At 42.1% G+C, this 576,716-nt stretch overlaps 1 protein-coding gene across 1 annotated transcript; it reads left to right on the top strand.

The window, feature by feature from the left end:
• Positions 1 to 277,744: 277,744 nt before the first annotated feature.
• On the top strand, positions 277,745 to 532,614 carry ca10a (carbonic anhydrase Xa; the record flags this gene model as incomplete). The annotated part of the gene is made up of 9 exons (XM_084567004.1): positions 277,745 to 277,840; positions 303,766 to 303,840; positions 384,183 to 384,325; positions 503,827 to 504,012; positions 517,493 to 517,588; positions 522,956 to 523,028; positions 528,526 to 528,680; positions 528,836 to 529,010; positions 532,592 to 532,614. The coding sequence occupies exons 1-9, from the start codon at positions 277,780 to 277,782 to the stop codon at positions 532,612 to 532,614; spliced, it is 987 nt and encodes a 328-aa protein (XP_084423130.1). The 5' UTR covers positions 277,745 to 277,779.
• Positions 532,615 to 576,716: the final 44,102 nt, after the last annotated feature.

The raw sequence follows: 576,716 nt of genomic DNA, 5'->3' as shown, positions 1-576,716 counted from the left end.
CAAGACCCTCCTCAGCCTCGTCCAGCAGCAGCCTCCACACGTTTGTCTTTTTTATGTGATTATGAAAAAGGAATGAATAATGGCATTTCTGGTGATGAGGATCTTGAATATTTTTTCAGGAGTTGACCTGTGGAGACTTCTTGACCAAGATGCCAGCAGAGCCAGACAGGTCCAAAGTGCCACAGCAAACGCAATCACTGAAGTCAACAGCTTTTTGGCTGATCCTCCCCTGGAGAGAACACAGGACCCCCTCTCATATTGGGCTGCCCACAAGACCGCATATCCGAAGAGAGATTTGGTTTAACGGTGTTGCATTCAGTACAAATATTCTCTAACACTACTAAACCATGATACCAACAGCAAATGAAAATAGTTGATAAGCGCTGTAACATAAACATTGATGTAAATTAGCGAAGGTTCATAGAGTGTAGTAGTGACGTAAATCAAACGGTCCAACGACAGTAGAGTGATACGTATGGGATTAGTGGTACATTGAAAACGGTCTTTTGTTAGTGAAGCAAGGATTCGACTCCCATTGATTGCTTCGTATGTATTTTATTGTTATATGTATATAATTTATTTATTATCAGCTTTAAACGTCGAACAGGAATGTGCATGGCAAATCAAGTCCCATACAAGCGTGGACCAGGACACTCGATCATAGCATTCATAGCATTCGTCTCATTTTATTGTCCACTAGATGTCCTAATAGAGCACTGTGTCATTGAAGCTTCGAGTAATGAACTTTTTTTTTGAATCACGTGTCAAGGCTTCAACAAACCCTCGATTGCCCATCACTAGCTAAGGTGGTTTACTAGGACAAAGATAGAGCAGGTGAATTGGAGACAGGCAGTCGGGCAGAAGAATGCTGGAAAGTCTCACATGGCAAACAAACAACAATCTGTCAAAGGAGTGAGTGTGGAACTGGTGAATATATACTGGCCTGATTACAGAGGATGAGGAGCAGCTGTGTGCACAGGTGAGCTGAGTTGACTGATGAGGTGGGCGTGGGAAGGGATGGAAGGATACTGAGAGGGAGATGGGGTAGCTTGGTAATGTTGAATAAAAATGTCATATTTAATTAGAAATCAAAAATCCACAATTTGCATTGTGCTTTATTTTAAGGGGGTTAGTTTCTTTGCATATAGGTCCACCTGTTTGTAAGATTTCTCTGAATACATAACAACTTTATTGACTTTGTAAGAAAACTGGAATTTTAGTAATAAAATATGGGCAGTTATTACGCACTGATGCAAAACAAACTCTTAAAAATACTCCGTATCCAAAGTTGCCCATAGAACTCACAGCTTCAATATTTGCAAACTCCGCAATGAACAAACACCCTGTCAATGTTCGACTTAACAGTTATACTTTTCCTTCTCGACCAAACAGCAACAGTCCATCAATTTCCTCCATTTTTACCAGATACTATCTCCTCCACCACTTAGAACCTCTTCCTCTCATCTCAGCTGTCTCTAATGTACATCGCTCCATCAAACAAGAGGCACAAAATCAATTGCTTGCTTTCTGTTTGTGTGCTGCAGAGACACCCTGCTTCAGATCGATACATCCAGGCTTGATGATAAATGTAACAGGTGTGTGTTTTTGTGTGTGTTTTAGGCTGTTACACACTAAAGAAGCCTTTAGTTTTTAAAAGGAGAGAGAGGGAGAGAGAAAAAAAAGTGGTCCTGTGTGTATTCATGAGCAGCTCAGAAGTGCCTGGGCTTGTTGTTCACCTTCTCCCTCAAGAACCCAAATAATATATTTACTTTCATACAGTTACAGACCAAAGTCGATTGGAAGTGGAAGCAATACATTGCAAAAGATATAGAAAACTGACATGAAGATTTTGGTAGAGAATAAAAGATTTTAACATTCTTTGAGTAAAGAGTAAAGATCCGATCTGCTCCATTGATTCATAGAGGCTCAACTAATTATGTTTCAGAAGACTCTTGATGAATATCCACCATATTCTGCAAACTGTGTATGTGTGTGTCTTTTAATGTCATAGATATTTATTTTTTGACATGTGATTAACACAAGCACATTCTGTTATTATGACATCGGCCGGCACCGTAGTTTGAGAAATCAGGAAATTAGTTCAAAGCCGCAATAATACTGTGGAAAGCAAGCAGAATCTGAAGTGTTGTTGTAGGAAATATTGTACCCTGTATAGACCCCTCTTGTGTTTGTAAACATGATGATGTTTTTTAGTGGGTGGGGCTTAGCTGGAGGCAAAACAATCTACAGGAATATGTTCATAAACTCTGAATAACAGATTGGCCAACCCATACGCCATAACACAATTGTATGGACAATCCGACAGGATTACTTACTGTGCAACGGTTGGTACATTTACATGTATTTACACGAATCCAAGCATGTACATTAAAGAGAAAATGAGGACATACAGTATAAATCCTTAGATGCTGATAATTATGTCCGAAGTGGTCATTAACAAGACTTAACTTACAAAGATTTAACAAATGAGTTTTGTGTTGTGCAAGCTCTGCCTAGTTCTGCCAAGCAAGCGGCAAGGCTGGAAAACAACTGCATCAGGCTTGGGTTAGTGTGAATAAAACCAACATCTTGACAGCGAACTGCGCTAGCATGGCTGGACAAGTAACCTACGTCTCGTATTTGTCAACCACGTACTTAACTACACACCGTGGTTATATAGTTGGCAAATATAAAGCAATATGTTGTTAGCTGTGTTACGTTCAGTAAAATATGAAGTAAATGAAGCTTGCTGTCAAAGTGGCAGCATAGCTCATTATTCTAATGTTAGCTAACTTTCCGGTGGGAGCTAGCAAATGCTCTTTTGTGAAGGCAAACACAAGCATTTTTGATGATTGCCTCGGTCCAGGCCTCTTATTGCGTTTAACCACAGCTTTCTGACCCTGTGGCAGCTGGTATGCGATAAAATTTCACTCCACTTCTGATTCTGGCACCCTACAACACAGCTAGATGGCATGTTGATAACGGTAGCCTCCCATTCTGCTCTGTGGTTTTTGCCTCCAGCTAACCACCCTGCCATAGTCATTACGTAAGGCATAAAAGGGCAGTAATATGCCTTGTAGTGTCAAAGCAAGTCTCTTAAATGGCAAGTTCAGCTTAGAACTCCTGCCACATGATTTTATCAACATGAACCAAGTTATCTGCATTCACTGTTGATGTGAATGCAGTTACCACTGGATCAAGCGCACAGCTGAGAGCAGAGATTTATGCTTAGTTGGAAGCTTTCTGGGCAAGCTTTCTGGATGTTGATAGGAATAATAGAAGCTTGAGAAACAGCCCTTCCAGGTACATTTAAAACAGATTTTGAAAATTGTGTGAGTAATTTAGATTAATTACACATTAATCATCAAACTATACTCTTAATTGCAATTCAGTGCATCTGTTTAATGGGTCAATTTATTTGTTGACTAAGTTTTAACGTTAACTATTCTCACACTACTGCATTATTTATTTACACATGTTGTGGAATGTGTTTCTAAAAACAATTTCAGGTGGTCACAATCATAGAGATGTTATTTACTCTTGGATTTACAGTTTTGGCTGGTTGGAATAAGAAAATTTTAAATTTTTTATGCTTTTCAGTTCTCATTCTGGCCTGGTGATAAGGACACGGAGTCTTTGGCTGTTTTCTGGTTTCTATTAACGTGAGAGTATCATCTGTTCTGACTAGGGCCTTTTTATGAAGCACCTTATATGCTATCCATGAATATTGCTAAACTGAGATTGTAACAGAAGATGTGTCATGTTTGCTAGATGTCCCTATAAAAAAAAGTTTTCCTTTTCTGCCTGCGTTGTGCTTAATCCTGTTAAATTTTAAGTATTTTTTTAAGGGAACAAAAGACACAGTTTATTTGTTACCAGTGTGTACACACTGAACTTTATTTCAATCTTGCACACACTGTGGTGCTGCCAAGTGGGAGTTTCAGTGAATGCAACTGCACTTGCTAGGAGTAGCAGGAGCCAGGCGGATATGTGTACAAAGGAGAAACCCTTCACATGGGACACAAACTCTGTAGTCTCATAACCGTCTGGAAATGTTTGTTTTTGACCCATTGATCAACCACAACCTCCTCATTTTGTTGTTTTTGGCACCGTTAACACTACCTCAACCGACTTTCCTCGAGGAAGCCTTTCTGGCAAAAATCCCTGATGATAACTTCTCCTTCCTACCACTCCACACTCCCAGATGAGAGTCTGCCTCATGAATAGCAGCAGCAATGCTTTGTTTTTGGTCTGCAGCAAAATTGAAACAGCCTGTAAAAATTAAAAAAATGTAAAAGGAAAAAAATCTCTCCCTCTCTCTCTCTCTATATATATATATATATATATGCACAAATGTATATCAAGAAAACCCAGAAGTAGTCCACAACAGTTGCATTTTTTCATCTTCACCATACTTGATAAAAAAGGCTATAGTGAGAAGCTGAATCACATTTAGATTTGTGAACTGTTTGTTTCTAGGATGAATGAATGGGTGCAGAGCTGAGAGCCACAGGCAGGAAATCCTTTTCCATATTCTGTACTAAATATGTATGTTTTTCTCATAACTAGAGTTACACAATGTGAAGGATTTTAGTTGTAATCATAAAATGTTTATTATTTATTTATTTTTAGTTTAGGACCTAAAAGCATGACACAAACGAAAAAAGGTTAGGGCCAAAGTTTTTACTTGAATATGCAGAAGGCAGATACAGCAGGAGGGTCAGGCAATAAGGTTCCAGGCAGTTAAACGAAACAGGCTTTGTGACGGTGGAAGGCACAAAGATTTTCTTGCAAAAGGTAGATGTCTGTAGTAATTATGTTGCAAAATAAACCAAATAAATCCAAAATAAACTCAATCCCCTTAACCCTAACCCTGTTGAGCCCTCACATCAACAGTCAATGCAGACAACTTGGTGGGGATTTGAAGCTGAATTGCTGTTCAAAGACCTGTGTTTATGCTTAATTCTCCTCCTGTTGGGTTTTGACACTTGAGGGCACATTACTGCCCGGCGCAGGGTAAAATTGTTTACTACGACGCACTTCAAATTCTGCTTGCTTTACAAAGAATGTCCAGAATGCATTAAAATAAATCTTAAGGAATGTTCATGTTAACTTTGACAGTCCTTATTCAAACATCTTTTAAAATGCTGGAATGTAATACTGAAAATAATAATAATTCAACTCATTTGCTCGTTTGAGCTAAGCGACGGTTGTGTGTATTCAGAATACATGTGTGGGGCACCTTCTAGTTAGTTATTCATTCACTGAACAATGGCCTTTACTTATATCCATAAAAATATATATAAAAAAATTCCCTTCTCCTACCGTGTGGGTGGTCTTTTCCTTCTTCATGCTTGGGCCTAGAGGCCTGTGAGCTTAGCCCGCTTCTCAACAGGTTGCTGTGGTTCCGTAACATTTGACGTGGACCTTGTTAACCATACTGGTGTTTTTTGTTGTTGTTGTTGTAATGGGGGACGGACATCTTTTGCATTTCAAAACTCTCCATACTGTCTCTTCACTCTCTAGAGCCTGATGGTTGTTCATTTTGGGGGTACTGTTGGAGCAGTAGTCTGTTGTACCCAAACTCTCAGAATTGTCATGTTTTGTTTTCCTGTGTTTCTGTTTTTTGTATTTAAGTTCTTGCTTTTTTACCGTCATGGTTTGGTGTTAAGTTTTTCTGTTTTCAGTTTCCTGTTTTATTTTGTTAAGTTCTTGATTTCCAGTTTTGTGTTACTCTCTGTGTTTTCTCCTTTTTGATTAGGTCATTGGTTTCTCCTTGTGTTCTGTCTTGATTTGCTTCACCTGTGTCTCGTCACCCCTGTGTGTATATATAGCCCTGCCTTCCCCTTTGTTCTCTGTTAGGTTGTACTTGTTTCAAGCCCTCTTTTCATGCTGTGATTCTTGTCTCTTGTCATTCATGTCTTGTTTTTGTCTGTTGTGTGTTGCTCACTTTTTTCATAGATTATATTTCAATGAAGTTTTTGTTTCCTCACGTTTGGAATTTCCTGCCAGGTCTGCAGCACTATAAGTTTTGTCTTTTTGTTGTTGATTAAATACCTTTTTGCCAACTCCTGCCTCAGCCTTCTCAGTCCTGCATCTGTGTCCTAACCCCCTTACCTTGCTACCCTTCGTGACAAGAATAAGAGTTACCATTTGGATTTCATTATAAGCTGTGTTTCTGAAGAAGCTGAGGAAAAAAAGTGCCTGCACACAATTAGATGGTCCTACAACCAGTCAGATTTCAACTGTTTTGTTGTAAACAAACTGAACTCCACGGCGCTCAGATGGCGTGTATGACCACACCGCTGTTACGCTTCTGTCCATCACCACAAACAAGCACACCCGGATGATTTGATTGGCCTGACAAATCTTTGTTCGACAGACTCCAGGCCAACTTTCCACCACAAAAATTGCTGGGCATGAAAGTTGATCTGGCTGAGCTGGAGGGAAATACAAAGCTTGGGCCCCACTGAGCTTTCAGGTACATCTTCCTTTGTTTGGCTAACTCACTCCTGTTCTGTTTCCCATGTTCCCTGCCTGCCTTTCATCTCTCTTTCTTCATATATGCTGTATGAGCTGTCTACCTGTGCCCATGGGGAGCCTAGCATAGAATGCCCAGAGCCTGAACATCAGCAGGTGGTCCTTGAATTACGTCTGCATGACTCTTTGGGCTTCGGAGACTGGATTGACGCAAGAATACTAAAGTAACAATGTCTGATATTTCATATTTCTGCTTTATTATTTAGCTTCTTTATCAAAAGTGACTGCCACAGGCTTTTAAGCTTGATTATCACCATACCGTGCATCATGGAGCATTTTTAGTATTTGGAGAATATTTTATCTTAGCCAAGGGAAGCTGTTGTACATGTATAACAAACTCTTCATGCGCGCTGTAATTCAATAAAGTCCAAACACCCTGGGGCACTTTTATCAATGTGTCCTGATGAAGGCATGTTCCTAGCTGCTGGGCGCCATGGAAACAGAGATGATGAGAGACTTTCATGTTTTATTCTCTTAAATGTCTCTTAAGTAAATGAAGACTGAGGCCAGATCCAGGGCAAGGGGAGATGGGGTATTCATTTGACTTCAGTTGTTCAACTTAATCTACATGACAACCCACAGTCTTAGTATTTCTCTAATGTAGTGGGACCCAAACTGGGCCTTATGACCCCGCAGGGGGTTCAAAGACAGATCGTGGGGGTGAAGAAATACATGTTTTCCACTGACAAGCATATTTAACAAATTTAACATTTGCTGTAAGTTAATTTTGCTCCCTAATAGAGTTCCACATTCACAGTCTGCTTTTGACATATAGATTTTTGCTGCAAACGTAATTCTTATCTGATTCCAAATCGGATTCTGTCACGTGTGATAGTATTTATGATGCTATTTCAATTATTGATTGGTGTGAATTAGCTCTCACAGCTCTCTCAGCTGGCTAGGTCTGGGTGACTGTTATGAGGGCTCCTTTTGTTCTGGATTTTTTTTTTTTTTATTAAAGTCATTTCATTTCCTGGTTCTGCCTCCCTCTGTGTCCTGCATTTGAGTCCTACATCACCAGAAATTAACATGCATGTGCCACTAATCCAGATCCTCCAGATCTTCATGAGGAGAAAATTATACAAAGGCATGGAGATGAGACATCACCAGTGCCAGTGGGCCATTTGGCAGCATTCATTTTGCGTGTTGTATTTACTCCTTCTGCAGGAAGGAGAATGGGTTTTGGTACTCATCCATGTTTAATATACACCAACCAGGCATAACATTATGACCACCTTCCTAATATTGTGTAGATCTCCCTTGTGTCTCCAAAACAGTGGTGACTCATCAGAGAATGGACATGGGCCTTCTAAGGGTGTCTTGTGGTGTCTGGAAACAGAAAGTTGTTACTGGGGGCCTTTGGGTTCTATGGGTTGAGGGGAGGGGCCTCTGTGGATCATCTCACAGACACTTGATCAGTTTGGGATCTAGTGAATTTGGAGGCCAGGTCAACACCTTGTGCTGTTCATGTTTTTTGAGTTGTTCCTAAAGCGTTTTTGTGTGTGTGAATGTGTCAGGCTGCATCCTGCTGGGGATGGCTGCTGCCATCAAGGAGTGTCATTGCTATGGGGTGGGGGCGCCTGGTCTGGTCTAGGTGGGTGCTACATGTCTCAGTAACATTCACATGAATGCCAGGTCCAAAAGTTTCCCAGCAGAACATTGAATTGTCACAAGATGGTCAATGTTATTTACTTCTCCTATCAGTGGTTTTAATGTTGTGGCTGATCGGTGTAAAGTGGGGCGACAAGCGAGACATGGTGAGCTTATGTAGCTGAAGATGGTGTCTTTTTAGTGGCCACTTAGAACAATTAAGCCCTTGGACATTTGCACTACCACTGCAAAGCCAGTGGGCATACAGGGAGTCATAACAGGGATATAAAGCCTCTGTGTATCCCCTGTGTGCCCCCTTTTTCTGCCCAAGCTAGTTTTTCCTATCTGCCATTGTTTTTTTTGCTTCAGAGTTTTTTTTTTTTCTTTAATATTAGTAACATAATCAGTGTAGTTTTTCAGGGATGCATTCGATTGGAGTTGTAAGATTTCAAATGTACGTCTAGAGGCCCCGACACACCTATCTTACGTTGAACAACCATGACAAAGGCCGACTGTGGCATTGTATGTGTCTGTGTTAGGGCAGTAGGCAGCATGTTTAGATCATGTGAAGATGAAAAATGAGGAGTCTTTTCTTTGTGTCCACTTTACGTTGTCATTCACTTTCTTCTTCTGCTGGTTTGCAAAGCAATCAGAATAGCCCGTCCCACCAGCAGGCTCCACCGCACACTGAACGCGCTTAATCGGCCAAAAAGCCACAGACAGAGGCCCAACTAATGGCAATGATGCGTTAATAAATCTGCACAGCCACATGTGCTCGCTAGTGTCCCAGCATTGGTGTGCATGGTCCAAGCTCTAGTTCTTGTGAAAAAGAGAACATTCCAAAGTGTCAGACATTTTCAAGAGCCAAGAACAAAAAACTATATGTTAAGCTGTTGCATTTTACATCTGGTGTAAGTTCATTTTCTGAATGAAAATGTATAAACCACTGAAGAGGCAATACATCTGCTGCTTTGAGTCTGATGGATATGATAGCTATTCCCCTTTCAAAATATGTATACAGTGAATAGATGCACCTTTTTTGAAACTGCTGTTTTTCACTCTCACGGAGAAGTTCAGCTATCACAATTCAAATTGAGCTGCTTCACTTCACACAGATCCGGGTTCTTCAGGACCAAATTGATCACAGAGTCAAAACCCTCTCCGGGGCCTTTCTTTCTGTTTAACTTTTTTAAGTGCCCCATCCATTATGTATCACCAGCAGACTCCTCCAGCGGCCACCCTGCCCATCCTCCTGATCTTATCCGTCTGAGGGGATACGAACTTTTCCATCAATTTCACAATAAATAGGTTGTTCGCGGTGGTGCAGACAATCATGCATAATATTTGAGAACTGCTGAGTGTGTTACCCTCTCAGCCTGTCCACTCCTGCTATAAACGCTATTGATCGGCCCCGCTAAAGCCTGCCAACTGAATTAACACTATTCATCACATCGGAGTCATTTTTAAAAGTCTCATTTCAAATTCCATTAATAAGTAAATAAGTAATGACTTCCACAGAGACGTTCTGTTGGAGCATTTTTCTCCAGCTACAAAGAAGACATGTTTGTTCTCATCTTGTATTGTTTTTAAGATAAAGCACCACTTTAAAAATAGAATAGAAATAGTTCAAATTTACATTTATTTAGAGCAGAGGGCAGTATTAATCAAATAAAAACACTAGTGAGTCTGGTGGAAGTGTGGGTATATGTCATCGATAAAGCATCTAGACTCTGGCTTCAAAGTCGCAAGATGGCTCCACCCATATCCCCTGGAAAATAGCATCAGTTTGGCCAATGCAAGAAAGTGGGGACATGTTGTCCTCCATATTTATATACAGTCTATGGATCATACCTGTATTTTAAGCTGCCCACTTTTGATCAGATTCCCCAGTGCGGATGTTAACGCAAGTTCTGAACAGGGCCTTAATAAGCCACACCTGAGGTGCAGATGGAGGGCAGTTCCTGGAATGGACTGCAGCACTCACCAAGCTTTTGGTGTTGAAGTTCTCTAATTCTAGAGTTCTGTATTTTATTTAATGTATACAAAAAAAAAACTTAATATTTGTATTTGTCTTACATCAGGTTTATGTTGCAACCATGAACCACACTATTGCAGTATCAAGCAGAATGTTGGTATTTGTTCTATATAGCCGAGATACACTATGCATTTAGACTTTTTTGTGGCCTTCTTTACCAACCCGTTGCCCACTGCACATGTTCAAATGTGGCTGTAATTTGTGTAATGTGCAAAATATTTCATAGGGGCACAGGCCTGCGTCTGTAATTGTCACTCATCAGACAAATCATTCAATCTGTTGAAAGTTAGACAACATTTAAGATGTCTCTCTGTGCTAAAATTGATTCCAGTTCTTTAAATTAAGCCTCCAAAGTAAATAACCCAATATTTCACATCAGGTTAGGCAGAAAAAAACTATTTGATGTCAAATATTTGGAAATTTGCTGTTGAAACAAGCTGATCTGTTCTCAAATCTGTGACAAAGGACGCAGACTGGACATGTCAACACCCACAGATGTGCCTGTTTAAGCCCAAACTCCCCACTAGTCTCTTAGAACTGAAGAAGCTACTTGTATGTGTGGCTGAACATCGTCAAGGAACTCCACAAGCCCAGTCGCCCTTCTTTCAGCGTTTTTGAATATACCGTGACATGGATGACTGAGAACCTTCACTGACATGCCAACTCATTCAAGGGTTTTTCTTTAACTGCTGAGGACACTAAAATAAACATAGTTTAATGTGTTTGGACTTTTTCTCACTAGGTGCTATTTATTCATTTCAGACTTCTCAAAGTAGCTAGTGTTTACCTTGATGACAGCTTGGCACACTCTTGGCAGTATCTTAATTGAAAAGATTTCCAGATGACAAACTCCTGACTCTGGTTAACAGGTTGGCCATGTCATAGTTAACTGCTGGAATATCAGACTGTCAGCTGCCTCGTGCCAAGGTAGTGGTATAGAAAATAGCCCTATTCGACTACTCTAGCCATCCATAATATATATAATGGCAAGGAGTGTTCAACTAAGTGAAGAAAAACAAGCGTGCAAAGGTGTTATCAAAGCGAAAGGAGGACACTTTAAAGAACATTTAACATAGCAGCTGTGCTTGGGTTGTAAAAAGATGTTCACTTTATTAACTAAGCACCAGGCACACACTTAAATTACTGTGAGCTTGCTCCCACCCCATACAATAGCTCCTCTTCTATATCGTTTCTGGTAATGTGCTGCGGACAGCTTACGCTTCTCCCTGCTGGCGAATGCAATGAATGTGCAAATGAAGCAGAAATCAATAAGGAAGTGTTTCAAAGTAAGAGGATGGGCCAAGAATTAGCATTAAAAAACTACTTTCTTTTTTTTATAGGTGCCACGTGCACTATATAACGTTTGTCTGTGGAAGACGAATTTAAACGTTTTGTTATACACTTCAATAAAACGAAAGGAAAAAAAACTTATAGTGAGTAATTGTGGGGAACTTATACGTATCTTCATATCTTCCTAACTAAGCATTTGAACTAAGCAGACGTACTATATGATGTCTCACAAGGACCATCTAAGCTGATGGTGAACAGGTATGTCTATACTTTGACTAATATGAACCCCTTCCACCACTGCTGCTCAACTTGTTCCAAATGATTCATACGTCTCTCTTATCGTAATGAGACCCCTGTCCAAATTCCTGTCTGAGCAATTTCAGCTGCCAGAAAAGCCGCCAACATGTTGACATGCTCTTTTCCAGCTTGACAAATTGACAAAGATTTGTAAACAACACAAGCCGACATATCTCAGAAGCAATTTGACTCTTGGTTTGAATAAAACATCGGACCACACACACAGTCTCTCAAGGCTTTTTCTTTTTTTTTCTTCTTTTTTTTGCATACTTCTCTGTGCCCAAAGTAATTTCTCAGTTCATAGTCCAATTTTGTAGTCAGTGGAGTGTGGCAGAAGCATGGACTAACATCAGCACGAGACTGTGGAGTGCATAACCGGCTTTGTTACAGAGCTCAGAGCTGCTTATGCCAATCTGCATCTTGTAGGCGAGGACAAACCTAGAGGCTACCGAGGAATAAATGTTATGAACTTGCTTTTTCCCCCTTCCAAGTTTGTTTAACCATTCAGACAGTCATACAGCAAAATATGACTGTCTAAAAGGTTAACTATAAATATGGACAAAACGTCCCCACTTCCTTGCACTGGCCAAAGTGATGCTAGTTTCACTGGGGAATATACACTGTGCTTATTCATTTATTTATTTTACCTAAAATAACTAAAACCATCCTTGAAAAAAAAAAATGACTTAACATGTATCTTGGTGTTGTAGTTTGGCCCAAGTCCGTCCCATCCACTAACATGGAGGAGGTGGAGCTTAAGACCTATACTGCACCCAGCCACAAGGGGGAGCTCTAATTGCCTCGGCGTCACTTTTGAGGAGTTGTTCTGTCATCCATCTTTAAACTGACTCATATTGCCTTCCTGTTAGCTTTTTGAGGTGCAGAAAAGTCTCCATTATAAAATCCATCATCTAATTCCATTCATGTTCTGTCTTTTAAGAATGCTTTAACCATACATTGCAGTAACGACTCATTGCTTATAGTGATCAATGCACAGATGATCATGAGCCTACTCTGCGGTTGCCCCCGTTTTAACCTCTTTTTGCTCACTGTTTTAGTATTTTAGCTTAAGAACTGCTATAATCAGTCTCATTTCCAGCAGCAGCAGGATACTGTTTTCAGCATGAAAGTAATTATAAACCCACTCAACGCTACTTGCACAGCACTGCTCACAACAAATGGGTAATGAATAGCTTGAAAATGAAGCTTTTTATAATAGCAACGTAACAACATCAATTGCAATATATGTAGAGTATGTACATTATGTACGTACAGTCGTGGACGAAAGTATTGGCACCCCTCGAACTTTTCCAGAAAATGCACCATTTCTCCCAGAAAAGTGTTGAAATTACAAATGTTTTGGTATACACGTTTATTTCCTTTAAGTGCATTGGGACAACACAAAAAAGCAGAAGAAAAAAGCCAAATTTGACATAATTTTACACAAAACTCAAAAATTGACTGTCTCAAGGTTACAAGTCAATCTCCAGAGATCTTAAAGTTCCTTTGTCAACTGTGCGCAATATAATCAAGAAGTTTTTAACCCATGGAACTGTGGCAAATCTCCCTGGACGTGGACGAAAGAGAAAAATTGATGCAAGAATGCAACGCAGGATTGTTCGAATGGTGGATAAACAACCTCAGTCAACTTCCACACAAATTCAGGCTGTCTTGCAGACTCAGGGTGCAACGGTGTCAGCTCGAACAATACGTCGTCGTCTGAATGAGATGAAACACTATGGCAGGAGACCGAGGAGAACCCCACTTCTGACACAGAGGCATAAAAAAGCAAGTCTGCAGTTTGCAAGAACATACCTGAGTAAGCCTCAATCCTTCTGGGACAATGTTTTGTGGACAGATGAGACTAAGGTAGAGCTTTTTAGCAAAGCACGTCATTCTACTGTTTACAGAAAACCGAATGAGGCCTACAAAGAAAAGAACACGGTACCTACAGTCAAATACGGTGGGGGTTCAAAGATGTTTTGGGGTTGTTTTGCTGCCTCTGGGACTGGGTGCATTGATTGTGTGCAAGGAATCATGAAATCTGGAGACTATCAAAACATTCTGGCCCGTAATGTAGGGCCTAGTGTCAGAAAGCTGGGTCTGCATCAGAGGTCATGGGTGTTCCAGCAGGACAATGATCCAAAACACACCTCACAAAGCACCCAGAAATGGTTGGAGACAAAGCGCTGGAGAATTCTGAAGTGGCCAGCAATGAGTCCGGATCTAAATCCCATAGAACACCTATGGAAAGATCTAAAAATTGCTGTTGCGAGAAGGCACCCTTCAAATCTGAGAGACCTGGAACAGTTTGCAAAAGAAGAGTGGTCCAAAATTCCAGTTGAGAGGTGTAAGAAACTTGTTGATGGTTATAGGAAGCGATTGGTTTCAGTTATTTTGTCCAAAGGGTGTGCAACCAAATATTAAGTTGAGGGTGGCAATGATTTTGTCCAGTCAATTTTTGAGTTTTATGTAAAATTATGTCAAATTTGGCTTTTTTCTTCTGCTTTTTTGTTGTCCCAATGCACTTAAAGGAAATAAACGTGTATACCAAAACATTTGTAATTTCAACACTTTTCTGGGAGAAATGGTGCATTTTCTGGAAAAGTTCCAGGGGTGCCAATACTTTCGTCCATGACTGTATGTATGTATGTAGTATTGTTTTTCAACTAACAGTAGTGATGCACACCACAGCTGCATATATCCACTGACACCACAGTGAATCTATGACAGGTCATATGATTATGAGATAATAAGAATAGTTATTATTAATAAGGGAGAGGTTGCAGGAGGGTGAAATAACAGTTTACATCAACAAGGAAAATGTTAGCTCATTACATTCAAACATGTCATCTTGTCTCCATGGTAATATGTTACCATGTTACCATGTTCGCATACTCTATATCCCAATGAGAATGGGTTTGCTTCAGAATTGATCTCTGCATCACTAGCCCTCAGCTTTGCTGTTTTAGTCCAGTCTTACAGCTCTGTTAGCCTGCCATAGCTCCTCCAATTAAATTTCATCATGGCATCTGTTGCAACCCATATAGAGAAAAAAAAAAAAAACCTTTGCATGTAATCGGATGTTTAGATTCTGCTATTGCGTCAGTTGTAAAATATATTGGCAGCGATGTCCTGATTCACAGTAATTACAGTAATTCACAGCAATTAAGACGTGTGTCATGAAGCACGTCACATGATTAGTTGGCTATAGGTTTATAAAGGTTCAAGGTTTTCATTTGTCACATACATAATGTAAAAAACATTACATAAAATCCTTAACCCTCAATAGTGTACTTTGAGAAATGCCTTAACCCCTTGACGCCTGAATTGATTTTTCAATTATATAAAGAAATTAATTATTTGTGCTTTTGCTTACCACTCCTAGGTTCCTAGGTATTTTTTGAATGTGCACAAACCGACATTGGAGGATTACATGCGTTATTTCGGCTGCCGTCTGAGCGGAAACAGCACGTCGCGAATTTGCGACACTCTGCGACAAGGGGTTAATTGATTTGATAGAAATGTCAGATCCTTATCTGGGATAATAAATTTCAGAATGAGCAACTCTAAACCTAAATTCCCCCACAAAAAAATGTTGCAGGTGGGGGAACCTCACCTCTCTGGTGGAAATTGCCTTTGTTTTGGTATTGTTTCTGCCTGCCAATCTCCATGTAAGCTTTGTTGGCCTTGACAGTTTCCAGCAAAGACGGACTAAAAGACCACCATACACTACTTGTTCAAGCAGAAGACAGACACAGATATAGAAAAGCTACATATTTATTTTCAGGAGATGGTGGAGACCAAAAACAGAGCCAAAATGAGAGTGAATGATTAGCAGTTTACATAACTTGTTCATCTTTATAACTTTATAAGCCATAATGCTTTATTTTGAATGCCAACAATGGCACCTTTGATCTGACAATATGAACAGTTCATATTACTCAAGACTCAAAGGTTTTTACAGCCACTGTTTCTTATCTTCTGTGATTTTTGTTTTCATCAAGTACAGTCGGACTTTCTATTCAGTATACATCAGAGCATCAACACTCTTTATCAATGAGAATACTGAAGTTGTTTACTTCAAGATAAAGCTGAATGTAGGAGCTAACCAAGGTTTGAGAGAGCCTGTCACAAATTCTTCTGTGTTATGGAGTTAACAAAAAAAAATAAAGAAAAAAGGCAAAGCACAGAAATTCAGCAAATATATTTTCCAAACCACTAGAAATTCTATAAACTTGATATTAATTTTCATTTTGCCATGCTCAAACCCCTCGCAGTAATCAGGGCAGCTACAGAACAGTGGCCCAGGTCGATGGTTTGTGACTCCAGGCGTCAATCCAAAGGAGCACGAAATTGTCGCAATATCCATCAGCAGAGGAGTTTGGAAGTTGTTCGGAACTGCTATAAAAGTGATGCTTTGCTTTAATTTTCATGAAACAATTCAAGTAGCAGGCGGCTTCAGGCTCCTGCTTTCATTTTAGTGATGTTTCCCGGGCTGACGGCGCTGTGTACAGTACGTTCTAGATCAAAATGTTTGAGAGTTTTTCTCTCCTGTCAAAACAGCAGTGTTTTATAATAAGTGATGTTTTGTGTACTTATCTTAGATGTGAGCAGTACAAAATCGACATCAGTGTTTCCCCTAGGTTTGGGGTTTGGTGGTGGGGATGAAGTGGGGGTGTGCGTCTGTGTGTCCGCGCATCTGGCTATTTAGTTTGTTTAGTAAAAGAACAAGGTCTAGAGGGCGCCCCCTCTAACATAGTGGTAGGAGAAACAATGGAAGTTCCATGAAACACAGCTTTCAGCAGCATTAGGGCTGCAGAGTTTTGCTACATGCTGGAGAATTGTACTGTGCCCTTTTTTACACCCTAGAGTTTATTTCTCCAGAGGTGGTGGTGTGATTGTATTACTACCTACTTCGGTCAGTGAATTTAATCCAGTCTGGAGTATGTGTAAGTAATTAATCAACCCCTCCCCAGTAATAATTACATCTGAAATTACCTACTGTTTTTGGAGAGATCCCGCTGCTACTTCTGTCATTTAAATCCCATCTGGAACCGGCTCTTTTTATTTAAAAGCCGATGTCTGAGCTTTTGCCACAGGAAAATTTCCTCTCTTGCTATCACAAATGTAATCAGCCCGGTGTGAAATTCAGGTTAAGAGCGAATATGGAGGAAGTTAGGAATGTGAACACCAGAATGAAGGCCTCATTGGGAAGCAGTGGGAAGAAATCAAAGCCAGGGTGAATGCAACTGTAGGTACATTCTTGAGTTAATTTAGCTATAGAACTTCCTCCTTGTAATCTTCACACGGATGCACAGTCAACTGTCATTGGATTAATTTTATACTGAGATTTTTTTTAAACTGCTTTTCCTTCCCCAGTGATTTTAAAGTCAACAGTTCCATATCAAATGCAATGAAATATACATGAGGTCATTCATATTGGAGTTCAGAGGAATAAATACTCTTCCTTTAATCAACTGCAGTCCTTCTAGTCAGTCTGCTAAAACAAAGCCATAACTGAGTCACTATGTAACTGCAACCCTTCAGAGGCTGTTTGTCCCTTCTGGGCAATACAAACCGGGCGGCACTGATTCATAATTGGACCCCCGTGCGATGTGTGGGTTATGTGGCACCACTTGCTGCATAGCCTTCTGCTGACTCGGCTTCACCTTTAAGTGCCTGGTGACATGACCAATTTGCAAAGTCAGTAGACCGGGGAATTATTTTGGCCTTAATCTTTCATAGCGCCGTTTGGAGCTCGTGTGAGAGGAATAGTTGGAAAAAAAACAACATAATAATAGAAGAGGGATGTGAGGGAAAGAGCACGGTGTTTGACAGGGAGGTAATTATACGGGGTGAAAATGACACCAGTAATCAGCTTGTTAATGCAGAGGGATTTAAAATGGTCCGCGTTTGAGTTCGCTAACAGCCCTTTGACATTTTAAAACCATGATTTGCCGGTGTGACTGAACGAGAAAGGAGGTGTCAGCAGTTCTGCTACACACAGTAATCTGTTCTCCTACCGTAGAGCCCCTCGCACACATGTATAGATTGCTATATAGCTTTAGCATTATGACATTCTTGTTTTTGTTTCCCCCGGAAAGAAAAAAAGCAACAGTTCGGCAACGGCCTTCAAACGGCAAATGAATAATTCAAACGCATCAGAAAGTCTGTTGCTCTGTGTACATGCCGAGAAACTTAATTCATGCAGTTTCACGGTTTTCCAAACTCCCCTCCCTGACCAGTGAACAACAGGCCCGGCACTCTGCATCGGCGCCTTTTCCCAGATGAACATTCAAAGATTAATAGAAAATGGAGCGTGAGATTGTCACGGCCCTTGACGAGTAAATTCGGAGACTGTGAAGATCGAAACGTAAAAACAGATCCCTGTTATAAGCGCATGCAAATTAATATTCGAATGGTAATATCTCCGTGCTGCAGAGCCACGCATGGAACCGAGAGGACTGGCTGCTTCTTTTGTTCTTTCTGATGCATGAATCTATTAAATTGCCGTCGTCGTTGTAAATTGATGCACGTTCATAGGCTCTCAATGAGTCCCGCTATAATGGCATGAAAGCTTTTCCTCACCTACTGACATGCCTGTGCTGCTGATAATACCGCTGCATCTAAAATAACATGTCCTTCAATGAGAGGTCCATTACAGACACACTGTACGGAAAGAATGAAATAATTCTCGCCACGCAAATGTTTTGTGAGCTACACACGTAGAAATACGTTATTGAAAAATGTTCTCTACATCCTATAACAGAGTTTTTCCAGCACCCCACAGTGTACATACTGCAGTGTGTGTGTGTGTGTGTGTGTGTGTGTGTTGCGTATTCCTTCAGCCATTCAGTCAAGGAAAGACTACAAAGTCATTGTGCGGTGCCTGTAAATTTGAATCATAGGTGTGCCCCCCCCCCCCCCCCCCCCGTCTAAATGATTGTTGTAAAATACTAAATTAAAAGCAATTTAAATGTTTACAATGATATGGCACAAAAATTTATATCAATTCTAAATTTTCTCTGCTGCATAGTTTTGTTTTAAAGAAAGATTCTGGAGAGGCACCATGCAATTAAAAGTTTTTTTACTTGAATAAAATCACTTTGAGATAAGTACTACAAATAGACAAGGCCTTCGTTAAGAAAATTGGCAGCATTTGGGCAACAAAGCTGATTTTAGATGTGTAAAAGAATCTGTTAAATTTTTTTCTTCTGTGCAATGAGGAAACATTTATTTCGTCTGTGTGGCTTCTCTCCTAAGTGACTGAGTAGAAGGAAACTGCTTCCTCCAACCCTGACCGACTGGTAGGGAGATTTATTTTAGGGTCATCTGTGGGTGGTTAACCCGCTGAAACCCTCTGACTACTAGAGGCATGTTAACAACCCAAAGCTCACACGAGTCATGGTGTGAATGGAGGTGAAACTGCCTGGGGAGGGAAAACAGGACTGGATTATATGTGGTTTATAGGTAGACCCATAAGCCACCCTGATGGTTTCCAGCCAGAACGCTGTTCAAAAACTACCAAAACCACCCAAGATTTTGTCAGCAGTTCAACCACACAGCTCACGCTAGTGTAGCCTACTATAAGAAACAATGGTTAATCCCATAGACTGTATAAAGATAGACAGCAGAACAGCTCCTCAAAAGTGAAGCCAAAGCAAGTAGAGCTCCCCCTGGTGTCTGGCTGCAGTATAGGTCATAAGCCCCACCTCCTTCATGTGAGTGGATGGGACTTGGACCAAACTAAAACACTAAAATACACGTCAAATACATTTTCTTCAAGAATGGTTTCAGTCATTTTAGGTAGTTAACATAATACTGATGCATGTTCATGTGTCAATATTTTAGATAAGCTTCATTTTAGTTTATTTGATGCTATAGAAACAGGATGTGACATAATAGCGACCACCATACCAACCCCTCCGTAAAGTGGTTCTGTGGGACTGTGAGAGTTGTAGAATGCTGTAGTATCCAGTTATAGGTTTTTACTGGGGCTGTCACCAACGGAGCAATCAGGACTAGAACACCACAGCTTTTTCAAAAACTTTCAACATAACATAAACTTTCAACAAAACATTAGAGGAAATGCAATTGTGTAAATAGCTGCATGCTTGTTTTTTTTTTGTTTTTTTTTTGCTTTTTGCTATTTTTAGATTGTTTTACACACATGCAGTATGTTTGAAGTTATTCTGCAGAATATTCTGGACAGTATTTGTCATTGTTTTGGACTGGTAAAAATAATAATGCATTAGCATAAAGGAAGCATATTTTTCAATTTTCCTGTTGAATCTCTTGAAGGTACGTTTATTCAAATAAGATTAATTTACAATTAATTTGCGATTAATCTCTAAACTTTGGAAAACATGCGATTAATCAGACATTTCTCAAATATATGTTTAAAAGTCTAAAGCCCTAGTTTGAACGTTCTTTCTGTTTGAAAGTAACTCTGTAATAGTACATTTAGTGGTACACAGAGGAACACATTTTCCCAAACAAAATTACGTTAAAAATTTGACTTATGTGTTAGCCCACAGTGCAAACTGAGAAAAACTTTCAGATGTTCACACCAGTGAAAAATTGTTTGTGAAAATGCTTAATGTTACATTTTCCAAAATACTATCCTCTGAAAAAGTGGGGATTGATAACTTGTGTTTTCATAATTACAAGATCAGTTTTCCTTTTTTATTTCCTATTATTGGCTAATAGTCATTATTAGTTCTAGATATGTTATTTACCTGTTCTATGTGAGTAGTGTAGATCACATGGGCATTTTTGCAGACTGTATATTGTAGAGTTCACATGGACTACTTATGTAAAAGGTCAAATCTCATCGTAAACATTAAAAAAAAAGGAAATGGGCTGGACAAGAAAAAAAGAAAACCAAACGGCTGAGTCCATTAATATCCGGCTCTTGCTGTGGAATTTGTTTTCTCTTGTCAGGCGGTTGTGGCTGTCACAGTGATGAGTGGGGCAGAGGCACAGAGTGCCTGTATCACTCTGATGGAAAACACACAGATAGAGCAAGGGAGGAAGAGCAATGAAGGGCGAAGGGGAGAGAGGACGCGGGTGAAGGAGAAGGGACGAGGGCGGCGAGACAAACAAGAAAAAGGAAAAAAGAAAGAAACTGACGTAGGTGGAGAGGAGAAAGAGTGACAGCAGCAGTGACTGAAGGCAGAGACAGATGCAGTCTGAGTAGCAGGCTGGCACTCAGCGTGAGTGTGAATGTGTAAACACACACAGTCTTCATCAGACTGACATAGAAACTGCTCTACAGCACAACAAGCATTTCCTTCCAGCACACCATCTCTATCGGGCAGCCTGTCAGCTTTTGGCACTTGTCAGATTGGCCGCATTTAGCTGTGAACGTTTTAAGCTAAAAGACTTGAAGCAGCATCAGCAGACAGACCTCTCAGCTCCTCAAGTGGTTGTTTAGACGGTTTGTTTCTGGGATGTTACATGTAGCTGTATGGATATTTGTGATAGAGGTTTTGTTGTTGCCGCCTGCAGAAGAAAACCTCAGGCAAATCATGGGAGACAGTTTTCCTGTTTGCTCCTAGATCTCACTGTTTGCAGACGGAGCAGAGCTGCAGCCTCTCTGTGCCCGTGCTGAAGATTAGAGCTGGAATATCTCTAACATTATCTTGTCACTGAAAACTCTTCCTCAAGGTTAGCACTTTTCAACAGTCATTTTCTGCAGTGTTTCCAGTTGTTGGGAATGCAGAGTTTTTTTTTTTTGTTTGTTTTTTTGTGGAAGTCTATCGTGAGATTACGCTTGTGATAGACGCTTTAACAGTATGGTTTATAAAGTCAGAGGTGTCAAATAAAAGCTGCGAACATATAAAGTTGCTTACTGCTCCCATTCCTGTAGCAAAACTACATAGTTTCCTAGCTATACAAGCCAATACAAGATTCATAGTGTCATCAAGCTGTCAACAGATGAAGCTAGTAGTAATAGTTTGCATAATTTCACCCTTTACTGTCTGCATCTTCTGAGTCTGAAACAGTGTGTATAGTCATGTAGAACCACCTCCACCCGCTCTTAAATGTCTCAGCTACAACAAAACACACCAAATGTCCCGTGTGACTGTGTGCCTGTAGTGTGTGCACGAGCGAGCGGAACTGAAGACGTCTTGGATTGCGTTTATTTTTTTCCGCCATTGTACCCACCACGAAAGGAAATATCCTTTATGTTTACCGTGGAAGCATCGGGAAGCTAATGCGGCTAATCTTACCCTTGCTTTTGATTTTAATGATTTGTACTCCCGCAGAAATTGTATTGCCGAGGGACAATCTTAAATTGTGGAAACTTTAGAGCTAGTCTATGGCAAAAATGTGGATGTGTCTTGTGCCTGGGAAATCTAGTGTATGCAGCATTATAGATATACAGAAGTTGTCTTTTCAAGTGGGAAACTAACTCAAAGTAACTTGGTAACTGTTGCTAAATGGAATTTAAATATGGAGGTAGGAAAAAAAAAAAAAGATGCATGCTGCCAACATGTATTTTTACATAGATTCAAGACCATAACTTTGCCTTTGTATCTATCTATTTACAACCCAGCTACTGTGATGCAAAAGTATAAAAAGGTATAAATAAAAAACAGTATCCCAATATTTAAGGGGTTCTATACCGTTATTACACAGAGAGGATATTGCACAGGAAGGAAGTGATTCGTGAGTGTCGAGAGGTGGCACGGTATTTAATCAGGATTCAGTGAAGCAGCCTTTGGATCAAACTGGAGGAAAAATGTCAGCGTTTAGAGCGTGACCTGAAGTCATACTGATTTTCAGTTAAAACTGATTTCAGTGGAATTCATTCATTTATTGAGAAGGACAGGATTCGTCATGCATAAAGTACGGCTCAAAAAATGACTCTGTGGGCTGCAAGCTGAGTAAACTGCTGCCCCTTAAATGAAAGTAGTGAATTTGGCTTTTATACTGTAGATCATGTAAATTGACTTGTTTAAAGGTCTGAAGCTATCAGAATAAATTAATTTATGAGGATTTAGATTTGCTGGTAGCACCGGCCTCAGTTTGAAGCAGCTGACTCGGGATGCTTGATTTCCTGTATTGTGATCTTCCTTGGTATTTCTTGTCTTGCTTTACTTCCGGCGTGTGCCCCCCTCTGATTATATGAATGGTTTCTCCTTGTGTGCTCCGTCCTCATCAGTTTCACAGGAGAAATAAGTAACATTGACCACAAGACACAAGCACACACACAAAAACACTTTAGGAACAACTCAAAAAAACATAAAGAACAGCACAAGGTGTTGACCTGGCCTCCAAATTCACTACATCGCAAACTGATCAAGTATCTGTGGGATGATCCACAGAGGTCCCTCCCCTCAACCCATAGGACCCAAAGGCCCCCACTAACATCATTCTGTTGCCAGACACCACAGGACACCCTCAGAAGGCCCATGTATAACTGATATAACTGATCAGTGTATGTTCCCTTGGGTTCTACCTCACAACTCAGAGCACAACATATTTGTCTTGTTGGATAGAGTAATTTGACAGGTTGTGGGGGGAGGACCATCAAGCAGGTGCAATTTAAATGTCAGGTCATGTGACATAATATATCAAAATCCAAACTGACTTTATGAATAAAAACGCTATGGAATACATTATTTTTTCATGTGGGGAAAAAAACTACAGACAGAATAGCTTCGTGTACATTAATTACGTAGGAGAAAATACAATTCTGAGGAGAAGAGATCCAAAGACCTGCATATCTCAAACGCTGTAATGAAAAACTTTGCCCTGCTACCTCATCTCCACGCTGCCGCTTTTATAGAAGAGACCTGCATGCACCACTTTAGGAGATATTTATCTGTCCTGTGTTGTACTGTGGAACATGACATTCTTTAATATTGTGCTTCTATTCCTCATTCAGTCTCCTTGACCTGAAAAGGACCCTCCAGAGCGGCTCCCATTTTCTCAGAATTATTTGCCATCCAATCATCCGTCTGGGTCCAACACTTGAGTGATTGTGGAAAAGTGGATAACATCTTACCATTGCCTAATACATCAAGCTTTTGATAGAATACAAACTGCCCTTTTATGTACAGCAGAAGAGTAACGGTGAGCAAATGTACCATCGCAAATGTGACAGCGTATCATCACCGCTACCGTTTCTAGTAGGCTGCAGAATCCTTTAAGCCAAGGCTAAATAGTCTACTCAGAGCCTCACCCTCAGGTCACTCTACATCATCTGGGAGTTTTAAATCTCATCCTGTTCCTGTTCATCAAACCATGCAGACAAATTCAATACAGATATTCCCTCCATATGCCAGAGACCTTCACCATTCAAGTCTGCTTACCTTGGAGACTGTAAACATTGCAAACCCAACAATCTTTTGCAATAAAGGAGCACTGGCGCAATATAAATCCTAAAGGAGGGAAGGATGTATTTAATGCAATGTATTTAATAAAGATCTAGAACGATCTAAAATCTTGTCTGACTATTGACTCTAGTCTTAAATACATCTCTGAGTGTGAGGAGTCATTCGTCTTGTGTTGGTGGCTTGTAGCATCTCTTAGCAATTGCTTTTTTTACAAGCTGCTAACAAATATCCATTGTCTCTGGACACAATATTTCCAGTCATATTACTTAAATACAGCACTTTACATGACTTTACCACAAACAATGTCTTCACTGGTTATTATCATAGATCTGTCAATTTAGGAAGATCTAACTAACGTTTCCATTTACTTCTCATTCTGTTAAAGGCCCCTGTATTTAGTCATAGTAACATTTACAGATTTGCTCCCAGAAGTAAGAGATTATATTTCTTTCTATTTTAAGCAGTTAAAGCCATAAATTGCCTCCATTATCAAATTTTAATATATTTGTTTCATTCCTAAGAGTGACCTCTCCACTTTCTCTGACATAATACAATTATAGCAATGCTTAATGTAAATTGTGGTACAGCCCTAAGATCTTTAATATCAAAGCTGATTTTCAGGTCATTTTCATTTTCAGCCTGCTTTGCAATATGATTTTTTTTATAAGAATCCTATTGAATGATAAAGCCTCTCAGTGCTGCTTTGAGATTATCTAAGACAATCTCGATAGAGGGTGCCGTGGGTTTGTTTAAAAGGTTAATTTGACTTCTTAGAGTATGTTACTCAAAACTGTCTGCTGGGAATTAAAGGAATGCATTTTCTTTTTTCGTTGTCTCAGATCTTCTAATATAGTATAATCATTTTCTCTGGCATGCCATGCTATGAAGGCCAATATACGGAAAACAAATGCTCACTAAATGCATTTTTATGTGTTAACCAAGTCTCCCAGTTGCCATTGGCTGTGCTGTGCTTTCCACCATCATGGCTCCTTTCACATTTGGCTGCACTGGAATGCATGCAGAAGGAGACAGGAGGCACTTCAGTAAGAGCCATGTTTTATTTACTGGGCTGTAGCCACTTGGCAGCAAACATGTGTTCCTTCGAAAGCCTGGCTTTGTTAAAAGGACAGGCCTGGCAGTTTGCTGTTGGGAAGATGTAAGCTGTGAAATTGCCAGTGTGAGAGGGACACATACATACATTAAGGGTTTTAAGGCCATTTCTATTCAGGCTGGTCCACACATACTGTGTGCATGGATGTGTGTGTGTGTGTTTGTGTGTGCATGGTTGCACAGAGGATAGCTCAGTTTAAAAATGAAGTAATGAAGTAAATATATGGCCTAGAGCACAGCGAGAGAAATTAATGTACGATAGAAAACTAATTCAAGTGTATGGGAGTAGTATAAAGTTGTAGTATGAGCTGAAAAACACTTCCTGGTTGTTTTTATTGGATGTAATAGGCTGCTGCTATCGGCCCCCCATAAAGATTTTTCTCTCACCCTGTTAGCTTGGTGATACTTGTTGATTCCTCAGTTGCGAGCTGCCATCTATTATTTAGCTCGTAAATTACGTGTTCAATTGGATAAGGGCAAGTTGCAAGCCGCAACATTCGTACGCGGTTGTATCCTTTCAAATTCGTCCTTTCAGAAGGGCTGAGGAGTGCCAGTTTACTGCGCTGGCCCTCACAGCAAGGCACCTCTTCAATCATTAAAAAGGCGTTTGGTCTGTGTTGCTCATACTAGCAGCTCTCAGCCACCTCTTTCACAGTCAGTCACGCAAGCGTGCTGCACTCAGAGACACGAGTGAAAACATAAATGTTAAATATGCATGTTACTCACAGTTCCGGTGAAGTGGAAAGTCTCTTCCCAGAAGGGACCACAGGGGTCGTCCTGGAATCCTACTGGACAATGTGATACAATCACAAGGTGACGGGTAATCACGCTGTTGGAACAATGGATGGAATACTGAATAGGCCTCTCGGATATAAGACAAGAACCTCTTCATGATAGTAAATGGACTGTATATAAAAATGCATAGAAAGAAACATAGTAAGGGTCAACATAAGCATTGGCATGCACTGGAGCTCAGCTGAAGCCAACAGAATGACGCTGTGGTCAATGCTATGAGGTAGAGTAGAGGCAGTGCCACTTGAAACTTCATGTCTATCACAAACAGCGTAATTGGTACTTTGGTTAGTTGGCAAGGTGTTTCGTGCACATTCTGCTGAACATTAAAACTGCATATGAAGAACATTAAAATTTGAAAGCCTCATGAAAACTTCAAACAAAATGAATTCCTTGAGGATCTTTTAGTATGACTAACCAAATTAAAGTACATAGTTAAGGTGAATAAAAACCTATTACTCTAATCAACTAATTGACACAGAGCTAGCAACACTGATAAATGATGATAAGCTCTAAGCAACTGAATGAAGTGCATGACCCCTCTGGGCCTGCGTCATGCAAACAGACTTTCAAACTCTTCAGACCGAGCATGTCACGCAAGTCGATCCCAAATGCCATTATGGAATTATTTTAAAAATAAGCTTGGCACACTTATATAGACAGATGAAGAAGAGAACTTAGCTGATATCAGAATGGGAAATAATTGGAAAGGAAAAAATTGAGTTAAGTTGTATTTCATGAGAGATGTTCATGCTTTTTTAATGGAACTCTTCTCCTCCTGTCACGACATACACCAGGTATTTTCTACAGTGGTTTGCATTCAAAACCCACTCAGTGTGGTTTCCCCCATTTCAAACAGCCAGCTGTCTGTGAGATCTGGGCCCTGCACTAAAGATCTCTGGTGGCTCTTGACAGTCCGATGTACGATGTCCTGTAAATCCCATTCTCCCTCGTCGTTCCTTGGCGACTTTCTGTCAGCTCATCAGAGTCAGATTCTTAAGCTTTGCCTCAAGCAGGTTCAACTTCAACTCAAATGATCTCTGTACTTGTGTGTACAACGTGGTCTACTTTCACAAGAGATTCAGGGGGCTTTAATTATCATCAGTCTACTTTAGTCTACTCTACTTCAAGTGCCGGAGACCGGGTGGGAACTGTACCTCCAAGGTAATCCCAGGGAAGGGGTTTCGGGGGTTAGGCACTTTTGATTGAAGGTTGTGTTTAGTTTAGTTCTTTCATAGGAGTCAGTTTCTTTTAAATAAACTTGATAAGTGTGGAATAGTAAAGGTACTTATTGGAAAACATATTACAGCATCAGTGGCACCACTGCGAGTGTTTACACTATATGTTGCCCTAAACCCCAGTGCTGTCTGGATATCTGAACAAATAGCTTCCACCATTAGAGCCTGTGTGATTTAGTGGGTTTTCCCAGATGGTGTTATGTTTTCCTCTCATTTGTTAGTACTGTATTAGCAACTTGTGCCATGTTATGAGGCACTATTATGCACTTTGACCAATGTATTACTTAGCAGTAGCTTCCACACAAAAGCACTAGCAGCCATGTGTAATCCCCATGCATGCGACACAAAGATGAGTTCACATTTGATATGGAGTTCCCGAATGTGCTGTCATTTTCAGCCTATGTGGTCTTGATGAGAAATGACCAAGTTCCATTTCAAGACAAGGACAAAAAGACCACAACCAGTATTGACCGAAATAATGGTCACACTTCCAATGTGACAGTGCTCCTGCCTGTGAAAATGTAAATGAACAGGAGATTTTTGCAGTGTGATTGTTCAATGTTTGCTCCCTAGTGACGGTACAGTGGAGCGAGGGATGGACAGACGGTTTGGTGGTTGCATTAATGTGTTCTCTATATCAGACCATCATTGTGAAGAGGGAGCTGAGCTGTGAGGCCAAGCTTTCGATTTAATGGTTGATCTGCGTTCCAACCCCTCACCTATGGTCATGAAATTTTGGTAGTAACAGAAGGAATAGCATCACAGTGGCTGAAATGAGGTTCTTTCATAGGGTGGCTAGATTCATAGAGGTGGAGAGAGGAGCTTGGACATCCAGATGGACTCCGGAGTAGCGGCGCTGCTCCTTTGCATCGATAGTGGCCAGTTGAGGTAGTTCGTGTATCTGGTGAGGATGCCTCCCTTTAGAGTAGTACTTCAAATAGTGGGGGGTGGGGGGGGGACTCTGGCATTAATCTATTTTGATAATCAGGTGATTGTGTGAAGAATGCTGGTGGCAGCAACCCATACAGTGGCTTGTACAGGTAAATACAAACCACTGTATGAGTTGGGGGGAGTGCGTGAAAAAAAAATCTGTCTCCTGGGGGGCGGCATAACAGAAAATAATTGAGAACCACTGCTTTAGAGGCTTATTGGATACTGCCAGGAGGAAACCATGGGGTGGACCCAGAATTTGCAATGGAAATTTCAAAACATAATAAACGAATGCAAAAGAAACAGAGCTCCCTACCTCTTCATAATTCTATACAATCATTCTTGTTTTCCACATTACCCACAATGCAACCTGCTCACTAAGACAGCGCGTCAAGGGCTTGAATAGATGGAGCCTTCAGCTCCATCTATTGCTGCCTTCAGCAGAGTTGAGCGGCATGTTACGGAGGTCTGTTATTTCTCTTCATTCTTACTCCACGCAAGAGATTCAAACTTAGTCTCTATACCCCAGTGACATGAATTGAGGACAGACTTTACAGAGCTGTCTCTGCAGACACTAAAAGCTTAATACACACTGTGCAAAGGTTTATGCACTAAATATATTTACCTGTTAATTTTAGACAACATTGCACATTCATTTATTTTTCTGCTTGTCAAGGCTAACACAGAGAGACAGACAACCATTCACACTCACATGCACACCTTAGAATCACCAATGAACCTAACAAGCATGTCTTTGGACAGTGGGAGGAAGCTGGACCACTGTGCCACCCCCTCGGACTGCACAGTTGGCTGAAAATACATTGTGTAAATGTCCACACAATATGATCTTGTCCCGTTAAATGTGTTATATTTCTCTAGCAGTTAAGAAATGCATGTACTGGCTGTGTAAACTTGAAGATCCAGGGCCTCTGCTAACCATGAGGAGTCATATCTTTTATTGTTGGCTTATGAGTCCGGTCTATATATCTGACTGCTAGGCTGTGGCCTGTATTCCTTGGAGTGGTTGGGTGTGACTCATTACTCTGTTACTCATTCTATTCCCAGTTCGTCCAGTGCAAATCATTAGTGTAATATTCTGAGGACACGCAGTTCACACAATTGCATAAACACCTCAGGACAAATAAAGTCAGTTTTGTGCAGATTGCCCCAACATGTGTCTGTATGATTCAGAAACTAAGCTCGTCCAAACTGTACTCAGATCTGTTGATCTTTGGCATCTATTGTAAATCTGGCTATCCACTGCTGGATGACCAGCTGGATGATGTCTGAAATACCTTTTTGCCTGTTTCAGATGGTCAGTCAGTCTCTGTTCCAGAGTCTATATCATTATACCATACTATCATACCATTAGTCTGGTTTTCTATCTGTGTGTTCCATTGCTAAGACAATATGTCAGGAAGACCCTGAGGGTAGCCTGGCATCAGTAGACTCAGTTCTTATAAGAATGTGAATCTGGTAACAATATGTTGGGGTTTTTTTTAACCAATACAAAGAAAAATATATCTCTGCATGTAATTGGATAGTCCTACAACCAATCAGAATGGTTGTAGGACTATCCAACTTTTCACTCTGAATTGTTTGTCCTTCAAAGTTATTTTGCTGTCAATAGCTGCAATAGCGGATTCTAAACAGCTCGCTTCTCCAAAGGCAATCGTTTTGTTGTAAGCCGATTCAACCCAGTTATGCCCCGCCCAAAAAAAAATGCCACCCAAATGCTACATTTCTCTTACTCGACTTTGGTGAAATTTCAGGGAAATATTGGCAAAAGTTTCAGTCACCATTGTTGAAAGTGAAGCAGGAAGTGGAAACAAAATGAATCCGACTTGCAAAAAAGACACAGCGACTAGCATTTGAGTTGCGTTTTGACAGCGTGAGCCAGACTGATGAGCGCACAAGTATAAATGGCTCGCAAGCTTGCAGTAATGGGCACTTGGTGAGCAGAACTACCCCCACCCACAGTGCCCATTCCCATGAGACCAAGCATACTGGTGGCAAACAATAAAAAAGAAAAACAAAAGGAGCCAGGAGACCAACTCTGTATATCTGACAACCTGCACCAATTTCTGCCTGAGAAATAGAATGTGGAGACATCTAGGTCAATTGAATTCTCACGGTCCCCAAAAGAGCTTTCAGCAGAATATGTATTCTGGAGGTAAAGATGGCAAGTAAAGGACAAATTGAAAAAGAAAATGAGAAAGACATTCTTTGTTTTTCTCATCTGTCGTGCCATTAATGTCAGTGTCACTGTGCAGCTACACATTATCTTTTGAATTCAGGGGATGATGGAACTCTGGCATGTCATATCTGCTCAGTGTCAGGCCTCCCACTGAGCTCTGGAGACGCAAAGTAAGTAGTGGGAATGACAGGATAATGTTATGTCCTTTCAAAGTGCAGGCTCACATTTTGACTGATTTCTGCTTTTTAATTAAAATGCTATTTCAGATCATCCTCAGTGACCACCTTTGATTTAATGCTTACCATGCATTTACAAGTAATGTTGAAGCCAATTATGATCAGATCTCACACAGTTATACATACACGATCGGGCATAACATTATGACCACCTTCCTAATATTGTGTAGGTCTCCCTTGTGCCTCCAAAACAGTTGCGACTCATCAGAGAATGCACATGGGCCTTCTGAGGGTGTCCTGTGGTGTCTGGCTACAGAATGTTGTTAGTGGGGGCCTTTGGGTCCTATGGGTTGAGGGGAGGGGTCTCTGTGGATCATCCCACAGATACTTGATCAGTTTGAGATGTACTGAATTTGGAGGCCAGCTCAACACCTTGTGCTGTTTTTTTGAATTGTTCCTAAAGCGTTTTTGTGTTTCGATCTTGTTTTTGTAGTCGTCTTTATCTGTTGCTTGTGATGCTGCTATAATGCAGTAAATTGGATCAGCACTGTGTATCTATATCTATAGTTGTGCTATATGAAAGGCCACCTATCTACAAGGTTCATTAACATTCATTAATACTGGCGGTCCAGTTCTGTGCTCCATGTCGATGTGGACCATTGTTTATAACAGATTTTTTTGTCTCAGATAGCTCAAAATCCCCCCGTAAAGCACACTGTTTACATGCTCTGACAAAATCCTGCTTTGACAAGACCGTGGTGTGGGCTTAGTTAGGGAGAAATCTGGAAGAAATGTCAAACAGGCCTCAGGGAGATTAATTTGTCCACTAAGCACACAATGCGGGAAAAAACATAGAAAAACAATAAAGGCAGACGCTGAAGTGGGGATAAGCCACCAGAAGAGCATTCTGAACTTGACAATATCCAAATACAAATAATAAATACAAGATATCAAGTTGCCAAGAATTAGTAAGACATAAACAGCAAATCCTGCTTAAAATTGATTTAGATGGGTGACTCTGGGTCATTCATTCTGGCTAAGTAAAATAAAATGGGTTCAAGTATTATACATAAAAGCAGCTCAGTTTCAAGTACCCCTGGATTAAAACATCTGGTACCCATGAAGGAAAGACAAAGAGGCCTCTTGTTTTTCAAGCTCTTCTCCAGGAAGCTTTCCTTTTTCATAATTTCCTGGACAATTTGACACTGATTATAGTGGAAATGAAAAAAAAAAGGGTCATCTGGTAGAGTTATAAATTGGATTTTTAAGAAAAAGCTAGCCTGGAGTGCAGTTGATCCTTTGCTGGCAGCAAAAGCAGCTCTCACCCACCAAGGCATAGACTCTACAGGACCACTGATGACGTCCTGTATCTGTGTCGAGGACATTAGCGGAGGATGATGTAAAGTCCTGTAAGCTGGGAGGTGGAGCTGCCACAGGCTTGTTCCAGTGCATCCCCTAAAAAAAACTATGTCGCTCGTTCACAGCCTGTCCATCCTAACATTAACTGAATATTTTTTTTAAATGTCAGATTACTCTGTAATACTATACTAATTACTGTAATATCAAGACATTCACATGCCACACTGTGAATAACCTGGTTGCAGTGTCTGTGATTTGTCTCTTTCTTTACGTAACATCAGATGTTACATTGCAGAAACATTGCACAGTGCCATACAGCAGCCGTTTGGACGTACAGAGAATAAAAGTGATCACGCTCTTTCAAATCACTCTGATTTCTGACTACATACAGGTCACTTGTTTTTGAAAATGCTCCTAGATATCCTAGATTCTTATGGTTTAACGGGAACATCAGATGGAAATCTCACTTTTGGAGCTTTTTCTACATTTAGTATGGTGTTTGGCATGTCTGCCAGCTCAGAAAAGCTAATAAAAATTCATACAGTCAGTTTGTTATGAGTGGCCTGAGATTGAAAATGGGTCATTCAGCGAGCCGTTTCAAATTTGAGCCACATGTGACGTAACAAGATCGCTCTGCCTTGTCAGTCAACGGTCTCTACGTGACCTCAGACAGCCTCCTCCGTCCGTGTACACTGGTAGCGACGACGCAACGAAGCAAAGCCACATTTAGTTAAGCAAGCAACAGATTCATATCGACAATACAGCGGCCCTGGCGTGTAAGCTTCTCCATGCTGTAAATGCAAAAACTTGTGGGTGTGTTCCAAACACTTTTCCCCGGACTGTTTGACCAGCCGGGGCCAATACGACGCTGGACTCGCATCCAAGTTGCTTTTAAAGGATGGGGCTGAGGTGGTAGCTTATACATATGTGTATATATATATATATACATATACATATACATATACACATGCCAATGTGATTTTTTTTTTTATATAAGATATTGTGAGAGTAACAGTCCACAGTATGACCCCCTAATGTTCTTGTTTTGAATTACCAACAGTTAAAATTGAGGCCTCTAATAGACATTAATATTTGTTTATGAACTGTCACCGCTCTTTCTAATTGCTCAGCTCATCCAAAGTTAACAAAAGAAAAGAATGTCAAAAGCTCAGGAAACAACACAGGTACACAAGAAGGTAGGAGGGCGATCAGACAAACTGACACCAGGACCAGGAGAGCACGGGTGAAAAACGCAAAGAAGGCAGGGATAACAAGAGACAGGTGAGAACAACAGGATAATCACAAGGTTGAGGGAGGAAAAGACGCGAAGAAATAAAACTGACACACAGGTTAAAGGGTCATTTCATATAAAAAACAGACTGAAATCCTGAATAGAAAGACTGCAGTAAGCAACTGAAAACCCAGTATCATCGGACCTGCATTGCTGTGATTTACAGCTATACACTAGACATTTAATTCCCATTAAATTAACTGGAAAATATGAGACTCGCACACATCTGCAACTTTTTTTCTCTCCTTTATCAAATATTAATAAAAACCCTTTCTTAAAGTTGTTTATTTCCTAATGCTCAACTTCAATTACTTTCACTGGCACGATCAAAGCAGTTAGAGCTGCTTCAGTAACATCCAGTATTAACTCACAATAATGCTGAGCTGGAGAATCTCCAAGATGGGACAACAATTTGCTTGCAAAATATAGATTAGGGCTACTTGCGCAGAATAAATATATGAATATAACAGGGGAGCAGACCATTAGACATCTTAAACACAGTTTAGTGCTGCAAACAAGCTGGGAGGGCTGCTGTGTATGGCTGCTTCATTGGCTGCATTTACTCCCTAAAGGTAAATGAGCAGGGGAATGGAACTTAAGTACTGTTTAAACGTATAGTTACAGGGAGACAAAACAGAGGGCTGTGCTGGGTGGTAATCTCAAACATTTAACACTTAAGACTCAAAGAACAGAAATTGCGTTTTTCCTTCGTGGCTTTGTAAAGATTCCCATCTTTTCAAAGCTGCGAAGAAAAGCTAAATGCGATAAACACAGGGTGATTTGTCAGCGTCAAATTGGACTGTTATTTTCCCTTGCGCCTCTTCGTTTAGTCTGCCGCCAGCACAAAGCCAGTCGATCAGTAGCGGGTGAATGTGTTTTTGACAATTAAAAAAACGAAGGCGTGCAGCTCTGGTTGGCTGATTTCGTCAAGCAATATTTCGACGGCGGTGACTGGCGGTGCAGTGGTGAGCATCAAACTCCAATAATAAATACACTAATGCTGCTTTTGATGAGGTTATTGACTGTGAATAATTCAATATTTCTCAATGCTACAGCCTGGCTTTGAAATGAAAATTCAAATGGGGGGTAGAGATTATACTGCTCATAGAGTGTTAGTGAGAATATTGGCTTTAGGCTGTCAATACAACAAGCTCTCCGTTATTGCCTTAAGACACCAGCAGGTTTTATTTGAAACTATTTTTGCTCCTCTCATACTGAGTATAATTCATTAACTGGGAGCTGTCCTGTTATTTATCTGTCAATGAGTTTTAAATACTTCAATATGACTATTGACCTAAATCTCATTTTCCACGTTTCGCATCTGTGCAAAGCCTGTAAATTCATATCTCTCTCTGCATTAAAATTCCATACCTGTCTCTGCAGTGCTCTCTGCACCTAAAATACCAGAGAAGAGTATCCAGTCTCCGGGGGGTGATAGTTGTTCCAGTGAACCAGCGCGGCGTCACCTCGCTGACAACAAACACAGAACACGGAGCACAACAGAGAAGCTCAGGTAGGGGAGCGCAGCTGTACTGTCCAATCTAGTAGAGTTTCCAGCAACACTGAGAGCTGGAAGCGTCTGGCGGGGGGCTGTGGTTAGACAGTGGGAGAAATGTAGGCAGTTTTACTTTATCAAAAAATACATAAACCCTTCAACATTTTCACATGCTTTTAACAGTTTTTATTCAATTTCAGTGGACACCGGAGTAAATGAATGAGTAATGTGTGGATGTGGCTCTTGCGTCCCATATGTTGAAAATAAACGCGATATAAAAATAGATGTATTGTCACAGTCGATGAGAAAGAAATTTTTACAGTGAAACACAGAAATGTTTGCTAGCCAGGAAGCCAGTCCGAACTTCTCCCGCCCACACAATCTTTGTGAACTTGGTTAAGCTCTGACTAAGATCTGCTGGGCCAATCAAATAGTTTGGGATGGACAGAAGAGTAACAGCGACATGGTCATACACTCAATAGACTTGAATTTGTTTATACATTATTATTATTATTGGGTGTAGAACTATCCAAAGGCAGACTTTTATTTATTTATTTATTTTTTTTGTTCTGTCTGTATTGGTGGAAACATGCCTCATGACATATTTGCTACTAATTTACTATGCTTGAAGCCAGATCAGGTTTATTTACTCAATTCAGATCATTGAGCAGCAAAACTGTGGAATGTCAATGAATAAATCGGTCATTAATTGGTCTTTTTGAATCCTTCAGTGAGGAACTGTGATCTGATTTCATGCTTCACATGGAATAAGTCTGTGAAAAGAGTTGTTATCTCGCTGTGAAGTTTGAAGTATATAGCCTGTCACCTATGGCTGCTCATCTAACTCCTTCTTTTCCCTCAGTGCCATCTCTCCATCACTGCCCAGAAAAACAGAGTACTCAGCACAGTAATAAATACAGATTGCTGAGTAATATTTACAGAAGCAGCAAATAAAGTCGCTACTGTGAATGTTATCATGGGAATGGTGCCTTTCCCTCTGCAGTTAAACACAAGTGATGCTAAACTGAGGTATTGCAGTCTCTCCACCACTCCTCATTTCCCTATAGGAGAGGAAAAAGGAACATCTTATCTTGTGTAGTGTCACGAGTGTAAGATGACTATAAAGCATTAATACACCACGAAAAAAAGAAAAGAAAATGACCCAGAACACGACCTTGTGGAACTACATTGTACTAATGTTATTTGTCTATTAAAAAACAGAAGGATTGAGATACATTTTTGATTTGAAATGTAATGAACATTACGAAAGATGAAGATTGCATCAGAGTGAGGCCCAGAAGCTTTGTCTGCCTGGTTGCTCTTTTTTTTAAAGCTGACTTCACTTCCTTCAACTCTAACAATGTGTCTTTGTGATCCTGCCTATGTACTTCAAGTTTCTTCTTGACTCTGCTGATCCGTTCCTCTCTTTGTCAGACATCTCCTTGGTCAGCAGCGTTTCCTTGATGTTTTTTTTTCACCTCCTCCAGCTGCTGTATGTTCTTCTGCTCTGAGAGTTTGGAAAACTCTATATTGGTGTTGAGTAGATCATCAGAGAGCTGCTTTTTAGAGTGCTCATCAGTCATCTGGAGCTCTTCCTTAAAGTTCACCTCTTTCTCTTCCAGCTCCTTTGCTGTTGTTTGGAGATTTTTCTCTCAAAGTTCTCCTTCCGGGGTCCTCTTCTTTTGCGCTGTTCCACGGTTTGAACCCTTGTCTCTTCTTGATCTCCCTGCTGATCTGCTTCTCTTTCTTTTGAATGAGCTCTTCCAGATGGTTGACTTTGTCCTGCCATCGTTTATTGATGTTGTTGACTGTGGTGGACGTCTCCTTGATCTGCAGCATATCCTTTATGTCTTTTTTTTTTTTTTCTGCCAAGTTTGAGACAGTTTGGAAAACTCCTTACTGGCTTTTTAGAGCTACTTTTTAGAGTGCTCATCTGACTGTTGGAGCTCTTCCTGAAAGCTCTCCTTTCTCTACACCAGCTTTTTTCAGCTTTGTGGAGCTTTTCCTCAAGAGCTTTGCAGTCCAGCTTGCTCTGTTTTAGAGCTGCCTCCACTTTGTTCACCTGGGCCAAGGTGTCGGTGTGAGCAGATGTACGTGCTTTTCTCTTCTTGGTCTCCTTGCTGATCTGGTTGTCTTTTTTACTGAGAACATCCTCCAGCTGATTTACCTTGTTCTCCAGCCTGGTGGTGGCAGTAGCTCTGACTCTCTGTCTCCTTTTTCTGGGTGTCGAGGCTCTGCTGAAGGCAGGTGACCTGCTCAACTCTCTTTTCCTTGAGAGATGGTAGTTTAGAGAGATGATCTTCTTCTCTCTTATATCAACCTCACTTTTTCCTCTATAGAAGTCGACTTTTAGCTTTTTGTTTTGCTGTTCAGTGACCGCTTGTTTTTCAGACTTTTGATTTCGTCAAAATGTTGCTGTTTCTACTCTTCCAAGCCTCCCTCTGCTTCTGGACGATGAGTTTTGCTGCAGTCTGCACTTTTTCTCCCATCTCCTGAAACTTCTCCTGCATCTCCGTCTTGATGTCTTGCAGCCTGTTGATGCTGACTCTGCTCTCTCTCTGACACATGATGATGGCTGGTGAAAAGATCCAGCATGTGCTTCATGTAACTGACAACAGTTCACATTACTTCTCAGACCAACCAGTGAATCCAAAGAAGTGACTCTGTTATTCTGTAAAACTTAAATATAGAAGTTAAACATTCTACTCTAGATCACATGACCATTAGTCACCTGACCTGACCATCAGTCACTTGACTCTTATACACCATCAGTCTTGATAAACACAATAACTGTACTTAGAGAAGACCAGTATTCATGGTAATAATACTGCAGTTTATACTCATCGCAGAATTTGGCAGCAAAACAGTTAGATTTCAAGATTCAAGATGTTTATTGTCTTATTCAAAGTGAAAACAGCACTTTTGACCATACAATGCAATTCTTACTTTGCAAGAGTCCTTCACTGAGGTTACTAAAAAAATAAAAGAAATATACAAAGAACAAAATAAAAAAACAAGGTGCAAGAGAAATATATTAGATAAAAAGCATAAAAGATTAAAACCTGAGTTTATAAATTGCCCTGTGCCTTATACTACAGATAGAGTCTGTGTTAAGGAGTCTGATGGCTTGAGGGTAGAAACTGTTTGTGAGTCTTTTCCTTGATTTCACACTCCTGTAGCGTCTCCTTGACAGCAGGAGTCTAAAGAGGTTGGGTTGTGGGTGAGTATTGTCCTTTATGATGTTGTGGGCTCTCCTGATAACCCTGGTCCTGTAAATGTTCTGTGGTGATGGGAAGGCTCTTCCAGAAATGAATTGTGTAGTTTTTATCACACATTGGAGAACCTTCCTGTCCTGAGCAGTGCAGTTCCTAAACCACAATGTGAGCGAGCTGGTGACGACACTGAACTGTACTTCTGATTTTGGTTGACATGCCAAATTCCCTTATCCTTCTTCAGAAGTACAGTCTCTGTTGGGACTCTTCAGGAGCTGCTGAGTGTTCTGAGACCAGGAGAGATCCTCCCTGATGTACGCTCTTTGAAATTGAAAGGTTTTCACCCTCTCCACCTCTGTCTCGAAAGGTGTATAATGGGAGGTGTTGTTCCTTTCTTCTGTTCCTTGGATCAGTAATCATCTCTTTGGTCTTTTCTGTATTTAAAGAGAGATTATAGAGACCACCAGACCTACCACTTCTCATCTGTATGCTGCCTCTATTATCCGATCAGTCCAGTGTCTGTGGTTTCATTTGCAAACTTCACGATGCTGGTATTGGTCTGGGAGGTCATGCAGTCATGACTAAGCAACCCTGGGAGGGCCCTGTGCTCACAGTCCTGATGTCTGGTGTCTGGCTTCCCACTCTGACTGACTGAGGTTAAGGGGCAGGAGGTTTTCATTGAGTTTGTACCTGGTATGACTGTGCATAATACAGATCTGTAATCAATGAATAACATTCTGACATATGTGTTCTTTCCCTGTGAGAGCAGTATGGATGGCAGCGTTGACAGCATCATCAGACCCGTTCTCTTGATAAGCAAACTGTGATGGGTCCAAGGTGGCAATGATGGTCTTTTTATATCCATCATGACTATCCTCTCAACGCACTTCATAACAATTTGGGTGAGTGCAAAGAGAAGGTAGTCATTCAGGCAGGTTACATGATTTTTCTTTGGGACCCTCACTTATCACTGTTGTTGACCATGGTGGACTTCTTCTTGGTCTGCAGCATCTCCTCAAGTCTCTTCTTCCTTCCTCTGCCTCGCCAACTATGGAGGACTGAGGATTTAATCCTTAACTGACGTCTTTCTCTAATGTAAGAAGGAATTTTGATATAAATCCACAGCTATCCCGAAAACAGACGTCCCTGGGTGGGCTCGAACCACCATCCTTTCGGTTAACAGCCGAACGCGCTGACCGATTGCGCCACAGAGACCTTGTTCCAGGTTGTAACCTCTGAGGGAGTAGAATCTGAAAACACTCACCAAGCAGCAGGGAACCAAAATGGCAATCTTTCAAACAACAATGGCATTGTCTAGTTTTGTAGAAGTCTTTTTGATGAATGATAGTGGTAAGTGATGAAAAACCATTTCTCTGACGCCTTCCTAATCAAAGTCACCTTGTGTCTTGTCAGTTAACACTAGAAGTCCCAGCATTTATGCCTTCAATATGCTGCAACAGATGGAAAGGTTCAGTTTGCATTAGCAACAAACTATTGGCTATCCTCTGTTGAAGATTTAATATTCAACATTCATATCCACATATCTGTTTACAGTGATTACATTAGCAGTAACTTACAACATTTTTTTCTGTTTCGGCCACTAAACATCTAGTTTCAATAATGAACATATATAAATATTGTTATACTTCTATCAGTTGGCCATCGGCTCAGTCACTTCTCTTTTTCCTCATAGGTGACTGCCACTTTAAGCTCAAAGTAATCTGACATTTGAATTTTCCTTCCCCTATGCATCCTCTCGCATCTTAATTTTGATTATGTAATGACTGGTGAATGTGACTGGCTGACAGACAGACTTTTCGATGTTGTTGACCATGGTGGACTTCTCCCTGGTCAGAAGCATCTCCTCAATGTCTACACTATATTGCCATAAGTATTCAGTCAGCCATCCCAATAACTGAATTCAGGTGTTCCAATCATAGACATATATAGATAGACGAGTCATTGAATGTGGAGGGACGTGCCTAAAGCGCCGCCATCTTGGTACAGGGCTAGCAGAGGCAGCGGTGCATGTATATACGAAGGAAAGAGGTACTCCTCAATCTCAAAGTAGAATTATAAGCTGAATTTTGGACCGATTTCCAAACGTATTGATCTGTTAAAAACGTCACACATGTAGCTATGATAAAAATATGGTTTTACTACCCAAATACAGATTTTACTTAATGTTATCAGCAGACTAGCTTCTGACAGAAGATTGTAAAGAAAAGATGCCGGACTTCAACTGAGCGATTTATGATCACTTTTATTGTGTAGAAACCCCATTCCTCCATAGATGTAATGCACTGTAGGAGCGAGTGGCCCTGTTCCAAGATGGCCGCCCTGTAGGCACGCCGCTCGAGTAGACGGCAGCGCTCAATGATGCGTCTATCTATATATGTCTATGGTTCCAATCACTTCCATGTCCACAGGTGTATACAATCAAGCACCTAGGCATGCAGACTGCTTCTACAAACATTTGTGAAAGAATGGGTCGCTCTCAGGAGCTCAGTGAATTCCAGCGTGCTACTGTTATAGGATGCCACCCCTGCAACAAGTCCAGTGAAATTTCCTCCCTACTAAATATTCCACAGTCAACAGGCAGTGGTATTATAACAAAGTGGAAGCGATTGGGAAGTTGCAGGCCACGTAAAATGACATCAGAATCAGAATCGGAATCAGAATAGACTTTATTGCCAAGCATGATCGTACATACAAGGAATTTGCTTTGGTGTTGTTACGCCTAAAATAAAATAAAATAAAATAAAATATAGAAGCTATATTATAGAATAAATATAGAAACTTGTTCTCAGATATATAAACATAAAAATACAACAAAATACAAAAATATATACACAGTATATATATGTATATTCCACCAGAACATTTACTGTGGGATGGTAGTGGGTTTTGATGTGTTCATGGGGGGGGCTTGGCATTTTTCAGCAGACGCACTGCGGATGGAAAAAAACTGTTCGCCATGCGAGTGGTCCTGCACTCGATGGATCGCAGCCGTCTGCCAGAGGGGAGTCTGTTGAATAGTCCGTGTCCAGGGTGAGAGGGATCAGCCACAATCTTAGCTGCACGCTTCAGAGTCCTGGAAGCGTACAGCTCGTCGAGAGACTTCAGACTGCAGCCAATCACCTTCTCTGCAGAGCGAATGACACGCTGCAGTCTGCTCTTGTCCTTAGCAGAGGCTGCAGCATACCAGGTGGTGATGGAGTTGGTGAGGATGGACTCAATGATGGCAGTGTAGAAGTGAACCATCATTGTCTTTGGCAGGTTGAATTTCTTCAGCTGCCGCAGGAAGTACATCCTCTGCTGTGCTTTTTTAATTAGGGCACTGATGTTCAGCTCCCATTTGAGGTCCTGGGAGATGATGGTGCCCAGGAAACGGAAGGAGTCCACAGCGTTGACTGTAGAGTCACACAGGATGATGGGGAGGAGTGGGGCTGTGTTCTTCCTGTAGTCCACAATCATCTCCACTGTCTTGGAGGCGTTCAGCTCCAGGTTGTGGCGGCTGCACCAAGTCACCAAGCGGTCAATCTCCAATCTGTAGGCGCTCTCATCTCCACCTGAGATGAGCCCGATGAGGGTGGTGTCATCCGCAAACTTCAGGAGCTTGACAGACTCGTGACTGGAGGTGCAGCTGTTGGTATACAGGGAGAAGAGCAGAGGAGAAAGGACACAGCCTTGAGGGGAACCCGTGCTGATGGTACGGGAGTCTGAGATGTGTTTTCCCAGCCTCACATGCTGCCTCCTGTCAGACAGGAAGTCTGTAATCCACCTGCAGATTGAGTCAGGCACAGTCAGCTGGGAGAGTTTGTCCTGTAGTAGAGACGGAACGACCGTGTTGAAGGCCGAGCTGAAATCCACAAACAGGACCCTGGCATATGATCTGGGGGAGTCCAGGTGCTGGAGGATGAGGTGGAGGGACAGGTTGACAGCGTCATCCACAGATCTGTTTGATCTGTAGGCGAACTGCAGGGGGTCCAGGAATGGGTCTGTTAAATCCTTGAGGTGAGAAAGCACAAGGCGTTCAAAAGACTTCATCACAACCGATGTCAGGGCAACAGGGCGGTAGTCATGGAGTCCAGTAGTCCTTGGCTTTTTGGGGACTGGGATGATGGTGGAGGCCTTGAAGCAAGCTGGCACGTGACATGACTTCAGTGAGATGTTGAATATATCCGTGAACACTGAAGACAGCTGATCAGCACAGTGCTTCAAGGTGGATGGAGACACAGCGTCTGGTCCAGCAGCCTTGCGGGGGTTCTGCCTCGTAAACAGCCTCTTCACGTCCTTCTCCAGGATGGTGAGAGGTGAGATGGAGGGGGGAGGCTCTGAGACCACCGGCTGTGAAGGAGCCTTGGCCACTGTTGTTGTCGGGGAGGAGGGGGGCACTAGTGTGAGGGCCTGCGAGGTTTCACAGATACCAGTGCTGGTGGGAGAGGTGTCATCGTGGGGGGTGGTGGACGTGGTACTGTTCCATTGTCTTTCAAAGCGGCAGAAGTATTCATTCAGGTTGTTGGCCAGGCGTGAGTCGTTCACAGAGTGGGGGGGTTTGGGCTTGTAGTTGGTGATGTTCTTGAAGCCCCTCCAGACAGAGCTCGAGTCGTTGGCTGCAAACTGGCTCTGCAGCTTTTCTGAGTACTGTCGTTTAGCTTCCCTCACTGCTTTGCTAAACTTGTACTTTGAAGCGGGGTCAGCGGATGCTGAGGCACATGGGGGGCTGAGTGCACAGGGGTCACCAACTTTCTGCAGAGTCAATCACTTCAGAACTCCAAAATTCATGTGGCCTTCAGATTAGCTTAAGAACAGTGTGTAGGGACCTTCATGGAATGGGTTTCTATGGCCGAGCAGCTGCAACCAAGCCATACATCACCAATTGCAATGAAAAGCGTTGGATGCAGTGGTGTAAAGCATGCCACCACTGGACTCTAGAGCACTGGAGACGTGTTCTCTGGAGTGACGAATCACGCTTCTCCATCTGGCATTCTGATGGACGAATCTGGGTTTGGTAGTTGCCAGGAGAACAGTACTTGTCTGACTGCATTGAGCCAAGTATGAAGTATGGAGGGGGGATTACGGGATTATATAGTGTATTTTTCTTTCCTCCATCTACTGTACCTTCCTCTGCCTCACAAACTATGTATTTAATTCTTAACTGACAACTTTCACCAATATAAACTACTACTGCTGTAGAAGGAATTATATTTTTAATATGAATCCGCAGTTATTCCGAAAAGAGCCGTCCCTGGGTGGGCTCGAACCACCATCCTTTCGGTTAACAGTCGAACGCGCTGACCGATTGCGCCAATCCTGTCCAGTCCTGGCCCCTCCTGCACTGTCACCACACTGATGACAATCTGGCCAACCTCGTTCCCAATGGAGGTGACCCAGAGACCAGTCCCCTTGCCATGGCCTGCCAGCTTCTTTGTGATCTGGAATTTAACAATAGTGATGTTACAAAATCTGTCATTTGAACTATTTACAGCAGCAAGTATATATAGATTAATTACATTGTACACATTTAAAATATCTACCCATGTAATATTATGATTGACAATAGCATTCATGCGTATAATGGCATATATTAAGAACATGGATATCTATTACACAGATTATTTACTGTATTACCTGTTTGGTTGAGTCCATCTTTAAGATGGAGCCAAATGTGGAGGTGATGCTGGCCTTAATATGTTCCAGGCGGGAGAGGATGTCCCTGCCATACACGGACAGCAGCCAGCGACTGGTGGGCACATCAATGGGCTCTGGGGGCTCCTGGCACACTACTGGGAAGAGGCTCGGTCGATCAACAAAGGCAGCACACTCCCCAAGATAGTGTGCCAACCTGCTCAGCCATTCCTCCCCATGATTTTCTTTCAGCTGCTTCACCAGACGTGCTGGACTGTTGCCCAGAGTCCGGTCACGCAGCAGGCGTATGACACGGATGTCTCAGGCGTACCTGAAATGCACATGTAGTTGTGATTAGTTACATATTAATAGAAGGGTCATTACAGTCGTGTAAACTCTATCACACACGGCCGGCAATGCGACAGCTGAATGTGACGGTGGAATTCTGTTGATCGTTTTATTACACACACTACTGGCGACGCATTTTTTCAAAACTGTTTTACTCACTTGCGGGTCAGGATCAGCCGAAACATTTTTTGGTGCGGCAGGTCTAGCTGGTCCCGGACAGTCTGTGAGGTGGACAGGTAGTTCAGAGAACACTGAGTGCACCTGAGTGTCTCTGTCAGCATCAGGTAGTACCTATCGATGTCCAGGACCTTCCGAGCCCTCTTGTGGACACCATAGCCTGTCAGCTGCTCCCACACTTCGGGCAGGTTATCCTCATCTTCCACAGGTGGTAGGGCATCCACACCATCAGCCGATGCGTGAAAAAGCGATCTGGTGTTGGTGTCTGGTGGTAGATGAGGGCTGGGACAGGGGGTTCATAGCACAGCTTCAAATCTTGCCGCAGTTTGCCAGAGTGGAAAATGGTGTTGGAAATCCACCTCTCGTCTTGGATGGGAATGTTTTTCCGCATCTCTGCTGGCAACCAGAATGAAGCTGTAGCCCCAGCAGTGGCCAGCTGACCTCCTCCAGGTTCACCCTGTTTAGAAGACAACAACAAACTATTAATATATGGCATAAATAAAGGCCACACTAAGCATAACCTACACAACAGCCAGGCCAATGAACAGACACTGCTGTACTTACACAGGCGTCTGCCATGCTGGTGTTTACAGAAGGGCTTGGGGTCCTCACAGAGGATGGAGAGGGGCTGGGGGTCCTCACAGAAGACGGAGCATGGCTCGGGGTCCTCACAGAGGATGGAGAGGGGCTGGGGGTCCTCACAGAGGATGGAGAAGGGCTGGGAGTCCTCACAGGGGATGGAGAGGGGATGGGAGTCCTCACAGGGGATGGAGAGGGGCTGGATGTCTTCACGGGGGAGGAAGAGGGGCTGGGGCTTCTCCTAGCCACTAAATTAGGTTTTAGTGTGGCAGAGTGTGACCCACCAAAGCGTGATTTAGTGAACTGAAAAGACAAACAATATTAATTTGATGACGTAACAAATACAAAACCATTATGAATGAAATATGAGTTATTTAATATAATATTCACCATAGACAAACTCGGAGGGGGGCGCAGGAAAGACTTTGGCACTGCACCAGGGGCCGAGAACGGAGCAGCAGGCTGCGAGGATGCGGCAGGCTGCGAGGCTGCGGCAGGCTGCGGCAGGCTGCGAGGCTGCGGCAGGAGGTTGAGTGGTGGGCTGCTGAAGCAACAGCATTGTGATGCGTGATATAACAGCTACAACATTGTGATGCGTGATATAACAGCTACAGCATTGCTGCAGACATGACATGAGATGCAAGATTAATCATAATGACACATAATTTTAAAATAGATCACCTTAGCAGTGTGAAATCCACAATTACAGGCCACTGACCCTCCAAACAGAGTGGTCTGTCCACGGGCCTGCATGGGGCATTTCTCAATCTGAAACAATCAGAACCCTGCTTAGCCTGGGGATTACAGTCATTTGTTTTATTCATAGTATCTTCACTATTGTATGGTACATTTTTCAAGTGATCATTATGTATTGCTATATTTTACCTTCTGGTAGAGGTCATGCCACTTCCGCTGCCTAGGGGCTGGTCTATTGCCTCCAGAAGGCCAAACCCCTGAGCTGGCATATGCCCTCAGCCTGGCCATCCACTCTCCTTCCCCCATGGCCTTGTGGCTCTTAGGCTTATTGCTCATCTGAATATGGACAACAATAAACAATGAGCATCCCTTTGGACTACACTGTGACACTACAGCACAAACACACACCTAATATGACAGCATGACAGCTGCATTATCAAATTAATCAAGTTGCAGTAATGTTGGGTGTATGATCACCTCTGATCAGACGTTTTACATGGGTAGCAATCTACCTAGATGATAAGCAAAGAGTAGGCTGTCATAGTCAGTTAGATGCATATGATTTTCTATTCATAGTAATATTATGTAGATCGTAACGTTAGTTTGTTTACATGACACAAACTAGCCATAAAAGTTAACCTACAGCTTGCAATCTATCTAGGTAGTTAGCTAAGAATAGTAATGTCATAGTAGTTACATGTCTTTTTCTATTCATATTAATATTGAGCCTATTAACGTTACATTTATCGATCGTAACGTTAACGTCGGTTTGTTTACATTTTACATACCACGAACATGGCCCATATTAGCTAGCCTACAGCGTGGCTTACCCCGTTATCTGATACCAGTTCAAGGTAGCCAACACAATGACGTTGTCCTATTTATAAATCACACATGATTTTTTCCATAGGCAAGTTAGCATTGCCGATTGTTAGCTATGGTGACTAGCGGCCATATAACGTCATGTAACATCTATCAAAATGATCAGATAACTTCGTGTGAAGGATGGAAATAAACTGCATATGCCTATTTAAGAAGGAAACACATATTTTAATGGTTACTTACCATTGAATGTGAACGGTGTCGCTTATTGACAGCTGCAGTACGGTGAAAGCAAATCGTTGCTAGGCACTGATACGCAGTACGTTGCGTACGTGAGTACGGCATCCAAAGCAGCACTCTGATTGGCTGCGTCCACATTGGAAATGAACGAATGTGATTAGCTGTCAACATTGGAATAGGAACAGACTATCCTGCGTGAAGTGGCGCCACAGAGACGTTGTTCCAGGTTGTAACCTCTGAGGGAGTAGAATCTGAAAACACTCACCAAGCAGCAGGGAACCAAAATGGCAATATTTCAAACAACAATGGCATTGTCTAGTTTTGTAGAAGACTTTTTGATGAATGATAGTGGTAAGTGATGAAAAACCATTTCTCTGACGCCTTCCAAATCAAAGTCACCTTGTGTCTTGTCAGTTAACACTAGAAGTCCCAGCATTTATGCCTTCAATATGCTGCAACATTAGGAAAGGTTCAGTTTGCATTAGCAACAAACTATTGGCTATCCTCTGTTGAAGATTTAATATTCAACATTCATATCCACATATCTGTTTACAGTGATTACATTAGCAGTAACTTACAACATTTTTTTCTGTTTCAGCCACTAAACATCTAGTTTCAATAATGAACATATATAAATATTGTCGTACTTCTATCAGTTGGCCATCGGCTCAGTCACTTCTCTTTTTCCTCATAGGTGACAGACTCTTATTAATACAAACTCTGAGACTGCCACTTTAAGCTCAAAGTAATCTGTCATTTGAATTTTCCTTCCCCTATGCATCCTCTCTCATCTTAATTTTGATTATGTAATGACTGGTGAATGTGACTGGCTGACAGACAGACTTTTCGATGTTGTTGACCATGATGGACTTCTCCCTGGTCAGAAGCATCTCCTCAATGTCTACACTATATTGCCATAAGTATTCAGTCTGCCATCCCAATAACTGAATTCAGGTGTTCCAATCACTTCCATGTCCACAGGTGTATACAATCAAGCACCTAGGCATGCAGACTGCTTCTACAAACATTTGTGAAAGAATGGGTCGCTCTCAGGAGCTCAGTGAATTCCAGCACCATTTTTTTTGTACATAGCAGTGTATAGTTCACTTGTTCACTTGTGTGTTGTGGGAAATAAAAGGGTCACTTTTGCTACATAATCGAGAATAAATAAAGATTGAATGAATGAATTTTGTTTATGTTGCTTCCTCGAACCCCGAGACCGGGACGTAACACCTGTGCACTACGTGCCTCAGCATCCGCTGACCCCGCTCTGTCATTTTACTTGGCCTCCATTCCACCATTGCGCCACAGAGACCTTGTTTGGATTTGTGACCTCTGAGGAAGTAGAATCTGACAACATTCACCAAGCAGTAGGGAACACAATGGCAAATATGGGCTGTTAAATTTCAAGTGTGGCAATATTTCAAACAACAATGGCATATCTTGTTTTGATCCACAGCCATCTTGACATGTTCTTAATGGCTTTCTTGCTGTGCAGTCCTCTTATGCCCAACAGCTTGAGAGCCCTGCAGAGTGACTGGCCAGTGAATTGTCTGCATCCAACCGCGATAGGGCTGTATCAGGTTTTCAACCCGTTGCTTCGGCAATCGCCTGCCAGCTCCTCATACCTGGCCCATTTACGCTCAAAAGCCTTCTCCATTCAGTCTTCCCAGGGCACAGTCAGCTCCATCAGGACCACCTGCCTCCATGGTTCTGAGACAAGAACCAAGTCAGGCCTGAGTGTGGTCACTGCGATGGTCTCTGGAAATTTAAGATGCCTCCCTGTGTCCACCTTCAGCTGCCAGTCCCTTGCTGATGCCAGGCGTCCTCCTGCTTGACGTTGGCGTTGTTGTGGCTTCTCCAGCCTTGACAAAAGCAATGGAGTGCCTCACTGGTTGTTGTTGCTTGCTGAGAGAGATCCCTGAGCACATGTTGTCTGCTATTGCCTTCAGCACCTGGTCGTGGTGCCAGCGGTAGCGCCCCTCTCCCAGGGCTTTCGGGCAACGGCTTAGTATGTGCTCCAGTGATCCTCTTCTCTGGCACAGCGGGCATGCGGGGGATTCTACCAGACCCCAACAGAAAAGGTTAGATTATATGTTAATTTCGATTATGTAATGACTGGTGAATGCGACTGACTGACTGACTGACTGACAAACAGACTTTTCAATGTTGTTTACCATGGTGGACTTCTCCCCGGTCAGCAGCATCTCCTCAATGTCTATTTTTCTTTCTTCCACCTACTGTACCCTCCTCTGCCTCACAAACTGTGTAGTACCAAAGATTTAATGCTTAACTGACAGGTTTCACTAATATAAACTACTAATGGTGTAGAAGGAGCAGCTTTTCCGAAAAGGGCCGTCCCTGGGTGGGCTCGAACCACCATCCTTTCGGTTAACAGCCGAACGCGCTGACCGATTGCGCCACAGAGACCTTGTCCTAGACTGCAACCATTCTCCTTGAAAGAACTGGGAGTGACTTGTGTGGCGATGAGGAGGTCCTGGAGTAGCTGAAGGAGTGAAATCTGACAACATTCACCAAGCAGCAGGGAACCACAATGGCAAATATAGGCTGTTGAGTGTGCCAGTATTTCAAACACCATTCCCAAAGATGCCCATTGTCTTGTTCTGTAGAAGCCTTTTGATGAATGATCACTGTGTTTGATGGTTTTTTGGAACTGTACTCAAAGAAACATTCAGAGTTGTTGACATTTTCTGGACTTAATGATCTTCATGTCTTAAAATAGAGCTTGATTGGTGTGTGCCTTTTACATATTTCATTAAGGAGAGATCAAGTGGGTGAAGAACAAATGTTTATTGAGGAAACCTGGACAAAACATACAACATAACCATTTGGAGGTTAGACTCCAAGAGCGACAATGTCAGAGAGCTGAATCTCAGACAGTGAAGGCAGACAGGGACAGGATCCCCCAGAATTTAGATACTGGCGGTGGCGTCTGGCTCAGGGGGACCTCCGATGAAGACTTCTAGGATGTCCATGGAGAGGTGGAGGTGGGAAGGGTTGTGCAACAGACAGCCTCTGTGTGACACAATGACAGTAGGCGCGTTCGACTTGATGCAGATCTGTCTGAGTCTGACTTGAAGTGATGCATGCTGGGATGAACGCAATGCATGCTGGGATGGACGCAATGCATGCTGGTTAGAAATCCTGTCCGACTTGAGTCAGACGGGGAGGGACTTACCACTACGTCACCATGTCACATGACCTTAAAATATCGCGGGAGTCTTCGCCTGCAGACAGATCTTGCAGTTGCTCTCCAACGAACTGCACGACCGGAAACCCGCCCTCATGACGTCAGGTCAAAGACGTGATTGGGCAGTTTGGGAGGAATCTCCTCATGACGATTTTGACGTTTCTCGCTTCGTTATGTTGGAATATGCGAAAATGAACAGAAATGGAAGGGATACCTTCTTATATGTGATTTCTGCAACAATGGTAGGCTGGCCTACTGAAAACGTTGTACATCTGACTGCAGTTCAATGCAGTGTTCATTTCTTCGATTAAACAGTAAAAAGGCAGTTTTAACATGTTGGTAACAGTAGAATAAGCGTGATAATGGACTTCACTCCATTAGACTATCGGAAAATAAACGCATCACGAGGTTGAATAGCCTGGGCTATTGGCTCAACTGTCAGCACGCTCGCCTCCCAATCAGAGGTGCTGCTGGTTCGAGTCCGGGCGTGTGCAAAGTTCAACACAACACAGATTACATTCTAAGGCTTCGCGTTGGGCTGTTTTACCATCTAGAACGCGTGAATTCAATTTGTAGAAGTGTCGTCCATTATCCTTTACTTATATCGTAGTACTGCTTCTTCAGTATCATCCTAAATTGGTTTAGTGGGTAACACGTCAGTCTGGCGATCGGCCGTCCGTAGTTCAAATCTTGTTAACGGTTAGTGGATTTTTGGGGTTCTTCTTCACACCTGTCTGTCCAAAAATGAAAACAAATGGCATTTAATCTCCATCTCAATATCTTTCTGTGAATTCGTTTCATGGTTGAGTTACAGGTGCTAAACGACTTTGGGTGTAAAAGTAAATATTCAAATAAGTAGCCTAATCAGCAGTTCATTTTCGCCAAGATTGGAGACCAAAGCACTATGCTACTTAATCCTTATTCAGTAGATTTGCTGCTATTCACAATCCTTTGCATACAGCATGCTTGTTGTAACACGGGTATAAATTCCGGTAACTCCAAAGGTTCTATTTCGTCGGCAACAACGAATTGAAAACACCGCGAGATCCGCCATTGTTTACACGAAGTTGACCGTGTCCGACTTGTCTGCAGCCGTTTTATGCTCCACCCCTACAGTCGGCGTAAGATCACGCTGACGTAAGCAAGTCAGACTCAGACAGGCGCAGACAAGTCGAACGCGCCTAGTGTCTTTAAAGCACAGGGACGAGGGGATGACTGACTAGGAGAAGACGATTTGATGAAACAGTATGTGGCCAATGTTTAACCCTTACATACTCTCCCTGGTCAGCAGCATCTCCTCAATGTCTACACTATATTGCCATAAGTATTCAGTCAGCCATCCCAATAACTGAATTCAGGTGTTCCAATCACTTCCATGTCCACAGGTGTAAGCCCCTAGGTATGCAGACTGCTTCTACAAACATTTGAAAGAATGGGTCGCCCTCCGGAGCTCAGTGAATTCCAGCGTGGTACTGTGACAACAGTCAGTTGCTACCTGGTTCTCAAAATCTAACTAAATTTAAAAAAAAAAAACGAACAAAGGGGGGCCATTTTCTAAACCTAGCTACCTAACTAACAAAAACAGGAGAAAATGGGTTTGAAAAGAAATGGCAGTTCACCCCTACTGCTTCTTAATATAATTCACACAAAAAAACATACTAACAGGAAAACCACCTTCTGTGAGGAACGCACTCAACACTCACTGACTTTACAAGGGAAATGCAAAAGTTTCACAAGGTACAGTTCATGCACCTCATCACAGTCACGAATCACGATCTTTTTCTATTTGAAGGGGTCGAGCCTCCTGAAGCACTCAATCCTGGGCGCCAGCCAATCCGCATCGGACACTGCTCCTGTCAGAGATCCTCCAAAACAGAGGTCCCACTTTTGAGCAGAAAGGACTATTAATATGAGCAGCACACAGCTGTTCGTAGCACCCCCCTTATCAGAGAAAACATTTTCCCTCAGAAAATAGTTTACACCTCAACACAAATTTTCACTAATTTTCTTGTGTCGGATGTCTAAATTGAAATCCTTGATTAGCAGAGACTACCGCATCAGTCTCTGGTTTGCGTTCTGCATTCTGCTTAGGAATACCAGAGGGCTGTGATCGGTGTACACTGCTACAGGGAGTGGGCTGCAACCGATGTACACTTCAAAAAATTGCAGAGACAGCAACAGTGAGAGAGCTTCTTTCTTGATGGTACTGTAGTTCCTCTGGGGGGCGTTGAACTTCTTGGAGAAGTAACAGAAGGGATGGTCAATACCACGCCGATCCTCCTGAAGGAGCACAGCACCAGCCTCATTGGCGCTGACATCCACCTCGAGCATGAACGGGCAGGAGAAATCCGGAGCTGCTCGGACAGGTGTGCTGCAGAGAAGAGCTTTACAGGATTTAAAGGCATGTTGACAATCAGGTGACCAAACGAAAGTTTTTTTGTCACTAGTTAGACTAGTAAGAGGAGCAACAACATCCGCGAAATATCGACAGAAACCGCAGTAATATCCAGCCATCCCCAGTCCCAATTACATACAGACCAGAAGGGCCAGCACCTTTTCATCAACCTGAAAATCTCTCTTAAGAGTTTTCCGATCATATTTCCTTGTCATCTCCCCCTGAGATGCCGCCAGCGTGCTGCGCGTCACATTACAAACTTGGTGCAATCTTTCCCTGAAATTGCTCACATAATCTAATACATTAGCCGGGGAGCTAGTGGTGTCAGACAGGAACTTCTCTCTCAACAGGCCGAGGGGACCACGCACCGTGTGTCCGAACACAAGCTCTGCAGGGCTGACTTCTTCAGCATAGACTTCAGTGTCTGATGGAAGCGTTCAACTGCACCCTGAGACTGCAGGTGATAGGCGCTCGATTTCCTATGCCTGATGGACAAAGTGGAAATGACCTGAGCAAAAAGTTTGGACATGAAATTTGTTCCCTAGTCGGTTTGGATGTTTTTTGGTAACCCAAAAGTGGAGAACAAGCTAACGAGGGCTTTGACACCGGCTTTTGCTTTCAATGTGCGCAGAGGAATGGCTTCTGGGTAGCGAGTGGCAGCGCACATTATAGTCAGCATATGCTGATGGCCAGACTTCGTTTTAGGAAGCGGACCCACGCAATCTAGAATAATGTGCTCAAATGGTTCCCCGAGCACTGGAATAGGCTGCAGAGGAGCGGGAGGAATTTTCTGGTTGGGTTTACCACTGAGTTGACACACATGACAGGGGCGACCGAAATTAACCACATCGGATTTCAAACCAGGCCAGAAAAAATAACGCAGGATTGGACTGTATGTTTTTTTTCACCAACTTTCTGCAGAATCAATCACTTTAGACCTCCAAACTTCATGTGGCCTTCAGATTAGCTCAAGAACAGCGCGTAGAGAGCTTCATGGAATGGGTTTCCATGGCCGAGCAGCTGCATCCACGGCATACATCACCAAGTGCAATGCAAAGCATCAGATGCAGTGGTGTAAAGCACGCCGCCACTGGACTCTAGAGCAGTGGAGACGTGTTCTCTGGAGTGACGAATTACGCTTCTCCATCTGGCAGTCTGATGGACGAATCTGGGTTTGGTGGTTGCCAGGAGAACAGTGTGAAGTTTGGTGGAGGGGGGATTATGGTACTGGGTTGTTTTTCAGGAGCGGGGTTTGGCCCCATAGTTCCAGTGAAAGGAACTCTGAATGCTTCAGCATACTGAGAGATTCTGGACAATTTCATGCTCCCAACTTTGTGGGAACAGTTTGGGGATGGCCCCTTCCTGTTCCAACATGACTGCGCATCAGTGCACAAAGCAAAGTCCATAAAGACATGGATGAGAGAGTGGTGAATGCGACTGACTGACAGACAGACTTTTCGATGTTGCTGACTATGGTAGACTTCTCCCTGGTCAGCAGCATCTCCTCAATGTCTATTTTTCTTTCCTCCACCTACTGTACTTTCCTCTGCCTCACAAACTTTGTAGGGCCAAAGATTTAATTCTTAACTGACAGATTTCACTAATATAAACTACTACTGGTGTAGAAGGAATTTTACATGAATTTAATATGAATCCGCAGTTATTCCAAAAAGAGCCTTCCCTGGGTGGGCTCGAATCACCATCCTTTCATTTAACAGCCGAACGCGCTCACCGATTGCGCAACGGAGACATTGTTCCAGGGTGCAATGATTCTCCTTGAAAGAACTGAAAGCGACTTGTGTGGATAAATCTCTTGAGTGTGTCAATATTTCAAACAGCATTCCCAAATATGGTCTTTTGATGAATGATCACTATGTTTGTTGTTTTTTTGCGACTCTACTTAAAGAAACATTCAAAGTTGTTGACATTTTCTGGACTTACTGACCTCCATGTCTTTAAATAGAGCTTGATTGGTGTGTGCCTTTTACATATTTCATTAAGGAGAGATCAAGTGGGTGAAGAACGAATGTTTATTGAGTAAACCTGAACAAAACATACAACATAACCGTTTGGAGGTCAGACTCCAAGAGCAACAATGTCATAGAGGTGAATCTTAGACAGTGAAGGCAGATATTGACAGGACCCTCCAGAGTGCAGATGCTGGTGGTGGCGTTTGGCTAAGGGGGACCTCTGATGAAGACTTCCAGGATGACCATGGAGAGGTGGAGATAGATATTTTAATATAAATCCACAGCTATCCCAAAAATGGACACCCCTGGGTGGGCTTGAACCACTATCCTTTCGGTTAACAGCCGAACGCGCTGACCAATTGCGCCACAGAGACCTTGATCTAGAAAGCAATCATTCTCCTTGAAAGAACTGAGAGCGATTTGTGTGGTTAAATCTCTTCAGTGTGCCTGTATTTCAAACAGCATTCCCAAAGATGAAACAGTATGTGGCCAATGTTTAACCCTTACATACCGTTAATGTTTAAGGCCTTCACAGTATGGTCCAGGTCAACATGGACCCAGACCAAGAATTCGCCCCTAGTGTGTCTGAGTGCCTAAGTGTCTATACAACATTCATTCATTCATTCATTCATTCATCTTCTGTTCCTGTGAGGGGTTGCGGGGTCTGCTGGAGCCTATCCCAGCTGTCATCGGGCGAGAGGCGGGGTACACCCTGGACAGGGTCAGCACCTGAACAAAAGTATACCATTTCAAAATGTTTAAATGTTTGTGTCTTTTGGTTCACTTATCGATGTTGTTGACCATGGTGGACTTCTTCTGGGTCTGCAGCATCTCCTCAAGTCTAATCTTCCTTCCTCTGCCTCACCAACTATGGAGGACTGAGGATTTAATTCTAAACTGCGACTTTCACTAATGTAAACTAATAATGGTGAAGAAGGAATTTTAATATAAATCCACAGCTATCCCAAAAACAGACGTCTCTGGGTGGGCTCGAACCACCATCCTTTCAGTTAACAGCCGAACGCGCTGACCGATTGCGCCACAGAGACCTTGTTCTAGTTTGTGACCTCTGAGGAAGTAGAATCTGACAACATTCATAAAGCAGTCGGGAAACACAATGGCAAATATAGGCTAAATCCACAGCTATCCCAAAAGGAGACGTCCCTGGGTGGGCTCGAACCACCATCCTTTCGGTTAACAGCCGAACGCGCTGACCAATTGCGCCACAGAGACCTTGATCTTGAACGCAATCATTCTCCTTGAAAGAACTGAGAGCAATTTGTGTGGTTACATCTCTTGAGTGTGCCAGTATTTCAAACAGCATTCCCAAAGATGAAACAGTATGTGGCCAATGTTTAACCCGTACGTACTGTTAATGTGTAAGGCCTTCACAGTATGGTCCAGGTCAACATGGACCCAGACCAAGAATTCCCCCCTAGTGTGTCTGAGTGCCTAAGTGTCCATACAACATTTATTCATTCATTCATTCATTCATCTTCTGTTCCTGTGAGGGGTTGCGGGGTCTGCTGGAGCCTATCCCAGCTGTCATCGGGCGAGAGGTGGAGTACACCCTGGACAGGTCAGCACGTGAACAAAAGTATACAATTTTAAAATGTTTAAATGTTTGTGTCTTTTGGTTCACTTATCAATGTTGTTGACCATGGTGGACTTCTTCTGGGTCTGCAGCATCTCCTGAAGTCTCTTCTTCCTTCCTCTGCCTCACCAACTATGGAGGACTGAGGATTTAATTCTAAACTGACGTCTTTCACTAATGTAAACTAATAATGGTGAAGAAGGAATATTAATATAAATCCACAGCTATCCCAAAAACAGACGTCCCTGGGTGGGCTCGAACCACCATCCTTTCAGTTAACAGCCGAACGCGCTGACCGATTGCGCCACAGAGACCTTGTTCTAGTTTGTGACCTCTGAGGAAGTAGAATCTGACAACATTCACAAAGCAGTCGGGAAACACAATGGCAAATATAGGCTAAATCCACAGCTATCCCAAAAGGAGACGTCCCTGGGTGGGCTCGAACCACCATCCTTTCGGTTAACAGCCGAACGCGCTGACCAATTGCGCCACAGAGACCTTGTTCTAGTTTGTGACCTCTGAGGAAGTAGAATCTGACAACATTCACATAGCAGTAGGGAACACAATGGCAAATATAGGCTGTTAAATCTCTTGAGTGTGGCAATATTTCAAACAAGAATGGCATATCTTGTTTTGATCCACAGCCATCTTGCAGTGATGTTCTTAATGGCTTTCTTGCTGTGCAGTCCTCTTATGCCCAACAGCTTGAGAGCCCTGCAGAGTGACTTGCCAACGAACCCTCTACATCCAACCTCGATAGGGCTGTATCAGGTTTTCCACCCGTTGCTTCAGCACTTGCCTGCCAGCTCCTCATACTTGGCCCATTTACGCTCAAAAGCCTCCTCCATCCGGTCTTCCCAGGGCACAATCAGCTCCATCAGGACCACCTGCCTCGATTATTCTGAGACCAGAACCAAGTCAGGCCTGAGTGTGGTCACTGCGATGGTCTCTGGAAATTTATGCTGCCTCCCTATGCCTCGCTGGTTGTTGTTGCTTGCAGAGAGAGATCCCTGAGCACATGTTGTCTGCTATTGCCTTCAGCACCTGGTCTTGGCTCCAGTGATGCTTTTCTCTGGCACAGCGGGCATGCGGGGGATTCTACCAGACCCCAACAGAAAAGGTTAAATTTTCTGTTAAGTTTGATTATGTAATGACTGGTGAATGCGACCGACTGACTGACAGACAGTTTTTGACCATGGTGGACTTCACCCTGATCAGCAGCATCTCCTTAATGTCTATTTTTCTTTCCTCCACCTACTGTACCTTCCTCTGCCTCACAAACTTTGTTGGACCAAAGAGTTAATTCTTAAATGACAGGTTTTACTAATATAAGCTACTAATGGTTTAGAAGGAGCAGTTATTCCGAAAAGGGCCGTCCCTGGGTGGGCTCGAACCACCATCCTTTCGGTTAACAGCCGAACGCGCTGACCAATTGCGCCACAGAGACCTTGTTTCAGGGAGCAACCATTCTCCTTGAAAGAACTGAGAGCGGCTTGTGTGGATAGGCAGACAGGGACAGGACTCCCTCGAGTTTCGATGCTGGTGGCGGCATTTGGCTGAAGGGGACCCCAGATGAAGACTTCTTGGATGTCCATGGAGAGGTGCAGATGGGAAGGGTTGTACGACAGACAGCCTGTGTGACGCAATGACAGTGTCTTTAAAGTACAGGGACGAGGGGATGATTGGCTAGGAGAAGCCGATTTGATGAAACAGTACGTGGCCAATGTTTAACCCTTACATACTGTTAATATTTAAGGCCTTCACAGTATGGTCCAGGTCAACATGGACCCAGACCAAGAATTCCCTCCTAGTGTGTCTGAGTGCCTAAGTGTCTATACAACATTTTAAAGTTTATTTTAAGTCCTGTTTAACATAAGATGTAAAAACATAAAAGCCCTAATGATTAACTGGCTTTAATTATGACTGATTAATGATAAATATATTTGATTGAATCTGAAAATGGCATGAGCATTGTGGAGGTGTTGGAATACATTATATAACCATGTTTAATCATTGCAACCATTAAACACTGTCCTCACTGCTATCTCATAAGAAATCATGATTAGCAATATTAATTCAACATTTACCACTTATAATACAAACATTACATAATGAAGACATCTTCATCAGTTTTCGTCCTTGTTTTCTCCTCTGTTCTCAAACTTTGCCACCACTGTCCTATAAAAATACACACTAACATGACCTGTACAGTTTCACTGTTTCTAGATTCCCTAAAATCACCATTTTCTTTGATTTGACCCACACTGGTAGAAAAATACATCAATACATGTGGGTAAAACAGCCTCAATGTACAAATATTTGTAGCACCTCTACAAAAGTATACAATTTTAAAATGTTTAACATTTTGTGTATTTTGGTTCACTTATCGATGTTGTTGACTGGTGGACTTCTTCTTGGTCAGCAGCATCTCCTCAAATCTCTTCTTCTTTCTTCTGCGTCACCAACTATGGAGGACTGAGGATTTCATTCTTAACTGATGTCTTTCACTAATGTAAATTAATAATGGCATAGAAGGAATTTTAATATAAAACCACAGCTATCCCGAGAACAGACGTCCCTGGGTGGGCTCGAACCACCATCCTTTCGGTTAACAGCCAAACGCGCTGACCAATTGCGCCAAAGCTGGGGAACAATAGTCTGTTAAGGGGGGGGAAGAAAGGAAGAGGAGGGGGAAGAAGGGGGAAGAAGAAAAAAGGAGAAAAAGGAGAAAAAAGAGAGGGAAAGGAAAGAAAAAGAGAAGAAGGAGATTTTTATTGCATGAATGTGTTTTTTAACATTGAAATTCATCATAAATTATTTCATAAACTTTATAATTATTTAATATAAAATAATAATATAATATAATATTTTGTATATATAAAATTTCACTAGAATTGCAGGTTTAAAAAATTCTAGCACTGTAATTAGCAGAAACTTATATTCATGACACACAAAAAACAGTGAAACATATATTTTTTATCAAACCAAACTTTTATTATGGGGAAACAATAGAATTATTATAAAGATATGAACAGATATATTACAAAATGATTATAAATGTTATTTTTTTTAATGTCCTCCAGCCACTGTTCTTTGGAGACAGTCTCAACAGAGGGGCAGTACACAGTCCCTTTATATTGACTGTGTCCTGTCTCAGCTGTCCTGAACTTCCCACACTCAGGGCAGGTTACCCTCACCTTCCACAGGTGGTAGGGCATCCACACCATCAGCCGATGCGTGAAAAAGCGATCTGGTGTTGGTGTCTGGTGGTAGATGAGGGCTGGGACAGGGGGTTCATACCACAGCTTCAAATCTTGCCGCAGTTTGCCAGAGTGGAAAATGGTGTTGGAAATCCACCTCTGGTCTTGGATGGGAATGTTTTTCCGCATCTCTGCTGGCAACCAGAATGAAGTTGCAGCCCCAGCAGTGGCCAGCTGACCTCCTCCAGGTTCACCCTGTTTAGAAGACAACAACAAACTATTAATATATGGCATAAATAAAGGCCACACTAAGCATAACCTACACAACAGCCAGGCCAATGAACAGACACTGCTGTACTTACACAGGCTTCTGCCATGCTGGTGTTTACAGAAGGGCTCGAGGTCCTCACAGAGGATGGACAGGGGCTGGGGGTCCTCACAGAAGACGGAGCAAGGCTCGGGGTCCTCACAGAGGATGGAGAAGGGCTGGGAGTCCTCACAGGGGATGGAGAGGGCTGGGTGTCTTCACGGGGGAGGAAGAGGGGCTGGGGCTTCTCCTAGCCACTAAATTAGGCTTTAGTGTGGCAGAGTGTGACCCACCAAAGCGTGATTTAGTGAACTGAAAAGACAAACAATATTAATTTGATGACGTAACAAATACAAAACCATTATGAATGAAATATGAGTTATTTAATATAATATTCACCATAGACAAACTCGGAGGGGGGCGCAGGAAAGACTTTGGCACTGCACCAGGGGCCGAGACCGGAGCAGCAGGTTGTGAGGCTGCGGCAGGAGGTTGAGTGGTGGGCTGCTGAAGCAACAGCATTGTGATGCGTGATATAACAGCTACAGCATTGCTGCAGACATGACATGAGATGCAAGATTAATCATAATGACACATAATTTTAAAATAGATCACCTTAGCACTGTGAAATCCACAATTACAGGCCACTGACCCTCCAAACAGAGTGGTCTGTCCACGGGCCTGCATGGGGCATTTCTCAATCTGAAACAATCAGAACCCTGTTTAGCCTGGGGATTACAGTCATTTGTTTTATTCATAGTATCTGCACTATTGTATGGTACATTTTTCAAGTAATCATTATGTATTGTTATATTTTACCTTCTGGTAGAGGTCATGCCACTTCCGCTGCCTAGGGGCTGGTCTATTGCCTCCAGAAGGCCAAACCCCTGAGCTGGCATATGCCCTCAGCCTGGCCATCCACTCTCCTTCCCCCATGGCCTTGTGGCTCTTAGGCTTATTGCTCATCTGAATATGGACAACAATAAACAATGAGCATCCCTTTGGATTACACTGTGACACTACAGCACAAACACACACCTAATATGACAGCATGACAGCTGCATTATCAAATTAATCAAGTTGCAGTAATGTTGGGTGTATGATCACCTCTGATCAGACGTTTTACATAGGTAGCAATCTACCTAGATGATAAGCAAAGAGTAGGCTGTCATAGTCAGTTAGATGCATATGATTTTCTATTCATAGTAATATTATGTAGATCGTAACGTTAGTTTGTTTACATGACACAAACTAGCCATAAAAGTTAACCTACAGCTTGCAGTCTATCTAGGTAGTTAGCTAAGAATAGTAATGTCATAGTAGTTACATGTCTTTTTCTATTCATATTAATATTGAGCCTATTAACGTTACATTTATCGATCGTATCGTTAACGATCGGTTTGTTTACATTTTACATACCACGAACATGACCCATATTAGCTAGCCTACAGCGTGGCTTACCCCGTTATCTGATACCAGTTCAAGGTAGCCAACACAATGACGTTGTCCTATTTATAAATCACACATGATTTTTTCCATAGGCAAGTTAGCATTGCCGATTGTTAGCTATGGTGACTAGCGGCCATATAACGTCATGTAACATCTATCAAAATGATCAGATAACTTCGTGTGAAGGATGGAAATAAACTGTATATGCCTATTTAAGAAGGAAACACATATTTTAATGGTTACTTACCATTGAATGTGAACGGTATCGCTTATTGACAGCTGCAGTACGGTGAAAGCAAATCGTTGCTAGGCACTGATACACAGTACGTTGCGTACGTGAGTACGGCATCCAAAGCAGCACTCTGATTGGCTGCGTCCACATTGGAAATGAACGAATGTGATTAGCTGTTAACATTGGAATAGGAACAGACTATCCTGCGTGAAGTGGCGCCACAGAGACCTTGTTCCAGGTTGTGACCTCTGAGGGAGTAGAATCTGAAAACACTCACCAAGCAGCAGGGAACCAAAATGGCAATATTTCAAACAACAATGGCATTGTCTAGTTTTGTAGAAGACTTTTTGATGAATGATAGTGGTAAGTGATGAAAAACCATTTCTCTGACGCCTTCCTAATCAAAGTCACCTTGTGTCTTGTCAGTTAACACTAGAAGTCCAAGCATTTATGCCTTCAATATGCTGCAACATTAGGAAAGGTTCAGTTTGCATTAGCAACAAACTATTGACTATCCTCTGTTGAAGATTTAATATTCAACATTCATATCCACATATCTGTTTACAGTGATTACATTAGCAGTAACTTACAACATTTTTTTCTGTTTTAGCCACTAAACATCTAGTTTCAATAATGAACATATATAAATATTGTTGTACTTCTATCAGTTGGCCATCGGCTCAGTCACTTCTCTTTTTCCTCATAGGTGACAGACTCTTATTAATACAAACTCTGAGACTGCCACTTTAAGCTCAAAGTAATCTGTCATTTGAATTTTCCTTCCCCTATGCATCCTCTCTCATCTTAATTTTGATTATGTAATGACTGGTGAATGTGACTGGCTGACAGACAGACTTTTCGATGTTGTTGACCATGATGGACTTCTCCCTGGTCAGAAGCATCTCCTCAATGTCTACACTATATTGCCATAAGTATTCAGTCTGCCATCCCAATAACTGAATTCAGGTGTTCCAATCACTTCCATGTCCACAGGTGTATATAATCAAGCACCTAGGCATGCAGACTGCTTCTACAAACATTTGTGAAAGAATGGGTCGCTCTCAGGAGCTCAGTGAATTCCAGCGTCAGTGAATTCCAGCACCATTTTTTTTGTACATAGCACTGTATAGTTCACTTGTTCACTTGTGTGTTGTGGGAAATAAAAGGGTCACTTTTGCTACATAATCGAGAATAAATAAAGATTGAATGAATGAATTTTGTTTATGTTGCTTCCTCGAACCCCGAGACCGGGACGTAACACTTGTGCACTACGTGCCTCAGCATCCGCTGACCCCGCTCTGTCATTTTACTTGGCCTCCATTCCACCATTGCGCCACAGAGACCTTGTTTGGATTTGTGACCTCTGAGGAAGTAGAATCTGACAACATTCACCAAGCAGTAGGGAACACAATGGCAAATATGGGCTGTTAAATTTCGAGTGTGGCAATATTTCAAACAACAATGGCATATCTTGTTTTGATCCACAGCCATCTTGACATGTTCTTAATGGCTTTCTTGCTGTGCAGTCCTCTTATGCCCAACAGCTTGAGAGCCCTGCAGAGTGACTGGCCAGTGAATTGTCTGCATCCAACCGCGATAGGGCTGTATCAGGTTTTCAACCCGTTGCTTCGGCAATCGCCTGCCAGCTCCTCATACCTGGCCCATTTACGCTCAAAAGCCTTCTCCATTCAGTCTTCCCAGGGCACAGTCAGCTCCATCAGGACCACCTGCCTCCATGGTTCTGAGAGAAGAACCAAGTCAGGCCTGAGTGTGGTCACTGCGATGGTCTCTGGAAATTTAAGATGCCTCCCTGTGTCCACCTTCAGCTGCCAGTCCCTTGCTGATGCCAGGCGTCCTCCTGCTTGACGTTGGCGTTGTTGTGGCTTCTCCAGCCTTGACAAAAGCAATGGAGTGCCTCACTGTTTGTTGTTGCTTGCTGAGAGAGATCCCTGAGCACATGTTGTCTGCTATTGCCTTCAGCACCTGGTCGTGGTGCCAGCGGTAGCGCCCCTCTCCCAGGGCTTTCGGGCAACGGCTTAGTATGTGCTCCAGTGATCCTCTTCTCTGGCACAGCGGGCATGCGGGGGATTCTACCAGACCCCACAGAAAAGGTTAGATTATATGTTAATTTCGATTATGTAATGACTGGTGAATGCGACTGACTGACTGACTGACTGACAGACAGACTTTTCAATGTTGTTTACCATGGTGGACTTCTCCCCGGTCAGCAGCATCTCTTCAATGTCTATTTTTCTTTCTTCCACCTACTGTACCCTCCTCTGCCTCACAAACTGTGTAGGACCGAAGATTTAATGCTTAACTGACAGGTTTCACTAATATAAACTACTAATGGTGTAGAAGGAGCAGCTATTCCAAAAAGGGCCGTCCCTGGGTGGGCTCGAACCACCATCCTTTCGGTTAACAGCCGAACGCGCTGACCGATTGCGCCACAGAGACCTTGTCCTAGACTGCAACCATTCTCCTTGAAAGAACTGGGAGTGACTTGTGTGGTGATGAGGAGGTCCTGGAGTAGCTGAAGGAGTGAAATCTGACAACATTCACCAGGCAGCAGGGAACCACAATGGCAAATATAGGCTGTTGAGTGTGCCAGTATTTCAAACACCATTCCCAAAGATGCCCATTGTCTTGTTCTGTAGAAGCCTTTTGATGAATGATCACTGTGTTTGATGGTTTTTTGGAACTGTACTCAAAGAAACATTCAGAGTTGTTGACATTTTCTGGACTTAATGATCTTCATGTCTTAAAATAGAGCTTGATTGGTGTGTGCCTTTTACATATTTCATTAAGGAGAGATCAAGTGGGTGAAGAACGAATGTTTATTGAGTAAACCTGAACAAAACATACAACATAACCGTTTGGAGGTCAGACTCCAAGAGCAACAATGTCATAGAGGTGAATCTCAGACAGTGAAGGCAGATATTGACAGGACCCTCCAGAGTGTAGATGCTGGTGGTGGCGTTTGGCTAAGGGGGACCTCTGATGAAGACTTCCAGGATGACCATGGAGAGGTGGAGATAGATATTTTAATATAAATCCACAGCTATCCCAAAAACGGACGCCCCTGGGTGGGCTTGAACCACCATCCTTTCAGTTAACAGCCGAACGCGCTGACCAATTGCGCCACAGAGACCTTGTTCTAGTTTGTGACCTCTGAGGAAGTAGAATCTGACAACATTCATAAAGCAGTCGGGAAACACAATGGCAAATATAGGCTAAATCCACAGCTATCCCAAAGGGAGACGTCCCTGGGTGGGCTCGAACCACCATCCTTTCGGTTAACAGCCGAACGCGCTGACCAATTGCGCCACAGAGACCTTGATCTTGAATGCAATCATTCTCCTTGAAAGAACTGAGAGCGATTTGTGTGGTTAAATCTCTTGAGTGTGCCAGATTAAACAGTATGTGGCCAATGTTTAACCCGTACATACTGTTAATGTGTAAGGCCTTCACAGTATGGTCCAGGTCAACATGGACCCAGACCAAGAATTCCGTCCTAGTGTGTCTGAGTGCCTAAGTGTCTATACAACATTTATTCATTCATTCATTCATTCATCTTCTGTTCCTGTGAGGGGTTGCGGGGTCTGCTGGAGCCTATCCCAGCTGTCATCGGGCGAGAGGCGGAGTACACCCTGGACAGGTCAGCACCTGAACAAAAGTATACCATTTTAAAATTGTTTAAATGTTTGTGTCTTTTGGTTCACTTATCGATGTTGTTGACCATGGTGGACTTCTTCTGGGTCTGCAGCATATCCTCAAGTCTCTTCTTCCTTCCTCTGCCTCACCAACTATGGAAGACTGAGGATTTAATTCTAAACTGACGTCTTTCACTAATGTAAACTAATAATGGTGAAGAAGGAATATTAATATAAATCCACAGCTATCCCAAAAACAGACGTCCCCGGGTGGGCTCGAACCACCATCCTTTCAGTTAACAGCCGAACGCGCTGACCGATTACGCCACAGAGACCTTGTTCTAGTTTGTGACCTCTGAGGAAGTAGAATCTGACAACATTCACATAGCAGTAGGGAACACAATGGCAAATATAGGCTGTTAAATCTCTTGAGTGTGGCAATATTTCAAACAAGAATGGCATATCTTGTTTTGATCCACAGCCATCTTGCAGTGATGTTCTTAATGGCTTTCTTGCTGTGCAGTCCTCTTATGCCCAACAGCTTGAGAGCCCTGCAGAGTGACTTGCCAATGAACCCTCTACATCCAACCTCGATAGGGCTGTATCAGGTTTTCAACCCATTGCTTCAGCACTCGCCTGCCAGCTCCTCATACTTGGCCCATTTACGCTCAAAAGCCTCCTCCATCCGGTCTTCCCAGGGCACAATCAGCTCCATCAGGACCACCTGCCTCGATTATTCTGAGACCAGAACCAAGTCAGGCCTGAGTGTGGTCACTGCGATGGTCTCTGGAAATTTATGCTGCCTCCCTATGCCTCGCTGGTTGTTGTTGCTTGCAGAGAGAGATCCCTGAGCACATGTTGTCTGCTATTGCCTTCAGCACCTGGTCTTGGCTCCAGTGATGCTTTTCTCTGGCACAGCAGGCATGCGGGGGATTCTACCAGACCCCAACAGAAAAGGTTAGATTTTCTGTTAAGTTTGATTATGTAATGACTGGTGAATGCGACCGACTGACTGACAGACGGTTTTTGACCATGGTGGACTTCACCCTGATCAGCAGCATCTCTTTAATGTCTATTTTTCTTTGCTCCACCTACTGTACCTTCCTCTGCCTCACAAACTTTGTTGGACCAAAGAGTTAATTCTTAACTGACAGGTTTTACTAATATAAACTACGAATGGTGTAGAAGGAGCAGTTATTCCGAAAAGGGCCGTCCCTGGGTGGGCTCGAACCACCATCCTTTCGGTTAACAGCCGAACGCGCTGACCAATTGCGCCACAGAGACCTTGTTCCAGGGAGCAACCATTCTCCTTGAAAGAACTGAGAGCGGCTTGTGTGGATAGGCAGACAGGGACAGGACTCCCTCGAGTTCCGATGCTGGTGGCGGCGTTTGGCTGAAGGGGACCTCAGTCGAAGACTTCTTGGATGTCCATGGAGAGGTGGAGATGGGAAGGGTTGTGCGACAGACAGCCTGTGTGACGCAATGACAGTGTCTTTAAAGCACAGGGACGAGGGGATGATTGGCTAGGAGAAGACGATTTGATGAAACAGTACGTGGCCAATGTTTAACCCTTACATACTGTTAATATTTAAGGCCTTCACAGTATGGTCCAGGTCAACATGGACCCAGACCAAGAATTCCCTCCTAGCGTGTCTGAGTGCCTAAGTGTCTATACAACATTTTAAAGTTTATTTTAAGTCCTGTTTAACATAAGATGTAAAAACATAAACGCCATAATGATTAACTGGCTTTAATTATGACTGATTAATGATAAATATATTTGATTGAATCTGAAAATGGCGTGAGCATTGTGGAGGTGTTGGAATACATTATATAACCATGTTTAATCATTGCAACCATTAAACACTGTCCTCACTGCTATATCATAAGAAATCATGATTAGCAATATTAATTCAACATTTACCACTTATAATACAAACATTACATAATGAAGACATCTTCATCAGTTTCCGTCCTTGTTTTCTCCTCTGTTCTCAAACTTTGCCACCACTGTCCTATAAAAATACACACTAACATGACCTGTACAGTTTCACTGTTTCTAGATTCCCTAAAATCACCATTTTCTTTGATTTGACCCACACTGGTAGAAAAATACATCAATACATGTGGGTAAAACAGCCTCAATGTACAAATATTTGTAGCACCTCTACAAAAGTATACAATTTTAAAATGTTTAACATTTTGTGTATTTTGGTTCACTTATCGATGTTGTTGACTGGTGGACTTCTTCTTGGTCAGCAGCATCTCCTCAAATCTCTTCTTCTTTCTTCTGAGTCACCAACTATGGAGGACTGAGGATTTCATTCTTAACTGATGTCTTTCACTAATGTAAATTAATAATGGCATAGAAGGAATTTTAATATAAAACCACAGCTATCCCGAGAACAGACGTCCCTGGGTGGGCTCGAACCACCATCCTTTCGGTTAACAGCCGAACGCGCTGACCAATTGCGCCACAGAGACCTTGTTCTGATCGGTGACCTCTGAGGAAGTAGAATCTGACAACATTCACCAAGCAGCAGGGTATCACAATGGCAAATGTGGGCTGTTAAATCTCTTGAGTGTGGCAATATTTCAAACAACAATGGCATTGTCTAGTTTTGTAGAAGACTTTTTGATGAATGATAGTGGTAAGTGATGAAAAACCATTTCTCTGACACCTTCCTAATTAAAGTCATCTCGTGTTTTGTCAGTTAAACGCCTTCAGTATGCTGCAACAGAAGGAAAGGTTCAGTTTGCATTAGCAGCAAACTATTGGCTGTCCTCTGATGAAGACATAATATTCAACATTCATAACCACATATCTGTTTACAGTGATTACATTAGCAGTAACTTAGAAATTTTTTTTCTGTGGCAGCCACTAAACATCTAGTTTCAATAATGAACATATATAAATATTGTCGTACTTCTATCAGTTGGCCATCGGCTCAGTCACATACAAACTCTGAGACTGCCACTTTAAGCTCTACATCCTCTCTGGTTCAATACACACCTTGTGATGTCAACTGAGACACATCATCAGTGATGTAACCTGGGGTCATCGGGTGTTTCGGGTCTTTCAACATTATACACCCTCGCCCCGGCAACCCAGCCAGGGGTGATCAGTCCCCTGGCTGGTGTGTCTAGGTAGCTTGTGTGGTCCACGGATCACCCCTCTTGATCCCCAGCCATCTTGATGCCTTCTCAGCAGCGTCAGTGATGTTCTTAATGGCTTTCTTGCTGTGCAGTCATCTTATGCCCAACAGCTTGAGAGCCCTGCAGAGTGACGAGCCAGTGAATCCTCTGCATCCAACCTCGATAGGGCTGTATCAGGTTTTCCACCCATTGCTTCAGCACTTGCCTGCCAGCTCCTCATACTGGGCCCATTTACGCTCAAAAGCCTTCTCCATCCGGTCTTCCCAGGGCACAGTCGGCTCCAGCGGGACCACCTGACCCAATGATTCTGAGACCAGAACCAAGTCAGGCCTGAGTGTGGTCACTGCAATGGTCACTGCCTCCCTGTGTCCACCTTCAGCTGCTAGTCCCTTGCTGATGCCCGGTGTCCCCCTGCTTGACTTTGGCGTTGTTGTGGCTTCTCTCCAGCCTTGACAAAAGTAAAGGAGTGCCTCACTGGTTGTTGTTGCTTGTTGAGAGAGATCCCTGAGCACATGTCGTGTGCTATTGCCTTCAGCACCTGGTCATGGCTTCAGTGATCCTCTTCTCCGTCACAGCGGGCATGCGGGGGATTCTGCCAGACCCCAACAGAAAAGGTTAGATTTTCTGTTAAGTTTGATTATGTAATGACTGGTGAATGCGACTGACTGACAGACAGGCAAACAGACAGACTTTTCGGTGTTGTTGACCATGGTGGAATTCTCCCTGGTCAGCAGCATCTCCTCAATGTCTAATTTTCTTTCCTTCACCTACTGTACCTTCCTCTGCCTCACAAACTATGTAGGACCGAAGATTTAATTCTTAACTGACAGATTTCACTAATATAAAGTACTACTGGTGTAGAAGGAATTTTACATGAATTTAATATGAATCCGCAGTTATTCCAAAAAGAGCCTTCCCTGGGTGGGCTCGAATCACCATCCTTTCATTTAACAGCCGAACGCGCTCACCGATTGCGCCACGGAGACATTGTTCCAGGGTGCAATGATTCTCCTTGAAAGAACTGAGAGTGACTTGTGTGGATAAATCTCTTGAGTGTGTCAATATTTCAAACAGCATTCCCAAATATGGTCTTTTGATGAATGATCACTATGTTTGTTGTTTTTTTGCGACTCTACTTAAAGAAACATTCAAAGTTGTTGACATTTTCTGGACTTACTGACCTCCATGTCTTTAAATAGAGCTTGATTGGTGTGTGCCTTTTACATATTTCATTAAGGAGAGATCAAGTGGGTGAAGAACGAATGTTTATTGAGTAAACCTGAACAAAACATACAACATAACCGTTTGGAGGTCAGACTCCAAGAGCAACAATGTCATAGAGGTGAATCTTAGACAGTGAAGGCAGATATTGACAGGACCCTCCAGAGTGTAGATGCTGGTGGTGGCGTTTGGCTAAGGGGGACCTCTGATGAAGACTTCCAGGATGACCATGAAGAGGTGGAGATAGATATTTTAATATAAATCCACAGCTATCCCAAAAACGGACGCCCCTGGGTGGGCTTGAACCACCATCCTTTTGGTTAACAGCCGAACGCGCTGACCAATTGCGCCACAGAGACCTTGATCTGGAAAGCAATCATTCTCCTTGAAAGAACTGAGAGTGATTTGTGTGGTTAAATCTCTTGAGTGTGCCTGTATTTCAAACAGCATTCCCAAAGATGAAACAGTATGTGGCCAATGTTTAACCCTTACATACCGTTATTGTTTAAGGCCTTCACAGTATGGTCCAGGTCAACATGGACCCAGACCAAGAATTCACCCCTAGTGTGTCTGAGTGCCTAAGTGTCTATACAACATTCATTCATTCATTCATTCATTCATCTTCTGTTCCTGTGAGGGGTTGCGGGGTCTGCTGGAGCCTATCCCAGCTGTCATCGGGCGAGAGGCGGGGTACACCCTGGACAGGTCAGCACCTGAACAAAAGTATACCATTTCAAAATGTTTAAATGTTTGTCTTTTGGTTCACTTATCGATGTTGTTGACCATGGTGGACTTCTTCTGGGTCTGCAGCATCTCCTCAAGTCTCTTCTTCCTTCCTCTGCCTCACCAACTATGGAGGACTGAGGATTTAATTCTAAACTGACGTCTTTCACTAATGTAAACTAATAATGGTTGTGGAGTTTACCCGCACTTGGTGTAATGTATAGCGACATCTAGTGGTTGCAGTTCCACCTCTTGGTGTGTTTGGGCGGATGCTTTTACCTGCCGGATCTACTTTTTTATGGATGTCGTTGTTTTAACTGGTGAAGCTGAGCTGGTGAGTTGTGTATTCAAAATGTTTGGTACGTATGTTTTCAGCATAAATATGTTATGATTGTGCATTATACGGTTGTTAATATGCCTGTGTCGTTAATACTGTGTTTTGTTTTATTTGTGTCATTTCAGTTGATTACCTGGCAAACGACACGTTTACTAAAGAAAAGTGCTAATTAGCATGTCTGTATGATGTAGCCATACTCGTGCAATTAAACACGTGAAAAAGTAATCGGACGTCGGCCTGAGTGTTGCACTGTTTCCCAGTTAAAACCCCCCATACGGAGGGAAGTATTAGGCTAGAGTAGTTAGTCGAGTATATCCGTACAGTAATCAACACTGCCAGCCAGCCCCGTGACGGAGAAGCGGAGGCCGCACAGTGAACGCAACCAGTGTTGCCAGATCAGATTGACAGTTTCCAGCCCAATCACATCTTAGAACCCGCCCAGTCCAATAAAAACCAGCCCAAACAACGAAGTTGCCAGACACCCGTGTAAACCCGTAAAATCATAACACATGCAACAGAAAACACTCGTAAGTATCCAGAGCTTCATATCAGCATCAAGAGAAAGACGCACAACGACATGGCCGTACAGCAGCTAATTGAGGTTCCGAACACACAACCACGAAAAACTAGTTTTAAAATAAACAAGCAAATGCCATAGAATAAGTGGGCTACAAATCAGTCATAGTGCAAATAAGATAAGGTGACATAAAAAAAATCATCTTACCTTTACACAGAGTCGTCTTTCCATTAACTTGAACAATGTTAAGAACGAAGGACTTCTTATATTTCCCCCACTTCGGCATGATGCTAACTTAGCTAGGCCACCCGCTTCAAATTCAGCGCAGCGTTTGCTGAACTGACGTCACGGTTAAGTTGCCAAATGAAATGATGCCGATTGAACAAAAAAAAAACAAGATGCCGATTAAATAATCTATAACTCACGTCAATTATTTATTTATTAAAGTTATTTATTTATTTAAAAGAGAGGGTGAGAGAGAGTGCTGTTTTCACAATTTTAAAAACTCGCCAAATGTGGACAAAAGCAGCCCAAATTTTATTCACCCGCCCAATGTATTTTTTCCCCGCCTGACGTAAACAAAAGTAGCCCAATTGGGCGGAAAACCGCCCAATCTGGCAACACTGAACGCAACAGGAAGTTAGCGTGGACGAGATCCGGTGGAGAGTCCGACGGGCTGACTACGCTTCGGACTCGGATCAAGGCCTCAACGGAAGTCATCGCCCGGCCTGTGACTGTGTTTGAGTGACTTTTATTGAGACTGTTTAGCGCGGCGGCATAGGATAAGCCGTTCGGCGCAAATGCACTGTGTTAGTGCGGTAGCTAGCCGCTAAGCTAACGGAAGTGGGTCGTCGCCATCTTGGTAAGGGCTCGGTGGCCGGAAGTACGTCATCAAAACAAAGTGGAAAATAAAAGCACAGATCAGTATGGCTGACTGTGGGGAGTTAAAGAAAAAGCGATCCTATGCACAAGGGGTGTTTACTAGGAAAGCAAACACCATTGATTTTAACTTGGACCTTTTAAATGAACATGACCTCTTACTTGAACTGAGTGCGCTCAAAAGCAGTTATGAAGACGTCTGTAATGTCAGTTTTGATTACATTGCTGTGATGGAGGAAGATGCAAGTGATTTTGACCTGGACATAACTGATGTGAGGAAAAGGCTGCAGGAGTGCCGCACAAAGTATCAGGACATAGAGGTGAAAATAAAAACAGCATTGTGGTCCCGCTGTGCATCAGGTCCATTTAACAATCAAAAGGCTGACCTCAAAGATGTGTTTGATCAGGCTGCAGCACTCCAGTCGAGCCATATGACTCTTGACCAGTACGATTTGGTGCGCACGGCAATAGAAACCAGAATGGAAGCACTGGAGGAGTTTGTGCGGGTCTGGGACCGTCACGTCCCGGCGAAGGAAGTGGAGACCATGCGGGCCTGCCTCAAAGAATACAAAGAAAAGAGTAAAGTGAAAATGGTTGCTCTGACTAACCACATGCGTCAAAGCGAAAGGTCAGCGCATGTTGACCTCTTGCAAGCGGTGATGAGGCCGAGAGGGACGCTGACGTTGGAGACGACGGGAGAGGCAGTGCGGTCAGAGGCGGATCGGCCACCACTGTTCAACCAAGTGGGACCAGTGGCATGGCACATGATGATGTTGTGCAGAGGGCAGGTGCAGACCCAACCACCAACCCAACCACTGTAGTGACTGGCGGTGTGAGCCGTCCTGAGGGGGCAGAAAGTACGGGAGCCCTGTCGGGGACTCCCCAAGCACCACCACGGAGACATCCACCACAGTGGGCCATGAGCACAACGTTTGTACCCGGCTTCTCTAGTACACCACAGCAGCCACATGGAGCACCCGCTCTGTTACCAGATAGTGTTGGAGCGGGACAGAGCACTACAGCTACCTCTCAGGGGTCTTTCATCGGGCCCAGAATTGCACTCGCACCCTTAAGCCTACCAAAGTTCTCTGGTGACAGGAGAAGCTATTGGCGATGGAAGAGTAACTGGGTGACCCTTCAAGCATTAGCTGAACCCACGGGCTCCCCAGAATGTAAGCTTTTTCACCTGCTGGACAGCATCAGTGATGCAGTGAAACGCGAACTCAGACTGTCTCATTGTCGTACTGCAGACGAGGTCTTCCGGGTTTTGGAGGATTGTTATGGGTACATGTCGCAGATAGCGGACGACATTGTACTGGAGCTACAGGACTTACCAGCCGTGCACAACAACCAACCAAGAGAAGCATTGCAGTTGATCCAAGCAGTGGAAAGGGCGCTGTTGGACCTTATAGACCTGGGTTGTGAGGACGCCATAAAGAACCAGTTGGTGATCCGTTCACTAGAAAGTAAGCTGCCGGACAGTATGAAAGAAAGGTGGCTTTTGTACTGGTGTGATGTGGCCAGCAACGTTAACCCACGGAACCGGTTTGACAAACTTTGGCTGTTCCTGAGAGATCAGAAGACGGTTCTAGTTCAACTGGAGCAGTTACAGGTCACCAGACGATCAAACTCTGCCAGAACGGGTGAACCAGGCCCCCGCGAAAAGCCAAAAGAAAGAACGGGGGACCGACGGCAGGAGAGGCGTTCATTTACCAAGACTACGGCAAGTGAGACAAGAGGAGAATCATCGCAAGATCCTTGCAGTATGTGTGGTGAAGAGGGACACACTGGTCGTCTGTACCACTGTAAGACATTTAGGAAGGCCAACCCTTCAGAGCGGAGGGCGCAGGTAAAGAAGATAAGAGCCTGCCCCAAATGTCTCGATCTCCATGGTAGAGAAAGCCCTTGCATAAAAAACTTTTTGTGTCGCAATGACGAATGTAAAAGAGGTGGTGACCCTCCAGACCACCACTTCTTCCTGTGCCTCAAGTCTCCAGCAAAGAAAGACATCGCCAGGGGGGAGAAAAGGAGAGAGCCCCGTGGTCCGACCGAGGAACAAGAGGTCGTGTTTGCTAGTCTAGGTCTGACTCCAGAACAGCTGGAAGCTGTCCGTAAGGCCTGCACGAATAAAGCGTCTTCAACAGTATGTGCTGGTAAAGACCTGGTCGACGAAAGTGGACTGATTGAGCACCCAGTCCTCATGATGGTGATGGAGGTAACAACCAAGAGGGGAGACTGGGTTGGAGCACTGATCGATCTAGCCTCCGACACAAACTATATCACTCATCAAGCAGCTGAGAGGCTTGGATTGACTGGTGAGCCCATTTCACTGGTCGTGTATGGTGTGGGTGGTATGGAGGCGAGGGTTGAGACGAAGAGATATCGTGTGAACATAAAAGTCGCAACAAAGAAGGGAACTTGGCGCCTTCATGAGATGCTCTGCTATGGACTGGAGGAGATTGCCAGAGTGGATCATGCAGTGGACTCGGAGCACCTGGAGAAGTTCATCCCAGGTGTTGTAAAACCAGGGGAGCTGGCCCGCCCAAAGACAATTGAGTTACTTATCAGTACCCGGGAAGGCCGCCTTGCCCCCCAGCGCATGATGAGGTGTGGCGATCTGGTGTTGTGGGATGGTCCGCTCGGAAAGACTGTCAGTGGCATGCACCCGGATCTTTCCGAGGACATTGAGGTGACTGCGCGCTGCTCATCGACCCACTTTGCTTGCTCCATGAAGGCAGAGTCCAGGAGGGTCGAGGTCCTCCATAACTGCAGCTCCCAATTAAGGAGCAGCGTGGGAGTCGGAACTACAGCTGTGTGCAATGCTGAGATTGTCAAGTGGCTGCAGTGGGACAGCATTGGCGCTGCTTGTGACCCTAAGTGCGGTGGCTGTCGTTGTGGGAAGTGCGCCCCTGGGGGGAAGGAAATGACACTCGCTGACGAGAGAGAGTTGGAGATCATCAGGGGAGGTCTGACCTTCAGATTAAGCGACGACCACAGCGACAAGCCCCACTGGGACGCCAAATACCCCTGGAAAGAGGATCCTGCTACCCTGCCGAACAACCGCGAAGCTGTCAAGGCAACATTCCTGAAATCAGAGAAGCAGCTTGAGAGAGACCCAAGGTGGAAGGAGGCTTATGCAAAGCAGGTGCATGACATGGTAGCCAGGGGGGCTGCAATCAAGCTTTCCAAGGCTGTGATGGACAGTTGGAACGGAGCTGTGTGGTGGGTGAACCACCTAACAGCACCCAACCCACACTCTGTTTCCACCCCGGTGAGACTAGTTTGGGACAGCAGCCGGGAGCTCAAGGGGGTTAGCCTAAATGGCATCCTGCTGAAGGGCCCAGATGTCTTGAATCCCATCCGGGCGGTGCTGCTCCGTTTCCGGGAGGGGGAGCATGCGGCGATCGGAGATGTGTCCAAGATGTATAACTCCGTGTGGTTCGAGGATCAGGAGGTGCACGTCCACCGCTTCCTGTGGAGGGATTCTCCGGAGAATGACATCGAGGATTACGCTGTGGTACGAGTGAACATGGGTGACAAGCCGGCTGGTTGTATCGCCCAGGTGGCCATGAGGGAGACCTCTCATCTGCCACAGTTCATCGACAAAGTGGAGGAAAGGCATGTCATCGTAGACAACGTCTACGTGGACGACATTCTGGTGTCCCACAATGACCCCCAAAGACTGAGTGAGATCCTCCAAGGAGTCGAGGCCATTCTTACAACCGGGGGATTTTACCTTAAGCCGTGGGTGCGGTCTGGCCAGAGTGGGAGGCAAGGTGGCGTTCCCACTAAAGCTGAAACTATCGTGTTGCCCAACCAATTACGGGACGAAGACAACAAGGCCCTGGGAGTGGGTTACCACGTGGGGAAGGACAAGCTCTTCCTCATGGTGGCCATTAATTTCTCCACAAGGAAGAAAAAGATGCGCACCGAGCTTGACCTCGCCGCGGAAGACATAGAGGAGAAGACACCGAATCCCCTTACCCGTCGTATGCTCCTGAGCCAGGTTGCTGGGGTGTACGACCCCCTTGGCCTGGCGATGCCCCTGAAACAGAAAGGTGTCATTCTTGTCAGAAGGGCCTTCCAAGAGGCTGGAACCTTGACTAAGGACACGTGGGACAAGCCACTGTCTAGTGAACTGCGCGGGAGGGCGATCGAACTTTTCAAAGAGTATACCTGGCTGAGTACCATCACTTTCCCCAGGAGTATTACACCCTCCGGCTGGCTAGGTAAACCCTGGGGGGTCACATTTTCTGATGGCAGCTGTGACTCTTATGGTGCGGTTCTTTACCTACGCTGGGAGACTTCACGGGGGGTCGTGACCCGGCTTGTGGAGTCAAAGGCTAAATTAACCCCCATTGACCAGAAGGGCGAAGCAGTTAAAGCGGAGATCTGTGGAGCCGTCTTTGCCGCCCGGCTGAAGGGGCACATGCTCAAGCATGGACGATTGGAAGTAGCAAGGTGGTACCACTTTGTGGACAGCCAAACTGTGTTGGGAGCCATCCAGCGGGAAAGTTATGGGTTCCAAACTTTCTTCGCTAACCGGGTTGGTGAAATCCAGAAAGCCGGGCCCGTCACAGATTGGTGGTGGATCCCCGGTCAGCACAATGTGGCCGATCTGGTCACGAGAGGGTGTTCCTCTGGACAACTTGATGGTGATTCCCTGTGGCAGAGGGGCCCCGAGTTTTTGTCCAGACCGGTGGAAGAGTGGCCCATGAAGTCTGCTGCAGAGGTGGCCTCTGGTACCAGGGAGGCCGTGAGTAAGCTCCAAAGGAAAGCCTTCTCCGCCATCATTACAAGATCCCAAGTGAGAGAGATGTCTGCTCCAGGCAGTCCTGGCAGTGTCAGTGCAATGCCCAGGGATGGCGCAGTCCTAGGGCCTCCTCCGGTCAAAAAGAGGGGATCCCCACCGGGTGCTGCAACAGGTTCTTCGGCCGTACCTAGCACCTGCAGTACGAAGAGGTTATGGGGGTCAGCTCTTGTGGGTCAGGTGAATCTTTCAAGGTTTGCTACCCTAACCAAACTCTGCGGGGCGGTGGGGTACGTCCGCAGAGCCGTGAACTCCTGGTTACTCGGCAGAAATCGGGCCAGCGATCAAGTGCAGTGGGAGGCAATGCTCACTGTCCAGGAGCAAGACGAGGCATTCCAGGACTTATGTCTCGCTGCCCAGTCAGGTGTGATGTTCCCCACAACAACACTCAACCGCCTGGTCGTGAACAAGGACAGTATGACCGGCCTCTTGTTGTGCTATGGCCGGGTCCAGTCCGTGGATGAAGAGAGACGTGGGGTCCCGCTGATACCCTACGGGGAGAGGATCAGCACCCTCCTTGCAGAGGAAGCCCACCGTGTCAATCATGAAGGCGTTTCCGGCACCCTCCTGCGGATGAGGAGAAGAGCCTGGGTGGTGCAAGGTCCTAGAGTTGCCCGCAGGGTCATTGACTCGTGTATGCATTGCCGCAAGCGCAAGGCCAAGTTGTGCTCTCAAGTAATGGGCGATCTCCCATCTGTACGCACCGGACCAGCAGCGCCGTTTGAGTACACAACCCTGGATCTGTTCGGGCCTTACGTAGTCAGGGACGTTGTGAAGCGGCGCACAAAGAAGAAGGTCTGGGGCGTGGTTTTTAGCTGCAAGGCCTCAAGAGCGATCCGTGCAGATCTGGTTGAGGACCTATCGACTGAGGGCTTTCTCAGAACCTATCAGCGTTTCACAGCCCTGAGAGGTCATCCCAGAAAGCTCTGGTCCGACCAGGGGACCAACTTCGTGGGGGCCAAACCTGCGCTGGAGGATCTGTACAGTTTCCTGGCAGAGATCGACAAAGAGGACGTCCAAAGGAGAGCAGTTGTGGCTGGGACTGACTGGGTGTGGGAGTTTAGTCCTGCAGACTCACCACATCGAAATGGGGCGGCAGAGGCGGCTGTCCGTGTGTTGAAGAGGTCCTTGAGCAGTATTGGCGAAGGGGGTGACTTGACAACCCTGGAGTTCCAGACCCTCTTGTACCTGGCCACCAATCTTTCCAATGAGAGGCCGATCGGAGCCAGGGCTCAGGTTCAGGAGGATACAGTGGACGTCGTGACCCCAAACTCTCTGCTGTTGGGTCGGGCAGGGCCCAGAGGTGACACCCAGGGGTTTGAATTCCCTACCTACCCATTCAGTCGTCTGCGAGCGGTCCAGGTGTAGGTGGATAAGTTTTGGAGGCGTTGGAGCCAATTGGCAGGACCTCACCTGTACGTTCGACAAAAGTGGCATGCTCCAGCCAGGAATGTCTCTGTTGGAAACCTGGTATGGGTGGCGGACCAAGACGCCCACCGGGGTCGATTCAGGCTGGGTCGTGTGGAGGAGTCGTGTCCAGATGATAAAGGTGTTGTCCGAGACGTCAAAGTGAGGGTTTGCCATAGTCTTCCCATCGGCCAGTCTCCAGCAAGGAAGGACAAGGAACCGTGTCCTACCACCATCCTACACAGGGACGTCAGGAGGCTGGTGGTGTTGCTGCCGGTGGAGGAACAGGAGGGGGGTTTATTTGCTCCCCTGAATGCCTAAGAGGTGCTGAACCTGTGGACACTTGAATGCAGGACTTAGTCCAAGACTCTTTGTTGAACAGTTATGCTGTGTCTCTGTTTGTGACCCTGAAGGTTTTGCATGTTCTGTGCACTATATTGTTGTAATAATAATAGTTATTGTGGCCTACTTAGTCAGTGACACGTAGCCCAAGTGGGAGGTGTGGAGTTTACCCGCACTTGGTGTAATGTATAGCGACATCTAGTGGTTGCAGTTCCACCTGTTGGTGTGTTTGGGCGGATGCTTTTACCTGCCGGATCTACTTTTTTATGGATGTCGTTGTTTTAACTGGTGAAGCTGAGCTGGTGAGTTATGTATTCAAAATGTTTGCAACATATGTTTTCAGCATAAATATGTTATGATTGTGCATTATACGGTTGTTAATATGCCTGTGTCGTTAATACTGTGTTTTGTTTTATTTGTGTCATTTCAGTTGATTACCTGGCAAACGACACGTTTACTAAAGAAAAGTGCTAATTAGCATGTCTGTATGATGTAGCCATACTCGTGCAATTAAACACGTGAAAAAGTAATCGGACGTCGGCCTGAGTGTTGCACTGTTTCCCAGTTAAAACCCCCCATACGGAGGGAAGTATTAGGCTAGAGTAGTTAGTCGAGTATATCCGGAAAATGGTGAAGAAGGAATATTAATATAAATCCACAGCTATCCCAAAAACAGACGTCCCCGGGTGGGCTCGAACCACCATCCTTTCAGTTAACAGCCGAACGCGCTGACCAATTGCGCCACAGAGACCTTGTTCTAGTTTGTGACCTCTGAGGAAGTAGAATCTGACAACATTCACATAGCAGTCGGGAAACACAATGGCAAATATAGGCTAAATCCACAGCTATCCCAAACAAGACGTCCCTGGGTGGGCTCGAACCACCATCCTTTCGGTTAACAGCCGAACGCGCTGACCAATTGCGTCACAGAGACCTTGTTCTAGTTTGTGACCTCTGAGGAAGTAGAATCTGACAACATTCACCAAGCAGTAGGGAACACAATGGCAAATATAGGCTGTTAAATCTCTTGAGTGTGGCAATATTTCAAACAAGAATGGCATATCTTGTTTTGATCCACAGCCATCTTGCAGTGATGTTCTTAATGGCTTTCTTGCTGTGCAGTCCTCTTATGCCCAACAGCTTGAGAGCCCTGCAGAGTGACTTGCCAAGGAACCCTCTACATCCAACCTCGATAGGGCTGTATCAGGTTTTCAACCCATTGCTTCAGCACTCGCCTACCAGCTCCTCATACTTGGCCCATTTACGCTCAAAAGCCTCCTCCATCCGGTCTTCCCAGGGCACAATCAGCTCCATCAGGACCACCTGCCTCGATTATTCTGAGACCAGAACCAAGTCAGGCCTGAGTGTGGTCACTGCGATGGTCTCTGGAAATTTATGCTGCCTCCCTATGCCTCGCTGGTTGTTGTTGCTTGCAGAGAGAGATCCCTGAGCACATGTTGTCTGCTATTGCCTTCAGCACCTGGTCTTGGCTCCAGTGATGCTTTTCTCTGGCACAGCGGGCATGCGGGGGGTTCTACCAGACCCCAACAGAAAAGGTGAGATTTTCTGTTAAATTTGATTATGTAATGACTTATGAATGCGACCGACTGACTGACAGACAGTTTTTGACCATGGTGGACTTCACCCTGATCAGCAGCATCTCCTCAATGTCTATTTTTCTTTCCTCCACCTACTGTACCTTCCTCTGCCTCACAAACTTTGTAGGACCAAAGAGTTAATTCTTAACTGACAGGTTTTAGTAATATAAACTACGAATGGTGTAGAAGGAGCAGTTATTCCGAAAAGGGCCGTCCCTGGGTGGGCTCGAACCACCATCCTTTCGGTTAACAGCCGAACGCGCTGACCGATTGCGCCACAGAGACCTTGTTCCAGGGAGCAACCATTCTCCTTGAAAGAACTGAGAGCGGCTTGTGTGGATAGGCAGACAGGGACAGGACTCCCTCGAGTTCCGATGCTGGTGGCGGCGTTTGGCTGAAGGTGACCTCAGTCGAAGACTTCTTGGATGTCCATGGAGAGGTGCAGATGGGAAGGGTTGTGCGACAGACAGCCTGTGTGACGCAATGACAGTGTCTTTAAAGTACAGGGACGAGGGGATGATTGGCTAGGAGAAGACGATTTGATGAAACAGTACGTGGCCAATGTTTAACCCTTACATACTGTTAATATTTAAGGCCTTCACAGTATGGTCCAGGTCAACATGGACCCAGACCAAGAATTCCCTCCTAGTGTGTCTGAGTGCCTAAGTGTCTATACAACATTTTAAAGTTTATTTTAAGTCCTGTTTAACATAAGATGTAAAAACATAAAAGCCATAATGATTAACTGGCTTTAATTATGACTGATTAATGATAAATATATTTGATTGAATCTGAAAATGGCGTGAGCATTGTGGAGGTGTTGGAATACATTATATAACCATGTTTAATCATTGCAACCATTAAACACTGTCCTCACTGCTATATCATAAGAAATCATGATTAGCAATATTAATTCAACATTTACCACTTATAATACAAACATTACATAATGAAGACATCTTCATCAGTTTTCGTCCTTGTTTTCTCCTCTGTTCTCAAACTTTGCCACCAATGTCCTATAAAAATACACACTAACATGACCTGTACAGTTTCACTGTTTCTAGATTCCCTAAAATCACCATTTTCTTTGATTTGACCCACACTGGTAGAAAAATACATCAATACATGTGGGTAAAACAGCCTCAATGTACAAATATTTGTAGCACCTCTACAAAAGTATACAATTCTAAAATGTTTGACATTTTGTGTATTTTGGTTCACTTATCGATGTTGTTGACTGGTGGACTTCTTCTTGGTCAGCAGCATCTCCTCAAATCTCTTCTTCTTTCTTCTGAGTCACCAACTATGGAGGACTGAGGATTTCATTCTTAACTGATGTCTTTCACTAATGTAAATTAATAATGGCATAGAAGGAATTTTAATATAAAACCACAGCTATCCCGAGAACAGACGTCCCTGGGTGGGCTCGAACCACCATCCTTTCGGTTAACAGCCGAACGCGCTGACCAATTGCGCCACAGAGACCTTGTTCTGATCGGTGACCTCTCAGGAAGTAGAATCTGACAACATTCACCAAGCAGCAGGGAATCACAATGGCAAATGTGGGCTGTTAAATCTCTTGAGTGTGGCAATATTTCAAACAACAATGGCATTGTCTAGTTTTGTAGAAGACTTTTTGATGAATGATAGTGGTAAGTGATGAAAAACCATTTCTCTGACACCTTCCTAATTAAAGTCATCTCATGTTTTGTCAGTTAAACGCCTTCAGTATGCTGCAACAGAAGGAAAGGTTCAGTTTGCATTAGCAGCAAACTATTGGCTGTCCTCTGATGAAGACATAATATTCAACATTCATAACCACATATCTGTTTACAGTGATTACATTAGCAGTAACTTAGAAATTTTTTTTCTGTGGCAGCCACTAAACATCTAGTTTCAATAATGAACATATATAAATATTGTCGTACTTCTATCAGTTGGCCATCGGCTCAGTCACATACAAACTCTGAGACTGCCACTTTAAGCTCTACATCCTCTCTGGTTCAATACACACCTTGTGATGTCAACTGAGACACATCATCAGTGATGTAACCTGGGGTCATCGGGTGTTTCGGGTCTTTCAACATTATACACCCTCGCCCCGGCAACCCAGCCAGGGGTGATCAGTCCCCTGGCTGGTGTGTCTAGGTAGCTTGTGTGGTCCACGGATCACCCCTCTTGATCCCCAGGCATCTTGATGCCTTCTCAGCAGCGTCAGTGATGTTCTTAATGGCTTTCTTGCTGTGCAGTCATCTTATGCCCAACAGCTTGAGAGCCCTGCAGAGTGACGAGCCAGTGAATCCTCTGCATCCAACCTCGATAGGGCTGTATCAGGTTTTCCACCCATTGCTTCAGCACTTGCCTGCCAGCTCCTCATACTTGGCCCATTTACGCTCAAAAGCCTTCTCCATCCGGTCTTCCCAGGGCACAGTCGGCTCCAGCGGGACCACCTGACCCAATGATTCTGAGACCAGAACCAAGTCAGGTCTGAGTGTGGTCACTGCAATGGTCACTGCCTCCCTGTGTCCACCTTCAGCTGCTAGTCCCTTGCTGATGCCCGGTGTCCCCCTGCTTGACTTTGGCGTTGTTGTGGCTTCTCTCCAGCCTTGACAAAAGTAAAGGAGTGCCTCACTGGTTGTTGTTGCTTGTTGAGAGAGATCCCTGAGCACATGTCGTGTGCTATTGCCTTCAGCACCTGGTCATGGCTTCAGTGATCCTCTTCTCTGTCACAGCGGGCATGCGGGGGATTCTGCCAGACCCCAACAGAAAAGGTTAGATTTTCTGTTAAGTTTGATTATGTAATGACTGGTGAATGCGACTGACTGACAGACAAGCAAACAGACAGACTTTTTGGTGTTGTTGACCATGGTGGAATTCTCCCTGGTCAGCAGCATCTCCTCAATGTCTAATTTTCTTTCCTTCACCTACTGTACCTTCCTCTGCCTCACAAACTATGTAGGACCGAAGATTTAATTCTTAACTGACAGGTTTCACTAATATAAACTACTATTGGTGTAAAAGGAATTATATTTTTACCATGGATCCGCAGTCATTCTAAAAAGATCCGTCCCTGGGTGGGCTCAAACCACCATCCTTTCGGTTAACAGCCGAACGCGCTGACCAATTGCGCCACAGAGACCAGTTTGCCGTCTCTGAGGGAGTAGAATCTGACAACATTCACCAAGCAGCAGGGAACCACAATGGCAACTATAGGCCTACTCAGTGGCGTCAGTGATGTTCTTGATGGCTTTCTTGCTGTGTAGTCCTTTTATGCCCAACAGCTTGAGGGACCTGCAGAGTGACTGGCCAGCGAACCCTCTGCATCCATTCCAGCAAATCTCCATCTGTGGAGTGTGGGGCAACTCTCCAGCTTGTCCTCTGTGCTCCGGGTGAGGCTCACTCGAGCACATCCTCAGCAGCTGCCTGAAAGCACTGGGGGAGGGCCGCTATCGCTGACGGCACGACCAGGTGCTGAAGACAGCTGCTCAAGCAATCTCCAAGACCGTAGCCGACCACAACACCACCAAGCAACATCAAGGAAAGAGGAAAATCGCCTTCGTCAGGGTTGGAGAGCAGCCTCAGCCACAGCCAAAGACTGCAGCCGGCCTTCTCACTTCAGCGTCAGACTGGGATCTGAGAGTAGAATTGGGCAAGCAACTCAAGTTCCCAGATCATGTCATAACAACATCCCTGAGGCCAGACATCGTGCTCTCCTCGGTCTTTTCAAGGCAAGTTCTATTGATAGAACTGACAGTTCCATGGGAGGACCGCATTGACGAGGCAAACGAGCGGAAGTGGTCTAAGTACCAGGAGCTGGTGGAGCAATGCCAAGTAAGAGGCTGGAGGGCACTCTGTGAGCCCATTGAAGTGGGGTGCAAAGGCTTTGCTGGCCGCTCACTGTGCAGAGTTTATTCACTGCTTGGCATCATGGGGGCTGCAAAAAGGAAAGCCATCAAGAACACCATGGAGGCTGCAGAGAGAGCCTCCAGATGGCCTTGGATCGGGAGGAGCGATCGGTGGGCCAGTGCTGCTGGGACACAAGCTAGGGTCTGATCAGCCCTGGCTGGGTCACCTGAGGGAGGATGTCTGATGTTGAAAGACCCGAAACGTTCGCTGATCTCAGGCACATCACTGAGGATGTGTGCTAGAGCATCCGAAGATGTATCTTTCATTCATACCTTTCTCTGCCTCACAAACTATGTAGGACCGAAGATTTAATTCTTAACTGACAGGTTTTACTAATATAAACTAATACTGGTGTAGAAGGAATTATATTTTTAATATGAATCCACAGTTACTCTGAAAAGAGCCGTCCCTGGGTGGGCTCGAACCACCAACCTTTCGGTTAACAGCCGAACGCGCTGACCGATTGCGCCAAAGCTGGGGAACAATAGTCTGTTAAGGGGGGGGAAGAAAGGAAGAGGAGGGGGAAGAAGGGGGAAGAAGAAAAAAGGAGAAAAAGGAGAAAAAAGAGAGGGAAAGGAAAGAAAAAGAGAAGAAGGAGATTTTTATTGCATAAATGTGTTTTTTAACATTGAAATTCATCATAAATTATTTCATAAACTTTATAATTATTTAATATAAAATAATAATATAATATAATATTTTGTATATATAAAATTTCACTAGAATTGCAGGTTTAAAAAATTCTAGCACTGTAATTAGCAGAAACTTATATTCATGACACACAAAAAACAGTGAAACATATATTTTTTATCAAACCAAACTTTTATTATGGGGAAACAATAGAATTATTATAAAGATATGAACAGATATATTACAAAATGATTATAAATGTTATTTTTTTTAATGTCCTCCAGCCACTGTTCTTTGGAGACAGTCTCAACAGAGGGGCAGTACACAGTCCCTTTATATTGACTGTGTCCTGTCTCAGCTGTCCTGAACTTCCCACACTCAGGGCAGGTTACCCTCACCTTCCACAGGTGGTAGGGCATCCACACCATCAGCCGATGCGTGAAAAAGCGATCTGGTGTTGGTGTCTGGTGGTAGATGAGGGCTGGGACAGGGGGTTCATACCACAGCTTCAAATCTTGCCGCAGTTTGCCAGAGTGGAAAATGGTGTTGGAAATCCACCTCTGGTCTTGGATGGGAATGTTTTTCCGCATCTCTGCTGGCAACCAGAATGAAGTTGCAGCCCCAGCAGTGGCCAGCTGACCTCCTCCAGGTTCACCCTGTTTAGAAGACAACAACAAACTATTAATATATGGCATAAATAAAGGCCACACTAAGCATAACCTACACAACAGCCAGGCCAATGAACAGACACTGCTGTACTTACACAGGCTTCTGCCATGCTGGTGTTTACAGAAGGGCTGGGGGTCCTCACAGAGGATGGACAGGGGCTGGGGGTCCTCACAGAAGACGGAGCATGGCTCGGGGTCCTCACAGAGGATGGAGAGGGGCTGGGGGTCCTCACAGAGGATGGAGAAGGGCTGGGAGTCCTCACAGGGGATGGAGAGGGGATGGGAGTCCTCACAGGGGATGGAGAGGGGCTGGGTGTCTTCACGGAGGAGGAAGAGGGGCTGGGGCTTCTCCTAGCCACTAAATTAGGCTTTAGTGTGGCAGAGTGTGACCCACCAAAGCGTGATTTAGTGAACTGAAAAGACAAACAATATTAATTTGATGACGTAACAAATACAAAACCATTATGAATGAAATATGAGTTATTTAATATAATATTCACCATAGACAAACTCGGAGGGGGGCGCAGGAAAGACTTTGGCACTGCACCAGGGGCCGAGACCGGAGCAGCAGGTTGTGAGGCTGCGGCAGGAGGTTGAGTGGTGGGCTGCTGAAGCAACAGCATTGTGATGCGTGATATAACAGCTACAGCATTGCTGCAGACATGACATGAGATGCAAGATTAATCATAATGACACATAATTTTAAAATAGATCACCTTAGCAGTGTGAAATCCACAATTACAGGCCACTGACCCTCCAAACAGAGTGGTCTGTCCACGGGCCTCCATGGGGCATTTCTCAATCTGAAACAATCAGAACCCTGTTTAGCCTGGGGATTACAGTCATTTGTTTTATTCATAGTATCTGCACTATTGTATGGTACATTTTTCAAGTAATCATTATGTATTGCTATATTTTACCTTCTGGTAGAGGTCATGCCACTTGGGGCTGGACTATTGCCTCCAGAAGGCCAAACCCCTGAGCTGGCATATGCCCTCAGCCTGGCCATCCACTCTCCTTCCCCCATGGCCTTGTGGCTCTTAGGCTTATTGCTCATCTGAATATGGACAACAATAAACAATGAGCATCCCTTTGGACTACACTGTGACACTACAGCACGAACACACACCTAATATGACAGCATGACAGCTGCATTATCAAATTAATCAAGTTGCAGTAATGTTGGGTGTATGATCACCTCTGATCAGACGTTTTACATGGGTAGCAATCTACCTAGATGATAAGCAAAGAGTAGGCTGTCATAGTCAGTTAGATGCATATGATTTTCTATTCATAGTAATATTATGTAGATCGTAACGTTAGTTTGTTTACATGACACAAACGAGCCATAAAAGTTAACCTACAGCTTGCAATCTATCTAGGTAGTTAGCTAAGAATAGTAATGTCATAGTAGTTACATGTCTTTTTCTATTCATATTAATATTGAGCCTATTAACGTTACATTTATCGATCGTAACGTTAACGTCGGTTTGTTTACATTTTACATACCACGAACATGACCCATATTAGCTAGCCTATTTATAAATCACACATGATTTTTTCCATAGGCAAGTTAGCATTGGCGATTGTTAGCTATGGTGACTAGCGGCCATATAACGTCATGTAACATCCATCAAAATGATCAGATAACTTCGTGTGAAGGATGGAAATAAACTGTATATGCCTATTTAAGAAGGAAACACGTATTTTAATGGTTACTTACCATTGAATGTGAACGGTATCGCTTACTGACAGCTGCAGTACGGTGAAAGCAAATCGTTGCTAGGCAACACAGTACGTTGCGTTGCGTACGTGAGTCACATTGGAAATGAACGAACGTGATTGGCTGTCAACATTGGAAATGAACGAACGTGATTGGCTGTCCACATTGGAAATGAACGAACGTGATTCGCTGTCAACATTGGAATAGGAACAGACGATCCTGCGCGAAGTAGCGCCACAGAGACCTTGGTCCATGGAGCAACCATTCTCCTTGAAACAACTGGGAGTGACTTGTGTGGATAAATCTCTTGAGTGTACCAATATTTCAAACAGCATTCCCAAAGATGGCCTTTTGATGAATGATCACTGTGTTTGTTGTTTTTTTGCGACTGAAACATTCAAAGTTGTTGACATTTTCTGGACTTACTGACCTCCAAGCCTTTAAATAGAGCTGGATTGTTGTGTGCCTTTTCCATATTTCATTAAGGAGAGATCAAGTGGGTGAAGAACGCAGGTTAGACTCTAAGAACGACAACGTCATAGAACTGAATCTCAGACAGTGAAGGCAGATAGGGACAGGACCCCCCAGAGTTAAGATGCTGGTGGTGACGTTTGGCTGAGGGGGACCGCTGATGAAGATTTCTAGGATGACCGTGGAGAGGTGGAGATGGGAAGGGTTGTGCAATAGACAGCCTGTGACGCAATGACAGTGACTTCAAAGCACAGGGACGAGGGGATGATTGGCTAGGAGAAGACGATTTGATGAAAGTAGTGATGTTCCAATTGAGGATGGACTCATTTTGACGGCGTGGGATCATGGAAGAGATGAGGAAATATCACATTCACTGGAGAGGAAGAGATTGCGAGGTGACAGATCTTCCTGATTGAACTTTGGCCTAAGCTTCACTTGTAGTGTTATTAAATTACGACTGAAATGCCCCATGGGATGTTTTGTGAGTGATGAGATTAGTGTATGGACATTCACTAAATACAGCAGCTTCTCAAAAAAAAAGAAAGAAAAGAAGGCTCCAAGCCTGTCTTCCATGAGTGAGCTAAAGTGTGAGCTTTGGAAACTCAGGCAGACCTTGTACTGTCAATCTTTATCACCAGTAAAAATACAAAAAAAACACCAAGTCTCCCCCCGGCTGTCCCAAAAGCATTTAGACCACATTCATAAATAAATAAATAAATAAACAATACTTTCACCCTTTTCGGATACCACTCCCTTCCCTCGATAGTTTCTGTACAGTCCGTGTTAGCAGGATAATGGATAATGTAGCAGGATCCAGTACTTTATGCGTAGTGCCGAATCACTGCTGCTGTAAAACTGGAACACTCTCAGTTTCTTCCCTTGACACCCAAGTCACGCAATGAAAGTGTGTGATCATTCCCCCCACTGCACTCTGTCTCTGTGTTTCTCTTTCCTCCATTCTGAATCGTCTCCTTTTTGCTCTCTGATCTCAATCAATAAGTGTAACTTTGCCCACAGAGAGACCCTAAGGCTCCTTGCTGTCCGTCGCAGAGCGTAAAGTCCTCATGGTCTGTGTGTGCACAGACATCCGCAGGGTTTTCCCTCACCTCTTTCCACCTCGCCTTTTGTTTCTCCCTCTTTGTGCTCTTCTTTAAAATCACATCTCCCTATCATGTGATGGCTGACCTCTGGCAGGTGCTTTGTTCGTTTCATTTTTAAGCTGTAGCGCATTCGCCTTCCACTGAAACATCTCTCACAGTGTTCGTGGTCAGATGTTCACTGCTCTCCGCTGAGACTGTTGAGAGATCCGGCTGCATGCAATGTGGACACGGCCCAGAATTTGGTACATAAAGATTTTGATAAGTGCCATTAAACAAAATGAAAAAAGACACAGGAGAAGAAAACACTCATCATCTCAGAAACACCTTTTCCATCTGACATTGTCGCACCCTGCCACCTACACTCAACCACAACATCCTAGCCAACTAAGAGCAGCACCAAAGTGACCTTTTGCTAATGGTCAAACTATGCATCTCTCTGGCAGCCACACACTCTATATCAAAAGACGAGCTGTCAGTTTTTTTTACAGACGTCACCGTCCTTTTGACCTCGCCATTATACTTGAGCAAAAAATGTTATGGCTTTCATCTATTCCTGTGTTTGACTAAGATTGCAAAAAAAAAAGATAGCTAACTTCCTGACAGACAGGAAGTAGCACACCTCCTGCAGTGCTCCTCTGACAAGAACACAGGAGCAATGACTGTACCTCCACAAGCTCCTGTGTAAAACAGATGACACACCTGTCATTGATCTGATCCAAGGCAAAGACGAGTCTGCATGCAGCTAAGTTTGCTTAACCCTCTGAGGTCTAGAGTATAATTTGTCATTTTTGACTACTTTTGGTTTTACCTTTATAGTTCATCTTAAAAACAGATTACCTTGCCTCATTTTCTGTCATTCTTTTCAGCACAACCTCACATGTGTGACTTTACAGTTATTTTTTTCATTTTGACATACTGTATTAACACATTGGACCTAAAACCACACTAAAAACATTAAATCTGAGTAGGAAAAACCACAAACATGTTTAACGAACCATTTTTGTAACTAAGAATGCAAATCTAAACTGTAGATTTCAAAAGCTTATGTAAGAATTTAGCAATCAACTAAGTTATTTACAACTATTTACATTAAAATGTAGGAAATGCATCAGGCATTTTTTGTAACCATTTCAAAACTGTCACAATGAGTAATGTCTAAACATCACAAATCTCAAAACTCACTCCATAGACTGTATATAGTGTCTCTCTCACGACTTTTCCCTCTTCCTTAGCAACCATTGCCATATCATTTTCTGATTGGTTGATGTGATGCATTTTTCCACCAATAGGAAAGAGGGTGTCGTGTTTTGTTTTGTTTTTTTGTTGTTGTTGTTTTGCTTTCCATGGGTCGACTGGGCCTTTCTGTGTGGAGTTTGCATGTTCTCCCTGTGTCTGCGTGGGTTCTCTCCGGGTACTCCAGCTTCCTCCCACCGTTTAAAGACATGCTCATTAGGTTAATTGGTGATTATAAATTGGCCGTAGGTGTGCATGTGAGCGTGAATAGTTGTCTGTCTCTCTGTGTTGGCCCTGCGATAGACTGGAGGCCCAATGACAGCTGGGATAGGCTCCAGCAGACCCCGCGACCCTTTACAGGAATAAGCGGGTACAGAAGATGAATGAATGAATGAATGAATGAATGTTTTGCTTTCAAGCACATAAAGTCGGCTAGCGCTCTCCGCTTGCGAGCGTTCTCCTCTTCACCATTTCTTCCTGCACTAAACGCGCACCAAACATAATGGCAATATTGAGGAAAAAGCGTGACGTAAATGATATTAATAAGTTTAGTTTTTCTTTGCCTATCAATATAATTTAAAAACTGGTATATAGTTTGAAGTTAGCACTTGAAGTTAGCAATGGAGACTCAGTGATACTGCGTCCTGCTGCTACATTGTCTTAAACTAGTCATGGAGATTTGGACGCACTGGCGGGTCCGTCAACACCAGAAGGTTAAGACAGTAAATAACCTTTTTTGTCTTTTAACTTATTATTTTACTTTTGAACATGAGCAATCCGACAGCATCACTCTTCGTAACTATACATTATTGACAATACCATGAGAATTTAAAAAGAAAGACACCACATGGCAACCACCGTGGCACCTAGCTTACATGCGCTAACATACATTCCATCCAGTTCTTCCAATCCGGATGTGCTTTTTCAGAATCTGATCACTGGAGCAGCAGATGCAGATCAGATCAGTCCACAGCTGTGTGGTCCTAACCGCCATGTCCCCTTTTGCTTTCAACTGGGGCCCTAGAACAAACAACAGACCCTGCACAAGAATCCCAAATTATGCTGCAGTACATATGGTGCTGAATGGCCATCAATACAGTAGAGGGCATGGCCATGAAGAGCTTTAAAAGTAATCTGTAATATCTTGAAAATTGATTCTAAAGCATACTGGTAGCCAATGGAGACCTGCTAAAACCGGAGTGATGTGATCCCCTGTCCTGGTTCTGGTTAAAAGCCTGCCAGCTGAATCTTGTACTGTATGAAACTGAGAGATTGACTTATTGTTCAGACAGGCTGTTATAAAAGGCTATTATAATAAGCCAGACGCGATTTTGAAAAGGATTATGAGCCTCTGGCCTATAATGGGTCGTTAGAGTACCATTCATTGCAGAAAGAAGACAGTTTCCTCCAACTACAGGTAAGTATCCAGTCATTAAGAGACCCTAGTCATACAGGTTTTTGATGAGCAACACCCACAGATGTTCCTATTTAAACTCCAACTTCCTACCAGTCTATTAGAAGTGAAGAAGCAACTTGGATGAGTTGTGAAACGTCATCCATGTATCAACTTTTTTGGAATATTTCTGAAATAATTTATACATGACTGGACCAGCTTTGTTATATGGGTCTCTTAGGTTATTTGACCCAGGTTAACCCAGTAGTCGATGGACTTCTGGAGTCTAATCCCTTCCTCGCCTCACCATCAAGAACATCACAGTACCGTTTGTGGAGTCATTAAAGTTCTTTGGGTCCACCATCTCCAGGGATCTTAAATGGGACAGCAACAATAGTCCCATAACCAAGAAGGCCTTCCAGAGGATGTTCTCTCTGAGGTTGCCAAAGAAGCACTTTCCACAACATTGTAATTGAGTCCGTCCTCACATCATCCGTCACTGTCTGCTACAGTGCAGCAAACAAACAGGACATTCACTCACTCAGCCGAAAAGACCTCCAGCTGCAAACTGCCCTCCACTAATCAGCTGCCCTCCACCGGGGCCAAGCAGCGCGCAGGCCAGATCAGCTCTGACCCATTCCTCCCTGGTCAAGGACTCTGAACGTCACCCCTCAGGGCGAAAGACCGAGATCCATAAAAAGGTCCATAAGAAGACACAGGAACAGATTCTCTCCAGAATAACTTAACTCTACCCTTCTGTCATACGCCTTAATTATTGGTCATTGGTTTGGTTTCATCATTTTTGCATCTCATTTTTGCACTTGTAACTTTAATATATACAATGTGACGTGCATCTCACAGTCCACATTTCAACCTCATGTCTCATTTCAAAACTATCTATTTTTGATTACATTTTCTTTTTCATTTAGATCCTGTTTTGTTTTATTATTTATTCTGACCTTGCCTTGGCTGTTTTCATTCTTATTCTTCTTGACTGTTGCAGTTGTGGAGGCAACACCAAGACACAGTCTTCATATAGTCTTCATGTTGGCATGCTTAGCTAATGAAAGAGATTCAGTGAGCAGTTTTGGTGAGCCTGTGCCTGCCTACTCTTGGTTTATTCTCCTTGTGCCGTCTCTGGGCGTGGTCTCCCTCCTGCTCCTGCTGGCATACCTAGTTATACCTCATCAACCACAACAGCATATCAATGCTGATTTCTTCCTCTCCAACCTGCTAATGATACCTCATATACTCACCTGTAATAGAACTACTATTGTCACTGGCAGTTTTATGCCCCTATACACTTATTTATCCATATAACAACAACTTTATGAGCTCAGTATACCCACTAAACCTTTCTACAATGAATATTTTGAATGCTAGCTCTATTCATTTTTTAAATTAATTATCAATATCTCATGTAACATTCATCGCCTCTCTCTTGTTATCTTGTTCGTAGCATGTTGTATGTAGATGCTGCATATACCCTTTAATCAGACGTATGTTTGTCTTGTTCCTCCTGCTGCTCTCCTCTCCTCCTGGCCCTGTTCAGAGCTAGCGTTAAGATCTGATCTAGGCAGTCTGATTGAAGTGAACTTCTTTAGGTACGTGTGTTCAGACCTGGCATTAACATGCATTTAGCACTCTGTATGCAAATAAACATAAATCATCGGGGCTGCAGTAGAATATTGTAACAGCGATTTTCTCTAATGGACCACTATTTTTTTATATAGCTTTTGTATTTTATGTTCAATGTTTGTAACTGCTATTTTATGTTCAATGTTTGTAACTGCTACTGGATGCTTGAATTTCCCTTGGGATTAATAAAGTATCTATCTATCTATCTATCTATCTACTACCACTACTTCAGAGCAGCACTGTTTTATGTGTGTGCATCATGACTGTGGCACACATGTTACGTTGTTACATGTTAAGTTATTATTTATTGACGTCAGTTAGACCTGCACAGAATGAAAAGATTATAACTCCAACCCTGGAAATGTCCATGCACACCATAATCTCTGGTAATGAAGGTAAATAAAGACACAGGTGATTGAGGAAATACGTAACTTAAGCACATGCAGCTACTCATACATCAGCATGACCACATTAATTTATAAATTCTTAGATTTATTTATTTTTAATTAGTTAACAGCTACAAGGACAGAATATTTTAAAAGGCTCTCATGACTAATAAACAAACATCACTTACAGTGCTTTTTCCTTTCCTTTTCATTCGTAATAGACGTCGTAGGTAAAACTCATCTGAAGTAGGAGCACCCCTGTTGATTATAGGAAGTCTTTAATGTGACTCAGGATGCATTGCATTCACACTACCAAGGGAAAGCAGACACATGCAATCCAGACCGCAAATGTGGTCAGAGATCGGATCTCTCAAACCTCTAGCCCCGCCTCTCACCCGATGACAGCTGTGATAGGCTCCAGCCCCCATGCGACCCTTCACAGGACAAGCGGTTACAGAAGATGAATGAATGAATGAATGAATTCCCCACTTTACATCAAATCCTTACATCTCTCACAGTGCTAGCAGTACTACCCACTACTATTTAATATAAAATTAAATGTAATAGTAGTTATACCTATGTGGTCTACTGGGAGCAGGCCTGGTTGTATAGCCTTGCAGTATGTGTTTCCTGACGCTGGATCCACACTGTCAATTTTAAGCAAAGGCATTTGCCATGCTGCTTTCAGGTTTCCCGTTCTTCAAGAAATCATTTTTACATGAAGCTGGAATCACCAATGGAATTCACAACCTGGACTATATGTTCCTCCATGTGGAAGCTACCTGTAAAATATACAGTACTGTGCAAAGCTTTTAGTAACTGTAGATAGTCGTCTTATACATCCCACAAGCCATTCAGCAGGGTATCTGATCATTCCTAAATTCAAACAATCCTAAACATACAGCCAAAGTCATCAGGAACTATGTTCAGTAGCAAGAACGACAAGGGTTTTTGCAACACGTGGTCTGAATGCAAAGTCAGTCTGGGATTACAGGAAACACCAAGACAGACTGAACTCCACAGAAGAAATGTTGCAATGTTCCAAGATGTGACCTACCTGCCAAGCAGCTTTAAAAAGAACTCTGCAAAAGTGCTCTTTCAAAGGCAAAGGGTGCTCACAGACATATTGATTTGATTTGTGGTTTTTTATTCTGTTTAGTGTATTATGGGTGTATGAGCTTGCAGTATGTTTACTTGTATGGTTTCATTTATTGTCATCCTTTATGCATTACTCATGGGGAATTTCATTCTTTGCTTTCAACCCGTCCTCTGGTACACACCATAGTGGGGGCACTCGGAGCAGTGGGCAGTGACACATGGGTGGTTAGGTGCTTACTCAAGGCACCTCAGCTGTGGATGTAGAAGGGATTCAAACCTGTGACCTTACAGTCCAAAATCTGCTTTTCTAACCACTAGCCAGTTGTCTTTAGCATTTTGCCCTGTGTCATGACAATGACCAGAATAACTGGACAAGTCAAACTTCCACTAGACAATTTAAAGGCTTTTCAAACACAATTTACTGATTTGTGAAACCTCTATACTATAGATCACAAGGTGTTTGACCAATATACCTGCAGGTAGGGTGTCATGGTCCTGCGTTTTGATTTTCTGTGTTCTGAGCTTGGTTCATGTTTCATGTTTTTAAGTTTTTCCTTGTTTCCTGTCTCGCCTTCTTCCTGTCCCGTGATTTCCCACCTGTGTAATTGTCTGCCCCGCCCTGATTGTTTTCACCTGTGTCTCCTCTGCCCTTGTGTATATATAGTCCTGTCTTTCCCCTTGTCCTCTGTCGTGTCATCCTGTTTTCCACTGTTTCCCTGTGTTTTCTAGCTCTGGTCTTGTCATGTTACGTTCTTGTCTTGTTGAAGGTTTAAATTTTTGTTTTTGGATCTCCTGCCTCATGCAGCGCATTGAGTTACTTTTGGTTTAATTGCCTGCCTCATTGCCTGGTGTCCAGCATTTGGATCCTACCTCACCCTGAAAACCCTGACATAGGGAGCATTAAACAAGTATGAAAGGGGAAAAAGTTGACGTGCTAAAACCTTTATCTGATGATAAAAAACTTTGTTAAAAAGACGAGACTAGAATATTATTTGATATGATGACATATTATTTGAACATCGGGCATTCAAAATACATGATTTCTTCATTTGGGCTGATCTCAGGCCGTTGTTGGCAGCCTAACAAAACTTAACGTTAGGATTTAAATTTCTGCTACATAAGCTTAATTAAATTGATCTAAAGTGAGAAAACATCGGGAGGACTTTTAAAAAAATTGACAAAATCAGTGTTGTTAGTTGCAGTTTGACTAAACGTTTTAATAAAAAGTTGTCAAAAATGCAATGACTTTCCATTGCCTAAAGCTATCAAAGAAAAAAAAGGACTAAAATGCTTATAAAGACAAATAAGCATTTTCGTCTGAAGACAAAGACTAATTTATGATTTCTTGTCAAAACCACCACCACCAGAACACCTTCTACTAAAGATCTTCTTGCTTCCAGTCTACACCGATTTCCTACTCGTCCTTTGGAATCCAATTCATGGAAATTTGTCATAGTGACGGAGAGCTTTAACACCTGTAGACCTCCTTTATGTGCTAAGCCATCAACTCCCTGCTACAGACCTTCACCCACACACTCCACTCACCTGGTCACACTCTGCTGCTATTTTCCTATTCTATCTATGCCAAACTCATTGTCTTCATAGCCTCTCTCTTTCTCAATTGGCCCTCTTCATTCATCTTCTACAAATAATTCAAGTTGTTTTATTCAACTTTTTTTCTCAGAGAATGTCTTAAACCTATTCTTGAACCAGTGTGCTGCCCCTTGGGTATAATATCTGCCATAACAACAGCAGGTATTGGACCCAATCGGTTTAGATTTTAAGCCAGGCTAGCAAGCCAAGATAAGCTCATTACTAACTAGTAGCCACTACTCCAGCTAATCAACACAGAGACATACATTAACTATTGGTATTGTCATCTAACTATCAGAACAATGTGGAAACATGGGAAACACAGTGATTTTGAAGGAAACTGAACCCACTGAAAGAGAGTAAACAGGTTTGTAAAATGAATGAAATCCATTCTGCTTTTGGCCTTCTGTGGCCCTACTACTGCTTTATAAAAAATAAAATAAAAACTCTTGTGTAAACTCTCTTTTAAAATCATTGATTCTCTGGCTTGCTCAAAAGCAACAGTCAAAGTCAACTAAATAGACTTTAATATAAAAGGTAATCAATATTTAGGGAGAACATTGAACTCATTATCACTTAAGAGTCCAATTATTGTGCTTGAGTGCACTTAAAATAGTTCATTTATTCAGCAAATCACAACAAGAAGGGTGTTTAAAATATCTGTAATTGCATGATTTATCACTTTCATTTGCTCTGCCTTTGCTACAGTAAATCCATTTGCTGGCTGCTCTTTTGTTGTTCTGTAGATATAATTCAGATGCAAATTGTCTCCAGTCATAATAGGCTTTTGATGTGTTTTTAGGAATTCCGGTTTCCTTTTTATATTCACGCTATGAGAAGTGGAAACTTTTAACCAAAAAAAAAAAGGATAGGGTAATTTTAGGGTAATTAGCCTGTATCCGCAATTCTCTCTGTCAGATCTAAATATGTTAAAGACAGTCATGATGACAAAACATAATTAGCAGTTTTAATTGCTAATCATGTGATACAGAAGGAGGTGCAATTAGATTAGATCGAGACATGTTTCAAGTGAAGCAGCAGGAGCCTTGTCTGCCGTCTTTAAAATGGAATTATTTTCCGCCACATGTCATTTGAAGGGGAGCATGGAGACTCGGGCGTTTTCTACTTTTTTTAGAAAATGGTTTCTCACACATCAAGGTGCTGCATCAAGGATCAAATCCAATCATATCCGAGCAAGTTCTAATTTGGTGTAAAAAACAACCTGTTCCTTTATTGTTCAGACGCAATCTGATGTGATCCTGCTTTCCCTTCCAAGTCTATTTTCTCTCTGCAGAAAAGCACTGATGCAGAGCCGCTTGACTGATGCTTTCTCTGTCACATAGCTGTTTTGCAAGGTGCCTTACTGAGCTATATATATATATATATAGTCTTAAACTAAACTGCTCCGTGCTGTCATCCAAGTACAAGTGGTGTCTAACAAGAACATCAACATAAAATAAATGGCCAGAGTTCTTAGGACATTTATTTGAACAGTCCTTTTGGGCTTTCAGTTCTAATTTTCTTTAGTGTGGTGGAAGTACACATCATATGGAATGTATTAGAGTAATAGATCTACAAAGTTTTGCATTAACGCATTCCATCAGTCTAGTCACGTCAGGTGAGTGGGTGTGTGCATGTAGTTACCCACTACATATGGTGTCCCTACCTACTGATGCCATTATTTTAACAAGAGCCTTCATTCACCCTTCCAGACTGCATTACAACCCCTCTGATTTTGATGATGTCCCTGGTTGTTATTCTTTTTGTTAGTAATAAAATTTTTAAAAGTCGTCATGTGCAGTGGGGTGACCCTAGAAACGGTGCAAAAAAGAATTTATAGGCATCATGGCACTCCTCCTATACTGAGCAATATGAATGCACATCTTTAAATAATAACCATCTTGTATTCTGCAAATTAACAGTATAAGAGTGTGCAAAAGGGCACTGTGATGCTATTCCAGTTATTAAAAACTATTTCTACAGTATATGACACGTAAAAAAGGGCAAGCGTTTTGTATCAGTCCGTCTTTAATTTACCTTAATAATGCGCATATTGGATTTAGCGGTGGGGAGGTGGTTAGCACTGATGCCTCACAGCGAGAAGGTCCTGGGTTTGAATCCATGGGCTGACTGGGGCCTTTCTGTGTGGAGTTTGCATGTTCTCCCTGTGTTTGCATGGGTTCTCTCCGTGTACTCTGGCTACCTCCCACCATCCAAAGACATGCTCATTAGGTTAATTGGTGATTCTAGATTGGCCGTAGGTGTGAGTGTGAATGTGAATGGTTGTCTGTCTCTGTGTTAGCCCTGCGATGGACTGGAGACCTGTCCAGAGTGTACCCCGCCTCTCGCCCGATGACAGCTGGGATAGGCTCCAGCAGACCCCATGACCCTTAACAGGAATAAGAGGTTACAGAAGATGAATGAATGGATTTAGCAGTTCAAACAGGAATACTAGACAAAATGCTGAGAAGTGACTTTCTAATCGTGCTAGCTAGCGCCATACAGTCAATGGCTAGCGCTTATAAAATTAAGCTAGTTCACGTTATGTCTGGAGTCATTTTGACCAACTCTCTTTAAATTATACGCCTGTCTGAGGGTCGCTTTGCCATCAATCGGGATGCCTCGGCCTCCCGCGGCTAGGGGCTTTTCGCAGGCGGCCTCGGCCGCCTTCGTCCCCCAAAGTGCAGACCTTTTCGTCCCCCAAAGTGCAGACCTCTGTTAAGATTGAAGACTTCCATGGTCTAAAAATCAAGAGTACAAACACTGAGTTATAAAAAGTGGCGGTAATGTACATTTTTATTAGTGAACAACACAAATAGCTACACAAATAGCTACACATGCTACGTGAGTCATGCCGTCATGCCGTTTTCTCCGTCAGGTTAAATTCAGTACAGAGCAGGTAAGCGGCCGGTGTAAGTGGAGGGTCTTAGGGGGAAAGAGGGAGAGATGCTTTCGGGAGCAATAGGAGAAATAACACAAGCACAACGTTGTGTGAAACGTGCATTTATTACTGTTATGGTGTGAACAACTCGAAGGAAAGAACCCAGGCGCGAGACTCAAGAGTTCAGGCTCAAGGACAGGACTTTAATGAAGACAAAACTTGAGTTCCAAATAGACACAAAAAAGATCAGGAGGAGCTGGCTGGCGAAAAAGTTTGGAGCGTGGGCTGCACCAGGAGCAAACAAAGAAAAGCAGATTAATCGGATTGTGCAAGAAGGACATAGACTGAACGACAATAGCTGCTTCTTGTGTTACTAAACTGAAGAAATTGAAGAACTGGCAATGAGTGGGAGAGTTGAAAGTAGGGTTCAGCTTGACTGGATGATGAGAAGCAGGTGAGATGGCAGCCCAGCCCCAGCACAATGACCAGCGGCAGCTCAACTCCACACACCTGAGGCAAAAAAAGAAACCAAACACACACAAAAGCAAACCAATAGCCTCTCAAAATGGCAGAGTGCGGAACCCACGACCACTCCTCCGGACCATACCCTCCCAAACCACAAGGTACTGAATACCTCTACCTCAAGGACAGCGCAGGAGCATTACCAATGAGCTGGAGGGGTGGAGTGGGCTTGGCAGGAGGGTTGAGCGGTCTGCTGGCAACTGGCTTCAGTTGTGACACATGAAACACAGGGTGGACCCTCATGGAAGGAATGAGAGACAGCTTGACAGTAAGATTAATGATCTTAAATGGGCCAATGAATCGAGGGGAGAGCTTGCGGGAGTCAGTCTTGAGGCTCCGCATGGCTCCACTCTGAGACCATACCGCGCAGACTCTGGCTTCAAACTTGCAAGATTGGTGCCGTCCGTATCCCCGGGAAAATAGTGTCAGTTTGGCCAATGCAAGGGAGTGGGAATGCATTGTCCATATTTATATACAGTCTATGGTTCACAGTTGTTCCAACCCATACCTCTCAACACAATGTTGCCTGTTTGTCCCTCGTTGGACTATTGTCAGTACTCAACACTGCTGACCCGGAGCCCTCAAACCATGCTGCCACTTACCTTCTCCATTCCAGCCCTTGACATGTGCCATTGTGGGGAGATAATCAGTTGATTATCAGAGATGATTTACTTCATCTTTCCCCATATGGTGTGTGTAAAATATGTTGAGAACATATTACAAAATAAGATTTTCTGTCATAGGCAACAAAGCCACTTCTACGGTGAAACGCAAAAAAACATTTGCCAGTCGGAAAGCCAGCACAAACTTCCACCACCCACAAAGTATTTGCGGCAGAAAGTTAAATGGGCTTCGTGGTGTTGGACATAAGAAGAACAGAGTAGTTTTACATGCTATCTGAGCATCACTGACTTAAATGATTTTACAACCAAATGGCTCTGATTGTAGGATTATCCAGTTGGATTATCCAGTTGCATGAGGTACTTTTTTAAGTCTGGCTACAGCAGGCTAGTGAGTGGTTTGAATTTTGGGGATTTTTCGAATAACTGCCTTGGACATGTGAAGAGGAAGCTCAATTTCACACATTGTTGTAGCGGTGCTGTCAGTGTGAGCGAGGCTATAATATGTAGAAAAAAGTAGTCTCACTCATTTGTCTGCTTTGTGCCACAGCAAGAGGGCTTGTTAAATGTTCATCCCTTTTCAGGTTTCTTCGTTATCGCTGCATATGTTAGCACAGTTGAGAATACTCATATTTCTCAAAGGGCTAATTATTAGAAAGCCCTGCTTGAGGAAACACTGCTCATCTTACAGGACTGGGAATGCTTTTGTCACATTCACAGCTGGAAGTCCGCCTTAATTCACCATATATTCCACTGCCTCAATCCTCTCTCCTCCAGGCTGCCTCTTTCGCTACGCAGCTTTGCTGTGTCACACAGACTGGAACAGGAGGAAATCTGTTAATTGAAAGCATTTAGGTTACAACAAACTCACTAAACTGGATTTAGGACTGACAGACTGAACAAAACATACCCCTGCGTTTCCCCGTACTGCTGCACCTGTGCTGATCCGGTGTAAACTTAATAGATTTGACATGCTTTCACAGCTCTAAAAAGTGTATGCAGAGGTCATTATGAACCATATTCCAACTGTTTCTCTTCTAACTGATAATCATCTGTTTACCTATACGTATATGGCCTTGGGCTGCGTCTCTGAGAGCACTTTGCTGTCAGCAGCTGGTAGGGATCTATGTCTCAGATGTCGGCGCTGACTGATGGACAGCTCTTAGCCGAGCCCCACAGGGCCTCTCAGTGTTGCTTGCGGCCTAAGAGACACAGACAAGACTGATGGAGAGCTGAAGGTGTGGCTATCGACCGGTCTGCCATCTACACCCTGCAGAAACTCTCACTGCCCCACTTCCTACTACAGAGCCAAGCAAGTGTGTATTTTCACTTGTGTGTCACTTATGTGCACAGTGTATGTGTGTGTTTATGAATGAGACTTGGTTGCTTGATCAGTCGGGCCATCACTTTGGTTCAGACAGTCTCTTAACAGTCAATACGCTGCAATAGAATATGACACTGGTGCTTTTCACAGGATAAATCTTAATAAGTCTGAGCAATACCTTGGTTTTTCCTCTAGTGTCACCACTACAGCTGTCCTTTTTGAAAAAGTCAAATTTTAACGATTTCGATTTCTAGCACATAACTCATTCAGATCAAATCAAACGCAAGCCACACGGCGTAATTCGTGTCCCCCACCTTTCCATATGATGTCAGTCCATGCTGTCTTTTTAAATGTCTTGTGTGGAGTAACATCATGTGTCCTTTGTGGTGCAACTAAGTGCAACGCAAAACAATGCTCATGTGCCCTGTTGATGGCCGTTTTACATCCAGACGATGAGTGTAGCGAGAAGTTGTCACTCAGATGAGGCACTGCAGTTAATATATGTGTTTTTTTCTGTCCTTGCCCGACTTTCATAGGGCAGGAGGCTAACCTGTGACCTTACAAACCCTGGACAGGTCCCCAGTCTAACACCAGGCTAACACAGAAAAACAAATAACCATTTACACTCAAATGCACACCAAGGGCTAATTTAAAATCACCAATTAACCTAACAAACTTTTATTTGGACCGGAGGAGGAAGTTATGCATCTGGAGAAAGAAAGTACATGTCAGTGCTAACCACTGCAAATCTAAAATTTGTACCGCTCATTTGCTGAAATGTTAGGTACGAGGTATAATCCAAAAGGGACACATACAGCCTTAATAATTTGTTGCATATTCTTTACTGTAACGTAATAAAACCTTGTTTCATTCCTCTACCTAGTATTCAGAATGGCAAAACCTCCCTCCATACAATACTTCTATTAACACAAATACACCGACAATGTCATTTTCAACATGCCAGTTATTTAATTATGCCTCCTTAGGATTTTAATGTACCTTGCTAGCGCTTCCTTGATTTCTCTGCCTGAAGCCTCCATCTGGGCTTGTTTACAACCTGTCTAATTAGGTAACTGACTAAGTTTGTTGCCATTTTCCTTTATCTATCTTTATCAATCCATTCATTTGTTCAAACAGCAGTGTGTGTGCTCAGAGCATGCGACACCAGTGGAGCTGGTTTGGGAGTGCTTACTCAAGGCTCCACATCCATATACATAGGAGGATTCCAACCTGTGACCTTAAAGTCCCAAAGCTGTTTCTCTAACCACGTCAAACCGTGGTTCCATGACCGGGAATCAAACCCGGGCCGCATTGAGAGTTCCGAACCTTAACCACTATACGGCTTCCATGCATAGGCGCCGAAACCGTGGATGCTCCGGTGCTTGAGCACCCATGAAAAATACTGAGCACCCACGTGTGCCAGACAGGTGGCATTGATTCTTAATTTCCCACGAAGCTGATCGCGTTTAGTTCAACCTTTCATCTCCAATCCTATCTGTATTTTTGAAGAGTGGGCTGTCCTGAAAAATAGCCTACTTTACGGCTTTAGTATCGAGTCTATATGCGTGTGTGTTCGTGTCGGCCACTGTCCATTTGCTAAGGTTCTGAAATGTGAAACGGCTGTTTTTTTTTTGGTTTTTTTTAAAGGGCGTGCGCTCAATGAGCACCCACGGAGGAAAACATAAATCGGCGCCTATGCTTCCATGGCTATATAAAGCATGGTTTTCATTAGACAGAGGAACTGTACAGTGAGTTTAACTTGTAGCAATTTCGTGAATACATCTATAACTGTTAGGCACTATGGCCAAACCATAGACTGTAAATAAAGATGGATGGCGGAAAAGCTCCTCAAAAGTGAAGCCAAAGCAAGTAGAGCTCCCCCTGGTGACTGGCTGCAGTATAGGTCATAAGCTCCACCTCTTCCATGTTAGTGATTGGGAGTTGGGCCAAAATAAAACACTAAAATACACGTCAAATAAAAATTCAAGAATAGTTACTGTCATTTTAGGTTAGGTTAATATAATACTGATGCATGTTCAAGTGTCAGTTTTTCGGATAAGTTTCATTTTAGTTAGTTATTTCACACTATAGAAACAGGATGTGACATCATGTTGACTACCAGTTGCCATTCCAACCACTCCGTGTAGTGGTCCCTTAGGACCATGAGAGTTGGCAAAAAACCTGTGACTTGTTTACTCAACCCATTTGTGTATATATAGTCCTTTGTGTATTTAGCAAAGCTTCACAACGAGGAAACAGATGTAATAACTTCTAAAAGCTCATGGATGCTTCCATCATTGTATTTTAAATAAGATGTCTATTTGTTCTCCTAAAACACACCTCCTGACATTCTCTGCTGCTACCCACAGGCCATCAGCGTCCAGCGTCTGTCGGCGGAAAGATAACACCGCAACGTTGTCTTGATTTAGGAGAAGGTGCTGATACATTGATTTATATCTCATGCTCGTCTATGAGTCATACATTAATGGATGAGACGGCCATTATCTCCTTGCTTGTCTGCTCTCACCCTCTTCAGCGGGAAAAATAATAATGCAGATATACTCTGTCTCTGTCTCACAGGCCTGTCACACGCATGCCTCTCACCTTTTTCCCTCTCAAAGTATTTATTTTTTTTCCTTTTTCTCAGTGTGCTGCGTCACTCCTTCTCGTGTGCTGATAAATTTCAACTCTTCCTGTTTCCGAGTACATCTCTATCTTTCTCATTCACTAATCCCACTTTCACTCAGAAATCATCTCCAAAAACCTGTTAGTCTTCCTGAAGCCCTGCTGTGCCTTTCCTCACGCTAGATGCACAACACTCTGTTAAGATTGAAGACTTAAACTCTGCACACAGAGACAGAAATATGAACACCCAGTCTCTGCCTCAGCAGTCAGTGAAAGGAAGAACAGAGAGCAGCAATGCCTCTTGAAGTGTTGGCAAAGTACTGTCACATTTTTATTTATTTATTTTGTGTTTAATTATTTTTGGTGTTTATGCTTCACTTTCCTTTTTGTCCCAGTAGCAGTGCACATGACCTTTATACCTACCATTGCAAGTGATAAACTAACAAGTCAGAAGGATGGCAATCCTGTAGCATGTTGAATGAGGATCAATTTACTAGGTGATCCACAGTATGTCCGAACCGTCACTGTGGTTGTTAGCTGTATGCTGTGACTGAAAGAATAAGTTCTTGCCAAGATGGCAACTAACTGTCTAGGCTTACAGGCATGTTAGTATTAAGAACAGAATACTGGATCAGAATAAAGAGCCACATTCCCACAGGTTCATGCGCCAACCTTCCTCCTAACTGGATATTTTGCATGCTTCAGCAATTTTGGGCCCACAGAGGATATGAATGTGGATTCTCTTTCATGCCAGTAGAGAGCATCTGTGATTTAGACCCTTGCAGGCCAAACTGGCTGACTTCCTGTTGGCTCACCACACACGTGAGTGGAACTGGAATTGGACCAGTCGGATCAAATATAACATACAGTAATGTGTGACTTCTTCAGTGTTTATCAGCCACTGCTTTCCCCAAGGAATGTGTGTGGGGGGGTGGGAAAGAAGGTTTTTCGGAACCATTGTGGATTATGTGACGGATGCAGAAACTGTGTGTAATGCTCTTACCGGATCCCCTCGGGATCCCCCAGGAAGAGCTAGCAGAGATCCTTGGATTGCAGCCATAACACCTCAAACAACAATTAATTTTTAAATTGGAAGATTAAATGCACTTTGCGGGGGGTCCATGGATTCGATTTATGAAATGCGACAACCCCTTATTTTGCCAAATCGTAAGTCTATGTTCCAGACTCTAACTCAGTGAGGCCGATTGTCTGCTTTTTTGTCAGTTCACCAACAATATTGCATTCATTCATTCATTCATCTTCTATAACCGCATATTCCTGTTAAGGGTCACGGGGTCTGCTGGAGCCTATCCCAGCTGTCATCGGGCGAGAGGCGGGGTACACCCTGAACAGGTCTCCAGTCTATCGCAGGGCTAACACAGAGAGACAGACAACCATTCACATTCACATTCACACCTACGGCCAATTTAGAATCACCAATTAACCTAATGAGCATGTCTTTGGACGGTGGGAGGAAGCTGGAGTACCCGGAGAGAACCCACGCAGACAGAGGGAGAACATGCAAACTCCACACAGAAAGGACCCAGTTGGCCCATGGATTGGGACCCAGGATTGGGACCCCTTCTCGCTGTGAGGCATCAGTGCTAACCACCTCGCCGCCCTATTTTATTTATTTTTTATTATTATTTTTTATGTAATTCCTGAAAAATAATAAAAAGTGAGTAAAAACTCACTGTCAGCCATGTAAGAGAAACATTATCAACTTAAAACGTGTTACAAACTCACATGTGGCCTCCAAATTTACTAGATCCCAAACTGATCAAGTATCTGTGGGATGATCCACAGAGGCCCCTCCCCTCAACCCATAGGACCCAAAGGCCCCCACTAACAACATTCTTATGCCAGACTCCACAGGACACCCTCAGAAGGTCCATGTCCATTCTCTGATGAGTCACAACTGTTTTGGAGGCACAAGGAAGATGGGTTAGAGGCGCACAGTTTTAAAGGATGGGTTAGAGATGCACGGCCAATAGAAAGATGACACTGACACTGTGTACTTGTGCATCCAGACCTGACTGTGTTGAGGCAACACAATGCATTAGTGTGTACGTATTATCTGAATATTTGGCTCTTGGTGGATTTTCAAAGAAGCTTCTAACGTTCAGCCTCCTCCTCTGAACATCCCCCTCTCTCTGAGTCAATCTATAGCCAGAGGAAAAAAACATGTCTGACACCAAGATGTTTAACACCATCCCATTAATGAGCTGTAGAGCTGTGGCAACACTTAGTGCTATAGTAGGGATTAAATGTAATAAATTGTCCAAAAATGCAATCTAACTGAGACCAGAATGTAGCAGAATATGCAAATGTGGCTGACAGAGCAGTAACATCTGCTACTCTCATCATTAAACAGGAGTAACACCTAATATTGCATTAAGTAGAAGATAAGAAAATTGAACGGAATTTCTCATTAGGTCACAGTCGTAAAATAAAATGGTTCAGCGAGAGGAAAGGAAATAATCAGGCATACTCATGGAAAATCGTACAAGCTAATACATCACTAAAGCGGAACTGAACTCTGGACGTATCCTGCAGTTCCTTTCTTTCCTCATCCACAATGAGTGTGTTTAGAAGCTGTTATTTCAGAAGATGGGATTTTTGCAACTCTTTGAGAGTGAGTCACCATGTTCTCTTGAATGGTCACATTCAGCATTTAAGCCTAATTTTGCTTTAATAATTCTTTGGAGCTACCAACAATGGTAAGAATTCAACTGATATCGCTCACTCCTCCAAAGTCCCTGAATGAATCTGTGAGTGTGTTAGAGAACACATATCTGTCCTGTCTGATTCAAATGAAAGAAAACCCCTAACATTAATGTAATAAGCATAATCAACAAAATGTGGCCTTTTCGACTCATTAACAAACTGTTATTCTGTTGGATTTTCTGTTGTGTTGCTGTGCCATGCACAGTAAGAGCTTCGCTGGCTCTGAGTAGGAACACACTCCAAAGCCAAGCACATGGTCTGGTGAAAGAGGACAGGCCCGGGATGGGGATGCAGCGGAGAAGGTTGTCGGACAGGGAGAGCACCCAGCAGGATGAGAGGAAGGACAAGGACACTGGATTGCAACAGGCCAAGAAACAGATCTATTGGTTTACAAGCCAGAATTCAGGGATTTCAGCCCGGACCAATTGCATCAGTCGCTGGAGCTCTGCCTGACGTGTCACCAAAGCCTGATGTTTGATGTTCTTCACTTGACATCAGCAGATGCTCCTCCACCGGCCCCTCCTGTTACAGGCCAGCCCACTTGCCGTGTCTGCCAGGATTCCCGAGCAATGCCCACAGATGCGGGAAGAAAGTGTTGCTGCTGACATTATAATTCCTATGTTTCCATAATGTCACATATGGAAGCCTATACTTTGCAGGAGTGGTTCCAGTACCTGGCCAGATGGATCTGAAATGAGATCCAGGCAGCAGTTGATCTGCCAGACACCAGGAAGAGTAACAGACAGTTCTGCTTCACAGCATACAAACAATTTGTTTTTTGGCAATATGTAGCACTGGGACAAGGTCACAGAGATGTGATGTACAGTGTCTGGTATATATGCAACCAGATACACACGCACAATACAAGAGTTTAATCTATATTGGGGTGTAATTTACACTCAATATCAATGATCACACTACGTGGGAGAACATGTGTACATTGCAAAGTTATTGTTTTTCATTTTGGTTTGCTTTTCTCAAAGAGGGCATGTGCAACAACACAAAGTAGCTTTAATTCATTACTCGGAATGCATGAACTCACTAGGATTAAAAGCAAAAACTATCCAGCCAGTATCTTTATTATATTAGGCAGGTGGTTTTAATGTTGTGGATGATCAGGTGTGTGTGTGTATGTGTTCATGACATAGACTGTATATAAATATGGACAATGCGTCCCCCCTCGTGTTGGGTATACATGTTATGTTATCGATGACTCAGCCACTTCCTTCAGACTCACTCACGTTTTAGTTAATACTACGTTCTGCTCTACCTCCACCAGTTACAAAGAAATGTTGGATTATACACTGTACTATACTTATTTAGTTTATCCAACTCTCACAGTCCAACCATTTCATGGAGCGGTTGGCATGGCAACTTGTAGTTATGATTACGTCACATCGTATTTCTATAGCATCAAATAACTAAAACTTATTAGAAAAATGGACATTTGAACATGCATCAGTATTGCATTAACTACCTAAAATGACTGAAAAAAATATCTGACATGTATTTTAGTGTTTTAGTTTGACCCAAGTCCCATCCACTAACATGGAGGGGGTGGAGCTTATGACCTATACTGCAGCCAGACACCAGGGGGAGCTCTACTCACATGTGTTCTCAATTTCAGTGGAAATTTAATAATCTTATAGTATTTCCCAGTTTAATCTTATATTTCACGTATTACCTAAGTAGTATTTGCAGAGCATTCCGTCTCTCATCCTATGTTAGGGCGTGCAGGGTCAACTCACAGGTTAAATTGACCTTCAGGAGACAGAGTCCATTAGATCAAGATATCCTCCCTTACTCTGTCTGTGAAGCTCTTATCTATTCGCCCACACGTAATTAGAGGACTGTGTCTCGGGAGGATGGAGGAAAGATAAGACACCCAGGTGTAGCTTCGTTGTCAGTGCTTGTAGTATTTAAGTGGACAAAGCTCTCTTATAATGGTTTGACAAATCTCTAGGAAAGACCCTTTTTAGCTTTCTTTGTAACCTTTGCTGGGGAGCACATAGGACACAGATGTCCTGTAAATGTTAGCGTATAGCGCATTTATACAGTGGGCGGCTGTGGCTCAGTAGGTAGAGCGGGTTGTACATGAACCAGAGGGTTAGCGGTTTGATCCCCGGAATGTGCCACATGCTGAAGTATCCTTGAGCAAGACACTGAACCCCCAGTTGCCCCCAGTGCGTGTGTGAATGTGTGTGTGCTTGTGTGAGTGAATGGGTAGATGTGTCTGTGACTGTAAAGCGTTTTGAGTACCAATAGGTAGAAAAGCGCTGTATAAAAACAAGGCCGTTTACCATTATGGAGTCTTGGCTTCTGGGTCGCTGCTCATGCGGTCAACTGGTGGTCAGCTGAGCAGTTTTTTCTCTTGTTTTTATTGTTCTTACTTGTTTTTTTCATCCTATACGGGTCTTTCACCCTCCCTGTCTTGGACAAGTGTATGTCTGTCTGCCTTAACTTTTCCAGCGCTAAGGAGGAGCAACTTTTATCCTGTTAGACATTCTACAGACTTTTTATTACAGTTTTATTGAGAGCATCATCACCTTCTCCATAACCTGCTGGTTCCACTCCCATCAGTCTCCACATCAGAAACCGATTGCAGAGCACTGTTTCGGTCTGCTCTAAGATCATTGGCCTGCCTGTAAGAACTCTTGCTCACATTCGTGACCAACAGACACTCAACTTGGCAGTAAAAATCACCAAAGACCCCTCACACGTCCTCCACTCAGCATTCCAGTGGCTCCCCTCTGGACGACGGCTCCGCTGCCCCGCCTGCAGAACTCAGAGGAGAAAGGCCACCTTCGTCCCCCAAGCCATCCTCCTCCTCAACTTCTCACCACACACTCTCTTCTCCAGCTCACACACAGCCATAGTACAGTCAACCTCCCCTAGCCCCCCACCCCGATACTCACATACCAGAGACTCTTGGTTGTTTTTATTTATTACCCATTCTACCTTATCTTGTAAATATATAGTCCCTGTAACTACTCTTTACTGTTTACTTTTGCACTTTAGTCACTTTACTTATACAGTCTTTTTACATTCTACATGGATATTTTGGATAGTCATAACATTTATGGCAAGGTAACTTGTATATACTTTGTATTTTGTATCTTGTTCAGTTTCTGTTATTTTTTATTTTTTTTTTGCACCTTAAAATGTCTCTACTTTCACGTTAAGCTGCTCACTTGTGCCTTACATTGCCCCCCGGGGACAAATGGTTTTCTGAATCTGAATCTGAGTCTCAATCTGAATTACTTACAAGAGTCTTTTTAAATTCATCTGCACCGATGACATTAACATGCCAGTGATATGTAATGGAATTAAATAAGATGGAGGAAATTTTCCCTCACAACATGATGCTAACTAAAGGGGGAACTACTTTTCAAAATTGTGCTTGGGAAACATTTTAACATACTATGTCACAACACTTATATTAGTGGAACAGTGGGTAGCGCTGGTGCCTCACAGCAAGAAGGTCCTCGGTTCAACTCCCTGGGGCGGAGAGGGTTTGATTCTCAGGGCCTTTCTGTGTGGTGTTCTCCCCGTGTTTGCGTGGGTTTTCTCCGGGCACTCTGCTTTCCTCGCATCATTAAAAACATGGGTGCTAGGCTAGGCCCACAGTTGCGGCGCATGTGGTTGCAGCGGCTCAGGACTAACCCTCCATCCGACCATGCAATTTCGTTGTATGATGTATAGTGTGTACGTTCTATAATGACAAATAAAGCACTTTACCTTACCTTACTTATCATGCATCCAATTTCTGAGTAGCTGTTTCCTGAGAGCTGCTGTTGTCCAAGTCATTACCTGTTCAGTATGACATCCAAATCCATTTACATGTTCTTCATCCTCTCAATGATACAACACGTGACTGTTTCAAGAATTTCAAGTCCTGGATTAGAAAGTTCAAGGTCTTTTGCACCGCTGACCAGTTTAACAATGATAATATTCTTATTAACTTAATAAACATGTACAATTACATCATATCATTTTAGTATACACACAAAAAACACATTCTGCTCACGTAAGTATAAAACCTTTGCAATGATATCACTGAATTAGGCGAGTCCTGGGCTAGCCAGTAGTGTTCTTTGTCTGATGCAATGGGTAAACTGGCAGTCAGGAGCAACCTGTCATGGGTGTGACAGGAGTAAGTAGAAAAAAAACTGTAATTCTGGTGCACCTTCACCTATTACCAAGGTGTGTGGAGGAGGAAAGTAAATATAAAAAGGTCAAGACTACCACAGAACAACTTTATTGGACCGGCACTTTTCAGCTTGTGATCTTCATCATGGTCATCAGGATACACATGGCAAACAACATTTAAGAAAATGCGTTAAGTAAAAAATGTCTAATTTTAACCCTTTAACCCTTGTATTGTCTTCACATTGACCATGCAACTTTTGTCAAAACTGACTTTATGCCAATTTCTTTTCAACTAATTACTATATATTGGACACTTCTTTGCAGAATGGGCAGCAGACCTCATTTATATCAAGCATTTGAGACCAGTCATAGTTGACCTGGATGACAATGGGAAGGTTAAAACAACCAATCATGCACATGCACATATACAATGCATATGAGCCAATGGTGCGCTTGGTCCTGTGGCCAACCAATCACATGTATCCACACTCTAAAATGTGACAAGTTCAGCTTAAAAGTGGTGCATCTAGTACACCCACCTATTGCAAAAGAGCATTTTTCAAGCTCTGAAGTTTTGGTCTCAGGTTTCCTACACCCAGGTTGAGCATCACCCTCTGAATGAAGTCGAAGGTGTTCTTTAGTCTTTTTGGATAGTCCATATGTAGAGCATAAAGTAGTCCAAATGTAACACAAAAAGCTTGTGCGTGGCTTTCAAGGTCATCCATGACGATATTCCCTTCCAGTATGATGGCAATACTGGAGGGTTCAAGGTGTAGGGCATGTGGACCTGGCTGCTGTCTGTCTTCAGGTATAACGGTTAATACCCCAATAGGAACCTGTGTGAAATCTGCGATGGTATCACAGTCCTGCAAATATAAAGGAAGGTTAAAAACTAATTTGAAAAAATTGGCTTCATAGTGCAAAACCTTCAACATACCAAATTATGCAAATTATGCAATACTTACAAAACAGACTTTGAAAAAATCACTTCCATCATCTCCAAGGAAAGCTGGGAGACATCGCAGGACAGCAGACCTTATGGCTCTGACATCATCTTTCTACAATTGGGAAAAACAGTGAAATAAGGAAAAGAATTTTATGAAGAAACTGCATCATATTTTGACAACTTAAGTGATTTAAAGGAATAGTTTGACATATTAGGAAACCTCTTTGCTTGTCTTGCGGAGCTAGATTATAAGGTCAATATCACTTTCATGTCTGTATGGCAAATATGAGCCACGGTCAGCAGCTGGTTAGCAGGGTGTGTGTGTGTGGAAACTAGAACATTATCAGAAAGGAAGATCAATTTCTTGCACTTAGATGAGAAGGAATGCTTACCCTTGTTTCAACCTGGGAAAGGATCACCCCAAGTGTCCTTCCAATTATTCCAGTTTAGGATTTGAATATCTCAAGAAAACGTGGGGTATGGCGGTCCAAGGACTCAAAGAAGTCCCACTCAAGATCTTTACTTGCCACTCTTGTGAATTCTGCAAACACCTTCAAGGACAAAACAGAACACAAACAAAACATTTTGTACCAAGTTACCAAGACCACAATATTATTGGATACAAACTATGAATCGGACACAGTTTCGCATCATGCAGAACCTTTGTGTTTTTATGTTTAGGCAATGTGCATAGTTAAATTACTTACCAAAAAATGTTTTTTTATTCCCCCCAGCATGCAACATCCTGTATTTATTTAGCATACTTGTTTGCTTACCTGTTGTTTTCTGAAAAGAGCCGGCCATCGTTCCAACATCTGTTTCACAGAAGGCTGCTCTTCCACAATTTCTTTGCGTCTTAATGAGAAGGCCTGGTTCATCAGCTGATTCACATGAACTGCATTTGGGAACCTTTTCTTCATTTCATTTTCAAGCAGCTGTCTACAGCATTCAAGTGTTGATGCATCCTGACCCTGTGGAAAATCTGGGAGGAAGTTTGTCTCACTTCTTCTGGGTCTCTTCAGGTTTTTTTCCAGGTGGCTCCCCCTTTGGATTCTGCTGTGTTCTCTTATTACTGTTGACTGCCAAATCTGCAATTCCACATCTGCGAAGTTTGGAACGGAGATTACCCATTTTGAATTTTAAACTATTCTTCCATCCATAGCAACCCGTGGTTGACCCTGGCTCAGTAAGGCAAGGGTGCTTAGCAATCAGTGCTGCAGCAACAGTGGTGAAGTGTTCATCTTGAGGATAAGCCGAGAACTTGTACATCTCCTCAGCTAGCTTCTGCAGAATGTCATGCTTCATGTCTCGTGAAACTGACATGCGCGTGCCATCTCTCATGTAAATTAGGTTTCCCTGTCTCAAATTCAACATTTACAGAGAAATGTGGCACCTCAAATGTAGAAGGCCATGGGTCACGTGAGGTCAGTGGTGATGTCTCTTCAGTGCGAGGCAATATTTTTGTGTCAGACGACCCAGGTGAAGACAGAGTCAGTGCTGAAGACAATGTGCTGGTTGAAGTTGATGGACTGGCTGCAGGCAAGGTTTCAACTACATTTTCCAGAGAGACAATCTTAAGTGTCGGTCTGTCGCGCAGCTCAGTTATATCAGTGAGGTTGCAAAAAGCATAGTTAAACTCTGGGTCTTCATAGTGAAGCATGAAGTCATACTGCCGATCAAGTCGTTTTTTCAACTCGCTTATTAGCTCTTCCAAAGTATTTGGCCTTTCATGGAAAGTTACTTTTCGAATGTCTGTTTCAGTAACCACTACCCTCGCTGACCAGGACTGCGCCATGGCTCTGAAAGAATAAGATATAACATCAGCACAAAATGTAACGCTTCAGGGTCACAAACAACTGGCCTTTCACTCTGTAGGCAGAGAGGGGAAAGACATCATTGAAGTCTTTCAACTGGGTTACAAGCAAGCTTGAGCTACTTTTGCAGACTTCGTAAGCTCTAAGGTGTTCGTGATACCATGCAAACAATTGTCTACAAATGAACAGAACATTGGTATCCACAACCAGAATCTGCTGAATCTGCCTAAATTCAGGAAGGCCTGCACATGACCCAACAGACACTACCATGTCAGCTGCATACTTAATACCATCTATGTTAACAGATGTTGCTGTATGGACTGTGTTTTGAGGTGCATGTCTTGCCAACAAATGCTGCTGCACATTGTCTGGGAAGGAAGAAATCATGCAGTGGCGGTTCTACATTGAATTGCGCCCTGGGCGTGACCACCTGCGAGCGCCCCCCCCCGCGCATGCGAAAAGAAAAGAATATCCATGATTTACAAATTTAAATAAACATGCCCTTACAGGCTAAGTGTCTGTCATTAGACACTATACTAATCTATCTTTCAGGGAGGAACAATTAGCTCCTTGGTTACTGCCTCGAATTCTATGCTTGGAACACTTTTAGTTCTGACTGGTTAAACTATGTTTGACACAAAATACAGTTGTAGCAAATGGCAAATGTTCATCTTTGAAACTACCTACAGATATGAAAATTCCGTTGGCTAATTACAGGACCCAACGTGATGGAAATAAATAATAAGTGAACTTGTAACAGTTTTGTTGCAAAGCACAATCTTACGGTGAAATTAGATCTGATGTTTGTTAAGATGAATTACTGTTGTATAAGCATTGCAAGCATCATAGCAAAAAGTCTAACAAACGTATACCACCAGTTAACATTAGCCCTTCATTCATGGCATGATACTGTAATCATACAGAGAGAACATAGCATACCTTTATCTTTTCTTTTTCTGTCCATCTCTGCGTTTATTTAACACTCGACAATCAACAGATTTCCATCCTCCAGCGTGTCACTCACGACCAGAAGTCAAGACTAAACCAATTCACCTTGGTGACCACATAATCGTTTTGTATTACCTATTTTTATTTGGCCATTTCACACAATTCATAAATACAAAACGTGCAGGAATTATAGGCCTGTATTTATAATATTATGAATGAAATGTGTGTTATATGGAAGAAAGTCAAGGTGTGACTGACTTTAGCCCTTTTATACAGTGGAACCCCCCCACCGTCCGTTCAATTTGGGAGAGACCCAGGTGAACTGTCCCCCCCTTCTCACACACAGCTTCGGTGCACGGCACCTTCTCAGCAAGCAGGGGCGCCTGCTGCTGCAGGGTGCGACAATATCCCCACACAGATAAGACAGATGATAGAAAACCATGTGGCAGTGCAGATTTATTTATTTATTTATTTTCCAAGTGCTCGTGCCGCCCCCCTTGTGTCATGAAAAAATGACACAAATTACACAAATGATTATGTTCGCCCGTGCCTAAAACCGCTACTGGCGATAGGCTAGAAAACTGGCAAGTTTTTTTTTGTTTGTTTGTTTGTTTTTTTTGAAGGCGCTCGTGCGCCCTCACATAGATTGCGCCCTGGGCGGTCGCCCACATTGCCCATAGCAAAAACCGGCCCTGAAATCATGACACTCTTTACTTTGTCCAATTCCAATGCTGGTTTAAAAAATGACGCAGAATCTAAATGGTAAGCCATCATCTTCTGATGTCTATCTGCCAAAGTCAGAGGAACATTTCTGAAGCTGTGGGCTCCACGAATTACTTGTTTAAAGAATTTGTGCTTTCCCTCAAATCTCATTGTCCACACATCTACAAGTGGTCCAAATACTTGAATTAGATGGGGATAATGCTCCAAGTAATGGTGTTTTGGACGGAGTCTGTAGTGGGGGAATGCCTTTTGAAGTAATGTTCTATGCTCCGACAGCTTGAAATCCAGATAGTGGAGTGACTCCTCAGTAAACCTTGTACACATGACCAACTCAACTATGTCTTTCAAGCACAGTAAAACCTCCCATGCTTCATCTCCTTCAGGGATATAATGGCCAATCAACAGGGGAAGGAGTCTGATCAGGCTCCAGTTTTCATGACCATTACCTCCAATGGTCCCTTTGGCATGGAATGTTTTAGAAATTGTCTGAGGTTGGTTCGTTTTGTCTGAATGTGTGTAGGGAAATTCCTTTATGGCGCGATTCATCATCTCAATTGTGAAGAACTTCTTTTTTATGAAGTCCTGAATGCAAAGACTCAACTCAGAAGGAATAATGCCTTCAAGCAAATCATGGAGGATATCAGGGTGGAAGCCATCAACAACATGAAAGTGCTCCAAGTGAACACTTAAAGGACAGCTCCCTTTCACACCATATTGCTTTGCCATCTGGGCATCCTGCTGGACTTCCCACACGTGGTCTTGTTTTGTTCTCAAGCAGAAATGACCAGACCTAACTTCATTTTTCCTGCCGTGAAGCCATGCAAAAGCGGCAGATCTTATCAGAGACAAAACTTTCATGGAATCCTGCCAAAGAATGAGCTGCCAAATTATCTGCTGCAATATACAACAGTTCCTCTGACACTTGAGCCTAATTTTTCCACATATACACCATGCTTCTCAAGAAGCACTAGATCCTGAAGGAGTGGATGAAGGACTTCAGAGTACCCACATGTTTTGACAGTGTCAGTCTTACAAAGAAGAGCTAACTGTATTGAGCTGAGAGAGGAACGGAATTTGGGTGCAAGATTTACTAGAACCCAATATACTGCACAGATTTTGTGTTTGTTTTTAGAGGTCCCCAGAGGGTTTGCAACCTCAAAGTCATCAATGTAAAGTGCCAAGGAAATCTGAAAATTTTCCTCCACAAGTAAAGTATTTTCTCTATTTTCTCTGAAATGTGAACCATCCCTGAAGGTAGTGCTGGGCGGTATACCGGTTCATACCGAATACCGGTGTTTTTTTTTTTTATGATATGAATTTTTCATATACCCCAATACCGGTGAGTAGCGCACAAAACATTGGGAACGCAGAGCGGCGGAACGTCGCGCCGCCGGACATTGTTTGAGGGGGGGGCTGTTTTGCAGTTACACCAAACAAGCAGCATATGAGAGCACAGCCTGTGTCGAGAGGTGAACAAAATGGATCAACACGGTTCTGAAACTGAAGTTACAGAACGAGTAAATGAAACAGAAGAACTTGTACCGAAAAGAGGAGCCGTGTCTGTTGTTTGGAAGTTCTTCGGCTTTAAAAAATCCGACGTAGATCAAAAAACAATATTCTGCAAACGTTGTCGGGCTAAAGTTGTAGCCGCAGGCGGCAACACGAGCAATTTACTTCACCACCTCAGCCGCAAGCATGTCCTGGAATATCAGGAATGTACGAAACTACGATCTGCGTCATCCACATCTGCAGGTAAAGGTAGCACTGCGGGAGAAAGCACGAGTCAGATGTCATTCAAAGACGCGTTTGCTAGGGGGACCACTGCAATTTGATTCCTTCACTTCATTAATACTAGTGTGGACATTAATGTTTTTCTATAATATTCACTCCTCATGACAGTAAAATATGTCATTCCAAGCCAATTTACTGCAGTAATTATTCTCTAAATTATTAGAAAATAAGGTTAACACCCAGTCGTGCTTGAAAAAAAAAATACCGTCAAATACCTTGAAACCGATATAATTTTGAAAAATACCGTGATATAAATTTTTGGTCATACCGCCCAGCATTACCTGAAGGTACTGTATCCTTGCATAGCATATCACCACTGCTAACCGTGAGAGCCTTGTCCAAGATTTCATCTTTGTTTAACAAGGTCTGGAGCATTTTAAGGACACGTATGTAGACAACTGACTGCTTGTGTTCACCTGTAACAAACTCAACAGGTTCCACAATTTTAAACTCTTTTACCATGTAAAAGGCTCTTTTGCAGGGGGTGGATAGGGAACCTCCTTTCTGAGTGTGTTTCAGAATGATATCGCTCTCTGAGATTGCACTTACTATTTCTCTTGCAATAGACATGTCTGCATCAGGATAGTAGTTCAGGAGTACTCTCTGAATAGCAGAAAAATGCAAAGGTTTTGATAGGTCCATTATCTGCCTTATTTGCTGTATTACATCTTGCACAGCAGTTTCAGATATCTGAAGTATGGTCCGCATTCTAAGGAAAAGGGCTGCCAAATTATGCTCAAGCTGCCTTTCCAAGTCATCAGTATTATCTGCCGTCTAATCCTCTTCTTGAAAATCAGTTGCATCTTCAATCTCACTTTCATTTTCAATTTGGACAACTTCACCCAAAGTTTCTGTACGTGTTAAAATTTCCGGTTTGAACTGCAACTGGCTATGCATCCGTCTGCCATCATGGTTCCTGCTTTTGTGGGCATTAAATGTAATGTAGACGCTGGTTTCAAAATTACAATCCTGATAAGGGCACTGTACTCTTTGGTGCATCCAGATATGTGTCCGCAAGTGTGAAAAAAAATCTTTTTCCACACATGGCTCATTGAAGTCACAAAGTTGACATCGGAACACATTTTTTGTGGCATCACAATGATCATCAATCTGGGAGTGTACTCTTGATAGGTGCACATTAAGAGCATTAAAGGACTTGAATGTGCAGAGGCACTCTTTATGAACACATGGTAATGGTGATGTTCTTGTGTAACCACCATGTTTCAGTCTATAATGTTTAAGTAGTTGCCCTCTCTTTTCACAGGTGAAAACTGAATGAATGAAACTCAATGATATGTCTGGGACCGTATCGCGGTCCGCCAAATAGTGACCTATTCTAGCAAGAAGAAAAAGTATGTGGTGTGCATATGGCACACACGCGCATGAGCGCTACACTGAAGCACTTTTAGTCATTCTTTGGTCACCTCTTGCCATAACATTTTAAATTTGTAATTCTGCCTCAAATTAGCATTTGCAGCTTTCATGGTAAATGCTTTTGCACACCGCGTGCATGTGCGCGACACCTGCGCACATTTGAGCATAACCTCTTTTATCTAGTCATTTTTCTTCAAATTAGCATTTGCGTCATGATCACATCTTGTATGTAGTATACGGCGTAAATTATCATGTGAATGACATGATAATGGCGGTTTTAGTTAGCTGCCTTGGCTACTGTTAGCAAACAATAGCATTAGCCTAGTTATCTCCATAGATGTTTGTATGTTGTATGTTAAGAAAAAAAAAGTCCTGCCAAAAATTCAGTTATAAGTAATGAAATTATAGCTGACAATTGAAAGACTTCGTGAAACTTAATAACTTACCAAGAGACTCAGAAAATTCCAACGTTCCAACGATGGGCGATACTGGCCCTGTGTTTACTTGGTATCGGATGGATACCAAATCTAGCGGTATTGCACACCTGTTCTCTTGTGCTGCTCTACTGCGCATGTGCAGCGCTGAGCCTCCGTGTTCACTCCAGGAACATAAAGTTACAAGTCCAGTTTACTCAGATGACCTTAGTTTTACAGCTATTTAAGGAAAAATGTGTGCATACTTACATTCCATGAGTTAAATCAACAGGATAGGGGCAACTAAGTAAAGTACACTATCACGATTTAAGTAAGCATAGCTATTACCTTTTAGAGTGCACACACATATGTGCCAGTGAGGAGTAGTCATATTGTCACATGGTTTCAGACCAGTTATTGCACCAGACTGGACGTTGGAGACCAGGATTTTCTTTACTCAGTGAATTAACGTCATAAAATGAACTCATTAAAAACGTTCTTGCTAGTCACTTGGATCTCTTAATAAATTTCTTCTTCAAAGCTTTAACGAAGTAGAAGTGGATGGATTTGTGCATGTCCTAATGAAAAAACAAAAGTTCTTTATCTTTTAAAAACAATGGGTTGGTCCAGTTGTTCTCTTCAAACTTATTTTTAGTAAGGGTGGATAACAAGTTAACAAGTTAAGGCCACTACATTTATTTGATTATATACCATGTTAAAATTTACAGTGCATGCTTACACCTGCAACACCTTCAGCTTAACAAAAGCTTTTGTACATCTTGCATTCTTTTAGTCACTTCTGACAAGGCTTTTGTGTTAAGCGACACCTTCATAAAGCTGCTTTAGTTATTACCAACAATGTGGAAAGCTGCAATCAAGACTTTGTGGTATTATTTTATAATTTTGATGTCTTCAGGTTTGTTCTACACTGCAAAAAAATTGTAAAAATAAGGAAAAAAGGCTTGAATAAATAGCTTTGTTTTAATTTCTTTCATCTTCAACACTTCTGTCCAGCATTTAGTGCATCTGAAGTATCGCAGCCCAACATTTCACAGATGAAATACTTGTAGTATATGGCAATGCCTTTTTTAGCCCTTATTCTTGAAAAGTGTGATTTTGACTGGGTTACTGTGCTTTTTAATGGAGGTTTTTCAAAGCACACCTTCCTCTTGACCGCTCTGGCCAGTTTGCTCTGTGACCAAAAGCAAGCTTCCAGTCTCTGTAGCCTCTGCAGTGGCCTTTCTCCCATTACTGATGAAGACCGCCTTTACCCAACCACAATATGGAGATCGGCAGTGTCTCCTGATGTTTACGCACATCTTCCTTTTGTTCAGCATGGGACCTCAGTGACAGTGTTTATCTAAAATACAATCTTTCTGAACTGTAAAGCGCTGAATTTGTTGCCCCTGACTCAATGAGCAGGACACTGAGGGTCAAAATCTATTACAACTTACAAGTTGCAGGGTGGAGAGTTGGGTGTTAGCTCTGGAGGCACCAAGTCACATGAAGAGAGACACTCTTACCTTGTCGTTGCTGGAGACTTACCATCTAGCTGCACCATATTCCACAGACTTGCCTTGCGTTCTGACTTTTACGTTTTTGTCTAACATCAAAAATCTCCCCCAGAAACCTTGGTTTAAGACAAACTTATAAAGTTCATTTTCAGGTTAGTTGTTGACCAAATGATCTACAATTATGGACTCATTTGGATGCCAATTGGTTATTAAGCTCTTTTAACAAACCCTGCAAACCAACCTCTTAGAGACATGGGTGCAACAGATAGCTATTGGATATCAAAAAGGCTGTGCCTGTTACTGTTCAAGCCAGATGATGGAAAGGTGCAAACACATCCATCTCTCTAAGTGATTCATGGAGACAGCCACTAACAGTGTGTCCCATGTGATCATTTCAGCCATCATTCTACCCACTTCAGGAGACAGGTAGAGAGGCTCCAGTGAATACATTTGATCTTAAGGCGTTTTTATTTCTCAATGGCTATGAAGCAGTACGAATCAGAGTCAGTAGCAGGTGTAGTTCCAAAATGTGATCCATCCCTGTGTCTGTGGAAATGTTGATGCTTTTATTTTGTAATTACATGCTGCAGTGGTTTTCATTGAATCAAATATTTTGTTGCTCATTTCATCCCTCTACTGGGATTGATTGACAGGATGCCTTTCAGTGCAGATTTTCATTCTGAAGCTTCATAATAGTTGGAAGACACTTGGAAGACTTAAGCTGCCCAGTTACTGAAGATGAGCTCATCACATAACAGTGAGACGGTCTCCTTATAGAAGCCACAAGATCGTAAAACTCTTCTATTTGCATGGCTGGCATTTGGATGGAGAACATACTGTGCATATTTTGTTAGAACAAAATAATCTGGAAAATAAAATTATGTTATGATCTAGTTGGACGGTTCACAACATGAGATAAACACAATATGAGATATACAGGAAAGCAGAAGCTAGGAGCATGTTTGTAAGGTCAGGTTTTTATTGAGGACAAGATTCAGCGAGAAAGATCTGATGATTCCAGTGTATAGAGAGCCACTCATCCTGGATAACAGGAACCCGGCTTTATCTGGATGAACTATTTGACTTGTGGTAGGATCGGGCCAGTGACCTGGATTGGTCCCCACCTGGACATGCTGCATACACTCTGACTCATAAGACTGTGATTGTTCAGACTTCCATCAGATCTAACACCCAACTAAAGAGACTTTAACCTTCTTCTCACCATAGACCTCAATCAGACACTAACTATCCAGACTGATCTTCAACAAAAGGACATCTTAGGTGCCCACATTTTTGTAATTTTGTAACTCCAAAATACCAGGTAAAGTCAGAAATGTTGTCTTATCGACCATCCACATAGTTCATGTTTGGCTTTGAATGCAGACACTTCATCAGAAGTCAGACATTTTGTCCTCAAGTGAAAAAAGGCATTTATCAAATTGTGTTCTGTGGACTTCTTGACACCATCAGTCACAGCCCAAGTTCTGTTCCAGTTCAAAGAATGAATCTGAGTACAGTGAGTGGGTTACATGGATAATAGCAAGCTACCTGCTAAAGTGCACCAATCAGCTTTAAGTGCTTCACCACTTCCTTCCTGACTGGAGTATGACACAGATTTGAATGTAGCCCAGGCAAACTAAGAGGAACAAATTTCAGCTGATGCACTTGAAACAAGAAATTTACATGGCCCTTTTGTCGCTCCTGATGTAAAACATCGTGTCAACATTGCGGAGTGTGTGTCATGTGTGTTCTTTTTTTTTTTTTTTTTTTTTTACAGTTTGTGCAAATTAGACTACAAAGACTTGTACTGACAGCATTTTTGGTTCTTACTGTAATGAAATGGATGGCAATGTTGTCTGTTATACTACCAGCAACATTGTATTACTTGCTTTGTCTGATGCACTCTGAGCTTCTTGTATCTAACCAGAAAGCATAGCATGTTAGCTGAGTAGCTAGCTAGTTACCTTGAGTTACCTTCAATAAAAGGGGAGACATACAGGGCCGGATTAACCATTAGGGCAACTGGGCACTTGCCCAGGGGCACAGGACCAGTAAGGGGCCCTGGGCACAGTCAAAATATTATGTTCGATCACGTTACAAATGCAGTCCTCACTTCCCTAATCATGTGCAGATTTGTGCAACCCGTTCGATCAAAATATTATGTTAAATCACGTCAAAAACAGTCATAGCTGCGGGAACATATTCTCAGCAGGGGGTGCTGAGAAAAAAAAAAGCTCTGCGCTGCAACTCGCTACATTAATAAGAAAAAATAATATACCAGCGCGGCTTGACTCCTCCCTTGAGTCTTGTTGCCCAGGGCACTGGAAATTGTTAATCCGGCCCTGGAGACATAGCAATCCATTTTGGTCATTGGTTGTATTTATGGGAATAAAACAAAAGTAAAATATGACTGATCATCTGATGAACAACAACAACAACAGAAATAACTTAGAATAAAATCCCAGAGAAAGTACAGTCAAACCCACCCACTGGCTAATGGACTCCCTGTCCTGTCCCGCATGTTATAGTTTCAGCTGATTTGTCAAGAATACCCATGGGTGTGCTGCCTTTTAATCAGGACCCATCAATCCATACATTTAACACTGATTAAGTCATCAATTTACCTTTGTCATAGCTCTGCCATCATCTGTTAATGGGTGTCCTCAGAGAATAAATGAGGAGATAAGTGGGCCTGAGGTCAGTTCAGGTATGAGACGACGCGCCGCTCCTGTGTGATGGAGACTGACTCAATTATCAGACTGGCGTTATCGTATCCAACTCAGTGATGATTTGTTTGCTCAGCAGCAGTCCTTTTGGCAGCATAAGACACTACTGTACGTGGGTGAGTTTTATCCCAAATTTGCTATGATTTCCCAGGGCTTAAAGCAAGTCTGCTGCTTAAACACTGAACACGGCTGGCATGCAGCCATCCCTGATGTCAACAAGTCCAAATACAATGTGTAAGAATTAGAATATTTAATATGATTTTCTACCAACAACATTCATGCAAGTTATTTAATGATTTTAAACAATCACTTTAGAAATGATAAATGTACTGAGGAGACTATTTGTAATTATGGATGTGTACACTCATGGATGACTAGGTAATAATCTGTATATAATGAAAAAAATGAAACACAAATGTAAAAAAGCAAATTAATTTAATGGGGGAATAGTCGGTTCACTTCTGACATATCAGAAAAAGAGGTTTGCCCATATATTAAGAGTATAAGTGAAGCTTTAAACATTCCCCTCTGTGCGGAGGACATGGCTGACACGACACTGGTGGAGGATAAGACTTGTGGGCTTTGGGACATCCTCTAAATGGAAGAGTCATGTTAATGATTGCCTGTGATTAACCTTCTGTTAGATTTAACCCGCATCAGATTGTGAGGGCTGATAGTGCAGGTCATGAGGTCCCCACTTAACATAGAAAATCGGCCCAATAAAGGAAATCAATGAAGCCAAAGACAAGAGTGAAGAAGGCCTTTTCCTGCCTAATAATGTGGTGGAAAGTTATTTGTAAAAAGCAAAAATTAATCTCTGATAAGCCACCTGTTACACACACTGACAGGCCGTTGAGGAGCTCTTGCTAGATGAGTGATAAGGAGGCATAATAGATTTTTTTGTGCCATGACTGATATTTGTGTGATAATAATAGGATAATATGATGATATAATAACAATGATAATCCATGCTATTTAAGATCGGTGTTTAACTGAGCAATAAACAGTAATTTACGATTTGAGTCTTAATGAATGTGCACAGTACACCAGTAGAGCTAATCTTCTTATTTTTCCAGGCAGCTACACAACGCTGAGGAGGCATTTTGACATATTTCCTCCAGGTGAGATGGTGTATATTAGAGAAATATCAAATGTATTTAATTTATTTCATAATTAGAAAATGCAATTTCGCCTATCATTGTTAAAGATTATAGTAAAAGAGATTATAAATGTATCCTCCTACAGCGATACCGATTGCAGCCATTTAGCCCGTGCCAAGCGGTGAGCAGATCTCCATGATGGAAGAGATTTCTTTATGTAACCATAGTGTTCTCAAAAATATATTTGGAAAGTATGAGGGTTTTCTGAATCTCAACAGGAATGATGGGCCATCGCTATATTGCAGCCAAAATAGTGATTTAAATTACGATCTCATTACACCAGAGGAAGCACAGTAGTCGGTGAGTGAACAAAAATTCTTGTGCCATATTTGATTTTAGGGTCTGTGAATAATGGAAGTAATAAGAGAGCTAAGTTTGGCACTACCTCTCAGCCTCGCTCAATTTCTTTTCCCAGGGTGGCTCAAAAAAGATATTTCCTGTAGACAAATGTTAGGAAATGGACGTGCAAATCTGTTTACAGGACAACGCCAAAAGCAGATGAGATTTCTATTCTATTCTGAATTATTATTATCCATGCTGTGTGGAAAAGATTTATTTTGAGAAATCGTCACAATTTAAAGTCAGTCAAGAGCAGGTGGGATCAACTGGAGAATTAAGGCGAGTAGGGATACAAGTCTCTAGTCAGAGAAAAATACTGGTCACTAAAAGAAGAGAGATTCAAGGTGGTGTCAAAGGCTCATGGCCTCCACACTATACTCTGAAATAACATGGGTTAAGAATTTGGAGCTGCAATGTCAATCACCCACCTCAGCGCTAATAATGGTACCAACCACGGTTCAGGATCTCAGGGGAACATAATGTTGAAGGCGAGGGCCAGTCATCAGTGCTGTTTCTCAGCTGCACCTGGACAGCTGGAGTTCAGGTTCAGCACCATACCTTTCCCTTCTCTTTTACCCTTTGATAGGGTTCAAATAATCTTTAAGGCTTGACATCGGAGGTTTCTGGTCATGCAGTGGCTGTGGTCTCCTTGGATCTTCTCGGGGCTTGACCACTATGCGTGGATGAAAGCTTCAGTCACAGATACACCAAATGATGCAGCTATTTATTTGAGGATAGCGCTCTGTCTCATGAATAGCCAACACACTTGTTTTACACCTCTGATTCACCATGGTGCGTGGCAGGATTGACACAAGTTATTGAAAAGTTGAGTTCCTAGCCCTCATTTGGGCTAGGGAAGGTATTTTTCCCTTTCTTCTTCATCTTATCCATGGCCAACCTTGGCACCTTGCTGGTCACAAACCACAGAAACCAGCCACACTACATCTGTGCGTATGGTCACTTCACAGCAATGCTGCCATGCTGACCATACAGCTCCTTTCCGGCAAGCTACATCGAGTAAATGAAAGTAGTTCCCTGACAACTGCCACGGCCAGAGCAAGCAGCTAGAGTGGTTCTTTGTCATTATGGGTCTTAAAACACATGATTCAAATAAAATCCAGGTGTCTCTGTTTTCTACCAGTACTTACACACAATGTGTATTTGTGGATATGCGTGGCGACTATGTCACAAAGTGCCTCAAACTCCACACATACATGTAAACTGATCTGTGCATCTCAGGCAATCTAAGAACACGCATGACACAATAATTTCACAAATATTTCTGACATTTTGTGTAGACGAAGCTTTTCGAAAGCAAGAATTGTCAGATCCTTTGACATTATAGATAACTTTAAATTGGTAAAGTTCAATTCAATTCAATTTTATTTATATAGTGTCAGTAACAATACAAATTGTCTCAAGATGCTTTGCAACATCTGGTCTGAAACCTGGCCTGAAACCCCCAGAGCAGGTGGTAAGGAAAAACTCCCTTTTAACAGGAAGAAACCTTGAGCAGAACCCAGCTTATATGGAGGGACCCATCTGCCTAAGGCCAGCCGGGTAGAGACAGAAGAAAGAGAGAAGAGAACAGCAGGAGGAACGAGATATACATACATCTGTCATAGATACATCTGACTAAAGCGTACATGTAGAATTTCTTGGTACATGCATTTCTAAGAACCAAAATTGACGTTAATGCAAATATTTTAAAATGTTATTTTTTTTTCATTTGTATATCATGTAATGCACATTTGGGACCATTCACAAAATTCAGAGACTGTTTGATGATCAGAGAAGTACATCAGTTTAGGCGTAATGAGGCCTTGAAACCCAATCCCTTTTCCTGTCACTTGCGCTGGGCTTTGACATTGTGTTCAATTTCACTGACCTTATACGCAATTGCTGTAATGTTTTCCCACTTTAAAACCAATCTACTCAACACTTACCACTTGGGTGAATTGCAGAATGCCCTCAATCCTCGCTGTGATCCTTCACACTTTTCTGGGTGCTCAAGCACTCGTGAATGACATGTAGTCCTGTAGTGTGAGGCCATCTGATTGTGGGTAATAGATAATCAATTGCACATGTCTTTGACTGTTTCGTGGCAAGGGTTAGTTAAGTAAAGCTGGCTTACTGATGACAGACATAAGCTTTTGCTGGCTATTAAAGACAAGCACATGGTATGTTGGATTAGTCACTTGTCTGGTTCGTGACACTAACAATTTAGCAGTTGTTCATGAAAACTGTTTTAAATCCAAGTGTACCTCGACAGGTGTAGTATAAATAAACTGTGAGGACTGCCTTTATACTGGGTGTCATCAAACAGATTTGCAAAGTTTGATGGGCTCTTCTGGTCCCATGACTGGCACTGGTGTATGAAAAATGTTAATCCAGCCAGTCATGGGAATATAATAAAATTTTTACAAAAAAGAAATAAAAAAAAAACAAACATTTTTTTTGATAAAAGGTCTAAGAAAAAATGTTGTGTACATAATAATTTACAGTGAAGACATTATCTATGATTCCTGTCAGTCCTGTTACAGGGAATAAGAGCTACATATTATGTCAGTTGTGGTGCCACATTTTCAATTTTCGTAAAGTGCAGTCAGGTCATTGGATAACAAGACTCCGCACGGCTCTACACTCGGACCGTACTGCACAGACTCTGGCTCCTAACTTGTGAGGTGGCGCTGCCCTTATCCCCAGGAAAATAGTGTCAGTTTGGCCAATGCAAGGGAATCGGGATGCATTGGCCATATTGATATACAGTCTATGGTTTTGATTGTGATAAGCTCCTTCACCATAGTGAAGGTGCCAGACCATTTTGACAATTTTAGCATTTTGCGCTGCAATTTAAAAAAGCTCTTTTAAAGTAATTTTTTTTTTTTTCAAATTGTGGCTATAGCTGTGATATTTTTGTATACGGTTACCATGGGTATTAGTGTTGTCCTCTTACATGAAGCTTGTAATAGAAAAGAATAAGTGTCCAAGTCCTCTGGTACAGTCCAATGTTCTATGATCATTAACATTTAAGACCATTGATAGAGCACCATTTTATCCTGATGTTAGTATCAGCTACATTTCTTGTAATGCCACTTACAGCAAGATGGCCAACTTTATACTGAGCTACTTTATTTCAAAATGTTTGAACATCTGCTTCTTAAATAAATTTGTTTTACTGCAATGCTCCCAAAAATGGGCTCTGACCAACCTAATAATGGTGATACCTAATGATTATCCAACTGATGTCCATGACTATATGTTTCCTGAAAATCAGAACAAATAACAACACCTATACCAGAGATCATGATCCATAATATAGGCCTATCATTTTGTCTGCTGCCAGGTTCCCCTCCTATTGACCTTGTCAGGGCATAATGTGGTCCTGTAGCTGTCAGGATCTCCTGTATGTTCCTTATTGGGTGTGTCTGTCTCTGTGTTTTTCTCACTGGAGGTTGGTCTGGAGCTGGGCGGAGCTGGAGCCACTTACCTTCATACCTGCAAGCAATGGAGCCTCATCAGCCACCTTCTCTCCTTGTCCATAAAATCCTGGTTCAGTCCTCCACTCATCGCCAGTTCGTCTGCTGCTTACCTTAGTGGTACAGTGCCGTGGCTCAAGTCTAGTTCAGAATTTGTTTGTTGCATTTACTTACTGTTATCTACCCTGTCTTCAGCTCCTTGGATCTGTTAACTCGTCTGCTCCGTCGTGTACTCTCTCTGGAAGCCTCCCCCAGCTCTGCCAGTCTGCCAGCCTCCCTCTCAGCTTACCTACCCCAGCTTACCCCGGATCCCCACCAACCTGGTTCAATCCATCTCCATCGACTCGCAACTCTGCTCCCACCAGCAATCTCAGTCTTGGCAGTAAACTGGTATAATCACCACAACCTCTGAATTCCTCTGAGTGACTGAGTCTTTACATCCTATTCAAACCAACCACTTGTACCACAAAGACAGTTTTACAGGTGTTTGTATGCTCAATGTGCTCAAGGTATGGTCAAGGTAATAATGTCACAACAATGCAAAACTTTACCAGTGTGTATTTGAGGTTAAATCAAGGGTCCATTCTAAGATGGTGCGGTTTAACCCTTGACTCCAAAGTAAAGTTTGCCTGATGTATAAGGCCAAGGGGCCATAATGACAAAATGTGATCCTGGAGACACCAACTGAGATAGGACTGACCACAGTGGCCAGTACTAAGTACTTTAATGTCAGTGCTGCCAGATATGACTCATGGGTTCCAGCCAAAAGTTGTTCAAAACCTGCCAAAACACAAAACCTCAAATATTAGATCAATATTTTGTTTAGTATTTTTACCAGCGTAGCCTGTCATTAATAAAAATGTGATGAAAGCATAGAAATAATCCAGTTACGAACTGCAGCAGCCGACCACCGCAACTACTCACATCTGGCTCTTATGAAGCCATCTGATAACATCACTGACAGACAGATGGAGCTTCTCTAAAGCAACATATTCAGTACACACACACACACACACACACACACACACACAGTCGTGGGAAGAGTAAATGAAACTCACTTTGGTTTTGTTTCAAATCAGCATTATAAAGCAATTAGAAAAGAAACACCTAAAAGACAAAACATCTCACCCGTAAAATAAAATTCTGAACGGCCCAGTTGGTCGTGAAGCCACCCAGTCTGGCAGCAGTGTCCAGTGTCTGTCCGTGGAAATATTTTGCTCAACGGCGTAGCAACTGTGCGGAATGCAGTCACATTACAGGCGTGTAGTTGGGATCAAAGCGAAGGCTAAGTTTCAGTTGCATAACCACCTCAACATGGTCTCATGTTCAATTAAATTCAGTTCAATTTAATTCATATATAGCGTCAATAACAATACAAGATATTAATGAATATAAATAAAGCTGTTAGTGATATCACTGGTTCTATCACAGGTGAGGTGAGTTAGCTGCTATAATGACTGAATACAAGCGGTACATTAGGCAGATTGGAGAATGACGCATCCATGTAGGAGTGGATAACTGCAGGCTGTGAAAGGCCTAGTGTTCACACTAGTTCAGGCATCTAACACCAGAAACATGTAAATGAGGCCAACTGTGGGATGAAAATATGTTCCATTACAATGATATATAGAGTGTAAATATGGTGTGTAATGTAAATTACTGCTTCTGGGGGATGCTAGCAAGTTTTCTGTGTTTTGCTAAAACCTTCAGAATCAGAATACTTTATTAATCCTTCAAGGAAATTGTTTTGTTGCTGTTGCTCCCATAAAGTGACAGTTGCAAGGTGACAGAGTCAAATACGTAATACATAAAAATATATAAAAATTAAGATGCATAAAAAAAAAAAATAAATTAGTTGTGTGACTGTGCACAAGACAGTATAGTGTAGGAACATCCAAATGTATTATTGTATGTCTTGGGACAACATGAGGGCCGCTTTTATCTGCCACTGCCATCATAGTGATGAAGTGGCAGCAGCAGATGGGGCTGGTTAATGGCTGCGACTCCTTTCCTTTGCTCCCCTTTCCATTTATCTGCACCGTTCGGTAAACAGTGATTGGTGACTGGCCGCCCTGAGTGAGGCAAATCAGCTCTCATCTCGTGTGATGAAAAGTGACATAAATAGATTTGGTCTGAAACAGTTCCTTTCCTGTGATTAAGAGGCTCACAGGATGCAGTGAGAATTCTGATTCTAATAAATTTGCTTTCCATATGCAAAGCAGCCGCAAAACAAACTCATCAATTTCACATCAGCTTTCATTTAGCTTAATGGCCAGCCATTAACAAAACCAATAGGCTCCCCTCTGGTTCTCCATCACGACGTTTCTTTGAGCGCATGGAGTCATATTCACATGCATGCACACTCACCAACGTGCACTTGCCAACTTTGAGACATGTGTGATAAAGTCCTTGTGTTTCTCACCCCAGAGTAAGTGCTGGTAACAATCTCTACCATCTGGTGACAACAAATGCAGAGTCGGCTACAATACATCTCAATGCCTCTTAGTAGTGTCACACCTCGGAGATGATGCGCTGAACAGCTATGCAAAGGAGGCCGTCATGCATAAATGCATTTTCGAAGGCAATCTTAAAGATAACAGTGCTGCTCCTGCTGGAGTCGTAGCCCGTGAGCAGTCCAATTGCTCGGCTCCGAAATGGCTCCTGGCTTCCGTCCCTCTAGTTTTAAGACAGTGATTGTGCGGATTGTATTATATGACCCTATTGTGTTTTTTTTTTTTTTTTTTTCCTCCGGGTTATTTAATTTTTGCCATTATTGGACAAATATACAAGTGACAAGAAAGATGGAGACACAGACTCTCATGGAGGGCTGGTATATACTGTACATATACATGATGTATGTTCTAAAAATTTTCATGCAATAACATATGTATGCAAAATGAAAAAAAAAACAGGCAAACAGCTGTTTCCTTTAATCAAAACAAAAAAAAGATGGTGATATATTTTACTTCCTTTAGAGAATAAAAAATGAGGTAGAGAACCATGCCAAACACTGATTAGCTTCAATCATTGCTGTCAACTGTTATGTATTTCTGGATGTACCTTGTACCTACTGTATAAAGCAATATATCTGCAAAGAAAGATAAAGCAAAATATGCATATACATTATTATTTTTTAAACCTGATCAAGCTCAAATCAAGTCAAAGCCAACAAGTCAAGCTGAAAATGTCAAAGCTGTTGGTTAACTCTGAGATGCACAGGTCCTATTTCTGACACTGCAATTACAGTAATGGCACTTACGTAAGGCAGATTAAGCCACAGAGTCATTTTGCTAGTAACCGTTCAGAGCAAGGTGTCAAGAAATACATTTTTGACATTTATGATTTCTTTTCACATTTTGAAATGTCTGAATCGTTTGTGTGTGCATGTGTGTTTTCTAATATGCATTTGTCAGTAACCAATCCAAGTGAGCACACTTGGACCAGTGGTCAGCCATTCAAGGCACCCATTTAGCAGCTTGAGTGTTCACTCAAGGCTCCTCAACGTTGGAAGGGATCAAACCAGTGACCTAAAGCTCCTTCTCTAACCACCAGACCTCCCATAAAAATATCAAGGGCAAACGCTACCTGAAATTATGCATTTGAAGATTCCCACATTTAGGGAGTTTGCAGGCGCCTGCACAACCTAGAGGTTCACCCTGGGCGGACCACCATCTCAGACATGGCATCTACCCCTGCCAGGTAGGTCACATAACACCTACCAAACCCAAATTTGACACTGATGCCAGTGTGTATGTGACTCTTTTCCCATTGCCAGAAGAAAGGTTCATTTCTGAACTAAACACTATTGTGTCATGTCGTCATTTCATTTTACCTCCCACCCACAGCTCCTTGACAAAGCCATTAAAGGATTTCAAGAGCGTAGTTACCTCCATTGCACGGGTGCCATGATGGGACACACATTCTAATTAGCACTCCTGCAATACAGTGGACTGCTGCAGAGTCAGTTGACCCAGGAATTACTATCAATTGCACCCTTTCCCCATTGAAGGCAAAAGCCAGATGTTAGTGGGTCTTGGTTCATTTTTTTTCTCTCTCTAGTATGAAAGAGGCTTTAATTTGTCACTAATCATTCAGGTGTTGAAGTTATTGCATAATGGTAATTGCACAAAGTGCCCAATGAGCCATTGTTTGTTGCATGGACAAAAAAAGCACCTCCTTTCATCTCTCCAGCCATGGACAGAGCAGCTGGAAGCTGTACAGTTTCCCAGTGTGTTCTTTGGGCCATGTGGTCAAAGCAGCCGAGAAAACTGCATGAGCTTTCTTCATCAGTCCCAACTTTTCTTGGGATGTATTTTAACTGTCATTCAAAAATGTTTTGCATGCTCCGGGTATGCTTTTGAATGATCCAATCTTAAATGACGCAAAAACTTACTCCTAATCATCAGTAGCCCTACGTGTATCAGGCAATGAATCGTTTGATTTAAATAAAAAAACACCACCACATAAATCAACAATGAAACTGTCACACAAGTATACGTTCATCCAGCCAGACTAAACAAATCTGAGCTGCATTAATATTAAATCAAAGCCAGATCATTCTTCTTTCTTTTTTGAAATGCGACACATGTCTTATGATAAGTTGAATTGTCTATGGATGTTATACAAAAGGCTATAATATCGGCGTGTGTTCAAGTAGATTGAAAAAAAAAAATGAAGCATCCTTCTCATATGATTAAACCGGATGAAGAAATTGGAACATCCTTCCGTCTGCATTCAGGCATCTTCACATATATTTCAAGCACTTAGGTATTTAATGAGACCTGTCTGAGACTATTCTCAGACTGTTTCTGATGATGGAATTGCTGCTACTTTATCTCATTGTTATTTTACATCATGCCATGAATGTATTTGCTCACAAGTATGTCTTAACAACACGCCTGAGGTCGTGAGGTGCGAACAGCCAACGTGATCGACTCTCTGTGAGTGAAGCGTTTTACTGCATCAGGACCAGTTGAGTTGCATGATGTGCCTGTGCTTCTAGGATGCTCAAAGTACCAATCTGTGCAGGGCTGACACATTGTGATTCTGTGCACACGAGTCTGGGAGACAGATAATACTGAGTCTGTGGACCAGATTCCATTATGTTGCACTATATTGTAAGATATTCATATTACTTTGTGTGTCTGTGTACAAAATATTCTTACAATATGACAGGGCAAAATAACAGCAGCACACGCTACAAGCTGCAAAACCACCACAGCACTGAATAAAAATATCTTGCACTCCACAGTATAGGCTTCAAAAAGCTAATCTGAGCACTACATGATCTCCTGACTACTGATGCAGGAGGAGGCTGGGGTGGCATTCTCCAGATTACAAATTACAACTACTATTTGTGGTACACAGTACCTTAAAATCTGCCATCCTCAGGAATGCTTTTTGATGTATATTACATGAAATATATGCAAACATATTCATATTTATAAAGTAAGCCATGATCATGGCATGGTCCACCACCTGGTCCACATCTGGTATAGCAGTGTTGTGGAAACTTAAGTCTTCAGCTTCCTTCAGAACAGAGATAGAGTCTGGTGAGAAACACAGAGACTAGATGCATTCAGTTTTTTTTACGGTTTTATTTCAGGAAGAGAGGAGGTAAAAGATGGGGAGAGAACCAGAGCCTGCTGTGTCTCTGGCTTTTACACATAATTAGTAATACTTATAGGTTCATCGGAGCAGAGGAAGAGCAAGGTTCAACTGTGCCATTATATACGGAGTTGTTTTTCACTTGAGATGGTTACTAGGTGTTAATCAAGTCCTCTTATCTTGTCTATCCTGACAGTTATGGCACGTGCATGGAAGCCATCACACGTTCAAAGCACACCCTCCTCCTCTGTGTATTCCCACAGAACTATACTTATCTAAAAAGAGATTACAAAGGATATACAAGATTATATAGATTATTAAGTAAAATTCCATTACTGCTTCAACTGCACTGTGTGACTGAGCATTACCACAGGTCCTTCTATCCTACTGCTTTGAGGCTGTACAACCAAGCCTGCTCCCATTTTCTATTGTGTTTGATTTTCTATTATTTTACCTCTTGTGTGCACTGTCCTTTGGACTGTGTGCTGCTGCATCTAAAAAGTATATTTTTAAATAAATTTGAACATTGTCCATCGCAAGATGAATGGCAATTTCGTTTATAATCAGTTTCTGTCAAGAAGCAACCCGTCAAATCACATTGCGGACACACACATCATGTTACTGAATGTAAAGTGATTCTTATCAACAGAAGCACAACAAGTCCTGAACAAGTAAAGATTTTTACTAATCAGGAGCTGCAGATGCTGCAGGTCCCTGATAAAGACTTTGCACTAAAACAGTAATCAATCCGTTTGCCCACTTGGCTGTTTTGAACACATTTGTTTAGTGGTCATTTGTTGGTCCAAAGTAGAAAACGTGACTTCATGGTTCTTGTTTTTGAATGCTGCTTTAAATGAAGCTCAGTATTTGCTGTAAAACATAGGTCATCAGCAAATCTTTTTTAGTGCGCAGTCAGGTCAGAGAGCTTCTTGTTTGTTAAAAAAAATAAGAGAATAATAACATGGAGCAAATTCAATTCAATACAATTCAGTGCCTATTAAGAACCAGGTTGTTAAAAAAATAATAATTATAATACAAATAATAATAATGAACAGAAAACCAACTTATTTTTTTGCTTATTTCCACTCACCAGTAGCAAACGTCAACTTCGTAGGATCCTCCTCGGAACAATTCGTTTTTTGTTTGCACTTCTTGCAGGTTGTTTTATTATTTGCAGCTGTTGTGAATTTTTGCAGCGCGTTGCTGTTTTCAGTTGTGTTGTATTTGCACCGCACCTGTTGTCAAATGGAGGAAAACGCTTTCTTGCAGTGTGAAAAAGTGTAATATATGTGTGAAGGTCTTTGGCAGATTCTGCAAATAATATGCAAATGTGCATATGCACACAATTCATCAATGATTTATGTCAAATTGTTCAGATTTTTTTTTTTACATGTGATGAAAAATGTTATATGCGCTGTTTAATTTGTGGAATCATTTTGTTTTGTGAGATGATTTGCACTTCAACTGGAAGTAACTGACACACATTTAATCTGAGATTGCAGAAATAAATGAGCTCTGTACCGAGAAAGACGCTAACTTTAGTCCCCTCTCCATCACTCCACAGAGTTTATGGATTGGTTGCCAGATCGGGTGGTTTCACACCCAGCTGGGCAGTTTTAAGTATCATTTTGTGCATATAAATAGAGGCTGGCAGGTGAACAAAATGTGGGCTGGTTTGGGATCATTCTGGCAGTTTTTCTAACAACTTTTTAAGACTGATCTGAAACAAAAACTAAAGTGCTTTTACTCTTTCCAAGACACTGTGTGTGTGTGTGCGTGTGTGTGTGTGGTTGACTGTGGCAGTTTGTTGCTGGATGATTTTGTATTGCATTGTATTACATGATAGGCTAAACTAGCGCAAGCAATTGGTGGTTAAAGTACTAAACAAAACATCAGTCTGATCCTTTGAGTGGTTTTGTGTGCATTTTTATCAGCTATCAGGCTGGAAACTATCAGCTGTGTCTGGCAACACTGGCTACACAGTGCTTCCAAATCTGTGTGCCTACTGCCGCCGGCCCAGATTTCCCCTAGGTCTGGGGCTGGTAACAGATTCTTTAAGTCCCGGTTTCTTTAGTTTGGGGAAAAAACAAAACAAAACTCAATTTCTAATCAAATAACTAAGCTAACACAGTTCTTCTGTTGAGATTTTGTAGAAGGAATACTGTAGAAAGGCTAATAGCAGGGGCTTCATGCATGCATGATAGCGTTTGATATATGATTTGGCCTCTGAGCTCAGTGACCTGACACAGAGAGGGAGGAGCGCTCCTGACACTGCTGTGTAATGCATATCATGAGTGCATTTTTTTCAGTTACACAACACGTAGCATATACCGCTGTGTGGTATCGTCCTCATTCACATTGTGCAACAGGGACAGTCAGCTCTTTTAAATGTATTTCTGGATCTTTATAACAGAAGGGTCTTTTCATCGTACCAGGCTAAGGAAGTACAGTGTGTTCTCTTAAAGTGTGGGGTGTTTTTAAAATTCAAATAAATGTACTTTCTCCTCCTAAAATGACTTTTTATTGACCCTTCAGTAAATTCAGTGCTGTTTTCTGCAGCAAGCCCCTCAGTGCCGGTTGCCGTTCGCAGCCGCCCACCCCCACATCCAACACCTTGTGATGTTGCGTTGAGCTGCACCGTGTGTTTAGTCATGTTGCCACAGTAACCCTTTACACCGAGCTGCTCATCCTCTGGACAGACTGTATCTCGCACCCCAACCACATGATGCTGATTCTGGGGAGGCTCAGAAAGGCGGCTATTTCACGTGGAGTGTGAGTCTGCCACCGCACCCGTACGATCTAGACCAAAACAGGGCTTTTCAAGCTCCGCTTTTGGAGCAAAAACATAAATTTATGTTATTTTACTTTTTCGACAGCCGTGCTTGAGCAGCCAAAGATATCCAGACGTGTGATTTTCTCTGTCATGTCACTCCTTTTCACTTTTGAAAAGGTCAGCAGGAGCTGAGGCAGTTGAGGCAGCAATTTTCCCATCAGTAGCTGTCAGGTGCACCACCCACATCTCACCGGGATACCTGGGCAGGGACTCCTTCCTCCGCAGAGCCCACCACCACCACCACCACCACCACCACAGAGACCTGTCAGTCAGCCGCATGTGCTGCTACCCACACAAACACACACACTGCCTGAAAACTCACTTATGTTTCTAGCTCATGTGAGGCAATACAGCAATATAACCACATACAACTTCTGCAAGATCAGCTTCAGTGTTAACTTCTGGTCAAATTATGCAACAAAGCTGCTTGATTACATTAGGGGAAGGTCACTTTTAGGGTCAAATTAAATTGAATCAATGCAAACTAAGACTTCCTGGGTCAAAGGTTTTATTCTGTACTCGTGCCCGGTAGCCTACACCCACAAATGTGATTTCAGTAAGGAGAGGTCAAGCAGGGGCAGAATAAACATTTATTTAGGAACACAAATGTGCAAGGTAATAGCTTGGCTTTTAGACTCCGAAGAGCGACGGCGTCACTGAGCCGAAACTCAAATGACGCAGGCAGACAGGGACAGGACCCCGGCGGAGCCTAGACGCTGCTGGTGGAGTAGATGAAGTTGGCAGGTGGCAGAAGAAGATGTCAGATGAAGACTTCGGGGACAACCGCTGAGAGGTGGAGGTGGGGAGGAGGAGGGTTAGACAGCCTGCTTGAATTTAAAGCACATGGATGAGGGATTGGCGGGGAGAAGGCGGGCAGATGGTTCATTGGGGGTTAAGGTGGTGACGTGGAAATCGAGGATGCACCGATTCTGACAGTCTGTAAAAATGGAAGAGGTAAGGAAATAGAGCGACAGCCCACATTCACCAGAGGGGAACAGATCATGAGGGGTCAGATTAGGTTAGTGAACTTTCACCTACACTATATTACATGTCACAGCCGCATGAGCAACTGTGATTGGTCCAAAATGCATTTCTTTTTCCACTTCCATCCTCCTTCTGGTTGCCTCTTATGTCTCCTGTGTTGCAGTGATTTCAGTCAAAGTAACTCCTGTAGTCACCTCCAGCTCCAACATGCGCATCTCCATTCCAGTTGCCGTAGTTTATAGTACACAAGGAAATTTAATGTCATACTTAAACAATGTTGCCAAGACGCCGGTGCACGTGGATAGACACTTACAAGCGTGTAGGCCTGTTGCAGAACTGCTAACACTTTGAGTTAAATGTGACAAAGCCAAGCGTCATAAAAGGCATAAAAGCCATGGTTTCAATCAAACTGGTTGAAGGGTTTTGTGTCATTTCTGTCATTTCACCGTGCTGCTCAGTTTATTCAATTTTCTGTCTTGAAGGGAAAAAGATAAAGTGCCTGTTGTTGGGATTATTCAAAACCGTCTTGATTTCTGTTGTAACCCTCTTCCTATCTCATGAGTCAAGTGAAGAGACACTGATTAAAGTATGTTTAACATGACTGCAAGGGGAGGCTCATGATAATATCTAAGCCCACGACACAGAGCTTCATAGACTGGAGGTGGAGGCAGAAAAAGAAAAAGCTGGAATTTCAGTTGCAGTCTGATAAGGCAATATAACTGCCAGCTAGGGTTGCAGGTGCACGGTTGCAATATTTCTACACAGCCTCAGACTATTTCTAGTATACCTGGTTCAGCCATCTCTAATTCAGCTCCCTCATCAGATTCCAGGACTCTGAGTTTTCCTGCTGGAACCATATCCACTTCATCAGTGAGCCAACTTCATTGTTCTTGTGCCTCCATTTCATGAGTCAGAACTTGATACTTACTTTATGTTGGTTCTTTTCTTCACTGACCACAGGGGGTCTCGCCTCTATTACTTCAGCATTAACTTGTGGGCAGACTCTAAAAAGTTCTTAGCTTTGCCTTTAGAGGATAAAGTAGGGTGTTGTTAAGTCTGACTTTCTCCATAAGAAGGCTGCTCATGAGCTCATTCCTCAAGTGTACAAATATTTATTTCATAATCACAAAAAAAAGGGCACTCCACACTTTTCTAGATCCACGCCAATTCACCTCAGCTGCTTGTTGTTCAGGACAACATATCATTAGTCTTCACAATGGGCACATACATCTAGTTTAAGTGGATGAATAAAATAGCATAGCAGACTGTAGGAAAAATGGACAACACGTCTCCACTTCCTCCCATTGGCCACGCTGATGCTAGTGTTCCAGGGACACGGGAGCTACTATCTAGCAAGTATGGAGCAGAGTCTGCGCAGTACTGCCCAAGAGTGGAGCTGCATTAATGATGACCTGCCCATACTTCCTCTAGACTGACTGGCCTTTGTGTTTGGTTAATACGGTGCTCTGCTCTAACTCCACCAGTTATAAAGAAATGTTGGAATATACACAGCACTAATTAATGCACTTTTCTCCCTACTTGTATGGGCCTACGGGCGAGTGGCAATTATCAATTCTTATGATGTCACATCCTGTTTTTTTTAGCGTCAAATAACTAACTAAAACAAAACTTCTCAGAAAAATGGGAAAAATGAACATATATCCAAAAGGACAGAAACCATCTATAAAAAATATGTTTTTGATTTGTACTTTTAGTTTGGCCCACATCCCATCCACTAACATGGAGGAGGTGGAGCTTATGACCTATACTGCAGCCAGACACCAGGGGGAGCTCTACATGCTTTGGCTTCACTTTAGTCTATGGATATTTAGTTTAGCAATCTCATCATTTTATTCTTATCATGACTTCGCTTTATGACCAACTATCAGGGAAATTAATGCACAGTAAAAAAAGAACAAACATACAATACAAAAAATCAAAAATGAACTCACAGTTCCAAGGCAAGCTTACATACAATTTTGAGTTAGGTTATTGAACTGTGGTGGAGTTTTTTTTACTTCTGTTAACCTCTTCCATGTGAGAATAATACAGTTAATAATACATCACAGGTGTAATGAGCAACTCTACTGCTAGATGGCACTAAATCCAACAGGATTGGTCCTTTAAATAATTGGACATTCACTAAATATGGGAACCTTTTTTGGAATGTCCTGGCTTCAAACAAGAGAGATAAGTAGATTAAACTGGATTCCAGTTTCGCTCAATGCAAAGCAGTGGGTGCTGTGACATCTCACTACATCCATGACCTCAGTGCGGAGTATCGCTTTATTAAATGTGCCAAGCTCATCACATTCTATTTTGGGCGCTGAGGGGGCGTAACTTGTACCTTTGCTGCTAATTAACATTCACATGACTCACTGAGATGAATAAATGCCAAATACACATGCAATCAAAGTACTTTTCATGTTGTGTTTGTAATATTTTATTCAACCTCTCTACATTCTTCCTCATTTCCTCCAACTCCGCTCTTCGCTTTGCATCTGGGTGTTATGTGTGTGTACTCAAGCCTGTCATCATCGCACTGGAGCGAAACTGACATGATCGCATTTATGATCCTCACCTAACTTCATCATGTCTCGCCCACCAGAGAAACACTGCTAATGGAGTCTTGTAGCAGGCAGAGAGGACAGGAAGGGTAAGCTGCAGCTACTCCAGGAAGTAGAAAGGACGGATGCATAAATACAACATTTATTAATATATAAATAAAAACAGCAGTTGAAGTCAATCTGCCCACATGCGCCTGCACAGCACTGTGACTGCAGTGATGCTGAATTGATTTCTAAAAAGGAAAGGTGAGAGGGGAATAACAATAGTAAACACTGCTTTTGGAACAATAGCTAATTGAATCCCCACAAGCTTCCCTCAGTAGTATAATAATGCTTTGAATATGAATGAATGAAACCGTGTGGAAAGCAAATATATAAAGTGTTCATTGAACAAAGTAAGGTTTATAACAGAATCTGGCATTTATATTTAGAAGGCTGCACAGGTGAGTCTGCTACACAAAGGTAGTGATCCCAGTGATACTGAAAACTACCATCCAAATTCTGAATTTAGCTAAGGTAGCATGATGTTCTGTGAATCCAAAGCTGTGGTCAATCTGGTGATAAAGAAAAAAGAAAAGCATTACAACCCCTGAAGTGAATCCAGAACAAGATCCTTTGAAACACTGGTGTCCCACGAGGGTCTATACTGGGTACCTTGTTTTTATTTACTTTTCTTCTGTTCCCTATTTACATAGATTCTGTTTAGTTAATTTACATTAAGCAAGTAACAGCCAATCAAATCGTTTGGATGAGCTTTATGGAGTCATGTGCAGCAGAGGAACAGAGTGCTGTGTTGTTCACAACAAAATGGCTATGATTGCATGAAAAGGTATCTTTTTTTTCTCCGTATTGGTTGAAACACGCCCCATAATGAAATTCAAATGGCGTGTTACCAGACTCATATTCTGATAAGAATTATGTCTGACTACACCAGGATAGAATCCCCATATAAATAGTTTATATATTATTTCTCACACAGTAATGCATTTCTAAGTAAGGATATGAATTCCCTTCTTTCTTTAGGTTTAAATTTACCACACAAAGCTGCATGTTCTCCCTGTGTTTGCATGGGTTCTCCACCGTCTTCCTCCCACTGTCCAAAGACATGCTGGTTGGATAATTGGTGATTTTAAGTTGGCCGTAGGTGTGCATGTGAGTGTGAATGGTTGTCTGTCTCTCTGTGTCAGCCCTGCGATAGACTGGAGACCTGTCCAGGGTGTACCCCGCCTCTCGCCCGATGACAGCTGGGATAGACTCCAGCAGACCCCGCAACCTTTCACAGGAATAAGCAGTTACAGAAGATGAATGAATGAACTTTAGATAACCAACAGGGTTGGAGGCTATTACACATGTACCTACTGTATAGTTGCATTTTGGTTTCTACCTATTGGTACTCAAGGTGTCTTACAGTCACAGGCACATTTGCTCACACAAGCACACACACATTCACATAACTAGGAACTTGCTCAGTGATACTTCTGCATCTGGCGCATTCGGGGATCAAACCGCTAACCCTCTGGGTTTTATCACTGGCGCTCAACATTGGTGTTTTTATGCAGACGATACCATCCATGCCTCAAACTGATCTCTCAATCTGGGAATGCAAAATTATGTTTTCTTTATGCTTCAATGAACATTTTCCAGTGCCAATTCCAGATCACTGGTTGCTTGCGAAATACAGAATCTATTTTTTGACCATTCTGATTCATTTTATGCAATGGTCTGACAACAGCATACATCTGCAATTTCTTTTGGCCTTGTTTCTACCTTTGTTTCTATTGTACTATTTGTGCCTATCTTCTGATAGATGGAAGGCCATCACAGTCACAGATAGATATGTCTGCTCCTGAGTCTGTTGACGTCTCTATGAATACTGGTTTCTGGTTTTACAAACAGAAGAGGCCGTAGTTGCATTATCCATTCATGAAGTTACTGACAAATACACAACAATATTAATGAGATCCGTGCCTAAATAAAGTATTTATTATCAGTACCTTGCACAGCACACGCACCCAAACAATGAACTTTTTACATTCAGTTCATGCAAAAATGTGTGAACAAATATTACAGACATTTGACTTTCATATTTAAAGACTACATGTCCGCCACCCAGACTGCAGAGGAGCATTCTGAATGATGCAGATGTTGTCTGACGTGGGATCAGACAGGGGCACACGCACACAAACAGCCACAAAAGCGCGCACACACTTAGACAGACGTACCTTACAGTCCTCGTTTCCTGGATGTACTCGCAGGGGTTTATGTCCTCACCACAACAGTGTTTTATCTTGTCAGGATGCATCTCCTCTCGCTGCTGAATATAGTCTCTCTGTTGTAGCTGCTGACAGAGGCTGCAGAGGAAAGCCGCACCTGTGGTTTGTTTATGCCGCCAAATGTGTGTCTGTGTGCACACATGCCGAGTTGAATGAAATTCATCGCAGCCTCCTCTCTGCTGCTCCAACCAACCTCTGAGTATCCTCCTAAAATGACCATCTGCAGCATTATAAAGTTGTGTGACCACAGGGAATCCTGAGTGTGTGTGTTTATGTGTGAGTTGTTGTTGTAACAAGTTTCCCAAAGAGACATGTCTTTCAGACCTGATTTCCCAACCTGACACGTCCTTTCCGGAGGGTCATCCTTAAATTTTTAAGGATGTCCCGAAAGTACAGAGGTTGTCCTTGCGTAGTCCTCGGCTCGCAATCCTCCTCTTCGCACGCACTCATATGTAGGACAGCTGAAAGACAGCATATCAGCGGAAGTTATTTCTTCTTTTTCCAGATGGGGAATCTCCTTGTATTTGTTAAACATAATTGGCTGACTTCATCTGCCCTCAGATCGGAGGTCGTGTCAGTTTTGAGGGTAATTACATGCATGAGGGGATGCACATTAAAAGTGACAAACCAAACAAATATTTATATTTGCATCCATCCATTATCTATAATTGCTGTCATCTGACCTGTGAGGTTTTAATAGTGATGGGAAGACTGGCTCTTTTCAAAGAGTTGGCTCTTTTGGCTTTGGTTTTCATAAAAGCCTTATTTTTCTGCATTCCTTTTTATTACAAAAAAAAATAAAAAATCTGTTGAATTAAAGCTTTAAATGAGCAACTGAACCACAGCAAACTAATCAAATAAATACAGGCCAATGTCTTAACATTTTGCCACTTTAGATGAGAGTCTTTAGTGCGGGTTGGCATTCACAAATACCAGATGCCTCAGCTTGAATGTCCGCTCTGTGTGTACCTGTACCACTACACTTGCTGGCTTTGAAGTGTCTCCCCGACGGGAATCTTCTTATTCGGTACAAAGAATTGGTCTGTTAGTGTCTTAATGAACACTAACAAAACCAGCACACATTTCTTTAAGTCTTATCTCGTAGTCTAGCAAGGAAACTGTGCTGAGAGCGTTGTTGGATCTTTAAAGCACCATGGTTGTTCTTAAACTCAATTTCAGCGTTTAACCTCTAAAGGACAATTTAGTTTTATTGCGAGCTAGTGGATTTACCATTAATGTGGCTATTGTTGCTCCATGGTTGTTACATCCCTTTGTTGGCACTAGGGGAATTTAGGTACGAAAATACAACAACCAAGTAGACTGATGGTGTCAAAGTAGAGGGAGAAATTAAAAAGATTGCCTTCAGTTGTCAAAACTAATGAACAAGGCTTTACACAAATATTGTGGGGAAGGATGGGGCCATGTGGTTTGGCAAGTAAATAAGAGAAATTAAAAAGCTCAAACAAAAAGCCCAACTATATAAGAAAAAGCGCTACCAAAAACACACAAGTGGCATCCTAGAACAACCTAGAACACATAAAGAGAAGTCCCCCAGGTGTGGATGGTGTTGGGTACCCCAAACTCACCTTCCACCACGTACATACCCATCAATCGTGGCAAAGTCCACACAGTTTGCACAGCTCGGGCAGGACTTAATCATTACTGAATCAAAGGAGAAGAAGCCAAATTTTCAAGGTTGGCCCCTTTTCATGATGCCCCGTGGCAATGATTGGCCAGTCTGAGGTTGAATCAACCAATGAGCTGCACTGCCAGATGACAGAGGCGGAGACCAATCAGGCTGTCAACTCCTACTAAACAAAACGGTGAAGGGAGAGAGAGAGACAAACAAACAATTACTAGTACATTGCCCCTGTCTGGCAGGTAACAGTAGCTCATTCTAGTTTGCAGTCTCCACCACCACTGTAGGATTGAAATACATGACCCAACTTGCACTGGGTGAAGTAATAAGGGTTGGATCTGATCACAGGGGTTTGTCTAAATGGTTTAGTTTGTGACATGGGTCGGACACCGCCCAAGCTCGGTTACTTGGTATTGCGTGTTTACTTGGTGATAATGTGTTTTATCAGGAAATAAAATACAATCCAAGATGTAAATGTAGTTTACCTGACTGGTCAAAAGCAGAAATAATGGCAGGGGAGGAAGGGATCATTAGAGTCTCCAAGCATCTTTTCAAATAATGTGATGTTTACATTAATTATGTAAAGTTTTTTGAGTTTGACTGAAAGCAAACACAGACATTAGTGACTTGGAATGGCCATGAGAGATTTCTACCAGGGACAACTCTATTGAGTGTGATTAGGGCAGCCAGCATATTGAGGGTTTTATTCTCCATTAGCATTTGTTTGGTGCTGGAGGGGCAAAGACATATCCAGACATAAAATGACTTAATACTTGGAACAGCTGTTTTTTAACTTACCGTATGTAGAACTCTATATTGCGATGGCCTATTCTTCTAGTTGAATTTGGGGAGGTGAAAACACCATCTCAAAGACAGCATGTCTATAAAAGATATTAGTTGTATTAGCTGACCAATAAGGCCACAATTAACAGTCAACAGACATCCATGATCCATGTCTTTAGTGCCTAGTTGAATATATTGTGAGTGTAAGTGGGAAACAGGTGACCACTTTAACTCTGATATAGTGTGAAGACATAACGTAGACATTTCAGCCGTGGGGCTTTCTGCTGGATGACTTTAGAGTAGTCAAAGTGAAATAGAAGTGAGCACCAGTCAAACAAAGACGGGGCATTTGTTTAGCCCACTGCAGTCTCCATCTTTAAAATTACACCCCACACCCACTGAATAAAACCACTTTTCAACCTGGCTCCACACTCAAGGGTATCCTCGTCTTGTACCTGCCATTAAAAAGCAACAGTAATGATAAGACAATTAGTTGGCTAATTTCAATGAGTGCCTTAATAAGCCATTAAATGCTGTCTGGTTCTAATGATCACTGGAGGCAAGCAAACTAAGCGACGCAAATGCCACTGTGGAGTACCATCATTTAAACCCAGGTAATGCTCGCTCTCCTTTAAAATTAATGAAAGCTGCAGAGATCATAACATGATGCTAAATCGGAGTGCTAAAGTGACCCAGAATTGATTTGTTAGTAGGGCATAGCCCCTGAATGTGGTGTTTTTCTTCCTGCGTGGGAGTCCATTTCTTTAACATTCAGGCAATGGTAATCTGGTAATCATCTCTCTCTCTCCGCTGCAACTCCTTCGCCTCCTCTGTGGAATCCACAAATTCAACATTAACTTTAATTGAATATCGATTTGTTTGCCTCACTTTTTTTCCACCTTTCTCTCTCTATCTCTCTCTCTCTCTCTCTTTCTCTCTCGCTCTCTTACTCTCTCCTGCTCTTCCCTTTCAAAAATGTAATTAAATATTTGACCCCACATTGAACATACGTGTCTAAGTGGGCTCAAAGGCTTATCTGATGTCAATGTCAGGGCTCCATAAACACGTGGCACGCACATAAATCACATATTAGTCCGAGATCGCAAATGAACAGGCATTTAATGGGAGAAGAACGGGGTCTGCCGGCACCGCTGCCATTTCTCTTCATATGTCAGCGAGTAATTGATGGAGAGGGCAGTGGAAGCAGCGAGGAAATACGTTGATTCGTTGCAAACAGTTCAATTTTCGCATGATGATTAACTGCAAAAATAATAAGGTAGCTGTGAAGTTCATTACAGAAACACTTAACGGAGATTGGATTTACTCGTTTTCATTTCAGTGTCCCTTGATATTTTGGATTGCGGGGGCTGCAGCACTATCAAGGACCACAAACTAAATTCAGCCATTGGTGGGTGTAAAGCTACCGTGTTAAGTGAAATGTACATGGCATTTCTGTACGAGTAACTCATTACTACAATGGCTGAAAAACTGGACGAATTGGGGGAACTCATTAATTGAACTTTAACTGAAATGTTGCTTGGCAGTTTTGTTCAGTTCTAATATGGAGGATATAATTTTTAGTCTTGCTGGTAGTATGGGTCATAAGATGGTAAAAATGGTCAGCCCACCTCTATGGCCAAGAGTGAAATAGTTAACAAGGAGCAGGGTCCAGTATCCTGCTGTGAGAGGTTGCCACTATCAGTTGCTATTATCATGGATGGGATGCCAGTAATGTCAGGACCCAAGTCATGAAAAATAGGCATCCCAAGTGCCCTAAAATCTCTGATCTTCTGACATATATATGACCCCCTTCCTAATACTGTCTAGGTCTCCCTTGTGCCTTCTGGACATGGGCCTTCTGAGGGTGTCCTGTGGTGTCTGGTAACAGAATGTTGTTAGTGGGGGCCTTTGGGTCCTATGGGTTGAGGGGAGAGGCCTCTGTGGATCATCCCACAGATACTTGATCAGTTTGGGATCTAGTGAATTTGGAGGCCAGGTCAACACCTTGTGCTGTTCTGTCTTCTGCACAGAAATATAACAATGGTGAATGTACACCAAGCCTAGATACTGGTGGATTAAGTCCTTAGAGGCCTCTACGGTCTTGTATAATAAGTATCTCAGGTATATCAAGTATGCCAATCTGAGTGGACCTTCTGCCAACTAGTCTACTTTTCTTTTAACCGGGTGGAGAAAGCTGATTTAGACTTGCTGTCTAGACTACTTTCTGTACAACTGGGAAATGTTTGGCAATCTTCCAGAGGTTTTCTAACCGTGCATGCTAAAACCACAGGAAGTTAGTGACTCCTCTCGCCGTGAACGGAATGCCAAATCCGTGAAAATTGGAGGCTATGTCAATCCAACGTTGTACTCTCTGTCATGTTCCACACGCAATTCCTGAGGATTTTTTAGTTTTTATTGTTTTGCTGTCTAGCAAAGCCCTCTGCTGAAAGAGTCTGCTGCTATTGCCGGGTAAACAGCACACACATCCAGCCGTCCTCATGATAATTCATCGAACCGGGCCACGTTTTTTTTTGGAAGACGTTTGTTCAGTAATTACCACTGCATACTGGGGACATCCCACATGAGCTGCTGTCCTGGATATTCTCTGACACAGTCATCCAATCACTTCAGTGTGACCAGTCTCACTCACATTCTTGCCCCTTCCAACACAATGACCTCAAGAACTGACTGTTCACTTGCTGCCTAACATATCCTGCCACAGGTGGTTTTAATGTTATGGCAGATCAGTGTAAGGTTACTGGTTAGTATCGTAAGGTTATTTAGATTGACTTACTTCTACTTTTTTTGTCGTGTCTCACAAAAAGTAAAAATTGGAATACGTGTATTCTGTTTTATTATAAAGAAACGGTTCCATACTCTTATTAGACATTTATTTGTCAGTCAAATCCTTCAAGGAATTTGGAACACTCTCAATCAGTGAATTACTAAATACTTGCCCTTTGCTTGTGTTTCAGTTGCTGTGCAAATGGCTCAACCTGACACGAATAATGCTTTCAGCTGACGCTAATGGTCCTGGTCTTTTGATAGCATCCCTGTCCATGCTGGGCCTTTTTATTTTGCCACAATGCTACATGATACAAATGGAATCAAGCTGATAGCATCCAAAAGCAGAACTTTACATGATGATAGCACTAATGGCTCATTGCGACTTTTAAATGGCTTCATGTGTAATGGAGCCAATTAGAGTGGCGGCTGGACCACAACTGTGCAAACAGTGCCAGAGCGACGAAGACTATAGAACATCATTATTTGCATCAGGCCTTCATCCCAGCACTTTAGATCCACTCACATTAGTCTTTTATTGCTCACTGTGCCAGTAAAGGCTCATATGTGCTCTTTGCAGACTGCAAATGTGGTCTCTTACGTTCACTGAGCTTTATCACATGACGTCTCATCATGTCTGTTCTTCTTACCTCTGCAGCAAAAAGCAAAATGATGTGATTTGTTTCTAGAGCCTGCTATTTCTTAAAGTGGGACTCTACTGTTTTATTTATTGTGTCTTTTCAGGTGAGTAATACTGCACGCGTGAAAACTTTTATAATGCTATTAGGGTTTCCAGTGGGAGCTGTGTGAAGTCTTCCTTTCTGTCATTCTCCATAATAATTCAAAATATGATTTACCATTCTCACTCAACTGACTTCATCATCCTGCAACCCCTGTGTTCCCGCTACCACTCCACTTTCCTCACACACTGATAAATTTATTGCCACCCATTATTCCTGTCTGTATAAATACCAGCTTGCCTTGCCTGTCCGGATTATCGGTGTTGTTCTGGAGCTTCACTTCACTACGCTGGCCTGGTCAGACTCAGTTTTTTTTTCCTTCAGAACATGACTCTGCTAACACGCTGTTTAGATTCATTCTGGGCCGTGTTTCAATCTGCCCAACACTAAAAAATCACATAAAATCTAAGCATACATTTGATTGGTCGGGAGACAAAAACTCCTGGCCAATCAACTCCCAGCAGAGCGATTCCTGGAAATTTTCATGGAAGGACTGTTCTTAACTTTACTATATATTATATAGCACTGTGTGTTTCCAACCACCAGAGGAGTTGGTCTGCAGTAAGCCGTGCTAATACATGTTCTGAGGGAACTGGGGGACGTTTGCTTTTTTTGATTAGATTAAGTGTGTGTAACAAACAGTAACACACAAAAAAAAGTAACTTAATGCTAATGTGCTAATCCTTAAATGTGAACGAAATATTATTTAACGCGGTTTACCTGGGATTTAAGCAGATGTACGTTCATTTACATGTAAAAGTCCTGGACTAGAGCTTTAAAGCAACAGTGCTTTTACTTGAGCCAAGTCTCTGTGGGTTGATCCGTTGCTAATATACAGATTAGTGCTGCTTTAAGCTTAATGTGGCCTTAGGAGTGTATTTCAGCTTTTTAGCTGCAGTTTTCCACATGACGAACTGAGTCTGAACCTTTGCAGTTATACATGACACGAGACATTTCTGTGGCAAAAAAAAAAAAAAAAACTCCGTTCACTGTTTGGCAATGTATATGCAAAGAAGAAAATGTGTCTCACACCACCTTGAAAGAGTTATTTTAATTTGCCTCAGAGTCTGCCGCTCCCTCGGGTGACGGCTATGGCTCTGTCACAAAACGCATCTGAGTTCTTTACTTTGGCAGAAGCGCGCATGCAGTAGACGTTGCTTTGCATGCAAATGAGTAAATACATTTGGAAATTGGATTGGAAATGGCCGGGGAATGTTACACTTGGCATTTTGTGTCTACAGTGATGTTTGTAGATGTTTTTTGTGTGATGTAGAGTACTCAGCTTTTGCATAATTTCATAACAATTTTATGTAATTAAGCGCTATATCATTTTATGTTTTACAAAACCAACCATCCCCACTTGTGCAGCAAATAATGTTAATACACAAGATGTTACAAAAGATCAGAAGATCTCTTTATTTTTATGTTTTTTCTACAGCAAGTCAGACAAATGTAACATCCACAGCAGAGAATGCTAAGCCATCACTGTGACAGTCTCACTGCTGGAGCACCGTAATTAACTGATTATGCCAATTGCAGGACACAATTAGAGAGAAAACACTAACAATGCAGAATAACAAATATATTCAGTTCTTAAAACCTCTCCCAGCAAATAATTGTGACTCTTGTCTATAAATGACTTGTCTCCTTTGTAATTCCCTGCAAGGGCAAACGGGTGAGAAATTGTTTTGACAAGGCAAATGGGGAAAAAAAGCAATTACAACAGATAGGTTGCTGAAAGGGTAGAGACGGCAGGTGGGCCACACAAAAAGCATCCACGCGGCAAGACCGTCTTCAGAAGGCGTCTGAGGGATCAGCCAGCCTGATTTATCGTTGGGGTGAATTTAGATGTTTTTCTGATGCAGCGTTTTTTTTTGTGTTTTTTTTTTAGCGGAACAATGCGAGCTGATGTGACAGGCGCAGAATCTTTTCTTCCTCAATCTCAGGGCTGACACTGCAGATATCTGCATGAATGAAGTTGTTACACAAGCCTTGAAAGCTTCAGCCATACAAGCTAAGCGCTGTGTCTTTTTCAGAATGTAAGTGTATAATTTCCACCATATTCGAAGTAAATAGAATCACAGAGACAGGAGTTTGGTTGAATATAACCATGGAAATCATGCTTCAAAGATGTATGAACTGTGTTTTTAGCTACTGTGTCTTGTTAAAAAATAAAATAAAATTGTACTTCATTCAGTGTGCTGACTGCCAAATAAATCCTTATTTTGTGCCACAATTTAAAAAAACAAAAAGATCTTTACAGATTACTTCCAGAAAGTAAGTGGCACAAAATATCTCTCTTTCAGTGTGGTATCTTTTTTTCTTTTTTTTGGTTATGTTTTTAAAAGTTATTATAGTTTGCTGATGGAGTTTTGCTTCGCAGAACTCACTGAGCAGAATAAGTCTTCCCACTGGAAGTCGAGTCTTATTTTGTCCCCTTCAGTTTTTAAAAGTTTTAAATACTGTGCTCTCTCTAGTTCTAACTGTGGTTAAGTGCCAAGTGTTGTGTTTTTGTGCTTCTTCTCTCTCGCGTGCTTTCAGGTGTTGCTTTTCCCTCCCACGCTGCAGCACATGATTGAGTACACCTGATGTCGCTCATCAAGGAAGAGAGCGTGAAAGCAGAGGAAAGATGCAGCCATGCGTGAAGTGTCCTACTGACCAGGCTATTTGTGTTCCTGTGTGTTGTTCTCAGCACAGCATTCTACTCTCTCCTCGTGGAGAGAGACTGTTGTTTTGTGTTTGTGCTCTTTATTCTTCACTTTGAAGTTCGAGTTAAAATAGTTTTTTGGGGGCTCTGTACTCAGGTTTGAGATGGTTTTGTTGCTTTTTGTTGATCACTGTAAATAAAAGTCACAGGTGGACTTACATTGGGTTTCTGTTGCTTTTTTTCATTCCTGGTTTCTTTTTATTGTTACCCGCCATCCCCTACCCCTGATCATCCAACAAGCCTAATGATTAGCAGTGCTTTCTTTTTTCGTTTGCCCTTACAAAAGAACACCAGAGCAACTGTGAGGCACGGTTACGGAAAGTGTTGGGCTTGCTTTGCTGCCTCATTTGCTGTCTCACATTACTTCAAGTTCATTCAAGTGAACTTCCGAGTACTTGACGATAATATTCACTTCAATTCAATTTTATATATGTTGTGTCTATAACAATACAACTTGTCTCAAGACACTTTTCAAAAACCTGTCTGAAACCCGCCTGAAACCCCCACAGCAAGCACGAAGGGGACAGTGGCAAGAAAATACATTTAACATGCTATACAGTAGTAGCACACAATTGCATAAGTAGTAATAGAGAAGAAATTAGATAAGAAATTGGATACAAGTTTGTTGCCAGAGAAAAGAAATTAGAGGATAGGAGCTCAGTGTGACAGAGAAGAGAGAAGAGGACAGGTGCTTAGTTCATCAACCCCCCAGCAGCCTAGGCCTATAGCAGCAAAGCAAAGAGATAGTTCAGCCCTAACTTTATCAAAAAGGAAAGTCTTAACTTTCCTTCCTGACCTTAAAAGTAGAGAGGGTGTCTGCCTCCCGAACCCAAGCTGAGAGCTGGTTCCACAAAAGAGGGGCCTGGTAGCTGAAAGCTCTACCTTCCATTCTACTCTTTGAAACTATATAATATGGGACCATTTATTTGAAAGTTGAACTGGAAGTGTGCCTTTTTATCAGGATAATGATCCGAATTACCCGGGGAGTGACTGAGCAAGACAAGGAGGTCAAAACCTAGATATGAATCCCACTGAAATGTTGTGCAGGGGTCTGAAATAGGTGGTATTTCAATCGTATTTCAATATTTCAATCGTATCGTATTTCAGTATAGTATTCATGACATTATGTTTGAGAGCATTGACACTTTCAGTTCATGCAAATTTTGTCAAGTGCTGAAAATGTTCCATCAGTCATGTCTTTTTTGTTCAAAAGTACATGTAAGAGAAGTGATGTGATGAGAAGTCAGGCTCTTTTCAGAGAGTCGACTCTTTCGGCACGGCTCCCTTAGAAGGCTCTTGTGGCGCCCAAATGGCTCTTCATTTAGTTTAACTCTAAGTCTTCTATTTTATCCTAATTTAGTGATTATAAATGGTTTTGTTAGTAAGCAAGTTTTCATTCATTGTTTTCATGTTTTTGTTTTCCACTTTATGTATTTACTTTTTGCTACAAAAAAATAGTTTAATTAAAGCTTTAAATGAGCAACTAAACAACGGCAAACAAATCAAATAAATGAAGGCATAGTCTTAACATTGTGACACTTTAAATAAAAATAGGTTGGCATTCAAATACCACATGTCTCACCTTGATTGCCCAATTTTCATTCCTTTCTTCACTTCTTCTCAATGCCTTGCATTTAAATATGGCCGTCTGAATCGTCTCTTCTCGTTTGATACAAAGAATAGGCTCTTAGTGCTTGTTTTCACTTTGAGACGGTTCAGCTTGTTCGTAGTGTTGGAGATGCACCTAACCTTAACCTTATTTCACCATATTTTCGTCTTTGCTCCCCTAAATGAAATAGGAAATGCAAAAACTGTATTCATTTTACCAGACAAGGCCATTAAATGGTTAATATTACTATTAAGACTTTACATACAAACTTACAGAGGGACCTAGTGGGCAGCTGGTGGCACAGCCATGCTACTGTAAACAAGGTTCCTCCTATTGTAGCATTGCACATGTTATTTTCCTGCATTGCTTTATATTTGTGGCTTTCTGATCTTCCTGTCTGATCTTACTGAATGATGCAAAGGGCTCTATCTTCCCTCCCCCTTCTCTAACTCCAATCTGTTCTCTGACACGAGGCTGGTACATACAGTACAGTTCTCGACATTGCTTTATGAATTCATAACAAACATCCACCCTGCCAGCCGCTGACTTGTGAAGTATTCATCTGAACATGGAGCATCTCAGTATGTTGAAATGTGTGAAAGAAATGTAACGTAACATAAATATGCTACTACATCCGTCCCTGGCCCTGTTGGCAGGCGCAACGGCAGACCAGGCTCCGGTTTCGGGCCAATTAACACCAGCAGACAGAGTCCAGAGCAGTGAAGAGTTTCGTGTTGTGATCTAGGGCCATGAATTGTTAAACAGCCCCAGCGCTTTCGCAATCGGAGAGAGCTGACAAATGCAACTACTGCATCTGCCAGACGTGCACTAATTTGACCGGCTGCAATCAAGGGAGATCATATTATCGCCGTATCGATCTGCGTGGCGAGAGAAATGAGCGCACATGCTCGGCTCAGTTAGGCTCCGTTAGCCGGCCTAATGGGGAAGAGCATGGCAGATGAGAAAACTGAGCAGGGCACAGACGACGCTCGTGTGCATGTGTTTGCAAATAACACCAGTAACTATAAGGGACTGTGAACTTTATTGTGGGAAAGGCTGGTCTGACTAGCAAAATGTCTTTCCTATGATGTATGTCACGCAGTCAGGCATGGAAGGTATCTAACCGCAACAATAATCGAAGGTTAACAGCAATTAACAGCAACGGGTTACAAATAAAAGTTTTTGGGCACTCCTGAGCATGGATGCTGTGGACACAATAACATGAAAAGTTTGTAGCGTGCTAATTGAAATTAGAATCCTTTAGATCCAAAGAAGCTGATGCAAGGGTAACAATTCACTAGATCCCAAACTGATCAGGTATCTGTGGGATGATCCACAGAGGCCCCTCCCCTCAACCCATAGGACCCAAAGGCCCCCACTAACAACATTCTGTTGCCAGACTCAACAGGACACCCTCGGAAGGCCCATGTGCATTCTCTGATGAGTCACAACTGTTTTGGAGGCACAAGGGAGACCTACACAATATTAGGATATTAGGTCATAATGTTATGCCTGATTGGTGTTGTTGGTTTCCTTTGCTTCTTTTTCAAACCACATGTCTTTTAGCAAAAGTGTCTCCTTTAACCTGGTGTAGCCACATTCAGTTCTTTCCAGAATATGAGACAAAGTTTCCGCTGCAAAAAATTGGTGGGTGAACAAAAACTCTGGTCGAGGCTACCTTTTTAACGCTGTATTCAAACGGCGTACCAGAGCTCATGGTATTGGCAAGGATTTTGCATGCGTCCATTTCATGTAATGTGGCAGCCATTGTTTTCTGTTTGATTGTGTCCAGCATCATGTTTCTTCTTTATGAAAATTTGCCTTGATTAATCATCTTGATTTGCCTTAGTCAAATGGATGATTTTAGTGTCTTTCAACTCATTGTTTTGTTTTTAAGGCCGGCAGCTTTCCTTTTTTGATTCAGTTCCATGGCTCTCATCAACCTCATATGGCAGGTGCAGACGGCTGACCAAATGGTCGATAGTTACATTTGGAAACAAACATCATTTAGAAGTTGGTGGAGACCAAAACAGAGCTACAGTTGGCCAGAAACACAACTCCCAATGAAACATAAATATGATCTATGTCCAGTGGAAGTGTGAATATGGTGACAGATTAACAAATTTTCCAGGTCTATGTCCAGCGTGAGTCCATTATTCCTGTTTATCTGATACACAGGTATTTAGTTTTAATAAATTATTCAGCAGTTTGGAGGTTTTTCTTTACAGCGCACGCGTCTTGATATTGTAAGTATAAAACTGCTTGTCGGGTATTAAATGATGAATTTGTCTTTTGGGAAGCCGTGGTTATTTTGGCGCTGACACTGATAAGGGACAAGGACAGAACATTTTAAAATATTTGATGTCAGACCAACAAAGTGCTCAGATTCCCCTTTTAAAATCCAACACAAACCACAATGGGCTAAGCGTTCTGCAACTCTTGTTACACGTTAACAGGCTCGCCTTAAAAATAAGTGGTCGATGGCTCGTGCTATCTGTATTTCTGGACAGTGTGATTTGCTGTTAACAGCAACACAAATTTTTTTTTTATAGGCTGTGTGTTTTGTGACCCAAAACTGTGATCATACAATGGTTTCAAACATTTCAAATGCTGCAGTTCCCCTTAGTAAATAATCGTATCTTGTCTTCACTGCATCTGACTGTCTAACTGTCTTTGTGATCCAACATGTAAAATAGGCTCAGGAAGATGTGCAACTTGTTTGCCTTAAATTATTCTGTCTTGTGTTTAGAGCTTCAGTCAATTACATGTGTAGAGATGTTTCTGTATTTGTCTTTCCGTTGTCACTGCTAAGTAGCACTTCACCACATTTTGTTGCATGGTGGCTGAGCCTGATTCTTTCATGATCATTCAGTACCTGAAAAGTTTGGCAGTGATTAAATGCCCGAGCTGAAACAAATTTCAAGGCAAATGTTCAAAGTCAACATTAAAGGGTGATCAGAGGGAAGGTTAGCACACTAAAGGTAAACAGGGAGGGCTGAAACAGTACATTTGCAACAGTTTGAATAGCATGAAGGAAGACTACTCCATTTCCTTTCACATTTCACATTTACATGGCATGCATAACACCTCTCATGGTGTAGAACTATTAGGGCCTGTTTAGACGTTGCATTGAGATCCAGTCTGGGCGTTCCGATCTTGTAAAAGACAGGGGTGAATACCTCCAGGACACACTGAGATTGCACTTTAGAGATCCGATCTGATCAGATTTGAAGGTGTGCTGGGTCACGTGTGTGAACACAGTATGTTGTGAGTCACATTAAAGACCTCCTATGCTTAACAGAGGTGTCAGCAGAGTTTTGCCTCAATCATTCAGAAAAAAAAAACACAACCACTATTAAAAATGATTGTCTGAAAAGGAAAAAGCACCATAAGTGATGTTTGTTCATTATTAAAAAATAATTAAATCTAAGCAAGAATTTACAAATGAAAGTATTTTATATGAGTACAGTGTGTGATTCTGCGTTAATTATTGATGCGGTCATGTTGATGTATGAGGAGCCATGTGTGGTTAAGTTACATATTTCCTCATTTACCAATGTCTTTAATTACCTTAGGTGAATTAATAGATCTACATCACATTGCCACCACAGAGGCCCCAAAAGTAGTAAAGGCAATACTACTAAAGGACAACACCTCACCCCATACTAGGTTTGTGTGTTGCTCGACCTATGCCTGACCTGTTTCCAATTTAACAGTGTCACCAATGTCACCTACAATGGGTAATCAATATTTCGAGGTGGTAGAGATCAAAGCCCTGAACTCTTTCACAGGAACCACACCCACCCACTGGTTCAGATATGCGGATGACACATGGGTTACAATCAAAACACATGGCACATCAATGCCGTGGACAGCAACCAAAGTTCACTCTGGAGGATGTCAGTGGAGATAGTTTGGCCTTCTGCATTGTGCACGATGAGGAAGACAGAAGCATCAACATTGAAGTGTACAGACAACCCACCCACAGGCACCAGCATCTATTATCTGATTCCCACCACCCCCTGGAACACAAACTGGGAGGCATCAGAACACTTCAGCACAGACTGTACCCACAAGGACGGAAGGGAAGGAGAAGGAGCAGAAACACACTGAACCTCATCAAAGCTCAAAACGATATCCCAGGATGGACAGAACGACCATCCTTCTACATGACTTGCATACTAGGGAAACAAAATAACCCATTCACAAATGCATGGCTCAACACAGGAGAGTCAGCTCTTTAGGCCAGAATTCCGCGGTCCACCTACACATGAAGAATAAAGGACACTCCTTGGAGGACAACAGCGTCGACATTTTAGCCAGAGAACAGAGATGGTCGGAAAGAGGAGTAAAGGAATCCATCTGTGTCAAACTGGAAAAAAAAAGTCTCTGAAAACAGGAGGTGTACTGAGATATAATCTGGCATCAATTTACAACACAGTCTGAGCATCTGTCCCCAAGAAGTTTCACACCCCCCTTCACACCTTGGGACTGGAGCCTCTGACTGATAATGGGTCATTATAGAACCATTCTTCGGAGAAAGAGGACAGGATCAAACAGTCGGCTCCGACTACAGGTATCTGGTCGTTAGCTGACTCTAGTTGTGCAAGTATCTGATGGGTAACACCCACAGATGCTCCTATTTAAACCCCAATTCCCCACCAGTCTGTTAGAGCTATAGAAGCTGCTTGAATGAAACATGAATCTACAAGTCCTCCTTCTTCCTTCTATCAAAAGACTAGATCACAGCTGATGGCCTTCACTTCTGAAGGAGATTGGATATTCCTTTTGGTGTTTTAAACAATCACTTCAAAAAGCATTTAGATGTCTTTCTCTTGTCAGTATAGGAAGTCACACTCCTCATATTAACAAAGTGAATGTTTTTCAATAAATAAATTCACAATGAAACCTCAAACCGACAAAAGTATTCCGACCCTTCATTACTTTGTAGAAAGCATTGGCAGCAGTTTAGTCATCTGGTCTCCACAAACTTGGGAACACCTAAAATTTGGCAGTTTATTCTGCTTTTATTCCTCTTGCAGATCCTCTCAAGCTCTGTTAAACTGGATGAGAAGCATGAGTGAACTGCCATCTTTAGGTCTTTCCACGGATGTACTGTGTGGTTAAGGCCAATTCACACTGGCACAGTCTATTGCTGAAAAGAAATGAATTAGATTAGATTAGATTCAACTTTATTGTCATTACACATGTACATGTACAGAGCAACGAAATCAGAATCAGAATCAGAATCAACTTTATTGCCAAGCATGTTTGTACATAGTAAGTAAGTAAGTAAATTTAATTTATAAAGCACATTTAAACACAGCATAGACTGACCAAAGTGCTGTACAGTGGATAACACATACAAGGAATTTGCTTTGGTCCTACAGAAAAGACCACGGCCAGCGTTATTGGAGCCATTTTTAGGAAAATTGGGGGCAGGAAAGGGGAGAAAAACAAGAGGGGAGAGGAGGAGAAAAAAGCAGCTCCCAGACTACACTCCTCTGGGGGAGTACAGTGTGGGACCAGGAAAAAACCTCAGCAACATAAGCACATATGAGCACACTTTACAACATAATAAGTCAAAATAACTTGCACCGGGGGAGGGGAAAGGGGGGTGGAGGTGTTCCAGCATAGACAGGCATCCCCCGGCCACAGCCAACTACGGCGCAGCCTTCGGACCCCGCCTGTTGCACTGGGTGGGTAAAGCTGCGAAGGCGTGGGATTGGGGCTAGGGAGGTGTATTGCATATGTGCATGTGTGTGAGTGTTCTTGTGGTGTGTGTACATTAGCCTGGAGAGTCGCTTTGTCTAGCCTCCCAGTCAGTGCCTCAGTTCGCAGGATGTCATCGCGATAACACAGCAGGTTGCCATGGAGACGTCCCTGATTGTCAAGTCAAGTCAAGTCAAGTCACGTTTATTTATATAGCACACTTAAACGCAATGTAATTGACCCAAGGTGCTCACAGAAATAAAATATATACAGTAATAAAAACAGAAATATAAATTACAAAAAATAAAATAAATAAAACATAAAATAAATGAAAATACAAAATAATAATAATAATAATAATAATAATAATAAACAGATTATGTTTAGATTTTCTAAAACCTGACTGAAATTTATCTAGGATATTGAAAGCATTCAAATAAGAGGTGACCTGAGAGAGAACAACTTTTTCCAGGAGGTAATTTGGAAATAGGCCTATAGTTTTTCAGGTCACTGTAATCAAGACTGGGCTTCTTTAGTAGAGGTTGGACAATTGCATGCTTAAAACTAGAGGGGACCACTGCAGTAGATAGGGAGCTATTGATAATAGCCAAAACAACAGGGCAAATGATGTTAAAGACTTCCTTAAACAGGTGTGAAGGTAAAACATCTGAGTGGCAAGAGGAGGATTTCATATGAGAGACCACTTCAAATAGCTGGGAGGGTGACACAGGTTGCCACTGCTGAAGGCAGCTGGGTGAGAGTTTTATAACTGAGGGATCAGAATTTAGGGAAGGAATTTGAGATTTAATGTTATTAATCTTATCAATGAAGAAATTGAGAAACTTCTCACAGTTTTCAGTGGTGGGAGAGATAATGGAAACAGCAGCAGGAGGATTTAAAATAGAGTTGATGGTACAACCATCGCAGGTGTCCGTGAAGAAAGGGAGCAGGGATGGGATGTTGTTCCAGCAGGCTGGCTGGCTCCGGAATGCAAATTAGAATATGATTGTTTGGGTTAGGGTGAGTAGTCGCATTACAATAGACACGGCTTACTCTGTTTGTCCATTCTGGTCTCCAAGTCCGTTCATTCGCCTTTGCAAAGCCGAAAGCTTCTCCATGATGTTTTCCATGTTGCGGTTACTGACCACATTCAGAGCACGAACAGCCCTGTCCAGGGTGTTATCCATGTTGCGGTCAGGGCAGACAGGTTCCCCCGAACCTGAGCTTCTCGTCGAGAAGATTCTGTCAATTGCATTGAGAGACCAGTTGACCAGTTCCATGATTTAGAATTTAGAGAGCAGTGCGGAAAAAGGCTCTTAAAGTTTGAGACAAGACAGGACTAGACGTGAGAAGCAAAGCAGGAAAGATAACAGATAACTCCCCCCGGCCGTGTTTTACAGGCCACAAGAGACGTTAACAATTATTTTACCACTTTTAAACCAATATTGTTGTCTCTTTTAGCAGAAACCATAGCCCATATGAAATCAACCACAGTCTTGATTTTATTCCCACAAAATTTCTCAAAGAGGTTTTTATCACAGTTGGACCCAGTATTTTATCGATTATTAACAGATCTTTAGAAGATGGTATTTATCCTTCTGCTTTTAAACATGCTGTGGTCCAGCCCCTTTTAGAGAAACCCATCCTTGATCCTTCTGTTCTTAGCAATTTTAGGCCAATTTCCAAACTTCCGTTTCTATCGAAGATTTTAGAGAAAGTGGTTTCCTCACAACTTTTAACTTTCATGGGTCATAATAACATCTTTGAGAAATTTCAATCAGGTTTTAAAGCTCTTCATAGCACAGAAACTGCCCTCCTCAAAGAAGCAAATGATCTCCTTTTAGCTGCTGACAGGGGTGAGAGTGCAATTTTAATTCTTTTAGACCTCAGTGCAGCTTTTGACGCTATAGATCACTCCATTTTAATCAACCGTCTTAAAACCTGGGTGGGCATCAAGGACTCAGCACTTGGTTGGTTTTACTCTTATCTTTTAGAAAGAACCTTCTCGGTCACCACAGGTAATTATTCTTCTTCGTCAGCTCACATTACCTGTGGTGTACCGCAAGGTTCAATTTTAGGTCCAGTTTTATTTTCTATTCATATGCTCCCTCTTGGCCATATCATTGAACGCCACAATGTTTATTTTCATTGTTATGCAGATGACACACAGATATATCTCCCCCTGAGACCTGCTGACCCTGGAAGCCTAGCTGCTGTTTTAGACTGTCTTAGTGATGTGAACTGCTGGATGGCACAAAATCTCCTGAAACTCAACAACTCAAAATCCGAAATCATATTACTTAATCCCCCTATCCACACCAGCTCCTTCTAACCTCTCTTGGTCCCTATGCCAACTGTGTAACGCCCACTGTCCGTAATCTAGGAGTAATTTTTGATTCAAACCTCAACTTCGAAAAACATGTCAATAAAGTAGTTCAGTTTTGTTTCTTTCAATTCAAAACCATCTCCAGAATCAAAAAAATAATTTCCCGCCCCGATTTAGAAAAAGTTATACATGCACTAATATTCTCCAAATTAGACTACTGTAACTCACTTCTCTCCGGCATTAATCAAAAATCACTCTCTCGCCTCCAACTTGTGCAAAATGCAGCAGCTAGGCTTCTTACTGGTTTTAACAGACGACAGCACATTACACCAATTTTAGCTTCTCTTCACTGGCTCCCTGTTTGTTTTAGAATTGATTTTAAGATTTTCCTGATCACTTTTAAGGCACGTCAGGGGCTGGCTCCAAGTTACATATCAGAGTTACTGACACCTTACGAGCCAGCCCGCAGCCTTAGGTCCTCAGGTGGTTCCCTTCTGGCTGTTCCAAGGTCGAGGCTCAAAACTAAAGGTGACCGAGCGTTTACCATTACGGCCCCTCAACTTTGGAACGCCCTGCCTGAGGACATAAGGCTTGCACAATCAGTGAACTCTTTTAAATCACTTCTTAAAACTCATTTTTATAGACTTGCTTTTATGTGAGGTTTGTCTTTTTAACTTTCTTTTTAACTTTTAACTTGAATTAAGTCATTCTATTTTACTGTGTTTTATTTTATTTTATTTATATTTATTATTTTTGTTATGTGGTTGTTTATGTAATTTAACTTTTAATTGCTTTTATTGTCTTCTCAAATATTGTTGGTTGTTCTCATTTTGCCTGAGTATTTTATTCATGCTTGAATGTTAAAGCACTTTGTAAACGCTGTTTTTAAAAGGTGCTATATAAATAAAGGTATTATTATTATAAGGGAGAGGAGAGAGGGAGAGATGCGACCGCCTCTGTTGAGAGCTAAAGAGAAAAAAAAATGCAGTTAACACTCAGACATATCATGACATAATATAATATCATGACATAATATTTAGTAACTATGTGTTACTACTTATTAATAGTTTTTATTTGTTGAAGATATTCAATCAACAGAACATTAACTTTGTGTGTAAACAAATGTTATTTTCATACTGAAATATTGTTTTTAATACTGTATTAGAGAGAGGGCTTCTACTTACCAGTTACTGTGTCAATTTTATAAGCAGTACTGTTGTAGCCAAAGAACGTTGTGATCACGCTGAACATATACATTGTTCCAGGATTGAGATCTTGGACTGTTTGTGACACAATATTTGAGGATCCGGGTTTAATTGGTCTCTCATCACTGTCATTAATCCGAAGGAAGTATTCCCAGTCTTTATTCGCATTCTCCCACTCTAGAGTTATTTTGGTCTCAGTGCGTTCAGTCACATTGACCAAAGGTACCATGGGAGGAACTGATAAAAAGAAAAAACTGTTTCACTCACCACAAAACTTAGAGATTGAAGTTGTTTGGCACTTTCCCTCTGAGTGGAATTACTACAAGCTATGATATATTATAATGTTAGTCTGGTACTGGAAACGTTTATAAATTATATTTTTATAAAATTCTGATAAGACACATTGGATTTAACCCTGCAGTTTAAGACCATGAGAAATGTTTTTGAATTATTTTTTTGCAAAATGATTTATTAAAGGCTCCCTTTCGAGGGGTCACGTGACTATGGCTGGCTGAGGACGTGTTTTCGCTGAGATCCCGCTCCCACGTAATATTAACTATATTATCTGCAGTTTAATGCACCCCTCTCAGTTTGTTATAGCAACTAAGCTACTGGCGAGACAAAAGTGATCTTTACTGGTGATTAACAATGTCGAAACAGACGAAAATTCTGTCGTGGAAACTGACAACTGACAACTTAACGCTAGCTTAGCTACTGACTCTCCATCGTAAAGTGACAAGCCTCCACCAACTATGGACACCACGGCTTTGATCTGTGAGGTGACTCAACGTTTTAGCGACGCCATGGATGAAAAGCTCTCTAAAATTTCCGAGACCAATTGTTATTGTTAATATTTTAGCTACAGAAACTTATTGAAAAACTTGAAGCCTACAGCAGTTTGTACGATACATTATATCTCACCAGATATTTACAAATGAACAATCATTTTAGTTTGTTTGATGAATTGGGTGTTGTAAGTAAAACATTAATTTACCAGTTAATATTCAGAAATCACCTACCAGTCACTGCACTAAAATGGTGTCCAGTGCTGAGGACTCCGTTAACCACAGTGATGAGAGTGAAACTGTATGATGTCCCAGCAGTCAGATCAGAGACCACATAGACTACTTGTGTCTCTAGTAATGTAATGTTCTTGTCCATGCCATTATAGCGTAGGATGTAAGTCAAGCTGTCATTAACCTTTGTCCATTTCAGAGTTATACTAGTCTCGTTTTGTGCAATCTGCTCCACATTCTCAACATTTGTTGGAGCTGAAAGAAGACAGAGGACAAACTGTTATTCCAGTAGAAAAACTTAAAGTACAACGCAATCTTACTTCATTTTTCAAAACAACAATAATTTAATATTTTTGTGTTGTTTTTTTGCAAGTTTCATTCTATTTTTATATTTTCTCTAAAACGGTTATACAAATAAAAAGTTTTCTTCAGTTCAAACTATTTTGTTATTGTCAAAAATCTTAAATAACACCCTTCTATTAGTGAAAAACTTGAAGCCTACAGCAGTTTGTACGATACATTATATCTCACCAGATATTTACAAATGAACAATCATTGTAGTTTGTCTGATGAATTGGGTGTTGTAAGTAAAACATTAATTTACCAGTTAATATTCAGAAATCACCTACCTGTTGCTGCACTAAAATGGTGTCCAGTGCTGAGGACTCCGTTAACCACAGTGATGAGAGTGAAACTGTATGATGTCCCAGCAGTCAGATCAGAGACCACATAGACTACTTCTTCTTGTGCCTCTTCTAATGTAATGTCCTTGTCTATGCCAGTATAACGTAGGATGTAAGTCAAGCTGTCATTAACATTTGTCCATTTCAGAGTTATACTAGTCTCATTTTGTGCAATCTGCTCCACATTCTCAACATTTGTTGGAGCTGAAAGAAGACAGAGGACAAACTGTTATTTCAGTAGAAAAACTAAAAGTACAACGGAATCTTACTTAATTTTTCAAAACAACAATAATTTAATATTTTTGCGTTGTTTTTTGCAAGTTTCAAGTAAAACGTTTGTTCAGTTCAAATGATTTTGTCACTGTCAGAAATGCCTGAAAAGACAAATAGTTGACAGTTTCTTTTGACTTTTACCACACAAACTATCATTCTTGATTGGCACCCATAGTGTCACATGTCTCCAAAGACAAAACACCGTAGTTCATTCTTACACGCTATTCCGTTCGCTGGTGTCACTGTCTTTGGGGTGATTATTGTTGTCTGTGTTACTGTAGTCGCTGTGCTTGATGGTGCTGTGGTGGAGTCAGTTACTCCCTAAACACAGAAAAAGAATCGTCTCAGGGAAGAAAAAACGATAATCCCAAATGTTTACTTCCGTATTGCACTAAACTGCCACGACAAGGGGTTAGAAAATGTTGCTCATTTGTATGCAGTAAATGATTGTTGTGCAGGAAACTTGAGGAAACATCTGAGAATGTCAAATGCAAATTATAGTCCAGAAACTGTCTCAATATCTTGCAAATGCTGTGTTATACTTCACTCATTATGCTTTATAATAAAACTGTATTTTATATTTTCTGTCCTAATTCCCATTCAAAATTCTGATAAATACAGTACAGAATATAACAAAAATTGTGCCCAGCTACATCATCTTGTCTATAATATTCAGTAAGTGTCTAAGATACCACTACCCTTACATGTTATTTCCTCATTCATGCTTTTGTTTTTTCCGAGGAAGTGAGAGAGAGAATAGATAGCTGCTGCAGAGCATTACTGAATTCATATTTCACCATCTAAAAAAGTCCATGCTTTTGATGTTGTGCAATTCTTGCAGTTTTCTGTACAAACTCAGAGAATGTTATCCTATTGTCTACACTTCATTTTCATTAAGTTAAAATACATTCAGTTCTCTTTGTGGTTTTGACAGTTTGACTTTTTCCTTTTGTTGAGGGTTATCTGATTACGATCAAAGGGAAGGGTTAAGAAAAGACTTACCCAAAGTTGGCTCAAGAAGACACACAGCAGCAAGCGTTTTGAGTTGGTTTTGAAAGATAAAAGTTTCATCATTGCTAAGTATCACTAACCTACACACATTCTAACATTCTATGAACTTGTCAAATTCCTTTGTTGCCCCAAGATGAAGTCCAACTTGCTATTTTCAGTACTGCCACTAGTTGAACAAAAACAAAAACACAGGTTCTCTCCAAGGCCCAATAGTAACTTTCCAGTGGTGTTGACTTTTAATTCTTAACCATGTACTCCTTTTCTAACCTCTGGTCCCTTCTCATATTGGCAAGTGACTAAGTAAATAGCTGCTTCTCCTTTTTGGCCGTGTACAACCACAGAAACCTGTTACTTATTAACGGCCATAGTGTGCCGCTTGTCAAAGCTCCGTCAATCAATAAACTAGCCTGCTTTACATGCTTTCCAGTGGTAATTTCATGCTATCACTGCCAGTATCATGCTAGTGACTGCCACTTTATTATGGGTAAATCAAATATTCATTTTTTTTATTTCTGAACACTGTCAAATTCGAATACTAGTCGAGAAAAGTAATAGATTCTTTATTGTTCTTTATTTTTATATTTATTCAGCTGGGTTTGTTTCACAGAACAAAAGATTTGCTTTTGGTTTATTTGCACTGCTATGGTAGGTGGTGATATATATATATATATATATATATATATATATATATATATATATATATATATATATATATATATATATATATATATATATATAGCTTCCTTGTGGTTGAGCTCTACAAGGAACTGTGATCAGAAAATATCACCAATATACTTTTACCAGAACAGAAAGTCTGGCTTATGGCCCATGTAAGATATGATGGTCAATAAATGCGCTGACATGTCAAAGAAAATGTTGTCTACTGTTGTGCACTGTCATCTATTAACAGGACATGACTGCACTCTTACAGGAGAACTAGAATGAGCTTCTGTGTTTGATAGTGAGTGTGTTTGATAGCCTTTTTGAAAAGGGATCTAGTCAACATTCACACACAATTACAGTATTTTATGATTTTAGGGGGGAACCGTCTGTTTAATGTTTAGCTTTGGATGGCAAGACCTGAAATGTAATGTTATTTAGAAGTGAAATACATGTTTAAAAGCGTGCTCCTGTCTGTTTAGTTTCCACAGTAAATTTCCAAAAACATCTATTAGCAAGGGCAGAAGTTCCAGATTTCAGAATGTCAAGCTCCATCCTGTTAACTCCACAAATAAGCATGCTGCAGTCTACTTTTCATATATTTAGACTGTACAATTGCACATAATCAAAGTGCTTTCTCTAGTTACCTTTGTATACAGAAGTAATATAACTAATTAATTATTAAACTGTGTAAAAGAAGAAATGGTTTCATACACATATGCTGATATGCCTTTCTGTAAATGATACACTTAGTCTGTGGCCCTTTAAAATAGTCCCTTTCTTTTTGACACATTCTAAAAAGCCTTTCCATGAATTTTATCACAAACGTTTCCACCAATGCCACATCCTGAATGCACTACAGTACACTTGCAGTACCGTCTTTCTCCTGTCTCCTTATCATACACTGTCTTCTCATCCACTGCATGACTGTTTACCTTGGCCCCTACTCAGGTATATGTATGTTAATGTTCTCATTATCAACCAGGGTCTGCTTACCACCTGCACTTTCATATCTTTAGCTTTGTCTTGACTTGATCACAGAGTGGCTCTTTGTAAATGTTATTTTAGCTTTTGTGTGATGTTAAGTAAAAGGTGTCAGTTACACTTTTGTTTGTCAGAGATATGTGGCCACTCTTATTTAAGATAATATTACAAAGCAGATATTAGATCCAATTTGTCGTTTGGTTTAGGTGCGGATAACCATACTGTTGTTGGCTATGTATGGGTTAAGTATTCTCATTGTCTGAAGTGTGTCATGTGTCACCCAAGCCGAGTGGTGACAGTAAAGATGTACAAAGCATGAAAACACATGCGAACAAACTAAGGTTTGCTGTCGCAGTTTCGTGGCGTGTAAACAAGATAAATCAGCCATTCCCATTCTGTGTGTTTTGTTTGTTATTGTCAGGTTTGTTACACTTTTCTTAAAATGCTACTGGTACTTAAACTCGCTTGTAATATTAAGAAAAGTCAATAAAGAAGTTAAATCAGAAAAAAAGATAAAAATCAGCCAGACAGTTGCAGTACTGCCAAGCTGTGGTAGCAGCAGACAAAGTTGGTGAAACAAATAAAAACGTTACACTGACCCGTAATTGACTGGCAGATAAGTGAACTTGATAATATTTTAGTTTGTGCTAACTTAGTTAGCTAATATTCAATTTGTGCTAACGCTAATCAATCAGCTTCATAATTATCAAAACAATCATGACTTCTAGCACCCATATGCTAAAGGAAGCAGTTGTTAAGGAAGCATTGGTGTTTAATTCTTGTTTAAAATGCTTTCAACCAGCGCACTCCCTGGAGCGACAGTTCACCAAAACAGCTCTCAAATTGTTCCAATGTTAGCCTGACCTTCTAGACACCTGACAGGAGATGTTACAGCCCACCTGAACTCGCTCCACGTGACTACTGACTCGTTAAATACCAGTTGCGTAAAAGCTAGCCCACAAACAGGACCTGCAGATTTAAGCTTACTTCAGAGGGCGACTGGTCCTATGCATTTGTTAGTCAGCTTAGCCTGAGTAAGTTAAGGTAAAAAGTGTTTCTTTTTCTCCTGGGCGGTTTGCTGCTACAGAACAGGTAGATTTGTCTGTTATATGTTTAAATGTACATTTACTGGCATTGGTTTATTATTTTACCATTCATACTGATTACTGTATTTTTCTGTCTTTTAGACATGCAGTCTGTGGTAAAACAGAACCTTCATTTTGAAACTGAAGGAGACATCAACAAGCTCATCAACCTGAAGCTAAATGCATCCTACACTTACCTTGCACTGGTACGTATGTCCACAGCACAACACTGGATGCAATGTCCTTTCCCTGGAACACCAAAAATCCCTTAACACCTGTGTGCTTGACGTTCACCGCAGAGCTGGCACCCATACCGACCCTCATGTAAGTCTGGCATTATTATAAAGATATGCATGCCACTTGTAGACCTATATGGTGCGAATTGAATAAACATTTGTGAGTTTAATGTTAAGCTAAATCACAACATGGATGATTTGAGGTGTGTTGAATATAAGGTTTTTCTAATTTAGTGCATGTTTGACCAGATTCATAGATTTATTTAACATCCTATTCATCCTATTTAACATTAGGGTACTGAACATCTTGTGGTTTCAGTTGTCCACACTGCTGCTTAGTAAATTATATGTTTCAGCACAGATAAGAGTCACTTGCAGAGAAATGTCAACATAGTGCATCATAGCCAGGCATGCTGTATTTATGTCCTATTTTGCTCTTCATGTTTCAGGTGCGTTCAGGTGCTTGCTTAGTTTATGAGAATTTTTTTCTCTGTGATATATTTAATTCAAAGTGGTCTCTAATATAGCATGTATCTTAGAGGAGAGCTGTTCTAGGCTCATGTTAATTAGCTAATATTTCTTTTTGTTGCTGTCTTAATGTTTTTCTCTAGAGTTGGATTGCCTTCTGAGATCTCCAGATGTGGCCATGCAAACGCATGTTGACATGCCAAAGGATTGCTGTTCACAAATACGGGTATGCATTTTGTGCAGTAAAATGTAAGCCAATGGATGGCTGACAATGGCATATCCACTCTAAAAGTCATTGGTAGATTGACGATTGACTGCACAGACAGCTACGCTGAGGGGTGTTAGAGAATAATTTCTCTTCCCTATGGATAGTTTGTGTGGTTAATGTGTGATTACTTCTGGCGTCAGTTATCTCCCCTATTTTCTCTCTGAGGAACATACCAAGACCAAGGTCCCTCTGTTGGCGTCTTCAATCTCACTCTCTGGGGGATACTTTGCATTACAGGCATAGCTGTAGAGTTAGATGAGAATGCCCTCCGTCATTGTCTGACAATTTGTATTACCTAGCTGGTGTGAATGCTTATCTTCATGTTTATGTACAATGGCCAATGGGATGCTAACACATCTCCCGTTTGCTGCCTCGGCCTTGCTTGCTAGTATAAGAATCTGAGTTCACTGTTTGTCCCGTAGAATTGAGGTGGACTCATGCACTTATGTTGTGATGACGAAGCTTCTGTTCTCCTCGTACGGGCCTAAATAAACTCCTTCAGGCATAAGACATACAGGACTCTGGTACTTCTTCTTCTTCATCGGCATCACCGCAAATTCCTCCCTAACAAGGGGATTAGTTAAAGACTGGACGCACCACAATCTCTTGAGTCTAATGGATAAACATAACCACCACAGTCATCGATGTAACGTACAGTAATTTTTCCCCCTACACAAGGAAAAGCCTTAAATAATTCAATGTGATACAGTTTTTCTTTGCTTTGGTTCACTGTCTCTGTGAAAGGTGAACCTTTTCCCCAGACTCAAGTTTCTATACTCCGGAGCGAGTTTTTCTCAAAGGCCTCTTTGTATTTTAGTGCAGTCGTGCTTCACTAAATTTATGGCCGGCCTCTGTGTCCCTGCTGCTGAGAAGCCCTGACACCCCTACTCAATTTTTGTCTCAGTGCAGACCAGTCCTTTAAATGTAGTTCCATCTAGCTGCCATACCATAAAGGCTTGGCTCAGCCTGAGTGTGTTCTGCCATCTAAAGTTCCTATTAGTCTAGTTTGAACATGTCAACTTTTTTTCTATGTCAATTCTGCCTGTCAAGTACAGGGAAATTTCCTTGCAAGTAAATGATCTCATTACACAGGACCGATGGGGAATTAAAAGCTAAGCCGCATTGACTAAACTGCCAGAGTTTGTACACACACCAAACCCAGGAGTAGGTGTTGTTTATTTCTAATGGGGATTTTTGTATATTAGCTGCCCTCATCAGTGAGATCTTGACCTTTACATCCTCCTTTCATTTCAGTCAAAATCAATGTACTACTACTTCTTTATTTTATTAAAGATAATTTCAGGAAATTAAAAACCTCATTTGGAGCCATGTAATACACTATAATAAATGAAAAATTGACAAAACTCTAGAAGAAGAATGTACACTGATCAGGCATAATATTATGACCACCTTCCTAATACTGTGTAAGTCTCCCTTGTTGCCTCCAAAACAGTTGTGACTCATCAGAGAATGGACATGGGCCTTCTGAGGGTGTCCTGTGGTGTCTGGCTACAGAATGATGTTAGTGGGGGCCTTCGTCTCCTATGGGTTGAGTGGAGGGGCCTCTGTGGATCATCCCACAGATACTTGATCAGTTTGGGATCTAGTGAATTTGGAGGCCAGGTCAACACCTTGTGCTGTTCTTCATGTTTTTTGAGTTATTCCTAAAGCGTTTTTGTGTGTGTGCCTGTGTCAGGCTGCATCCTGCTGGGGATGGCTGCTGCCATCAAGGAGTGTCATTGCTGGGGGTGGGGGTGCCTGGTCTGGTCTAGGTGGGTGGTACATGTCTAAGTAACATCCACATGAATGACAGGTCCAGAAGTTTCCCAGCAGAATGTTGGATTGTCACAAGGTGGTCAGTGTTATTCACTTCTCCTGGCTAACTTGAACCTGGATCCTTCTAGTTCAGCCTGCATCCCTTCTAAAAACAGGTAATTTGTAGACTCTGTAAGTTAAGATTAAGAGGTGGAAAAAGCACAAACCTCAACTGTGACTTCAGAAGAGCAGGAGCGAATTAACAGTAACAGCCCATAAAGTACAGCAGTAACTCACCTACTCTAAATGCAGCGACAATCATACTGTACTACACCTGGCTGCTTGCCTGGTAATGAGAATTCAATACAACCAGTCGATACTGTGATAATGGTGCTCTCTGTGCCTCTGAGTCTGTGAGCAGTCTAGGGAATCCAGTGGAGGCAGTTACAAAGCAACGATAAAGGGTGTGGGGGTATGTGCAGATGTGTGTGTGTGTAAGTGTTGGGGGGCTTGTGCACATGGTTTTATGTCAAATCCCTTCAGAAGCTTATGATTTTAAGAGCTGTATAGCCTACTCAGTGCTAATATTTTGTCCAGACAGAGCTGCTCGGTTCCCTTACCTCGGCTGCTAGTACCTTTGTTAGACAAAAAAAATCCTCTTAAACAGAATACATGACTGCTCTAATGATTTTACATCACAGAACGGCTAAGGAGAATCAATCTCCGAACGAGTCTGGCGATCCTTAAATTTGCTCAAGCCCTCACCTCCCATCCCTCCTTCGCTCCTCAGCACACAGGAATTAAACACTGTGCTCGTGCCATGCGGATTCATTATCACGTCAAAGCTCCCCGTCTCCGCGTTACTTCGTTTTTGAGCTGCAGAGCTGTCAGCTTGAGCCCTCATTGTGTGGGGCTCCAAAAAGAAGCCTTGCATAGTAAAAGCGGAGGCCACGAGAGATCTGTGTTGCTTAGCATCGTGCCAAAACACTGCCAAAACATTTCAACATCTTTTGTGTCAATCCCAAAAAAGTAGAGAAGAAACCTTAAAGCTGCAGTTTTTTGTTTTTTTTTTACGTATTATTTCGCAGCATAGGAGTCGGAAGGATAACTGGGGCTTATTGTCACAGTAATCCTGTTTTTCCTTTGATTGCAGTCTGTTTTGAAAAGCAGTGGGTAGGCCTTTGTTATATGCCTGTAAGTCGAGACAAGGAGAGGAGACACGTTTGAGTATGGACAGAACATATTGTTTGTCAGCCTGTGCTGTGGTCAGCCAAGACACATTTAATTATAACATTTCTGTACCATCCATGAGGATATAGGATACAGGAACAACATCATGTGATGACTGTCTAAGGTGGAAACGGCCAGGCTACTGTCAACTCCAGCTCCTTCCAGCTTCCCCCTTAGCAGTGATTGTTGAATGGTACTGAATGCACTGGAGAAGTCAAAGAACTAGGTGAGAAAGACATATGACAGGTGTAGATGACAGCGTCTTCCACACTTAGTTTCGATAGGCAAACTGCAGTAGGTCTCTCTTGTTGTGCACCAAATGATGGAGGTGGCCCAAGATGCTCCTCTCCATGGTCTTCATCAGGTGGTGGCCCAGGATGCTCCTCTCCATGGTCTTCATCAGGTGAGAGATTAAGACTACTGGCCTGAAGAATAAATCCATCCATTCCATTAGACTTTGGATCCAGGTGCATCAGTACCAGGCTTCTAAATTCCTGTTCTGATATGTTGGCTAGGATCTTTTAAGCATATTGTTTATCTTAAGCCTGTGGAAAATATCCTGTCTGGTACCTGTGCCAAAGACTCCACACCCCAAAGATCTGAAGAGCGACAGGGCAGTGACACTGACTTCTCACCTCATAAAGAAACAGCTGACCAAGGCTGATCCTTGTCTATGTACGCCCCCTGATGAGCTCATCAGAGTGGATGGCATTGTCATCTACGTCCTGCATAGAGCTCTCCCTCACCTGCGAGACCTATTTTTATTCTTCCAGTGCTTTCAACACAGTGCCCTTATAGTTAGGCCGAGAAACAAGCTGGTGCACACAGGATTGACCACCATCTGACATCAGGGATATTGGATATACCTGACCAGTAGACTACAATATGTGAGGACACTGGTCTGTGTGTCTGACATGTTTGTCTGCAGCACTGGAGCCCCTCATGGAACTGTCCTGGCTCCCTTTCTTTTCTCCCTACACATCACATATTTCAGGCACCTTTCAGCCATCTCATCTCAGATTACCCCGCAAACTGAATGAGGAGGTGCAATTATAGCTTTGTCAGATCCCAGTAGGTGATTCAAAATGGACCACAAAGATCAGACGGGTGCTGAAGGTTATCTAGGAAGTCTTTAATCCCTAGGTTGCTGTAATTACCGAGATTAAAAAAATCCATGAACAGTAGGCCGATTGTAGCGAAACTCAGTGAAAGGTTGTGAACGCAACCCAGGTAGTTAAAGTACCCTTTAACTAAACAAACTTTTAGTTTTTTGAGATATTGCTTAATCATCAATTGGGTTGTGGCCTTTTGTTTTGGGTTTTAATTTTTTTTTGCTCTTTGTGTTTCAGGGAGTTTTTGTTCCTTTTGATTTTCATTGGGGCTTGGGTGTCGTCAGGTGGGAGGATAGGCACCGTGGTGAGGACCTCACTCCCGTTGCATGCAAGTAGGCACTGGGGCACTTTTAATTCATGTTTTGTAGTGATTGTTTTAATGTTGTACCCCAGGCCAGTGGGAAGGGGCACATAACCAGTAGTCTGCCTCCCACTGAGGCCCCAACCCACTGATTTTAGCTATAGGTTATAGTTATAGTTTTAGCCTTGTTGTAGCTGGTCTTTTAAGCACAAGTATTGTTAATAAAATCATTTTTGCCATACTTTGTGTTATCTTTTCTCCACAGTTCCAGTTTTCTTAGGTTTATCCCTGCCTTATTTAATTCAATAAACAAATATTTGCTTTATCTACTGTCTCTGCCTCATCAGTCACGACCGTGTGTCCTTCTTTGCATCACATTAGTTTAGTCACATATTTAGAATATCATCACTGGTTTTCCATTACCATTAGACAAGATTAAAAAAATAAATAAATAAATACATATGGCTATCTTTAAAGCCACCATACTGTTGATGAAAAAAATGGTAATTTTACTACACAGGACTTCCTGGTCTCATTGCTCAGTTCCATCAAATGTCCCATTCAGTCAGTGAATATGCGAATACCAAGACTGTGGAAGTGGCTCATTTACAATGAAATATGAAATAGATTACATCCATTACCTTTTATCTGTCTACTGTATCAGCATCAGCATTTGGGCATGGCAGCAAGTCACATGGCTTCTTCAAGTTCTACAAGTGCCTTTGACAGATCTAATCAGCTTTGCCATATCATAGAGACTAGCACTGCATCATAGCTGTCGGCAATATTCACTTCGACACTAACACAGAGATTGTAGAGGCAGTCCCCTGAAAATACCTGTCAGGAATTCACTGCAACCCGGTGCTTATGAGGAGTGCTTTACTGAGATGTAATAGATATTTCCTCAGTCCATCTTGTTTTACTGTGTTTACTGAAATATTGCGCCCTTGTTACATTCACAGTTCAGTGTGTTTTTCTGTCAATTTGCCCATGAGCTATTTGTATTTAGTATCCTACCAGGGCTAATCTGTTTACAACCCAAGATGCACCCAAAGGTGTCAATTAGTTAGGTTAATTAGATCTTTTCTAAGGGCAGTGGTGGGCCGTGCTTCATTGAAGTCTGCCCCATTAGGGCTGGAGAGGCCTTCATAATGATCCTTTTAATAATAAAACCTTGAAACACCAGAAGTCTTTGGAGGTCAAAAGGGCCCACTGGAAATTTTTGGTAAAAATGCACAATACTTTTGTTTGGTGTAGCACATTTTTATCTTAGAATAGATTAAATAACATAATGTTTGAAATGGCAAACCATTTTCCCTGTAGTCATTTTGGAAAAGCAGAGGTATAACAATTTATATAAAATATAAATAAATTTTTTGGTACTAATCTAATTGCATATCTATTCTGTCATTAAAGAATGTATAACCTACTGAACAAACAGTCTAGCATCAGGGAAGGTCTCACACTTCAGTACATTTAAATAAACAGGAGCCGCTTGGCTATTACAGGGTAAAACTACCATTACAGAGCAACAAACAAACAAAATGAATTCCACTCCACTTTAACGTGCTTTCATTTTAGAATGAATATTGCAAACTGCCCAGATCATTCTCGTATACTCCTTTATTTAGGCAAGTCCCAGTGCAGTCTGAATGGTTTCCAGATGGGCTTCACTGTTTGTTTTTTTCAGTAGCTGGGGCAGCCAGTTATATAGCGTTCAACATGTTTAGTTTTAGTTAAGTTTAATGCAATGTTGACTTACGTGACTTTACTTATTGTATGATACACAGATCAGGCATAACATTAAAACCACTGACAGGAGAAGTAAATAACATCAACCATCTCATGACAATACTTACTACACAGTGTTCGGCTAGGAAACCTTTGGACCTGGCATTCATGTGAATGTTACTTAGACAGGTTGCACCCACCTAGACCAGACCAGGGACCAAACTGATCAAGTTTTTGTGGGATGATCCACAGAGGCCCCTCCCCTCAACCAATAGGACCCAAAGGCCCCCACTAACAACATTCTTTTGCCAGACACCACAGGACACCCTCAGAAGGCCCATGTCCATTCTCTGATGAGTCACATCTGTTTTGGAGGCACAAGGGATACCTAAGGTGGAAGGTGGTCATAATGTTATGCCTGAAGGGTGTAAGTGCAATAGTTGAACTGTAAAGGTTTGAATGCACAAGATCAACCCAAGTACCACTGCTCTTTATTCTGGATTAACTGCATCTATATTGAACTGTGCATGGTGCACTGAGTCAGATGATGGTAAGGGCTCCATTTAATTTCCAGTAAGTATTGGCTTTACATCCAGTTGATAAATAGCAGGCATTAACCGGGTGCTGGTGCAATTGCCAGCTGATAGACCATATCTAGTTAGCCCACTGTTCCCACCATGATGGGAATGGTGACCCTCCATGGCCATCACTGCACCAACTTCCCCACCTGAGTCATTTGGCAGTTGCTGCCAGTGTATCTAGTGTCACCATGAGGTACATAGACTTAGCATTTAGCTCAACACAGTGCACAGGCCTATTGTGGCTGTAACCTCCTTGTCTTGTGAGGATTTTATGTTCTCCCAAGAGCCAAGTGATCATTTGGATAAAGCATAAAGATAAAGGTTTGTGAGTGACATTCTATAGATTCTTGATTATTGGTCCTACTGGTGTTCAGCTACCTAGAAGCATTCTGCAGCTTTTTAGATTATAAATATTTAAATACTTTAAAAATACTTCTGTATATACAGAGGCAGGCAGGCAGGACAGCGGCCAGAATAAACCAAAAGTCTAAAAAGCTTGCGGATACTGAATGGCCTGATGGACTCTGAAGTGAAAGGTGCAGTAAACATGGGCTCTGTTACGTTTTGAAACATTTTTGGTATGAAGTGCCGACAGATTCAGATCTCTCTCCACCTTCCCCCTCTATTTAGGATGGCAGATATTGCTGTACAAGCCTTTCCAGTGTAACAGGGTGAATAATTGTGTTCCAGACAGCTGAGGATTTCTAAAGCTACATGACAGGTCAGGTATTCAGACGGCAAGTTTAGCATTTCTTTTCATCTGCGCGCTTTCTCGCAGGAGTGCTAGAGAACAGCATTTTGCCAGTAAGTTATGCTATCATGACCATTAGGAGAGCACAAAGGAAGTGCCAACAATTGCCACAATACTTTTGGGAGAGCAGAATAAACAGACATGAATGAATGCAGCTGGGGGAAAACTGCTTTATTCAGCTTGATATTATCAAGGAAATGAGTGTAGCTTCAAATGACAATGGTGGGAAAAAAATATGACATCTGGATAAATAACACAATTTACATCATTGTTCCGGCTTGAATGCTGAGGGATTTATAAAAGGTAAACTGCAAATCCTTTGCTTTCTCACATTAATCCGCTAGGAGCAATTTGGGACCATTTCCTTCTCTCAGCTCGAGCTCTGAATGTTAAGGTACTCTTTCTTTCTCCCGCAACCTCTCTGTCTCTGTAATTTCCAAAACATAATGATCATGTATCCCTCCACGGTTCTAATGAGCGATGATCAAAGGGCTGTAATTATCGGCCACAGAGCCAGGGCGAGCAGGACAACCAGCAGGATTAATACGTGCCAACAGTCCATCCCTGTGTTAATTGATAATGTTACTAAACAGGATGAGGGTCATGTAATGAGATTAGCATAGCGGGCCCAGGGCTGTGTTTTCATGTTCACTGTATGCCTCCACGGTGTTTGTAGTGTGCTGGAAACAGTGGGATCTAAAGGATAAAAATGAAGCACTACATTTGTCTGTGATTCTTGCACTATTAAAAACCAGTTCATTAATGAGAGGGGGACCCATTGCGGTCATGAACGGATTAAGCGGAGCTGGATAATAAGATGAGTCCTCATTCTTTTAGATGAAAGCTATTCAGTGGTGCATAAGCAGAGATACGCCAATCAGGCATAACATTATAACCACCTTCCCAATATTGTGTAGGTCCCCCTTGTGCCTCCAAAACAGTTGTGACTCATCAGAGAATGGACATGGGCCTTCTGAGGGTGTCTTGTGGTGTCTGGTGACCTTGTTGTTGTCGTCCAGTATGCAAGCAATGTTGATGCCAAACATGTTTCCCTAAGTTGTTACTCCAGCCGGAGAAGGCTGTTCCATCAACTCAGTAACGAACACACTCCAGTTCTGACACAGTTACAACAAAACAAAAATGCAACACACAGAATGTGGTTTTAGTCTACAGCCCCCCCTACAAGCTGTCTGGCCACCACCTGCACTTTTATCGCATTGTCGATACCTGCTTGACAGGACCTGTGCAGATGGACATGGCTAATGTGCTACTGGTTTATCATATGAGTCGCTGCTGCTGTGCTACTGGTAGATATTACAGGACTACGACAAGACTCAACTGTGAGGCCCAGTAGTCAAGCCTTAGGCCTGTCTGCTTGTTAAATAACAGTAATCTGGATAGCAACTCAGTCAGGACAAAAACATCTCATGCAGCCACCTCAACTGGAACAGAATGGACCAATCAGAAGGGATTTTCAGTAGGACTCTGTTGAAGAGGATGCATTAGGACCTTGATCCCATCATTTTTCTCTGGGTGGAACCTAGTATATACAGTCAATGGGTGGAACGAACACATTCTTTCTTACCTTTCCGTAACAGATAACTCCATGTTATTCATGTTAATGGACACTATTGCACCTTACTATCATCCCTATGTATATAATATATATTCTTCTGTCTCTGCTTCTTGAACATCTATTTTGATTTGATTTTACTTTTATTTTATCTTTCTTTTTACTTGCATCATTATAGTCTATCTAAGTCTAAGTCTAAGTCTTTCTCCACCTGTTTGCCCTATGTGGGAGTGGAGTTACAGAGTTTCTGTGAGGGGCAGAACCACGGCAAGAGCAAAATAGCAGTTGTTCGGACAAGTGTGTGAAACGCTGAATGAAGATAGACTCAATGCGGGCAGCTATCTATCTATCTCTTCCTCTATTGAATTCATTCTGTATTGACAATGAAGTCAGGGAAAAAAATTTATTTTCCTCCTTCTTCTCCTTCTGTTAGGTGTGCAAGCAGGACGGCTTTGCGTCTGTTATTAGTCTGAACTTTAACTAGGACAGTTGCCGCTTTGTTTCCATCACTGAGTAGTGGACTTTTATATTTTACCACTGACTTTGTCAATGGAATATTTGCCTCAGCTGTGTGGAGGAAACCGAGCCTCCAAATATGCCTAGTTAACATGCCTCTTTTAGCTATTTTGGTAGCTAAAGTAGTCGTAAAGGTACCAATTTAGTATTCTTTTAAGTAGCCAGGGCCAAGACACAATAAAGTAAGTTGAAAGGTTTCATGAAAAAAGTAACAAGATCTCGTATCTTGAGGTTACAACACTGGATAAGACTTGCAATTACATCCATGATCCCTCTTAGGACAATCTGTAATGGTGACTTTATCATCACATTTTTCCGAGAATATGTACTGTCTCCCAGAAGAGGAGTAAGGACTCTTGCTCGTGTTAAAAAGACAAACAAGGCTCGCCTAGTCATTTCCTCCCTATTACTCGTAATCCACATGTTTCTTCACAGTTAAGCTCTAGATTTGACATCATTACCGTAGTTGGAGCCAGGCTGTCAAGTTTCTCATATTCTCCTCCTGTCGGGATTTCGTGGTACACGCAGAAAAAAAAACGTGCAGTGGGGTTTTCATTAATCATGGCAGAGCACCATTCCAAATGAAGAGCAGCTGCTTTCTAACTGGATTCAATCTATGTGCAACGGCCAGATTGTCTCATGGAAAGTAATGTGATGAAAGGTTTTGCTGTATATTCTAAAGCGCCTTGTATGTTCACAACATGACAACTGCCTCACATGACATCATATAGTCAAACACAGTTGCTCTGACAGTTTACTAAGGCCTCTCCATTTCTGTAGCGTATCTAATGCTCTAATTTCCTCCGCATGCCAGGACCGACACAACAAAAGCATCATCAGCTCCTCTAACCAGCGGATGACCTTTACTCACATGCAACATTCTCTGATTTAGTACTAAGTGGCCCAATCAGCTCTTGACTGCCGGTTAATTGGAAGCATTTCCAAACAGATCTCCAGTTAAAAAAACTGTTTAGTGTTCTTTTAGGGCAAATTATCTGCTCAAAGCAGCAGTGAAACCCAGCAGAACTGCAATAAACAGTTTCACTAGCAAAGGAGCACAAGTCGTTGTAGCCTCAGTGATGGGTGAATGTGTACTGGATTACACTGTCTTGACATATGACCGCTAGAGTAGATCTTCCACATAAAATGGACAAAAGACTCTATAGGATGTAGAAAACAACGACAAAAAGTAGCAAAGTCAGCCTTGGTGGGGTGAGCAGGATTGCTCTTGGGATGGCATTTTCAATCAGTCAGTCATCCTGCTGCTTCGGCAACCACTGATTTAATTTACTTATTGACCAGGACTGAGTGGTGGAAGAGATATAGTATCTCAGAGGGGCTTAGCCTTTCTGGCTAAATAAAGTAAGTAAACAAACATTATCTCAGAAAATGTGGAGATAAATGCTACTGATATAGCCATTACTCCAGTACTTATGTTGCCATACATTTCTTAGACAATGAATTCTAAAGACTTCTCATTTATCAGCTTGTGAGGTTTGGTTGAACTATTTCAAGAACTACTGGATAAAGTGCAGGGAAAAAATGTATGAAGACTGCTGAAGCTAAACTTGAATTCTTTAATAATATTTTCCGATATGTACAGTATATAACCATTGACACTGCAAGATCCATTATGCATATTTTCTAATATTTGTTTATATAGTCATTATACATATTAATTGTTTTCCATGTGGCGGCTCAGTGGCATGGTGGTTAGCACTGATGCCACACAGCAAGAAGGTTCTGGGTTCCAATCCAGAAACCAACAAGTCTTTAGAGCCAGTGCATGTTCTGTGGGTTCTCTCTGGGTTCTCTGGCTTCCTCCCATCTAAAGACATGCTCATTAGGTTAATTGGTGATTCTAAATTGGCCATAGTCTAGTGTGAGTGTGACTGGTTGTCTGGCTCTGTGTTAGCCCTGTGATAGACTGGAGACCTGTCCAGGGTGTACCCCGCCTCTCGCCCGATGACGGCTGGGATAGGCTCCAGCCCCCAGACCCTTCACAGGACAAGCGGTCAGTTGTCTTCAAACAATGATCCCGGTCTTATTTCATCCAGTCCTTGCATATAGGCTCAAAAAGCATTTGCTTTAGGGAAAGATCAGGGTTAAAACTGAGGATCATTGTTACAGTTGCAATAATGAAAAATAAAAGTATAACAAATACTGACTTTCTGTTTGAAACAAACAGTGGACAGTTTTATTGACCCTTCCATCTGACCCTGACCTCCTTCCTCAAGAAGCTTTGTGTCTGAATTATCTGAATTATACTTACTCCTTTGTTCCTGATACATGGCTACTTAAGGTTACTATCGCCTCTATAGGGCATTGTCATTATGAAGCCAGACTATGTGTTGTAATAAGTCGAGCATTTTTCATGGAAAGGCTGCCTACACAGTTGTACTTGAGCCTTTAAACATATGTGTGATCCCATGTCACAACCCTACGTAGGATGATGTGCTCAGTCATGATACTGAGGCGCATCCCACATCATGACAGAGCTCAAACCCCGTAGCTAGGCACATAAAATGTATGTAATGCTGATTTCAAGGATGGATTTTGCTTCGATGCAAGTACTGTGGGATCCCCATTGTGTGCTTTTTTTTTAATGTAACAGAATGAAAATACAGAAGTTATCCAGTTACTATCATGGGCGTTTTGCCAGCTAAATAGTCTACTCTGTATTTTAAATTTAAGCATGGCAGATCGAGCAACAATGGGAATTAATGTTTAAATATAAATACACTTGTAGTGAAATGCTTTTACACTCTTTCACAATATGTCTGTGAAGGTTCTCAGTCATCCAGGTCATGGTATATCCAAAAAAGGTTTGAAAAAAGCAACTGGACTTGTAGAGTTCTTTTGAGAAGACGTTTCTCCACTCATCCAAGTAGCTTCTTCAGTTCTGGTCTGAACACGCTGTACATACACTCTTTCACAACAACATAATTGTGATTTTCTCATGTACTTACTTACTTACAAGCCATCCAACGAGCTATTCTCAAAATGTCCATAATGGCCATAAATACCTTACAGACAATTATTTTGCTATTTGTTAAGTGGTTTTAGCCATTATGCTGTTGAAGACTCTGTTGTAGAGAAACCACAATGCAGTGTGTGGCTGCTGTGGTGTGAAGTTGTGCAAAATGTCTCGTCTTCCTCAGATAAGAGACTCTGACACACTTTATTAGGTAAAGAGGACTCCTCCTGTTAATCTGGCGCAGCTCTTTATCTCATAGCATTCCGAGAAGAGGTTCTCATGTCATTACTCACCTCTCTCCTTTTCTCTGCCCTGTCTTCCTGTAACAAGCCGAGGATATCTCTTGTCTGTGAATCACTTTAATTTACCATCTCTGAATAAAAGAGAAGTTAAAGGCTTTGGCACCAGTCGTATCAGACTGAGCTACAGAATGGGGCTAGATCGTGCCTTTTTCCAACTCAGCAGCTGATTGATTCGTTACTGTCATGCTGTATTTCACCCCAATCATGTAAATTACTGCTGTATATAAATGACACAAAAAAATGATGTCTGAACTGCAACGCCATATTGATCCTCTTGCCATGAGAAATAGTGCATTCAGATGTATCATTTAAAAGTCAAACAGTCTTTAGTGCTGCCTCTGTTAGGAAATCAGCATAAGGAGAAGACCCTGCTAAGTGAACCCATAAATGCAGGGATACACAAGTTTCTACTAGGTATGTGGAAACTCTGTCTCCTCCAACAGGGACACCTTGTACAGATTTGGATATTAAGTGTCCTTAACAATCTTAAGAAAATGCTCAAGTGAAAGAGACAGTGAATGGTTTAACACATTTTTTCGCTGAATGAATTGTCAGCAGCTGTGCCTTTTTCTTTGTTTTCCTTTTCCATTGGAAAAGGGAAATTGTATTTAATGTGAACTATCACAAGATGTCATGTTACTTGACATGAGTGTGTAAATAAATAGAAATAAATGTTGTATATCTTAAAAGAGTGTAATAACAAATTGGTAACTGAAATGGATGTCCGTACACATTCATTCATTCATCTTCTGTACCCGCTTATTCCTGTTAAGGGTCGCGGGGGTCTGCTGGAGCCTATCCCACCTGTCATCGGGCGAGAGGCGGGGTACACCCTGGACAGGTCGCCAGTCCATTGCAGGGCTAACATAGAGAGACAGACAACCATTCACACTCACACGCACACCTACGGTCAATTTAGAATCACCAATTAACCTAATGAGCATGTCTTTGGACGGTGGGAGGAAGCCGGAGTACGAGAACCCACGCAGACACAGGGAGAACATGCAAACTCCACACAGAAAGACCCAGTTGGCCCATGAATTCGAACCCAGGACCTTCTCGCTGTGAGGCATCAGTGCTAACCACCTCGCCACTGTGCCGCCCTGTCCGTACACAATTAGGTAAAAATTAGAATTACTTTTGAGCCAAATTTAAAGAAATTCCCTCAAGGTGTTCCTGGGATTAAAGTGTAATTTATAGTACCACAGCACTTTGATGGCATATCTGTGGCGTAGGCGTTTACACCGTCAAAAGCATGTATACCTGTGCACATCTACTAGTCTGAGTAGATGGTGTATACGAGCCTGAACAAAGGAAAACTTTCTGTGCTTGTCCGGCCACTGAGTCACAAGGAAATGCAATTTGGACCAATCACAGCTGTTATGGTCCATGTTACTGCAACGTGTAGTTACAATTCTCAGGAAGTGCATGTCAGGTTACGCTATAGGGTCTGAGATGGGGTCCGAAGCTATGCATGCAAATGTATTAACCTATGTATGGTCAAAACCATAGACTGTATACAAATATGGACAATGCGTCCCCACTTCTTTGCATTGGCCAAACTGACGCTAGTTTTTCCCTAACTCTCTGATCCTATGGCACCACTTCACGGAGAAATTGCGATGGCAGCTTGTAGTGATCGTGATATCACTATATGTCCCTATATGTCACTATATGTATATTTCTATAGCATCAAATAAGTAACTAAAACGAAACTTCTCAGAAAAACTAACACTCGAATATGCATCAATATTATATTAACTACCTTAAATGACCAACCATCCAAGAAAAAAAATTATTGGACGTGTTTTTTACTGATTTAGTTTGGTCAAAGTCCCATCCACTAACATGGAGGGGGTGGAGCTTATGACATATACTGCAGCCAGCCACCAGGGGGAGCTCTACTAGCTTTGGCTTCACTTTTTAGGAGATGTTCCATCTTTATACAGTCTATGGTCAAAATCAGGATGACCCTTATTACTAGGTTGTCCTAGGGTGACCAGATTTCCCGCTTTGTGCGGGACAGTCCCGCATTTTCATTACTTTTCACACGTCCCGCAAATTGAGACGTTGTCCCGCATTGTTATTGACAGTCAGACTCTAGTTTTTTTAAATGCGTGTTTTATAATCTGGCATTTATCAAATAGCTGTTTGGAGAAAGCAGTGAGGGCTGTCATCAGGGGTCGGGGCGGGCTGTTTGATCATGTCAATCAAACTGGGATGCGGACGCAGGTTAAGGGCACGCCCACCAACAACAAACAATGCAAATCAGATCAGAACGGCATGCAGCGCGAGACATGGAGGGAAGCACAACCCGTACGGCTAACAAGAGAAAATGCAGCTACAACAAAGACTGGGAAACGATCTATCCCTGGGTGAAACCAGTGCAAGGAGAGGCTGGTAAAGTTTCCTGTGAAGTTTGCTCCAGTCATTTTTCCATTTCACACGGAGGTGAATATGACGTAAAACGACACAGACAATGCGAGACTCACAGAAAACGCGTTGCTCAAAAGGAGGCTTCCCAGTCTATGCATGCATTCCCTATCACTCCCTATCATACAGGTCAGAAGACTGTGGTAATAAGCTAACATCGACCATGTTTCCAGACTCTGAGATTGCAAAGAAAATGTCATGTGGTCGTACAAAGGCAGCATCCATAGTTACAGATGTGCTTGCACCTGCCTCTGTGGAGAGTTGTTTGAGAGAATTAAAAGCGCCAGTGGTTCAAGAGCTCCCAAGTGATAAAAAAGTCCACACGCCATTTTTTTCAGTGGCTTCAGATGCATCTAATCATGGCACTACAAAACTCTTTCCCCTGTCTTTGAGATATTGGACACCAGAGCTGGGTTTGAAAAGCAAGATCCTTGACTTTTATGAGGATAGCCATGAGTCAGCTGCTACCATACACCGCCAGATTACAAGCAAGTTAGAGGATAATGGCCTACAACTGGACATGATTTCAGCTTATACTGCTGATAATGCTAGTGTAAACTACGGGAAAAACAATTCTGTTTTCCAGAAGCTAAAGGCAGACAACAGTGGCATCATCAAGGCAAACTGTATGGCCCACATAGTACACAACTGTGCAAAGCATGCTGGAGACATGCTGAACATTGACATTGACTCTGTAGTGAACAAAATATTCAGTCACTTTTCAGTGTCTGCACAGCGCACAGAGGAATTGAAAGCAGTGTTTGCCTTTGTGGAGGAAGATTATCATGTTGTACGGAGACATGTACCCACAAGATGGTTGAGTCTGTGGCTTGCCGTCCAGAGGCTGCATGACAGCTGGGCAGCTATCAAGAGCTACTTCTTGTCACTGGGAGAAAGTAAGTGCCCAAAAGCACTGTGGCAGCTGTTGAAAACAGATCAGGATGGTGAGGGGCAACCCCTTGAGCTACAGGCCTACCTGGCTTTCCTCAATAACATACTGAAGATCTTCCATGATGTTGTGCTTCTGTTGGAGGGACAGGATGGGACCATCTGCGAGCTATATGACATAATGCTCACTCTCAAGACAAAGCTCCAACAGCGACAAATTGATTCCTTCTTTGGAATGGAGACCAGTGCTATTGTCCAGCAGTTTCCTGACCAAAAGGCAGCAACAATCAAACATGATTTTTCCAACTTCTACAAGACTGCACTCAACTACCTGGAAAAATGGTATGACTTCACAGACAACAACTACCAGAAGAATGTTGCATGCTTGGCGCTGAAGAGCAGCTTCACATTCTCCCAGCTCAGTGATGCCGTGGAGGCCCTACAGATAGGGGGGAAACTGGACATGGATGAACTGTATGAGGAGTACTGTGTGACTCTGCCACGCCAGCAGGAAATTGTGGAGAGAAGAGCTCCTGTTGTGGAGAAGTGGTCGATCTTGCTTAAAAGCACAAAGACACCAAATCTGACTGCTGTTGCATCCTTTCTCTTCAGCATCCCCATAACCAATGCTTCTGTAGAGAGAGTGTTTTCCCTCATGACTGCAGCCTGGACTGATCAGAGGAACCGTTGCTCTGTGGAGCTTATCAAGAGTGAAATTCAAGTCAAGACCAACTTTGAATACAGTTGCAAGGAATTCTACAGCTATGCACTTAAGCAGAAGGCCTTATTAGAAGCTACACGCTCAAGCAAAAAGTACAAAGCCAAGAACATCTAAGGTAAGATCATTGTCTAAGATATAGATTAGCATATTGTGAGCACGGAGCCAGTGTGGTGTTAGATTTTAAGACAGTGCTCTATTCTTGTGTTTCACCGGCAGGTGCTTTCTGTGGTGCTGAAAGTGCATTGTCCGTGTGGGCCCGGCCTGCCTGAAATTGTTGCTGTGATGGAGAGAACTGAATCAGCCAGGTGCTGTCCTTGGTGCTGGAAGAGCATTGATTGTGTTACTATGATGGACAAAACTGAAAAAATATTATTTTATTTAATATAAGTTTTTGTTTCTCCTGACCAGTTTTGATTTGTATTTGTGGTTTTATTTATTTTATTTATTATTTTGTAGTGACTTTAGTTGACATTGCCCGGTAAGTGCATATCATTTCCAAATGCATTTCTTTTGTCTATGTGATTCTAAGCTGAGTGAGTTTTGTTTTGTTTTGTTTTGATAAACAGGCTATGTCCTGCATGTAGCCTAATCCAGTGCATGTTCTACTTGAATATGTGGTTCAGTATATTGTTCTACTCGAGCAAACACTTTAATGTGGTGTTTGGAGTTGTGCTGGGGTTATGTTGTTGCTCTCTGTTGTTGGAGAAAAGGCACATTAAACTACAATACTTGAAAGAACAATTGTAGCCTTGACTGTCTGTTCGGTTTGATTGTACACAGTCAGATGTGTTAACTTGAGAGGCACTGTGAAATAGTATGACAGCTCCATGCTTACTATGTTTTCTCACATGAGAGAACTTGGGGAAGTTGCATTTAAATATATATATATATATATATATATTTGTTAAGTTTTTATTTGCAGGCCATCCCACATTGTCCCACATTGTCCCACACAAACGTAGTCTTTGTCCCACATCTGGTGAATTGGGATCTGGTCACCCTAGGTTGTCCATGTAACCACACTAACAGAGAGGCAGAGACCTGAATAGACTGATTATTGGCAAACATTTTATGATATTTGTTATGTGAAAGGAATGATTTCTGCTGATAAAGAAAAAAATATATCTCTGCGTGTACCTGGATAGTGCTTCAAGTAATAGGAACCATTCTGTCATAAACAAATGTATGTATGACTTTCTGACTGGGGCCTGAACACCCCTATAGGTCTCATCTTAGAATCCTCCCTGTCTTCTTCTTCTGTATAACTGAAAACACAATCCAGGATCTGAGAGGCTCTGCAGCTTTGTTTATGACAAATAATTATTACACATGGGCTCTGTGTGCTCAAGTGGTAGCATATCCCTAACTAAAATCATCATTAAATAAATTACCACAAACTCATACCCAGGGGCCCCAAATGGCCACGGTCCAGCATGGCCATTTGGGGCCCCTGGCAACCTGGCGCCCTCAGGCACTTGCCAGCTTTTCCCAGTTGAGCAGTCAGCCTTGCAAAGAGGGAGTCAAACATTACATCTTTTGCCTCATTTGGCAGACGGCATCACAGGCCACACTCCTTAAATGAAGCCATTAGGTGTTTAGCTCTGACTGCTGCTTGGAGTCAGCTGTGTATAAAGTTGCCAGGTGCAGAATCTGATTGTTGTTGCAGAGCCTCAACTCGCCAAAGTGCTTCCCACACAGACAGAAGACCACAGGTTGGTCGGGATAACGTGGGAGTTTCTGCGATTTAGCTTCCACAGCAAAGATTCCATTTAGCTTCTTCTTTACTGTTTAATGAGATTAAGGGGAGTTTAATCACCTGTTTTTTTTGTTTTTTTTTCCCAGCACGCCGGGTGGCACCAGCAACCATCTCAATGTGATTCCACTCCATGCCAGGTGTAAACAAAAATCCCTACCTAAAAGGGTTTTCACGAGACGCCATGGGAAATTACCTGCACTGTGTTTATCCACTGAACTCGCATTCATCACAGAGCCTTTTAGCACACGTGTAATGAGTCTTTGCTGTGCCGTTGGCTAGAAAGCGATGTGTGATTATTCAGATCTTGCGTGGTTTGTATGGCATATTAAATGACTGCGGCAACAATCGTGAGCGAGAGAGAGGGATCAAAGACATTGCACAGTCATCCGTCTAATAGACCTGTGTTCGTTATGTCTGAATAACACCAGACATAAATAAAACCATGTGGGCGGCTCTGCCTGAAGGGTTCCATCCTTTGGGCAAGGCATTCGTGCCCCATGGCTAGGATTGAGTAACACAACCCAATTTAGCCTGAAGTGGCTCTTGATGCAGAGTAAGCGTGTCAAAATAAAGGGCCGTGTCTAACATACTCTGACACGTTTGAATAAATTTAGGTTCTCTGAAATGAAAGTAATTAAAACACTGGTGATTTATGTGATGATGATGCGTTTTTCTCAGTCTGAACAGTTTTTGCAAAAGGGAAACGTAACAGGGTTGTTGGCGTAGGAAGGTGTGAGAGTCATGAAGCCCCCATTTACACCAATGCGATGACTAGCCTATACAGGCTATACGCCTTCATTCGCTCCAAAAAACAAAAGGAAAAAATAATCCTGTCAACACAAGCACTCAGTCTAAATATCCATTTACATGAAATAGGAAAGCCAACACACGTTTGAGCAACAGATTACGTATCCATGTAGCAAGTCGTTTTTTGAAACTGAAACTCAAAACTCTCGATGATAAGATCAGGATGATCAGTTTCCATTAGTCATGATGTCACACAACACCATATGGTGATAGTGATACCTAGTTTTGACAACAGGTACCACATGTTAATATAGTCAACTGGCATGAATATAAGTCTAAATTTAAAATCACTGAATGGACCAATACACTGAGATTCAGCCTGGACCTGTGTCTGTCAATGATAGCTGTAGCAAATGTATATTTAAACCTGGCTGTATGACAGAGAAGGTTCTGGGTGGACTGGGACAGATTGTGCACTGTGCTTTATCCAAGGTGGGGGATAGCTTACCACACACAGTGGGTGTTTTTTTTTCTTCCCCAGAATGGCCACAAGGGGCAACGGTGAGCTCTGCCAAAAGCCAATGCTTGAAAACACAAGCACACATTAATTCCAGAGACTGTATAAATATGGTTGCACTGCATACACTGTAAACAATTTGCCTGTAAAATAACAGTAAAGAGCTGGCAGCACAGACGCCAGCAGTATACCGTTATTTTAACGGTATTTAAACGTAAAATACTTTACGGTATTAGTCTGTAAACCATAAAAACAGTATATTCCTGTATTTCTATAATTTACAGTAAAGAGCTGGCAGCAAAGACGCCAGCAATATACTGTAATTTTACAGTAGTAGTGTGTAAACCAGACATACAGTATATTTCTGTATTCATACTGTTATTATACAGTCTATTACAGTAAAAAATAAATGCCGCATATTTCTGTGATTATTTGGAAATTAAAATAATATTTTGTTTAGGTTGTTACTTTGTAGACAGTGCCTGTCCACAGTAAACAAACAATTTCAACCTGACCCTAAGCCTGGATTCAAGTGTCTCTCCACTGAAAAAATTAAAAACTTGGATCAACTTAAAAAAATTAACTCAAAGCAAATAATTTTATTTCGTTTAACCTGAAAAGTTTAACTCCATGCAACCACTAATTAAAGGTTGGAGCAATCTAATTGTTTTTAGGTTGGAGAAAACTAATTATTTTAGGTTGGAGCAAACTAATTATTTTAGGTTGGAGCTTTAGGTTGGAGCAAACTAATTATTTTAGGTTGGAGCATAACTATTTTAGGTTGTCTCAAATAAAAAAGTAACAGTTGTCATTATTTGAAATGTATAGTAAATCAAATTTTAAAAAATTGCTTTTAATACATTTTGATCAGTGACTACTCAGAACACTTTCCTTAAGAACACATTCATATTTATTGTTCCATAAATTGACAACACTGAACATGTGTTTAAAATCTATTTAGATAAACAGTCTTCTTCAGCTGAACGCCAGAAACGAGACTACTGAAGACAAATCACGAAGCTGCAATAGTAGCTCAACTCCTAAGACATCATGCCAGGACATACATTTTCTTATTCAGATGTAAGCCTTATTATCAACTAAACACAAAAGCTGTTGCAACTGAGGGCAACTCGTTCAGGACCTCTGTTCCTTCGATGACAGTCTTAATGTCTTTGTGTGGATGGAGAGGATCCTCTTTCTCAGTGACAAAGATCGCCATGGTTTGCTGCAGCTCTTCAACCTCATTTTCCTGCATTAAAAAGAAAGAAGAAGAAAAAAAGACATGTTATTGTTTCAGAAATCTCCAGATTTCATGTTAGATCATAATATCCTTATGACATTGTAAATATAACTTACCACAAGCAATGATCACTGGCAGGAGCTTCCAAATGCACATGGTTGCACAGCAGAAACACGACTGATTGGTGGCTGCTTCCCTTAAGTTGAAAGAGAATACATTATTTAGTTAGCCATCAAGTGTGTTAGCTACTAACATGATGCACAAATTACCCAACTTTTAACATAAACAGATATACTTTATGATTTTAGGGAAGGTACTTTTCTACCACATGTAAATTCAGTGTAGCATATTAACATTACCAGCAAGAACTAGCTGGGCCTTGTAATATTATGGCTGATAAATACTGAACACAAGATAAGTAGGAGGGTGAATAAAAGATCACAGATGTCCTTATGCTATTGACAGCAGAAATAACCATCAGTCAAGTTTGCAGCTTGAACCTGGGGATTAACTAACGTTACCACATGTCAAGTGTCAAAAACACAACAACAACAAAAACCTTTGGAGGGTTAACCCCCTTCCTGACAAGCATGTCATGGTTGGTACTATCTTCAATAGCTTTAACACAGAGCACTTTAAGACAGTAATGTCGGCTCTTCGCGCCACTGTTAACAATTAAAAACACTAAGCAGAGCAAACGCATTTTAAGGTACGAACATAACATTAGCTGTAACGTTAACTAACTTAAACGTGGTAGCTACCATCAATGCCGCCACATAATAACATTACGTTTACAAAATATTGCTTGAATTTCTTAGTTAGCTAGCGAACTGTGATAACATAACCCACCCACGACCAGAGGACGGCTAATGTAGGTTAACTTTATAGTTTGAATGAAGAATGATAACGTTAGCGCTAGCTTAACGTTAGCATTCATAAGATATCAAGCGGAAGTGCTGAGATTACGGCCAGAGTCAAGGCCAGTCAGGTTTACTTGGAAACAACGTTAATGGTAGACAAAGTTTAATGTTTTTACCTTACCAGTATCATTGTTGCTCGTTGTGGTCTTCTGTGTCGCAGCCTGGATCGAGGGTCTGTTGGAGTGAACCGACCGCCGCCCACTGATTGTTCAGTGACGGACGTTTTTTTTTTTAATTCCTTTATTTGGACGTAAACAGGTCAGAGAGCGGGATCTCAAACTCAACAATGCGCATGTGCATATCATGCTTAATCAAAAAATACTGTAGTGTCCTGTAATTTAAAACATCAGCATACTGTTTGGGGCCTCTGTCCTGTTGCTCCAAGTTAAGCAGCCCACAATGCATTGCTAACTACAGTACTAAGCTGTTTAACACGAAAACAGTATTTTAATGTTGAAAATTGGCTGTAAATTTACAGCAATTGCTTACAGTGTAGTTACATTTCTTGGGAGGTACATGTCGTTACATCAAGCTGCTGCATAAAGTCCAACAGGGGTCGCTGTAGCTATGGCGTAAACGTGCTCCGGTACTTTAAATTACTCATTAGCCTTCACAAGAAAGTGATGACTGGCCAAACAACCATAAAACATAATGCCTGAGGAATAAATATTAAACAGGGTTATTCATGGAGTTATGCATAAGAAGGTTTCTCTGTGGTTCATGTAAACGTGATATCTCAAATATGGTCAAAACCATAGACTGTATCGAAATATGGAGCCAGAGTCTGTGCACCACAGTCCAAGAGTGGAGCGACGCGGGGCCGCGATTATTTGACATGTATTTTAGTGTTTTAGTTTGGCCCAAGTCCCAGTGGGTGGAGCTTATGACCTATACTGCAGCCAGTCACCAGGGGGAGCTCTACTTGCTTTGGCTTCACTTTGGAGGACCTGTTCCGCTGTCCATCTTTAAACAGGCTACGGTTCATTCACACACCAGTGCCAAGGACTGGGAGCAACTTGGGATTCAGTGACTTGCTCAAGGACACTTCAACAAGTGGCATGTTCTCGGGATCGAGCTAGGATCTTAAAAGGATCTATATTGGTTAAAAGAGAAGAGACTCGAAGGGTAAAGACAGAAAGTACATTTTGGCACAGACTCTGGATGTAAAGGATGTCACCAGGGCAAGAAGGTAAGTTGTCATGCCACCTGAATTCTGTATTTAGTCTACGGTTGTGTTCCCATCACATCTTCAGTTTACTTTAAATTCCTTTGTTCTTGCCATCTTTCGCCAGATGGATCATGGCAGTTTAAGCATGGCTTTAACATGTGTCACTTGCAAAGTGCAATAATGCTTAAAAGTACCATAGCCTAGCCTCCCTCCATTCTACTTAGAAAGTGAGTTATGTGTGAATCTGGCACCAATAAATAACTACAAATCTCAAACTGCAAGTTGCACATGACATTCCTCAACACCCCATCACTGTTCTTGGTTTTTCTCCTCTCAAAAAACATACTGCTACTGTTGTTACCATGTAAATTGATGATCACTTCATCACTGTTTTGTCTTCACCCTGACAGAAACCTTTGGTGTAGCATCAGCAGGCCCACATGCACACTGAATGTTACAGGCTGGTGTGGCACCACTGCCTAATAAAAACTATGAAACAGTTTAGTCTACAGTACACACATCTGACCCCTGACCTGCTATTTTACTACTCCTCTACTGTCTGGGTGCTACTGCAGAATATGCAGCCCTAATTTAAGCTCACCCACTAACTGTGTTCATGTGAGCATTCTACTTTGCTTACAGGAACCCAAGAAAACAAATGATCCAACAGATTGTAAGGTGGACACCGGTGAGTCATTTGACCTCAACCATTCCGATGCAGCGCTGCAGCAAATTGGTGAGGATAGCTGAAGTACTGCCACTTGGGGAGAGAAGTAAAATGTGAGGAGAGCCTGCGCTGAATGTGAAACCACCTGGCCAGCGCAACAGAGCAGCCATACAGAGGAGTGTTTTATCTACAGTTTAATCGAAGCCCTAAATGATTTATTTTGTTACTGTTGCAACAACGGGGTCAGTGTTCATTCCTGTTGTAAACCTTTATTAAGTGAGCAACGTGCATTGGTAGGATTGGCTCATGGTTGTAAATTTTGTGTACGGGAACAATATCCAGACAAATTACCTAAAAAATAAATCGTGTGGCAATGATTTATGATCGTCGTTGAGTGCAGAGGAAGTGTGAACGCATACATAGCTTTGTAGTCCTTATACTACTGAATATAAATGAACTTTAGAGAAAGTAAAATGAAATGAAATGATTTATGTCAACAGAAAAGATGATGGTGACTTCCTGACAGGAAGAAGAGGTGCTTTGTTGGATGTGTTTGACTGCGTTTGAAGTAACATGTAACATGGATGTGGAATACAGTGTTAACATCACAAGGTACAATGGCACATGAAACACATGCACGTAGACTGTGTGGTCTTACATCTTGGGTTCTTATATTACAGCCAGGTGGAGGCATTTTATCTATGAAACTTGGATTTCGCATTGCAAATATGACTTAGATTACATGTGACAAGTGTTTGTGCTCAGAATTGCAGGGACAAGAAAGTTTATTCTATCAATATGAAGTAGAAGTTGAAGAATACGAAGCTGAAAAATCCTAAACTTTAAAAACATGTACGCTTCCTGTCCATAAAGTGCACACAAACTCTTAACAAGAACAAGTAACATGTACCATGGCGATGGAATACAGTACAAAAATCCCTCTCTTGAATTGGCCTTAATTTGTGTATTACTGCTAAGTGGAGGCAATGTCATCTTGTGCAATTAATTTTCTGCAGTTAATTAAACCAGTTTGCCTTAATGAATAATTGCAGTGGAGACTGAAACTGTGGGAAAGAGAATCAGGGGAGTGACACACAGCCAACATCCAGAATAGCAGCCACTTGCTGAGGGCATATTGGCCCATATGGTGTGTGCCCTAACCACTCGGCCATTGGTTCACCCCAAGCGTAAAAAGCTTAGAAACAAATTAATTAATGTGCTTACACGGGGCAGCTCAGCAAAAAAAAAAATGCTAAAATGTTCCTACGTAATCTGAACTATTCATCCTTAAGATGTGCAAGCACTATTGTTGGTTGGTGACTTAAGTAGATCTTAACTATCATGTAAGTGTGGCCACACACTTTTCAGATGATATGGGGCAATAGCTCAAGAAATTAACATCACATGTGCTATTACGTGATCTTGTACTTTCTTATTTTAATGAATATACTGTACCTGGTCCAACAGAAGTCAGCTCAAATGCAAAGGGACATAGAAACTCTTGTTCAGTGGAAACACAGCCTTACATCATCTACTCAATACTTTTTTTTCTCTCACATTGGACAGGGGCTAAACTAACTTCATGTCCCTAATGAGGCGTTACAGCTCCAAGTTAAACCACCTGAAATAAGGTATCCCTCTGTCTTGACAGCCGGAGGACCTTGACGCTCTTCTTTCATCATCAGAGTCAGTGATTTGGCCCTGCAGGTCTGCAGGTAACAAGGCCGCTGTGTGTCAGTGATTGAGAGGTCACTGTTTATAGTGCCAGGCCTGCCGGGAAGCTCCACTGACAGACACAAGGCTCGCTGTTTTGGTCTCAAGAATTCAGATGGATTTGCTCCATAATACACTTGCCGTCCACATACACACACATCAGTCACTCTGAAGGTTCCACTAAGTTCCCCTGTACTTGTCACTTTTGCGCAAGACGCAGAATAATTACGGCAGTTCTATGAAATTGTGGCTTTGCATTGCAAATATGAGTAAGATCACATGTGACAAGTGTTTGTGCACAGAGGTGCAGGGAGCAGGCAATCTATTTTCATCAGTATGAAGTGGGGGGGCCAATTCACCCTGCTGGAAAATCATAAACCAGCTCCAAAACAATCCTGATTAACATTGTTTTTTCTTTCTTTTGGTCGAGTGAGCCTGGAAAGCACAAATGCAGGTGTTGTGATGCTGTGGGTTTGGGTGTCCTCAAACTCCGTCAACAACACTGCCTCAAAGCAAAGCAGGAGCTTCTGTGTGTATCTGTATGGAATGAAGCAAAAAATAAATAGAAAATAGAAAAGAAAAAGAAAAAAAATGCCTCGCAACTGCGATGGTTCCCATCGTTTTCTTTAAAGAGTCGGTCAGTAGATTCGGTTCGTTCATGAACATCACATCTCTAATGACTTCATTCATTCATATATTCATTCATCTTATGTAACCGCTTGTCCTGTGAGGAGTTGGGGCGGGGTTAGGGTTAGGGTTGGGTCATCGGGCGCGAGGCGGGGTACACCCTGGACAGGTCTGCAGTCTATCACAGGGCTAACACAGAGAGACAGACAACCATTCACACTCACATGCACACCTACGGACAATTTAGAATCACCAGTGAACCTAGCAAGCATGTCTTTGGATGGTGAGAGGAAGCTGGAGTCTAATGACTTCAATAAAGTTAAAAAAAAAAGGAAAATAAAACAGCATACAATGAAGCAAAACTGAACCAGGTCAGCAGTATCACATACTTCTGCCTGGAAAAGGCCACGGCCTTGCTTTCCTTGTGTTCAACACACACAAAACCGCTCACCTTCTAGCTGATCGATGCGGAGCCAGCGCAGCCCTGAACAGCGGTGGCACAAAATCCTAAGCACACTGTGACAAAGTAGCCGCTTTAAGCAGCGCAGGGGATGACTGACAGATTTTTCCACAAGCTAAATGTCGCCTGCAAGTGAAAACTGCAAGCTAACTGACATCCTGTACTGTTGTCACAGTAACACACAACCAGTTTTCTATTGATCATTACTGTGTACTCATGCTGTCGATGGTCTAATCATTCTATGCCTGCTGTGGCACCACTTACCTAAAAGCTATGCTGCCACTTTCTGTTGCTGCTGCCGGTGCTGCTGTTTATATAGCACTTGGAAACCACACGTTTATCCAGCCATCCACCTGTGGGCTTTTAGTCAATTAATGCATTTCCACCCACGCTTTATGTGCCTTTTTAATATCTGCATAAGAAAAACCTTTCAATCAGACATGTCGCGTCTAAAATGTTTATTTACAGCTGGCAGTAAATAGGCTCTCACCTCATCCGTCCCTGAAGAAGTTCTCTGCACAGATACACTGGGGAGTGATGAGTAAATATTACACCCCACAGTCAGAGCCTGCAGGCAGATGTTGGAGTGGTGGTGGGGCTGAATTGGCAACAATACTGTGGCGCAGAGCAGCAGTCGCATTGGCAGAGCAGCGGAGGAGATGGGAGGTTTTTGCAGATTAAACAGACTGCCGAATTGGCAGGGCAGGTGCAGAGTGTAAGGTGTCAGCTGTCAGGCGTAGCAGTGCATCTCAAGTTGACCATCTGATATAGTGTTTGGTGTATTTCAAATGCTTACCTTTTTTTTTTTTTTCCTCCCCCACCGTGTGTCTGGTTGTGTTGGAAGTTTTTTCTCACTGATGCCAAGTGTGCCCCAAGGGTTCAGAATGGTTGAGTTTCTCTCTATAATACTGTAATGTATTTACTATCTAAAGTACTTTGAGATTACATGTGATGATTTGCAGCTTCATAAATTGAACTGAACTGAAATGAAGTGAAATATAATTAAAGAAGTTTAGAAAAAAACAAACATTTTAAAAGGACTTTTTATGTTCGGTTCAGGTGGAAGAGTTGCTATATCGATGAAAGCATCATGCAGTTAAGTATAGTGTTAAATGATGTGCATGAAGCATGTTACTTCCAAGTTTTAGTTAAATATTTTTTTATTGTACACTGAAGCTTCTGCTCCCTGAGAAAAACATCAGACCTGTGTGGAGCAATGTGATAACTGTTATATTCGTTTTAGCTTTAACTGGCATTGTTTCAAATATGACACTCCTTCTTCTTGAGCAATGGATTACATGGCTTCTAGTTGGAGAATTAGCACTGATGCCTCACAGCAAGAAGGTCCTGGGTTCGAATCCATGGGCCGACTGGGCCTTTCTGTGTGGAGTTTGCATGTTCTCCCTGTGTCTGCGTGGGTTCTCTCCAGGTACTCCAGCTTCCTCCCACCGTCCAAAGACATGCTCATTAGGTTAATTGGTGATTCTAAATTGGCCGTAGGAAAGAGGAGGAATGAAACTTGGGCGAAGCAAGACTGAATACATGTGTGAACAAGAGGTTACAGGGAGCAAACGTACAGAACTTTAAGTACTTAGGGTCAACGGTTCCGAGCAACGGGGAGTGCGGCAAAGAGGTGAAGAGGCATGTGCAGGCAGGATTTGACAGGACAGTGGCGACACGGGCGATGTTGTATGGTTTGGAGACGGTGGCTTTGAGGAAAAGACAGGAGGAAGCTGGAGGTAGAAGCTGTTGAGGTTTTCTCTGGGTGTGACCAGGATGAGGGACGGCTCATGTGAGAGGCCAGGTTGAGATGGTTTAGACCTGTTCAGAGGAGGCATAGTGAATATATTGGTCAAAGGATGCTGAGGTTAGAGCTGCCAGCCAAGAGGTCTACAGGAAGACCAAAGAGGAGGTTCATGGACATGAAGGTAGTTGGTGTGAGAGAAAAGGATATAAAGGATAGGGGGAGATGAAAGCAGATGCTGTGGCGACCCCTGAAAGGAACAGCTGAAAGGAAAAGAAGAAGAAGAAACTAATCATTTGCAGTAGCAGTAGTTCAGTTAACTATCACTTGCTATCGGATGTCTTCCTTTCATTCTGGTGCCAGCAGCTACAACCTAAAGTGTGTATTAGCTTATGAAGAACTTATAGTGGTTGTGAAGCAATTTTCCATATTTGTAGATGCCCATGTGAAGTCTCCTCAGCTTTCGGGCATTAAAATCTCAAACAAGTTGAGTCCAATATGAGTCACAAGCCCAGAGTCTACACTTTGACTGTTATCCAGTTGAATTACAGTACCTCTCAGGATGATGATTCTCTTTCAATTTTGGGTTTGCTTTCAAAAGGTTTGCACACAGTGCTGTAGAGTAAATTTCAGTGTTTCCTTCCAGAGGGCCAATATAAAAAGGTTCCTGTGAAAGTCTCAGCAGGTCAGACTTTGTTGTGCTCAATATGCATAATGTATTTACAACAGAGACACTGTATGCCCTGAGGTGAAGGTGTAATGAGACGCACATCTGATCTGTTGACAGTGTGAAAACCTCTGGGATGCAGCTCTGCAATGCACCACTGACTCCTCTGGCATATTTTTAATGTGTTTGTACTTGTACTGCGTAACGTACCGTGAGAACATGAGGATTATAGTGGGTGGATGCACATTTAGAGATATACGCTATAATATGCTCATATAATGAAGATCAGGTGTTTGACAAATCATCTTAGGTCAGCACTGCAGATCAGGTTTTTTTGTGTGTGGGGATACTGGTCCCAAGTGAACCAGTAATAAGCTGACCAGGTAAAGATATGCTGGACATTACCAAAGCCAGCTGCAAATAGGTAGCTCAGACTCTGTATTAAGATCAGCTAAAGGTACAGGAGATGCACAATTTGTGCCTGCTGCATCGACCAAGCATTAGCTGGAACACTCGCAGGGTCTGCAGCCCTCTGGGAATTAATTACAGGGAACAGGGTGAGATTTTCACTATTTTCACCAGCATTATTCTACAATCAAATGTTTTCCAAGACAGGAGTCCCAACAACATGATCCCTGTCTGTCAATCGCGCAAGGAAAATCATTGTAGGTACATTTACAGAAGGGGCGGAAGATAGTAGCACCCCAAATTCCCATTTTACCCTTTCTTGGTTCCTCAATCAACCAGCAGTCCAGATTATAAGTGCAGCAAATAACAACTGGGAATAATACCCACCCTCCAGCTTTAAAAACGACCTCAGCTGGACAGATGCCAGAGGCGGAAATTTTACACAGAGAAAACAGCAGAACAAAGGCACAGTCAGCACCGGTGGAGATTGAAGAAGCTCGTACGTTTTTATGATGATCCACCAACAAAAGGGTGGCTTTTGCTGCCACTGACAAAAATGTTAACCGATCACATTAGTCTGCAGTGGCTTTAAGATGAGGGTCAGTAGGTTTCGTGTGACATAGTCATTAGTATCTTATAGTTTTGCCGTGTGGTACAGGCGGAGACCATGTTCTTGACGGTCAGAACCCATTAAACGACTAGAACTGTGATATCAGAACCGATGATTTCAACTATAGCAAAGTGTCTCTATTATACCTCTAATCCTCTACTGTAATGTTACTTTTGTCCGTGTTGTGGACGTTTGGAAAATGAAATCAAAGCCTTATGCACAATTTTTTGTCATCAAACAACTCAACACCCAAAGGGCATTGCATGGTCCTAATCAAAGAGTAAAACTATTTATAATACGCGATTATTCAGGCATGCAATTAGACTTTTTAAGAAGTATCCAGTATGTAATGCACTCCTACAGCCTATAAGCCATTCTCTCTTAGTTATTTGGATTTATTTGTTGCTCCCAACACTGGCTCTATCTTTGTGATTTTGACTGAGAATGTGCATTACACTGACAAAGAGACTTCCAGCTATTAATTCATCAACTGCTCTTGATGCAGAAAATCCCATTAGTTTCCCTGATGCAAATGTCAACTCAATTTCTTAGACCATAAATTCTCGTAATAAAATTCCATGTTTTTTTTTTTTTTTTTTTTTGTTGTTGTTGTAATTCATAAACACTTTCACATTTTCACTGGTAAATCATTGCCTGGCTGCTTTATTTAAAACAAACCAAAAAAAATAAAATACACATTAAATAAATGTCACAACATATCACTTTTCATTTGAGTGCATTTAATGACATTGCTGTTTTCCACATATGCTCGCTTTTATCTGTGATTTTTGCGAGTTGATTTGAATTTCAACTCAGCTTTCCCATCTGCTCCCTGAAAAAGAGAGCTTTCAGCACATTTTGACTCGCAGGTCAAGGGCTTTTTAATTCCATACTTATAAATAAATAATAAGCAGCGCTGTAATATCAGATTTGTCACCTTGCCACAGTGGGGCAAACACATTACATGCTGGCCTTGAGTGATGGCACACACAAAGCTCTGGGCAAAAGGCAAGCAATTTTTTATTTTTTTTTATCAGGAAAAAGTATGAGTGGGAATAAACAAAATCCAACTTAAAGAGTCCAAGTTGTTTTGTAGACAACACACAAAAAAAGTACATTAAGTACAAAAAGTTCATTCCACATCAAATGGACAGGGCTGCAACAACTCAGCAACGTCACTGTTAATACATATTCCACATACATAGGCAGATTTATGTGGAACACACTGATGCTGCGCAATGTTTACGTCTAGTTGTGGCAGCTTCTGGTGCCAGAGATGTTGAAAACAACCAAAGTTCCCTATTATGGACTGTTATGTGCAGTTTATACTAGCGCATCAATTTTGACGCCATAGCTACAGCGCCACCCCAGACCCTACGCAGGATCCAACGTCATCTGGTAGAAGTACTGCTATAGTGCAAGTGAATTAGATTATTAAGTAGTACTATTAGACTATTTTAGCAGTTAACTTTATCCCTGTCCCAATATTAAAAGTCTGTTTTCTGGTCAGTATAGCGTTTTAAGCACTGTGAGTGTTCTGTGTGTTTTCTTGCTTACTGCAGTGCACTGTAGATGCCAAAGGGCCATGCCATATAATAGTTTGTTATGTAACTAAGCGCGTCCATGTCTCAGCAGCAAAGGTAGCCACCTGTAAGATAGTTTGCACCTATGTTTACAGCCACTAGAGGGCAGTGTTTTTAATTTAAAGCATAGACTGTATATAAATATGAACAATGCGCCCCCACTTCCTTGCACTGGCCAAACTGACTTTATTTTCCTGAAGATATGGATGCCGCCATCTTGTGAGTTTGGAGCCAGGGTCTGCGCAGTACGGGAGTGGAGCCACGCGGAACCGTGACATCGATGACCCGACCGCACTGCTGCCAGACTCACTCGCGTTTCCATTTAAATAATACCGTGCTCTGCTCTACCTCCAGCAGTTACAAAGAAATGTTGTGTACTTTTTGAATAATGAGAGCTGGCTGCTAATTAACGAGGACACTATTTTCTTGTCTTTGCACGCTTTTGCCTTATATTGCACAGTATGTTTGAGTTTAATGGTCTCCTTTGTATTTGCTTTTATGAAAGCATGTGTACCACTTGCATAATAACTGCATGTTACAATCATACGAAACCACTGGTTCACCTGACAACTGTACGGCAAGGTGTAACTGTGGTGGTTGAAAATAAAAGTTTTGAAGTAAAGAAAGAACATTATAATATCTTAACATTATGTTTGAATGTTGGGACTTGTTAATTATTTAAGATTTAAAAACAAAACAACAAGTAATAGATTAATCAGCTATTTGAATGAATAATAGTTAAGATTAATCAGTTGAAAATGTAATAATTTGCAGTGCAGGCCAACTGTTATGTCACCTCACATTGCCTGTCTCTGTGACCAAAGTTGTTAATAAGCAAGTGTTACACTTTGCAATGACTGCAGTTAACTAGCACATACTGCACATTCTGCTCCTGCATGAGCAGAAATAACTCTCTATACCAGCTGGTGGCGGTAGTCACTATTCGTCAGATGAAGGTGACTACCGACATCAAAAGATGAGACTAGAACAGCTAGGACTAGCTAGGATGCTAGAAGAAGCTACAAACCTTGCAGACATTGTTTTGCATGGCCATGTCATGTTGTATCAAATACTGTATACTGGAATGTTCAGATGAGACGAAGATGAAATATCTATCATGTTAGTTTAGCGCTGGCATACTATGCCATGCTAATCAGCTCAAAGCACAAAGTAAAACAGTGGGTTGTGGTTATAGTTTGTCACAGATCAAAGAATTAGACCAATTTTGTGCTAAGCTATGAGAGTGAGTAAAATTCCCGAAGCTGTTTCAACATTTGCCCCAATAAGACACTTATGTTCATCAATCATTCTTTTTACGTAACATTTCACTTCCGCTCTCAGAGGCACACAGCACACGTCCATGTCATCCATAAGCTACTGTAGTGTCTTTGAAGTGTGTACGAGTGGAACCTTTAGCGGAAGAAGTGATGTAAAATGTGTGATCAGTCAGCACTGGTTCTCTGAGGTGGGCTTGATGTGTCAGGATTCTTAGGGGCACTCCACATGACTGACAGGACAGTCTGTCAGAGGACAGGCTGTTCTGTATCGGTGGGTAGTGGAATAGGCAGAGTTACTACGTCCCACATGTCAATGTCAATTTTTTTTATAAAGCACGTAGTCAAGTAGTCAAGGCATGTAAAAATATATAATACATATAAACACACAGTCATTCTTAAAACAATGAGTTTTAAGAAGGGATTTAAAAGCAGGCAGTGTCTGGGCCAGCCCAGTATGACGAGGCAGACTGTTCCAGAGTTTCTGGTTGCTGCCGCTGAGAAAGCACAATCTCCCCTGTGCTTCAGCCTTGTTCTCGGGGCAACCAGAAGACAATGGTCTGCAGACACTGCATAAATCCTCATGTGCACATGTTCTGCTCTGCATTAACCTCCTACTTTTCAACTTCCTGCTACTTTCTTAAGGGCTCACACAGAATGTGCGCAGCATAACTACAGCTGTTTCTCATTTTTGTTGTCGTTTTAGTTTGTTTGTGAACATGACCACTGTGCCTAATCATCTGTTTGTTCCCTGCATGCTGTGAAAACAGCTCCAAGGGTTTGAGCCATGTAATCTGCAAGTCCTTTGAAGGTACCCTGTGATATCAATACGTTAGCAGTATATATCATCTAAGTCGTGATTTGGAATGCCTGTGGATCAGACATTATTTACCACATTCTACAACACTTATGAGTCTTGGCTATAGTAGATCCATATCCCTGCAGACCAAAAATATCCATTTCTGTGATAATTTGACAAATATGAAAGTCAGCTGCACATTTCTCAAACGAGCAACACATTGATGATATCTATTTAGTATATCGCAGCACAACAAGGCAATATAACTCTTTCAAAATCTTGGCGATGGCTTTGGGAATGAGGTGTGGGATGTGACTTATCAAGTTGTTGTGTCTACAACCTATTGTTCTCAAGTGCTGTCCTTAGCAATATTAACCACCCATGGTCAGGACACATGGGGGTCGCCACTAAAACTGATGATAGGGTTATCAAACATTTCTTTTTTTACTGAACGTGTGTCAGGTTGCTAGCAAACCAAACCAGGTGATTCCCGTTGCTCCTCTGCATCCTATTTCATGGGTGATGAGTGAGACTGGGCATCAGTTCCTGTTGATAACTATGTGCGCTTCCACTAGGTTTCTAGAAGCCTTTCCGCTATGAAACAATCACATCACCAAGGCTCTGGCAATAGCAAGGCAATGCAATTGTTCTGTGGAAACATACACAATAAGCATGTATGCACTTTTATTTTATAATTTTTGGGTAGCAAACTCGTTAACGATTTTCAGACAATTAGCCATGATGTGGTGAAAATGTTTATTCAGGCTCTGGTGTTAAACATCTTACCATGCATTCATTTGTGGGTGTGTAACCCCAACAATATTAAATCTAGAAATGTGATTTCAACTGGAAATAAACCATGAGATTTTCAACTATATAAGTCTAAATCATCTTTCTGATGATCTGCTTTGTTTTCGTCCCACACTTCCCATGCATGTGAAGGTGAAGTTTAGGAGAGCGTACCAGGATGCTTTATGGACTGAAGCCAGAATGAAGGAAACAGCTGTCATCCGGTCTAAATGAAGTGTTCTCTATCTTGATTTAATTTCTCCATTCACCTGCATTATCACAATGGCAGCGGGGAAGTTATACTGTATGTCAGGTTCACAACATCCCACTGTGAGTATCTACAGTACCTAACCACAGGGCTCAGTGGAGTGATGTTGTTGCAACTGTGGGATGCTGCACGCTTCATGCCTCCGAGGGACTCTTTCTGGAGATCTGCCAGCCTCTAATTAACACAAAAAGCTTTTTTCCCTCCGATTTTCATAAAGCAGCATGTGCAGTTCTTGTGCCCTCATGCAGAACCAATCAGGCAAACACAGCTTAATCAGTGGGGGAAAATACTTTACCTGTAGTGTAATGTGCAGAGCTATGCAGTCGCCCCTTCTGATTACAGCATGCCCCAGACACTAATTTTGGATGGTTGGTTAAAGCAGGATCAAAACAGCCCCAAGCAGAGCAACAGCACCACAGTAGCAGTGATCAAAGTTATCACCCGGAATGATCAAAACACGTAATCCAACTATAATAAATATATACCAATATATTGTACAAAAATCCTTGTTTGGCTCGGCTCCTTCACACCTGCTAACTGCACTCCACAAGAACAGGAATAAACTGACCGTGAAATGTGCTGTCAGGTATAAATAAAAAATAAAACATGATTCAGAGTCCTTGTTTTCTTTATATCCGGCGTTTACTAAGCAGTTTTCTTCCTGAGCACCATGGCAACAAGATTATGTCTTAAGCTTGAGGAGAAACATTCAAGGACGTGGCAGCGTTCTGTCTGGCAATGCCGAGATGTACCTTGGATGTAGTGAAAGCATCTCCAAACCATTGCTGATGCCAAATGCCAGGAATCAGCAGATGTCTAGAACCTTTATTGTCACGTTTTCATATGAATCTGTGAGTCTTTTACTTTGCTGTATGGGCCAATGCAAATGTAAGTGGGCAAACTGTGATTTCTCATCGCAAAGCAAGCAATCATATATTTACTTTTATGCAAACGTTTCTGTTTACTTCAAGGTGAAGAGCTGAGAAAAAGGCAGGACACTTTACGGACTCTGATTGATTTCTAATTAGACAGGGGGGCTCTTTATCTTCACAGACGGAAAGCCATTGTTTACCCAAGTTTTAGTCCACCAATGCATCAAGTGTTCATGCCTACTGTGAATAATTGGGTACTCAGTTTAGGGCGGCTTATACTCTGTGGGATTCTTCATTTCAAAGGAGTGAAGGCACGGTAGACAGAAGAAGATCCCGACTTTCAGCTCGCACAGTGCTGCTCAGGATGGATAATGCTATCCTTGTTGATTTCCTGAGTCTGGGTTCACTTCTGAATATAGCACCAGGTTGAGATATCTTTGGGGATTTGCGAAGCTTTAAGGTTAACAAATCTGTAGCACAGATGGAGATGCACGCATTAATGGGAAACACATCAGGTTGAAATAAATTTTAAATAAACTTTAACTTTTATGGGGGAACGCTGGTCTGGAGTCTCTCGGTTCAGTGCAGGGTCAATCAAATTGTTTGACCGGGCTTTATGCAGTGATGGACAGAAGAGTCACCGTAACGCTTTCTATATGTGTCATCTGAGCGCCATGTAGTTGAATATGGCTCTGATTGGTTGTAGAGTTATCCAATTGTGAGGAGAATTTATTTTTTCTCTGTATTAGTTGAAATAGCCCTTTAATGAACTCTTTAATGGTTTGTTACCAAATTCTGATAAGAGTCAAGCTGAGAAACTGAGACAGCTTCACTAAGTGATCAAAAACTCTCTACAATATACTTAAGGAGCTTTGAACCGAGTATGTAACCAGTGATAAACAATAAAAATAACATATACTGTAGTTAATGTCATTGTAAAAGTGTCATGATATGGTGTCCTGGTTCCTTTTGTTATCAGCTTCTATTTTGTAATCAGTTTTCTCTTTACATTTAAACTAATTTACTTTCTGTCTAGTTTCACTTATTCAGTACTTAAATCATGCATGAATAATGAGAGTTAAACCTAGATGAACTTTAATTGGGACTTTAAATGGCTGAGATTCAGAGGGCATTTCCTGAATACAGATTCATTATGATAATGTCACGATCCGCTCCTGGTTTTCATCCCTCCTGCCAGTACTTTTCCACTCACCTACCGACCACTCCCACCTGATTACTGCAACCATCTTCACCTGTGTTCCTTCACCTGATCACCTGCCTGCCACTCCCACCTAATCAGTGCAACCACCTTCACCTGTGTTCCCTCTCCTGATTTATACCCACTCCTTCCACTCAGTCTTTGCCAGATTGTCTTCAGCAGCATGCTAAGCTCTCGCGCATTTACCTTCGGATTGCTTTCCCGGTTTCGACCCTGCCTGTAGTGATGGGCAATCGAGGCTTTGTTGAAGCCTCGACACGTGATTCAAAAAAAGGTTCATTACTCGAAGCTTCAGTGACACAGTGCTCTATTAGGACATCTAGTGGACAATAAAATGTAGTGCAATGGAGACGTGTCATACTGGTTCATGCTTGTATGGGACTTGATTTGCCATGCACATTCCTATTCGACTACATTACATGGATATGTGGTTTAAAGTTTATTATAAGAAACTTATATACATATAACAATAAAATAAATAAAAAAGAACAAATGGGAATCGAACCCTTAGTTTCCCTAACGAAAGACCGGGGACTTCACAGTGTACCACGAACCTCATGAGTGATGCACCGTTGTCGGTGGACCATTTTGATTACGTCACTACTACACTCCATGAACCTTTGCTAATTTACACTAATGTGTTTCAGCGCTTACATCAGCTACTTTCATTTGCTCTTGGTATCATGGTTTAGTAGTGTTAGAGAATATTTGTACTGAATGCAACAGTGTCAAACCAAATCTCTCTTGACTCAGTCATTATTTGCTTCGAAGACTCATCTCATCTCTCCCGAAGAGCCGAGACAACCAAACCAGTGACAGGGTTTCTGAATGAAGCAGTGAAATGGTTCATACGTCACAAAACACGTGATTTGTCCTAACCAAAACTATACACTCACTTCTGATTATATGTCTATATCTTATCTGTATCTCTCTCTCTCTAACTTATCTATATATAGCGCTATTTAGAACTATGTAACTATGTCTATCTATCAGTATAGTGTTATCTAACTATGTAACTAATTTATCTATTTCTCTCTGAATCTTACGATCTATCTCCACAAAATACGCAACTAACTCCAACTACAGCAACAAACCAACCTACTATGCAAAGAAACATTCAAATGAGTACCACTAAATAGGGATAGGATATCCGAGATATCCCTGAACACACTCGATTCCACCAGGTGATTCACATGACAAACCGAACCCCTCAGGTGATTCGTTTGCCGCTGAAGCATTCGAAGCACTTGAACTGCTTCGAACGTCACTGAAGTGCTTCAAACGTCACTAGTCACGTGACCGAACCACGCCTCGGCACAGTGGTTCGATACAATTGCTTCATGAGCTACGGCGCATGTGTCGGAGCCTCGGGTGTCAGAGAGCCATCACTACCTTCCTGTCCCTGACCCGTCCTCGTCGTTCCTGCCCAGGTAACCTGACCAGCCTTCCGTCCCTGACTCCTCTGCCTGCTCGCCCCCTGTCTGTTTCCTGTTTGCTTGGATTCCCTCCCCAGAGGTTTCTGCTGGAGAGTTGGACAGTTTTGGCTGGCTCTGTTGTGGACTATTTCCGGTGTACCTGTCGTGGATTGTTGCGACCCTGCTCGGTCTGTTGAACTGTTCTAACTCTGGTCTCAGTCTGTGCTGTTCTTGGGTCCAACCTCACACCCATTACAGTACAATCTGGCCAGAAATGGACCCAGCTCAGATTGACGACCGGATATCCTGGATGGAGGACTTGTTAAACCAGCTGGTGGCATCTTCTGCGACCGCCTCGGCAGAGAATCAGCAGGGCCTGGCACAAATGCGGCATGAAATGGCGAGCCTCCACGCCCGCACCCAGTCTCTGGAGCTATCACCTGGTTTGCTGGAGGCCAGATCTTCATCACCGGCTTTGGCAAACGCTGCTGCTCTGCCGCCTCCCTCAGCAGGAGTCGCTGCTCCTCTCCCTTCGCCCCGTGAGTCTAATGTGGGAGCGTCATGTGTGACTGGAACCCGGCTGCTCTCCGTGATGTCTTTATGCGGGGGCTGGCTGGGTACATTAAAGATGAACTGGTAGCTTACGAACTGCCGTCTACACTGGAGGGTCTAATTGAGCTCGCCACCCGTCTCGACCTGCGCATCCAGGCTCGCAGGAGGGAGAGACGCTCAGTGTTCCAGTCACGTTCCGCCCGGCCACACAGTTTCCCTCACTCCAAGACTCCAGTAGCTCCTGCCTCCTCCTAGTTAGCCTCAACTGCTCCTGTAAGTCTGGAAGATCCAGAGCCTATGCAGCTGGGTCGCACCCACCTCTCACCTGAAGAGAGGGAGAGAAGACAGAGATTGAACCTTTGCATTTACTGTGGCCAGCCAGGACACTTTGTCAGCCAGTGTCCGGTAAAAGCCAGAGCTCACCAGTGAACGGAGGCATACCGGTGAGCTCCATCGTTGATCCTGCCTCCCCTAAAAGACCCAGTCTCACCGGTGAGTTTCTGCTGCCTTCTGGCTCCCACTCCATCAATGTCCTCATCGATTCAGGGGCTGACGGGAGCATTATGGATGAAACTCTCGCTCTCCAGCTTGGACTCCGTCCAGAGAAGCTGCCATCGCCCATCTCAGCCATCGCCCATCTCAGCCAGCGCCCATCTCAGCCAGCGCCCATCTCAGCCAGCGCCCTGGATGGACATGTGCTGGGGAGGGTGACGTCCAAAACCAACCCTGTGCGCATGCTCCTGCCGGGGGGCCACAGTGAAACCATCCAGTTTCTGCTCCTGTCTACACCAAGCCAACCTGTCATCCTGGGGTACCCCTGGCTTTGCCTGCACAATCCCAACATTGATTGGACGACCTGCTCCGTCCGGGAGTGGGGAGAGAACTGCCAGCTGACCTGCCTCAGGACGCCGTCGCAGTCACCAGCTTCCCCTGCTCCAGCCCCAGATCTCACCGGAGTTCCAGCAGTTTACCATGACCTGAAAGAGGTCTTCAACAAGGCTAAGGCCACCTCCCTACCACCTCATCGTCCCTATGACTGTGCCATAGACCTACTCCCTGGCACTTCTCCCCCCAAGGGACGCTTGTACTCTCTATCTGCTCCTGAGAGAAAGGCCATGGAGGAGTACATACAAGACTCCTTAGTAGCTGGGATCATACGTCCTTCCTCTTCACCTGCTGGTGCAGGGTTTTTCTTTGTGGAAAAGAAGGATAAGTCTCTCCGGCCCTGTATAGACTATCGTGGACTTAATGATATTACCGTTAAGAACCGTTACCCCCTCCCACTTCTCTCCACAGCCTTTGAACTGCTCCAGGGGGCAAAGGTGTTCTCCAAGCTCGACCTGAGAAATGCATATCATCTGGTTCGCATACGGGAGGGGGATGAGTGGAAAACAGCCTTCAACACACCAACAGGGCATTATGAATATCTGGTGATGCCCTTTGGTTTGACCAATGCCCCAGCTGTTTTCCAAGCTCTGGTCAATGACGTGCTCCGGGACATGCTGAATAAGTATGTCTTTGTCTACCTGGATGATATTCTGATCTTTTCTCATAGCCAAGAGGAGCATGTCACCCATGTCAGATCTGTCCTCTGCCGCCTCCTGGACAATGCCCTCTATGTCAAGGCGGAGAAATGTGAATTTCATGTACCGTCTGTCTCCTTCTTGGGGTACATCATTGCCACGGACTGCTTGCAGATGGACCCAGCTAAGGTCTCAGCTGTGACCTCCTGGCCAGTCCCAGAGACCCGCAAACAACTACAGCGTTTCCTGGGGTTTGCCAATTTCTACCGTCGTTTCATCAAAGGTTTCAGTTCCATTGCCTCTCCCCTCTCAGCCCTCACCTCATCCAAGACCTCCTTCTGCTGGACTGACAAAGCACAAAGCGCCTTCGGCACCCTCAAGACTCGCTTTTCCACTGCTCCCATCCTCCAGATCCCTGACCCTGAGTGCCAGTTCATTGTGGAGGTGGATGCATCCAGCGTGGGGGTGGGGGCGATTCTTTCTCAGCGATCCACCGTCGACCAGAAGGTCCACCCCTGCGCTTTTTTCTCTCACCGTCTAACTCCTGCTGAGAGGAATTATGATATTGGTAACAGGGAGCTTCTGGCGGTGAAACTGGCATTGGAGGAGTGGCGCCACTGGCTAGAGGGAGCCAAGGTGCCATTCATCGTATGGACTGATCATCGAAACCTGGAATATATTCGATCTGCCAAGAGACTGAACTCCAGACAGGCCCGCTGGTCATTGTTCTTTGACAGGTTTAATTTTACACTGTCCTATCGGCCCGGTTCTCGTAACATCAAGCCAGATGCACTTTCCCGGCAGTTCCCTGAGTGTCCTGACAAAACGGTTGAGCCTTCCACCATCGTTCCAGCTTCCTGTCTCGTTGCCTCTGTCACTTGGGAGATAGAAGAGAGAGTGCGGGCTGCCACTGAGGACCAGCCTGGTCCTAGTTCCTGTCCCCCTGACCGTTTGTTTGTTCCGGCTCACCTCCGCTCTGATGTACTCCATTGGGGGCATGCTTCCCGGCTGGTGGATGACCTCTCGTCATCCACCAGCCGGCTTCCTGCATCCTTTGCCCATTCCTCATCGCCCATGGTCACACATCTCCCTGGACTTTGTAACTGGTCTACCTACATCCAAGGGCCACACTGTCATCCTTACAGTTGTTGACCGTTTTAGCAAGATGGTCCACTTCATTCCCCTTCCCAAGCTTCCCTCTGCCAAAGAGACTGCTGAACTGGTTCTCCTGCATATTTTTCGTCTCCATGGACTACCCACTGACATTGTCTCTGACCGGGGCCCCCAGTTCACATCCATGTTCTGGAAGGCATTTTGCAGTCTGATTTGGGCCTCTGTCAGTCTGTCCTCCGGCTTCCATCCCCAGTCCAATGGGCAGACTGAGAGAATGAACCAGGACCTGGAAACCAGTCTTCGCTGCTTGATCAACCACAATCCTGCTTCCTGGACTGAACAGCTTGTCTGGGTGGAATATGCCCACAACTCCCTCACCTGCTCCTCTACTGGACTTTCCCCCTTTCAGTGCGCCTATGGGTATCAGCCTCCACTGTTTTCCAACCAAGAGAGAGGCTGCCTGCCCCTCAGCTGAAGCTTTTGTTCACCATTGCCAACGCACCTGGGACCGGGCACGCTCTGCTCTCCTCAAATCTGCACTGATGTGGCCGCCTCTTCCTGCTCGTCTTCCTCTTCTGCTGAGGAGGACGTGGACTCTGCTGTCTCTGAGGAATTTTAGCCCTCCTCCGGGCCCCCTCCTCCCTCCCGGCTCCGGCTGGGACGTCATGGGCCGTCCCTTGCTGGGGGGGGGGTACTGTCATGATCCGCTCCTGGTTTTCATCCCTCCTGCCAGTACTTTTCCACTCACCTACCGACCACTCCCACCTGATTACTGCAACCATCTTCACCTGTGTTCCTTCACCTGATCACCTGCCTGCCACTCCCACCTAATCAGTGCAACCACCTTCACCTGTGTTCCCTCTCCTGATTTATACCCACTCCTTCCACTCAGTCTTTGCCAGATTGTCTTCAGCAGCATGCTAAGCTCTCGCGCATTTACCTTCGGATTGCTTTCCCGGTTTCGACCCTGCCTGTCCCTGACCCGTCCTCGTCGTTCCTGCCCAGGTAACCTGACCAGCCTTCCGTCCCTGACTCCTCTGCCTGCTCGCCCCCTGTCTGTTTCCTGTTTGCTTGGATTCCCTCCCCAGAGGTTTCTGCTGGAGAGTTGGACAGTTTTGGCTGGCTCTGTTGTGGACTATTTCCGGTGTACCTGTCGTGGATTGTTGCGACCCTGCTCGGTCAATAAACTGTTGAACTGTTCTAACTCTGGTCTCAGTCTGTGCTGTTCTTGGGTCCAACCTCACACCCATTACAGATAATGCCACTGAACCCCAACTCCACCCCAGCCACCATCTCCGTTCAAAGGTGTGATTTCGACTTTTCAAAACTCTGTTTGTTCAGATCCCTCTGAACATTTTCTTCTCACTGTCCACTCACTTCAGTCAAGGTGGGAGGCAATTTGATAAAAATGCTGGTTCACTCATCTTAGTCAGTTCTTCTATTCAATTAGGACATTTTTGTCCTGGAGTTTAGCTCTTGGGCTACAGAGTTTTAAAAAGACCTGAAGACAATTATCAATATAGTATACACTCCTATCCTTAATGGTCTTGCATTTTTTTTTTTTTAGCTCTTTTCAGCTCTTTTCTACCTATTGGCACTCAAGGACTTTAGTCTCATTACACATCTACCCATTCATTCACACAAGCACACTCACATTCACACACCAGTGCCAAGCACCAGGAGCAGCTCAGGGTTCATTGTCTTGCTCACGAACGCCTCGACATGTGGTCCACACAACGGGTGGTTTTATATCGTAAAGAACCAAAGCATGGCAGTGAAGGACAGCGTTTTATATTTTAAAGATCCAAAACAAGAAAGTGATGGACAGCATTTTATACTTTAAAGATCCAAAACACGGCAGCAAAGGAAGGCATTCTACTTTGAAAAGATCCAAAACAAGGAAGTAGAGGTTAGGATTATATGCCCTAAAGATCCAAAACAAGGCAGTAGAGGTTAGGATTATAAGTCGTAAAGATCCAAAACAAGGCAGTAAATGTTGTTCTACTTCATAAACATCCAAAACAAGGCACTAAAAGACGCCAGTCTATGTCATAAAGATCCAGAACGAGGCAGTAAAGATTGCTCTATGTCATAAAGGTCCAAAACGAGGACGTAAAGATTGCTCTATGTCACAAAGATCCAAAACAAGGTAGTAAAGATTGTCCTATGTCATAAAGATCCACAACAAGAAAGAGAAGGACAGCGTTCTAAGTTATAAAGAACCAGAACAAGCCAGTAAAGGTTGTTCTACTTCATAAGGATCCAAAACAAGGCACTAAAAGACACCGGCCTATGTCATAAAGATCCAAAATGAGGCAGTAAAGACTGTTCTATGTCATAAAGGTCCAAAACGAGGAAGTAAAAATTGTTCTATGTCATACAAATCCAAAATAAGGCACTATTGTACGCCAGTCTATGTCAGAAAGATCCAAAACAAGGCAGTAAAGATTGTTCTACTTCATAAGGATCCAAAATAAGGCACTAAAAGAAGCCGGTCTATGTCATAAAGATCCAAAATGAGGCAGTAAAGACTGCCCTATGTCATAAAGGTCCAAAATGAGGCAGTAAAGACTGTCCTATGTCATAAAGGTCCAAAATGAGGCAGTAAAGACTGTCCTATGTCATAAAGGTCCAAAATGAGGCAGTAAAGACTGTCCTATGTCATAAAGGTCCAAAATGAGGCAGTAAAGACTGTTCTATGTCATAAAGGTCCAAAACAAGGAAGTAAAGATTGTTCTGTGTCATAAAGATCCAGAACAAGGCAGTGAAAGGCGACAGTCTGTGTCATAAAGATACAAAACAAGAAAGAGAAGGACAGCATTCTAGGTTGTAAAGAACCAAAACAAGGCAGTAAAGATTGTTTTATGTCATAAAGATCCACAACAAGAAAGAGGAGGACAGCATTCTAAGGTGTAAAGAACCAAAACAAGGCAGTAAATGTTGTTCTACTTCATAAACATCCAAAACAAGGCACTAAAAGGCGCTGGCCTATGTCTTAAAGATCCAAAATGAGGCAGTAAAGACTGTTCTATGCCAGAAAGATCCAAAACAAGGCAGTAAAGATTGTTCTATGTCAGAAAGATCCAAAATGAGGCAGTAAAGGAAGACGGTCCTTGTAGTGAAGTTCCAAATACAGCATCAAGCTATAATAAAATGTCCTGTCCTGTCAAGGTTTTAATTAAGGTGAGACTTTAATTAATGCTGGTGCGTCGATAGCAACAAGGGGACAGCCTTTTTATAACACAGTCAGATCCTGTTAATACAGCCTGTCCATCACTCGCTAACACTGCGCTCCCACTAGTCGCAGTACATGATCTCCACATCCACCTGCACAGATGCCCCACATTTGTTGACTCATTTGTCCGTACTTGCACGCTGATTTAACTCTTTCAGCCTATAGCTGCTAGCATATAGCCGCCTCCTGTCACTCTGTAGTCCAAGGACCTCTGGCTGCTATACTAGTGTCTGGATTCCAGGGTAGTTTCTGTCGTTGCGATGTACTTCTTTTCCAGCATAGCTATAATATAATTAGTCACCCAGCTGCTAAATGTGTTAAATGGCCTAAAGCATGTCATGGAGCTCCAAATGGTTTAATGTTACAAACTATTAACAGTCCAATAAAAGTCTCTTATGAATCAGTGACACATTAGATAAATTACAAGCTATATTTTACATCACTCACGCTTTACTTTTCACCGATATTAAATTGATTATGTAGTATAAATGATAAGTGACATGATGACTTAGGCAGTTTTATTACCTCATAGATGGAAAAAGAAGCTGTTTCTGTTAATTACCTGCACATAAATACCAGACTTCTCTTATTTTAACCAAGATCCAGCATAATTTTCTTGTTTAATGAGGTTTAAATGAAGAGCAGCACAAAATCATATTGCTGTCTCATTCCTTTTAACTGCCTATGCCAGCCGCGCTGTCTCCCCTGCGCGCACATTATCTCTTGAGGAGGAAGCTCTTCCACAGACGATATAACAGGCAGTGGGGAGGGTCTGGCAGCGGAGCTTTGAGTCGGATGACGTGGGAGGGCGGCATGCGTCAGAAAACGGACAAGGGAGTGAGTAATTGAGGGAGAGGGGGAGAGATAGTCGTATTTCCTGCAATCTTCCAGCAGCTCTGGTTCGACAGTGTTCCCCTCCAAGTTTCCTCTGATCAGACGGGGGAAGGGTGACAGGCTCAGTGTGATGCAGAGCTGCGGCGTGCTGAGGGAGCTCTGAACTTACCCGCAACGCTACACAAATAACTACGGATGTACTCTCCTCAAGCTGCCGTTTCCCGCACATAGACTAGTGCACACGTGATGCTACAGAAACCTGTCTAGACTTTACCAGAGAATACAGGATGCAGGCATTGGATTAGATATTGAGCTTAGCATGCTCAGCACACAGAATCATTTTTGACTGGTGCAGTAGACAAAAAAACTTAAAGAAAGAGAACAGGAGAATGACTCGTAGGAGAGTTAAAGGGGAACTACCGTTTTCTACATCCTGGACTTTATTTCTGGCATAAAATACGATCGTTTATTCACCCGTATAACTTTGGTGTCATTTGTAGTCGTTCGGGAGATATTTAGATCCACGTATATCCATATAGTGGGAGTGACTGGGGCACCAAGTTACCTGTTATCTATTTGCGGACGTGCAGCAGTTTGTTGTTCTTTGGCCAGCTGTTCCTCTCTCTGCCTCCGCATCCTCCTTTCAACGAGTTCCTCATCCGTATACTCTGGCTCAAAACGGTAAGGACATCCATCATAAACAAAGTTGTCGTCCACAACCTCAGAATCGGAAAAAATATTCAGCCTTGTTGCAAAAAACTAGCAGAAGCAAATTACAGGAAAAACAAGCCGACCGTCGCAGGTGCCCGCGACGCTCAGAGATGACATCATCCAGGTCAGAGGTTAGTAGGTCAATCTACAAACCCCGGATGATGATAACAGGTAACTCCAGACTCAACGGGGAATAGCACTAGCGTATCATAACACAATATTGGTGAAATGAACGAGTTTCACGGCAGATAATGCGTTACTTGCGTACGCTGCGTTTCGGTGCCCCAGCCACTCCCACTATATGGATATACGCTGATCTAAATATCTCCCGAATGACACCAAAGTTATAGGGGTGAGTAACGATCGTATTTTATGCCAGAAATAAGGTAATAATGTTGTAAAAAATGGTACTTCCCCTTTAAGTTTGCGGTTGCTGAGAGCTTTTCCGTCGGGTTCCTTTAACATGTGAGACCAAAGGATGGACTCTTGAATGTTTTCTGTGATCCTGTTTGGTTTTTCCTGCATTTCCTATTTTTATTTTCCTTCCTGTACATGTTTTCCCTCCTAATTGATTTCTTCTTAAATGTTCCTCCCTCATTAGTTTCACTTGTCTCTCATTTACCCTTCAGCCCGTATGTGTGTGTGTGTGTGTGTGTATATATATATATATATATATATATAGCTCTGTCTTTCTCTTTGTCTCCTGTCAAGTCGTCTGTGGATTTAGCCCAAGAGATGTTTCCTAGTGATTCGGTTTAGTTCCTTGAGTTTTTTTGTCCCACCTTCCCTGCAGCGCTTTTTGTTACCTCGAGTAAGTCTGCATTAAAATGAACTTTATTTTTCCGTCCAGTCTTGCTTCCTCCAACTGGCAGCAATTAAGATTCTGTGCTTCGGGGACCAGAGACATCCCACAACAAAGCCAGGAGTTTGGTTCCACATTCTCTCACAGCTACGTCCCATCGTCGCAAGACCAAAAATCGCAGGCCTGCGGGACTTTCTGTAATTCCCAGTCATCGCGCAGTCTGACGGCCTCAGACTGTTTTTGTCGGGTCTGAAACTGATTGTTTGACGAGTGTAATCAAAGTGTTCTCAGAATGTGCTTACAGCATGGTTCAGAAGGTCTAAAGCTGCTTTCAGTACCCGAGGAAGCTCAAACACACAGTCATCAGCACTTCTAAAAATTACAGGCTGCAGTCACTTCTGACCCCTATCATGCCGCCTGTGAGCTGATACTGTTGCTCCCCGAATGCCATTGCTCCCTGATCGGCAAAAACGCCTGATTCAACAACCGTTTCTTTGCGACAACAGTGAAGAATGCGAGCACTGACACAGCTGCTAAAGGTCACAAGCATGCATGTCATGCATTTGACATTTAATGCATGAATGTATGATATGACATTTTGTGAGTGATGGTAGCTCACATTGTAGCTCACATTCACACTGTGTCTCCATGAAGCCAATGAAACCAAAACCCTTGTTGATTCTTAAATAGATTTCAAGTTTTGAGTTAGAGTTATGTCTTCGCTGCAGCACCCGAGAGGCTCCTCTGAGGAATACAAATCGGAGTTTTGTGTGGATAATAAAGTCAAACTGCTTTTAAGAATAAATGTGTTCTCATTTTTTTTTTCTTATTCTTCCTCTTTTGGGTTTAATTCAACAAAATAATAAAAAAGGCTGTGCTACTGCTGCTATCTGTTCTGAGGACATGACAGCCTTTCTGCAAAGCTCTGTTTTCCCCGTACACAATTTTTGCCTGAGCTGAAGCACAGAACTGAGTGCAATTTTAGAGTAGATCTTAGACAGAAAATGTTTGGTCTTTTTAATATGCATTGCTTTCAGTGTTTGAAATACACACAGTCTTACATGGCTTTGGATTTTTATCGCCATTCATACAGTTTGGTTGTTTTTGTGTAGTTGCTTCTTAAACTGCCTCTGTGTCCTCTGCTTCAGTTTTCTGTGCCAACTGTTTTCCATTAGTTAATCAGACCTCTGTGAATACTATGTACTATCCCCTTCCAGGTGTCTGTTTTTTTAAGTTCTTCCCCAGAGTTCTTTGTGTCCTTATTTTTCCAGCATTCGGGTCACAAGCTCAGTGCTCATTCCAGACGCGTCTGTTCAGATGGAGCCGATTCCAGCTTGTGGCTTACTTGAGGAGTGTTCATCCAGAAAATAAGCAAAAGATTTAGGGGAGCTGCGGCGTAGTGGGTGGAAAAGCAGCTTTGGGACCCAAGGGTCACAGCTTTGCATCCCCCGCGTCCATGGCTGAGCAAGCGGCTAACCCCGAAATTAATCTAAAATTTCACTCACCTAACCCCCAAATTGCTCCCAATGCTCCAAGTATGCACACAACAGCATGAATCAATGGAAGGGTCAAATGCAGAGAAAGAGTTTCCTGATGTGTGATCAATAAAGTATAAAGTTAACTAAATGATTTAATAAATTGCAGTCATCCTGCACCGCATGTCCTCACACAAAGCAGATTACCTGTCAAAACCATATTTGTTTGGAATGGGCTGAATTTAGCTTTATTTGAGGAAACATATTAATAACTGTTAGCCTGGCTGATCCAGCCTCAATTCGCAGCATGATATCGGCATATGAGTCTGGTAACATGACATTTGGATTTGATTATGAGGAGTGTTTCAATTATAGACTGTACGAAAAGTGGACGCCATGACAGCTCCTCAAAAGTGAAGCAAAAACCAGTAGAGCTCCCCCTGGTGTCTGGCTGCAGTACAGGTCATAAGCTCCTCCTCCTCCATGTTAGTGGATGGGCCAAACTAAAACATTAAAGTACACATCATTTTTTTTCCAAAAGATGGTTTCTGTTATTTTTGGCAGCTGATATATGCTGATGCATGTTCAAGTGTCCCTTTTTCTGAGAAGTTTTATTTTAGTTAGTTATTTGACACTTTAAAAACAGGACGATGACAGTTGATTGACAGCTGCTCCATGAAGCATTCACATTTACATGCCGAAGGCCTAATGAGGATGAAGACAGACTGTTGTGAAATGCAATAAAAAAAACAACAACTTTTGACCGCCACGGCTGCTTGACCAATCAAAACTGCATTTACTTGAATCGGGAAATGTCTTCTTTTGTTTTTGTGCCTTTTAGCTTGTTGGATTTTGGCCAAGCTTGTGTATTTGTTGGCCTGCCTGGAAGTTTGTAATCTTGAATCAGCTTGGAAGTAAAGCTTGGTGTTCATTTTGGCATCCTGCCTCCTGCTTTTGATGCTTCTTTTTTTATTTTTTTAATGCGACCCAACCCCACATTCCTTACACCTCTACCTTGTAGCTTTAGGAGGAATATATTCTTTGATTTGAAAAAAAACAAAGTTACTGACAAAAAAAGTGAAGTGAAATGGAATACGATCTGAACATCACGATTCTGTTTAGTTAAGTCTAAGTATTTGGTGCAGCCGTTGTCAAGTGATAGTGGAAGATGGTGGAAAAAGTAATACTTGAAGCATAAGCAAGTAGTGGGACACTTCATAAACTTTCAATATTTAACATAAACCAAGACCATTCTCTTGGTGGACCCCCTTTTCAGTAACTTGACCTCATAACATTATGTCTTATGTCTGCGCATTAACCAGAAAGCAAAAATGGCTATTTTGAAATGTATTCAAAAGTATATGTGCAGAATTGGAGCTAGGGCCAGATCAAGTTTCCTCTATTAATATAAGTCATTTTAGCAGGAGCCCAAGTGCTTTTATAGTCTCATGCTAACCTACACAAAACATGCCCATATTTAACTTGGTTTCTTTGTGATGCTTTATACTGACGGATGGAAAGGGGGCAATGGTGGAAGAGGTGTAATGTTCTTGTTAAACATATTCATTTTAACCTTTTAAACGTTTTGCATTGCCTGCGTTTGACCATTCAACAGCCTCATGTCTTATTATGGAGTCCACATTTCTACTTGTTCTGAGATTCAGTGAAAAGTGAAGTGATATACTAGATAGAAAACATAGTGGATTAATGACAGGCTTGATGTTAAGCTCAAGATATTGGAGGTGGGTTGTGTTGCAGAGTTATCTACAGTGTTGCCTGATACAGCTGATGGTTTCCAGACCAAAAGTAGTTTGAAAACTGCCAAAACACAAATAAAACCGCCCAAAATACTAGTTTGATACTTTGATTAGTACTTTAACCACCCAGATTAAAAAAAAACAAACAAAAAAAAAAAACACAGAGGACATACACCGATCTGGCATAACATTATGGTCTCCCTTGTTGCCTCCAAAACAGCTGTGACTCATCAGAGAATGGACATGGGCCTTCTGAGGGTGTCCTGTGTGAATGAATGTTGTTAGTGGGAGCCTTTGGGTCCTATGGGTTGAGGGGAGGGGCCTCTGTGGATCATCCCACAGATACTTGATCAGTTTGGGATCTAGTGAATTTAGAGGCCAGGTTAACACCTTGTGCTGTTCTTCATTTTGTTTTTAGTTGTTCCTAAAGTGTTTTTGTGTGTGTGTGTGTCTGTGTCAGGCTGCATCCTGCTGGGGATGGCTGCTGCCATCAAGGAGTGTCATTGCTATGGGGTAGGGGGTGCCTGGTCTGGTCTAGGTGGGTGCTACATGTCTAAGTAACATCCACATGAATGCCAGGTCCAGCAGTTTCTGCGCAGAACAATGAATTGTCACAAGATGATCAATGTTATTTACTTCTCCTGTCAGTGGTCATAATGTTATGCCTGACTGGTGTATTTTAACCTCTTGGCAGTCATGTTAAAGGTACAGTTCTTGCAGTTTGCATGTTATGCTCTGTATGTAAGATGTCTGTTGATATTCAGTTCAGAAAAAAACTAGCACCTGGCATTTACAAAACCAATGCATTTGTATTGACTTGCTTTCAGGACTGATCTTAACAACACAAACACTGCTGGAAATGATTCAAAATGAGATCTGAAGTCATGGTGTATTCTGCATCTTGTCTGAATTTTCAGTAAGAGTCACTCTTTAGTCACTCTGTGCTCTTGAATCCTATTTAAAATCCCTCACATCAACCGTATATTACACAATCATACTCTCTGCTCTTACTGTGTGATCTGTATTTTCTTCACGTTCCCGGTCCTCAATGCTCCCCGTCGCACATTTCTTCAGATCGCACTGTACTTTCACTCCGCCAAAAATCCCTATGCAGCCTCCGTGAAAATTGCCACTCTCTGGGGCAATACACCAGAGTCTGGTGACTGTAATTTAATTTCAGTCACTGAGGGCCATTGCCTCAGCCCTAATCCCAGTATACAGAAAGATCATTAGTTTTTGGAAGAAAGGCAGGGATGGCATGACTGAAAGCCAGAGACATAATTGTGAAGAGAAGGTGGGGGGGGGAGACAGAGGGGGGGAATGGGGACAGACTGCTAATGAGACAGGCTGAAAAAAGGAGCACGGCTGATGTAACGTATGGCATCCATGCTTTGGGGGTTTAGGGTTTTAGGTAACTAGCTACAAAGGAAATGAGGTTGTACAGAGAGTGTATCCTAAAGCTCACACTCTTCCTTCAGGAAACTTTTAACAGTGGAGGAAGCAGCGTTTTGTTTCAGCTTGTGTTAAACTTCTGATCCCAGTAGTAAAGCAGCAGGATGTAGGGTACGAAGCTAACAGCTGATTAGGAACAGTTCTGGTAGTGACAAAAATTTACAAATTCACTATTACAAATACTATTAAGATTGCTATATGTTAAATAGAAAACATTCCTCACTTTGAGGACTTTGCACGTATGATTTTATGTAAATTATGAACACATTTCAACATTCTAGGCTGCGCAGGGCGAAGCTATGCCACGTTTGACCCATTTTCACTTCTTGTTGTTCGGGAGCTCATCTCGGTCAAACGTGCACTTTACAGCTTTTATAGATTCCTCTGTCACCGTCACACTGTGTGCCACACTTGTTTAATTCCTTAGCAAACCTACCTGCTGCATAGCTTTGTTGTTCCCGGTGGAATTTACATCTAATTTAAATGTCCGTACCGTTGTGCGGTCTGGCCCTCGTTGAAATAAAATGCGAATGGACTCTGGTGATTTACAGCTCTGTTTGATCTTTTCAGTAACATCAAATGCTTTGCACGGTAAATTGAATGTATTCATATTTATATATATAGCTGTAGAGGAAAGAAATAAATGTGATTCCCTCTGCCTTCAAGGAATAGACTCCTTAGGTCTGAGATGGCTGGAGTACTGTAAAAGAAACAACAGCACACCTTCCATGAGGATCAGTGTCTTTGACTGACTCCACACTTTGAATGACAGACTATATGTGACTATAATACTGTATGGTCAACTGAAGAATAAAAGGACTTGATGTGAGAACTTGTTGTGACTTTTGTGAGAATGGTTTTATTGGTCTCTTGCACTGAGTTGGTGGTCTGGACCATATAAAGATGGTCGGCGGAACAGCCCCTCTTAAGTGAAGCCAAAGCAAGTAGAGCTCCCCCTGGTGGCTGGCTGCAGTATATTCCATAAGCTCCACCTCCTCCATGTTAGTGGATGGGGACTTGGGCCAAATTAAAATACATAATGTTGATGCATACTCAGGTGTCAATCTCTTCGTTTGGTTTTTTAGTTAGTTATTTGACGGCATAGAAACAGGATGTGATGACTACAAGTTGCCATGCCACCCTTGGTGATAGTTGGAAAAAAATAAGTACAGTTTATAATCCAACATTTCCTTGTAACGGGTGGAGGTAGAGCAGAGAGCAGTATTAACTAAACGAAAACGCGAGTGAGTCAGGTGGAAGTGTCATCGATATCGTGGCTCCACTCTCAGACCGTACTGCACAGACTCTGACTCCAAACTGACAAGAGTCTGTTTTACGTGTACAATCTTCCTGTCTTAGAGGACCTGGTATTTTGTTTCGGAATAGTGTTTTATTCTTTGTTTTTCTCTTATAGGTCAGTTTCATAAACTTTGCAAACTTTGCAACTTGCAACATGAGCCCATATTCTCTCCGGTTAATATAGGTACCCTTTGCTCATCAAAGGAAACAGCATACTCGTATCTCATACTCATGGGAGCGAGCTGTAGAATTTATCTGCAAGTTCTGAAATGGTATGCTGGCCTCGTTTGCAATCTGCACATTGGTAGGGCTCATTAATCATTTTAGTGAAACAGGCCCGAGTCTTGAACTCCAAGCCCTGGCCTTAGGTACGGAGCATTCTGAGTTGTGTGCTGTGGCGCTCTCCAAGGTACTGATCATGCAGCTCCACCATGCTAGCCTTGTGAGCTATCCTTGGTGCTCCCTCCGTGCAGTAGCACTCCAATGTGATGTAATTACAGTAAAATACCAATAACTTCAGATACCCTGCAACTGTTTCCTTTCCCCCTACTGACAGATCATCTTTATAATGAGTATTTGCAATGAAACAAAATCATTAACAACAACAAAATAGGTGGTGATGAGTTGGAGATTAATTATTCACACATTACGCATAAAGACACACCAGTCTGGATGGCTGTAAAACATTTTCGAGCACATGGAGATAATGGTGCAGATACCTAAGCACGTGTCTGTGTTGTGAAAGCAAAGTGGCAAATTTGTAAGTGATGTAGCACCAGTCTCTCCTTCTGAAAGTAGGAACAACATGTACCAATTTATTGTTGTTTTTAGTTTGTTTTTGTTTCCCCAGTTATGTTCAGGCGTGACACAATGAGATTAAGCTAGGAGGCAATGTTTAAAGAGTGAAATGCCACATTTATGCAAGTACAGTTAGCAGGAGCGGTCGGGCTTGAACGGCGAATCTCACAACTGTTCTACAAGATCTGACATTCTAAAATATGTTAATTAACAACATTTCATTCTTTTTCATTAGCAGAAAACACAGCCTGGTTCCAAATGGTTCCAAATTTGCAGATTAATTAACGGAGTAGGATCAAAGTTTTGAGGACTGGCAGGGAGCTAGAGCTAGTAGGTGATTAGCTAGCTTAGCATAACGTCTAAAATAACGTGGAATCAGCTAATCTGGCTCTGTTAAAGGTTCAGAAGTACATCTACTTGTTAGTTCACTGATCACCATGGATGGTACTTGGATGGTACCATGGACCACATTTCTCCCAATAAAACCACCATATAAATAAATAAAACCATCATCATTTCTTTACATTTAAGATTATGTATGGATTTTAGCAGCTATAAAAGGCCTTGCCAGGCCACGGTGTATGAAACAAAACTTGCTCAGGTGCTTTTGTGACCCTAGGCAATAACCACTTATTCTGCAGGTGACACATCTAAATGTATATATACAATCTATGTTGGCAGGGCTTCAAACTAAATACTAAGTCTGAAGACCCCTCCGCTGTTTCTCCACTCTCCGCTGTCAGGCCTGGCCTTCTCATCTCTCCCGCTGCCCGCTCCCGGCGGCGCTCCTCGGCAAAAATACACTTTACCCCTTGCCCCAAAATCAGGCCGCCGACTAAGCCCCTGTCCTCTGAGCATGTAAAACCATCTTCACAAAATTACCCCGACTCCTCACCGTCATCGTCGGCCATCAAACACTCCATCTCCCACGCCACTTCTCCTCCTCCAGCGGCTGCCCCAACTCCTCTTTTCCCTCCGACGGCGCTGATTCTCGGCGACTCGCTGGTGAGAAACATCCGTTTCTTCAATGCCATTACCCACTGCATTCCCGGGGCCACAACTGTTGATATCCTGAACAAACTTCCCAGTCTCTTAACGTCACTTCCATCGTCCATCACAAAGATAATTGTCCATGTTGGCACATGTGACACCAGTCGCCAGCACTCGGAGATTACGAAAGCCAATTTCATTCGTCTGTTGGATCTCCTCAGCAGCAGCGGTAAATCCATTTTCATCTCCGGCCCTATCCCCACGTCGGGCCGCGGCCCTGAGCCTTTCAGCCGCCTTCTTTATCTTCACACCTGGCTGCAGTCAATGTGCGGCTCATTCAAGATTAACTTTATCCATAACTTCGACTCCTTTTGGTCCCGCCCCTCTCTGTTTTCACCCGACGGCCTCCACCTAAAAAAGTCCGGTAGCCGCTTGCTAGCAGCTAACATACAGCATGCCGTCTCATACCAGCTACCCCTCCGTGCGTGACCATTAACATCATTATCATCACCTGGCCTCTCAGCGCTCCCAGCCCAGCCCACTCAATACAATCTAGCACTTTCAATCAGCGCTGATGCCCTCTCGCGGAAAGTTGTTAGAACTACTCATCCTCCACACTCTTCCTCACCCTCCTCTTTGTGTGAGTCAGCAGTTGCCACTGATCTCACCAGCTCCCCCCGTAGGCCATCCTGTCGCAGTACACTCCCTATCTGTACCATCATATCCTCCAGCAGGCCTGTTCTGCCTTTATTTAGACGACCTTTTAACCATGGTCTACTCCGCTGTCCTCCACACAGAGGCTCTGGTCGCATGTTCAACTACAACTTTTCAACTCCTGACTCTATCCCATCCATCTGGTCCTGCTCACGAACTGCAACTTCCTCATTACGTCATCACAACAAACGACAAGTGCACCTATCAAATCTCCGCCCCCTTCCTCAGTCCTCACAACCTATCATGAAGCAACGTCACCTGAAACTGGCTCTGCTCAACACCCGCTCACTTAACAATAAAGGTCTCATTCTGAACGAATTCATAACTGACAATAACCTGGATTTCCTCTGCATCACTGAAACTTGGCACAAACCTCTGGACTACTTTTCTCTCAACCAGACCACACCGACCGGATACACCTACATGGACAAACCCCGATCTGAGGGGCGGGGAGGTGGTGTAGCAGCATTCTACAGGAAGGACATTAAAACATCCACCATCTCCATCCCTGCTGCTCGCTCCTTTGAACACCTCACATTCAAACTCTCTGGTCCCACTCCTCTGGTCACTGCCATCATCTACCGCCCTCCCAAACCAAACCCCTCCTTCCTCTCTGACTTTTCTGACTTCCTCACCCAGTTATCGGCCATCTCACCTTCCGTTCTTCTTCTGGGGGACTTCAACATCCACATTGACACTGACTGCAAATCTGCCACTGAATTCCTGGAACTGCTACACTGCTTCGACTTCACTCAACACGTCAACTTTGCCACCCACAGCCGTGGTCACATCCTGGACCTGGTCTGCTCCACTGGTCTCACCTTACATCACCTCTCCAGCGTCAACCTCAACATCTCTGACCACTTGGCAATTATCATGGACATCAACATCCCCATTCCCACCGCTAAGGACAAACGGACAATATCTTTCAGAAACCTCAAATCCATCTCCCCTTCAGCCCTTTCTGCCTCTCTTGCTAGTAAAATATCTGCTTCCCCCCCTCCGTTAACTGACAATCCCTCTGACCTCACCAAATTCTACAACGTAACACTCTCCTCCTGTCTCAACCAGCTAGCCCCCATCAAAACTAAAACTGTCTCCTTCACCCACTCTGCCCCCTGGTACACTCCTGAACTACACAAAATGAAATCACAAAAACGACAGCTTGAAAGACTTCACAAGAAAACCGGTTTAACTGTCCATCTACAAGCCTATACAGATTACCTTCAGCAGTACAAGGATGCTCTCAGTACTGCCCGATCCACCTACTACTCTCACCTCATTCACTCTGGCTCCACCAACCCCAAGGCTCTGTTTTCTACAGTAAATAAACTCCTCAAGCCCAGCGACAATACCTCCAACTCATTCACCACTGACAAATGCAACTCCTTTCTCTCATTCTTCCAAACAAAAATCGACACCATTTACAACAACTTGTCCTCCTCTCCTGCCCCCACGGCCTGCACTCCCACTCCCTCACCTGCTCCTCCCCTCCTCACCTCTCAGCCTCTGTCTCAGTTCTCCCCCGTGTCACCAGGGGAGCTGCCCAAAATTATGATAGGCATGAAAACCTCTACATGTGTTCTGGATCCCATCCCATCTCACCTCATTAAGGACTCTTTACCAGCCATCTCCACACTCATCACAGAAATCATCAACTCCTCCCTCAGGTCTGGCTCAGTCCCCCGTTCACTCAAACTGGCTGCTATCACCCCCATCCTCAAAAAACCTGGACTCAACCCTGACATCTTGTCGAACTTCCGGCCCATCTCCAATCTCCCCTTTCTGTCCAAAATACTGGAGCGTATTGTCGCCACACAACTCCTCCTCTCCGCAGACTCCGGCCAGCTCACCATCCTCATCCTCCTGGACCTCACTGCAGCTTTCGACACCATAAATCACACCATTCTCCTCTCCCGCCTTGAGTCCTCCCTCGGCATCACTGGCACTGCACTCTCCTGGCTCAAATCATACCTCTCAGACCGACAACAATTCATCCACATCAACAACTGCACCTCCTCCACTGTTCCTCTGTCCCAAGGTGTCCCCCAGGGATCGGTGCTTGGTCCTCTCCTCTTCATACTTTACCTGCTCCCCCTTGGCAACATCATTCGCCACCACGGTCTCCATTTCCACTGTTATGCTGATGACGTCCAGCTTTATATCTCCACCAACTCCATCACTCCCGCCACTCTTTCCACTCTCTCCAATTGCCTCGCTGACATCAAATCCTGGATGCAGATCAACTTCCTCAAACTAAATTGTGACAAATCAGACCTAATCATTATCGGCCCCAAATCCCTCAACAACACCACAGACAGTTTCCGCCTCACCATCGACAACTCCACCTTGTCTCCATCCCCCAACAGCCGCAATCTCGGAGTCATCTTTGACAGTAACCTCTCCTTTGATCATCACATCAATCAAATCACCAGAACTGCCTTCTTCCACCTCAAGAACATTGCCCGACTCCGTCCATCACTCTCCTTCTCTGCTGCTGAAACCCTCATTCACGCCTTCATCACTTCCAGAATTGACTACTGCAACAGCATCCTCTATGGCACACCATCCAAAACTTTAAATAAACTTCAGTACATCCAAAATTCTGCTGCACGTCTGCTCACCCACACCCGCTCCCGTGATCACATCACTCCTGTCCTCCAGAAACTCCACTGGCTCCCAGTTCCACAGCGTATTCAGTTCAAAATCCTCCTCCTCACACACAAAGCCCTCCATAACCAGGCCCCTTCCTATCTCACTGACCTGCTCCATCGCCACAATCCATCCCGCAGCCTCCGTTCATGTGACGCAAACCTCCTTACTCCACCACTCAAGACCAAGCATCGAACCTGGGGCGACAGAGCCTTCTCTGCAGCTGCCCCCTCCCTCTGGAACTCTCTCCCCAAACACATCCGCGACTGTACCGACCTTCCTACCTTCAAATCTCTGACAAAAACACACCTTTTTAAAATTGCTTTTAATGTTTAGCTCAGTTTATTGTGTTTTTGATGTTATATTTCACATTGTTTTGCTAATTTGATGTCCTTTTTATGTAAAGTGTCTTTGAGTATCTTGAAAAGCGCTTTTAAATAAAATGTATTATTATTATTATTATTATTAATATTTGATAAAATAAGCTTAACTAAAAGTTAAGTTTCTTGTTAAGGGTTAATTTCACTGATTTACCAGTTTATGGGTAGAACATATTATATACAGTATGTGTGCTTTAACTAATATATGTCCACTGTAAACCATCCAACCATGAAGAAAAGTATGGGGGAAGTCTATTTGTTTTTGCTGATGCTGTGTTAGCTGGAAAGTTTGTCCGGAGTCGCTCCTTTGGGAACTGATGATGCTCTGGCAAAGATCTACTGGAGATAGTTCATTTCCCCCTGTATCAGTTGAAATATATGCTATGATGAAATCCAAATTGCATGTTCCCAGACTCTATGACTCTCTCCTAAGCTATGCCAGGCTATATTTCCCTCTTCTAATACTGTATTGTGTTAACTAGGAGGCAGATAATGATTGAAGCTCACTGACTGTAGTTTAATGGTGAGTAGTGTAATGGTGAGGCAGCAAATGAAGTGTATCCAATTGTACCAACTGTACCCTGCTTCTTCTCTTCTGTATTATTCCACCCACATTTCTTGGGTAAGTCTCCACAAGCTTTGGGCGGTCTATCTCATTCTTCCTGGCAGATCTTCTCAAGCTCTGTCAGATTCAGGGTAAGTGAGAGAGCTTTTGTTTTCATGCTCTCGGAGTCCTTTAAATACTATTTTGCTAGCTCCAAGTGAGGTTCCATGGACCCTATACACAGAGCCCATTTACTTTAAGGAGTCTTAAAGGGTCTGCTCTTGCCTAAAGACCTGATGGAGTGTTGCTGAGATAGTGATCATTATGATTGGCTGTCCCATCAGACACCTTGTTAAGTTCCACAGGGTTACTGGTCACCTCCATAGACTGTATATAAATATGGACAACGTGTCCCCACTTCCTTCCATTTGCCAAAATGGCTATTTTCCCGGGGATACGGTGGTGCCATCTTGTGAGTTTGGAGCCAGAGTCTGCACAGTACAGTCCGAGAGTGGAGCCACGCTGAGCCGTGTTATCGATGACCCACCCACACTTCTACCAAACTCACTTGTGTTTTCGTTTGAGTAATACTGCGTTCTGCTTTACCTCCACCAGTTACAAGGAAATGTTGGATTATATGCTGTACTTTTGTTTTTTACTTTCTATTTTACTGTACTTATTTTTTCCAGCTCTGACGGTCTTACGGGACAGCTTTACGGAGCAGTTGGCATGGCAACTTGAAGTCATCATGAGGTCACATCCTGTTTCTATAGTGTCATGTAACTAACTAAAACTAAACTTATCAGACAAAAACTGACACTTGAACGTGCATCAGCATTATATTAACTACTTAAAATGACAGAAACCATCCAAAAAATGTTTTGTACTTTGGGCGGTCTATCTCATGTTTTAATTTGATCCAAGTCCCATCCACTAACATGGAGGGGGTGGAGCTTATGACCTATACTGCAGCCTGACACCGGGGGGAGCTCTACTTGCTTTGGCTTCACCTTTGAGGAACTGTTCGGCCATGCATCTTTATACGGCCTATGGTCACCTCACTAAAAAGGTCCTACCTGTTGCCAGCCAGAATTCTAGCAAAGAATAAAATACTGTATGTTTTGCGATGTCTAAAGCCACTTTACTCTTAGGAATTCCCTTTAACTTCATATTGTTCCAACATGTAGTGTGAATTGTGGGACCATATGTAAAAGGTGCATGCTTTTTAAAACTGTTGACCTAACAAATGAGCCATTTAACTTTCTAAAGGTGGGCTCCAGTCAAGCTGTAGACATATCTTGTGGATAATTAAAACAATTTTATTTCATACTACTCTATTTCCAACTTAAAAACATTAAAATTTACAAAAAATGTCACTTATGAGAAAGTTGGAATTTCCTCCATTTAGGTTTTATTTCATCACTGAGTGGGAATTCATCAGTGAACAGTAACAGTTGTGGTGCATCTGTTCCGAAGTAGGAGTGAAGTTAAAAAGTTTTTGGTTGTCAGGAATGTACAACATCCAACCTGCAGGAATATTCTGGTCATTAAAAATAATTTAAATGTCAGCTATTGTGTCAGATTGACATATCCTTCTCTACACGTGTCTTGCAGTATAATTGTAGTAATTTCCCAAGATGCAGAGCGCAAAATACACATGATGTATGCTGACATGTGCACTAAATGAAGCTGTCAGGGTGAGACAGGTGCTCAGAGTATCACTGCTAATGAACAATTAAACTGGGACTTTTACAAGATGCCACAGCCTTCAGTAAAGTCATCTTAAATGGGGCGGAACAGATGCCTTGCGGGTAAATGGGCAGCTCGCAGAGTTGGCCTTTAATGCAATATTAATAAGCTCTGATTTAGATAGAAGGGAGACTACATTACACCTGGAAATATGTTCGTTAAAATACCTAATGCAAGACATTGGAGTATGTAAGGAAACGTGGAGGGAAAGGTTTTGCCTTTTACATTACGCCTTGGAACATGAAGTAGATTTAAAGTCTCAGCTCTCCATGTGTAAGCAGGTTAGAGGTTGGAAGAATGTCCTCTCATCTCACTATGTACCGCACCTGCTTTATATAGTTGAAATAACAATAAAAACCTCCTTGACCTTTGACTTGGAGTCTCTGAGGGAGCTGCACTCACTCCCTCACCGGTCAGCTCTTTCTTTCTTTATTTGAATATTTACTTTTCTTTAGAATATTTCTTTGTGTTAACTAAATATGGATCCTGTTTAGTTTAATACATTCTCTTAAGTTAATATATTTTCCTCCATGTGTTTGTTTCATTGGTGTTTGTTTTGAGTTTCTCTTTTGGAGGTTTTCCTGTCAGAGCTGATTCTCAAGAAGCACTCCCTTGAACGCCACATATCCACCAGGTGCTTCCAATCTAGACTGTACCATCTAGTATTTAGAGGGGGAGAGAAGGGGATTGCTATATTTTGTATTTTCTTTTTGTTAAGCCTAATAACATTAATTTAGGATTAAAATATTTGCTTGAAGTGTTACCTTTAAATTGGTTTGATTTAAAAACTCTATTTACATTTGTAGTTTCTTCATTTGGGTTTCATTTCTACCTTTTGTATCTTTAAAGATGGTTCAGTCCAAAAGTATTTAAGCTCATGTGTCGAGGCATTCTGTCCCTTCCTTTTTGTGTGTGGGCTTGTGAACCTGAGGTCATTGACATCTGCGGCCAGGTTGTAATTTCTTTTTGTATTAAAAACTATCAGAGCTCTGAGTTCTGCTGTTTCGTGATCATCATTTTGGGAAACTTAATGCTCCTTCAGAAGGCTGCTCTCATTCTGTGGGGGGTAAAAACATCAATCCCTAACGGAGCCGTACTCAGTGCAGGCCCCGTTGACTTCCTGTATATTTCATACTATTCATGAAGTATTATAACTTAAGTTGAGGAACAAGACCCCGCTCTATGTCAACCTCCACCCTCCTCTTCCAACTTTCAACAGGGCGGAAAAGTAGCCAAAGCTTCCTGAGGCATGCCCCCACCCTGAGTCTCACTCCTGAAGTTTGTCTGTGTCTGAAGACCATCATCCATCTTTACGTATCCACCCCTCTAATTAACTTCCCTTCGACTCCTCTCATCCCTTTCCCTCCATCCATTTCTCTCACATCCTGTTTTCCAATAACCTTCTTCGCATCATATAAAGGCGTGGTCTTTGTCAGTGAAAGAACTGCTGGATTGTAATGTAACAAATGTGGTCCCGTTTGATACTCTCCTGTACATATATATATAAAAAATAATAAAATAGGAAGAATCATAACCCAAATGGAAGTCAATTGTTCCTTGTGATGAAAAGTGCTCATTGATGTGCACACTGAATTGAAAAATGGTTATGCTTGTTGTAGCTGAGTTGTGAAGTTAGGCCATCAGTCGTGGACGACAGCGCTGCGAGCCCCCACCCAATCCCCTACATATAATTGGAAATTTATTTAGTACCATCACCTGATGAGTGCCTCCAAAGAGGGTGGAGGACAGTACAAGCAAAAGCCAAACACCAGACAATAGCTACAAGGGGTCGGTTAGCTTCAGTAATGGAAAAGGCCTATTATTATTTCCTTTTCACTCTTGTATCTGATTTATAAAGCATTTGCATCTGTCTTTGCATTAACTGATGCCATCTCTTGTCCTTCCACTGATTGTGTATTACGCGCCTTTGAGATTTGCTTCTAACTGAGCTAGTACCTTATTTACAAAACCAACCGACACAGAGCAACTTTGCCATTCTTCTGCAGTCAAAGTGTGTTCACCTGACAAATGAAATGGATTCACTCTCATTAAGCTCCTAAGCTGTTTTGATCTCCAACAACTTCTAGGCAAAGCATCTGGGTCTTTGGTACTACGTGCTCCATTGCTTTCACTAGCTAGTCCCTCTACTGCTTGGTGTTCAGTGTTGCGAGATACAGCTGATGGTTTGCAGTCTGAATGCTCCATAGCCTCCAAAAGACACAGAAAACTTCCCAAAACATTGGACTGATATTTAGTTCAATGCTTTACCTGCCCAGACAGCTTACTGTAGTGTAGTACAGCAACTGTCCCCGAAGCTGCTTGTCATGTGAAGACTAATGGCAATACAACAGGCATCTTCCTCTTAATACAAGCAAGCAAACACACACACACACACACACACACACACAGAAAAAAAAACACACAGATTTTTTACTCAATCCACCCAACTCTAATTTCCCCTGCTGTTAAACCCCTCTGCATTCCCATTGGCCCTCAAGTGTCTTTGGCTGCTGTGGTGCATGGATTCAATTAGTCTCACCATCCACACCGGAGAAGGTGTAACACAGCAAAACAAAATTCAAATACAATTCAAAGAGATAACTCACCACACATTATCTTTGTTGAGATTGGTGAAATGTTAATAACCCTAACCCAGCAGATATCTACCTCAGCTACAATATCCTCAGGCCCAGTGCTGGGACTGACATATCAGACGGTCCCTGAGCCATCTGATAACTGGAAAGGATAGTGGGATATTGACGGTACCTTTTATCTGTCTTTTTTTTTTTTTTTTTCTACGATGCTTCAGTTTTAAACCCTCAGTTTATACTTTGAGTCTCCATGGCAAGCCCTGATCAGAGGTTTGAAATGCAGCTACAGGAGCTCCCCTCTGCTCCTGGTTTAGAAACAGAAATACAGCACAGATTGTGTTACTCCTGTACTCAAACAGACACGCAGTTTACTGCCTTTGTCTTCTTAATTGACTTGATTGATATGAGTGCAACTGTGAATAATTACAGAGTTTTTTGTGGCCGTTTAAATCAGCTAATGCCATTCAGAAGCACAACAATTGTTCTATTATGTGATCTATAGCCTTAGGTGGTTGATAGAGGATAGCGTAGACTGCTATGAGGTGTAATTGGGCTGCTGTTTGGATTGAGGTTTTCTGTGTAGACAGTTAAAGCTCCCTCCATACCATATACAAGTTGCCCAGTCTCTACGCGGCTTATGTTCATATTGGGGTTACAGTGCATTATACGTCAATTTGTACACCACGACATAAAGTAAAAAAAAAAATGCATGTACAGTTTCAGTAAAAATCATTCAACCCCTTTAACCACCAATAAAATGTAATGAAATCATATCAGCCTATTAAAACGGTGTCTAAAAGTTTAATAATACATCTGAGCGAGTTTGAGAAAAGCCCCACAGCAAAAAGGATTCAGCCAAAATCAATAGGGCCTGCAATGTGTAGAGCACCTTGCAAAACCAGAGCTACAAAGTGCCTCACACAAGATGAAAGATAAAAAATCGGCTTTGTATAATGCACAATGGTTGTAAAAAATTACACAAAGGAATAAAAATGATTTTCAATAAGTTATATCAAAGAAATTAGTGAGAGCATTCCAGGTGCCTGGACAGCAAAGGTACCGTCTCCTCCAGACCTAAATCTCCACCCGGATCAGCTAAAAAATTCTTGCCTGAGGACTTCAGGCAAGAACTCACACACAGACTGGTAGTCAGGGAACTATCGCCTGGCCATGAAGAGAATTAAAAGAAAGTAAATTATTTATTTATTTTGTCACAATCCGATCCCAGTCCTTTTAATATTATTATATATAATCTTGATCTGATCACATGTCAATCAATCAGTCCTTCCAGAGTAGACCTCGTTGAAGTGAAGTGGGTTTTGGTCTAGACAAAAATCTACAGTGATGAGGGAAAAGGAGTAGCCTGGGTGTTCCCATACTGCTTTGCGCGCGATTTCATTCTCGCTGCAAAAGCAGTCTGGAAACCATCGCCCATATTTTCTCCTGAGATAGGGAACCAATCACAGAACGGGGGGGGCAGCAAGACGCTGACGACGTCTATGCGCGACACCGAAGCTTGTAGTGTGTTAATCCAACATGGCAGCGGACCTAACGTTACCGTTCTATGCAGCCTTAGACAGTGTTTTAAGTAGCTTAGAACGCAAGTTTATTTTAAAAAAAGAGCAACGTTTGGCGTTGAAAGACTTCACTGCCAAGAAGGATGTGTTTGCTCTGCTACCAACAGGCTTTGGCTATGAATCGCGCGCAAGGCAGCATGGGAATTACCAGGCGCATTTGATAGACATTCGTAGCGCCCAATAAACGGCTCTAGGCATTTGTAAAACCACGCCTCAAATACGAGAAAATGAACACGTAGTTTCCAGACCAGCATCTCATTGAGATGTGCAGTCGTGTCAGCCAGGCTAGAAAAGGAGGGCAACTGGGCCCTTTTTTACCTTTACAGAGCATCAGATTAACTCAGTGCCTTTGCTAAGCTTCTCCACAACAACAGAAAACAGTGTTGCCACTTTTTGGAGAACTACACAGTCATTTAAGTCTCGCACACAATACGCACAAGGCCGCCTCCCTTAAAGGGAAAGACTCTGCCAATAACACAGTGTAAAGTACTTCCACACAGACGACATGTCTGGTTCAAGTCTGTAACATTGCTAACACGTCATTGTGATTTCATAATGTGATTTCATTAAGGTGCATGTTTCAACTGATACGGAGAAAGAAATGTATCTGTACCCAACTGGATAGTCCTTCAACCAATCCTTTTTGTTGTAAACAAATTCAACTCCATGGTGCTGTGATAATACAGTATGTCTGACTAGAACATAGCACTTTGAGATATTTGATGTAAAGTGCTTTATAAATAAAATTTATTATTATTATTATTATTATTAACTCTTATTACTTCGCCCACTCTTCTGTAAAAACTGCCTAAAGCCCACCCAAACAGTTCGATCGGCCCGGAAGATCTTTGTTAGGCCATAACTAACGGAGCTACCCCAGACCAACTTTCCATCACAAAAGAATTTGTGAGTGCAGGAAGTTGGTTGGCTTCAAGGCTAGGGCAGCTGTAATAGCAAATGCAAGCAAAGACTGGGTTCAGCTACATTCTTGGTCCAATCCCATCATTTTAAAAATGCTTTGATAGGCCCCGATACCTGTGGTGGTGTGTAACATATAGCACATCTCTGATTGTGAAAAGGTTAAACTCCTTGGGTAAAGGAGCTTTAGTAGTTCTAACTTTAGAGATGGCATCCTAAGTGTATAGGGATTAGTAATAATAATTATAATAATAATACATTTTATTTGTGGGTGCCTTTCAAACACTCATTGTCACCTTACATAAAACAGCAATACATAAAACATAAGAATAAAACATACAATGCAATAGCATAAAAGCAGATTAAAGTACATAACAATGAGTGTGTTAGATGGAGTAAGCTATTTTAAGATGTGTTTTGAGTCTGGATTTGAAATGTGTCAGAGAGTCTACATTTTGGATGTCAGGTGGGAGAATGTTCCAAAGGCATGGAGCTGAGCAGAGGTTGCGCTAGACTTTTTCGTTGTCTGTCATTTTGACTGACAGGGTCATAGAAATCCCGTCATAATCTATTTTTACCTGTTTGTGGAGACACTTTAATTTTTAAAAATTATAATAATGACATATTCAATAGCATTTAATTTTCATTCATTTTTAATTAATATTCAGTCCAAACAAGCTGAACTGAGAATCCACACCGTGGATACACACATCAAGCAGATGAATATATGTAGGCTAACTTTTCCTCCACAGAGACAAAAACAACTGACTGTGGCCCCAGTAGCTACATAGGAACAATGAAATTAAATGATTTAACTAAAAATTAAGGGTGGGACTCGATTAAAAAAATGAATCGAATTAATTAGAGGCTTTGTAATGAATTAATCTTGATTAATCACATTTTAATTGCATAACAATATTTGCCCCCAAAAAGCAACATTTTTTAATTTAAATGGATTTTAGGATATTGTAAACTCAAGCTCTTTTAATGTCTGGAAAAATGCATTTAATTGCATTTCAATTCAAAACAGTAGAAAAAAAAGAAAATATCCCTGGCCAAAACTGAACAGACCTAAAGTTAAAGTGCCATTTGAAGTACTTTACTGTTTGGGCTGCTGACACATATTGTCCTTACGGACCGGGACTGCTAGCGCTAACAGCTCTGACGGTTTCTGTTCTCACTACAACATGCTTTGCATTTAGATGGCACCGTAGGGTTAAAGTGCTTCAGTGGTATGCAAACTCTTTTTTTTTGCACAATTTGCACAAAACTCCGCTTTTATCAAGGCTTCCATCAGGTATTTTTTTTTTTTTTTTTAATTAAATGTACCTCCCATCAGTCCTAGCAACGCGCTTTCATCTGATTCTTCCGTCCGATTCCTCCGTTAGCCGAGCTCTGACGTGTGCAGGAACGTGTACCAGGAAATCATGCACTGACAAAAGTTCCGCGATGTTTGGAATGCAAACTGCAAGTGGTCAGGGGTGTGAATTGCAATCTGTCAAAATGACAGATGGCCTTCAGATTTTTCCGTCGCAGTTTTAAAAAGACGGTCAATGATGGAAAATATTCAGTTTACGCGAGCCCTGGAGCTGATTGGGTGAGGGTTTGTATAATTGGAGAAGTTCAGATAGATGTGACTGAGCTTGGTTGTGAACGGCCTTGAAGGTAAGTAGCAGGATCTTGTATTCAGTGCAAGATTTTATTGGAAGCCAGTGGAGCTGCTGAAGAATTGGGGTGATGGGGTCCATGGAGGGAGTTCGGGTGATGATACGGCTGTTTTGGAGCAGTTTGTGGAGACACTTTGATGGTAAGTGAAAAACCCTAACCCTAACCAGTGTTACACGCGCAGTGAATTCTTACCACACAACACGACAGTACCGTGATCTCATTTCCTTGGTTTAGTGAAAAGAGTAGTACCCACTCATGGACATTTCAGGAAAGATGAACTTAGCCTTTGTTAACTTTTGACATCTATCCGGGGATCATTGTCCTGTTGGAAAGTCCAGTGACTATAGCAAGCTTTAATTTATGCATGGATGGCATTACAGTCTTCTTCAAAATGACCCGGTCCATGAAGCCAGTCACTTGGTCAAGCTTAGAAGCTGCTGCAGCAGTAAAACACTCAGACAACAGGACAGACTCACCTCCCTGCTTGAGCGCTGCTGTGGTGTTCTTCTTGTCATTAATTTCTGCTGATGCTTGGCTCAAAATAGTTTCCGTCTCATCACTTCATAAATCATGCTTCAAGAACTCTAAAGGCTCTGTCACATTTTGTCTTGAGTCTTCATGCCAACTTTGAGTCGTTTTATTATGAGTCCGGAGTGTGGTGAGTTGCCCAGATATGCAGCCCTTGCTTTGTTCAGTGTTCTTCTTATAGTCTGAACTGATAGATTTGTTTCAGCCTGTTGCAGGTGTTGCTGCAGGTCCTTTGCAGTCGTGCAAGGCTTTTCTCATGTCTGATTCCTTTGTTGTACACCTGCCCTTTTGGTGTAATGAAAGAATGTGTTCTGTTAGCTTTTGAAGAGGCCCTTTTATCTTTGCCGTGTTTAATACTCAGCCTCAGCACCTGCATGGGAAACATCTATTACCTGCGTCCCAGCTGAAGTCAGTGCAGTGTCGAAAGTTGAAAACTGCAGCGTTAGAGAGTTTGATAGGCAGGCGTTGATGATACTGTTGCTTTGAAGACTTTCAGACAGCTCGTTACGTGGTGTGTTATTTAACGTGAGAGCAGCGTGGATGGCCTAAAGTTGGTATGATTTTAGGGAATGTATCAAGGTTCACACATACACACGGTAATCACAGTACTGTAAGTAACAAAAAAAAAAATATATATATATGTATATATATATATATATATATATAGGTATATATCTTTATTTTTGCATCCATATTGAGTTTGTCTTTCTGATTTATTTGCAATAAAGTTCATCTTCAGAGCTCTACTGTGAGGTGGTTGCCACCTTACTTTGATTTAGTTTTGGTATTTTTGTTGCAAATGTGTATTCAGTATAGTCAGTTAGTATTTGTTAGTTTTAATTATAATTCGCCATTGCCATGACTACAAGTGTTCTTTCTTATTGCAAGTATATAGTGAATCTTTATTCTCACACACAGTCCCTCTGCTCTGCAGTGATACAACAGACCTTCTCTCCTCAGTGAATCCAGTTTCCAAACACAGTGCCTAAAGTTTTTTTTCCCACCCTTAAGAATTCTCAACAAAATATTATGCTTGTGTATTTGTTTATTCAAGAAAATGTATCATTTCTACATATCTGTGTATGTGAAGCCTTGCTTTCAGTATCTGGTGTGACCCTTCGTGCTGCAGTAACAGCAACTAAATAATTCTGGTAACTGCTGATCTGTCGTCTGCAGCGGCATGGGGGATATTTTAGTCCATTCCTCAGAACAGAACTGCTTCAGAGATTCCTCACGTGAACTGTTTGCTTCAATTCCTTACAAAACATTTCTATTTGATTAAGGTCAGGAATTTGACTTGGCCATACCAAAAAAAAAAAATCATTTTATTCTACTTTAACCATTCTTTTGTTGAAGGACTTGCGGGTTTGGGGTTGTTTTCTTGTTGCATGACTCAGTTTTTGAACCTAGTTGAACCAATCTCAGTTCAAGCCTCAGCGTTGAGTTGATTGACATGCACACTGATCAGCCTCAACATTAAAACCACTGACAGGTGAAGTAAATAACACTGACCATCTTGTGACAATACAATGTTCTGCTGGGAAACCAGACCAGGCACCCCCACCCCATAGCAATGACACTCCTTGATGGCAGCAGCCATCCCCAACAGGATGCAGCCTGACACAGACACACCGCCTCCAAATTCACTAGATCTGATCAAGTATCTGCGGGATGATCCACAGAGGCCCCTCCCCTCAACCCATAGGACCCAAAGGCCCCCACTAACAACATTCTGTTACCAGACACCACAGGACACCCTCAGAAGGCCCATGTCCATTCTCTGATGAGTCACAACTGTTTTGGAGACACAAGGGAGACCTACACAATATTAGGAAGGTGGTCATTATGTTATGCCTGATCGGTGTATGATGCAAACACAGTTCCCCAAATGTTTATCACAAGGAAACACTGTCAGTTAGCTCCTAACACCAAATTCACGATGATGACAGAAAGCTTGGAGTGAACCAAGTTGGAATCTCTGGAGAGCTGTGGTGGCAGGAGGAGCTTCCTCCGCCATTACAGTAGCAATATGTTCATGTTACGCTTGTTTCACTTAGCAATATTCAAAGTGGTAAATTTACAAGAGGGTTGCATAGGCTGCCAGCTGTCAGCTGCAAAGCGATGGGGCTTAAGGCTGTTATTTATGATCTCATTTACAGTTTTAATAAGTGGAAGAAAAAATGTCAGTTTTTGGACAAGGCGGGCTTATTGTGTTTCCAAATTCAGCCATGTGTCTCTTATCCGTAGAGCCCAAGGTTGTTCAACTTGGCTGCACAGTTGTGGAGCGACTGACTGGACTTGGATATGTTTTTTTTTTGTTTTGTTTTGTTTTTTTTCCTCGAGTAGAATTTGAAAACACAGCCAAGGGCATAAGAGAATAAACTGTTCAAATAGTACATTGTAACTGAACGGTAGATCCAAAATCCAAAGCACATATCAAATAATTTAAAATATATGAATGGAACTGAACTGAATTGATTAAACATAACCATAACTAACACATTAAATCTCAAGTAGCACACTGGAATTAGCGTATTAGATGACGTCCATGATCGTAAATCAGGGGTTCTCAGCCAGTTGTTTATTTAAAAGTTGTTAGTATGGTATACAGCATGATATGTGAAAATGCATTGTGCTGCCGAGTGCAACACAAAGGACAAAATGAGAAAAAGTAGAGGAACTTGCAGTACAGTACACAACAATGTTGCTCTTCCACAATTCTACAAACTAACAGCCTGTATAATGCCCTTCCTGAACTCCCATTGAGGATCCAATTTCACTGCAGAGTACGGGAGGACCATTAAAGGAAAAAAAGTCATGAGACTACAAGACACACACACACACACATCACACACACAAGGGTATTACGTGGTGAATTCCCCTGGGAAGAGAGAGGCAGTTCCACCTCAGGGAGCTGTGAAGGCCGGGGCTCGGCAGAGTTGACTGAAGCAGAGCCACGGAGGCCGGGTGCATACAGATGACTGGGCGCTTCTATAGGTGTGTGCTGCAGAGACGCGGAGGGGGCGGATCTGTACAGTATGTATATTGGGGTTGGGGTAAAGGGCAGAACATGCAACTGGAGGGCTACAGGAACAGATGGTGTTTTCAGTTGGGAATGGGACTGAGAGAAAAAAAGGCCGCAGCCTGCAGAGAGGCTTGTGAGATACTGGAAACAGCTGGGAGACTGATAAGCTGTGTTATCTGAAATCAGTGCACAACTCCGTCCCTGCTCAAGTTGAGAAGGTGGAGTTGAAGTTTTGACATTCCAGGAGCAGGATTCACTCCGACTTTATTCACCTGTGCTGTTTGTTTACCTAATGAAACTAACCGAACTGATACGCCCTTCCTTCGTACACAGATACATATTTTATAATGTTTGCCTGCACGAAGCAATTAAATGGTTGCTGGAGTCGACTAATAAAAAGTTTCTTGAGGCAGTTTCCAATGGAGAAGCAGTTTCTCTTACGGACCTTTTGTTACTCTTTCGCCAAATGCTGCTTTTGTCACCTTTTTCTGTTTGATAGCTGCCAATTCCTCAAAGCGTGAAACATATTTCAGAACATTGGGGCTTTTAACTACACTAAAAACATACCAACCATTTCTCCCCAGTAACAGAACACTGCTGGATAACACCACAACAGTGCATCAGTAGAAAACAGTCATGTGAGGAATGTTTTTTTTTTTTTTTTTTTTACATGTAGATAACGTTACACTGGTTTTCCTGCTCGTGTATTGCAGTACCAGTGAGGTCCAAAAACTCTGAGATGACTTTCATTTTGCATTAATTCTGAGCAGAAAATTGCAAACAATCATGTCTGTTCACAAGAGTGAAGAGTGACATTTCAGATTATCTTAGACTTCGTTCTGCCCACCTTTTGCTTTAATGACGGCAGTACTCCCGCTGCATGCACTCCACATGATGCAGTTTCACTTAGTTCTGATGTCATGTTTCACACTATCCTAGTGTTACTTAGTAAGCCGTATAATGCTGGACACTTGAGGCAGCATTTAGATTTATTTGAACATGCTGATGAAGAGTAGAGCATATTCACCTTTGTGTCATGCTTCAGTAGAAGGGTACAGCTCAAGGAAACTTGACCTTTTATACAGATGAAATAACATGGTCAATGTAACTAGCAGTGTTGGGTATAGTTACTTTGGAAAGTAGTTAGTTAGGTTACAACATTACTATCAATTAAAAGTAATCTGTTACGTTACAGCATTACCTATGAATAAAAGTAACGCGCTAGAGTACTCATGCGTTACCAAAAATTAAAAGCCGTTTGCAGCGCCTCCACATGCTGCAACTCAGCGACACACAGTCTCCTTTAAATGCACCGAGAAGTCCTGACAATGAATAACGTCATTCATCCAACCAAATTAACTCTGCAGGATAACAATACCAGGGTGATAGAGTGGTGCTTGGATACAAGATGTTTTTTTTAAATTGGAAGTAGAATTTTTTGCGGTCGACAGAAGCTTTTCACCAACGCAGAGTGTGCATTTTACCATTATGTTGTTCTTGTCCTTTTCGCTGGCGAATTGATAATAATGTGCGTACTTCCACGATTCAGAAGCTGCCATCTCTGCCATCTTGCCGGTGGTTCAAAAAAAAACACACACACACACACACACACACACAGGTAACGCAGGTCAACAGGGGACAGACGCATCATCACAGCGCTGCGCCTCCGCTGACACATCCGCAGGTGGTACAGTACTGTCTGACAAAAAGCAGGCTGCAGTCAGAATTTTTCTTTCCTTATCCAGAGAAATTCTTAAAGTAACGGATTACTTTTTAAAAAAAATAACGAAGTTATTGATTACTTAACGCATGAAACTAACGCGTTACGTTACAAGTTACACGAAAAAAGTAATTAGAGTACTCTAACGCGTTACAAAGTGCTCAGGGTGGTTTTTCACACCTAGGGCGTTTCTCCAAAACCGGGAGCATTGTGCGCAGTTTATACTTCTGCGTCAATTTCACACGGTAGCTACGGCATCAGCCCAGACCCCTATGCAGACCCTAACGCCATAGCCTGACGTCCACCTCGCCAGAAATGTAACTACGCGTCGTGGTGTCGCAGATCGCACCTGTGCACCTGCATTGTGTCTTTCATCTGCGTACTCCTCCCCTCATTGGTCTCCCCTGTCTCTCGTTATTCCATCAGCCCGTGTGAGTGCATATATAACCTTGTATAATATAGCCCTGCATGTGATGTTTCCCCTGTTTTTCTTACCGCTGAGTTCCTCGCAGTTCCTCGGATTTCTTGTGTTCCTGAGTTCTTTTATCTGCATACCCTGTAGCGCCTTTTGGTCTGGATATCGTGAGTATTTTTATCAAAGTCATTTTGTTTCCAGCTTCCACCTCCCTCTGTGTCCTGCGTTTGGGTCCTACCTCACTGCTCAGAACCATGTGATGCCCTTCCCCAGTACGTCTACCAGATCACTACTGCCAGTGAGCCATATTGGCAGCATTCATTTAGTGTGTTGCATTTACTGAGTTTTGGTACTCATCCCTATGGGTTGAGGGGAGGGGCCTCTGTGGATCATCCCACAGATACTTGATCAGTTTGGGATCTAGTGAATTTGGAGGCCAGGTCAACACCTTGTGCTGTTCTTCATGTTTTTTTGAGTTGTTCCTAAAGTGTTTTTGTGTGTGTGTCTGTGTCAGGCTGCATCCTGCTGGGGATGGCTGATGCCATCAAGGAGTGTCATTGCTATGGGGTGGGGGTGTCTGGTTTGTTCTGGGCGTGTGTACATGTCTAAGTAACATCCACACTAATTTTATTTGGGTATTGATTCACTGCTTCTTTCCTCTCCCTGTAGACATTTCATGCAATCAGTTTCTCTAATTTGGTGGTTGCGAGGAAACTAAAATAACTAAGAAGTTAACAATTAAAACAGTCTGTATCTCTCTGTAATAGTATTTCCATAAAGAGAGATAATTTCGAAGTAGAGTGAGACATTCATTGAAGTAACAAGAGCTTAGACTCTGATGAGATGCAAGATCATAAAGCTGAACCCCAGACGAAGGTGTCGGTGGAGGGGGTGGACTGACGGAGACTTCAGAGGAGAGCACTGACGACAGACTGTCTGAAAGGCAGAGCAGCTGAAGAAGATAAAGAAACAGATTACTGGACAAGAGTAATGACGCTGAGAATGAAGTTATTTAGACAGAAGTGGAAAGGGTGAAGTGAATGGAGCGGCAGAAATAGCCGACACTGGCAGCAGAGGAACAGACACAAAAGATGTGAACAAATCTTCCTCACTTTAATCTAAGCTTCAACAGATCCCATGAGGCTACTTTTATAGATATTATTAGATCGGAAACGATCTCTAGATTATTAGAAGTCAGCTATTGGAGCAGGGTCTCAAGCCTTCAGTGGTCACCAAAAGACTTGGGTTTACTGTGTGATAATTGTACTTTGACGGACTTTATCTGGGGATGTGGGAATAAGCATTACTTAATATCAAACGACACAATTAGAGGCTTTGCAAGGCTCCTGTTTGATCGTGTTGCTCTTTATTAAGCAGGCTCAGCATTCCAGTCTTATCCTTAGGTGTCCTGGCTGGTTCCTGTGCCAATAGTTGGTGCAGCCATGGCCTAGGGGCTTCAGATTTTAAACCCACCTTGTTGTTTTGTTGAAAGTAAATCCAGTAGTTACACATTGTGTTGCTTTTAAGTGACTTCCTACGCTTACGAATTCCGAAGGGCACCGGGTAACTTTTTTGAATCTCTCAATCATCTCTCTCTTAACCTCTCGAGCTCATTGCATTGATTTGGAGGCCGGTGCACGGTGAGTCATCCTGGAACGTGCAGCAAAGCACCCTACCAGGAGGTGCTATTAGTCATATCACTGGCAGTCTGACAAGTCTGTTTCCTTGCTCTGCATATTTCCACCAAATTGACAGAGGATGTTTCATTTATCTCCAAACTTTTACCTCAAGGCTAAGAATGACTCGGATCTGCAAACATTTGACAATGGTGCAGCTCAGGAAGTTTCCCCCCGCAGGGTGAGCAGTAGGTTTTTAAACAGTAATTTGTTAATTGCTGTGTGAGTTAGAAGGAGCTAAATTCTCCCCAGGGCTACTTTAATTACTGTTAGGCCTTAGGAGAACAAAGGGAGAAGAGGCAGACATATTATTATTATCCTTTGAAAGTGCACTTCAGTGCTTTGGTAACAGTATGGCTGTCTTCTATGGAGCAACAATGCTGTAGGTAGCATCCAAGTCCAATCTGCCAGCCTGTGAGGAAATATTAAATCCACGTGAAGTTAATGGTTCTTCTCTACACCACATATTCTGAGGAGAATTAAAAACTATGAACAAAAAAGATGAAAAAACATGTTGTACTTCTGTGTCTATTTGATGCCGCCCAGACCCCATGCAGACCTTAACGCTATAGCCTGACTATAGCCACCATCTATGTCGCATATAGACTTAAGATTCTATATAAATATTAATTAGGTTTGGAAATTTTGGGGAAAATTTTTGAAATAGACTTATGGAGCCAGCTTTGTCTTCCGTTCTAAACTTTCATTCTGAAATCTGGCCATTGTGCTGCAGCACGTAGCATTTACAATGCAAGCAATGTTCATTTGTCCATATGGAGAATTCAACTCTTGGGTGCGGTGTTGTCAGATCATGTGGTTTTACACCCAGTTGTGTGGTTTTGAATTTTATTCTGCGGGTAAATATAGCGCTGGACGGGTGAACAAAATTTAGGTTGGATCACTCTGGCAGTTTTTCTAAATCCTTTGTCATGCTCATTTGAAACACAACCAAAGTACATTTACTACTCCCATGACGTGTGTTAGTGAACTGAATGTTCACTACTTGTGTCGCTAAAGGGTAGAGAAGCTCCATCTGTCTACCAGTGGACTACATGACGCCATCAGATGGCTTTGTAGGAGCGAGAGTGATTTCAGTGCTTTGACTGCATTGTTTTTGTTTTTTTTTATGACAGGCTGGACTAGTATAAACAGTCTGCGTGGTTAAAGTACTAAACAGAATATCAATCTAATATTCTGGGTGGTTATGCATGCGATTTGGCTTTTTCTGAACAGCTTTGGGGCTGAAAAACATCAGCTGTATCTGGCAGTTCCGCTGTAACAATCACCCCTCTCCATACGGCCATCAGAACACACCCTGGAGGTCCCTTCGCCAGGACCGGGCTGTATGAAACACAGTCTGCTGCCATTTTCAGAAGTTTACTGAGCGTTGAGCATTCGGCGAAGAGGTCGCCTATGATTTGAAATGAGGGTTGCACGGTTGCATTTCATTTTTATTGCATAAAATTTGGTGAAGTTGCAGTTGAGAAACTGCAGAACAGGTTCAGTAACATCAGTGCCACTGACTCTGTTTTTCATATCCCACTGGTCTGTTGGTGGGGTGAAACTTTTCTTTTTTTATTTGCCCAGATGTGTCTTGGGGGCAGCTCGCTACACAGGACACTAGACACTTTAAGGTCACTAGACAGGAAGAAAATATGTGTGGGTGGAGTGAATAAGCAGCAATTTCCCTTCAACATCCACAGCTGAAGTGACTGCCCACTGCTCTGAGTGAGTACATGGGTTAAAAGCAGACAAGAAATATGTGTAAAACACGTGAACAATAAAAAATATTCTTCTTCTAGATCTGCAGATGAACGGTGAAGGTGGAGCCGATTTAAATCCCGTCAGGTAGTTCGTAATTTCTCCCTTGGGATCAATACAGCCTCATCACATTATGTTTTACTTATAAATATATACCTTTTATTATTAATCTGAATTTGCAACTAAAGCTGTCAGAAAATAGCAGAGACATCACAGCCGTGGATAGCAAATTAGCGTAAAACACAGTTTGCTTATCCCGTACGAAAGTGCCACATGAAACACAGACGTCCCCAGGTAGTACTAATCCCCTGCGAAGAGGGCGATGTACAGCATACCTAATGGGAAATTTCAGTCACAAATGGTGTCACCGGCCCCTCTTTCCTGTTCTGCACATCTATATGATCAAAGCACGGAAAGATCATGTTTATTTCAAATGCTCTTCAACGTATGGAAACCAGGGGATGTCAGCTGATTTAAAAATTACCCACCCCTTTACATCTGTGTTGAATGTGGAGCTTTTTGACAGGATAAGTGAACTGTTTTACTCAGATCTACAGACACTATCCCTGTATGTGATGTCAAGGCTCTGCTTTCACTCCACTACTCTAGAGGAAATATTACGTTTTACACAACTACACTTGTTTGACTGCTTTAGTTTCTTTGCAGATTTGGGTTAAAAAAGTGTTCATTTGAAAACTACCTGGCAGTATAAGACCTACGTTTGCCGATGTGATTGAACATACGAATGTATCAATAAATAGAACCCATTGTGTTTAATTTTTTTTTGCTCTTCTGATGGTTTCGTTCTCGTTTTTATTCCACAAATGGGCGTCCATGCTGTGTAGCAACGTTCTATTATACAGAGAAAGACACAGATAAAAGCTCTCCTTGAAGAGAGGCAAAGGTTATTTGCTTTTTCTGTAAAAATTACAAACATGGCCAATTCGCATGGGGTTGAGATTACACAAACTCTCCATTATTCAAACTCTGCCAATTATTACAAATTACTAGAAGTCCCCAGGTGATATTAGATATTAGTCCCATGCGAATAGGACTATACAGTATGTTAGTGTTGTGTTTAATGTTTTTTTGTGCTACCCTTTGAGGCCAGAAATTTGAATAATGCAGATATGTGCTCAGGGAAAAAGAGTTTAAATAAACTGTGACATGTGAAAATGCGAAAATACGAAAGCACAGTACTGGATAATAATATGTGATATACAGTGTGCTTCATAAAAAACTACTGCTCCAGAGGGGGAAATCTTGAGACATTTTCAGTAGAACAGCAGCAGCAGCAGCACGTCTATCTGCTGTTAGTAGATTAAAAACCATAGTGAGACTACTCCAGCCCAGTTATTTTTTTTATGTTCCCAGAGACCCGTGCAGCCGAGCAGACCCAGCGGCCTGACCTCAGAATACATTGTGCGCCACGGCTGCAGAGAGTGTTAAGCATTTCACTGTCAGTGTATTTGTAGGCTGTGGCATCCACGCTATCAGAGGTTAAGTGTCCAGACGCACACTGCGCTGCACTCCCTGTCCGCCGCACAGCAGGGCCACTAAAAGCCCAATATGTGGACTGCACTGCAATAACGACCCCATGCCGAGTGACGAGAGTGCACGCGAGTCCGTGAGTGAGGTGCATGTCAATGAACGTCTGAAGATAGACGGAGGTATAGCCAGGGACTGTGTGAGTATTTCTTTAAAGGCAGACTTTTTGTTAACTCCCCCAAGCCCTGGATGCATTACGCATTCTGCTCTGCTCACTCTCTGAAGACAAGCATCAAAAGAGAGCAGGCTCCTGCTATTGCATAAGTTTTTATTGATCTGGTGTTAAGAGGGATAAACACATTGACTTATTTTATGGTCCGTGTGTAAGCTGCATTTATGCTCAGCCTGTGTTTCCATTGACCTACAGTGTTTACCCTACCATTGTTTTGGGGGGAGGGGGGACAATATCTATACAGAAGTAGGAAGTAACGAAGTACAAATACTTCGTTACTGTACTTAAGGTTTTTTTGTTTGTTTTTTACTTTTACTCCCTACATTTGTACACAAATATCTGTACTTTCTACTCCTTACATTGGAAAATCAGGCTTGTTCCTTTTTTAACCTCAACGGATGACATGATGTAAAAAACGTGAAATGATCGGACATGACTAGAGCATCGGACTAGAGAGGGAAAGTCGAAGAAGACGAAGACAGAAAGTCAAAAGAGGAAGAAGAGGGACAGTGAGTGGAGAGTTAGAGAGAGAACTTGCAGCAGCATGGAGGAAGGAAGTGAACTGGGAGTGTATTGCCGACGGCAACGCTTCAGAAGATTCAGAAAAGCAAGACATTCCCCATCCATGGCCTTATTTAAGAGAACTGTTCGATGTTGTCGGCCCCAAGAATGATTCATGGTGAATGTGTTGTGTCTTGTGCCAACCTAAAATCAACAGGCTTCTGGCGTTCAACAATTCTGTGTCTCAACTGAAAAACATGCAGGTAAGGTGTAGTTTCTGTTGCTATCATTAGCTTTTTGAGAATTTTTCGGAAGCCAGTTTACAACGTTAGCAATGCTACGGGAACACATTGTTTTGATAGTATAAAGCTAACGCTAGCTAGCTCCCGGTTTAAAAAACAACAACCCAATAACCCTCAGTTTATTATAAAAAATGATCCAGATGCTCATGCAGGACCTCTGGTCAGTTCAGTTTAGATTATTCTGTCAGAACTTTTTTTTAATTTGGAAAATTATATATAAAATATTTTTCCGATTCTGAGGTTGTGGACGAACCACAGCAGTACCAAATTACAGGTAAACAAGCCGACCGTCGCAGGTGCACGCGGCGCTCAGAGATGACATCATCCAGGTCAGAAGACATCATCCGGGGTCTGTGGGTCAATCTACAGACCCCGGATGATGATAACAGGTAACTCCGGACTCAATGGGGATTAGCACGAGCGTACAATAACAAAATATTGGTGAAATGAACAAGTTTCGCGGCAGATAATGCGTTAATTAGAGACTGCGTTTCGGTGCCCCAGTCACTCCCACTATATGGATATACGCAGATCTAAATATCTCCCGAAGGACTACAAATTACACAGAAGTTATATGGGTGAGTAAACAATCGTATTTTATGCCAGAAATAAGGTCCAGGTTGTAAAAAAACGGTAGTTCCCCTTTAAGTACATTTCAGAGCCTGTACTTTCTTACTTTTACTCAAATAAAGGAGTTGAATCAGGCATTTTACTTAGTATCTGTACTTTTACTTAAGTACAGAATGTGAATACTTTTGCCGCCTTAGTATATATACCTGATTGTGACCTAACAAACACTCTCCCCCTCCCTCCAACCCTGCCCTCTCAAAGCTATAAACCTAGGGGAAACACTGACCTACACATACAGCATCACTGTTTGCTCATAATGATGAAGCTACTCAGAAGGACTGCCAATATAAATGTTTTACTATTATAACAGGAACTTCATTACACGCTTGGATTTGACTATATGAAAGGTGGGCAACTACCCAAGGCCCCCAGGCCTCAGGAAACCCAGAAGCCTTAGATGTGTAATTGCAGTATTCACCACATTAACACTTTTTAAATACCACATTAAACAGAATTTAGTTGCATTTTCACAGCGATATCGGTTTAAGTCGTTTAAATACAAAGTTGCATGCTAATTTGTGTCACATTTGTCTGGGTGGAAATCACTGATATAAATGACAATAATACCTACAGTAATATAAATTATTAATTATGCCCTGAACCCAGAGAAGCATCAAAATATGGTTCTACTGATTGCCCGCTACAAGAACACCTATGCAGTGGTATGTTGCAGTTGCTGTTTACTAAAGCACAATCCATTTATTGTACAGAAGCATGACGCCCCCTGGCAGCCTGCAGTTATGTACAGAAACATTTTAGAACCAACTCCTTCTCTGTCTATGAATATGTCCGCATATAAAGCGATTTGGTCACAGTGGACCTTACAGGCTCTGTTTGGCTAGGTAACTCTCTTGTATATTGCTTGAGGGAAACATGAAGAAAAGCAGATTATTAACTGACATTTGTATTGGTCCCTTCTTGCCAATCCCACTGATCCATCTGGGTTCACCCTACACTACACTCCCTCTATCAGCATGGTGAATTTGGAGGTCGGAACCAAAGTCACGGACAGTGTTTCCTGGCATTAAACGTTTGTGGAACTTTCTGTTTGGGGGTTGGGGTTTGGGTCAGTCAATCAATTGTTCCCATTGGTTGTTGCCTCAATCATGTCATCTCAAAGATGACATTAGTACCTACCCAATTTGCGTCATTGTCGCTGCCACCTAAATGACCACGGAACTAAATTCAATGCCTTTTAAGACTTCAGAACTTATATCTACACTTTGTAGTATGTAATTCTCTATGACTGCTACCACCAAGTCATAACATTTGGATCATAGCTACAACCAGCTGAGTCAGGAAAAAATGTCAGGGTTTCGTACTCTGCTCCCACTTCTGCTGTGTTCTCTGGCAGCAGCTACCCCCCCCCCCCCCCCATGGTTGATTGAACTCACCCACTTTCCATCTACTCATCAAGCCTCCATAAAAGACAGGTCTCTGAGTCCAGCTTCACCAGTTCGTTCCGTCTCGTCCAGTGGAGACTACGCGACAGTGCCTTTGAGATCTGTTTTTCTTTTTCTACTTCTTGCTTGCTACTTTTTGACCCTTGCTTGGGTGAGCTTTAATCAACCTCTGCATTCAGTGCAGCTCTCTCCGGACTCAGTACTATGTCACCTGACATCTGCTGCCTTGGGATTTCACTGTCTTCAACCATTTTCCACCTCTTGTGTTTCTTTTATCAAACGGTTCAATTGCCGGGGCTTGCGTCGGTGTCTGCGTTTGGGTCCGTTTTTTTGAGGAAATCTAACAAAAAATGGTTTTGCTGATACAGGATCACAACCAGGAAATGCAGGACTAGACGATAGTCAGTGAAAGACCCTGACCCTCAACCTGCCTGATTGCCAACTGTGCATTTCTAGTCCCATCAGACTGTATCTAGGTCAGTGTGTTCCCAGAGCTCAGTAATTACTTTAGTGAGTACATGTTTATGATAATCCTCAGAAATAATGGAGAAGACTGACAACATTTAACAAATGGGGCTGCTAAGGAGTAAAATGCAGCCGATCATTCCCTCATCCTCTTCCTGGCTCGGCTTCTTATAAAGGCCCCGAAAAGGCTGCAGGGTAGTTTGTGACAGCATGTGAAATGTGAAAGCTGTTCCTGTCAGGGTGACATACTATCTCCTGTGACCCAGGTTGACCTACCACAGCAGCTTGTCACTATTGTGTTATGCTCTTTTATCCCGGATTATGCCTTTAGTGTCGAGGGGTTATAAACAGGTAATCTGCTTGCACTCTTTAATCAGATGAAATGCGGGGTATTAAAGTATGTGTGCCGGTTTTTACAACTTAGCTCTATGCCGTTCAATGTCACCTTCTGTTTTTTTTATACCGAAAGCGAAGACACTTCACATTGATGCATTTGTGCACATGTGACAATGTGATATTCTCACGGCATCACTCTCAGAAATAGACCCGTGAATGATCATTTCAAGTCGGTGAGTTTGGTCTGCAATTGCCAAATGGTGAGTGGGTGGGAAGAGTTTTCAAATACGCGTTCACAGAAACCCACCTCTCCTGCAGAGCTGCCCACGAGGAAAACTTATTTATGGAGCCCACCGTTTTGCCTTTGTTTCCATCGTGCATTGCAACTCTTCTTCCCATGTGGCAGTGACATGCATATCCCTCATCTTGCTGGTTCTTACCAGTGAGCGCCTACTGTCTCCTAAATATTTCATTAAATGCACACTTTCTATATTATGTTCTAATATAGCAGCACGCCAATAAACCAGTACAGTACCTAAGCAGTATTATAGTACCTACAAACCTATATGGAAGATGGGAGAGATGGGAGTTTAACAGTAAACTAGATAATCAGTTTTTTGAACCCTATTACAACCTTGGGTAAGTCTGCTTTTAAATCTAAATCACAAGAGGCACATAATCGAACCTCTCATCATCAGTATCTCCAGGCAAATCTTCATTTCCGAGAGTTGTTGTCATCCAGCCAGATCTCACAAGAAGAACAAAAAATACTGGAAAAAGGAAAACAAACACAATAAATGTACGATGAAGCTGTGTTTTTGAACGCAAGGCACATTTATTTGCTTCTGACATTACAACTCCGAGCCAGTTATGAAATAATAGTAGCTTTGGATGCTTTCATTGTTAGTAAGGTCGCATGTTTCCTTCACTGTCAGCGCTCATGTAGTGTTCACACTGATTTCATGCGGAGTTGAATGCAGAAAGGAGAGTCGACTGAAATTCAGAATCTTTGTGTTGCGGGGGTGTGATAGGGAAGGATGAGGAAAAACTGCAGAAAAGTACGTGCGTGAAACTCAGGAACATCACTGCAAGAGCAGCCCGCAACGTTACATAATCATTAATCTGGTTTCCCTGCGGCCTTGTGGCCAATGTTCCATGGCTCTGTACTGGTACGTGGCCCAGGGGTTGGGAATCTCAGCCGTGCTGCATCAACATCCATTTGATCTGTTCTCCCCCGCATGACTTCACGGAACATAAACAAAAAAGACTCCAAGTGACATAATTATAAGGAGGCGTAATCGCTTTTAAAATAAATATACTTCCATGGTTAAAGTCAAAAGAAGCAATTAAAAAATGTTGGAATTTGGAACATTTTAATAAATATGGTAGCAGGACAACTTAAAAGAAGGTATGCCAGCATTTACATATCCACAATTGATTTTTTGTAGCAACCATCTGCCATGACTAATAATGCCTTTAGTAGTTCAAACTCACCTGTATCTGCTAAAACTATTATTCTTTTCTTTTCAATATTCTTTGGAACATTGATTATTTAAAGGACAAAATGAGTGATGATTCACAGCAATCTGTGAATTTGGAACCAGAGTCTGCTTTACTACCTTATCTGAGAACTCCTGGAGCCTCACAAAATCTGGAACATCATGTAAACAGGCCTGCTATGGGGATCGCTGATAATCCAGTGAACTGGAGTCGTGCACTAATAAAGCACTATTCGCACAAAGGAGTATTGCCTGGGGGCCTCATGTGGTTTAGAATGTAACCTCTGTTTTGCGTGCGGAGCATTCAAACAGGACGAGCAGACTCTGTGTTTCAATCAGATCTACTGACATTATCCCCTTACGTACGTGATGCCGAGGCTCTGCTACTTTCCGCTTTCACTCCTCTACATGTCAGAGGTGAATATTAAACCTTTTACACCACTACACTTTTTTGACCGCTTAATTACTTTGCAGATTTGAGTTGATGATTAAAAAAAGTAAAATAAAATGCAAAGCACTTAAATTAAATAAGTGAAACATGATGTGACGAGGCTCTATTGACCCTAGGAGAGAATTCACAAACTACCCGACAGTCTGTGTTGCCAGATGCAGTTGATGGTTTCCAGGCCAAAAGTTGTTCAAAAGAAATACTAAATCGGCCAGAATGTTAGATGGATGTTTTCGTTTTTTTAGTACCTTGACTACCCAGATTTCTTTTGCTTGTGTAGCTTATCCTAAAAAGCAGTGCAGTTGAAAGAAGAAACAAACTGCAGCAGCTATGCAATTAATTGACTTCTATCAAATGAGCCAAAGCTCAGTCACATTGTTATCTCTTAACTGATTTGAAAACTAATGCATTAAGATAGATAGATAGATATTTAAGTTATGAAAAAATATACATGTAGTGAACTTCAGTGAAAGGTTGAGAATGCAACCCAGGTAGTCTCCTCCTTTAGGTCCGCCTCCTGCCAGGTGCAGTATAAAAGGCTTCAGGTAGCTCAGTTCAGTCTCTTGCTGGTCCCTGGTGGTGGTGGTATTCTGAGGGTGGCTCATCTGCTGCTGTTCTTTCCTGTGCTGTTTTTTTTTTTTTTTTTTGTTAGGTTTGCTACTCTCTTTGGACCAGCCTTTTTGTTTGTTTTGGCCTTATTGGCGCTCTTTGGTTTGAGTGTTTTCTCTTTATTTTGGCCATTTTTGCTTAGTTCCTGTGGTTTTCATTTGCTACTTTAGTTCAGTCTTTATTAAGTTTGTTTAGTTAAAGTACCCTTCTGTTTGGGTTGTGGGCTTTTCTTGTGGGTGTTTCAGGGAGTTTTTGTTCCTTTTGATTTTCAGTGTGACTAGGCACTGTACTCCGGAGTTTGTTTTACCCCAGGACAGTGGGAAGGAGCACATAACCAGTAGCCTGCCTCCCACTGAAGCCTCAGCCACTGAGTTTAGTTATGTTATAGTTATCAGAGTTTTAGCCTTGTTGTAGCCGGCCTTTTAGACTTTGTTAATCATTTTTCTCATACTTACCTTGTGTTTTGTTTCCTCAGCGGTTCCAGTTTTCTTTTTAGGTTTATCCCTGAATAATTTAAATTAAAAATATTTGCTTTATCTACTGTCTCTGCCTCCCCAGTCACGACCCTATGCCCTTATTCTTTGCATCACACTAGTTTAGTTTTCTGCTCTTCATATAATGGAGTGCAAGTCCCCAGGCGGTGTTGTCAGTTCCTCCTTATTTAACGTTGCAAATCCCACTCCCTGCCACATACAGTAATATCATCAATGACCACAGTCCAGTTGGTTCCTCACAGGGAGGTGTGGTAGAGTCCTATGGCCTGAGGGGCAAACGACCTCCTCAACCTGTCCGTGGAGCAGGACAGAGACACCATCCTGTCACTGAACAAGCTTCTTTGCCGGACTATGGTGTTGTGTAGAGGGTGGTGGACTTTAGTTTGTTCAAGGTCCTTGCCTCTGCCACCGATATCAGGGATATCCAGCCACGAGGTGCCCTTCTTAGTGCTGCCTCCCCTGCACACCACAGCGTAGGAGAGGGCACTGGCAACGAAAGTCTGGTAGAACATGTCCAGCAGCTTCTGGCAGACATTAACGACCTTAAACTCCTGAGGAAATGGAGGCAGCTCTGACCTTTTTTTGTGTCACTGAAACGCAATTTGAAGGCTGTTTAAAAAGCTACTAAAATATATATCATCCAACTTCATTATGATACATATTACAGCTACTTAAAACTGTGTTAACTTTCATGAAGGGGTTAAAATAGTTTTCAAAGTTGCCATCAAAGATGCATTTTAAAATATCCCTGTATTTTTTTACCTCTGTATTGTAACATAGTGGGTTTATTCACCATCTACATGGTGACACTGGGCATGTAATATTGATTTCACTTCTATGCTCACGATACCCAACTACATGGACCAAAAGCGTGGCACCACGGATGTATAATTCATACATTATGTATTCATGTATCATTCACAGCGTGCTTTGCTGAGGTCCAGCATTAGACTTCTAAAACCATCCTACAGTTTAGTGAATCTAAATCTGATGTTGTTAGAACTATCTCCTCGAAGTTCGAGTTAATTATTCCACTATGTAAAACATAGGCTCTAAAACTGTGCATTATCTTGGCCTCACAGCTGAGGTGACTTTCAATTCAGACAATTAACAAAGATGAGGTCTCTCCTCTCATTTGCAAGTCTAGAGAAGGTCGCCCATGTTTTTAATATACCCTCCAGTCCAGATTGGACTACTGCAATACACTTTGACAGTATTCTGGTCCATGCACACTTAATATCTGAATATTTCAACTTATACAAATCTATGCTGCTGTCAGGCTTTTAATGCATCCTAATGCACTGAGCCACCCTTACTGTCTTTCACTGGTTTTCAAATTGAATTTAAGATTTTATTTCTGGTTTTTAATCCCTTGCATGATATGACTCCAGAAGGGATATCTGTAGTCGACTATCTTGATATTAGACTTGGCTCCGAAAATTTGTGATCAGTACTTTTACATTTATACAGACTATGGTAGTATCCTGTTACAGAAATACTTGCAAGTGTCAGATAAATTTGTGAGTTCCACAGTGCATGGACTGCATTAAGGTATAGTGTGGACGGTATACTTTTCTTTTGATGCATTAACGGCTTCAAAAGTAACGTTGCGGATTTTATGAAACAGGCCTCTGATTACTGCTTGGAGATCCTCCAGGTGAGCCCTAGTCATCGTTCTTAAATGTCTCCTTGTCCCTCATCTCTTTCCTGTCCAGGTCATAGAACTATGGAATTCTACAAACTCTTAGTATACAGTGGTTTGATAAAAAACATTAAAATCAGTTCAATGTTAAATAGACGGGGCTAATAATTAATCAGCCTGTTGGGGAAGAAGTTGTGCTAATCTTAATTAATATTCATTCATTCATCTTCTGTAACCGCTTGTACTGTGAAGGGTCACGGGGGGCTGAAGCCTATCCCAGCTGTAATTAGGCGAGAGGCGGGGTACACCCTGAACAGGTCGCCAGTCTATCGCAGGGCTCTTAATTAATATTAATTAATCAATTTTTCTGCCTCCTTGCACATTTAGGAAGTGCGTTCTCACACTACATTTTCTGGCAGACTGATATGTAATATTGGCTCATTTTCCTGAATAAACAAACATAAAAGATCGGGTTCTATTTGTCTAGTCCCAGGAAATCCGCTGACGGTTTGAACCATTTTTATGCATAAATGTAGAAAATTCTTAGGGGTTCAAATAATCTCTAATTGGCACCGTGGCTGTTATGTGACATGTACTTTAAATATTCAGCTGCCGGGGCGCTCTCAGAATACATGCATTTTAATATTTGCGTGTTGTACTGATATATTGGCAGTTGTGCGTTTCTGAAACTGTGCCGTGTACTTAAGGGGCTTTTGCTCTGCTCCTCTTCAAACACAAATAGAATTCTGTCTGTTTACATGGTGGCACGTTCCCTCAACGACCACATTCAGATTAACCTCCTTTGGGAAAAGCTTTGTTGTTGAACCCCCTACTGACCACCATTGCACGTGACAGGTTCACCACTTTCCCCAGGAAACCTCCAATGCATCAAAGATTTGGTAATAATACATTTGATGAATGGGTGGAAATTGGGCATCTTAAGTAATAGTACTTGCAGTGGTGAGATTTCTAACTATGTTTTGCTTAACCTGATTATTTGGACTAACATGATATGGAGTAAATGGTGGGCTTCTGGGAGCCCTTGAGTTGCCTGCTTGGCTGTGACAGAAGTAAACCTCCTTATTCCTCAGAGTCTGGTTTTACAAGCTCTCTTTCATGTTTAAGCATAGTTTTTTTTACACATATGTATGACATATTTTCATTTCTGCAGATTAACTGAATGTATTTTAAAGGAGCTGATTTGTTGACCTTTTTTTCCCCCAGCTTTTCATATGCCACTGCATCTTAATCCAGCCCATGCCCCAGCTTCTCCAACGCGCTCAGCTCTGCAGCACTAGCACAGCGAGTCCGAACATTTACCAAAACTCTGTTGGTCACATGCAGGTGAGCTTGTGCTTGCTCCGCCACGTGTGTCTGTCTCATATTATTCAGACTTTGTTCTCTGCGGGAAGCAAGTCTATTTGGACTTTAATTTACTAGGGACCAATTAGCGATGAGCACTGCTGCCTTTTTAATGTGCCACACTTCCAGAGGCGCACGGAATATTAAGAACTTCAGTGGTGGGTGGAAAAGGCTTCAGTGGATTAAAATCGCTGCTTGAGAGATGAGGAGGGATGACCTGAAGGGTGCTCGATGTCTTTTCGGCCCTCTGTGATCTCTTTGCCATCAGGGCTCACTCTGCTGGAACGCCGTTAGTGGCTCCCTTCCAGAGAAACCTGAAAAGTCCTGGACTCAACTTTATCTTTGCACAGGCACATACCTTGCAACCTAAAAGAAATATGGTTATCATATCATTACCTTCTAACCCAAGAGCCATTAGCCCATTAGAACCCCCCCCCCCCCCCCCCCCCCATATCAACCCATAGGACCCAAAGGCCCCCACTAACAACATTCTGTTTCCAGACACCACAGGACACCCTCAGAAGGCCCATGTCCATTCTCTGATGAGTCACAACCGTTTTGGAGGCACAAGGGAGACCTACACAGTATATTAGGAATGTGGTCATAATATTATGCCTGATCTGTGTATATGGTGGCCTCCAGAAAGTCTTCACCATTGTCTGCAGACAATCCATCACATAATTCCTTGTGCGTGCACTACAGTCGCTCCATATGCTGCATTTTAATTCCGGTGGCGGTCAAATTGTTGCGCCGGTTATCAGCTAGACGTTCATTACATCTAGAAGCAACCAGCTGTAAACATTGCAAACAACAACAACCACCAATGGAAGAGCTAACAAACAGCTGCTGAAACTGGATACCAGAGGTCAAATTCCGAGTGTTGACTGAGCTGATAAAAGTGATCGCTCTGTGTGTACCGTCTCCGCGCCTCTGTAATCGCCAGAGACTGCATGGGCATTGCATTGCGGCTTTCGTTTAGACTTCAAAGTTATTTCAGTAAGTTAGAGAAAGATTTTTAATAAAGCATTCAGGTCCTGACACATACCGAGATCCACTTCAATTAAATTCACTCAGTAGTTAACCATGACCACATTTTTTTCATCTTAATGAAGCGCTTTTATTGCCTAAGTTTAACCTTGAAAAAAAAATAAAATCATGATTGAATAACAAGAGTACATACTGAAGGAAAATACATTCAATGTATTGCTACTGGGGTCATCTATAGGCATATTATCTGTCAGATCTAGCATCAATCTCAATGAATTAACATTCAAATCATGGCTACACTGGAAATAAAAGCTCTGCTTAATTTTCGTTGTATCACTAGATGCCTGTGTTGCTGTCACACTGTATTGGAGTCAGCTATGACTGTCCAGATGTTGAGGTCAGGATTTATTAATGAGTTTCGGATCATTATTGAACTCTTCAGTGACATTAACTGTGTTTAAACAGTCAAACCTTGTGTCCTTGGTGCTGATAGCCTGGTGTAGCCAGACTCGACCCTTATCAGAATATGAGTCTGGAAACACTTGTTTTGGATCTTATTATGAGGCGTGTTTCAACCAATACAGAGAAAACGATACCTCTGCACGCCATTAGATAGTCTTACAACCAATCAGAGCCATTCTGTTGTAAACAAATTCAACTCCACAGCACTCAGACGACGTGCAGCACTACTTTGCTGTCCCTCTGTCTGTCCATCATTGCATAAAGCCCGCCCAAATGATTTAATTGGACAGATTTTTTCCACAGCATAATTAGTTCCCAACGGAGGGACTCCAGACCAACTTATTTACTCCTAAAATGTTGTGGGTGCAGGTTATCCTTTATTACTTTTTCTTGATTTCACTTTTTTTGTGTTTAAATTGTGTTTTGAACCTTATGGGACAATGTTGGACAGTGTTTTAACTTCACACTAACTGAAATACTTTTGATTACCTTGGATTATCTTTTTTGTCTGTGAACTTAACTTACCTATTGTGTTGTACAACTTGGGGTGGGTTACAACTTAAACCCTGTTTTTTTTTCAGCTTATATTTGTTTAATTTTTCATTCTGCAGTTTCTGCAAATTAGAGGACTCAGACACTACCATGGCAACTAAATCATATGAAGGAATTTGATTTGGTTTTAATTCATCTCACTAAAAAACTTAATAAAGGGTCTCACAATGTGGGGGAGGACAGGACAACAGGGCAGGATGTTTGAGCCAAGGGAATGGAAAGCAATATAACATAATAATACAAAGTGGCCCTGACTCATTCCTGAATCTGTTAACAAAAACCTGACTGGCTTGTCTTAGAAAAGAGGAACATCAAGAAATCAATTAACTACGGGTATGAAAAGTCACCTTCATCTTGAATGAATGAATGAATGAATGAATGAAACCTTTATTGATCCCGCAATGGGGAAATTACAATCTTCAACTTCCTCTCACATGTCTTTTTCCATTTTTTTAAACAAGTTTCCTCTAACCATGTAACAGCCACTCTGGCAGCAGCACGGGAACAAAACAAAAAAAACTTCTAAAGCCAGCTCAACGTCTCAGGAAACCAGTGAACAGCATGACTGGACAACAGCACAGGCAGGAACCAGTCGTGTTGTTAGGATCTGGAAAGCAAACTGAAAGGAGCAGGAAAATGACACAGAGCGGGCTCTCTGCCCCTTGACTGCCATGCAACCCCATGGACGTACTAATAACTACCGTAGGTTTATTACTCGAATCAATCAATCAAAACTAGCATTCGGGTGGCGTTGTTACAGAGTGAGCCAGACTGACGAGCGCACAGGAATAAATGGCTCGCACTGGCGTGGGCTACGAGCGTAGGTTGCGCTGTCTAGTCCTGCAGAGGTATAAACTCCGCTTGAGTCTGAGAAGGCAAATTGTAACAACCAAGAGTTTTAAGGTACCTCAACTTAATCTTAGTGAGAAAAAGCCTTTTCTCATGGCAACTTTCTTTCCAAGTGGTTTTCTCTGACTCTTTATCCCCATCTGCGCTCTGCCTCACCCTAAGAAGACACTGGACAAATCAGACCAATTCCTGGGTCCACTCTCTTTGCAATCTGGAGTTTACCATGGAGTAAATACAACCAGCATATTGAGAACTGTTACTCTGTCAAGGAAATCTTTCATGGTTTTAGTTAATAATATGTACAGTATTAAATAAGAAGTAAGGAGGCTCATATTCTTAACGTATTGCTACCCCAATTGCCCTATTGTTCAGTCTGTAAACTGTACGTGTCTCCGTGTTAGCTGACTGTGTTACTGAGATGAATGTGTCAAACATCCATACTATAGGGCTGCTTGTTATGTAACCAGGCAAGTAAAGATCTCTGCAGAACATGAGTGGGCGTGCATCAGTCAAAACGTGTTTTCAACAAACACCGGGCATTCCATATGTTCGTAAGACGTGGTTGGTTGGAAACACTAGTAGGTTAGTGTTCGGCTTAGGGGATGTGTTAGCCAACCAGGTCTAGAGGTTGTGAAATGCCCACAATGAAAATCTTTTTTTCAAACTTTTGAACTTAACGTGTCTGTATTGTGTTTTTCTTTTGTTGTAGGACATATGATGAACAAAATACACAGTCAACTCCACCTTCTGAGCATTTCTGCCTTGGAACTGAAGTATACCAATCCAATGAGAGTCTCAAAAACATAGATCCAGACAGCCAACGTTTCATACGTACCAAACCTAAGGAACCAATTAACCGAGCGAGGCTTAGTAGATGAACTAGATGCCTTTCTCCAGAGACTTCCTGTGGTGTTCAAAGTGTTTCTTTCTGACACATTTGGATGTTTATCTTTCTACAACAGAGCTTAATTGTCAGAGCCGCCAATCGGGGAAAAAAAAAAGGTTAATCTAATATTAGCAGCACATTATGAGCTGACAGATAACGTAGCCAAGCTGAAGGTTCATGTTGATTATTACAATTACAAGACTAATGTTCCTGAGAGCAGTACATTAAATATATTACCGTTTCACAACGTTAACCCTGAACAACTTGCCCCTGTTCTTTTTTTTTTCCTATTCTTGCTCTTCTTATTCTCCCTCTTCAGAAAGGGCTTCCGGTTTCCTCCAGTCTCTCAACTTTCCTGCCGTGCAATTAGAGCAGTTTCACAGTGTCAAGAGTTGAAGGTGAGCAGGTGGAGGGGTGGGTGGGCGGTAGAAGCGGAGACTAATATGCATCTTCATAGATCCAGGCATGCAAAATGAGGTGAAGGTGTGGAGATGCATCTAAGCCCCTTTAAAGCACGACTGAATGACTTTCACGCTAAGCTTATAAATATGTAATTTGGTGGAGGGAGATGAGTTTTTAGGTGTTTAATCAATACATGGTGAGGAAATGTAAAACTGAATAGTCTGTTTCAGCGCTACTTTGATTATTAGTTCTCTGTCACCTCATTTCTTTGCTTTTTTTGTGTTTAATTGAAATAAGCACCGTATATAAATATATTTTTATACTGTTGTATTTGTACAGAAGAAAGTGATATATTAGGCAGCTGAAATGAAGAACTATTATTAGGGCGGTGAACCCGCTGGATTTAAATCGTCTGTGTGATTCTGATCAGTCACCTGCTGTGCGGTACTATCTTAGTTGATCCAGGACATAACTGGCAGGGAAGCTTCATCTCCCCCACAGCATGCAGTAGCTGCGTGTCACAGCTCCGACTACTGACTCACAGTCTGATCGGGAATGTGATTTCAGCGTCTGGTTGGGCGGAAGTTAATTTATTAAGAAAAATAGAACATTTTTTGTGATATTCCGATTTCAAGTGAAACATTTGTGTTGATGTGGCAATAGCAACTCACCTTACCATAAACAGTTAGGGTTAAGCCTGCACCATTGTGACCTACTTCCTGTTGAGGGTGGCTGTTAGGATCTGGGGAGGGGCTTGTTTTCCCCAATTGCTGACACCTGTGACGTCCACCTATAAATACCAGGGCAGGCAGTCTCAAGGCAGCTCTCTCTCCTTTCTGAGTTGTGGTTGTTGTAGGAACATATCGTCTTGCATGTGCTTGCTCTTTACACGGTATTATTTAAGTTTAATCAATAAATTTCAGTTTTACTGTGAAGTCACATGTGTGGTCTCCACATTTTGTCCCTCCTCTGAGCCAGGTCGTGACACCATACTCAGCGAGAACCGAGTTTGTTCTCGCTCCCTAGGGCTGCGAGAACAAGAAAAAAGTGCCAAACTGCAGCATACGTGACACACACTCAGCATTGTGGGAAATGCGAGAGACGGACTTTTCTTATTATTTTTGGATCATTTTCCAGATGTTTTGAGGACCGTGTCCGTCGGATCACACCGTTCCTTTAGCAGGCACCAAACACAGTATCCCGATCTCTACTCAGGAGAGATTAGCGGTCAATCCGTGAATATTAGCATCTGGGAGCTCACAGAGTGGCCGCTAGCATTTCCGCTTTTCCGCATTAACCACGCCCACTTCCAATTTCTGACCAATCACAGAACGGTTACCGGACACCACACAAGAAAAAAGTTCTGCCCGGCTGACGTGTGGAGAACAAGCTGTGAGAACTCCCAAACGAGGGCTGAGAACAAACTTCTCGCTTCTCGCAGAGTATGTAACAGCCTTGAGGCCCACTAGTGAAAACAGTGGCGTGTTAAATAAAAAAGTATAGGACATCGATCTTTTTGCTGTATTCTCTCAGAACCTATGTGAAACCCATATGGCTCATGGCAATCATACTCCCTTGGGCCTTTTAAACTATACTCAAAAAGCAAACTACGCCCAGTAAACCTGTTAGCATTTCAATTCAAGTGACCTGAATAAACAGAACACAGATAAGAAATTACAACAGCTTTTAATAGAAACACACGTTCTAATTTTAATTACTAACAAGTGAAAACGTATTCCCATTAAATAACTGAGCGTGTAGATGAAACAATTCCCATTAGCGGCTTTAAGCCGATAAGTATTGCCAGCCAGGTGGATATTTTTAAACTCCTCCATCATTTGCTGATGGAAAGATGAGGTTTTATGGTTCAGGTCATCTCTCTAGAACAGACGCACTGATGTGCAAGAGTTAAGTTTAAGCAGATTTTCCTCAATCAAAAGATGAATTCTAATGAATGAATAGCTAGCAGTCACCCTCAGCGACTGTTCTCACTAACTCATAATGTCCACTGCCACTGTGTGACCTGACTAGAGTTGCTGGAGACAGAGGCGAGCTAAAGAAAAGCTCTTTGTGTCTCTTTCTAATGTCATTCTCCTCATTTACAAGCCATTTATTAGCAAACCTAGCTTTATATAACACTCTTCAACCCAGCGAGTCATCTCTTCTAATTCTATATAATAACACAACATCAGAGACTGAACAGCAAGTAAGGGAAATCAACTTTTACTCAATCAGAGCTATTTGTCATTCCATTAGTCAGAGGAATCTGTCCGTTAAGAGCTCTCTTATTTAATCAGGCAATCACTATTGTTACTTGCCATCCTTCAGAAAGCGCAATTTGTTTCAATATCGTGCTGTCAGTCAAACTGAAAGAATGATTTTGTGATTAAATGGAGAGCTTGTGCACTCTTTCTACAGTCTGTATAAACACAACACAGAGCCAGTGAACAACCACGCTTCTTCCGCCTGACTATCTCTACCCAAATGAGATGAAGGAAACTGTTGAGGTCTAGATGTTTTGTCAATCCACCCAACACTGTGTTTAAGACATAAGACGTAACATAATACTTTAATTTATCCCACACTGGGGAAATATGTCATGTTACAGCATACGGTCAAAGACAGTGCATAGGACAAGGAAAAGTAAAACAGTGTTGATGAAACCTGTCCTGAAACCCCCAGAGCGAGCATGATTCCCGTCCTATTTTTACAGATATTCTAATTCCACAGGCTGTCGTTGCCCAAATCGAGATTTAAACTGTCTTTTGCATCAGTCATAATGTGACACACCATGTCAAATTGTGAAGGACAGAAGTGCTGAGCAGGTCGCTGCTAGCAGAGCGTTAGGAACGGTCACCAACCTCAAATGTATGCAGTTATTTTGGGGGAAGGCTTCCACACGGGCAAAGCTGGAAAGAACAAACAGCATCGCCAGGGAAGCTGCCCAGTTATTAATGCCTCTGGTTTTTCCATGAGCATGTCATGCAGACATGGAGACTTTTAACAGTTTTTGCGCCCTTGAGACACAATAACACTGCATTGCAGCATCAGAACCTTGTTTCATCCCTGAAACATTCGTCTGGTCATGTCCTTGTTTGGGCCTGTTACGCTGAATGTGGGCCAGGACGGCTTGTCATCACTGAAGGACCAATGAATTCTGAATTATACCAGTGGAATTCTGAAAGAAAGTGTCAGGACATTTGTCTGTGAGCTATATCGTAAGAGAAACTGGGTCATGCAGCAAGACAAGTCGTTCTACAAAAGAACGATTGAAGAACAAAGTTAATGTTTTGCAATGGCCGAGTCAGAGTCTTGGCCATAATCCAATAAAAAATGTTGGGAGGAGTTTATGTGTGAGTTAGCATGGACTAAAATTCCTCCAAGCCGCTGGAAATGACTGATCAGCAGTTACCTGAAACGTTTAGCTGCTGTTATTGCTGCACAAAGAGTATACCTAATGCAACAGTTCACATATTTTATAACTCACAGATATATACAAATGATTAAATTTCTTAAATAAATAAATGGACATGTGTAATATTTCCGTTTCATTTGTTTCACTGGGTTCTCTTTATCTACTTCCGCTAATGTTTTGGGTAATTTTTATGCAAAAATGTACAGTGGGCGCAAAATATGTTCACTTGCAAATAACAATACAGACAGTCTGTCGGAAAGATCTGGTTTGAGACACAAATTTGAAGTCTGAACATAGTTTAATAGCCTAATATTCATGGACCTCAGTAAATGATCCCATTTGTTTTGTTTTTTTTAAAGAACAAAATGTGGAGATTTTATTAAATTTAACTGGCAACCAGTGCAAACTGCTGAAGTTGTTGCTATGTCCTCCTGTTGCTTGAGGCAGAGAATTGCGAATAATAATAATAGTCAATTTGATGAATGTTTTGAATTACTGAAAGAAAAACTTTAGTTTTTCTACATATTAATATATTTAAATATATATTTAAAAAAAAAAAATCGACATCCATCCTTTTTAGATGTCTTCCGGGCAGGTTTAGAGAGAATCTCATTACAAATTTTGTCATTAAGAAAATGAAAAAATAAAGTGATTTGGGTGTTATCCACAAAAAGGTCCAAGAGGTAGCAGGCGTGTTACAAATAATAGAATTCAGTAGAATGGTAGTAGCTAGTTTTTTATAATAAATTACTACCATAGTTAAAAGTTTAATCTTTGGCTCCTGAGCCAATTAAATCTGCATAATTATCAGTTCTGAATATTTAGCTGGGGCGTAGTATACTGACAGTATCTGACACAATCTTTATGTCATATTACAGATTAATGAAGTCAACCTAATAGGTGAGTCAATTATACTATATGACTTATGAAGTATAGAGTGAGTTGAGTTCCCTCTTCACTGCGGTTCTCCCCCATTCACTGACAGTGTCATTTTAATTCTGTCCTTGATGGACACTTCGGATCCTCCCAGGGCCAGAGCGAACCTGTCTGCTTACAGCTGTGACATGACTGTCACTACAAGAGAAAAACAAAACCCTGGCTGAATGATAATGAGACCTGGCCATCTTTGAACACATACATCCTGAATGAATCATAATTAGCCCAAATGAAATCCTTCAACATGTTGCATTTTCTCCCTCCCTTCTCCTTCATGCTGCTAATCTCTCTCCCTGCCTTCCATTCTCCATCTGCTTCTGAGAAGGCAAAGTCATTGAAGAAAAATAAAATCATTTGGCTGTCCTTAATGTGTTTTGATTTTCCCATTAGCAACCCAGTCATTCTTCCTCACATGGTCATGAGCATAATTAGTGTCTTTCATCTGCATAAATTCGGCCTCTGAACTATAAGCGTATCGATCAGGCTTGCACAGCCATACCTGCGAATTATGAAGACTACGGCGGCAGCCCGGGCGCAGTGAAACCAGGGCGGCCCTTTAAGCTGCTGCTTAACGCTCACATATTTGCTTACTGCCGTTTCCAACACTTCATTTGACCTTGCGTCTTCTCTGATTTACCCTTCTGAAGACGAGACGGCATTTTACAGCTGAAGCGCAATTAGCATTAAAAATTCAGTTTTCATTGTCATTTTAATATTCATGCCTTCCCATCAGCCAGCATGGGGATAATTGTTAAAGCCCAAAAATAATTCTACCCACCAGCTCCTGAAGATTTGGCCTTTGAGATATAAAGGGAGAGGGTGGCTAAACTAATCCTGTTACGAGACCTCTCTCTGTACATTTGTGGGAAGATTTAAACATCTGACCCACATCTGAGAGAAGCCCAGATGCAGGAATCTGGACTGCTCACAAGGGAAAAGTTGTTTGGAAGCTTCTTATAACCCAAGCTAACCCAGACCATGTGCATTTCAGAATCAAAAGCTTAATTACTGAATCAAAACTTCTCTCAAGCTCATCTCAAAGCCATTTAAATATCCTAAACATTATGCTTGTGGGGCACTTCTAAATCTAGAACAGTAAACTCTGCTTGGTTTTGTGTAATTTTCCTAGAACATTTTGTTTTTTGTCCAAAAGTTTTGTCATGTGACACAATCTAACATATTTCCTCAAAACAAACTTAGTGTAACTGAGGTTAAAAAACAACGACAAAACCTTGATTGGACACGTTTACATGTGATTCTGGTGTTTCAGACGTTGATTCTTTGGAACTTTGGAATAATATTTGCTCGCCAATACCAGCTGGAGTTAAATCATGCAAATGAAATGACGCTGGGCCCGAAGTTCAAGCATAAAAAGAAGCTGAAGTGCTGGTAAAATAGAAACAATGGGGGAGGTATGAAGTTGAAGCACATGAAAGCGTTATGCACTGAGTGTCTCCACTCATTTTCTTATATGTTTCCTGCGTGCTTTCAGGCGCTGCCCTGTGTCCATGCTGCAGCAGGTGTCTGAGTGTTGATTGAGTGCACTTGATGTCACTCGCTCATCAACAGGCGAGAGAGCATAAAACTGGGAGAGAAGGCGCAATTGACCCTTTGTTGGCCTCCTGATTGGTCTGCTGACCACCAACCAGAAGACTCCTTCCTTTAGTCAGGTCCCGTCTTCCTGTGTTACTAGGGCTGGGTTTAAAAATAAAATCTAATTTTCAATTCAAGTCAATCTTGATTTGAAAGATCCAGTATACATTTATTTATTTATTTTAAATACACACCATCTCCTTAGAAGACAAGTCTGCAACCCAATTAGTAGTTGTTAGGGAGATCCAAAATATGACAGAAGCTCCAACCTTGAGAGGACCGTCACGTCTGACTGACTGGATTTTAAAAGTATGAAGAGAGAGAAGAGCTGCGTAAAATCAAAGCCATATTCAAGATGTGCCAAATTGTTAAAACAAGTTTCTCTAAATGAATTACTACTGAATTGAATCCAATTGGGACCTTGTGACTTGGAATAAAATGAATCCAGGAAATCAGTTAGTGACACCCAGCCCTTTATGTTACTGTTTCTAGGTTATATAAACAATAGCAACGTGGGTGTAAAGTGATGAAGTACATGTGTGAGTACAGTGGAAGAAATACAGAGCCAGTGAACTGCACATAAAAACTGAACATCGGTGAAGCTTAGCAACATTTCCGATGTCTGCTGATAGCATGGTTGCTAAAGTTAGCTTGCTTCGCCTTCATGTGACCTAGATTCTATTGAGGGAATGGGCCGCCACATGACTATTGTCTGTCTGACCTAAAGTAATATAGGAAGGACTTGACAAAACAGAAGGGGCCTTCTGATTGGTGGTCAGTAGACCAATCAGAACAAAGGGTCAGTTATTTGGGCAGCAGTTGGGCTGCCAAGTTGGTCAGTGAAGTGACCTCACTGAGCAACTTCAGTGTTTTGCTCTGTGCTGGATCTGAGTTGATGTTAGTCTTTGATTTTTTGTTAATTAATCTTAGTTGTGTTGTTGCTTTATTTGATATTTGAGTGTTTTTTTGTTTAGTTTTAGTCTATAAATGACACCATTGAACTGCCTGGTGCGATGGACTGGAGACCTGTCCAGGGTGTACCTCTCACCCGATGACAGCTAGGATAGGCTCCAGCACCCCCTGCGACCCTTCACAGGACAAGCAATTACAGAAGATGAATGAATGAATGAATGAATGAATGAATATGAATGAATGAATGAATATGAATGAATGAATGAATGAATGAATGAACTGCCTGGTTTTTCAGCTTTTCATCCCATGTATGAACAACTGTCATACAACCATTTTCAGTGAAGTGACTATTCTGAATCACTGTCTGTGACTGAAGTTCCAGTTCCAGCTCAGCTCTGATTCACAGCACATCACTCATTAAACGCACAAGGGAAGACTGTGAAAGCCAGAGAAATGTGATCTGATAACTCAGTTATGTTTACTGCTTGAGTATGTTAGTTTTGGGCTGAATACAAGAGCTTGAGCAAAAAGAAACTGGACAAACGTCTGCATGAAAGACAGCCAGAATCAGAACCTCTGGCAGTGTGAATAGTGATACAATATGTTCACTTTAGTGATGTAATGTTTCAGAACGAGACAGCTCTAAGAGCTGAGGCATCAGCCGCTCCTGAGAATCCATGCAGGCAAGGGTGGGACTTCATCGGCCAACATGTAAGGACAGACTAGGATCATGTAACTGTTTAAAAAGAAAGGGTGGTAGTGGTGTGTGTGGGGGGGGGGGGCTTTTAAAATGAAAACAGTGAATGTAAAATTGCAAACTAACACACAAACCATTCATAATTACTTAGGATAAAATAGAAGGCTCCGAGTGAAACTAAATGAAGAGCCGTTTGGGAGCCATAACAGCTGGCTCTTCTCAGGAAGCTGAGCCATAAGACCCGAATTTTTGAAAAGAGCTGGACTTCCCATCAATAGTTCACTTACTGTTGAACTTGAGTACGTTTGAATGGTGATGCTCTCACTTATTAAATAACAGTTAAGGAGGTGACGTGTCCACTGTAGCGCAACCACTAAAGGGAGTTATATCGTCTGTTGAAGTGATGGTAGAAAAGGAGCTCCAAGCACATTTTAGATGTTCCAAAATGTCTTTGAGTGTACTTATAACATATAAAACATGTCTGAGAAACCCATGTGCTGAGGAAGATGCCAGAAATTAGGGCAACTGACCCATCAGTGGACATCGGGGATAATAATAGCTCCCATATATAATTTAGGTACAAGTCCACAACCTTCAGACACTCCTGATCTACATCCTAATAATTCTCCTCCACTGCTGCAGTAGCCTTTGCTGCCTAGAAGGCATGGCTGCATGTTTCCAAGAGTTTAAAGAGATCATAACATTAATTGCTTCATTTGGAGAGAGGATACACTCTGATCGGTTTGGAGCTGATGCTCACATCTGCCTGCCCCCTAGTATCTGGAATGAAGTCTGTAAAAGGAATTAGGAAACTCTTCAAACTTTTAATTGCAAGTAGCAATGAGTGTGGTGAGTGAGCGCGTGCCAACAAATGAAATGTCTTACTACTCCTTAAACCTCAGTATCTTGATATTATTGTAGGCGCCGCACATTTGTCCTTATCATGTAGAGAAATCAGAGAATTCTCCACAACTAAAGCTTTACTTGAACTCAAAGGCTCCTATTTGATGCATTGAATGCATGTCTCTAACGCCTTCACTCATCTGGGATGTGAAAAAAATCTGAAAAGTTCAGAAAAAGTGCTGGCCACGCTTCATTCATAAAATCCCTACATCAGGATGCTTACATCCTGCTTGTTATGTAATGGTTCAAAAGTGGTTTAGCCCATTTGGCTAACAGAGTTTCTATTGACTTTCTCTGCTTCAGTATTGTAGTCTGGTCATTTTCAGATAAGACTACAATCACTCAGCTAAAGGAAAAACTACTGTGATTCAACGTAAAAAGTAGTACTTGCATTAGACATTCTTGTCTCCTCATAAAAGTGAACTTATGCACTGCCTGGCCAAAAAGAAAAAAGCCGCCACCTGGATTTAACTACGCAAATAGGTAGGAGCCTCCTATTGGATAATTACTGCATGGGTGATTATCTTTCAGGTGGCAACAGGTTATTTAACCCCAACTGATGCAATGAGTAGCTCCTCATTTCTTAAACAACCATGTCTAAAGACACATCCTGTGGTCGTGGAAAAGATGTTAGATGTTTTCTCTGTTTCTGAAGAAACTACTAAAATTGGGTTAAGGACTCTGTTTTGTCCAGAAACGGCAACACTATACTTAAGAAAAACAAGAAAAAAGAGAGAAAAAAAAAAACATCTAGTAGCATTAAGCATTAAGGTTTAAAAGGTTTATTTTCAAGTGTAAGCACTAGTGATACTGGCCTTGAAAAGCGTAAAGCATGGCAAGAGATCAGCAGCGAAATAAATGGTGAAAGTGGAGAAGAAAGAACTGTTTGTGAAATTAGGAAGAAATGGACATCTGTCTGCTGCCAGGCACACTGTTACAGCCAGAGGAGAGGGAAGATAATTGTTCAAATAATAGACATGGAGCCAGGGACAGAGAGGTTTCTCTTTCAGTGTTCCAGTCTGATGTTCTACTGGAGTGAATAGTAGCCTACCACAACCAGGAAACTTTCCGTCAGCCCAAGACCAATTGGCAAGATCTGACGACAATTGTAAGCATTAATACAAATGTTTAATCTTCTTCGAAGGGAATTTAATTTAGCTGATTATCCATTAGATTTTGTTCCACACCTACAGCCCACCTAATCTACAGCTTTCATTTTAATTTTAATAAGGCGAGATCAAGTGGGAGCAGAATGAATATTTACTCAAGAAACATTAACATGCCATGGAAGAGTTTGGCGGTGACAGTCTGAAGAGCGGCGGTGTCACAGAGCTAGATGGGAACAAGATGAGAATGGCAGGGAATTTAAAGCACGCGGACAAGGAAATGATTGGCTGGGAGTATGCGGACAAACGGTTCCTGGGATAAAAGTAGCGACATAGAAATTGAAGACGGACTGATTTTGACGGTGTGGGAAAATGGAACAGTCAAGGAAATAGACCGACAGCCCACGTTTATTCATTGAAATTTCATATACCCATATCTTTCAGCTGCATGATCATTTTGAGTCATTGGTTCTTACAAAATGAAACAAAATCATACGTATAACTGGTCTTTGATATTTTTTTCCAGAAACAGCCGGCTTTAGTTTACCATCCAGCTCTAGGAGCCAACCTGGAATATCAATACTATCCACCCAAAGGGATCAATAAAATAACCCCAGTCGGTCCAACAAAATCAACAGAAGATAGTGGAGTGTCTTCAGCATGTTTCAGACACTTTTTCACAAAAAAAGCAACACCCTGAAACAAATAAATGAAACACTTTATCCTGTGTTTTTTATGATGTGACTTAAGTGATTTGCTTACATGTTAAAAATGAAATGAGTTGCCACGTTTATGCTCAGCTCCTACAAAACCATCAGTCTCCATGACTTGTATGGTGGGGGCACACTACTGCACTGCACTACTGTGAAGATCATAGCAGGCCATGATTATTTTGCACACTTAGCTACCGGTCTTTCAGTATGTAGACCCGGGTGAAATTCAAGATTCCCCAGATCACCTAAATAAGTAAATATCTATGGTGACAGACATTAAAGCTTCCCTAGGGTCAAACTTCTATCATATTAAAGGTTGCATGTTATAACACTCACCAATTAGTCACCCATCTCTGAACCTTGATTCAACTGTATGGTCACCATACTCTTGTGGAGTATATTCATGGGTTCTCCTTGACCAGTGGTGATGTGTTTACATCCATTTTTGGACTTTAATTGAATTTAATTTAATGGAAAGCTATTCTATCATGGAAAATTGATTCAAAAATGGTGCTTTGACGCATGCACGAGTACAGGCCATTGCGCCAATACTATCAGCAGTCCAGCAAACATTTTTATCCAGATCTGCCGAGCAGCAGTATACAAAATTGAATGCACTGTGGTGTTAGTTGGATGATAAGGCTGAGGAAAACACAACCAACAATGCACTCTGATATGCCAGACCTCACCAAACTCTCCCTGTAAGGTCCCAGTAGCCAGAAGCATGATGGTGGTGAGTACTTGCTGATTAGATGCCGTTGCACTGGCAACAAGACAGGTGTTGGATCAATTGTTGAAAACGGCTTATCGGCCACTCAGCAGCAAACAAATCTGCCCAATCCTTAAACACTGGGCTCCCTTCTCAAGGCCAGGTTGGACATTTCACACGGCAGGAGCAAATAAGCCACTGTGGATTCGTTTGAGCACTCCTGTGTGCTGCTTTCTAAAGTCCACTATTCGTGTAGAAGTCACGATTGATGATGTATGTCGTCATAATGTGTGTGTATGCATGTGGGCTTATGATTATAATTTTTTAACATTTACAATTATTAAATAAATGAAAACGCTAGGTCCAAATGACAAGTGGGAGGTACGCGAGCTTTTATGAATATCACAAAAGTTGTTAAATCTGTTTCTAGGAACAATTCATGAATAAGGCTGATGAGTGAATCGCAAATTACAACATTGAGCTTTATAATTTTTTTCTAGCCCACTGTTGTTTAGAAAACTTCTGTTGTTGCAGATCTTAGGTGGCCGTTTGAAAAACAGTGCTTATTATGATTTGACAAAGCACAGTTAAAGAGAAATAGTTAAACAGGTAGTTAAGTTAATAATGAAGAACAGATTACTCAGGGTGTCATCTGGTCTTCTTTCATGACACACGGGACAAGTTTGAGGGTTAAGATGCTTTAGACTTGGGATGGAAATGCAAAGTTTTCTCTGAAGAATCCTCATTCCAATTATGGCGTCCATAATTGACTATTTTCTAGACAACTCATTACAACAGGGACCAACCTAGTTTATCTAAACAATGGATTTCAGAAGCTCCGAAAGTCTAGCATTTAGGCCAATTTAAAGTTGGAAGGCAAAGGATCATTGATTGGATTCCTCCCTCCCTGGGAAGCTTCCAAACTGCATTTGAATAACAAGTGTTGAATATCTGTCATTCACTTACAAGTTCCTCTTTTTACAGTCATGCAGAGCGTTTTTTGTAATCCAGCAATGATGAAAGGACAACACAGATCAGCAAAATATTAATGAGTCAGTGAATCAGAGTGATTCGATGGTGCCATCAGAATTGAAAGCTGAACTGAGTTGTGTGAACGGCAAAGTCCTTCCTCGTGCCAGCAGCCCAGAAACTAATGTCAGCTGAATAACAATCGTATCTGGGGTTAAAACAGAATGCTTTATTGTGTGCTTCCAGGAGAAAGTAACCTTTGAAAGGTCTTCCTTTAAAAGAAGCAGCTTTACACCATGCAGGCCCACATTGTGGGAAAGAGACACCGGATGAGACTTGATGGGTAAAAGCCTTGGGGTCGAAAGGGATGGGGGGAGTAGATGGAAAGTACCTTTCTGATGTAGAAAAGTGGCACTTGAAAAAAAAGAAAAAAAAAACAGGCTGTGTATGGTATTGATTGCCCGTCATTCTCTACCTCCTGCCCAGCCTTTGTTACTTGGAACATCACAGGGGCCAGAAGCGGGAAGGGATAAATGGAGGAAAATCATAACATTAAGTCTTTATACCTTCAAACACCACAACACCTTCGGACAAAATTCTAGGTTTTCAGGAACGTATGCTACAGAAAATAACAGGTGGGGTTTTCACAGCAGCGACTAGTGAGGACTTCCAGCTCCAGCACACTGTAGCTGCTGATCTCCACTGCTTTCCCTATTGCATTGCTTCCCAGAAGCTGTTTGCATTTAAATGAATGGAAAGAGCCAACAGTAATCCTTGTTATTGACAAGGAGGGATCAATAGTGAGCCGTATGTGCTTGCCAGAATGTGGAATGACAGCTGTATGACTAATGTCAAAGAAGCGGAGTCACTTCAGTTCCAGTGTTGGAAACGGTGTTGTAATAATGTCATCAAATCCCATGAAAAGATTAAAACCCACTCTCAAATCTCTCCGGCAACCCTAAGCCCATTTTCATTCCACTGAAGATATGAGTCTGTACAAATACACTGGGGGTCCAGGGGTCACTACAAGGCTATGACTATAAACCACAGTATCCATCTGGCTGGGAAACCTTTGTACACATAGCACTACGGCCAAAAATAAATCATTTATTTACTTAATTAAACTGTTGCCATCATATTTCTCAGTGCAGCCCTGCATCCCACTTTTTAATCGACTTAAAGGTTCTCTCAAGAGTTACGGAGGTAATATCATAGATTGTGATCACTGAAGACTTCCTTTGATATCCACAAGGTGTTTAGACCACAATATAATGTGGGAAAACAGTCTGGCATGGATTTAATATTTTTTATTAACTTTTTGAATCAAAGTGACTATATTTCCCAGACATTAAGTGTGCCTGACATTTGAAAGTACATGCTTTAGCTGCTACAAACCAACGTGGACATGAAATGTAAACACAAATGATCACGCTGTTGGAAGGACATACTGGATATCCAGTATAAATGCTAAATAACTGGCATATATTGGCAAGTAAGGAAACATTTGGCTGTTGTAGCTACAACATGTTGAGAGAAATGTGTAAAAACTCATCTTCGACAAATAAGTATTTTTGAGACCTCAAAGGGACAAACCATTAACTAGTCACATGGTGCATGGGGATGTGCCAGAACTGGCCAAATCCCCAGATTCTCTGGGACTTGAAGGAACTACTGCCTCTGTCTTCTCACAAGATGCAACAAAGTTCATGTCTTTTTGGTTCACAGGTGTACAAACTGTTTGTTAGGCAATGATCAGCATGTTCTGGCTTATCAGTGTGTATGTGGAAGCCTTTGAACATGCAGTATGTATGAATGAATTCCAGTTCCAGATGGTCACTGTTTTTTACGTCACTCAAACTGAAATAGTGCATTTGTTGGGGATACCTTAAGTGGGTGATTAATCCATATTTGGTGCTCTAATGAGTATTTCTTGCAGCAGCACAGTGTATGTGAAATCAGTCAAAAAAAACAAAACAACTATAGTGTGTGTTGATGGTAACAATATCACTCGGTACATCAGTGAAGCTTACTGAAGTGTTTCTAATTGATAAGTAGTATGCAGACAGAAAAGAAAATACAGCTGAGCTGTGTTTACACCATATTCAGACAAAACCCTGTAATTGTCATGTAAACCTTATGTTATAAAAGACCACAACAGTATTGAAATTTCATACTACCCTTGGAAAGTTTTTTTTTTTTCTAATATCGCAAATTCTTTCAGTGTACAACACGTTCAATTAACAAGAGTTCTGTTGTGCCAACATGTCTGTGGCCTTTACTCGTATAAAACTTTCAAAGTATGTGTGCTCAGTGCTTCATGTGAAACGCCCCAGCAACCTAGGCCTATAGCAGCATAAATAAGGGATGGTATAGGGTCCCCTGACCAAGCCTTAACTATAAGCTTTATCAAAAAGGCAAGTTGTAAGATTAACCCCAAAAGTTGGAACTGTAGACAAAGTATGTAGAAGGAAAGGAAGAAACGCCTCAAACTTATCTAAGCAGCTCAGAGGGACACATGCTGATCTGTACACAGAAATCATGGTGAAACAGTTTTAGTTGTCACAACATCACATCCTGCAATGTTGTTTGTGAACTGAACAAAGGCCTAAAATTAGCTCATAATGTGAGCTGGGTGCATCTTGTAACTTTGGCAGCTCATTACTGTTCAACTGGTCCATATCTAACATTGTGTGTGCTGCAGTTTTGTGGTATCCAGTTTGGTATTTAGAATTGTGATCGTACTGTGACATACCAGACCTTGCTAATGCCTGAACAGGAACACATCCCTCCAGCCAGGCTCTAACATGTGCTAGAAGTCATCTCGGTGAAATGCTTTAGTGTTGACTTTTCCACAAGAAAATGTAAAAGATATCAAAATGTACTAACACAGCAGTGCTGTGGAACTCATTGTATTCTCATGTTCTATGAAATGTGAATACTGTGTTTCTGCAGATTTAACAATATTTTAAGCCTATGCTAAAATATGTATTGCTAATACAGTACATGGAGCTAAATTCTTCTTTGGAAGAAACAGACACTTGTGCGCACATGCTGGCACACCATACCACTCTACCATAGTATTTAGGAAAGAGCAGACTGAAAGAGAGGCAGCCAGTCGTTTTGATTATAATCTGTGCTCTCTGTGTTTTTGTCTGACTGATGTTGCGGGGACGCTGATCTGTGTGCAGGATCACATTGTGGGGACTCACCTATATTTCGGGGACATAAAGCAAGTCATAAAGATGATGATTTTGATTTATTTTATGTTTAGTTTGTGTCCAAAAATGTCAAAGAAAGGCAACTGGACTTATAGAGTTTCTTGAAGATGTTTTGCTACTTAACCGAGTAGCTTCTTCAGTTCTGTGACTGGTGGGGGGGTTGAGGTTGAAATAGGGACATCTGTGGGTGTAGCCCTTCAGAAACAACAGACACTAGTTAAGCAAGTTCCTGATGGAAACGTCTGGCTACTCGGATGAGTGGCGAAACGTCTTCAAGAAACTCTACAAGTCCTGTTGCCTTTCTTTAATGTTTTTGGATATACCATGGCCTGGTGACAGAGAACCTTCATGGAGATACTATAGTGTGCCACAAAATATTTTTTAATGCTGTCCAAACTGCTAGCTAGGTAACTCAGTAATTGTCACTCATGTCACTTTAGTTTGCATTAGTGAATGACTATCCTCTCAAAAAAGATTTCAGTCTATATTGTATATTACAGTCTATATTTTATTTTATTTTTCTCAGTTTTACATTTACACTTATATCATTTATCTTGTGTGTCATGTGCAATTGTTACTTTTTTACTGTAGTACTTTTTTTACTACTGGCTACAGGTACAAAAATACATTTCACTGTGCATTGTACTATGTATAACTGTGCATGTGACAAATACAACCTTATCTTATCTTACTACTAGTAGTACTAGTAACATACTGATTTTTTTTTTTAACCGTAGTCTCCAGAAAATGCATGCATAAGTCAGAGTCCTCTGAAGTGATGGAAAAGCAAGAAAACAATAGTGCGCAGTTCCTTCTCCAGTCAAGTGTCCTTTCTCACCACTTCATCTTCTGCCACCTCCCTGCATTCTCGCACAAATCGAGTCCATCTCGCTTCAGCTACGCTGCTCCATTTAACCCGAACAATATTTCAACTCCAAATACGAGAGACTTTTTTTTTTTTTTTCTGCAGTGCGCGGTTGTCATCCACCTGTGCCCCCGCCTTTCTGACTTCCGCGGATCGGGCGCACGCGCTCGCGGTACCGCGCGTCGCTCCTCTGAATCCTGATCGCGTGTAAAAGCTGCGGAGCTGGTTGGCATCGCTGGGTCCCAGCAGGTCCACCGAGAGCCGTTTGTGAAGGGACCGCCTTGTGTCCAGGTGTGCACCGGCCCTCGCGTTTGGATACGAAATCAATTATTATCAGTTCATCAACCGAGTTAGATTGCTTTCATCCAGTTCTCAACGCACAGACCTGTTTCCCGACTGTACTCTCCAGTGCGTCGGAGCGATACGGAGTTTTTTTTAACCACTTCTCTAACTTGTCTGGAATTTTTTTCAGTTAATGTAATGGGTGCTTTCTTGTGCTCTCGTGAAAAAACATTTTAATTCATCCTTTAAAATCCTCTGGATGACTGTATTTAAATAACCCGTGCTCAGGGTGTGTGGGATGGAGAGCGAACCGTCAAATTGAAGACATTTACGCACAACATAACCGGAAATGTGCACAAAGTAGACGCCCAAATTCGAAGCTCAATCACTAACGAACACAAACGTAAACGTTGAAGTGCACAGTTCATTTGTATGGTGGATAAAGGGGTGGGTATGGTCTGGGGGTGAATAGTGCAAATCACGTGTTGCTTCAAAATAGTAAAAGCTGAATTCATTTATCAAATTGTGGGCCCTTTAAAGCAGGTCGAAATCGCCACATAGAATCTGTTTGTTTTAATTATTTTTGAGCATTTAACATTTTATTCCTTTGTGAGTTGTCCTGTATTTTGCATACGCACCTCACGCTAATTAAACCGTGCTGGAAACATTGAGTCCAAAACCCTAACTTACGTCTACAGGCATGCACAAAAGCCCGCTGGCCTCAATAAAGCAGTGCTTTTATTTTGGCAACCTTTTCCGGAAGTCTCGATGTCATTCCCTTGAACTTCACTTTGGTCCCTTGCCGTGACGAGGAGAAGTCTCGATCGGAGGCTCGCCACCTGGCGATGCGAGTTTACTGAGTTGTGAGGCGTCTCCAGGTGTTGGACCGACCCCACAGCTGTCCCACCACATTGATCTGTGCTTCTTTCTCCCTCTCTCCCTGTCTTTCTACGCACAGATTTTACTGAAGCGATCATGTGTGACTTTCCGTGGTAATAAGGGGATGTCTGCTCTGTGAAACGGCGCTGGATGGATGGATCTGTCCGTTCTAGGGCGCACTGGAATAATACAGTGAACTGACGGAGGACCGCTGCTCCGTTCGGCTCTTTTCTCTGGAGTTCCTCCTGTTTTTATTTAGACATCTCTGGAATTGTTACATTTACTTGTGGGAGCGTGCAGTATTTATTCCTCAGGCTTTGATCACCTGCTATGTGTCTGGTGTGGAAAATACCTGGTGGAAGGTGTACAGCGGGATCCAGCCTGGGAGGACAAGACATCAGCGTCTGATAAAGCTCCGTAACTGATTTGTTTCCTTTTTCTAATCTGTGCGTGATGTACGTGGAATGAAGACAGAGAATGGATATAATTTGGGAAATACTGATCATTCTTCAGGCTAATTTTATTGTCTGCATATCAGGTGAGTTATGGGCGTCGTTGGTGCCGTTTGGGGCAGGTGCATCGAACAACATCCATCAATGAATGATCTTTAACTTTTTTTCCCCCTATTATTCTGAAGGGTGAGCTTTGGTTTGTGGAAGCACAGCAAGCCACGAGAAACGCGCTTGCAGAAGATGCACTGTGCCAGGTGGAGTCAAAGCTACAGTTTGTGCGCCTGGCGTGAAATATTCCCGTTGTTTTAGGGTTTGGCTACCTATAGATTTGTGCGTATGCGACTCAAAACAGGCACCGCGTAGCTTCCAGAACTGGATGCGCAGTCTTCTGACGCACGCATGACACGGGTGGGCTTCAGAAAAAAAAAAAAAAAAAAAAAAAAAAGATGAAGAAGAAAAAAAAAATCGAGCCATAGTGATTGATTTTGTGTGTTTTGTTTCTCCGAGGACCCATCGCGTGAGAGCCCCTTCTCCCCCTGTCCTCTTCGTCACTGTCAAGTCTCTGGGCTCCACAAACAGTTCAGTCAGTTGTTATCAAATAAGGCACTTGTGCGCACCGCTGGGCGCACGGCGCACGGCGCTCTGCGGTGTGAGGAGTGGATGCGGCGCTGTAGGTCATGCTGTGTTATAACGGCTCTTTGCGTGTGCAGGCAGATGCGCCCGTCGCCAGAACCTTCTCTTCACTCCTCTGTGTTTCAGCGAGAAGGCCCGCGGGACTTCAACGCCCAGTTTTATACCCGAGAACCTTCACATTTTAACTTTAAACCACTGTTTCATTTAAAATCAGAGGCGCATAGTCTCATTTTTGTTTTTAAAAAAGACATGTCACAAAAATCTGTTTCGGTTCTTCTCATCGCAAAGTGTACAACGTGTCCCTGTATGTGTTCAGTTTTTTTTTTTTCTTAATCAAGACGGATAACTGTAAAGGGGCTGCGCTGCATTTTGAACTCGACTTTAATATCTGTGTGGTGATCATCCACGTCCAAATGAACAGTTATTTCGCCACCGTTCCGTGCGTTTGATCCGTGCTTCCAAATGACGCAAATGTGGGAGTTCACTCGTAAAAACTCTTGTGCGTAATCCACTTACGCATTACGCACGCGAAGCTCCGCTCTCTTCTTTGTACCTCGGCCCGCAGGCTGTCAGTGAAGAGAAGGGATTGATGTGGGCATCAGCTGTCGTCAGTGGCATAGCCTAGTGATTGCTTTGTTTTAACTGAGGTCACGGTATACGGGACAACGCTGCATGACATATTCTGCACTTCAGCATTTAAAAATTGGTGCTACATTGGTGTCCAGTAGGAAAGATGGTACATGTGCAGTAATTTGGCAACACCATTCATCACACAACTACCACTGCGTGTCTCCTACCCTTCTAGATCTATATTCCACTACAAGTAAATATGCATTTAAACGCAAGTACATAAAGAACACAAGATCCTAAAGGTCTCTTATCGGTCATCATGTGGAGTTCTGCACAGTTAAAAGTGTTGAATAATGTCCTCTGGGCTTCTTAAAGTTTTAGTATGAGAATCTGAAACATGACCCGCACAAGACACTAAAAAGTCTGGATATGTCAGACACTTTCCAGCTCCCTCTACAATTTGCAGTGCATGATTATTCTGACCTAATGTGTGGTTGCGGAGTTTTTGTTTTGCAGAGGAGAGGCGAGTGAGTTGAACTTAAGCAGTGACTGATTTGTGATTATGTTATTTTAATGCTCTGAATCCACTGCAGCGAGGATGTGTTTCACACTGCCTGGGCTTGGTCTTGTTGACATGCTGCCGCTGAGTTAAACACTCTAGTGTTTGCCAACCTTTCAGCCCTGTGTGTCATCTGTACTTGTTGTGTGAGTCACATTTAACAGCGACGATCTTCCCCCGGTGATGCTGGAGATCGTAACAAGTGTCAGCATTTTTTTTTTGTACAAATATCTGATGGGATGGAGCTCACTTAACAGTCATTTGTACATGCATGTACACGAGCGCTAATGCCCCTAAAGCAGACTTCAAAGGGACCCTATTATCTGCACGGTTGAGCCTGGATTGTGGACATGAAAGTCTCCTCAGTGCCAAGACTTTAATCTGTGATGTAATCAAGAGGCAAAGCTTGATATCGCGCCGATGACAGTGAACAGGAGGCCGAGTCTGTGGGAACTGTGACAGCACTCGTAGGTGATTTCCTGCAGGGAGCTGCAGGGAGGAAAAAATGATTTTATGCTCATTTTCAGTTTGTGTGTTAAAAACACTGTCTGAAAACACTGGAAATTCAAATGCAAATCTTGAATTAAATCAAACATAAAGTGTATATGAAGTCAGTATATTGATTATATTCATCAGTATACCGAAAATGTGGAAACACACTTGAAAATGAACAGTGACATATGCCATAGCCTTCCTCAAAAATAACACTTGAACAGAAAGACCATTTTCTGCCATGTACTGTGTTCTTTTTCACCGTTTGAACTTTGGCTGGAACTCTTCCAGTTGCATCATCTCCCAGTAGCTACCCTCTGAAGTATTAGCACAGTAGTGGGGAAACATAAGGGGTTTGCTAAGGAAGCGAATAATAGTTTTCTACTTCATGTCAGGGTCTCGATGTTGGACATGTAACAGTAGTAGAGAACCATTCAGTTTTGTCTGAAACTGCTCAGAGAACTACATGTTTCAATTTACCCAAATCTATCAAGCTAGCTAGCTAGATACCACCCATCTATAGCTAGCTAGCTAGCTATTTATCTCAAACATTATGATAACGTCACTTCACACTTCTAGGTTTGTCTGTCTTTCTAGCGACATACAATAGTTATAGGACAAACTACAACTTTTTTTTTTCCACTCAAATCAGTGGTTCCCAAAGCAGGGGGAGCCTTTGGGAATGAGGCTTGCTTGACCACTGCTAGCATACCATGAAGAGGTTCTTAACGTTAAAGTTTTCAGCTAAACGTACAGCAGAGTCTTTATCAACCCAAAACACAACTTCCAAAGAAAAGTTGAGACATACACTGACCACCAGACACAACATTAAAACCACTGACAGGAGAAGGGAATAACATTGACCATCTTGTGACAATTCAATGTTCTGCTGGGAAACTTTTGGACCTGTCATTCATGTGGATGTTACTTAGACATGTAGCACCCACCTAGACCAGACCAGACACCCCCACCCCATAGCAATGACACTCCTTGATGGCAGCAGCCATCCCCAGCAGGATGCAGCCTGACACAGACACACACACAAAAGCTTTAGGAACAACTAAAAAAAACATGAAGAACAGCACAAGGTGTTGACCTGGCCTCCAAATTCACTAAGTCCCAAACTGATCAGTATGCTTACACAATATTCGCTTCTGAGAGTTTGAAACCAAACAAGTTAAGTCGCCACTTGGATAAACTGTCGTGCACAACAGATTTGCTTTCATAAGAGCTGCATGTGTTTTTTTCAAATGCTCAACTTGCTTCATATAAAGTTGCCTTTTGTGTTGCTGAGTGTAAAAAAATGCACACAACAGCAGATGATTTAATACTTCCCTCTGCTATCGATACAGCTAGCTAAAAGAATTCCTCTTTCAAGCACATCTATGATCTGTCAAAGGACATAGAGGAGTAGCTTAATGACAAGGTATGAGAAAGCTGCCGCTTTGCTCTGCAGATGGATGATTGACAGCAGCAAAGACTGCATGCCGATGACGTATGTCAGATATGTATATCCGTGTCAAACTGGGTTGGGGAGGGTCCAAACATATTGTTATCTACAAATTGGCGGGGCTTTGCAGAAAAACTTTGGGAACCGCTGATTTAAACTGACATGTGTCTGACAGAAACTCCCATGGTGTCTCCTGGAAGCGGTGGGATTTTCTGTGAGGATTTTACTTGCCATCTGTGTGCAGCAGGAACAAGCTGAAAAGATGTTAGCAAACCTTTGCTTATTTGTTACCTTTCACAGACGTGCAGCAATGTTAGTGTTCACTTGGTGGGGCCGCTCGGAAAATCTGGGCCCCAAGTTTGTTCTTCTTTTTGGTTTCAACCAAGAAACTAAGCTAAACACATCAATCTCTTTCGTCGCTAGGTTCATCAGGTGCTCGCTAACTCGGTTTCCCAGCACAAACCAGTGGATGGACAAATATGTAAGACAATAAGGTTGTAGGAAGTAAAAGCCAAAACAATGAGCTGAAAGCTGCTAAATTGGCCAGTAGAATGGAAGAGAAGTGGTGCGAGTGTGGCGATAATCCCTTGTGTTTTTATCACTGCAAACAAGACCTTCTCATTTATCATTTGTAGTGCTCCAGCATTGTGATATCTTGGGGAACAAATTGCCCGGTGTGAAGAGAGGGGCTATATCTTTTCCAACATATGGTTCAATAAAAAAAAAAACAAAAAAAAAAAGAGGTCTGGGGTTATGCAGAGTAACCACAACAGAAATGCTGAAATGTTCATCGCTTCGCTCGCAGCGCCTCAAACAAGCCTCCCCCTCCGCTGTTTTAGATTGGACTGGAAATATGCACTTGTGTGAGGTCAGAGGTCAGCCGTTGTGGGCTTTGTGGTCTGGGAATTTTTCCAACAACACCATTTCCGGTAACATTTTGATCATTTGCCCTGGCTGCAAATTAAAAAACCTCCAGCAGTGTGACCCCCTTCAGACTGATGTTAATAGAAGGTCAAACTCATCTGGGGGTTCCAACTCTCAAGCCTCATGCACGATTTTGATTTGTCAACACATTTAATTCGTCTTCGGAGTTTTTCCTGCAGTGATCGGAGCAAATATGTTAGCTGTTACCTCTTGGTTTCTCCCAGCTGTTCATTACAAAGCGACTAAACAGTGGATCTTTGAAGAAGCTGCACCCTTTAGGTTAGAAAACACTGGGGGTTTTATGGTTGTCTTTTATTTTTGGTCCCTTGTTCTAACAAGACTTCAGGCGTGAGATGGAGGGGAATAATCATCTTGACTACGGAGTCATTTTAATATGGATTTCTAATTATAAACCACAGTTTCATGGTTATTTGACGGTGGTGCTTTGATGTTACGCAGGCTTCATGTAGCTCTCCTCAGCCTTTGCAACATGTGCCTCATCATGTCGCGTTCATTCGATCGTTAGACTGAGATAAGCTTTAAAATATCATATGTTTTATAATGCATCACACAAACATAGGCAGAGCGTGCTAAATACAAGTCGCAGTGCCTCACGCCTATGGATGCTTATTCTTTTAGATGATCTTGAAATATTGATAGCCATGGTAGGGAGAGGCTCTAATTTATGTCTAAATCATGAGCCAGGGAGGAAGTATGTACACAGTCGATAAACACATGAGTGTTACGGATGTAACAAAGGACCGGATTAATCCACCCAGGGCAAGAAGAAGGTGTCAGGCCCCAATTGGCCCCATTCTTGCTGCTCTCTGTTGAAACTGTGAAAATGGGAAATTACACACTGCAGCATTATTTTTCACCTACAGACTCAATCTCTCGTTTGCTCTCTCGGATGCCTGGAAGAACGAATACACCCAAAAAACAACTTTATTTTTTTTAGTAGAGCAGGAATAAATGCGGCCATTTTGACAAATGATGAGAATACAACATACTGCTGGTAGATATTGTTTAAAAAGGCGGATTTTTGAAGGATACCAGTGATTGGTAGCCTGGTGTAGCAAAAGCTCAATTCATGGATTTCATTATGGGGCGTGTTTCAACAGAATAAAGAATACCTCTGCATCCAATAGGATCATCCTCCAACGAATCAGTCATTTCGTTGTAAACTATTTCAAATCCATGGTGCTCAGATGACGTGCATGGCTACATCGTATAAATGTAGTGGTTCTTGACCAATTTTCCTGACAAAATTTTTTGGGTTGGGCAAGTTCGGCTTTCTTTCATGTTAAATTGTATTTGTGATTGTACTACATTTCAATTCTAAGCAGGGCAGCTGTTTCCGTTCATTGCTTCCAATTAATTCCAGGGACTTTTGTATCATTACCCTGTCAGATGACTTTTATGAATGGCCTTTATACAGGCACACATTCTTAAGAACCTTTGACATCGAGTGTTTTAGGATTATTTTAGCCCTACAGGACACAAGGCCATGGTTTTGAGGAATTATTAGCAGGCTCATTACACAGACTTTCACTTAAGTTACCACTGCCGACAAAATTGGCTTGCGATTAAGAGACAAACAATGGAACCACCTCTTCATGCCATGCCATGTTGGATATTTGACATCTGGTCCGGCTGTGTTCGAGCCTTCCTTGCGTGTCTCTCTCGTTTGAATGAGTGCAATAATATAAGGCTGTAGTAGCTTTTCAGTGGCTAAGTTCAGAATTTATTCCAAAGTTTTGGAGCCTTGAGGGTAGTTTCTCATTTTGCCTAGTGGGGAGTTAAGGCTTGATGTGAAGTAGTGCCCAGAGAAGAACCAACTCTGATGATGCTTTTGGATGTGAAAGATCAATTAAGTGTAATAACCAGCATAATTTATTAGCAGTGATTTAGGTCTAGTTTCAGCCTCTTGATTATTTGAGCCTCGGTTCTGTGATTTGTTGTTTAAGGAGATATATATCTTTAATGGCCCCAAGTATTGACTGAACTGTCTGCCTTATAAGAGTAATCAGACTGCCTTCAGGCTGTATTTTTGCTCTAATGACCAAATGAAAGATCAGAAATTCAGAATAACCAGATGCACAGAAAAGCCTCGCAGTTTCAGATATCCCAAAGTAACAAAAAGAAAAGTATCGATTTTTGCTAGGCTCCACTTGTGGTGAGATCTATAAAGTCCCGTTGTGTGCGCTTTTACCCAGTTTATTTCTTTCATGGCAAAAGGCCAGAGCAGGACTATGTTGTCATGGCGCTGGGCTATAGCAGATGTACAGAGGAGAGTAGAATTTCTCCTGCAGGATTTGTTTTCCACTTCCACCTGGAAATGGCTAAGCAGGATTTGCCATTATGTGCCAGGTAAACGGTTTGGTCCGCTGTTCTCCTTGTATTCAGTCATACAAATGGCACACTCAGTTTGTTCTGTGCAGAAATCCACCCTTCCCTTTCCACTGGGACTGACTGGTATAAGGGAACTGCTTCTCTTTCCCCCGTCTTATCCAATGTTTCTCACAGAACACGTGAAGAAACAACGGGGACAAAAATAGTCATGAACCAGTTTCTTAAAACAATCTGCTTGTTTTGTGTAGCAAATAGAAGTCACAGAACATGTGTAAATTGAATAAATATACAGGCTACAGTTTCACTTTCTTTTACAAAGTACAGCGCAAAAACAACAGTGCATTTGTTGTGGGATTATTTTCAGCGGTGGAATAATCCTCGTGGTCTAGTTAGTACATCTAGCAATGCTGGGGAGGTTGTATCCCGACAGCTCTCGACTGACCGACAGATCACAGTGCACAGTGGATCAGGTGATCACCGATCCAATGTGATGTGATTTAGTCCCATGGTTCACAAAGGCAGCCCATGCTACATGAACAGAGTGAATTGCATTTGATTAGAAGTTTAAACAATTCATTATTCTCATCTTGTTTAAATGTCAGCTATATTGTACACGTTTTTAAATTCAATAACATACAACATGTTCCTGTGCTGTCTTGCTTTGTGTCACGGTAATTAGGGTCCGAGATGTTTTTTGTATTTCTGTGAGTACAGCTGGATTAAACTTCTGCTTAGCCCCAGGGCAGGAATTAATTGTTGATAAAACCAACATGTACAGTAGGAGTCATTTCCCCAGGCACCTGAACCCAACATGCACTCCGGAGATAGTGACTAATCAGATGACTCACAGCTAATTGCCAACAATTTTGATAAAAAATAACAGGCAAGACATGAGAGGCTGGCTGCAAAGTCCTAAATTGGCCATTAATGAATGCGCATCAAAGGACAACTGAGAAACCGTAGACTTCACATCCTTCCTGCCACAGCTGTCAATTTTGACCGTTTTAAATCACACATTATAAAAGGACCTTTGGTTTAAACCTTGTAAGCAAACTCCCTACAATACTTAAGCGATAGCCTGGAAGCTAGACCAACTTCCCCACCTCTCCCCAGATCTGTTGGGTCAATCAAATTGTTTGGACAGGCTTTATGCGGTGATGGACAGAAGAGTAACAGCAACATAGTCATACACATCATCTGAGCACCATGGATTTGAATGTGTTTACAACTAAATGGCTCTGATTGGTTGTAGGACTATATGTTGTTGTTTAACTTAAATATCTATCTAGCTATCTAGTGACTGGCTGCAGTATAGGTCAGAAGCTCCACCTCCTCCATGTTACTGGATGGGATTTGGGCCAAACTAAAACACTAAATACATGTAATTTTTTTATTTTTTTTTTTCAAGGATAGTTTAGCTCATTTTATGTAGTTAATATAATACTAATATGGGTGGCACAGTGGCATGGTGGCTAGCACTGATGCTAATTAAATGGAAGCGCGAGTGAGTCCGGTGGAAGTGTGGGTGGGACATCAATCTCGCAGTTCCACGTGACTCCACTCGCGGACCATGCTGTGCAGACCCTAGCTCCAAACTCACATGCTGCCCATATCGCCGGGAAACTAGTGTCAGTTTTGCCAGTGCAAGGAAGTGGGGACGCATTGTCCATATTTATAAACAGTCTATAGTTGAAACCCCTGCCAATGGAGTATCACCATGCACATATTCTGATAAGAATGTAGTCTGACCACACCAGCTACCAGCATCAAGGACACAAGGCTTGTCAGACTGCTTCAGTAAATACAATTCATGTGACTGAAGAGTTCAATAATGATCTGAAACTCATTAGTAGATCCTGACCTGAACATCTGGACGCTTAATGCTGACAAATCCAAAGCAGTGTGATGGAAGCACAGGCATCACATGGTGCAATGACATTTAAAGAGAGCTTTCATTTCAAGTGGGGCCTGATATGATGGTTCTGGGATCCATGCTTTATATGATCAGACAAAAAGGTACACAAAGTAAACATCTACGAATAGCAAACTACTGAATCCATTTTCTAAGACTGGAGTCTGGCTACGCCACGCTAATTTTGCTACCAGTGACTGAAGACTTGAGCCCTATAGGCCTTAACCCTTTCCAGCCGAGGCGACGCCGTACCAACACCAAGCTCCAGCTGTGATTAAAAACACAACCTGCCACCATTTTCAGAAGGTTGCTGAGCATGGCGCTTTCAGCGAAAAGGCTGCCTGGTTATTAGTGTGACCCGTATTTTCAGGTGGGAATATTAGAAAATAGCCTCGAGGAGTTGAAGACAGTTTTGGACAGCAGCCAAATGGGAAAGAAAATGCTTATACACTAAAATGCAAAATATTCCATTTATTTATTGTATACAGAGAACCTGTGATGCAAATCCGATAGAGGAGTAGTTTTTTTAAATTAATTAATTCAAAAGCTGTTAAAGCAGTACAAAACTGCATGCAGTCCCACTGTATACATTATCTTTAGACAATGACTATGTGTATCTATTGCTAATTCATCATGCAGCTCAGAAACACAATGCGGTTTCCCTTAATCAGTTCATCTGTTCTTTCGGTGGGTATGAACAGGGATGTGCACTTGAATTTATTCCAGTAAGGTAGACTTTAGTGCTGTTGTCGGTGTTGGTGTCACAGCTATAGTTTTGCATGTCAGCTGGGTGCCTTTCTGTCTCCTGTGCCAAGCTGATAACCTGTTGAGGAGACAGAGTGTTTTGACTTGTTAAACTCATCCCTCTGCTTCCTCTTTTAACCTATCTGCGCATTTGCATTTTTGCCCTCTGGGGCTCATGCTCAAATGGAATTTTGGGCTTGCAGAGCATGTTTGATTGAAAGAATACTGAATTCTTTAGCGGAAGCAGCACAGAAATTGCAAAGGCGGTAATGAAAGCCCAAACTTGCGCTTCGCTGCTTGAAAATTTCAAAAACAAGCTGTGCAAGCCAAGTATTAACTCCAAGGTAAAGGAATATCAACACCTGGGTTCTTGCAGGCACAGCTTCCCCCCTGCCTGAATCTCATTTTTTAAGAAAAGTGTGACCACCGTAGATAATTGTTACCTTCAGAGCAAAAAAAAAAACCCAACAGCCTTAGGGAAGCTTAGAAATTTAAATGGGATGATGAAATCACATGGGTAGAGGCCTTTGGTGTATTCGTGACATTAACACGTGTCTCTACCAGCCGGCCATATGCCACCAAGCAAAAAACCATGTTACCAAGGACGCCTGCTATCACTCCCTCCTCGGCTCTGAGCGGCTGTAGCTCATGTCGCAAACCCCAGCGGCACACGGCGTCCGCGCTGTGTTTTCTGCTTGAATCTCTGCCCATCCACTATTGCGTGTCTGGTCAGTGTCAGCATGTGTCTGCTCCCCTTCTGCTGCTCTTGTGTGCACCGGCGAGTTGAGATGTGGTGGTCAGTTTCACAAAACAAAGAAGCACACTACAGTATCTGACTTGAGTCGGAAATCCCTGTGAACTGACCCGGGATTCACTTCCAGCCTTGTTAGTGGCTACACAAATAACACGAGAGACCATTTGAGATTTCTTCTTAGCTTTTCTTTAAACAAAATTTTGATGAGAGTGAAAAAGATGAGCAGCAAGAAATATGGTATGTTAATTATTTATCACACTTTGAATTGCTGCCTACTCACATTTGCACACATATTTCAGAGGCTTCTGCAGCCAGTAGTAAATCAGGCTTATAACATTAATATGGCATGCACGAAAGATTAACGAACAGGTGTTCAACTGTCAAATGACAGAGTTGACATTGCACACCAGACATACTGTCAAAGTAAACGCTTGGCTTGTCTTGTTGAACTGCAAAGAATGCAGTGAGCGTACCAGAAATTGTTTTGTTCCTTGGTTGAAAAAGTATTTGAGCAAACTCTTTCACATTACACTTAATCTTCCCAGCCATGGATAATACGGCAACATTGATTAACACAACCTTAATAAGCTGCTGATATAATCCGTTGCTAGTTATGGTTGTTGGGAAACCTCTTAACGTCGTCCGAATGTTTCGTACAGTGATGAAAAGGAATATTACGTTTAATAGTAGATCTGTTAGCTTCAGTTTAAACAACATTCAACAAGCTTTAATTGAAACTGCTAGTTCAGTTAAGATCAATTCAATTAAGCTTGTTGTAGATAAGGGCTTGGTCAGGGGATGGATGTCTTGCTGTTTTATCACAGTGCTCCAGGGATAAAAACACTGATGATGCTCTGTCTTGCTGAACTCTAAGATGCGCTGGTTTCGCCTTAACTTCCTTCAAGCCTTTGCCAACACACATAAATGCAGGTGGCCGCTGCATGTAAAGAAAGGTCTCAGCAGTTTTTCCAACAGATGACAAACTGCTTGACATTTAGTCTGCGCACACAGTAAATGTGTCCGAGATGCTGATGTGAGACCCGCCGCTTCGTCTCCTCCCGCTTCTTTTGGGTAACCTCCATCAGGAAAAGACTCTATAGAACAAATATTGTAAATGACGGTATGGATCCTTTGTGCAAATCCGTACATTTAGCTATGTTTAAGTGTTCTTAACTTACCACCTCTTGTGGTAGTCTGGTACTTAGTATTATGCACTGGCTATTTTATGCAGAAAGCCTTGACCATGTAGTTTCAGTTATAAACTTAAAGCTGCATTCATTCATGTTTTTGTATGCGGCCCATAATGATAAACTCGGTGAACTATCCACAAACTTATATTTTCTCTTTCATACACAGTTCTAACTGTTTGTATTTTACAGATCCAGGGACATACTTACAGAATGATCAGAAACTGTACAGCAGCTTTTGATTCTGATCTGGACATCCGGTGTCTTTGAGCTCATTAGTTTGGTTTTCCAACCTGCAGCTTCACTGTTTTGGATGAGTCCCGTAGCTCTGTAGAACCTTGTCTTCTCCCATGGGAGGCACCATTTCATGGTGATGTTGAAAGCTCTCAATAAATTATGTGTTAAGGGGAGGATCATCTTTGAATGTAAAAGTGGTGGAAGGACATATTAACCTTACAAGGGGTGAAGTAGCCAGTTATTTCTTTACTTATTTATGTAAAAGTGAGTGAAGTAAGAATGGAGCGTTTTTTTAAATTTTTATCTCTTTTAAAAATATGTGATTGAAAAAAAAATACTTTACATAACTGGAAATTAAATAATATTAGTGATAATGAAATATTCCTGAAAGAAAAACAAACAAAAACTCGCATGTAGAGGCTTATAGAAATGTGTGTGCATGCACGCGGGCATATGTGTGCAAAGTGACCACCTTGCCTGTCCCCAAGCAGCCATAGCTCATCACATCTGCTGCTCAGGAATGTGAAGTCTATCAGCCAGCTGGAGTGAGACGACCTCCACGCCAGCTGTAATTTACCAAAGGGAGACGGGATGGAGGAGTGTGTGCGTGCTGTGTGTGACTGGGAGTTTGTGAGGGACTGACGCAGCCTTGGAGTAAGTCTGCGGTGAGTGGTGGAGAGAGAGGGGCGGGAAAGGAAGAGCGGTGGCCGTGGCGTCGGCTGGGATGTGGCAGGTGATACGGCGGGTTTGTGCGAGCTCCCGTCAGAAGGCAGCCCTGTCTGCTCTGCGCCACCAGCCGAGCGCCCAGAATTCGCTCCCCTCGTCTCACACGCGCAGACGGGGAGGCCAAATCTCCAGCTGCTAATCTGATAATCCTGTGCAGATGTGTGTCCTGCCGCGGGAATAGGAATACTGTGTGATGGAGAGTAAGTGCGTTCTACAGTAAGTGGGTGAGTGATACAGGGACACAGGGAGCTGATGTTTAACCAGGCTGCCAGGCCTCCCCCTCCTTCTCTTTCTGTGACAGTCGCTGTTTGTTTTGCCATGTCACCAGCTCTTTTGGAATAATCTGCACTGGCGTTTACGCAATCTGCAGAAGGGTTTAACTCAGAAGAGACACTGTGTTTAGTCAATTGTAAAGTCACATTTTTATAGATGGCATGACTCAGTGTCAAATCAGTTTGTATCAGTATTGGATTTCTTTGATTTGGTTTGGAATCCAAAGACACAAACAGACATTTCCTGTTGTTTGAAACAAAAAACTGCAGGTGACCGTGGAGTTGATGCTGCTCTTCTCCTCCTCTCCTCTCTTCTTTCTCTTTTCTCACTGTTTCCTTAGTTCTTACGGGTTCAGGCTCTGGGTTCTTGGGACTATTTGGCTTGTTACTGACGCTATATGAATACAACTCCATCGAACCAGATTGAATCTGCCCATACATCACTACAGCATGGACAGTACAGTCTGTGCAGCATTTACAGCAGGCCCCGGATTAACTTTTCCTTTATGTCTACATTGAAAATCATGATCTACTGAAGGAGAACTACCGTAGATAGATCATGCACACCCGGTTGAATAAAAATTGCTCAACACGTCTATCGGGAAAAGGATATTTTGCCTCACTGCCACACCGAGAGTGACCCCCGGGAAAAATTGGTAGCAGGAATCCATGCTGAAAACTCTGGAGCTGAAAACAACGGGATTCTCTCTCCTTGTAGAGTGTAGGGTTTTTGAAGCAGCTCGCGACTCAGATCCAAAGATGAAGTCGCGTTGGCGGAAAGAAAAAAATGCTACAAATTACAAAAGCTAAGATTATAAGCAAAATGTTACGTGGGATTTGTAGTTATAAATACCTTAATAAACTAGGAGAGACATTAAACCCCATTTTTTTACCCCTTTGATACAGTTTCCAAGCTCAAACTGTATTTTGAGTTGCACTATGTTCCTGCTCTGTGATAACTACTGCTTGAATGACTAAGTTAACTGTCAGGGCCCTGCACTCGGCTCTTTTTGCTATTCCTGGCTGTGTGAGTGTGTGCGTGCTGAGACAGAGAGGCCGAGCTGCTAGACTCCGGTGGTAAGTACAGTGTCTAGTCACCGGCGAAGCTACATCGAGTTTTACGGCTTTCAGCTCAATAAGATCAGAGGCCAGTGAGGACAAAGGTACTCACCTTCTTTAAACCCACCTCAATTATTGATGGCTGCATCTCTTTTTCTGGCTGTCTGCTTTCTTTGGTCGCAAACAAAATAATGGATTTTTCTTCCCCCCCTGCTTTTTTCGGCACTCGGTGGATGGGAAATAGTGTCGAAGTTTTAGAGATGAGACGCCACACAGGGCGGAGGAAGTGAGCAAACAGAGAGAGAGAGAGTGAGAGAGAGAGAGAGAGTGTTTTTGTCTGAGGCAGATTCGATGTGATCAAGGAGCCCTAAACACTTCTCTCTGGCACTCCAGACGTCTGACACCTACGCTGATAAGATGTGTAAGAGAACACCGTTCTGTTGACCCAACTTTACCTATTGGTGGCTGCTTGTCTTATCAGAGATTGGATTGGTGTTCAGAGCTCTCATTGGCACAGTTTGGGTTCATTTTTTCAATGAAATTACATGTAAACAATGGTCATCGGTTTCCCTGTTAATACATTTGCAATGAGGTGTGGGGGAAATGTAGAAAACAGTGTCTGGAACATCAGTCTGAGATTTCTGAGAGGACACACAGAAGCCTGGGTTTAGGTTTACCGCTTGCTGCCACCGTGTCAGTGTTTGTTCGGGAGCCAGAAAACTAGAGCAGAGAGACTGGAGCCCTCTCTTGGTTTTGAAGTCTTAGCAACCTGTCAGTCAAAGCAACAAAAAAAAACAGACTGCTCTTTAAGCCTTCTTAACTTCAAAATGAGCTGAAGAACTGCCTCCACAAAGCATGCAGACACAAGTGAAATGAACAGTTCAGAGCCAGCTTCAGTTAGAGAAAACTTCACGGCATGACAGCTGCCAGTTGGAGCACCTTTTCATCCCATAGGGTCACCAGGGTTTGACTAACTAAATATGCAGGTTAATAGTTATATATAGTTTGTACTTTGGCTTGGGATGCCAAAATATAACAGAAAACCATTGTGATAAAAAACATGGTTGTAGATAATGAACAACATAATCCACTATTCAGACAGGGTCAAACAAATGGCTGGACTATTGGAACTGTAGGTTCTGGCAATTTGAAATCTTCTAAGAATTAAATGTCAGATTGTTACATACTCCACAAGAAGCAAGACATTTGTTCTTGCTCTTGAGGTGAGCAAGAACAAGAACAAAGGTCATTTATACTTCCCGAGAAACTCAAGTGCCGAACTCCGGGGAAGTTCTCATAGGCCCCTCCCACTGCAGTGTATGTCACATGCGCTAAGCATTGTGGAAGATGCGGGAGACGGACGACAAGAGGCACTTTTCTTATTATTTTTGGATGTCGGCTAGTCGTTTTGACGACCGCGTCCGTCGGATCAAGCCGTTCATTCAACATGCACCCACACACAGTATGCCAATCTCTACTCAGGAGAGATTAGTGGTCACATTGTGAATATTAACATCTGGGAGCTCACAGAGTGGCTGCTCGCGTTTCAGCATTAACCACGCCCACTTCCACTTTCTGACCAATCACAGAATGGTTGCTGGACACCACACAAGAAAAATGTTCTGCCGTGTGTCGAGAATATGCTGTAAGAACTCCTAAACGAGGGCTGCGAGAACAAAATTACCTCATTTTGTTCTCGCAGCCCGACGAGCAAGAACGTAGTTCTTGCTTTTCGTGGAGTATGTAACAGCCTTATGTCTCCAATTTGCTGCAGCAGCTTTGGCCTCTTGTTGTATTTTGTCTTTTCAATTTGGAGGACTTGTTCCCATACACCTGTGAGACAAAACATTATGACCGCTTACAGATGAAGCCAATCTTTCTTGTAACAATGGTGCATGTCAAGGATGGGATACTGTATACAAATCAATAAGTGAATCTCATAGACAGTGTCTCTATGTTGGAGAGTCTGGCACTAACACATTAAGAGCAGATTCCCACTTGCCTTGGGTGAATGTGTTTTTATTGCCTCATGATGGACCCACAGCACATTAGGTTTACCATTACATTATGTTTTCCCTCACCAATGCATATGAGGGATTTTTATTTCCCCTGAAACACATGCTGTGGTCATTTTACTGTTAACTGTCCCAGAAACTACCTTCATACACTATATTACCAAAAGTATTCGCTCACCCATTCAAATGATCAGAATCAGGTGTTCTAATCACTTGGCCTGGCCCCAGGTGTATAAATTCAAGCACTCAGGCATGCAGACTGTGAAACAAGACATTTGTGAAAGAATGGGCCGCTCTCAGGAGCTCAGTGAATTCCAGCGTGGAACTGTCATAGGATGCCACTTGTGCAACAAATCCAGTCGTGAAATTTCCTCGCTCCTAAATATTCCACAGTCAACTGTCAGCTCTATTATAACAAAATGGAAGCGTTTGGGAAAAACAGCAACTCAGCCACGAAGTGGTAGGCCACGTAAAGTGACGGAGAGGGGTCAGCGGATGCTGAAGCGCATAGTGCAAAGAGGTCGCCGACTTTCTGCACAGTCAATTGCTACAGAGCTACAAACTTCATGTGACCTTCAGATTAGCCCAAGTACAGTACGCAGAGAGCTTCATGGAATGGGTTTCCATGGCCGAGCAGCTGCAGCCAAGCCACACATCACCAAGTGCAATGCAAGGCGTCGGATGCAATGGTGTAAAGCACGCCGCCACTGGCCTCTAGAGCAGTGGACCATCTGGCAATCTGATGGACGAGTCTGGGTTTGGAGGTTGCCAGGAGAACGGTACATTTCAGATTGCATTGTGCCAACTGTGAAATTTGGTGGAGGAGGAATTATGGTATGGGGTTGTTTTTCAGGAGCTGGGCTTGGCCCCTTAGTTCCAGTGAAAGGAACATTGAATGCTTCAGGATACCAAAACATTTTGGACAATTCCATGCTCCCAACCTTGTGGGAACAGTTTGGAGCGGGCCCCTTCCTCTTCCAACATGACTGTGCACCAGTGCACAAAGCAAGGTCCATAAAGACGTGGATGACAGAGTCTGGTGTGGATGAACTTGACCGGCCTGCACAGAGTCCTCACCTGAACCCGATAGAACACCTTTGGGATGAATTAGAGCGGAGACTGAGAGCCAGGCCTTCTCGACCAACATCAGTGTGTGACCTCACCAATGCGCTTTTGGAAGAATGGTCAAAAATTCCTATAAACACTCTCCTCAACCTTGTGGACAGTCTTCCCAGAAGAGTTGAAGCTGTAATAGCTGCAAAAGGTGGACCGACATCATATTGAATTCTATGAGTTAGGAATGGGATGGCACTTCAGTTCATAGAATGAGTAAAGGCAGGTGAGCGAATACTTTTGGTAATATAGTGTATATTAACCTGGCTGGAGGGGAGGCTCTGTCTTGACAAGCTGAAGAAAATACATTTTTTTACATTTATTTCCTTTACTAACTTATTTCAACTTTACTACCCTGACAGTTCCAGAAATCCATTTAGTCACTTTATGCATGTAAATGAAGCAGTAGCTATATCATAATAAAAAAATTAGCTTGACATAAGCGTTGTTTATGCTGTGGTTCTTGTCGAACGCATCAAATTTGGTGATTAAATTTAGTCACAGTTCAGCTGAGCTTGTATGAATAACAAATGGAAATATAGTACAATATAGTTATAGACTGAAAAAAATAAAAAATAAAGTTTGTTCTCTAACAAAAACAAATAAAAATGGGAAAGAAAGCTAGAAACGGCTGCAAGCCAGTTTCAAGCCAGTTTCCTGTATTTTAAGTGTTATTTAGTGCAAACATTTCTTAAAATTCAGTCTTCAGAGTTTGATTCAGTGACCTCCCCAAACTCATGATGACAGAGCGGCACTGTGACAGTGTATTACCCGTCGCGTTTTAGATAGGAAACCAATTGGTTTTGGTTTGATCCAGTCTTCGGGGCCCAGATCCTTCACCCTGTGACAGAGAGGCAAATACACCCTGGCACACATACACACACACACAGCACGGGCTATTAAAAAGAGGCACCAATAGGAGCTTGGCGGGAGATAATTGTCTCATAAGTCAGTAAGCACAGCTGTTGGCAAGGTCAAGTTTCATTTATGGACTCGCATTGCCACTCTCAGTTTTGTCTCCGCGTCTTTTCCAATCTCATTCCCTTTCCCTCTTTTTTTTTTTTTTTCTCTTCTCCTCTTTCTATCAGTTTCTGTCCTGTACCTGTCCAGCTCCCCTGTCACTGCCCTCCATCCTCTCTCTTTCTGCATGGTTGGGCTCCTGGATTGCTCGTCCTCTTCGATGAATATTAATGGAAGGCTTTGGATATTATATGAAAATGAACTGTTTATTTGCAGAGACTCTCTCTCTTTTGGCTTTATGGGAGGTTTGGCAGGGGCTGGCTGAACCCTGCCAGACTCTCAAGCATGAGGATGAAATAGGCCCATGCTGTGCTAAATAGGATTCAGGTCAGTAAGAGGCTGTGGCCAACTAGATCCGTCATACGGCTTTTAGAGGAGCATTCTCATTTTAGAACAACACCACGGCGAAGCTTGTTATAGTTTTGAACCAGGAGATGAAGGCGATGTATCTTAAGTGGTTCTAAGTTAGTGGTTGATGTAAGTTTGCTTTTGGCTTGTACTTGATAAGTAGGCATTTAATTATGAGTCGGTGTACATGTACAACAAACAGGGGGGCAGCAGAGAAAGAGATTAACGAAGCAAAATATGCTGCTGGCAGTATATTTTGAAGGTAAATTTGAAAGTTGAAGGGGATAAGGAAAGGAACAAATAAGGAAGAGAGTTAGCGTAGCTCACCCAGAGAAAATGATTGGGCCGGCAGACTTTTGCCAGAGCATAATCAGTTCCCAATGGAGTGACTCCAGACCAGCTTCCAATGTAGAAGAGAGGATGACAGAAAGGTGGAGAAAATCAAGTATGAAAAGATGGAAAGAAGGAAGAAACATGACAGAAAAGGTAGTGTCAATCCAAATAGGAAATACAGAGAGAAAGAAACATGAAAAACTGCAAAGAAAAAAAACAACAAAAGAGCCAGAAACAAAAAAGAGAATGTTCGTTGATAAAATGAAACACAGAAAGAAGTAGGAAAGGAAACAATAATGAAATGGAAAATAGAGAAAGCAAATAAGGAGGAAGAAATTGTGAAACGTGTGTTATTGGTGACTTTGGAAATTACATTTTCCAATATCAAAAAGTAGATATCTATGATGAGTAACCTTTGCTTCTATCAGTCAGGTAATTCTACAAGTTTCCTCCCCAGATCATCTCATTCCCAGATGGAATCGCAGTATCGAGCAGCCTGATCTTGATGCTGCGGTACAAAGTTTTCATTTTTACCATTTAATTAGAGTTGGCTAAAAAGAAAACTGCTGACTGAAGAGGCAGTGGAATAAGGCTGACACTGTGACAGGATGACAGAAACACAAAGTCCCCATAACGGCTCCAGTGTCAGGCTTCAAATATGTACTTTTGAAGAGAACTGACAAGAGAAGCAGATTGTCATGGGCCCGTCTGTGAAGCTATAGTGTAGTATTCTATAGTAGAGACATATGCAGAGCTGACAGCTGCCAATCCAAATGTACATGGACCAGTAAAGACTGGTTTAACATTATTTAAGTCAGAACAGGATTCATTCTCTGATTGTAAATTGGCCATTAAGTGATTACATGTCTTTACATTCCCCAGAGGGATGAATTTACACCATAGACTGTATAAAGATAGACTACGAACAGCTCCTTAAAAGTGAAGCCAAAACAAGTAGCGCTCCCTCTGGTGTCTGACTGCAGTATAGATCATAAGCTCCACCTCCTCCATGTCCGAGGATGCAACTTGGGCCAAAATACACGTCAAATACATTTTGTTCAAGGATGGTTTCAGTCATTTTAGGTAGTTAATATAATGCTGATGCATACTCAATACTCATACGTCAATTCTTCTGATAAGTTTTAGTTAGTTATTTGACGCTATAGAAACAGGATGTGGCATCATGATGACTATTAGTTGCCATGCAAACCACTCCATGATGCGGTCCTATAGGACCGTGAGAACAGAAAAAAAGTAAGTACAGTGTATAATCCAACTCTCGGACTGTATTGCACAGACCCTGGCTCAAAACTCGCAAGATGGTGCCACCCGTATCCCCAGGAAAATAGCGTCTGTTTGACCAATGCAAGGAAGTGGGGATGCATTGTCCATATTTATATACAGTCTATGGTTCACATAAATGAACATACCTGTAGTGAGCTGAAAGGGCCATTGTTGTTCTGGACCCTTGAAAAAAACCCTTGGACATTAAATCCTTGAGGACTACATGTGCATGTCATACCGTATAATGTTTTGATCAAAATATAGCAGATCAGGTCACATGCTTCATGCACATCGTGTCTGTTTCCATTGCCTTCTGGCATTCCAAGCTAAATAAGATAATCTCTCCGGCATGTTCTGGGTCTCCTCCAGGGTCTTCTGACATGGAAAACCTTCAGAGGAATGTGCCTAGGAGGTGTGCTGAGCACATGCCAAACTACCTCAACAGCTTTGCTCTAAGCTCCATCCAGGGTTGGAGCTCTTTACACATTTTCTGATGTGTTAGCTGAAAAACAGACAATTTTATAAGTTCAACAGGTTAGCATGTAACCTGTTTCGCATCTTCACTAGCAATTAGAAGCTTCAACAAAATATATGCCAGCCATAGCTCGGAACATACTCTCTTCTCCTGTCACAGTCTGATCTCTTAGGTTTGCATAACTGTCTTGATCTTTAACTTTCCACATTTAAGCAGTTAAGAGTTCTTTGATCAAACCATCGACCTGTTTTCACTGAGAAAATGAGCCATATTAAATATTAATTCACAATTTGAAGACACTGTATGGGGATAATACATTGGTTTACTAACTGACGAATTCATTGATGTTTAGTAAGTTAAATTGGTTTTCCACTCGCATCCAGTTTTACACCATGGAACACGTTTTACCCAACAACTAATAAGCTTGTGAGTGAAACCCGAGCGGGAACCATGAATGTGTTAAGAATGTCTGAATCCCAGACTCAAACTTGACGCCATCATAGTTTTCTAGCTTCTCTGTTAGTTTCCACATTGTACACTGTAAAAAACTTTCTAGGCAATGGGAAAAAAATGACCTTGTAGCAGGTGTCTGTTACAGATGTCTCTTTTATGATGCTGAAGTCTGTGGAGAAAACTGCTTTATGCACTGTATTGGATTTTCTTTGTTGCAATAACGCATCTGGCCACTGGAAAATTGGGCAGCAAGATGTATGTTGACAAAAGACACCATTTGAAATTGTCTAGTCTCATGAACTGATAACAATACCAAGTTTGCAGTCACACTCTCTAAAACATCCTTACGTCCTATGCTTTTTTCTGCTCACTTTTTCTTGACCTTAATGGAAAATGTTATGAGGTCAAGGAAAGCAGTGATTGAGAATTCCTGAAGAATTCGGATGGCCCTAAAGCATTATTAGGAATAGTTATCATGCATAAAGTTTGTTGCAGTGTCTGTGAAACATGATGCACACACAATTCCTAGGTTTACGGCTGACACATACAGTATAATTTCAAGGGGCATGTGTGCAGCTGTCCGTGACAATACTCACGGGTAGGGTTGAACAGAAAAAAAAAAATGTGGGTCAACATATCAACTCCCTGCCATAGTTAACAGACAGGCGGGCGGTGTCTTTTTTCTTCCTCTGTGACAAGGAGGTGTGTTTTTGCAGCAATGACAAGTGATTGGCAGATACACCTGCTATTCCAGCTCATCAAACAGGAAGAGGCTGTGTCTAACAGAGTAGTCTACTACGACAAATCTTCAACACATTTTCCCTTTGCTGCACCACACCCCCTACCCGCTTCCTTATCGGTTGCTTGAAATAAATGATTAACACATTTAATTGATTAGTGATTCATCGTTAACATCCCTACAGTGTGATTCCCATGAGCCGTACCAGGCTGAAGAAAATGTACTAGAAAAGCATTTCTTGGAACAGCTGGGAACCCTGAATACAGTAAGCAGCATGTCCTCGGCAGCCTTCCTCAAACACTACTTAGCTGATATCCTAAACATCATATGTTCATTGTGCTGTGCATTTAGTGCCCATCTCAGCATCTCCGGGCCCCTGTAAAATGGAAAATGACGATCCATCAAGTCTTCCTCCTCCTGCACCTCACCTCCTGCAGCGTCCCGTCTGCATTTCCCTTTATAGATCGGAGGCATTTCCTTTCTGCTGATGTTAGGAAGTGTGTTTTGGGGCCGCGGCCAAATATTGTGAGAAATGGGACGGTGCTTGTTATGCCACTTCGCTCTTCTGTCACGCCTGTTCTGTTCCGACTTATCTATTGACATCCAGTTTCTCTGCCAGATGAGAGAAACTGGCCGTAGTCCACATAGTCATCTGGGCGGTGCCATTAATTACTCACTAATTACAAAGTTTTCCTCATCGTTTCCTCATCTATTTTCAATGACTAAATGATGCACATTAGGTCAGCTCTTTTGCTTGGGTTCCACATATGATTTCTGCTAACATATAACAACTGGCGTATCAGTGCTGCCATGCAGGTTGTAATCCTTGTATTTACACAGTCAGTGTCAGGTTTCACACGTCTTTTTTCATTGGTCTTATTTGCTATACCTTGCACAAATGAACAATTCACATATTTAGAATTTTTTGATTCCATGTTCCCGCATAATAAAATGTTGTCATAATTAGTGCTGCTGTTCGTTGCTGCAGCGGCTCCGTTTTCCCGCAGGGACCATGAAGCGCTCAGTTCACCTCACACCATTTATCACTGTAGTATCTCAGCAGCCATTTGTCTAAAACTGATGGCGATAAAGCGGTTTCATATGCACGATAATTGGACTGAAATAACAGGGGCAGTCAGCGTATCAATCGGAGAAAAAAATTCTCTTTTTGGTGTGCTGCGTTACCGTGGTCTCTGTTAACGGTGCACATGTGCCGAGTGGGAGTGAGAGAGAGAGAGAGAGAGAGAGAGAGGACTGCATCTGTATTGTTGTCAGTAGTTTGTAAGAGGATCATGTACACAGGCCTCCAAATCTCCTTTATATTAGTTCTTACGGTGGCTACAATCCCAAGGGCTCTCACTTAGACACACCACCACCGTCCACACACACAAAAAACACTCTTGTTCTTTGTGACCGCTCATTATTTTTTCTCACTGCAGAGCCGGTATCTCATAAAACATGATAAAAACATTTTGCGGTTGAAAAAGTGGTGTACCGCTATAACGGTGTATTTGTTCTTCGGTAAGGTTAGCTATATATATAAAAGGAACCATACTGTAATACATCTCTGACTGTATTGTTACGCTGTGCTTAGCTAGCTGCTGCATTGTTCAGTAGTTATATTTAAAACACGTGAGAAACCTGTGACCGTCTCAACACAACCCATCTGTGCTAACTTGTGAAGCCTTATAGGAGCTAATTAACGGTTTGCATTGTAGACAACAGTTTTAGCAAACGCTCACTGAAGCATAAGTTGGCAATACTTATTTTTTTTTTTTTATCTCAGCTTTGTGTTGGATATGGTTTGGGTTTTGCAGATTCTAGATTTCGGTTCTTTGAGGGTTGGTGTCAAAACATGTCCCGTGCTCGTTTCACTGTAAATTGGCAGCAGTTCTGATAATTGTCTTTTTTTTTTTTTCCATGCTCAAACGTTTCATTGTTAAATTTTGCAGCTGGGCTGTGACTGCTGCTTCTGCTGAGACAAAAGAAATGTCAAAAACCAGGCAGCAAGAAGTCATATTTCACAAATGGCAAGTTATCTTTCAATAGTTTACTGTTCCAAACGTGGTGATGTTGATATGTCAGGGTAAGTCTCTGAAGCTGACATAAAGTGACAGTTTATACTCATATACTGTATTGTGTACACAATAATGCACATCCCTAGTCATAAGTCACTATCAGGTTTGTAGTAGAAGAAGGATAGAAGTATATCAGTATGATGCTGTAAATGATTACGCCAACTGTCTCTTCAGATCTGTTATTGTGTTAAAAGGGTGTTGTGTTGCCTTGGGATCATTAGATAAAAATGTGTCTGTCATGACTTAAAATGAAAAAAGCCACAACATTAAAACCACTGACAGAAGAAGTAAATAACATTGACCATCTTGTGACAATTCAGTGTTCTGCTGGGAAACTTCTGGACCTGTCATTCATGTGGATGTTACTTAGACATGTAGCACCCACCTATACCAGACCAGGCACCCCCACCCCATAGCAATGACACTCCTTGATGGCAGCAGCCATCCCCAGCAGGATGCAGCCTGACACAGACACACACACAAAAACGGTTTAAGAACAACTAAAAAAACATGAAGAACATCACAAGGTGTTGACCTGGCCTCCAAATTCGCTCGATCCCAAACTGATCAAGTTTGATCAGTCATAAGGACTCAATGGTGTAAATGCCATGTCGTTTTTAATAAACCAAGCAGGTGCTTTTAGCAGATTAGGTAATCCAAAAGGTAATCCAATACAATAACAAAAATACAATGTAAAAATGTGCTAAATGCATAAGGGGCCAGTACGTGCTAGCTTTGCATGTCAGGAGGCAGCTAGCTGCTAGCAGTAGAAGGCAAATTCTTTAAAATAGCATTTAAGTTGTTTTTGTACATGTTGTGTTTGCTGACTACTTGGGTTCTGGTCATCTTTAATTTGTATTTATTCTTTAATTGGAGTTGGAAGGAATATGGACCTGGCAGTTTTATGTTTGCTATATTCCTGGATGTTGCTTGTGCATCTGTTTAGAAGCACACAATGTAACAAATGACTTTTGTTGTTGAATACCACATTTTTCAAGGCACATGGCTTGAAAAACATTTCATCAGACTAAAAAATGGAGGTGGAACAATGTTAATTTTCTATTGTATAATGGCAAAATATGTGACACATTTGCTTCCAAATCCATTCCAGTGCTTTACAACACATGGAATGATCCCTTTGTGAAATAAGTAGTGCTGGGGCAGTTAGAAAATGTGCTTTCATCCATAATCTCACTATGGAGAGACCAGACAAATACTAGATGACAGTCACTCCTCCAAAGCATCCCAATGAATTGCGTCGAGCCATTGTGTGTCTGGAATGGCACTGAAATGACACAGAGAGGGTGTGATTGTCTTTTTCACTTTTGAGTGCTCAATAACTAAATAAATGATCTTGTGTTGCCGTTTAAGTGGACGTTTTGCTAGGCTCCAGCAGCGCTGGGCAAAGGGCCAGCCTCCCTCTAATAGTCTGGAAAGTCCGACACACTTCTGCTTGGCTGGCCGACGCACTGATTTAGGCCTACTCCAATCAAAGACGGTGCTTACTTCAAGATCATTTACAATCAAAAAGGGAGAAAAAACATTGTCCTGTTGAGGAACATAATCCTTGTTTTTTCTTTTCCTTATTTTTTATTCTTGGGCCACCCTGCACCCCATTTCAGCTTGTGGCAGTAAAAATTGCCCTCAAAGAAAATAGCATTTTCTGGACTGTGTCCAGCTGGCCAACCCTTCTGAAATTGAACTGCTCTCCAGTGTAACTGCACCCAGGCTGTTTGGAAGGGTTAGCAGTGGGAGGAGGGTTGTTCGGCCACCTCAACTTCCATTAAAGACAAGCAAGCGGGGCAACCTCTGGACCCATGATTAAGCCCTGCTTTTCACCTTTGGTGAATGAACAGGAGGGGGTGAGGGAAGGGGGAGGCGAGGTGTAAAAAGCAATATCCTGGAGGCTCTGTGGGTAATTCTCAGTCACAACTCTCTCTTTGTACTGAGACCTTTGCTTAGTCACCTCAATTATACAGTACCACCCTGCTTTAATCTGGGGCTTTCTTCTAAAGCTCACGCAACATGGCAGAATGCATTTCCATACTAATGCCCAGGGAGTCATTGCATCACGCGGCAGTTTGCTAGTTGTGCACGTGTGCCTGACCCCAACGAGAGGCTGAATTCAATGCGTTGCTCCAAGGTGCTCTCCAGAGCCTCAGTTTGCTTGCCGGGAAGGTTCACGGGGTGTCTGGGAATGATGAGAGCGGTTTAAAAAAGATTAAAGTGTCTGATAAGTGACTGATGTTCCTGTTTCTGTGTCTCCTCTCCTCACCTCGCAGCACAACCGAATCCGCCAAAAATTCACGAAGGATGGTGGGCATACAAGGAGGTGGTGCAGGGGAGCTTTGTTCCAGGTAAGCCTTAAAACAATGTGCAGCGCTTTGATGCGTGGAAGTTTCCCACAGAATACTGATTTCCCCGCATACACTTTAAACACACTGTGTGCATGATCCTGAAGCCGCAGCTTAATACATATTTAAGATAACATCGGGCCACTTTGCCACTGGCAATAGTTTTATTTTCTCATTCTGACGAGACCTCTTCGCCCTTTCCACGCAGCCAATTCTTTTTCGCTGATTGATTGACAGCGGCCCACTGCTCCTTCCGCCTTTTCCATCTTGTTGTGTATCTGCGTGTCAGGCCAATTATTTTCCAGAGATTGTGTTTTTCTGCTGAGCTGAGGCGCTTTTGACGAAGCCTGGTGGCTGTATGTGTGTGCGTGTGAGGTAACGTCTGTCCTTGTGAGGACTGAATGTCTGCATACAGAGAGATTAATTAGGAGAATTCAAACAGAGGACATTTGGTTTGAGCTCCTGTACTGGCATGAAGGTTAACTTTGGTTGAAGGATGAAGGTGAACAATAAAATTTCAATCGGTGGGGCTGGGAGTATTAGGAAGCAATGAGGGGTAAATGTTAGGGTTAGTTTTTGTGGATTTCTAAAGTTTTAGCAAAGGCCTTATTAGCACCGTTAAATTGAACAATTAGCCCAGCTTTTATCATAAGTGCACAATAAGCAGGATTACACATGTAAAGGCCTTTTCTGTATGAGCTGTACTGGTAAACTGTACAGCCCTTTTTCACATAAAAATTTGAGAACTTGCAGGTGCTTCACAAGTGCCCTGAATGCACCTCTGCCAGAGAAGTAAACTGGAAATAAGTTTCGTGTAGGTGCGATAGTAATGTTCTGTGCTATATCCCTGATCCATGGCCCTGTTCTTGTGAAGCGGTTGTACACTTTTTCAAGTTATTCAGCCAAACACAAAAAACAAAGCAGCTCTTCTCTTCTTCTTGTAGTTTTTGTAGAAGCACGTAGGCCACATGGAGGGAGGAAGATGTTCAGCCTCTGGAAGCAACGCTTACTACAAAGACGGAAAGGTTGATTGATACTAATTGTGGGTGGCTACAAACTGGCACCCCAGGTTGACCTTGATTTTTAGCAAATAGCAATATCCCCCAACACTGAACATGATTTAGACTAACTGAAGGTCTAATAGAAAAGTGAGAAGAGTGAAACCTTAATTATGGATTTCATGGTAGTCAGGAAATGTGTTACTTTATACGACAAATGTGCACACACACACTGTCCACGTTCTGTCCCGTTGCTCGGTGAAAATGCAGGAAGCAGTTATGAACCTTCTTTAAACGTCACCATATGTTTTAACTGGTTAACCTTTACCGTTTCATAGCTGCCGCGTAAGGGTTATCAGTCGAGGAATCCACAGAAACAAACAACAAACTGCTTACAACAAAAAGGTGCTGCCATGATGGCGATTAGCATCTGCTCTGGAGAGTCTTGATGAGTTCCTGCCTGTAAAACAACAGATGAGGACAAAACTGGTACTCCCTTAACTCCCATAACTAACTCTAATAGCCCTCAAAGCTGTCTCTTTGTTTTGAAGAAGGGATGCCAACAGATCCCAGCGCTGTAGGCGAAAGGTCTGATTTGTCACTTACTGAAGGAGAGCTCCTTCTCAGTCAACAGGACAAGAGTCTGGTGCTACATACGTAATGTAAAAGTGCACTGGGGCTGCCCCCATAGTTGACCTGGCTGAGGTTATAATCCTCACAGCACATCTTGTCCCTTCATTCCCCTTGTTACTTCCTGTCTGTCTTCATTTACAACTGTTCAACTAATTTAGTCACAAAAAGGCCAAAGCAATAACTTGAACAAGTTAAGGACATTAATTTAGCTGTTTGAAATGTCATAACTACAGTGTACAACAAGGTGAGTGATATTCAAAGTCTAACTATGGGTTGGGATGGAAACTATGCCTTCACAGTTAATGTTTGATGCCTTTCAATTACAACAAATACACCACTGTTGAGTACACATTTGGATGAACAACTGTATCTGTTATTGATATTGTACTTTTGCCAAAGTTTCCCCGTCGTCAATACAGTCCTAGGTCTTGGAGTAGCCACTACAGCAATGAATGTGTCAGAGCGAATCTTTAAATGAGCACTGAGGATTAGAGTTGCCACATTGCGCTGAAAGCCGAGGTTCAGGATGAGGCCCGACGGACTAAAAGCGCGCAACGCAGGGCAACGCGGTGAAGCACTGTGGTATTATGGTGTGAACGAAGGCGCCTGTGTCCCAAAGCAAGCACTGAGGCTTCCCCGGTACGTCCAGATATACATAAATAAGCGGCTGTTTGTCCTCCCCTCTGGCGCTAACTGCTTGGCGGTTTTGCTGCCCCGTTTACTTCCCAGCTATCTCCTTTAGCAGTTCTCCACGGCGCACTTGCTTTACTAACCGCCGTACAACAGCTGGAGCAGTTAAACACTGTTCATGATCCTCCTGTGGCTGAGAATTCCCAGCCCTAGTTACCTTGTTCTGCAGCCGGCAAGATTTTGCATCTGGGACATTAAAGAAAAGGGAAAGGATTTTCACTACAAATGAAGCCCAAAGTAATGATGCAGAGAGGAGTAATATTGATGGGCTATATTCTTACTGAACACAGGCTGATTAGACGGTGAGTGGTGATAAAAGATTAAAATGAATATTTAGCAAGTGCATTGGAATTTTTAGACGAGCCAGAAATGAACATTAGGCCACGTCAAAGTATGTTATGCTCCCTTTAAGCAACAATCTGTTACAATAAGTGCACTAACTTACCAGCTCAGGAGACATCTGGAAAAGCTTATTTGTGAATATTTTTTCATTTGACAGTTTCAGAGGTTCCTTAACAAACGTTCTGACTCGTGTATTTGATTGGCGGTCAGTGAGACTCAAGATTGAAATGGAAGTGATTCTTCTCCCTCACCGGCAACAGCGATGAAGTCGGCGTGCAGCTCCACTCAGCTGCTGCCACGACAGAGCTATCAGAGCTCTGAGCCCTCTCCACTTCTTTTCACCTGTTAATGGCCCGTTTTGCTTCACTAAAAACGTCTCTCGGCGGAGGTCAAAAGCCACGGCCCCGCATCTCGGAACACTCGCCCTCCAAGGTTAGCAAAGCAGATGATCACTGTGGCTGACCTTTGGTATGTTGCTTATCCTTTCGGAGCCCTCTCAATTAGCTTTAAATTTGGTAAAGGTCAGACATAACTCTAAGTGCTGCGTCAGTTTCCCCTTTGCTCTCGCCTTTAGTTCCCCGGCCATGTCTTAACTCGCAACCCTTTCAGTCGGGAATGAAAAGCTACGCTATCGTTCATCAGCCTCACTAACTGTTCTGTTCAGCAGCACAAACATGTCTGGATTGCTCAAACATTTATCCCAGAATTACCTCTCAGAGCTGCTCCCTAGGTTGCTCACTTCACTGAAATTAATGGAAGCACACATGACATGTTTGCTTTATTTAATTTATGCACTCATTAGTGTGCGCCTGGCGCACGGTTTTATAATTCTGCTGAACTTTAATTATCATGGCAATTCAAATACACAAAGAAATGGTCTTATTCAAATTTTCTCCAAACTCACAACTTAAATGCCAGCTGTGTCGTAAAAGTCTGTTTAAACTTATTAGAATGTCAAAGGAACAAAAATAGCACAGAAGAGCGGGGCCTGCATTCAAGTCTGCTAATAAGCTGCTACTGTAATGTGAAAATATCACAAATTCTGAAGCTGAGCGTTGTTTTGGAGAACTTTTGAATTAATCACACAGAAGAGTCATCACAAATTGGTATTGGTCCAACCAACGGATAGGTTCAGAAAGCCAGATCTAGTTGGTGTAAAACACAGATTAGCTGTCTGTGAAGGTTCTCAGTCATCCAAGTCATGGTATATCCAACAAACAAGCTGAAACAAGGGAATCTAGACTTGTACGAGCCTGTTCAGACGTTGCATTAAGATCCAATCTGTGCGATCCGATCATGTATGTGCATCCGATCACACACTGAGAGATCGATCTCTGAGCGAGTTTTGCCTCTTTCATTATGAAAAAACACACGACCACTATTATAAATGATCGCCTGAAAGGAAAAAGCACCGTAAGCAATGTCTGTTCATTAGTAATGAGAGCCTTTTAAAGTATTCTGTCCTTGTGGCTGTTAACTAATTAAAAAGTAAATGCATCTAAGTAATAATTTACAAATGAAAGTATTTAATGTGAGTACACAAGTGTGATTCTGTGTTAATTATTGATGCGGTCATGTTGATGTATGAGGAGTCGTTTGTCGTTAAATTAAGTATTTCCTCAATCACCTGCATCTTTATTTCTCTTTATTACCAGAGATTATGGTGTGTATGGAAACTTCTAGGGTTGGAGTTTTGTGCAGGTCTAACTAATGAGCCAAAGTCATAACGCGCACACATAAAACAGCGCTGTTCTCGGGTCTGGAGCAGCGGTAGAGATCCATTAGAGACATCAGCTGTTAAAACACTCTACTGCGCCACAAATGATGTCATGGTTTATTCGAATCCCGAGCATGGAACTGAGATTGGATCTGGAGACTCATGGAGATGAACACACATACCTAAAGCTGGTCACTTGTGATCTGATAACTCAGATCAGATTTTAAGGCAAGGTCCTGTGCAGATTCTTGAAGATGTTAAAAAGGTTTCAGCCCCACTCAAACCTTGAGACTGGAGTCTCTGGGTGATAATGGGTCACTGGAATACCATACATTGTGGAAGGAAAACAGGATGAAAACAGTTTCCTCCAACTACAAGTAAGTAACAGAATGTGATCTAACTTAATTTGTATGAAAGATACTGAAAGAACTTCAGACTACCCACAAAGTCAGTCACATACATTTAGCTCTGAAATCGACATCTCTGTTATCTCTTTTATTGTCTTTTTGCCTGCTTCTTCTATTGAGATTCTAGATTCTAGAGAGATTGTCATAACAGTGTCTGATTGGCAAATTGTGCCAAGAGAGTTTGGACACCTGAACACCTATGAACTTTCTCTGTGTTATTGTGTTTATGGTATAAGGCCGGCTCATGATCACTTTTTTTTCCTCAAATGTGTGGGAAGGACTTCAGGTGAAGGGTAGAAAGTGATTCAGAGACATAGGGCCTCTGAGCCTCAGGCTAGGTGGAGACACTTTTCTTTAAAAAGACAATATTGTTGCATTTATGCATGTATGGCTAGTGCAGATGGCAATATGTGTGAGGTGGGTATTTCTGATGAGATTGTAAATCAGTGGAGGTAGGGAATGCTAAGAAAGGAAGGCGGCTATTTTATATCATTTCTTACTGCCTCTTTTATTGCTGGGACTTCTTTATTACATTTAAATCCAGCCAAGTGAAAACCTGTCCAAAATTGCGCTCACAGCTAACAGAGACGACAGGAACACTGCATTTCCAGTGACTGCTTCACAGAGAAAACTACCTGGTATTGTGCCTGTTGTTGCCGTTAATGTGAAGTAGCCGCATTAGAGAATGTTGAGTTAGCATTAGCAGTAAATCCACACAGATCTGATGCAAGGGGGAATAGCAGACTCAGCCACCAACCATAAAAACACCTCCAAAGTTATAGCCAGAAAATACTGGCCACTGCAGCTGCGAAAAAAAAATCCAACAACAACTCAATATCCACTTATTCCAGACCTTAAGACCATAGCATGTATTTGCTTACCCATGCTCGCTATGACCACTGTGTAAGTACCATCTACTAATGAAAGCTATTATGTATGGCGTGTTTCTTCTTTAGTATTTGACTCTTCTTCGGCAAAATTTATGTGAAAGTTTCAGTCGCCATTGTTGAAAGTGAAGCAGGATGTAGAAACAAAAATGAACTAACAAAGTAAGTATAAAAGGCTCGTACCGGCTTAGGCTACGTGCGTAGGCTACGTGCGTAGCATTGAGAATAGTCCTACTACCAATTAGAGACATTTTGTTGTAAACAAATTCAGCTCCACAGTGCTCAGATGATGTATATGTTGCTGCTACTCTTCTGTTCATCAAAACATAAAGCCCGTCCAAATGATTGATCTTGCAGGAGCACAATCAGTTCCTAACGTAGTGACTCCAGACCAGCTTTGTAGGTGGAGAAGTTTGAAGTTTGTCTGTTCTAGAAGACAGTGTGATACAATCAATCAACAGTAGTACTGCACTCTTCTGGACAGAGATCTCAGATGCCGTTCCTGGAATCTCCTGGAGCCATTCTCAGTTAGGTAGTCATCAGCCCAAGTGAACCCCTTTCAGGTCTCGAGATACATTTTATCCTACCTCTCTCTTCCCATGTGAGCCATTTCAAGCCCCCCATGTGCCAGCAAAACTTAGGGCTTTGCTACTTTTGTCCCTCCGTGTAGCAATTGACCCTGTTGCTACTCTCCCAGTTGGAGCAATGTAATGGGACGGCGCTGCAGAGTTTGGAGGAGTAGCGCTCTCCCCGTGTTAGCTCCTACCCGAGGCTAATGACAGAGCAGTGGAGTCAGCGGCGGAGGAGGGAGCGAGGGGGAGGATGGCGGGTGGAAGAGCTGGATGGCAGGAGAAATGGAAACAGCGAGGGCAACCGCAGGGCAGCGATTTATGGGAGTGGTCACTGATACTGACACCAAGATGCTTTTATGGAGCTAATGGTGTAACAGTGAAATCACTCTGGATGACACACTCACGGGGAGACAGTTATTACAGCCACGGCCCTTTGTTTCGAAACACTTTTCCCATGGATCCATATTAGAAGACTGCTGTTGCTGTTGATTCAGGATTAAAATGTTTAACTGCCGACTTATACAGTGTTTGTTGAAGTAATCAGCGTGCCTATTGCTGCTAATTCTATTAATCATTGTTGAAAATCCAACAATTATCATAATTCCTAGCTACTTAAATCCAAATTCCAAATAGAATTTCGAATGTGATACTTTACAAATTGCGTTTGCCCTCAACATTTGTTTGACTTGAAGTGGCTCTCAAATCTTGAAGATTTTCCTTTAGCATCCTTCAAGCCATTACAATCTATCACTGAATGATTTAACACAATGGTAAGTGGGGAACTGATGTATTAAGTTACTGCTAATGTAATCCCTGGAACGCATCTGGATCTGAATGCAGAACGCCAAATTGTCCTGAAACGATAGTCGATGGGTTTAGAGATTACTGCTAATGCGAACCAAACACTTACCACGGCTGCTGCCGCTTCACATTAAAGCATTTTATTGGCAAACACAAGCTTAGAGCTCTCAGTAACACTCATAAAAACTCTACAAATCTACAATGCAAGACGTGTAAACTATTTTGGAGGCAGATCAGTGCATAGTAATATTGATATTGGGGTGTAATGGGTCAAAAAGGAACAATCACAGTGAGCTACTAGATGAAGAGCTGCAGGAGACCGGCTGCACACCTTCTCAGTGAAGTAACCAACTCCTTTCACTGTGACCTCTCCGCAGCATAAAAGCACACATCATGTCTTCTCGCAGAAGAGTGGGAAAATGCAAATTACTGCCTCATTACTTATTTCGCACTTATTTATATTCAGAATGTGTACTTCATTTGACTTTTTGTTTTTGCTCGTATTGAATTAAATATTTTTTTTCCAACATAATTGCTATTAATGAGTGCTTTCATGGAAAAATCCAATAATCAGTAGCTGCGTGAATGTTATGCAGCTATCCTGTCTATCACAGTGACCGCCCCTACATCTATAAATCATGCACCACTTTGATTTAATAACCTTTACTGTTTTATGCATCTGAGATCAAGTCAAACCATTTTTTTTTTTTTTTTTTTTTTTTTGCTTTATTCTGGGTCCTGAGCGGTTTTGACTTGACACAGCACTGTGAGCTCATTTTTACTAATGACTCCACGCTGGTCCTGTTTTACGATCTGATCATCGACCGCATTTTTAAGAAGGAAACTCTCAAAACAGTCTGGCTACATTGAAGGTGCTTTATGAACAGCAGATAAGCAAGCGGTTTGTGCTTCTCAGAGGCCAGTAAACAGTCAGCAAAGTTATACACTGATCAGGCAAAACATTATGACAGGAGAAATGAATAACATTGATCATCTTGAGCCAATGTAATGTTCTGCTGGGAAACCTTTAGACCTCGTATTCATGTGGATGTTACTTAGACATGTACGACCCACCTAGACCAGACCAGACACCCCCACCCCATAGCAATGACACTCTTTGATGGTTCAAGAACAACTCAAAAAACATCAAGAACAGCACAAGGTGTTGACCTGGAGCCCAAACTCACTAGATTCCAAACTGATCAAGTATCTGCGGGATGATCCACAGAGGCCCCTCCCCTCAACCCACAGGACCCAAAGGCCCCCACTAACAACATTCTGTTGCCAGACACCACAGGACACCCTCAGAAGGCCTATGTCCATCAGGTGCAGGTGATATGTATCATACTGAAACAAACCATGCACAGTCAGGAAAGCTTCTTCAAGCGGAGTTGGAGGTCTATGAGTGACAGGATCAGTTGGTTTTAATACAAATAAAACTCTAAGGATCTTCTACAAAATGCCACTCTCCTTAGATATCTCAAAACCAACTGAATGGCTCGGTACTACGAGGTAAGCCAGGAAATATTTTCTCTCTGTAAAGAAAAAAAGCAATTGAGAGACCCTTCAAGAGATACCGCTCCTGGAACAATTTGGAGCCGTCATGTCGGGGCTCTCTCCTCATTCAAACGGATCATTGTCGCCGCTGACAAAGCGTGGCGGGCCGCTCTTGATCTCAAATGTGCGAGCGGCCCATCTAATCATCGGACCTCATCGTACGCGTCCACGTCTGATGCTTCATTTTCCGAGGCGTCGGCGCATTTGGTCACAGCTTCTTTAATCCAGTGTTTCCCCCTCCTGTTTCACAGGAACTTTTGTTTCTAGCAGCCAAACAAATCTGTGCTGTCTGTTTTTTTCTAGCTGGCTTTCTTTTCTTTTTTTTCTCTTTTATGCATATATTACAAAGACCAATTAAAGAATTTTATCTGCTAGTCGCAAAGTCCAAAAGGCACTGTTGTGAAAAAAAATCCTCTCAATTATTGTTATTTATTTTATTTTTAATGCTCCAGCTAAGCCCTTCTCTGAATCAGTGGAGGGTGCTAATTGGCGGATACTTTGCATATGTATGGCAGGTAGCGGGCGCCTCTTCAAGTGGCAATTTCTGATCAAAAACCAATTAAAAGAGCACAGACAACACCAGAGGCGCGCGCAACTTGCCGATGGGTGGTTTATGGGAATAAAATAAATATCCAGTGGCACAGTGCCAGCTTGTTTTGAGAACACTTCAAATCAGACTCTGAAATTTGCTGAAACTGTGGCATGGAGGCTGACGTGGAAAGGCCTCTCGGTGGTAGGATCGGTGCCTACTGGGAGCAGGAGATGGTTTCTGACAGCCAGCACTGCACACCAGAGGCGGTTTGACGGGCAGCCAGCATCTAGCTGAACATACTGTATTCGGGCCCCGGTGGAAATTTCCCCTACCTATCATGGTGAAATATTACCTTCTGCTCTGATACACCATTGGACTATTTTCCCATTTTGGCACACAGTGGAACCATCCCAGCCTTTCCGTCTTTGTGATTTAGTCTTGAGGTATCCACAAATGGAAAGGATAGCATTTTAAATCTGTTCTGTTATTCTCCGAACACATCACACGGTGGGTAAGTAAATGACATCTTGTGACAATTCAATGTTCTACTGGGAAACATTTGGACATGCGGATGTTACTTAGAAATGTAGCACCCACCGAGACCAGACCAGGCACCCCCACCCCATAGCAATGACACTCCATGATAGCAGCAGCCATCCCCAGCAGGATGCACCCTGACACAGACACACACACAAAAACGCTTTAGGAACAACTAAAAAAACATGAAGAACAAATTCACTAGATCCCAAACTGATCAAGCATCTGTGGGGTGATCCACAGAGGCCCCTCCCCTCAACCCATAGGACCCAAAGGCTCCCACTAACAACATTCTGTTGCCAGACACCACAGGACACCCTCAGAAGGCCCATGTCCAATCTCTGATGAGTCCCAACTGTTTTGGAGGCACAAGGAAGACCTAGACAATATTAGGAAGGTGGTCATCACCATATCTGCATCTGCTTACTCCTGGATCCGGATCCAAGTCGACCTATTCCAAACAGATGAGGGCACTTATCATCATACTATGGTCCAAAACAGCCACAGATGTTAAACATACTGGGCTTTGGGCTCAGGCATACTTGAGTACAGAACAGACTACCAAGTGTGAAACCTCCCTAAAACACCCTAAAACCAGCAATGTGTTACAGTGGTTCACACCCAGTCTTGAGAGGTTGCTGTAAGTCCGACACATCGCAATTCTGCATGTTGCTGAGTGTTCCCAAACCATTACTAAAATGCACTGAGGTGAAAAAGTTGTAGGACTCCAGCTCATTTAAAGGTCCTATCTCATCGCCTCGTCTTCTTCTGCAGTGGGTTAATGGCACAAATTAGAGAAAAAGGGCCACCACCTGCAAACTAGCTCTTGATATTGACTTAACAGTAGTGCATGGAATCGCACATTGATTTGCATTTTCTTCAGGTTATGCGCAGCAGCACTGTAACCCTGACGCAGCAGCTGAGGGGGATTATTTTTGCAAGAACTACTGAGTTGTAGAAATTGTGATGCCTAAATTTTCTTGCCAATACAAGCAGGTCTTTCAAAACGGTCAGGATGTAATCCCATCCACAGCTTTACAGTGGGGGGAAAAAACGAACAATGCCTTAGAAAGAGCCAGAAGGACACACGGAAGAGAAAAGAAAGAGAGAGGAAAGAAGTGAAATAGGAGAGGAAGAAATGATGAATGAGGAGTATGGGTAAGAGAAATGAGAAAGGAGACAGATAAAAACAAAAGAAAATGGCTCACGAAAGGCAACTAGACAGGTGAAAGAATCGGAAATGAAAGGAAATATTCTGCTGTACCAGCATCGCATTGCACTTCCATGCACCTTTCTGCATGTGACACTTCCTTGGTGCACGATGGACACCTCTCTTGTCGCAAACAAAAGACTTGTCCCATGCAACAGCTGCTGTCCTGGTGCCTACCTGTGCTGCTGCCTTCTCACTGAACGTGAGTCTGACAGAGTTCACATTCAGAGGAAGTCTTTGGTAAAAAAAAAAAAAAAAAAAAAAAAGCCCTTGTGCTGCTACTGCTCGCTGTCAGAGAGAGCTGGAAGGACTGGGCTCAGCAGGCCTTGCACACACAGAAACACACACAGTTAGGAAAATAGCTGTTTCACCAGAGTGGAGGCAAACGTGCTTGGAGCAGTATTTGCATTTTTTTGTGTAACCCCCTCCGTCAATTACTAATGTAATATTTGGAAATTCCATTCAAGTCAAGCTGCGCAAACACAAACACACGTGCACAGAGACACACACCGGTGCACACACAGTGACAGCTGTGGGTATTAAGTGGCAGTGTGATGGATGGGGTTCAGACAGGATGGCCCTCATAACCTCCCCTTTATTTACCCTCCACTGACTGACAGCAGGAGAGGAGAGGAGAGGAAGAAACAGAAGAAGAGGAAACAGATTAGGAGCGATGAGTATGAAAGGAAAAGAAACAGATAAACTTGAGAGGAAAGGAAGAAAGTAAACAGAAGTAAATGGTGGAGAATAGGAAGTAGGGACAATGATTAAAAAGAGGAAGGGGACAGATGCAGGAAAGGAAAAACTGATAAGAAGGGGGACGTTAAAGAAGGGAAGAATGAGAAGGAAAGATAATGGATAACGGGAAACTGTTATAAATGAAATGGTGGCAAAGGAGAGGATGAAAGGAGGAAAAGCAACGAATGAAAAGATGAAATCAAAGGATTAGAATGAAATGGAAGGGAAGGGACAGAAGAAAAGAGATGAGCAAAGATGAGGGATGAAAGGGGGACAGTAAAGGAAAAAGGACAGCAAAGAAGAGGAGAGGGGAGAAGACAGAGGGAAACATAAAATGAGGGACAAAATAGGAAAAGAACATGTAAGCAAAGGGATTAGGGCTTAAAATAGTTGGTGGGAGGCACAGGCGGAACAAGAAAATAGAAGAAATAACAGTAGAAGAAGAGGGAAGGATGAGAGGGATAATAAAATAAAGGGGGGGGAGAAAAGATGGTGGATGGGGAGGAGAAGGTTTGAAGAGGAGGGCAGACGGGAGAGAAGTCAAGTCCGAGTTGGGCCAAGAAAGGAGATGAAAGCAGAGGCAGCAAGGAGGAGGTTAAGAGAAAGAGAGGGAGGGTGTGATGAAGGGAGGGAGGATAAAATAAAGTTGAAGGTTGGATGGAGGTTCGGGGGCCTTAAAGAGCTGGGAAAAGGAGAGAGAAAAAAATAATTCTGAAATTGAAAACTATTCCTCACGGTTGACAGTAACCCTGTGATGATGGGTGCAGACACTTTCCTCACCTCCTTTAAATCCTTCAATTCCACAGGTCAGTGTGGATCTGTCAATCACAGCCACCGCGAGCTCCGGTGGCCCCCCACTTGCACTGACGAGGAAAACTTTCTTTTCAAGCTCTCCTCTCTTTTGATCTGCGCTCATCACTTAAGATGTGCTCAGTCATACCTGGCTGTCTGGTCTCCTCCGTACCTTCACTCCGTCCTCATTTAAATCAAATCTCCATTTTCTCTTATTCCTTTCACTCTCTCTGTCCGTCAGCTGGCTAAGCCTTCAAATATCATCAAGAGCGCTGTCATGTCCTTGAGCCACAGGGTTCAGTTTTCAGATCTGCTCATAGCAAGTTAAAAAGGGAACTCCATGCAGTTTTTACGAAAGTATATGACTGTATAGAGATGAAACCCGCGAATGCAGATTTTATCAAACTAAATTTATAAATCATATGCGTCTGCTGGTTGAAACCATTCTGAATTATGCAAAGCCTGTGCTGACATTGGGACAACTGTTATGAAATTTACATTAAAAAATGTCAACACCCGTGCAAACCATCTACTTGGAAGTCCTTCTTGTTTAAATGTAGTCTTACTCTTCAACATTTCAGTCACAATTTCATACTCACTCACTCATTCTTAGTTGAGAATGTGGCCGCATTAATAGACTGTACATGTGAGCACAAAGGTTAGGGGAGGAACAGAAGCAAACGCTGTGCAACATTTGGTTTTATTATTTTTAAACCGTGCCTCAGATGGAGGCACAAAGCTGTGGGTGAAGGTAAATGTTGCAGCTGCCGTTGATGACGATAAAAACATGTGCTGCGCTCTTTGTATTTCCGTTCAAGGCTTTCACTGCTGAATGAGCTGATGGTTGTGATCATTGGTTTTGATGTTTTTGCTTCCACATGGTCAAAAACATCACTGCCTGACAGAGTTCAAACTGTTGTTGCAGATGGTTTTAAATTAAGGCCCCAGATACAGTAGTTGATGATGGTGTCCCTCAAGGATCACTGTTAGGCCCAGTTCCATTATATATACAGTATTTTCCAACTTACTACTTTATTGCATTTTTTTATGCAGATGATACCAGCTTGTATGCTATCAGTTCCACAGCAGAAAAAACGCATTTCACAAGAATGCCCATGTTCTTAATCATATCTGATAACAGAGACCTAATTGTCCAGCTTTTATAAATACTTAATGGCTACACAGCAGTCCTGTAAAACTCATGCTGAAGATTAAGCTCATTTGTTTATGGAGACATTATAAATACTCATGCTGCTGCCTCAACCTTTAATCCCCTGTACCAGTGTTAATTATTGTATCAATGAAAAACATGACAAAAATGTAATTAATTACCTAAACGTATTAAAAAGGCAAATGAAAAATGTGATGATGACAATTATAGCCGTTATAGCTCCAGTCCAGCTTCTCCGGAAAGCCATTGGGAACTGATTATGCCCTGGCAAAGATCTGTCGGGGCAATCAGATTGTTTGGGCGGGCTTCATGATGGACATAAGTGTAACAGTACCGTAGTCACAAATGTCATCTGAGCGCAGTGCAGTTGAATTTATTCACATCAAAATGGCTCTGATTGGTTGTAGGACTATCCAGTTGCCTGCATCTTCTGACATGTCAAGGCAACTCCATTCAGCCCAGAGCCAAACAAAAAAAATTCTTGTTGAGAGGTAAATTTAGCCGCTTTACCTGTTGTGTTGCCATTAATGAGAACCACCTTACATTCAGTAAGGTTGTATCTCTCAGTAAAGTTATTTGCCGTGTTTGAAGGAGCACATTCAAGAAATAAAATCATTAAAATCAAGAATGTCAAGAAGCAGCCACAAAATAGCAGAGACTATGAAGATACAGGTAGGACCAAGAAGTTGTTTTTTATTTAACGTTATCATGTTAAGTGGATGCAATGATAACATTACTTTCAGCTGAATATCTATCAGAATAAGTTACTTCTAGGATTAATGACAGTTTACATTGAATTCATCCTCTGGATGTTCTTAAAAAAATTGTCTTCATGTTAACCTTCTTATAATGCCAAATCAGAACTCTCACTATTAACACTGGACGCTGTCCACAGTGTTATTTGATTCAATACTGCAGACATCTGTCAGGCTCACCAAAGAGAGTTATATGAAAGGGTCGGATTGTCATTACCGGCAACTAGAAGGCATCAGTATTTCTGTCTCTTCATTTGTACGGTCGTCATTTCCAAGTTTATTATAATTAGCTCGGCGTTCAGAGCCAATAACCACGACATAAGACAACGAATCTGAGAGGCCCTCGTACCAACTATGGACTAGAGGTCTTCAGCACATTTCTGCCATCCTTAACAGTTACCTTGTTGGCGAGTTCAATCCCTCCTTGGAGCTAAATGAGACTGGATGATTAAAGTTAAATATGCTTCTCTCGCCAGCCTGAAAAGCAACATGATGGCAGATGATCAAGTAAATGACATACACACTTGACCTGCCGAGCTCTCGCCAGCAAGACGATACACACAGTCCTCCCTGCTGACTGTTACTGTTCTTGCTCAGATGGCATACACACTATCTTTCTGTGCGCTTTCATTACCTCTTCATTTACAAACATGCATGTGGTCACAGCAGCTATTTGCCAGTGCTTGTTACTTATCGCAAGTGTGAATCCAATGTGCCAATCAAATCACCGCATTCTCTTCACAGCGTTAGCTGTAACTGTAAGCGCTCAGCGGGCTAGCTGTGATTCACTCCGAGCAGCAGTCGTGCGACAAAGCAGACCGTACGTCCCACAGATATTAAAATATCCCAAAGACAATGTCGTATCAAGAGGAGCCGCTGACGGCCCGCTCTGTGCCTCGCAGCGGACGTCTCTGCCAAATAGCATTTCCTTTTATTGATACTGATACCGTGTACCGCGGGGATTACAAATTGTGATATAAGTCAAATAATCTGCCGTCGTCTGAGCCCGGCGCAGGACAAAGAAGATTACAGAGGAAAATATACGATTACATCTGGTTCCCCTCATCTGCCCGTCCTGTTGATTCTGGGTTATGTGCTGCTCTGTCGGCGGCGGTCGATGTGTGTTTAGCTTCTTAGAGAGGCATTTAGGAGAATGAGAGGACAATGTGTGCAGACCAGCTGTGCACGTACAGTACAGTAAATTGCTAATGCTGGTAGTCCAGGCAGACTGATATCATTTTGGAAAATTCTGTTGTATTAAACTGCTTTCATACTCCCTCAAATGTGAGACAGATGGCTCCTTTGACATTTTTTCCCCTACATACCGTATATCAGTTTTAATAACATGAAAAATGAAACCATAAAATGCATGTCCCATTGCTTTAGGTTTGTAATCTTTGGGCTTTTTCAGCAATAACTGAAGCCACAGCCAGAGGCAGGTGAACGAAACAATGGCTATGAAGTGACTCGGTGTTGATAAAACTTCTTTTTGTCTCGGAGGATCTGCTGAGGAGTGTCAGCGGAATGCAAACGCCGAGTGTTATATCGCGGGCTCGTGTTGCAGCGCCCGCCGCGCTCTGAGAGATGTGAAGATTAAGCTGCATCCTCAGGCCCGCCACGTTCTCCATTTTGCTTATGGAGGCAGAACGGCAGCGTGCACCGCAAAGCGCGAGGCAGCTGGCGGAGTGCATCCTGAGACATTATGCAGAGTGCTCCGGCAGACACTGATGGCTTCCAACGCAGACAAATCAATGACGGTCAAACACACAGCAAACCTGTGTAAGCGTCTATACGGTGTCAGGGATGAAGAGTGTATTAAAACCGGAAGGTTCTTGGTTTGATCTGCAGTAAAGTTGGACGACTTTTGGGTCGGGGTATACATAACTCTTCTGTCTCAATTCACTCATTTATTAAATGGTAATTACTGTTTTTTACACCATGGACCTTATTTCTGGCATAAAATACGATCGTTTATTCACCCATATAACTTTGGTGTCATTTGGAGTAGTTCGGACGACATTTATATCAGCGTATATCCATATAGTAGGAGTGACTGGGGCACCGAAACGCAGCCTCTAAATAACACATTATCTGCCACGAAACGTGTTAATTTCCCCAATATTTTGTTATGATATGCTAGTGCTATTCCCCATTGAGTCCGCTGAGTCCGCTAATGCGTTATTTAGAGGCTGCATTTCGGTGCCCCAGTCACTCCTACTGTATGGATATACTCGGATCTACATATCGTCTGAACTACTCCAAATAACACCAAAGTTATATGGGTGAGTAAATGATCGTATTTTATGCCTAGAATAAGGTCCAGGTGGTAAAAAATGGTAATTCCTCTTTAAGCGTCACCTCAGTGACGTTTGCATTGTGTTTGTCAGTGCCAACTCACCTCAAACAAGTACTTTGGAAAAGATGTTTTGAATTTCTGTCCGTTCATTGTTTAAATAAAGGCCCACACTGGCTTACTCTGAGCCATCTGCACTGCTTACATGTTGTCTTTTTAGCAGCGTTAAAGGATGCTGTCACCACTCTAGAGTGCTTAGCCCAGTTAGTTTGGGTGAAAGCTGTAAGCGGAGCTCCAGGGTGGACCAGACAACAGGGACCTCACTGCCTGAGAGCAGTGACTCGGCGGCTGCCTGCAGACTATCAAAATGTTTTTCTCCGGCTCCAAATTCCAGATTTTTCATTCAGCAGTAACTTCGGTGTAGCCTAATAAAGAAGCACAGGACTACCCTCAAACAGTCACGGTGGTTTATTCTAGGACCACAGCTTTCACTTATCTCAGTGTGTTTGTGGCAAAAACATTCTTTATTTTTGCAGACAAATACTGTGTCAATTCATGTGACACCATAGCTGCTAGATTCACCCAATTATTTTAGTCTACAGACTGTCAGTTCACTTTTCTCAGCATTCATATGCTTTACATTCATACGTCATACTTGCACACCACCCTGAACAGACCTAATTTATTTGGTGTTTGGGTTTGGACAGAAAGTAAACACTTCTATTTTATTTTACCTGCGTGCATAATGGGCATGTCGGCGGGGAGGTGGGAACTTAAAGGTCATTCCTACATGGCGAGCAGCGCTCTAGCAGACGGCCCACTGAGAGCTGGTCCCCATACAAACGACAAACAAAAAGAAATCGTTTCCGTAGCAGCTTTTGCACATGGCATCCTCCTGATGCTTTCAGTTTATTGGTTATTGTAGTATCTTCTTTGCACTGTGAACATTTGCAAAAACTGGATTTCTTTTTTTTATTTGGCATGTCAGGCTGTGCCATTATATTATATGATATTATTCATTCATTTTCTGTAACCGCTTGTCCTCTGGAGGGAGTGCTGGAGCCTATCCCAGCTGTCATTGGGCAGGAGGCGGGGTACACCCTGGACAGGTCTCCAGTCTATCGCAGGGCTAACACAGAACCCAGATGGAATCAAACCCAGAACCTTCTTGCTGTGAGGCATCAGTGCTAACCACCTCTGTGCCACACTGTTCCACTCTATATATTATATTATATTATATTATATTATATTATATTATTAGCCAAAACATTTCCATTGTCACTACTTTTTTGACAGCTGAGCTCCTGAAACACTCCACAAAATGTGTGGCGTTGCTATGGCAACTATCCCTCTGTACAAGAACTGCACAATAAACCGTTTTTTTTTTTTTTAATATGACACCTTTGTTTTTGAGGGGTTAAACAATGAATGATGTGTTAAATCTTAACCCAGCCTACACAACTTTGCATCTCTGTACGTCCTACCGCCGCGTAAATGTCGCCATGAAAGCTGTTGTTGAGTTGCAGCCAGCAAGGTAACTCAGGGGCTTAGGGGTTTGTCACAGTATCTGGATTACTGGAAGCCTTTTCCAATGAATATATTGAATATATATTGAGTTACAAAATGCATAATTTCTCATTATGTATCAGCATTTCTTGCTTCAATGTCGGCTGGATGTTTGCCACAAGGGTTGCATATTGCTAAAATTATGACCTTTAACTAATCTTGTTCTATCCCTAATTTTAACTGATCCTAGATGCATTTCCTATACAGCACTCGAAACTCTTCTTGCTTTCATAAATGTTTGTTTGTTTCATTTATTTGCCGGCTTCTCCTGAATCCCGGAAACCTGCTTTTCTCATTCTACAACAAGTTAACAACCAAATTTTCACATTTCTTGAGTCCAGTTTTCTTCTCCCAGGCCTGGCATACTGCCCTATGCGTGACATTGAGTAGAGCAGATAACCCCATGTAAAAACACAAGCTGCCGAGGCTCTGGCTCGGGATGGAGTCTCCATTAGGTTGGGTAATACAGCGAGACGCTATTTAAACTAAGCTCCTCAGCAGGACCTTGCTGCAGTTCGACCCCAGCGCCTGTAGGATATACCTCAGCGGACAGGGCTTTAATGAGGAAGGAGTGCCTTCGAGGCGGGTGACCCCCCGCCGATAACCAACTCTGCTCCACAGATCTAAGCAAGGACACGGAGATGAATTATCAGCGTGGAAATTCACAGCAGGGACAGTGTGAAATAGGCAGATAATGACATAACTATTCATTTGCCCCCATCTTTGCCTTTCCTTTCATCACGTGTGCCCAGCACAGCAGTGGCTTTCTTTTTTTTGTGTATGTTTTACCATATGTAGAATGCTCTCCCTGGGACTGCGGTGAGATAGTGATGAAAGAGAAGTCCAAAGTGTGTGTCACAGAGACAAAAGAAGGACGAGGTGTGTGGCGTTCTCCATTGATGCAGTGTGGCAGCCTTTTACTCAGCCTGCTCTTTGGAATAACCTCTTCCCTGCTCTGTCTGATTGAGAAATTGCATCAACTTGACACGAAAATCAATTGAACCTGGAAAATCATAATTCACTTTAGATGCATTTTATCCACCGTCCTCCATCCGCCAAATCACTAACCCCTAACGAATATTTCATCACGCTGATTGCAGCGCCTCCCCTCAAAGGTCATAAAAAATACCCACCAGCTGCCATTTGCAACTGAAACCTTGTTTACTCGCGAGCTTTGTAAAGCAACACATTAATATGAAGTGGAACGGATTGATGGTGTTTTTAAGGCACGGCAAGACAGATCACTCCTTTTAGCGTCCCAAGTTTTCCGCACTCTCCCCGCCCAGAAACTTGGAAACTCAGCAAGCTGTCTGCATGGCAATGAGCGCGGGAATCGATGGCAGCGCGAGGCAGACGAGATTATGATATTATCTACAAGCGGGCGATTGTACCGATCCAAATCAATCAATCACGGAGCGGCTTCCGAGAGGAAATGCCTCGATTGCTGCACCTGTCGAAGTCGCCGTGGTCAGACAGAAAAGCAGCCGCCTTGTTGAGTTATAAAGCCTCGCACTCAGACTCCACAACATAATATCTCATAGGGAAGCTTCATGATGTCTTCCAATACTGATCAAGATTTTTTTTCCCCCTATGAGTCCCTGTAAATGGTTTACTGATCCACCACGCAGAATACAGATGAGAAAAAGTTGTGGAGTTGCATTCTCCTTGTTGTTCTGTCTTGATAGTTTTCTGTTCGTTTCAGTTTTGTGCTTTTATTTAGTTTGGGTTCTGTTGAATGGCTATATTTGTTTTACCTGTTTAGTTTTCATTTGAAAATCTCCTTGTCCCTGCGTCTTTTCTTTAGTTTTGCTCCCGTCACATGCCGCCATTATTAGTCTCATATATAGTGTGCATAGTCCTCTTTCTTCCCTTGTACTTTCTCAGTGTGGTGCTGGACTATTGTTCCTTGTGTGTTTCTCCTGGATCTCCTTGCGCTACCTCCTTCCTTGAGCTTTTGGCTTTTTTTTTTTGTGGAGTTTTGCTTCTGTTGGACTCTGTCTGGATTTATCCTGCTTTGACTCTGCAGCACCTTTTGTTTTCCATCTTGTAAGTTTCACTAAACTGATTTCTGTTATTGCAACCGCAACCACAATGAGCGATCACCCATGCATGCAAAAAGTACAAAGAACTTTAAGGGGGAAATGTAAAATGAATGAAAAAACAGAGCCGGAGGGTCTCAACACACAGAGGAGATTGCTACTGGAGGCCAGAAACTACCGCCAGTAGCATGAAATTTATCACAATACATTTATTACAGCTGAGATTACGATATTATCTTCAAGCGGGCGATTGTACTGATCCAAATCAATCAATCAGAGAGCGGCTTCCAAAGGAAATGACTCAATTACCGCACTTGTCAAAGCTGCCGTGGTCAGACGAAAAAAAAGCAGACGCCTCTTAAAGCGTCGAGCCATAAGGGGAAATAAAGGAGATTTAAAATGAATGAAAACAGAGCCGGGGGGTCTCAACGCACAGAGGAGATTGGCGCTGGTGGCCAGAAGCTGCTGCCAGTAGGATGAAATTCATCACAGTACATAACATATTGCATAATGCAACTACAGACAAATGCAAAACGACTACAAAGAGGCACAAAATCAACAAACTACACAAGGCAACTACGGGACGCCTTAGTGACTGCAGATGGCTACAAATAGACATATCAAAAAAAAAAAAAAAAACGATAGATGTGATTAGCAAGTGCACAGAGTAACAAAACAACTACAAAAGGGCTAGAAATAGACACAAGATGCCGTGCAAATCAAATCAAGCACTTGTCCAGTTTAGCAAACCCATTACTGACCCACATCCAGCAATTAGACTGAACCCTGAACAAGTCTGGACCAGTTCACAGTTGCCTTTCATTGCTTTAAGCACCCAAACCCAAACTCTCTGCACGTCTCAGTGAACTCCACTTTAAGCAAAGCGTGGCCTCGTGACCCAGTCACAGAAGACAGTGTACTGTATTTCTTTCTGAGCAGTTTCCATTCATTACACTGAGACTTCTCGTCCTGTGATCTAATTTTATCTCCAAACAAAACCAAACCGTGGGGGGGATTATCCAAGACAGCATGCCCCCTGTTGTTCAGCAGATATTTTAAACAACAGTCAGTCTCAGAAATCAAAGCATAGCCAGTGAAATACTTTCAGATTTGTTTAATTTGGTGAAGTTTTAGCATTCTGAATTTGGATGCTTTTTTTTTTTTTTTTTTTTTTTCATTTACCTGTGGAAATAGATTCCTGTTGGCTACAGTGTAGATTTGCATCAGCAATCATATTATTCCATTCTGCTGCTTAGAGCCCAGCTACTGCCCTCGGATGTGCAGACAGATGACTTGTGTGAGCTTTAACCATTTCACGTGGCCCACTGGAGGCATCAGCAGGGTGCTGCTCCTCAGTAAAAGGTTAACCAGGGTAATATCAGTTTAATTATCACCCTCACTTCATTTGACTTCATCCATTCCCCCCTCTGAGAATTCAGGGCCGCATGTCTGCCTGCCAAGGGGAGGGAGGGGTTTACTCTCCGATCGGCCGAATGTAAATTCAGCCGGCATATTTATGAGCTACGGAGCGGCGTGCTGAGCTGTCCTGCTGCTGGAGGAGCAGACAAATGGATCTGGTTGACCAGCATCTGCAAACAAATCACAGCCAGGCAGAGCCCTGTGTGATTTGTTTGTGTGCGTGAGTGCGTGTGTTCGGGGTACAGAAGGATTGATGAATATTTCATCCATTAGAACTAAAGCAGATTGAGAGGAGATAGGTCATGGTCAGACTCCTTCCCTTGTACACTCAGGCTCTCAATCCTAAAACAGTCTGGACAAACTGCAGTGTGAAAAACTACCCATGCATCTTTAAATCCTTACAAACATTTGGATGGAAAATCAATATAGATCAAAAAAAGTCTGGTTAGACTTTGTGATCTGGACGTGATGAAATATGGACAAAATAGCCGTATGGCATTTCTAAGATGGGAATTGGGATTAGATTTTCTCCACTGGTTGGAAAATGTAACCGCTGCTGCAAAGCTGAACAACCAGCTGAAACAAGGGGAAAAGACCAACTTGAACTGCAACTTGAACTGGTTTCTTGAACATATTTCACCACTCATCCAAGTAGCCAGTTACCCTTGTTTCATTTTATTGCCCTGGGTGAAATTGTGGTTTGCCGCTTTCTAAAAGCTGCACCTGAGGGCTTGGACGGCCTTTTCATGATCACAATATCTTCTTCTTTTCCTTGTTGACATCTGTCAATCAGAACCATAGACTGTATATAAATATGGACAATGCGTCCCCACTTCCTTGCATTGGCCAAACTGACATTATTTTCCCGGGGATACGGGATTGTTGTTGTTGTTTTTTATTTTATTTTCAAGACAGAGCACGATGAAAGGGAACCAGTCGGTATATATTTTATTTTATTTATTGTTTTTTGTCTGGCTCTAGGTGACCGCCTAACATTGCCTATGCCTAGAGCCGGGCTCTGTCTCAGTTTTTTTTTTTTTTGAATTTTCTTATTTTTATTGTTCTGAATTTTAAACGTGGGGCCAACTTTGCAGTGGTGGTCACATTCTCAAACCAGTTGAGGGAATCTAACCCTGATTCACACCCCAGAAATACAATTCAGCTGTTTTTTTCCATATTTCATCAGATCCAGATTTATATTTTTTTCATTAGGAGCTCAATTTACTTTGGACTGACTGGTGGAGATATGACTGAGTTAAAGTATACTATGTGTTGCATATTTTACTGTACCCCTATTGTAAAGTTAATGGTTACACATTCATACAATATGGACATGGCCCTAGTTTCAGCTTTTTGTGTTTTGGATATACCATGACCTGGATCACTGAGAACCTTCACAGACATACAACATGGACAGCTATCACTGTCACATATGCCAGACCGGAGCTCCAGTTTACCTTCACCTGACACTAACATCCAACATTTCCCATATTGCCTGCATCCGCACACTCAAACCGGTGCTAATCTCGGTTTGGAAATGGCACAAATTAGTCCAGAAGTGAAGATGAGAGACTTGGCGGAGAAATCAAGTTGTTGAGAAGGTTTGAAAGGTTCACACAGTCTGCACTCGCGAGCCAAGATGTTCTGCACTTTAAGTGTGTTCATAACCAAAATGTTATTGTATTTTTTTAATGCAACCAGTCATTATTCATCATCGGTATTAATTATAGCACGTAAACAACTTCCATTTGGCAGACTATGAAATATCTATAGTCCCATATTTAATAACATCATAGCGACACCACGAATAAAACATTAAATCGCAACATAAAAGGCGTCCTGTTCGTACATGAAGCTTTAAAAGATTAAGAGTGCCGAGTGTTAAGTACTTGTGGGTGTAGTTTATTATATCCTGTCATAAACACATGACTCCTATAATCTCCTCTGTGTATTGAGACCCTGATATTATACTACAAATACACGCGGTTAAAAATGATGACAGCTCATTTAGCTGCTCTTGCATGTTTCCCAGCAGAGGTAAAACTGACTGCATTGGGGGGCGGCTGTGGCTCAGTAGGTAGGGTTGTCCATGAACCAGAGGGTTAGCGGTTCGATCCCCGGAATGTGCCACATGCCAAAGTGTCCTTGAGCAAGACACTGAACCCCCAGTTGCTCCCAGTGCATGGCACTGGTGTGTGAATGTGTGTATGCTTGTGTGAGCGAATGGGTAGATGTGTCTGTGACTGTAAAGCGCTTTGAGTACCAATAAGTAGAAAAGCGCTATATAAAAGCAAGGCCATTTACCATTGCCATGTATGACGTTGGGTACAGAATTTCCTGTTAAACAGGGGCTCTCTGAGAGCTCTGGAGAAGGCCTGGAGTGAAATCTGGTGTACGCCACAAATAAATCCTCAATTCCGCTCGTTACCGCAGAAAACGTCATTAAATTATCACCGCTGGCTTAAATAGATTGTGTTCGTTCGTGTGCAGCTGTGTGGCTAAATTTCTATACGCTCACATGAATCTGTGCGTAATCTCACCCTATGCATGCCTTTGCAAATCCACACGTGCAAACGGATTTCTAAGGAGAACATATGGCGGGGAAGAGCAAACGTGAAGTAACTGTGTGCTCTGTGAGGACGTCACCAGGCTGCCACCCCTGATTCACATCCTCTGCATCTGTCGAGGCTCAGCGTGTACAGAGTCCCCCTGCTGCATGTTGCCGTTCCAGCGGAAGCTTCCCTATGATTAGCTCCTCCACTTCTTGTTCCCACAGCGCGCTGTTTGGATGAATTCATTATGCTGTTGTTTGCCTTTATTTTCGAAGTTGTTGACCTTCTCATCTAGTGCAGCTGATTTGCCTCTAACACAACTTGTGTTCGTCTCCTTGCCCTTTGTTTCTCTAGTTTCTTCAGTCCTTCACTCCGTCCTTCGCTGTCTTTCACTGTCTTTTATTAGCTCCTAACAGCAGGTAGTTCAGATCACTCAGTTGGTCCCCAAAATGTCAAAATCCGCTTTGCTCGTTTCATTGCATGACAGCTACAAAGACACTACGAACTGGCATCACTAAAATAGTGTAAACGATATTCTTTTCCTTTGACACTTTTTTTCTGACAGTTTTGTTATCACACGTTCCACACCACTGTACTTTGTGGATCTGGCCGGTAGATCATACGCCCCTGATTAGTTGTGGATATGGCAGCCTGGATACAAAGCCTGACACTTTCTAATGACCCATCCACATCTAAAGTGATTCCCTCGTCGCCCATTACTTTGTGGCTGACAGTTGGTCATCAGTGGGTGTTCCAGGGTCTGGCTGGTAACCTAGGTAACTCTTTTTTTTTTTTTTCTAATTGAAAGAAGCAGAACATAACTAGGAAGTGGTGGATGAAGATGCCTTGCGGTAAATGTTTGAAGTGTTTGCATCATATGCCAATCTACTGTACTGTACTCTACTGTACTGTACTCGCAGTTGTTGGTCGTCACCTCAGTCGCTGCCTTAATATTTAAATTATTCACATGAGACATTTCAGGATGTTGACCTGCTCGCCACCATTCTTAACCCACCTGTCCACACCTCCAGGATGCATATTGTGTCCAGTGAGCATTGTCTGAATCACTGTATAATCTCTCTAGCAAGCAGATCACATGTCAGACTACTTAGAAGTGTGCAGGTCAAAAAGGGGATGGGGCATCCCATTCAGAATTCTGCCCAGCTATTTTTAAATTAAAGAAAATTCTTGCATAAAATAATGGTCAGCTCATTTTGTAATGGGAATGAAATGCTCAAGTGAAACAACATCAAATATCCCTGGGTTCTGCTGATGGCTGTGAGTTCGATGGCGCAACACTGCTGTGATTTAAAAAGAAAAAATAACCAGATGGCAGTGTTCCTGATACAGCAGTGGACCGTCATGGCTTTGGGTAATGATTAGAATTAGAAATTTTATTCTCAGTGTCCATGTTGGGTTGGTCAGGTTGCTAAGCAACAAAAACTGAGAAAAAAAATCCAGTGGCGTCAATCCCCAGTCCAGGTGTATTTACTGTATAATACAAGACATATTAAAACACATTTTAGACATGCACTCATTCAGAAATAAAAATAGTACCACTTTTGACCACATATCAACACCCCACCCAACTCCACCATACTTGGTATCTTCCCCTGGAATCACCTCTTCATAAACCAATGGCACACTCCAGCATGGTTTCGGCAGTTCCTGGTCTAAACAGGCCGGAGGAGCCCAAGGCCTGCAGAGGAAAAACAGGTAACAAACAATGTAGTATTCTTTTCAAAACTCTTTTTACAATGAGCAGAAATATTTATTACAAATACTAGTGCAACTGATAGAAAAATATTGGGTTTAGGTACTAGATTTAGCAAACAGGTTATATTCATGTACAATTATGTGCCTTGTTTTGTAGAAAGTTAGTTCAAGGAGAGTTCAGGAGACCTGAGGCCTTGGTGCCACCTGAAGATACTTCCTCCTTCCGTAGAATAGATAACATGTTTGTTGCTAGGCAGTATGACGTGTACTGAAGATAATCTAGCATTGTGTATAAATACTGTTTCATTCTTCTGTTCGGGGAGCTCCTCTCCCATAACTTTGTGTTGTGTGAGATTCAGTACACTGCTTGAATAAAGAAACGCCGACTTTGAGATCCTCATTTCAAGAGTGGTGATTCCTTTTTTCACCCCACAGCAACTTATGAGAGTAATGATGATGATTTGAAATCAAGCTATGCTAACACTACAACATAGACACCTCCAGGTTGGCTTGATTTATTATTGACAATATGATTGATGCACTGCGTATTCGAGACTGCATCTTACTTTACAGAGCATGAGCTAAACTTGTGACATTTCAGTTTTAAGGGCAGGGGGAAGAGCCCAGATATATAAAGAAAGAACTCTGAACTGCTGCTTCTTTGCACTTTCGAGAGTCAGTTTAAATTCAAGATGGTATTTATGGCCCTTTGAAGGGAGCCGGACCTTGTGGATCCGTTCCTTTCAGAGCCATTCAAAAGACTGGTTCATTTTGATATTAATTGATTTTTAGGCAAGGCAAGGCAAGGCAAGGCAATTTTATTTATATAGCACATTTCATACCAAAGGCAACCCAAAGTGCTTTTAGACAAATAAAATGAAGAATGCACATTGATTCACAGACACAAGTACCAGTCACTAGGTGAAAATTAAAATTAAAAAGAAATAAAAAGACTAAAAAGACTAAAAGCAGATGAAACAGAAAGATGATTTAAGAAAAGGCAACAGAAAAAAGATGGGTCTTGATTCTGGTTTTAAAGCAATCAATTGAGGGTGCAGTTCTAATTAAAATGGGAAGCTGGTTCCACAGCTGAGTAGCATAAAAACTAAAGGCGGCTTCACCACTTTTGGTTCTGACAGTTGGTTTTGATAAAAGCAGTCTGTCTTGGGATCTAAGGGGTCTAGAGGGGGTGTAATATTGAAGGAGGTCTACAAGATAGGTGGGCCCCCTCCCATTTAATGATTTAAAAACAAGGAGCAGTACTTTAAAATCTATTCTTTGACTGACTGGTAGCCAGTGTAGAGTTTTAAGTAGAGGTGTGATGTGGTCTGACCTCTTTGCTCCTATAAGGACCCTTGCAGCTTTAAGATGCCATCCTTGATGTAACTGGGGCAACCATGACTCGGTTCCCATCGTCTATTTTAAATAGGTATGGTTCGTTCGTGAATGTCAAACTTCTAATTTAAATGTTTCAGGGAGCTAAGAACTATTGGACACCCCTAGATTCTTATTTGTGCAGAATATGCTAAACCTCTTTCTTAACCTCTTGATATCGAGCTCATCTAGTAAAACAAGGCATAGGCATAGTTGTTGGTTATAGTGTATTGTGCTCACCGCTCGGAAGTACAAATATATATGTGATTGGACTGGGAAACAGGCTTACACAGAGAAGGTAAGTAAACCAACACTGATAGACCTAACTTGTACTATTACAAGCGAATTACCAAGTGTGCACCCTTGGCAATTTGCTCAATAGGTAAATCCATCTTTGTGTGCTTCTCTAGAGTCTGTGAGAGGAATACTCACAAATTGTTGCCGTGATTTTAAAATGTTTTACAGCATTTGAACTGCACCGCACTGTGTCTTAAGGCAAATCTGTAATTTAAATCAGAATGGACCAACAGTTCCATGCAATGCCAATACTAAATGTGGTGTTGTCTTTCAATCCTAGTCCGAATTACATCCAAAATGGACAAGTTTGCATTTTATCCTCAATGCTAAGCTCACGTTTTGGTGAAAGTGTGAGTTTTTAAAAAGCCGTCAACTGTCATAAACATTGCTGTTGTTGGATTGCAAAGCTCATTCTGCTGGGCAATGTGGTTGTTCTGCTTTGACCTTTATAAACCTCATAAAAATAGATTAATGGTCACAGATAATGACATTGGTAAAGGTGGGAAACTATTAACGGGGAAAAGTCAAGATGAATAACTGAAGAAAAAGTTGTTCTGTGTTTCTAATTGTCTTGCTCCCTGTAGACTCCCAATGTGATGGTAATCAGAGCAATTTGTTCTTACCTTGTTGGGATGAGATCAAAATGTCACATCTGAACCAGACGACCAAACCAGCATTGATCAGTGACGCCATAAATATACCCTCAGACAAACTGCATCGCATCCATACTGCGAAACAGGATGTAGCTGAACAGCCTCTGTGACACTTTTAATTAAACTCCAATGCTGACCCCATAAATCGATGTAACCCCTGCTGTCCGGCCAACAGCTCTGCACTGTGGGTCAAGAAAAATGACCCAGACAGAGGCAGACTATTGGCATTCCGGAGCGATCATGTCTGAGCCATGCTGGAAATCAGAGGAGTCTTCTTTAATCAATTCAATCTGGGCCAGCAGCACATCTGTTGGAGAGAAATAGGCGAATAATCAGCAGAGATGATGCTCCCCCGCCACCCTCCTTTGCCCCTATGATCTCTCCTTGAAGTGGTACCCCAAAACAATGTTCCCCTGTTTTTCCCCTGGCAAAACACCAGAAAATATGATAAATAAGCCCATTAAGCAGCAGGCTGTGCAGAGACCTGAGGAGGCTGCGGACCTCTTGCTCTGCTCTTTTTATTTCTTTAGTGAAGGCCCACCAGGATATATAAATGTGTAGACCCACAGCCTCAGCACACTGATAGGGACCCCTGCTGCTGCTGCTGCTGCTGTTGTGGCTGCTGTAGATTTGTATTCAAATCAGCCTTCAGGTGCATTAAGATGATATTTATTGTTTATTGTGTTGTTTCATTTTACAGCCAACAAATAGTGCCGGTGCTGCTTCCTGGTCCTCTGCAGCCTGCAGCTGCATCACTACAGCTCAGAGCCTTTTAGTGGGATCCATTTGCTCAATTCCTCCCAGTCAAACAGATAAACAGCCAGCAATTTGAATCAGAAAGGCAAAGAGAAGAGAAACCAATGCAGGTATTTCAGAAAGGGAATTCAAGAAAAAGGCTGCAGTGTGTGTGTCAATCTGCTTTCCAATGAGGGTATGTGTCGGTGCACTAAATGTGTGTAACAGCTGTATCTAAAAGTGTGTGCATTTTTGTGCATATGAGGCCAGGTTTGTGTGTGTTTGTGTAGTTCTGGGAAGTGATGGATCACCTCAGGCCCCAGTGTGCTCTACCTGGGAGTAAAACCAGAAAATTTGTTATGGTTGTGCATCAGTGTGTGCGTGCACGCGCGCTAAACCCTTCACTGTGTCTCAGTGTTTTAATAAGTTGACCCCAGAAGCCACAGAGGCTACCAAGGTGGAGCTCCTCTCCCCTGAGAGGCCTTGTCACAGACGGAAAAAAACAGACACACAAGAGGAATGGCAGAAGAGCCTCATCTGTCTGTGTCTGTGTGAGTGTTTGTGTGTGTGGGTGTGTGGGTGTGTTGAGGAGAGGCTTTTTTTTTTTTCCCCACACAAATTTTCTCCAGTGCCCTTTCTCCTCTTCAAGAGGCAATTTTTAATCAGTGATGTAGAGAGGCACTTCATTTCTCTACCTATCAAATTTCATCACAGTGGGGAGAAATTGTTTCCCGCAGATGATGTCTAGTCTCTCTACATGAGGCTGTGCTATAAATGAACAGAAAAGGAAATTTTATTTTCTAAACTTTAGCCAGTAACGAAGGAACCTTTAAATCAGTCCACCCTAGTGGCCCAATTTTTCTGCCATTCAAAAGCAGAGAACAGCAACAACACCAGCAGCAAAAAAAGGGGTTTGTAATTTGAAGGCAGTTAAGCAAACTATGGAGCAAACGTATAAGCTGTTAAAACATAATTTTATGGAGGGGGAGAGAAAGACGGATATCTCCGGATATATCCCATAGACTGTATATAAATATGGACAACGCATCACCACATCCTTGCTTTGGTCAAACTGATGCTAGTTTCCCAGGGTTAGGGTTAGGAAAATAAATAAAATATAAATAAAAAATACATATTTTATGTGTATTTTAGTGTTTTACTGTTGTGGAGGTGGAGCTTATGACTAATGCCTAGCCAGACACCAGGGGGAGATCCACATGCTTTGGCTTCACTTTTGACGCACTGTTCCGTCATCCATCTTTATTTACGGTCTATGGTATTTACAGTATTTTATTCCTGCCATTTTTAATCTTATAAAATGTTTAAAATGTGTAGAAGAGTATGACCATCTACAATGTAGTAATGAACTTGAATACGTACCGTACTGCTTGTCCTTTCCCCCATTAGCAGCCTTTTTTAATGTCTTCCATCATCATGTCAGATCTACTCCCACCTTTATCATAATGAATCCTTCATGTTTGACATGCAGACAGATTTACATGAAGCAGCTGTACTGTCTCTTACACTGGCGAACTGTCACATACAATACACTGCGTAAGTTTACATAGTTATTTTGATAGGACAGAATGTCCTTGTGTTAATGAAGGTGCACTGTAGATGTAAACGCTGCCACAACACATTTTTCACCCAGCTGTAAAAAGTAAAACATGGCATTAGTGTCAAGGGGTGGAAGACGCCAAGCGACCGCAATCCCGGTAATGCAGCTTCACTGCAACCACTTTACAGTTTATGTGCTTATCTGAAGTGTTAAACAGTGTCACAGTATGCCCTTATCATTTTCTTGATGCAGGTCAGGAGGATAAGAAAGTGTTTACCACTCACATCAACTAGAACGTTTATATATCCACCTCTGGAAATGCCTACACATGGACGATAAATGTGCCACTTTATCAGGAGATCAAAACCTTGAATACTTACCTATAAGTACACTTAATGGCTATATGTAACACTGTGATGTAAGCTGTTTCCTACTCCTTCAGTGGACAGTTTAATGTGCAGTTTTCTTTGATTTATTAGAATTAACAACCTTAGAACTTGTTAGATACTGATCCTTTCAGAAAGTCTATCCGTATATGATATGTACTTTCTAGAGAATTTGTCTAGCTATTCTCACCACTTCTTGGCAAATCCTGTCAAGCTTTGACAGACTGAGTGGGAAGCGTTTGTCAACTGCTGTATTCAGGTCTTTCCAAAGCTGGTTTTGGCTGGGCCCACCAAGAAACTTTTTGAGAGGCCACTCCAGCATTAGTGTAGTGGAGTTGGGCCAATGTTGTGGTTGTGCCCCTGTGTATGGCTGCTGCACTCTGGAGGTTTTCTCCTCCCTATTCTTATGCCAGAAAAACGAGCAGCTGGAATGATGCTGCCACTGCCGTGCTTCACTGATCGGATGCGATTAGCAGGCGATGGTGTCCTAGTGCTCTGAGTTCTGCCCAAACAGTTGCAAATGGGCAATAAATGTCTTTTAATCAGACTGACCTCCATCTACTTGCTCTACTATAAAGACACAAAGGCACACACAGCAGGCACTCCTCTGTTCAGTATTGAATTTGACTTGACAGAGAAAATGGCCTCGGACAACATACGGGACTCACGTAAACGCCCAGCTAACGTGGGCTAGCTTAGCGTTTACAAGAGCTAGCAGAGATAAAATGATAAGTCGGCACTTTACCACAAATTACTTTTATTCGCTCATACTTTATTTAATCTATAGCAGTGGTTCCCAGACTTTCTCTGCTGGGCCCCCCTTTGGTACATAAGAAAAATCTTCACTTCAGATGTCAATCCTTAGGCGACACTTAGAGGTGATGACGGGAAACTGTCATAAATGTGAAAACTATTAGTCCGACCGACCGGGACTGTGCCGGTCGACCCTGAGCAGAGCCATGCCAGCCGCGTGGGACAGAATTATCCGCATGTCAGTCAGGTATATCAGATTCCCATACAATGCATCTGAACAGGTCAACATTAAAGAGCAATTTGCAGCGAGAACCGTTTTTCTGAATGCAATCGGAGCTATCGACTGTACACACATTGATATAAAAGCGCCATCACATGATGAATTTGTAAATGTCAACAGGAAACATTTTCATTCGATCAATATACAGATTATATGTGATGCGCAAATGCAATTAACCAACATTGTGGCGCGTGGAGGACAGCGTGCCAAAGAGGACATTTTTTGCACATCTCCACTCCAGTGAGTAGCATCTCCAATTCTCTTTCTGTGAAGTTCTTCTTTTTTCCTGTCTTACTCATTTTCTGATGGTGCAGAGAGGGGAATCTCAGGTGCAGGGTCAATTTAAATATAGTTTGCATATTTTAAAGGGGCGTGGACAGGGAGTTGCATATTTAAAAGAGGTGTGGACAGAGAGGGGTCAGGTACGCTCGATTGGAATGTACAAAGGAAAAATGCTTCCAAATCTAAGCGTGCGCCATGTTTTAGAAGGAAATCCACGCAAGACTTCGTGCATGAGGCCCCTGGTGTTTCCAGACTTCCCAACTTTTGAGGCCAGTTGCTCCAATGGACAAGGTTTTACCCCCTTGCTATGATATATTCCCCAGTGCATAGGTCTATAGAGTTTCTTGAACTTGGTTTCTGTCTTAAGACACAACGTGTGGGATCTCAATTTTATCCATTCATAATGTAATGTTTTGTGAAGTCACTGTGTGTAGCGTGCATCACCTCTCATCACAGCTTATCCAATCATGAAGCCAAGCTAGAATTAGCACTACAGTGTACATTTCTTTAAAATATAAAATTCGTCTTGTGGCTGATTGTGTGTTAAGATGGCAAATGAATACTAAAAACAGTATTATCAAATGTACTCGCATTACTCATATTGTGAGGAAATGATGCTCAGTCACTTCATCATTTTGCGTTCTCGTGCTTCTTTTGTGTTCGTTTTGCTTTTATCTGTGCCCTCTTTTTGCCACATTCGCATAGCTCACGCAAAATTACCTAATGTTATTAATCTTATTTTATCACTGAAATATGTGCAGTCCCCAAGCCTGGATTTGAATACAGCAGCAGAGAATATTTCTGTAGCTCTGCCACATATGGCAGCAATATTTCTGTAGAATCTCCAAGGTGCCAGATGGCAGTAACTCAGCCTCATCGTACAGTAATTGGTTTGAAAACACAGGGAATGCGATGCCTCCTAGTTTGGTAAGACCTTGACAAGAATTTCAAGAAGAGGGTTGTTTGCGTAACCTTCACTTTATAAAGTATGTGCTAATTTATAGCCAAAAAGACAATCTTACAAACCGTTAAATGTTAACGTATCTCTATCAGGGGCACTATTTATTCTGCTTAAATGTAGTCACACACTGGTGTTGTCTCCTTCTATTCAAACCTATTACCTAAATCCTAACCCTAATTAAGAGCCCATGTCTTTGTGTACTTAGTTTCTTCACATTCTACTTATCTGCCTTTAAGCTGTGATTGCTTTGGTGTTTGCACTGCACTCCCCAGGAATCACTTTGCAACAGTGCATCTCCAGACTGACAGCAACTCCTACACCTCCAAACAAACCAGTATGTGCCCCTCTGCTCAGAGTGCTGAAGCATCTACCAATGATACCTCGACCAGAACTAAAGGCAAAGCAGGGTTTGCGTCATGCATGTTTCCAATTTTTCTTTTCTTTTTCTTTTAAAAACAAACACATAAACAGTTAATTCCTATTCCTTTTCTATCTGTAGTACTTTTGTAGCCTGGAAGCCAACGTCCCACTTCTTGATTATGTTCCGGCAAAGATCCGCTGGGCCAATCAAATCATTTTTGTGGGCTTTATGTGGTAATAGATAGGAGTGTAACAGCAACTTGCACGCAATCTGTGCCATGGAGTTGAATTTGTTTACAACAAAGTGGTTCTGATTGGCTGTGGGACTATCCAATTGTGTGCAGATATATATTTTTTCTTTATATCTGTTGAAACGTGGCAACTAATCAAATTGCGTGTTACCAGGCTCATAGGGAGTAGCTTTTATGTTATGCTCCAGTTTTGTGGGACTGGCCCATGGCCTCCCACTAGATCCACTAGATCATGGATCACGGCTTTCCACCTGCAAAGTCTGCTTACATTGTTAACTTAGTTTTTAGTTATTCAGTGAGTTAACTCCACACTACATGTCCATCATCAAACAGCAAACAAACTAAATAAGCAACAACCCAGACAAGAAGGACCGAGGCAAGCTAAAAAATTCAAACAAAAGCTAAATTATTTTCTCTGAAGTTCTCTGAACCAAAACTAAATAGACAGCAACACAACAACTGTCAAACAAATGTTGCTCCTCATTGTCTGCTAAATTTATCATTGCAATAATGACCAAGCAATGAATGTAGCCTAAAATGATAACTGCTGAATTGTATAATTACAATAGCAGTGGAACACCCCTGTTCCCTTGTTTTGTTGTGGGGCTTTATCGTACAGCATGTGATCGATACAGTTTTTGAAACCTTTCTCAATGCTATTGGTTGTTTAATGAACACCGTTTCCCATAATCCCCCAACGTTGCAGAAGAGACGAGAGTAATTCAAGGAACTGGCAAAGATTTTATAATGCAAACACTACCTCTAGATTGTTGCACTTTAGTAAAACTTTCTGAGAACTGAACAACTATAGTTGTTCATACTTACTTTTGTTGCAATCTTGAAGGTGGAGTGGCTGCAGATAATCTACACGTTTGTAATGTGACAGCACAAAAGGGAGGTCCAAACGTAGTAGAGAAAGAAGACATGTACGTAGGTGGCTATCATGGAATTGAAAGACATGTTTGATGTTGGCATGCTGGTGTATGTGAATAGATGATGTTTTGTTTCAACCTCTATTAACATTACATTTGTTGTAAATATCGTTAAGAACACCAACATGTTTGAATTATCAGAGAGACTGATGGAAAAAAAGAGAGAGAGCGGAGAGTGGAGAAATGGGGAGCTGCGGCGTAGTGGTTAGAGGTGCGGCTTGGGACCGGAGGGTCCCAGGTTCACCTCCTGCCGTGTCCATGGCTGCAGTGCCCTGAGCAAGCACCTAACCCCCAACTTGCTCCCTGGGCGCAGTCTGCAAAAGGCTGCAGCCCACTGCAGCCCACTGCAGCCCACTGCTCCAACTGTACACACTACTGTGTGAACAAAAAGGATGGGTCAAACAGCAGGAACATAATTTCCCCTCGGGATCAATAAAGTATAATAAAATAAAAAATTAAATATAATAAAAAATAGAGATTACACTGATTTACAGAAGTTAATGAGACAGCACCTAAACAGGAGGTAGTGCAGCACTGTAGATGCTTAGCATAATAATAAAGACAGACTTGTGGCCAAGCAATGCTAGTGAAACCTACTTATCTGAAACTATGGTGCTTTTTGTTGTCCCTCCCTGTCTCAGGGTCCTTTTCATCTTGTAAAGGCAGTCGCTGTGTTCACTGGAGCGTTCCCTTTTAGCATGCCTGTCTTCATCTGACTGATTAATCTCATTGTTTTTCCATTGGATTTTATGTTCTTTGTCTACGCAAAGTGGCTCTCTCTACTCACCCGGTCCCCCTCCACTCTTCAATTAATTGCAAACAGTCTTCTGTTGCCGCAACTACGACAAACACAGAAAAGTCTGTTTCTTTTTATTCAAGGAAAAACCAACAGTGGGAGCTTTGGAGAGCAAATGGAAAAGTCTGACACTCCTAGGTAATAGAGTCTTCGATTTGTTTTTGTGGTTTAGTGATCCACCCTATGGCTGGTTGTAGCGTTGTGGTCCTACCTGATACAAACTGTGATGTCCATTTAACATTATTAATGAAAACATTACCTCAGAAGAGGATTGATCATAAACATGAATTTTAAACACTACTGGTTGTAAAAACTTAAAATTCTGGTTCATCTCAAAAGATGGAGTAGGAAAGTACGCAATAAGCATTCTGAAATTATCCTCTCTCCGTAAACCCCACTGCTGTGAAAGTGAGAAAGCATCTCCTCTGGTAAATCACAATCTTTTCGCCTACTCTGATCTTTGAGGCAACAGAAATGAGTTAAGACTTGAAAGAGGATTTTGAAAACAGCCAGAAACCAGAATGCGAAGGAGCACTCAGAGGAAGTAACAAACGAGCTCTCGGTGAGCAAAAACATCTCAGCCTTGATGGAGAGGAAGACGGTGCCGGGGCGTTGCATCAGCTTTTTAATTACAGTGCTACAGTATGTTGGAGTAAACAAAGTAGACACGTTTAGCAGAAAGCAACACAATCACGAGTGAGTATAGGCTTCAAAACCATTACATTTCAAATGTGAATAAAAGCTTGGCAATGACAGTCACACCGGGGTAACTGCAGTGACTACTAGAACCATTATCTAACACACACACACACGCACACTTGTGCACAGATATAACAAATAAAAACGTAGTTTCAGCTCTCCACTGTGAATGGTGTCCAAATACGTTAGTTGGAGACTGACATTACACCTGGTATGACAATGTGTTCCTGTCACCTCCATTGTGCCTTGAATGTGCCAACAATTTGATTAGACCGCAGTATTTAAATTGGGTGGGTGTTACGAGCTGACTTCTTCACAGAACAAGGTCAAGGCTGTATTATATACATTCCTATCCCCTACTGTGGGTGGATGATGGTTTGATCCACAGTGTGTTGCCACACTGTATGGATTGCACTCATTCCTACTGAGATTAATCATAACGTAGCAGTATACTTCCATATCAGTTTGATGTTTCAGTTAGGTTTCAACTTCTAAAGCCTCGTTTCATTGAATTTAACTGAAATATTTTTTTTCCTAGTTTTAGTTTATACATTCAGTCTAGCCTGGAAGGCACACCAATGTCCAGTTTTGTGGTGGAAAATTGGTCTGGAGTCGCTCCATTGGGAATTGAATATGCCCCAACAAAGATGTGCCAGGCCAAGCAAATAATTTGGGGCGGGCTTTATGTGTTGATTGACAGGAGAGTTACAGCAATAAAGTCACACACGACATTTGACTGTCGTGTAGTTGAATTTGTTTTACAACAAAATGGCTCTAATTGGTTGTAGGACTATCCAATTTTGTGCAGAGGTACTTTTTCTAATCTCGTCTTACCTGACTCATATTCCAATAAATATCTGGCTATGGAATGCTACATTTTGTCCAGTTACTTTAGGTTTTACATTGCAGTTATGCCACTGCATTAAATAACTTTACATGAAAAACAGTACCTATAGATTGTTGTCACCACCTATATGGGCCGTATCTCCCCATTAGTGGTGGGAAGTCCATCTCTTTTTAAAGATTCGGTTGATTTGGCTCGGCTCCCAGAGAAGTGTCGGCTATTATGGCTCACAAACGGCTCTTCAGTGTTAACATTGTGACACTTTAGATGAAAGTATTTAGTGCAGGTTGGCATCCAGAAATACCTGATGCCTTAGGTTGTGTGTCCAGTTTTCGCTAATTTCTTCACTTTTTCCCCATGCGTTTGCATTTACATCCAGATCCCCCATATCCTCCTTTTTAACACAATGGTATGATTCTAGTCTGTCCTTGCATGTGATTGGGTGCCCCCATACGGCCAATCACATGTCCCGCATGGGGCATGGACTCTCAGGAGCTGCTGAATCTTTGGCTCACCTTGACAGGAATCAACTCTTTTCATTCACTACAAAGAGTCGTCTCTTAGAGACAGCTTGTTTGCGAACAACACACCGCTACTCCCTATACTTGACAATTAATAGTTTGAAGACGGTTGTTCGTGTGATGTCGACATGTTGTCAGTTTAGTACAGTAGTATTCTACTACAGTTTGAATGAATGCAGAATCAGTGTAGTTTTTCCAATTAACTCTTTATGACACTCTTTATGATAATGTAGGATCATACTGCAGTTAAAGATTAAAAACTCAGAAAAGACTGAAGGTCTGGACCAAGTGAATTAAAGTGCACCCATAACCTTTAAACACATCACACATAGTCTTTTTAAGTCTGTCCGTCCTTCTCAGCATCAGAGTAATAAAGTGATGTAACAACACACTGTAGCTGTTAGTGTATTAATCAATGTTAAAATATGTTGTACATATTGAAAACCAGTTTGCTCGTTCCCCCGCACACAGTGCTGTGTCCTTCATTTCACTCTTTCTCTCTCTTTATTTCAAGTTACTTTTTACAATTCTCTTTCAAGTCTTTTGGCTTTTCATTTGCTCCAAGCTCACGCTGCGCTCGGGTTTGTGTGGTTGTGAAGCCCAGCTTAAAGGCACGACTCAGTCTGCAATGGACGGACTCAGACCTGTTTCTCTTTAACATCTCTGACACACCAAATAACGCACAGCGGATGGAAGAGAAAGAATCTCTGATTAGTTTTTCAGGTTATAACTCTCAGGAGATGGTTGGTTGACTGTTACGGAGTTGTGTACGTACTGTATAGCACACCACGTCTTTCACATTTTGTGTGTCGTGGCACGTCATTTGAAGCTTTCTGTGTTTAAGTTTAATGCATTAAATGAAACAGGAGATGGTAAGGGTTAAGGACAGGAGTAGGAGGTTCTTTATAGAGCTTATACAATGTGACATGACTTGAACTGACATGGATTATTTGTGCGTTGTTAGATGATACCAGAGTATAATGGGTAGTAAAGTGTGTGCAGTGTGGATACCTCCTTAAGGCAATTTCCTTACATAATCCTATTCAGTCATCTGTCTACTAACAATTTTACACTTATTCCAACTTGACTAAATGCTTGTACAGCTATATTAAAGGCTGCAAATCAGTGTTTTACAACCTCTGGAAACAATTTGTTTAGCTGCTCTGTCTGTCAGCTGTTTGACAGTGACATGGTAGTGTAATCTGGGTTTATCCTTTTTTTTCAAGGTAAAACCAGTTCCCTGCTGTGGATGTAAATGTGGTTGCTACAAGAATGAACCAAAACACTGACTTAACAACCTATAACATCAGCAGAGCTAATGGGAACTACAGCTTTGGTAATAATTCTCTCCGAGCTTGTCGCTTCAAGCGCCGCCTTCTATTTTGCAAGTAGTTGAGGCTCTGTATACATGATTGTATTGGTTAATGCAGTTTTAACCTCATTTGTGCTGTGTCAACTTCATGTGTGGTGACAAAATGGGAGGGCACACGATGGTCTTCAAACACCTGTGATTTGTAAATCCATCCACCTTATCCTCCTCTTTATTTTCAAAAAAAAGTCATGCTCCATGTGCTGGAAAGGACTTTCAGTTAAATGTTTCTCCTCCAACATTACAGCACAGAAACATACATTTTTCCCAATCCCATGCCTGGTGTCTATTTCATGTCGCAGCAGTTCTTATGTTGTCTTGGATGGACCATCAAGTGGCCTTGCACTCAGTGCTGCCAGATACGCACACAAAACCACTCAAAATACTAGACTGATATTTAGTTTACTGCTTTAATGAGGGCAGTTGTTCTGTGTGTTCATCCTACGACACTGCTTTCTTTTGAGGCCTACCAACAGCAAAGAGGCTCCGTTCACAAGAGAGGATTGATGGAAAATAACACTGAGTATTTTTAGGAAACAGCCTGTGAATGAATTAGATTTCTAACAGGTAGAGGATTACTGTGTAGCTTCGTTCAGCCTGCAATACTTTCTCCTCCTCCCCCTTCCCCTTCCTCTTTTCCACAATCTCACACTCTCCTACCACAGCCTTGGGCTCATAGCACAACTTCCATACCTACAAGGTAAATACATTGTGAGTGATGGGAGAAAGCGCGGGGCTAAGTATAGCCCAGGCCCTTTGTGCTCGTACCTTTCCAGGTCACACGGGCTCTGGAGATTACAAAAGCAATTGTACACCTATAGCCCTACATCAAGTGATACAGCCATGCATGCTCCTTCAGGCCATTAGCCCCCCGTGTGTTGGTGGCTTTGCAGTCCCAGTGTAATAATCGCCAAACTCTATCCACGTACGAGCACATTCATGAAGCTTTAACCTCTGTGCTCAGCGACCCAATGCAGCTCTCCATTTTTGAGCCACTTTAAGTGTTGGAGTTGTGGTTTAGCTCCGTATAAAGTATTCCAATATACAGCTGAGCAACTGTAGGGGTCAACCATTTTTGGTATGTTTGACCATTTTGGTATGTTTAAATTACCCTGGTGATTTTGACAGCTGTCTCCAAAATTAGCACAACGCTAATTGCTAAAGGCAGTGTTTTAGTTTTTATTATTCCTGTCCTTTTTGGATTGTAACTGACTTCTGACTTCTAACTGAAGCCCTGATTTACTTGCATATTGAATTTTATATCAAAGAATGAATATAAAATGATATTTCCCAGCTCTCGTAGCCTGTGCTCAAACATAAAAAAAATTAATTTTACAAAAAAATATGTTAACTGACGGACGGCACAATGCTGTGGTCGTTAACACTGATCACATGCAAGAAGATTCTGGGTTTGAATCCATCGGCCCGACTGGTCCTTTCTGTGTGGAGTTTGCATTTTCTCCCTGTGTCTGCGTGGGTTCTCTCCAGGTACTCCGGCTTCCTCCCACAGTCCCAAGACATACTCGTTAGGTTCATTGGTGATTCTAAATTGGCCGTAGGTGTGAGTGTGAATGGTTGTCTGTCTCTCTGTGTTAGCCCTGCGATAGACTGGAGACCTATCCACGGTATACCCCACCTCTTGCCCACTGACAGCTGGGATAGACTCCAGCCCCCTTGCAACCCTCCAGAGGACAAGCGGTAACAGAAACTGCAGAAATCTGGAAACTGTGGACCTAATTAAGAGGTGTTGGGCTGGAAGTATAGTCAGATTTAACTGATGTGTGGGAGCGCCGTATCCGTGTTTGTGAGGGTTTTCCCGTGTGGTGCGATGTGGAAACATTTGCAGCTAACAAAATTATCATTACCAGTTAATCTGCAAGCAGTAATTCAATCAGTCATTTAATCCTTTGTTCTATAAAAAAAGACATCAATGAAAGAACATCAGCATTTCAAATTGACTTTTCTTTTTTTTTTGTCCGATCAATTGCATCGTGTAAATTGAACATCTTTTGGTTTTAAATACTGGAACCAACATTTTCCCCATTTTATTTGATTAATTATCTAAATGGTTGATAGCTAACCGACAACTGACCTATTATCCTAGCCTGTGATTTAGTTCCATGACCATTTAAATAGGTCTTTTTCCTTTAGGGCTAGGCTTGATAAATCTATTTTCCATAACAAATCTATCTTCATTTGATGGATCCAATATATGATTTATAAAATCCTTAGATCAATTTAGATATTAAAAAAAATGCTGTTTCCATGTGTCCTCTCACTCAAAATCTCACTGTGAGACTGATTTCGCCTGACTAGTCTCACATCAAGATTAGTCCATGTCCGAGGGACATCCAAAACTTGACGGAAGCATGCACATGTGGCAGCATTTTGGATTTAAGCCAAATGCAAAACGTGCCAACTCGGGGAAGAATTTAATTTCATTTGTTTCAAAACTAAATTGTGATCCGGAATCTAATTGAGTCAGAAAATCAGTATCCACACCCTTTTTTTCATAACCATCTTCCCAATGCTGCAGCTGCTCATACTAGTTGCTCATATTAAGTCTTGGCAGTATTAAGAATTTTTAATGTGTCTGTTTTGGTGGGAAAGCAGAACTGTGAATGCTTCAGATGAATACACCTGCTGTATTTTCTTTTAGTGTAAAATGTTTCAATTCGAAGACATCTAGTATGTAAGGGTGGTAGGATTTTGTTACTCACAGGTAAATCATCATAATCATGTCAAGGTCACAGCATTTCCTGCCTCCCAGAATGTTTACTTTTTCCTTGCTTTTCCTTCTGAAGCTGCTTAGGTGATGTGAAAAACACTGTACGCATTATTAAAAGTAACCAGCATCAACATTCACACGGAGACTGTGTGCCAGCCAGTGAAAGCTTCAATCATAGTCCTTCAGTGGTGAAACATGTCACACAGCTCTTGCCTGGCACACCATACTTCAATCATCAAACGCTTACGGTACGGATGCCCCCGTGTCATTCTTTCAGGAATCTGTTCCGTCCTCTTCTGTGCATTTTAAAAATGGCACATCACATGAGCTGTATCTAAGCTGAAAAATAAAACCTAAAATTTGGTGGCTGGATTTGAATTCTATCTGACTGTATCCTTCTGTGGCTTGTTTATGAGAGTCACATTCAGTTGCTTCAATTAATCTTTCAGCCCCATCACAGTCGTTAAAATTAGGCTACAGTAGTGGTACAACTTCAGATTTTTTAAAATCCGCTAATATGTGGTGAAGGTCGAGTCAATGATGCAGTAGAAAGTAATGCTATGCAACAATGAAATCTATATTCTTGACCTGAATACATATTGTAGTGTTTCACACAAAGGAAGCTACGGAGGCTTTTCTGCAAGGTAACTGAAGCTTGAACATGGGCAACTGTTGGCCGTAGCCCGTGTCAACACCATAACACCTGACACTTCTAATATGCGGCTCTCCCTCGACAAACTCTCAGCTCTACCATAATTTCCGTCTCTTGCATGGAGCATTCACTGACATCAAGGACAAAAAATATGCTCTACAACCACAGCAACAATGTCAACCAATAGAACACAGAACTGAGCATAAACACATGAGCTTATCCGTACTGTGTGCTGCAGATATGTACGGCCTATATATCGGCACCATCAATAGTGTTCAATAGTACTTCACAGCGTGTTGTAAGATGAGATAATGTAGCTGGGATAAAAAAAGCGGTATATCTGTGAAGCCTTTTCCGTGTACTGCAGATAAAGGTCTATTAATTTTAGACAATGAAATTTACCAGCAAATTGTTGATTTACTGGTAAACTGGTTATCCCATAGGGCGTTTGGTGAAGTTGTTAACTGACTGCAGTTGAGAGGACCTGGGGCCTCATGTACGAAGACTTGCGTGGATTTCCTTCTAAAACATGGCGCACGCTCAGATTTAGAAGCATTTTTCCTTTGTACATTCCGATCGAGCGTACCCGACCCCTCCCTGTCGCCCCTTTTAAATATGCAAATTATATTTAAATTGACCCTGCACCTGAGATTCCCCTCTCTGCGCGATCAGAAAACGAAAACATAAGAATGAATAAGACAGGAAAAAAGAAGAACTTCACAGAAAGCGAATTGGAGACGCTACGCACTGGAGTGGAGGCGCGCAAAAATGTACTCTACGCTGCCACAATATTGGTTACTTGCAGTTGCGCATCACGTATGAGCTGTACATTGATCGAATGAAAATGTTTCCTGTTGACATTCACAAATTCATGCGATAGCGCTTTTACAGCAATGTGTGTGCAGTCGATAGCTCCGATTGCATACAGAAAACCGTCTCTCGCTGCAAATTGCTCTTTAATGTTGACCTGTTCAGATGCATTGTATGGGAATCTGATATACCTGACTGACATGCGGATAATTCCGTCCCACGCGGCTGGCATGGCTCTGCTCAGGGTCGACCGGCACAGTCCCGATCGGTCGGAGTAATAGTTTTCACATTTATGACAGTTTCCCGGCCTCACCTCTAAGTGTCGCCAAAGGATCGACATCTGTAGAAGCCAGTGTACGCCAGCCATGGCGTTGGTGTAGGCACGTACAAAGTTTGGGGACATTTCACTCTTGATACATTTGAACTTTTCCGTGAGCGAGTATGTACGGAACGTTTTTGTACGCACGCAACCTTGGTACATGAGGCCCCTGGACCTTTACTCTGCTAGCGTTAGCGGATCTCTTTGTGCACTGTAGTAGTACTTTTGTTGTATTTCAGGACTGGCATGCCATGGTAGTATGGGCTTCATCTTAAGTAAAGCATTTCCACACACTTGATGAACCACTGCTAGTTTGCTGCAGTGACTCACTGGGCTCCTCACCTATCGTCTTGGCTTGATGCACAGCAGTAAAATCGACTAATCGACTAGTCTGTACAACACCTAGGCCACAGCTATTACTTAAGAATATGGAATAATATTTAATTGCAGATACCCAGTGTCTGGATTGCTAACCACCACTGCGAAGCCAAATGATTTTTGAATAAAGATTTGTCTGCCGGAAAATAGTTATGTCAAGCATTTTAATCTAAATGCATTCGTCGATTGGATAGATACATTAGAGACGCTCAGCTATACACCTTGATATTCTCTCTTACTTGCCTTGGGGTTAGGTTAGAATTATGGTTGGTGTGTTACGGTTAGATTCAGAAAGGCCAGGCTGCCTTCACTTTTGCTCCTCCCTGATAATAGTCATTGTTCACACAGCCAAAAAAAGGTACTTGTCAAAAGCACTTACTCTAAAAAAAAAACAGTGCTTGAACAAATGACTAATCCTGTCATTCATTTCCTCACGGTCCCTTTAGTCACTGTATGGGAGGAATCCCAGGAAACTTGAGCCTTATTCTTCTTTCATTCCAAATAAAACTAAACAGCTAAGCTCCTGCTCAACCCTCATCGCTTGTAACTGGCAATGATTTAGGGGCTCCACTTCTGGGCCTTTTTTTTTTTTTTCTTTAGTTCTCTGTCATCTCATTTCTCTTTCTCCTTCGCCCCCTTTCTCCTACGATTCCTCTCATCTCCCACTCGTGCCAGTTATGGTGGCTGCTCTCAGCAGGGTGTCCATTTTGTAAGTGCTGCAGGAGTTTGTGGAGTGGCAGGTCTGCTAGCAGAGCTGCAGAGGAAGAGGCGAAGAAAGGAAAGAGGTGATGATTAAAAGCGAGAGAGATCCGACGCCAGGAGTTAGACGAGGAGAAAGCAGGAGTCCAGTGTGGAGTGAGAGAAGGGAAGAAGAGAACGACAGAGAGAGAGAGAGAGAGAGAGAGAGGAGATCTGGCCATCACAACGCTGACTGATCAAAAGCCTTCATGTGCCCTTCAAATGATCATCTTATTCACAGATCGGAGGAACCTAACGCAGACATTCACATGAACATTGTCACGCTCCGAATATAAACCACTATATGCGAACGTTGATTGTCTTTGATTTAAATTTGAGGAAACATAAATTCCAACATATTTATCTAAATCTTGCAATACAAGTAAAAAAAAAATAATAATAATAATAATAACAGAAGAACAAGCATTAAAGTTATATCCCGTATTTGTTATTCATGCATAAGCTCCAGCTCCTCTTGCCTCATTCATATCATTCTTCAAATAATTTGGCAATCAGGCCTCAGGGGGTGCAGTGGAGAGAAGGAGAGCAGAGACAGGAAAAATATTGCTCTGCATTTCAGCTGTTCAGTAATTATTTCTCAGGCAGTAGTGAAGACGCCCAGAGGCTGATGAAAGACCATTGGATCTTAGGGGTCCTCTGGGAGCCTCAGCACTCCATGAGAAGAGCTCTATCAACTGAAGCACCAAGGGAAATCTTGTGCTTGGACCTGAACAGGAGTCCCTTGTGAATGTTTCACCAATATTTAAATAGGTTTATGTGTTGTATTGGTTCACACAAGGCACTGTTTAGTCTCTCTGAAATAAGTATGCTTCAGCTTGTCGTGTTTGATGTTTGACAAGGATTCAGAGGTTTAGGATGTCCAGTGAGCTCAGTGTTTAAAACATACTGTATATAAATATGGAAAATGCATCCCAACTTCTTTGCATTGGCTAAACTGACGCTACTTTCCTGGGATTACAGGCGACACGATCTTGCGAGTTTGGAGCCAGAGTCTGTGTGGTACAGTCTAAGAGTGAAGCCACGTGGAGCCACATTATCAATGACCCACCCACACGCCACACTCACTCGCGTTTTCGTTCAGTTAATACTGTGCTCTGCTCTACCTCCACCAGTTACAAAGAAATGTTGGATTATACACTATACTTATTAATTTGTTTTGTTATTTTTTCCAACTCTCATAGCTCCACGGGGCCGCTTCGCGGAGTGGTTGGCATGACAACTTGTAGTCATCATGACGTCACCTCCTGTTTATATAGCATCAAATAACTAACTAAACCTAGACTTGTCAGAAACATGGACACTTGAGTATGAATCAGCATTATATTAACTACCTAAAATGACAGAAACCGTCCTGTGGAAATTTCTGACGTGTGTTTTCGTGTTTTCATTTGGCCCAACGTCCCATCCACTAACATGGAGGAGGTGGAGTTTATGACCTATACTGCAACCAGACACCAGGGGGAGCTCTACTTGCTTCACTTTTGAAGAGCTATTCTGTTGTCCATCTTCATACAGTCTATGGTTGAAACCCATCATTACATTGCAGGTGATGATAGGGATTGACACATCATTTGGCCTATATTTTTCTTTATATTTTCTATCTAAGTAGTGCAAAAAGACAGCAACATGCATTCATTCATTCATTCGTTTTCTATACCCGGTTATTCCTATTAAGGGTCGCGGGGGTCTGCTGGAGCCTATCCCAGCTGTCATCGGGCGAGAGGCAGGGGTACACCCTGGACAGGTCGCCAGTCCATCGCAGGGCCAACACAGAGACAGACAACCATTCACACTCACACGCACACCTACGGCCAATTTAAAATCACCAATTAACCTAATGAGCATGTCTTTGGACGGTGGGAGGAAGCCGGAGCGACAGCAACATGCATTTTCTATTATTTAGGGAATTAGTGATAATTCATTTTATTTATGTATGTGTGTGTGTATATACGTATATATATATATGTATAGTATAAATCATAAAGTGGGTAACCATAGCAACAGGGATCCTGGGAAGCCTCTTGATTGTTAATTGCAATACGTTAACAAGGTAACAAGCAAATTAGTTACTAAGATGAGCAACTTAATTCTTTCTCTCAGTCTTTTTTGATGACTTGGAGGTATGACATGGTTTTGAATCTTGCTAATGAATGTTAGTGTAAGTATGTATAAGTGTGTACTCTTAAAGTATATACAGACACTGGAACTCATTCTCATAACTTTTAGTGAAGAGGAATAGGCAATCATCCAACTCCCGGTCTCCGGCCCGTGTTTCCAGATCCCGCTATTGCTCTTCCCCCAAGACAAAACAAAGCAAAGGAAGTCTCCTCTTCTCTGGACTTAAAGTTGATATCACTGAACATGAAATAAATGAAAATACAACACTCCACAGGGACATTAAATGAAGTAGACCACAACAACCAACCATTAAGGTTCATTAAATTACAAAAATGAATGACCTTATTAAATGAATTAAGTAACAGCTTGTCAATATTTCTTCTTGAGCCAAAGGCTTCTTTGAGCTGAGTGGACTGGAAAATGAATGGCAAGTTGTATTTAAGGGTCCTCTTATTTACTGGAGTAGTTAACAACAGTTCTATTGCATTACAACCTGGCAGTTTATTATATTTTCTGTATATTTCTTTATTGTTCCAATTTACAGTCCTATATTTATGTTAATTGTACTAACCACCACAACAAATTACTCGTATGTGCGAACAACATACAGTATGTGGCAATAAAGACAATTATTATTTCAGATGGTAATGATTGTTCTAGGTATTATTAAAACCCTCTGGTTTTGATAGGGAAACCCAGTTATGGATGACTTATTGGCAAGTGACCAAGGTGTAAGTGGGATAAAGCCCTTTGAGCGGTCCGTAACCACACAGACAGTTCTGTACCTCCAAGGCTGCAGTCCTCATTTGGTATTAGCTTACAAAATCCACATTGGGGTTGGTGAATGGAAGTACTAGAGATTTAAGATGGGAGACAGCGGCAGGCATCAGCATACAAACTGGATTAGCGTAGAAAAACTCTATCTACTTGATTCCATCTGGCACTACTCATAGCTCCCGTAGTTTTTTATTTCTATTAAGAACTATGCTTGACATCTATTTAGAAGTACGCCCACTTTGTGTTTTTGCCATTAAGTAATTACGGAACGCTACTACACAGTTTGAAATAAATCAAATCTGTGACTGTATAGCTACGATTCTTTCTTTCTATTCATTATTGAATACAATGTGCCTCCCTATGTAATGAATATTTATATGAAATAGAGAAATAGCTCACATCATATGCTAGGTTTTCACGGCCTTGACAAATCTATAATGAGATGTGCTTTGAGGCACAAAATACGTGGCCCTGAATATAACTGTACCTAGGTTCACCTCATCGTAATATATGGAAGAATCTCACATACATCACACAACTCTGAAGCATCATTACCATGCACATGATTATCCAATACTGTATGTTTTTGTCATTTGGGTGAGCCAAGCATTTAAATAATTGGTTTCTTCAGATTCCCTTTTCTCACTGATGCTTTCCTTGTAAATATCATAGCTGATTTGTCGTCTCTGAAGATGCTTTAATCAGATCCCCAATCTGCTTGGCTCACATGGACGCAGAGACTGCCAGGTCCATCCACCACAGCAGTGACTGTAAATGCACTCTTTATTATGAACCCCAGAGAAAAGCTTTTGGAAGACCCATTTGCGCCCAAGCTTTAACTTCCTGGCTGATGTCTTGAGATGTTGCTTCAGTATTTCCACGTAGTGTTCTTTCCTCATGATGCCGTCTATTTTATGAAGTGCACCAGTTCCTCCTGCGGCAAAACAGCCCCACAACATGATGCTACCACCCCCATACTTCACAGTTGGGATGGTGTTCTCAGGCTTACAAGCTTCCCCCTTTTTCCTCCAAATGTAACGATGGTCATTATGGCCAAACAGTTCCACTTTAGTTTCATCAGATCACAGGACATGTCTCCAGATATTAAGGTCTTTGTCCCTGAGTGTATTTGCAAACACATCATAAGCTAGGTTTTCACGGCCTTGACAAATCTATAATGAGATGTGCTTTGAGGCACAACATACGTGGCCCTGAATATAACTGTACATAGGTTCACCTCGTCGTAATATATGGATCACACAACTCTGAAGCATCATTACCATGCACATGATTATCCACTATTGTATGATTTGTCATTTGGGTGATTTAAATAATTGGTTTCTTCAGATTCCCTTTTCTCAGTGTTACTTTCCTTGTAAATATCATAGCTGATTTGTCGTCTCTGAAGATGCTTTAATCAGATCCTCAATCTGCTTGGCTCACATGGACGCAGAGACTGCCAGGTCCATCCATCACAGCAGTGACTGTAAATGCACTCTTTATTATGAACCCCAGAGAAAAGCTTGTAGTCATTTGAAGACATTATCCGATGATTGCAACATAATATAGCTTTCTCTAAAATGAGATCATTTTCAATATTGGGCAAAGTTTATTTTTCGCTCACCTTCCTCCTTTACCCTGAAACTCTAATATGTTTTCCAAATCTATCAGCACTATCAGGAGCTCAGAGTTGTGTTTTTTCTTCACTTTGCAGCAGGCTGCATATTTGATCATAAACTTCAGAGCGCCGAGGCTTTATCTGTTTGCCAGAGCTGTGGATGCTTTCTGTCTGATTACAAGTCTTAACGCATAGGCTCCAACAGCCTAGACCAATCCATTCATGGACCACACGCTTGTTTAATGCTCGCTGGATTAGCGTATGCACGATGAAATTTCACTGACATACTAATGAGTGAATTACAAGAAGCTGCCTTTTTGTTCCAGAAACGCACACACAAACAGAAAATGGTGTATCCTATTTTTTTTATGTGAACAGAAAATAAAGCGATTTCTGCAAGATAAGAGATATGTGTAATTAGAGAGGGATCTAGAGGGGAGGGGTGGCGGGTTGTGAGATATGCGAGAGTGGTGTACAGTATAAGGGATTACTTTGGAATAAAGCAGTGGTAAAGGGTTCTGCTCTCTAACACTCCTCCGTCATTTCCCACAAAGCACTGAGCGCAACATGGTGTGAGGCACAAAATAGCACTATTTTTATCCTTTGGCAACCTGGAGAAAGTCGCCTCTGCCTTTATCTTCTCGAGCTATAGCAAATGTCTGCTTCAGTGAAAAGGCGCTCTCACACTGCCTACATGCATCACCAGGGCCTTTAAATAGATGGCAGGGATGCCAAGCATGTTATTGCAGGTTTAGCGTATTTGTGGTGCATTGTGGTGGTTGAAGAATTTTTAGATTTTTCTGCTTTCATCGCTGTGCTTCGCTCCTGGCTATGGCGCTGCTTTTTTATGACGCCTGTGACGACTCAGAAGATCCTGTTTTAGACTGAAGAATTAAAGTAATCCGGCTGGCAAAATTAAAACCGCAGCTTTGTGTATTGGCCAGATCTTCCCCTCATCTAGAGGGGGGAGAGAAAAAAACACAAGATCAACGTGATAAATGTAAGATTTAACTAAAGAAGCAGCAAACAGCATGACCTTGCTTACTTATCAGGTTGGCCTAGTAAGAAGGGGAGAGGGGTGTGGAGTTCCATCAGAAAGAGCAACTTACTCTCTGAATTTTAATGTTAAAGGTCTGTCCCTCTGATTTACAAGCACTTTAATGCACTTTACACTTTAATCCATGTAGATAGTTTAAGTTGTCCAGATTTTGATTTATCAGGCTTATGCGTGATTTATACCTCTTCGTCAATTTGGCACCCTGGCTATGGCTTCAGCCCAGACTGTACACAGACCCTAACGCCGTAGTCTGACGTGCGCCTCCCCAGATATGTGATTGGTTCGCTTGGTAGTAGTGTGCTTCCCGTTTTGGATCAATAAAGATGGAACACATCGAGGAAAGGTTAACTGAGGAGGTTCGGAGATACAAACTTTTGCATGACTCGTCTTCGTCGAAAGTTTCAGTCGCCAACGTTGAAAGTGAAGCAGGAAGTAGAAACAAAAATTAACCCAACTGCCAAAAAACGTTGGTTTCCGCCTACACCCCAACACACTGGAGATGACTGGGATCCCACTTCTTCCTTAAATTTAACAGAAGCGTTTTATTCTGAACACAAAACAATGTCCCGGTCAACACCTTGTGCTGTTCTTCATGTTTTTTGAGTTGTTCCTAAAGCGTTTTTGTGTGTGTGCCTGTGTCAGGCTGCATCCTGCTGGGGATGGCTGCTGCCATCAAGGAGTGTCATTGCTATGGGGTGGGGGTGTCTGGTCTGGTCTAGGTGGGTGCTACATGTCTAAGTAACATCCACATGAATGCCAGGTCCAAACGTTTCCGAGCAGAACACTGAATTGTCACAAGATGGTCAATGTTATTTACTTCCCCTGTCAGTGGTCATAATGTTATGCCTGATCTGTTTATAACGCAGTTAACAATCTGATGTATTCAGTATGGTTGAATCTTCCCACGGCACGTTCATCAATGTGCATCAACCTTTTACTCTCATATTTTGTTTTTGGATCATGTTGCTAATTAGACCTCTGCTCAGCTCTGTGTCCTGTTAAGATGCAGTGTAAAATGATCTGCCCTAACGGGTGCGCCGAAACCGGGGCACGTCAAATGTCAATAGGCAATAAGTTATGTTGCTAAGAATGGCTAAATCTCATTTAGCTGCTTCAATTTCAATTTCAGGAGCTCACTATTGTGCACCTCTGTCCTGCCACGGCTTAATGTGACGCTTGATTGGAATGCAGCCATTGTTAATGTTATTTGTGACACCTGTGCTTTTCCTACTCTGTGACTAGTCACAAATTCATCCCGTCTCTCACAACCAATCCACACCTCTGAGAAGAGGTATAAACACACAATTAACACACATTCATTTATGCAAAATTAAGTTTTAAAATCGTCTTTTAGATCTTTCTTTCTTTCTTTCTCTCTGCAGCTTTCTGCAATCTTTGTACGGAATAGACCTTTTTTTTCACATCAGACATTTTGACCCATCAGATCAGGAAATGCTCAAGTGGATGTTCTACCATCAACAATGGCTCTGTTCCATTAAGGATCCCCAGCGAGCCAACATGCACGCTCTGGATATTTGGTCCTCTAATCAGCATTTGGACCAGCAGGACGGTGTACGCTGTGCTGGACTGAGTCAAACACAGAGCGTGCTCATGATAATGAAAGCTTGTGTCACTTAGAGCAACAATGCGACTCACTGATGTATTTTTAATAGATTGTGGGCAATCAAATTTTCTCATTCCCGTAGCCATAAGGGTGACTCTTGTGAGTGATAAAACCACACTTTCATAATACAGGCATAGAAAGTAGTTTGGTGCCATGAGCACGTAGACAGGAAATGCTTTCCATGTTAAGTGTTACCACATAACCAGAATCAGGTCACAGAGGCACAGGCCATAGAAGCAAAGTAGCATCCCGATCCCACTTCCTCCAGCTCTTTGTGGGCAATCCCAGGGTGTTCTCAGGTCAGAAGGGATGTTTGAGTGTTGTGTGGGTGTGTCCCTTGGCCTCCTCCTGGTTGGGCACTCCCAGAGAACCTCTTTGGGTCCTCGGATGGCATCCCTGTCACATGCGTGAACCGCCTCAGCTGGCTCCATTCCACACGGAGGAGCAGCAGTTCTACTATGAGCTGAGTCCTAATGCCTGAGCTACTGGTTGCCTTTACCCACAGTCTTGTTCTTTTGGACGTTACCCGGAACTGGTGGCCACGGGTGGGGAAAAAAGGTAGGAGTCATAAATTGAAAGCTGTGTCTTGACACTTCAACGAACTTCTTCACCACAACAAACCGGTACACTCCAATCCACCGGTCAATCTCCCACGTCGTCCCTTACTCTTGCAGGTAACCCAGACAACTGCATCACTTGGTGCAGTAAATCTACCTTTTTGTTTTCTTCTCATACATGTGGTAGGAGGTGTTATGGCATTTCCATAACAAAATGACAGCTTGTTGCATCTCAACTGGAGAGGTGAAATCTGCAGAGAATAGTATGTGAACATAAGTGAGCCATCTGTGTACGTTGTGGGCGTATTCGTGAAGCCCTGTTGTCACCCGCACTTGTTCACAATCACAGTGACAGACTTAACATTTTGCCATGGCACAGAAATAATCCCAAAGCAAATAGGACCTTATTTGACCTTTCCCAGAGACAAAAGGTGACGGAAAGAACGACATTTGACTTCCACCGAGGGCTTTGTAGTGTCTGACATGAGCGCTTGGAAGTGTAATACTTGCTGAGAAGGGCAGACGGGAGTTTCTTCTGTGTCTGCTCAGTATTCCCCACGTAACTTCGCTGCCTGGATCAGCCTTAAGGCTCGCCCCCAGCCTCCGACACACAGCATGCTGCCGATGCTTTAAGTTCTGCCTGGGACATGGAATTAGGAATAAAAACACTGCTCCTGATGCCATGCAGCCTTCAGCCTACCACTTCACATACTTCACTCCATTGTACACATGTCAAACTGGAGTCAAATGGAATTTTTAATGCTCTTCGGTATATGTCCCGGAGAACCCGAATCTGTCAGCGGCGGAACGCATGAGCTAAGAGAATAAGTGGAAGGGGCAAAGCCTGATGATGCAAATGCTTTCTGGGCGGATAAAATCAGATTAGGGTTTCATTGACCTGTCTGTCTGTTTGCAGCCCTGCGAACACATGACACTGCGGATAATCTGCTCAAAGAGCTCCCAGTAATTAAAAATATTCAGACACGCATCGGCCGCTAGCCTTCATTTTCTTTAAGCGTCTAATGTCAACATGTGCCCACACGGACGGAGCATACACACGCATCGCAAAGCCCGCCAATTATACAACATGCATCAGTGGCATGAGGGGCTTTACGGTGCGTTTTCGGCTGAATCAGTAGGAACGTTGTGTATTTTGATTCTGACTAACGTGCATCGCTCGTACGGAAAGCAGACGTAGTTCTGCATGGGCTCCGGGAGGCCAAACAACGTTAATCCTATGTGAAGGATCTGTTTTTTCAGAATTCTTTCAACTCACTTCAAAACAAATGAGCCAGTGCTTTGTTTTGCTGTCCAGTCACTGAGGCCTCCTTATGCTAGAAACATTATGTAAAGATTGCATCTTCCTTGTAGACATCAATTACAACCTGGGCACCTTTGTTGTTGTTGAAGCTATATAAATAAAATTGAATTGAAATTGAACTGGCACAATAAGGAAAACACGTGTCATTAATAATGGCTGCATTCCATTAAGTATCCCAGTAATCTACGACACTGAACAAAAAGCAGGACCTCTCCTAAGCTGTGCTTGCGTAACACCACCATGACATAATCATCCCTGGAGGGTGAAGGTGGACCGGGACTGAATTTTACTTTTACTACTGCTTAATGTTTTAACCACCCTCCCTTACTAATAATAGAGGCTTTGTTGAGCTTCAGATGAACTAGGTCATCGAGATCTATACAGAGGTGAGGCCTGGCATGCTGAATGTTGTGGCCTGATTGAGTAATCTTGCTGTTCTTAGCATTTACTAAAGCTTGTTACATACTCCTCGAGAAGCGAGAAATTTGTTCTCGCTCCTAGGGCTGTGAGAACAAGTGCGGGCCCATACCACTGCAGCATATGTCACACACGCTAAGCATTGTGGGAGATGTGGGAGACTGACTGTTGCTTTTCTTATTATTTTCGGACGTTGACCAGTCATTTTGACGGCCGTGTCCATCGGATCAATCAACATGCCGATCTCTACCCAGGAGAGATTAGCTGTCACACCGCAAATATTGGCATCTGGGAGCTCACAGAGTGGCCGCTAGCATTTCTGCTTTTCCGCATTAACCCCGCCTACTTCCAATTTCTGGCCAATCACAGAATAGTTTCCAGGCACCACACGGCAAAAAAAAAAAACACTTCTGCCTGGTTGATGAGTCGAGAACAAGCTGCGAGAACTCCCAGACGAGAACAAACGTCTTGCTTCTCATAGAATATGTAACAGCTCAAGACATCCAGTGGGATTTTGAGACCGAAAAGAAAACCATCTTATATTTAGGTTGCCACATCAGCTGCCTAATATATATAATTTTTAGATTGGTGGAATGATGGAAACACAGGTAAACAAAGTGCTGAAGGAGGCGTTTAGGTACTTGGAAAGTTCCTGGACACCATGAGTGCATCATGTCAAGCTAACTAAAGGTGTCCACCTCGTGTGATGTCAACCATAAAGAAAATATTTCTGGTATGCAAATTTCTTTCTTAATCTTCATATTCTGTAAAATAGCTTGAGCTATTAATGGTGTAATTTTGAGTAGCAATAAATAGTGTTTGTGAGAGCATTAGTGAGGATTGTGGAAGGTGTTTTTGTCTCTTTGCAAATGACCATCTTTAAAAGGCGCACAAAAATCTCTGGGGTATTATATTTCTGTGAACTGGTATCACATTCTTGTGGCATACCGCCATCTCTATTCCCATAATTCATCACTGGAACCAAACAGTTTAAATAAACAATGCCTGTTGTGTACACATACAGAGCGTACCCCGCTGAGCTGGGTGTCAGTGAGTCAGCTTAGTATTAAAGTCGCTTTGGATTGCGCTCGCAAGTCAAATCTGCACATCTGCTGTCGTCGTCTCTCTACTGTTCGGCATCCAGCCCAGAGTTGACTCTTCTCTTTAAGGCTGATTGGATTTTTTTTCCCTCCCTCTTTCCCTTTCCTATACTCCCCTGCCCCCTGGTCGGAGTACGTTTGTGCAGCTATTCACTCTTTACCCTGCATCTTCCGGTCCACTCCATATGTCTCAACTATGCCCTGAGCTGGTAATTCCAGGAGGAAAGGGCGTGTGCACCCATGTATGGATGCATCCTCCCGCGTCCCGTTTACACCAGCCGCTGTACATGTAAGCCCCGCTGCTGCGATGACCTTTACGCCGCATGACCAGGAAAAAAAAAACATTAAAGAAGATCTATGGAGGAATTTGACTTTATTGTCAGTTTGTCTCTGTGTGAATGTGTGTGGCAGTCTGGACACAATTTTTAAGCACGCATGGCAGCTATTTGTATGGTAATATAAAACATAGTCTGTGGACTGGCTGCTCAAAGTGATGCCATGCAGGAGACAGCTGACATAAGCACTTACTGAATCTCGCCAACCATTCACTGGAAATGTGAGTAATGCAGAAGCGATAGAAAGAGAGAGAATGAGAAAAATTGCTGGCGCTGATGGTTCACCCTGTAAATGTCAGCTTCGCGGGCCCTCCGTCTGCTTCCTTTTGGGCTCTTTAGCATTTAAAATAAGACGACTACAATCCCGTACGTAATGTGAGCCTCTCGTTCTTGTTTCATTGCTAAGAGTCGACTACGCCGACCAGATTAATGAACATCCAAGGCTCAAATCCACCCACTCCCACTCCCACACTGTCTTTAGAAGAGGCTTCCAACACATTGTGGATGATGTGACATGATATAACACACTCTTCTCACCTCAATTCATATCTCTTTGTTGAGGTGCCTTTGAATAATGGGAACGTACATTAGTATACTCGGGGCTCCCAAAGCCTGTCTGGAAACATTACAGACAAAATGTTTCATCCAGAGATAAAACACAAATGCATGCTGAGGGCTGAGCGAGTGTGAGCTATCAGCGTGAAATATGAGCCATCAATTAGTTGTAAATCCACTGAAGATGTGGGAGCGGAGCGCAGTAAAAAGATACAGTGTTCTGAATGTGAGTTTGTGCCGAATCACAAGATTGTCCCACATACATAAATGTCCTTCTCTTGGATTAACACCTTGAACCGCAGTCTACGTCAAAGTTTAGGGCAAAATTTACAACGTCCGACCAAAACAGTGTCTAGGCCACGTCATTGTTTTCTCTCCCATCCAGTGCTGTAAATGGGCCAGTACACCGGTGCACCAGGACTCACAAGCAGCCTATAGCCTCTCCTGCTGATCCATAGTGGCTCTTAAACTACATTACCCAGAGGGGCATTATGTGTTGTTTGCATAGACAGTAGAAAAATGGACTGCGGAACACCTCCTCAAAAGTGAAGTCAAAGCAAGTAGAGCTCCCTCTGGTGACAGGCTGCAGTATAGGTCATAAGCACCACCTCCTCCATGTTAGTGGATGGGACCAAACTTTTAGACACAGGCTATGACATAACGGCAACCGCCAGTTGCCCTGCCAACTGGTCCGTAAAGCAGTCCCGTGGGACCGTGAGAGTTGTAAAAAAAAATTTTTTTAAAAGTACAGTGTATAATCCAACATTTCCTTCTAACTGGTGGAGGTAGAGCAGAGCGTAGTATTAATTAAACAAAAACGCGAGTGAGTCTGATGGTAGTGTGGTCGAGTCATCGATAATGTGGCTTTGTGTGGCTCCATTCTCGGACCGTACTGCGTAGACTCTGGCTCCAAACTCGCAAGCTGCCCAGGAAAAGAGCCAATGCAAGTAAGTGGGGATGTGTTGTGCATATTTATATACAGTCTATGGTCGCTTGCGTCCTTCTGTTCTCCCTGGCACGAAACGTGTTTGTTCTTCCACTAATGACAACAATTTTGGACAAACAGGGAAAAGCAGAAGAACAAAAACCTGTCACTAAGCTTGGCTTGCCTTCATAGAGAACACGGACCGGAACACAGCTGGATGACGACATATGTATAGATTCTTAGTTTTTCTGAATTAATTGATGTTGTTAATATCAGTGTTCTAGCAGCGACACTGCTTCTGGAAGACAAATGGGGGAAATTTTAAATATAATAAATATGTTCATCCCCATCATCATGCAAGAAAGTAACGACAACCCTAATAATGAGTGTGTAAAGACTGATGTTAATAAGCTTGTTTCTGAAAATCCTAAACTGCAACTCAACAATAAAAATGAAGCACAATAAATACTACAGCCATTTTAGTCTTAGTATGTCTAGGCTGTCACTTCACCACATGCGTCGCAATCTGCAGCATTCTAAAAATTGTGCTTCATTTTAATAACAGTGGTACACAGACCTCCAGGGTTAAAATCATGAATAATCAATTATTTTTCCTAATTATTCAAAGGTAACGGAGCAAACCCTGCCTATTTGTATTTCAAGTTTGCACGTCTCTGCAGTATTGCAAATCTCTGCAAATGTGAGCCAAACTCTTGAAGCAATGTCCCTTCAAATTACCGTCGGGTGAGAAGTACATGTGGCCCCGCCATGGGACCCGTATGCGATGCAGAACCACGTTGGTTTGTCCATTCGACATCCTCTGCTTGGATCTACTGGCAGGTTTTAGGCAACCGTTCATTTGAAAATACCAAGTACAAGAGATTTTTGGGGGCAAATCCTTCCTTAGACAACCAGAATCATTTTCCAACACGCTAACTACGTTGCAAGCTACGCTTCCTGCTTGTTTGCTAGCTTTCAGCTAGCTTTCAGCTAGCAAACAAGCCCTCTCCCAAAAAGTTTCCATGGATAACTTCTCAGACAGCTCCATAACAAACCATCTGGTGCTTCAGATCAACTTCCTCATTCCTCTTTCTGCAAGACAATGAGGGCTTAAGTCCAGCAGACACACCGTGTTGAAGAGGCCTTTAGCAAGATTCTTAATGCCTCATAGTTCCTGTAGTTGCTACTGACCTCTGACCTGGCTTTAAGAGCAAAACCTTGAGGGGATCATGAACAAATCACATTATTATTAGCTGTAGGTCGTGCTCATCCACAGCCTCCTCTAAGTGGGCGCCGACACTTTCATGTCACCCTGAGAGATAGAAGGTTTTTAATACAGCCAACAACAGCGACCAGGCCAGGCTTTCAGCTTTAATACTCCCCATCGCTTCATTAGCAGGGACATGGTGTATGTGTGTGTGTGTGTGAGTAGGTGTGGGAAAGGGAGCGAAGGAAGAGCAGCGTTGGCGCTGTCACTCTTCTGCCATTATGCCTAAAAACCCACGCAGTTGCAGGCAGAGTTAAAGAAGAGCCATTATTAATATTTCCCCTCTGAAATGAGCCCAAGAAGAAGAAGAAGAAGAAGAAGAAGCATACCGTATGAACTCTCATTGTCTGTTGGCATTGAAGTCCCCTTTCTGGGGACATGAAAGCAGACACAATGATTTCTATTACTGGACCTTATCAGGCGCTCAGCCAAGAGATTAGCCGTGGTAATTCTGTCTTTTTGGTGTAAAGGTCTTTTTTTTGAAATTCAGAGCTTATGAGTGTTAAGGAAGGAGGTTAGAAAAGGACGGAATGGATTCATTAGCCAGGAACGGGTTCTTTCATCGACACCCCATTTTGAAAACATCTTTATTATTCTGGGTGTATTCTCTCTTAGTGTTTCTTTACCAAAACCTCACAGAACACATGGCTGTTGTTGGGTTTCAGTGTCCTGGATTTTAGTTGTTACTGACAGCTATGACAAAAATCCATAGACTGTAAGAAAAAAAAAAAAAAGTAGAGGCTTGACAACTCCTCAAAAGTGAAGGCAAAGCAAGTAGAGCTCCCCCTGGTGTCTGGTTGCAGTATAGGTCATAAGCTCCACCTCCTCCATGTTAGTGGATGGGACTTGGGCCAAAATAAAACAGTACACATCAAATAATTATTATTTTTTCATGGATGGTTTCTCTCGTTTCAGGTAGTTATGAATATATATATAACATAAAGCTGATGCCTGTTGAAGAGTCCGTTATTTGGAGAAGTTTCGTTTCAGTTAGTTATTTGACGTTGTAGAAACAGGATGTGACATTATGATGATTGACAGTTGCCGCTGACAGCAGCTTGGTGGAGTGGCCCCATAGGACAATGAGAGTAGGAAAAAAATTAAATAAAATGGTGGGTCATCGTGACTCCACTCTTGGTCCATACTGCGCAGACTCTGGTTTCAAACTCGCAAGATGGCGCCGCCTATATCTCCCAGATACTAGCGTCAGCGTTGCCAATGGAAGGAGGTGGCGACGCCTCATCCATTTTTTTCTACAGTCTATGATTGAGATTAAACATTGGAGCACTTGTGTAAATATCCCTCTCACTATTTAATTACGCTTCTATTCCTGGATTTGCTCATTTACTTCCCTCAAGAGGTGCAGCATTGTGACCCCCGAGGACTGGAGTCAGTGCCACAGTGAGTTTTAATCATGTTACTCCCTCGACCATATAGACTCGGAGGCCAAGTGTTGACTCGACTGAAAGCAGACCCGAATAGAGATTAACCCTGCAGACCCCCCCAGGGATCTGAAGCTACATATAAACCGGCGTACATGCTCGCTCGGACATGCTCGCCACGTAGTCTCGGGGACCGCAAATAAAATGTAATGACATGGACTGTCGAGGAGGCCCGGGCACCCCGCTGTGATTGAAATGGAGACACAAAGCTGTAGGAAATTGGAAGAAAAGCTTGAGCTCAGTCTCGTTCTGACGCACACGCTGCAAGGTTGTTTCACTCATTTCTGTTGTGTAAACTCCTGCCCTTGTGGCACATTAAGCCAATATCACAAACTCCTTCACAAAAAAAACAAATAATCATTAACATTTACACCAATTTATTTGCTTTCCACTCAGAACATCCACCTGTTTTACTACAGACGACCAGCTATCTACAAAGAGCAGCTTATCCGCAGGACAACTTAGCAGAGCCATGAATCTTTTAGCTTTAGGTAATTATTAGCGCAGTTTTTTAAGTGCCACAACGATGAAACGATGAAAGTATGTTTGCCGTGAGTTGCAAGGTGTCTATCAGACAGAGGCTGTCCTTCTGAACGGAGTCTGCCCTCAAAGATCTGCGGAGTAATTAGCACGGCAAAATGGCTGGCACTCTCTCTCTCTGTGGCTCGCTGTCTGTGAGGGATAAGACTATTAGGACTCAGATAAGGGCAATTTGCAAATGTTGTGCGAGACTGCTCTGGTTCACTGCGTTGATATTTTGTCACTGCTGTCAGTTTGTGTTGCTGAAGGTGTCGTTGGTTTTGTTTCTGTTTCGAAAAAAGTCTGCAAAAGAAAATGCAAATCAGTGCGTTTTCGTATCGACTAATCTGCGAATCCCACAGAAATCTCTGCGAGACATTGATTGTATTACATTTAGTTGTACACATAGTACATACACCCACCAGGCATAACACTATGACCACTGTCAGGAGAAGTAAATAACATTGACCATCTTGTGACAATTCAATGTTCTGCTGGGAAACTTTTGGACCTGGCATTCATGTGGATGTTGCTTAGACATGTAGCACCCACCTAGACCAGACCAGGCACCCCCACCCCATAGCAATGACACTCCTTGTTGCCGTCCTCAGCAGGATGCAGCCTGACACAGACACACACACAAAAACGCTTTAGGAGCAACTCAAAAAAACCATGAAGAACAGCACAAGGTGTTGACCTGGCCTCCAAATTCACTAGATCCCAAACTGATCAAGTATCTGTGGGATGATCCACTAAGGGCCCCTCCCCTCAACCTATAGGACCCAAAGGCCCCCACTAACAACATTCTGTTGCCAGACACCACAGGACACCCTCAGAAGGCCCATGTCCATTCTCTGATGAGTCCCAACTGTTTTGGAGGCTCAAGGGAGACCTACACAATATTAGGAAGACGGTCATAATGTTATGCCTGATTTGTGTATTCCCTGGCTGCACCTTCATCTGCTCATATGTAACGAGATTTTCAGAATTAGAAACTTAAGGGTAATGCTGCCTGATGTCTAAAAGGTGTGACAGTAGTGCTTCTGGCATGTATTCCAGCAATCCAATATGTAGTTCGGTTTGACCATCAATCCTACTTAATGGTACCGAATATTGGTCACTACAGCAGAGTCAAACTTATTAGTTGGACGAGAATTTTTCCTACATCTCTGCTTATTGGGTCCCATCATTCTTCTCAATCACCTTCTCTAAGTGACATTGGTGGGAAATTAGAGTCAGTTCTAGCACCGGGGGGGAGGAAAGGGTGCTGACATAGGAAAAAAGACAATTTACACTACAGGCAATTTCCAGTTTTCACCTGAAATGTATATCCCAGGACTATGCACCCAAAGGAAACCCACACAGTGAGAACATGAAGTCCGGGGTCACCTTCTAACTGCTAAAGACGTTTTTTCGCCCGTCAGCCCTCAAAGGTCTCTCTCTCTCTGGGAAAGCAGTTCAGACGGCCTCTCTCCCTGAACTTCTAAGCGACTCCTCCTATCTAACCTATGATTCCTCTGCTCACAAAACCCCTCAGTCAAAAGAACCCCCTCCCGCCTTCTCTGTTTCAATCTCTGGAGTAGTGCTCCACTTCCTCGTCCGTCGCTACACCTCCAGCTTCAGCTCACCCCACAACTCGAGGGACTCTGTTTGTTTGTTATTCCGCCCCCGAGAGCGAGGTCCTCTGCCGGCCGCCAGCTTGTATATCCCAGACCATTAACAACATGACAGGAGGAGTTAGCTTGACTGGCATGTTTATTGTTCTGTTGACTGGGCACGGCTAATGAGGCCTCCGCGCTGTGCTGGGCCAGCAGGATTAGCCTGGCATCACAGGACAAGCACAAACAAGACCCACTGTCACTGACCATTTCCTTGAGAACGCCCAAACACACGCATGAACACGAACGCACTGGACTCACGCTGCCTTCAGGTGCTCACACTACGCCCGCACCCTCAAAAGTCCTAAGTTCAAGACCTGTAAATGCAATTTCTAGGTGCATTTTGCTATAAAAAAAAATATCAGAGGTCAAGCAGTGTTTGACAATTAAAAAAGAAGAGGAAGAAAATTAGCATCATGCATATATTTAAATAATTTAAAACTTGTAAGTAGTGTGGGCTCAAAGTAGTAGTGGAATGGCATCAACAGCAAGTCATCATACACCGATCAGGCATAACATAACATTATGACCACTGATAAGAGAAGTAAATAACATTGACCATCTTGTGACAATTCAATGTTCTGCTGGGAAACTTTGTGGGCTGGTACATTATTAAGTATGGTATACACTGATCAGTCACCACTGATAGGAGAAGTTAATAACATTGACCATCCACTGGAACAAGCCTGATCCACAGAGGCCCCTCCCCTCAACCCATAGGACCCAAAGGTCCCCACTAACAAGATTCTGTTGCCAGACACCACAGGACACCCTCAGAAGGCCCATGTCCATTCTCTGATGAGTCACAACTGTTTTGGAGGCACAAGGGAGACCTACGCAATATTAGGAAGGTGGTCATAATGTTAAGCCTGATCTGCGTAAATACACAGCACATACCCTCACTGCAGATTTGGTGCATCTAGTGGCGGTTGTCATTTCTTTAGCTTCTCTAATATGACGTATTCCTGAGCCCTGCGGTAAGCATGTCTGTTATAGCGCTGCCCTGATGGAGTAGGGATTAGATTTGATCATTCAGAAACAGACCTGATTTAACAAGCACAGAGGCCCTGGAGGAAGCACAACAGTCTGAAGCTGCAGAGGACCATACATCTTAGAGAGGCAGAGCTGGTTTAAAGCACAGCTTTTATTTGCTTTTTTTGGAAATGTATACACACTGATGTAAAGCACACAAGACGTGATGCAAAGCACACAAGACGTGATGCCTTCATAGTTAAGTTCATTTTATATGATTGGGAAGATTGTCCAGTTGACCCTACTCCATTATACTCACTATATTTGGGTTTAAATCCTATAATTTGTTGCAAATCACATCATTTTCATAGCCTGGAAGTTAACCTGACTTTTCCGGAAAGTTGTCTGGAATCACTCTGTTGAGAACTGATAATGCTCCAGCAGAGGTGTGCTGGGCCAATCAAATCGTTTGGCATCATGCACTGACGGACAGAACAGTGACAGCGACGTTGCTGTACACGTAATCTGAGCACTGTGGTGTTTAATACGTTTACAACAAAAAAGGAATAAAATAATTGTTGCAGGACCATCCAACTGAGGTATTTCTTCTTTCTTTCTTTCTCTCTTTCATTCATTTCCTCTGTATCTACTGAAACGCACCCTATCAGGCTATTGGTATTTTCACAAAAATAGGATTCCAGTCATCCCCTGGTCCTGTCAAAGCTGACACAATAGCTTTTCTTGGGCCACAGCAATATTTAGCACAGTTTTTCAAAATCCTTAACTGTATGGATATATTTGGAAAATATTTGAACAATGATAAGACATTCAAAAGAACTTTACTTAATAACCTAATGACAACTTTATTCCATGCTATTTTTTATTTTTTTTACCTCACATTTCAGTCAGCTTTATTTCAAAATTTCTTTTTATCATACTGTGACTTTTTTATTGTCATTCAAGCTATACACACCAGCAGAGAACAGCTGGACTTAGGCAGATGGGTCCCTCCATATGAGCTGGGTTCTGCTCAAGGTTTCTTCCTGTTAAAAGGGAGTTTTTCCTTGCCACCGTTGCCTTCAGGCTTGCTCTGGGGGTTTCAGGCCGGGTTTTGTAAAGCGTCTTGAGACGATTTGTATTGTTATTGACGCTATATAAATAAAATTGAATTGAATTGAATTACAGTGACACTCTGTAAGGCTGGTTAACATCAGCGATATGCAGATGGATAAAACACCACAGTACAGGAAAATAGGAAGGTAACAAATAAAATAAACTAAAATAATTATTTACAGATACCAATGCATAAACATATATGTATATCACAATTGGTAATAGGCAATTCTGCACTGTAGAGTGTATTTCACGTGTTAGCCATGTCCTGGTAGTACGCTCAACAGCTGCACTTGTCAAATGAATTGTGAATCATCATCGTCAGAGATAAACACAGACAGAGAAACTGGCATCTCGTTTTACCTTCGGCTGGCTGGTGAGCTGTAAGCCTCTAACTCAGCATTAAACTGAAGAGAGGTTGAATTTGATTCTAAAGACATTCCTCAGAGATAAAACGGACCGCTGTGAAAAGGGGGGAAACAATAAAGGAGTTTGCTGAGGCCTGCGCCTACAGGAGCGAGCTAACTCTGCTTAAACTCAATAATTATGATCAGGATAATCATCAAGTATCAAAGCCAAATTATCAGCATGCCACATAATTACGTGCGGCGGAGTGGGAAAATGCTTGCTCCCGCCGGCCTCTGAATTGCAATATGTGATTTGTTGTCCTGAAAAGAACTACAAACATGTCAGAAAAACGCTAACAGTGATCTGCCACAACGATTTTATCGGAGTTCTATTTCTTTAGCATCAACTCTCCTAAATCACAATTGAAGCACATGCTTTGACTTGGATGCAGTGCTGCTAAACACGTTGATGCTGCTCTTTGAACAGTCAAAATAAGAACTCATGTCCATTTCACATATTGTCGTAGGGTTGCCAACTGTCCCGTATTTAGAAACAAAAGTACGCGTACTGTGTTGAGCTGAAACGGGACGCACTTTGTCCCGTACTACCGTGAGAATCAAAAATAGTGAGTAAAATGTCAATGGAATTAATGAATATCAGGGCGCTTTATATGAAAATATACGTAAACTTATTCCCAGGCCGTCTCCTGCTCTGTGACCAATGACCTGACAGCGGGAATCCCGCTCATCTCATTGGTCGAGGTACTGTTGCTCGCGAAGAAGATACCGGAAGACAACAAAGCAACAACTTTTCCTCACACTTTGTTTGCACTTTTCTTATTGCACTATTACAAGAGGAATGTTCTGCTTTCTATTGTTTTATATTAATTTATACAGTTTGAAGTTATCTGGATTTTGTATTAAAAATACATTTTTGAATAATAATTTGTTTTCCACGTGTCGTGTTCATATCACTCAAAAATAGGCATCTAATTCAATTCAGGATCGAGTCAAATAGTTAAAAAATCTTTTCACACACACAAATATGGGCTAAAAAAAAAATCACCACGCAGGAAAGAGTGAAGGCAATCAGGTCTGCCGGCCCTGCCATTGAGGTGTCTCTTATTTATTTTCCAGGGAGTTGGCAACCCTAGGTGTAGGTACAGATATCTATGTATGTCTAATGAACAGCTTTATTAGGCTGAGGATGTAAAGCTAAAGAGGTGTCATATCTTTCTGTGTCTATTTACAGCGGTAGCCTCTAGTTATCTCTTTAGTATTGATGTCCCGACTACTAACAGGAGCTAAATAGCCCAGTCTAATTGCAAATGTTGGGCTTGTTGGCTGTGAAAAGTCACAGGGCCGTGTGTTTTTTGTGCTAGCTCGACAGCCGTCCCAGCTTTCTGTTTCTCTACTCTCCAGTGAGCAGGAGGAATTATGGCACTGAACGCACTGCTCTTTTATTTGGAACTATCTTGTTTCATTTTCTCCAGACTTTCCAAGATCTCAGCCGAAGGCATCGTCACGCAGGACGGCGCGCCGGTGACAGCTCACACGGCTCTGCAGTCCTCGGTTAACGCGCTCGCATTTCTCCCTTTGCCTCCCTCTCACGCACAGCTGCACACCGTCTAGTGAATTCACTCAGCGTCACTCCACACCTGCACACCTTGAAAGACTGTTAAAGCCAGTCCCGCCTGTAATGGCTGTCCGGTGATTTACGGTTTTGTACTGCTCGCCGTCAGCGGCGCTGGTGTTAGCCCCATTAGTGGTAATGCTCGGGCTGATAAAAAAGGAGCTATTGATGAACTGCGTGTAATGAGACTGCTGTGGATCAAGTCTCCGCTAGGACACCGCAGCACCCTCCATCTGTGCGAGTGTCTCCGTGTCTGTTTTCAGCCTCGTTAAAAGCCTGCATCCTTTTTTCGAGAGACTTCAGTCATTAGAGCACTCGGGGAGGAGTCGGAGGTGGAGTGGCACAGGGGCTCCTCGATTTCTATAGATGTTTTCGCACTGACCGCTTTTTAAAGGTTGATGCATTCTGATGAGTGTTGTCTCTCCCTTTGTTAGGAGTAAGCCATTACCAGTAGTGGTTCTTGGACTCCCCTCTAAGGCCCTTCCAACTAAGTGGCACTAAATAGATATCGAGAAAACCCCTAAAAAGATTTCATATTACAGAGTTCACTAATTTAATCAACACGTTTTGGACCATTGAAGTACATTACAGTAACTGCACAGTATGATCAGCCTCCAGTTTTAAGACCTTTATTAAGTGAGTTGAGTGATTATATGCTAAGAAAGTGCTCACATGTGCTTGATTATAACATTTCAACTACTAACTATATGCTAAAAATGTGCTATTCTAAAAGAAGAGTACTCCGTCTTGCCAAATAATGAGTCCAGCACGTGTAATCTGCCATGTTTTCTTTTGCGGGGATATGACTGAATTCTAATTTTGGACGTGCTGTATTGGGTAAAGCACTAAAAGTGTTCGCCTTATCACTTGAACAAACATTTCTCGCCTGGCTCAAGAGCCAAGACGGTTTTCTAGCTTCCCAGTGTGCTTTTGCGCTGTGCGGCTGTATTTTAGCACATCTATATGAATCCTTTTTTCTCCATGAAGTGCACGGCTGTACTGTTCTTTCAGTTATTTTTTTTTTTCAGTTAAGCAAAGGATCTGAATCGTCCTTCCATCGATGAACACTGTGCACCAGGAAGCTCACAGAAAGGCATTTATAAGACGGGAGCTGTCCGAGGTCCTGATCTCTCTCCTCTGCGCACCAGGAGTGTGACAAAGCTGTGACAGCCACGTCCCAGTGCTATGCTGGTCAGTTGTAACAGTAGTAACTGAGGTACTGCTGGCGCCAGTAGGCTTCTCTAATATACACTACATGTAGTATTTGAAAAAATAATACATTTTATAACTCTCCCTTGTGCCTCCAAAACAGTTGTGACTCATCAGAGAATGGACATGGGCCTTCTGAGGGTGTCCTGTGGTGTCTGGCAACAAAATGCTGTTAGTGGGGGCCTTTGGGTCCTATGGGTTGAGGGGAGGGGCCTCTGTGGATCATCCCGCAGATACTTAATCAGTTTGGGATCTAGTGAATTTGGAGGCCAGGTCAACACCTTGTGCTGTTCTTCATGGTTTTTTTAGTTAGTAGTTCCTAAAGCATTTTTGTGTGTGTGTCAGTGTCGGGCTGCCATCAAGGAGTGTCATTGCTATGGGGTGCCTGAATTGTCACAAGATGGTCAATGTTATTTACTTCTCTTGTCAGTGGTTTTAATGTTGTGGCTGACTGGTGTGTCTTGCATTGCACTAAAAGTCCACTAGGGGGCATTTAACATGCTCCTAAATGCAAGTAGCGTGTATTTCAGCTAACGGTAGCAAATGCTTTATGCTGTTCGAGGGTTTTGAACATTAAATAGAGTTATAATTAGTCTGAATGTGTGACAGCTCTGGGAGTTTAACAGTGAATTAGCTTCGCTGTGTAATGACACAAAATGCATTTTTCCGAAAAGCCAAAGACTTTAATTAGAGCTCCCTCAAATGATCAGTCTCCAAGATCCCTCTGCCTTCCAAAACAAAAACAAAAACAATGACAACTTTTTCATAAATGTACTGCACCTGGTCCCTGTCCAAAGCTTTTATATAAAGCGCATCTCCGTCTGTTCACAGACGCAACAAAATGTCTGTTCAAATGACCCCCTGGTGAGTAAACAAGATGGAACCTGTAGTGCTGGAACAGTGTTTCAAATGGAGAGCTGGCAAAATATGACAGCTCCTTTAGTGCTGCTCTTAGACATTCATTATCATTAAGATGTTGGTTTCCATACCTGCTTAAGTAAGCATTTATCCCCAAGCTGTTAGGGCTCCTCCAGCACTCTCGCTGTCTCGCCCTCTCTCCCTCTCCCATTGCGGGCGAATTTGCAACCCAGCTTTGCATCAGCAGTTACAAAAGGGAGGCACTTTTTATACTTTTCTTGATGCTCTTCCAAGAAATTGATGTACAGGATGCATTTGGGTCTTTGGGAGAAGGAGAAAATGGGGGAGAGTGTGTGTGTATGTTTGTGTGTGTGTGTGTGTGTGTGTGTGTGTGGTGTGTGTGTGTGTGTGTGCATTTCCCCTGTTCCCTCCTGTTTCCCGAAGACTATTACTCCAACTTTTCATCCATATCCAGTTGACAGAATAAAGACATTTCATTAAGGCTATATCTGCGTCCGGGCTGGGCTTATTTAATGAAATGCCTACCTCTGCAGATTCCAGCAGTATATGCGTGTGTTGATGCATGTAGGTGTGTTTGTGCATCTCATTTAATGTCATTTGGAATAAGATAAGGAATTTTTTATTTTTGTACTCGCTGTATAACGTCAAGTAAACACTCTTTCCTGTTTTGGAAGCATCGTTTGGGTGCATGTGTCGGTAATAATGGTGTTCTCTTCTAATGAGAAACCGCGCCTCCGCGGGCTTCGCATTTAGAAACTCCGCGGCTATCTGTGAGATACACAGATCGGCCGTGGAAGTAATTAATGTAAGGCTTAATTGCCCAGTGAGCGTCTCCCCAGACCTCGGTTCCCACCTTCACTGTAACCCTGAACTCTAATAAGCCCACAGGGATGACCCAGCGCGCTCCACAGACCCGGGCGAGGCAGCCGCATAATTAGTCCGCAAACACGGCCTCACACACACGCGACAGGCCCCGGCTTATACGGTAGCTGCTCTTTGGCAGTAGAGTAATGTGAAAAACACCCATTCTGACCTGTGATTAGAAAAGAAACAGTGTATTGGTCCTCTTTATGTATTCTCACTATTTTGTCAAATGATTTGCCAAAAAAAATAAAAAACAACTACTACAACTTTCATTTGTAGGTCATTATTTGAGTAATTCAACAATCAACAAAACCCATATTGAAAAGTGTGATTCCATATCCAGTGGTCATGTTTTTTTCTATGGCTCCATTCAATTGGAGGTAAAAGTACTTTGACTGGTACTGTATATAAAAATGAGAGAAACACAAGATATTTGAAAAGAAACATGCACATAAAGTTAGTTTAGTAAAGAACAACCTACATAATTAAAATAAATATAACTAAATATGCTCTTTTGTACAGTATACATGTTTTTCAGCCCATTGGTTCTACTGCATTAATCTGTGTTGTTACAACTTCTCTCAGATTGTGGGACACACAGCAGTTAACATGCTACACAGTAATAGCACAGAATTGCATGGCTAGTAATAGATAAGAAATTAGAGGACAAGAGCTTGGTGCCAGAGAAAAGAAAGAGGATAGGAGCTTGGTGCAAGAGAGAGGAGAGTAGAAGACATGTGCTCAGGTCATTGTCCCCCAGCAGCCTAGGCCTATAGCAGCATAACTAAGGGAAGGTTCAGTCCAGCCCTAACTACAGGCTTTGTCAAAAAGGAAAGTCTTAAGCCTGACCTTAAAAGTAGAGAGGGTGTCTGCCTCTAGAACCCAAACTGGGAGCTGGTTCCACAGGAGAGGAGCCTGATAGCTGAAAGCTCTGCCTCCCATTCTACTTTTTGAAATTCTAGGAACCACAAGTAGGCCTGCACTTTGAGATCAAAGTGATCTGTTGGGATGATATGGTACAATGAGGTCTTTAAGATACGATGGAGCTAGGCCTTTAAGGGCCTTGTATGTAAGGAGGAGGATTTTAAATTCTATTCTAGATTTTAAAGGGAGCCAATGAAGATAAGCTAAAATTGGAGTAATATGATCTCTCTTGCTAATTCCAGTCAGCAAGAGCATTGACAGTCACATTTACTTTTTTTTAGGTGAAATATTTGTGGTTGATCAGTAGAGGTGTGCGATACCGCTAGATTTGGTATCGATCCGATACCAAGTAAATACAGGGTCAGTATCGCCGATACCGATACCGATATCGATACTTTTTAATAATTACGGTGGATGCATTATCAATCTGAATGAATTTTCATGACATTTAAGTGTTTTTGTGATTTGTCTTTTGGATTATTAATCAGTTAAAATCCAGTATAGAATTTGGGCAAAGTTTATAAGTAAATAGAAAATACTTTATTATCACAATAAAAGTGTGTTCAAAAACAACACAAAATGATCACTTGAGGACAAATAAAAACAAATAATTTTTCAGGCAGAGTGTTCAGAAACTACAATACAATTATAAAACTAAATCTCTCCCTTCATTGCACTTCTTTCTGGATTTGGATGTACAAAATTATCACTCCACAAGAAATACTATAAACAATGTAAGGAAGTGTTTAGGAAGTACAATACAATAGAAAAATAAGACAACATTTCTCCCCTTCACTTTTTTCTTCTTTTCAGGGGTCTGTCGGGGCCAGGTGGGTGGGGGATTTTAAAAATTTCCATATTCTTATATAAGTTTGTTGTGTTACCACTGTATCTTACAGCTTTTTACAAATGGTACAACTTGCTATCGTTTCATTTTCGTCCCGAAAATATAACCAAACAACCCTACTCTTTCTCTCATTGTGTGCAATGCGTTGCTGCTGGCGGGCCTGACAGGTAGCGGTGGGCGGTGTTCGGTCACCTGGCGTCGCGGAGTCACGTGACGGTACAACACACGAAGGGGGAGGAGGAGCAAAATGAGCCTGTTCTGCTCTGCGACAGCAGCGGCATTTAGACAGTCAGGTCGCCTCTTAATGAAACAAGGGAAACTGAAACTTAAGTATCGATATCATTACGTTGGTATCGATCAATCTCGATACCAACATTGGTATCGATATTATCGATATTTGGATCGATCCGCCCACCACTATTGATCAGACTTTGGGCAAAAGTCTTCCTGTGAAATTAGTGTTTTCATGGTAGCCACACTCTTCAAGTCTTTTTAGATCCAGTATCTGATGAGTCTCACCTGATATTACAACACAGCCAGATACAGTTACACAGCGCATATAAGCCACAGAGAGCATGTTGAGACGATGATCATTGCTCAAGGGTTGTTGCTCAGCTACTCAGGATGCTGGTCACTGCGTCTTTTAATATACCCACATTGTATTCCAGCATGTGAAATTCAAACGGCTAATGGCCTTTGATTAAAATAAAAAAAGGGAATGAAGATCAGCCATGAACCACAAGTCCTCCCACCCGCAATTGCCCTTTTCAGTTGCATATTACACATCTCCTCTGTACGACATCAGCAAAAGGCCACACCATATATCCCTGTCCACTTTTACAGCTTGCCAATAAGAAAAAGTGGCTTTTACGTTCGTGGGCAGCCTAAGTGAAATATAGGGGTATCAGTGCTATGGGAAGGTGTGGGGAGATTATTGACACAGCTGCTTGTGCTTCTGTCAGCAGTGACTGATGTCACCTGCCGTAGTTGCATTCAGAAATCTATCAACAGCTAATAATTATGTGTACATTCACGACAAGGGGCTCGGATTTAATGGATCGATTTGCTCGCACTCCAATTCCCATTCTGTGCATGGATTTCCTGTCATTTTCATGAAGGATTCTGCACTGGAAGAGGTCCCTCTCTCCCAGTTGAACCACCCCGCCTCGATGAAAAATGAAGCTTCCTCATTCATTGCTGCCTTTACAAATGATGGCTCAAACCATGTTTAATGTATTTTCGTTCTGTCTAGTGGTTTAGATAGAAAGGGATTATACATCTCTGACAGAAACCCTCAGATTGCTTGTTGGGAGTTGTGACGTTCGTAAACAAATCGAATTTATTGACCAGCTCCTTAAAACGAACAATGTTAACCGAGTCGCAGTTGCGAGCCGTTCCTTTTTATTTTATTTTATTTTTTTCTCTTTCTTTTTTTTTGTTGCTTTGTTTCATACAGATGCACACAGAAGCTCTTGCTTTGCTTTGAAGCAGTGAGATCTTGTATTGAATATGTATTGGTGGGATGTCTAAGTTTTTATGATTCTGATCCAAATCTTAGCCTATCACAGCGCTTATTTCAAGGATAAAATAAGACCACCAGGCTGGCATCTTAAAAATAAAAATAAAAATATAAATAAATACGTCTTTTGAACGGCTCTTTGAAAGGAATGAATCCACAAGATCCGACTCCCTTCCAAAAGCCGTAAATCCCATCCCTAGTTGGTTGGCTTTAGGATGATTTGCCAACACAGTCTCAGGGCAGCTTGGAAAAATGCTCAGGAAATTTAATCAACTGATTTGTGTACATGGACGCAACTTGTTAAATTGTTTTGCGAAACTAATCACAATTGTGCAGTACAATATTAGCAAGATCAGGTGGTTCTGAATGTTATTTTGCAGGTAAAAACAGAGTTGTGCAAAATTGGAACAAAATTTGGGTTGATTTGGGATCGTTTTGCCGTTTTTTCTAAATACCTTGCTTTAGGGGACTGAATGTGTGCTGCTTGTGCCGCTTTGTAAAGAGCAGAGAAGCTCTGCCTATTAGTGGTGAGTAGCTGGCTACTGTCATCTGTTAGCTGTATGATGTCTATGCTTTGACAGCAGTTTTCTATGGCAGGCTACGCTAGTATAAGCAGTCTGAAAGGTTAAAGTACTAATCAAAACATCAAGTTTTGTGTGTGCTGTGGTAGTTTTTTGAACAGTTTTAGGGCTGGAAACCATCAGCTGTATCTCGCTACACTGGTACAGTACAGTCACTTAAAAATCCAAAAAAAAAGTCCACTGAAGGGGTGGTGGTGTATCTGGTTACATGCAGGACTGGTCTGCCATGCAGGACTGTCATGCTGGGAAGTAGGGGCCTTGTGTGGGACTATTACTTTTTCGTCTCCTTTTCATTTGCTGTTCTCTTTCTTTCTGTGTTGTTATTTTCGCTTGCTTTTGGTTAGGCATTGGGTAACAAAAATACTGGGTTAGCTTTAATAAAAAGATGATGGTTTGAGTTAAAATACACCCTTTCAAATAGGTGGTACAGCTATGAAAGCTGTTGCCCGTGGAAACACATTGCTTTCGAAGGTTCTGAGTCACGATGAAAGAAAGCAGAATTGTTGTCATAGAACCCTAATCACTAAAATTACATTTTGTAGCTCCCTTGAGACATGGATGTGAGTGCAGACGAAATAGTTTGTTGGTGTCTCACATTCATGGGCTTATGTAAAGGAACAAGTAGTAAAGAATGATGATATTCCATGGTACAGATGGTTTGTTGGTCAAGACAAAAACACATTTTCTGCTGCCAAGTGATGCATAAGGTGCCAGAAACTTACAGTGGAGAAACGTGTTCTTTTACCATTGTCACAATTTGTCACATAAGATAAGATTTTGTTGATCCCTGAGGGACAAACATGAATGCTGCTGCAGCACATGCAGGCATTTTCAGCCAGAGCAGTATTTCTAAAAGGGAAATCTTTGCACACATTGTGTGTCACATTGCAAATTGATTGGAGTCCACCTGTTACAAATTGAATGGATTGGACATAGCTTAGAAAGACCCACACTTGTGCAGATAAGCCCGTAAGCCACAGATCAGGGCAATGGTCCAGTGTTCCCAAGAACAAAGTGGCCTCAACAATTGTTAAGTGGAAAAAGTTTCGAACCACCAGGACTCCTTAACTCCTGGAGTTGGCCATCCAAAGTTGCCCTTCAGATTCTCTGGGGGTCCTCAAAGCACCAGAAGGACAACTTTCTCATTAGCAGTCCATCTCTATGGTAGAGCAGGTAGATAGAGGCCACTCCTGGATAAAAAAAAACACCCTGTTTGGAGTTTGCCAAATGACATTTATAGACCCTGAAAGCATGAGGTAAAAGGTTCTGGGATAAACAGACACCGTGTTTAGAACTCCCAGGAACATGCTTTTTTTCTGACAGACACCAGGCACTGTTAGTCACCTGGCTAGCACTATATCTGCAGTGATAGGAAGGGACAGAAAGACTGAAGTCAGGAAAACATGCTCCAGACCACAGCAACTTGATACTGCAGTGAAGATTTCTGGTGTTAGTTGAAACTACTATATAATGGAATGTGTATAAGATTAAATTAATCTAACAACTTTGTTGAAAATGATGCTGAGAGGCTCCTCAGTTAGAAATGCATCAGATAAAAAGCTAAACAAACATTGTACTCAGAGGAAGGCTATGCATATGGCAATACCATTTGTTAGTGTAGTACTGAACTCAGGATCACATATTGTCAACAGCAACACTTAAAATGTACCTTCTGTCTCCTGTTTCACATGTGCATGAGTCTCCTCTGTGCGTGGGTATGCAGGTTGAGTCTCAACAGCAACAGAAGGACTCTCCTGCTAACAGCAAAAGCTACTTTAAGAAGCAATTACACAATGAAAATGCATTAAATGATTAATGCTAACGCTACTCATGATCAGCATGAAACTGAGGTGATGAAAATCTTAAGGCTTACGATGTTAAGAGAGGAAGGAAATATAATCCTTTCTCAATGGTGAGAAATTGTTTGCAACCAGCCCTTTTGTTTCTCTTATCATTAAATGCACAAGCGCTGATTGGTGATTGGAGAGGCCATTCTCGTAGCAAAGCCCTGAATTCTTTTAACGTCTATGGGCTTTTTGCACTAAGAAGTGGCTTTTGCTGTCTCTGCCACTGATACGTTGCACAAAACTCCCAAGGATGACAAGGGACTCTTCTGACGTTTGTCAGGCTACCGTACAAATGGCGGAAACTGAGAAAAGCTTGTTGGGATGCCATGCAATATGCATTCCTCGTGCCGCCACAGCAGCTGCCAGCTGCTGCTGACACCGAAGCGCTCTGCTGACATGTATAAAGGCAAGCAACCCCCCAGTGGGTGATGACTCTGTGAAAGTCAGCATCATGTCCAGCACTGTGTTTGAGGTCAAGCTCAGAGGAACATCTCATAATGGTATTCTGTTTACTATTTTACTCTGCTGTGGTGAAGGACCACACACTTGTGTCAGAGTATTGACAGCTCATGGAAGAGCTTCCCCCTTCAGCAGTATTATCTAGCAAAGCTTTTATAATGCAGTGTGACTCAGTGTTGTATGACTAAGGTCTTACAGTATGCTATAACGTATGGCAGCAGCACAGTGACCACACTGTATCAATAGTCACAGTGAAGGACTGAGTTGGATGGCTATTTCATAGTCATCTGTAACATATCTTGGGACCAACTGATCATTAAATTAAACATCATATCACAACCCTGTTTCCTCAAAATGACATTACTTCGTAGACAACCAAATTGCAACAACTAGGTTTTGAAGGAAATGTAACTTAGTAATTTAATGAAAAATTACATATATATCCATACGTAATGTGTTGACCAAGAGCATAGCTGTTAAGATTATCCATATTAAAAGAGACCATACATGCAAACACATGACCCACAGTTATCTTTTGTTGTGACAGCACCTTCTAGTGGCCATGATATTATGACCTTAGAGACAAACTGTGCAGGGAGGAGGTTGGGTAGAGGTGGGGTCAACAAAACACTTAACCTTATTACAATAGAATTCTATTTATTTCCCTTTCCAAACAAATGGTCAGTGGTTCTTTAAAACACATTTATTACTGCAACCTTGACAACCGAGTTTTCTTATTATAACCCAAACCCCGACCAAGTTGTTCCCTTGCCTAAACCTAACAGCGAAGAGTTGTGATCAGAGGGTAGGCCTAAAGCCTCAGTTCCGTTCCACCGTCCACAACCATGCGAACTGTGTAGGGATACACACACTCTGTCTGTGTGTTCCCATGAAGCGACAGCCACATTAACACACAGTCTGCAGGCTTACTAACCACACTCTTCGCTACTGCTGTGCCTGCGTTGAGTCCGGAATGGAGAAAACTCTAACTTGTTATGACTACAGTCTAGTTAAATTACATCACTAACTTGACCAAAGTGCTTTTGTTGCCTAGACCTACCCACTGGGGGGTCCAATGTTTATACACTGCCCATCCACCCCAACCAACTGGATGTGTTCCATAATTTTAATTAAATATATTATTTTGTACCTACATTTAATTAAGCTCTATAGAAACTATGTAATATAGTGTACAGTGTATAATACAGACGCTTCAGGCAAACCTTCAGTAGGAAATGAAGGGTATTTGTTAATGAGCTGCTTGCTTGCTGTACAATGACAGCTGAGTCCAGCTTGTGACCTTGTGTTAAAATGGACCAAAAACATATACACATTTCAGCATCACATTTGAAAGTTAAGATGCTCCAAAGTTCAAGAAAAGACAATGCCAGTTTCCACTAGTTTGTTTCAAACAGTAAAATTCACAAGCTTCAGAGTTTACAGGCTGACTTCCTTGACTAGATCAACCTGCCTGAGGAAATTAATCAAAGTTCAAACCCTCTCTATGATTTGTGCACGGTATGTTTAAAATGGAATATTCAGATTTATTTGATTTAAAACAAATATTTCAATAATATGCACTATGCAAGTTCAATCAATTTAGGGTGGACTTTTACAAGATGACTCTCGATACAAGGCCTCAAGAATACCTCAAAAATCTGGAACAGTTTAAAGCCCCCGTGTCTAAATAATAATAATAATAATAATAATAATAATAATAATCACACTGAACTCTGACAATAAAAGAAAAGTTGTTATTTTCCATTAGCCCAAAATGAAATCCACTTTGTTCATTGTGGAATATTAAAGCTGCATAAATTGTCTTCCTGGCCACTAGGAGGCAGCAGAACTAACTGTATGCAAAACACTGAGTTAGTCAAAGTAAGGAAAATGACACAGCTAGGTCATTATTTTCTACTGGTTTTTAAATATAATAGATCCCTCATGTTACATGTAGCCATTTGACCCAATGTTAGAATAAAAATCTATTTTTTACTGCAGCTTTAAGTGTCAGAGTTAAGTCTGATGAATGGTTTAAGCCAAAATAAAAATTTCTGACACTTTTATATTGTGGGAAACATGATAAGGTCTGCACATAACTATAGTTAAAACCGGGTTCACGGTAAAAAGGGTGATGAATACACTGCCATATGTTTCACTTGACTATATTCAGTATATGCTATATATGGTTTTCACTGAGCAGTGATTTAGTGCTTTCTCTGCAGAGCGTGTCTACAGGCGCAGCAAACAAAAACTGTGGCCCCGACTCTTGTAGGACTTGTTGACTTTGTGAGCCTTTGGCTTTGATTTCACGCTGTGCCGTGCCTTCTTCTCCCTGATTCATCATGCATTTGCATATTTTCAAATTATCTCTGCTTTTGTTGGAAATCTCTGTGGAATTTGCATAGCACACTCCCAGTGAGTCATCTCTGTGTAAGACTGGGTCTCTAAATGGAAAATGCTGCTCTAGGCTGCTGCTGTAGCTAAAAGCTGCCTCTTGCTATAGTAGACGGTGATAAGACTTTGCTTCTCACCCTGAGAAGGAATTGAATTCTCGGTCCCGGTGGCCAAGTCTTACATAAGAACATGACTGGCTGAGATGCCTATCACTCCCACAGTGCTGACATTCTCTCACTGTGCCATCCTGCGCTTTCGGTCTAAGAGTAGCTACATGTGTTAGCTGATTATAGGCAGATTCTCTTTCTCTCATTTCTGTAAAACTCCATTCAGGGGGAGGTTTTGACCAAACTGTGAAAAAGTCACTGTGAATTAGTCTTGCCCGCTGAGCTTCGTGATTCTCATCCTAGCATTGCGTGACTAGCAACTAGCAATTCATGCAGCTGTGTTTTCAAGGCTGAGGACAATTAAATTAAATTTTAAAGGTTTAAACTTTTGGAATTCAGAAGTTTTAGACATTTCAAATTTGACAAGTTTCAGTATGACATTGGTAAAATAGGTGAGGACAGGACACTACCAGTAGCCAATGGAACAACAAGATGGATCATGAATGTTTGTGTAAATCCTGTAACAACTGGATTATGTTGAGTCTGTACCATGTGACATAATGTGAGCATACAAGGAACATGAAAATTACATGTTAGCTTAATGTATATAATGTGAATATTTTTGAAATAACCCTTATCGCTTATTGTCTAGTATGTTCAGCAATCAAAGCTGAATGAATTGTTAGGGTTACTTTTGAAGAGCTACATATCGTCCCCAGCTTCCTCAAATTTTTAGCCATTTTCATGAAAATCTGTGTCTTCATACTTGTCCACCCTTTAATTTGAACCACTTGTTATACAACAGCTTGATCTAATTGGCTATTAATAGTCATGGCCAATGTTCCATCTAATTTTTCACGTGTCTGGGCATACACAAAAACTCTGTGAGTACACTGTGGACCACTGTGGGCTACACACCAGTATCACACCTGTCCAAAACCTGAGATCATAGCAAGTTACATAGTTAATCAAAAGAATCCCATTATAGCAGTAATTTCCGTTACTTTCAATATAAGTGATTTGGCCCACTTAACATAAAAAGGACAAAAATCTTGTTGTTCATGAGCCGTGTAGTATATGTCAGTGTGAGGGTTCTGCTGTTGTCTGGGTGAGGAAGAGTCCTGCTCTGGAAGAACTGACACATGTACACCTTTCAGAGATAAAATAAACCCTGTATTAAAAAAATATTAAAATTAACAGATTAAAACCTGTCCTGCTTAACTTAAAACTGTATAAATGAATATAAAACAATAGAAAGCAGAGCATTCCTCTTGTAATAGTGCAATAAGAAAAGTTCAAACAGAAAATTTGAGGAAAAGTTGTAGACACACACTCCGACAGCCATTCCATCTTAAAAGAACCACATTTAATTTTTGCTTTGTCTTGGTGAGTGGATGCGCCACTGCCTTAACCGCACTGTTACCTAGCTAACCTGCAAAACAGCGGCGCCACGGCGCATATGGGCGGGGCACGTACTGTCATGATTGGCAGCGTAAGTGAACCGCATCATATCATTGGCTGGACAGCTGTCACTCACTGAGTTACATTGCAGAATGGTACATAAACAAATAACAATTTACTTGTTTAATTTATTTATAGTTCATGTTGGATTTTTTTATGCGCTGCATTGATTTTCTTGTGCGCGGAGAACGTGCGAGCAGTGCGCGATTGCGCAAACGCGCAGCTTAGAGGGAACATTGGTCATGGCTAGATGTGAATGGGCAAGATGCCTGACTACGATAGATGCGGAAGGAATGTTGGCTAGTAACCAGGGCAGCATTTTGTTATTAGGTGTTTTAAACCTTTGATTATTTTGTATTTCAAATTCAGTGGGTTCTCATGTAGCATATGATTAGAATAAACAAGGACGATGATGATGGTGTAGCGTGAATGTGTTTTATGTTAAAAAAAAAAAACATTAATGTTACCCTCAATGTTTTCCTGTGTAATAAAAATATATAAATCTAATGTTTAATGTTAGCTTGCACCTAATTAGATCTTTTTTTTTTTTTTTTGCCCACCTATATATTTTTTTTTTTCTAACATTTTATTTATGTATTTATGGATTCTATTACTTGGAGTAGGCATGTACTGTATGTATGCCATGTATAAGTGTTTTCCACATATATATATATATATATAAAACAAAAATTGTTATAAACAAGAATTATCCATTAGCCCAAAGTAAAATCCATGTGGTTATTTGTGGAATATTAAAGCTGTATAAATTGTCTTCTTGGCCACTAGGAGGCAGCAGAACTAACTGTACGCACATCACTGAGTTATTCAAACTAAGGAAAATGACACAGGCAGGTCATTATTTTCTAGTGTTTTTTAAATATAACTGATACAATAAAAACATATTTTTTACTGCAACTTTAAGAGTTAGATGTGTGTGTAATACAGAATATACTGTACGAAATGATATACTACCATTATAGCTCAGATTTTTTTTAAAAAAAGAGGTATAATTATGAAATGGAGAGCTTAACTCTTAAAATGACACAAACAACATTTAGCATTTCTCCGAGCCATCAAAAGCCCACATCAGTTAAACCCTGCTAATTACATTCCTCCCGCTGTGAGTCTGGCAGGTCTGAATGCTAAAAGAAAAAGAAAAGAAAAAAATGCTGAAGCAGAAACTCCGCATGACCTCCTGGTTGAAACGGGCTCCTATCTCGTCAGTCCAGACGCTCACCCTTTTGAACGTCCACTCTTGTGTTTTGTGTTTTGCAGTGCCGTCGTTCTGGGGGCTGGTAAACTCGGCCTGGAACCTGTGCTCTGTGGGGAAGAGGCAGTCGCCCGTCAACATCGAGACCAGCCACATGATCTTTGACCCCTTCCTCACGCCCATAAAGCTGAACACAGGCGGACGCAAGGTAAAGACACACTAATGCAAGCACACACGGTATTCTCTGCTGTCTGCTTGTTGGACGACATGGCTTTGTTGAGTCTCCTTTGTGTATGCTTGTTGCACCTCTAAGATTCTGCACTACACCTCTCTAGTGCTATTGTGTCGGTTGCCGTTTCAGGGCTGTTGTAGTTTGGTAACGCGTGTATCCCTGATCGATGCTCCTGACTGCTGTTAGTGTTGGCAGACAATGCGAGCTATTTGTCTAAGGAACACTCCCCTGGAGATAAAATACAGCACAATTCAACTATTCAATCCAACGCTTGTGTTCTGGTTCAAGAAAAGCTCCAACTTTATCTTAAGGGCTTCACAGATGAGATGCCGCGGTCTAACAGCGGATTAGCCGAGCATATTGTTTATAGCTTGCCCCCGTATAGTGGTGCACCAATGACAGAAAGCTGCTCCATCGTGTGCCATATGACAGCAGCTAATTGGGAAGCCTTCACAGATGGGCTGCTTTCAAAAGTGCACACTTGCATGGTGAGATTAATGCTATGATTAGTTTATGTTTATATTCCAGCAGCGAGTACAGGGTTAGCCTTGGGCAATTATAGAAGGTATAGGACGCTTTGCAGATTACCACCTATGGTAAACCGCTACAGCAGATGTCTTCATCTAAGAGATCCCAAAATAGACATGTAATGTCCTTAGACCTCTGTTAGATTGTGTTTGGCTCTCTTATTGAGTCTTTTAAAATTGAACTGTACTGTACATCTGTCTACACTCACATATTCAAAAAGGAAATAGTGGGGAATAGTCACTCACACAGTCCCTCACTGACCTGTCTTCTTCAAATGAAACTGAACAATTCCTCTTCTTGCAAGGGCTCCCCTGCTGCTTCCTCAAGGACTCCTCTCTGCCGGGCAGAGTGTCCGGTGTTAAGACATCACTCACAGTGGCACTATTTATTTGCCATCAGGATAAATCCCAGAGAATAAGAGGGGAGCTGAAAGAGATAGAAGTGTGATATTTAGAGTTGCATCTCGAGAAATGTCTCTTGGTGATTCACTAAGTGCAAGTCTGAGATTGTCCTCGTCGAATGAAACGGCAGCATTTTGGTGATTTGTCCAAACACTTACAATGAGCCATGTCACATTTTTGCTGACAAGCAACCCCTAGGCGTCTTGGGAGTAGTTACCATAATCTATAAAGAGCAACTACCCAAGTTTTGTGATGCATATGGGCTTAGTGCTGTCTGTTAATTAAAATGCAAAACATTATAAACCCGAAATAACCATCATTCATCAAGTAATGCAATGTAAAATTCAAATGGCAAATGAGATTTGAAGCTTGCAGTGACTGTCTTATTATCGGTTTTAAGTTCTGGTTTGGGATTTGTACCTTTTCCCTCATGCATTTAGATTTCTTTCATTAAGGTAAATTAAAAAATCCTTCAGGGATTCTTTCCGCAGCTCGTCTTACGGACTAATAAACTGCCAGTCACATACTGCAAAGAGCTCTGGGAAGTGACCACAGACCTCTGATGCCATTGCAATTCTGGGAGCAGCACCGCCTGAAAGTTGACATTTTCTGTGTCAAGTTCCATCACAGATTCATGAAAACTTCCAGTTGACATTTCGACAACCTTCTGGAAAATATGGCCCAGTGTTGACTGAAGAATTTTTTGGTTGCTGTCTATATTCTTAATTTTTTCTTGCACTTTTAATAACATAAAACACTAAACAAGACCTCTATTATCCCTCGCTATATAATGAGTATCATCTGGTACATGATGACTCTAAAGTTGCAGTATATACAACATGTTCTCAATACACTGTAAAAAATCATACAGAAATTTGATAAAATCAACTAACAATTTGCATCAACTGAATGTACATAGTAAGTAAAGAAAAAGATAAGTAAGAGATAAGTAAAATTCATTGTCCCTGTAACTATTTTACACAACAGGAAGTCACTGTATAAACATAAGCAGCCCATGTAGTACAATACAGCACATCTGCTCAAGTAGGGGCATATGAAAACACTGTGGACTGGATGAGTGTTGTGCATAAAAAATATTCCAACAAGAAAGAGAATAACTAGTTTATCCTCTGATGCAACCTACTAAGTATGTAAGTGTACCAACAGCAGGAGAAATGGCACGTACACGGTGTACTGTTAAAAATTCACAGTTGAATTAGGTTAGGCTGAGGCATAAACACCAAGTTTTGTATGGACGTTTGTTCTTGCCGTAGTTATACAGATGGAATACGTAGTTGGAAAGAGCACACGACAAGTTATCCAGCCTGAATGACCATTTAGACCCATGGAAACATAGCGTAGCTTTTTTTTTTAATTTTCCACAGTTATATTTAGAAACCTTTGTCATTGTGGACATAATAATAATAATAGACGTACAATTAAGGTAATGGTTAACAGAGACACTAACTATGGGTCATAAACAACCCCTGGGCTCATTTTATATGGAGGCACAATAAAAATAATATGTACATCAAGTCAATTAACAACATTTTCTCACAACATTAATAGAAAATATCGTGCAAATTCTTCACAATGCTCTTGCTATGGTAGCGTTGGTTATATAGGATTGCAATTACTAGTAGACTTACGTAATTGTGATATTATATTAGCAGTACGATAGCATTTAAGTTGTGTTTCAGCTTTCACACAACTGCTGGAGGTTGCTTAACAATAAAATGTGGTAATAACATAATAAACCTGTTGCTTGTATGACCTTTTGGGTCATATTTTATGCTCAATAAAAGTCCATGAACATGATTATTTACTGCTTCTGTGAGGCATCACATATTTGGTTGACTTTTAGAACCACCACAGGCTGACAGCTCACAGAAACACCCACACGAGTCCCAACTTTCTCGTTTATCTCTGAGAAAAGTTTCCGGAGTCCAAAAAAGCCATTTTGGACTCCCTCTTTCCCTTTTCCTTTATCTCCCCCTCTCTCCCTCGCTCTCCCTCTCTGCAGTGGCCTAAATGTAATCTGTTGTGTCTCCATCTCTCTGAGCACCTGAGCTGTCAGCCGGTGAACACGAAGCCTGCTTCACCTTGTCAGTGCTGATTCATCCCCTCTCTGTCTCTGGCTGTTTGGCAGCCAGTCAGCCTTAGCCAAACACGTTACGGAGACCGGTAAAGCGCTTCCGCTTGGGCTCTCGGCGGCTCAGCTCGCCACCTTGACACGAAGAGAGCTTAAGCACACTTTCTGTCCAGGAGGAAAGCAAAGAGGAAGATTAACCCACGCCTTCTCCCACCGTACAATACCCAACACATGCATGAAAACTACATGGGGGTGATGAAGTCCTTTTTAATAGATTTTTGTGCTGCCCAGTATTATGACTAACGAACAGTTAAAAGAATTTTAATTGACCTCTAAAGAGAAATTTTAATTAACGACGGGGAGACTTGCGATGGGCTGAAGGAATCATAGTTATTAAAAAGGCTCTATTAATTGAATATTTACTCTGCCATAGATGAGCTGCAATTACTTGAAGAGATTTTAATGAATCTAATCACTCTGGAGCCTGGGAGGTTGAAAAAGTGATTTTGGAGTCCTCAATCTCCCCACAAAGTGTTTTACATACTGTACACTCATGAATGGAGCTTATGAAACAGAATTCCTTGCTTTTTGTGCCTCTGCATTTTTGTGAAGGTGATATCTCAGGAGCTTGAAGTTTATTTTACCCTCTGAGGTCTATAGTATAATTTGCCGTTTTTGACTACTTTTGGTTTTACCTTTATATTTCATCTTAAAAACTATTTAGCTTGCCTCATTTGGTGTCATTCTTTTCAGCACAACCTCACGTGTGACTTTACAGTTTTGTTTTGTTTTTTCATTTTGACATACGGTATTAACACATAGGACCCAAAACCACTCTAAAAACATAAAATCTGAGTAGGAAAAAGTTAGATTTTTCACTGTGAAAACCACAAACATGTTAACAAACCATTTTTGTAACTTACAATGCAAATTTAAACTGTAAATTTCAAAAGCTTATGTAGAAATTTAGCAAACAACAAAGTTATTTACAACTATTTACATGTAGGAAATGCGTCAGGCATTTTTTGTACAACTATTTATATATTCAATAACGTTGTCTTTCTATCTATCAATCTATTTATTTACAACCATTTACAAAACAATCGGGTGTCACAAAAAGTAATCTCTAAATGTCACAAAATTCACAAATGTCAAAACTCGCTTCTCCCTCTTTTCCCGCCGTCACTCCCACAACCTTTCCCTCTTAGCAACCATTGCCATATAATTTTCTGACTGGTTGATGTGATGCATTTTTCCACCAACAGGAAAGAGGGTGTCAAGTTTTTGTTTTGTTTGTTTGTGTTTTGTGCTAGCTAGCGCTTTCCGCTTGCTAGCACTTTCCACTTGCTAGCGCTTTCCTTTCCTTCCATTTCTTCTTGCGCCAAAAGTGACGACAATATTCGGAAAAAGCATGACGTAAATTATTTATAAGTCTAGTTTTACATGGCCTATCAAAACTATTTAAAAACTCGTACATAGTTTGAAGTCAACACTTTCTTGAAGTTGAAACGGAGACTCAGTCATTATCCATGTGTATCTAAATAGGAACTGATTAGATTTTGACAGTCAGCAGTCACTGTGTCCCACAAAACATATTTTTGTCTCAAGTAATAATAATTCATGCACTAATTATGTCAAAATGCCACACAAAGAACAAAGTGATGAAGTGATGGGATTTTCTATGCAGTGAGTCAGATATCTATTCACTGTGACGTCACAATGTTCTCCAAAAATGTGTTAAGCCTTCATTACATATATATTAATTCAGACATACATGGGCAGAACTGCAACCCAAGTGTTTGAGGGATGCATACAACTACAGACAGTTCAATTCTAGTTTTCCTGCTTTATTTTTCCAACTAAATGCATGGGGAATCCATTAGCATGGAGAAATCGATGGCGTTCTTGACATTTAGGGACGTGGGGCTCTCTCCTACTTTTGTCTGGCGCTTTGAAGTCAGGTGTGCACAGAAACACTGTGAACAGCTCCATCAGTGCCAGGCATTGGATTCCATAAAAAGAGTGATACTTAGTAATGACACCTTGTTAAGTGAATTTCTGAGTGCTCTTAAAGCGTCTCATCATATTTCTGTTGCGAAACAAGCTCCAAATGCTTCTGTGACAATCGTCTACCCTTCTGCAGAAGCAGGAGGTGATTTTCTGCTTGTGTATTCTTCTCCTACTCAAGAAAAAAAAATAATAATAATTTTTCCTGTAGTCCTGATCAACTACCTGAGGAAATCTCACAAGCATGTGAGGTTGGTGTGGATGTTGGTGCTTGCTACTGGCAGCCCTGGATCTGTCTAATTACAGGAAGTGTTAGTTAGAACAACAAACAGCGGGCTCTTGGATAGCAGCTGCACTTTCACTCTGGAGAGAATACCCGCATTCTCCAGTTTGTCCAGCCAACTAGTTGCTAAAGCTCTTTCCACACATGGTTTTAATATCCTGTGTTTGATAGCAGGTGTTTGATATCACGACAGTGTTGGTACCTGTGCGTGGAGATGTCTAGAGGCCAGTGCTGCTTCTACTGCAGGTGTTGGGTTCTTTCCAGGTTGGATTATTGCGGATATTTGCGGGTAGCTGAGGGATCCACATGTGCTTCTGGACCCATAGATAACATTTTTTTTTCCCAATGAGTCACTGAAGCGGATACGCTGTGAGTATGTCTGAGTATCACCCCTAATCATACAATACAAATATGTTTTATTTTTAAATTCTAGTAATATACTATTTATCTATATGTCGTAGAACCATGTGTCATAGTTACGTTATTGATGAACGCATCATCAATAACATAAATGATTATAAGGCAACCACCCCTTCCCAATGTCTGTCATTAGAGGAAAAGACAGATAACACTGTAAGATTTGTCCATAGACTGTATAAAAATATGGATGATGCGTCCCCACTTCCTTGCATTGGGCAAACTGGTGCTATTTTCCCGGGGATATGGGCGGTGCCATCTTGCGACTTTGGAGCCAAAGTCTGTGCAGTTCCAAGAATGGAACCACGGGGTTGTCCATCGATGTTATTGATGACCCACCCACACTTCCACCAGACTCACTCGCGTTTTTGTTAATACTCATTAATACTGCGCTCTGCTCTACCTCTACCAGTTATAAAGAAACATTGTATTATACACTGTGCTTATTTTTTATTTTTTTTATTTTTTTATTTTTTCCAACTCTCGCGGCCCTACTGGACCGCCCGATGGGGCAGTTGGCATGGCAGCATGTCACAACCTGTTTCTATAACATCAAATAACTAACTAAAACAAAACTTATCAGAAAAATAGACACTTGCTTATGCACCAGTATTATATTAACTTCCAAATATGACTGAAATCATCCTTTAATATGCACTTTAGTTTGGCCCAAGTCCCATCTACTAACATGAAGGATGTGGAGCTTATTACCTATACTGCAGCCATACACCAGGGGGAGCTCTATTTGCTGTAGCTTCACTTTTAAAGGAGCAGTTCTGTCATTCATCTTTAAACAGTTTATGATCGCAACATCACACAACCCAACAAAACATAACCTACTTCACTGACTTCTATTTTAAGCTTTCATTGAGACTACACACGACATAACTTGGTGTGTTACAATAATGGACTGAAAACACTCAGTGCAACAAATAACTCTCAATATCTGACGATGTTACAGTAGTACTTATTCTACTCAAACACTGTCTCCGATAAATAAATAGTGAGGTCCTTAACACTGAAGGTGTTAAAAGAGCACTAAAGGTCCTGCCATCTGCCTACTTCATTACTAATAATGATGAGAGTGAGAAACACACAAGTCACACTGGCTCAGATGTTGCCCAGGTTAACAAGGCACACAGCAGGCTGTGAAAAGATGCCTCTGACTTGACCCAGGAAAATAACAGTGGGGTGTAAAATGCTATAAAGCTGGGTATGCATGGAACGCCATAACCATGTCACTGGCATCCCAAGATCCCAAGGTCAAAATGGGAGGCACCTCCTAAGGTGGTGGAGAATGAACAAATCAAGATTCTGTGATTCAAGTTACAGATTGATAAGCTGGGACATTGCACTGGTGGAAAAAAAGTAGGGGGCAGGGGGCAAGTGGATATTTCTTTTAATGCTGTATGTGTAGAATAAAAAAGTTTTTGTTGTACAGATAGTTTGGGTATCAACCTGAAAACTTCAAGCAATCTCCAAAAATAGTACAATGTGCTGTGAGTGAGAGAGCAGTGTAATAATTCAGGTTTTACTGCTGATCCGCACCTCGTAAATCTGTCTCTTCCCCTTTTCGGAGTCTGGGACAGAAACCTGCTTGAATCCACACCGGTGAGCCATTCTGATTTCTCCTACAAGAAGCAAACTGTAACAACACTACATATTTACGTGTAGACTGTATCAGATGCTACAGACAACTGGATCAATTCAAAGTCAAGTCAACGGTGCGCCCATGGAGCCACGACATGTCCCTACAGTCAGCAGACCTAGAAGGGACAAACCTTGAACTGGGTGACAGGGTTTGGGAGAATGTGCTGATGCAAAAGTTGTTGGGTTGTTACAAGGTTTGCTGTTGTATTCCAGTTTAGCCAGCCTGCTGGCACTGTTAATATATCTCTGTTCCTTCCGCAGAAAAAGTTGAATTAAAAAGTGTTAACTGTGAAACCGAAGCTGCAAGTTTTGGGGGTAATGCTGCTACAGTGCCAAAGAGTGGTTATAGCAGTGGGCAGATGGTGCTTCTAATGTCCATATCTTTTAATTATTGTTAACATAAATTGCAATTTTGTATCAATTATTGCTTGTAGCGAAGAGTCTTTTGCCCATGTTTTTCTCTAGTCCAAACATCTAGAGTCCTTTGGCTTGTAAGGGTGACCGTACATTTGCAGTCCTGTCATGTCCAAATGTTTGCTGCGGTACACATAAAGAGTCAATGGCCCGACGAGCATGAGTCTGCAAACACGAGGTGGTGTCAGCTACAAAAGCCGAAGAATGCATTACAATAACGTAAATATTCAATTATGCAAATTGTGATTAAAATTAATTAGACACAAGTCTGGGTTGGCTGAACGCGTGAGGTTGTCGCAGCGTTACGAAAGGGAGCGGGCACGCCGTGCGTGAAAACTGCAAGTGGCGTCATCTGGCCCGCTCTCGCACGCTGTAATTGCCTCAGCAATGCAAGGGGCCTGGGAGCCGAGAGATTCTTCTCATGTCTCCAGCTCCACAGATAGCTGGACATGTACCGCCGACGTCGGATCCAGCATCCATGGCATATCCATCTGTGGGACTGAATTTCAATTACAAACTGCTCAACAGAGGGACAGGAGGAGGATGGGGAGGGGAGGAGAGAGATCAGGATAGAAGAACAGAAAAGGAAGGGTCGCGATCTTGAGGCCCATATGGCAACGTGTCTCCTGATGGTTTCGTTAAAAAAAAAAAAAAAAAAAAAAACTTGTGAGCACTAAATTCAGTCAAAACTGAGTCACAAATCATGCAACTGCTTGATGATGGATGGTTGTTTTCTCGCGGTGGCTTCTTTTATGGGAGTACCAAACACAAATAGACAAGACAGCTCAGATAGCTTCGACTCAGATTTTAAATTTACGCCAAAATCCGGCATCTGCTAGAGAGCACTCACCTGCAAAATATTTGTGACAAAGTTCGCCCTCTTTGCATCAGTTAAATTGACTTTCTGACCTTAAAACCTCCATCAGAGACTCATGTCATGTTTTGTAACTGACGGTGGACAATCATTATCATCTCCCTAAATGGTCTGATCTGTGACGGCCAGTCAGAATAGAATCACAAGATGATTCGCGGCCTGTGTTGTAATGTCTTGGCTGCTGGACCAGAGCTGCAGAACGTCCCAGTCCACTAGAGAAAGTACTGTGAACTGGCTCCTTGCTCACTATGTATGCCGGCGTCAGCAGCCAAGCACGGGCAGGACAACAAAAGTGGCTTTTCTGCTACCCTATTAGCACGAGTCTACCTCTGTTTTTAGCCCTGCAGGTCATAATATAGGTGAGATTTTCCAGTTCCTTCTGTCAGCCTAATGGGATGGCTTTTGTACAATTTATTTCCAAACTTGTTCTGTGCACAATAGACTTTTTCTGCGTTTCAATTCATGAAAATATTTATTTTACTCCAAAGGAAAGCAGGGCTGTATCTGTTATGTTTTTATGTGTTACACATGTGCAGGTGTACTACTTTCTATCAACTATCCACGTTCAATATCCCTTACTAATTTGATTTGTGTACCCCTTATGGGAACCACATGTCATGCCTCTCAACAGAAGGTTGGCCTCTAAGATATTATAATGGTAATCTACTTGTTACAGTATTATGGACACGTCCTTACGCAAGAGCACTACATCAAAATAAAGTAGTCAGTTTCAAATATGAGCCATAGATTGAATTTTATAAAAATTTCGTAGTATGTACAGCTGAGTATTATATTACATCCAAAATTCATTGTGCGAAGTACAGCTGTTGTATGAATGGAGTGCAGTTCAGTAGCGACGTATTTGCCTCTAAAATGTACTTGGTAAGTACAGTCATATCAAAATAACAGCTTTCCGGGGACAGACGCATAATAGTCCAATCTGAGTTCACTCAAGAGATGGCATTTCAGTTTGTAAGTTTGTTTTTAAGTATTTTTGTTACTATAAATTACATGTAAAGGCCAAAATCAATCATGTACTCCTCCATCGTTCAACGCTTATGGCTTCTGTTTACATCTTTAACAACCGCTCAGAACTATGTAGTTGCTTTTTTTTTTATTTCAAATATAGTATTTTTTTTACAATTTCCACATTTCTTTGGTCCATAAAGTTGCGCTGTGGAGTTGAGTTTGTTTACTGTTTTTTTCTGTGTATGACTTAAATCATGCCCAGTAATGTAATCCAAATGGAGTGTTATCAGACTAGCTGAGCTATAAACACTCATCAGGCATAACATTATAACCACCTCCCTAATATTGTGTAGGTCTCCCTTGTGCCTCCAAAACAGTTGTGACTCATCAGAGAATGGACATGGGCCTTCTGAGGGTGTCCTGTGGTGTTTGGCGACCCATGGGTCCTATGGGCTGAGAGGAGGGGCCTCTGTGGATCATCCCACAGATACTTGATCAGTTTGGGATCTAGTGAATTTAGAGGCCAGGTCAACACCTTGTGCTGTTCTTCATGTTTTTTGAGTTAAACTGTTTTTGTGTGTGTGCCTGTGTCAGGCTGCATCCTGCTGGGGATGGCTGCTGCCATCAAGGAGTGTCTTTGCTATGGGGTGGGGGTGTCTGATCTGGTCCAGGTGGGTGCTACATGTCTAAGTAACATCCACATGAATGAATGCCAGGTCCAGAAGTTTCCCAGCAGAACATTGAATTGTCACAAAATGGTCAATGCTATTCACTTCTCCTGTCAGTGGTTTTAATATTGTGGCTGACAGTTAAATAAATAGAAATCATCAAACTGAATTTAAATATTATCAGAGAAGTTTTTAGTTCGGACTTCCAAATACACTAACAAGTATCAATCATTTAATCAAATCATTTCCTACAAGAAAATGAACTTACCTGAATTATTTCATTATTTTTATAAGTGTGAGGGGAACAAACCACTTTTTGTGATTAAATTCACTGCCGTTTGTACTTAGTTTGGGAATATTTTCAGTGGTGGATTAATATTCATTTGTTGCTCTCTTGATTATGTTAGGATATTCACTACTTTGTTAGTGGGACACAGAGAAGCAGAATTGCAGCTCAGGGAACGGAGGACTTTGACTTGAGTTCAAAGTTGGTTTAACAGAAAAATGAAACTTTCGATTGTGTGTTTCTCACATTTTTCCAGTTAGTATATGCTCCCAGACAAACTTCAATCAGCTGCGTGTTCTTGCACCGCATGTGGTCTGTTTTCCCTCCCGGGGTTTGCTTTCAGACTCAACACGCCGCTGCCGTGCCTTTGTGTTTGCTCGGCCTGGTTAGAGGTATCAGATTAGAGAAGTGTGTGCTGGCTGATTGTGTTTTTTCGGGTATCTGGGAGGATGAGAGGGATGGCCAGCGAGTGCAAAGGATGTGCACAGCAGCATATGGCAGGATGATTCACAGGAAAGTGGGTCAGACTTGGCAGTTTTACTGCGGTCCTCTGGTCCCACAGCGCAGTCACGCAGGCGGAGGGAGGACCGTGATGCTCCACGGCATGATACACACCACTGCCTCCATCTTTGCTTTACAAATACCTCTAATAGCATTGTTGAAAGGGAAGAGCAAGAGAAAGGGCCATTACTAGGTTCTTCTCTCCAGTTCTGAAAAATTAAAGCAAGTCAGAAAATCTCTTATCATCTGGGTTGGATTTTGTCCCATGTGCAGCCCCTCCGGCTTGTTTGAAAACTTTCCTCTCCTTGATGGAACCCCTCTCGGAGAGCTGGTAATGACATCTCAAGGGAGGAAGCTCTGTAGTCTTACGTCTCATGTGTGGGGTTTAGGACTCAGCTGATGGAGGGCTTTCAGGGCCAAGCTGGAACTGATGGCCATCATTATAATGTTTATTGTATTACTGTTAATTTTATTATTCCTGCCTCAGATTTCCACGTCAATGAGTACAGTAATCAAATTCAGTTCAGTTTTGGTTTTGTCAAAATAATGTCTGAAAAAGAATAGTTTGTCTCCACATACTGTCACGGACACCTGCTTGAGCATAGTCACTTTTAAAATGATTTAATGAACGCTGTGCAGGTATATCCCCTTCAGTGACACTTCACAAGAGCTAGTTCACTAGAGTTGTGAACGAACCGGATCTATTGACCGGCTCTTTAAAACGAACCATGGGAACCCGAGTCTCAGTTGTGAGCTGATTTTTATTTAATTATTTATATATTTTCCTGTGCTTTGATATGCAAATATCACATGACGTCATTTGATTTTTCACACTGCCTTTATATGAGTGCTTCAGTACACATCGGCCTCAAGAAGTGGAAGAGATGAGTTTTTACTGAATTTCCCACAGGATAAATAAAGCATCTACTTCAATAATTCAAACTCAGACATCCCACCAATAGAATATATATATTGGTGGGATGTCTAAATCTGAATGATTCTGATCCAGATCTTACCCTATCATTCCTCCCAGTGATTTTTTTCCCATATCAAAATGAGCCAGTCTTTTGAACGGCTCTTTACAAGGAACAGATCCACAAGATCTGGCTCTCTTTGAAGAGCTGCAAATCCCATCCCTATTGTTCACACATGTTAGAATGAACTGGGTCACATTCATTGTTCCCGAATTTGAATTTTGAGCTACGTTCACAGTCGAATATGAACTAGTTCACGTTCAGCTGTTCCAGCTTTTAATGAGTTGCTCTGAGGCATTCTTCTTATCAGCGGAGCATCCTCCTACACATCCATCCCCAGCCCCCAGTCGTTGCCACTTCCCAAACTAAACACTGCATACTACAATTGAGACTAATTTTAAAAGCCAAGGTTGTTAACTCATGGTCTTGCCTCTGTTAATGTTTTCTTGTGATCGTCACTCATTGCACACTTTTCCCAAGACCGGTGGGAAGCTTTAACTCGATGCGTTGTTTCAAATTAGCTCCCAAACGTGGGGGCTGTGGAGACTTTTTTATTTTTTTCACACTCAACGCTTAGAATTTGCATAAAAAGGACATTTTTCCCCACCAGAATTGGTACAGATATTTTTCATAAACCTCCTTCAAATATTCATAAGAAGTGGTTTGAGTAGTACCCATAGCTGCGTTGTCTGAATTGCCAGTTGCACTAGACACTTCTGTGTTGCTGCAAGCACACCATGTGCCTTGTGTGCATGAGTCTTTAACTCCTCTGGCACGTCCCTGTTCATCTGTTGATATGAACACATTCGGTTTTGATGATGTAACACATTTATATTGGTTGTATATCTACTGTGCTGTCCCACATCTCTACCCATGAAGTTAAAAATTAGGTGAAATAAATAAACTGCACAGATTTGAGACACTTCTCTGTATATTTGTCTGTGGTAAAACCAAGGTCGTGTAGCTGCAACGTCCAGCATACAAACACACAGATTCAGGATAAAGTTGAAAAATCTCAATTTCACCAATTTCTTCCAGCCACCTCAAACACCACTTACCTTTCAGTCTATTAACGATGCAGTTAGCTAAGACTATGGTGGATAAAGAGTCAGAGGAGTTGTTTAAAACAAAAAACTGTGTTAAAACAGTGTTGATGTCGGGTTTACGTTTATCACATGGTCACAAATTCACTCCAAATTAATGAAATTGTTGCTCCATAACTAATAACTAAATTTTTAAAATTCCTATATCTCACTGTGGGATAAATAAAAGGATTATCTTATCTTAAAGGATTATCTTATTTCATGCCATGTCACTTTAAAAGTTGAGAATATTTTACACTTTCTTCACCAGCAAAGCTTGTCTTTAAGGATGTTAGGTAAGGTGCGTATTTTAAAGGTAAGGAAAATGTCTGTTATCAGTATAAAAAAAGTTATTTGAAATTATTATTATTATTATTTGAAAGGGACAGTGCACAGCTCAGTCCTAGATGTCATCATGTAATGCATCATATCAGATAACGACTTGAAGCTGATTAGCTTTCAGAAACAAATTTGCAATCAGAGCAACTTAATGAATTGAAATGAAGATATTGATTTTCATTAAAGATGAATTATCAGTACTAGAAAGTAATTGGTTCACGTAACTCTAATAAGATAATTAAGTGATGGAGAAAACACATATTTTATGTCTTATCATTTACAGTGGGCTAGGAAACAGTGTTATTTCTTTAGCTACGGCCTATAGCAGGTTGATCAGCTCTGTGATAATTCCTCCAAATGTTACCTGGGTGAGAGATATAGGTCTAATCTAACCAAATCAGGATGTAATTGAAGTCAAGGTAGTGTCCACTGGGACTCCCTGTGAGTCTTTGTTGCTGATGAAGACCAGTTCTTAACCTAACATGGTTACTAGGCTCCTCGGAACCAGGCAAATGCAAGTCAGTAATTATAGTGCAGTCACTGGCAGGCCTGTCACACCAACACATGGATGTGCACAGAGGGTACGAAAGAAACTTTATTTTGGAGGGGGATCGGCTGGCGGCTGGCGGCTGGCAGCTGGCACTGAACAGACTGCTTCCTGACAGACTGGCAGATTAGATGAAAGAAGAAACACAGACAAAAAAAATAAATAAAAATACTTGCATTGTAAATATCGGCCTACTCGAGTTCTGCAGCCTGATGGGAACAGTTACAACTGCTGATTAGAAAAAAAATTGATTTAAAGAAGGAGTATGATCAAGCATAAGAGCAACAAGGCTGATGCAGCCATGTTTGTAGCTCTGAGAGATTTAGGCACGAATGAAATGTTGCGAATTTTTGTAGGACTGACATCCATACCAGTTTTAAGGAGTTAAAAGTTCTTCATGTATTCACAGTGACAAACCATTGCTGCCTAGCTACGTCACTCCAATAACAATCAGATATGATAATCATGATAATCATAATCAATCGTGGCAAAAACTCCCCAACACTTATGTGGAGCATCTGACACACTTTGGCAGGTACCACCGTGTTTGAAGCCACCGGTCGGCTGGGTCCTTTCTGTGTGGAGTTTGCATGTTCTCCCTGTGTCTGCGTGAGTTCTCTCCAGGTACTCCAGCTTCCCCCCAAAGTCCAGAGACATGCTCATTAGGTTAATTGGTGATTCTAAATTGGCCGTTGCATGGCTGCTTGTCTGTCTCTCTGTGTTAGCCCTGAGATAGACTGGAGACCTGTCCAGGGTGTACCCAATGACAGCTGGGATAGGCTCCAGCCCCCCTGCTGCGACCCAGCCAGCTATTGAAATAAAGCACCTTGGTCGAAGCAAAGTAAGTTTCTGCGAGGTCTTTTGTACAAACTGACAGTCCTTGAACAAGACACACAAGGAAACTGAGTTCAAAGGATATTTATATGCTGTTTACCCGGAATCACTACTGCTAATATTTGAGTGCATTCCGAGGTCACCAGTACCCGTGGGATGTTCTTGCAAAGCTAAATTCAAATATGATATGCTTCTCCCCTGATATTGATCAAATATTTTGGCTTTTCTGCAGGAGGTCACTGGAACATCAGTGGAACTAAGAAACTTTTTTATGCACTTTGTTTTAAAAATGGATCAATTGAACTAAAAGAACATAAGATAGGTACTCTACTCTGGAAAAATGTCATGCTGTGGTAATAAGGCCTAAATTCTGCATAAGTGTTCAAAGTGGCAACACATGACACACAACCACATTTTTACTATGCAACATGCATAGAACATTAACAGCCACATGTGTTTTAGAGATGTGCATGTGCATTAATCTGTATATTAGTACCCAGGACAAGTTTTCTGCAATTAAATGCACTGATCTGGACACTTAGATGTTGAATTTATTCCTCATCCAGCTGGTATTCACGAGGTCCTTCCCTGTTATTATTATCACCGTGCCGTTACAGGGACACATTTATGTTAGTCTCCTAGTGGTGGTAAGTACTATTCAGCCTATAAAAGTGGTTGTGTAATGGCTTTCCGCGGCAATGGAAGAGCTTTGTAGTACTCCATCAATTTAGCAATGGACTCCCATAACACTGTCAGATTCATTAAGGACATTTAGAAATAATTAAAACCGGTGCAACGGAACCAGAGATACCGTCACATTTACGGTATTAATTAGAAAAATCTGCACCCACATCATACACACTGCAACTCGACCGCTGATGATTTGGTTGGAGCCTTTATGCTAGGGTCAGCTAATGCAGCCTGGAGCAGCAAGCCGGAAGAAGGGAAGAGGATTTTTACGCCTTTTGTTTTGGTTGTCTAGTAGTACTCCCCAAGACCTGCAACAAAAAGCATTTGTAAGCAAAATTGGTGGAGGTTTCCTTTAAGATGACCCTGATGATGTGAAAATGATGCCATTGGGATCATCTCAGCTTGAGCTTGGACACTGCAAGAAACTCTGAGTTAGAAACTAAAGGGGTGTTGTTCAGAAGAAGAAGAAGAAGAGTTAATGTTTGCTTTTTACCGCATTATGTTGAATGCAGTGTTTTGGCTCTTGATCTATGGTAGGGACAAAAAGGTATTTCAGCCTCTCTTCGAACCTGCCTCTTGTGAGTCTCACAACTATATGGGAATGAAATAACTGGAGTATGCCTTAAATCAAATAAATACCGTACTTACAAGAACTTCAAAAGCTGCTTCCCTGTTGGATTCTAAATGTTTTGCCGTGAATGATATGGCAAGGGCAAACAGTTTTGTTGTCTCATAGGACAACTGGTGTCTTAATTACCTAACTCCACACGCTTGGTAATTGTACGTGTTACAGGATACGGCCCAAATGTGGGAGAACCACTTAACGTCACGGCCTTTCAAAGCTGCGTCCACTCGTACTGTGACACCTTTGCGTGCGGCTTGCCCGACTGTCATTTGAATCGACGTGTTCTTCACTACTTATCTCTCATCCATCACGGCGGCTGACGGCGAGCCTGCGGCCCCCGCCTCACACATCCATCAGCGGGGACAAGATGGATGAGTGTCCACCTGCTCCATCACTCCACTCTACCGCTCGCGCACTCCCCCCCCCCTTTTTTTTCTCTCTTGTTCCCTTTTCCCCCACCAATAATCCCATATTCTCATCAGTCATTTCGCTCGGGCCTCTGGAGCCTTCTCTGATGGTGGAGTAATGATAATACTGTTTATATGGGCCTGGTGTTTCAGCAGGGAGAGATATGTAATAGGCAGTCATTTTCCCCCAATGGCACCTGTTTTTGTTCAAATCATGCTCTCTGTATTTGTAAGATAGTGGGCATTACAAAACAGATATAAGTCAGCACTTAGTCTCTGTCCCCAAATGCATTGCTGTTGCTGTAGGGAAGGAAAAAAAGGAAAGAAGGAAGCTCTTCTATCTTCGGGCGGTGCTTCCTTCTGGGTAGCCGTTTCTATCCCATTCCACAGATGCACACAAGCAACAAGTTAATCTACTTCTTAGATCCACGCCTTTAGTACACTGAATTATTTCATTTGCTGTTGCCAAAAAAATTTAGACATCTCACCAAGACCAGCATCAGTAGTGGAACATATGTATGAGGAATCAGTCGGAAGCAGCAGCTGGGTCATCGCAGTCAACACTGTGGAAGAGACTTTATGTATGCTTGTTCTGGCTGCGATGAAAACTAATAAAAATCCGAATAGTTTCTTTGCAGCCCCTCAAAGATCCTACAAAACCTGTCGGGTACTATCAAAAACAAAGATATGGCAGTGACGCCACAAGCCCACCTGCTGCATCAGTACCGGAGCCAATTTTTAAATTGATCAGCTAAATAAAACCTCATCTGGTTTTGATTCTCACTGAATTGTGACTGTTTTAGCTCAAACCTGCCAAAACAAATCTGGAACCTGGCAACCCTGGATCCTTCCCAAGACACACTATAGCGGACGAGCGAGCGGCAGAGTGGCAGACAAACAAATTAACAACCACCACCGGTTTAAATTAATGATATTCAGTCTCTCAATGAGCTTCAGAGCGCCCTTTCTCACTCTCAGCGACTTATTTCTCTGTCTCAAAGACAGGCTGCCCAAACACAAAGCTTCCTTATACAAGACAGAACACTAAAACACTTCGCCCAATCCAAAGGCAAAGAAAGGCCAACTAAAGCAAATATAAATTAGCATAAAAAATGTTTTAAAGTGATCCAAAACACTTGGGTCAAAGACAACTGGTTTTATTTAGAGGGCATAGTATTTCAGCTGCAACTCACAAGACAATAGACTGTAGGAAAAAAAGGACGACGCATCTCCAGTTCCTCCCATTAGTCAAAGTGATGCTAGCATTATTAGCTATATTAGCTAGACTCACTCGCCTTTGTATTTGGTTAATACTTCACTCTGCTGTACCTCCGCCAGCTACAAAGAAATGTTGGATTATACACTGCACCGATTTTATTTTTTTGAAGCAAGCACCGCAACGTAATCTGACTTCGTACATGCTAACTACCAATTGCCGACTTTTTTTCCAAACAGTGCTTGCATTGGAGTGTTGTTTTATCTAGCTAGTTAAATTACAATCTCGCCAACAAAACTTTAACTTGCCTGCAAAAATTTCTCACATCCTCGAGGTTGGTTAGCACAGTTTACAGCAAAGCTACTCATTTAGTAGAACAGAAAAAGTTACAAACCCCGAAAAAGGGGTACACAGGTGCATTCGGAACTATTTTACAGAGCAGCTGTCAGTGGCATGATTATGATGTCGCATCCTATTTTTATAGCATCAAATGACTAGCTAACATGAAAATTATCAGAAAAATACACAGACACTTGTTTGACCGAAGTCCCATCCACTAATGTGAAGGAGGTGGAGCTTATGACCTATATGACAGCCAGCCACCAGGGGGAGTGCTACTTGCGTTGGCTTCACTTTTGAGAAGCTGTCATGGTGTCCACTTTTTTTTTTTTTTTTACAGTCTAAGGTAGCAAGACTAAAGGCTTGTTAATACCCAAAGCTAACATGAGTCAAGAGGTGAAACTGCCTGGGTATGGATGTCAGGACTGTATCGTATGTTGCTGATAGGTGGTGGTGGTTATTCCACCTAAACATAGATGGCTTCCTTCATGCCTCTGTCAGCCTGTGTTCTCAGACTAGACTGTGGACAGTGGTGTCTCATATCTTTCAAGCTTGGTTTACCGGTCAATGTGGAGACTACGCCGGTGAAAACATTTATGCCTGATCACTGTTGTGTCGAGATTGTTCAATTACACTATATTACCAAAAGTATTCGCTCACCCATTCAAATGATCAGAATCAGGTGTTCTAATCACTTGGCCTGGCCCCAGGTGTATAAATTCAAGCACTCAGGCATGCAGACTGTGAAACAAGACATTTGTGAAAGAATGGGCCGCTCTCAGGAGCTCAGTGAATTCCAGCGTGGAACTGTCATAGGATGCCACTTGTGCAACAAATCCAGTCGTGAAATTTCCTCGCTCCTAAATATTCCACAGTCAACTGTCAGCTCTATTATAACAAAATGGAAGCGTTTGGGAAAAACAGCAACTCAGCCACGAAGTGGTAGGCCACGTAAAGTGACGGAGAGGGGTCAGCGGATGCTGAAGCGCATAGTGCAAAGAGGTCGCCGACTTTCTGCACAGTCAATTGCTACAGAGCTACAAACTTCATGTGACCTTCAGATTAGCCCAAGTACAGTACGCAGAGAGCTTCATGGAATGGGTTTCCATGGCCGAGCAGCTGCAGCCAAGCCACACATCACCAAGTGCAATGCAAGGCGTCGGATGCAATGGTGTAAAGCACGCCGCCACTGGCCTCTAGAGCAGTGGAGACGCGTTCTCTGGAGTGATGAATCACGCTTTTCCATCTGGCAATCTGATGGACGAGTCTGGGTTTGGAGGTTGCCAGGAGAACGGTACATTTCAGATTGCATTGTGCCAACTGTGAAATTTGGTGGAGGAGGAATTATGGTATGGGGTTGTTTTTCAGGAGCTGGGCTTGGCCCCTTAGTTCCAGTGAAAGGAACATTGAATGCTTCAGGATACCAAAACATTTTGGACAATTCCATGCTCCCAACCTTGTGGGAACAGTTTGGAGCGGGCCCCTTCCTCTTCCAACATGACTGTGCACCAGTGCACAAAGCAAGGTCCATAAAGACGTGGATGACAGAGTCTGGTGTGGATGAACTTGACTGGCCTGCACAGAGTCCTGACCTGAACCCGATAGAACACCTTTGGGATGAATTAGAGCGGAGACTGAGAGCCAGGCCTTCTCGACCAACATCAGTGTGTGACCTCACCAATGCGCTTTTGGAAGAATGGTCAAAAATTCCTATAAACACTCTCCTCAACCTTGTGGACAGTCTTCCCAGAAGAGTTGAAGCTGTAATAGCTGCAAAAGGTGGACCGACATCATATTGAATTCTATGAGTTAGGAATGGGATGGCACTTCAGTTCATAGAATGAGTAAAGGCAGGTGAGCGAATACTTTTGGTAATATAGTGTATTACGTCGCCTGTAACTGTGGGGTCCAGTCTCTGTAAATAGGGTGCCAAAAAGTCAACTCTGGACGAATATACGTTTATCAACCTTTCAGAACTGTTTTCAAATCATACCGTGGTGTTACCTCAGAAATGTTCATGTTAAGTTGGTAATGTGATCTCAAGCTCGCTGGAACACATCTGTGTACATGTTCATACATATTACATCCAACACAAAAGTGTGCTCCAAACACATCAGCAGGGAGTGTTCTGTGAGAGTCTGTAGGCTTTCAAGACATGTCTGTTTGTTTTCTGTCAAAATACTGTATCTGTGGCACAAGTTGGTCTCATGTTTGCTAGCTTAACATTCATTTACAGTGTTTACAGTGTGAGCACCATGTCTTACCTTCAGTTCAGTTGCTGTATCCTTTTTAACTTATTTTTAGCCAGTTCATTTGCCCATTTATCAGTGTGGTCAAAGTAATGTAATGAAAAATCAGCTGTTTTTTGACAATCTTGCCATTCTCGCGCTGGCTGTAATTGATGTTGTTAAACTCGTCCAGCCCACAGCTTAACATCAGAGCAAAATGGCACCAGTGTGAACCCCATACGAAGGACAGAGTGTACTTTTTGACATCATTTCCTTACAGTCTGCAGACATTTTCTGTAATGGCAATTAAAACTTCCTTGTCTTTTCTCACCCAAGCATTGTCATAATTATTACTGAACTAAATGGATTTCGTACCAAATCCGCAAACACACAAATGTGAACATCTGAGTGTTTCACACTGGTAAATGACCTCAAATAAGGTCAGTCTCCCCCAGAATCCTTACAAACCCATCCTGTCCTACAGTGCTGTGTTTAGCGTTGCTGATGACATAATGATGCATTTGCTATGCTATCGGAGCTGTAGGGATGCACTTAAGGGACTGACACAGTGCCGGAAGGGTATTAAATATGAACGCTGCTGTATTGCTAAAAATAATGACATTCCCATTTACAATATAAAATATCGACACAGGCTCTGGCCTGAGGGTACACATCTTGTACAGGCATTACCAGTACTGAACATACTGTAATTGTCGTCCTGGGGTCGTTCTGTAGGTTTCAAGAAATGTTTAGGAGAACACTTTGTTTCACATGACCTTATATAAATCTATGGGACTGGCAGTTTATTTGCCAATGTAATTCAGTCAACCGCTATACCTCCTTTTACACTCCGTTTCCCTCTTCTGTCACTCTTTATTTTCCATATTTCAGAATCAATTTTCAGTCTCAACAGGTTCCGTGTTTTCTCTGTCACTCATAGTTTCTGTGCTGTCTTAGTCATCTACTAAGACAGCACTATGACTTCAATAGTTTTAGTTTGAGCGGGTTAACACTGTAAATTGAAAAATACATTGTGTTGTGCGTGTCCATCTTCTTCAGCCGTTATGCACAAGCATGAAGCATAAAGGGATCCATAAAGCATGATTCTTTTTATGTCAGCCATCTTTTTTTTATATGACTGAAGTGCTCTGTGTTGCGTCTCATTAAATGCACATCCACTCAGGTGTTATCTGCCCTCCCTTTCTCTCTATCCGATCCACCCGTCTTCGCCCGTTCTCTTGAGGCGCTCTCAGCTTAGCGACAAACAAAATATGTAATATTTTTGAGACCTGCTTTTGCAGACATTTTGGTCTGGCTTTAACAAGCTCCTTTCACTTTCAAAATGACTTCACTATGCACGTCAACTTGAATATTTATTCAGACAGACATGGTGGACAATAGATTCCAGTAGCAGCAGCAGCAGCAGCTCCGTTAGACTTTTCTAGTGGATGGACTGTTGTGCTAAATGGGGCTGTTATTTTGTCACTGTGTGGCCTTTTCAGGGCAAGAGAGCACAGCTTGATTAAGATGTAGATAACTGCTGCACTAATCAGCACTCTTTCCTACCCGCCTCCTTCTTATTCTCTCACTCCATCATCGTTCATTCTAATGATGGCCAACCTGAACGTCTCCTCTTCCCTCCCCTTTCATTTAGGCTCAAGCCATTATGGCGGACACTGAGTTAATGAAGAGCAAATGGGAGAAGAAAATGGTATTAATCATCTCTGGGCCTGCCCTATTATCATTCAGATTCTTTCATCTGGGACTAACCTCTCTACTTCCATCACCTTGTCTCCTGTTCATCGTCTGGTAGCTGTGAGTGCTTTAAGATTCACACCGATCATAGAATCATTTTTGGAACATTTAACAGAAAAGTCCGGGAACGTCTTATAATCTTGAGAAGTAGAATTTGATGTAATTATTATTATTATTACTATTTTTTTAGTCCTTGTAGAATCTCCCTGAGGTTTAAAGCTGCACAATCTCCATTTCTAAGGTAAAAATACACCCATCATGTCAGCCAAAAGAACAAGTAGGCCACCACCGAAAGGACCATCATCCCCCCCACCCACCCCCCCCCGTGCTTCTAAATTACATTCTGCTGTTAGCTTTATTCCCCGTCTCCTCAACACGTTGGACGTGACAAATTGAAAGTGACGACTGTAATGCAGACCTGCTTCCTGTTTTCACATCCTGTGTGATTTAATTTGAACAGGTCGGCACGCACTCGCGCGTTGAGATGACAATTTGCGTAATGCAGCTAAGACACGAGAGATTATGCAGTTTTATTACGGGCGCCTCGTCAGAAAACGTTGTCAACGCAACTGCGGCGCTCAATCAGCTACTGCGTCGCGATAGCCGGGGTCATTTGTAAGAGATGTGCGTCGTATTATGGCGCGTTCACACTGGCAGTGAAAGGGCGAAGAGCTGGAAGGGTTTTCAATGGAAGCAACTAACTGTCCGTGCAACATGAAAGCTGTTTTGTTGTCGCTCCTCTGGCGCACTGAAGCTTCAGCCAGTCATGTAAAGGGTCTTGTATTTATATAGCACTTTTCTAACTATTGGTACAAAGTGCTTTACAGCCACAATGACTCATCTACCCATAGCGGTTCAGTCATGTGGCCGTGTTTAGGGAATCAAATCGCCATCCCTCCGGCTCGTGGACAACCTGCTCTACAGCCGCCCACAATTGCAGTGTTATCTGTACAGTCAATGCCCGTTATCCAGTGAGCTACAGCAAGGACCTCAGTCGACCAACACAGTATTTATATAATATGAAAGAACTGCATCTGCAAAACTGAACAAAACATGTATTTAAAACTTCATGACCAGTTATTCGACCACTTGGTAGCAGGCCTCTAAAACAAGCTGGCTATAAGATATGATTTTATGGATGAACATGGCTAAGATGCAACAAATATTTGCCATTTTCAAAGATTAAAAAATCTAATTTGGAGATGGGCTTCTAGCCTCACATGAAAAGGACATTTGTTTTTTTCTCTTTGTTAGCTCTATTTTGGTCTCACTTCAGACTTCAGAAGAGAATCCTGCTCTTGAGCTGCAATGTGCTTCACTGCTACTAAGTCTTGTTGTTTTGCTAGACAAGTAGATTTAACTGTGGACTAGAATGAGTGGTGGACTCCAGTGTTTTTTTGCAACTCGGAATTCATTAATTTGCAACGCCAGGGGCGCCACAGTGGAGAGGTGGTTGGCACTGATGCCTCACAGCAAGAAGGTCCCGGGTTCTAATCCATTTCTGTGTGGAGTTTGCATGTTCTCCCTGTGACTGCGTGGGTTCTCTCCGGGTACTCCAGCTTCCTCCCACCGTCCAGAGACATGCTGTTTAGGTTAATTGGTGATTCTAAATTGGACGTAGGTGAGAGTGTGACTGTGAATGGTTGTCTGTCTCTCTGTGTTAGCCCTGTGATAGACTGGAGACCTGTCCAGGGTGTACCCCGCCTCTCGCCCGATGACAGCTGGGATAGGCTCCAGCAGACCCCGCGACCCTTCACAGGAACAAGCGGTTACAGAAGATGAATGAATGAATTCACCAATATGATTTGAGGATAGCACCAATGAGCTCTACATGCAAAACCTTTGACCAGCGAAACGTTTAATCAAATGAATGATTAATATCATAAATAAGTGAAATAAACCCCTCAGAAAACAACAGGGTTGTCGGACCAGGCTGGCACCGCCAACATGTGGCGTACACTGCAGCACAGTGAGAGTCTTATTCACTAGAGAGCAGCGTAAAGAGGAGGCTTTAAAAGCTCCTATGAAATAAATGTGGTTGCATAGAAAACTAATGAGCGTAAGGTGTGAGATAAAACACATCGAGGTGGAGATGTGAGCTTTTTATTCTTACACTAGCAGCCGAGAGAAGAGCGGGGACTCACAATCGATAGCCAAGAATCTCACCTGTCTGGGAGGTCCGCTCTCGCTCCCATCGCCAAGGTCCTTCGGAGCTAAATTTAAAGCTCGCTCGTCACCGTGTGTCTGCGTGTACGTGTGTGAATGTAAAAAAAACAAAAACAAAAACACACTTATCTGAGTGTAAATGTAGCCTGCCAGCTCTCTATCTCCAGGCTATAGAGGTGAAGGACAGGGTCGGGGAAAGAGCAAGGGGCCTGAGGGTAAACGTGATCCCCCTGTTAATGACGGACAGGCAGTCTCAGGACGGTATGAGATCTATAGTCGTGTCCTGCTTCAGCTCCTGTCCTTGCTCGGCCAGCACTCAAACATCCCACAACTCAGTTTCTTTGGCATGATGACATCCTTTCTGCTTGTCTGTCTGTCTGTCTCTATAGTGTCTTTCTCCTCTTTCTCTGATTTTTTCTCAAACATTAAGTGGCCATATTTGCTACTATATATATATATATATATAAATAGTATTTATGCATTTTACTTAAAAGAAACTCACATTTTCGGTCTGACTGGTATCTGCTCTGTCATCTTATCTCAGTTACTGCTGAATACTCAGGCCAAGCTCGATTAGCCAAAGAGGAGCAGGATAAGCTTCAGTGGAGAACAGCGCTCACATTTGCTTTCCTTATTTACACACGATAACATTTATTGAACGCCCAAGAACAGCTTCTAAGTTATGTCGGAGGTGGTATGATCATCACAAACTATTAAGCCAGTACTCTTCAAGGCCGCTCAGTTGATTTATATTATTTCACCATGTCAATCACACTCACCATCTTCTTGTTGGTTAATACAACTTTCTTCATTTATTCTCCAAACCACTTGTGCTACTAGGCTGAGGTATCAAAATATGGAGTTAAAATGCCAGGGCATCCCAGTCTCCAGCGATTTCCTCCAATCACTCTGGGATATACAATCCCTTCAGTGAGTCTAGGTCAACCCCAGGACCTCCACCCAGCTAGTCATGTCTGGTAAACACTGAATGGGTGGCGCCTGGGCAGCATCCTTGTCAGGTGACTGACCAGAGGTGGGTAGAGTAGCCAAAAATTGTACTCAAGTAAGAGTACTGTTACTTTAGAATAATATGACTCAAGTAAAAGTAAAAAGTATTGTCACCCTGTGTTACTTGAGTAAGAGTAAAAAGTAATGGGTGAAAAAACTACTCAAGTACAGAGTAACTGTCGAGTAACCTCTTTTATTTATCAGGTCAAATAATGTCAAATAATGCACATGATGCATGCACAAAAATATATTATGGCAATGATAATTTTCAGAGCCGGATAATTCCCTTAGACAACTGAAACAGTTTATAATAAACAATAATAAATAAATAATATAATAACTTAAATCTTTACACAGAAACATAAATTTTAAAATAAAATACATTATACATTGCATGCCGTCGCCATCGTTTTGTTTCTGTGCTCTTTTCCGCCTGTTTGCCGCGGGGAGTGTGTGTGCGGTCATGTGATGGCTCGGCTCTGCCTGATTGGTGAAACGGAGTTAGACGTCGCTAGTGGCTACATTTGATTGGTGAGATGCAGTCATGTGATAGTCACAGAGCCTCTGGGAAGTCCCGACCTTAAATCATTGCTCTCCCCATATAAACAAAACAGACCATGCGGCAGACGGATCGATAAAAAAAAAAAAAAAAAAAAAAAAGTAGCGAGCAGAATCAGCCCAATGTAACGGAGTAAAAGTACCGCTCCTTCTTCACAAATGTACTCAAGTAAAAGTAAAAAGTATGCTGCTTTGAAACTACTCATAGAAGTACATTTTTTCCAAAAAGCTACTCAAGTAAATGTAACGGAGTAAATGTAGCGCGTTACTACCCACCTCTGTGACTGACCCACCTCAAGTGGATTGTCCTGATGTTCTAAACTACTCACCCCATGACATACAGTAAGCCTGACCGCACATAGTAGAAAACTAATTTCTTGTTCTTTTGGTCATTACCCAAAGTTCATGATCATAGGTGAGGATAGGGATGTGGACCAACTCTTAAATCTTTTAGAGCTTTTCCTCATGGCTCAGATTGTTCTTCACCACTAACACATTAGCCGTAAAATCTTTTTATTATATTAGTTTTATTGTTTAGTGATACATTTGTTTTTCTCTATACCTTACAATGTATCCTAATGTGTTTTCTATTAGGGCCGGGTGCTAGACAAATCAAGAGCCTGTGTAAACAGGAACTTTTTAAAGCTGAAACACAAAGTGTCATCTTAAGAAAACATGCACTAGACAGGCCTTGGTTCAGTTGACTAGTCCGGCTTCTGTCCAGGTGCTCGTGATGCTGAAAAGCGATGACCAGCTTTAATTTGTGTGGTCACAAAAGGCAGGCAATCCAGCTCCTCAATAGGTGGCCTTGATTTATTACCGTTCTTTTTGCCTTCCCTCTACCATTTCCACAGCTCTTTCATGAGAAAAACGTAGCTCCATTATGCTTATAGATTTTTTTTTATATATAATAGCTGTCTGGCACATGATGCACATCTCCATCTCCATTCTTCTGCTAGTACCCTGAAGGTAGAAAAGGAGAGTGTGTGCCCATTATGCTTAGCCTGACGTATAATGGGCATGCTTAACAGGCATGCATGTTATAGTACAACAGCAGGATTTTATCTACCCTTGTTTTTCCCCAGCCTGTAATTGTGGGCCGGCCCTGTTTGAGGAACAGTATATATGATAATAACAGTATATTTGATAATAATAGGTGCTATGCTATATTAGAATGAAGCCCCCTAACAATGTACCTCCCACTACAGAAATCATACTAACCATATTTGTTATTTTAACACAAGTCCTGAAAATGGATAAGGAGAACACAATCGAACAAATGAAACAAAAATATTCTGCTTTGAACAGTTTTAATCTTTTGTACATATCTGTGACTTACAGAAGTTTGTGAACCCTTCAGATGTGACCCCCTTGTGCAGCAGTAACGGCTACACTTAACGTTTCCGGTAACCGTTGATCAGGTCTCAAGTGGATCTTTTTTGGTCGCCCCCGTCTGAGTCGCATTACATTGATTTGAAACACTTGTGAACAAATGGACTCTAATTAACTTGTAATCCTAGAAATGAACTTACTTTTGCAATCTAATATTGGCCCTTTTTACAGAATAAGCAAATGCCAAAGCATAATATTTCAGTTTCATGAAAATCTGCTGATGTTTTGGGTCACTTTTCTGCAAAAATGTAGAAAATTCTGAAGGATGGAAAAACTGCATCACTGTATACGTATAATAAGTGGTTTTGATTTGATTATTATTATTTATTTATTTATTTTTTATAACACTGTATATAACAGTAGTCTGGAAAGATCTGAATGTGAACAAACAACTCCACTGCAGTAATTCTAGTTTTCAGAAATGTCCAATTACCCTTTATATCAGTGATTTTTTTAGCTGTAGCTGCTTTTAAATGCTTTCAAATGTCATGGGCATTTATGGAGGTAGATCCAGATGTACCTGCTGCAATCAGTCTTGCCGTATACTTCAAAATAACACGACCAGGGTGCCACCATGGCCATTGTATTTAACAGCGTTTGCTGCCCTGCCAGCAGAGAAACACAAGCAGCAGGTGATCGGGCCGGTTAGACCCAAAGGTAGTAGTTGTTAGTGCACAGTATGCAGAGAACTGGCACACACACACACACACACACGCATTTAAAATAAACCCTGAAAGTCTGAGTCTGAGTCTGAGGTTTATTGCAGTTACTTACCACCTGCTGAGATCAAAAACAATCTGAGATTGTTCGTCCTCTCCTCCTGTGGAGACACACAGCAAAGTGAATAGAATTGTGCAGACGTGTATCACTCGTGACAAATGAAGGACAAGAAGCTGTTCACTCCTTTTGTTCCTCCTCTTCGTCGTACTTTGAATCTCCTACAACAAAATAGAGGTTGTTTCCCTCCCTCCTAGTTTCCTCTGTCGCAGTCAGAATCATCCCTTCCTCTAGAACAGCTACAACAATGTGCTTTACTAGTCTAAGGAGAGCTGGTGTCAGGAATTTATCTCACATGTGAGAAATCTGACTATATATATATATATAAAAGCAGCAGAAAAAAAAGCTATAATATATGGGAATGTGGACATTAGCCAAATGCCAATGCTCCCTTTCTCTGGTTTGATTTCTGTGCTGTAATTCAAGTGTGGGGAGCCTCTCGGTGCAGTATACGGCGAATGTGAAGTGTCAGCAGTTTCCAGAATCTAGAGTCCCCTGCTATAAAGGAAGGCTTGAAGATCACAGGGACGTATCCTGCTCCTTGATGTTTGCTTAGTTCTGCCCTTTTTTTCTGCTTTTTCTCAGTGATAAAGTTTGCTCTGCTTCGCACGGTTTACCGCAGCCTTATTATCCCAGTTCAATAGTTACACTTGACTCTGAGATACGACCATGCAGTTCTGTCATAATATGCAGCGTTTAATGTGTGAACCTCTGCTTGTAATTATTCTCAAATTACATAAAGAGGATGATCTTCCTCAGCTGTCATTGTGCTTATATAGAAGGTAAAGATGTGATGTTCGCGAACGAACCGAATCTATTCAAAGGCTCCTTCAAGCAAATGATAGGAACCGAGTTGAGACGGTGTTGGTGACGGAGATGGTATAGTGGTGAGCATAGCAGTAGGCAAAGGTGTTTACCAAATTTGTCATGTGATAAATAAAACATCTGTCTATCTTGAATCTATATTTGAGATATACTGTAGATAAACTCAGATAGAGAATATGTATTGGTGGGATGTCTAAGTTTGAATGATTCTGATCCATATCTAGCCCTATCACAGTGCTTATTTTGAGGATAAAATCATCAGGCCTGCGTCTTAAAAATAAATAAATATGAAATGAGTCAGTCTTTTTAACGACTCTTTGAAAGGAATGGATCCACAAGATTCAGCTCATTTCAAAGAGCCGTAAAGCCCATCTCTAAAGGAAAGTCATTAACAGACCTTTATTATATGATGATGTAAGTCATATGATCTGGTGTGAGTAATGCTACTGAGCTTAGAGTTAGTCTATTTTGTTTAGTAGTACACAGTATATGGTCTCTGCAGGCTATCCCAGAAGAAAACAGTCTGGATGTGAAATGGAAAAGCCATATGTGTACTATTTTCGAGCAGCGCTTCGTTTCAGCTAAATTTAGCTACAGCAATACGCAGCGTCCGTTTGTGCTATCCAATACATTAAGCGGGACGTTGGGAAAAGAGAGCAGCCAATAGATCAGAAAAGGCCGCAATTTGTTGTGTCGTTAGCCGCAGTGCTGTTCGTCTTGGTTGCTCCTTGATAATTGTCACGATTTTCTGACACCTTGGTAACAGGTTCTGTGTTTTCAGGCTTATTTTCTGCATGTTTTACCTTACAGTGTCCTCTAATGAGCTACTATTTAGCAGTCAATTATGGCGATATTTTCAAGAAAGCTCTGTGCAATTTGGTACGAATTTGAAAGGAAAGAGTTGTTTGTGTTTGTATTTCCAGGAAACTGTAACGCATACTGACATCATGCCGTATTTTTTCATTTAAAGTCATCGTGTGTTTGTGTATATATATATATATATATATATATATAAACTTGATAAAATCACTTCCTTCACTCACCTTATAAATTACCACCAAACAGTATAAAATTCAAAATTAAGTGTAGAACATGTCTTTCGCTGAAAAAGGCAGAAACTGTGTAAAACAACAAAAAATTAGGTCTGATTTCTGATGTGCTTGGAATAGTCTTTTCCAGATCTATTAGCATCAACACCTGAGTTTAAATCCAAAGAACAATGCCAATTTAAACCAAATTTTTTTTTATCAAATTCGAAGAAAGAATAGGCGAATGAATTAAGTTGGGTAATTTCCGTCGAGGCGGACTGCCGAGGATTCTTGGGTGGCTCTCTCTGCAAGGCACTGACGGCGCTGGGAGTGGCAAATGGAGTAGAATAAAAGCGGAGCCATAAGTCCCATCACTGAAGCCACAGTAAAAGTAACAAGGTGGTTTTAGATTATGGAAGGGAGACCAATGTCTTGTTGCTGCTGGGATGCCAGCCAGGCTGGGTGACCTGGTTGAGGGGCTTTGATGGTGAAAAACCCGAAACCCCCCGCTGATTCCAGGAACATCACGGATAATGCATCTCAGCGCACCAAAGGGATGTATCTTAAAACCAAGTTGGTTAACTGAGACAGCTGGTTGATGTCATATGCTTCATGTACTGTGTATTATCATTCATTTGCTAATATTAACATTTCCATTCTCACATTTGCTTTAATGATTATGCCTTTTCACCAAGCCAAGCCAAGCATAAAATATCTTTCCAGTATCAAGAATCCCTCAGATGTTCAGAATTTTTACTCAAGAGTTAGTACAGCCAAGCCTATACTCTTGTCTCTGCAAGTCCATTTACTGGGCCCAGACTGTATCTGAAGGTTGCATTACACCTTCAGAATGAGTCAGACTTTCAGACTTTCACAGAATGTACTTCTCAATTCTCCCAAGTATCTTTTCTTTGGATCCAAAGATATCTGATTTTAGGAGCTGAATACATACTACCTTAATCATTTAAACGTTTCACTGTTGTACTATTAAGAATAATTTACTATTGGGGAAAAAACTCCTGTTTTGCATGGGGGAAAAAACGGTCTCGTCTCGTTTCTTGAAGAAACTTTAAAGAATTATTTGGCTGCTTTATTTATAGTCAGTATATACAGTATTCAACATTCTAAATAATTTGCCCAATGCCTTTTAATGTATCACAAGTATCCAAGTGGGGATCCAGTATTTTCCCTAACGGCACAAGGGATTCACTGCTCAAACATGGTGGAGTACTACAAGCTGACACCGCTACCCGTGTCTTGTCCCATCAGACTTTATTGTACCAGTAATTCCACGTTTTAAAATGCTGGCTAAAGGTACAATAAAATACTATTACCTCCGATTGTTGACATTCGGTGAAATGTGGGCTGAAAAATATGGCTTCGATGTTACAAGAATGGAAGTGAGATCAGGCGTGTCACCCTAGCTTGTCAGGTGTCAACACATCGTAACAAATTTTTTAGGCTTGCATTGGCTCACAGCTTCATAACAATCCAATGGAAGGAGTTGGAAAGTCTGCACACTGCACACAGCTCAGTGTGAATTATACACTATGGCTCCAAAAAAAATAAATAAATAAATAAATGTACAAAAGGATGGAAAATAGCATGACTTGCAGACTACCATCACGCATAGCTGTTCAGCCGGATTATCAGCAGTGAGGCAAGTTGATAAGAATTGCTGTGTGTCTGTAGTGGAGGGCCCTTTGGCTTACACTGAAGCAAGTGTCAGCTGTGAAGCATCCACAGTCCCATCCCTAATTAGATCAAACTGAAACCATGAAGTGCATAAATCTGTGTGTGTGAGAGAGAACAAAGCCAAAGGTCTCTCTCACTTACTCCAGTAAGCATTTATAGCATAATTTTGGCCAACACCTGGTGCAACATGAGATGTCCTGCAGCATGAGGAGTTTAGTAGCCAGCACATATCTATGTAGGCCATTAGAGGTTTACCTGTCTTAGCTTGTGCTAGTCCCCTTTTGATGTGAAGAGGGACTAGTTAGAGTCAAAAGGGGTCAAGTGAGGAGGTTCAGGCATTTGGCAATGATGCCCTCTGGGTGTCTTCCTTTGGAGGTTTACTGGGCGTGGCCAACTTGGAGGAGACCACGCAGCAGCAGGGTTGCCAAATATACGATAATTATCTAATTTATCCAGTAGTTTTAGGGCCTATATGATATACGATCAATGCTTTTAAAAAAGGCTACATTTGCACAATATGTGCACCCAGTGTGTGCACCCATCACCAGAAATGATGCCTACTCATACCTAGTCACGTCATACCTGGCTGGGACCGTAACAAACTTAGAAAATAAGTGAACATGAGTTCGGACTTGCAGAAAAAACATATTAAAAGAAAAGAGTCCGGCAGCACAGACACGGACACCAGTAAGAAGACAGTTGAGTTTCTCCTGTTGAGGCTGTTCTGCATGCAGCGTGTAGTTCCTATGCTTTTATTTTGATAGTTAAGGATGGAAGCGGTGGTTGTGCAAAGAGGTGCAATAGACTGGGTGGGTGCGTTTAAGTGTGACAATGATTAAAGCAGTTATTTCATGTGCAGTAGACCCAGTTTTGCTGGAGGGATTATATATCTTGTCTAGCTTGGTAAAACCGTGGGATTCCCCAGGAAGAACTGGAATGTGTTGAGAGAGGGCCGTCTAGAGATCCTTGCTTAACCTGTTGCCACCATGACCCTATCTCAGATAAGTGGAAGAAGATGGATGGATGGATGGATGGATGGATGGATGGATGGATGGATGGATGGATGGATGGCTCGTCCTAGTCCAGTATGTTTCAGTGTTTTCTGGTACATGCCTCCACATTTAGGTCCCAGGTTGTTTTGACCCAGCACATAAGTCCAGATTTATTTCAAACAATGAATGCATTGTGTGTGTGTTTTTTTCTTTAGTTTTTGAACATGACTGCATAAAAATATTTCAAAACTATTTAACTTACCATGCGGTGTGATGCTGGCGTCGTGCAGGTGCTGCTGGTTCCGAGCCCGAGCCAGTCTTTCAAATCGCGCTCTTGCCGTTCTAGCTACTTCATACCCTAATGTTTCCTAGCACACCTCAGGCCTGGCCAGCTCTGCTGTGCAACCACCTGCTGAGACTCACAGATCCATAATAATTAGTTATACATGTAGCAGAAGTGCTGGAGCAAAATGTGGTAAAAGACCCTAAAAATAGGATGGACTTGTGAAAGTGAAGCAAGAATCCTTCAGTTCCAAATAGGGTTACATCAGTTTAAGTTAGACAGGGAACTGTTTGATCAGCCACAACATTATGACCACTGACAGGTGAAGTAAATAACATTAACCATCTTGTGACAATTCAAAGTTCTGCTGGGAAACTTTTGGACCTGGCATTCATGTGGATGTTACTTAGACATGTATCACCCACCTAGACCAGACCAGACACCCCCACCCCATAGTAATGACACTCCTTGATGGCAGCAGCCATCCCCAGCAGGATGCAGACTGACACAGAAACGCTTTAGGAACAACTCAAAAAACATGAAGAACAGCACAAGGTGTTGACCTGGCCTCCAAATTCACTAGATCCCAAATTGATCAAGTATCTGTGGGATAATCCACAGAGGCCCCTCCTCTCAACCCATAGGACCCAAAGGCCCCCACTAACAACATTCTATTGCCAGACACCACAGGACACCCTCAGAAGGCCCATGTCCATTCTCTGATGAGTCACAACTGTTTTGGAGGCACAAGGGGGACTATACAATATTAGGAAGGTGGTTATAATGTTATGCCTGATCACTGTAGTTCCAAACAGGGTTATATCCGTTTACATTAGATATGAAATTGACCATGGCATTAGTTTAGGCAGAGCGTTCCTGATTCCACAGTCTACATTTCTATTTAATCATCTCCTTCTTAATCTTGTCATTTTTCACTTTTGCATTTATTAGTTAAAAAGATCAGTATTCAGATTAAACTCAACACTGACTGTACCAACAAGACCCCATGAGTAAAAACCTCCCCCAAAAATAATAAATAAGAACACCATCGCAACATATCCAAAAACTGAAACATAAGTCTAATTCCCTGTGATGCCAAACCCATTTGGCCCATTCTGCTATTGCTGCAGATTTCCTTAAACTATCAACGTAGCAGACTGTAGCCACCATCAAACTCGCAGGATTTCGCTAATTTAGCATGTAAACAACATATGTTTCCCTGTCAGGCGTAAAGAGCCTCTGTCGGCTTGTTTGCTTAGAGAAGCTCCGTGTATTCTTTAAGGCAAGTTGTTTACCTTCCCCCTCCCTCTGCTCTGCCGCGCCGCGCGGGACTAATGAGAGAGACCAGAAACACCAGGGAGGCGAGCAAATGCGACCTTTACAGGCGTCCCGCCTCCTTGCCATCTCTCTCACTCTTCATGTTCGGCCCCATCAATCTCTGTGTATCTCGGTAACCTTCCCTCGCAGGATGTGCTCTTAGGGGGGTTGGGATATACAGGTTGGGGGTTAAAGACGTAGGCGGGGAGAGGTGTAGGGAGGTGGTGCACAAAAGGTCATAGACACCTCCACAGCCAGCTGCATAGACAGGAGGCTTACGTAACCTGGCATATTTATTGCATATTATCCTCTGATAAAAGGAAAGCGCAGTCTACTTTCAGCGCCGGCGAGGGAAGGCTCTGCGAAAGACGCAAAAGCATGACATCCAACTGACCCGCGCGTGTCTGTGTGAGTGTGTTACGGCCAGATCGAGTATCCCATTAGTGCTCTGACCTTCCACCCCTCTGCTGACCACTCCTCATTCTCTCCTTAACCTTTAGCTGCTGACCTCGCAACTAACAAGCTCACCCACCGGCGGGAACGGCAGACCTTGCGTGCGCTCGTCAGCAGAGGGCAAATGCTGTAGTAGCCACTGGCGACTCTAAGCCATATCCCTGCCCTTCACTTTTTTAATTACTTCAACTGCACTCGGCACTGTCAAGTACTGTTTGACATGGTTGAAAGTTTATATTTTCAGCGTGGACAGTTTCGATAAAGCAGTCACCTTAGCTGTAAAGATTCTATGTTTTTCTCCAATCTTAATTCCTGTAAGGGAGGAAAACCTGCTTGACATTTACTTAGACAATCCATCAGTGAAGCTCTCCCCTGAATTCTGAATGTTTTATTGGATGAGTAGCTCCTTCAGGCAGGCTGAGACAGGTTTTGTTGTAAGTTTTACAGATCGACCCCCCCTGGATCTGTGAAGTAAACACACACCACACTGGAATGTTTTCGGGACTTTTTTTTTTTTTTTTTTCCTGAACGGAGGATGAACTCTTTCACAGGGAACATTTATTTAATATTAAAAGGCTGATTTCAGGCTGAAGTAACAGCATCCTCTGTTTCAGATTTGTTTTTTGTTTTTTCCCATATACCTGACCTGGATGACTTCACAGAGCAACATAGCAAGAAAGTCCTCAGAGGGAGGAGGCTGTTGTCGATAGACGGTTTAATAAAACATCAGACATCCACACAAGAAACTGTTATTTGCACATTTTAAAGGAAAGTGGCTTGGTATATTTTTGACCTTAGGCAGAGTTGTCCCTTAAAGATTTCTTTTACCACGGCAATCAACGTGAAACAAACTATTACCTGACATGTTACGTGATGCTTCTTCCTGTCAGTGCTGTTCCTTCCAAATGTAGAAAAATACATTTTTTTGCTTAGGTTCAGGCAAAAAAACAACGTGGTTAAGTTTTAAAATCCAGACACACTGATACATACATAATTGCATTGGACAGCCCAGGAGCCAAACAGCTTCCTTCAGAATCATTCATTATCAGCGTAACTCCCAGGAGTGGGACATAAAAAGAAAGATCTAGGCTCTGACAGGCATTTTTCTTTTACTAAATCTATTCGAGCATGTGCTGTATGTCATTTCAGTAGTAGTATGACCAGAGGAGCTGTTACCTGGTGGTTAGAAGCAGCTTTGAGGCTGTGAGGTCACTGGTTAAATCCCTTCTATGTCAATGGCACCTAAAACTGCTCTCGAGTGCCTTGCAGAGCTGCATACGGCTCGAAACGGTGAAACAAAATAAGCACGGTTTAGGATTATTTTTAGGGGTTTATTTGTAATGACTTTTTTATACGGATTTGAAACAAAACCAATGTGCAGTAACTTTCACCAAGATACATGTGCATGCACTGAATGTGCACTGGTTGAGCAACTTTCTAGAGAGTAGAGAAGCTCCGTATCCATCAGTGTACTGGATCAGTGACTAAATTAGTGATGTGTCGTTCGTGAACGAGCCGGCTCTAAGAGCTGATTCTTTGTAGCAAACGAGAAGAGCCGACTCCTGTCAGGAAGAAATCAAACTTCAGCAGCTCCTGAGAATCCAGAGAGCAGACTAGGATCATACACCTGTGTTTAAAAAGGAAGAGGGACAGACACTCCAAAGTGAGTGCAGTGATACAGGTCAGGTACACACAGAGCAACAGAGAGAAGGGGGAGCCGGATTTAAATGCAAGCGAGTCGGAAAAAAGCGACTAAATGAGCAAGAACTGGACATCCAAGCTGAGGCATCTGGTATTTCTGAATGCCAACCTGCACTAAAGACTCTTGTCTAAAGTGCCCTAATGTTAAGACTTTGGCCTTCATTTGATTAGTTTTTTGTGGTTCAGTTGTTCATTTAAAGCTTTGATTAAAATGTTCAAACAATAGTAACTTTTTTTGTAATGAAAAAAATGCGTACAAATGAGGCTTTTCTGGAAACAGAGAATGAAAAATTGCTTACCAACACACAAACCATTCATAATCGGATATAATAGAAGGCTTTGAGTGAAACTAATTGAAGAGCCATTTGGGAGCCATACGAGCCAGCTCTTCTAAGGGAGCCTAGCCAAACGAGTCGAATCTTTTAAAAGAGCCAGACTTCCCATCACTACATTAGACAATGTCATTCGATGGCTTCATAGTAACTAGGTGTGAGTAGTTGTGGTGATAGGTAATATTTCCGGCTGTTTTGCGTGCATTTTGGCAGATTTTACTACTTTTACTACTACCATCAGAGCAACACTGGATCCAAATATGCTCACTCGGATTTTCTTGTATGTAATTACATAAATACAAGGCAAATGAATTGATTTGGTTTGAGAACTAATTCTAGACGCGGCAGTTGCTTTCAATTATTTTAAATGAACTATGTCTAAAGCAGGAGAACAACAGGAAACCTCTAAGGTGAATTCCTAGTATGCTGTCTTTCCTCAAAAAAGCAAACTCGTAATGAGAAACTGTGTTAGTAGAAATATTACCACATCATCCACTGCTAAAAGAAATCTCACACCACACCTTGGCGAATGCATATCTGGTATTTGTATAAATTGAAAATGAAAAATGCAAGTAAAACTTTGCCAAAGCTGTCTTATATACAGAGCACACAGTACTCCTTTGGGCTTCATAACCAGATTCCCCTCTCTCTCCTGTCCTTATTTGGCCCATCTTGTGCTCCACGTATCATTTTGGCTTTCCAAATATATATCTTGCTACCCTGATCATTTAGCGCCAGCATCAGAGCACTCTAGTGTCCCCATCATTCCCAGAGGTATCAGATTCAGAGGCTTTTATAACAGCAGTCATTTTGACTTGTCACACAGAGAGAAAAACACAGGTGGGACAGAGGAAGGGAATTAATAACGGCTCTGGGTTAAGATGTTATTGAAATGTTTTTAATTAGCTCTGTGTTTGCCAAGTCTGAAAGTTTATTTAAAAGATGTTTCACTCCACATTCTGTTCCGCCACAGTTTTGGTATCACTGACACCCTGTGATCTAAAGCACATTAATAAAGAATAATGTCAAATTTGTACCACTGACGTCTCTGAGTTTAAAATCTTTTATTATTATTATTATTATTGCGAGGAATTCTTAAAAAAAAAAGAAAAGAAAAAGACTAATACGTCACAGGAAGTAATCATTTTTCAATTAGAGGCACGAACACACACCTCCTGCTCATTACTGCCGATCCATTTGTAGTCGCAATTGCCCGCACGCCATCCGCTTGCAGGGCGATATTTGCAGCCCCGCTCCACTCTTCATTTGTCACACTTAGGAGTAAAACCTTGAGAGTGCAGCGTGCTTTAGGAACCCGGCAGAAAGCGCCCTGCCTGCACTTCACCACAGATTAAAAGATTGATGGCTGGTGTCTGGAGAAAATGAGCAAAAACATAAGATTTCCATTTGACTCCGGAAGACTCCGTTTGACTTTGGCACGGGCCCTGGACAATTATAACTGTCTCCCTGTCTCCGTGGGAGTGTTGGGGAGTTTTTGTGTAAAAGGAAGCAAAGATTTTAAACTAAAACCCAGACTAAAGACCTTCTTAGGTCTGCGGAATAATCTGGTGAGCAATTAATTTGTGAGTTCGCAGTTTAAATCTCTGTCTGTCTGTCTGTCCCTCAAAAAGCTGATGGGATGCTAAACGAGTACTCTTTGCTCTTTTAAGGTTGTGAGTAAACAAGGTCACTTTCCCTAAAACAGGACAAAATACCACTAATCCTCTTTCTGACGGCTTTGAACACTTTCCATAATTTCAATACCATCAAATACTCGGTGAGCATCCAACCTTAAATCAATGCCCAGAGAATGAAAATCCTCCAAAACCTGACCCGAACCTCTTTTTTTTTTCACGCGTTAATGAAAGCTGAAACGGCCCCTTCCTCACTTTTCTCCGCCCTCTTCTATCTCTTCATTCCTTCTCTCCCCACCGTCGCTGTTAATTGCTCCCCCCCCCCACCTGCCCGCGCTTGATTTCCACCTGTCTCATTGTGTGATGTGATTAAAATGTAAAACGCCGGGGTGGATGGGGCTGCTCGTGCGCTCGGCTCCTCCATCATTCCTTATTGCGCTGGGCCTTGGCTGTTTTGCAGCGAGCACTGGGGGAGTACGCGGAGGAAGATTGAATGGGTCTGTGGCTTAGCGCGCTATTTCCTCTAATGCACGGCAGGCATGAAGGCTATCGGGGAGATTAATACCGGTTTGGGCTGTTTGTAACACTGGCATTTATTCTCTCCAAAGTCCCAGCCGCCTGAGGGCACTTCTTCATGCCAGGCCTGTTTACCCATCCAGCTATCTGCTGCTCGCCTTGCTGCCTCATTCCATCCTCTTCTCGTCTCTCCGTGTCTTTCTTCCTCCTCTGCTCCGTACGTCCATGTTTTCGGTTCTCTAATCTGATCCCTCTTCTCTTGCATCTTTCACTTTCTCCGCCGTCGTTGCCTTGAGCAACCCCGCGCAGCCTGATCTTTGGGATAATGCATGGAACGGTGAGAATACAAATACACGAAATCCAATAAGGACTAAACAATGAAGGCTTATCATCCTCACCTGATCTAGCAACCACCACATAAACAGCCAAAGTGAAAACGGCTATTTTTTTACGATTCAGAATTGTGGGGTAACTGAGGATACACCTCTCTGTCGGCCCCCTCATTCAGGAGAGGAGGTATACACCTCATCCGCCTTCATCTGCGCTTTGCATTTGCCTTTCCCACAGCACAGAGAGGCCTAGTTGAGTATTAATTCAGGCTGCAGATCTAAATAAACCTGTCTGTATATGTGTCGGCCACATCACAGCGAGCCGCACGAGGCCAGAAGCTGTGGAATCAGTTCCACACACAAGCCCCCCCGGACTCCAAATTGTTCCGTTCATTTTCATTTCTCACCCCCTACCGAGAACCGTTTCTTTCTGCAGCGCAAGCATCCTGCAAATTGTATTTTCCCCCCTCCGAAAATGAATTTGGGGTAACTTCAAGGGTGCCATATATGGTTTTTTTTTTCCCCCCTCTCCCTCTCTATATGGTTTCAATTTATGGTCATATTTTCCCGGGTGCTGACACGAGGGGTAGTTTCCAAGTCGGGGCGCAGTAGAGGAGGCATTAAATCTCCCGCCGCGTTCTCATCAATCAAGTGTTTGAGCCCCGCCAAGAAAGCACATGTTAACAGATTTCACAGTAAACCTCATTCAGTATTACCTCGTGCCCAGGGGCGTGCACTCACACTCAGTTTGCAATTTCACAAAGCATCATTTTTTATTTTCATCCATTTTTAGCTTATTGTTTCCAGTCACTTGCACAAACTAACTCAGGTTTATCATACAGATATGACAGTGTTTTAATAACGTTGCGTTATTATATTAAAAATGAAATCAATAAGAAGTATTAACATATAGTTATATAAATAGTAATAAACAGTATTAATAAATCATGCATCTTTAGGATCTTTAGCATTTTAGTTGACATTGTCAACCATCCATCCTGCTGGCTATCTCATTGCTATGGGGTGGGGGTGCTTGGTCTGGTCTAGGTGGGTGGTACATGTCTAAGTAACATCCACATGAATGCCAGGTCCTAAAGTTTCCCAGCAGAATATTGGATTGTCACAAGATGGTCAGTGTTATTTACTTCTCCTGTCAGTGGTTTTAATGTTGTGGCTGATCGGTTTATGTCTTTGATCGATGGTAAGAACCCGAAGCATAAAGATAAAACCCATGGAGACACAAGGAGAGCATGCAAACCCTTCTTCCTGTGTGCTGATATTGCTAACCATAGCCCCACCCTGCACATGGTCAACAATTAATATATAAAATTACATTTACATACAGCCAACAATTATACATAGGCATAACTGATATGAGCGCACAGGAGTAGAGGTGACACCAGCATAGAGCGGATAATCATTCTTTTTACTTTACTTTGTTTATTTAATCACATTTAGAACAAAAAGTTACAGAGTGATTTACATAGAAAGCCCAGAAAACTAATAAAAGACAATAAAAGAGAAAACAAGACATAAAAGAAAGAGAAGAAGGCAGTAAAACGTATTATGAATCCACAACTCCATAGCAAATCTATCGTGCAGCCAGCATAATGAACGAGGTACAATATGAGCATGTTAATCCTAAAAAAGGCCTGTCTAAGTGAGTCCAGCAAATCAAGACTCCCAATATTATTAGGAAGTTGATTCCACCTGGTGGGGGCTAGTGATGGGCTGTCCGGCTCTTTTCAAAGATTCGTCTCTTTTGGCTCGGCTCCCTTGGAAGAGCTGGCTCTTATGGCTCCCAGATGGCTCTTCATTTAGTGTCACTGGACACTATTTCGATTATGAAAGGTTTGTATGTCGTCAAGCAATTTTTCATTCGCCGTTTTCATAAAAGCCTTATTTTTATGTATTTTTCTTAAAAAATCCCCCCTCCCTTCCGTTTTTAACACAAGGGTATGATCCTAGTTCATCCACACATGTGATTCGCCGCATGGGGTGCCCGTCAAAATAATGTCCCACCCCTGCCCCACTGGAACCAGCTCTTAGAGTCGGCTCGTTTGTGAACGACACATCACTAGTTGGGGCCAGCACAGCAAAGGCACAATCAGCTTTAGTTTTGTAATAAGAATGAGGAATGGAAAGAGATGTAGGAACCCAAGTGATGTGGACATAGCGTCTAGTTCCAGTAAGTAATCCGGCACCTATTGTGGGCACTGTAAGGCGGCCTAACTGAGACAGGTGTATAGGAACAGCAGTCACAATGGGAAAAGATGGTAGTGTCAAGGTCACCTGAGGACAGGATATGTGTTGGCAGAATTTCATGAGACAACTACTTCTTTTTATATTTACAAGCAAGTGCAACACCATCATTTTTTGTTAAAAAAAAGATACATTTTTTTGTGTGGGACTCCATCTGGAAACACTTTCGGACAACACAACTTAACCCTAATAAACTCTTTTTGTCCTTACGCGTCCTGAGTAATTTCCTCTCTTGCGATCAGATCTAAGAACAACAGAGAGGTCCCTTTTTCCGGGAAACAGTCTTGAATTCTCTGACTAAACCGTCAGTGGGCTGACGTGATCGGAGAGCTGAATTCCTCTGACAGACAGAGCGAGAAATCAGACAGGGATACAGAGAAGGAGATGAGGTGATTAGTAATGAAAAGAGCCTCATGAAAAGAAGCGAAGAAGATATTTCCGATCCACTCCACGTGAAGGTTAACCGTAGCGGCGTGCTGAAATTCTCGACATCCGCCGAATTGTTTCCTGTCTGGTTTGCCGTTATCCGCTTACGTATTCCTCCCACTTCTGCAATTGTTAGGAGATTCACATGAGGAGAATGTAATGGTACAAGGATATTTGTCATTCTTCCCCATAGAGTAGACAGTGTGAGTCACATCCTCCCAGTTTTGCCATAACCTAGCCCCTGTTACACTTGAGTCTGAGTCTCTTTCTCTTTCTTTACCCTGGGACAAGGCTATATGGCTTCTGTCGGAGAATCCTGTTATTCAGTTTATGTTTGCTACATTCATTTCAGGTTCTTTCAAGGTCTTTTATATGCTCCTCCTGTCTCCCAGCAGCCAAGGTTTCATAATAATTAACATAAGTCTTCAGTTAGGAAGACACTGCATTAGATTTCCCCCTAATTGTGGTGTGATGTCAATTTTTACTCAAACATAATTATTATGTTTGATTTTGTACGAGACGCAGAAGAGGAAATGTCTAACTCCTCAACTCTCAATGCGGTTATTAGAAGTAATTCGTTTTACACACTTTATATTTACCCAAATATTTTTTGACATAAATTCCTCTGCTTTCCTCACATTGTTTTTAATGCCAACGCACTGTCTGCCTTCAGCTCCTGCTCTACTTTATTTATTTCCACTGTGAACAAAACTAACAAGCAGTTAAGAGGAGAAAGGGCATGCAGAAAAAACTGAAGGCATTCTGCAAGGGTCAGTGCTATAAACAGGCGCTCAGACTTAAAGATGTGATGCACAAAATGAACCATTTAGGATGAAATGACTACGTGCAATTGAAAAGTTTGGCTCTTGTGAATTCCTCCCCCGAACTGGCAGTTCACTTCAGCTCTGCAGAACCTTTTTTGATGTCTTACAACGTTTTGTCAGTCTTTGCGCTGTTTTGTGTAAAAAGCTCAGATACACTGGCATTACACTTTGCAGTAATAACTTTACATGTAATATATAATCTGATCAGCCACAACATTACAACCACTGACATGAGAAATAAATGGCATTGACCATCTTGTGACAATACAATGTTCCGGTGGGAAACTCCCTGATGGCAGCGGCCATCCCCAGCAGGATGCAGCCTGACACAGGCACACACCATAGACTGTATATAAATATGGACAACACACCACCTCCTTGCATTGGCTAAACTGACACTTGTTCGGGCGGCGCCATCTTGGGAGTCTGATACCTCCACCAGTTACAAAGAAATGCTGGATTATACACTGTACTTAAATTTTTTTTTACAACTCTCGCGACCCAATGGGACCACGTTACGGAGCGGTTGACATGGCAACTGGTAGTCGTCATTATGTTACATCCTGTTTCTAGCATCAAATTTCTAGCAAACTGAAACGAAACTTAAACAAATGACATTTGAACATGCATCAACACTATATTAACTACCTATAATGGCAGAAACCATCCTTGAAAAAAAAAAAAAAAAACGTGTATTTTAGTATTTTAATTTGGCCCAAGTCCCATCCACTAACATGGAGGGGGTGGAGCTTATGACCTATACTGCGGCCAGACACCAGGGGGAGCTCTACTTGCTTTGGCTTCACTGTTGAGGAGCAGGTCCACTGTCCATCTTCATACTGTCTATGACACACACAAAAACGATTTAGGAACAACTCAAAAAACACGAAGAACAGCACAAGGTGTTGACCTGGCCTCCAAATTCACTAGATCCCAAACTGATCAAGTATCTGTGGGATGATCCACAGAGGCCCCTCCCCTCAACCCATAGGACCCAAAGGCCCCCACTAACATTCTGTTTCCAGACACCACAGGACACCCTCAGAAGGCCCATGTCCATTCTCTGATGAGACACATCAGACTGTTTTGGAGACACAAATGAGACTAAACAATATCAGGAAGGTGGTCATAATGTTATGCCTGATCAGTGTAGTTATTATAACCCTTTCAACCCTAAGTCCCCACAGTGCATCAACATCTCTGAACAACGTCCCCAGCACCATTGTTGCCAAATGGAGTGGTTTTGAATTTTTGATTTGAAACAAAACTAAAGTGCATTTGCTCCTTCCAAGAGTAAGTAAGTGTGAGAGCATGAGCGCTGTCAATGTGCTCAGTTCATGCAAAGAGGAGGATAACTATGGTAGTGTCAGTAATCTGTCTTCTCATGACAAGCAGCATCTGGTACAATTGCTCGATCTGCCTCTTTCTAAAAAGCAGAGAAGCTGCCAATCAGTGGACGTCATTCAACTGCTTCGTAGCAGCTCAATGTGAGTAGCTGTGGTGGTTGGTTGCTGCAGTTTGTTGCTTGGTGATTTCTATGCTTCGACTGCAGTCTCCATTCTGGGTGGTTTCATATGTGTTTTAGCAGCTTTTGATCAGCTTTTGGGCTGGAAATCATCAACTGTTCCTGGCAATTCTGTATACACATGTAGGTATTTGCCTGAACCTTACTGCCTCAAACACGAAATACCTTTCTTTGACGAAAGTGGCCCTGACTGAATCACAGCAGTCATCAGGCAAAAGTAAAAATGTCGGTTTCTAAATTCTCACTTTGGCAGATTTATTGAATCTCCCATTCTCCCAGGTGTCTGTTATCCAAAGAGCCCAGGCTTGTTCAGTTTGGCCTCTCAGCTGTGGAGCTTTGTTGAAACGTTTTTTTTTGTTTGTTTTTCAGGAGGGAATTTCCAAAATAGCCTAGAGCGTGTGGTGTTCATACCAATTCAAAGCTGAATTAATTGTTGTCTTGGCCTCCTGGGGTCAAAAGAACTCCGTGGCACACTCCCAGTCTGACATGTGCCCCATAAGTTATTGTGGAACCCTTCTAGCAAATATTTGTCGGGGACTGTTTCTTTCCACCTCCTGAAAGTAATCGTCTTAAATTAAAAGGGGAAACATTTGGAATCTCGCTTCTGTTTGGGACTGAACATAGCTCTTTCAGGTTTAGATGTTGTTTGCTTGTTTGTTTTTTGCTGATAACTGTTCCCTGCTGCCACCAGATATGAGGCAGTGTGAGAGAGAATGGACCGAATGGTAACCTAAAACCAAAAAAAAGGAAGCTAGTAAGTTTGTTCTGCAACATCTCAGATTACATTTCATTTATAACTACAATTTTAAGAGCATCAACATAAATAAGAGAGCAATTTGGCACTTGAGATACAGACAGCACCCCATGCCAAAAATGGTGACTGTGGCAAATACACCGATCTGCCATAACATTGAAACCACTGACAGGAGAAGTAAATAATCTTGACCATCTTGTGGATGTTACTTAGACATGTACCACCCACCTAGACCAGACCAGGCACCCCCACCCCATAGCAATGACACTCCTTGATGGCAGCAGCCATCCCCAGCAGGATGCAGCCTGACACAAGCACACACACATAAAAACGCTTTAGGAACAACTCAAAAAACATGAAGAACAGCACAAGGTGTTGACCTGGCCTCCAAATTAACTAGATCCCAAACTGATCAAGTATCTGTGGGATGATCCACAGAGGCCCCTCCTCTCAACCCATAGGACCCAAAGGCCCCCACTAACAACATTCTGTTGCCAGACACCACAGGACACCCTCAGAAGGCCCATGTCCATTCTCTGATGAGTCACAACTGTTTTGGAGGCACAAGGAAGACCTACACAATATTAGGAAGGTGGTCATAATGTTATGCCTGATCGGTATACACTCATATGCATATGATGAACAGAGTGACATCATAAATTCATAGCCTCGAGGCAGCAAAGAGAAAGGCCAGAGATAGGTGGATGGAAAACGCGTTGATGGTTGAAGTAAACGACTGTGACAACAGAAGTAAGCACATGAAGTTTGCAGTCGGCTTCAAAGCACAAGGTGAACAAAGCCGGGGCCGGGTTGAAAGTAAGCAAAAGGTGGAGAAAGTGAGAGGAGGCGGCGGCGAGGAGGGAGAGGAGCTCAGAGAGACTTTGTCCTTCACCTCCTCGGCCGGGCGAGCCTCCACCGCCAGAGGCCATCGCTCCGCTCGCCTTTGATCTTCGCTCTCTCTTCAGACTTGCAGCTCAGTGACAGTGATAATGATGTTCAGTGAAAATATTTTTTTTTTTTCAAATACCTTCTCTTTCATGTATTTAGGCAGCAGCCCAAAGTGCAACACACAGTCACGGAAAGAGCGGTGCAAAATAAACTTGATCAACTCCCCTACACTGTAATAGCATAGCTGTGTTTGGCATTTCTGGATTATTATTATTTTCACTTTCATCTAGGAATTACTGAACGATCTGAAAGGCCAGTACCATTTTTTTTATCTTTACACCTCACCAACTGAATTGCTTGTTTCTGTGAATGGCCCGGCAGTCTTTAGTTATGAGTGATGACGGCGCGAAGAGGTCTGTGTGTTCCCTCCACAGCCGCAGTGACGTGTCGAGGTTGGACAGGCCCGAGGTAAGGTAGCACTTAACGTCACAGTGAAAATGGAAATGTCAGGCTCCCTTATGGAGCGGCATCCGGCTTATTATTCAACACACGGCGGACACAAACACGCACTCATCCTCCTGCAGAGGAGCTAAACCCTTACGTCTTTAATGGGTTTGTACTGTATGTGTGAGGAGAGAGAGCAGTCGTAATCAAGCAGTTACAGTCATTAGCATTAATCTTATAAAACCAACTACATATGAAGATGGGATCTTAAAGTGAGACCACATGAAAGCACTCGCTATATAATGTTTTTTTTTATAATATAATTATTGTTCTGTCTTTTAGATAATGATCAACGTAGCATTTAATTTAAACAGAAGCAAATTAGCTTGACCAATTTTTATCAGTGTGCATCCCCATTCTGAAATGTTCCTAGTGGTGCATCATTCTGGACCATAGACTGTATATAAATATGGACTCCATTTTTTCCCATTGGCTAAACTGACGCTTTTCCCGGTGATGCGGGAGGCACATCTTGCGATTTTGAAGCCAGAGTCTGCGCAGTACGATTTATATCCGAAACGCTCACGGTCCTACGAGACCGCTTTACGGAGCAGTTGGCATGGCAACTTGTAGTGATCGTGATGTCACTTCCTGTTTCTATAGCATCACATAACTAACTAAAACGAAACTTCTCAGATAAATGGACACTTGAGTATGCGTCAGTATTATATTAACTACCTAAAATCACCGTAACCGTCCATGGAAAATTGAATTATTTGACATGTATTTTAGTATTTTAGTTTAGCCCAAGTCCCATCCACTAACATGGAGGGGGTGGAGCTTATGACCTATACTGCAACCAGTCACCAGGGGGAGCTCTACATGCTTTGGCTTCACTTTTGAGGAGTTGTTCCACCGTTCATCTCTATACTGTTTATGTTCTGCACCCTATGCTGCAGCCTGATGTGCACCTCCCCAGAATTGGAACTACCTGACACATATCACAGCAGCTGTGATTGGTCCAAAATTCTATCCCTTGTTTGTGTGTCTCGGACTGGGCTGGGCAAGCACAGGAAGTTCTCCCTTGTTCGGCCTGTTATACACCATCTACTCAGATGTCTTCTTTATGTTCTGTGCTATAGGGATTTTAGTGAAAGTAACTGCTGATCCTTTGATTCCTTTCCATTCAGCACCAGGACCAGCTTGTACCTGTTTATTTTATTTTATTTTTTTCAAAGGTGGCCAAGCGTGAACGATTCACTTCCTAGTACTTCTCTGACTAAAATGGATGTAATGTAGCATTGTTGTGCTTCATTTCTTTTGCAGATATTTTTTTAGAACAGGTCCAATGACATTAATGTGACCGAGTCATCAGTATACTGTCTAGGTTTATGTTATTAATAGGGAGGGAGAGGGAAGATGCAACACTGCCGAGTTCTTTACATGAGCCACAAATTGGAAAAGAGTGCTTGAATGAGACGTACAATGTCCAGCTCCTGGGTGTGAATGCTGGATTGTCTGTTTCAGATAGTTACAGCAAATGGAGTAGCCATTTGGCCAGAACATAAACCCTGCTGATCTATCAACCAAACTACAGCACTGAGACATACTCCACCAGCAATAGCCAGGAATATAGCCACAGGAAAACCAGCCAACGAGTCTGGCTCTAGTAACCAGTCTGGTGATGTCCACAACCTCCAAGCCGTTTATTCTGAATTCTCTTGAGTAAAGGCTGCAGTACAGCATGTAAAGAAAGCTGGTGCTGGTATCAGCATCAGTCACGTTGGTTGTTACAGGTTTGTAATACTGAACAGTCTCAGCAGAGAGCGCATACGCTAAACCCTGCCATTCATCACCTGCTGTGCTGAACTTTGTCTAACAGATCCAAGTGAGTTTGTAACACTACTTGTAGTTCTAACGTTTCCAGTTTTATTACGGGCAGTCACTGTGGGAACATAAAGAAGCCAAGGAGGAAAGCAGGAAACTTCTCTCAGTGCTCAACGCAGAATACCTGGAAGCGGTGCGTATTACGGCAAACCCAGTAGAGATAAGCTTTGTTCGTTCACTTTTGCCAACACTAACATGACAGCCTTGGAAAGGAGAGCTGGATGTGTGTGAAAATGGTTCGATCACATAGCACCAAGGGCAACCTTATTGTTTTCTTATCAGCCACTTCTGCGACCTTACTGCGGTAAAAGTCACAAGACAAAAATACAACACTCGGCAGTTCCAAAAGACGATCCATGCCGCCAACTTGATATGAGGAACAAATCGAACGTAACAGATATTTTATGGACCCACTACAATCCATTTCCCTTCCCAGACTCTCAAACAAGCCTTTGAAATGTGAGAGCAGCCTGGTGTTGGTCCTCAGCACCGCTCTCTCTTTGTATATCTATTGTGTTTGCTATTTATCGTTCCTTGTAAAGTGGCTTTCTCCGGCTTGGCGGTAACACAAGCTCGAGCAGTTCTCCCGTGGAGCACGCAACCATCAGCGAGTGACAGACTGTAGTAATGCGAGCCGACGAATGCCTTCCTTGTTGTTCCTTTTAAAGCTTTTATCTCAGATTTGGCATGAGGGCAAGTTCAATGATCAAGTGGACCATGAAACCATGTTTTTCACAGCATGCATGGCTGATACCGAGTCAACGGCTCAACAAGCACCAAGGTGAGTAAATTTATGGACCTCCTGAGAATGCACATAAAAGATACAGTTGAATCAAATGAAAGCTTTGTGATCTGTTTAATTTCCTGATGGATGTTTTTTCTTTTTTCTTTTTTTTTTTTGCCGGCAAAATCGCAAATACAACCTTGTGCTTTGAAAGAGCATAGATAAAATATTATCCTCGGCTAGGATTCTGCTTTTTTTCTCAGGTTGTATGTCTTCCGGGGTGCAGGAGAAAAGGTTGAGTTTTGTGTGTGTGTGTGTGTGTGTTAAACGGGGAGACAGATAAATGGATGGTCTTTCTGGCGCTCGGCCTAGGCATGGAAGGCTGAGGCTATGGATGACATTTTGAGCTCTGATTGCCTGCAGTTCCACAGGGAATGTGGCAAAGATGGAGTGAAGCTCACCATGTCAGACACACGCATACACCTAAGTCACTACCACCTGTGTGTGTGTGTGTGTGTGTGTGTGTGTGTGTGTGAGAGAGAGAGAGTGTGTGCACACCAGGTGACCTAGGTGCTGCATCCATGACCAATCTTGGCTGTGATTGAGGGGAGATCCAGCCAGTGAGCATGTCTAGGCTGTTTTATCCCCGCTGCCTTACCACCTGCCTAACCTTGTGAACCTACAATCCCACCACAGCCCAGAGGGAATTGCAACTTTTCACCGCACAAAGTTAAGAAATACAATATACTGGAGCACAGGGGTCACAGCTGCACTGAAAGCCGCTATGAACGATACTCGGCACAAAATGTAACGATCCTTAGGAATGAGCAACTTTTAGAGCAAAACCCTGCTCAGTTTCTGCTAATGCTTTTACTTTGAAATAAACTTTTCTTTTAAAGTGAAGTGCATAAACAAAGAAAGCTTGAGTAAACAATCCGAGCGAGGTGTCTATGGCCATTTCTGAGCTGAAGATCCGACGCCAGCCAAGGCTAGAGGCTGATTTGGATTTGATGACTTTTATTGACTTTCCATCACTGTGTTTCCCTCCATCATCGCTGCTAAATTGGCCCCTGTCTGGTGCAACCCTAATGGAGAGCCTGCAAAAATTTGCACACGGCTATAAAACACAATGAAAGCTGCAAGAAGCAATTTGTTAGGTGACCTCAGCATTATGCATACAAAACATTTCTCATTACGGATGGCCCTTTCTGAGCCATCTGAAGACTTTTAACACTTAACATGTCTTTATTTGTGACTTGACGCTTTATGTTTGGTGAGTAAAGGTTAAAATTAACATACTTTCTTAATAACATTTTCTCCTGAAGTAAACCAGTTTCAAGTCTTCTAAAAGGCTGTAGTTCCCATAACATGTTTCTCAAACTCGGTTCTTCTCGTTGGGGACTTCTTTTAGCGGCAGCTTAATCCACATGTTGCTCATTTAATGAGTATTTCCAGCAGCAGGAGCACGTATGTGGAATTAAACTACAGTCTAAGTGTTTTATTTTAACGATGGCCCATGTCAGGCAGTGCTACGATAGGACTCAGTGACGTGTTTTTAATAGTTTTGGCACAGAAGAATACGATGTATCAGGCTGCGAATACACATGCAAGATACATTCATGATAGCACATAAACGCTTTTGTAAGTAGGAAGATCTATAAAACGAAGATATATTTCCTGTTTCACTGGAATAGATTGCTATCAGTGAAGATGTTGTTTTTGACAATAGACACTTTTATGGCCTATGTCATGACTATATCACGGCGGTTAGCTGGAGGCAAAACCCACAGTTATCAACATGTTATCTAGCTGTGTTGTAGGATGCCAGAATCGGAGAAGTACCATTAAAAGCACCAAACTGAAAGTGCATACCAGCTGCCACTGAGTCAAAAAGATCGTAGAAACCTGTGGTTAAACGCAATGAAATGACTGGACCGAGGTAATCATCTAAAATGCTTGTGTTTGCCTTCACATGCATATGCATTAGCCTATATATCACATATATAACCACAGTATGTAGTAAAGTACATTTGACAAATACGAGACATAGGTTACTTATCTAGCCATGCTAGCGCAGTTCGCTGTCAAGATGTTGGTTTTGTTTACAATAACCCAAGGCTGACGCAAGTTTGTCTTCCAGCCTTGCCGCTAGCTAGGCAGAAGTCGGCTCACACAACACAAAACTCATTTGTTAAATCTTTGTAAGTTAAGTCTTGTTCATAACCATTCAGAACATAGTTGTAGGCATCTAAGGATTTATATGTCCTCATTTTCTCTTCAGTGTCCACGCTTGGTTTCTCTATCAAGTGTCCTGCCGTTGCACAGTAGCTAATCCTGTCAGATTCTCCATCCATTGTGTTACTGCATTCAGGTCAACCAATGTGGTCCAGCCTATTAATGTTTAATCTTTTTCAATTTTTTTTATTTTTTTTTTAATCCATCTCGGTCAAAAGAGTAGTAGGTTTCCTCTTTATTAAATCTTCCATTGCTTCTAAAAAATGGTGAAACATTGACTCAATATAGACCACTCCATACAAGATGGCATCAGCCATCTTGTATGGAGTGGTCTGCTGGAGCAGTGGCATCACAGAGAGGGAGAGGAAGAAGCTGGATAAGATCATCAGGAAGTCCAGCTCTGTCCTGGGCTGCCCCTTGGACTCAGTGAGGGAGGTGGGTGACAGGAGAGTTCTGGCTAAACTGTCCTCCATGCTGGACAATGAGTCCCACCCCCTGCATGGTGACCTGACAGGACTGAGGAGCAGCTTCAGTGACAGACTGCTTCACCCTCGATGTGTGAAGGAAGGATACAGAAGGTCTTTCCTTCCTGCTGCTGTTAGGCTCCACAACGAGCACTCCTAATATGTGCAATATATCTATTATTACATATCTATTATTATATCATTTCTGCATGCTGTTGCAAACTGCAATTTCCCCATTGTGGGACGAATAAAGGTTTTTCTTATCTTTCTTATCTTATCTTATCTTATGATTGGAAGGTTCCTCAGCTGCTGGAGCAAGGTATGTGGTTGTCTTTCTGGCAGCAGGACCTTCTTAACTTGCTCTATTGGTATCAATTTACAACAGGAAATATATAATATATAATTTGGTAATTAGCTTGTAGGGCGGCACAGTGGTGAAGTGGTTAGCAGTGATGGCTCACAGCAAGAAGGTCCCGGGTTCGAATCCATGGGCCGACTGGGCCTTTCTGTGTGGAGTTTGCATGTTCTCCCTGTGTCTGTGTGGGTTCTCTCTGGGTACTCCAGCTTCCTCCCACTGACATGCTCATTAGGTTGATTGGTGATTCTAATTGGCTTTAGGTGTGAATGTGAGTGTGAATGGTTGTCTGTCTCTCTGTGTTAGCCCTGCGATAGACTGGAGACCTGTCCGGGGTGTATCCTGCCTCTTGCCCGATGACAGCTGTTATAGGCTCCAGCCCCCCCGCGACCCCCCACAGGACAAGTGGTTACAGAACATGAATGAATGAATGAATGAATTAGCTTGTTTAAATTAAATGTTGAATTTGGGTGTACAGGGTCTAAATCACAACTCAGTGGAACACTGCAACACATAGTGTATTTTTTCTTCCTCCTATGTTACAGATTCTCTGTCTGAGAAGCAAAGCACATTATGTTGGATATACTGTGTACAAGCGCTGCACATTTCCGGCCCATCATCACTCTCCCTTCCCCACAGAGTAGGTGTGAGTAGGAACAAAAGTGTTTACAAGAGGCGATGCTTTTACACGCGGCAATAAAAGACCTGTTCCAAAGAATGAAAGTTTTATTGCCTTGCAGGTCTCGAGCAACAATGACTCGCTTTATGTAAAAGGTGGTTGTTAATACGGAGCCTCCACGCCTGAGAGTGGATGTGCTTTAGCAGCGCAGGGAGTGGAGTGCTAGGTAAAAGCTGCTGTTAATAATTTACATTAAATGTCATTGACAACAAGGATCAGCTGTACCTGGGGCTGTAAATTCTTGGATTTCTTTAAATACTGTGTTCTAACGCTCAGTTATCGTACAGCATCTATCTGCCTCTGTTGCTCTTAAGTAAATCAAAGGCTCTCTTTGTTTTTCCCTGTTTCAATATTCTATTCTCTTTGAATGCACATGTTGTATTCCATCCTAGAGCTCATTAATGTCCAACATGTTTTTCCCATCTGGCCTTTAAATTAAAGCCTATCTTATGAGCTCTGGCTGCTTTTATTCTGCATGGTATAAAAGCCTATATTTTGACCTAACAGTATATTTTTATACATATATATATATATATATATATTTGTTTTTACCTGCATCCCTTCTGTTTCTGTCTGTTGAAATGTTAATAGACCCTTGTGAGTTTTATTGGTGCACTGGTAAATGTCAGCAAAACTAAACTAAAGCAGGCTGGACATCCAGTAGGAGGACGTCTAAAACTGTCTTGTCTGTTTTTATATATTGTCTTACAGAAATATTTAACTTTCCTGAAATCTTAGTAAGCCGCCTCCAATGGATTTATTACTTTAAGTTTTCAAATAGTGCAAAAGGTCAGCAGCAAATGTGCAGGTGTAAATGTCACTTTGACAATGGCCCAACCGTTATGTGTAGTCGACTCTCCCACAGAGGAAGGTTTGTATAATGGTCCCAGTCAGCAGTGGTGAGTGACTACACCCCCTAGCTGGAGATGTGCTGAAAAAAGTCTGGTCGAGAGTGGCCAGAACTTGCAGCTTGTAGCAGTACACAATACTGGCACAAAAAAGCCCAGCCCAAGAGACATAGGGTGTCAGGACTGCCTATGGGCTCCGGCAGCTGATCACTATCCCAGCTAGTGTAGCATTGTATATTTTGCCGTTTGACAACTTCCACAACTTCCATGTGATATCGACTAATGAATGGCCTTCCACACATAACTTAGCAAAGTAAAAAAACAGGACAGACGGTCTATTATGCCCATTTGGACAGATTGGTCCACCATTTTTTGTTTTAGGCATATCCAAACACAAGAAAGACACTCATACAACTGTTTCAGGTGGCACTTTGTATTCTTGGATTATAATAGTTGTTGTGCTTTTAGAATTTATCCATTTCAGACCAAATCATGTGTGGCTTATACTTCTGCCGTAGCTACGGCGTCAGGCCAGACCCTATGCAAGCCCTAACGCTGTAGCCTGACGTTCACCTCCCCAGAAATGTAACAATGCGTGATGCAGACCGCAAGATCTGTGATTGGTCTGCTTGGTAGTACCGTGTTTCTGCTTTAGTATTTCCAGCTACTTCTGAATCTTACAAAAAGTAACCCGACTGGCGAAAAAGACACATTGCCGACTGGTGTTTGGGTGCCGTTTTCACAGAGAGAGCCCGACTGACGAGCGCACAAGTATAAATGGCGGTGTAGGCTTCGTACGTAGGTTACGCCGTCTATGTCCCGCAGAGGTATAAACCGTGCTGAAGTGTCCCAGGCACAACATTTAATAGTTTTATACCATTTAGTGTGTCTTGCGCACCAAACAGTGCGGCTACTAGACACCCCGTCACGTCCCCGTATCAGCTTCATCATCGTGAAAATGCAACGGGTTTCGCAAACTCTAACCATAACGAGCATTAATACATATTAATCTTTGCCATTTAGTACTATTTAAAAGTTCTGGCCTCTCTAGATGTTTACCATCAAAGATTTACTTAATTAATTCCAAGGTATGCTGTTTTAAAGGCAGAGTTAATTGCTGCATGTATGGCTTTATGTTAGAAAACATCTTCCTTTTCATGCCTACAACCTTGCACAGTACTGTACTTACACTCAAGGTTTACATCAGTGTAGAAATGATTGAATTATTACAGAGGAACCAGGAGCGGAAATGTTTTCAGTGTCTGCACAATTCAGTGCAACTCTGTTATTGTGCTGCTCTGAAAGGAGCCTCGTGGCATTAGGTTTAATTGGGAAAGTAATTAGCAGAGCCTATGCACTTGAACCTTTCAAGAGGATGACATCTTTGTGCTCCTGCCTGTAGAACTGTGTTTTTGTGTATGTACAGGATGGATGTGGATGCACGTATGTGTGCGTTCAAAGTGCAAGGCCACCCACAACAGGAGAGCCTGATTGACAGCCAAAGAACCCAGAGAGAAGCAAACAAATGCACTGCGCTACAAACAGAACTGCATGTACTGACACGGCCCTGCCAGCAGCTTAGCTGGGAGAGACGACTCCCTCTTGGCTCGTCAGCTATCAACGAACAAACCGAAAAACTAACAAAAATATTGATGTTTACCAGCGCTCCTTTGCTGCTTTGCCTCATTACATGCTCCGCTTTTCCCTCATACATGATCTAATAAATCCCAGTAATCTTTGGAGAGTTCACTTTATTGCCTACAAATCCAGAGAAAGTGAAGTGATTACCGCTTCCTCGCATCCTGCCTCTGTTGTTCCAGCGGCAGGCGCGCTGCTGCCAGCCTCGCCGAGCTCCTCGTGCATTCAAGACAGCGTGTATCGCAACATGAGCCGACGCTCCGGCCTGTACCCTGCAAGGCAAAAGGTTACACAGCAAACAGACCTGGGTCAAATACTGCTGGCAAATTATTGTTTATTTTAACCCAGGGATTTCGCTTGGATTTCAGTCTTTTATTTTCACATTTGTTTTCATACACCGATCAGGCTTAACATTACGACCACCTTCCTAATATTGTGTAGGTCTCCCTTGAGCCTCCAAAACAGTTGTGACTCATCAGAGAATGGACATGGGCCTTCTGAGGGTGTCCTGTGGTGTCTGACAACAGAATGTTGTTCGTGGGGGCCTTTGGGTCCTATGGGGAGGGGCCTCTGTGGATCATCCCACAGATACTTGATCAGTTTGGGATCAAGTGAATTCAGAGGCCAGGTCAACACCTTGTGTGTGTCTGTGCTGATTAGCTGATTTAAGCTAATGTGTAGAAAATTAATAGAAAGAAGAAATTGGGATTTCTTGTTTCTGAGAATAAGGGGTGCAATTCTAGATGCAAATTGCGTGGGTCTGGTTCTGACGGTTAACTGACTAGGACTCCTAGAAACACAAAGGACATGCTGGGTTATATTGTAAGAGTTACAATATTTCCCACAAATGCACAATGATATGTAGGTGGTGAGGATCGCTGGTGAACCGAATAAATCTGTGGTGGCTTGTTTAAAAATTGACAAAACCATAGTTTAATTTCCTGCACCATCACGGTGCTATGGTTATATTTTAACAAGTTTTTCTACACTGTGAGCCAAGGTGACAGTGTCATGGCAGCATAGTGGGGTTGTAAAAGCGGATTAACTAAAGTATGACAAACAAGAAAGCACTTTAAGTTTTAAAACACAAGCCAAATATCCCAGTGCCATCGTTATCAACAACCTGTAAAAGCAACAACCTGCCATAAATTCACTGCCCTTGAGTATCAAGCCAATTATCGTATTTCTGGTTTCAACTGATCCAGTGAAAAAAGTATGTCTGCATGCAACTGTATAGTCCTACAACCAATCAGGGCCATTTTGTTGTAAACAATTTCAACTCCACAGTGCTCAGATGATGTATGTCCCTGTTACTCTTCTGTCCATCATCACATTAAGCCCACCTAATCCACCAGACCAACTTTCCTCCACAGAATAGAAGGAAGTTGGTCTGGCTTCCAGGCCACCTGTAGCTCGCCAATAAAACTCTGATTGAAGCGACTGCAGATTCCTTTTCTGACTAGAGTTATTAAACCTAGGCTTATTGTTTTAAAAAGAGAAGTATCACAATCCTATGCAATATACAATCTCATATACAATCCTATTTAAAACCTGATGCTAAAGCTATCATGATCTAGAGGCAGTTTATGATCCATGAAAGAGATATGAGAATACAGGTGGACTCGTTTTAAATAGCAAGGCGCCCAGTTAGGGTTGAAAATGTGCTTTTGATAGCCGGCAGTGTCAGGATCCTAGAGGTGTTAAAACATATTTACAATTACAACAAAAAAGCCTTTAAATGCCATTAGGCCCCAGTTATTGCATACTTCAATTGAAAGACTCCCAATTGAAACAGTGCAGACCGTTTTAAGATACCAATACCTCAGCAGTGGTTATTTTCTTTTTTTAATTGGAGTGTGTTCACAGCAAATGAGAGCACACTTGAATCGCTATGTGCTGCGCACTGTTTCCACTGTAAGATTAAAATGAGCAACATGTATGGTTTTTTTAGTGAAAGAGAAGGGGCTGAATGCTAAGGGATGAAGAACAGCCCATGTACATATCCCAGTGTTACAATACCAACATGGGGTAAAACTGACAACATAATATTTTTTTTAATATTGATGTTGTTGTGGTAGGGTTAAGTTGCAATAAATCAAGTGTAAAGTCAGTGGTTGTCCCTGATTTCTAATCTAAAATGCTTAGGTGTCCGTGACGGTGATGTTTTCCAATGGCTGGAGTCTACGGCACTATGGAAGAGCCTGTTTCTCTATCACACAGAAAATGATTTTATTCATCCGCAGATTATTATTTTTTGCCACGCTGTCTTTCACACTGCCCTCACCCTTCATTGAAAATAAACTTCCCATCAAATCCCCGAGAAGTCAGAGTGCTGCTCTTTCAATGTCGCCATCACTCACCGCGTAGCCATCATTCTGTATATTGTCTGAAGTGGCGTGGTGTTATTGCGCGCCACGGGGGCCTCCCCGCGCTGATTGATGGATAAATGCTACTCATACATCTCAACTTCCAGCTCAGATGCGATGGTTGAGGGCGGCCGGCTAGCCAGTGTCACCTTACAATAATAGTGAGTGGCAAAGAGACGTAGATGAAGAGTAGCAGACTGGACTAATGGACGCATTGATTGATGAATGATAGCTTGCCGCGTCTAGGTTCATCTTTCACCTTTCTTCCCCTTTTCTCTAATTTGGCTGTTGCTTCTCTTCCCTGCTTATGGACATCTCTTTCTTTTTCACCTTCTCATCCCTTCGCTGTCTCCCTTTCTTTACCCCCCCTCCCTTTTCGATTTTTACACTTGCACTTAATCCCACACAGCCTTTCCACCTAGCCGAGGTCTAATAATGAGGTAATTTATCACCACCATGTAGAGAAGGCGACTTTTTTAATGCATGTGTTTTCACCTTCCTAGGAAAGACATGTTTTCCAACAAAATTGCTTTTTTTTTTTAGTTCTGATAGCGTTAATCCCCCAGAACAGTCATTTTAAAGCACCCGACGCCTCTCCATCCCCTTTCGCGGAGTGCAAAAGCCATTAAAAGTTGTGAGTTTCCTCGTAATGGCATTATGAGTGAATTGTGTGGCCCGTGTCTGCCAGAGCCTCCCTCCGGCCATCTCCCACTCTCTCGGGTTTCTATGGCATGTGCACTTTCTTGCTGCTGGCCGTCTCGCGCATGCATACACGTTTACCTTTGTCCACTTTGCCCATATTCAGCAAAAAAAAGAAAAAAAGCTTGAAAGCCTGAAACTTGCTTGACTAGTCATTACATTAGTTCACAATCTCAGGGACTTCCGAATCGGTGTTCATGTCCAGTGCTCTTTTTGTTCTCGCTGAATGAATTTTTTTTTTTTATTATAGGGTTGTGAATAGAGAGCAGAAGGGAAAACAGAATTTCTGACTTCTGTTCCACAAGTAAGAAAACCTCATTCAAAACCCCATTCACATTTGTAACCACGCTGGAACACCCATTTCTGCTCTGGAACTGCCTTTTTCAGAAGTATATAATGCTGCTCATTATATTCTATGTAGCTGCTGGCCATACTACCATCTTTTTTTTTAGCAGCATCTTCTGTTTTTTGTGCTTTTTAAGGAACACCATTTTCCTGTGAGCCCTCAACCTTCAAGAGCTAAACATCACCTCTTGACTATATAAATAATCTGTGAGGGGTCACAGTAAGTTGACAACTGAGAATATATCATTTGAAAAAATAAAAAACATGGTCATTTACAATGGTCAGAGATGTCTCAACTCAACTCAACTTTAAAAACAACCACAGCTGACACAAAGTGCTGTACATTGGTAAGACAAACTATTAAAAACAATAAAATAATAAAAACAATTAAAACAATAAAAGCACTAAACAAAAGCACAAAAACAGGGTCTCATGCTGGGTCAAAGGTCAAGGAATAAAAATGGGTTTTAAGACAAGTTTTAAAAATGGACAGTGAAGGGGCTTGTTTGATGTGGAGTTGTAGGTCTTTCCACAATTTGGGAGCAGCAACAGAGAAATCTCTTCCGTTTAGACCTTGGTACCTCTAGGAGCAACTGATCAGCTGAGACACCAAGCAGATGTGTAAGGATGGAGAAGCTCAGAGAGGTAAGGAGGAGCGAGACCTTTTAAAGATTTAAAAGGAAAATAAAAGAATCTTAAAATGAACTCTAAAGTGCACAGGCAGCCAGTGGAGGGAGGCCAGAATGCGAGTTATGTGCTCCCTCTTATGTCCTCCAGTTAAGAGACGAGCAGCCGCATTTTGGACTAACTGGAGACGTGCGAGGGACGACTGGCTGACCCCAAAATAAAGTGTGTTACAGTAATCCAGCCGAGATGTGATGAAGGCATGGATTACTGTCTCAAAGTGCTGATGTGAACGGAAGGGCTTAACCTTTGCCAACCGCCTAAGGTGAAAAAAGCTGGACTTAGCCACTGCACCAATTTGCCGATCCAATTTAAAATCACCGTCCATCTTGAAGCCCAAATTTGAGACAACTGGCTTTACATAAGGTGACAAGGGGCCCAAATCAACAGGGAGGTGTTCACAGATCCCACTAGGACCAAACACCATCACTTCTGTTTTATTTTCATTGAGATTTAAAAAGTTCAAGGTCATCCAGGTTTTAATGTCTTCAAAACACAACAGGAGTGGTTTGAGCGAGAAAGCATCCTTCTTCTTTTGTGGCATATATATCTGACTATCGTCAGCATAACTATGAAAGGAAATGCCATGTCACAAAACAATTTCTGTTGGTTTCTGACTTCCCCCACCCACCAAACTTTTGCAGCCAAAAATTGATCTGGTTCACTCCCTTGGGAACTAATTATACCCCAGCACATTAAACCCTGACAACTGATTGAAAATTCAGTCCCTGGCTTATTATTGCTGCTGTCAGATGGGGTTGGTTTTAATGGACTGACAAGAAATTCCACATGAACGCCGAGTACGAGTACACGATTTGTGGTGGCAATGGATGGTTGATACAAATAGCATTATTTTGTTACATAAAGTTTTCTTTGTAATTTTATATGTCTGAGGAAAATGTTGATATCTATATCACTTGGTTTGCAAAACTTATCTCCAATGTCCGAACTGCAAGTTTATGAATTACATTTAAAGATACAGTGTGATTTGTTTCAAAGTAACTTTTAAATATGCAGTTCTGGGTGATTAATAAATACTTAAAAACCTGCATCTATATTTGTTTTTTTTATTTTTATAATTGTGTTTGGATTCTTGCTTTGGTAAAATCTAGCTGGGGAAAGTAACACTATGGTCAGGTTTACAGGGTTACTAGATTTACAAGAGATAGAGTCACCAACTATTTTCGCAAATCCGTTAAACATCTGGCTGGGGTAGCAAGGGATATCTGCTAATTTTAGCTTAAATGCTGATTTATTGTCGAAGCCTGTAACCATAGATCAATCAATCAATCAATCAATCAACTTTATTTGTCACTATAACAAGTACAGCGAAATTGTGCCACTCGACCCATACATATACAGACAATACATACAATAAGACAGACATAACAGGATGAGTGTTTGGTAATAGTGTGGGTAGGTAAAGGGAAGAGACAAGAGGAGAGGGGAGGAGAAAAAAAGGGGCTCCCAGACTACACTCCTGGGGAAGTACAGTGTGGGACCGGGAAAAAAACCTCAGCAACATAAGCACATATGAGCACAGTATACAACATGAGAACTCAAAGACAGATAGATAGATACATACATAGTTACAACTACTACAAAGTTAGCTAGCCTAGTATTCTAACATGCCACACCAAAAGCAGTTCAATCAGTTCCATTTTGTGGGATTGCTCCCCTTGTGTGATGGATCTGCCATCGCCAAAAATGTGCAATCATAAAAGAATGTGGAGTACTGCATGTTGATAAAACAGTTTGAGATGATATTTTGTCAGTCAGTTGAACTTTCTAAAAGTGCTATCAGCAGACAGAGGATGTATGGCATCACCATGCACTACACTAATTTGACAAATATGGATATATATGGCATAATGTCAAGGCTCGTGCTAGTGTTCAACAAATCCGTCAATAACAATGATTTAGCCGTGTCATTAAAGACTGATTGTAGTTATTTCCGACACAATAAAAAGGCAATAACAGGATAACACTAATGCATTAAATCAGAGCCCTTTGTGTTATTTTGCTATGTCAAAGTAGTTGCGCACGGCCGTGGACAATTCTGTCGACAGGAGGAATAAAGAACACTTGACAGGCTATGAATGGACTTCATCATGAAGCCGCATGGAGGGATGAATTCATTAGTTGTTAATCTTTTTTTTTCTACGTCAGGTTCTCATTTCAGTAAATTCCAGCCTGTGGAGGTATTTCTGAGTGATTCAGGAGGAATAATGCTGGCTTATTTTCTTATTTTGTAAATGATTCCCTGTTCTGAGGAAACAACATTCCAGCCTCTTGAGAGAGGTGAATGAAACTCACGTGGAGCCAAAATGATTTGATCAACACGTGATGAAGAATAAGCGTTGTCCAAATCTGAATCTGTCACTCTCCGGAACACTCTTGGACGAGCGCCACTGCACGACTCGGAGAGATACGGCCTTGTTAGGTTCTCTAGTAAGGCGTTCTGTCTGATAGGTAGACATGACACTGTGTAAATGTTAGATAGTCCACGATGAATGGGTTCAGACTACTTGAAATCTGAACAAATATAACCTAGCCTTATAGACGGCCTTGTGAATAGAGAAGTGCCACAACTTGTCCTTAGCGGTGAAGAATAGGTGAATAAAGTGCTGAGATCGAAATTGCAATCATGTCGTAGTCTCAAGTACGGACAACACAATGTCCCTCAGTCTCTGCCAAACTCAAAACAGACAGTCTCCTCATGGCATTGCTCATTCTGTTCTTGTTTCCTCTGGCACCTCCTTCCAAATGATATCATGGCAGGGCAGGGATGATGGCTCAAACCGTGATTGGTCGAATGATGAGCCTGTCATTTCATGACCAGATTTCACGACTTTACATTCATCTAATCTGACGCTGGTATTGGCATTAGACATGCTGGCATCGTTGAAACGCTTGTCGGCTAGATCAGCATCATACACCGCAATACCGCACCATAAAGGAACATTATCGGCTTTTCCTGATCCGTAACTCATGCACTGTAAGTACACATTTAACATGTTAGATACACCCGGTGACGAGAATGCAGAAATAATATAAATCCAATACAGACTTGCGTGTAGTTTTTCCTGCCGGATTTCTCAATCGACAATTATTTAACGGGTGCAGGTTGTTGTGTAATGTTATGACTTCTGTTTGACATCACACAGGTGAGGAAAGATGTGAAAGACTATGACTGGTCTATAAACCTGTCATATCCTGCCACATACAGCCTGTCCAGACAATCTGATTGGCCATGGCAGATCATTGTCAGGGCATAATCAGTTCCCAACAGAGCGACTCCAGGCCAACTTTCCACCACAAAGAGTATGCAGGCATGGGGGTTGGTCCGGCTTTCAGGCTAAATCATGAGTTATCATGAGGTAAATCTGAAAAGAATTAAAAGTAATCACAAACATAAGCTACCCACCAGTTCCTTTCCAAATTGCCCCATTTGATCTTTGGCGTTTCTTTTACACACACCCATACACACACACACCCCTAATGTCTTTTGTAACTCTATACACCCACAAGTGCTCTCCGAATGACCGGAGACCAACAAAGAGGGTCGGGACGCAAAGAGTTTCACAACTCACTTACAGCCGGGCTGAGTGATGGCCAGCAGGGAGGAAATCAATAGCAGGAGGGGAGACACCATCAAAGCTGTCCACGGCCCAACATCCCGTTACTGTCGACAGGTTTTAATCCATAAAGCTGGTGTCTTCCCCCGGAACAAAGCGAGAGGCAGGAGGCTCTTCTCCTATCTTTATCAGGGCTTTAAATTACAAAGGCCCGTCGCTGCGGAGTTTCACAGTACCTACGTGAAAATAGAATGAGAATCGGTCTCGGGTGAGACATGGTTTCGCTGTTGTTGGGCTGTTGAATAATTGATGAGTTTGTTCGTTGAAAAATTAATAGAAATTTATGATACGTGGAAATACCCATTTAGGCAACAGATGTTTTTATTTAATTTTCATTACTTGTCCACGAAAGCCTTTGTCTTCTCTGCAGCAATGTATTAGACTGTTACGTTTGCAAGAAATGCACAAAGATAGCAACTATGTCAAATAAATAAAACCTATAGAAGATCAAACTTTATTAATTGCTATCAACGACACTATTTGATTGACAGGGGATCTAACAGAAAAGTGAGGCAGCATGCACGCAGTGGTGATCATGTGTCTGATTGACAGCTGTGAATTTTCCGAATTATGGGACAGATTGTTCACTAAGCCTTTACATCAGGCAGACGTCAGACCGCTGGGAGAAGACAACAACAGGCGGGAAGTACTGTGTTCTCTGCTTCCCCATGAAGAGAAAAAACAAGACTAGAAAGTTAATTCAACAAATGTATACATAATAAGTCACGTGAACACCCTTGGCAAATTTCAGTGTATGTTGACTTTTATAAGGAATACAACTATTTTAAGGAAAATTACATTGTTATTTGTAGTTTATGTCTTCCAAATGGGAGCACCTAGGATGTTTCTTTCTCTGGAACATAAGTGACAAGTGGTAATAAGATGGATTGATCCAGAAGGAATGGCTTTGATTTCACTGTGTGTTTGTTAACAGGATCCAGGAAGTTTTGTCTGTTACTTAATGTTAACAGTGGTGCATGTCAAGGTTTTCGTTACGTTAGATAGGCGATTTGAAAGTGGCGGAAACGGGCTGGGTGTAAGAGGATAATGGTCATGACTGACTAGTGATGTTTTGCCGTCAAATGGATAGACTGTATAAAAATGGACTACGGAACAGTTCCTCAAAAGTGAAGCCAAAGCAAGTAGAGCTCCCCCTGGTGGCTGGCTGTAGTATAGGTCATAAGCTCCACCCCTTCCATGTTAGCGGATGGGACTTTACCGCTCTGTAAAGTTGTTCCATAGGACTGTGAGAGTTGGAAAAAATAAGTAAGTACAGTCTATAATCCAACATTTCTTTGTAACTGGTGGAGGTAGAGCAGAGCTCAGTATTACAGTATTAATTAAATAAAAACACTGGCAGAAGTGTGGGTGGGTCACCGATAACGTGGCTCCAGCGTGGCACCACACTCTTAGACCATACTGCGCAGACTCTGGCTCCAAACTCGCAAAATGGTGTCGTTCTTATCCCGGGGAAACTGGCATCAGTTTGACCAATGCAAGGAAGTGGGGGTGCATTGTCCATATTTATATACAGTCTATGGCTCAAATACCACAGGCCGTCAGGGGTCTGGAGTCCCAGTTGTTTTGTTGGCGCCTACAGCAGAGGTACCACAAATGAAAAAACAGACAAAATATTATTGGGGACAATGGCATAAAAATAAGTTGTTCCTGATTCCAACATAGTATCAGATTCTCAAGGGGGCACAATAAGAACCAGTGCACAAGGCATATCACGGTTTCCTTTGTCGTCGTAATCATCAAAGGAAAACTGAGGTGTGCGTGAATTCAGCACCTCCAGTCGCAGACTACAGCTCTTCTAATGAAAATGCATATTCTGCTGAAGTGAGCTGTTGCGTAACTTAAATGCACAACCTTGATACAGTGTGACTTGGGTTATGTGTACTGAGTAAAACAAAACTGGGCGAAGGACCGCATATACCTGCTCCTCTGGTTGTGATATTCACATCCCCTCTCATGCCATCATGCCTGTCATGGGCTCAAAGAGGTTATCTCACCTTGAAATTCTCAAAAGCAAGCGGCCATTTTGGTCTGGTTTTTGTCCAGATTTATCCTGTAAAACATTTATACTTTCAGTTATCAAAAAGGAGAGTTATTTATATTTCCGCAGCTTATAAAAACACAAGTTGACCAGTTTTATGGACCGTTTTATGGACCATTTGATCTGACAGCAAGAGCATGACAAGAACACGGAGGCTAAGTTTTAAACAACAAATCATATTGTAAATTTCATCGTTTTCAAAGAGGCCCTGCATTGTGTCAGCCACCCTCCCCCCAACACGTGGACTGCCCGGGTCACGTATGTGCATGCATTATGAATGACTATTCAGTGGAGTCAGCGGAGAGGAAAGCGCATTGATCCAGTAAAGATTCATCTTGACACTCACAAACACTCTCCAACTCTCTGACTCTGATCCCGATGCCTCTTTCTGGGGGATTTAAGTCTCTTTTGATCCACTGGCCTCATTGGCTTCATCCACCCTCTTCAGTATGCGTGTGAATGTATGCATGGGCTCGCGTGTTCATCCTCAGACATCGAATGGGGTGTGTGTGCGCGTGTGTGTGTGTTCATAGACGGACAGGCTCATGTAATATTCAGCAGCCCTCTGAGCCCCTGGGTGCCACTGGTTTGCCCTGTGCTGGAATAGGGGTGTCTGCCCTCATCTCACCTGGTGACTGCTAAAGGAAAGAATAACCATAACCACTTTACTGCCTCCCACGTCCTCCTTTTCCTTCTCTCTGTCTTTCCCTCCACCTCCTCATACCCCTCCAGGCTCTCTCTATCATCCTCTCTTGTCCTTTCTCCTCCGCCTTCCCTCATCTACTCTGTCATCTGTCCTATATCTGTACCTTCTACCGGCTGTCATCCCCTCCATCCGCTGTCCCCCACATGTCCTCTCCTTTCTGCTGCCATTCCTAATATTATTTCCATTTCCATCCTCTCCTTATTTCCTCCTCCTCCTCCTCCCTTTGTCGCAACCTTTCTTGGCCTTGCGTCTGCCTGCTTGCTCTCGGCGTGGCGTCTCCCTCAATTCTTTCACCGGATCCTGCGGGAAATGACAATGTTGCAGTCGGCTGCTGTTCTTTCACAGATCAAAGCGTTGAAATTGAACCTGGCTCGTACGGAGGTATCACGTGATTCACCTTTGCATCAGTCTCCCTACTGCCGAAAGGGGTGTGGGACTCTGCACTCTGCACAACACGATGCGAGTCTTGCTGGGGCATTCACTGAGTTTTTCAGTCTCAACACTCCCCCTGCTGGCAGTGAGTGGGCAGTGGGCATGCATGTGCAGCACAAAGCAACAAGCGCTTTTATAGGAGTTAATGTGGTGTTCAGGGACTCCAAACTAAAGCTAATCCTGGCTTTTTTAACTTCATATTAATCCTGTATATACGATTATATATACTGTATATAGCGTATGTTCAAAAGTGCTACATTTCTGTGTCAAGATCTATCATTTTTAGTGCCAAATCATCAGTTTGTTATAAGAGAGGGTGGAATAAGTTTTAAAATCAGTCCTCCGGAAAGGCTTCAGTGGCGTTTGCATATCTAATAAAGTCATAAAGTAAATTATTCCACAGTAGTAGAGCTTGGTATGAAAGTGCCAACAGTAGGCTGTAGGTTAATTTTGGGGTCAGTGGTGATACTTAAGTAGCACTTGGGGAGAATGCAGGAACTGAGAAGTAGTGCCAGGTGAGTTAGTCCGTGAAGACTTTTGGAAGTAGACATACAGATTACCACTGACTATAGTGAACCTGCCAGAGTCTGCGATGCTCATAGGAGAGAAGAGAAGAGAGCAGCCCACCATGCAAAACATACAAAAAATAAAAAAAACATTTCTAAAAAGAAAAGCTGTTGTTTTATGCGGTGCACTAACAGGCCTGGCTGGTACCATATGGAAAACAGCTTTTCTTGCCTTTGTAATTTTTTTCCACACAGCAGCTGTTTCATTGCCCTTTGCCTTTTTATCAGGACCTTTTAAAAAATCCTCCTCCTGCAAAAATAGTTTTACAGACCTGCATAAAATGAAACTGTCATTTATATTTCAGTTCTGCTTTTAAGCTCCTGTTGTTATTTCTTATTGTTATGAACTTCCCTCCGCTCATTTACTTCACTGGCCCAGTTGGGATCCAAGCGCACTGATTCTGGAGAGCGGAGAGCTGACGACACCAGCAGAGTTTGTGTTCTGACCTGAATGAAATGGGAAGCCGGTGAAGTGAGGAGAGCGCCGGTGATCTTCCTGGCAGCTGAACTGACGTGTCCTCAGCGCTGCTGTTGGAACAAATGCTTTCCCCTTCTACCCTTCTACATCCTCCACTCACATGAATAATTTAGCCAGACAATGCACAGTATGTATGAAATTAGCTATATAATAGACGTGGAAAACAACAAAAAAAAGTTTCAGTATTTGAGTTTATCAGATTGACAGGTTGGTGTAAAATGTCATAATTGGTCCAGTTTAATGAACTAATAACATTATATAATACAAGATTAATAGCAAATGACATATGAACTGTATGAATTGACGTAACTAGGTATGATCAAAAAAGCATATTATAGGTACATTAGGCTGGAGCCTATTGCAGCCGTCATTGGGTGCGAGGTGGGGTACACCCTGGACAGGTCTCCAGTCTATCACCTACGGCCAATTTAGAATTACCAATTAACCTAACAAGCATGTCTTAGTACTCGGAGAGAACCAGTGGTTCCCAGTTGATGGGTCACATAAGTGGGACAAGGAATGTACTAATACAAACACAAAAAACTGCTTTTGGACATATATAATGGACAGGTACCAAGATGAACTAATCACAACTTTGTTTCAAAGCAACTGAGCAAGTGATACAATTGACTGACAAATGACGCGACTAGTTCCCCAAACCAGGACCACAAGGAAACACTGTTCACAGCTTTGGTCTAGCTATGCCAACCTACACTGAAAATATTTGGGGTGGGAAAGGGGGTTACCTGGACACCCAGAACCTTGAACATCCACTAGTGACCAAATGACTTCCACACTTCCACATTTTAAATTGCGTCCCTGTGCCTCTCAATGAGGTTGAGAAGCATGTGCTTTCCACCTAGCCAGTCACAGAAGATCAAGGCAACACTGTCAGGTCAAATCTGGGTCAAATGTGGTCTGCAAGGTCCACCTCTGCATGAACACTGAGCATAACTGCTTTATTAGATACCACGAAGAAGTCTGTGATGCTCGTAGGACTGACAGAGAGGACAACAGGCCACCACACAAAGTATACAATTATTTAAATATTTAATGCAAAAAAGAAAAAGAAAAAAATGTTTTATGTAGTGCAATAACAGGCCTGGCTGGAGGCATATGGAAAACAACTTTTCTTGTCTTTATATAAAAAAAAAAATTCACACAGCAGCTGTTTTACTGCCCTTTGCTTTTTATCAGGACATTTTAAATATTCTCCTCCTGCAAATATAGCTTTACTGACCTGAATCAGCTGTAGCAACTGCACTCTATTTCTGTTCTGTTTTTAAGCCCTCATAGTTTCTTCTTATTGTGATTCATTCATCTATTTAATTGGCCCAGTTGGGGTCTAACAGCAAAACTTTTGCACCGTTGGTCCTCAGTGAAATTATGCACATGTGGAGCAATGGATTCCCAACAGAATTTGCTTTACTTGAAGAGCCCCCCTCCCCCGCCCTGTGATTACGCGTAGATTCTGGAAAGTACAGAGCTGATGATACCAACATTTTGATGATGCCACCATTATAGTCCAATCAACTGAGCCATCTGGATGCCCGTTAAACAGCAAATTAAGGCCACCTACTGAGCAGTGTGCCGACACCGCCTCAGAGACGAGGCGCGGCTCGAAGCTTCTGCTTTTACAAACATTGACGATTGCAAAAGCTCCTCGACCTGGCTGCGACCGTTTATTTTTTTCCGACACAGCAAACGCGGAAGAAAACAGCAAAATGATGTGTGTGAAATCCGAACAGCTGCAGCTCCCTATGTAATATGGGAACAGACATGGATGGGCGGGACGTGTCAAGTGAAATGGGAGTTTCAAGTCAAGTGGTTAATGTTCTCACCAGCCGTCTTCGTATTTATGCGCGTGTAGAGGTGTAGGGCTGCGCTGGGTGTAGACCTCATGTGTGCGTGCGGCAGTTTTGAACATCTGGGTGTCTTTTTGAAGTACCCAGGTGGATAGTATAGCGACAGCTGCAACGCTTCCCTCCTTGCCTCTCAGAAATACGAAGGGAGCTTGACAAGCAGAAAACACCCCCCTTTGATTAACAGCAACTCCCACTCTTGCTGCAAAAAAAAATGTCTTTTCTTTCCCTTGGTTTAAGCATTATACGACCACTAAAACCACCTACCATCAGTCCTGGTAGATGTGGGCAGATGGACCTGCTCCACAGGCAGATAAGCTCCCCAAAAGGAACTCTTCCCCATCAACAATGGCCGGATAGAAGCAGCAGAAACAAGCTGTTGCTTTTGCAGCTGGTCCAGCATGTTAATGAGATGGAGTGTCCTTAGGTGCAGCACAGAGAAACAGAAAAAGCCCCTGCGCCTCACGTTTGCCACCAAATCTTTCGGGTCCAATCACAAAAACGAGGAGACATTAGCTGCTCAGCGCAGAGGAATTAGCAGACTTGCTCTGTGATCTGCGAGAGAAGAACGATCGCGAATACTTCGGTGAAGTAAACATTTTAGCTTCCCAAATAAGTTTCTTTTTTTTTTTTTTTCTCGATCTCTGCTCTCAATTATAATGATAAAACTCTTTTCTCCAATGCGATGAAACTTGTGGCAGTGTTTGGTGGAGATAAAAGGACTGCTGGGAAGTTTTCTCAGCGAGTTACAAACTCAGAAGTAATTGCTTATTCATTTAGCTTACTTTTTATGTAAGTGCTTCTTTGAACTTTGCAGATAACGGCTACATAATGTTCTTCTGTAAGTTCTGTTGCTGGATTATTTATTTATTTTTTTTCACTCCGCTGCTTCTGTTCATTCGGATGTTGATTTATATTTCAATGGGATACGTATTTTCGAAGGTACAAAAAGGTCACGCAATAATTACTGTTAGAGGTACGGAAGTAGCGGTTTTAGTTTTGCTTCACGTTCTTGCTTGCAACGGAAAAGAAGCTCAAATTTGAACTTTCATGGAATGTGGCATGCACTTACACTTTGGCATACTCCACCCTCCACCCTCAGGCTCCCTGTACCAGAACCAGACTATTTTTGTTGACCCTGCCACCTTTAGAGGACTTACAATACGTTGATGATGCCTCCTTCTACTACTCTGACTAATTTGTGGTTCTTTTCAAATAAATCAAATTTGTTGTACTTAAAAGGGAATTACCATTTTTTACAACCTGGACCTTATTTCTGGCATAAAATACGATCGTTTACTCACCCATATGACTTTGGTGTCATTTGGAGTCGTTCGGACAATATTTACATCCGCGTATATCCACATAATGGGAGTGACTGGGGCACCGAAACGCAGCCACCCCGTGCGGCTTGTTTACCTGTAATTTGCTACTGCTAGTTTTTTTGCAACATGGCTGAATATTTTTCCGATTCTGAGGTTGTGGACGACGACTTTGTTTATGATGGATGTCCTTACCGTTTTGAGCCAGAGTATACAGAGGAGGATGCCGAGGCAGAGAAAAGAACAGCTGGCCAAAGAACAACAAACCGTTGCACGATGGCGAATAGATAACAGGTAACTCCAGACTCAACGGGGAATAGGACTAGCATATCATAACAAAATATTGGTGAAATGAACGAGTTTCGCTTCAGATAATGCGTTATTTAGAGGCTGCGTTTCGGTGCCCCAGTCACTCCAACTATATGGATGTACGCAGATCTAAATATCGTCTGAACGACTCCAAATGACACTAAAGATATATGTGTGAGTAAACGATCGTATTTTATGCCAGAAATAAGGTCCAGGTTGTAAAAAAAAAAAAACCCTTTAAGAATTTCTTAAACACGTCCAATGGCAAAATTAGTTTTTTCAGCTGTCACTCTGGTGTGGTGATTGGGTTAAGGAGGCTTTTTGTAGTTCTATAAAAAGTAGCTTAGCAATTAAGAGTTTAACGCCTTTCCGACAGGGACCAAGTATTAATTAATGTGTGCCGATGTATGTTCTAAATGTTCCGGACAGCACCTTCCAGAAGGTGGCCCACGGAGAAAACGTTTCATTCCGTCTCCCACACTGCATGCATGTCCGTACTCTAATCTAATTTAGCAATCAGCCAGCGTAATTAGACCCTAAGATCTGCTCCGCCGGGCAAAATGGCTTCTGTCTTCTGCTCGAGTGGCGCAAATAAAACCACTGTCCCGTCGCTCCCGAAGAAGAGAAAGCAGGAGCAGTACCTGACAGAGAACGGCGGTGTTACGAATGAAAGTCTTCGCAGATTAATCAGGAAAAGCCTCAGTTGTGTGCTCCTGGTAATTAAGGGAGAGATTAATGACAATGCTAATGTGGCTTTGTTGCAGCTTATGAAATACTATAAATGGAGATGAGAAAACCTGGTTTAAGTTTGATGAGTACACAAGGCGGATTCATAAAATCTGCTTCCCAGATATTAGTGAAGTAGATCTACCCTCTGCTTCAAGGCACTCTTTCTGTCTTCTTCTAGAACGCCCGGCTTTGTTCCTCCCCGTCTTTCAACTACTTTCAAGCAACATCATATGTCTAGAGCTTCGTAATGAGCCCTGCAGTGGACTGACTTGAACTGGAGAGTAGTTGAGTTAGGCATGGCTGCCCTCTTTTCCCCTCTTACATTCACAGCGGGCTATAGAGCTCCAGCACTCACTGATTTGGTATTTAATTAGCCAGTCTTCTCTGATCGTGACTGTCCTCGACACCATCTCTTGCCTGTGTTTTGCCTTTTGATCAAAAAGCAAAATGAGGAATGGCTAAAAGTATTAAAATATTGCAGCCAACATTTCAGGTTCTTACCAGCAGGTAGGGGTTCAGCGTTTTGCAGTTGATGCATTTTGGTTTGTCAGGGATCTAACCAGTGACCCTCTGGTTACGGGTGGATCTTTCAAACTGCTGCTTCACAGTCTGCGCTGTCCTGACCGTATGCTCAGCCCAGACAAATCCACAAGGCATTGTTACGGCGCTTAAAATGGATAATCCTGTCTGTGTGTTGGCCTGTATGGAGTCACAGGTCAGCTGTTATCAGATGTTGAGGCGAGCAGACTGCACCTGGTGTGCGTCCTCCATATTACTTCTCAGGACTGAACATAGGAGAGATTAGGGCAAAGCGTGTTAGTCTTTGTAAAAGGTCATGATGCAGCAAAGATTAGGTTAGAGAAGAGAGGTTACCTCACTGGGAATGTTTACAGCACATTAAAGCTATAATTTGGGGGAACTGGGAGCTCGTACTGAACACATACTGTATTTAGACAGCAGCCATTTCTCTGTGCTAGCTTACTTTTACAGCTAGAACTCTGATTTGAACTTGCTGCCTTCAGTGAAAACGTAGTGCTACTTCCATCTGTATTCCACCATAGTTTGTATCTCCACTCACTTGCTGGAGTTTCAAAGAAGCTTTCACAAAACAGAGTTTCACTTTGTTGTGAAGTTCTTCTTAATTAATCCCTCTGTGTTCTACTTGGCATCATCACTGCTGTGATGAACACTTCCTGCATAAAATGGTAAGGCCTTCCAGTGGCTCATTAATATTGGCGAAACATTAATCGACAACCATACTGAAAATCAATCAGTTAAGGTGTCAATCTTAAATATTTATGCCCCGACTCGTTTGACCACACTAGAAATGGGATTTATAGCTCTTTGACGAGAGTCAGATGTTGTGGACTCGTTCCTTTCAAAGAGACGTTCAAAAAACTGGCTAATTTTTTTATGTAGTTATTTTTAAGAAGCCAGCCTGGGGGTAACTCTGTGAGGAATTAGACGCTTACCACCAATATATATTCTATTTGTGGGATATCTGATTTTCAAGTATTCTGGAATATTGATTCTGGCAAATATTATACTACTTTGCATTTTTGTCATCACAAAAGCGCATCCAAATGCTGCTGCGTTTACTTTGGCTCATTTTGTCTTCTTGAGTCACCAGCCCCTCACTTCAAATGAAGCGTGTCCCCCCCTTCCCGAGACCGCTGCCTACTGAGGCACTTATGAAGGCAGTGTGGACAACTCAAATGACGTCATGCGATATTTGCATATCAAAAAGGCACCGCATGTGTACTCTGCTGCTCTCCTCTCCTTGTGCCTGTTTTACTCAGTGTATTAGCAAAGGAGGAGTTTGTGTGCGCATCTGTGTGAAACACAGCAAGAAAAAAAAAAAAAGAACGGCTCGCAACTGCTATTCACTTCCCATCGTTCGTGTTAAAGAGTTGGTCAATAGATACGGTTTGTTTGTGAACGTCACATCTCGAGACGACACCTGTAGTTACTAGTGGCAACTAGCTGCAAATGAGGTTAAATAGTCTACTACAGCTCGTAGAATTTGGTAATTTGATTTTATGCTGCACATAATATGAGTCTGCAAAGAGCAGCGAAAGGAGGTTTGTTTCCAGGCTGACAAGTCTCCTGCAGGTCCCCATCTAACAGCTCACTGTGGCAGCTCCTTCTTCTTCCATTACTCCCTGAAATATTTCAAACTGATCCACTATCAAATGCCAGGGTTTTCAGTAGTAGTAACACTTGTTCCACAAGGATATGGAGACATTTATTGACAAAAATGAACAAAAAAAACGGCAAGAAGAAACCCAGAGGTTCAAAACAATGAAGAAAAACAGAGCCAAAAATAAGACAACATGGCTAAAAGTAAGAGACTTCAGACAACTACAAAGACCATCACAGCCAGCAAACAGACCACAAAGACTGAAAGCAGTGGCAAAAGGAACTTTATCTGAGGCGAAACGTCCTCAGAGAGAGGCAAAATGCTTGCAAACAGAGACAAAGCGACTGCGAAGAGACACAAGACAAGCAAAATGACTGCAAACCAACCACAAGAAGAAGAGATGCGAAATGAACACAAGCAGACCGCAACAGGAGGCAAACTTCCATCCTATTATTTGCAGTTATTTTGTGCCTTTTGTGTAGGAGTGACGAGGGCCCTTTTACAATTCTGTTCCCAGGTGCCCGTTGTCTCATAATCCGCCCATGGGTTGATTCAATCCTTTAATGCAACTGAAAGACAGTAGTCAGAGATGTGTGGGCCCGGCCTTAAACATGACTAATCTGAAGGAACTTTTCCTTCTCCGGGCACCCTCCTCTACAGTGATTAGACAAGTGGCATTTTCATAAGCCACTCTCATAACTGCGCCTAAGTGGAAGTAGGGCCGACGTTTTGTGAAATCTTACAGCGGTAAAACAAGGGTTTCAAGCCTCGAGTTGACCCAGAAAGCTGAGTCATTGTTAAGTTCAAACAGACCATGGGAATTGGCTAACTTTTTCCATTTTAGGGTTGTGTATTTTTCTAATTGAAGTCTGAGTCAAGCCACCAAGACAAGCACATTGGTTACTGATTTTTATTTTATTTTTTTTTTAACTTGTTCACTGCATTGGTCTTGGACGGAGCATCCTGTCACCTCCTTTTATCCCTGGCTTTCTTTCTCTCACTCTCTAGCTCTTGTCCGCCACAAATGCCCCGTCCTCTATCACATCGGCTTTCTTCTGTCATCACCATTGTTGTGCAGACATTTCATCATCTGACCTTTCTCTGATCTCCTCCTCCTCCACTCAAACTTGTTGTCTTTCACTCAATCATTACAGTACGGCAACACTGCTGTGTTACTCCATGGCTGACGTCTGTAACACATGCAAAGTGCAAAATGAGCTGAGTAACAATGTCTAATTGTTGCTTACACATGGTAGTAGCAGACCATAAAACTCATAAAAATGTGCACATGTCAGATGTAAAGATTTGAGCATTTGTGTTTGATTATAAAGATTAATCACACACAAATGCTCAAATCTTAGGAGCTAAAGAGAAGCTCTTCCATGAAACAGGCTGATGTGAGACACCAGACTTTATTCATATTTTTATGATTATGGTTGTAGTCTCCTGATGGCCCTTCCAGTGTTGGGGCTCTGGGCAGTTAATTCCATTTAGTTCCACTACTCCCTTCTCACACCGCTTAGAGGCCCCGCTTTGAAAATGTGAAACGTCTGCAGGTAGTGTTGTGCTTTCACCAGCTGTAACTTACATCGATCATTACATGCATTTTAAGTGTGTATATATTTATTTTTAGGATGAACGCTTCCCGGTCCGTTCCGATTTGAATTTTCACGCTGGTTTTAGACTTCCTCCATGTCTACCTTGACAATACAACATAATGTAATACTGCCCAGGTCTAATTGAAATTAAATGTCCCACTACTGCATACATATCTGCCCATGAACGTACTTCTCTTTATTCTCTTGTGTGAAATATACATACCTTTATTTGCATTTATTTTTCCATTTGTTGTACTTACTTAATGCTTAATGCTACACAAGAGCTAGGTTTATACTGCCACGCCAATTTGATGTTGTTCAGCGTCAGCCCAGACCACAGACCCTAACGCCGTAGCCTGACGCGCACCTCCCCAGAAATGTAGCTATGTGTCACAGTTACGCAGACCGCAAGTGTGATTGTGATTGGTCCGCTTGCTAGTAGCTTATTTCCGCTTTAGCAATTCCGGCTGCTTCTCCATTTCCGCAATTTTCAAATTGATTGTTTTAAATCAATAAACATTGCAACACACTGAGGAAAAGGTTAAATGGGGAGGTTCGGAGATACAAACATTTGTATGGCTTGTCTTTGGCGAAATTTCTGCAAAGGTTTTGGTTGCCATTGTTGAAAGTGAAGAAGGAAGTAGAAACACAGACTAGCCGACTAGCGTTTGGGTGGTGGTTTTACAGAGAAAGCCAGACAGAGTAGCGCACAAGTATGTCTCACAGCGGCATAGACTACGTGCGCAGGTTACGGCGTCTGTTCCACAGTTCTTTAAATGAGCCTTAAGGCGAAGAACAACTGACGTTAGCTTTCCTGCTAAGTGCTCCTATACCGATTTGCAGACCTGGTTTTACAGTGTCCAGAACTGACCTATCCTGCGATCACACATTCAGCAGGGCAAGTGCACCAGTTTGCAGGGTAGCCAGCTAAAGTATTGCAATGTCTAGTTTGTAATTCAACAGACATTGTTCCATTAAAGCATTAGGTAGTTGGTTCCCCACACTGTTTCACAGATTCATCATTATTTCAATTTCTGCTTTGCTACTTTATTGTTCATTTTTTCTTTGGCTTAAGGAATTATTTCAAAAAATGAAAATTTTAATTCTATCACAGACAGCCCAAACAGTAAAAGCCTTTTGGCAGCTCACATGAAATCATCCACCTCTTTTCCTGGCAGGCGGTAGTGTGGCCAGAATCTGGGTCTTGTGCATATGCAGCCTCTCTTGGCTCCCTACCACACCTTCATTCAACCTAGCGTGTGTTTTACAGCATCAAATATAAATCGTTAGTGGTTATGTGGAATTCGTCTCCACACTGCACATCACTGTGTGAAACTTTTAATTTGAGGTTTGCTTGTAAGTTTAGTAACACTTTCAAACTTTGTTCAAACTTTACAGTGAAGTAAAAATTTGAAGAAGTTCTACTTTCCTTTGAGTATTTCTGTTTTGTGCTTTGCTCTATATTATTGCTATACCATATAACACACCGTTAATGATTACACCAGAGGTGTCCAACCTTCTTGTCATCTTACAAAAAGCATTGTGTGAAGTGAAGGGTCACATTCCCGACATCTTCAAGTTGTTCACTGATTCACTAAATAGTGATGTTTTTTCCCCTTTGTTTCATTTCATCAAATGTTCCGTTGATCCACAGATCAGAGGAAAAAGTACAAAATCTCAAACTTTGTATTTCAGAGCTGTACTCGTTCTTCTTGCCTTTCCCAAGAATAATCTAACGACCCCTCAGAGTAATCCCTATAGAAAACTAGCTCCACCTCCATCCACCTCCAAAAAACATTTCACACTGATGCTTCAGTATTAATAATCTAATGTTGTCATATACACAGATCAGGCATAACATTATGACCACCTTCCTAATATTGTGTAGGTCTCCCTTGTGCCTCCAAAACAGTTGTGACTCATCAGAGAATGGACATGGGCCTTCTGAGGGTGTCCTGTGGTGTCTGGCAACAGGATGTTGTTGGTGGGGGCCTTTGGGTTCTGTGGGTTGAGGGGAGGAGCCCCTTATCTTTGGATAAGGCTTGTGCCAATGCATCCCACAGATTCTTACTTACTTAGTGCTCAGGGTGGAAATATTGTTGGGCTGTTCATCGCCCCTCAGTGGAGCCTCTACATCCAGAAACACAAAATTAATAGAGAGAGAGAGAGCTACACCAACCACCAGGCTGAAACACAACAAAATAAATGTGACTTGAGAAAGTCAACCAACTGGAAGAATTCCTCAGAGCGTATTCCTCTGTGGATCACGCTTGTTCCAGTGCATCCCACAGATACTTGATCAGTTTGGGATCTAGTGAATTTGGACGCCAGGTCAACACCTTGTGATGTTTTTCATTTTGTTTTTAGTTGTTCCTGAAGCGTTTGTGCGTGTGTGTGTGTCAGGCTGCATCCTGCTGGGGATGGCTGCTGCCATCAAGGAGTGTCATTGCTATGGGGTGGGGGTGCCTGGTCTGGTCTAGGTGGGTGCTACATGTCTAAGTAACATCCACATGAATGCCAGGTCAAAAAGTTTCCCAGCAGAACATTAAATTGTCACAAGATGGTCAATGTTATTTACTCTTCCTGGTCATAATGTTGTGGCTGATCGGTGTATAATGATGTTTCACTCAGAGGGCTCAAACCAGTACTTAATAGTAAATTACAAATTACTTAACAGTATAATTTTACTTACTTTAATAGGATTTTTCATGTGTGACATTTCCTTTTATTTTTACATGGCTAAATTTGTGTTATACTTAATGATCAAGATACTTCTTCCACTACTTAAATTTATCAAAAATATAAGTGTAAGTTAATAAATAATGAGTGAGGGAGGCCTTTCTGTTAAACAGAGAAACTCAGGGCAGCCGAAGACGTGGCTGTGATGGATACAGTCCTGTGAAAATGTACATTATGCTAAATCAACCGTATGGTCCATTAGCATTTTTATTAGTCCATGCTGGAAAGGCTTAGTTCAGACATAAACTAATCCTTTATTATTCCTCTTATTTTGTTGTTGTTGCAGTCACCCTGTACCTTTGTGGGGACCTTAATATTACCAACAACATGACCAGATTTTAAGGTATAAATAGGAGCCTTATCACAGATATTGGTTAGGTGTTGCAGCGCCGCCTGCCTCGTCCCAGAAAGTTATTTCATTGCAAGTCTCTTACGAAGCGTGAAGTTCACACCTATCAGATGCAGCGGACAGAGTGACACGACACAGGTTATCTTGACATGATCTCGCTCTGACTGTAAAAACCAATATCCGTGGTATTTGCCCAACACAGTTTCTCATTTCGAGGTCAAAATCACATTATGGAATCACGTCCTGTGACAATGGGGCATTTTGCAGGACCCGAGAAATGATGAAGATACGGGTACGTCGTTGGCTTTCCCTCGGGTAGAGCCGTACGGCTGTTTTTGGTAATGTCTCTGACAATCAACAGACCTTCAGAGCTGCTCATAGGTTAGGTGAGACGCAGCGACAGCCATGTCCCAAAACACACATGGCCGACATGTGTCCTTGAACGGACTCAGTATCCCAGATTTTCTCTCTCTTCCTGCGTCTTCATCTGTGTCAATCCTTTGCTTCTGGCAGACGGGGTGGCGTCTCCAACGGAGCAGCAGGGAGCAGCTCTGGTACCGGTGCTTGCGTGGGGATGTTGGAACGCCCTTGAACAGATCAGATTAGCGCTGCCGCCCGAGGGAGGCTTTTTCAAAAACTAAAAAAAAAAAAAAAGAAGTGACACCTAACATGAAAAACTGGAGACAATGAAAGGAAAAACACGTGTCGTCGCCGTGTTAGCTCAGTCTTCGGATTCATCCGCATACATCATCGTTATGAAGACATTTCAAACTGTGCGGGACCATTTTTATTGCCCCCATGCGGGTGGAGAACACACGCACGCTGCTTCACAATGAAGAGTGTGTAGAAAGTGGATTTCCCACAGGTTTGACAAATCGAAGTCTGGTGTTGTGGCGAGATCTGACAACCTTGTCGAGAAGACTTTTTTTTCTTTTTTTTTCTTACTGAATAATGATAGGATTAACAATAGGCAATGTCGGGCAATATCCAGATTGTGATGCCTTGTGAGAAAATGGATTTTAGCATCAAGAATACAAATTTGACAGCAAAATCTGAATCGTCCTTTTGAAGCTTGCTTGGTCTGTGATGTGATGGGGACACGTAAGAAGCTTTTTTTTTTTTTTTTTTAAATAAGTCAAATCGGAAACAGCAAAAGCTGAATATTCTGCCGGTCGTGTCTAGAATGAGACAAACTCCAAAAGCATTTCCCAGAAGGAAACTCATTTAACATTTCATTTAATCTGCCCCTATCTGGTAAAAACATGTCTTTGAAATGCTACTCATTCATTCTGCTCGTCTATTCTCGACAAAGTTAAGAACGACATTCGACAGAGCAAACTCCACTGAATGTCCACTTGCTAGCTCGTTCTCCAGTGTTTCACTCTAAAGTCGAGTTTCAGAAAGTTTTCAGAGTAATGGCGCCTTTGAACGTCTGCAGTTAGGGTTTAAGGCCATGTGATCCCGTTCAGAGCTACAGAACAAGCATAGAAAGAAAGCGCATTTTAGGTGGATACTGGGTCATTTTTCCACCAGGCTCGACAGCAGAAGATGTTGTATAACTCTTTCCACAGGCTGAGTGGTACTCCTCCCGACTGGTAAACTGTTAAATCAGCGGAGTGCCTCTTTAATATGCACAGTGAGCTTTGTGATGTTTCTCAGATCTGTCCAAATGGAGAAAAGTTATATAATATCACTGGAACCACTTGAAATAGACCAGTAAAAGGATTGAGTGGCCATGTTGACCTTTATTTAATTATAAAGAGACAAGACCTTGAGGGTAGAGGAGAGCAGGGGAATGATCTGTTGGAGATCAAACCTGACATCCACTGTTCAGGGCATACATGCCCATTGGTATGCACCCTCATTACTTACCTATCAGGACATCTTTACATTAGTCTAACTAAGTATTTATGTATGTTAAGCTTCAGGTATTCAATATAAAATGTGTATGGACGGTTTCTTTTTTGCAAGGAGCAAAACTGATTTATATTTTCTTTGGCAATCTCCGAGATAAACAGATGTCTCTGACTTTCCCTGCAACTACCTTCCCCGCATACCAGTGTTGATAGATTTTCAAAACCACTCAAGAAAATATTGCTTACATCCAGCCTGTTGACCCTTTCTTAGACTGCAAATCTATTGGAATCTCCATTAACGGTGTTAATGCTGAGCCGCGTTCATCGTGCGCTTACGTAAGAGGCAGGCCGACAGGGAGCAAACCAGAGCCAAAAGGGTGAGAAAAGTCCGAGATTAAGAACGTGCGAGTTAGCGACGGTTTATGCGCGTGAACGGATGCGGCGGCTGCGGTGCCGTTTGTGTACACTCCCACGTGCGCACGGATTCACGGCCCGTGTCTCCCGTCCTCAGCCCATCGGTGTCTGCGCCTCCGTCTCCTTGAGGGATAAGATAAGCAGCTGAAAGTTTTGGGTTGCCGAAGCAAGGGAGAGCGAAGAGGATGAAAGATCACCCTCCGCATCCTCCAGAAAATCCGCCGCCGGCTCATTCTTTAGCTCTAATTATGTATCAGATATGGAAACAACAGGCCGTGGAATATTATACAAATCTTTTTTACAGAAATTTGGCGAATACTTCGTCCGCCCCCTTGATGAGAGTAGCCTCTGTAGAACTGCTCAGCATCTGTTTGATGGACTCATTCAGCCATGCTTATTGAAAGCTATTTGCTACCACTGAGTGGTTTTTGAACCTGGGCATTTGTGAGAGTGGTTGACTTTATAGGTGCTTATGATGCTGTTTGCGCAGTGAGGAACATCAGACCACTCTATAGGCCATATGCTTTTATGCTTACATTATTAGGACACATTGTAGCTTGTATCTTGTTCACCTTACTAGTGTCAGATTACAAACCAACAAACCCTACTAGTGTCATATTACAAATCTTATCCTCATTTTAAGCTACATCCTGCTTTGTTTGGCCGTTATGACACTAAGTAGATACCAGTGACTTGCTGTGCGTGCATCATTTGCAGTTAGTGGTCGCATTTGATGGGGAAGCTGTTGTCAGCAAACACAGAGAAGCAGCTTGCTGTCTTAAAGCCCCATTCATAGAATATCTGATCATCCAGTGGCATATGGCAGATCAGCGTGTGGTTTGGTGTCACGCTTCAGAATAAGTGGGCAAATTTAACTTGGGTTAACCTTGTGATGTATCCATGGGCGGGAAACAAGTGTCCAAATCAAATTTACTAGGTGCTTTTATTTATCTCAGTCAAACACAGGGTGGTGAGGTAATAATCTTTGTAAAGGTTCACATCTGGAAGCAAACTAACAAAGATTTTTTGATAACTAACATATGTATGATCATGTTTGGACAGCTTTAATGAGTCTTAAGGCAAATACCATGGTTAAAAGACACCAAAACCCACAGCCAGATTGAAAATTATACTTGAAGCGCACTTTCTGTTGTCAGAGTCAGTCACTGTGGACGGCAACCATCGTGACCATGACCCATTATAACGCCACTTCTGCTTATTATTGGAACGATCACAACAGATGGTGCTTTAGCTGGTCAGCTAAACTTAAACTTGAGTTGCTGTTGTGGGCGGCTTTGTTTTAGTCATCCAGAAAGTTCACAACATTCAGTATGACTGTTCCTTTCTCATGCGCATAATCTGACTAGCATGATGTTTACTGAAATGAGCTGTGTGTGAACATAATCTTTAGGAACAAGGTTTGGTTGTGTGTGTGTGTGTGTGTGGTCATTGTGGCAGTGAACAACTCCTCTTTCCTCTTCAATCAGCTGTGTCCACTGCTGCAAGGTCTCTAAATGTCATGAGCACTCACTGTGAAATTGCAATTAAGAATGTAATAAATAAGTGACGGAGACACAGTCTCTCACAGGCCCGGACAGACCGAGGGACATCAAGCTAATTAAGATTTTATGATCAATTAGAAGCATTCCGTAGTGAGGGAGAAGGAACACAGGGATGTAATGAAGTTAAGAAGCCATTCATTTGGTCCCTCCTTTGTTTTTGCGGAGATACTGTCCATGTGTGCGAGTGCATTTTGTTTCCCAAGGAGTTACTGACTCTTCCTCCACACACACCACCCCATGGTGCGCACCTTCAGCTAGACTGGCGTGGGAAAGGGCTGCGAAGTTCACCAGGCAGATTTAAAGTGGCTAAAAAGTTCCCTGCAGTGTCTTTCTATGCCTTTCACGAGGAGCGGAGAAAGCCAGGCTGGAATTACTTTCTTTTTCTCAGAGAGGCTTGGTAAGGGGAGAGGAAGAAAATGATGGACAAAGCAAAGGGAATAGTCCTTAGAGGATGCAGACTGTAATGCTTTTCAGGTTGAAACCAGATCATGGACAATTAGAGGAGGAATGGCTGACTTGGTAAACAGTGGTCCTCCATGGACCCATCACAGATGGAGACTAATTCCACTCTCTGTATCTGAGAGGAAGTGTCTCTGACTGTCATTAGCGACGGCAGTTTGGTTTGCTCTAAATTCCTCCTTGATTGTTCAAGTCGTGAAAAAAAAAGAGCAAATTAGATTCCTCTACCTTTCTGTCTCTCTCTCTCTCCTTCCCTGCTTCACGTCTCCCACACACACTCAAAATGTCTTTCATTACACTGCCCTGCTGTTTCTGCTTCTGTCACAAAGTCCAAATATATATATATGCAGAATGCCTCCTCCTGTCCTCCCTCCATATCTCGAAGTTACGGATCAGTGCCAGAAACAGAGGAGATGCAAAAAGATTGAGATGAATGGAGAGATAAAAGAGAGGGAACGGGAAAACGGTCAGGGAGAGGCAGTTCACTGTAATGAGCGTGACAGATTGGCCTCTAAACAGACTAATTGTAATAAGGCATATTCCCTTTTAAAAATAGATGAGGAGTAATGAGGCAGGGACACAGAGGACAATACAGAGTGTAATGGCGTGTGTGAGGCCTCGATGAGCTTCTCTGGGAGGCACACTGCAATATGCGAACATGTTGCCTTTTGGCACAAAATAATATGTGGCCTTGAGCCGCGCACCGAAGCATCTTGGGTGGATTAAAGTCGTAGCGGGGTGTCAAACGCAGCCAGCTCGTTCTTAAAAAGACACCTCCTTGCGAGTCACTTCATTTTTGTTTTGTTGTGTCTCCGTGCAGCTCATTTTTGCTATTTTAATTAGCACTCACATGGACATCAGTAGTTGTGGCAGTGGTGCATACCGTGTTACATAACATTTAATATGCTATCATACCTGTGTTGCACAATCCAGGTCCCGCAAAGGGAGGTTTACACAAACTCTGCTTGTTACATCCGTTTTATTTAACTAAGACCCAAGTACATGAACATGAGCATCCAGCACATCCAGCACATCTAAAAGATGAAGACTTTAATTTGGAGACCTGTGAAAAAAAAAAAAATGCAGGGTGCCGCTGCAGTAGAGTGTATAATTCAACACTTTTTTGTAACTGGCGGAGGCAGAGACGGCAGTATTAATTAAACAAAAACGTGAGTGAGTCTGGCGGAAGTGTGCGTGGGTCGTCGATAACGTGGCTCCGTGTGGCTCCACTCTCGAGCAGTACTGCGCAGACTCAGACTCCAAGTTCGCAATATCCCATTTCCCCGGGAAACTAGCATCAGTCTGGCCAATGCAAGGGAGTGGGGACGCATCGTGCATGTTTATATACAGTCTATGGAGGGGACCTATCTGCTTGAGGCCAGTCTCAGAGAAAAGGGAAGAAGAGAAGAAATTAGCTGGAGGAATGTTATGATGGCATACATACACTACATCTGGATAAAGGATATATCACAGATCACAGTCCATGCTTCAAGTTTTACTATTGTGTGGTTCATAACTAGCCAGTCCGCCCACAAGATCTTTTGCGGCGGAAAGTTGGTCGAGAGTCGCTCCGTTGGGAACTGATTATGTCCCGACAAAGATTTGCTGGTCCAGTTAAATCATTCGGGGATGGGCTTTACGCATTGATGGCCAGAAGAGTAACAGTGATGCAGTCATACTGTACACATCATCTGAGCGGCATGGAGTTGAACTTGTTTACAACAAAATGGCTCTGACTGGTTATAGGACTATCCAACATCATTGAACTTCATTCTATGGGAAACTTGAATGTCTGTGGCAAATTTCAAGCCCATCCAGTAGATGTGAGGTAATGTTCAGACATGTCACTGTCTAAGTGAAAACGTGTACTCTTTGTGGCACTAGATGAAAAGGGCATTAGCAAAGCCATTAGGGATCACTCTCGGTATACGATGAAAGGAGATGAACTCATAACATTTTATGTGGTTTTGTTCAAAGTGGGTTTTCATTCTGTGCCTTTTCACCACAAGCAGCAAATGAACAAGTTCTATGACTGATGTTTGCTGTCACAACAAACACCGGCTGTGTGTGTGTGCGTTCAGCTCAGACCAAACTAAATTTACACAGAAGTTCACTTTCTATTAGTTTTTCTCCTGCCCTCCTTCTTCTGCTTCTGTCTCTAATATTCACAGATTGAAATTACTTTTTTAAAACAAAAAAAATAAATAAAAAATTGAAGCCGACTCAAAAGATTCCAAGATAATTTACACATTAGCAATGTCAAAATTTAAATACTGGGCTAAATATGAAGGGAATTTTAAGAGAAAAAATAACGTGCAAGTCTGACTTGTTAGCCTGCCATAGCACATCATTTGGATTTCATTATGGAGTGTGTTTCAACTGAGAAAAATCACCTCTGCATGCAATTAGAAAATCCTAAAACCAATCAGAGGCATTTTGTTGTAAACAAATTCAGCTCCATGGTGCTCAGATGACATGGATGACTACGTTGCTGAGTCTTTGCCCGGGAATAAGTAACTCCCAACGGTGAGACTGCCTTTGATTTCAGAAACCATTACTTATTCAGAAGCCATTAGCTCAGTTTGTATTCCCTTAGAGGTGCCCTGTGTCATTATAACAAAGATTGTAAACCTTGAAAAAAGTTCATCTTAAAAACACAAATATCTAAGTCTTTCCACCCTGGAGATCTGTGTACTTGGACTAGGCCATATCTATTTCGAAAATGCCATTTGTCAAAGGATAACAAGTAGTATTGATGAGAAGTCCGGCTCTTTTCAAAGAGTCGGCTCTTTTGGCTCAGCTCCCTTAGAAGATTTGACTATCATGGCTTCCAATTGGCTCCCAGACGGCTCTTCATTTAGTTTCACTCGGAGCCTTTTATTTTATCCTAATTTAGCGATTATGAATGTTTTTTTGTTTGTTTTTTTTTTTTTTCATAAAAGCTTTTATTTTTTCGTAACAATACAGTTGCTATTGTTTAACTTTTTTAATCAAACCTTTAAATGAACAACTGAACCACAACACTTGGTTGGCCCTCACTAACAAGAATGACACACTTTGTGAAAATACCAGCTCGCAATACTGTTAATAAAATGGATGTATTATTGTTGTATTTTATTTGTGTTGCATCAAAGTTTTAGAATAGGTTCTAAAATATAAGTGTTTATTGACTCACGGTTGTCCGTTTCACTCAAGTCTGGTGATTTGGAGATGGAGACTTATTCTGTTTCAAAATGTCTCTTATCTGTAGAGCCCAAGGTTGTATTTGTTGGCCTTACACTAATGCTGTGTTTCTCACACTGCATTATCTATATAAAGGTTGCTGGAGTCGAATCTAATGTTGAGTTTGTTTCAGTGCTTGTGAATTACACTTATCATTTGTAGGAGGGATGAGGTAGTATTGCTTCTTTCAAAAGATAGTTTCACAATCAGTTTTTTCATTGAAGTCTCTTAAGAGAAATCCCCCACAGCCAATGGTAAAACTAAAAACATCTCTGTATATTTATGTATAATGAATAAGTAAGGAATTTCTGACTGCAATGGCTTATTTATTTTTGATTAAATTATCATGAGCCTGTCATGAATCAAACCGATTTGACTGCGTTGGCAAGCCTCTAATGTGCAGATATTTATATTTTATGTTCCTACCTGCATTTCAGTTGCGCAAACACTACCTTGAGATAGTCAACTTTAATGCCATAGCGAATAAGGCACCACTCCTTCTTTTGATAATATGTTTGGGTTTTTTCAAGATATATCTGACAGGAACACGTTTTGAGAGAAGTTCAAAATAAAACAAAGTTAACTTTCTGCACTTCATTCCTGTTTCAGCCTTCCCACAGTAGCTTGTAGAGACTGGATGATCTCCTCTGTAGAGAACACTATAGTATGTGCGAAAAAAAAAAAAAAAGGCTTAATGAAGTTGTCAGGCTTCAGCAGGCGGGTGTCAGGCTGCATCATTGCACGGTCCATATGGTTTCCCATCATGTCACTCCCCATGTGGCGTGTGGTGGCCACACTCCACCTGCTGAGAAAGGCATAGTGATGAGAGGAAAAATTACAGGACCCATGTAATGTGTAGCCGGAGCCATGTACAGTTTTACAACTGCATGTATTTGTGCTGTTTAGCATCAGCATTACTAAATTTAGGAATTTGCAAATCGAGAGAAGTATTTCATTTTTTAACAATGATCAGGCATAACATTATGACCACCTTCCTAATGTTGTGAAGGTCTCCCTTGCGCCTCCAAAACAGTTGTGACTCATCAGAGAATGGACATGGGCCTTCTGATGGTGTCCTGTGGTGTCTGGCAACAGAATGTTGTTAGTGAGGGCCTTTGGGTCCTATGGGTTGAGGGGAGGGGCCTCTGTAGATCATCCCACAGATACTTGATCAGTTTGGGATCTAGTGAATTTGGAGGCCAGGTCAACACCTTGTGAGCTTTTTTGTGTGTGTGCCTGTGTCAGGCTGCATCCTGCTGGGGATGGCTGCTGCCATCAAGGAGTGTCATTGCTATGGGGTGGGGGTGCCTGGTCTGGTCTAGGTGGGTGGCACATGTCTAAGTAACATCCACATGAATGCCAGGTCCAAAAGTTTCCCAGCAGAACATTGAATTGTCACAAGATGGTTAATATTATTTACTTCTCCTGTCAGTGGTTTTAATGTTGTGGCTTATCGGCAGTGTATTAGTTTGATTGACAACTCCAACCTTTTGATTGAGAATTTCATAGTCTGAGTATAACATCACGTGAAGACGCTAGAATTAAATATCAACTATGAGAAAAGCTGCAGCTGTTTGTTGTCAACTAACTGCTGCTGGCTACTGATTAGCTTTCTGTCCAGGGATGTCCAGGGATACACAGGAGCTCCACAAACACACAAACAAGACACCAGGACCTTGTAGTCTTTTAAGCATTCATCAAAGAGACCCTGACCTTGAGAGTGAAGCAAAGCCTGTAATAAGTATCAGAGGCAAGACTTTGTGCTTGCCCCCGTACCAATGGGATGGCACGCTGTCACTGTGTACGTGTGGCCAATGAATGTAAATCTAAACTGAAACCCTTTGCCAAGGCCAATTACCCAACCTTGCATCCAACTGCCTAATTATCCCACATTAGCTGACTCAGTGGATTATGGGATGAATTAGTTGTTATCAAAATCGTGCAGCAGTGCTGAATATTAACTGTGTAATTCAAAGTAATTGATTTTCAAGCTAATTTCAACATACAAGCTAGGACACGAGAGGAAGACTTGTGCTCTAGAAAAATGCAACCTAGTGTAGGGTATTCTACACCTTTAAATTGTCTCGTTAGGGCACCACCTCCTTTTATCGTAGGAAGAACACGGTTTAAATCAATTTATCAGTCTCAGTTCAATAATTTGCATATCTGAAGGAGTGAATCCTTTACTACAATTTGTACCAGTCATTCTCTGCCGTAAAATAACATCACAAACAACTTCTTAAGTGTGAACAAATATTTATTTAATAAAGTGACAACTATGAATAAATGAGGGACTAATAGAATACAGGAGTGTAATCAAATGAACGAATATAATAAGGGTATGAAATAATTTCTGGAGCGATGGTGAGAGATGGAGATGTTTAAGTCCTAAACTAAAGGGAATAGATTTGATATCTACTCTAATCAATCTTCTCTAAAAGATGTTAGTAGGGAGTTTCAAAGTAGTGACACCAACTCTTTGTCTTAAGCGGTAGGAACGATTCAAGCCTACTTTTCCGTAGAGTCTTCTCGGCGTCGGTGATGGCGGAGCGTCGGTGTGACGAGATGATGGCGGAGCGTCGGTGTGACGAGGTGGTCAGTGACGAAACGGCACAGCTGATGCAGGTCTCTCTGGGACGAGTAGATAGGACTTGTTGCTTGGTCTGCAACTCCAACACCCAGCTTTGCTTGAGAGTTGTTCAGTCAAAGGCAGATGACACTTGGCAATGTCTTTGTGTTTGAAGAAAGAAGTCGGATCGTCACGTCTTCTTGATGTCGTTGCTATGGCAACAGCTTCTTGGTTTCTTGATCCGTCGAAGAGATTGGGTCTTTCTCTGATATCCCAGCTGACTACGCTGGCTAACTTAAACGATGTTGGTTAGTACTTCGGTTCGTAGAGTATAAAAATGAATAAAGCTAGAAAAATATTTAAGTCACTATAAAAATCGTACGTCGGGAAAAACATCCGACGAGAAACAAAGAGAGCTTGAAAAGGACCGTATTGTCAATATTCAAGTTGTTCTTAAAGTTACTAAGTACAAACGTGACTAAAGTACGTAAAGAATAAAACTAAAATAAAAGTAAACGTGAATGGAAAGTGGAAAGTGCAAAAGTCCGGAGAAAGAGCGGCGGAAAGAGCGAAAGTATAAAAGTCCTAAAGTGCGGAGAAATGGGTGCGTCTCTCTGGTTTTATGAGTTAATTATTCAGGGCGTGTTTTGGATCGGGTTTCCAGAATCTTCGCGCGGAAAGAGAAGAGAACGCCTTCTCCTTTGTTTCGAGGTGTCTTATTGCCTGATCTTCTTAACCTATTTTATATTACTAAATTTAATCATTCCATCACTCATCATGGCTCGTTAGCAATGTTTTCCGTATGCGACAACACTCAACATTACAACATGACAAGATGACGTATCAGAATGACCACATCAAAGTAACTCAAAAGCATCAATAAATTAATAAACTCAAGTTCTCTTTACATTGACATTTTGCTAATAACAAAAGGTCGGGGGTTTCTAAAATAACAATTTCAACAGTTATGATTTAAACTAATAGCTACTATTAGTATAAGAACATACCTAAGTTTCAACATTCTTTAACTTCAATGATTAAAAGAGAGAAAATACTTTTAAAGATAGCCACTTGATGGCAATGTTGATCCATCCTTACTGTGACAAATTATGTGAATTTGGGCTAGCATTATCGTACAAGGATCAAAATCGTCTCATTGTGATCCTAAGCACTTCCTGAACAATAATATATAACTTACCAGGTTATTACATTTTCAATAGTCATATTATCAAACTTAGGCTCTTTTAGAGAAGAGAAATGCAGATCAGAGTCTGGTTCTGGGGAAAGAAAGTTATTTACGACCGGCTTATCAGTGTTTCGCTCTCTTGGTCATTCCAAGAGAGGGGGGCAAAACCTGTTAAAATGGTATGTTTGCATTCGTCTCTGAAAAAGAAAATTAGTACATCACAAGTTTAAAACATAGATGAACACAGCATTAAGGTTTCTAGACTTTGTCCAGAAGAGTCAATTAATTCATTCTTTGTAGTTCCTGACATCGCGTTGATGTTCTTTCGATTCAGGACTAATTAGTTCAGAAACAAGAGTGGGAAATTCCACAAGAAGTGTAAATCTGTCTCTTTTGGCTCAGATGACGTCCAGAGCATCAGGGAGGTTCGATAGCGTGGGCCTGTCCCGCGTTCAGACATGGCACCTTTATGGCTAAGGTGAAAAAGGTTGATCTGTTAGGAGAGTTCTTCTGCAAAACAACTCCGTAAATTTAAATTCCAGAGAGGGGAAGAATTGAGAGGACCACAGGTTCCTACACTAGGATAAGAATACCATCCCATCAAAACTATGAAAACAGAAGTTGTAGTTTCCCTTTGTCCCGCAGTAAAACATATGGACCTGGCCTTGTTGGGACCAGCAGCTTCGCGTCAACAAGGCAGTTGGATCTGACTGGCATGGCAACTGTTTTCTTGGAACTAAGAAGAATTAGATGGTTTGGAGCCAGTGAAAATGCAGCTCATCTCTTGATTCTGATGCAGCAGCTCTCTCACACACACGCGCACAGTATGCTGGCAAACTACTTGCAGCGGGGACTCACGCAGAGAGACGCCAATTTTAGTCGCTCTGATCATTTATTTATTTGTGGGTCACCTTTTTTTGTCGCCAGGATTCTGGTGCTCTTCTGTAAGTTAGACGTGAGACGTCTCCGAGGGCCGAGACCCGCTGAGAATCACGTGAAGAAGAAAACATCGCAGTGATTATTACTGTTCTCTGAGAGGCGGTCGGAACGAGGAGCGAGAGTGGGGAGCAAGAGGCCACATCTCGCCCTGCTAAAATCAATCTTTCGGGGGACCATGAGTGCAGCATACTAATGAGCGTTCATTCACATGTGCTCATTGCTTTGTTGCTCTTTTGGCCTCCCGCTCGCAAAAACTGAAATTAATATCTGATTTCAGAAACCTCTATGCATCTTATTTAGGGCTGCGGTTGGTGCACAGAACACCTCTGTGATGCACAAACACTAAGTTTGGAACCTTGGAAGAAAATAGTACATTTACTCAAGTGCGATACTTAAATAAAATCTGGTGTACTTTTACATTTGCTAAGCATTTATGCTTTTTTGTTTTGATTTAGAGAATATTTACTCCTGTATGTATATCTGTTTCAAAAAAAATTTACAGATTTTTGGCCCCTTGTCATGTTTCAGTTCATTTTTTTCCCACAGTCTGCTCCATTTGAAGCAAAATGCCCCGCTACCTCAGATTTAGCCCAATGGAAAAACTAGCCAGTTTCCACATGGGCTGTGTATACTGTAGTAGGATGACAACATTTAAAAACTGTGTCATGTATAGGGCTGTTTTGCCGTTTACACCACTTTTTATGGAAATGTGCATGCGGATGAAAGATTTCCACCTTTTATACCATGGAAGTGGATCATGCATTTCCAAAGCCTTGAATGTTGAGGACCACTGGACTGAACTTTTTATCTGTGAATTAGGTCCCTGAAATGAACTACTTACAGCAACCACAAGTCGTAAATAACTGACTTAAAATACATTTCTATGCAGAATTGCTACAATTTTTTACTGACACATTTGTACCTTTACTTTTTTGAAACACATCAGTAGAGATGGAGATGCACAGGACAGCAAGCTTGTGTTGTAGGATACATGTATGTGGTTTACATGTGGTCAGAGAATTTCAATTGGCAAGTCAAAGTATGATAATTTAATTTCTGTCCTCTGGCGAGGCTTGGTATAATCCTCTTTTACCCAATTTGGAATGCGTCTTGCAACAGCAACAGTAGCATTATCGTATGTTCATTGCTAGGTCTGCCCTGGAATGATTTAAATATGAGGCAAAAACGCACTGTTGAATCCATTTTCAAGACATTCCATTTTTTCATAGTGTTGCCTGCGGTGGCTGAGAGCACTGGTGAGCCTCAGTTCAAGGGTTTCCTGTGGGCTCCCATTAAGCCTTAGACATAAAGAACATACACATTTGGCTGCAGGCATTGGTAGTATGTGGAAATGCAGGAGGCGTTTAGATACAGGGACAGAGACAGAAATGACGGAACAACGATACATGCGTACATGCAGATTGCAAAGGGAAAAGGAGACCTCCTAGTACTCAGTGGCTTATGTCAGTGCATTTCCATCTGCTCAGACCGCCTCAAGAGTAGAATTTTATGGCCTGTTGGCTGGGGTGCAAACTGACCCCCACTGAGCGCTTACTTATCTGCCAATATACGTTTTTACATCGCGCCTATTCTAATAGGATTAACGTTGCGGGGGGGGAGGTGAGGAATAAAACGGGATAAAATATTCACTGTGCTCTGCAGTTTCTTACCTCACCACATTTTAACTGCTGCGAAATGAGAGGATATGGACTGTAACAGACATGGACATTCAACTGGAGAAAGGCACAGGTGTCCCCAGGGGGCACCTGTGCCTTTCTCCAGGAGTCGACGGGTAAATGAGATGACGGGCTGGTGTTACAGGCAGGACATTGGTGTTAAAGGACAGGAAGTTGCTGTCATTCTCCAATCTAAAGTCTTTTCACACAGACGTGAAAACTTCATTCAGAGTGACTCACATTTCCCATGGATATCATTGCCTTTCATGGCTATTGTGAATACGCATCCATAAATTTAGATAGATATCTTCAGTATTACAGTGATCCAGTGATAGTTGCATGCATGGGTATATTACAAAGTGGTACTGCTAATAGCTAACTCCGGACAGTTTTAATAGTGGCAGCTTGTTGCACTATAAACCTATATGTGCTGATTAACAGGGCTTGTAGAGAACAGCATTACCTGTAGCCTAACCAAAAAGCCTATACACTAGGTTGGTTCTGGCATGTTTCCAGTTTAAAGAAAAACATGACAAGCAGCTTTTACCGATGGGGAAATCAAATATACGAATACCAAGGAAAAATCTAAATCATCATGTTTACATAACACTTACACTTAATTCTTACTTCAAGGGCTACTCAATAACTTTTTCCATCTCACGGTACATGGATAACTACTTCACTGTAGCACTTCTGTCCATCGTCACATAAAGCCCACTCAAAAGACTGAACTGACTGGGCAGATCTCTGCTAAAGCGTAATCACTTCCCAACAGACGGGTTCCAGACCATAATGTCTCATAACTCAAAGCACCAATTTAAAAAAAAGTCTCATAAAAAGTGGCTGCAAGCTCCAGAAAAAGCAAGATAGTTGTGAGTCGAGACATTATTTTTCAGGCTTGCCGATCGTGGAAACATGTTTGGTGAGCGGTGTAATGGATAGGTAGACTGGATTGTGCCACGTGTGTCCTTGAGCAAGACACTGAACCCCCAGTTGCACCGGTGTGTGAATGTGTGTATGCTTGTGTGAGCGAATGGGTAGATGTGTCTGTGACTGTAAAGCACTTTGAGTAGATAAGCGCTATATAAAACAAGGCCATTTACCATTTAAAATGACAGAATATTAAAATGAAATGTAATTCCAGTGAAATTAAATGAATTACACTAACCAAGGGGGTAAGGTTTAAGGTTAGGGGTTAGGGTTAACCATTTACAAGTTAATGAATGTGAATGTACCCACAGGTAGTTCAGTAGCAACAGAATCACATGCTTCTGGAATAGCAATATAATATACTGGCAATTCAGACAGCACAGCTACTTGTACAAGTATATTTGCTCCAGTAATTAATCAAGTTAAGAACAGTTACCGTTAGAATGAAGAGGTGAAGTAAAAGGACTCCAGCTGAGTTTGTCTGTTCATGTTCATGTTGTGAGAGGGAGCATATATTTTCATGTGAATCTGCACGGCTTATTCGTCCTGATTTATGCTCACAGAGCCAATAGCAGTCAACAATACAAACGAGCGAGAGGTGGCATTGAAATATTTCCTGTCTGTGCGCGCCCTCTATCTCGCAAATTCTTTCTGGCTCACTCTCCCTCTCTCACCGTTTGTCCCCCAAAGGCAGACTACTGGAGGAGTCTTTAATCATCTTTACTGCCCACTCTATAATCCCTGCTAAGAGACTAATCCATGATGTGCCACAATGGAGACCAACCCCATCGAGTCAATGGGTCAAAACAAGAGAGGAAGTCAGCTGCAGTGCAAAACATGTACGCCCTCAGTGATGACTTAGGATTCTGATTATGACTTTGAATATTGGCATAATATGGGATATGTTCCATAAGACACATCAACAGAATGGAAGATTTTAAGAAAAAGATTTTACTATTCTTCATGTTTTGTCTTTATGTTGATGTTTGTCAGGGTAACAGGTAACCTTAATGTCTGGCCTTCTAAGACATTTGAGGCTAAATGGAATGAACCTCTACCTAAAAATAACTGAAAGCCTGTAAACAACCCAAAAAGTTCATTCTCAATGAAACCACTTTAAAGGAGTAATTTGTCGTGTTTGGAAATGCTAAACACAAAGATTGTAAGCACGGTGAAACAGCTAGCCTGGATGTGCTAGCTTAAGTGAAAAGGTATACCTACCAACATTTGTTGGCAAACCCAGTAAACAACCAGTTGGATCTGGTTTGTGGAATCTTTGCATAAACTAAAAGGTATATCAACAATTTGCAGTGTTGAGGAGTGTTATACTGTATGTGGGAACTATTTCCTGGTGAATGATAAACAGGTGCTAGCTTGATGTAGCTTGACTCAATCCTTATTTGAATATGTGGCTAGTAATACGCCAGATCCATGTTCTGACCAATCAGAGCCATTTTGCTGTAAACAAATTCAACTCCACAACACTCAGATGATATGTATGATAACGCTGGGACACTGCTGTCCATCCCCACATAACGACCGTCCAAAGTATCCGATTGACCTGGCAGATCTTTGCCGAGACATTATCAGTTTTCTACAGAACTACCAGACCAACTTTTTACCACAAAAACTTTGTGGATGGGTGAAGTTGCACTATACAGGTGCATATCTTCTGGTCTGTTCATTAAAAATATAGCCACAACTCCCATATTGTCTGGAGTTGCATGCGGCTCCCAAATTGTCGGGTAGTTAAGGTGGTTCTTTGGTTTTTACTTTGCTAGCTTACTCCCTTACCCCCCAGTTCACTTCTTATCTTAACGCTAAGGTAGGCTAAAGATGTTCCCACTCTAGCTTGCTTGTTAACAAAGGGTGAAATCTTCAGGAAAGTACAAATGTATGGATTTTTCCAAAATATTGAACTAATCTTTTAAAGAAGCATCTGTTACTACTTTCTATCCATTAAAGGGTCCTAACTCATTGCTTTTCTTGTGCTCAGATCCGTGGCCTTTTGATAGTTTGAGGTATTGGGAGCCCATCAACAAGTTAATCTGGCTTATATCTCAATATGTTTTAAATTTCATTAGGGCAATAGTACTGCATAGCAGTCTGTGGGATGTTATAGCTTGCTAGGCTTTTAAGTTATTTATGAATTAATAAGCTGTGTCTGATGTGTAAACAGTATTCCAGCCAAAATAATACAAGGGTCTGTTTGGTACATCTCACTTTTGTCATTTTTTATGATTGTATGATAAGTGGCGCTGAGAGGGTCTGAAAATTGAGCAGTACTCAGACCAGTTCTCATTTCCACTTCATTTATTCCTGTTGAGTTGTGCCACATCTCTTAGCATGCCATTTGTTTTTTTTAGAAGTGCATCTCTGACAAAGAGAGGTCAGGGAGTACACTGAATTCCCTGACAAACAAAAATAAAAAATAAAAAATCAGGGTGCAGGTTGTTCCACGTGAATAGGTTTGGATTAACTGTCCCACACCGCTCTGATCAAACAGAGTGGACTGGGAAACAGTGGACGCATTCGAGTGGACGCATTCGTCGTATGAAATTTATTAAAGGCAATTTTGATTCATTTATTGCAATTGAATGTTCTCACAGTGTGAACTGTTCTGAACAAAATGATCGGTGTCAAAACAGAAAGTGCTGTTCCCACTGTGAATGTGCATTTGAAAGTTTACTTTTAATTATAACCTCCTTGTTTCTCAAAACATGAAGCGCTGAAGTCTCCTACATAATTCAGCAATGGTTGCTTTATATTTCAATTACTTGGTCTGTCAAGTGGCACTAAATACTGCACTACCCATGAGACTCATTAGCTGCTAAAATGGAAAAGACACATTCTTACAGAGCTCTTTATTATTTCTATCAGTAAGACAACTCTGCGCTGTAGCCTCGCAATTGATTCAAAATCGATCCAAAATTCCAAAGTGGATGTCTTCTCCTTTTCTCCTTTTTCCCTCTGTAAAAATCATTCCCTTTGATCAATGAGAAACAGATTGTTCTCGCTGTCTGTCTCATTATTCGGCTGGTTATTGATATAATGGCTACGGAGAGTGGGGCTGACACATTTAAGGAATGTCTTTTCACACAGTAGCTAGAGATCAGAGGGGAAATACAAAGTGTAAATACTAGCTTTTTGTAGATGTCACATTTTGGTTTTGAATCACCTTGTGCTTCTTTAAGAGAGAGAGAGGGAGGTTATTTACTTTTATTTATCTATTCTCTTATTCTACTTATGCATGTCTATTTTTCTTTAATTAAAGTTATAAAGAAATAATTAGGAGGTTGAGGTGGATGAATGGGTAAAGAGAACATTTCAGGAAATTTCAAGTTTCCTATTCCTATTTCTGACTGATGCGTTGATATTTTTGCAGTGTTTTATCATTGGAACCAGTACAATAGTTTAAGTCAAATTACGATCTTTCTCAAAACCCAACCAAACTTCACCTCAAAGGGTTAAGTTATATGTCCTCCTTATTTGTGCTACAGCTCCTGATGCTTCCTATGTCATTGTAGAAGGAGCTAATGTATGCATTAGCAGCTACAGTCTTCCTCTTCTGTCTTGCACACATGTCCTAGTTAGCGTGAGTCAAATCAAAATACAAATCAGCTGTATTTGCCACGTATATATGTACACATATACAAGGAATTTGAACCAGTCCACAGTCAGTGTTGCCAGATCAGGCACTTGCACAGCCAGTTTGGTGGTTTTAACAAAATTTGGGCTGGTTTGGGATTATTTGGTCATTTTTTCTAACTGCTTGTTAATGCTGATGAACTACACTAGCATAACACATGGGCACAGGCACACACACAAAAACGCTTTAGGAACAACTCAAAAAACATGAAGAACAGCACAAGGTGTTGTCTGATGAGTCGCAACTGTTTTGGAGGCACAAGAAAGACCTACACAATATTAGGAAGGTGGTCATAATGTTATACCTGATCGGTGTATATTGCTGATGAATGGTTAATGTGGAGATTTAAGGTCTCCTAAAGTGTTACCAGACATGGGTGGGATCAAAGTCTCTCCGCTTTATTTTAATAAAAAAATAGACCATTGTCCTTTGAGTTAAACCCTGGTTAGCTTGTAGTCCCATGATGCCGCAGCCCAGCCCATGTATGTATATCATGCAGAGCAATGCAGCTCACATCTGGTGAGTGAAATGGTCAGCGTATGTTTCCAGTGTGTGTGTGTGCGTGCGTGTGTGAGTGTAAGGACAGTGACAGCTGGCTGGCGGAGGGAGGAGTGCCTCCGTATTAAGCACTCACGCACATACTGAGACACATATATGCACATATATGCATAAAAGTCCCTACTAAACCAGCTGCTGTGGCGCGCTACAAAGCCACAGAGAGCGAGGTGATAATGTGGCTGGGACGGGTGTTAAAATATGCATCAATATACGCGCCCTGATTAGAATCTGGAGCGCACACAGATGTAAACACACAGTTGATGCGGTAAAGACGGCAGAAAAGCACACTTATTGTGGAGATGGGCGAGCGTCGAGGCGAGCTGTTGAACTGGATCGTCACTTGGCTCTTCAGAGAGCGAATGTCGGCACATTTTAAGGCTTGATGGCAGTCGTGGAGAGGTGACAAAAGGCCCCGCTTTTAATGTTGTATCACTGCCACAGAGCTCGTTGAGTGCGTTAATGCGTGTGTGTGTGTGTGTGTGTTTGACCATGCGCGTATAAATGTGGAATCATGAGCTGTACTTTTGAACTCTCTTGCTCCCACCGGTGCATGAGAGTCTACTTTAGATTGAAAGTGTGTGTTTGTGCGTGCATACAACCCACGGAGAGAAAGAGAGAAGGAATGAAATTAATGATCAAAATCTTGAGGAGCAGAAGCAGATTTCCCTCAGGCCTCAATGTGTTTCACTTACTCTCAGTATCCTCGCACTTACATTTTACCCCCTTTTTTTTTTTTTGCTTTCTTCTTTTTGTTTGCCTGCCTTTTGTTCTTTTGTGTTTGTTCTTTCTTTTTTATTAAAAAAAAAAATCTATGTCTTACACTTATTGACTACTTCCTTTGCTGATTGGCAGAACTCTTTCAAAGCTAAGCGAACTATCTCTGCACCGGGGTTCACTCCTTTTTTCAATTATCCATCATCTTTTTTCGATTGCCATATTCTACATTGAATGTTATGAGGATAAAAACAAAAGTAGGAAAACATCTTAAGAAGTGAAATATGAAAAGTATGCCTAGTCTTGTGGCAGACGCAGGACTGTGCAGACAGCAGACAGCTGGGGTGGTAACCACGTTCATCCCTCCGTCCTCAAACCTCACCGCGTCGATAGAAGCTGCAGTTTGATGATCGGAAAATGTTCCTCATGAGGGGCAGGAAGTGGCATGAGCAGAGTTATAAACTCCAGTAGCTGGCACTCTTGTTTGTTTAATTTAGTAGATAATCAGAAATGTAATAAAAGAGAATGCCGCTTTGCCATGCAGAGTTACATGCTGGAAGTACTTGTCAAAAAAAACTGCATTTACTGTGCAGCTTCTCTGGCCGTGGCACAGATTGCTAGATCTGGTCGCTGAGCCCGTGTTTACAAATGTTGGTGCAGGTCACTGTACATGAGAGTACCTGGCAACTTTGCTTTCCACAGGCTCTGCGTGTAATCCTGAACGTCAGCGGCATTAGCAGCTACAGCCTGCCTCCTCTGTGTGGCCCTCATTTCCCAGCCTGTGTTTGCATTTGAAAATCCTTGTTTAGCATTAACACGAACATCAAAATACAAATCAGCTTTATTGCGTATGATTATGTGCACGCACATATATGAAATTTGTCACATCCAAGTGAGCACACTCGGCGGCCATGCAAAGCGCCCTGGAGATTTTGCTCAAGACACCTTAGCCATGTGCACAGAGGGGACGGAACCACTGTCAAAGCTGGTTCTGTAGCTTGCAAGTCCACAGTCAGTGCTGGGTGAACAAATTTTGGGCTGGCTTGGTTTTTCTAATTACTTTATGCTGATTTGAAACAAAACCAACGTGGATTCTCTTCCCCATTAGCGTAAGGCTTATGCTAATGAGACCCTTACGCCACTAGCAAACCTGGGTCGTTAAAGTACTTTTTGATTTGCTTTTGGGCTTTGGAAACCATCAGCTGTATCTGTTTGTGACTCTCACAGTTAGCAGAACGAGGCATGGTGCCTTTTCTTTTAAATGTTCTTTTAAACAGTAGGAGAAGTCACTTGCTTGTGTAATCTACAGCCTATATACCCAGTATTTTCTGGCGGTTCTTCTGCATGTTTCTTACGATCGTCCTTCTAGGTTAATATATTTTAAATCAGTTCCATTGTTTATGGTAATCAATCAGTTAACATCCCGTCTCTGAAGAGAGTTGTTTTTTGCTGTTCTTTCATGTTGTTTTAAGTGGTCGGTGGTTGTATTGTCCATTATCCATTAGCGGTGTGGTTAGATGTTTGACACATTTCCGGCCCATGCTTCCCTAGGCTAACCACATTGAGATGGAACAGCATCTCGTATTCCGCCCTCAAAAATAAAGCCAACACGTGTATTCACCAAAACGTACAGCTGCTATTACAATAATGGAGGAGAAACATCCACATCCGTTTGACTTTCGGTCTCTGTCTGCAGCAAAAGTAAAATGGCCACACGCAAAAGGGAGGATGTTCTGAGTGTGTGGTAATGATAATGATTTAGGAGGGGTATGACAGCATTCCTGTAAATGTGTGCATTTGTGTTTGTTGCTTCCCTTGTGTGCGCAGGTTTTAGGGAGCGGGGGCTGAACCTTCACAGGAAGGTTTTATGGGTTCAAAGCTTCCTCTGGTGCTCTCCCCAAAGACATTGATGTTTCACTTTCCAATGAGTTGTTTAGTAATCCAGGTGAAAAGAATAGGCTGATGTCTGTAAAAAGGGATTCTACCCATCAGAATGCCAATACAGCACAGTGGATGGGCTTGTACCTTAATGGATTTGTAAGGATAGACAGAGACATAACTCACTCTTTCTTTCAGCTTTGAATAAATACGAGGCAAGGATCTTGAGCAAACCAGTTTTTCACAACCTCAGAGTCAACAGTGACAACCTGCATGGGGATGTCACTACCATCTAAATAAGTTAGGCACACACATCAGCATAAGGATGCAGCTGGGATGAAGAATGTGCTGTCAGACGAGTTATTTTATCGGTTTGGACAATCCAGCTTTTCCCTCGCTGTAGTGAGAGCATTTTAATGCAGCAGGACAGAGCTGCACTGCATCACGGCAGTTCGTCGGTGTCAACATCCATCAGTCGCTGACTGGGCATGCCTAATGACGACCGTCATTTCCACATTACAGATATCTCAAAGATTACACCGGTGCAGCTGGTGTCTAGCGTTCCCATTGACTGACATCAGCGCTGTTAGTGAGCTCGGCTCGCTGTACCATTGCAGTCGTGTAACGCCAGCTCCCAAGGAAGCTCGGGATGCCACTAGGTATCGATCCAGCATTAGCATGATCGTTAAGGCCTATTGATCCTGACCATCTCAGTGTGCCCAATGGATCAGCGGTCAGTGGCCTCAGGGTGCTGGAAATGCAGCATGACTGACATGTGGACGTCTCAGTTGCAACAAATTCAAACGATCAGAAACCCATGAGGGTAAATACATATGAGGCTGTTTACATCCCCTGACCTGTGTACTGCACTGCAGTGACATTTCATTACCTGTATGTTCTTGTTGTTAACAGTTAAACTGATATCTAGAATTCACGGAGCAACTTTAAACCATTTAAACGTCCTGTACATAAGATTTAGGGGGAACTAGTTGCATAACTGCAATATAGTATTCATAATTATGTTTTAACTTGTGTGCAATCACGTGTAACTCATACTTATATTCTCAGACGAGCACAGAAAGGACGCACAGTTTGTTGCAATCTGCAAGCTCACCACTAGATGTCACTATACACCACACACGAATATTCACGTTCCTTTTAGCTCTGTTTTTGTCTCCACCAACTGTGGAGTTACATGTCGAGCTCTGGCTGTTTAACTGGACACTACTTTCATTAGCTATTTGCTAACTTTTACTGTTTGTTCTGTGCTGGGCAAGGAACATACCATGTTTTTTTTTTTTTACCAGAGATGCTAAGCAGGCCTTAAAGTTTGGTGATGAAATGAACTACTACTTTCTGCGAATTCATAAACCGGAACTGAACCGGCTTCATTTTGGAATTTGCGTCCCTTGCTTTTAATGTTGCATAGGTGTAACAGAATTTGTGTGTAAAAGGTATAGAATACATCTTCCTTAATAGGAAAACAACACTTTATCTATATCTAGCATACCTTCTGACAGACATATATATCTGATCTTTTGTTAGATGGAATACCATAATCTGTAGAGCTACATTTGATATCAAGCTTCTGACTGATACTATGGATTTTGTGACAGATTTTCAGTTTTTACATTTCTTACTACAGCTGTCAGAGGTTTTGTTTTGGACTATATTAGTGCTTGAAACATAAGCCTCTGACCTATTTCAAGTAGGGCTGCGCCGGATTACTGCACCATCAGTCTGTGCAGTTTTATTTTTGCTGTGTGTGGCTTTTGTGAAGGTACACCTACACATCTCTATAAATCCAGGTTATTATATTCTTGTGCGATTGTGGGGGTTTTCATGTAATAACTGGAAATACAAACCTGGTAGATGGAAATCCAGGAATTCATTCGGGTGATTATTTCTTTCTCCCGTTCAGTTTTTCAGTTTTTTATTTTTTTGTAATTCTTTTTGTGTGTGTGTGTAGCCCTGATTCTGGCGCCGTATTACTCACATTGTTCTTGGCAGCAGTATAAAATCCCAGGTAGCTGGGGATGCCAGTCCACGAGAGGCTGTGTTGAAAAGGAATAACTAATCAACGACTGGCAAAGAGGTTGACTGAGGTGCTGGTATAATAATGCAGCGGCAGAGGAGGCTGACTTTGTCAGTGCTGTTTCATCATCAACAAAACTATACCTTTTACCATATGTGTGGTTCTTCGCGTGTATTTTTTTCTTTATGAACCTACCCGTGTATTGTATCTACTGTAAGTACTATATCTACAGCATTGCTGGGCAGGAGGAGACTGCAATACAATACAAATGCTTTGGACTTTGGACTTAAGGCATTAAAGTATGTCATGAATATATGGAATTATAATAATATTCTCAAGATCAGATATTTAAATGTCAGAGCCAGTTGGTTTTAAAATTATGCTGGGACGTGTTAGTCTCAATGTTGGCTTGACATGAGATAGATAGATTCCAAACTGGGAAATTTCACTGTTGCAGCAGCAATATACAGGCACTCAGTATACCATACATAATCTATGGTATGCTGTATGCTCTATAATTATGGAAAAAAATATATATTAAAAGAGTAATATTATTTACCCAATATTTACAAGAATAATAAAACTATTGAATATTAAAATGAAATTAAATGAATGATGCTAACCAAAACAATAGAATCAATCAGTACGGCGTGGCATCTGTCACACACAGATGAGGAGTTGTACAGACCGATTGCTTGTGGCAGGAAGTTTGTTTCCTGTAGCAAACAAAGTTCGGGTCTCTGTCGTCCATCTATTATTTGGTGGAGAGGGTGGTCACATAGTCCAGTGTCCTCCTCTCCAGCGCCGCTTCAAAAGTCTTCATGTGTTCTCCCACATTTCAGACACAACGGCTGCTGACCCTTCTCGTGTGTGATTCATCCTTCCCAATCACCTATGGGATTAGGTTTTGAAGGCTGCGAATGAGTACACGTTATGATTGGCTGGAGTTCAGTGTAGCAGGGCTCTCTGTACCTCTCGACCAACAAACAGCATAAACACAGGGTGATCACCTAGGCCGGTGTTGTGCACATTATTATTTTATCATCAGAGTCTGGCAAAACAAACTTCAACATTTAAGCGCTAATTCTGTATTCAAGCAGGACTGCAGCACAGCTAGAGAGAGAGCCTCTACAGAATTGGCTTTTAAAAAAAAAAAAAAAACAACAACACATGGCCCTTTGCCATTGCCACTTGTTTCTGGTGTTAATAAATCAAGGACTCTGCAACAAGACTTTCAACATCAGTGTCCTGACGTCAGTCGACAACAGTTAAAGCAAAAGAAGCCATAGAAGAACCATAGAAGGCCTCTGCTTCCCTGTCTTCCTCGCCTTCTTCCTGCCTTTGTTTCACTGGTTCAGTTCTAGGTCTTTGATTCTGCTGTGTTGTGAGCTGTGCATCCAGCGAGATGAGCAGCCTCCCTGCACCTCACCTTTCATCTCTCCCCCACTTAGCACAAACGCATTTCAGAGGCTATTTGGCTTCTTTTTCCCTTTGCCTCTTCCCGTCGATAGTCCTAACCTTGCCAGGGTGCTTGTGATTTTCTGTTGTAGCCCCGAGACGTGAGCGCTAACCATGAATCAGATACGAATCACGCTGGAACTTACAGTCCGCAGTCCTTCCACTGTGGTAGTGCAGCCCAACTCTGCTGTCCAGAGGCTTTACACAACTCACATCACAAGGTTTCTCTGCGATTCTGAGCTTTGAAACACATTCCAGCCACTAGGAAACTAATTCTGTATCTGTTGGCTCAGTTGGCACTCCCAGAAAAAGGCAGGAGAGTGATAATGATGCGAAAAAAAACTGGGGGTTTAAGATAGAGTTGCTGCTGCCTTAGCCGCATAAAGAAAGCCTGAGGGCTAGGCATAGGGCTTTCCCCTTATACAATACCCAGTGGATCGCTCCTTACCACAAACAAAATAAATAAATCAGAGCCAAGTACCCAGGAGCAAAGTGTCTGTGTGGGCGACCTCCCCTATTTTAAGAAACATTATGACGACAACTTTCTCTCCTTCTCTTTGATTCCCTTTCGATTTTCACCCTCGCTGTTTTCCTCCATCCTTTACCACTTTAGCATGCTTTCTTGTCAACACATTGCTGCAGAGAAAATGATCATGCCGTTTCGTCATTTTACGTAGTCAGTGATAACGTAGAGCTGTCCTGCTGTGTATCGAGTTAAATCCCAGAAAGGACATGGCAGTACTGCCAGTGCGGTAATCTGTTTGACTCATAGACTGTAAATATGGACGGCGTGTCCCCACTTCCATTCGTCATTGGCCAAACTGACGCTAGTTTCCGAGAGTGAAGCCATGTCAAATCCTGTTTCTATAGCGTCAAATAACTAAGCTAAAACAAAGCTCATCCAAAAAACTGGCACTAGAACATGCATCAACATTATATTAACTACCTAAAATGACTGAAACCATCCTTGAAAAAAATTATTTGTCATTTATTTTAGTGTTATAGTTTGGCCCAAGTCTCATCCACTAACATGGAGAGGGTGGAGCTTATGACCTATACTGCAACCAGCCACCAGGGGGAGCTCTACTTGCTTTGGCTTCACTTTTGAGGCGCAGTTCCGCCATCCATATTTATACAGTCTATGGTTTGACTTTAATGTTTCTTAATCTTCTATTGTGTTTGTCAGGTTGCTAAAGTGATATTTTAATTTGAACCCTCCCAAGTTGAATCATGACAAGCGTTACTCTTAGTTCTTCTCTGCCTAAGTGCTTTCTAAACCACTTGGCTCCAAACCCTGAGCACAACGGGGCACAAATATGCAGCTTTCCACTTGAAAAATGGCCTTGGCATATTCCCGCAGTAGTCTGCTGTTGGACCAGCTGCAACTATGGTATGAATCCAGATCTTCACAAAGAGATAAGATACAATACTTCATGCAGGCTGACGCATACATATGGCTCTGCTTTTTAACAACCCCACAATGATAAGTAGGCCGACAGCAGCTTTGCAATCCGGTACTCTGTCTGAATGCTAATGAGGATGCTGCTATGCAATCAGAGCAGCTTCCAGAGCTCCAGCAGAGAGCAGCGAGTGGACCAGCATTCTGAGGCTGATTTAAGTGAATCCTGACCTCCTTTCTTCCTGAGCCCAGGGAGCGGCTGGGTTTGCCTGCAAGTTCAAGACCTGAGTGAACGCTACACATGTGCACGTCAAAAATCCATGCCGTAGTTCACTCCTTGCTGTATGTAGGAATGAGAATGTGTCACTTAAGTCCAGCTCTTGATCCTTCTGTAAGATGCAGAGTCACAACATATACATGATGGAAATGTAAAGACCTTAGGAGGAGAGCATAGTGAAAATGGCTTACGTGCGGGATCATCAAACAATACAGTGTTCCCGATGCTTTTTCTATGACACACTAAACTGGGGTGGTTTTGGGTTTAAGGGACGGAAAGTACTGGATTTGTTTAGAAGTTTAGGAATTTCTTTCCACAACATCAGCATTAATCTCAAACCTGTGATTGTTTATACTGAGGACCAGAATGGCACCTTCGTTCTTGTTACATTATCATAATATAGTTTCTATATTATTCGATTCGTATTGTTCATGCATTAAGACATGAGCATGTTTGGATTTCCTCTTAAACATAGTGGAACATCATTACAAAATATCATAGACTTTTGGTCCATTTGGAGGCAGCAGTCAATGTCCTACCATGAAGATTAGGTAGGTTGTGTTGGTGGATAGTGTTGACGTAGAGTAATACCTCCTTGAGCTTGATAGCCACCTTCACTTTCTGGCTCTGTCACCAGAAACACAACCTGGACCTTATTTCTGGCATAAAATACGATCGTTTACTCACCCATATAACTTTTGTGTAATTTGTAGTCCATCGGGATATATTTAGATCTGCGTATATCCATATAGTGGGAGTGACTGGGGCACCGAAACGCAGCCTCTAAATAACGCATTATCTGCCGGGGTCTGTAGATTGACCTACAGACCCCGGGTGATGTCTTCTGACCTCGGCTTGTCTACCTGTAATTTGCTACTGTTAATTTTTTGCAACATGGCTGAATATTTTTCCGATTCTGAGGTTGTGGATGAACCATGGCAGTACATATGGGTGAGTAAACGATCGTATTTTATGCCGGAAATAAGGTTCAGGTTGTAAAAAACAGTAGTTCCCCTTTAAGTCTGTGAAGATTCTCGGTCATCTAGGTCATGTTATATCCAAAAACATTAAAGAAAGGCAGTTGGACTTGTAGAGTTTCTTGAGGATGTTTCGCCACTCACCTGAGTAGCTTCTTTAGTTCTAAGGGACTGGTGGGGAGTTGATGTTTAAATAGGTTTAAATATGACGTTAACAACATATGCCGTTGCTTCATGCTGTTGAAGCACAATGAACAAACGCCCTGAAACTTTATTTAGACTGTATTATCTCCAGTCTATCTTGTTGGCTAGACGTGGTTTAAACGTGGCTTAAAGTTGTGTCATAATAAACGAAACCAATGGGCTGAAAGACACTAGAATAGTCCATAGAGCTGAGGTGTCGCGTGATAATTCACTGCTGGTTTGTCACAACAAGCTGCCCTTTTTACATTATTCATAGTCATGTGAGCCATTGTTGATATAAAATTCTTGTTTCGTGCAGCTTTAGGTTGGTGTAGTCATAGCCATTGTCTTTCATGATCTTGCACAGTAAGAATGAAAGCCACTGAAAAACCTTTGGGTCACGGAAGTTCCTTAGATTATGAGCTTGTGACGTGTTTTGTATGCGCTTTTCTGCTGCTTCTCCCTCCGTCTACCCTCTGTGACTTGCCTCATGAGATAACAGATGGTCTTGTGGGACAGGCTCCAGAGGCACCTCTCCCTGCTTCTGTGCTGTCATCTCGCTGGCATGGCCTCAGTCTTAATCAGGGGTACGATGGATGCCACTTTACACCTGCACCTGTCACTCAGCCAGAAAGCACTGATGTCGATGAAGGGGATGGTAGAAACAGAAGGCAATGACTCAATTTTTTTAACGATAAATACTTGCTCGAGAGAGAAGGAAAGAGAAGAAACATGCCGAAGTCTGAGGGAAAAGTGCAGAAATGACTGCCAGATGGTTTCAGACAGCTTAGGATCTGATAGTCTTGTATTTCTTTCCAAGTGCGTTATAGGTTGTTTTATTGTTGCTCCATTTATTTTAAAGACCCTTGCACTTCTGCACTTCTGTATTTCTAAAAGTTTCACATGCATGTTACCATCTGCTGAAAAACTCCCGGTGATGTTCAGATTTAAAAGACTCCTGTCATTAGCCGGTTCAGCAGGTTTCCAAAGTATATCTGGAGAAAAGTACGGAATCAATATCAGCTATTACACTCAGTGTTGCCTCTTCCAATGATTGCTGGACACACAGATGCAGAGTTAGTTTACTGGTAAGTCTACCTCTTATTACGTTGGGGTGTACTAGATCCACAACTCTTTCTGAGCACAGCAACCCGTCAATACTATCAAATATTTATCGTAGTACCTGTCTTCCATCAAAGCGATTGGCTGCCTTTGCTTGTCTTTGCCCTGAGGTAAGCGCTACAATGTCAGAAAAGTGGGAGCTAAGCAAAAGTCTATTATTTCCATTCACCCTCTCAAAACTTGTACAATTCATACGTATATACAGTATGACCTTGGCGGTCCTGAGAGAACTTTCAAATTCGGGAACAAGCTGAACTCTCTTGTATCCTTATTGAATTCCAAAAAGAGGCCTTGTCCAGTATTTTGATTGCAATCAAACCGCTCAGACGGCAAAGCTATGACATTATGCCCATTTTTTTTATTTTTTTTCCATCTTCCCCCGTTTTCTGCCTTATCAGCTGTTATTTGATTTCCGGCGGTGGTTACAGGCAGCTAATCTGGTCGGCCAGCTCCGTGCTGAAAGCTAGCGACGTGGCGGGAATGACCAAGCGAGTGATAAGCTCAGGAAGAGAGCTCGGCCCAGCGGAGGGCATTTGGGACGGAGGGTTGGGTCCGCGGCTCCTCGTCATCAAGCAATTAAGGTCGGTAAGAAGAGCAGACGTCTGGTGAAAAATCCAGCAGTGACGTATGGTTAGGGACCTCAGAGGAGCAAAAAACCAGGACAGGGGAGAGGGAAAGGAGATCTGCTAAGAACCAAAAGGCTATAAAGTGTATATGTTTGGTTTGACCTTGGTCTGTATGTCAATTAGACTTTATAGTCAAACTAATGACCAACGCGAGGCTGTACTTTGAGCTAAATACATCATTAGGGAACCAGGAATCACTATTTTTTCCATTCTTGTCTTTTGATTCCCGTTTTGGATAAACTGCACTGGATGTGTAAAAAATGTTGACCTTATTACAGCAGAGGAAATAGACACTTCGTTTATCCCCTGGGGGCCGTGAATGTGCATCGGACAGTGGTAAACAGTTTACAGCCAGTTTTACCTGTGTCTTCTTTGCGCAATATTCCTACCACACTATCAGTTTCATCCCTGGAACAAATCATTTATATTTTAATACATCATGTAAATTTTACATAATTTCGCTCCAAGAGCTAGAATGGTGTTATCACACTGCAATCACGTTCTGGGACCCAAATGAAGCTCCAGGCTTGGGTTGGAAACGCACCAAGAAACCTTGTCGTCAACAAGAGCTCTGTCCAATTGATTTGGTCTGCACCCAGCTGCAATTGTTTCTGTCTCACGTGTCAGCCCAACAAAAGAGGAGAAACTGCTTCAGGGTTCAATATAACTGACCTAAAATACCTGGCTGTAGGAGTGAGGGGAACAGCTGAAACACTTGGACCAAAGGTGAGAGAGGAAAAAGAGGAGCAGCAGATGAGGAGATACTATAACCTTCCAGGCTGATTCACAGTCTCCCAGCCAAAACTCTAGCTGACGATCCAATGACAAACTAGCAGGCTGACTAAAGAGATCCCAGCGCTTTACGTCACTTACTTTGGTGACACTGAAGTAATTTTAAAATGCCATTATCTTCATGGCCAGATCTGGGAGACATTCCAACAGCTATTTTGAAATTCAGTATGCTGGCTCGGAGGATGTCTCCAGATACAAAGACGAACATATGGTACCGGCACGACAATAAAACAAGTCACAGAAAGGTACTCAGAATTTAATGTAACATAATCTTTAGAACCACATATGTTCCCTGACCAGTTTCTTCTAATGTGATTAAAGGGGGAAGGAAAGTCCTCCCCTGATGGCATGGCGGCTGTTGGGTTGTCACAATAAAGGAGCTGAAAAGCCTTCGCAGCAGCATTTGCATGCTGCCTTATCTCAACAACTGAGAAAATCACTGGAAGGAGACACGTGTTATCTAGATTTTGTGCATTTTCCAGCAGTTATATGTAAAGTGTTTGTGGGCTTAGTTCTGCCACAACTCATTGAATCCTGGAGGAATGCTGCAATCAAATATGATTGTAAAATGAATACAGACACTGTCAGGGAAACTATTATCAGCTCCTCTACCCAGACTAGTGTTGATATAATGTGCTCTGATAAAATCCCGTTGGTCCTTCACATCCTTTCAAATCAGCTCCAACTTTCCAAGACATCCGAAGGCTTACAGTCGTGTCTGAGTGCTAGACATTAGCAGCAGAGCCTGTCCCAAACTTGTGGGATGCCCTGGAAGAAGCCTGATGCACGGTGGCTCCAGCTTGCTGTACGTCTGACTTGGTCCAGTTGGTCCAGCACGTCACGTCCACATGCCCGCCAGTAGGTGCACTCCACAAGCCTTGCATTACGGTCAAAGTCTCTGGGATCCTCTACACCTGCCCACATCCAAAATGTTGATTATGGGAACCAACCGGCGATGATGAAAATGCGATCATCGTTATCGAGCTTACTCATGCATTAATGTAGAAGTTCTGTCAATTATGGCTTCAATTTACATGTTAATTGTAGTGATTTACTGCTGCAAATTACTAGTGCTACAGAAGTACCCCCCAAAAAGAAAACACAGCTGTTTATACATGATGAGCATCAAGTAAAAAAATGGAATCCAAGTACATTTTTATAAATGAGGTCCCCAAGGTACTGGAGCCTGATTGGATTTCTGATGTTTTACAGGGTCTAATTAATTTTCAGCTCTCTCCACCCATTGAGTTTAACAGCCTATTTTGACTATTCATAGACTCTCAGATGAGAGAGCAGCTTAGCCTTGTGATCCGGTTCGTGCTGCAGCGCACGGCTATGAAGCAGGCTTGATCAATAATGTCGGTTAACTTTCCACTTTATCTTGCTGCTCTCTGCATTTTCTTCCTTGTGCTTACAATGGGCACGCGTCCTTGTATGCTATGTTGCCGCTCCGCTGTATGTATAGTTGTATGGTGCAATAATGTCTGATACATTATGTAGGACCACAATATCCCTTGGTAACATTATGCGATGCATATTCGGGAATGTTGTCAGACTCAAGGTCCTGTACCAAATTTCCAACCAATAAATCCCAACATTTCTTCAGTTGATAAAGCAGGGGTTGCTTCAGTATTACATACTACCACTGTGGCTCTAGGAATAGCGTCTGCAGTAGGTTACACCATTTAAACTGTCATCCAGATGGTGGTGACATGGATGTTCCGTTCATCCAGACACCCCTTCCCAAACCATTTTAGGTATTTTAGGTACTTCACACAACAACTTTATGAGCTAAAATAACCAAGAAACCTGAAGGAGAGAGTCTTGCCTGGAGGGTGGTCACTTGAAACAGGTATATAACCACATGTAGACATGGTTGCACAACGTTTTTTACCGCCTAAGCAAGGTATGCTTAAAACCTTGACTGCTGTATTACGGTTACCATGCACAGATGTTACATCAAAGAAAGAAAGTGGACCATCGCTGGCACCGAACTTTGAAAACATGTCAGTGAACATAATGCAGGGTTTTGCAGAGTCAGCCTCCTTGCCTGGCGACGGGATTGATTTCGAGCAAACCACCGATGCTGTTATTTCTCTGGCGAGGGCGCCGCAGTCTCAGAGAATATTTCACCTAATGCCTCATATCTGTGTTGAATCTTTCTCATCATGTAACCTTTGCTGTACATAACTTCGCTGAGCCGCGGCCCACACAGTCCTGCTTGTATTTAATCCATCACGGCTGCATTTTTTTTTCTCTCTCTCTCTCTCTTCCCTCCTCACTTTTTCCTTCCTTTCTTCCCTGCCTCCGTGCTCACCCCGCGCTCTCTGTCTGCACACCTTAATGAAAGAGAAGCATTCATCTTTTGTTTTAATCAAATACATTACGGGTTTGCCATGATTCAGTGCTTACAGCTGCAGGCCTTTAGAGGAGATATTAAAACCGGTATAATGGTTGCTAAAACACGCGTGTATTCACGTCGATCATCGTTTCTGCTATTTAGATATTCCGTGCGTGGCTCCTGAGATACTGAAACTTTATTTTTTTTTGAACGTGTAACATTTTCTTTCAGCTAAAACCTTTTTCCATTTGCTAATGGCGACTATTAGGTTCTCAAATGCTCCATGTAAATGCAGCAATACAGCAGCCTAATAGCCGAACATATACAGTAGTTAGTGTAGACTGTAACAAGGTAATTTACTATTGATCTGTGTGCTCAGATAATGATGATGTTCCTTGTGTTTTCTCATTACCAGCATGCTGCTGATGTTTTATTTTTTTTTTTATTACCGTACCTGCCTGCCACTGCCACGCCTGCCCAGACAGTCAGCTTTCTCCTTTATGACTTGTTTACGTTCGCCAAGCTATTACCTCTAATGTGGTAGCACGTTGTGATCATCACTATCTGTTAAGGGAGCACCAGTGCACAGTGCAATTGTCCTTTTCGGCTCCACCGCTCCTGGAAGCTTCTCGGAACAAATTAAAGGCACACTAAGGCTGCTTGAACAAAATGAGGTGTGTTGGAGGGGTTGCAGGAGACACACAGCAGCAGCATATGACACCAGACACTATGGCGCAAGGTGAGACTTGGTAATTTACACTAATGAACCCAGAAAGCCACTATACCAATTATACACACACACACACACACACACATATATATATATATATATATATTACAGCTGGGACTTCTCACAACTGTGCATCTGTTATGCGGAGCTGTGTTGCAACGACGTGTTTGTGTGAAGTGTTGTGTCAGCTGTCAGGCTCAGCATTGATGCTGTTCGGTTGATTTCTGTTTCTATCTAAATCAAGCCTAGTTGGCAGCTTCCTCTGTCTTAGTGGTGTGTTTTTGAATCGCTTGCTGTGATGAGTCGAAGTAGCTGCCAGTACGAATGCACACACTCGACGCACAGTACTTTGTGTGCTTCTGAAAGTGTGTGCATTTGTCACCCAAAAAGAAAAAGCCTCCAGGAGATAATTTTGGATTATTGCTGGCTTAGGTCTGGTGTACAGGTCTAGGGCTGCAGGTTTGTAATAGGTATAAACGTTTACGCTCTGTAGGTCCCTGCACCAGGCCAACCTCTGCAGTGTTGCAGTGGGTAGCAATGTTGCTTCACATTGAAAAGGTTCTGAGCTTCTGGGCATTGGGTTTTGCATGTTTTCTCTGGGTGCTTTGGCTTCCTCTCTTGGTCCAAAGACATGCACAGACCACAGGTGTGCACGTGAGCGTGAATGGTCATCTTTCTATGTCATATGTCATGGACTGGCAACTTATCCAGATTCTACTCCCCATCCTGCCTAGTGACCAGCCCCCACTGCAACCCTCTACAGCCGGGGTGTCAAACTCAACTGCACGGTGGGCCGAAATTAAAAACTGGGACAATGTCGCGGGCCAGTCTCAACATTTATTGAAAGATCGACTGCAAATGTGCCTGAGTTTGCCAACTATGATCTGCAGGATAAGCAGATGTAGATAATGGATAGAGGTTCCTGTAGCAGGACCAGGCTGTATATGTAATTTAAACATAACTCTAATTTTAGAGGACTACGTCTGATGCATTTACTCTGCAATTTACATTTTTGATTATGTAGAAGTAAAATCTTAACTTCGGTTGAAATTTGAGAGAAAATCCTCCCAGAAATCCAGAGTTATTCATTTTGCTCTTAATGCTCTGTAGCTGCTACTGATTAAAAAAAAATAATTTTGTGTGCTTTTCAGATGGAAATTAAAAAATAAAAAGAATAAATTAAGGGGATAACTAGATTTACCACATACTTAATCGCTGGAAACCATTTTGAATGAAATGTTATATTTTCAAATCACGAACAATTTGTAGGTAGCTTGCTTTAACCATTAAATGATGTTGCCTCACCTGGATATCTTGAAAAACAAATTAAATGATTTGTCAGGGAAAGGTCATCTAAACTCCTTCCTTATCATGTCAGTTAAATTGGTATAAAGTATAATCACTTCTTCAGTTCTGCTTTTATTTGCTCGTTTAGTAGAACACAGGCATAATGTTGAGGAGGCAGTGTTGTACTGTAAGAAGACAAATTGCCTAAGTAATGTAGTCAGGTGGCAAATGTGCACAATAACGTCTTTATTGGCCAAACATTTGCGACTGCAGGCTTACCTTTGTACAAATATAAAAGCTGACAAGAACAGAAGAATCTTTTACCGGACTTGCAACAAATATTACTGATGTGCTTTGTGTTGGAAGTTCGTCTCTGCCTGGAGCTTGACAAAGAAGTGAATCAGTTGTTTAGTTACCGCATTAAGTGAGGTTCTCTTGAAGTCTTTCCAGCTATGTGAGCTTTGGTATCAGCAATAAGAAGATGGTGTTGTCTTGAGCATTTTTTTTTTTTTTTTTGACGGTTTCAGAATTCAAGGTTTTGCGGAAGCCTGTATTGTCAACAGAGCTTATGCAGGAACAGCCCTGAGGGCTTCATTTAATAAGGTGGTAATCTGTACCAGTGAAAAGAAAGGACAGGTGTAGATGAAAAGAAGCCTGACATAATCAGAATATGTCCACAATCTATACGTCGCAACGGTGGCTGTGTTTATTTACTCATAATCACCAGTTGTTTCAGAGTGAAGCATTGATATTCACGCCTTGACTTTGTGGACTTCCATCGCTCTTATCTGCCTCTTTCTCTCCCCTTGCTTTCCCTCCTCTCCTACTCCTTCATTCCTTTTTTACCACAGACTTTCAAAATGATCCCCCCTCCCTCCTGTAGACTCCCAGAGAAAGAAGTCTGCCCACACATTGTAAATATTTTATAGACGCTCTGAAAAATCAATGATTTGAAAGAAGAAAGTGAGAGCGATGCAAAGAGGAGATAAGTACCGTGAACGGGAGGAGAGAGGTGTGTTGGATTTAGTGCCCAAAGAGGAAAAAAGGTAGAAAAGAACGGGTCTTTTTAGGTTCCGTGGCAAGGCAACGGGGGTGAGGTGAGGCCCTGGAAAAGGCCAGCAAAATCTCATCTCCCTCAAGGCCACATCTTTTTTGGGCTGTTATTCATGAGGAAGAAGTGGTGAGAGGTCTGTTGAGGCTCTCAAAATATCAGAGATGATAATGAAGCACAGCCATGGGCATTCATATGCTGCTATAACAGTCCATACTATAACAGGACCGTTACTAAAAATATTTATCCTGGGTGATTTGATTTTTTGTCATTATTGTTAAGGTTCGGTTAAGTCCGAAAAAGATCTATCTCTATCTCTAGACCATCTGTTTAGAGTCTTTCAGCAAATTGTTTTGGTTCCCAGACAGATGTAGCAGCTAATGAACCAGTATTCTTCTGAAAGTCACTCTGTTGACCGCAGAGTGTTCGACAGTTCATCGCACAAGAGTTAGTACTAGTCAAAATCATGCTACCACATTAGGGTAATAGCTTGGCGGACGTAAACAAGCAACAAAGGACAGAAGTGAAGGGGCCCTTTGGATTGGCGGCAAATTTATAAAAGCATAATTTAATGACTAGTTATTCATTTTTAAAAATACAAAGAATGTGGCTATAATAGCTTTGAATAGTTTAAACCCGAAGATGATAAAGCACCGAAATTGAAAACAGAAAATAGGTAAAGCTAGCTTTGACTGTGAAAAGGGGAATTACGCTTTTTTATAAACTGGACATTATTTCTGGCATAAAATACAATTTACTCGCCCATATAACTTTGGTGTTATTTGGAGTCATTCAGACGATATTTAGATCCAGTGGAGCACGCGTATTACCATATAGTGGGAGTGACTGGGGCACCAAAACGCAGCCTCTAAATAACGCATTATCTGCTGCGAAACTCGTTCATTTCACCAATATTTTGTTATGATACGCTAGTGCTATTCCCCGTGACAACTCTGTTGTCGTAGATGAACATTATCCACAAGGACACCACCAGTTACTATCTATTATTGGACGTGCAGCGGTTTGTTGTTCTTTGGCCAGCTGTTCCTCTCTCTGCCTCCTCATCCTCCCTTCAACGAGCTCCTCATCCGTATACTCCGTATCCGTATCTACAAACCCCGGATGATGATAACGGATAACTCCAGACTCAATGGGGAATAGCACTAGCATATCATAACAAAATATTGGTGAAATTAACGAGTTTCACAGCAGATTATTGCATTATTTAGAGGCTGCGTTTCGGTGCCCCAGCCACTCCTACTATATGGATATATGCGGTGCTCCACTGGATCTAAATATCGTCCGAACAACTCCAAATAACCCCAGTTATATGGGTAAGTAAACGATCATATTTTATGCCAGAAATAAGGTCCAGGTTGTAAAAAAACGGTAATTCCTCTTTAACTAGTTTTACCAAAGCCAGTTGTTTTTTAACAATTGTTGAACATTTCTACCAAATTATTAGGGCTTCCCCATCAGTTGTAGAGTCACATCAGACAGGGTTCGAATTACTCAGAACCCTACCCTGTTACTATGCATAAAATGCTGTCGACTACATGATACACGGCTGTTGTCCAGAACTTGTACACTGTGTTAATTCAATCTCACAACACTGTTGCACAGTTCCCAAAATGTTACATATAAATGTGGATTCATTCCATTGAAAATAGCTTCCAACAACTGCACTATTTACTCTTAACTGAGAACATTTGATATAAACTACCAAGCTGATTTAGCAAAGGATCACGGAATATACAAATATATTAACCCAACCTTTTTTCATTTTGAATGTTAGCAAGCTAACTATCAGGGGGCACCACCTAGTGCTGTGGTTGTATTTTTATTTATTTTTTTACAAATTGCTTTTAAAAACTCGGCTGACTACGTGCACCACCAGTCAGCGGAGGACTGAAGGAATGAGGAAGCAACTAAGCATCAGGCTACACTGTAAACTACCGCCACATACCCCCCTGATCATTTGAGGTAATATAATTACAAAGACTGCAAAAAACGACATTAACAAGTCTCGCGGCCATGTTCGTTGTACAATTCTTTTCATTCCCCAGCCAATATCTGTTGTTCAGGCTGACTGCTCATGTCAGGATAAATGGCTGAGGCTGGAGGCACGGGTAGCGAAGTGAAGTAGGAGCAGCAGAGGCGAGGAGAGTAATCGTGTTTGTGTTTTACAGTGAAAGCGAAGATACGGAACGGCAGCTACAAGAGCACGTTCGGCGAAAAACTGTACCTTTTCTAATTGGTCATTCTTTCACCGCCCCCGAGATCAATAATCCCCTGTGAAGGTGCCTCTTAGCTGCCAAACAGCAGGACATCACGGCGAAAACCTCTGCTGCAGCTACCGATGGGAGAGAAAATGCAATCTCAGATATGCAAATGATCAACTTTAAAAGTGGTGATTTTGAAAAGGAAAACAAAACTCCGCTGGAGCACAAAAGCAATTTCTGGAAGGAGAATGAAAGCATAAAAAGAATCATTCATAATTTAAGTGAAACTGTGAGAGTTGGGGTTGAAAGAGAGCACATTTTGGCTGCACAAATTTAGCCAGCTACTCTTGGCTCCGCACTTAAAGAATAAAGGAAACCGCGGTCGAATAATACGTCTTTACTTCTTTTTGTTATCTTTTCTCCCGCGACAATTACCGGACAAAGTCAATGCAGCGGAAAGGTTGCAAGCAAAGCAAAAGACACTATATTCCAATCTACTTTCCCATTTTCTCAACACTACCGCAAGTAGCAAAGTAATTATTACAAGCAGCTCACGGAATTTGTATTTTTGTTCTGTATGCTGAATGTAGTTGTAAAAATCACTGGCTTTTGTGCTCCGTTCATAAAAAAAAAAAAAACTGAACAAATCCAGGCTGTTAGATGAGAAGAGGACTGTGTATTGGTTGTATACTGGGCTTGGCTGAACACAGCTGCGTGACAATCAACAACAACAACACTCGGAGCTGTCTGACTCGTCTCATGTCTCAGCATTGTGCTATTACGCCGATTATACTGTCTCCGCTTTTTTTTTTTAGCTAATGGCTTTCAAACAACACGATGAAATGCTCCGCTGCACTCTTTGCTCTGTCATTTGTTGGGAATGTTGCCATAAACAGCATATATTCAAATTTAAATAATCATATGAGCCTGAAACCGAGGCTTGTCCGGCTTTCAAGTGTTGCCACAGAGCTGTTCCAAAAACGAATAAAAAGGCATCGGTGAACTGCGTTGTTGCGCTGGATAACATGTTTCTTTCATTACCATGGCAGCACGGACATAAACTCTGTAGTCTGTTTTGAATCAAACCTTCATTTTAATCTCACACACAGCCATGACTGCATCTTGCATGCTTGTGACACTATAGACTGACATAACACCTCTTAAGGTTAATCTAATACCAACTACACTAATATGGCAGCTTCCACAGGCTGCGTCTCATTAATAGTTTAAACTCTAAAACACTGGAGTGGAGTTTGGGGTAAGCATGATCAGTTTGTTACATGCATATGCAATTAAAGGAACAATAATAATAGCGTACATTTTGTATTTATTAGACGAGTAGAGAATGTTGCAGGTTCAAAGTGCAAAGTAGAATTGCAGTATGGACAAAGTGGAAGAATGGAAACATGCAAATTTGAAATTAACTTATTAATTAATTATTTTCTAGATAATGAATCATCATGTGCAGAGGTGTGATGTGAATCAGGGTAAATTAACAGTAGTTTAACAATGGTATGCTGATGGAGATGTGTACTAGAGGTTAGTTTGTAGTTGTGTGGCATTTCTACAGAGTAGGGTTCAGAGCAACGCCTTAAAGGGGACTCCACAAAAGTGGCGGCAGTAGAAGTGACGCAGCCTACAGTGCAACCTCACGTGCACCTCTCCAGAAATGCAACATGACCTCAGCAGCCGTGATTGGTCCAAAATGCATTTCATTGTTCATCGTCTCAGACGCCAGACAAGTACAGCAAGTTCTCCCTTGTTCAGCCTCCTCCGCACCATCTACTCACATGTCTTCCCTCTGTTCTGTGCTGCAGCGATTTCAGTGAAACCAACTATCGATCCACATTTATTAACCTAAGCGCCAACATCAGCCACTCAGTTCCACTTGCAATTGTGTGAGGTGCTGAGTGAAACTCAACACAGCTGACTTTTTGCCCCTTGAAAGCATTGTAGTGGCCTGATTACAAAACAATGTAGAGTCAACATGCCCCCTATGGCGTAGGCTCCTTGTAGACCGGTTGCAGGGGTATAAACCAAATGTTAGAAAGATATAATTTAAGAATAATATAAATGTGAATTGGCAGTGATGACAGCGCTCAAAGTGCTTTACAATCACAGTGAAACATCTCTACACTCACACAAGCCCAGGTATCTGGAACCGAACTGCCAGCCCTCTGGTTTGTGGACAACCCACTCTGCCTACAGAGTCACAGCTGCCCTTCAATCCTGGGTGCTCAGGGACCGATGCATTGACATCTTTGTGAATAGTGTGTTGACCAATCTTAACAGCTCAGGAAGCGTCTCTAATCCCAGGCGTCATTCAGAAACAGAATAACTACCTCTGGACCGTTTGGATGACAACACAAGGAAATAGGCTGTAAATGTTTGGAAGTTAGTCCACTCATGTTGAGGATAAACGGGATAGACAGCTTAACAATATCAGAAGATCATACATTATACATATTTTCCTGCATTGTCAATTCTTGCGTGCCTTGGTTCTTCCTCTAATGGTCCTCATATTCGTTTTAAAGGCAGGCTGAAGCCACTGTGTGTCTGAAAAGGGCTTCAATTTGCAGCTTTTGCTTGTTGGTTTAACACACCCTCCATTAAGAGCCCATTAAACCACTAATAACCAGTACCGTGGCTCCGGCTTCTATCCTGTTTGTTGCAGTTTGAGCAACTCTGTTTGTTTTTGTGTGAAAGATGTCAGTCAGACTGCGGCGCAGTCTTGACCTGCTTCCATTTGGATTGGTATGTGGTTAATTTACGGCATAAAAGCAAAGTGGCTCAACCAGAGGACTGATTGATCGTACAAATTAAATAAATAAAAAAAAAGGATTTCATGATTTGCATGTAAAATGGAATATCCATGCAAGATAATGTGGTAACCATGGTAGCAGTTCTGCTGATAGGTATTGGAATACAGGGATTTTTCCTAATGCATCAAAGTGAAAAGGGAGTTAAAGCAGTGATGCAGCGTGTTTGAGTCTACAGTGTATGTTTAAGAAGTGACTGAAATGTATAAACTTAAAATAGTATTGCAACACCCCTGTTTCAACGGTTATTAATGAATGATTGCTCTGTCAGGTCATGTGAAAGTGTATAATTTTCCATACAGATGTTAGGAACTGAACTGCACGTGCGAAAAAAACCCCAGAGAACTTCACTTTACGCCTCTGATTTTGACTTTTAGCATTCGTGGCACCGCTCGTAAAAAAAAATACGTGACAAGGTTTTTCCGTCTGTTTCTCTCCAGGTGGGAGGAACAATGTACAACACGGGCCGCCACGTCTCTCTGCGCCTGGACAAGGAGCATCTGGTGAACATCTCTGGAGGGCCGATGACTTACAGCCATCGCCTGGAGGAAATCCGGCTACACTTTGGCAGCGAGGACGGCCAGGGCTCTGAACACCTGCTCAACGGACAGGCCTTCTCTGGAGAGGTACGTGAGTGGGCGGAATTGACACTGTTGGATGGAACTGTCTTACGCTGGAAAAGGAAAACAATTATAAGCAGCGGCTGGCGTTCCGTCCGAATGGAGCACACATTTAAAGAAAATCTAAAAGCAGCGGAAAGTGGACAACCATGATCTAGTGGTAGGCAAACAGGCCAGTTCTCCGAACTTTACGTAAAAGCTGCACACAACGATCAATCCTAACCATCCTAACCATTTTCTTGGAAACTAATTCTGCAGATGATGTGTATGACTACATTGCATAATGCCACAGCCCCAACCATTTGATTGGCCTAGCAGATCTTTGCTGGAGCATAATCAGTTCAGCTTTTTGATGTGGAAGTTGGTCTGGCTTCTAGGTTATGTCAGTCAAATCTCACAGAAGGAATGAAGAAAATATTACAGCTGTATATGGCTTTTCAGTTACTTTTTAATGTATTACTGCAGGTAAAGTCAGTTTCCTTATCGCTCCACACACGTCTTAACATCTTTATCATCTATCTGACGTTTCTCCAAGTCAAATTAAATAAAGTGAACATGCTGTACGGCTCTGAATGCCCTCAAACAGCTATAGCTGCAGTAAGCAGAGCCGGCAGGGAGAAGGCTAAGGCTTTTGACGGTGTTTGACTTAAGCGAACGTCCATGTGGCTATTACCGGGTAGCAGTGTGTACCAGTGCAGACCTGATCATGAAGAAAAGATCCGGCTGTTCGTTTTTGCCATTAGCGAGGCCACTGGTGATGCACTCACTTCATTTCAGCAGCAGGACAGAGCAGTGCCATAATGAGTTAATCAAAACACATCTTCCAAACGTGTCAAGGTGAAAATGGAAGTGCTTTTTGGTTTAATTACACACATCTGCAATTTTTAGAGAAACATAAAAAAAAAAACAGCTTTCGGCATTCTGAGGAGACAAGTAATTAAAATTAACTCATTCCGTATCAAAGCTGGTGATTCATGGTAAACTGGCACCTTCGCAGTGAGAGCCACTGACAGCTATCCTTTGCCTGCTACAGGGGCAGATTGTTTAAAGAATCCTTGTTCCTTTGTAATTAAATGAAAATGATAAAGCATTTGAAACTGTTCAAATCACCTACATTAGTTTGGAATACAAAAATATTCTGCTAAGAAGCCATGTGACCCTTATCATGGGGGTGGGGGTTTGTTATGGACCTCTCGCCTGGAATCTAGTCTGACTTTCCCTGCCCACAAATTTAGTAATCAAAAACGCTGCTGTTCCAACCCCAGAAATACCGTCCCCCAGAGTCCGTACATCAGAATTGAACTTGTCAAATCCGAACTACTAAACACAGAGGTCTGAAGTTTGCATAGTTGGTATTGATAAACGTCCGATGAAGATCTGCTGGACCAATCAAATTGTTTGGGTGGGGTTTGTTTGGGGGATGGACAGAAGAGGACTATCCAATTGCTTACTTTCTCTCTGTTGGTTGAAACACGCCCCGTGATGTTACCAGACTCATATTCTGATAATTGTGGCTGGCTATACCAGGCTAACGCACCTCATACATCAAATTGTGAAAATGTACATTCAGCGCCAAAGAAGGACATGACATGCCCTTTCTGTAGTGAAGTAAAATACATGTCATTTTCATGCACAATGCAGCAGCTGCTTCACAGAAAACTGTCACAGAAAACTACAGTAAAGTAAGGTCATTAAGTACATCTTCTTTAGCCGGAGTTCCTGCTTCTTCTTTTTTTTTTCTTTCTTTTTTTTTTTTTTTAAATTAAAGTGAATAAATTAGCTTTATCTGATTCTGTTTCACCAGCTAGCCTCACCTAGTCAAGTCAATGAGCCATCTGGTATTTCTGAATGCCAAACTGCACTAAAGACTTTTAAATGAAGTGCTATAATGTTAAGACTTTGGCCTGTATTTATTTGATTTGTTTGCTGTGGTTCAGTTGTTCATTTAAACCTTTGATTAAAATGTTAAACAATAATAACAGATTTTTTTTGTAATGAAAAAATAATTTAAAAAAAACATTGTGAGTCATAAGAGCCGGCTCTTCTAACGGATCCGAACCAAAAGAGACGAATCTCTGACAAGAGCCAGACTTCCCATCACTAGTTAAATATTTCTGTTGGTAAAGTCTCTAGTGGACATTTGATTTTGGCTTCAACATCATAATCATCATCATGTATAGTTTCTGTTTAATGTGTGGATTTAAAAAAAGGTTTTCTCTCACCTTCCGTCTGAATTTGCGCAGAACATTGTGACTTCCTAAATGAGCCTTTACAGGGCGCCAGCCATTTGCACTGTCGCAAGGACCGATTTCTCTCATAGATGACGATTAAATATTTAACTCCTTGCACACACTCAAGCGCCTGCCTTTGCACCCTGGCATTTAATTTTTTTTTTTTGACGTGTGAAACAATTAGCTTCCCTGGCTTTGATTGTTCAACAAAATCATGAGTCACTCACGCGGCTGCATTCTGCTTCCGCCATTATATGAATTACCAATTTGTGTGGCAACACAATAATTGCAGTCTTGACAGGCAAATTTATTATAATTAATGATAATCATTTATCCTCCCTGAGAGTGGAGAGAGCTGATATTCAAATCATAATAAAAAATGTTTACTGTGTCCTTCGGTGATGAAGAGAGCTTCAACCCAAAGCCTTAAAGGACACTTCTGCGTGCATGCACATTGAAGGAGTTCATGAAGGCTCCCTTCAGGGCTTCAAGTTTTATTTCATCCCTTGCCTTCACTTTCTGATTTGCCCCTTGTAGGTGAACGCTGTGCTGAAGAAGTTGTTGATGCAATGTGATGTCACACCGGGAAAGGTTGTGTTGAAAGCAGTCATTTTCACTTTGGATGTGGGAGGGCGTGGCCTTCCAACATTTACCATGATTTTTTAAAGAATGTAGACTATAGAACTCCCACCGGGCAGAAAGAGGGTATGACCTTGTGAACAGCCATGAGCAGCTGCCTTTGGTTTTGCCTCTTTGTCTACTATGTGTCCAAGAAATTCTGTTTCTATAGGACTCATTTGTCACAGTACATTTGGGGAAACAAGGAACTGCACAAAACAGTGTATTGAGCTGCAGCTTTCCAAAAACGGAAATGACTAATCATCAATTTGTTTTACTAAATGTGAACGTGGGGATTCATCACTTGGTTACTGCATTTGTAAAATTGCGTTTTGACACTTTCACATTTTACGGAACATTTAGTAGAAAAAAGGCTGTTTACATGGACAAAATGCCAATAAAAAGGAATAATATAAAGGAAATGAAAATATAATACAATTCATTTATTCATTCATTCATTATCCGTAACCGCTTGTTCCTGACAGGGTTGCGGTGGGGGGTTGGACCCTTTCCCAGGTGTCATTGGGCGAGAGGCAAGGTACACCCTGGACTGGTCTATGAGGGCTAACACAATGGTGTACTCATATTAAATTCTTTCATTTGTTAATTCTGAATGTCTTGATAGCTCGCTATCAAGACATTTTTGTGAAACACACCAAGTCAGAAACCCTTGAATGCACTGGTCATGCATTCCATGGAGAGGGAGCTGGTGAGGAACATCAAACAAAATCAAACTTGTTTCAAATCCTGGTCCTCGTGAAGGTATTGCACAGTAGAAGCAGTGCCACGAGCCGATTTACCTCAACCTCTCGCACAGAGCACGCGCAATCGCTGAAGTTACGTCAAAACAACTTCGGTGTGCGTCTCCCACTTCCGGGTTCCTCTTCTTCTGCTACTTCTTTTTGACGTTGCAGTTCAGGATACAAAAGTCCGACGTGTGGTATATGGACGTATAGTGTGAGCAGTCAAGCCGCGTTAGAGCATCGGGCCATATAGTGTGAGAACATGATTCGTGGGCTGCGAACTTTTGAACTCAGCGATCTAGTCGTGCAGTTTGAGATGGAGCTGAATCAAAGGATTTAAAATATTGCACAGTGTATGCCCAGCCTTAGCCCACTGTTCATTTTCACATTGATCAGTTCACCTTAGCCACAAAGCAAAAATGTCCAAAACTCCCAGCACTGCCCTACTCTGACATAACTTAAATTCAAATGTGGAAATCCAGTCACATCCATTTAGTTTTCATTGATTGTATTTTGTCTGCTATTTCATGGAAGTGTCATGAATAGAAGTATACCTCAGTTGTTAATGGAAGTAGTTTTATTGAGTAGAGCCGGCAAACCACGGGGGAGATAAGGTCAAGAGGTTGCGTCCAGATGTTTTGCTAACATCCCGTTCCCTTTTGCGTTCTATCAAACAAATGTTTCTGAGACTGAAAAACATTCTCTTCATTCTCCGCCACTTCCATCATCCCCGGCAGCCCCCCTTTGTCTGAGCCAAAATCCCTGACTTCAAGGTCCAATAAGAAGTTTCATCGAAAATGCAGAAACATTTTTCGCTCACCGGCTCCCCCTCGCCCTCGTTTGCGGATTGAGTGGTGGCTTTGCATGTCCTTGAAACGTGAACAAAGAGAGGAATATTCAAACTTTTTTAAAGCAGAGGATCCTTCTGAAATGGCAGCCTGTGGGAGGAGGGGGGTGAGCAGTAGCGTGTATATGTGTGTGGGTGCATTAACACTCACCCTTTTACACCTCCTAACTCATCGTGCCATCTTCTCTGCCGTCCGTTTTGCCTGACAGTTTGCTTGTGTGCTTGTGTGCATGTGTGTATATTATATTCAGTCTTCACATAAAACACTTTTCCTGTATGGCACAAATTACAAATAACACACGTACACACTAGAGATGGGATTTATGACTCTTTGAAGGGAGCTGGAAGTTGTGCATCCGTTCTTTTCAAAGAGCCGTTCAAAAGACTGGCTCATTTTCATATTTATTTATTTTTAGGATGTCAGCCTGGTGATAACTTATTTCATCCCCGAAATAAGCATACAAGATTTGGATCAGAATGTTTTAAACTTAGACATCCCACCAATGCATATTCTCTTGATGGAATATCCGAGTCTATCGATATCTAAAATGTAGATTCTAGATAGACAGATGCTTTATTTATCGCATTAGAAACACCTTTGCGCTGACCAGGACTGGAATGCAGGTCCACTGCAATGCTCACCAATATTCCATTTGTGTCATGTGTTCGTCAGTCAATAGATTCGGTTCGTTCGCGAATGGCACAACTTGATAAATTTCAAGTGAAGAAGAATATCTCAGTACTACAAAAGCCCATCCTTCCTTTCATGCATTATCTGTAACTGCTTATCCTGTTACAGGGTCGCAGGGGGCCGGAGAACTGTCCCCGTTGGCACCTGGTGAGAGGTGGTGTACGGCCTGGACAGGCCCACAGTACATCAAAGGACTAACACCAAAGTCAAAATATTCAAATTCGGTAGCCTTTGTTTGGATTAACTGGTGCATTAATGATGTTATTCACTAAATTATGCAATCGACACGCATTAGTATTCATAGGATTTATTATCAGTGGCTCACATGTGGGTACATTTATGTTGTTGAACATTTCAAACCCTCAGACTGTAACATGCTGATGGCAACATTTCTATGCAGGACTACCAGAGAAAACCGTAAACCCATATGATTTAAGATGTTGAGATGTATTCTCCATCAGGAGATGGCTCACTTGCAGCAAGTGCAATACAGCACTACAGCAATAACTGCTGATATTATAAAGGATTTAGTTTGTTGCTTTGGTTTTCTTTCTTATAGTTTCATTGTTTTATTTAGCATCAGTTATGAGTGTCTCTACATCTGCTGACGCATTAAACTAATATAATTGTTTTTATCTTTTTTATCAGTTTTAACCATAGACTGTATAAAGATGGACAACAGAACAGCCAACACACTCTTAAACCTTCTGAACCACTCGCAGACTTTGATTAATATCAGACATGTTGGATATTTCAGATTCTAGCCCTTGACAACTTTTTCCCTGCCACTTAAAATCTCACTTCCAGTTCTTTCTCATTTTCTCGTTTAGCTTTTGTTTCTTTGTCATAGCAAGGTCTCGTAATGTTACAGCTAGTTCTTCTTCCTCTGCTTCTTTTGGTTTAATTGGCGGTTAATGAACCAACTTGCAGGTGCATTACCACCACTTACAGGAGCAAAGGTGGTGTGTTCCCTGATAGGGTGCGATAATCTAAATAACATCCTTTAGCGCATGCTGCACAGTTGTTTCAAAACATGTTGTACGTGCAAGTTTCAGAATGGAGAAAAGAGTAACAGTGACGTTTTGTGATGCAATGTGACTTTGAAATCAGGTAGGATTTTAAAACTCCTGTAGACTTGGCTCAGCTTTAACTTATTCATTAAGACTGATTGTCAAAACATACAAAAAGGTGAAATTGTAATAAGATATGAGAAGAGCAGTCCTCTAAACCATCGTCATTTTGCTCTGGGTGGAAATATAGTTGAGCAGTTCATCACCCTTCAGCAGAACCTCAACACCCAGAAACATGAAATTAATAGAGTGAGAGCAACTCCAACCAGGATGGTGCTTTGAGGTAGTCCACCAGCTGGATTCCTCAGTATGTCTTCCCTTGTGGATCAGGCATGTCTAAGTAACATCCACATGAATGCAAGGTTCAAATTCACTACATCCAAAACTGATCAAGTATCTGTGGGATGATCCACAGAGGCCCCTCCCCTCAACCAATAGGACCCAAAGGCCCCCACTAACAACATTCTGTTGCCAGACACCACAGGACACCCTCAGAAGGCCCATGTCCATTCTCTGATGAGTCCCAACTGTTTTGGAGGAACAAGGGAGAGCTACGCAATATTAGGAAGGTGGTCATAATGTTATGCCTTAGCCAGGTATATCGCATATATAGCTTCATTGGCTGATATCAGGTTATTTTGTCTTTTTTTCCTCTTTGGAAGATCTTTAAATTTTATATATATATATATATATATATATATATATACACATATATATACACTAGTCAAGCAGTTATCTAATGGATTTTGAAATTCAGATAGACTTTTGCATTGCTTGGCTAATACTGTCCAATACTTTGCCAAAGAGTTGGGATGTAGAGCTGTCAAACCTTCTGGAGCTTCCGGAGACAAATGCATGGCTTAATTGTTTAATGTTAATATTCCTGTTAAAGTGTGCTTGTGTGTACTTGCATTACTCAAGTTGTGGCTGAGTTACATGGTTACACTGTGGGTACTTCTTTCAGTAGGGTCCCCATTATATAAATATAGGCTAGGTTTACGTTAGGATAAGGGACATATCTAGTCAGTCAGTGTTGGGTTGGTTCCCAGGATATGTACAGTAAGTCAGTGAAATTTTGTGGAATGTGTGTGAGCAACTTCAGATATCAGTCGTCTAATTCAAGACGCTCTGCCTCTTTGTTTAACATTGGACCTAATCTCTCACTCCACAGTTTGCGTGTGTCTGTGTGTGTTTGTGTGTGTGTTCATGACTGCTCCCCTGATTCACAGTCTAATCTGAAAATGAAACACCTTGCTCCCTTAATAAGTGCTAAAATATTCCAAACATTATTTCTCCACCAGGCTGGTGTGTTTTCATACACTCAGAGAACACCCAGTCATCCTGTTATCCCCCATTATAATGAAAAAGAAAGAAAAGAAGTCTCCAGATCGTAATAGTGCGGGTCAAACCTGCTTTTTGAAAATTGCTCTTGTATTTATACAGGTAGGATGGGAGATAATGAAATTGATTCCTTTCAAATACTGACCAGTCATACAAATGAGGCATTTCTTTACATTAAAACGGAACACTAGACAATCCAACACGTAATGCACCATGGGAAATTCAGAATAAAGGACCGGTTTGGTGGATGTTTTAGCCCGTTAAGTACATCATTTGTACCAGCCGTTTTCTGAAGTGTGCCTTGAGATGTTAGATTGATTTCCCTCCTTCCAGGCATTGTTCTCCACTGTGGAGACTGGAAATATAAGCGATCCATCACAGGGACAAATTCATTTCTTTTTATTTTTCTGTCCATGTTATGTTGAAGCAAGGACACACAGGCACCTTTCTGAAAACAGTCGCTGTTGCCGTTTCATTCATACTCTTTATACACTGCCTGGCCAAAAAAAAAAAAAAAAGTCACCACCTCCTATCGGATAATTACTGGATGGGTGATTATCTTTCAGCTGGCAACAAGTTATTTAACCCCAACTGATGCAATGAGTAGCTTCTCATTTCTTGAATGACCATGCTGATGGACACATCCTGTGGTCGCGGAGAAGATGTTAATCTGTTTGAGAAGGGTCAAATCATTGGCAAGCAGAGAAAACATCTAAGGAGACTGAAGAAACTAGTAAAATTTGGTTAAGAACTGTCCAACGCATTATTAAAAACTGGAAGGATAGTGGAGAACCTTTGTCCTCGAGGAAGAAATTTGGTTGGAAAAAAGTCCTGATTGATTGTGCTGGGCGATCACTTAAACGTTTGGTGAAATCAAATCTAAGAAAAACAACAGTAGAACTCAGGGCTCATGTTTAATAGTGAAAGTAAGAACATTTCCACACGCACAGTGCGAAGGGAACTCAAGGGACTATGAATGAACAGCTGTGTAGCCTTAAGAAAACCACTAATCAGTGAGGCTAACTGGAAAAAAAGGCTTCAATTTGCTAGGGAGCATAAAGATTGGACTCTGGAGCAATGGAAGAAGGTCTTGAAAAATATTCTTTGCAGGTACATTTAAAATTGAGGTCGATTAAGTATTTAAAGCCCTTAAACCCAACCGTACCACTACTATAGCAATGTCATGTCATAAAATTTTGAACGGTGATTTTGAACTGTTTATCAATGGTATAACTAGCATGTAGTAGCCCTGCGCTAGACTGCCGACCGGTCCAGGGTGTACCCCGCCTCTCGCCCGATGACAGCTGGGATAGGCTCCATCCCTCCCACCCCCCTGCGACCTTTCACAGGAACAAGCGGTTACAGAAGATGAATGAATGAACTAGCATGTAGTTGTAGTTGAAGAACCACAATGAGGGGTAAAGATGGAGGAAAATGCTGTAGCAGTCATTTTTGTCAGAAAGAGGGGTAGCAAAGAACCCAGTGCTTTTGTTGTTGTTGTTGTTTGTTTGTTTTTTCAAAAAAAGCCACAGGCAACATGAAATGAACCATGTCCAGGTCCAAGAGCTATCATCTTTCAACAGAAGTATACCATAAGTCATGAAAAATACTTTTTTATATTCATTATACTACTACCACATTGTAGTAGAGCGCACCAGATTTTGTGTTATTTCCTTTTTCCTCACTTTTTACTAACATCTGGTTAGACTCTGCTCTGCCAGATATTGAAATCAGAAAGCAAACAAATTTGAACAGCTGTTCCTCTCCTGACCTTTTATGCTCATTATTTATATCATTTAATGAAATGATAGGATGGCAGGCGAACAACTTCAGAAGGTACCTTTCAAATAACATTAATGTAAAGAGATTAAATTAAGATTACACCAAGTAAATCCAACACAGTTTGCCCCCAAAGGCTGGAGGAGACACTGCGCTCCGACGAGATGGAGCCAGCTATATTTAATTCAAATCTCGTCAAGTGTTTGAGAAGGATTCGCCACAGACTGCTGTTCCAATCGTTTTAAACCCCCATCAATCACGGAAACACCCCTCGCATGTCCTCTTTGAAACGCAGTCGCACACGTGGAAAATCACATTGAGCTAATATCGCTGCGGCAGATTATCGGTCACAGAGCTGTTGACGAAGGGGCTTTTTCTGTTTTATTTTCTCTGCTTCTAATTATCATTAATCACTATTAAACGGCACATTTCGCTCACATCTGCAGTGCGTCGTATTAATTGCGGAGGATCACATCAGAACATCGTTGAGTGGCTTGTTCTGGGAGAGAACAGAAGCACAGAAATAAATATCAACGAAGAAAAGAACTAGAAGAGAACTAAATTTGGGAATTATGTTCAGTTAACACTCATTACCACTGCTAATGGATAGAGAGAAGATTATTTCTGGTTCTGTCATGTCAGAATAGCACCTGAGTAAAAAAGGTGTGAGGGCGCGTAGTGTGATCGGTCTGTGTGGCAGCAGGCGTTGTCCATTTGTTAGTTTTATAGATCTATCCTCCCAGTTAATCTGAAGGAGGGAGGACGGATTGGGTGGAAACTGAGATGAAAAGCGTCATTTCCAACCCAGTGCTTTTAAACCGTTAGCACTGAACACCTCTCTTCTGGTATCGACTTGCTGTCTTCATATTTCCCTATCCCTGGGGGCCAGGCCAGCCATCATGCCATAAAGAGGCTGTCATGACCCCCAGGCATACACACACACACAGAAACACAAACACAAACACTCCAGAGAGCACTGTCCAGCTAAGCAGTACTGACCCTTTACAGTGTTCTCTCAAACCCCCACCTCTCAGGGCAGCTCCCCATCCAGGTTTAACGGACTGAAGACTGAAAACTGAAACTGAAAACGCATTGAAGAGCTCTTAGCACAGCATTCAGTGGATCGTTTTAGTGTGGTGATATTACTATAAATGCTGTTTACAGTATACATACAGAACACATTTACACGAAACCAGAGCCGCACACTCTCCTGGAAAACATGGCCTGTCAGCTGCCATGCAACCATGCTGCATTACCACAAGTAAGTAAGGGTTGGAAATATTATTTTTACAATAAAATTACAAAAGAATTTGAATAATAAAACAAATCTTTACTGTGTTAATGCCATAATTCATGCAATAGATTCATGCATACTTGTGGTAATTGCAGCATGGTTGTGACAATGTGACATATATAGCACATTGTCACAATCATTTCATGAGAAGAGGTAAAAAATATTTTTTTCCACTTTTATACACTGTTGCCCATAAAAGTGGAATAAAATATTTATATATATATTTAATTGTAATAAATGCCTGTAAACATAGTGTCAGAATAGCCTAGTGCTATCTAACTCAATTACAGTCCATTAGGTATGAGTCAGTGGTGGTCCGTCAGGGCCAGCAAAGCCTTCTCTGCTGACCTAAACTTTATCAAAATCCCTGACTTACATTTGAATATATTCCCATTAATCTTATTAAATTATTCTTGTATTTATTCAGTCTATGGTCTCTCCACTACAGTGCTTCTGGCAGTGTAACTTAGCATTAGAGCTTTTATCCAGTCATATTTCAGCCACAATGTGTTGCCGGAGTCAAATGAATCTGCCCGGTCCTTCACAATTAAAACTGCAGGCGGCTGAAGCTTGAAATACATTGTAATGACGCTGTTCCTTTAACCAATCACATTTCAAGTTGGTATTATTAGGCCAAGGGCGGCATCAGTGGCACAGCTCTGATGCCTCATAGCAATAAGGTTCCTGGTTCGAATCCATGTGTGGAGTTTGCATGTTCTCCCTGTGTCTGCGTGGGTTCTCTCCAGGTACTCTGACTTCCTCCCACTGTCCAAAGACATGCTGGTTAGATTAATTGGTGATTCTAAATTGGCCGTAGGTGTGCATGTGAGTGTGAATGGTTTTCTGTCTCTCTGTGTTAGCCCTCTGCGATAGACTGGAGACCTGTCCAGGGTGTACCCCGCCTCTTGCCTGATGACAGCTGGGATAGGCTCCAGCCCTCCAGCGGTTACAGAAGAGGAATGAATGAATGAACGAATTCTCAGGCCTTCTCTGTGGCCTACAGTAGCGTCTGCGTTTCGGCGTCTTCTGATTGGGTGGTCAGAGACGGTCCATTTAAGCAAAGCAGTTCATGTTCATCTGTTGAGAGCTGCACAAGCAATTGTCCCCGTTAATGCTTTGATAGCTATTTTTTGAACCCACGATGGCGGAAAGAGGGGAGGTGCAGCAGCTCTTCTATTTCGCTCTTTTTTTCAACAATATCTGTATCTAATTACGATCTCTATTTTCACCTTCTTCTTTTTTTTTTTACCTCTCTTCTCCATTTGGCAGACATCCTCACTTTATTATGGCCCACGCTGGCCTCTTATTGCCCACCAGCAGCAAACTTCGTGCAATTTGTCATTGAGGGAGTGCGGATGAGTTTTTTTGGCCGCCTCTGCCGCTCTCACCTAAAAATCTAATCAGATCAGCGCAGGGCCCTAATCACTTCCTCTCTTGCCTTGATTGCATTTATAGACGTTCTGTCGCTGTGTGCTTCCCCAATCGAGCATTTCATAATTACTCTCCTCTTACATTTGTTTATTTATATCCTACGGTACAGTGTGTGCCAAGCTCTTTGCCAATGAGGGAGGATAAGAAGTTTATGGAGGTGAAGAGAGAAAGCCTTTGGGAGGGAGATGAAGATCATTACCACCCTTTGTTCTCAAAATAAGTGGTTTGCCACCTCTGTGTTCATAGCAGCTTAGTGTGTGTATTAGTATGAAAATATTGAAGAACCACAGCCTGAGGGGAAGACATTTGTAGCTTTTGTTTCATGATTTAAGTAAATTCTAAATAGTTTTAAAGCAGCTACGTAAAAGTCTGGTCAGCTGTGCAGTTACATACACAAAACTCAACACCCTACCCCGCTTGGCCATTATAAATAGTGTTATGTTGACCCTTCCATCCACCCCAACCTCTTTACATAGAATAATAGACAATGTGCAATCCACAGTTACAATTGTTCTGATTCTCATTCAGGTCAGGATTCTATGGATTGGATATGATGTAAAAGCAAAATGAAATGTTATTTCCATTTGTGTTATTCATCTTATTCCAGCCAGAAGTCGAGATTACAATAAATGACAACAACAACTGAATTCCTGCAGTGCAGTATATGTCCTTTCCAGGGGTGCTCAGGTGGGGTTAAAGTAATAAGATTGTCAAATCCCTGCATATGTCATGTTTCTCCCTATTCTTCTTTTCCTCTCACTAATTGATTTCTCGTGATTTCTCTTTTCCTAATCACAATCAATGCACACTTAAATTCCAAACTGATTCACCTCTGCTGGCTCCGAAAGGACTCTTTATGTGAGACCAGGATTTTAAGCTGCGGACTCGTCTTTCAGCGGTTTCCACTTTTATGAGCTGGACGTTGCGCAGCCTGCCCACATCCGAACATTGTTGAGAGGCCGGAATAGTGAACAGCTGGAGTGGATGAGGCATCTGTGTCAGTGAAACATTAACCTCATGCTGGGAGATGTTTTAGCCTCTCTTGCCTTGAGTAGGCTGGCCTTGGATCAAATGATGACAGAATCCTTGCCTCTTTATGTGCCTCTTATTACTTCTATTCGCATCCACGGCAGTGTAAAAATGTTCAGAACGACAGCTCCTTCCATTACATCGACTATATTGGTGAATCCATTGGAGGGATTTATACCATATTGATTTTCTCTTTTAAATCACCCGGCGTGTTGCAGCTCAGAGGAAGGATTTAGGTGAATGAGGGATTCTTGATAGAAGATGACTATAGGGTTTTAGAAGGGTGTTCAAATCCAAGGTTTCTATTTAGTTCCAGCTCGTAACATTGAAGTCGTCAGCTGAGAATGGTGGATTGATTATTTTCAGTAATCAGTTTCAGTAAATCTCTACATGTCCTCTCTTTATGTTCCAGGTTCAACTGATCCACTACAATCATGAGCTGTATACAAATTACACAGAAGCTGCTAAAAGCCCCAACGGACTGGTCATAGTGTCCATATTCATGAAGGTAAGCCTCATACATATGTTCAATAACCGCCTGCTTTCAATTGTGCACGCTATATTCACTCAGTGTAGAACTGTATCTACGTGCAACCTTGCAGCCATGATGCTGATGTTCTATAATGGGTTACAGCTCGAAAAATACATCGGAATACTAATCACTGCGTTGGGTGGGAGTTTTCAACCTTTATGGTGAATATGAGCAGCTACTGTAACCATACAAGGAACCTGACCAGGTTTAATCAGTGTTTAATCACCATTACAAGACAGCTACAGTACACAACACACCGACGGAACAAGGAGTGCGAAATGGGACAGGGATTAATATCATGTTCAATACACGCAAGACTCAATTAAGGTGGACCAAGTGTTTCGTTCCAGTGTAATTTTACTCTCTCTCAGACAGAAAGAAAAAGAAATCTCAAACAACAGCTTTCAATAATTAACTGTCTGGACCCAGTTGATGGTATTTTTTGCCAGAACTCACCATCTTAAACTCCATGATAGTAAAAAGTTTCTTTCACTGCAGACATTAACAATGCCAAAACATAGACTGTAAATAAAGATGTACAGCGGAACAGCTTCTCAAAAGTGAAACCAAAGCAAGTAGAGCTCCCCCTGGTGTCTGGCTGCAGTATAGGTCATAAGCTCCACCTCCTCCATGTTAGTGGTCAAATAATATATTTTTTTTAAGGATGGTTTCTGTTATTTTAGGTAGTTAATATAATGCTGATGCAGTGTCCATTTATCTGATTAATCAAACGAAAACGCAAGCGAGTCTGGCAGAAGTGTGGGCAGTTCATCGATATCGCAGCTCTGCGTGGCTCCATTCTCAGACCGTACTGCACAGACTCTGGTTCCAAGTTTGCAAGATGGCGCTGCCCGTATCCCCCGGGAAAATAGCGTTAGTTTGGCCAATGCAAGGAAGCGGGGATGCGTTGTCCATATTTATATACAGTCTATGTACCAAAACAATAAGGACTACTGGAGTGGAATTCAGCCCATGTGGTCTCCCAAAATATGTCTTGGCCTAAAAATTAAAGAACATGTGATGTCACACTTCTGTGATAAAAGAAATAAATATTGATCCAGCTAAAACTTGAATATGAGAGTAAATGCAGACATCATTTTAACTGACAGAGAGTTAAAGTAAGTTCCCAGACAGAAAAGCAGCTTATTTGTCAGCTGCTGGAATTCCCTGTGCACCCCATCTCTCACCCAGTGTAAACTGGGCTTTGCACCAGTCTCCTGTGAGTAAAAGGCAGACACTTTAAACTAGTAACTGCTTATCATAAAATACTGTAGTTGGTGCAAGCATAATTTGTCTTTAAAACACCAGTCCTCCTCTGTACACTTTTTCCAGGTACTTGGCAGGTAGGTTGATGAGCTTGCCACAGTCCCTCTGTCGATTCTGTCCGTCCCATGGTCGTCTGTCTCTTCATGTAATCCCACATCATCTGGTGGCCTGGACGGATTCTTTTTTTCTAAAAAAATAAAATAAATAACTAAATAAATAAAAATAGTTTATACTTTATACTTTATGACTCTGGCTGTATGCTTGGACTCATTGCCATACAGCAGAATAAATGTGGCAGTGGTCAGATACCAATAATTCCCTTCCATGGAGGGGTTAATTACTTAACACATGCAGATATGCTTCTATTTGTGGTAACCAAGGAATGGTAGAACACTAGCCAAAGTTATCAGAGGAGCAGAACTACTTTTACCTGTCATATTCAAAGTAGGATTATTTCTTCATAATATATTAACATATTAGATACAATATCAAAATATTAATAGTAATAATTCTATAATTGCACAAATCTGGGCAAAATGGTAAGTGTGGAATGAACCAAATGATGTCAAATATTAACATGATTTTGTGACATGACTGTATATTTTCCTTCATTTTATATCCTGAGTCTGATTCTGCATGTATCCAGCAGTCACATATTGGTATAAAGAAATGTGTCTCGGGATAAATTATCCTGCAGCACTATTGCTGCAGTGTTCCCAGTCCTCCGCTCTCCTGCTCCCTCTCTGCCTAAAATTTTCTAAATGTTCAGCTCAAGAACTCACTGGCCACAAACAATTAGCAATCCAATTATCTAGCAGAGCCAAACAACGCGCCCCTTGAATGGGTGCTCGGCGCCGAGCAGCAGCGTCAGGGTGGTGGCAGCACTCCTCCGTCCCTTTCTTGTGCATGAGAGGTCTCCATCTTGAATGAGGGGCTCAGAGATCAGAGAGGCAGCAGACGTCCTCGCCACTGTACGCACCGAGGCAGAAAAGTTCAGCTGCTAACTACTAATTAGCTCCCCAATGTCAATGGGACCGTCAGTTAGTCTTGAAGAAGCAGAGGAGACGGCGACCTGGGTCAACCCTCCTCCAACGGGCTGGAGAGTGTGTGGGAGGAGATGTGAGAGAGGAGCTGGGCTTTGTGAGAGTAGTGCTGCAGGTGTGGTTGGTTTCTGTGATGGACACGGCCCTGGAACAGCGCTGCGCAGCTCTACACTGCTGGTCAGTGTAGCTGACCATGAAAGAATATATATGCTGTAATGAGACTAGAAATACATATAATACCAGTGATTCGTTTAGCAGCATTCAGCTGGTGTGCAACCCAAAGTGTTTTGCAGACAAAGCTGAAAACAAGGGATACAACATAAAATAATTACCAGTGGAAATCAGGAGTTGATCCCAAATTAAAAAGATAAATCTTACTTAAGGAAGAAAAAAGTAAACCTCAACTCCCTACTAGTCCCTTAGAACAGAAGAAGCTACTCGGAAGATGGTGAAATGTCTTCAAAGAAACTCTACTAGTCCAGTTCCCTTTCTTTAATATTTTTTGGTTATGTTTACAACTAAATAGCTGTGACTGGTTGTAAGATTATCCAATTCAAAGTGTTTTCTTCATTTTCCCAGATGGATTTATGGCTTCTTCAGCAGTCAGCAGGCAAATCTTTCTTTCCACTTAATTTTAACAATTTGCCATTTTCACCTCATCTAACAGCCGCTGGATTTCGCCAGCTCGCCGTTGCTAATAATCACCAACCTCCAAGATTAAATATTTCTGAGAGGATACTTCCCTGTGCCACACATGGTTCTCAACCATTATCCTTGTTGATAAATGTTCACAAGCTTCAGACAAGCACTCTTTAAATGTCATCGCAAGAGTTTAAATTCACATTCCCGTCTAAAGGCAGTTTTTTTAATGCCCGCGTGTTTAAAAGTAACACCCGGAGCGAATGTGCCATTAAAAAATCACGCTCCAACACCTGCCACCCACGCAGACACCCACGCAACTTCACTCCCGACAGTTTTCTTTTCTTTTTTTTTTCTTTCTAAATTCTTCCACTCCAACTGTCTTAAGCATGTTTCACCGGGGTCAGTTTCTTCAACAGTAGCAAGCGCAGTCAAGTGGTATTAACGCACACATCCTTCTCAGAGCAGCGTTCGTTTTTCTCACTTCTCGGTGACTCATAATTTCCAAGGCCTTGTCAGATTTCCGATGTCATTGCTGTGACTTGAAAACTTCCAAGAAGGGCTCCCATTCTGGTCTGGAGTTGTGAGGCACCACTGAGGACTCCAGTGGGTACAGCTACATGGGCTGGACCAGACTCCCGATAGAGTGACACTGGGTTTTGCTGTCAGTGCAAGGCTGTTTCACTCCCTGATTCACTGTCAGTTGATGTAGCAGCAAGAAATATCTGAAATTTTTCAATGAGTTTTGTGGTTATCTGGTATTGCGCTGACATTTAGCCATATGGGGGCAAGTCTTTTCTCACACATAATGTGAGGACATTCCTGGATTTGACGAGACAGAATGGCTGAATCCCCTAAGGTGCTTTTCTAGGAAATATGATGAAAATGAGAGAGACAGAAAGCAGGGAATCCAGCGAGCAGCATAGGTGGCTGGTAAGGGCATAATGCCTGCCTGAAGAGCACAGGGAAAAGGTCAAAGACTAAGTAATTTCAGTTGCAGAGGAGGGAGGGGGAGGACAGGCACATCTCTTTTTAATCACTTCGCCCAAAGACATCTCGACAATTAGAGTTGTAAAGTCCACCGAGCATGATTGAGGGATATATAGAGTGGAGAGAAAGGAAAAGTGGGGTCAGGGAAGGGCAGGGAATGGGTTGATGTGAAGTGCAAGGTGCTTCCTTGGACTATTCAGAGCTGGCCGCTTCTCCCGCTTCTCAGCCTTAACTGAACAATGAGGTTCGCCAAGCAGAGTGAGAGTGGGCCTAGGTATTAAAAGCAGTTCCACATCACTTAACTGCCGTTAAGTGATGAATTTAAGTTGATTTTCATACAGCTCTCTTTGTAAAAGATCACACATTTATTATTGCGGCAAGTTTTGGTCACTATGCTTCACCTTGCCCAGACTCTTAAGGACATATTGGACAATATGGATGGACTTTTTTTCCATATTGGACAATTCCTGCACTGATGTATGTCAGAGTTCCATTCATGCAGGCAGATGTTCAGTTCAGTTTTATTTATATAGCATCAAGTTATCACACGACGCTATACAGAACCCAGAGCCTGAAACCCCCTGAGCAAGAAGAAAAACTCCCTTTAACAAGAAGACACCTTGAGCAGAACCCAGCTCATATAGAGGGACCCATCTGCTTGAGGTCAGCCAGGTGGAGGCAGAAAAAAGGAGGTGAAAAGTAGTGAACGGTTTACTGTAGTGATGCAGAAAGTAAGGCTGCATAGGCCTAGGGCAATGTTGTTAGCACGGCAGCGTATTCGAACCAAAGAAGACAAATGAGCGCTTTCCTCCACAGTCACCTGACCTCAACCCTACTGAATATTTTAGATTAGACTAAATAGAGGAACATTACTGTATTGACAAGAATTGCAAGCTGTTGTTATTTAAGCTAGTAAATACCTAGAACTTCTCAAAGATTCAACATATTGCTAACATATTACTAGACATATTGGAAGGTAACATGCAGCATGGTCAGTGATCCTATCACATTCATCTATGATGATACAATCAAACTAGTTTTGATCCAGTCAGGACAAAAATACATAAATGCGTATGCTGTTTAAAAGGGCAGATTGCGTTTGTGGTGTGTGCATCTGTGACATGTTTTTAATGGTTTCTTGAAAACACTGAGAGCCTCTGTTTTCCAGAAGGCAAAGCAGCAACAACAGCAGGAGGAGAGAGTTTAGGAGCGTCTGACTGTGCAAAATACATCAGTGGGCTTAGATATTTCATGGGCATTAAAGGTGATAGATTAAAAAAAAATACCCTGGCATTATCCTTAAGAGTACTGTCCTGAGCAGATTATATTTGGTTTAATTTTAGACAGGCTCTCAATTCATTATGTGACCATTTAACCTCGTTTTCTCTCTCTCTCTTTAACCCAGATTGCTGAGACGTCAAACTCATTCCTGAATCGGATGCTGAACAGAGACACCATTACAAGAATAACGTATAAAAGTAAGTTTTGAAACGTCTTCTTGAAGTAGATCTCAAACATCAATAAACCAGTCGCAAAACCAAAAAGGAATATTTGCATTCTGACATGGCAGCATTTATCACAGATGTCCCGTTCAGACCTTGCATTAACATCCATCTTAGGCAATCTGATCACAAGTGGTCAGCTTAATGTTGAGGTGTGAACCCACCCAGGACGCACTGATGTCGCATTTGAGTGATCTGAACTCTAACCTTATTTGGAGGTGGCCTGGAACACATTTGTCCGCATTCCTTTGGCGGTGTGAACACACAATGCGCCTCGGGTCACGTTAAAGGCCGCCTATTCAACAGGGGTGCTGTTTCTTCAGCAGATTTTTGCCTCATTCATTCCGAAAATTCATCTCCTGAAAAGGAATAAGCACCGTAATTGTTGACTGTTCATTAGTAATGAGAGCCTTTTAAAATATGCTGCCTTTGGAGCTGTTAACTGAATAATTAATAAATACATCTGCACGTGTGTGAAGAATGAAATTATTTAATAAGGGTTCAATGCGTGTGATTCTGTCATTAAAAAATGTATCGACATGTGGTTAATTATTGATGTGATCTTGTTGATGTATAAGTGGAGATGAGTAACGTAGTGTCTGTATTTACCTTTATTACCTTTATCACCTGTAATTATACAGCACACTCAGTTGTATAATTACCGCGCAAATAAAGGTTTTCAGGTTTTAATCTGAGCTTTGTGCAGGTCTCTGAAATAATTAACATCAGGGATCAATAAATAAATAATAAATTAGCGCGAGAGAGCTTGTGTTTTCCTCATGACGCACACACAACAAACAGCTGTTGGTGGTTCTCATGCAGCAATAGAGATCCATTTCAGCCGTTATAATATTCTACTGTGCCTACAAACAATGTCATGTTTATATGCGTACATAGCGAAACACAGATCGAACCTCGAGTGTGGGCGCATGTGGAGATGCATTTTAATGACAGGTGTGAACACAGATGCTTCACGGTGGCCACTTTGATCGGATTGCCCAGGATATAGATGTTAATGCAAGGTCTGGACAGGGCCAGACAAACATAGCTTATAATGATAGCAGTGGCGGATTTGTAATGCTAAAAACAAAGCTCAAGGTACTTACAGAAGTTCTCATACTTGGACATGGGAGACAGTTCCCCCAAAATATAAGATATACAACCGGCCATGGAAAGTAGTTGTATGTTGGTTGTTGCTATTATTGGTAGCAATGTAGCTAGACATTTATATATTATGTTAGAGCTGTACTATTGGTTTAGTTGGCACCAAACCCATGTATATATATGTATATGTGAGGGTCTTTCTTTCTACAAACTGCCTCAACCAGTGCTGCTTACAGGTTTCAAAACAAATTAGCTTAAGCCATCTCAATAAATCTCACCACAGATATGGTTTGACTACTGTGCAAGACAAAAATAGCAAATTAAATACAACCGTAGTTCTACGTGTATGGTCTACTGGGAGCAGGCTGGTTGGTTGGACAACTTCACAGCAGCAGGAAGGACCTGAGGTAGCACAACATGGGTGAAGCAGTTAGCTGCTGAAGATGCTGCCCGGTGCTGTTATAGTACCATGGAGGAGGTGGGACAGGTTTTCCATCAGGGATGACAGCTTTGCTATCATTCTCCGACCACCCACCACCTCCACAGGTTCACAAGGGCAGCCCAGAACCGAGCCGGCCTTCTTCACCAGTCCGTCTCTTTTTGTCTGCCGCTGAGATGCTGCTGCTCCAGCAGACCGTAGAGTTGTAAAAGGTCAGCAGTCACCCCTGCACTCCAAGGGACCTAAGTGACCTTAGCAAGTAAAGTCTGCTCTGGCCTTTCCTATAAAGTGCCCTGGCATGGACAGACCAGTCCAGTTTTCTGTTCAGGTGAACACCCAGGTACTTATCAGAATCCACTATGTCTATGTCCACTCCCTGGATGTTCACCAGAGTGTGCGGTGTGTGCTTGAGCCTGCGGAAATCTGCCACCAGCTCCTTGGTTTTACTCACATTCAGGCTGCAGATTGGTCGACTGAACCGTTGCTGCATGTCTCCACCATGAGATGAACACTGTCCGACCACAGCAAGCCCACAGGCGATTCTGACATAGTGTGGCTACTACAACATGTGCGTCCATCACATAATGCACACTGGCCAAAAAAAGGCCATTTTTTTTCTACACGCAGCTGTTGGAAAAGGAGCAGCTGTGACGCGAATACATTCCTCTGAGTGTCACAAACCTGTACCTGACTATTTCTATTTATCAGGATTTGACCCATGCAGTCCAGTAACATTTGGGAAGACTCAAAAAGTCATGTGATTATTTTACTTAGATAAGTGGAGAAGTCAATCAGTAGGTGTATTGGATGTTTGGCTATAAGGGGGATGCTACTACATGCTCTGCTGACGCATGTTAGCCATATTTCTGCATATGCACCACTGAGCAACTTTCATGGGAATTAACTGGTCAGCTCATAGCAATGCATTTTTGAAAAAAAACTGGCACGAAAAAAATGATCGAGCAAGAAAACTGAATCCGGGTAGCTTTACCAGGCTTTGATTTGAACTTTGACATTTGATTGCTGATCAGAGGAAGGCAAATGCTCAAATTTGGTTCAGTGGTCAAATCTGTGCTTATTAAAAGTGTTTTCAATTGTGTATTTCCTGGGGTGAGATGGGATGTTGAGAGGCCTGCATTGGAAATCTTGATAGCTGGAGGAGGCTGCTGGTGAGGCAGCAGTTGACAGCTCCTCTCCCGAGGTTTTCCTCTGCCAGCGCACAGATCGCCCGGGGCTAGCTTGAAAAAAGGAGTCAAATAATTGGATTAATGGGAGGGAGGGGGGGCGTTGAGTCGCTGAATAAACACACTGACCCCTTGTGGCTAGGAGGAGTCCCGCAGGCATTGGGTGCAGCTGGAAGATGCAGCTGGGAAGTGGGTTGCGGAGGATTGGAAGTTGGGGGGTTATTTGAGATCCAGATGGAGGAGATGGAGTGGAGCACGAATTCTGAAAGCTGTCAAGACTCCATCAGACACAGCAACTCACACGTACGCAGTCACTCACTACCCACTCATGCTCATGAGTCCTTAGGCATATCCGTTTCACGAGTGCTGCCAGCCTAATGCAATCAAAGATGCACATACACATCAATTTATGTTTCTGATTTATTTCAAATACACAATGAAAGATCGGCGTCAGAGCTGCTCCTAAGCTGTTGCTGCTGGCATGTAGAGAGGATCATAGTTTTTTAATTGGGCCTGCAATGCCTGTTCTGTTTTTCCTGTTCCTTTGATGCGTTCTGTTCTTCAAGAGAATGAGTCAGTATTTAATAGTGAAGCAGTTGAATTAGCCTGAAAGCTGCAGCAGCCCACCACGGTGACTTCATAACAATAGTCAATTTGTCAACAGAGGCCCAGCAGCGGATGACCAGTTATTGGGAGCGTGGAGAGAGAGAGCAAGCGACGGGGAGAGCTGCTGTCTGTCCAATTAGCATTCTGACAGTGGAGACAGTTTGGATAAAAGAGGTTTTGTGCTGCAACACAAACAGCCTGTCATTCACAGAACTGATAATGATATGTGAAAGAAGAAAAATTAGTAATGAAAGATGAGCTGAGTGTGTGATGAGTAGTGAGGAGGATGATGCATTCAATTACCTTCCAAAGGCTACTAAGCCCAGTTCTCCGTGACCAGACCAGGCTGATACTGAATCTCTGCAAAAAGTTCACAAATTCGCAATAAGCATGTGGACTTCAGATGTAAACATGCTTACCGTCTTCCTCTGCATGGTCTTACAATGTTCTAAAGAGCTTGTTGTGATGGCAGGAATGTCAATCTCCAAGTGCCTCATGAATGTTCAGATTGGAGGAAAGTCCATGAGGGTCAGCAGTCCTTGGTCTTGTTTGGTTTCAGGTCAATCTCCAAAGCTTTGAGGTGTGTTTGGTTTCATTGTCCCACTGCAGTATGGATCCTTCTCCACAAAGAACCAAGAGGGTGTAGCATGTCTCCAAAGAATGGAGAGCTGCTTCTCCTTCAGAAGGGAGTCAGTTCAGTGCAGCTGTCCGAATGCGGAGTAGCAACCCCCCCCCAGACTTGAATTTACCCACCACCATGGGTTCATTCACTGTGGGTTTTGATACAGTTTGGTATAATTCTCTCTGCTGTTCACCTCCTTGTACTCCTTACTTCACAAATGCCAAACTTTAACTTATCACTAAATAGAACTCCAATTATCTGCTGTGAAAGTCTGGTATGTATCAACCCACCCCAAGTGTTTGATGTGTGGAGATGCTATTTGTTCTCTGAGACACTATTAGACAGTTTTCCCTTGACAGCTCGTTTGCTCATTGGAGTCTTGCTCTCTTTATTTAGCAATTGCTATATCTTTGATGAGGATGCTTTTCAATCTGTCAGTGAACAAAGCTTGATGATTTGATATCACTACAGATTTTCTGATTATGTGCTACTTTTGGTCTGCCGGATTGTGCTTTGCATAAAACTGATCCGGTTCCTTGGAGTACCGCGCATTTGACGTGCCAGTCCAGCCTCGATGTGGCACTAACAGAGCCCTTCTTTGCTTCGAATACCAGTGTGACTTCTGGAACTTGCTTGTTTATAACAGGTGAACTGTGGTTGCGAGCTGATTTACTTGAACAAGAGAGTCAGGAGCAAATCGAATCCACTTAGCTGTCACTTGAATGCTGCTTCAGTGAAGACGTGCAACTCAAGGGTGGCCTACCTGACTTTCTGCAGCTTTGAATGCTTCTGAAATCCTCAAGCGTTCTGATTATTTACAGGTATGTGTGGATTCAAACTGTTAGACGGCACTGTTATATTCACAAAAGTACATGAAAGGACTGTGTTTAGTCTCTGTGTCTGCAAAGTGAAGCCAGTGCTTAAGTTGCCAGTGCTATGGTCTCAGTCGCTAGTTGCACAGCATCATGTTCATTTTTGGTTTCCAGCCCAAAAGCTGTTCATAAACCAGCAAAACGCAAAGAAAACCACTTAGAAATATTAGATTAGTATTTTGTTCAGTACTTTAACCCAGATTGGTCACTCTCGAGTAGATGGAGTAACAGAGTATAGAGAACATAAAAGGCAATGCACTCAAAGCACAGAAACCATACAGCCACAAACCACAGCAGCCAACCACCACAACTACTCCAAATATGGTCATTTTTGGTTCCATTAAACAAAGATGCAGCAACTAAAATGCCAAAGGCTTCCAAAAAATAGTCTACAAACCAATAGGAGATGTCATGATGGTTACCTCCACTTGTTTTATACAGTCTGTGGTAATGTCCAAAATCCAAATATACTGGTGAATTTGAATTTGCAAACAGCTGGTGCTACTGGCTCTCCACCTAAAGATCCTTCATGGAAGGAATAATTACATTAGTTGAAGATATTTTAGCTATCTGATGACAAAGCTTACAACTCTTTTGTATAAGAGATGGTGCTTTAGTGTTTTGTTTCCTGCTTTTCTCCCATCAGATGATGCATACCTACTGACCGGCCTGAACATAGAGGAGATCTACCCGGAGACGAGTAGTTTTATCACATATGATGGATCGATGACCATCCCGCCATGCTTTGAGACAGCCACATGGATCCTGATGAACAAACCAGTGTACCTCACACGCATGCAGGTGAGCCTCAGCTACCAGCGCAGGCCCACTATCCAATGGGAGGATTCTCTCTCTGCCAGATCAGCGTTATGGCTTTTACTCCAGACCTTTTCATCTGTCTAATCCATGGCACAGTCCAACTTCTTTCTGTCTCTCCTTCTTTGTCTTCAAATTAGATGCACTCCTTGCGACTGCTGAGCCAGAACCAGCCATCTCAGATCTTCTTGAGCATGAGCGATAATGTTCGCCCCGTCCAGCCACTGAACAACCGCTGCATCCGCACCAATATTAACTTCAGCTTGCAGGGCAAGGACTGCCCCAACAACAGGGCTCAGAAGCTCCAGTACCGAGGTATGAATGTACAACATAATGCACTGTGCTGGCATGATACCATTCTTATTCTGTCTCTAACATGTATAGATGATTCAGTAATGGATATCATGAACATACAGTATTATTATTGGTTATTCAACATTTTACATTCCTTATTTTTGCTTAGTTTACTCAAAGTGTTTGAGTGAATGATGTCCTGTGGCGTTCACTGTGGGATCATAGCTGGATAAAGCCGCTGTCCCTCTGTAGTCCGTAGTCCAGCATAGTCTGTTTTTTTGTTTTTTTTATCTTTGACCTGACTGTTCAGAGGTTGCAACAACATTTAATGTCTTTTACATTTTTTTGAATTAAGGAATATCATGTCCAAGTGCCCCTGATATAATGTGTTTTAGATACGACGTCCACATAAATTCCAGGGGATCCATGCTTGATCTGCGCTCAACATTAGAATTAATAAGCTTAATACTGAACTGACTCATCTGAACATTGATAAAATATATGCTAAAAGTGTTAAAGAGGAGGAGAGGAGAGAAAAAAATAAGCTAGGCAGTGCAAAGTCGGATGGCTAGACAGTCAGAACACCTGTTTGGCCCTGACTGACAGATGTGGCAGGTGGGAAGCTGAAAACTGGCTTCTCACAAGTCACGGCAACCTGGGTAGGTTTTGCTGCAGTCTGTCAACCCCTCTCCACAGTTTCAGTCAGTATCTCTGGGCAGCTGCAGCACCAAATGCCGAAATTCACCCCTGAAGAGTAAAACACATTAAAGGTAGCCACTGAGCCTGCTATTCATTGTAGGACTCACTGTACTGTGGCCAGCACAAACCGTGATTGTATCTCTTCCTCTCATTCTTTCCTCTACTCGACCCTCCCCCACAGCTCTTAAAAGATGAAATTTCTACTCTGCTGCAATTGTCAGGGGAGATTTAAAACAAACACTCCATAGACTCTCGGACATGTACCTGCAACAAAAGTAAAGCAGAGCTGGTTATTTAATTGCAGAGATTTAAAGACCTTCACGAGGAAGTGGAGGGATCAGTGGGGAGGGGGAAGTCTCATTAGAAGGGGAAAAAGCGTCTCTTTTGATGATTTGTGTAAGGTCAATCTGCAGAGGAGTCAAAAGGAGAAGCAGCCTCCCGCCACTGAGGTGGTCATCAGGTTAACTTAATGTGAAATCAGGGACGTGGGGATGTTAATCATGCTGTTTACAAGGACACTTTTTATCCTGAATTTGGGGAAAAAAATAAAGTCAGACTGCAAGCTCTTATTTGAATTCACGCCAGAGTACAAAATGAACTGCAGTGCTCTTCATTCTGTGCTCATGATTGTTCCCTCAAACCCAAGTTAACATGAGCTGCATTTCCATCGAGTTCCCAGAACATTTAGTAATAGGGACGTCACCCAGGAATCTTTCCAGGGTCTAAACAATTCCTTCAGTCAGTTGCTATATGCCTCTTTCCAGAAAGGTCTTAAATGGTCTTAAATTTAACATGTCAAATAGATCATTAAACATTCTTAGACCTTAGAGCCTTTGTTAATGTCTTACTAACTAGAATGAAAGCGCAATTGTTGCAGCCCTCTAACTGGGCTGTAACATACTCAACTCAATAAGACATGTGCTTGGGTCATGGCACAGGCTGGACAAACCTCAGAAACTCCCTGCACACTCTTATATCCCTTTTTACTTCCGAGTGGTTTGGAAACAACCACAGGAGACGGTGGTCCAGAGGCCCACACAGCTCTACCAGGCAGGTCGCTACCCAAAATCATTACCACTCAGGTGGCATGGCAGGGCGCATCCCAACAGTAACAGTACCCCATACCAGCTCACACAGGAATCAAACCGAGCTCCATACCCTGCATCAATACAAAATATCCTGTTTCGGTCTTGGACGAAAGAGGCAGTACCGACTTCACAATAAATGAATGCTTAGCACCTGTGTCACGCCACAACTTAAAAGGGAACTACTGTTTTTAACAACCTGGACCTTATTTCTGGCATAAATATCATCCAGGTCAGAAGACATCATCTGTAGGTCAATCTACAGACCCCGGATGATGTCTTCTGACCTGGATGATGTCATGTCTGAGCGCCACGCGCACCCGCGGCGGTCGGCTTGTTTGCCTGTAATTTGCTACTGCTGTGGTTCGTCCACAAACTCAGAATCGGAAAAATATTCAACAAGACATTTTTGCAACATGGGGGTCTCCCACTTTATGGATATACACTGATCTAATTATCTCCCAAAGGACTACAAATTAAGCAAAAGTTATATGGGTGAGTAAACAATCATATCATATGCCAGAAATAAGGTCCAGGTTGTAAAAAACAGTAGTTCCCCTTTAATCAAGACACGTTTGCCACTACCAAGCAAGGACACAGAACCATTAGCAATAAACGGCTCAAAACCAGAACTAACACTTGGTGTTAACACTGGATTTGAGCCGTTTATTGTTAATGGTTCCCCACATGCTGGTCTATCTTCAGAAACCTGGAGCATGCGATGACAACTGATGCTTCATGTTGGTCTTTAACGGTGGACATTGATCCTTTCAGTGCCTACACAGTCAAAACAACAAAAAAGTTTCTTAATCTTCAGAGAGTAGGCTATTACCACCTGAACACAGACTCTGTGGACTTTTGGGGAGCTAGGTGAAAATTCTTCTGTTGTATTTTGAAACGCAGCAACCCACTCCGAATCAAATTAGACAAACTAGAGATGATTTGAGAGCACAAAGTCTCGCAATTCAGAAGGTAAAAACCATGTTAGGATCTCAATGCCACAGCAGCAATAGCTCCTTTGAATCACTATGTATCACAACACCTTGAGTTACTTCAATATGTGCTGTACGCATGCTACAAATCCATCTGTAAGTCCGAAGATAATGCTTTCAAGCGTTTGTCTTGAATGTTAATGGTTTACTCTCATTTGTATCTTGATTGTGGTTGAGATGCAGGTGAACTGATTTACCTCTAAATGTTCTTGGTCCGACAGTAATTTCAATAGTTGTCTGATGAACAATCAAAGATTGAGTTCCAATCAGAAGGCTTCTAAATCCTCTGGTTGACTGAGAAAATAGACAATGTATGACGAGAGTCCTCTCAAGAGGCTTAAACCAATCCTGAGTATGGTATTTCTATCGAATACGAACACGCGAATGCAGGCATGAATTCTTTCAGACTTGTGTTTTTGAAAAACAGTTTTCCCCAACCCGATGAAAGACAATCTGATTATGATAACACCCTCTGTCTTTCACAGAGCATGCCAGACTCCTTTTATCAAATTACATGTGTTTACTCATGCTCCACACACCTCTCCATTCTAGGTGTAATTTTCCGCTAAGGCTGCCACTCAAAAAGAAAATAGCAGCAATCCCCCACCCCCATCCACCACACACCCATGCACATTCACTTATGCCTATGCACCATCCCCTTGTAAACCACATGTTACTGCTAAAGATGACATATGGTGCGGGGTCTCAGGCGGGTGGGTGTGGGGGTGAGTAATGTGATAAAACAGTCGAGCTGTGGAGGAGAGCGCTGCATACACATATATATATAAATCAGGGTTCTCACTCCTGTCCTTCTCCTCTCTTCCAGTGAACGAGTGGTTGCTAAAGTAGCCTCCCATGGATGAACGTGAAGAGGAACGTCAGCGATGGAGAGCAGGAAGAGGAGAGGAAGGAGGAGGAGGAAGAGGAGGAAAAGATGTGAAAACTGGTCTGAAGACTGCATCTCATCTAAGATTCTTTCATGGCATTGTATAAAGACAAACGACACTGGACATTATTCAAATAAAGGAACTTTGCCTTGTGTGCAAAGCGAGTCCTCTTTTCATACATTGAGAACCGTTTGAACCCTCGATCTAACACATGCTAACAAGCCCTTGCCCCCCCACTGTACGACTATACCTATACGGACATTTTGATACCAATACTTTTTTTGGGAGAAAACAAAAAAAAAAATAGACACTTGGAAACAAACTACAAAAAAAATAAAAAAAAAAACAAGGAAGCATTTATTTGGTAGCCTCCCAACCAACACAACAGACGTTGGGGACTTTAAAGCCTTTGTACATAAAAGATGTTGCTACCCGTGGGAAAACCCAAGGACTAAGTCACTGCCCCTACCACGCCTGTCGAGACAATGCGGTCTTCAAGACTCACATGGACGTTACATTATAGTCACCAACAGGGCATGCGATCAGCAAAACCAACAGAGAGGGAACACAGCCTTACCTTGTCATTTTCCAAATCTAACATGTCACGGTAGAGGAGCAAATACTTACAGGTGTTCTTACGGCCTCAGAGCAACCAGTGTCTTGGCCTCATTTGTACATATTATAATTATTAATACCGCAGAAAAATGAATATGTAAAGAAAAAGTAATGAATTAACATTCAAAAGATATATTAAAAGGATTAAAAAAAAAAAAAAGAACAAAAAGTTAAGAATTTTAAAAAGCTTGGCGCACTTTGAATTCTGGAGCAGTTCTCGGTCTGAGCTGATGCCTTTTTTCTGTTTTATTGTTTACAATGGTCATACACTGTGTTTGATGTTATCAGCCCAATAAATGTGTCTGGAAAGTTCACTTTGGAAAATGCTTCACTATATGAGGATACTGACTTATTGTACCTGTACTTGTTTTGTACTGATCCATATTAAATGTGTTGATATGTCAATGTTCCTCCTCAGAGGCGTGCTCAATGGCGCCAGCACCACATAAGAGAAACCACTAATCGCAGATCTCTCGCTTCCTTTTTCTTGACAGAGCCTCAGAATGAACAGCGTGGGATCGCTGCTTATGATACAGATGCAGCGTCTGGCTTTCTTGTCATTGTTCACATGATGGCAGCTGAAGCTTATCAGCCATGCACAGGGGAAACTGCCGCGGTTATTGTGACCTGTCATAGTCTTTCAGATCTCATCATCAGGTATCGAGGGACATGGAGGAGGAAAACCTGTACATGCTTATTAATATGAGTCCAGTCCACTGCTGACTGCCTTACAGTGATGGTTTCTCTACAGGGGCATGAAGAAGAAAATGAATCAGGGGCATATGGCTGGAGTATGCTGCAGTCATCGAAGGTCGCGGCATGGAAAAATATACGCCTCACTGGGATAAAGCGATAGATTATGTGGAAAATCATTTGCTGGAAATCACATTTCTGTAAGCAATTACAAGACGGTCGAGAGGTATGCTAAACATGAGACGACTGAGAAGCTGAAGATTCTATGACAAAGACAGCAGCTGATTTACTAGAGGATATTAGAGTATAATACTCAAGATCCCTTTGATATCACTGTAGTTGTTAGAATATCTAAACAACCCCATGGTAAACTGAGTAACTGTACTGTAAATACATAAATAGAAATTATGATGCCCTTAGATATGATATTTCTTGGCCAGTATGTGAAAGCAATTACTACATATTTAATTTTACAGTGTTTATAAAGCCTACGTGTACAATTAAATAGTACTTAATATTCTGTTAAGATTGTAGTTGCTCGCCTAGCAATGCCAGTGACCTAGGAAACCTAGATTTTAGCCTAGGGATGCAAGTGGCTAGCATAGGCAGGAAGCAACTAGCATTCATGTGATAGTGGCCTCAAAAGGATTCTCAGTTTCTGTCACCTGTCTCTCATTTACTGCTGTCAGCCTATCCGTAGCAATGTTAGCTGCTGTCTTTGTCACAGAGAAGTTTCTGTGACTTCCTTCGAAGGTCTTATAAGGCCTTGAGCGCTAATAAATTGATTTGTCAGTGCTAACACCTCTTATGCTTTTTTTACGTTTTATTAAACAAAATTATTAACAAAAATGTTAGGATTTCCTAAGTGTTGAAGCCCCCTCCTCAAGCATGTGTGCTCTATTAGTAATTCCTCAGCGAGATCCCTCCAATGGGGGCTGTTTGACCACTTACCCTCTACAATAGTGGTACAGGACATCTGGACCAAAATCCGTTTCTAAACTGGTCATTAACATCAGACTGTTTTGTACAAAGTACCCATAAACACTTAAATTAGTATTCTTACAATGAGTTAAGTCTGTAACATCTTTCAAAAGTCAGCTGAGGAGACGATTTGTTTTCTTGCATTTTGAAATATTTGCGGCGGGACCTTCCTCCAGACATCATAGAGGAGTTCAGCTACAGCCGATTATGATCACAGAAACTCCAGATTAGATGTAATTGCTTTTCACGGCTTCCACAAGAGTCCATTGGGTAACGTCAGGTTCCAGCCCATTAACAGGATCTGAAAACACTTAGGTGCGTTAGATGTTCAAGCAGTGAACATGAGATGAACTTGGTGTATCATCTATATAGCAAGCTTTGTTTTTCTTTGGCTTATACCATCTGGGGCTCAGGAAATGAAGCCAGTGTGGTAGTGCCAAAAACCTTACAGCAAAAATAAGCGTATTTATTGGCATCAAGCCATTATGTTATATATTGTTAAGGGCATGGCTGCTTTGAGTGACAGGAGGGTGCCATCTCTGGTTTGATGCTGCAGGATAACTTGACATTTAAGATTTAAATTGGCCACACTGATGCAAGAGAGTCACAAAAGAGAACAAAATGGAAGCATCTTTACTTTAAAAGGCCATACAAACAACTCTTATCGTCAGCATTTTATTTACTGTATTATTCCCTTTACATTTTTATCAGGGGGTATCCAGAGGGTAAATGTTACAAGATATATACTATATAACATTATATATTATATGCAGCTTGTTTCCAAACGCTCTTCCTATAAATGTGACTGATCTCCAAATAAACCAAAAATAAAGCCATTGCTACAGCTTTTGGAAATGCTGCTTCAGCAGAAAGTGGTGCCAGAATAGCATATTTCAATGTAACTGAAAGCTGAACATGGATCAAAACCTTACCCAACAGTATGTCATATGGTTCCTACATATAAATGGATGTAGATGGCAGCTAGACAGTTGGCATGAGAACAGAGCAGTGGTGGATATCACGGAAATGGAAGTTCTGATGACATACATTTGCTCAGTGCTGCACTAGTACATTTTTTGTTCGACGCTTTAGTTTCATTGTAACGTCACAAATGTGTCAACTTCTAGTGTGAAATGATGTAGTAGGAATGTGGAGAGTAAATCCCAGGGGCACGGCTCATTTTTTTGGAGACACTGAAGATAAAATTGACTCACAGAGGCTGGCTGAACAGCAGCCATCCCAGATATGACATCAAGACATATATATGGAAGGACTTGACAGAGCGAAGACCTCAGCACCACCCGGCTGGTTTAAACCAGGACACCAACCTAAACCGGCTTTAAAGTGTTAAAACACTGGGTATTAGACTGCACCCCTTGAGTATTTATCAAACACAAAGTCAGGTGTGAGATTTATCATAGTTTGGCCTTTTACTTTTTAGATTCATTTTATAAAATATATTGCTTTTGATCAATTCACTAGTCTTGGTGACAAACACATTACATTACCTGTGTCTTTGACGTTTGCATGAACTCTACTTCTCAAAATAACAGCAACTATAGAGATGGGTGATTACAGAATGTGAAAAACCTGGAATAGCTATTGGTAAAAGAAATCTTATTATAAATGGTATCAAAAAGTGTGAAATTCTAAAGGTTATAACTCATAAGCACGTATGAATACCTCTGCCAAATAGCCAACCTGTACGTCTGGTATCCAATAGCGAGTGTTGCATTAATTCATAAAAATCAGGCTTAAACTGAAAGAAATATGAAATCAGTGTAAACACACTGATAATCTCGATATTCTGTTAAAGTCCAGAGCATTCAGTGGACTGAACACAAGTCAAAGGACGTCTTACTGGCTGGACTTAGCTAGGCACCAGCCACTAGCCTAAATCTGGATCAGAGCATTGACAACCATTTCCACTAATACTGCCTTTTCCTGTACAATAGGTCTTGGGTTACCTGGGTAGCATGTTGTTGGTCCTTGGACTGCTGGCAAAACAGCTGCAGCCTGGACTCTTCAAGAACTCTGTAGGTGCATTGCGATGTCAAGATGTCAGATGCTTTTTTTATCTGTATTAAATTACTAATTTAATACAGATTCTTTAAGTCCTGGAAGTTATCTGTTGGAGATGCTGTGGAGTAAGTACTCACTGACACTCTCACCAAAACCATAATATACAGTATATCTGGTATGCGGCAATGTTCCTTTATTAACCACTCATGGTGAAATTATTTCTGTGCATATGACCCATCTATTTGTTTACACGTTGGTGTAATGAATGGAAGACCGCAGAGTAGTTTGGCAGTTAGGTGCTACTGCAAGGCGTCCATGGACATGGGGTCCCAAAGTCGCGTCTCTAACCACTAGAGTGCCCAAGCTCCCAGAAAGGACCTTGGCCCATACGGGGTTCTCCACCACACTCTAACCAACTGAGCTAATGGCCCTGTTGTCATGTTCTTCTTGAGTAGACGGAACATTTTGTCTACTTTCTCTCCTCTCTTTGACGTCTTTCTTCTATCTCTCTACCCAGCCAGCCTCGAGCAGATTGGTCTCCTTTTTTACCACAATCAGTCAAACAAAGATGTCACTTTTGTCAGTCTTCAAATATGTCTCGCCTCTGCTGCTGTCACATGGCATTTCCTTTTTCCTACGCCTGTTGTACTTCTGTTGGATGTACGTTTCATTTGGAAACTTCTCGCAACCCTCTTTCACTAAGGGTTGAGGGGAGGGGCCTCTGTGGATCATCCCACAGATACTTGATCAGTTTGGGATCTGGTGAATTCAGAGGCCAGGTCAACACCTTGTGCTGTTCTTCTTCTTTTAGTTGTTCCTAAACCGCTTTGCAAATAGCCACATACTACATCCATATACTGTATATCTGATGTTTGCCACAAACAGATCTCATGATGATTTATCAGTTATCGTGGTATCAGCCCAACAACTTTTGCATGCTATAAAAATTTAATAGTGCCACCTTAGAGAGTAGCAAGGCTTAGTGTGGTCTTGTTAGGAGTATTTTACTATCATCTCCATGTATGGCTCCCAACTGTATTTATCTCAGTGTTCCTGCAAGGAATATTAGTTACATTGTAAATACTTGCAAGCTTGTAAACCAGCATCCTTAAGTTTTAGGACCAACTAAATCTCCTTCTTTGGTCTGATTTTCATTTGAATATTATAGGTATAGTAAATCTTTTCAGAGAGGAAAAACATTAGTCAATGGGATCTTGATATTGCAGAGCTCCTATTAAATTTTTCAGTTTAAGAGAGATTCACAAAATATTATGAACTCTTAAACTAGCCCAGATCTTGACAGATTTGGGAGCCAGTCTGGCCTTGTGTTTAAGTGAAGCAGCCCGTCCTGTACGGTCTGTTTCCATCAGCGGGGTCTGCTGCATTGATCCCTCTCTCCCAGCCCCCCTCATGATCGCCCACTCAGTTGAGGGCGTCTCTTCTTGTAGCCCTGATGTGGAGAGAAATACTGCCTCAAAGCATGTGGGAGTGGGAGTGCATGGGTGCACTTACATGTGCGTTTTCTCTCTGCTATCTGATCAGTGCTTTTTTTTATTATTTTTTCCCAGATCTGTAATGAAAAGATAGCAGAGGGGGGAGGTGGAGGAGAGAGTTCTCTCAAAGGCTACAAATGCCCAAGGTTATGGAGACCATTATTCTACCTGATCTAAGAGATGCAGGATTGAGCCAGAGCTGGAGGACGGATAATAAACACGCCAAATGATTCAATGCACCTACCACCTACTCTAACCCTGCTGCGTGACGCCGCAGTAGATCTCGCTGGACCCCGCCGCTATCAGGCCCTGCCAAAAGGAATGGATGTTACGAGGTGTGTATAAATTGCTGCGCTCAGATGTTCAGGGGGACATTTAATGGTATTACATTAATAAGAGTGTAATAAGGCGATGACACGCAGGGAGCTAGAGTGGAGCGCAACAGCTGTTGAGCCAAATCGAAAATGTGCAAATCCGTGTGTGTGTGTGCGTGTTGACTCATGAGACACACCTGTCCAGATGTTCTTGCAGCACCGGGGCTTTCAATCAGCCCTGCTGCAGTGGAGTCAAAGTTTTCTCCTTGATTCAATTAGGATAATACTTGACTCAGTGCCTCTTGAAGTGCTACTTTGAAATCAATTACACAGAGGTATAGTTTTTTTTGTGTGTGTTTGTTTTTCTAAGTCATTTATCCAGCAAGATTAACAGGACATCCATCTTCATTACTTACACTTACACAAGCAGACTGCAGAGTGTTATTGTTGGCCACTAGGTCAACTGACAGTGAAGTGTTCTGATAAAAAAAAAAAAAAAGAATCTCTGCTTGATCACAGCAGCGGAAAGAGGAGGAGAAGCCTGCTCCCTTTTCCCAACCACTCACTCTTCAGACCTCAAGGGCCTTCAGTGAGTCTATACCAGATATGCTTCTTATACTAAAAGATGGAGATACTTAGTACTTGACACATTTCAGGTTTGCTTTAAAGGGGCCAGTTTTGCTCCCTTGTAAAAGCAGCTGTATACACAGATCAGGCGTAACATTATGACCACCTTCCTAATATTGCGTAGAACTGTCCTGTGCCTTCAAAACAGTTGTGACTCATCAGAGAATGGACATGAGGGTGTCCTGTGGTGTCTGGCAACAGAATGTTGTTAGTGGGGACCTTTGGGTTGAGGGGCCTCTGTGGATCATCCCATAGATACTTGATCAGTTTGGGATCTTGAGAATTCGGAGGCCTTGTGTGTTTGTCTGTGTCAGGCTGCATCCTGCTGGGGATGGCTACTGCCATCAAGGAGTGTCATTGCTATGGGGTGGGGGTGCCTGGTCTGGTCTAGGTGGGTGCTACACGTCTAAGTAACATCCACATGAATGTCAGGTCCAAACATTCCCCAGCAGAACATTGTATTGTCACAAGATGGTTAATGTTATGTACGTTACCTGTGAGTGGTCATAATGTTATGGTTAGTTGGTATACGTCTTTGGTGGCTCTGGAGAAGCGTCAAGCCGAAGAAAGAAGGTCATCTAGATTAGATGGAGTTTGAAATGCCCATACTATAGAGACCATGCATAAGAATGGGCATAGTGAAGGCCATCTTTTCCGTCTGGAGCTCGGACATTTCAAATAAATGTGAAATGCCTTTCACATTCAGAAACACCCGCAGACTTAAGAAAAAAAATCCCTTAGTGGAAGCACACTTGGCCACACATTGACTAAGATTGTTGTGACTGAAGCTCAAAAAGCTGGAGGCAGAGCAAGTTCAGTTAGAGCTGTACGTTCAAGAACCACACAACCGTCTGTATCAAAGCTATGTGTAAGCTTTGAAATCGTGATCATGGGAAAATAATTTCTGAAATGACCACATCAACTAATATTGCCTTTTGAAACACTATTGGCTGGGTATTCTTGGAGTTGATGTGAACAGCAGTCGTCTGGAACCAGCATCTAGCATTGGTTACATATTAATGCGGTGGTAGTTTGTCGTGACCATGTTTAGTGAGTCCCCTGACTTAATGGAAGCACAGTTTATGTTCCAGACGGTCTCCCCTGCATTAATAATTTGTCAAACATATCGAGAGGTCAGTTGGACAATTATCTTAACAATACTACTGCTGTAAGACAGAGCACAGTAAGGTTGTATGACGCATTCTTGTAGTATCTTAATTAACCAAAAAAAAAACATTCCTTGAGATTTTCATCAACAATTAATAAACGTATATAGAAGAACTGAAACTGGATATGTGTGGTTTCAATCAAATGAAAGGACGTCCTATGTGTAGGGACATAAAAAAAAGTAGCAGCACAAGAAGTTTCCGCATTTCCGCAAACATCAAAAGCAGTACTCGCAATAAGATAAAATTTCAATAACAGAAACAGACCATGTGGCTCAGAATGACATAAATGTATATGGTATATAGTACAAGCGTTAGAATACACTTTGAATGTAGCATTTAAGGAGTGTAAGTTAAAAAAAAACACTAAACAAGATAAGTGTGCTATATTTAGACATTTCCCATATAGTACATTCACACTGCCATGTTTACTTGTATAATTACATATTCATCAGGCTTAGCGAGCTGACCTACCAGTGAACTGCACCGCTGTTCAAAAACATTAAGATGATATTTCGGGTTGCCACAGAGAAATTCAACAAAGAGCGATGAGTGAGGATGAGCTGCATAATCTACTTACTCCTTAATCACCAGCCTCTTCTGAGGGTACCAAACCTCACAGAGGCCCGCTTTAACCCACCCCACACTGGCATCGCACTGTCTCCGGGGATGCTAATTAATTTTACCATTCATATACTCTCTCTCCCTCTGTAGCTTTGTGCTGTTCGGATTTCTCTTCATCCCACAAGATGGCATTGTTACATCCATGGTCGGCTTCATTTGTGTGGGGTGAGCTGTGCTAAAATGGTGCCGCTCGTCAGCTGGTGATGTATCGCCTCGCACGCAATCAGCTAGGGTCATGAAGCAGAGGATCTTTTGTCTTCATTACAAGTATACTGACAACAAGTCAGTGTACTGACTAATTTCCAAAGCCAGTCGGTTGCTAAGTCATTCAGGACTTTGGCTCAGACAGAGTCAAACTGCATTTCAAAGGCAGCATCACAAGCCAGTCAGTTGATCAAATGTACTGTATCAGGTATGATAGACCTACTATTTAGTCCTGGTGACCTAGTGCTACCATACATCAGCTGTTTATTGCTCCTTGGAGGGTAACAAAGCATTTGTATTCCATAAAGGGATAAAGAAAACTACAACAAAACCCAAACCGAAAGGAAATAAAAGCACATGGAAAACAGAGTAGAGGCAGTATACACTGGAACCATGGATGTATTAAGGTTATTGGCCCCAATTTTATTCAAATGAAAATAAGTGCATTGGTAGGCCTACAAGTGGTAGGCTTTTCGTCTTTCCAAATCCAACTAAATAGGTTACATTCTGTATAATCAGGGAGTTGCGATGCTCAGAATTTCTGACTGTATTTGGTAAAAATGCTCTTTTGGCCAGTTTGCGTCAATTCATGAGTGTACGACTTTTATTAATGTTGCCACGACACCATAATCAAACCCCAAGACTGATTTTAGCCCATCCAGCTAATGTAGCTCTACTGTAATACTGACTTCATGAATTTGTTGACTTATTGTCACATACTTTGTTGCTTTGATTAGTTGTTGGAGTATACGATTGTGTGCAAAAATATTTTCTCTCTGTAACGGTTGAAACATGCCACATAATGAAATCCAAATCAAGTGTAACCAGACATATTCTGATAAGAACTGAGTCTAACTACCTTATGCTAATGATGAATATCACCACATTGTGCTGTCTGCCCTGTTTTGCTGTGTTGGGAACTTCAGCTGAGAGTAGGGTACCCAGCTGCTGATCTGCTACAACAATGACAACAAGGGTGGACTAACAATTGCTAGTCAGTCTCAAATCTGCCAATCCTTGCCAAATGACAAGCAGAAAAGCAGTAGTTTAGTTCCATTTTATTTCAAAAGCCCATAGCCAGTAACAATCAAAATTGTCTCAAGATGATGTACAGAATTCAGAAACTTCCTACTCAAGCACTAAGGCAATGATAGCAAAGAAGAAACTTTCTTTTAACAAGAAGAAAACTTGAGATTAAGTTTTGAATGGTCCTCTCTTAACAGCTGACTGTGGCAAATGAATCGGTTAGCCATGGCTTTTGAAGGTATTGTTGAAGGTATTACAAAAACTAAATCAAATGTATATTCAGCAGGAATCGACCAACTTTAAAGGTGTTTTCACACCTAAGCTGTTGTTCCAAAAACGGGAGCATCTATCCTTCAGGTCAGTTCGATTGGGCTGTTGTGAATGCAGCAATAGCACAAATTACATGAGCTGAGCTTAGAGCAGTTTGTATTCAGTGTGAACACGTTACCCAGATACAACTGCCTTAAACTTAGATAACCAAGTAGTTGTCTGTTGTGTCTTTGGAAGCGTGTGGATCCAACAGGTATCTGACAGCGCTTCGGAGATGTGCGGCAGCTGCAGTGTGCCTTATCATCATATAGACATAAACACTGTTTTCTACCATAGACTGCATATTAAAGATGGACGCCATGACAGCTCCCCTAAGGTGAAGCCAAAGCCAGTAGAGTTCCCCATGGTGTCCTCCTGGTGGAACTTACGACCTATGACCTATAGGTCATAAGCTCCACCTCTTCCATGTTAGTGGATGCAACTTGGGCCAAACTAAAACAATAAAGTACACATCAAATCATTGTTTTCAAGTACGGTTTCTAACATTTTAGGTAGTTAATATAATACTGATGCATACTCAAGAGTCAATATTAAATAAGTTTGGTTAGTTTGACGCTATAGAAACAGGATGACATCATGATGACTACAAGTTGCTATGACAACCACTCTTACAAGCGGTCCGTAGAGCCATGAGTATAGGGAAAAATAAATAAATAAATAACTACATTTCTTACATTTCTTATTGGTGGAGGTAGAGAAGAGCACAATATTAATCAAAAGAAACTGGAAGTGAGTCTGGTGGAAGTGTGGGTGGCTCCACTCTTGTACAGTACTGCAATGAGTGCCTTGAAACTCGCAAGATTCTAGTGTCACTTAGACCAGTGGAAGGAGGTGGGGATGCATCATCCATATTTTATACAGTCTATGTTTTCTACAAATGGCCTAGATGCTTGATCAAACTGAACATGTTGTTCATATATGGAAGCTTCATTTTTGATTTGATTGCTTTTCCTGAAATCCAATTTTTCCCTCAAAATGATGACCACTCACAAAACTTTTTGCAAGAACATAGTGTTGAAACCTTGTCAGAACTTTGTCTTGACTGCTTTGTTTTGATTGTCCTGTGTACACTAACGGCACCGAGATTAAATGCAACATTGTAACAATGTTGTATCAACTGCTCTCTGAATTGGAACAAAATACAGGTGTCATGTGGACTCATACCTCTGACCATCAATCAAAGGTAAGACCACTGTTTCCTCTCCTTTTAGCTCTGGGAAAAACATCAAACAACGTCTCTTTGCCTATCAAATGTTAAACTACGTCTGTTGTATGCGTCTCTGCTGTTGGAGCTGGGTGGATATTTCTCATCTCTAGTCTGAGTCATTGTTAATAAAAAACTATTGATTTGAGCAGGTTCAAAGTGAAAGCCACAACTAAACATGCATTATGACCACAACCACCATGCTCCTAAAACCTCTTCACACTAGACAAAGCCATTGAATCTACTGCAATATCTAATCATCTCATGTGAACTGTATTACAGCTCTAGTCTTGCAGCAACTGCCATAGTAAAATTGTACATTATATAAGTGTCACATGGCATCATCCAGGTGTATATCCACAGTTGCTACAAATGTTTCACATGTGTCACATTTGTGCATCAGAGGTGCAATGACAACACTGGATCACATCAGTGGGTTTGCAGTAAACAGAGTTCAAACTAATGACACATTTGAGCTTTATCCTCCAAAACACTGAGTAAAAAGCATCTAATGGTTTACTGAACCATTACAGTGTCACTGAGCACACACCGACACCTACACATGGTCTCCTCCCTCCGTCTTTCACACATCCATGAAGAGATAGCAGCCTTTAGATGTTTCAGACAAGACTATACTATCGCTGCGTGCCATAAATTTTCTCCAGCATGTGTAACTGTTTTAACAGCTCTGAGTGCCGCTGGCCTGCTTGCAACCAAAGGCGTAAAGGCCGCAGCGGGCCAATGAAACATGAAGGACTGCTTCCTATATTATGACCTTTTCATCTCAGCCTGCCTCTGCCGCTTGCTTTAACCTGGTTTTATTAGCCGACAGATGGGCTTCCCCGTCTCCGCTCTTTAAATGGCTGTGACCTGCATGGACAGAGAAAATGCACATCCCCTGTGTGCTGTTTGGTTTTTACACCTCTGCCGGTCTAGGACTGAGCCTCGTGGCATAGGTGGAGGTTTGTACGTCGCAGGCTTGGGAACGGAGTCGCTCTGAAATAGCTGGTTTTCACAGGTTAGTGAAAAGAAGCGTCAGGCTGGGGAAGAGGATCAGTGTGCTTCAAAAAAAAAAATACTTGTTTCTATAGTGTTTTCTGGCCATTTGTAAAGGCCAAAGTACTGTTTCAGATGGCTGCTGGTGGAGAGGTCAAATAGGTGCTCTGGTAGAGAAAGAACAAAAGCCGAGTTACTGATAGAATTTACTTTGTGCAGGGCTTTCATCAGAGTGAAAAAAAAAAGGGAAAAAAGGGCCTATACTTTATCTTTCTCTATTGTTCGGCGGGAGCTAGACATATTGATAGCGAAGACGTGCTACATCCCCCGCACAGAAACACCCAAACGAAACATAGACAGCAAAAAAACCTGCCATCACAAAAATAAGACCTTTGCATTCTTAAAATAACCCTGCAGGAAGTTAACATTAGAGAATATATGGAGGTAGCTGAGTACGAAATCAAAACACAGCAATGAGGCAAAAGTAGAGACTTTAGCTTTTATTCCATACTGTGAATACTGTATGCAAAAGCAGACACAAACACATGTATACTTCCACATCTTAACTTGTTCCTCCCAGTTTGTCAATTCTTATATCTGGAAGTCCCACAGGTTCCCCTGGGACCTCCAGTCCACTCTTTGCACAGATGTTTCTATACAACAACTTGATACTGGCATTCCATGTACACCCTCTTTCCTGCTAGCATCATTCACCCTGCTGTCAGGTGCAGGGGTGGCTCAGGGGCCTGGTGTGGTAGGGCCCATCCTCTTTCTGTGCCTGAAAATAAAAGGTGTTTTCAGGTTGGACAGCAGAATGTAAAACTGGTTGTAAAAATATATTTATATTGTAATGCTTTCATCTCTAAATTCCAATTGTATTTCCATTTAATAAAGGGGACCTGGAAACATGACAGACTCGGACCAGTAATGTGAAATCCATATTCCAGTACACCTCCACAGTTTGAGGTCAGCCAGTGGACAGCACGTCTTTAACTGAATGACTAATTAAAGCCACACTGACCATACTGTAACAGCACAACCAGCAGCATAATAATAGTCTTGTGATTCTATTTATTTATTTATTTTTATTTTATTACCTGTTACCCCATTCTTTTTTTCTTCTTCTTAAAATCCAATTAACAGAAGGAAGGCGCTTCGTGGCACCACACCGCATCAATTATTCATTGTGGGTTTTTACAGCGGATTCCTGGGAGTTCTTGTGAATATTAAAGACCTGAGAGCAGCCAACAGACCAGATGTGTTACATTGCTCTCATCTGACAGAACTCTCCGGGATTCAACCTGCTCCTCTCTCCCCCCTCGCTTTCACTCTCCGACTCACCCCCTTTCCCAGGCAGCTGTGCACCCAGATACTCCACCTGGGTCTGTTGGTGAGTGATATAAGCAGCCAAGGCCATGACACAAAAAGTAAATTTTTGGCTATTTATGTTATTCACAGAAAAAAGAAAAGAAAAAATATAATCTTAGGCTAAACTGTTTTCTATATTCCTGTGTTTTACAAATTCATTCTTACACTGAAGGCTAAGTAAATGTCAGCATGTGCTGTTTTCCCTGAAGAAAAAATGAATAAAACACCTCTGTAGTGAATTCCAAATGGGTGCGTACCGCCACTACTTTAGTATTTAAAGTGACAGCACGGAGCGGTACATGACTAGTGCATCTGCTACACCGTGCTGGCTCAACTCATGTCTGCCACATGTGCTGGCTTGTTCGCTGACCAGCACTCTCTGAATGAGCCAGTCTATTAACAGGAGTGCTTCCTGCATGTGTGGCTGTCGTTTTGAGGTTTACAGCTCTGTCCTGACCTAAGCAGGTCTGTGGTGTCCTTAGGATGACAACACAGTCATGCAATCATTCATCTTAACTCGATAAAGCTTTCCTGCACTGTCAGTCTTTGGAAGGTATCACACTTCTGTTATTATCAAACAGATTGCCTATGAAGTATGACTTACTCCACTCCTACAGCTGTCTGTTCTGTGGTTGAATTCAAACCATAGATGCGTTTATAAGAACTGGATACCAAACTCAAAGACGAAACCCACTTACTTAACAGTGCACATGCGCACTGGTGCTTCTACCTCTGCTCCCGCTCAGCAATTGACTTTACATTGTGATGATATCAAGAAAATACATTAGGCATCTAGGCACTGGGGTGGTTTGCCAAATGTGAACCCCCTCGTGCATGTTTGCAGTTGGAGGAGTCCAGCCTGTAGTATGCGTATACTTCAAATTGCATACTGTACTTCCTTTGTAGAAAGCCAGTGTCAAGACAATCCAATGGCAGCAATATAATTTCGGTGCGTGCATCCTGTAGGCAAATCATTTCTAATAAACTGCCGTTCTCTTCTCTCTTCTCTGTCTGTACCCGGCTGGCCTTAGGCAGATGGGTTCCTCCATATGAGCTGGGTTCTGCTCAAGTTTTCTTCCTGTTAAAAGGGAGTTTATCATTGCCACCGTCGCCTTCAGGCTTGCTCTGGGGGTTTCAGGCCGGGTTTCAGACCGGATGTTGTAAAGCGTCTTGAGACAATTTGTATTGTTATAGACACTATTTAAATAAAATTGAATTGAACTGAATAGAACAAAACATACGTCTGGGTTCATGTGTGGACGCTGACACAATTGTTGTTAGAGTTATACTTTGACCATTGTCTCAAAGTGCAGACCATCCAAATTGGAAGAAAGGTGCAGGAGTTACTGTTTCCATACACAGTCCCGTATTTGCAGGAGCTCAGATATAACTAGACAAATGACTCCATCAGAAGTCAAATGTTTGTTATTGCTGCTGCTATGTTATTACTTCCACTGCTCTGGAACCCAAGGACATCATCTAAGAATGGGTTTTCTCCTTTGTGATACATTGCCAGGTCTCGACTGCAGCTGTCTTAGGTTGTCTGTGTATCTTTCTGCTTTTATTTCTTCCTCTGATGGATTTATTTTATCAGGATTTTATTTTATATGGATAGCCTGTTTCACTTTCAAAGAGAGTTCCTTTGAACACACGTTGTGCGTTCACAGTGAAATACATTTAGAGTCAACTGTCCAGTCATTTTTCTCTTAAAAAGAGGATACTCTTTCTTGATTCTTGCAGTGTAACTTTGCATTATAGCTTTTATCCAGTCATATTTCAGCCATCGTGTGTTGATGGAGTCAAAGAAATCTGCCTGGGCCTTCACAATTAAAACTGCAGGCGGCTGAAGCTTGGAATACATTGTAGTGATGCTGTTCCTTTAACCAATCACATTTCAAGTTCATATTCTTAGGCCTTCTCTGTGGCCTACGGTAGGGTCAGAGTTTTCATGTCCTCTGATTGGACAGTCTGTTTAAGCCAAGCTAGCGGTTCGTGTGCTGTGAGCTGCACAAGCTAATCGTCCCTGTTAACGTTTCGATAACTATTTTTTTAACTCATGATGATGGAAGGAGGAGATGCTATCGGTTTGGTTGCAGATCTTCTTGGAAAGTCATTTTCACGGCGAACTTTGAAGGAAAAGCTGGATATTGTGAGGAAAGGCCGCCTAATCCTGGAGCTAGCTAGCCAGACCCAGTCAGGAAAACTTTCAGGACAGCAACTATGAGTGCTACCCTTGGCTAACAGGCTATGAGGAGAACTCTAAATTGTTGCTTAAGTTCTGGTGAGTAAAATGAATTATATTTACATAATTTATGTATATTTTTGCCATTTTACTGGGTCGACATTGATGCTTCTGCTGGATTTAATGTATTTGAATGAGTGGAGACTTTTTGAATTGTTTTAAGTGAGTTTCTTGCTTTAGTAATGGCATTCATCTCGCTATATGAGACACGATGCAATGTCCTGTTTTATTTTATTTGAGCGGTTGTGGCTCAGTAGGCAGAGCGAGTTGTCCATGAACCAGAGGGTTAGCAGTTCAAGAACGCGCCACATGCCGAAGTATCCTTGAGTAAGACACTGAACCCCCAGTTGCTCCCAGTGCATGGCAGTGGTGTGTGAATGTGTGTGTGCTTGTGTGGTAGATGTGTCTGTGACTGTAAAGGGCTTTGAGTACCAATAGGTAGAAAAGCGGTATATAAAAACAAGGCCGTTTACTTTTTATTGCGTATCCTATGATGTTGATGGTTTCTATAGCAGTGGCATCATAACGATCATATTAGGAATTATGAATTAGGTTGCAGGGCATTGAAGGCCTAGCTGGAAAATGCACGGCCCACCACTGGTTACAAGGAAATATTGGATTATACTTATTCATTTGTTTAATATTTCCAACTCTCACAGTCCTACGGGACCACTTTATGAAATGGTTGGCATGGCAACTTGTAGTCATCATAATGTCACATCCTGTTTCTATAGCGTCAAATAACTAACTAAAACGAAACTTATCAGAACAACTGAAACTTGAACACACGTCAGTATTATATGAACTACCTAAGATGACAGAAACCATCCTCGAAGAAAATGTATTTGACGTGTACTTCAGTGTGTTTTAGTTCTATCCTTATGAATTCATACTCATACATTATATCCGGTAACTCACCTGTAATTGAACTGCCGACTGGCCTCAACCAGATGTGTCCCCCCACATGAGCAGGGTTCTGCTCTAAGTTTCTTCCTGTTAAGAGAGCGTTTTTCTTGCCACCTTATTGTTTTCTTGAGACAATTTGTGTTATTATTGATGCTATATATTGTAAATAGTTAGTTAAATGGAAAGAAATTGAAGAATTGTAGGGTGTCGGTAGATGATGTGCAACATGAAACACTTACATTAAGATGAAAACACACAGTCATTAATACAATAAACATTCAGACCTGCAGAGAGTAAAATCTAATGTACTCACAGCGCAGCAAGTTATTTCAGTAGTATATCTCCTTCTGCATACATTCAGCCAGTCTCCTACACAGAACCAGCGGTACATTCCTATTTGTGGTTCTGTATTCATGAGTTACTGGTGCACAGAATTAAATTGAGTCACGGGAACAGCTTCGAGCATGTAGGACACAGAAACTGATATCTGGTGCACAGCTGTTGCACAGCTGGAAATTGGGTAGATTCTCTAGCAGAATCAGTCAAGGCAAATCAGTGTCACCTATTTTTTCCCCTTCCAAACGCGCTGTCCGTGCGACTTGCGCAATTTCGCGATGGACGAAGCAATGGGGAGCAGACCCACTGCAGAAACTTGACTCAGCAGCCATGTCCTCGACGGAGGTGCATGCTCACCACAGGAATATCAGGGCACCTTAAATTAAATGATCGGTGGAAGCGATCATTGGCTGGGTTAACGTACTGCTTGGATTCTCAGAGAACCTGTCTTGTTTCCTGCAGCCACCAGACAGTTGCTGACAATGAATCTCGCTGCTTCCCCAATCCCCACTCTGCATAGAATAATGCCTCCCCTTTGGGGGACAGCTGTTTACACCGCATCAGTGTGGGTTTCAGAAATGATCTAGCTGATCCGACCAACATACTGCATACTGAATTTTTATTAATAAATGTTCTCCAAGCCGCTGCTTGCTAGCGCTGTGTTTCTTTTAATCAAAACAAGCAGGAAGAATAATTCTGCTGCTTTTTGATCTTGATCCCTACTGTAGCTATCTTTCCTCTGCGTTACGTTTCATTGTGGGCTCCAAATTGCCAAATGGCTACAGAGAAGATAATAAAAAATACCAATTTAAAAGGCTCAATGCCACACTGGGATGAAAACAGCGTCAGCTAATCCATTAAAGGAGGTCATATCTCTTAAAATGATGTCTTTATAGTGCTGAACTGTTTAGTCAAATACATCTCAGAGGAAATGTAGCTGCTGCCAAGATTATGTTTACTGACTAGAAAGTTTCCTGCCGATGCAGCAGCAGGTGTTATATTCTTTTAGGACCATTGTCTAGGTGAATGTCTAGTATTATAGACAGTCCACTCCAGAAAACAGCAAAAACTAGGAAAAGCTAAAAAGTTAAAGAAAAAAGATAAGATAGGTAACATTAGCACTCTGTAGATGCATATGTAATGTTCATGCTGTTTACCATATCTTTCTTATTTGCAAACTTAGAATGTGTTTCAGCTGATAGATAGAAAAGCTAGAGTTGTATGTAACTGGATCGTCCTACAACCAACCAGAGCAACAAAGCATGTGACATTAAGCGATTGAGGCCTTTTCAACAAACGGGTTAATCGCTGTGAACTGTCTATTCGTTATTTTGCTGTCAATATCTTTTACATCAGTCTCAATAGCAGACATCTTACTTTTTATGACAGCATCAATTTTGTTGTGAACAAATTCAACCCAATGGCACACACAATGACTATTATTCCATCACCACATGAAGCCCACCCAAATGATTTGGGATCTTTGTTGGAGCATAACCATAGACTGTATAAAGATGGACAGCAGAACAGCTCCTCAAAAGTGAAGCCAAAGCAAGTAGAGCTCCCCCTGGTGACTGGCTGCAGTATAGGTCATAAGCTCCACCTCCTCCATGTTAGTGGATGGGACTTAATTAAAGTCGCTAAAAAACGCTAAAATACACATCAAATAAATTTTTTTCAAGGATATTTTCTGTCATTTTAGGTAGTTAATACACACCAGATGCATGTTTTAATTTGTTTTAGTTATTTGACACTATAGAAACACGATCTGATGACTACAAGTTGCCATGCCAACCGGTCCATGAAGCAGGCCCGTGAGAGTTTGAAAAAAAAAATAAATAAGTACAGTGTAAAATCCAACATTTCTTTGTAACTGGTGGATGTAGAGCAGAGTACGGTATTAATTAAAGACGTGTGGGTGGGTCAGTGATAACATGCCTCCCGGTGGCTCCACTCTCAGACTGTACTGCGCACCATACTGCGCACTCCAAACTCACAAGATGGTGCCGCTCATATACCCGGGAAACTAGCATCAGTTTGGCCGATGCAAGGAAGTGGGGATGCGAGGATTGGAGGATTAATGCAGGTTCTGCATCATCGTGTCACTATGACAATAAGGGCAACAGATGCACCTCTGTACCCAGGTGTCTGAGCTTAGTCACTGGGACAGATAGAAGATTCAAGATGTTTATTGTCATATGCACAGTAAAAACAGCAGTTTCTTTTGACCGCAGGACCCAACTTTTCCAGTAAAAAGTTTTCCAGGGCCCCATATAAATATTAACACTGTATTGGTTTAATTGATTGCACTCTTGGTTTGATTCAGTAACTAAATCAAATCCACGTACAGTTTAACAAGCTAAAACCTTGTCGAATAAATTACACGAGACAACATTTATTCAAGGGCGGCACAGCGGCAAGGTGGTTAGCACTGATGCCTCACAGCGAGAAGATCCTGGGTTCGAATCCATGGGCCGACTGGGCCTTTCTGTGTGGAGTTTGCATGTTCTCCCTGTGTCTGCTTGGGTTCTCTCCAGGTACTCCAGCTTCCTCCCACCATCCAAAGACATGCTCATTAGGTTAATTGGTGATTCTAAATTGGGCGTAGGTGTGAGTGTGAATGGTTGTGTGTCTCTCAGGCTGCGTTCAGACTGCCAGCCAAAATCAGATTTTTAGCCCATTCAGATTTGAATCGGATCTCGATTTTGAAGTCTGAACAGTGACAGATCACATGAAATCCGATTTTTGCCAAACGGTTGCAAACCACATCCAGAGGTAGTTTCATATCGCATTCGTATCGGATATGGACAGATGCGTCTCAGTCTGAACAGCTCCCAACACTCAGATGGGTTTTGACTGTCCGTGACGTCACTTACGCGACGCCAGGCCAGAACCAATGCGCCAGACCGCGTGCCTATTTCCGTTGTGGAGGAGCCACGTTACGGCCACGGACAGTGATATTACAGCTATCACAATGGAGGAGGACTTTGAAAACAATTCGCCTTGGACAGAGGAGGAAACTGCATGCCTTATAAATCTTTACACTGACGTGACGTACATCCATGTGTTGTTTGTTGTTGTTTTGCTTGTCGCTGTCGCAATTATATAACGTCTGACAAATACACGTGCTGAATGACGCTTCCGCTCGTTGCTACAGCAACCTATCAGACCGGTGAAGAATGTGGCCCAGTCTGAACAGAACCATATCCGATTTGGACACTTGCTAAAGGCAGTGTGAACAGTCAGCCCTAAAAATCGGATATGAGAAGGAATCAGATTTGAATCAGATCCGTCTGCAGTCTGAACGCAGCCTCAGTGTTAGCCCTGTGATAGACTGGAGACCTGTCCAGGGTGTACCCCACCTCTCACCCGATGACAGCTGGGCGCAACCCTTTACAAGACAAGCGGTTATAGAAGATGAATGAATGAACGAATCATGTGTATGTAAACCTGCACATACAACAAGATGCCGAACAGGGAAACAATTCATGGAACAAATCAAGCTGCTACAAGAACAAATTTAATGGCTTGAGTCAGGCTCATTAACACAAAAATAACTGATATTAACATTTTACTACAGCAAAGAAAGGAAGAACTCAAAAAAAAAAACAGATGAGAGTGGAAATTGGATGAATAAAATGATGTGCTGATAAAATAAATACATTAAAAATAATTAAAGTTTCTCAGAGTTAATTAAAGTTTCTAACTAAATAAATAAACTGTAAATAAAAATTTAAATAAAGGGCAAATGAAAAATATAGACTGATAATCAGCAGATTTGACCATTGCTCCAGCAGTCTTTATTTTTGCTTGGCACAACCAGACGCTCCACACTCCACACACTGGGCTCTCGGCTCTGCCTCATTACCACCGTTCACAAAGCTGTAAAAAAAAATTAAGAAACATGTACAGTGTATGATCCAACATTTCTTTGTAATTGGTGGAGGTAGAGCAGAGCGTAGTATTAATTAAATGAAAACGCGAGTAAGTCTGGCGGAAGTGTGGATGGGTCATTGATATTGTGGTTCCGCATGGCTCAACACTTGGATCGTACTGTAGAAACGCTAGCGTTAGTTTGGCCGATACAAGGAAGTGGCGAGGCGTTGTCCATATTTATATACAGTCTATGCTTTATACTGTCTATGTTTTGGAACTGCAAAAATTCCACACACATGCACTTTTAGTTCTTCTAATCATACAGTATCTTATTCATGACCAACAAATGAAGTCCTTCATTTCTAAGTAGGCTTTCAAATGTTCCAGCTAGAACACCCTTTTTCTGTGATGGCTACATTCTAGTGCACCCATCAGCTCCACTTCCTATTGTACCTGTTGTGTGCCTGAATCCAAATAGCTTGGATAAGGAGGACGGTAAGAAATAAAAAAAAAAGTGCTGTCATGTTTCAAAAAGAGCCATTACAGAACATTGCGCTTACTCAGAGCCGGATGAAACCAGTCATGTTATGTATTCTGTCTGAAAGGGACTTTATTTTGTCGTTTCAGATGTTAGTCACCTGTAGTCACCCAAAGATCGTTCTCAAAAGCTGAATGCTGTAAAGTTCATATCCATCATCATAGCAAACCAGCTGTCTCTGAATGATGTTGACCTGAAGGACAAACAGAGCCATTATTTCCACCTGTTATTTACCACAGTTTTAAAGCTATGATTAATCACACCATGAAGACGCTGGATGAAAAATTGTATGACTAGACATTTGTGTGCTGGATTATCATAAAAGTAGAAAGGTTATTTCTCTTAATACAACCTAAGCATTTATGTATGAGCTTTTATGTTTTTGTACAGCCGCTACCTCGGCAACGGTACAAACACTGTGCTTTCCTTTCATCATTATACTTTTGCAAAGATGCACTTTTAGCCTCTGTTACTAAGTAACTTGTTATACAACAGCAGAGCTCAGCAGGGATAAAGGACGGAGCTGCCTTGAGTGGATTTCTCCCTGCAACGGTGAAGTCATGTTTGCTGAAATCTATCAAGTGCTTCCTCTCCAAGGCTTCACTGGTTTGTACTTTGTCTTTGATTTCCTCTCCTACACTCCTCTTATCCCCGGTAGCACGGCTTTTATTGATTTTGCTTTCATTTGGAACAATGATTTCATGTCATACAGAAGGGGGACATTTGTTTCAAGAGCGCCCTCTCTATACTCCACAATACCGTGACACTGCTCCGCGTGGTGCTTCTTATCTTTCCGGCTAACAATACCCCCCTCCCAAAAAAAGCCCTTGCACTCAAGTGCAGCATGATTGATTCAAAGAAACAGCACATTTGATGGAGATATTCTTCTTGGGCCAGACGAAAGAAAAGAAGAAGAAAAAAACACTTTAGGTAGAGATGCAAAAAAAAAAGTCAAAAGACAAACACAAATCACTCGAAGGTTTGAGAACACGATGGGACAAGTATCACTGCTGAATAACCAGAATTTACTTTTGTACATAAATTGCTGTTCAGTCTTTTTTCTGACTGAATTCTTGAAATTTGGAAATAACTGCTTTTTATTGCAAAAAACAGACATAACTGCCAAGATGAAGTGCAACAAAGCTGAACAAATTAAGGTGAAAGGTCAATAGATGTAAGCAAGTGTGTAAAACAAAGTTTAAAATCCCCCACAAACAAAAAATAAAAATGGTGCATGATACATTCATTCATTCAGGCATCTTCTGTAACCGCTTGGGTTGCGGAGGGGCGGAAGCCTATCCCAGCTGTCATCGGGTGAGACAGGTCACCAATCTGTCGCAGGGCTAACACAGAGAGACAGACCATTCACACTCACACCTACGGCCAATTTAGAATCACCAATGAACCTAACCAGCATGATACAATATACAGTATGTCTGCATGTATGCATGTATATACAGTATACAAGATTTCTAGTAGCAGTATGATGGTATGTAGGTCTACATGCTTGGCAGCAGTTACATTTCCTCTGAGGCGTTTTCACTGATTGAACTGACTTGTTGTTTTGGTGTACAGTGTTCCGTAGCGCCTCCTTGAAGGGAGAAGTTTGACGATGTGGTGTCCAAGGTGCGATGGGATGTTTTGTTTTGTTTTTTAATCCAGACGTGTAATTCCTGAATGAAAACTACACCATTGTAATTAAAGCATACACTTGCTCCGGGAACCAGCTGATGAGAAAAAAAACAAGATGTTACCACATATTTTATTGATTAGCTGTTCCAGTTTGTTAAGTGTTTGTTAAATATTATTTTTCAAGATGTAGAAAAGGGGTGGCTCACTTGTCAGTTGTTCACCTGTGATTGATGTATGCGAGTTAGTTTGAAGACACTTTTGCCTGCCTTGGTCTTTGACCAGTTGTTTTCAAACTGTTCCACCTACATAAGATTGTTAAAACAGCCTGAAGCAGACAGCAATTACTCACCATACATACATCGTTCAGCCACAACATTACAATCATTGACAAGAGAAGTAAATAACAGTAAATAGAACAAACTTTTGGACATGGCATTCATTTGACCAGACACCCCCACCCCATAGCAATGACACTCCTTGATGGCAGCAGCCATCCCCAGCAGGATGCAGCCTGATGCAGACACACACACAAAAATGGTTTAGGAACAACTCAAAAAACATGAAGAACAGCACAAGGTGTTGACCTGGCCTCCAAATTCACTAGATCCCAAACTGATCAAGCATCCGTGGAATGATCCAACCCCCAACCCATAGGACCCAAAGACCCCCCACTAACAACATTCTGTTGCCAAACACCACAGGACACCCTCAGAAGGCCCATGTCCATTCTCTGATGATGTTTTGGAGGCGCAAGGGAGACCTACACAATATTAGGAAGGTGGTCGTATTGTTATGTCTGATTGGTGTACATGCCCTTCTTCTTGCTATGGAGATGGTTTCAGATGGCTTCTTCCGCTAACAGGAATCTTAACAATATGTATATTGGTGAGGTTGGCCGGTCGGTCGTATGTCTCTTGTCACATATCACTCACCCACAGGAGAGAGAGGGAGGGAGGGAAATGTGACAGAAAGCCCTTCTAGGACCATTGTGATGTCTTGGGGCTCCATCACTGCTACAGAAGGTACAACATTTGTACCACTATTGTATCACAATACTTTTCCATTTTCTCTCTTGGTTTATATTAATGATTCATTTTTGTTCAGTTTGTTAGCAAGGTGCATAAATATTGATGCGCTGAGTGTGTGAGCAAGGTTATCCTATGTTATGCAAAAGACTATGGAAGTCACAATTAGCCTATCATATAATGGAGAATGAATGTGTGAACAGGCTCTGCTGCTTACCAGAGTGGGAAAATATACCTAGCCTGCTAAACAACATCAACCACACAGCACTGCAATCCACGTTTTCCTGGGTGTGACTGTTCTGTTTGTTCCGCATCACTTACACGCATTTAAATCTATGTACAGCTCAACGTGCTATGGCTTACTAACTACTCACTATATGCACAGACTGCAGTGTTTGACAACAAACTTAGGCAATTTTTAAGCAATTTTTAATACCTGTCCTCCATCCGTTCCTGCATTACTCTAAAAGACACATGGCACCCTATGCATAAACTAACAGCCTTGTAGCCCGGAAGATCAATCAAAGTAATAGAATGAGTAAATGTAAATGTGCAGCTCCATTTCCCGTAACAGTAGCTACTGCAGCTATCAAAGGCTGCCTCAATCTGTCCCTGTCACACTGAGGCAGAGGGAGAGGGCCCCAATTATATATTCAGGCATGGGAATGGAATAAGGATGACGGTTCCCATCAATGTGTGTGTGTGAGTATGTCTTTAAAGCATGGATCTTGGTGGTCTTTATCTGCTGCGTGAAACAACATAGATATCACATGGCTATACAGCAAAAGAAGGGCTAAATGGCTGTTGTTGCAGCGATTGCTTGGATAGAACATTGGGAAAGCCAAGGAAAAATTAAAGCAAGCCACAAAAAACACATTCTAAATGCCATGCCTGTGAATTATCCTTTGTGGTATGAGAGCCCTTCTGAGGCTATCGCTCATGGAAGGCACATTTGTCCTAAAGATCTTCGTATGCAAGTATTCTAATGTGTGCATTACAGGATACAAGACACCCAGCTGACCACTGTCACATCAAGGAGTTGTGCATTAGATGAAAATTGCTGATTGCTTTTGCAATTGCTTTTGCTACTTTCTCTTTAGGTTTCATACAGTACAGTCTATCTGTATTAGCGGCCAGATAACTAACATTGTGAACAGAATGCCAAGAAGTAACACTTGTGACATTATGTCAAAGACACTAAATTTAGCATTCTAACCAGCTAGTCCCAGCCAGTCCTGTCAGTCCAATAGGAGAAGAAATAGAGTAGCCCACAGCACATATTCTAACCTCTTGTTGGTCATGTTCGTAGACTGTAAAAAAAGTGGACGCCATGACAGCTCCTCAAAAGTGAAGCCAAAGCATGTGGAGCTCCCCCTGGTGGCTGGCTGCAGAATACGTCATAAGCTCCTCCTTCATGTTAGTAGGTGGGCCAAACTAAAACACTAAAATACACATAAATTTTTTTTCAGAATGTCATTTTTGTTAATTAATATAATGCTGATTGTACTTCTTAGATGTTTCGGTTTTAGTTGGTTGTTTGATACTACAGCAACAGGATGTGAGATCATGATGACTGACAGTTGCCATGCCAACAGCTCCATTAAACAGTCCAGTAGGTCCGTAAGAGTAGGGATTAAATAAATAATGTAAATTTAGTATATAATCCAACATTTCTTTGCAAATTGTGTAGGTAAAGCAGAGCGCAGTATTATCCAAACATAAACTTTGCTGAGTGTAGCGGAAGTATGGACAGGTCACTGATAACGTGGCTCCACTCTCCGCCAGTACTGCGCAGACTCAGGCTCCAAACTTGTTAGATGGTGCCGCCAGTATTCCCGGAATTCTAGCATCAGTGTGGCCAATAGGAGGAAGTGGAGACACGTCTTTGCTATAGTCTGTTGTCATGTTTAAGGTACTAGCCCCACAGGAAGCCAGTGTATGGAAATATAAACACGCAGATTGCTCTTGGCAGGCAACCGTTATCACCACCACCAACCATGTTAGATGGCAAAGAAAACAAGTCATAGAAACAGAAGCAGAACTAGAGTTTGTCATGTGCATGACCTAAACCTGAAGATTCAAGGAACTACGTCTACCTGCCAACACTACCCCAGGGCGGTGGTTAATTTTCATGTCTTGCCATGGAGGTGGCCATTTACATATCCACGGTTCCCCACAGTTCCTAACAGCTGGTCGCCATGCACTCTGGAAGCATGGGCTGGGTCGATGTGAAGAAAAGCAATATGTTTTGTGAAAACAAAGAAACAATGAATTTATGTATTTTGACATTTCTAAAAGCCCTGTACTGTATGCAGCTGCCCTTTAATCCATCAACTCTAAGGGTGGGAAAGCTTTTCATGGAAATATTGCTTTCAGATAGAAAGGCGGACAAGATTAACATTTTTTTATTTTAATGTCCTAAAATCTAACCCTTTCCAGATTATCCCACCTTGTCGACTCTCTCATTGATTTCCAATCTATTAATTGCAGTAATCCACTGATTTTTCTAAAAACATCCGACTTAATCCTGTGCCTAGTCCATTAGGTATTAACTGACCACAGTACAGTTTTGTTCACTAAGGGTGTGCTTACTCTTGACTGCATAACAGGTTTCCACTTAGACCCATAAACATATGTACGCCTATCAAATAAATTATACAGGTCAACTCGATCAGGATATTACAATAGCAAATCAAAAGTAGGAGGCCCAAATTAAGGAGCCACAAATTGATCTGCAAGACAGCATTGGGATGCTTCAGATGATTGGCAGTAATTAAATGAGTAGATTTTATTCATATAAAAGCAGGTGTCACAAAGCACAGAGAAAAAACAAAAAAAGAAAGTCAAGACAGAAAACTAAACACAATAAATTGAACAAAAGAAAGTCTTAACAAATGGGTTTTTTGCGACTATTTGGTGTGCTTGAGGTTCCTCCTGGTATTGTATGGTTGGAGTAGCTCTTTGATATAAACAGGTCAGTAGAGACCATTCACTAGAACAGAGTTTTAACCGATACAAGGCTTTAATTTAGGCTTAAACTAAATGTATAATTGAGTATCATCTGCATACCAATGGTTATTTGCTTGAGTGGAAGCAGGAACAATGCTGAAAGCACTTGCCCCGGGATGAGCATTGGAGAAAACCACACTACAGAGATTATAAACGGTTACAGAGAAAACCCTGACCTTTACGTAGACACGAGAACAACTCAAAAGCTGTTTCACGAACTCACAAGTTAATATAAGTCAAAACAATGACAAGAACACCTGAACCACTTGAGGACCCGTAAAATCCATTTAAAATCTCTGTCCTTATATACAAGGCATTGAATAACCAAGCTCCATCTTATCATCAAGACCCCATTAGAGACTTCTTTCTCAGAAGACTTGCTTGTGGTTCCTATAGTTTCCAAAGGTTCCTGTGGAACCGGGTCCCAATTTAGCTTCAGGAAGCTCTCGTCACATCTGCTGTCCAACCCGCCCAATGTTCAATGCTTACAGTTTCCTACTCACTTGTAATATTTCTAACCGTCAGAACTGCTATAGTTTTCTGCCTCAGCATACGTACTTAACCATTTAACAGTAACCTTATGAGCACACCCATACCCAATATACACAGTAAGCTTTAGTGAAACATGGAAGTCACTGGCTTCGTTGTCCTTTCCTTTCTTTTCCCATTCGGTAGTGGGTGATAAACCCCATAATGAAATCCACATGGCGTATTACCAGAATCACATTCTGACAACAGTCTGCCTATTCCAGGCTATGTATTTTCACCATATCAACACACATTGCAGAAACAAGGTGAAAGATTTTGAATGAAAGACTCATAATGGAGTACACTTAAATAATATATAGCTATTATTCCACTACTAAACACATGTTGTTGTTTTTTTTGTTTACTAGGTCTTCATTCATCTTCATCTTCTGTAACCGCTTGTCCTGTGAAGTGTCGCCAGATGCTATAGCCTATCCCAGCTGTCATCGGGCAAGAGGCAGGGTACACCCTGGACAGGTCTCCAGTCTATCGCAGGGCTAACACAGAGAGACAGACGACCATTCACACTGTGGTATCTCCGTGCTTGACTTGATTTGCTAAAAGCGAGTTGATGTTACTCTGTGACCCCTCGGCAGATGGGAAAACGTAGGTTTGAAATGTGTTGCGAAAATATTAAAAATGAGACAGGGACATGGAGCAGACCTAGAGGAAGCCGACAACTTGAAGATGAAGGGTTGGCAAGGAGGGCAGGGGGTAATCACAGGCACTTAAAGAGCAAACACACACGTCCTGCCAAAAATATCCATCAGAGAGTGCTAGAACTGACTGTCAGTTACTACATTTATTCAGGAAACTTTCACACACACATTTTTTATCGCGCCTAAAGATTTCAAGTAACTAGAAAAGACTTTATCTTCTACAGTGCACGTCAGGCTGACTTACATTACTTGTGGCTGGAAGAGTCATGACATTATTGTGGTCTGCTGAGAGGACGAGAAGCCCTCAGGTCTTCACTCACCATCATTTCAGTTAGCTCTTTAGTTGGACATGGAGCGCAGGAACAAGGAAGCTCCCCCAGCACAAAGAGGAAACCATACATTTTGGAATTATTTTATGGTGTGCTCCACTTCACCCTTATTCATCCCCTCTTTGTTTCCTCTTCTGTGATGTTTGCTCACTGTTTAAGCGAGCCGATGTTTACATGTCTCTGGGAAGCCAATTAAAAGCTAGCCTGTGGCTAGGCTGCACACTAGAAAAGCGCATAACGTGACACATCCTGAATATATTCATCCACGCAATTCACCTGTGGAAGTCATGATGTGCTGATCACATGTTATCAGGCCTTGTGTGCGTTTGCATGCAAGTGATGTACGTTCACAGCCACTGACTTACCGCAGGCATACATACAAACAAATATCACATTAAACACGCATTGTGCAGTCTAATACACACGCAGTGGCCAAAATAAAGCGATGAATTCAGAAAAAAAACATGTAAATAAATTAAACAAATGCTAAAACATGTGCTATTTTATCATGTCAGCCATACTTTCAAAGCTTTTTTTTATCTACTTTTATTACATAATGGCTTTTTGTCTTTGTAAGTGGTGTTATGACCCAGACCGAATGACCACAACAAAAGATAAACTCTCCAGTGTACTTTATTTTGTCCACATTAAACCAAAGTAATGTGCCACATTAAAGGTCCACATGGAACCAAACCCAAAGATGAAGTACCTGGAGAGAGGAGCAGCTAGATACTGATTAGGCAGACAGTATACACACACACACACACACACACACACACTACCGGTCAGTTTTATAACAGCCTAATTTTTCCAGTTATTTACCGCAATTCAAGTTGTGCAAGTCCAATGAATAGCTTGAAATGGTACAAAGGTAAGTACTGAACAGCCAGAGGTTAAAAAAAAAAGGTTTGGTTACCCAAAACTGAAAAATAATGTACATTTCAGAATTATACAAAAAGGCCTCTTTCAGGGAACATGAAGTGGGTTAACCATTTAAAGCTGTTCTGCAGCAGTGAAGGTTGAATCAGCCTTGAAAGCTGGTGCTACTAATTCCTACAGGTGTTCCAACTTTTCTTGGTTACTTACAACCCCCTCTGTCTGCATAAAAGCAGTGTTGGAACACACTGTGGTACCAGACAATCATGAGCATCAGGTGAACAGTATTGTACTGCAGAAAGTAGTGTGTTGCTACAAAAATGGCGAAAAAAAGGCAATTAACAATAGAAGAGAAACAGACCATCATAACACTTAAGTCAGTGAGTACAGTTTTCTTCACCATCAAAAGGCACTCAGGAACTGGGGGAAACTCTGACAGGAAGAGGTCTGGCAGACCCAAAGCCACAACTGAATCAGAGGACAAGTTTCTGAGAGTTAACAGCTTGCATGATAGGCGGCTCACAAGACAGCTTAATAGTGGTCGTAGTAAGCAAGTCTCAGTTTCAGCTGTGAAGAGAAGACTTTGAGCTGCAGGTTTGACAGGACGAGTTGCAGCAAGAAAGCCATTGCTAAGATGTCAAGACAAAGACAAAGAGGCTCGCCTGGGCCATGAAACACCGCCATTGGACTACTGAAGACCGGAAGAAGGTATTATGGACTGATGAATCAAAATTTCAAATCTTCGATTCATCACCCCGGATCTTTGTACGCCGTCGAGTAGGCGAGAGGATGGTTCCACAGTGTGTGACATCAACTGTCAAACATGGAGGAGGAAGTGTGATGGTCTGGGGCTGTTTTGCTGGATCCAGGGTCGGTGACTTATACAGAGTGAGAGGCACCCTGAACCAAAACGGCTACCACAGCATTCTGCAGCGCCATGCAGTACCCTCTGGTATGTGCCTAGTTGGTCAGAGGTTCATCCTACAGCAAGATAATGACCCAAAACACAAGTCCAAGCTATGCCAGAACTACCTCAGGAAAAAAGAACAAGATGGTAAACTTGAAAACATAGAGTGGCCAGCACAGTCTCCAGACTTGAACCCCATCGAGCTAGTATGGGATGAACTGGACAGAAGAGTGAAAGCCAAGCAACCTACAAGTGCCACACATTTATGGGAACTTCTGCAACAGACTTGGGAAGAACTTTCTGAAGAATATTTGAAATCTATTGTAGAAAGAATGCCACGAGTGTGTTCAGCTGTTATATCTGCCAAAGGTGGCTACTTTGATGAGTCAATAGCTTAGAATACATTTTGGTCTATAAATTGATTCCATGATTTCTTTTTCAGCTCAAATTGCTTATTTGTTCTATGCTTACATTTCAGAGTGCAATGAGACACTAAACTGAATAATTTTTAGTAAAAAACTGTAAAAAGTGTGGTGTTCTAAAACTTTTGACCGGTAGTGTGTGTGTGTGTGTGTGTGTATATATATATATATATATATATATATATATATATATGTATATATATATGTATAAAAACATGACAATGGTTTAGATGCAGTTATTATTGAAGTAACTTCAGAGAGCTCTGTGAGAGAAAGGTTGTCCAAATATACAGCAGATCCCGTCCTGTAAGGGATTTCTAATGCCACTGTATTTGACGATATATCTTTGACAGTTGTGGGTAGTATTTGTGGTGAAAAAGGAGAGAGCGACCCACAGGCAGTTAAATACAGTATCCATTCAAAATGAATGTGATGAACTAAAAACCCTGCAGAACCCACCCTGAATGCACGAGGGCAGTTTGGGGAAAATAAAGGGACGGGCCATAAATGAACGGTTTCTGTGCTATGACATATTCTGAAGCCTGGCCTGCTACACAAAAAGTTACTAAAGATAGGTCAATGTGGTCGAGTATTGTGGTGCTAATTAAGGGTAAGATCTCCAAATATACAATAGATTAGATCCGGTAGACATTTCTAATGACGCTCTATTCACTCTATTCTGATTTATGTTTGACAGCTGTGGGAAGGATATCAAATAACTCATAGATGAAATACACATGAAAAATATCTGTGTTCAAAAAAGGAGAGAGCGACCCAAAGGCAATTAAATGCAGCATCCATTTGAAATGAAAGTGGTGAACCACAAACCACACAAGGGCGCTTTGGGAAAAATGTCAAATAGTGATTTTCAGGTACATCAGTATTTCGTAATAATGAGTTTTCGTTGTGCCTTAAATTTCATAAATTGTTGGTTCATTTAAATATTTTATACAATGTATTTATGGGCTTTTTTATTTATTTATTTAATGTCAGAGGCTTCTGGCTTCCGTGTCTAAGTAGTCTTCAGAGCCATAAATGGCAACGACCTCAGGTACGCACATGCGCACCAACACAAATACTTTCAGTGACCGTGTTCCTTGATGTAGAAACTCACTTTAATAGTAGAGAGCAGCCAGCTGCGTCTGGTCATCTTTTATTCATATCCACTTCTCTCTTTGCTCTAGGACACTTTGTCCTGCTTTTTTATTTTTCTTATCTTTTGCCTGTAAAGCACTTTCAGTAACCCCTGTGTATGATAAGGTGATATATAAGCCTAAACCAGTAACACTTGGCATCTTTCGGCTCCGTTACAAACCATTTAAATTTTGCCAGAATCTGGTTACTAACACCTTCACATCAGATAAGATGACAGGAGCACAATAAAGGCGATAATTTCACATACTAATCTTAAAGCTTAAAATTGTGTTTTTTTGTGTAAATCATGAGCGTCTGTCAGCTGAGACTAATTAAAGTAATCTGACTTTTCAATGAAGTGAGGTGAAGTGGAAAAAAAATCTACCTTATGTCCCGACTGAGTGATTTAGGAAAACTAAGTGCTGCCAAGCTTTATGAAGATCATTTCCTTTTAATCATACTAGACTTGAGTTTCTTTCTTTTTTCTTTTTTTTGTTGTTTTTTTTTGTGCCACGTCCCCGCCGTGCGATTACACTTGATGTGAGTAGTCCTGCCATAACCGTGACAGCTGGGATTATGATTTATGTTAAGCAGGGATAATATTCTTCTAAGCTAAGTAGAAAACAAAACTGTATTAACAGTTGAACTGAGAGCATATGCAAATCAGAGCTTAGAGTATGACAATTATTTGGGGGACTGAGGAGTGGCAGAAAATGGGACGTATATGTTTTGCAAAAATAAATAAAATAGGGTAGCATAAATGATCTGAGAGACAATCAGGGGCATTTGGCTGTTGGACATTTTGGCAGCTGTGAATTGTGAGAGTGATTAACAAATATATATGCCTACAGTATGTAAAAAAAAAAAAAAAAAAATGCATTTTCTTCTTTGGTCTGTTACGACCCAGCTCCAGAGGTGAAACAAAGTATAGACATGACGACACAGTTACAAAAATAAAGGGTGACAGGAGAGACATCGTCTCCTCAGACCTCTTCAGGCATGTCTTTTATCTTTTTTTTTTACCTTTCAGGTGTGACTGGTCAGACTAAATTATGTCCATGCACCAGCCAGAGACACTTATACTGCAACAACAAGGCCAGTGGGGCTGAAGAGAGGCATAACGAGAAGAAGGGAAAGCCATGGAAGCAAGTGGTGCAGTTGCCATAAATCAAGACAGTTGCTCCAATGTCCAAGCACCTAATGAGACAACAGGTGCCCTGATTTACCTCATCTCCTGCATATCCAGAAGTATGCCACAAGCACACAGCCACATATATTAAGACCAAATGCCCTCCAGTAGTTGGTAAGATAGGCCCAAAATATACAAAGACCACGCAGAGACCACGCCATAATTAATGCATATAAGTTTATTAGTAAACATGGATGGAGGCATGAGAAGCGTTGAAGGGTATGGGATGAAAAGGGATGAAAGGGGTTGAGGAAAGGAAAAGAAAAGAGTCGGAGGGGATGGGATTAAGAGGGTGACAAGGGTTGAGGCGATGGGATGAAAAGGGTTGAGGGGATGGGATGAAGAGGATGACAAGGGTTGACGTGATGTGATGAAAAAGATCGAGGGGATGGGATGAAAAGGGTTGCGGGGATGGGTGGAATGTGTAGAGGTTGATGGTAGATGAGCCCAGGGAGTGATAGGCAGTTTAGACTTCTGCGTTAAGTTGATGCAGAGGCTACGGTGACAACACAGACCCCTAAGCAGAGCCTGCGCAGTCCCTAACCCTCCCCAGAAATGTAACTCTCCTCAAGCTGTGATTGGTCTGCTTAGTAGTAGTGTATTTCGACTTTAGCATTTCTGGCTGATTCTCAATTTTCAAATTGATTATTTCGGATCAATAAAGTTGGAACACATTGAGGAAACACAAACGTTTGTATGACTCGTCTTCGGTCAAATTTCAGTCGCCATTGTTGAAAGTCGGCACAGGCTACAGCGTCTATGTCCCGCAGAGGTATAAAGTCCGCTTGAGAATCAGTAGGGGGGCACATCTCAGGAAGCTTAACATTAACCAAACATTACCAAGCGTGGCACATTTAGCTAAGAAGCCATATGGTACTAGTGTGAATAAAATAGATGTAGCAGTGTTGTACTTCCCTTCTGTTACATCAATTTTGTAAGAGGTAAACCTTTTAGAACACGTTCGTAAGGATTTGCTTTTTACTCTTTAATCTACAGTTGTGATGAGGATGGAGTGTTTCAAGTGTCCCTTCGGCCTGGTAATGGGGGACAAGGAGACTTTAGGACTTTAAACCTGCACTTAACAGATTTTATTTTTCAATTGGGGACAAAGCAGCAAACCCAAAACACAACAGTAAAATGGTATTGCCTTATTAATCCCCTATATACTCACTGTACAATAACCCTGGTTTGGTGTATATATTATCCTATATTTTATGTGTACAGATTGAGATTTATTTTAATTAATTTTTATCTTATTTTATTTTATTTTATTTATTTCACTTATTAAGTTGCTTCTGTACTAGAGAGAAAAGTTGCCGGAGTCAAATTCCTTGTATGTGTACATACTTGGCCATTAAAGCTGATTCTGATTCTGATTCTGATTCTCAGGAGAGGAAGATCCCATGTTTGAGGAAGGCTGAAGTGGGTCTCTGTGAAGCTACCTCTCAAAGCCAGTAAGTTTCATCCAGACCCTTGCAACAGAGCCATACATCACACATACTGGTCTACAAAATTATGAAGTGGGATCTGTGAATGCAATGTAAATTCTTTCATTGAGTGTCTAAGGGCTCTAGGGAACAGGCTTTGGAAAGAAGTTTCTTTAACCTTTCAGAAAGGGAAGCGCCCTGCGTTGCACAAAGAGAATAATTCAAGCTACTCTAAAGGTATTCTCCCAAAATAGAGTCAAAGGGAAAAGGGGAAGGAAAATGCATGGGGGGAAGTTGTGCATTAGGCAGCGCATGCGTCGGCGTGGGTGCATAAGTACAATATTTGCACATGTGGGTACAGAGGTTCGTGTACCACTCGAGTTACAGCAAGCAGAAGTAGTAGGACAGGGACAAACAAGGGCCATGCGACAAGAATAAATCCAATGAAATATGCAGGCAGGGAGAGCGTAAGGCACAGAGCCTCTTTACCTGCTTTCATTATCTTCCTGCTGTCTGTGGGGACCAGAGGCTGAGATGAAAACAGGAAATAGAAGGGACGAGAGAAGAAAGAGGGTATGAACTCATGTCCCTGGAAACAGGGAGGTAAGGATGGCTGAGAATAGACAAGAGATGGCTCGAGCTGCTCAGGGGCCACCCGTGGCCTCTAAAGCAGCACAGGTTACCTCTGTGCCTCTCTTATGCTTTCTGCCCAGGAATCTGGCAAACCTTGAAAATGTTAAAAAACTAAAATTTTAACTTGGCATGCTCCGTTTACATCTCTTGAATCCTAAAATCTCAGCATCTCCGGTGGTCATCTCCGCTGAACTTCATGTAGTCGGAAACGGTGTATTAGCTATATCACAGTGCAGCAAACTACATGTCTCACCAAGTTCAGTTCAGTTCAGTTTTGTCTGTGTAGTGTCAACTCCCTACAACTTTTATCAGAAGAAACCTTGAGCAGAGCCCAACCTGAGGCCAGCTGGCCGGGTAGAGAGACATGAAGGAAGCAGATAAAACAGAAGAGAATGCGTTAGAAGATAACTCCAGTAAACATACAGCATAAAGAAAAACACGATATTATACTTATGAATTATATATGATGTATTCAAGGCCATAAGTGAACAATATAAATGGCCAGCAATGAAGAATCAACTACAGAGCAGGTTGGTTCTAGCCAGCTTAGTTCAAAGGTATAAAGCATGAAAATAAAACATTAGATGAGATTACTTACACATGGCACATGAGGGCGAAGGATTTTGAATTCTACTCTGGATTTGTATGGAGGCTAATAAAGAGAAATTATTGGAGAAATCTTACCTCTCTTACTAATGCTATCAATGCTCTCACGCCACCATTTTGGATCAGCTGGAGGCTCTTTAGAGAGCTATTTGGACAGCCTGATGATGATGGATTACAGTTGGAAGTAAACAAATACATTAAATCATTTTTAGCATCACTTTGAGACAGGATATTCCTAATGTTGACGATACAGCACAGGTGAAAGAAGAAAGTGCTGGTCACTTGTTTTAAGTGCGAATTAACCAACCTTTTTGAGTCATCAGGCTTCATGGATAAACAACTGGGTGTCATCTGCATAGCAATGAAATAAGGATAGCATATACCTCGCACAAAACCTTGTGTAACTCCATGACTATGTTTAGAGTACATAGAGGAATGGTGAGTGACATGAACAAATTGAAACAACATCAAAATGAGAACTCTCGTAAATATGGTTTAAACTGGTGTAGCGCAGTTCCTTTGATCTCAATGATGTGTTCTCGTCTCTGTAGTGAGCAATTGTGATTAATCGTATCGAATGCCTCACTGAGATCTAGGAGGACCAGAGTAGATATCAGTCCATTGTTTCATGCAAAAAGATGATCAGTTCTAACCTTTGCCACAGCGGTTTCTGTGCTGGGATGTATTCTAAAGCCTGACGGAAGTTCTTCAAGCAGATGACTGGGTGCCATGACAGTTACTTTTGCGGAGGATTTTAAAGCAAGTTTTAAAATGAAGGGGATGTCCGATGTAGGTCTATAATTTGATGCTTTTGATGGAAAGAAATAAAAGTCTTCCAGTTGTTGATGAAGGACATGTCATTTGGATCACACCAGCAGAGGAAAGCGGTGGGTGTTCAGTTACCAAGCATGAGTGAATCATAATAATGGTAGGATGTACGTTTAGGTGGTTAGATATACAGGCATGGTGGGAGAGGTTAGAGAAAGTGGCCAGGAATGAACTGTAAGTTACCAGGTCATAACAATGTGCAACCTCTTAGAGAGCAGGAGACTTGCTCGACAAGGGCACAGCTGTGGAGAGTTGAGCTTAGGTGGCAACAAGGGGCCATCATCAGTAGGCTGGCCGTTTAGAAGGATGGATAAAAGAGGGAGATGGGACAGGAGAGCAAAGAGAAAAAGGAGGAGAATGAGGGTGAGAGAGATGCCGATAAATTCAGAATAAATTCCTTTTTTACCTCTGCTAGAACAGTTAAAGCATAACACCCCAGTTTATTTTACAATGCTGGGTTTGAGGTCAGAAAGAGTGGCACACCTGTGTTACCTTAGAAATACAGCAAAGAAACTTCACGTATTTGCAGTTTACTATTATTTATTTCAGCATCGTCAGATATAATTGAACCCGTCTGAGTCAGAAGAGCATGTGTCATAGTCTGTCTTCAAACCCTTTCAGGATGTGCAGACAACAAAACAGAGGCCTGTGACTGGATCGTCACTGCCCAGTCACATTCAGTTGTAAAGAGTATGAATACCTCAGACTTGATAGTGGAAGACAGGAGGATGCGGGACAGTTATTCTGGAGTTGGAACAGCAGCATACTTGACGATGCCTTCAAAATGCATTCTGGGATACCTGGATGTACTGAGGTAAAACGGTAAAACAAAAGTTACCTCCCGATACACTATCAATAAAATGGGCGGGGCAAGAACACAAATAGTATCGGGACCAGGGGTCGCGTTAACCCAGTGGTTCCCAAACTTTCTCTGCGCCCCCCCCCCCCCCCCCCATGTTATTTCACATACTGTAATTAATACAAACCTCAACCTTTTTTGAACAAATAAAAGTAAACTTTACTGTGTAATTATGTTCAGTGCAACAGGTTTGTGTTTGCGTGGGAGCCCGTCAAAAACGTGTCCATCTCATCGCTAGCACTGTCCTTTATTGATTCATTCATTCCATCTAAAGGGTGACACGGGAATCAATTGTCGCTCCCATCCCATCCCGAGCCCACAAAAATACTCCCGTCATATCCCAATCACGTGACTGTCCCGAAAAAATCCCGAGAGAAAGACTCCCAAATCCCGTCCCGCTCCCTATATTGTTGTCTAAAGTTGGGCGCACTCACCGCATTGCAGCATCATCTTTTAATTTAATCTCCGGCTCCGTCCCGCTCCCGCCCGCTCCCTTTGATTATTTGCTCTATCCTGTCCCTATCACGTTACCAACAGTGAAATTGACTCCCGTACCGCGGGAATACCGTGACCGAGGGAGTCCCGAAAAATTGTCACCCTCTAATTCCATCAGCGCCCTGCGCACACCCTGCAATGGCTCTGCGCCCCCCACTTTGGGAACCACTGCGTTAACTGAATATTTTCAGATTGCAATTCACACCCCTGACCACTTGGTGGTGAGTGACGTTATTAATTGGCTCTTGTCTCTAATCACAGTTTGCATTCCAAACATCGCGGAACTTTTGTCAGTGCACGATTTCCTGGTACACCGATTATACTGATGCACACGTCAGAGCTCGGCTAACAGAGGAATCGGATGAAAGCACGTTGCTAGGACTGATGGAAGGCAAATTTGAAAAGCGGAGTTTTTTTGCAAATTGTGCAAAAAAAGAGTTTGCATACCACTTCAACCCTACTATGCCATCTAAATGCAAAGCATGTTGCAGTGAGCACAGAAACCGCCAGAGCTGTTAGCACTAGCAGTCCCGGTCTAAGTACGGACAAGATGCGTTCAAACAGCTCAAACATTTTTTTTTTTTTTGTATATTATGCATATTAATTAAAAATGAATGAATGCTAATTAATGCTATTGAATATGTCATTATCATCATTTTAAAAAAATTAAAGTGACGGGTAAAAATAGATTATGATCAGTCAAAATGACAGAAGTCTAGCATAACCTCTGATCGGGACTGTACTTGGTCAGATGCCTACTGAATTCGATCAGTACTTGATGACGTTTCACAAGAGCAGAAGTACAGACAAGAATGCATATTGACAAAAGCCCAGGGTCAAACCCCATTCATATATAACTTCATTTTCTTACGTACACATGCACAAACTGGAATTATTGAAGCTGATTTAGTGCAGACTTATTATTTGTGAACGTCACAAACTATAGCCCATTAAGCTGCCTTTAAATGTATTTGACATTTCCTCCTCAGCCAATTGAATTTTCATTGTTTCCACTCAGGGCGTTTAATGCCTAGATTGAAAATGCACAATAAAAAAAAAAAAAAAAAAAAGGTGGGTGAAAACTAACCTAATAACTGCCACCATGCAAATATCACGTTCTGTGTTTTCGGGAGGAGAAAACTCATTACTACGGTGAAAACCGCCGGGTCGCGTTCACTGAGCAGCAGCCTCTTGCAGTCTTTATCAAAGCAGCGGGCTAAATGCCGCCTGTGCTCCCTGCCACAGCCTGTCGTGAAGCACCTCGGCGTCTTCCGACACACAGCTCTGCACTTAAGACACAAAATTAATTTCCAAATAGCGAGATCGTGAGATGATCAGCTTAGCGCATCCCCAGACATCCAGTCTGGCTCAGCACTATTATATTGGATTTGTCGTCTCAGAACTGATAAATAGGAGAGGGGTGAGCTGATGCTTTGAATTCAAGTCTTCTTGTCAAGCATTCCTGAGTTGTTGTTTTTTTCTTCTTCTTCTTTTGGCCCGTTCCTATATTCATGGAAGTGTCTAGTTCTTTATTTCCCTTTTCATATCTTCCACCTATGTAGTTCTGCAGTGCGCGAGCAAGAAGAAAATTATGTTTTGTGAGGTGAATTTTATTTAAACTGTGCCCTGGATTTTGAGCTGAGCTGCAATAACAGCAGCCCCAGTCTTTCTTTTTTTTTTTTTCGGTTGTAGGAGCTAGACCTGAATACTGAACATTTCTAAGTTCACAGACTTTGTTCTTCCAACTCGCCGGGGTCTCATGTGACAGTCTGGATATTGTTTGTGCACATGTTTTTCTGAATCTGTAAAGAAAGATCTGCCTGAGGTGGCACGCAGAGGAAAAGGTTATCAAGGGTGCTATGTGCGTCTCTGTGGATTTATGTCAGTCTCTACATCTTATTTGTGTGTTCCCATCAGCTCCCCCCGCCCCCTCGCCCGATCTTTCCATCTCTCCAGGTGAGCAGTTCAGGGCTGCACACACCAGAAAAGAACTGTGAATGCAGTTTGTGTGTGTCTTGGCAGGATGTTACTCATCCTGAGCAGGATCTCCTCCTTTGTTTCCCTTCTCTCTCTCTCTCTCTCTCTTGCTCTCTCTCTTTCCTCCGTGTGTCAAGGCTGAAGTTACGGTGGGTGTATCCGCAAACACAGCCGCCGTGTCGTGGATAAATAACGCTCGGTTCGGGATTGGCTTCACGCTCAAGTGCTCTGATTTGATTCAACTGCTGCCTCCCGATAACAAGCATACTGTATGCAGCATCCGCCAAATGTTACATCTAACCCAGCTTGGGTAATTGATTTCATGGGCGTAGGTATGCCACGGAATATCTGACATCTGGGCGTTAAGACGGATATGGATGTCCTGCGTTACATCCGCTGACTTACGATGGGAACGGTGTGAATAAATCATTTGCCTCAGGGGAGAAACAATATTATTTGCCTGCCACCTGCAGCGGTGATCAGTCCCCTTGTTCTAAGCTTTCCCTCAAACTCTACACATTCTTATTCCAAAGATACAGTGTGAAAATAACACAGCTTTGAATATTTCTCACTTTCAAGCCTACAACTTCACCTCCAGTACTCGGCAGGTGGCATCAAAATATGGAGCGAAAAATATACTGTATATTTTTGGTAAGAGGAGCAGACACTTTCCACGCATTTCCCTCTTTGTCAGCAAGTTATTTTATGAAAGGCAGACAACGGGGCATCCTGCCAGCGTTCAGACGTACAAAGGCGGAATCTTTTTCAAGTGCTCAGCTTCTACAGCTTGCTCTCTCTGTCCCTCTCCCTTTCTCTTATTCATTGCTCCTCGGTGGCTCCTTAATACTTGAAGTTCTCTTCATACGATCTGCATTTCAGAGGAACTTTAGGGGAGATTATTTTTGCAAAGGGTGAAGGTCATCATTATGCAAAGGGGGGAACTTGCCAGGCGTCATGTATTATTCTAACTTTTCGACATTTGCACTTTTTTCTTGAAGTTCTCTTTGGCCTTTTTCTGAACTCCGATTGCGGCACAGGGTAGCCTGGATCCACATCTCTGGCTCGTTGAGGGACTTGGATAGTTCTGATGTCGCGCCCAGACTGCTACCACCTGTGCGGTAATATGACAGATTGAGGCAGCCCAAGGCGGAGAGACTGCTGTTAGGTAGTGTTTAATTAAAACAAAGGCAATAGGCCGACTAAATTATGTCTTATGGTGAAAAACAAGGATTTACCAGCTGCAGTTTGAACTAAAGGTTCAGCAAAAAAAAAAAAAAAAAAAAAAAACATGGCTGAATGAACTGGAACATCGCAGTAAAGGCAATGTAGGGATTGTAGATGTGGTAATTATACAACAGCAATAAGTACTGCAACAATAGGTACTGCAAATAACCAAGCATTAAGATCCAACAAAGTCTAAACAAGAATAATCAAACAGAGGAAAAAAGGGAATCCAAAAATAAACCCAAAAAAGCTAGGAAACACTGGGAAATCACAGTGGGAAGCACCAGGAAACATGAGCCAAGCAACGTAGATGAGCTGACAAAGGACAAAGGGAGAGATATATGGTGTAGAACTGTGACGTTCGCAAACGAACTGAATCTATTGAACGGCTCTTTAAAGCGAACAATGGGAACCGAGATGCAGTTGCTGCAGTTTTCCAAAGAAAACGCAGCAGCATTTGGATGCACTTTTGTGATGACAAAAATAATCAGAACAATAAAAGTCAGGTACCCCACCAATAGAATATAAGTTTGAATGATTCTGATCCAAATCTTACCCTGTCATTGCTCCTAGTGGTTAATTCCCGGATAAAATAAGTTACCCCCAAGCTGACATCTTAAAAATAAACAAATATCAATATGAGCCAGTCTTTAAAAGGAATGGATCCACAAGTTTCGGCTCGCTCTTAAGAGCCGTAAATCCCATCTCTAAAGCTTGTTACATACTCTGTGAGAAGTTTGTTCTCACTTCTCGTTCGCGTTTGGGAATTCTCACAACTTGTTCTTGAGACACGGGCAGAACTTTTTTCTTGTGTGTTATGTTTCCATGTCTGGTTGTTGTGACCTGGGTCTTAAGAGTTCTTTGCCCTACAATAATGGTGTGTCGTATGTTTTCCTTACCCAGATTAGGTATCCAAACACAGGCTGCATTTTGAGTTGATGTGTGAAAGGGATTATTCTAATAACACTGTAACAGATGCTGTACAGCCAATTACATTAGCATTAACATGACTTCTACAATTCAAAGCTCACCATGTGCACACACCACATTAAGTGAGTACAACCTCCGATTTATTATAACAAGACCCCAGTGACAGTCCACACGCGGTTAAAGAGGATGCATTAGTGTCATTTTCACAACCATCTGGGTTCTATAGGAACAAGCACCTTTTGTGATTTTATTTACATTACTTATTATACAGCAACATAAGAAGATTACCTCCCAGTAAGTATTTCAAAACAAGAGTGTCATCTTTATGCTAATACCGAAAATCTTCCTGACACTGCCAAGAAAACCTCATGACCAAATTCTGCAAGGGACAAATCATTTCATAAGCTCACTCTTTTTTTTTTTTTTTTAAGTAATAAATGTGATGTTAACGTCTTAAGACACAAAAATGGTCTCCGTGCTGGTAGTTCTGAATAAATTAGTGTTTTTATCTTTCTGTGACAGTCATTCTCTCATTGGGCCACCTGGCAGAGAAGTACCCAAGTGGAAAAGATGATGTTTTTTCTGATGTGTACTTGCTCACTTAGAGCTAGAAGGAACTTGTGACAAGATATTATTAAAAAAAATTGTAAACTTTTGTGCAATTGGACAACAAGGAGCACGAAAAGGACGTGTGGTGTAGGGCCAAGTAACTGCAGCAATACAAGGTTTTGATCCTATCCATTTTTTTTTTTTTTTAGTATTGGACATTGAAAGTGGAATGCATTGGAAGGCTGTGCATTATTCGTTTCTTAAAAAAATATATAGTATTTTATATAGTATTCATTCATTCATTTTCTATACCCGGTTATTCCTGTTAGGGGTCGCGGGGATTTTATATAGTAGTACAGTAGTATTTTAGTTCAAGCAGGCCTTGAAGTCTAATACTGACTAATTAGTGACAGGAAGAACACTAAGGAGATGTCTTCTCGCTATTAAGAAGTGTTGAGCTGCTTATTTGCCAGTGTTTGAAACAAGTCACTTGTATTACCTCTATTTTTACTACTGTGATTTTAACATTAACACCTGTGGCATTAACACCTCTGTAGCATAGCAGCAGAAGGGCAGCAAGGGTGTGCTCACATGTTTTGTGGAGAGACAAATTTAGTTTTTGGGATAATTTATAAACTCATTTAATTCTGGTGTTCTGTTGGTTTTGTTTTATACTGCTATGATACATTAACATTGATGGCGAGTTTCCATATATGCTGGTCTGATATACAATACTGGCAATCTCATTTCGGGGGTATTATTTAAACTGCTTTAGCCTTGCCTAGCCTTGGTGCTCCTTTTGCAAGCCACATTTGACCCACCTCCACCCCATCTCCTCCTTATTATCCTGTGTCTTTCTTTATTTCTGTTGTCACTGACAGGGGCGTAGCACCAAATTCAAGGCCCCAGTAACAAAGACCCCCACACCCATTTTTTACTTCCTATAAATTTGAAAAAAATTGTAATAACAGACAGTCACACAAGACTTGACTCACCAGTCGCTCAGGTTTTATTTTCCAAGGTACTACAAACAGGTTCCCTTAATGCCACAAATGCCAAGTAACTAGCGAAATAAAAGCTAGCGCAAAAGACACATCGAACCAGCAGTACTTGAATACAGAGCCACGACGTTTTCTGTACTGCTCTAGTTGAATAGAGTCTCTGGAAATTTATACATTTCATCCAAACAGTTTTTAAGTCACAAACAAGGATGTCTAATCAGGACGTTATGATGCTTTCCAGCTAAACTCCAAAAAGGAGGAAAA

The sequence above is a fragment of the Chelon labrosus genome, assembly GCF_963514085.1.
Source record: "Chelon labrosus genome assembly, chromosome: 19".
Lineage (NCBI taxonomy): Eukaryota > Metazoa > Chordata > Actinopteri > Mugiliformes > Mugilidae > Chelon > Chelon labrosus.
The sequence above is the reverse complement of the archived record's forward strand: the minus strand, read 5'-3'. Positions and strand labels throughout refer to the sequence as shown.